We start from the raw sequence: 576716 nt of genomic DNA, 5'->3' as shown, positions 1-576716 counted from the left end.
GGGAGAACTAAAATTAAGATACTAAGACCAGTATATCAATGCTGTGTAGAGCATAAGTGGTTCATCTGGGAATCATAATTTTGATAGTCTTTGCAATTAGACATTCCTTTGATTGCAGAAAATGATGCAGGTAAGGACAAAATGGGAACTGCAGTATTTTCTTCAGGTGCACAAAGTTGCCTCCAGCCTCCACAATAACTCTCCACAACCATAAGGTGATACTTCCAAAGCAAGTGCCCAAAATTCTTCAGTTGGCTCCCATTTCTTTTAAGAAAAAACTCATTTTGACATACCTTACAAGGTGTCTTATGATCTGCTCCAGCTTATGCCTGTCATCATGTTTTTTGCCACTCTTTTCATTGTACTCTATGCTCCTGTCTTACTGAACTGCTCTCCAAACCCAACCAGTCTGTGCACTTCTCCCCTCCCTGCCTTTCCTCTGCCTGGAACACTATTTTTAATCTGCCAACTTACTTAGCTAAGTTTTACTTACCCTGAATTTCTTTTTAAAATTGGTATCCTTCAAGAAGCCTTCCGTGACTCTTCAAGTTTGTGTTATGTGTCCCTCTTATGTAGGGTCCTGACATCAACTAAGCCACAATATATCCCATTTACTAGTGTAGCTGCAGAGCCTAAAAGAGTGCCTAGCACATACTGTATTAGGTGTCCAATAAACATCTCTTGAATGAATTATATTTTAAAATTTAATTTATTGAATAAATGAATAAACAAATAAATGAATGTAAGTTATTATTGGAACAAATGAAATCCCTCATACATGGCTCTCAGAATGGACCACACTCATAAACTCAGCCTTCCAGTCATTCCACAACGAAGAGTATAAACCCAAGCAAGAATTCTGTGCAATTACTCTTTTCCCTAATGCCCCAAGAGTGATTCTCTTCACAGTATCGGTGGTTAATGAAGGTATATATTAAAACAGAAAAAATCTTGCACGAACATGCAGGCAGAAAATGAAGCCTAGTGCATGGTTTCCTGATCTTCATCACACAAATTTGCTCCCTCAGATGTTATCAATCAGTCAAGTGCTGTTGTCACACCTTCTACACATAAGACTGTGGCACCTAACTTTTCAGTATAATAAAAATTGAGAGTCCTGCAAGAGTTAATAATTTTATACTCAGGTGCTCAATTTTAGGTACCTCTTAAAGATTCAGTGCCCTTTAATGTCAAATGAGGAGCCATTTTATATCACAGATATGCCCTGATTAAGCCAAGGCAATATAAAAAACATTCCAATTCACTCTAAAGACCAATTTGAAACTGAGTGGTTATTTGCTTTATAAGAAATGTAAAAAGGAAACAAAAATATATTTTGATTTTTTTCAAAAAGATACAAAATAGGATGCTGAGATAGTTAATAACCCCAGTGAGTTGGAAACAGCTACATATTTACAACTATCCTACTTAAACATATATTATTTGTAATACTGTTCAACATGGTAGAAAGAACATGGGCTTTGATAATGAGGGAGTTAAATTCCTGTTCTTCCACTTCCTGCTCTGCCACTTACTACCTACGTGTGTGCCAGCTTGAGGCTCAAAAAGATTAAATAACTTGCCCAGTTTTGTCATATGTAAAATGGGGATGATACCAATGCCTACTTTATAAGGCTACTGTGATGATTACATTAGATAATAAAGGTAAAGTATTTGGTAAGTGTAGGTTCTCCATGAGTTCCATCTTTTGTAACTGGGACCTTATATTAATTTTTGACTTTTTCATTTCTTAATTATTTTTCAGCAGCACGCTGTTGAAGAGTACATGGGAGTTGGCATTAGATAGCCCTGGATTCAAATCACAGTTCCAGTACTGATTGATTGTATAGCATTAAGCAAGTTGTTCAACATCACTGAGCTTTCACTTTCTTATCTACAAAATGCATTTCATTAAACCTACTCCCTGGAGGTTGTCAAGAAGAATGAAGGGGACATTTAAAATGTCTATTCATCACAGTGCCTGGCACATTGAAAATATTCAACAAATGATAGTTATTATTATTTTTCTAATTACTATCATTACTTATTCCATAATGAGGTATACTTGTGTTGAATTACAAAAGGAAACCTCAGCCAGGCCAAAACCAAGCGACAACAACAACAAAACCTAGGACTATTTCAATAGTTGATTCCAGCCATATGATTTTTATTAAAAGTCTATGTATTAAAATCATATAAAATAATACAAAATAAAATTATTCATTAAACCCAATGATATTTGAACCACATAGATAAAAGAAGTTGTTGAAGAGATTGTGACTATGTAGTTGATTGTGTTATCACAGTGTGTCCCTAGCCTAATGTTGCCTCCCTAATAATTGACCTAAACCAATTATTTGATGTTGTTTGGCTTACCTTTAAGTAAGAATCCACATTCGTTTTTAGGGTTACATGCTCCAGTGAACAAAGAAGTTATCAAGATGTATAAGAAAACACACAGGGAGAATATAGAGGAAATGTATGCGTGAGTTGGCAGTTGGCCTAAATAACCTTGGAATTCCCTTCAAACTCTGAGATTCTGTGACTTCTGGAATCTCACTTGCCGTGTGACCAGGACCAAGCAACTTTACTTCTCTGAGTCTCAAATTCTCCAGCTATAAAATGAAGCAGTTAGCTCTAACAGTCTGTGGTTTTACTTTAATTATAATCATTCCACTGTAGTCACAAGAGGAGAAAAGCTGAGACTCTCGCAACTATTTCTCTTAGCAAAATCAACGCCAAATAAGCCACACAAAACATTAGCTTCTTTACCTTTGTTACTGCTCTCCCCCTTGTTTCGGGCTTGAGTAATTTGTTATAACATCACTGTGAAGTGATTACTAATTTGCCCGCCAAATGCAGAGAAGCATAAAATCAAATCATAATCTTCAATAAATGCCCTTTACTCCAGCAATGGGGCCTAATTAAATAAGAAACTCATTTTTCAAGGAGCCTATGCTGATACTTCAGGTGAGAACAGTTAACTTGGGAAACACTCTTAAATACCATACCACTCAAATCCTCCTAATGATCAGGCAGGAGAGAACTAGAGACATACTATTTCACAGGGAGGTTTAGGGGAGAAAAAGATCTATAGGAATTTCGACATCAAATATGAACCAAACTCTTTGCAGAAGACAAACTGAGGACCAGATTTTTTCAGTGTGTTCAGTGATACCCAGTAAACCTTGATTAGCTATGACTCCATAACGCAAATTTTAAATTTCCAGAATATTCTTGCTGCATTCTTATTGAAGGAAAATGTGGCAAGTTTTCAGATACTCTGATCAGTACTCAGAGGGTGACACGTGTGATGATGGTGATGGTCTGGGCCCCAGAGCATTGACATGATTCTCTCGGCTTTTTTATCTAGCCAGAGAAGGTAACATAGATAATATTTCTATACATAATATTTATTCCACTTACATAATATATAGATTAAATTCAAGTTATAATATTATATAGATAATACTTATTAAGCACTTACTTTATGCCAGGCTGCATGCTAAGTGTTTATTAAGCATTATCTTATTTAGGAGACAGTTTATGAGAAAACCAGTCAGAACCTAGCAAGAGTTCTTCTAGAAGGGCTAGCCAGGAGGATAGGGGTAAAGCCATGAGGTCTAGATGCTCTGGCATAAAGGATTACAGAAATCTTCAGACACTGATATGGTTTGGATTTGTGTCCCTACCCAAATCTTATTTCAAATTGTAATCCCCAATGTTGGAAGAAGGGCCTGGTCGGAGGTGGTTGCATCACAGGGGCAGATTTCCCCCTTGCTGTTCTTGTAATAGTGAGTGAGTTCACGAAATCTGGGTGTTTATGAAAGTGTGAAGCACCTCCCCTTTCTCTTCCTCTTCCTCCTTCCCAGGCCATGTAAGACATGCTTGCTTCCCTTTAACCTTTCACCACGATTTCAAGTTCCTGAGGCCTCCCCAGCCACGCTTCCTGTATAGTCTATGGAACTGTGATTGAATTAAACCTCTTTTCTTTATAAATTTCCCAGGCTCTGGTAGTTCTTTATAGCAATACGAGAATGTACTAATATAGACAGCAATCATGACAACTATGGCCTTAGACCTCTCCTGGTCACTACTCAGGTTCCAGAGAGTGTTACTACAGCAATCATTTGAGCTTAACTCCTGCAATTCTCCCACGGAGTAACTGGATCCTCAATCAGTCACTTGGAATTAAAATTTATGTTTCTAGGACCATGCACTGTTTTCTGGCTTCACAGTATCCAATGCCAGCCTGCTTTTGCCTTATATTGAACATTCAATCCATTGTAACAAGGGATGGAAATTGGATTGGAGCACAAGAAAAGAAACTGGGAGACCAGGAAGGTGACTATCACAATAGTTCAAGTGAAAGATGTTTAAAATAGGGCAACAGCCATGGAGTGAAATAGAAATGAGTAGATTTTTGCTATACTTTCAGAAAAATGAAATTGATGTGTCTTTCTCTGGGGTTTTATGTTCACAGTGAATGCCTAATTGTTTCATCTGATTTGGCCATTTGTCAAATGGGTGTACTTTTTTTAACATATCTACCTAAATAAATTCTGGTTTGGAGACTGGATTTCTTACTTTCAAATACTTTTGGTGATATGTGGATATAGCCTAAGTCTTAGCAATTTCAAGAAAAGTGACAAAGAAGGGAGCATAAATACAAGTGATAATTCAATCTAGAGGAACAGGAAGGCTATAGCATGTTTTTATCTAAAACCTTTCACAAACTATTAAAATCCTCATAAGAAAAGATTACCTTTGATGATGCACACTGAGTGCTACTCAAATGGCAACTGGCCAAGAAAAGAAATAACTTTTTTAACACCAATACATTTAGCACTCTGTAAAAATTGTTTACTGCTGAAACTTGTGTACAAAAAAAAAACAGAAAGAGACTCAATGAAGCATATGCCTCAGCATAGCCTTTTAATAAGTCTTTTGCATGCATTAACTTAATTTCTATTGTTATATTTTCATCCCTGCTGAAATTGATTTTACTTTGCTATGTTTGAGCCCCAAGAGCCAGAAAATTAGAAGTAATTCAAATAACCAGCAAATACCCTAGTCCATGTAGTCCACCAACTATTTTGATACCTCAAGTGTGTCTCTAAGCCAAGGGACATCCAGATGAAAAGCAGAAAAGTCAAGCAATCATTTAGATAACTGAACATGGTGGTGTCTAGAAGATTTGGATGCTTCACGAATCTTTTCCTTTTTTCCATTTTAATCCAGGGGTTTACTGTTTCTGCCACTGATCTTAGATATTTGCTCATTGGGGCTGGCTGGTTTCAATTTGCCTATGGTTTGTTCAGAAATACTTATAGACACCTGACATGTCTGCAGGAGATTTCTGGCAGATGAATCAACAACAAATCGAATAATTTCAGAAAAATATATACCATTACATATCTTAATGATTATTTATGAGACATTTTTCAAGCAGTTGTTAATTTAGAAGACAACACCTTTAGACTCCTTTGAAGTCTGAACTCGCTTGTTAGTTTAGTCAAGCAGCTGTTTTGACACACACACTTTCTAACAAATTTCTAGTTGTTCTGATGTCCATCCTGAAAGAAGACCTCCTAGGCATACGATGGCACAATTACTATGACTAGCTGACATGATTACCCCTAAGGTTTTGCCTTTTGGAGAGATTTCATCTCAGAATTTGTTAAACTAACTGAAAGACTCACATCTTCTTATGTTCTAATGTTCGCCTACAAACCCGTAGTTATAGTAACCAAGAGCAAATTCTCAGCCTCAAAGGATTGTCAGATTTAAAGCAATGGACTAGATTTGGCAGTTTCTCTGCTGTCCAAGATGCTTAGGGACTTAGAGACAAAATGGTTTGTTACCCTTTCTCTTCCTCACTTTGAAATGATAGTAAAAATGCCCACTTTCTGGAAATGGCAGTCTGACTTCTGCATACTTCCTCACTAAAGTAGGCAGCAGGGAGACAGAAGAAGGTAAAATGACAGGTAAGAAGATATGTAGGGTTGATGGTTACCATTTTAAAAAGTATATTAATGAAAGACTCCACATAGAAAGTGGGCCTAGAGATAAAATATAAAGGATGGGTAGAATCTGGATTGATAGAAAGGAACACATAGTGAATTCAAGGTGTTAACAAAGGCCTAGAGGGGAGAATGAGTATCATGTGAATATGGAAGCAGGCCAAGAGAACCAGATGATCCCTACTACTTCATAGCTACAAATAGTAGTAGCAAAGATTTCTCCAGAAGAAAACCAAAATTTCAAAACACCCTTACACATGTATCTGGCTTTTCACTTCCATCTTACTCAGTCATTGGGATGTGGATTTTTATTGAAACAATATAATAGGTAGCATAATGGCCCCCAAAAATTTCCAAGTCCTAGAATCCAGAATCTGTGACTATGTTACCTCACATGGAAAAGGGGACTTCAGATCAGGAGATTATCCTGAACTATCTAGGCAGACCATGTAATCAGAAGGCTCCTTATAAGTGAAAGAGGATGTCAGGGGAGTCAGTGTCAGAGAAGATGTGATGACAGAAGTACGGGTCACAAAACTGTGATTGCTGGCTTTGAGGATAGAAGGCAGCCACAAACCAGGAAATGCAGGCAGCCTTTAGAAAGTGGAAAAGGCAAGAACATACAGCACTACTGACACCTCAATTTTATTCCAGTGAGACCCATTTTAAACTTCTAACCTCCAGAACTACAAGCTAGTAAATCTGTGTTTTTTTCTAAGACATAAATTTTACAGTATTTTTTTAAAGCAGCAATGGGAAACTAATATAATACAAGCAGTACAATACATAATATCCAAAGAGACATGACTAAGTCATGTTTAATTTGGTCCAATATCTATCTCTCAGAGTCGCATGGGTAGGGAATGGGAAGGAGAGACACTGAAGGTGACATCTTGGGACCAAATGATCAGTCTATTAGGAAGCAAGACCCCATTATGTGACTGGAGGATAAAAGTACAAATTTAAGTACTATTAAAAATAATAATAGCAAGTAAAGCAGCTACAAATTATTTTATAGTTACCGTATCCCAGGCACTTTATATTTATTTTAATCATTGTAAGAAGCCTATAAAAAGCATATATCATTATTCTATTTTACAAACTCCCATTTTGCAGATGAGGAAACTAAGCTCAAGGGACAGAGGTGCAAGAACCAGGGAGAGAGTCAGGGGCACAGGAAAGTAGGGTGAAAATCAGGGCAAGGCTCCACACTCAGCAGGGAACTTTAGTACTAAACAGAAAAGAGAAAAACATCAAGTGGATGATTTTAAGTGTGGAAGGAAAAAAGGGCTTCTGCTCAGTAGACTTACGTATGCCCAGGACTCATGCCAACTATGCTGGGTCCAGGTGTGTAGAGTGCCATAAGTCATTCCAGGCCTTGCATGTTGACAGGTTGAAAATTCAGGATAGAGGTATATGTAGCTGGCTATAGATCTGCCTGCTAATCTTCAGGCATTTCAGTCTGTTGGGTTTATATAGATCATCAGTAATCTCAAAGGCAACCTCTCCAGCAATAAACTCAGAGTGCTCCAACTAGTGCCTCAGTTTTCCTTAGCCACATGTCATAGTCCCCAAAGCAGACTCTCTGCTGCAGATAAACCAACTCTTTTGCTTTCTTTAAGGGTTTGCACCCAGAAATAAGCAAAACATGCTCTAGCAAGCAGAGGGGAAGTTCTGGAAGAAAATCTCCAGGGAGTAATGAATAATTGTTCCTGTAGATTATAAATCATATCTACTGTGTTTTTGCTTCTCCCACAAGTGTTTCCTCTTTTCATTAGTTTTCAGAATCACTCTTGGTCCCCAGAAGGAATGTGTTACATCACTTAAGAATTAAAACCAAAACCAAAAAAGAAAGAGAACAAAATTCTCAAACTAAACTTTTCCCAAACCTACCTCACTCACACACAATCCTTCTCTCAGTTCCAACCTGAAGGCCATGATCTAATTCCAAGCTAACAAGAAAGGCTGCAGAGAATTGGCATCCATGAGCCCAAAGGCTCTAGGCTTCTTCACTCACTTCAGCATCATCATTCACCTCAGGGGCATTTGGGGATGACAGATGCAGTTTCTTCCTCCATCATACTCGAAAACTCTCCTAAAAGTTTACCTATTACAATTTAATGATATAACAATTCCATAGTCACATAATTACCAAACATGCATAGAAAGAGAATTAGTACTAATTCTAAGAAGCCTTTCCTGACCCTATAAACTGGGTCAAATGTCCTTCTTTGGTGCTCACAGCACTCAGAGGGCCCTCAAATCTGATGATATAGTCACAGAGATATACTGCAGGATTACAGAAGAAAGACTTTAAATACATCATACAATTTTAAATACTATCTACATTAGTCCATTCTTACACTGCTCTAAAGATACTACATGAGACTGGGTAATTTATAAACAAAAAAAGGTTTAATTGACTTACAGGAGAGGCTGGAGAGGCCTCAGGAAACTTACAATCATGGCAGAAGAAGAAGCAGGCACATTCTTTACAAGGTGGCAGGACAGAATGTGAGGACGGAAAATACTACCTTTCATAAAACCATTAGATCTCATGAGAATTCATTCATTATCATGAGAACAGCATGAGGGAACTGTCCCCATAATCCAATCAATTCCCTCCTTCAACACGTGTGAATTACAATTCGAGATGAGATTTGTGTGGGAACACAGAGCCAAACCATATCAGTATCCTAATATTACCAGATCACACTGCCTTAAGGGTACTATGAAAAGTAAATTTATAAATTTTGCATAATTCTCTTACAAATAGTATAATAAATATGTTGTGTATGTTAAAAGATTCTTTTTAATTATTATTTAAGTTCTGGGATACATGTGCAGAACGTGCAGGTTTGTTACATAGGTATACACGTGCCCATGTTGGTTTGCTGCACCCATCAACCCATCACCTACATTAAGTATTTCTCCTAATGCTCTCCCCCACCGAGCCTCCCATCCCCCAACAGGCCCCAGTGTGTGATGTTCCCCTCCCTCTGTCCATGTGTTCTCATTGTTCAGCTCCCAATTATGAGTGAGAACATGTGGTGTTTGGTTTTCTGTTCCTGTGTTAGTTTGCTGAGAATAATGGTTTCCAGCTTCACCCATAACCCTGAAAAGGACATAAATTCATCCTTTTTGTGGCTGCATAGTATTCCATGGTGTATATGTGCCACATTTTCTTTATCCAGTCTAGCATTGATGGGCATTTGGGTTGGTTCCAAGTCTTTGCTGTTGTGAATAGTGCTGCAATAAACATACGTGTGCATGTGTCTTTATAGTAGCATGATTTATAATCATTTGGGTATATACCAAGTAATGGCATTGTTGGGTCAAATGGTATTTCTAGTTCCAGATCCTTGAGGAATCACCACACTGTCTCCCACAATGGTTGAACTAATTTACACTCCCACCAACAGTGTAAAAGCATTCCTATTTCTCTGTATCCTCTTCAGCATCTGTTGCTTCCTGACTTTTTAATGGTCACCATTCTAACTGGTGTGAGATGGTATCTCATTGTGGTTTTGATTTGCATTTCTCTAATGACCAGTGATGATGAGCTTTTTTTCATGTTTGTTGACTGCATAAATGTCTTCTTTTAAGAAGTGTCGGAAATCAGACTGTAAGATGGCCGAATAGGAACAGCTCCAGTCTCCAACTCCCAGGGCGAGCGACACAGAAGACCGGCGATTTCTGCATTTTCAACTGAGGTACTGGGTTCATCTCACTGGGGAGTGCCAGACGATCGGTGCTGGTCAGCTGCTGCAGCCCGACCAGCGAGAGCTGAAGCAGGGCGAGGCATTGCCTCACCTGGAAAGCGCAAGGGGGAAGGGAATCCCTTTTCCTAGCCAGGGGAACTGAGACACACAACACCTGGAAAATCGGTTAACTCCCACCCCAATACTGCGCTTTAAGCAGACAGGCACACCAGGAGATCATATCCCACACCTGGCCGGGAGTGTCCCACACCCACGGAGCCTCCCTCATTGCTAGCACAGCAGTCTGTGATCTACCGGCAGGCAGCAGCGAGCCTGGGGGAGGGGCGCCCGCCATTGCTGAGGCTTAAGTAGGTAAACAAAGCTGCTGGGAAGCTGGAACTGGGTGGAGCTCACAGCAGCTCAAGGAAACCTGCCTGTCTCTGTAGACTCCACCTCTGGGGACAGGGCACAGTAAATAATAACAAACGCAGCAGCTCTGCAGACGCAAACGACTCTGTCTGACAGCTTTGAAGAGAGCAGTGGATCTCCCAACACGGAGGTTGAGATCTGAGAGGGGACAGATTCCCTGCTCAAGTGGGTCCCTGACCCCTGAGTAGCCTAACTGGGAGACATCCCCCACTAGGGGCAGTCTGACACCCCACACCTCACAGGGTGGAGTACACCCCTGAGAGGAAGATTCCAAAGCAAGAATCAGACAGGTACACTCGCTGTTCAGAAATATTCTATCTTCTGCAGCCTCTGCTGCTGATACCCAGGCAAACAGGGTCTGGAGTGGACCTCAAGCAATCTCCTACAGCTACAACCTACAGCTGAGGATCCTGACTGTTAGAAGGAAAGCTATCAAACAAGAAGGACACCTACACCAAAACCCCATCAGTACATCACCATCATCAAAGACCAGAGGCAGATAAAACCACAAAGATGGGGAAAAAGCAGGGCAGAAAAGCTGGAAATTCAAAAAATAAGAGCGCATCTCCCCCGGCAAAGGAGCGCAGCTCATCGCCAGCAACGGATCAAAGCTGGACGGAGAATGACTTCGACGAGATGAGAGAAGAAGGCTTCAGTCCATCAAATTTCTCAGCGCTAAAGGAGGAATTACGTACCCAGGGCAAAGAAACTAAAAATCTTGAAAAAAAAGTGGAAGAATTGATGGCTAGAGTAATTAATGCAGAGAAGCTCACAAACGAAATGAAAGAGATGAAAACCATGGCACGAGAAATACGTGACAAATGCACAAGCTTCAGTAACCGTCTCGATCAACTGGAAGAAAGAATGTCAGCGATTGAGGATCAAATGAATGAAATGAAGCGAGAAGAGAAACCAAAAGAAAAAAGAAGAAAAAGAAATGAACAAAGCCTGCAAGAAGTATGGGATTATGTAAAAAGACCAAATCTACGTCTGATTGGGGTGCCTGAAAGTGAGGGGGAAAATGGAACCAAGTTGGAAAACACTCTTCAGGATATCATCCAGGAGAACTTCCCCAACCTAGTAGGGCAGGCCAACATTCAAATCCAGGAAATACAGAGAACGCCACAAAGATACTCCTCGAGAAGAGCAACTCCAAGACACATAATTGCCAGATTCACCAAAGTTGAAATGAAGGAAAAAATCTTAAGGGCAGCCAGAGAGAAAGGTCGGGTTACCCACAAAGGGAAGCCCATCAGACTAACAGCAGATCTCTCGGCAGAAACTCTACAAGCCAGAAGACAGTGGGGGCCAATATTCAACATTCTTAAAGAAAATAATTTTAAACCCAGAATTTTATATCCAGCCAAACTAAGTTTCATAAGTGAAGGAGAAATAAAATCCTTTACAGATAAGCAAATGCTTAGAGATTTTGTCACCACTAGGCCTGCCTTACAAGAGACCCTGAAGGAAGCACTAAACATGGAAAGGAACAACCGGTACCAGCCATTGCAAAAACATGCCAAAATGTAAAGACCATCGAGGCTAGGGAGAAACTGCATCAACTAACGAGCAAAATAACCAGTTAATATCATAATGGCAGGATCAAGTTCACACATAACAATCTTAACCTTAAATGTAAATGGACTAAATGCTCCAATTAAAAGACACAGACTGGCAAACGGGATAAAGAGTCAAGACCCTTCAGTCTGCTGTATTCAGGAGACCCATCTCACACGCAGAGACATACATAGGCTCAAAATAAAGGGATGGAGGAAGATTTACCAAGCAAATGGAGAACAAAATAAAGCGGGGGTTGCAATACTAGTCTCTGATAAAACAGACTTTAAACCATCAAAGATCAAAAGAGACAAAGAAGGCCATTACATAATGGTAAAGGGATCAATTCAACAGGAAGAGCTAACTATCCTAAATATATATGCACCCAATACAGGAGCACCCAGATTCATAAAGCAAGTCCTTAGAGACTTACAAAGAGACTTAGACTCCCATACAATAATAATGGGAGACTTCAACACTCCACTGTCAACATTAGACAGATCAACGAGACAGAAAGTTAACAAGGATATCCAGGAATTGAACTCATCTCTGCAGCAAGCAGACCTAATACACATCTATAGAACTCTCCACCCCAAATCAACAGAATATACATTCTTCTCAGCACCACATCGTACTTACTCCAAAATTGACCACGTAATCGGAAGTAAAGCACTCCTCAGCAAATGTACAAGAACAGAAATTATAACAAACTGTCTCTCAGACCACAGTGCAATCAAATTAGAACTCAGGACTAAGAAACTCAATCAAAACCGCTCAACTACATGGAAACTGAACAACCTGCTCCTGAATGACTACTGGGTACATAACGAAATGAAGGCAGAAATAAAGATGTTCTTTGAAACCAATGAGAACAAAGATACAACATACCAGAATCTCTGGGACACATTTAAAGCAGTGTGTAGAGGGAAATTTATAGCACTAAATGCCCACAAGAGAAAGCAGGAAAGATCTAAAATTGACACTCTAACATCGCAATTAAAAGAACTAGAGAAGCAAGAGCAAACACATTCGAAAGCTAGCAGAAGGTAAGAAATAACTAAGATCAGAGCAGAACTGAAGGAGATAGAGACACAAAAAAACCCTCCAAAAAATCAATGAATCCAGGAGTTGGTTTTTTGAAAAGATCAACAAAATTGACAGACCACTAGCAAGACTAATAAAGAAGAAAAGAGAGAAGAATCAAATCGACGCAATTAAAAATGATAAAGGGGATATCACCACCGACCCCACAGAAATACAAACTACCATCAGAGAATACTATAAACACCTCTACGCAAATAAACTGGAAAATCTAGAAGAAATGGATAATTTCCTGGACACTTACACTCTTCCAAGACTAAACCAGGAAGAAGTTGAATCCCTGAATAGACCAATAGTAGGCTCTGAAATTGAGGCAATAATTAATAGCCTACCAACCAAAAAAAGTCCAGGACCAGATGGATTCACAGCTGAATTCTACCAGAGGTACAAGGAGGAGCTGGTACCATTCCTTCTGAAACTATTCCAATCAATAGAAAAAGAGGGAATCCTCCCTAACTCATTTTATGAGGCCAACATCATCCTGATACCAAAGCCTGGCAGAGACACAACAAAAAAAGAGAATTTTAGACCAATATCCCTGATGAACATCGATGCAAAAATCCTCAATAAAATACTGGCAAACCGGATTCAGCAGCACATCAAAAAGCTTATCCACCATGATCAAGTGGGCTTCATCCCTGGGATGCAAGGCTGGTTCAACATTCGCAAATCAATAAACATAATCCAGCATATAAACAGAACCAAAGACAAGAACCACATCATTATCTCAATAGATGCAGAAAAGGCTTTTGACAAAATTCAACAGCCCTTCATGCTAAAAACGCTCAATATATTCGGTATTGATGGAACGTACCTCAAAATAATAAGAGCTATTTATGACAAACCCACAGCCAATATCATACTGAATGGGCAAAAACTGGAAAAATTCCCTTTGAAAACTGGCACAAGACAGGGATGCCCTCTCTCACCACTCCTATTCAACATAGTGTTGGAAGTTCTGGCTAGGGCAATCAGGCAAGAGAAAGAAATCAAGGGGATTCAGTGAGGAAAAGAAGAAGTCAAATTGTCCCTGTTTGCAGACGACATGATTGTATATTTAGAAAACCCCATTGTCTCAGCCCAAAATCTCCTTAAGCTGATCAGCAACTTCAGCAAAGTCTCAGGATACAAAATTAATGTGCAAAAATCACAAGCATTCTTATACACCAGTGACAGTCAAACAGAGAGCCAAATCAGGAATGAACTTCCATTCACAGTTGCTTCAAAGAGAATAAAATACCTAGGAATCCAACTTACAAGGGATGTAAAGGACCTCTTCAAGGAGAACTACAAACCACTGCTCAGTGAAATCAAAGAGGACACAAACAAATGGAAGAACATACCATGCTCATGGATAGGAAGAATCAATATCGTGAAAATGACCATACTGTCCAAGGTTATTTATAGATTCAATGCCATCCCCATCAAGCTACCAATGAGTTTCTTCACAGAATTGGAAAAAACTGCTTTAAAGTTCATATGGAACCAGAAAAGAGCCCGCATCTCCAAGACAATCCTAAGTCAAAAGAACAAAGCTGGAGGCATCACGCTACCTGACTTCAAACTATACTACAAGGCTACAGTAACCAAAACAGCATGGTACTGGTACCAAAACAGAGATATAGACCAATGGAACAGAACAGAGTCCTCAGAAATAATACCACACATCTACAGCCATCTGATCTTTGACAAACCTGAGAGAAACAAGAAATGGGGAAAGGATTCCCTATTTAATAAATGGTGCTGGGAAAACTGGCTAGCCATAAGTAGAAAGCTGAAACTGGATCCTTTCCTTACTCCTTATACGAAAATTAATTCAAGATGGATTAGAGACTTAAATGTTAGACCTAATACCATAAAAATCCTAGAGGAAAACCTAGGTAGTACCATTCAGGACATAGGCATGGGCAAAGACTTCATGTCTAAAACACCAAAAGCAACGGCAGCAAAAGCCAAAATTGACAAATGGGATCTCATCAAACTAAAGAGCTTCTGCACAGCAAAAGAAACTACCATCAGAGTGAGCAGGCAACCTACAGAATGGGAGAAAATTTTTGCAATCTACTCATCTGACAAAGGGCTAATATCCAGAACCTACAAAGAACTCAAACAAATTTACAAGAAAAAAACAAACAACCCCATCCAAAAGTGGGCAAAGGATATGAACAGACAGTTCTCAAAAGAAGACATTCATACAGCCAACAGACACATGAAAAAATGCTCATCATCACTGGCCATCAGAGAAATGCAAATCAAAACCACAATGAGATACCATCTCACACCAGTTAGAATGGCGATCATTAAAAAGTCAGGAAACAACAGGTGCTGGAGAGGATGTGGAGAAATAGGAACACTTTTACACTGTTGGTGGGAGTGTAAACTAGTTCAACTATTATGGAAAACAGTATGGCGATTCCTCAAGGATCTAGAACTAGATGTACCATATGACCCAGCCATCCCATTACTGGGTATATACCCAAAGGATTATAAATTATGCTGCTATAAGGACACATGCACACGTAGGTTTATTGCAGCACTATTCACAATAGCAAAGACTTGGAATCAACCCAAATGTCCATCAGTGACAGATTGGATTAAGAAAATGTGGCACATATACACCATGGAATACTATGCAGCCATAAAAAAGGATGAGTTTGTGTCCTTTGTAGGGACATGGATGCAGCTGGAAACCATCATTCTTAGCAAACTATCACAAGAACAGAAAACCAAACACCGCATGTTCTCACTCGTAGGTGGGAACTGAACAATGAGATCACTTGGACTCGGGAAGGGGAACATCACACACTGGGGCCTATCATGGGGAGGGGGGAGGGGGGAGGGATTGCATTGGGAGTTATACCTGATGTAAATGACGAGTTGATGGGTGCAGCACACCAACATGGCACAAGTATACATATGTAGCAAACCTGCACGTTGTGCACATGTACCCTACAACTTGAAGTTTAATAATAATAAATAAATTTAAAAAAAAGAAAAAAAGTGTCTGTTCATATCCTTCACCCACTTTTTGATGGGGTTGTCTGTTTTTTTCTTGTAAATTTGTTTAAGTTCCTTGTAGCTTCTGGATATTAACCCTTTGTCAGATGGATAGATTGCAAAAATTTTCTCCCATTCTGTAGGTTGCCTGTTCACTCCAATGACAGTTACAAAAACAGACAATGGGGAAAGGATTCCCAATTTAATAAATGGTGTTGTGAAAACTGGCTAGCCATATGCAGAAAACTGAAACTGGACCCCCTCCTTACACCTTATAAAAAATTAACTCAAGATGGATTAAAGACTTAAGATCTAAAACCATAAAAAAACTAGAAAAGCCAAAATTGACAAATGGGATCGAAATAAACTAAAGAGCTTCTGCACAGCAAAAGAAACCATCATTGGAGTGAACATGCAGCCTACAGAATGGGAGAAAAATTTTGCAATCTATCCATCAGACAAAGGGCCAATATCCAGAATCTACAAGGAACTTAAACAAATCTACAAGAAAAAACAGATAACCCCATAAAAAGTATGCAAAGGATATGAACAGAAACTTCTCAAAAGAAGACATTTATGTAGCCGACAAACATATGAAAAAAAAAGCTTATCATCACTGGTCATTAGAGAAATGCAAATCAAAACCACAATGAGATACCATCTCACACCAGTTAGAATGGTGACCATTAAAAAGTTAGGAAACAACAGATGCTGGAGAGGATACGGAGAAATAGGAATGCTTTTACACTGTTGGTGGGAGTGTAAATTAGTTCAACCATTGTGGAAGACAGTGTGGTGATTCCTCAAGGATCTGGTACTAGAAATACCATTTGACCCAACAATGCCATTACTTGGTATATACCCAAAGGATTATAAATCATGCTACTATAAAGACACATGCACACGTATGTTTATTGCAGCACTATTCACAACAGCAAAGACTTGGAACCAACCCAAATGTCCATCAATGATAAGCTGGATAAAGAAAATGTGGCACATATACACCATGGAATACTATACAGCCATAAAAAAGGATGAGTTCATGTCCTTTGCAGGGTCATGGATGAAGCTGGAAACTATTATTCTCAGCAAACTAACACAGGAACAGAAAACCAAACACCGCATGTTCTCACTCATAATTGGGAGCAGAACAATGAGAACACATGGACAGAGGGAGGGAAACATCACACACTGGGGCCTGTCGGGGGGTGGGGGGCCAGGGGAGGGGTAGCATTAGGAGAAATACTTAATGTAAGTGAAGGGTTGTTGGATGCAGCAAACCAACATGGGCACGTGTATACCTATGTAACAAATCTGCACGTTCTGCATATGTATCCTAGAACTTAAAGTATAAAAAAATAAAAAATAAAAAATAAAATAAAATAAAAAATTCAAGATCTGAAAAATCAGTGGGCCTTCCCTGACTGGGTTTTGAATGAGCTCTCAGGAGGTACATGGAATACTGAAGCACCAATGCTATCTTGATCTAGATGGCACTTATTGATGACATAATATTTGAATTCTGCTTCCATTTCTGGAAGAATTTCAGATAAAAATCAGGGTCCAGGGCCTACTCAGGATGGGGAATCTTACAATCTTACAGCCCAGAGGCTCCTCTGAGCTGGAGCCTCAGGGGCTTCATGATTAAGTGTATTATATCTAGTCAGATTAAGGAAGTTCCCTTCTATTCCTAGTTCATCAAGCATTTTTTATCATCAGTGGATTTTTAATTTAATATTAAAGAGGCTTTTTCCATCAAAAAAAAAAAAAACAACAACATCCCCAACTCCACTCCAAACCACTGAGGAAGGGAAGGGGAGGGGAGGGGAGGGGAGGGGAGAGGAGGGGAGGGGAGGGGAGGGGAGGGGAGGGGAGGGGAGGGGAAATTGAAGCCAAAAACAGGGAGCATGCTTTGCCCAAGGTCATATATCATTTCAGTGGTAGAACTGAAAGTAGAACATAGGTCACCTGGTGGCCACACCAATGTGCCTTCCAAATGCCACAAAACATTTAATAGCATTTATTAAAATTTTTAAATTTAATAGCATTTATTAAAATTTTTAAATTTTAATACATGACAAAAATAGTACATGCACAGTGTAGAAAATTTGGGAAATAAAAAACAAATGAAGAAAATGAAAATATCTCCTAATGTCACTGCCCAGAGAAAGCCACTAGTGGTCTTTTCTTGTCTTTTCATATGTACACAACATATATTTTTATAAATTAGAACCAATGTGGCTTTCTCTCTTATGTCATGATTATCATTTAGCCTTCAGCATCATTAGTCTTCTGTAACATCATTTTAAGGACTAAATAGTACTCTATCTTAATGTATCATAATTTGTTAACTGGGTTTCTATTTTTGAGAACAGTTTGGAAGAGAAATATGATATCTGCCTTAAAGATGAAGACTGTTAGAATATATGTTTTAAGTTGGCTATCTTGAAACCATAAAATTCACCCTTTAATAAGTGTCTCCCAATGAGCTCGTACTAGCCTAATTCAAAGAGAAGCTAAGTTTACAATACTTGTTAGTTGTATGAACTGACTACCTTTGATGCACATGCTTCAAGCCCTCCTTCCCCATGAATTCACTCTGCCCTTCTGCGGAAGACCCAGCCATTTCAATACTGGCTCCACCATCTCTGCACTGGTCACAATCTCAGAAAAGAATCCACCATTTGTAACTTCCATTCTTCAACATCAAAGAACAATCCTACTATGCTGGGTCAGTTTTATCTTGATTCTTTGGCTTCAAATTCATCCTTAGATAAGTGAATGGGAACCGAGCGTGGGTGATACACTGAGACATGATCTTGACTCCACATCACATTTGTTCCTAGACTATCCGCCCAAAGTAGTCCACAAAATGTCTCACATCAGCCACTTTCCCAAATCAGAACTACTATCTCCTTGCCCTTTTGTTTCCATAATCCTGCCAAATACTCTTACTTGAAAGCTAATACTATAGACTCAGGCTCTGAGTCTAGGGACTGTGTTGGGGAAGGAGGTATATAATTGGTTTAATCATAGCATTATTACCCATTCCTTACCCAGACCTGGAAGTTCATCTTTGCCTGTTCAGACTTATCAGCCTAGGTTCTACATACCTGATTCACTGTTGCTCAGATCCTTTCTCTAACCCCTATCCCATGATTTATAATCTTCAACCCTGTGTTGATGATCTGCCTAATCCCCTGAACTCTTGTTGGTTTTGATATCTTTTTTAGTTGAACTCCCTCAACTGTTTGCACCTACCTATTCCTCCTTGCCTTTTATGATTTTTCAGGCCTGCCTAGTTTGGGATACCTAATAGCCCCTCTTTTGTCAAGCTGAACATCAGCATCACCCTAGTCTCAATATGATACCTGTATTTCTCTTCTTCATTAAGTGTTATGCTCTGGTAAAGCTAAAAAGCCACATCTGGCCTGGACTTTCAGTGACTTTCTGTTAGAACCACTCTTCACTTCCATATGCCTGGCATCCTCACTGAACAAAACCAAACTTTTATATATACATATACATATATATGCACAAATATATACATATATACACACATATATATATACATACACATACACGTATATATGTGTGTGTGTGTGTGTGTATATATATATATATACTGCTTCATCCAAATGGAAAAATACTATTCATGCCTTCATAACTTGTTTTCTCTTTAACAATATAGCAGGGACACACATCTACATTAACATCTATAAATCTCATCTTTCTAAGCCACTATATTGTCAATTTGGTGATGCTGGATATCTTCTCCTCTGATTACTGGCCTAAATTTCTTGTTTATTTCTGATCCCCAATTTTCCATTATGTAATTTTTTTCTATTTGAGTTGGTTTCTATCACTTGTAACTGAACAAGTTCTGACTAACACAATTTGCAATAGTTCTTTGATATATTAATAATATTACCATTTTCTGTCATAAATGTTGCAAATAGTTTTTCCAATTTGTTTCTCATTCAACATTTGTATGTTGTCCTTTGATACAAAAAAAGTTATGTGTAGGGGTGCCTTTGAATAATGATTCAAATCATTTCTTTCACATTTTTCCTTGTCTTGACGTTATAAATAGAAAATTCTTATCTACTCTCAAGATCATGTAAACATTCACTTATATTTTATTCTAATACCTTTATTTAAATTTTTAATCCTGACCAGATGCGGTGGCTCACACCTATAATCTCAATGCTTTGGGAGACCAAGGAGGGAGATTGCTTAAAGTCAGCCTGGGCAACATAGTGATGCCCCATATCTATCAAAAAAAAAAAAATAGCCAGGTATGTTGGCACATGTCTCTGGTCCTAGTTGCTCAGGAGGTTGAGGTGGGAGGATCATTTGGGCCCCAGAGTTTGAGGTTACAGTAAGCTATGATTGTGCCACTGCACTTCAGCCTGGGCAACAGAGCAAGACCTTGTCTCAAAAAATAAATAAATATTTTATTTTTCTAGAATATTCTTTTGTGTAAGCAGAGCATAGATACACTTATGGCCATCTAATTGTCTCCAAACCCTTTAGAGAATAATCCAGTATTTTCAAATGCTTTAATATATACCAGATTGGTATATCATTAGATAGACAGGCAGATATTTATTAGCTTCTGGGCTCTGTTCAGTTGCATTGTTCTATCTGGCTGTTCCTATGCCAGTTACACACTTTAATTACTTTATTTTTATAGGACGTCTTGACATCTGGTAGGACAATTCCCCTCCTCCACAATTAATTGGCCTATTTTTCTCAATTGTCTTAGCTCTACTGTCTCATTTGTTCTTCCATATAAACTCGAATAAGAATTGTTGAATTTCCCCAAAATTCTGAAATATGTTTTTTGAAATTCATTTAGAATTATATAAGGATAATTGACATTTGTTAAATATTGCAGGTGTCCACCATTTATTATCTGTGACCAAGTATATGATAAATTGTTGCAAATTATCCATGGCTATTCTTAAATACTATATATGGTACCAATGTATAAAAATGTTTATCTACACAATACTAGACATGTTAATAATGCTATTCAAATATTTTCATTATTCTACATTTTTATCTACTTGACCAATTTCCTGTTTCAAGTGAGATAAATCAAAATTTTATACCATAATTGTGTATGTTCATGCATTCCTGACTTTGCTGAATTAATAAGGTACACTTTGTTTTGTATATACCTTTATTTATGTGGAAATGCCATTTTATAGGTTCACGCTACTAATAAACTATTCTATTCTACTTTTACTATAACAAGCTTTTTTAAGTGCAGAGAAATAAAAACGAGAAAATGAAACAAAAATAAAAAGAATGTCAGATTATCTCCTACCTCAGAACCCATATTATTATTATTTTAAATACAAACATAATACAAAGTTTTGAAAGTCAAGTCATATTGAAAGGTACAAAGTGAAAACTGAAAGTCTCCCTCACTCAAGCCTAGTAACTGCAATTTTTTTGTGATTCCTTCAAGAAAAAAATTCTATATGCCCATATATATTTATTTACACATACAGCTGCTCCTTGAACAACACAGGTTTGAACTGTACAGGTCTACTTATATCCACATTTTAAAAAATAAATATATTGGAAAATTTTGTGGAGATTTCAACAATTTGGAAAACATTGCATAGCCTAAAAATATTGAAAAAATTAAGAAAAACTTAGGTATGCCATGAATGCATAAAGTACATGTAGATATTAGTGGATTTATGTGTTAATTGACTGTTTATGTTACCTGTAAGGCTTCCTATCAACAGTAGGCTTTTGGTAGTTAAGTTTAGGAGGAGTCAAAAGTTATACAGGGGTTTTCTATTACATGGGGAGTTGGCACCAGTAATCCTTATATTGTTCTAGGGTCAATTGTATTTTACTAGAAATAATACTAAACCTTGCTATCTTTATTCAATTAGTAATATATCTCGCAGATCTTCCATAGGTGCACATCCAGAACTAACTAATTCTTTCAATAATAAACAGTATTTCACTATATGAATGTATCACAATTTAACAAGTTCTCTAATATTTGACACTTTGGCTGTTTTCAGTTTTAGTTTTGTGCTGACATGCATGCACAAGCACACATATGCAAGAACACACAAATACTACAATGAACATCTAGATTAACATTTGTGAGAATATGTCCTAGCATAAATTGCTAAAAATAAAATTTTTGAATCAAAATGTATAAACAGTTGTTATTAGAGATACTGTAAATTGTTTTTCAGAAAATTGCATTAATTGACATGCCAAAAAACAATGCACAAATTGCTCATTTTCCAACATCTCCATCAACACTGGTTTTTATTCAACATTTTTATTTTTGCTGATCTGTAATAAATAGTGAAATCTCATTTTTATCTTTATTTGATTACGAGTAAAATTCAGAATGATTACATATATATTTATTGGTCATTTTTTATTTCTCTTTTGGTAAACTGCCTATTCACATCTTCTACTCATTTTTAAATTGGGTTGCTTATCATTTTCTTACAGATTCATAAGAACTTTTGTTAATTAAAGAAATTATCCTTAGCAAACTAATGCAGGAAGAGAAAACCAAATACCACATGTTCTGAATTATAAGTGGGAGCTAAATGATGAGAACACATGAATACATAGAGGGGACCAACACACACTGGGGCCTATCAGAGGGTGGAGGATGGGAAGAGGGAAAGTATTTGGAAAAATAACTAATGGGTATTAGACTTAATACCTGGGTGATGAAATAATCTGTACAACAAACCCCCATGAGACAAGTTTACCTAGGTAACAAACCTGCACATGTACCCTTGAATTAAAAATAGAAGTTTAAGAAAAAGGAATTAGCCCTTTGCCTTATATGTTGCAAATACATTTTCCCAGTTTTTCATCTTTTTTTTGTTTTTTGTTTTTTTTTGAGATGGAGTCTTGCTCTGTCACCCAGGCTGGAGTGCAATGGCATGACCTTGGTTCACTGCAGCCTCTCCTCCCAGGTTCAAGCAATTCTCCTGCCTCAGCCTCTAGAGTAACTGGGACTACAGGTATACACCACCATACCCGGGTAATTTTTGTATTTTTAGTAGAGATGTGGTTTCACCATGTTGGCCAGGCTGGTCTTGAACTCCTGACCACAGGTGATCCACCTGCCTTGGCCTCCCAAAGTGTTGGGATTACAGGCGTGAGCCACCGTGCCAGGCCCATTCTATTTTTAGTTTTGTTTATCTCATGATTTTAATCATATAGAAGTTTTGATTTTTATGTAGCCAAAAATATCAATCTTTTGTTTCATGGCTTCTGAATTTTCCTTTACATTTTCAAAAACTAATTTTAACCCACATTTCTTTATCAATAGCAAAATTTAAACATTGCCCACTACCTTCCCACAAGACTGACAAGTTGTTTAAAATCTGTAATTCCCGACACTATTTTTTCTGTTCTGTTTTGTCCCCAGCCCAGTTTTATGGAGAAAGGTGTTAGGTGGGTATTATAATTCAGTACTTTGGGTTTCAGCAGTGTTCTCTCTTCTATTTGTCATCTTTATTGCATTATTTTTGGTGTTTTTATATCAGTAATTAGGTTTTTTAATTATCTAACAAATATTTACCAATTGCTTCCTCTATACCAAGCACTGTGTGACATAAAATTGAGGTAAGAATTTTGAAAATTGAATAAACCCAATATTATCAGTATTTTCATAAAAATGTATTTTAGTAGAATGGGGGATTGGGGAAAGATAAACAAAAAATAAATAAAATTTTTGCAAAATTAAGTGCCAGGAAGAATACAAATAAAGTACTGAGATAAAGTTTAGTAGCAGGTAGGTAGAGGGCCAGAAAAGGCAACTTTTATTCTCCAATTCCTCCTGGTCATGGTAGCTTGCTCTTATTTCACTTATGCAATAACCTCTCAAATGTCACTAAAAAATCTGGATTGTAATTTTCTCAAAGTTATTTCCTGTTTCCTACATTAACTCTGTTTTAATGGGGCCAAATGTGCTAATTGTTCAGCTTAATCGTCTTCCATCAAACTGGATTCTGTCCATATGCCTAGTGAATTTTTCATTTTCTGTTCATATTTATAAAGCAAGTTACAAATTGATCGGTATATTTAGCTGATGTGGATTCTGCAATGATCATATGGTTCACTAACTACCCTTGGTAAGTCTCCCCTATCTGGGAACAATTGTATCCAGAGGGCTATGACTGACAGCGAATGCTCTAAACAGCTGTTCAGAAGACAGAATTCGGGTAACATTTTCGAAAAGCATTTATTTGTCTCCCCTGATCCCTCCTAGCAACCGCTTCTCCAACGATTACCCTCTTTTGTCCTCTGCTAGAAGGACTTTTATAGCTGCCTATGTTCTGCCACTGTGGCAGCTGCCAATGGGGAGGAGGAAAGAAGTTACTGGAAGGTTCAGCGTGTTAGAGAAGGGAGGAAGTGCACCCTCGCACACACTGATTTGGGGCTGCCAGAATATGAAGGGAAAATATGCTGGATAGATCTGTCACATTAGTAATTTCCCCCTACGTTACCCTGAGCACATCCACACCAAAGGAAACCGAGAGATTAATGTACTCAGACACTACAGTCAGAAAGCCTAGCATCAAGATGCAACTCTGCCAATTACTAGTTGTATGAGCTTGAGCAAGTTACTTAAACCTATTTGGGATCCTGTTTTCTCATTTTACGGGGATGACAATAGTAGCAGTTTTTTTATATATAAACTTGATGTAGGGTGTGTAATTTAAATGAAAAAATATAGGCAAACTTCATTACATTTCCCCATGTCTTTTTTTTAATTATTATACTTTATGTTCTAGGGTACATGTGCACAACGTGCAGGTTTGTTACATATGTATACATGTGCCATGTTGGTGTGCTGCAACCATTAACTCGTCATTTACATTAGGTATATCCCCTAATGCTATCCCTCCCCGCTCCCTCCACCCCATGATAGGCCCCAGTGTGTGATGTTCCCCTTCCTGTGTCCAAGTGTTCTCATTATTCAATTCCCACCTATAAGTGAGAACATGCAGTGTTTGGTTTTCTGTTCTTGCGATAGTTTGCTGACATGGGGAAAGGATGCAGCTGGAAACATTTCCCCATGTCTTAAATCTCCTCTACTTGTTCCATGATCCAACACATAATTATCCAAACTGAATACTTGAATCTATAAGATGACTGTATGTAACAAAAGCACACCAGTCCAGTCCTCACATATTGTTTGTCCTTGTTGGCCTTCTTGGGACTTAAAGACATTGGTTTGCCATGACAGTCTTTCTAGGTCATAATAAAAATTACATGTTTTATCTTAAGCTGCTATGCTCAAAGGCAGTTTATTTGGTCTGGTTTTCCTTGAAAAAAATCATAATAAATGTCAAGTGTTCAGGGTTTCTATTTATCAAACCAGAATGCATGGCATAATCTTCACAGAATATTCTTCTGTGTTCTTTTTTTTTTTTTTTTTTTTTTTTTTTTTTGCTCAGATAAATCTAATTGCTGCTATATTTAAAGTTATCTTGCTAGCCAGTATCCTCAAAGTTTATCATCTATTTGAATGAATAAAATATCTGATCTTTTCAACATGATTTTGAGTCACAATTTAAACTTTTAAAATAAAGTCTTTTTATTTTCCTAATTTTAAAATGTTTGCAGGAAATATAAATATATATAAACAAAACCTTAAAAACAAGGAAAATATTAATCAACTAATTGGAAAAAAATTGTTCTTCCCCACTTCTGATGTTACCTTCCATAAGGAGGGATCTGCATTATAATAATAATGTTCAAAATATAGCTGATTTTCAAGTAAAGTATGAACTACCAAATTTTTATATGATAACCTCAAAAAATAATTGCAGCAAAAAAATGGAGAAAAAACATTTTTGAAGTATTAAACACTTACTTTTTAAAAGTTAGTGATTTCCACAATCAACTAGGCTTCATCCCTGGGATGCAAGTTGGTTCAACATACACATATCAATAAATGTGATTCATCATATAAATAGAACTAAAGAGAAAAACCACATGATTATCTCAATAGATGCAGAAAAGGCCTTTGATAAAATTCAACACCCCTTCATCTTAAAAACTCTCATTAAACTAGGTACTGAAGGAACATACCTCAGAATAAAGAGCTATCTCTGACCAAACTACAGCCAACGTCATACTCAATGGGCAAAAGCTGGAAGCATTCCCTGTGAAAACCAGCACAAGACAAGGATGCCTTCTCTCACCACTCCTATTCAACATAGTATTGGAAGTTTTGGTCAGGACAAACAGGCAGGAGAAAGAAATAAAGGGCATTCAAATAGGAAGAGAGGAAGTTAAACTATCCCTGTTTGCAGATGACGTGATGCTATATCTAGGAAATCCCATAGTCTCAGTCCAAAAGCTACTTAAACTGGTAAACAACTTCAGAAAAGTCTCAGCATACAAAATCAATGGGCAAAATCACCAACATTCCTGTAAACCAACAACAGTCAAGCCTAGAGCCAAATCAGGAATGCAATCCCACTCACAATTCTCACAAAAAATAAAATACACAGGAATACAGCTACCAAAGGATGTGAAAACTCTCTATAAGGAGAAATACAAAATTCTGCCCAAAGAAATCAGAGATGACACAAATAGAAAAACATTCCATGCTCATGGATAGGAAAAATCGATATTGTTAAAAATCGCTATACTGCTCAAAACAGTTTATAGTTTCAATGCTATTCTTATTCAACTACCACTGACATTCTTCACAGATATAGCAAACACTATTTTAGAATTCATGTGGAACCAAAAGAGAGCCCAAATAGGCAAGGCAATCCTAAGCAAAAAGAACAAAGCTGGAGGCATCATGCTATCTGACTTCAAACTATACTACAGGGCTACAGTTACCAAAATAGCATGGTACTGGTACAAAAACAGACACATAAACCAATGGAACAGAATGGAGAGCCCAGAAATAAGACCACATACCTACAGCTATCTGATCTTCAACAATCCTGACAAAAACAAGCAATGGGGGAAAGATTCCCTATTCAATAAATGGTACTGGAATAACTAGCTAGCCATATGCAGAAGATTGAAACTGGACCCCTTCCTTACACCATATACAAAAATTATCTTAAGATGGATTAAAGACTTAAATCTAAAATAAAAAACTATAAAAACCCTGGAAGACGGCCTAGGCAATATGATTCTAAACATAGGAATGGGCAAAGATTTCATGACGAAGATGCCAAGAGCAATCCCAACAAAAGCAAAAATTGACAAATGGAATCTAATTAAACTAAAGAGCTTCTGCACAGCAAAGGAAATTGTCAACAGAGTGAACAGACAACCTACAGAATGGGAGAAAATGTTTGCAATCTACCCATCTGACAAAGGTCTAATATCCAGCATCTATAAGGCACATAAACAAATGTACAAGAAAAAATAAACAAACACATTAAAAAGAGGGCAAAAGACATGAAAAGACACTTTTCAAAAGAAAACATACGTGTGGCCAACAAGCATGTGGAAAAAAAAAAAAAAAAGCTCAACATCACTGATCATTAGAGAAATGCAAATGAAAACCATAATGAGATACCATCTCACACCAGTCAGAATGGCTATTAGTAAAAAGTAAAAAAATAACAGATACTGGCGAGGTTGCAGAAAAAAAGGAGTGCTTATACATTGTTGGTGGGAGTGTAAATTAGTCCAACCATTGTGGAAAGCAGTATGGCGATTCTTCCAAGACCTGAAAGCAGAACTACCATTTGACCCAGCAATCCCATTACTGGGTACATACTCAGAGAAATATAAATCATTCTACCATAAAGATACATGCACATGAATGTTCATTGTGGCACTATTCACAATAGCAAAGACATGGAATCAACCTAAGTGCCTATCAATGACAGATTGGATACAGAAAATGTGATACATATACACTATGGAATACTATGCAGCTATAAAAAAAAATGAGATCATGTCCTTTGCAGGGACATAGATGGAGCTGGAGGCCATTATCCTTAGCAAACTAACATAGGAAGAGAAAACCAAATACCACATGTTCTCACTTATAAGTGGGAGCTAACTGGTGAGAACACACAGACACATGGAGGGGACCAACACACACTGGCACCAATGGGAAGGTGGAGGGTGGGAGGAAGGAGAAGATAAGGAAAAATAACTAATGGATACTAGGCTTAATACTTGGGTGATGAAATAATCTGACCAATCAACTCTCATGACCCAAGTTTACCTATGTAACAAACCTACACATACCCTGAATTTAAAATAAAAGTTAAATTTTAAAAAAACGTGGTGATGTTACAGGTATGTTATTTCAGACATTCAGAAAATAGATAATTGCTATCCTATATAAGTTGTTACAGATGATTGCAAAGGATATAAAATGTCCTAATACACTTTATGAAGTTATCATAATCCCAACACTATGTGGTGTTTTTACATTCATGTAAAAAAACCTGAAAGAATAAATAAGCAAAACAGCCCATTTCTTTTTTGGCTCTACCAGATATCAAATGATGTTCTACCAGATATCAAAATATTTTTGTTCATTTATTCATTTGGTCATTCACTCTGTCATTTAATCACCAGTGCGATACCACTCAGAATAAAACAAACAGAAATGCAGGATTTAGTTTAAAAATAAAATAAGCTCCAGCATATTTTCTTAGTTGAAGATACATTAGCCTTACCTCTTACACATTTTTCCTTCCCTTACTCCATAACCATCCCCATAGCTGGATATAAATCATTAATTTTAGCTCCAATTTATACATGAGAAAACTAAAGGAGAGTGAGATGATGTGATCTGCTTAAAGGCTATACATCTGGCAAAGGGTGAAACCCAGCTTTGAACTCAGGATATCTAACTATAGCATCTTGATTCTTTACCACAATATACTGCCTCTCCAGGAAAGTTCCCTAGAAAACCACATGACCAGCAAGACTCCTGCACATAACCTTGAGCATACTCATCAATCAAGATCTTACCACATTAAATTCAATAATTCAGAAAAATGTATAAAGGGCCTATTATAAACCAGATACTTTGCCTGACAATGGCTAAAAAAATGGTTAATAAATAAGTATGGTTCCTTATCTCGTGGAAGTTAGAGGGTGCCAGAGGGAGTCTAGGGAGGTACTGAACATATAAACAAACAAATTATATATATATATTATTGTGATGAATACTTTATGTTAAAATCCTAACCCCAAAGAGGATGGTATTAGGAAGCAGGGCCTTTGGGATGTGATTAGATCATGAGGGCCTCATTTTCTTAAATGGGATTAGTACCCTTACAAATAAAGCCCCAGAGAGATCCTTACCCCTTTTGTCATGTAAGAACACAACAAGGTGACACTGACTATGAACCAGAAGGCTGGCCCTCACCAGACATCAAATGTGGTGATGCCTTGATCCTGGACCTTTGGACTTCCCAGCCTTCAGACTGTGAGAAATAAATTTCTGTTACTGAAAAGCCACCCAGTTTATGGTACTTTGTTATAGCAGAGTGAACTAAGATACGTATTGAGTGAGGAAAAGTTATTATCTATGTAATCAAATGTATTAATCCATCCTTTTTCAAGTCTAGAAACAATAATATACAACACTTATATAATGCTTTCTATGTGCCACTCTTTTAACTGCTGTACATCTTTACAATAACCCTAAAACTTAATTTTCACAATAACCCTACAAGTTCAGTACTTTTATAATTCTCGTTTTATAGATGAGGAATTTAAGGCACGAAATGATTAGACGACTTGGCCAACGTCACACAGCTAGTATATGATAGAGTCAGAGTTGGAATTCAGGCATTCTTAATCTCAATCATACTATCTTTCAAATGCTACTATTTAATTTTTACATTTAGATTTTTAATCCATCTGCAACTCCTTGGTGATACTATGAAAGGCTTGTTTTTATTTTGTTTTGTTTCCTTGGTGGTTAGTCAATTGTCCCAATATCATTTGCTGAATAAGCATTCTTAAAGCATACTTTAAGAAGTATTAAATTTGTACATAATATCGAACTGCTTTCTTGGTTTTCTATTATTTTGTATGATTAATCTGACTATACCTTTACTGGTAACCCCCACCATCAAATTACAATACCATTGTTAAACAATGCAGGATCTCAACTCAGATTTTTTCAATTTCATCTAAAATATTGTCCTTTTTCTTACTATAAAGTAGTCCTTCACTTTTACATTAATGCAGAACAATACTTCTATTCATGAGGGCTTACAGCACAAAGAGTTCCACTACTTACTGTGAGTTGAGTGATGTTGCAATATCAAACATGTACTGGACATTTACTCTTTTCTAGGTACTGTGCTATGTGTTAAGAACACAAATGAATACGATGTGGTCCTTGCCCTCAAATGAGTCCACATTCCAAAGAAGAGGATAGAGAAGTAAATCCGGCATGATGGTGCTGTAGACTAATAATGGTAAGTACAGAGTGCATTTAAATTAGATGTGAGGAGAGGGTACCATTAAGACTTCCAAAGAGAAAAGTGGCCTAAGTTGAGTTTTAATTGGCAAGTGAGAGTTAGCAGGATGCAAAAGGTGAGGAAATGTCATTTTAGGCAGCATAAATAGCTTGTGTGAAAGCCAGGGATGCTTAAGGAATTGCCAGTGGTTGGCCTGGCTGGAGCATGTGGTTTATATTAGAAAACGGCAGTCTATGAAGCTTGACAAGTAGACAGAAGCCAATTCATTAAGGGCTCTATATGCAATAGTAAGATGTTTAGATTTTGTGACGGTAATGGGAACTAAAGGGTTTTAAAAGAGAAGTGACATGATTTGCTTTCACAAGTCATACCAGTCAAATTAACTTATGAGCAAGTGTCTACAAGTTAATAAAGTTTTATTTTAAAAGCATGGAAAATTAGAAATGAATAAGGAATAGATTAAGCCAAGACTGTGATTACAGAAGCTCACCTGTAGTGATCACGAATACTTCTTTCTGATTCTGGCACATATAAGCCATTAGGTGTCCCATCAATGTCCAGGATTTAAAGTAGACCTTTGTTTAAAAAACTTCTGTATAAAGACAAATAAAGGTCCACTTTAGGGCTTAGGCATTGGTAAGAATTCTTTGAGATGGTCTATGGTCTGTGTGAAAAGATCAGGGAGAGAAAGTAGTACCGCTCAGCTGTTGACCACTGCTAAATGACTCTCATCTCTCCCTATACGAAGGTCTGCTAAGTCACACAGAGACACCAAATGATATCATTGGAATTAATAGTAGTTCCTGTTGGGCCCATACCCTAGGGACACTATTGAAGGAAGAGAAAAGAGAACCTTCATAGACTCTTATACCTTAGGTTCTGTACGAAGCAATTTTCAAACAATACTTTACTTAATTCTTACAGACACAACCTTATAAGGCCTTATAAAAATTAGAACTATCTAGATTTTGATGGAGAAAGCATTCATCACAAGCTAGTCTTTTAAAAAAAATTTTTGAAGGGGATGAGGGATTTGTTGATTTATATAAATGAAAACCTCAAGAGTAGCTTTTGCTAACCTCAGGGACAGCTTCATGCAGGGACTCAGATGGTGTCACCAGGATGATTCTCTGAGTCTCTTGGCTTGAATTTGTTTTATTCTGAGACAATCTTACTTCTTGTGATCATAAAATCAGCAGATCCGGACTCAAATGCCTCAGTTTCACATCCAGGTAAAAACAGTACCTCTTCCCTAAAATTATCAGGGATGAATCTCATTAACCAAATTATGTATCCATTACAGAGCCCATTCATGTTATTGGGGGTATGATTGACTGAAACTCTCCAATTATTAGGAATGAAAGTGGAGGTGAAGTGATTCCACCTAAGGAAACTTAATTCTTCTAATAAAAAATGATGAACAGATGAAGAAACTGGAGCTCAGAGAGGTTAAGTGATTTCACCAAGGTTTTACAGCCAATGACTAGGAAAAGAGGAATTATATCCTAATCTTGTTTGACTCCAATATCCACGTTCCTTTTACCACACCACACTGTCTTAATAAATGCATTTTAACTGGACTTGTCAAGAAACTGCAAAACTTGAATTTATGCATGATACCAATCAGTCACCCTAATGAAAGGGAACTTCTACACAAATCATCCCAAGCAGAAACAAATTTAGAAATCTTCTCTGTTTGGCATTGGAATTTTTTTTATCACTGTCACAGCAGATGTACCTTTCTATTAAAGAAAGTTCTTGGAGACCATACTGAATGAACAGCAGGGGAAAGAATCTTGGGCCATTTACTGAATGAAGTTTCAAAGATTTAAAATCAGATTTATTCGTGCATGTGTCCCTTATTGAATATATTGGTTCTGAGTCTGAAAAAAAAATGCACATACATGGAAATTTCCTAAATCAATCCCATTCATTTATAATGTATAAAGAGTACAATCCTTGAAGAAAAATGCATTTTAATCAGTGTCATCACCTGCTGTGCAACTCTGAGCAATCTTTGCTCTGTTCATCTGTGAAGCTACCATATAGTTCACAGAGTTGATCTAATAATTAGATAAAATCATATGTATAAAGTGCGTAGAACACAGTAAGTGCTCAAGAAAGAAAAATTTAACAACCTTCTGTTTTCCTCATTGGCTTATAGTCTAAATTCAGAAACAAGGTGACTTGTACTGGTAAATCTTCCACAGGCAGTAATTCCTACACTTTAACTTTCTCTTAACTTGTGTCCCCAGTAGTGGCCAAATAAGCAACAATCTGTCATTAAAAACTTACATGCCTTAAGAAGTGCTCCCCATTTTAAAAATCTCGTAGGGAGTCCCTTTGCAAAATTAAAATTTGTGACATAGTAAATCAATCAGTAATTTATATGCTTTCCATCTGTATGCATTTTCATGTTCAGGTATGCTGTGCTTCCTTTAAATCCTGTGTAACATGTTATCCTGCATAATGATTTACAGACTTCTCTTTCAGAGACCTTTTGAACAGAAATGGCTTCATTTCATCAACCTTTTCATTTAAGGGAAATGTTCTAAATGCATTCTTACCACCTCTTTAAATAAAAACATACTCTATGAAGGGGAAAAGTCTGAAGGTCTGAGATTGGGTCAGCCACTAATGTACTAACGTCACAGAGACAGCCCAGAAAGAGCAAATAATTGAAGAAGGGAGAAATATCAGTAATTAGAGCATCCAAGCTTTATGTCATTAATAATGTTTAAGAGACACTGAGATTTACACACACTATTCAATAGTCTAGTTAAGGAAAAGTACAGCATTTAATCAAGAGGGGAAGAAGGATAAGGTTCTCTGATACTTTACAGTTGTGATAACATAGCACGGGGCCAAAATACATCTGAAAGTCATTTCTTTCCATTTCATTACAGTTTACAAATTCCATGCCTAATTTTAAACATTAGCACTCCAGGCTAGATATATAATAGCATCTATCTAATCCTATGAGCCATTACAACAGAGTTTATAGTATCATCCACACAAGCCTGGTGGAGCCACATTCTGCTTATGAAACACGGGGCTATAAAGCAGATGGGGGTCCAGGGATAGCTGCCGACAAGCTAAGCTGAGAAAGCAGCACTAAAACTTCACATTAGTCGAAAGTCCATGACAGATAGGACATCAATTTATACAACTAAAGCAGTACCATGAACCATAAGGTGGGGGGCACTGAAGCTGAATTTAAGGGATTAATAAGCAAAAGAGCGGTGGTGAAGTGATTTTTTGTAATCCTTTATTTAAATAACAAAACACTGGGAAACAAATCTTATTTAAAAAACAGTGTATCTATAATATTGAAGTCTCCAGGACCCCTTAACAGCTACATTTTTCTGACAAATAAGTACAATTTCTGTTTAATTTGTGCCATCTCAGGTGCTTTAAAATCCCGCTGGCATATCATAATAGTCCCTCCAAATAACTGAAGCATTAACAATAGAGAGAAACTGAGCAGGAAAAGGTTAATGCAGTGGCCAGTAAAAAGAAAAAAACACACACACACAAGAAGAAGTGAAAAATTCTCTTCCTAAATAAACTTGCTGATGCTAAAAATAATCAGTATCAATTTGGAACACACTAACATGAAATTCTTGAAAATCTGGATCGAAACAAAGTTATGGATTAATATTATACTAATATTTTTTAAATACTGGTGAGCTAACAATGGAAGAAATATGATAGAGTAGCATGTTGAACCTACTTATAAAAATTATACACTATAGAAGCACTAACTATAATCAAATAATTGGCATTATAATTACAAGTAATTCTTGTATTTTTTAAAGCAAGCTTAGCAAGACCTCTACTTGATGACATTGTAAACTTACTGTTTGTTCTCAAAACTAACACAATTTACCTTTTTAAAACAGAGTTTTGCACCCATTGAATGGCCTGGATAATTGTTCCCAGTATATTAGGAGGCAGAACAAGCAGATTATATACAATATCATGCATACATAGAAGAATAAAAATGAGTGCAGCAGATACATTAAAATGTAAATAATGCAGAAGGCTAGATGATGAAATTGTATATTTGTTTCTTTGTGCTTCTCTTTATTTTCCAGAGTTTCTACAATGAGTCTGCATTTCTACTGCATCGGGGGGAAAGGTTTTAGCGGTTATTTTGAACTGGCTTTCTCCTTTCAGTTCAGCCTACATAAACTGTTAGATCATTTTCCCTGCAAAAAAAATATTTGAGCATGTCACTCTCTATCAAGTAAATAAATGTTTTTAAAATTTTTAATGTCATTCCTACACTGCCTACAGATTTAACTACAAATTCCTCAGCTTGGCATGCAAAGCCCTATTCAATATGATTCCAAATTCTCTTTCCAGCTTCATCTCCCACCATTCCCTACAGGAATCCTGCATTGCAGAAAAACATTCCTTGTGTGTTTCCATGCCAGGTTTTTTCTCTGACTCCTCTTGCTTAGACAGGCCTCCTGTGCATCTTTGCTTATTAAATCATACCATTCTCCAAAGCCCATCTCAAATGCCACAACCCCCAGGAACATTTTCAGATGTATCCAGTTACATGGGATCTCTCCCTCCTTTAAACTGCCATAGCGTTTTGTTCATTCCTGTTATGACATTTCTTATATCCTGCCTTATTATACTTACTTGCATAATTATCTTCTCCCCAGCCAAGACTGGGAGAGCCTGGAGGAAAGGACTGGAACTTACTCATTGTTGTATTGCCCACAGGGGCTAGCAGAGTGCTTTTGTAAAATAGTAATGCTGTTGCAATAAATATGTTTGTTGCAAGGTTAAATTATGAGAAGACTGAGCTAAATACTTTGGGCCAATAAGGCAAAGTAAAAACTATAACAAAAAATACTGTTAATCTAAGTTCAGAGAGGTAAAATGATTTGTTGCACCTCTGACTAGTGCTAGGATAAGAGTGTGCCACTAACTTATCTGTTCTCAAGACAAGCCTGAGAGCATCAACAATTGAAAAAAAAAAATGCCAGTAATTACCCAACCTAAGATTCTAGAATGGAAGATTTCATACGTTTTGCTGACACAAATAAATAAATAAATAAATAAATAAATAGCAAGCTTCTGCGGTCAAGAAAACTGAATTCAGAAGAAAGAAAAAAGAAGAGACAGCTGGTATCTTCTTATTTTCTTTGAATTGCCAGTCCTAAACATCAAACCTATCACATAAGTGCTTAATTAACATGTTGAGCTAAGCTGAACTCCTACAATGACAAAAAATAAAGCATATTAAGAGTAAAAATTGCTCAAATATCCTTGTTGGAACAAGTGTTTACAATTATTTCTATTTAGCATTTACTTAACATTTAGTATTTGTCCTTATCATTCATGTAGTTCAATCATTTTATAGACGGCTAACTGTTTATCTGTATGAAACCAACAAAAACCTTTAAAATCCAGAAATGAATCAAGCCTAAGACTTTACCTCTCAATTAAACTTGCTTTGGGAAGGTTCTTCTCAAAGCTAGTGGTCTCAAAGCATGATTTCCCTCATGGATTTCTTAAGTAACTGGATTTCAAAACTGAGTCCAGAGCCAAAAACAAATACCTGCAACCAAAGCTAGCAGGAGGCATCTTCTCACTGCGTGTGTGTATGTGTGTCTGTGTGTGTATGTCCATGTGAGAGAGAGAGGTTTTAAACTGGCATTTGATTTTTAAAGAATTTTTTGGATAATGAAAAGGAAAAAGTGATTTTTCTTTTTAATGAAAAGAGGAAAAATAATATTTCTGTAGCAAGGTATAAAATGACAGAAAAGACCAAAAGTGACATGTAGAGCATGATTGGCTTGCATATCTCAAAATATGAAATCAGTTATTCGAGTGTAAGAAACTAAATATTTCAGTTCAAAGTTGTTTTACATCTGTCTTCAGAAGCCAGCATTTACACTTCATCATAAAAGTGCTCTCTTGTCACAAGTAACTGAGCTTGAAATCAGATGAACAGCATTATGGCTTGTGTATCATACATGTAAAACAAATTAGCTTTCTTGATTTATCGTGGCAAAAGTGATAGTTTTTGAAAACCAGACTCTGCTGAAAAATTGACCTTTCAGTCTACAAACATACCATTTAATTTACAAGAGAAGTAAACCCTTTTGAATTGTATTTACCCAGTTACTTTAATAAAGGTTAAGCCTTTCAAAAACAATTGTAAATGTGGCATTTTGCTTCTCATATTTTTCAAAGCGTTACTTGAATCTTGGGATTCAAAAGAAAAAAACTAAGAAAATCATAAAAAAGTAATATTGGAGCTCCCCACCAACCCAGCATGAAATAAAATGCAGTCTACGGATTAAAATTACAGATTTAAATTTTTACATTTCGAAGACTCACTAGCCTCATTGTGTTTCAGGAAATGTCATTAACATCTCCTTTGGGGAAAAGATGGCTGATACTTTCATTAATTCATTCATAAAGCAAAGCTTATTACTGATACACACTGGTATTAGTTACTGAAAGCTGATGATTATTAAAATGCAGAAGCACCATCGGGTAATGAAAAATGCAGTAATTAAAATCCAATAGGTTAAATCTCACACTAAAATTGAGAAAGGTTTTATTTTACTCATCGTTCTATACAAAAGAATTCATATGTGAGAGTTACTGTTAAACTACTGTATTTTCAAATATTCAGCTATTTACTAATTTGACAAACATTTATCATGTATCTACTGCATGTATAGTGCCCTCTTACAAAGTGAGTTATGCTTCTATTATTGAGTTTGATTCAAATTGCCTTAATATAACAAAATCTTCTCAAGAACACAGTTTATGGTGAAAAGAATGTGGACTTTGGAAACAAATACATGGAAGTTCCAATCTTGGCTGTGCCATTTTCCAGCTGTGTGACTTTAGGCAAGCTACTCAGCCCCTCTTACCTTCAGTTGCCTTATTTCTAAAATAAAGATAATAATTCCTATCTAACTAGGTTGTTGAGGTAATAATGTAGGTAAACAGTACAATGCCTCGCACTTTGTAAATATTCAATAAATGTTAAGGTACTTTTTCCTTTCGTTTATACTTGTACAAAATAAGTGAACAAATGAAATCTGTGTGATTGAACTAAGTAAAAATAATTAAAACAGTTTAATTTGGTGGAAAAATAAAGCTTGAGTATGTCATTTGGACTCCTTAATACATAAGTTTATTCCTATTGCCTCAGAAAACTATTAAAATATACAGTTTTTGATGTATGACATTTCTTCAGAACCAATGGCAAAAAGCCATGACAAGTGGGTAATTCCTAAGAGTTATGTTTCGAAATGCCTGTAAAAGGCTCTCAACGTCACTGTCTAAATTTGGTAAGATTCCTTCATTTCTGGGAAGACATCAGCATTAGCCAATTTATGTCTGCGTATAAAGCTGTCCCAGGCGCATTTTGGAATAATTGTCTTATAGTGTAAATAGGCTATTTGAGAGTCAGGCTTTCACTCTGGGCTGTCCAAGGTATTAACTAAGATATATGGTAGAAAACCAGGTATGAGAATTACCCAATGATCCTAATATCTCTGCCTTTGATATCTAAGTCTTTAACCACCTGCTTTTACCACCAGAACAGCTCCGTGTATTCGCATATGCTTTGAAATAGTTAAATACCATCAGCCTTTGTCTTAGGATTGGTGATCACCAACCCTCCTGGCTATATCTAACCACTGGTACTGTTAGACTCCCTAGACTGTAAACCATCACTGTTACCCCATGGCTTAAGTTGACCTTTTTGGACTGGATTCCATTTCTGCATGGATTTATGGTATCTGCCAGACTCCTCTATTTGGCTGTATTTAGTGTCTAAGTGTCTCCCGGCCAGGGCCAATTCCAAGTTCTGACAATCCTATCCTGGTTCTTCCATATTCATATTCCTTAAACCACTGCAACCCCAAAACACTTCCAAGGGCTTTCGAAATAGAAACGATTTAACAAATGTATTTTGGGTGTGGAAGTAGGTGGGTACACATACAATTGGTCATCAAATAGAGCATATTAAAGAAGTAGTTAGAAAATTTGGTCTAACAGAATTAACCAGAGAATGGGAGGGTTTAATATATTACTGCCAAATTAATACTAATCTTATGATTTACTAACATCAAGGCAGCTTAGAAAAATAAATATTTCACTGAATTTTAAAGTAATATAATTCCTAACTCACAAAGTATGTTCTCTAAGAAGTTATATAAATTTTTAAAATTATAGTTATGAAAATAGCTTAAGCGATCTCCTGCTTGTTAGGTCTGATCCCCTAAATCTCTCCTGTGTAAGTTTCAATGAGGAAAGGACATATTGTTCTTTTGTAAACTGTTCCCAGAAACCTATCAGTAAAGAAGGTGCTAGAGACTGGCCCTAAGGTAGCATCAGAGTACCCTGACAGCATGCCAGGCATCTTCTCTGAGAATTTTTTCCTGAGTTTTCCTTCAACTGAGCATTAAGAATCCTTTTTCACCTTTCAGCTATCCACAGTACCATATAGTCATCTTACTACATTTTCCCTATTCCCGATCTTGGCCCCTAATCAATTTCACAGTTATTAGTCACACAGAATTCAGAAGTCACAGAATGTGAACCTGAAGTCCAGACATGTTTTATTTGGCCTGCATGATATTATTCTGAATTATGTATGTGAATGCTCTTAAATTGCATTGGTGCTCTCCAGTTTGCACAGTCCCCACAACTTCTTATTGTAGAACCAGCCAACTTCAAACATTATATTATCTGTTAATCCAATGAGTAGTTTGTTTTACCAGGGCCTGATGACTACTTTGTTGCTGGTTCACTCTGACCACAGTCCTTATAGCAGCCTCCATCCTTCTTGCAAACCTCAGGGCAATAATAGAAGTTTCTATTATAACTACTCTAGTGATTTTATTCCAATGGGCCCAGTGTTCCCATTACTATTGTTGTTCATCTTTAATTGCCTCCCTATAGGTCAACCTATAGTAAGCAAAAAGAAGAATGAATGAACCAAATATCCTAAGGGAACTAATGAGCATATTAGTATTAGGAGTCCACACAGGCTAGGGTTATATCCCAGAGGTCATGCACCGCAAGAGAGACTGGTGTCTACCAATCAGCAGCTTTCAAGGAGCAAAGTCAAGGTAGGAAATTGCTGGCTGGATGCATCTCTAGCAATTTCTGAATGTTAGACAAGGAGGCAAAATCAAAACCTTTATTCACATTTGATCCTCAAGGGAGATTCAGAGAAGAAATCTGAGCACAAGGAGATCCCTAAACTAATAAAAGGGGTACTAGGCTTGAAATTGTGTGGGCCAAGTAGTTGTCTTGAATTATCTTATTTATGTATGTGTGTTGTTTTGAGTTAATTAAAATTATCTTTAAGACAATAATAATGGCTCTTCTCTTTATTGTCACATAACTGATATTTTTCTTCTATTCGTCAATATTCTTGATGAAGACGACTTGATCCTTCCTAGAAGGCTCTCAGCACTTAGCTCAATGTTATACACATACCAAGGTGTATTAGATATCTTCTTTTTACATGCCCCCCCACTCCCAATCTCAGCACCACTCTTTATGTTTCTCTACCCTGCTGTCTGCCATGGTAAGGATCTTTTGCCCTCTGGCTGCCAGTTTGGCTCAGCTAAAGAGAAGCTCCACTAGGAAATTGGAGGGAGGAAAAAGAGTAAGATTGCAGTATGTATTCTCCTTGTTCCCTCACTGCAGGGTCATCTTGGGCTAGCTGTGTTCCTCAATAAAAGGTTACTGCTCCTCTCAACAAGGACGCCTCTCCTCCACTCTTTCCCTCAGGTTGTGGTATACACAGCTTCCCCTCATCTTTTGGGCCTTCATCTTTATGTGGCAACAGCTCCACAGCTAGCAATGTCTCATTGCTGATTATCCCTTATGCTTCCTTACACCCCACCCACACCGTTTTAATTAGTCCCTGTGTAAATAAATCCTCAAAAAATTATCCCAAAAGAAGGATGACCTCTTTTTTCTGAGACCCTGACAAATAAACAGTTGCTCTGAAAATATTTTTGAATGAATGAATGAATCCTTTTGGGAGTAACATGGCTATAGTATCCTCAAATGAATCCACAAATTCTTCACCATTTAGTTACAGTTCTCAGTGCTGATTTACATTTGTCTTGAATGCCCCTAATAGAACACAGACCCCTTGAAGACAATGGATGCATTGGGTAAGGTCAAGACCTGGCAAAAAAGTCTATATATTAAGTTTGGCTAGAGACTTCAAGGGATAAACCCAGCTGCAAGTGATGGGAGGATATCCAATGTGGCAGGCAGAGCAGAACACCTAAAGGATGAACAATAGGTAATAGTTATCAGTTGGAATCAGAGGGCCCAATGCAAAATTAATAGCTGTCTCCTGATTGGTATTTCATTTACAAATTCACTTGTTCATCCATTCATTTGTTTAGAGTCTCACCTATTGAATAAACTTCACTGAGTACATAAAAAGCCTTGAAGAGAATACTAGGAAAATTGAGATAAATGAGACGTAGTTTCTGCCCTCAGATTATTTATATGGAAACAGAAAATCCAAAAAAAAAAAGTGATATTTAGATAGCCCCTAAAGTTAACTGTCTACTGACCTGGGAACAGCTAGCAGGACCTAATCACTGGGCTGGAATTCAGGGAGTATTCACACTGTTGTGGGAGTGGCAGAAGTGCTGATAAAATCTAGATTGGGGCAATCTTAGGGGAATGAAGACATTGGGCAGGCTACCAAGATAAGGTCTTAAGCACTGGGAACAAGACATTAATCAGAGCCAAGATACAAAGTAAAGACTGGCTCTCAGAATAAGACAGCTGGCCAATTATGAGAATGGAAGGGAAAGGTCAGGGCTAGCCTGGCAATAAGGGGAATTGAAAATGAGCACAAGAATATTGGTATAGAACTGCTGAAAGCCTCTGGCAGGGATACATCCGAGAATCAAAATGAACTGCCCCCTACTGCTGATGGAAGGAGGGGGTAAGAAGGGATACCCACAGAGAAAAAAACAGGGACATAGAGGCTTACCAATTAACACTGGGTCCATGTGGATAGCTGACTGGCTGGTAACTTACCTCTCAGAGGGATGTCAGAATAGATGAGATAGCTACAAAATGCCTTTTCCTTGGAACACAGTACTTTGTAAAATCAGAGGTACATCATCAACTCAATAAAGAGAATTCAAATATCACATATTCAGATAGTCATAGCATTTATAGAGCTAATGCAGGCTTACTGCATTTAGCACCATAAATGTCCTTGAAATCTGTAAATTTCTTTTTTCAAATTAAATCATTTTAAATCCACTATGGGGAGTTACTATTTATGTAAACCATGAGGTTAAGTCTTTTGTAAAGTTGAGAATCTCTTGTTTTCTGTGAATCATTTCCCTCCTGATTATGTTTGCATATTTGTGTATTAGATCCCCTTAAAAGCGATAAGCTTTCAGCATGAGGGGTAATATTTGACTGAGATACCACTCATGAGAATTCAACATGTCCCACACTGCCGGACTCAGGATGTGACATTCAAACAGCAGTGATTCAATGTTCTTCCATTGATTCACAGCCCAAACAAGAGTGACACAACTTTGCAGACAAATTTACAGATGTTCCAAAGCAAAATGCAGTCTTTCAAATCCAGAACAAGAATGTGTGATTACAGCAAGACCAAGGCCAGTGAGGGTGGGGACTGGAGGGGATCTCACCACAGAAGCATCAGCAGCATTCATTCAGAACATGGGGCAAAGAGAAGTGACACAGAAGGGGCCCAGGGCTAGTGCTGGCAGCATAAACAGAAATCACCCATGTAAAGCTCAGTTGGTACCTGAATTCAAACTAATAAAATGCATAATAAAAGTAGGAACATAAACAGCAGAAGAGGTCTAGGAGAAAGAAGCTTCATAACTAAGACTAAGAAAAATCTGGAAAATTGGATTCATCTCGGATGACCAACAATCTGTGTGATGGGACTAACAGGTTTTGCTGAATGCAGAACTTTCATTGCCAAGACAGGGTACACTGAGATGGTTGGTCACTCTAGGTGTGCTAGGTCCTAGGCAGTAGTTAACAAGCCAGGTAGAGGTAAAGATGTGGAGAGAATTTAACATAGTCTCTCCTAGAATCTACAAATGCCATTTAATCACCACTCCTCGTGAATTAGTTTCTTATCACTGCTGTAACAAAATATGACAAGTTTGGTGGCCTAAAACAATACACATTCACTGGGTGTGGTGGCTCACACCTGTAATCCCAGCACTTTGGGAGGCTCAGGCAGAAGAATCACAAAGTTGGGAGTTCAAGACCAGCCTGGCCAATATGGTGAAACCCTGTCTCTACTAAAAATACAAATAAATTAGCTGGGTATGGTGGTGCATTCCTGTAATCTCAGCTACTTGGGAGGTTGAGGCAGGAGAATTGCTTGAACCCGGGAGGTGGAGATTTCAGTGAGCTGAGATCACGCCACTGCACTCCAGCCCAGGTGACAGAGCGAGACTCCATTTCAAAAAAAAAAAAAAAAAAAGAAGAAGATGGCCGAATAGGAACAGCTCCAGTCTCCAACTCCCAGCGCGAACAGGAACAGATCCAGTCTCCAACTCCCAGCGCCAGTGACACAGAAGACCGGTGATTTCTGCATTTTCAACTGAGGTACTGGGTTCATCTCACTAGGGAGTGCCGAACAATGGGTGCTGGTCAGCTGCTGCAGCCCAACCAGCAAGAGCTGAAGCAGGGTGAGGCATCAACTCACCTGGGAAGCGCAAAGGGGAAGGGAATCCCTTTTCCTAGCCAGGGGAACTGAGACACACAACACCTGGAAAATCGGGTAACTCCCACCCCAATACTGTGCTTTAAGCAAACGGGCACACCAGGAGATTATATCCCACACCTGGCCGGGAGGGTCCCACACCCACGGAGCCTCCCTCATTGCTAGCACAGCAGTCTGTGATCTAACCGCAAGGCAGCAGCAAGCCTGGGGGAGGGGCGCCCGCCATTGCTGAGGCTTAAGTAGGTAAACAAACCCGCTGAGCAGCACGAACTGGGGGGAGCTCACAGCAGCTCAAGGAAACCTGCCTGTCTCTGTAGACTCCACCTCTGGGGACAAGGCACAGCTAAACAACAACAACAAAAAGCAGCAGAAACCTCTGCAGACGCAAATGACTCTGTCTGACAGCTTTGAAGAGAGCGGTGGATCTCCCAACACGGAGGTTGAGATCTGAGAAGGGACAGACTGCCTGCTCAAGTGGGTCCCTGACCCCTGAGTAGCCTAACTTGGAGACATCCCCCACTAGGGGCAGTCTGACACCCCACACCTCACAGGGTGGAGTACACCCCTGAGAGGAAGCTTCCAAAGTAAGAATCAGACAGGTACACTCGCTGTTCAGCAATATTCTATCTTCTGCAGCCTCTGCTGCTGATACCCAGGCAAACAGGGTCTGGAGTGGACCTCAAGCAATCTCCAACAGACCTACAGCTGAGGGTCCAGACTGGTAGAAGGAAAACTATCAAACAGGAAGGACACCTACACCAAAACCCCATCAGTATGTCACCATCATCAAAGACCAGAGGCAGATAAAACCACAAAGATGGGGAAAAAGCAGGGAAGAAAAGCTGGAAATTCAAGAAATAAGAGTGCATCTCCCCCTGCAAAGGAGCGCAGCTCATCGCCAGCAATGGATCAAAGCTGGACGGAGAATGACTTTGACGAGATGAGAGAAGAAGGCTTCAGTCCATCAAACTTTTCAGAGCTAAAGGAGGAATTACGTACCCAGCGCAAAGAAACTAAAAATCTTGGCCGGGCGCGGTGGCTCACGTCTGTAATCCCAGCACTTTGGGAGGCCAAGGCGGGTGGATCACAAGGTCAGGAGTTTGAGACCATCCTGGCTAACATGGTGAAACCCCCGTCTCTACTAAAATTACAAAAAAATTAGCCTGGCGTGGTGGCGTGCGCCTGTAGTCCCAGCTACTTGGGAGGCTGAGGCAGGAGAATGGCGTGTACCCGGGACGCAGAGTGGAGCTTGCAGTGAGCCGACATTGTGCCACTGCACTCCAGCCTGGGCGACAGAGTGAGACTCCGTCCCAAAAAAAAAAAAAAAAAGAAACTAAAAATCTTGAAAAAAGAGTCGAAGAATTGATAGCTAGAGTAATTAATGCAGAGAAGGTCATAAACGAAATGAAAGAGATGAAAACCATGACACGAGAAATACGTGACAAATGCACAAGCTTCAGGAACCGACTCGATCAACTGGAAGAAAGAATATCAGCGAATGAGGATCAAACGAATGAAATAAAGCGAGAAGAGAAACCAAAAGAAAAAAGAAGAAAAAGAAATGAACAAAGCCTGCAAGAAGTATGGGATTATGTAAAAAGACCAAATCTACATCTAACTGGGGTGCCTGAAAGTGAGGGGGAAAATGGAACCAAGTTGGAAAACACTCTTCAGGATATCATCCAGGAGAACTTCCCCAACCTAGTAGGGCAGGCCAACATTCAAATCCAGGAAATACAGAGAACGCCACAAAGATACTCCTCGAGAAGAGCAACTCCAAGACACATAATTGCCAGATTCACCAAAGTTGAAATGAAGGAAAAAATCTTAAGGGCAGCCAGAGAGAAAGGTCGGGTTACCCACAAAGGGAAGCCCATCAGACTAACAGCAGATCTCTCGGCAGAAACTCTTCAAGCCAGAAGAGAGTGGGGGCCAATATTCAACATTCTTAAAGAAAAGAATTTTCAACCCAGAATTTCATATCCAGCCAAACTAAGTTTCATAAGTGAAGGAGAAATAAAATCCTTTACAGATAAGCAAATGCTTAGAGATTTTGTCACCACCAGGCCTGCCTTACAAGAGACCCTGAAGGAAGCACTAAACATGGAAAGGAACAAACAGTACCAGTCATTGCAAAAATATGCCAAAATGTAAAGACCATCGAGGCTAGGAAGAAACTGCATCAACTAACAAGCAAAATAACCAGTTAATATCATAATGGCAGGATCAAGTTCACACATAACAATATTAACCTTAAATGTAAATGGACTAAATGCTCCAATTAAAAGACACAGACTGGCAAACTGGATAAAGAGTCAAGACCCATCAGTCTGCTGAATTCAAGAGACCCATCTCACATGCAGAGACATACATAGGCTCAAAATAAAGGGATGGAGGAAGATCTACCAAGCAAATGGAGAACAACAAAAAGCAGGGGTTGCAATACTAGTCTCTGATAAAACAGACTTTAAACCATCAAAGATCAAAAGAGACAAAGAAGGCCATTACATAATGGTAAAGGGATCAATTCAACAGGAAGAGCTAACTATCCTAAATATATATGCACCCAATACAGGAGCACCCAGATTCATAAAGCAAGTCCTTAAAGACTTACAAAGAGACTTAGACTCCCATACAATAATAGTGGGAGACTTCAACACTCCATGGTCAACATTAGAGAGATCAACGAGACAGAAAGTTAAAAAGGATATCCAGGAATTGAACTCATCTCTGCAGCAAGCAGACCTAATAGACATCTATAGAACTCCCCACCCCAAATCAACAGAATATACATTCTTCTCAGCACCACATCACACTTATTCCAAAATTGACCACATAATTGGAAGTAAAGCACTCCTCAGCAAATGTAAAAGAACAGAAATTATAACAAACTGTCTCTCAGACCACAGTGCAATCAAACTAGAACTCAAGACTAAGAAACTCAATCAAAACCACTCAACTACATGGAAACTGAACAACCTGCTCATGAATGACTACTGGGTACATAACGAAATGAAGGCAGAAATAAAGATGTTCTTTGAAACCAATGAGAACAAAGATACAACATACCAGAATCTCTGGGACACATTTAAAGCAGTGTGTAGAGGGAAATTTATAGCACTAAATGCCCACAAGAGAAAGCAGGAAAGATCTAAAATTGACACTCTAACATCACAATTAAAAGAACTAGGGAAGCAAGAGCAAACACATTCAAAAGCTAGCAGAAAGCAAGAAATAACTAAGATCAGAGCAGAACTGAAGGAGACAGAGACACAAAAAACCCTCCAAAAAATCAATGAATCCAGGAGTTGGTTTTTTGAAAAGATCAACAAAATTGACAGACCGCTAGCAAGACTAATAAAGAAGAAAAGAGAGAAGAATCAAATAGATGGAATAAAAAATGATAAAGGGGATATCACCACCGACCCCACAGAAATACAAACTACCATCAGAGAATACTATAAACACCTCTACGCAAATAAACTAGAAAATCTAGAAGAAATGGATAATTTCCTGGACACTTACACTCTTCCACGACTAAACCAGGAAGAAGTTGAATCCCTGAATAGACCAATAGCAGGCTCTGAAATTGAGGCAATAATTAATAGCCTACCAACGAAAAAAAGTCCAGGACCAGATGGATTCACAGCTGAATTCTACCAGAGGTGCAAGGAGGAGCTGGTACCATTCCTTCTGAAACTATTCCAATCAATAGAAAACGAGGGAATCCTCCCTAACTCATTTTATGAGGCCAACATCATCCTGATACCAAAGCCTGGCAGAGACACCACAAAAAAAGAGAATTTTAGACCAATATCCCTGATGAACATCAATGCAAAAATCCTCAATAAAATACTGGCAAACCAGATTCAGCAGCACATCAAAAAGCTTATCCACCATGATCAAGTGGGCTTCATCCCTGGGATGCAAGGCTGGTTCAACATTCGCAAATCAATAAATGTAATCCAGCATATAAACAGAACCAAAGACAAGAACCACATCATTATCTCAATAGATGCAGAAAAGGCTTTTGACAAAATTCAACAGCCTTTCATGCTAAAAACACTCAATAAATTCGGTACTGATGGAACATACTTCAAAATAATAAGAGCTATTTATGACAAACCCACAGCCAATATCATACTGAATGGGCAAAAACTGGAAAAATTCCCTTTGAAAACTGGCACAAGACAGGGATGCCCTCTCTCACCACTCCTATTCAACATAGTGTTGGAAGTTCTGGCTAGGGCAATCAGGCAAGTGAAAGAAATCAAGGGTATTCAGTCAGGAAAAGAAGAAGTCAAATTGTCCCTGTTTGCAGATGACATGATTGTATATTTAGAAAACCCCATTGTCTCAGCCCAAAATCTCCTTAAGCTGATAAGCAATTTCAGCAAAGTCTCAGGATACAAAATTAATGTGCAAAAATCACAAGCATTCTTATACACCAGTAACAGACAAACAGAGAGCCAAATCATGAATGAACTTCCATTCACAATTGCTTCAAAGAGAATTAAATACCTAGGAATCCAACTTACAAGGGATGTAAAGGACCTCTTCAAGGAGAACTACAAACCACTGCTCAGTGAAATAAAAGAGGACACAAACAAATGGAAGAACATACCATGCTCATGGATGGGAAGAATCAATATCGTGAAAATGGCCATACTGCCCAAGGTTATTTATAGATTCAATGCCATCCCCATCAAGCTACCAATGACTTTCTTCACAGAATTGGAAAAAACTGCTTTAAAGTTCATATGGAACCAAAAAAGAGCCCTCATTGCCAAGACAATCCTAAGTCAAAAGAACAAAGCTGGAGGCATCACGCTGCCTGACTTCAAACTATACTACAAGGCAACAGTAACCAAAACAGCATGGTACTGGTACCAAAACAGAGATATAGACCAATGGAATAGAACAGAGTCCTCAGAAATAATACCACACATCTACAGCCATCTGATCTTTGACAAACCTGAGAGAAACAAGAAATGGGGAAAGGATTCCCTATTTAATCAATGGTGCTGGGAAAATTGGCTAGCCATAAGTAGAAAGCTGAAACTGGATCCTTTCCTTACTCCTTATACGAAAATTAATTCAAGATGGATTAGAGACTTAAATGTTAGACCTAATACCATGAAAACCCTAGAGGAAAACCTAGGTAGTACCATTCAGGACATAGGCATGGGCAAAGACTTCATGTCTAAAACACCAAAAGCAACGGCAGCAAAAGCCAAAATTGACAAATGGGATCTCATTAAACTAAAGAGCTTCTGCACAGTAAAAGAAACTACCATCAGAGTGAGCAGGCAACCTACAGAATGGGAGAACATTTTTGCAATCTACTCATCTGACAAAGGGCTAATATCCAGAACCTACAAGGAACTCAAACAAATTTACAAGAAAAAAACAAACAACCCCATCAAAAAGTGGGCAAAGGATATAATCAGACATTTCTCAGAAGAAGACATTCATACAGCCAACAGACACATGAAAAGATGCTCATCATCACTGGCCATCAGAAAAATGCAAATCAAAACCACAATGAGATACCGTCTCACACCAGTTAGAATGGCGATCATTCAAAAGTCAGGAAACAACAGGTGCTGGAGAGGATGTGGAGAAATAGGAACACTTTTACACTGTTGGTGGGATTGTAAACTAGTTCAACCATTATGGAAAACAGTGTGGCGATTCCTCAAGGATCTAGAACTAGATTTACCATATGACCCAGCCATCCCATTACTGGGTATATACCCAAAGGATTATAAATCATGCTGCTATAAAGACACATGCACACGTATGTTTATTGCAGCACTATTCACAATAGCAAAGACTTGGAATCAACCCTAATGTCCATCGGTGACAGACTGGATTAAGAAAATGTGGCACATATACACCATGGAATACTATGCAGCCATAAAAAAGGATGAGTTTGTGTCCTTTGTAGGGACATGGATGCAGCTGGAAACCATCATTCTTAGCAAACTATCACAGGAACAGAAAACCAAACACCGCATGTTCTCACTCATAGGTAGGAACTGAGCAATGAGATCACTTGGACTCGGGAAGGGGAACATCACACGCCGGGGTCTATCATGGGGAGTGGGTAGGGGGGAGGGATTGCATTGGGAGTTATACCTGATGTAAATGATGAGTTGATGGGTGCTGACGAGTTGATGGGGCAGCATACCAACATGGCACAAGTATACATATGTAACAAACCTGCACGTTATGCACTTGTACCCTAGAACTTAAAGTATAATAATAATAACAATTAATAAATTTTAAAAAAATAAATCTTTGTTATTTCCAACTGCTGAGATTTGGTGCGTAATTATTAATGCAACAATAGATTAGTAATACAGATACATTTCCATATTCTTGCCTATTCTATGGGCATTCTATGGGTATGGGTAGGCACACTCAAATTTATTATTTGTGGTTCTGGTTAACCCCTGCTTTGTAATCAGGGATTTTGCTAGCTTCTTAGAAGATAACAACATGAACCAGTCCTCTACAGTTTCTGGAGTCTTTTGGGAGCTCTCCCAGTATTCCCAAGTAGGTACTCCTATCAGTATATAGATCATGAGAAAGGGTTATTGGAGCACAGTAGTACGGTGAGGTATGTTCAAATCTTAGTTCTGATATTTATTAGTGGTGTGATCTTGGACAAATTATTCCAGGTCTCCACGTCTCAGTTTCCTCATCCATAAATTAGAAAAAAGTACTAATAAATGTTAACTATTTCACAGAGTTGATATGAGGCTTTAATGAGTGATTAAAATAGGAACCGGCATAAAATGAGTGCCATATAAGTACAGGCTAAGTAAAATACACTAGTCTATCCCTGTCTCCCACTACCCCACACTCATGAACCCAGTAGACTATGAGCAAATTGAGAGTAAGATGATGTCTTTTTCTTCCCTATAATTCCAAAACCTAGAACAGGATCTTGACACAGAGTAGGAGCTCAGAAAATGAGAGTTGAATTGAACTAATGATAGAGTGGTCTCTCATAGAACAACACTAATAGTACTAGAATGGAGATCATAGTACACCATTAGTTCCGTCTCTAACTCCATTAGTTCCTTCTCTAACTGTTTTGGGCCTATTTGACTCTGCCCAGTAAATTATGCAGACATGGGTATATTTGTGCAGGAGAAGTTTATATCCGATTTGGAACTTGATTGGAGCTCTCAGGGTCCTTGCTGAGGTTTCTCAGGTCAGCCTGAAGCCCCAACCGCCAGAGCTGATGGCTCCTTAACTGGCTACACATAACTCACATTTGGAGGGCCCATACTCCGGCCTAATGTTTTTTACACATTACCTTCTTAGTCCTCAAAACAATCCCATAGCAATTATCATTTCAATTTTAGAGATAAGAAACTAACTTTCAGAAAAGTTAGCTGATGTGCTGAAGTTTGCAGAACAGAGATTTGAACCCAAGTGTTCTGTCTTCAAAGCTTATTCCTTGGCCTCTTTATCCCTTAATGCCTCTTTATCAGATCTATTGTGCCTACCTGGGACATGACCCAGAAATAGTGGCTGCTGAATCCAAAGTAGACATGACACCTCCGGTACTTTTAGGGGCTATCAAAAAAGTTTAATTGGTTTTGCACATGTACCCTAGAACTTAAAGTATAATAATAATAATAATAAATAAATTTTTAAAAAAACATTTATTAGCTTATAATTCTAGAGGCCAAAAGTCAGAAATAAGTATTACTAGGCTAAAACCCAGTGTCAACAGAGCTGCTCTCACTCTGGAGGTTCGAAGGGAGAGTCTGTTTTCTTGTCTTTTCCAGCCTCTAGAGCTACATTCCTTGCATTCTTTGCCTTCTTCTAGCTTCAAAGCTAGCAGTGTGGCATCTTCATGTCTCTCTATTTTGTATTAACATTACCTTCTGTCTCTAACTCCTCCTGCACTTCTAGGATCCTTGTGGTTACACTAGGCCTACCCAGATAATCCAGGATCCTCTCACCACTTTAAAGAATCTTAACTTGATCACATTTGCAAAGCCCTTTTTTGTCATGTAAGGTAACATTCACAGACTCTGGAGATTATGACACTGACTTATTTAGAGGAGACCAACAAAACAGTTTGGGGGCTAGAAGTGGCAAGCATGCCAGAGACATCAGAGAGTAGTGAGAGCTAGCATGACTCCTTTACCTCTATCCAATCCTGACTGTGTGTTCCCCAAAGATGACAACCCTCAGGTGTGAGAAAAAGGGGAGACAGCAAGAAAAGAAGGCAACTGGGAAGATGAATGGATAAAGAACACAGGAAGCTCTGACTTAGCCACACTTGCCACTCTCAGAACATGTGTATCATATTTTGACTCCAAGTTTTTCAACTGTCTGCTCCCCTAATACCATGTTTGCACAGTGTTTTCCAGTCCATTAAGTACTTTGACCACAGTTTAACAATCCTTACAACAGCCTTGCCAGCTACTTAACATTACCTAGATCTTGAAGATGGGAAAATTTAGCACAAAAGTCAAGCAACTGGCCCAAGGTCACTCAGCTCCAAAGTATAGAACCAGTACTCAAAAGAAGAAAGTGAAAATAAAGTTCTTAGAAAATTTGGAATGGAGTACCCTATACTCCTCACCCAACAAATGCTGACAGAGGAGACACACGTGCTCGTGGGTAAGCACAAAGGACACACAGCAAACAGCAGACCAAGAGAAAGGGGAGCAGGAATACTTGCCTCGTATTCTAACAAGCCCAATAAAAGGGGGTTTTAACTCTAGCACTTAATTTGTTTGTTCCTCTCAGATGGGAGGCTAATACCACATTATTTAGCCTAAGCTGTAGAAAACTATCAGGAAAATTAACCGTGGTCACCAAATGCTTGCTAACAAATCAGTTACCTTGCTTTCTGAGAGGTCAATAAACAGTATACATAGCCATTTCAAAAAGCCAAAGTACTCTGTAATGCAGAAAGAAGGTAAGAGAGGATAAATGATTCAAAGGAGGTAAACAAAGTAGAGAGATGAGGTTCAGCCGTGTGAAGTAAATGACAACCCAGTTGTATTGAGGCTGAGTCAGCATAAACTGGATATATATCCCAGGGGACTGGGATCTGTTAACATCAGACAGATTGATTGGCTTTCATTTTCTATGATCCATGAAAGAATTAATTAATCTGGCAAACATTTAATCTAGGTTGAAGCCCTACTGTGTTCCAGGATAGTCAGTAGGTTAAGCTCTTATATGTTAGTTCATTTAATCTTCCCAGTAGTTTTTGCAAGGTAAGTGTTGCTACACTCATATTCCCTATAATGACAGACTACATATATGTTGGTGGTCACATAAGATTATAATAGAACTGAAAAGTTCCTATTACCTAGTCAGGTTGTAGCCATCATACTGTAGTGCAATGTATTACCTTTTCTATGTTTATATGTTTCCATACACAAATACTCACCATTGTGTTATAATTGCCTGCAGTATTCAGTACAATCATATAATGTAGCAGTTTGTAGCCTAGAAGCAATAGGCTATACTATATAGCCTAGGTATGTAGTAGGCTATACCACCTAGGTTTGTGCAAGTATACTTTATGATGTTCAGACAATGTCAAAATTGCCTAATGACACACTATTTTAGAAAGCATGCCCATCATTAAGCAATGAATGACTGTGTTTCTGTTTGGAAGATTAAGAAACATCTGGAGAAAGATTGAACAACTCACCAACCACAAAGTTAATAAGTGACAGAAGTAGGAGGTAAACCCTGGTCTTTTGCCTCAAACACCTATGTCTTTGCTAGTACAGAACAGGTATTTTATAGCAATGTCTACTTTGGAATCTATTAAAATACCTCAGTTCCCACCAATGTTACTGAAAAGGATGAGGTCTGGGTAAACATAGATTAAAATAAAGTCAGTACAAAATTCAGTAGGCTGCTTTATGTATAGAAATTATCTCCTCATCATAGGCCCAATCCACAAAGAAACAACTCTAATAGGTAGACAACTGCATTAATAGACATACTGCAGAAAGAGTAGACTAGGAAATAATACCTGCAGAAAATTGCAGCTCGTAGCCTTCACCCATATATCAATTAATGCTTACAAATATACTTACCAGTATATGGACTGAAACACAAGACAAATTATTCTGGGAAATTAAGCTATAATGTCACAACTTATAGCACTCCAGTATCTATTTTCTGAATAGCTTCTTCATTTGTTTCTCTCCAAATAAGTAAAATAACTGTCCTCATTCCAGAGATGGGTAGAGTAATAAGGATTAAGAGGAGAGGCTAGGATTCCTCATGGATTGGCAAGCCATTCTGAATAACTTTTAGAATTTGATGTAAGTTGAATAGCAAGGCTAATATATCAAGAACACTCCTTTCCACCTGTTCCCATTCCCTGTGTAAAAATCAGCTAGACTACATTAGCTTTCAGAAAAATAATCCCTAAAGGAGTTTCTGCCTTCTAGACAAAGGAGAGGAATTTGGAACGAAACACTGAATATGGGGAAACAGATAATTTCAAACAATTTGAAAGAGGGAAAAAAAAAAGGTCTAATTCAAGAAACAGAAATGGTCAAAGTAGTTGTCTCACTAAACTCTCCAACTCACTTTTAAAAAATTAGTCTGAATAAGTCAGAACAAGGTAGGTCATGGTTAAGAAATCAAATGGAATCTGGGCTAGGTGCGGTGGCTCATGCCCATAATCCCAGCACTTTGGGAGGCTGAGGTGGGAGGATTGCTTGAGCTCAGGAATTCAAGACCAGCCTGTCAACACAGCGAGACCCTATCTCTAAAATAAATAAATAAAATAAGAAATCAAATGGAATCTTATAGTGAAATATAGAGTGATCCCAATCATCAGCCAAGAACAGAATATAGTGCAGGTTCCCTCTGGGGTTTCTCCTCAGGATGCAGTAGGCCCTAGATACTCCTTTGACCTTTAATCAGTCTTCTTCTAGCACTTCCTTCCCATGGTGCCCAGTGCCTAGCAGCCCCACTCTGCCCTGGGAGGCAGAATTCAATGGGATTCAAATTGCCTCATAGAATACCAGAAGCTATTCTTCTTTACTAATTGTAACTTTGTACCTCTTGACCAATCTTTCTTCATCCCCCCCTCTCCCCTACCCTCCCCAGTGTCTGGTAACCACTGTTCTATTTTCTACTTCTATGAGATCTTTGTGATGGATATGCTAATTCCTCAGATTTGATCATTATACAATGTATACATGTATTGAAACATCACATTGTATCCTATAAATATGTACAATTATTATGTGTCAATTACAAATAAAAACAATAAAAGTAACATAAAATAGTGACATAAAGCCTAGCTGATAGGGTCAGTCCCCTTACCCCTGACACACTTTGCAATGACAATGACCTAGTAGTCAGTATCCAACTAATATATTACCTCATAAATTCTTCTCCTGCTTTAGCCCAAAGAAGTGTTGTTAATAGGGAAATGTCAGACAATGAGATTGACTTTGTTGGGTTACTAAGATGCAGTTTAAATAGTTAAAGCCAATAACTATCTAGTTAAGAATCCCTCCTGCATTTTAAAGTTAGATTACTGACTAGAAGGGCTTCTAAAACTTTACCAAAAAGCAAAGAAAGCACTTTTGTTGAAAAAGTGATGACACTTTTCTAACTCTGGCTTCTTTTTTGGCCCAGGTTTCAAGGTACTCTTGAAATGTCAAACACTGGAATGTCAGGAAAGAGACCATCCACAAAATCCTAAGGAGGACTGGATATTAGAGGAATTTGAAAAGCCAAAAGTAAACAAAACAAACTAAATTCCCTACAGGCTCTCTGTATTAGGCCCATTCTTGCATTTCTATAAAGAAATACCTGAGACTAGGTAACTTAAAAGAGGTTTAATTGGCTTAGGGTTCTACAGGCTTTATGGTGCTGTCCTCTGCTCAGCTTCTGGGGATGACTCAGGAAGCTTACAATCATGGCTGAAGATAAAGGAGGAACAGGTATGTCACATGGTGAAAGCAGGGACAAGTCAGAGAGAGAGTGGAGGTGGGAGGTGCCATATACTTTAAAATGACCAGATCACTGGAGAACCCACTCACTATCGCAAAGACAGCACCAAGCTATTAGTGATCTGTCATGATCCAAAAACCTCTCACCAGGCCCCATCTCCAGCAATGAGGATTACAATTCAACATGAGATTTGGGCGGGGACAAATATTCAAACTATATCACACTCCAAGTCACCAGCATCCCCATTATTTTATTTTTATGAACCAAAGACTTCCATCAAATGCAAAATGCTTGAGAAAGGGATGGCATTAGGACACTTGCAGGCATTTTTTCAAAGATTTTAGATATTAAATTAGATTGTGTTAGGGAGTCATCCCTAAGCAAAAAGGCCCAGGGCCTCAACATTATAGTGGCCAAGGAGAAAAAGTCTTGTTTACTTGCTGGGTACCATACCCTGAGGTCTCTGGGGTTCTGGACAAGGGGTGTGTGTGTGTGTGTGTGTGTGTGTGTGTGTGTGTGTGTGTCTATGTGTGTCTGTGTTGTGGGAAAGGTGGATAAAGAAGGTAGAGAGGAAGGAAAAAAGAAATGCTGAAAGTTGTGGGGGCATTTGAGAAAAAGGTCATTAACTTCCCTGTCTACCTGGGTATAGTCCAGGTGCCAGCAGAGGAAAGGGAGGTTTACAAGCTTCCTAAAGCCCCATCCTTAGGCTTGAGGACTCCCTCTACTAGGCTGTCACTAAAAATGCTATTTCAGTCACGTCGTCTGCTGCGTGTTTATAGGGAAAGCCAATAATAAATCTCCAAACCAACTGAAAGAGAGTTCAAGTTATATTTTAAACCAAGCTTCTGCCACACTATGTATCAGCGGGAGAGAATGACACTCTCCAGCATAAGATTAGCAGAGTCAAGCTGAGTAGGTATCTTATAAAACTTGCTATACCCATCACAACTGTCAACCCCAAGATAAAGCATTTACTAATTATAGATGAACAAATAAAGCTAATCTCAACTATATTTCCAGGATAAAGTCCTAATTGGCTTTCTGTTGATTTGCTCTTCAATAATGGTAAGTAATTGTTTTAAAGCAAGATATATCATTTAATCAAATTGGTGTTTCTGTTTACAAAAATGTTTCCATTCCATGAGGAAAAATGAGACCATTTGATAATGATGGAATATTGACTATTATTACCTTCATGTCTGTCATTAAATGTCTCTATATGCTGAAATATGTCCTGAAAAACTCAACAGAACATTCACCTTAATCTATTAAAACCATTCTCTCTCTCTCTCTCTCTCTCTCTCTCTCTCTCTCTCTCTCTCTCTCTCTCTCTCCCCTCTCCCCCCTTCCCTCCCTCCCTCCTTCCCTCCATCTCTCCCTCCCTCTCTCTCTCTTTGGCTTCTCACTGCCTTTTCTCATATTGCTCCTTTCTCTCTTTTTCTTGATCCTTTTCTCTCTCCCTGCATCCATCGTTCTCTCATTTATACTATCCCTTTCACAGCTTGAAGGAAACTCAGATCTAGACTGACTGTCTGACCTTGGGCACTTTACCCCCTGCAGAGGTCCAGGTCTCAGAAAAATACACTGCACTGGATTTGATATAACTAGAAGAAATAAAATTTGACCAATAGTAAAAGAGAACTGTTCTGACTAAGGGCAGAATGGAATGGCACTGAGGAATTAAGAAACTAAAAGATGGGCATTTTCCCATTGAGCTAGCAAAGGACAAGCTCTATAATTAAAGATCTTTTGAAAATCTCAACATACAGTATAACATCAATGACCAGCTGGAAGATAGGCAAGCAAACTCTTGTCAATGTGGATGCTAGTAAGATAGGGGTGGAGACCAGTGAAGAATTGGAAATATGATTTTGTTGAGTAAATATTTTAAAACTCTTTTCTTCCTCTAAATATTTTAAAAGTTTTGAAGAGGCAGAGAGAAAGAGAGAGAGAGAGAGAGAGAGAGAAGAGAGAGATCATAAATTTTGTATATTTTCAAACCAAAAACAGAGAATGTACTTTTGAGCTTTAATCACCTCTTAAATATGCACTCAGGGTAAAGCCTCAGTGTATGTGAGGACCCAACGAAGAAATCAGAAACCATTTTAGACAGAGTCCTTGAAATAGAGGATATTTAAGAGGAACTGAGAAGCCGAATAGAGGAAAGGGGGATAACCTAGAGATTAGCAACAGCAGGAGCTCACTACTGCCCCTAGAACTGAAAAAACAAAGAGAGAAGGTGGTGTTACCAGAGCCCTTAGGCCAGAGTCACCCAGAAGAAGCTAGAACCACAGCAGGTCTGTCTTGTGGGAGCTGGAGCCACAGAGGAAAGGCAGCCCCTGCTGAAGGTGCTGCCCCAGGCTGGAGGATGAGGGAGCAGTAAGAAATACCCTTGCCTCTTCCTACCTCCCACCCTCCAATCTCTTAACTGCATCTCCCTTTCACTGAACATAGCCAGAAGTGAGTTGTCTCTGAAAAGCCTGAGAAATACAACCTAAAGGGGTTAGCATCCCTGTGCTACAAAGCAAGGTAGGGGAAAGGCAAGGAATGAATCTGAGGGCATATAGACCAAGGACTGACACACTTATTTTCCTTTTCTATCAAGTAGGGACAATAGTACCTACCTCCCCAAGTTAATGAGACAATTTAATTAAAGTATATATCCAAAGTGCCTAACACAGAGACTGGCCTAAAGCAACACTGAATACATTTTAACTTTTTCTTAGTTTTAAGTGTTTGAGGAATTCATTTTTCCCCAAAATGCTTGGGTACACCCAGAACTAAATATTGTTTGTATATTAAGAGCCCTTTTTTCTAAGACACAATTAGGTAATGTCAAACATTTTTGCTCATATTTTCATACACATTTTTATAGAGTTTCATGTGTACTAATTATTAACACACCTCTTAAAAGACATAAAATTATTTCTTTCTAAATGGTCATTTCAGTCTTTTCACTTTCAGACCAGGCTTATGTCCCATTTTGCCAAATAAACTAGATTCTTCCTGATTTTGATATGTCCCTATAAATTGATATCTCTTAGGATATCACTTTGTAATGCACAGTGGTCCAGATCCAGAAGAGCTAATGAATTCTATTAGTGAATACTAAAAGGGGACTTTTGTGAGGGAAGAAAGTCCCTCAACAAAAGGCTAACTGGAGATAAATATCCCCACTGTCAAACACCAGCTGGGCCCAAAACCTTCTGTTTATGTTAGAGAGACCTCTGTCTTATAAATGTGTCCTTCAGCTGCATAGACCAATCATGAATATTTAAGCAAATAAATTTTGGAAAACCTTTGCTAGCATTTTCAGAAAATAAAAATGCAAAGATTGAGACAGAGGGAATATTTAAGCCTCATGCATTATTTGTAATTTGAGATGTTGATCATGAAAGGGAATTTGTGTTTCAATCACCTATGCTGCCACTTAGGAAATTCATTCCTAAGAGATTTGAAAATTGTGAGACTTTGAGTTGCCATTGACATTTAAGCTAGACATAGAGGAATGGTGACTGCAGAAACTGTTTGTGAGTGAAATGTGATTTCCCGCAACAGAAAAGCTATTAAAAGTATTTGCTCTTCCTCTCTGCATCTCTCCCCTATCCCCCACCCCATCCTGTCTGTCCAACTGAGGGATGAATTCCCAGTGTCAGGAAAGTTACACTAGAAAATAAAGATCACAAAAGATTGAAGCTATTGTTTTTTCAAAAGCTGACTGCATTTTGTAAATAATAATGTTAATAATACTAAAGGTGGTTGAAACAGGACTTCTATTATGACTCCTGGATTTTTAAAAAAAAATAAAAGAAAATTAGAACTCTCATAGAATATGAGCATTGAATTCGAGATCAGGGGATTTTTTATTTTAGCATTAACTAAATAACTAGCTGAATAACTTTTGGCAGGTCACATCATTTCTCTTGATTTGAGTTTTTAATCTATATATAAATGATGATGTTAACCAGTTATTTCTAAAGGTTCTAATAATGCTAAGATTCTATGGCCAATAGATAAAAGCTTCATTTTAAGTTTATAATGTGTAATAAGGAAGTCAGCCTGAAGGCAAAAAGAAGGAGTGGGTATGGGGAAGGGGAGAGAGCTGTTTGTATTCCTGCTGAGTTAGAATAAATAATGATTTGCTTTGTGTCAACAAAAAGCTTAAATCAGCAGACTAGGTAGACAATGTCAGTAAGGACACAAAAAGATTTGTCCTTGAGGTTAGCCAAAAGTTGATTCTAGTAAACATAGTCACTATCCACTTGGAATATCCAATTCCTAACCACTTAGCCCCACATGCCTCAGAAATGTCTTTGTGAAGATGGTAAAATAAAAAATAAAATAAAATACTAAAGTGAATCTAAGTGTTGCAACTACATAACATCTTGGCATGTAAGAACCTTCTCAGCACTAAATACTAAGATGTAACTGATCTTGTCAGGAGATAAAGTTTTTATGTAAAAATAGGGAATGATAGTGACTACTAGCTTGGAGACATTACCAAGTAAAATTTCAAAATCTACTCAAAGAGAGTGAGCCATCCTTCAAAGTTAATCCTGTTACCCCAGCAGAAGTCCCGTATTGAAATTGTCTTGATGCTTCTGTATATCAGTTAGATAGATTAGGTTGAGATTCTCGCTCTAGACTATATTTCCCTTCTTTTAACCACCCTTTAAAATTCACCTGCCCTGTGTACAATTAACTCAGGCCTATGCAAGGTAAATCCTAGCTAATCTGATGTCAAATTGGATGAGTGAGCATTTAAGGCCTAACAGTAACATGAAAATATTGCCTTTGTAGTTGAAAATGTCAGCTCTTGAGTAGAACAAATATGCTTTCTGATCCCATGAACAAGTCATTTAACACCATATGCCTCAGTTTCTCCACCCTAAGCAATTGGTTAGTACTTATCTCATAGAGTTTTGTGTTACATTACATAAAGCACCAAACAGGATACCTGGCACACAGAAGGTATTCAGTATCTGTTGCCTCTGTCCATCCCTTCCTAATCTCTACTTTTTGACAAAACAACCTACTTCATTTAGCTCTCAATGGTGTTTTGTTTTGATTCTACCAAGGCAATTGACCAATTATCATGGTAGAGGAACCAAAAGCCCAGTATGTTGGCACCAAAACTGCTATGAGAGGCTATTAACCAGTCCTGCAACATGGTTCCTTCTTCTACTTCAGAGATTCTGCTGGCTTCTGATGCCTTCAGCTAATGCAGAGTAAGTGATAATTTAATGTTTCCTGATTTGTGGGACACTTTTCCAGAGGCACTCAGTGAAGCTAATTAGCATTTAAAGGATAGTAAAGGAAGAGTCCTGAGCTTAGAGTAAAGTCATTGCATGACAAATTCATTCTTATTTTAGTGCTCAGGAAATATCTAGGCTGTATTCCTGAGAGTGATAATAGCACATCTCTCCTATTTTTTTTCAAATATTGCACAAAAGCCTTCACCCTCTCAGAATAGCTATTCAAGACATTTTCAAACAAACTCACCAAAACTCATGGACACTAATACATCTAAGGAACAGGGAATAGAAAGGGCAAGACATTAGCTTAGAAAAACCTATGTTCATCAAGTCATTACTAAGACAGCTAGTTGGTTCCTCCAGGGTATAATTCACAGAAAAGCAAATTGTGATTTTCTGACAGGAGCTAAGGAGCAGGCTGTGGTCATCACCTTTATTACTCTAAACAGCCAAGCACTCACAATTTTCAGTGTGCCCTCATGCCACTGCGGAGGAGGTCCATTGCAATGACCAACATGAGAGAAATGGATAGATTTTGATGGCTGCTTATTAAAGACACAAAACAGAACTATTCCAAGGCATAATATTAACCTTTTGGACTTTAGAGCATGACTTTGCAGATAAATCTGTAGCCTTGATACAATTCATGTGACATCAGGTCTCAACCGAGTGCCATAGCTGTCAAGATACTGGAAAGTTGGGTGCCAAATAAAGCCCTAACAGGACCTCTCTTGGTAACAAGGAAGGCCATCATATGCGGTTGGACTGATACAATCTTGCCTCACTGATTTGAATGATATGGAGAAGACTACTGTTAATCAGCCTAAGTCTAAATTCCATATTTAAAAATCTACAGGACAGAAGAGGTAGGAAAAATAGTCATGAACCACCAATGCCACCCCTCCCCCCGAACTCCCAGCAGCCAGCGAGTAGTGGTGAGAGCATCTGTGGGTGCTGGGCGAGGGAGAGCCAGCAACTGAGGCATCGAACTCAGTGCTGTCCCATTAGAGCACAAAGGAAAACCAGACCAAACTCAACTGACATCCACCCATGGTGGGAACATTTAAACCAACCTTAGTCAGAGGGAAATCAACAATCCTAGTGGTCCAAACGTAACTTTTTGCAAACTTCACCACTGAGGGTCAAAATTCTCTGGGTCTCTAAGTAATCTTGAAAGGCAGGCTAGGCCATAAGGACTGCAACTTTTAGGCAAGTCCTAGGGCTGAAGTGGTACCACAGCCAGTGGACTGGGTGGACATGTGACCTACTGAGACAACAGTCAAGGCAGCTAAGGAAGTGCTGGCATCACCTTTCCCCTAACCCTAGACTGCACAGTCCACAGCTCAAAAAGATACCACTTCCCTCAACTTGAGGAGTCTTGCATCATGGATACCAGCTCAGCCACAGCAGGATAGGGCACCACTCAGAGTCACGAGGCCCATTTTCCAGACCCTAGCTCCCAGATGACATTTCTAGACATACCCTGGAGCAGAAGGGAACCTGCTGTCTTGAAGGGAAAGTCTCAGTCCTGGCAAGATTCATCACCTACTAACTGAAGAGCCCTCGTACCCAGAATAACTAGCAGCAATACTCAGGTACTACATTGAGGGCCTTTGGTGAGCCTCTGAGATTTGATGGCTGCAGATGAAACTCAGCACTTTCCCAGTTGTGGTGGCTACAGGGTGAGATTCCCTCCACTTGAGAAAAGCAGAAAGAAGAATAAAGGGGACTTAGTCTTACACCTTAGGTACCATCTCAGTCACAGGGGGATAGAGCACCAAGAAGGCCCTTGAATTACCTAATTACAGGACTTGGCTCTTGGATAGAATTTCTGGACCTGTTCTGGGCCAGTGGGGAGCCCATGCCCAGAAAAGTGAGTCCCAGGTCAGGCAGAATTCACCACAAGCTACTAAAGAGCCCTTGAGTCTTAAGGTAAGATTGGTGGTAGTCTGACAGTATTCTCAGTGGGCCTGTGGTGGCAGTGGCCACTGGGTGAGGATCCTCTGCCTTTGGAAAGGGGAGGGAAAAGTAGGAAGAACTGCATCTTGTGGCTTGAGTGCCAGTTCAGCCCCAATAAAATGGAACACCAAGTAGACTCCTGAGGTTTTTTATTCTAGTTCCTGGCTCCTAGATGGCATCTCTGGACATGCCAAGGGCCTAGGGGAACTCACCACCTTGAAGGGAAGGACACAGTCCTGGCTAGCTTGGCCACCTACTAATGGCAGAACCCCCAAACCTTGACCAAACATAGGCCATAGCCAGGGAGTGGTTAAGTCAAACCCTAGGTGAAACCCAGTTCTGTGCTGGCTTCAGGTCTGATGCAGCCGTACTAGTGGTGGTAGCCACAGTGGTGTTTGAATCATTCTACCCTCAGATCCAGGGGGCTCAGTTCAGAGATAAAGACCCCCATTTGTATTGGAGAAAGTAAGGGAGGAGAACAAGAGTCTTTGCATAATGATCCAGAGAATTCTTCCAGATACTGCCCAACACCATCAAGGCAATACCTCTGCAAATCTGCAAGAACCACAGCATTACTGGGCTTGGGGTGCCCCCTAAAGCAGATACAGCTCAGATCATGACACACAAGTCCTTTCAAATATCTGAAAAGTCTTCCCAAAAAGACAGGTGCAAACAAGCTTAGATTGAGAAGACTACAATAAATACCTAACTCTTCAATATTCAGACACCAAAAAACATCTACAAGCATCAACACCCATCAGGAAAACATGACCTCACCAAATGAACTAAATAAGGCACCAGGGACCAATCCTGGATAAAGAGAGATATCTGACCTTTCAGATAGAGAATGCAAAATAACTTTTTTAGAAACATAGACCAATGAAACATAATACAGAGCCCAGAAATAAGGCCACACACCTACGACCATCTAATCTTCAACAAAACTGACAAAAACAAGCAATGGGGAAAAGACTTCCTATTCAATAAATGGTACTGGTATAACTGGCTAACCATATGCAGAGGATTGAAACTGAACCCCTTCATTACACCACATACAAAAATCAACTCAAGATGGATTAAAGGCTTAAATGATTAAAGACCCCAAACTATAAAAACCCTGGAAAGCAATCCAAGGAATACCATCCTGTATGTAGGAATGGGCAAAGCTTTCTTGACAAGGATGCCAAAAGCAATCCAAAAATTGACAGACAAATGGAATCTAATAAAACTTAAGAGCTTCTGCACAGCAAAAGAAACTATCAACAGAGTAACCAGACAACCTACAGAATGGGAGAAAATATTTGCAAGCTATGCATCTGACAAAGGTTTTTTATCAAGCATCTACAAGGAACTTAAACAAATGTACAAAATAAAAACAAACGACCCTGTTAAAAAGTGGGCAAAGGTCATGAACAGACACTTTGCAAAAGAAGACATACATGCAACCAAGAATCATATTTTTAAAAAGCTCGACATCACTGATTAGAGAAATGCAAATAAAAACCACAATGAGATACCAACTCACACCAATCAGCATGGCTATTAGTAAAAAGTCAAAAAATAATAAATATTGGTGAGGTTGTGGAGAAAAAAGGGAACACTTATACACTGTTGGTGGGAGTGTAAATTAGTTCAACCATTGGACAAAGCAGTATGGCAATTCCTCAACAAGCTAAAAGCAGAACTACCATTTGACCCAGCAATCCCATTACTGGGTATATACTCAGAGGAATATAAATCATTCTACCATAAAGACACATGGATGTGTATGTTCACTGCAGCACTATTCACAAAAGCAAAGACATGGAATCAACCTAAATGCCTATCAATGACAGACTGGATAAAGAAAATGTGGTACATACACACCATGGAATATTATGCAGCTATTAAAAAAATGAGAGCATGTCTTTTGTGGGAATGTGGATGGAGATGGAGTCTATTATCCTTAGCAAACTAATACCAGAAAAGAAAACAAAATACCACATTTTCTCACTTATAAGTTTTAGCTAAATGATGAGAACTCATGAACACAAAGAGGGGAACAAAGGATATTCATGCCTACTTGCACATGGAAGATGGGAGGAGAGACAGAAGCAGAAAAGCTTTAGTAGATGAGTGGTGAAATAATCTGTACAACAAACCCCATGACACAGGTTTACCTATATAACAAACCTGCACATGTGCCACTGAACCTGAAATAAAAGTTAAAAAATATAGCTGTTTTGAGGAAACTCAAAGAAATTCAAAAAAACACAGAGAAGGAATTCAGAATACTATAAGACAAATTTAACAAAGGGATTGAAACAATTTAAAATAATCAAGCAGAAATTCTGGAGCTGAAAATGCAACTTGCACACTGAAGAATGCATCAGAGTCTTTTAATAGCAGAATTGATCAAGAAGACTAAAGAATTAGTGAGCTTGAAGACAGACTATTGAAAATATATGGTCAGAGGAGACAAAATAAAAAAGAATAAAAAACAATAAAGTGTGCCAACAGGATCTAGAAAACAGCCTCAAAGGGGCAAATCTAACAGTTATTGGCCTTAAAGATGTAGAGAAAGAAATAGGGGTAGAAATTTTATTCAAAGGTATAGTAACAGTGAACTCCCTAAACCTAGAGAAAAATATCAATATCCAAGTACAAGAAGGTTGAAGAACACCACACAGATTTAACCCAAAGAAGATAACCTCAAGGCTTTTAATAATTAAACCCCCAAAGATATGGGATAAAGATAGGACCCTAAAAGCAGCAAGAGAAAAGAAACAAATAACATACAATGGAGCTCCAATACATTTGGCAGCAGACTTTTCAGTGTAAACTACAGAACAGGAGAGAGTGGCACAATATATGTAAAGTGCTGAAGGAAAAACACTCTAATGTTAGAATAGTACATTTGGTGAAAATATCCTTCAAACATGAAGGAGAAATAAAGACTTTCCCAGACAAACTAAAGCTGAGGAATTTCATCAACACCAGACCTCTCCTATAAGAAATGCTAAAGGAAGTAGTTCAATCAGGAAGAAAAGGATGCTAATGAGCAATAAGAAAACATCTGAAAGTACAAAACTCACTGGTAATAATAAGCATAAAGAGAAACACAGAATGTTATAACACTAACTGTGGTATATAATCTACTCTTATCCTAACTAGAAAGACTAAACAATGAACCAATCAAAAATAATAACTACAACAACTTTTCAAGACATACTCAATGTAACAAGATATAAATATAAATATAATATATAATATAAAACAAGATATAAATAGAAACAATAAAAAGGTTAAGAGTAGGGGGACGAAGTTAAAGTGTAAAGTTTTTATTAATTTCCTTTTTGTGTGTTTCTTTAGGCAAAATATTTTAAGTTGTTAGCAGGTTAAAATAATGAATTATAAGATAGTGTTTGCAAGCCTTCTGGCAACTTTAAACATAAAAGGCATACAATGGACACACAAAGAATAAAAAGCAAAAAACTAAATCATATCACCAGAGAAAATCACCTTCACTAAAACACAGGAAGGAAAGAAAGGAGGAGGAGAAGACAATAAAATAACCAGAAAATAAAGAATAAAATGGCAGAAGTAAGTACTTATTCATTCAAGAGTAGCATTGAATATAAATAGACTAAACTACCAATCAAAAGATACAGAGTGGCTGAGTGGAAAAAAAAAAAAAAACCCAAGGATCTGTTGCCTATAAGAAATACACTTCTATAAAGATACATAAAGCCTAAATATAAAGGGATGGAAAAAGATATTCCATGCCAATGGAAGCCAAAACAGAGCAGGAGTATTTATATTTACTTATGTCAGAAAAAATAGATTTTGAGACAAAAACTATAAGAAGAGACAAAGAAGTTTGCTATATAATGTTAAAGGGACCAAAGCAGCAAGAGGATATAACAATTTTAAATATATATGTACCTAACACTGGAGCACTCAGATATAAACAGCAAATATTATTGGAGCCAAAGAGAGGAATAGACCACAATACAATAATAGCCAAAGATTTCAACACCCAACTTACATCATTGGACAGATCTTCCAGAGTGAAAGTCAATAAAGAAACATCAAACTTAATCTGCACTATAGACCAAAAGGACTAATAGATATTTACAGAACATTTCATCCAGTGGCTGCAGAATACATATTTTTCTTGCAGCACATGAATTATTCACAAGAGTAAATATGGTATGTCAAAAAACAATTTTCAAAGCATATGAAAAAATAGAAATAATAATAAGTATCTTCTCTTACCATCGTGGAATAAAATCAGAAATCAATAATAAGAGGTATTTTGGAAACTATACAAATACATGAAAATCAAACAATATGCTACTGACTGACCAGCATGTCAATGAAGAAATTAGGAAATTGAAAAATTTCTTGAAGCCAATGATAATGGGAAGACTCCATACCAAAACCTGTTGCATACAGTAAAAGCAGTACTAAGAGTTAACTTTATAGCTATAAGTGCCTACATCAAAAAAGAAGAAAAACTTCAAATAAACAACCTAACAATGCATCTTAAAGAACTAGAATAGCAACAAACTCAAAATTAGTAGAAGAAAAGAAATAATAAAGATCAGAGGAGAAATAAATGAAATTGAAATGAAGAAAATAATGCAAAAAATTAATGAAACAAAAAGTTGATTTTTTTTAGTTGCTATTTTTTTATTATTATACTTTAAGTTCTGGGATACATGTACAGAATATGCAGGTTTGTTACATAGGTATACATGTGCCATGGTGGTTTGTTGCACCCATCAATCCCTCATCTACATTAGGTATTTCTCCTAATACTATCCCTCCCCTAGCCCCCACCTGCTGAAAGGCCCCAGTGTGTGATGTTGCCCTCCCTGTGTCCATGTGTTCTCATTGTTCAACTGCCACTTATGAGTGAGCACATGTGGTGTTTGGTTTTCTGTTCTTGTGTTAGTTTGCTGAGAATGAGGGTTTACAGCTTCATCCATTTCCCTACAAGGGACATGAACTCATCTTTTTTTATGGATGCATAGTATTCCATCGTGCATATGTGCCACATTTCCTTCATCCAGTCCATCATTGATGGGCATTTAGGTTGGCTCCAAGTCTTTGCTATTGTGAATAGTGCTGCAGTAAACATACGTGTGCATGTGTCTTTATAATAGAATGATTTATAACCCTTTGAGTATATGCCCAGTAATGAGATTGCTGGGTCAAACAGTATTTCTGGTTCTAGATCCTTGAGGAATCACCACACTGTCTTCCACAGTGGTTGCACTAATTTACACTCCCGTCAACAGTGTAAAAGTGTTCCTATTTCTCCACATCCTCTCCAGCATCTATTATTTCCTGACTTTTTAATGATCGCCATTCTAACTGGCATGAGAGGGTATCTCATTGTGGTTTTGATTTGCATTTCTCTAATGACCAATAATGACAAGCTTTTTTCATATGTCTATTGGCCACATAAATGTCTTCTTTTGAGAAGTGTCTCTTCATATCCCTTGCCCACTTTTTGATGGGGTTGTTGTGTTTTTTTTTTCCTTGTACATTTGTTTAAGTTCCTTCTGGATTCTGGATATTAGCCCTTTGTCAGACGGATAGATTGCAAAAATTTTCTCCCATTCCATAGGTTCCCTGTTCACTCTGATGATTGTTTCTTTTGCTGTGCAGAAGCTCTTTAGTTTGATTCGATCCGATTTGTCAAAAAAGTTTATTTTTTAAAAAGCTAACCAAAATTGACAAACCTTTAGCCAGACTAAGAAAAAAGAGACACGGTTCAAAGAAGTAAAATCACAGAAGAAAAAGGAGACATTCCAACTGATACCTCAGAAAGTCCCAGGGTCATTAGTGGCTACTATGAGCAAGTATATACCAATAAATTAGAAAATCTAGAAGAAATAGACAAATTCCTAGACACATGCAACCTATCAAGATTGTACTATGACAAATCCAAAACATGAACAAACCAACAACAAGTAATGATATTGCAGCTACAATAAAAAGTCTCCCAGTAAACAAAAGTCCAAGACCTGATGGCTTCACATTTAAAGAACTAATACCAATCCTACTCAAACTATTCCAAAATATAGAAGAGAAGGGAATACTTCCAAACTCATTCTATGAGGCCAGTATTACCCTGATACAAAAACCAAAGACATATCAAAAAAAAAAAACCCACTACATACCATAATCTCTGATAAATATCAATGCAAAAATCCTCAACAAAACACTAGAAAATGCAATTCAACAATACATTACAAAGAACGTTCATGACAACCAAGTGGGATTTATCTCTGCGATGCAAGGTCAGTTCAACATACATAAATCAATTGGTGTGATACATCACATCAACACAATGAAGGACAAAAACCATATGATTATTGCAATTGATGCTGAAAAAACATTTAATAAAATTCAACATTGCTTTATGATAAAAATTCTCTGACTGGGTATAGAAGGAACATACCTCAACATAATAAAAGCCATATATGACAAACCCACAGCTAGCATCATCCTGAATGGGGAAGAATTGGAAGCCTTTGCTCTAAGATCTAGAACACGACAGGAATGCCCAGTGTCACTACTGTTTTTCAACATAGTACTGGAAGATCTAGCTAGAGCAATCAAACAAGCGAAAGATATAAAGGGCATCCAAATTGGAAAGGAAGAAGTCAAATTATCCTTGTTTGCTGATGATATAATCTTATATTTGGAAAAACCTAGAGACTTCACCAATAAACTATTAGAACTGATAAACAAATCCAGTAAAATTGCAGGATACTAAATCAACATACAAAAATCAGTAGCATTTCTATATGCCAACAATGAACACTGTGAAAAAGAAACAAAAATAGTAATGACATTTACAATCGCTACAAAATAAAATACCTAGGAATTAACCAAAGAAGTGCAAGATCTGTGCAGATAAAACTATCAAACATTGATGCAAGAGTTTAGGGAGGACATAGAAAAATGGAAATATATTCCAAGTTCATGGATTGGAAGAATTAATATTGTTAAAATGTCCATACTACCCAAAGTAATCTACAGATTCTCTTCAATCCCTGTCAAAACACCAAGGAAATTCTTCACAGAAATAGGAAAAGCAATCCTACAATTTCTATGGAACCACAAAAGACCCAGAATAGCCAAAACTATCTTAAACAAAAAGAACAAAACAGGAGGAATCACATTATCTGACTTCAATTTATACTACAGACCTAGTAACCAAAACAGCACAACACTGGCATAAAAATAGACTTATACACCAATAGAACAGAATGGAAAGCCCAGCAACAAATCCACACACCTACAATGAACTCTTTTTGACAAAAGTGTCAAGAACATACTCTGGGGAGGAGACAGTCTCTTCAATAAATGGTGCTGGGAAAAGTTGATATCTATTTGCAGAAAAATAAAACAAGACCCCTATATCTCTCCATATCAAAAATCAAATCAAAACCGATTAAAGACAAATCTAAGACCTCAAATTATGTAACTACTACAAGAAAACATTGGGGAAAATATCCAGGATATTGGCCTGGACTAAAATTTATTGAGTAATACCCCACAAGCACAGGCAACCAAAGCAAAAATGGACAAACAGTACCACAACAAGTTAAAAAGCTTCTGCACAGAAAAAAAATAATTACCATAGTAAAGAGACAACCCACAAAGTGGGAGAAAATATTTTGCAAACTATCCATCTGACAAGGGATTAATAACCAGAATATATAAGGAGTTCAAACAACTCTATAGGAAAAAGCTAATAACCCAATTAAAAAGTGGATGAAAGATTTGAACAGACATTTCTCAAAAGAAGACATACAAATGGTGAAAAGGTGCTCAATATCATTGATCATCACAGAAATGCAAATCAAAACTACAATATCGTCTCACCCCAGATAAAATGACTTTTATCCAGAAGGCAGGCGATAACAAATACTGGAGAGGACGTGGAGAAAAGGGAAAACTTGTACGCTGTTGGTGGGAATGTAAATTAGTAAAACCACTATGGAGAACAGTTTGAAGGTTCCTCAAAATACTGAAAATTGAGCTACCATATGATCCAGCAATCCCACCACTGGGCATATACCCTCAAGAAAGTAAATGCATTTATCAAAGAAATAACTGCACTCCTACGTTTGTAGAAGCACTGTTCACAATAGCCAAGATTTGGAAGTAACCTAAGTGTCCATCAACAGATGAAGGATAAAGAAAATGTGGTACATATACACAATGGAGTACTATTCAGCCATTAAAAAATAATAACATGCAGTCATTTGCAGACATGGATGAAGCTGGAGGTCATTATGGTAAGTGAAATTATCCAGGCACATAAAGACAAATATTACATGTTCTCACTTACTTGTGGGATTTAAAATTCAAGACAATTAAACTCATGGGGATAGAAGGATGGTTACCAGAAGCTGGGAAATGTAGTGGGAGGATGGGACAAAAAAGAGTTGGAAAGAATGAATAAGACTTAGTGTTGGATAGCAACAGAGTGACTATAGTCAATAAAAATTTAATTGTACATTTTAAATAACTAAAAGAGTATAACTGGATTATTTGTAACACAGAGGATAAATGCTTGAGGGGTTGGATACCTCATCTTTCATGATGTGATTATTATGCATTGCATGCGTGTATCAAAACATCTCATATAACGCATAAATCTATATACCTACTATGTACCCACAAAAAAAATTAGTGAGAGCTAGCTTTTATTGAGAACTTATTATGTGTCAGCCACTGAAATAAGTGATTTATATGGATTGACTTATTTATTCATCACAACTTTATGAGATAGATATTATTATTTCCATTTTACACAGGAAGAAACTGAGACAAAAGGTTAAGTAACTTGCCCAAAGGTCACACAAGTTACAAGGGGCAGAGCTAGAATTTGAACACAGGCAGTCTGGCTGAGAGATTAATCTTACACATAATGTGAATAATGAAATAAAGGAAAAAGAATCTGGACATAGACCAAATTGGAGGTTATTTTTAAAGTCTCGATTTGGGGTGAGGAGAGCTTGATCATGGTGATAAAGGTGGAAAATAAGTAAAGAGATTGATGTGAAAAAAGGATCTCTGCCTGTCACTGTTACGAATGGGACAGGGAAAGAGAAAGACAGTGTCAGTTGGTTGCCAATTCTTTCTAAAAGCTACCCTTAGGTCCCCTGCGTATTAATCCACATCTAAAACAAAAGAAAAAAATGATAGAGTCCTGCAGGTGTGTTTCTCTACAGCAGTCACCTAAGCCCACATTACTTGTTCTTTCCAATCAAAAGGTAGTAATTTCTAATCTCAAAGGAGAGAGGTACTTGCCCCTGACAAACAAGAGTCTAACTAACCATCTATTGTGTTTACTGGTGATTTATACACAATGGTTCCCTTAGCAACAAGGAACTAACAACTTGGTTGTTTGGTGTTAAAATGATATTACAGATTTCAGAAAGTATGTTCTAAAAGGATGCAGCATCTCATGCAGAATCATGCATTTGTCTCGTACTAAAAGAAGAAAATGGGGCCAGGCCTGGTGGCTCACACCTGTAATTCCAGCACTTTCGGAGGCCAAGGTGGGTGGATCACAAGGTCAGGAGTTCGAGACCAGCCTGGCCAATACAGTGAAACCTCATCCCTACTAAAAGTACAAAAACAAGTCAGGTGTGGTGGTGGTGGGTGCCTGTAGTCCCAGCTACTCAGGAGGCTGAGGCAGAATTGTTTGAACCTGGGAGGCGGAGGCTGTAGTGAGCCGAGATCGTGCCACCGCAATCCAGCCTAGGTGACAGTGTGAGACTCCATCTCAAGAAGAAGGAGAAGGAGGAGGAGAAGAAGGAGGAGAAGAAGCAGAGAAGGAGAAAATGGAAGGAAAAGAAGAAGAAAATGGAATTTACTTGAAAACAGATATTCAAAGTGATTTTTGTTAATGTTGCCAACCTCTAGCCTAACAAAAGGCACACATTTCAAAAAATTATGGAGAAAATTTAATTGAAAAAAGTTTAGTAACTAAATGAATTGTTGACTGACAATCTTCAAAACAGCTCAATTTGTCACAGAAAAAAATGTACCCCTTTTTTTCCCACATCATGTTTACTCATTTGAAAATGGAATTGAAAAGGGAGGGAAACAAATGTTTGATAAGTACCTGCTAGGTAGATGCTTCCACCTATATGATCTCTTTTTAATCTAAAGATTGCTTTCATACCGTAAATTCAACTTAATCATTTTCTCCTGTCTCCAGGCAACATGTTTCCTAATGAACACACTTAGCTTTGGTGGGAAAAACTAGGGGTCAAGTGTAGCCAATCCACTGGGTGACTTTGTTTTGATTGGATCCAAGAGTGGATGCAAGTCTGGCAGCAGTTGAGGCAGTTGGAGCTCTGGGGACCTAACAGCCAACGTGGCCAGTGCTGCAAGGCAAAGTCATGTTGACCTCAGGCACAGGCTGCAATAATGTCAGAGTAGCTTTAAGTCTAATGGCTGTGCCAAAGCTTGGTGCTGTGCTGATACCTTAAGATAGAATAGATGGAAATCAACCTTCTATCTTCCAAGGCTTCTGCTAGAACCTGGAAGTGGTAATTGAGAAATGTATTGACTATGATACATAGAAAGGTGTTTCAGATGAGAATCCTCTTTGCTTGCAAATATTTATTTTTTTCAATTAGTGATCATATCCAGAAAACCATGATCAGGATACATTTTATCAAATATATCAATTCCTAAATGCTGGGAATTCATACTTACCTGGATATTGGGAGAGGCCTGCAGACCAATTGTGCTTTCTCTGATTGTATATCTTCTTTATTTTCTTTACAAGAAAGCTATTATTGGGGAAATTTATTGCAAATCACTCTTATTTTAAAGGGAAAAAAATTGGCTTTTTCTTCACCTGGTCAAATTCAATAGGAATCATTGTAATCTTTATTCTATGTGAAGTATCTGGGGCAAGAGTATCCATCCAAAAGCAACAATGTGGCCCCTCTCTTAACTTTGCTCTGCCTAGTGCCCTAGGTCTCCACGTGAAATTGTAACTTGTCCTTCAGCACTTAATTATACCTTCCTTCTCAATACTTGTTTTATCTTGCAAGGAAAATTATTGCTAGCAATAAATTTTAAAATGCTACCATGCATTTAAAAAGCAATGTTTTGCCAAAATGAAATCAAGATTTTTAGAGTCGGACAGTTCTGGATTTCAGCTATTTTATTCATTTCATGAACTTAAGTAATTTAATCTCTGACTCTCAGTTTCTTCACTTGTAAAGGGGGAAAATAATATTTTACCTCACAGGTTGTTATGAGGATTAAATGAAACAACGTGCATAAAGAGCTTAGTATAGTGATAAGTATGTACTCAATATAACGTTAGGTATTAAAATACTAGTAGTAATAAATTTTACATAATAAAAAAATTCTATCTTCTTTTCTATTTTGCCCTCCATTGTACAAAGCCAAAAGAACAATGAGAATCAATTACAAGTGTCCACATGTCCACATTTTCTCATGTTCCTCAAACTCACGGCAAAGTATCCCCTTCCCTACACCTTGGAAATTTACTCTAAACTGATTCTGACTCAGACCTTCATATTTGGACATGAGTGTGATGCATGGCTCTAGGCTTAACCATTCAGATACATTAGGTGCAGTCTAGGGCATTAATACTGATATACAGGTATAACAAGCATGGATTTCTCTGGTCACAAATTAGACATGCTAATTTTTTTAAAAGGATCTTTCTCTGAGCCACCACTCTGTCTAACACAAAAATTTTAAGCCAGTTATGTCCAGGTCAGTGTAATAACATCTCAGTTAGTTCAAACTGAATCCTCAGTCATAATCATTTATTTTCCCCTTTGTTTTAGTCCTTCCTTCCCCAGAATTAATGATTTGAGTATGTTGGGGAGGTAGAGAGGCAACTAAAGAAAATGGCATTGTGTTTGCTTTGCTTTCTTCCTGTTCCGGATGTAACCCATCTCATCTGATCCTAGGCACAGTGTTGCACAATACTCCCTTGAATGGTACATTAGTTAACATTTGCTGTTTAACAAACCACAGCAAAACTTACTAGCTTAATATAACAACCATTTATTTAGCTTACAACTTCGTGGGTAATTTGGGCTGAACTCAGCTGGACTCATTTATGCATCCACAGTCAGCTGGCAGTCAAGGACTTCACTCACATGTCTTAAGATTGGCTGTCTGTCAGCTGGAATGAGAGAGTAACCAGACCACATGTCTTTCATAATCCAACAGGCTAATCACAGAGTGATCAAAAGTCCCAATAAAAGCAAAGGAAGGCAAACCCCAATATGTAAGCACTCCAAGCTTCTACCTGCCATTACATTTTATATTTCTTCATTGGCCAAATCAAGCCACATGTACAACTCTGGAGTCAATATGAACGGTGCTACCAAAGAGTATACAAACAGGAAGACATGAATAAATTAAAAGCCATTACTGCATCAGCCTGAAACAAAGGGACATTGCTTGTTTTATGGATATTTAGCACCAACTCAGCGCTCTTGTGCTGGTGAGCCAGTTAGGGGTGTTACATATTCCAAATCCATGGAAGAGACTGTCCAAACCATATGCACAATCCCCTTATTCTGGCTAAAGGTGTCTTAGAAACAACTGGTTTTCTCTGTCCTCTCAAGTAACTTCCTCATCAAATTCAGAGGACCACAGGACATTTTCATATGGCCTCCTATGTCCCTGGAGGGTTCATACAACTTAATGGTAGGGAGTTAGCAAGTACTAAGAATAGTGGAGACTTATCTCTAGGCTTTTCTTATCCAGGCCTGCCACACCACATAACTCTACTGTAAGACTGTGGTATTGAATGAAAAAGAAATAGATTGCTTGACCAGGCTTCCCAGCTTACTGGTCTCCACGTAGGTTATAAAACTTAAGTGCTTCCTTCTTTTGACTTTTCCAACTTTTAAGTGGGGATTTCCACCATGTTTTACTATCCCTGAGATTTAGCTCAACAGCATTTGGGGGCAGAGCACAGAAACTCCCAAATTCATGTATGACTCTCTACCTCTTTAAAAATAATCTCCTCTTATCATTCTCTGCTTCAAAGGTCTCACCTTCATTCTTGGAGCTCATTATAATAACTACCCCTATGAATTCTGAATCTTCACACATGAGAGTCATTATTCTGGATGTACAGTTTCTGATCAAGTACTTAGTTCCCCTCTGAATTATGCCGTAACCAAAGGTAGAGATTCTATAGGATTCAGATGAGCCTTGCAAAGGCCTTGCACAATATGTGGAGGGGAACCGTTGGGGGAAACTGCACTGAAGAATCTAAATGCAATGATTTACTAGGGAGAGAAATGAAGAGGCATAATATCTTGAAGTATTAATGGAGGGTTTTTATTCCATTTTTACCCCTCATTACCCCTCAACATTTCCCATTAAAATTAGACCTTGAGGCTAAAACTTATTACCTTAGGCAAGGGCCCAATGCATAAAACAAGGAGTCATATTCTTGGAGTTTACTTTAGAATTAGACCTCTGAAACCCTTAGCAGAGGCACTGTCTCAGGAGAAAGCTTTGCATTATAAAAGCCAAGATTTTTGGAAAGAAAAAAGGTTTTGATTTTCAAAAATTTAAAGACATAGTACAAAGACTAAGTAAGAGCCTAAACGTTGTCCCATAAACAAGAGATTTGGAAAGAACATATGATGAAAGAAGACCCTCCCTTCTATATCCAAAATGAAACTAAATTAGATTGGCTGAGGAGGGGAAGAGAATTGAGACTAATTTCTTGGAAGGGGATGTGATCAGAATCTTAGAAATATTCGGGGCATATTGAGAGCAGCGCCTCATGCTTTACTTCTATGACAAAGCCCAAGAAGCTAGCAAGCCTTACAAAAACGGTGGCCAGACACATCTAGATAGAAAAGAGCAGAAAGTCTCCGAAATCTTCTAAGACCCCAAAGGGTGGGTAGATATGGCAAAGTTATCTGTGCCCTCAAGAAAACGACAAATGGTTACAAGATGAGTAGCGGGCTAGAAGAGGCCTTGTGATTTTAACAAGGAAACGATGACAATGAATTCCATGTTAAGAGTGTAATATGTAGGTCTGTTAGGACTGTGGATATTAGGAAGCAATTCAGTAGACCAACCGCTCAAATATAATAGGGGCTAGGTTTCCCTCATCAGACACCCACAGAGAGCAGAAAATAATCATGGTAAAAATACTCTTCTTCTCATTTTAGTACTTAGATTCTACCCCATAAAGTAAGAAGGAAGAGCAAAACCTTGATTTTACTGAGTTTTTACCTGAAAAGAATGTTTAATCATCAATTTGATTAACAGTATCTTGAATTGTCAATATTAAGATTTCTGAAAATGAACAAAATAGGGTCTTCAACAGTAATAGAAAGGAAGAATCACATTTTTATATACTTGACTTAGACTATGAAAGTCTTACCTAGGACAGGGTGTATTTGTTTCCTATTGCCACGGTAGTAAATTAACACAATTTTAGTGGCTTAACACAATAAAAATGTATTATCTTATAGTTCCAAAAGTCAGAAGTTCTAAAATCAAAGTATTAACAGGACTGCATTCCTTCTGGAGGTTCTAGGGGAGAATCTGTGTCCTTGCCTTTTCCAGGTTCTAGAGACCAATTGCGTTACATGGCTCATAGCCTCTTCCTCCATCTTCCAGCAGCATAGTATCTTTAACTCCTCTTCTCTTCTCTTCTTTTGTTTCTCTTTCTCCTTCTTCTCCTCCTCATCCTCCCCCTCATCATTATTCTTCTCTTCCTCCTGCTTTTTCTGCTCTCTCTCTGTCTCCTGCATCTCTCTTTCCTCTCTGCTTCCAATACCACATCTCTGTAACAGACTTTCCTGCCTCCCTCGCTCTAAGAACTCTTATGATTACACTGGGCCCACTCACATAATTCAGGATAATCTCCCCAACCCAAGATCTAGGGGACATATTCATTCATTCATTCATTCATTCATTCATTCATTCAGCCTTCTTTATTGAGTGTCTGTTCAATGTCAGGAGCTGTTCTACGGGTTGGAGATGCCATGGTGAACAATACCAAGTATTCTGGAGTAGGAGTTCTCAAATGTCAATGTGCTTTTATGTGTATATTTATTGTCTAATAAAATGCAGATGCCAGGACTGTGCTAAAAAGACAGATCCCTGAGTCCCTCCCTCAGAGATTCTGATTCAGAGGGTTTGGGGCAGATCAGGAATTTTCAAATTATAAATTGTAAATGTTTAAAGTGGGAATGTTCTTGTGAAAATGGCTCACTTACAGAGAAGAGCTCATCATAGTGGTAATGGCATACAAGAATCTTCAAAGCTAATCACTTACCATCTGTCTTCATTTCTGCTGACCTACCCCATGAGTTAGGTCATACAAATTACAGTGAGACTCAGTTTATACAGATGCTAACATATCTACTGTCTTCACTTGGAATCCTCATGTGAACATTTGTTAATTTTAATCAACACTATACATCTTGTATCATTATCTGCTTATTTATTTCAATAACTCTTAAAGGAGTCTAGATTAGATAAGGAAGTAAATAGGTGACTAGTCTCTACATTAGAAGATACTTCTCATGGTTTTACTTACAAGGCAAGCTGATAATTTGGGCTTTTAACTATGAAATAAAAGACAGATTGTGCTTTATTATCTAAAGGTCTCCTTTGTGTTGATAGCCAGGGCACTGAGGAGTTTGACACCTCTAAGTCAGCATGCTCCACTGACAAACTCTTTTAAGGAAAACAGGCCCACACACAGCCCCTGTTTTGTTGACAGTGAAGCACATGATTTCACCTTCCTAACTACAGTAGTTGGACCAGAGATGCATACCCTAACCAGAGTAGTTCAGCCATAGATGTATAACTGACCTACAGCATGGCCTAGCAAAAAGCAGTCAGCTCTAAAAGAGATTAACTAAGCCAATCATATTTCCTTTCTTAGTAGTTTAAACAAAAAGTCAAGAGGAAAATTGCAAGTTAGCTCTAGGAGCTGAACTGAAAGTCATTACCAACGCAGATACGGGTTTTGTGCAGTATAAAACTTATACCATTGGAACAGAGTTGAAAAACATTTTTTAAAAAGAAAACAAAATTTAAAATTAAGCACAAGGCCTTGGAAAAGGCACATGCAAGTGAGGAGCCATGAAGCTTAAGTTCATTAAGTAATGGTAGACTACAGCCAGCCCATATCCATTTAAATTTTCAGAAAGTTCACAAGCTTGTTGATGTCATATCGGTAGCTTCAAATCAGCCATGGTGGGAATATTCAAGCCACGGAAATCAGCAAGTATGACAAATCAGGGCATTTTCCTTCTCTCCAAGAACTAGTTGTAAACATTTACCAGTGCAACACTGCATTAGCTTATTAATAGGAAATCCACCTGTGGTTATAAGGTAGCTTTCATTGAGATAGTCTTTAGAATATAAAAAAGCAGGTTATATAGATTTAACAGTAGAAAAATAAGGGAACACCCATGTGAAAATGTGTTTTTGGTAGAGCTGGCGGGTTTTTAAGGTTTCAGTAGATAGAAAAATGAATCAAATGGCAATTTCAAAGAGTAGAAAAGCAAATAGAAAAAGATAGTAAAATATCAACAAGCTTGAAATCAATAATCTTGCAAACTTTCTGAAAATTTAAGTGGATATGGGCTTGCTGCAGTCTACCACTACTTAATGAACTTAAATTTCATGGTTCCTCACTTGCAAGGACCTTTTCCAAGTCCTTGTGCTTAATTTTAACTTTAAAATTTGAAGACATGTATATCACAAAGGATAAATTATTGATGAGATGGTACCCCATTTACCATGATGTGATTATAACATATTGCATGCCTGTATTAAAGTACCTCATGTACCCTCTAAATATATACACCTATTATGTACCCACTTTTTTTTATATTTGAGGACATGAATTTAAAGGGAGGCCAATAAGTATGTGGATTTGCTTTCTATTGATGCTGTAACAAATAACATAAATTTATCCCAGACCTCGGTAAGTCAGAAGTCCATCATGGGTCTCACTGTGCTAAAGTCAAGATAACATCCTGGGCTGCCTTCTTTTCTGGAGGCTCTATCTAGGAAAGAATTCATTTCCTTTATTTTCCAGCATTCCTTGGGCTGCCTACATTCCTTGGCTCTTGACGCCCTTCCCTCATCTTCAAATCTAGCAGTGGTGGGAGTCCTTCTCATGTCGCATCTTTCTACTCTCTTCTGTTGTTGTATATCTTTATAACCACAGTGGAGAAAGACTCTCTTTACTTTTAAGGACTTGTGGTAGTGTTCAGCTATACATGTGCAGTCCTGAAACTGGCAAAGGACAGGATATTAACAGGTTTTGGGTTTTGTCAACAAGTACAGCTGAGAGAGAGATGTGCAAGAGTTGAAGAGGTGTGCAAGGAAGTGACTAAAATGATCATTAAAATCAAGACTTTAGAGGTGGTTGGTTCAGTTTTTGGTAACAACAGTTCAAAGATATGACCCTGAAAATGGGTAGATCAGGTAGATCAAGAAAAAATCATTAGAGATGAGAAGGTCGAGGAACTGAAGAGCCAGAATATTGTATGAATCATCCATGTGAATGTTAAAGTCACCAGGAATATTATCATCATTAAGGAGGAAGAGGAAGAAAGCAGGCCAAGTACTAAAAGTCATTATTGAATGACAGAAAGTAACTAGTTTAGAGGACAGCAAGGAGAGATGGCAGGTGGTAGATTAGGATGGCATGAGGTATAAAGGATCTGGGGCGCCTAAAGAAAAAGACAGAGATATGAAGCAAGAATATCTGCCACAGGTCCTATAAACAGATGAGAAGTTCCTACCTTATGAAGGGCAGAGGTATAAAATAAGTTCACCACCTTAAACCTATTTAGTACACACTGGATGAGCCTCAAGAACCTACATATTAGAAATGCAACAAAGTCAAGCTTCAGCCTCAATATTCAGGCAAATTTTATTTGGCTTGAGTTTCAGTCCCAGGTTTTGCAAGGCCGAATGGACAACTATATATGTCAACATTATATTAAGCATCATTGAACTTGTGTATGATCATTTATCATGAGTCCATGAAGTTACCATCACATCTAATCAGCACACCAATATCAGTAATAAAAAAACACACCATTTGGATTTATTGTCAATATCTGAATGATCACTTGCAAAAATACATAAGCATGAAGCATTCTTCATGTTGAAACCTGGAGTAAAAATCTTATTTAGTGTTTTATATATTGAAATTCTTATTAACCAGTGAAAGTATGCATGTGTATGTATTATTACAATAAAAAAAGTTGTAATAATTAATGGTGATTGTGAAAGCTATTCATCTTATATACAAAAACAATTATTATAGACTTGTAAATGTTTACATACAGAAGGAAACAGACTGACAATTAATACAAATATTAAGAGAGAGCCTTAGAAAATTTTAGGAAGAATATTATATACTTCTAATCCAACAGATAATTACATAATCATTATATAATTGTCTATTGGTTCAACTATCTGTTGGCAGATAATTATATAATAATAATATAATATAATATAAAATCAGAATAATGACAGATTTTATTATAATTTTAATCCTTAAAAATTACTTGGTGTACTGGTTTATGTTAAGTAAAATAACACTTAAAACTGTATTTAATTTAGTTGTTTAATTCCATTTATTCTAATTAAACATCATAATTTCAGCATAATGCAAATCTTTTACGACAAACAATTAAAAGCAGATGTCAATTTTGCCATCTGAAAATTCCATGAGGAAGAAACAAACTCCAAAATCACATACAAAAACATCTATGATAAATCACCTTTGATCTAGAAAGAATAAAGAATATAAAGTATGAATAAAGAAGTGAGTATTTAAAAAATGGGCCACCTTTTAACTTTATTAATATTCCACACACCTAAGTTTAAAATGATCATCTGGACCAAAGCAATCTGCAGGTTCAATGCAATTCCCATCAAAATACCAGCATCATTTTTCATAGAATTAGAAAAAACAATTATAAAATGCATATGGAACCAAAAAAAGAGCAAAATTAATAAACCTGGAGGCATCACATTCCCTGACTTCAAATTATACTACAAGGCCATAGTTACCAAAACAACCTACCCCTGGTACAGAAGTAGACATAGAGAACAATGGAACAGAAGAGAGAACCCAGAAATAAAGCCGAATACTTACAACCAATTGATCTTCAACAAAGAATGCAAAAACATAAATTGTGGAAAGGACACCCTATTTAATAAATAGTGCTGGGAAAACTGGATAGCCACATGTAGAAGAATGAAACTGGATCCCCATCTCTCACCTTATACAAAAATCAACTCAAGATGGATCAAAGATGTAAATCTAAGATCTGAAACCATAACAAATCCAGAAGATAACCTTGGAAAATGTCTTCTGGGCATTGGCCTAGGTAAAGAATTTACAACTAAGACCCCAAAAGCAAAGGCAACTAAAACAAAAATTTTTTTTTAAAACTAGATATAATTAAACTAAAAAGTTTCTGTACAGCAAAAGAAATAATCATCAGCATCAACAGGCAACCCAAAGAATGGGGAAAAGTATTTGTAAACTATGGATCCAACCAAAGACTAATATCCAGAATCTACAAGAAACTCAAATAAATCGGTAAGAAAAAAAAAAAATCCCATCAAAAGGTTAGCAAATGACATGAGTAGGCATTTCTCAAAAGAAGATATACAAATGGTCAACAAACATATGGGGAAAAAATGCTCAACATCACTAATCATCAGGGAAGTACAAATTAAAACCACAGAGATACCATCTTACTGCTGCAAGAGTGGCCATTAATTAAAAAGTTAAAAAACAATAAATGTTGGCATGAATGTGGTTAAAAGGGAACGTTTATACACTGCTGGTGGGAATGTAAGTTAGTACAACCTCTATGGAGAACAGTATGAAGATTTCTTAAACAACTAAAAGTAAATTTACCATTCTATCTGGCAATTCCACTACTGGGTATCTACCCAAAGGAAAATAAGTCATTATATCAAAAAGACACCTGCAAGTGTATGTTTATTGCAGCACAATTCACAATTGCAAAGATATGGAACCAATCTCAGTATCCATTGATCAAAGAGTGGATAAAAAAAAGGTGGGATATATACAATATGTAATACTACCCAGTCATAAACACAAATGAAATAATTTCTTTTGCAGCAACTGAGATGGAGCTGGAGGCCATTATTCTAAGTGAAGTAACTCAGAAATTGAAAACCAAATACCATATGTTCTAATTTATAAGTGGGAGCTAAGCTACGGGTACATGAAGGCAGACAGAGTGGTATAATGGACATTGGAGACTCAGAAATGGAAGGATGGGTGGGGGTGAGGAATGAAAAACTACATATTGGGTACAATGTGCACTACTTGAGTGACAGGTGCATTAAATCTTAGACTTCACCACTATACAATTCATCCATGTAACCAAAAGCCACTTGTACCCCAAAAGCTACTGAAATTTAAAAAATTAATAAAAATTTAAAAATAAATGGACAGATTGGGGGAAAGATGGCTGACTAGATGCAGCTAGAAGGAACATCTGCCACTTGGGGACAGGGACATTGGGAGGACTGATGTGCTTTTAGCAGATTTACAGAGAGAAGTCATTGAGAGTTCACAGAGGGAAGACACAGATGTTGGGCTGAAGGGGGAGGAAGCTGGAAACCTTGCACAGGGCTATCGTGCACTGGCACTCATTCCTGGCCCCCAATCACTCCTGGGAAAGCAGTGAGTCGAATAGACAATGAGCAATCCGCCATGGGCCTCTGGAATCCAGGCATGAGGAGACTCCACAACCACCACAGACACTTAACTCAGCAGGAACAGCTGCTCAGAGAAGTTGTAGAGGCAGAAGTTTCTAGTCAATGCAGAACCCAGAGGGTTTGGTTCAGGAGCGTATGTAGTGGAGCATAGCCAGGGATGCCCATTCCCCTAGGCTCAACTTGCTCCCATAGGAGACTTTAGCCCTAGTGAAACTGTTGGACCTGAATTCTGCCCTGTCTTGCCCATAAGACAGGTCGGTCCAACCTGAGTACCCTTCCGTCTGCTGGCCTCTCCCAGGGTGCCAGCTTGGCTATGCTTGCTTGCAGTGCAGCCTCAAGTGCCCAGGGTAGGGATGGGGAATAAACTCCTGGTGGTCTGCATCATAGCTCCTGCGCTGATGGATCACACCTGACAGGTAGAGAACTCCAACAGAGAGGCACCTGCAAACACACACCAGCCTGCCCCACCCCCTCCCAACTGCAGCCTCCCTTGTGCCGCTTTGCCTGCACACAATCACCCATGGCCACCCTCCACATCGTTTTCCAGCGTGTGCATGCACAGATGGACCTGGCCTCCCCTTCTGTGGCAGTGCACATGTATGTGTGTGCACTCTGCTGTGCCACTGCTGCTAGTGTGAGTCCACTCCACCCCCTACACATTGCACTGCCATTGCTGTGGGAGCATTGGCAGTCACAGAGCCCGCCAGCCTGGCCCCAGCCAGCACCCTGCCCCTTCACTGGCATTGGTGCTGGAATGAAACTAGGCATGGAGAATAGTGGACCCTCCCCTACCCTAAGCAGACACCTCCACCTGGGTGAACACACACAGAGCATACACAGTCCTGCCCCTGCCAGTGCCCCACTGCCATACTAACACCACCAACAACATAAATACATGCACAGACACCAGCAGGGGTCCACTGCTACCTCTGCAACTGTGTCATGCTGTCACTGCCACTTCTGCAAACACCTGCAAGGAGGTCAGCACCCACTAGCACCCTGCTATAGCCAATGAGCATGCATCCCACCAAGCTGCTGCTGCTGCTGGCATGTGTGAACTAGTACAGATCCCACTGCCACCACCCTACAAAGTGCTTTGGCTAACACCACCCATCAGAGTGTTGTGACCAGCAGTCTTGGAGCAACTCAGCCCTTCCAGCACAGCAGAATACTATCCTTGAAGGGACAGAGAACAAAGCTGAGGCCTCATACCAGGCCCCCAGAGTTAGAGCACATCATCCAGGAGTCATGATCTGAGCCTTGGTCCCTACAGTTTTCCAGAAATGAAGCCCATTGACTGAACCCACCTTATACTACAATGAAAACCCCAGATCATCAAGTAGGATAAAAGAAAAACAAACCAGCCGGGCGCAGTGACTCACGCCTGTAATCCCAGCACTTTGGGAGGCCAAGGCAGGTGGATCACAAAGTCAGGAGATCGAGACCTTCCTGGCTAACACAGTGAAATCCCGTCTCTACTAAAAATGCAAAAAATTAGCCGGGCGTGGTGGCAGGTACCTGTAGTCCCAGCTACGCGGGAGGCTGAGACAGGAGAATGGCGTGAACCCAGGAGGAGGAGCTTGCAGTGAGCCGAGATGCACCACTGCCCTCCAGCCTGGGTGACAGAGCGAGACTCTGTCTCAAAAAAAAAAAAAAAAAAAAAAAAAAAAAAAAAAAAAAAAAATCCAAAGGACAGTAACTTCAAAGACTGAAGGAACATCAGCCCACAAAGATGAGAAAGAACCAGTGAAAGAACTCTGACAACTCAAAAAGCCAGAGTGCCTTCTTTCCTCCAAAAGACTGCACTAGTTCTCCAGCAAGGGTCCTGAATTGGGCTGAAATGACTGAGATGACAGAAATAGAGTTCAGAATATGGATAGAAAAAATGATCAAGCTTCAGAAGAATGTTGAAATTCAATCCAAGGAAGCTAAAAGTTACAATAAAATGATACAGGAGCTGACAGACAAAATAGCCAGTATAGAAAAGAATGTAACTGATCTGATAGAGCTGAAAAACACACTAAAGAATTTCATAATACAATCGCAAGTATTAACAGCAGAAAAGACCAAGAGGAGGACAGAATCTCAAAGCTTCAAGACTGGCTTTCCAAAATAAGACAGTCAAACAATAAAGAAAAAGAATGAAAAGGAACAAACAAAACTTCCGAGAAGTATAGGATTATGTAGAGACCAATTCTACAACTCATTGCCATCCCCAAAAGAGATGGGGAGGATTGAAGCAACTTGGAAAATATATTTCAGGATACCATCCATAAGAACTTCCCCAACTTAGCTAGGGAGGCCAACATTCAAATTTAGGAAATGCACCACATAAGAAGATCTTTCCCGAGACAAAAAATTATTAGATTTATAAAGAACAAAATGAAAGAAAGAATGTTAAAGGCAGTTCAAGATAAAGAAAAGCTTACCTACAAAAGGATGCCATGAGATTAACAGCAGACCTCTCAGCAGAAACTTTACAGGCCAGAGGAGACTGGGAGCCTATATTCGAAATTATTAAAGAAAAGAAATTCCAATGAATAATTTTATATCTGACCAAACTAAGCTTCACAAGTGAAGGAAAAATAAGATTCTTTTCAGACAAGCAAATGCTGAGGGAATTCATTACCACCAGACATGCCTTAAAAGAGTTCCTGAAAGAAGCATTATATTTGGAAAGAAAGACTTATCAGCCACAATAGAAACACACTTAAATATGCAGACCAGTGACACTATAAAGGAACCACGAAAACAACTCTACATAACAACCAGTTATCAACATGATGACAGGATCAAATCCACACATACCTTACCACACACAACCTTTAATGTAAACAGGCTAAATACCCCAATTAAAAGGCACAGAGTGGCAAGCTGGATAAAGAATCAAGACCCAATGGTAGGCTGTTTCAAGAGACCCATCTCCCATGGAATGACACCCACAGGCTCAAAATAAAGGAATGGAGAAAAATCTACCAAGCCAATGGAAAACACAAAAAAGCAGGGGTTAGAATCCTAATTTCAGACAAAAAGACTTTAAACCAACAAATGTCAAAAAAGACAAGGAAGGGCATCAGATAATGGTAATGGGTTCAATCCCAAAATACACTCACCCAACACAGGAGGACCCAAATTCAAAAATCAAGTTCTTGGAGACCTTCAAAGAGACTTAAACTCCCACACAATAATAATGGGAGACTTTAACACCCAACTGACAATATTAGATCATTGAGCCAGAAAATTTAAAAAGATGTTCAGGACCTGAACTCAGCTCTGGATAAAATGGACCTGATAGATATCTACAGAAATCTCCACCCCAAAACAATAGAATATACATTCTTCTCATTGATGCATGGCACTTACTCTAAAATTGATCACATAAAGTAAAACACTACTCAGTAAATGCAAAAGAACTGAAATCATAACAGTCTCTTAGACCACAGCACAATCAAATTAGAAATCAAGACTAAGAAATTCACTCAAAACCACACAATTACATGGAAATTGAATAACCTTCTCCTGAATGACTTTTGGGTAAATAATGAAATCAATGCAGAAATCAAGAAGATCTTTCAAATTAATGAAAACAAATATACAATGTACCAGAATATCTGGGATACAGCTAAGGCAATGTTAAGAGAGAAATGTATAGCACTAAACACCCATATCAAAAAGTTAGAAAGATCTCAAGTTAACAACCTAACATTGCAACTAAAAGAATTAGAGAACCAAAAGCAAACAAATCCAAAAGCAAACTGAAGAGAAGAAATAACCAAAATCAGAGCTAAACTGAAGGAGGCTGAGACACAAAAAACCATTCAAAAGATTAATAAATTCAACAGCTGGTTTTTTGAAAAAATTAGTAAAATAGACCGCTAGCTAGACTAATAAGAAAAGAGAGAAGATTCAAATAAACACAATCAGAAATGATAAAAAGGATATTACCACTGACCCCACAGAAATACAAACAAAGATCAAAGAATATTACGCACACCTCTATGCACATAAACTAGAAAACCTAGAAGAAATGCATACATTCCTGGACACATACACACTCCCAAGACTGAACCAGGAAGAAACTGAATCCCTGAACAGACCAAAAATGAGCCCTGAAGTTGAATCAGTAATAAATATCCTACCAACCAAAAAAATTCCAGGACAAGACAGATTCACAGCAAAATTCTATCACATGTGCAAAGAATAGCTGGTATCATTCCAAATGAAACTATTTCAAAAAAAAAAAAAATTGGAAAGGAGGGACTCCTCTACAACTCAGTTTTTGAGGCCAGCATCAACCTGATACCAAAACCTGGCAGAGATACCAAAAAAAAAAAAGAAAAAGAAAACTTCAGGCCAATATCCTTGATGAACATAGATGCAAAAAATCCTCAGCAAACTACTGGCAAACCAAATCCAGCAGCACATCAAAAAGCTTATCCACCATGATCAAGTAGGCTTCATTCCCAGGATGAAAAACTGGTTCAACATACACAAATCAATAAATGTGATTCATCACATAAACAGAACTAAAGACAAAAGCCACATGATGATCTCAAAAGATGCAGAAAAGGATTTGGGTAAAATTTAACATCGCTTCATGTTAAAAACTCTCAATAAACTAGGTATTGAAGGAACATATCTCAAAATAATGAGAGCCATCTATGACAAACTCACAGCCAACATCATACTGAATGGGCAAAAGTGGGAAGCATTCCCCTTGAAAACCAGCATGAGAAAAAGATGCCCTCTCTCATCACTCCTATCCAACATAGTACTGGAAATTCTGGTCAGGGCAATCAGGCAAGAGAAAGAAATAAAGAGCATTCAAATAGGAAGTTAAATGATCCCTGTTTGCAGATGACATGATGCTATAGCTAGAAAATCCCATAGTCTCAACCCCAAAGCTAGTTAAGCTGATAATGAACTTCAGCAAAGTCTCAGCATACAAAATCAATGGGCAAAATACACTAGCATTCCTATACACCAACAACAGCCAAGCAGCCAGCCAAATCATAAACACACTCCCATTCACTATTGCCACAAAAAGAATAAAATACTTAGAAATACAGCTAACCAGAGAGGTGAAAGATCTCTCCAAGGAGAACTATAAACCACTGCTCAAATAAATCAGAGATTACATAAACAAATGAAAGAACATTCTTTGCTCATGGATAGGAAGAATCAATATCATAAAAATGTCCATACTGCCCAAAGCAACTTATAGATTCAATGCTGTTCCCATTAAACTACCAGTGTCATTCTTCACAGAACTAGAATAAAACGATTTTAAACTTCATATAAAACCCAAAAAGAGCCCAAATAGCCAGGGCAATCCTTAGCAAAAAGAACAAAGTGAGGGGCATCATGTTACCTAACTTCAAACTACACTACAGGGCTACAGTAAACAAAACAGCATGGTACTGTTACAGGAACAGACACACAGACCAATGGAACAGAATAGAGAACATAAAAATAAGACTACACATACAACTATCTGAACTTCAACAAACCTGACACAAGCAAACAATGGGGAAAGGATTCCCTATTCAATAAATTGTGTTGGGATAACCAGCTAGCCATATGGAGAAGATTGAAACTAGACCCCTTCCTTACACCATAGGCAAAAATTAACTCAAGATGGAAAAATTGACTTAAATGTAAAATCCAAAACCATAAAATCCCTGGAAGACAACCTAGGCAATACCATTATTGGTATTAGGACATAGGCATCAGCAAAGACTTCATGATGAAGATGCCAAAAGCAATTGCAACAAAGCAAAAATTGACAAATGGGGTCTAATTTGACTAAAGACCTTCTGCACAGCAAAAAAAAAAAAAAAAAAAAAAAAAAAAAAAAAAAAAACTGTTAACAGCATAAACAGAAAACCTACAGATTGGGAGAAAATTTTTGAAAACTACGCACCTGACAAAGGTCTACTATCTAGCATCTATAAGGAACTTAAACAAATTTACAAGAAAAAACAAATGACCCCATTATAATGTGGGCAGCAAACATGAATAGGTACTTTTCAAAAGAAGACATACATGCAGCCAACAATCATATGGAAAAAAAGCTCAACATCACTGATTATTAGAGAAATGCAAATCAAAACCACAATAAGATGCCGTCTCATACCAGTCAAAATGGCTATTAATACAATGTCACAAAATAACATACTGGCGAGGTTGTGGAGAAAAAGAAATGCTTATACACTGTGGGTGGGAGTGTAAATTCATTCAGCCATTGTGGAAGACAGTGTGGTGATCCCTCAAAGACCTAAAGACAGAAATACCATTCGATCTAGCAATCCCATTACTGGGTATATACGCAAAGGAAAATAAATCATTCTATTATAAAGACACATGCAGACGTATGTTCATTGCAGCATTATTTGCAATAGCAAAGATATGGAATCCACCTAAATTCCCATCAATGATAGACTGGGTTAAGAAAATGTAGTACATATACACCATGGAATACTATCCAGCCATAAAAAATGAATGAGACTGTATCTGTTGCAGGAATATGGATGGAGCTGGAGGCTATTATCCTTAGTAAATTAATGCAGGAAGAGAAAACCAGATACTGCATATTTTCACTTATAAGTGGTAGCTAAATCATGAGAACACATGGACACATAGAGGGGATCAACAGACATTGGAGCATATCAGAGCGTAGGGAATGGGAGGATGGAGAGTATTAGGGAAAATAACTAATGGGTACTAGGTTTAATGCCTGTGTGATGAAATAATATGTAAAACAAACCCCCATGACATATGTTTACCTATGTAAGAAACCTGCGCATGTACATTTGAATTTAAAACAAGTTTTTTTTTTTTTAAAGACAAAGAAGGGCATTACATAATGAAAAAGGATTTAATTCAATCAGAAGAGCTAACTATCCTAAGTATATATGCACCCAACACAGGAGCACCCAGATGCATAAAGCAAGTTGTTAAAGACCTTCAAAGAGACTTAGGCTCCTGCACAATAATAGTGGGAGACGTCAACAACCCACTGACACTATTAGATCATCGAGGCAGAAAATTGACAAAGATATTCAGGACCTGAACTCAATATTGGAGCAAATGGACCTGATGGACATATATAGAACTCTCCACCTAAAAAACAATAGAATATACATTCTACTCATTGACACATAGCACAGACTGTAAAATTGAACACACAATCAGACATAAAACAATACTCAGCAAATGCAAAAGGACTGAAATCATACCAAACACTCTCTTGGATGACAGCACAATAAAAATAGAGATCAAGACTAAGAAATTCACTCAAAATCATAAAATTATGTGGAAATTAAACAACCTGCCCCTGAATAACTTTTGGTTAAATAATGGAATTAAAGCAGAAATAAAGAAGTTTTTTGAAACTAATGAAAGCAATGTTACAACATATCAGAATCTCTGTGATTCAGCTAAGACAGTCTTGAGAGGAAAATTTATAGCACTGAATGCCCACATATAAAAGTTAGAAAGATCTCAAACTAACAACTTACCATCACAACAAAAAGAACTAGAGAACTAAGAGACAACCAACCCCAAAGCAAGCAGAAGACAAGAAATTAAGCAAAATCAGAGCTGAACTGGAGAATATTGAGAAACGTACAAAAAAAATTAAAATATTAGTGAATCCCAGAGTTTATTTCTGAAAAAGATTAAGTAGATAGACTGCTAGCTAGACTGAAGAAAAGACAGAAGATTCAAATAAACATAATCAGAAATGAAAAAGGGGATGTCACCACTCACCCCAAAGAAATACAAATAACCATCATAGACTACTATGAACACCTCTATGCACACAAACTAGAAAATGTAGAAGAAAAAGATAAATTCCTCCATACATACACCATCCAAAGACTGAACCAGGAAGAAGTTGAATCCCTGAACAGACCAATAATGAGCACTGAAATTGAATCAGTAATAAATAACCTACCAACCAAAAAAAAGTACAGGACTAGACACTCAGAGCTGAATTCTACCAGATGTACAAAGAAGATCTGGTACCATTTCTACTGAAACTATTCCTAAAAATTGAGGAGGAGAAATTCCTTCCCACTCATTTCATGAAGCCAACATCATCCTGATATCAAAACCTAGCAGACAGAAAGAAAAAAGAAAAAAGAAAGAAAACTTCAGGCCAATATCCTTGATGAACATTGATGCAAAAATCCTCAACAAAATACTAGCAAACCAAATCCAGCAGCATATCAAAAAGCTAATCCAGCAGTGGCTGGCAAGATGGCCAAATAGGAACAGCTATGGTCTGCAGCTCCCAGTAAGATGAATGCAGAAGGCAGGTGATTTCTGCATTTCCAACTGAGGTACACAGCTCATCTCATTGGGACTGGTTAGACAGTGGGTGTAGTCCACGGAGGGCGAGCCGAAGCAGGGTGGGGCATCACCTCACCCGGGAAGTGCAAGTGATCAGGGAACACCTCCCCTAGCCAAGTGAAGCTGTGAGGAACCCTGCAGTGAGGAACAGTGCATTCCGGCCAGTTACTATGCTTTCCCCATGGTCTTTGCAACCCACAGACCAGGAGATTCCCTCCGGCGCCTACACCACGAAGGCCCTGGGATTCAAGCATAAAACTGTGCAGCCATTTGGGCAGACACCAAGCTAGTTACAGGAGTTTTCTGTTTTTTGGGTTTTCTTTTTTTTTTTTTTTTTTTTTCTTCCATACCTTGGTGGTGCCTGGAACTCCAGCGAGACAGAACTGTTCACTCCTCAGGAAAGGGGGCTGAAGCCAGGGAGCCGAGTGGTCTTGCTCAGAGGATCCCACACCCACGGAGCCCAGCAAGCTAAGTAAGATCTACTGGCTTAAAATTCACACTGCCAGCACAGCACTCTGAAGTCAACCTGGGATGCTTGAATTTGGTAGGGGGAGGTGCATCTGCCATTACTGAGGCTTGAACAGGCGGTTTTCCCCTCACAGTGTAAACAAAGCTGCCCAGGAAGTTTGAACTGGGTGGAGCCCACCACAGCTCAGCAAAGTTGCTATAGCCAGACTGTCTCTCTAGATTCCTCCTCTCTAGGTGGGGCATCTCTGAAAGAAAGGCAGCAGCCCCAGTCAGGCGCTTATAGATAAAACTCCCATCTCCTTGGGACAGAGCACCTGGGGGAAGGGGCAGCTGTGGGCACAGCTTCAGCAGACTTCAACGTTCCTGCCTGCTAGCTCTGAAGAGAGCAGCAGATCTCCCAGAACAGCATTTGAGCTCGGCTAAGGGACAGATTGCCTCCTCAAGTAGGTCCCTGACACCCAAGCCTCCTGACCGGGAGACACCTCCCAGAAGAGGTCAACAGACACCTCATACAGGAGAGCTCTGGCTGGCATCTGGTAGGTGCCCCTCTGGGACAAACCTTCCAGAGGTAGAAACAGGCAGCAATTTTTGCAGTTCTACAGCCTCCACTGGTGATATTCAGGCCAACAGGGTCTGGAGTGGACCTCCAGCAAATTCCAACAGACCTATAGTAGAGGGCCTGTTAGAAGGAAAACTAACAAAAAGAAAGGAATAGCATCAATATCAACAAAAAGGATGTCCACACAAAATCCCATCTTAAGGTCTCCAACTTCAAGACCAAAGGTAGATAAATCCACGAAGATGAGGAAAAAACATTGCAAAAAAGGCTGAAAATTGCAAAAACCAGAACACCTCTTCTCCTCCAAAGGATCACAACTCCTTGCCAGCAAGGGAACAAAACTGGGTGGAGAATAAGTTTGACGAATTGACAGAAGTAGGCTTCAGAAGGTGGATAATAACAAACTCCAACGAGTTAAAGGATCATGTTTTAATCCAATGCAAGGAAGCTAAGAACTTTGAAAAAAGGTTACAGACATCCCATCACCTGACTTTAAACTACACTACAGGGATATAGTAACCAAAATAGCATGGTACTGGTAGAAAAAATAGACACATAGACCAATGGAACAGAATAGAGGGCCCAGAAATAACGCCTCACTCCTGAAACCATCTGATCTTCGACAAAACCAACAAAAACAAGCAATGAGGAAACGAATCCCTAGTCAATAAATGATGCTGGATAACTGGCTAGCCATATACCAAAGATTGAACCTGGACCCCTTCCTTACACCATATGCAAAAATTAACTCAAGATGGAAAAAAGACTTAAATGTAAACCCCAGAACTATAAAAACCCTGGAAGACAATTTAGGCAATACCATTCTGAACATAGGCACAGGCAAAGATTTCATGAAGAAGACGCCAAAAGCAATTGCGACAAAAACAAAAGTTGACAAATGGGATATAATTAACCTAAAGAGCTTCTGCCCGGCAAAAGAAACTATCAACAGAGTAAACAGACCACCTAGAGAATGGGAGAAAATATTTGTAAACACGTATCTGGCAAAAGTCTAATACCCAGCATCTATAGGGAACTTAAATTTACAAGAAGAACAAAACAAACAACCTCCTTAATAAGTGGGCAAAGGACATGAACAGACACTTTTCAAAAGAAGACATACATGTGGCCAACAGGCATATGAAAAATAGCTCAATATCACTGATCATTAGAGAAATAGAAATCAAAACCACAATGAGATACCAACTCACACCAGTCAGCATGGCTATTATTTAAAAAGTCAAAAAGTAATCGATACTGGTGAGGTTGTGGAGAAAAGGGAACATTTATACACTGTTGATAAAAGTGTAAATCAGTTCAACCATTGTGAAAGACAGGGTGGCAATTCCTCAAAGATCTAAAGAAAGAACTGCTATCTACCCAGTAATCCCATTACCCGGTATATACACAAAGGAAAATAAATCATTCTATTATAAAGACACATGCACACGTATGTTCATTGCAGCATTATTCACAATAGCAAATACATGGAATCAACCTGAATGCTCATCAATGGCAGATTGAATTTTAAAAAATGTGGTGCATATACACCATGGAATACTATGCAGCCATAATAAAGAATGAGATATTGTCCTTTACAGGGACATGGATGGAGTTGGAGTCCATTAACCTTACTAAACTATCACAGCAACAGAAAACCAAATACTATGTGTTTTCATTTATAAGTGGGAGCCAAATGATGAGAACTAATGAACACAAAGAGGGGAACAACAGACACTGGGGCCTACTTGAAAGTAGAGGGTGGGAAAAGGGAAAGGACTAGAAAAAGTAACTATTGGGTACTGGTCTTAGAACCTGAGTGATGAAATAATCTGTACAACAAACCACCATGACACAAGTTTACTTATATAACAAACCTGCACATGTATCTTTCAACCTAAAATAAATGTTTGAATAAAAAAGAAATACAAGTGGCCAAAAAACTTATAAGACAATGCACAACACCACTAATCATCAGAGGAAAACAAATTAAAACCACAATGAGATACCACCTTACCCCAGTCATGATGGTCATTTTTAAAAAGTCAAGAAACAATAAATGTTGGTAGACATGTGGTAAAAAGGGAACACTTATATACTGTTGATGGGAATGTAAGTTGGTACAACTTCTATGGTAAACACTATGGAGATTTCTCAAAGAACTAAGAAGAGATCTATCATTCAATCCAGCAATCCCACTACTGGGTATCTACCCAAAGGAAAATAAGTCATTATATCAAAAAGACCCCTGCACTCATATTTTGTCACAGCACACTTTACAATTGTAGAGATATGGAATCAACCTAAGTGCATATCAGCTGATGAACTGATAAAGAAAATGTAGTAAACATACCATGGAATACTCAGGCATTAAAAAGAACAAAATAATATCTTTTGCAACAACATGGATAGAACTGGAGGCCATTATCTCAAGTGAAGTAACACAGGAACAGAAACCAAACACAGTATATTCTCACAGGTAAGTGGGAGCAAAGCTATGGATATGTAGGGGCATAAAGAGTGGCATAATGGACACTGGGGACTCGGAAAGGTGGAGGATGTAAGGGGTGGTGAGGGTTGAAAAATTACCTATTGGGTACAACGTACACTATTTATGTGATGGATGCACTAAAAGTCCAGACTTCATCAATATACCATTCATTCATGTAACCAAAAACTACTTGTACCCCTAAATCTATTGATATAAATAAATAAAGTCAAAAATAAAATAAAATGATCATCTGTTTGGGTTCATCAATGTATAGTAGAATGACCCCAGGAGTAATCTAGCATGAGACAGTACAAAAAATTATTCCTGCAATATGTCAAACACTTTACTTGATGATAAAATGTATAAAATAAAATTATAGGCCAGGCATGGTGGCTCATGCCTATAATTCCAGCATTTTGAAAGGCTGAGGTAGGTGAGTTGCTTTGAGCTTAGGAGTTCGAGACCAGCCTGGGCAATATGGAAAAACCCCGTTTCTACAAAAAAAAATACATATATGTGTGTGTGTGAGTGTGTGTGTGTGTGTGTGTGTGTGTGTATGTGTGTATATATATGTGTACATATATGTATTTTTTTGTAGAAATGGGGTTTCTACAAAAAAGGTATGTATATACAAACAAAAATGTGTGTGTGTGTGTGTGTATACTATGTACACACACACACACACACTAGCTGGGCATGGTGGCTCACGCCTATAGTCCCAGCTTCTCGGGAGCCTGAGGTTGGAGAATCACTTGATTCTGGGAAGCAGAGGTTGCAGTGAGCCAGGATCGCACCACTGCACTCCAGCCTGGACAAAAGAGGGAGACCCTGTCTCAATAAAATATATAATAATTAATTTGGAGGGAGAAATTTCACATTTATCCTTGTGTATCACAAGTTCATTCTATTGTGATGATATATGGTTTTTGTTGAGCTTTATACTGATTTTTTAATTGAGATGTAATTTTCATACCATAATATTCGCCCTTTTGAACTATACAAATCAGTGGTTTATAGGATATTAACAAAGTTGTACAACCATCATTACTACCTAATTCCAGAACATTTTCATCACCCTAAAAAGAAACCCCATTCCCATTATCATTCATTCTCTTTTTCCCCCTACCCTAGGCCCTGGCAACCACTAATCTACTTTCAATCTAGACGGATTTGCCTCTTCTGGACATTTTAAACAAATGGAATCATACAACATTTGTCCTGTTGTGCCTTAATTCTTTCAGTTAGCATAATGTTTTCAAGGTTCATATATTTTATAGCATACATCAGAACTATTCATTTTTATTACCATATAACATTCTATTGCATAGATAATTCCCTATGTTATTCATTTATCACTTGATGTACATTTGAGTTGTTCCCACTTTGGAACTACTTTGAATAATGCTGCTATGTATATGTATTCTAGTATAAGTTTTTGAGTAGATATATGTTTCATTTCTCTCTGATACATACCTAGAAGTAGAATTGCTGATTCATAGGATAGCTCACTTAACCTTTTGAGGAACTGCCAAATTGTTTTCCAAAGCAGCTGCACAATTTTACATTTGCACAAGAAATGCATTAGGGTTCCAATTTCCATTTCTCATGTTGGTCCCTTTGGTATGGGTGGCTACTGAGACTAAAGAGAATTTCATCACCTCTCCTGGAATATTTGTACTACTGGCCACCCTTTTCTTGCGCTAGGTCCAATAGGTTTCATGCCTCCTATGCCCAGTCCGACTTCTGAATTGTAGTTTACTGCTGTATCCCCTTCACAGCCTTCTACTGAGACTCTCACACATGCTTCATGTCCAAACCCACATAATTATGAAATATTTTGGATGGCTTCATTATTAGGTTATAATGACTTACAATTACCTGATGGAAATTTATCAACATCATTTATTCTTGAGTAGCTCTTTAAAGTTTATAAGATGCATTATTTCATTTATTTCTTACAACACAAAAGTAAGGTAAGTACTATTATTCCCATTTCAGAGACCAGGAAACTAAACCTCAGAAAAGTTAAGGGACTTGCCCAGTGTTACAGAGAGCCAATTAGTTGTAAAAGCAGTTCCCAAACTTTGACTCATTCAAATGCTATTCCAGTCCACTGATTACCTAATACTGCCTCTCTTAACATAGAACCATTTGCATAAATTGTATTAAGAGGACATGTTCCCAAATTATTTTTGGCAGATTCCAGGTTCTCTAAATGCTTTAGAAAATTGTTCTAGCTTGTCTATGATGAAGCATTGTCTGGCTTCCCTGTCTATCATCAAATTCATTCAAATAATTGTTCCAAAAGAATCAGTTTAGACTATATGTGGCACCAGACAATGAGGCAAAAGCCTAAAATGCAGTTAATGTTTATAATATCCAACTAATAATAGCTGCAGATTATCTCATACTTCAGTTCTTAATCATTTTGTTCAATGTCTATAATACATGATTTTATACCCCAATTAGTTTGAATCCAGGCTCTTTTGTTTAGTATTCAAAATTTTCATCAAGTGCTTTCACCTTTGCTATACTCTTCAACCAAAACGTACTGCCCCATGTGAAAACTGCCCTCAAGTCAAACCAGTCTCATTAACATCTTCTTTATACATCATGGTCACTACCACCTCAACAGCTTTGCTCATGCTATTCCCTCCAGTGGAAATACTCTTCTCTCCAGTGGAAATACTCTTCCCCTTTCCCCCACCAACAAAATACTGACATCTCCTTAAGGCCTAACTCCAATCCCTCCTAGTCCCTAAATCTTTCCCCCAACAACTGCAGTATTCAGGGGCCTCTCCTTTGTTTCAATTCCAATTGCATCATGAAAGGAAATAAAACATCAATCAGATTGCAATCCATGGGTTAGAAAATGATGCATTCCTCAGAAGTCCAAGTTTCAGTAATTTCACTACCTCTAATATTCTTGATACTTAAATCATCAGGATAATCTCTCTATTCATCTCCTTCTGATGATACAATTGAAGGTAATATAATCATTTAGGTGAAAAATCTATTTTCAACCAAACTTACCAAAATCCTTCATTAAATAGAATTATTTTCGCATACAACTTTTAAAATAATGAGTTAAAAATACAAAATAGCTAATTTACTTTTTAATCACCTTCCAGGGGGTGTCCTGATCTTGGTAGACACTCAGCCTCACGTCTATAGCCTGTACCATCCATCTTGGAGAGTGAGAACTAATTCTTAAAATGATGAGCCTGTGAATCTTCAAAAGAGGTTTAGCAGATCCAACTCACTAAGGCAGGAAGGTCGATTCAGACTAAAAAACTTCCAAGAACATAAGGAAAAAATAGAATTTTAACTGACCAAGGAAGTCAAGATAGACTCTATAAAAGAAAATGTAAGCTCTTCAAAGAAAGGGACCAAGTCTTAATTATCTTTGTCTCCCTTGACATACGATAGAGACTCAGTAAGGAAAACCCCTACCCAGAGATTTTCGATAGATCCATTTGGATGTTTTATTTAAAATCTCCTCAAAGGCTGAAAATGTCTGCTCTGAGTCTTCAATTTAACAGCCTCACTAATATCTATCTTTTGACTTTTTTTTTTGGAAATTTTTTCCTCCCTCTTGTCCTCTCTCATTGCAAATCTTTTGTTTTCTTTCACAGAAGCATATTGAGCATGGCACCCTTTCAGTAATGTTCCGTTTTTCTTCTTGTTTTTAAATTAACCATATGTTGCCCCCACCCATCCACCCTCATTAAGAAGTGAAGCTCTGATGATTCTGGCTTTCTCCTTTAACAGAAGAGTTCTGTTATAAAGAAGAGAAGCTTCACTTATAGATCCAGAGTTAGCCTAAGAAATGGAGACCCTTTATGCTGGTATTTACTTGATGCAATATTTTAAAATGGAATATATGTGTGCTCTCTCCAAAATTTTACCAGGCAAAAACCCCAGTATGGAATGCCTTTACATTAATCAGCTTTCCTGGCAGCATAATGATGCTGGAAATTAGGAAAGCAATGGAAGATTCTTACTCGGATTTAATAGGCTCAGGCACTTTGCTAACACACTGCAGTGGATCAATTGAAGTTAATTATTATACGAGATTAAACCCCATGTAACTACAGTACATCAAACCAATGCAAAAAGCTCTGGCTAGGAAGAAGAAAAAACAATCATGAATTCTGGAGGTAAGACTTTTCTATGCAGTCTTTAACTCACTACATTGCATAGCTGTACATAAACATATTGGACTAATACAATATGAAATCCACATATTAAATACTGAAAGTGAGATATAAACTTCACTTACTGTCTCCATGGTATACTTAACCTGGGGACCTGAAGAAATAGCTGTGAATTTTCTTAACATTTCCATTTATTTTTAGAGAGTTGATTTGTCTTGCCAGGATTTACATTTCCACCCACCAGGGACTCAACCTTTTATGATCATTGACCATTCTAGAAAAATAAGTATCTGAGTAAGTCACAGAAGCAAATAAATGGGGTTTCACGTTTATTTACTGCCTGAGTCATTTCAAGAGAACATGGCTAAACCTAGAATGGGTGCTTAATAAGTAACTGTTGATAATCTGAAGGTGTATGCTTTAAGTTCTTTAGGAACCAAACTGGGAAAGACAAAGGAACACGCTAAAAAGTAGAAAATAATGACAAGGCATATGTATGCTAATTTGTGGTGATTAGGTGATAGTGATGTACCTTTTGGGCAAGATTATATTTTTAAAATATCAACCATTTCTTCCTGAGAGTCTATTTTCCTCCTTACCCTTACCTTCATCGAACAGCTAAACAATTCTGTGCTCATTTGCTTTGGCAGACAGCAAACAACAGAAACAGCATAAAGCAGCAGGGAGCAAAAGCCTTCTCATCTTGGCATTTGAGTTTCAAAAGCCTAGCAAAGGGCTCACAACACAGACAAATAATATTTGTGAGAAAGCAAAGATTACCCCAACTATTCCTCCACAAGAACAGAAAAAGATTTCCCAGGATGAGAGAACTGAGGAAAGTTGGAGAGGAAATAATGATAATATAAATATCAAATGATCCCAGAGAAGGGTCCATAAACAAAAGTTACATGGGTTTTTGGTTTCCAAGATATAGAGAATTTGGGCCTCATTTTCAAGTAAATCCCTTGGGAAACAATAAACATTTTGAATCCATGGGTATTGAGAAAACTTAACAAACTTTTTCTGCAAAGGACAATATGGTAAATAATTTAAGATTTTCTGACCATGTAGGCTTTCTCACAACAACCCAATTTTGCACTGTGGTGTGAAACCAGCCATAAATAATACATAAGTGAAAAGGTATGTCAGTGTTCCAAAAAAACTTTATTTACAAAAAACAGACAACAGTTTGGATTTGGACCACAGGCCACAATTTGCTAACCCCTGCTCTTAAGCAAGGTCTGACACTTGTAATTTTTTAAAGTTGTACAAGTGATTCGAACACTCAGTAAAAACTATTGGAAAAACACTGAATTAGAACATAATTTTCCAGAAAGCTTTGATTTGAATACAAATAGGTTACCTATGAGGGGTTAGCGCATTAATCCCTACCAAAGTTGTAACTTAAAAAACAGGAAATTGGGACAAAATACATATGGGCCTCAGAGGAGAATAGCAAAAAAGTTATGCAAAAATCCCAAGTTAAATATCACCACATAGAATTCTATAGTACATTAAAAAGAATAAGCAATCAGAACTAAGTGGAGCTAATTCTAAGAATACCAAGATATTTCATACACTTTGAGCCCCAAATTTAATTATTAACAGGGGACTATATGCTTTAATTTGCATAGAATGTCTCTGGAAAAATATACGAGAAATGGTTAACAAGTGGCTGCCTTTAGGGAGAGGAATTTGTTGACTGAGAAACGGTTGAGAGGGAGACTTGTTGTACATACCATACTCTGAGGCTTTAGGATTTTACATGATGTGCAAATACTATACATTAAAAATAAGTAATTATTATAATTTTTAAAATTGTACTGCATTAATTGATTCAGTTAGCAAATCTTTATTGGCCTCTTCCCTGGGGACATAACAATAAACAAGATATCCAGCAGAAGAAACCATTAAGCAAACAATTCAGAAAATGTGGCCTGAGTGCCACATTTTTCCAGATTCCACCATCAGAAATTCTGATCCAACTGAGGGAGTGGGGGCAGATGATCAGTACTTTTTTAAAAACCCCTAAGGTGATTCTAACTACACTAGTCACATTTGAGGACTTCTTAATTTAAATAAATATGACTTACTGTTGGAAAAGCCCAGAGAGAATCTTAATTGCATCTAAGGCTGACACTTCTCCAGAGGACATAACAGGTGCATGGTGTCATTTTTTGTAACAGTGAGGCAGGGGGTCAAGGAAAGAATGAATGTTACAAACCTAGAAAGAATGTTGAAATATCTTAGCTACAATAAAAATTTTACCAATATCCAGATATACAAAACATGCATTTAAAAAAGAATTAAACAAACACTAAACTTCTCTTCTTCAACATTGGAAGTTGGAAGACATTGGAACAATATATACACATGTTTGGGGAAAAGAGATTTAATCAAATATTCATGCATTAGAATAAAAGAAAAAATAAGTAAGGACATGATTGAGTTTAGAAAATAGGACACACAGGTATTCTTTATAAGTAATTACTCAAAGAGAACATTTTTCCAAATGAAAATTATAGCACATCAAAGAACTCAAATATAACACATCAAAGAATTTAAAATTTTTAATTCAAAAAAATTCGTAGGTAGATAATGGTAATATAAAAATAATTTGCAATATAAATGCTAAGAAAAATATATTGAGCTATAACTTCCATCTTGTAGAGATAAATATAATCTTACACTGGGAAAAAAATATTATTTTAACAAAATGTGGGATTTTGTTGAGGAAAGAAGGAGTGAAGATTTAAAAGCTTTGTAAATGTCTCACTTTTAGTAAGAAGTTAGTTGGAACACTGTAGCAAAACATTTTGGGGGTTGGAAAGCATAACATTTAATTTTGGCATTTTGATAGAATTTAGTTTTAAATACTACAAAATTGTAGGAATGTAGTACTAGAAAAATAGAGAATGTATAACAGCAAAGAATGAATTTTTCTCAATTTGAAAATCCAGCAAATATAAGAAACAGTAACTGAGCAAATAATTCCAGCATAACAGTCAGCACAAAATAAGAAAAAAGGAAAAATACGTGTAAGTACAACAAATGTAAATGGGGTTGAACTCCCTCTAAAAGAAATTCTCAGACTGAATTATGGAATAGATGTTAAAAATAAAGAAATAAGCAAAAATATGTCAGGCAAGTATAAACAAAAAGCATGTAAGAGTAGTGATACTGGTATCAGAAAATGGAAATTAAAGTGAAAACTATTAAATGGCACAGAGACATTTTGCAACTGATTTACTCATTGAATACCTACTATGCATCAGGCATTGTGTTAGGACAAGGAAAAAATAATAACCAAACAGAATAAAAGTACTGTTCTTGAGGGCCATGCTCTATAGTAGAAGAAAAATATTAAACAAAAAACTAACTTATTTGGTATATTAGAACGTGAAAAACGCTATGGACAGAAATTTTTAAAGTGGGCAAAAGTAGTAGGGAATGCTTCAGATGGGATGGGAGAAGCTGATTTGAGAAAGTAACATTTGAGCAAGCACTTAAAAAGGCATAATGGTAAAAAAAAAAAAATGCTAAGATGATATAATATTTAATAGTTAAATCTTTATGCACCAAACAATATACCAGCAAAAACTCCCAGGAATTTATATATATGTGTGTATACACACACACACACACACACACACATATAAAACCATACATAATAGAGAATGTTAATAGATGTCTTTCAGAATAGGACAGATCAAGAAGGGAAAAATTAGTAAGGACATAGGGATGAGTCATTCAATCAAAAATTTATCTTCCTGTCAAAAAATATATGTTTTCCTCTTATGCCTAAGGAACGTTTATAATAATCAACCCTGTATTTGATACAAAGGAACCTTAATACATTCATACAGTAAAGATTTTTTGTTTGTAGTTTTATTGTGCTGTAATTGCCAAACAATAAATTGTACATTTAAAGTATAAAACTTGATGAACTTTGACATATATATACTCTCATGAAACCATCACTACAATCCAGATAATGACTGCATTCACCGTCCCCAAAGGTTTCTGTGTGCCCTTTATAACCCATTCCTCCCTTCCCCCAACCCATATTCAGACAACCAGTTATCTAATTTTTGTTGCTACAGATTAGTATACATTTCCTATAGTTTTATATACAGGGAATCATTCAGCATGTACTCCTATTTTTGACTTGCTTCTTTCACCTCAGCATAATTATTGTTAATTTCACTCATGCCATGCATATATCAATAATTTTTGTTTCTTCTCATTGTTGAATACTATTTTCATTGCATGGATGTTTCACAATTTATCCATTCAGTTGCTGACGGACAAGCTTTGTTTCCATTTTTGGCTATTTTATATAAAGCTGCCATGAACATTTATGTACAATGTACAAATTATTCATAAAATATGCTCTCATTTCTCTGGAGTAAATACCCAGGAATGAACATGGAATGGCTGGGTCAAATTGTGGGTATAACATAGATGGATGGATGGATAGATAGATAGATAGATAGATAATTTCAATTGATAAGTAATAATTGTGTATATATATATTTCTGAGGTACAATATGATGTTCTGATATATGTAAATATTGTGAAATAATTAAAAAGAGCTAATTAACACATCTAACATCTTACCTACTTATTTTTGTGGTGAGAACACTTAAAAATCTATTCTTTTAGCAATTTTTCAATATATAACATATTATTATTAATTGCAGTCACCATGCTGTGCAAGAGACCACCAGCAATTATTTCTCCAGTCTAACTGAACCTTTGTATCTTTTGACATCTCCCCTTTCCTCATCCCTCTCCCCAGCTTCTGGTAACCACCATTCTACTTTCTACTTCTATGAGTTCAGTTTTTTTAGCTTGCACATATAAGTGAGATCATACATTATACGTCTTTCTGTGCCTGCCTTATTTACTTAGCATAATGTCCTCTACGTTCATCCATGTTGTCTCAAATGATAGAATTTCTTTCTTACAAGTCTGAATAATATTCCACTGTGTATATATACCACATTTTCTTTACTCATTGATGAACATTTACATTGATTCCATATCTTAGCTCTTGTGTATAATGCCGTAATTAACATGCAAATGCAAATATCTTCAATATACAGATTTCAATCCCTTTGAATATATACCCCAAAGTGGGATTGCTTTAATTCTATTTTTAGTTTTGTGAGAAACCTCCACACTGTTTTCCATAATGGGTGTACTAATTTACATTCCCACCAACAGCATACTAGCATTCCCTTTTCTTCATATTCTTGCCAAGGTTTATCTTCCATCTTTTTTATAATAACCATTCTAATAGGTGTGAGGAAGTATTTCATTGTGGTTTAAATTTTTACTCACCTGATGATTAGTGATCATATGATGCTGAGCACTTCTTTGTACATCTTTTGGGCATTTGTGTATATTCTTTTGAGAAATATCTGTTTAGGTCCTTTGCCTATTTTTAATTGGGATATTTTATTTTCTTGCTACTTACTGAATTATAGAGTTATATTTTGGATATTAGCCTTCTAATCATATGTATGGACTGCAAATATTTTATCCCAATTCGTGAGTTGTCTCTTCACTCTTCTGATTGTTCCCTTTACTGTGTAGAAGTTTTTTAATTTGATGCAATCTCATATGTATATTTTCGCTTTTCTTGCCTGGGCTTTTAGGTTCATATCCAAATCACCACCCATATCAATGTCATAAAGCTTTCCCCCTATATTTTCTCCTAGTTTTTACAATTTCAGGTCTTACACTTAAGTCTTTAATCCATTTTAGGTGATTTTTGCATATAGCGTGAGATAAGGGTCCAATTTCATTCTTCTGCATATAGATATCCAGTTTTACCAACATCATTTATTGAGAAGACTGTCCTTTCCATATTGTGTGTTCTTGGCACCTTCATTAATTCATTTGGCCATAAGTGGGAAAACTTATTTCAGCATTTTTTATGCTGTTTCATTGGTCAGTGTGTCTGGTCTTATGCCAGTACCATGTCGTTTTGCTTACTATAGCTTTGTAGTATAGTTTGAAATTGGGTAGTGTGATGCATAGCTCTAGCTTTGTTCTTTTTGCTCAAGATTGCTATTGCTATTCAGAGTCTTTTGTAGTTCAAAGAAAAGCCCAGGACCTAATGGCTTCATGGCTAAATTCTACCAAACTTTTAAAGAAGCACTAATACCAAACTTTCTCAAAATCTTCCCAAAAAATGAAGAAGAAGGAATGCTTCCAAATTCATTTTATGAGGCCAACATTACTCTAATACCAAAGCCAGACACCACCACTAAAAGAAAAGAAAATTAGGCCAGGTGTGGTGGCTCATGGCTGTAATCCCAACACTTTGGGAGGGTGAGGCAGTCAGATCATTTGAGGCCAGGACTTTGAGACCAGACTGACCAACATGGTGAAATCTGATCTCTACTAAAATACAAAAATTAGCAGGGCATGGTGGTGCATGCCTGTAATCTCAGCTACTCAGGAGGCTGAGGTAGGAGAATCGCTTGAACCCAGGAGACAAAAATTCCAGTGAGCCAAGATCGCGCCACTGCACTCCAGCCTGGGTGACAGAGCGAGACTCTGTCTCTAAATAAATAAATAAATAAAATTAAAAGAAAAGAAAATCACAGGCCGATATCCCTGATAAACCTAGATACAAATATCCTCAACAAAATATTGGCAAACTAAGTTCAACAGCACATTTAAAGAATTATTCACTTTGATCAAATGGAATTTATCCCTGTTATACAAAGATGATTCAACATACTCCAATCAAAATATGTGCTATACCATGTTAACAAAATAAAAGACAAAAACTGCATGATCATCTCAACAGAAGAAGAAAAGCATTTGACAAAATTCAGCACCTTTTCATGATAAAGTTCTCTCAATAAATTAGGTATAGAAGGAATATACCTTAACAAAATAAAGACTGACAAGTTCATAGCTACCATCATACTCTGTAGTAAAAGTTGAAATGTTTTCCTCTAAGATGAGGAACAAGGCAAGGATACCCTTTTCCAACCACTTCTATTCACCATACTACTAGAAGTCCTAGCCAGAGCAATTAGCCAAGAAAAAAAATTAAAGGCGTCCAAATTGGAAAGAAAGAAGTAAAATTATCTCTGTTCACAGATGATATAATCTTATACATAGAAAATTCAAAAGTGTCCACCAAAAAACTGCCAGAACTAATTAAAAAATCAGCAAAGTAGCAGGATACAAAGTCAACACACAAAACTCAGTAACATTTGTATATACTAACAATGAATAATTCTGAAAAGGAAACTAAGAAAACAATTCAATTTATAATAGCATCAAAAATGCTTACAAATAAACTTAAGCAAGATGGTGAAAGACTTATTCAATGAAAACTACAAAACAATGCTGAAAGAAAATAAAGACAAAAATAAATGGTGAAGGAAAAAAAAATGTGTTTTCTACTCAGAACACTTCTGACACCATTTGTAAGGGTTTCTTTCCCTACACCAAGCAATCCTCCAATTCTCTACAGATGGCAACTGGATACCCAATGATTTAATTCAATTCTGACACTAGCTACCCAGAGTTAGTATGAGGGATCAGGTTTGCCCTTTGGTATTATAAATTGTTATCATTTGTTTTTGGATAAGTTGGGTTAATTTTTGTTGAATGGTGATTAGTCGATTATTGATAAGGTGTTTGGAAGTTGGAATTAGTAAGGAGGGGAATAGAATGATGGGTACTACAGCAGGTAGGCCTAAGATTGTTGGAGTAATGAATGGGGTGAATAGATTTTCGTTCATTTTGATTCTCAAGGGCTCTTATAATTTTGCATGCTAAATTTTTACTCAGTCCCACTAGACTGCCTCCAACTTCATATGCCAATTACAAGTATTGGGCTCCCAAGTTACCCACACATCTGTTCAAATTGGTTACAGACCAGGGGTCCCCATGACCCCTCCTCAGGTTTGATAATTTGCTATAGCAGCTCACAGAACTTAGGGACTTATTTGTGATTTCTGGTTTATTAGAAAGGATATTACAAATTGTACAAATGAACAGTCAAATGAGGAAATACACAGGGTGAGGTCTGGAAGAGTCCCAAGCACAGGAGCTTCTGTCTCTGTGGAGTTTGAGGTTCACCACACTCTCGGCATGTGAGTGTATTCCCAACACAGAAGCTCTCTGAATCTTGTTTTTTAGGGATTTTATGAAGATTGCATTACATAACTATAATTGATTAGATCATTGGCCATTGGTGATTTAATTCAATCTCCAACTCCTCTCTCCTCCCCGGAGGTATGGGGAGTCAAGGTAAAAGTTTGAATTTTCTAATCACCTGGTTAGTTCCTCTGGCAACCAGCATCTTTCCCAACACTATCCAGGGACCCCGCCACCAGTTATCTCATTAGTATACAAAGACTATTTATTACTCTGGAGATTCCAAAGGCCTTAGAAGCTCTTGTGTCAGAAGCTAAGAATGAAGACAAAATATTATAATAGAAGATACTCCTATCACCCCTTCACTCAAGAAATTGCAAGTTTTAGAAACTCTGTGTCAGGAAACCAGGGAAGAGACCAATATATACAGTCACAAATGGAAAGGCTTCCCATATTTAATGGTTTGGAAAACTTAATGTTAAGATTCCAGTGCCACCCAAAGCAATCTACAGATTCAGTGTAATTCCAATCAAAATCCCAATTATATTTTTTTCCAGAAATAAGAAATCAATCCTAAAATTTATATGGAATTTAAAGGTACCAGGAATAACCAAAACAATCTTGAAAATAAAGAAAAAAATTGTAGCACTCACTTATTTCAAAAGTTACCAGAAAGTTACAGTTATTGTAATAGTATGGCACTGTAATAAAGATAGACATATAGATCAATTAATAAAATAGGGAACCCAGAAATAAATTCTCACATATATGATCAAATGATCTTTGATAAGGGTTCCAAGACCATTTAGCAGGGGAAAAGACAGTCTTTTCAACAAAAGGTGATGAGAAAACTGGATATCCACATGCAAAAGAATAAAGTCAGACCTTTACCTAATATTATGTATAATTTTTGTACAGTTTATGTTTAATTCAAAATGGATCAAATACTTAAATATAAGAGCTAAAACCATTAAACTCTTGGAAGAAAACAGGTGAGAGCTTTACAACATTGCATGTGGCAATGACTTCTTGGATATGACACCAAAAGTACAAGTAATTAGGGCAAAAATAAATTAAAAATCATAAAAACTAAAAACTATTATGCATCAAAGAATACTATCAATATATTGAAAAGGCAATCTGAGCAATGGTATAAAATATCTGTAAATCATATATCTGCTAAAGAATTCATATCCAGAATATATAGAGAACACTAAAACTCAACAACAACAACGAAACCCCAAACAATCCAACTAAAAATGGGCAAAATACCTGAAGAGACATTTCTCCAAAAATGATCTATTAATAGAAAATGGGCACTTAAAAAGATGCTCAACATTAGTAATCATTAGAAAACTACAAATAATAACCACACTGAGATAACACATTACATCCATTAGCGCAGCTACTATTAAAAAAAAAAAAAACATGAAGTAAGTGTTGATGAGGACATGGAGAAATTGGAACCCTTATGCACTGTTGAGAGGGGCTATAAAATGATATGAGCACTATAGAAAACAATATAGTGGTTTCTCAAAAACTTAAAGTAAAATTGCCATTCCACCTGGCAATTTTACATCTAGGTATATACCCAAAAGTATTGAAAACAGAGTCTTGAAAGAGATATTTGTACACACATGTTTATAGCAGCATTATTTACATTAGCTAAAATACGGAAGCAACCTGAGTGTCTATCAACAGATGAATAAACAAAAGGTGGTATATACACACAGTAGAATATTATTCCACCTGTACAATGGAAGAAAAAATTGACATATGCTATAATATGGATGAACCTTGAATACATTATGCTAAGTGAAATAAGTCATTCACAAAAAGACAAATATTGTATGATTCCACTTATATGAGGTACAGAGTAGTTGAATTCATGGAGAGAAAAAGCAGAATGGTAGTTGCCAGGAGCTGTAAGGAAGGGGTAATGGAAGACTATTCTTTAACAAATATAGAATTTCAGTTTTGCAAGATGAAAAGGGTTCCAGAGATGCATGGTGGTGATTGTTGCAAAATTTATATGAATGTACTTAATATCACTCAACTGTATACTTAAAAATGATTACAATGGTAAATTTTATGTTATGTATATTTTGTCACAATTTTAAAAATTGAAAGAAAAAACGAACACTTTTTAAAAGACATAGATATGCACAAAATCATACTCCAAATAATATTAGTGCCTAAAATATCTCCATTATTTAAAAAAACTTGAAATAATTAAGGTAGTTATTCGACTTAATAAACTTGAAAAAGAACAACAATAAAAATGAAAACAAATAGAGCAAAGAACTAATAAAGATAGAAGTTGAAAAAGAAAGCAAATCAAAACACAACTTCTCCAAAATTTGAATGATAAACAAGCAACAATACTGACACCTTCAAAAAACAAAATAGATAAATCCTGATTAGGACAAAAAGGGAACAACTGAAATATATAACTTTAGATAGGAGAAAGAAGAGAAAGTACAAATATTGAAGAGATTAAAAAATTCTAAGATGATATGGCAGATGAAATATTTGGCAATAAATGTAAAACTCTAAATGTAGGTAAGCAAATTTTATATAAGGAAAAATTTTGAAAAAACTTGAATATATAAAAACAATAGAAAAAATGAAAACAAAAAACATTATAGATATACCATTTTTAAATGACCTCAATCCCAGATTATTTAGGATGATTTGTCTGGCTTTCAAAAACAAATACTTCCTGTTTATTAAAATAGATAAATTGGACTTTATCAAAATTTATTTTCATGTATCAGAGGACATCATCAACACAGTAAAAAGCCCATGGAGTGGAAGTAAACATTCACAAATCACACATCTGATCAGAGCCTCATATCCAGAATATATAAAGAACTCCCACAGATCCACAACCAAAAGACAAAAACCCAATTTAAAGTGGACAAGTAACTTGGATAGATACCTCTCTAAAGAAGACACACAAATGGTCAATAAACACATGAAAAAGATAATACTACCAATTTCCAAGAAAATGCAAATAAAAACCACAATGAGGTAACACTTCACATCCACTCTAGGATGGCTATAATTTTTTGTGGTATCAAAAACTACTAGTGCTGAGGAAGATGTAGAGAAATTGGAACCCTTCTGCACTCCTGGTGGGAATGCAAACAATGCAGCCACCATGGAAAACAGCCTGGTGGCCCCTCAAAAATATCAAACACAGAACCACCACAAGACCCATAATTCTACTCCAAGGCATATATCCCAAAGAATTGAAAACAAAAACTGTGAATGTCCACAGGACCACCAGCTACAACAGTCCAAAAGTGAATACAACCAAAATGTCCATCAACAGATGAAAAACAAAATGTGGTAAATTCCCACAATGGAATACCATTAAGCCACAAAAAAAGTATGAAGCATTAATACATGTGAAAACATGGATGAGCCTCAAAAAGTTATGCCAAGTAAAAAACAGTCACAAGAAGTCACACATAGCATGAATAATGTCTATGTTTTTGATGGGTGCAGCACACCAACATGGCACAAGTATACATATGTAACAAACCTGCACGTTATGCACATGTACCCTAGAACTTAAAGTATAATAAAAAAAAGAAATTAATAGCTTATTAAACTTTCTGGAATAAAATAATAATAATAATAATGTCTATGTTTTTAAAATTTGGAATATAGAGTGTGGAAAACTTCCCAACTTATTTCACCAAATTTTCACAACCTAAATACAAAATATTTACAAACATAGAAAAAGAGAAAAAAATGTTTATCAAACAATTATAAAAATTTTTAATAAAATCACTTTTAAAATCCTGTAGTTTATGAAAGACATTAAGAAATTAACAAAATTGTTTATATTTAAAATTTTTAAAGAGAAAATCCATGTAATTAGGTCAACAAATAAAAATTAAAAGATGTTACATTCTGCAGCCACTCCAGATAAAAACTACAAAGAATAAAAGAGAGAGGTGATACAGTATTTAAGGCAAAAACATCAGAACCTAACTACATGTGTTTGAATCTCAGTTCCAGTAATTCCTAGCTGTGAAGATAATTTTGTGCCTCAAGTTCCCTAACTTTAAGGTAATATTAATAATGGTTATTTTATGAGTTGATATGTGTAAGACACTTAAACTAGTACCGCTTTTCAGAAAGACTGTATGGTATAGTAGCTGCCTAGTTTCAAATCCAAGTTTACCACCATGAGCTGTGTTACTCTGGGAATGTTACTTACCCTCCCTATTCCTCCATTTTTTCTTTCTTTATAAAACAGGAATAATTAAAAACCTACATTTGTAAAATAAGAAAAATAATAAACCTACTTCTTGTTTTTGTTTTTTCGAGACAGTCTTGCTCTGTCACCCAGGCTGGAGTGCAGTGGTGCGATACTGGCTCACTGCAACATCCACCCACCAGGTTTAGGCAATTCTCTTACCTCAGCTTCTGGAGTAGCTGGGATTACAGGTGCTCGCCACCTGTAATTTTTGTATATTTAGTAGAGATGGGGTTTCACCATATTGGGCAGGCTGGTCTCAAACTCCTGACCTCGTGATCCCCCCGCCTTGGCCTCCCAAAGTGCTGGGATTACAGGAGTAAGTCACCGCACCCAGCCGCATAAACCTACTTCTAATAAACTGACCATTTAGGATTATTATGACGATTAAGTTAAAGCTAAAAGCACTTAGGCCAGTGCCTGGTACATGTTAAGAGTTATTGTGAAAACACATGGGCTTCTGGGATTACCTCTCCCTGGTTCCAGTCTCTATAGCAACCTGCCAGAAATTCCAGCCAATTTTGGTAGTCCAAAAACTATGATCTCTGCCTCTACTGCCCAGGGAGGCCACCATTCCCTGCTATACTGGGAAATGTACCCAGGATATAATATTCACTTGGGTGAATATTAGGCTTGAATCATATAGTTCCTCTATCTCTCTCAAAGTTTGCAGTCCTACTTTGATTACTGTCAAATGCCTTAAACAGTTGTTTTATATATTTTGTCAAGTTTTTATAGTTGTTCATGGCAGGAGAATAAGCCAGCTACTCCTTCATGGTCAGAACTGGACACGAGAGCAACATTTTAAAAACATTGATAACATAGTGTGCTTTTGAGTTTGTGGGGAACTAGGTATTCTTCAACACTGTGGGTGGAGCTATAAACAAATATTAGTTTTTTGAAATAATACCTGGGTACGGTGGCTCACACCTGTAATCCCAGCACTTTGAGAGGCTGAGGCAGGCAGACCACCTGAGGTTGGGAGTTCGAGACCAGCCTGACCAACATGGAGAAACCCTGTCTCTACTAAAAATACAAAATTAGCCAGGCATGGTGGCATATGCCTGCAATCCCAGTTATGCGGCAGGCTGAGGCAGGAGAATCGCTTGAACCTGGGAGGTGGAGGTTGAAGTGAGCCAAGATCGTGCCATTGCGCTCCAGTCTGGGCAACTAGAGCGAAAGTCCATCTCTAATAATAATAATAATAATAATAATAATAATATGACATTTATTGAATTTATTGTGACAGACTTTCTAAGCACTTTATATAAACATATTATCTCATTTAATCCTCGCAACAGACATGAGATAGATATTTCCTGATTATAGAAGAGGAAACTGATTTAAGACAGAGGATATTAAATAACTTGCCCATGGTTACACAGCTAGTAATTGGTGGAATTAAGATTTGAAACCTAACCCTTTTATTCCAGAGCCTACGCTCTCAACCACTGTGTTATACTGCCAATCTGGAAATATTTATTAAAATTAAAATATGCATAACTTTTGATCCAGCAATCCTACTTTTGAGAATGTATCCATCAGACATTAAAGCACTAGTATTCATATATCAAGATATATGTGTAAATTTGTTTATTGAAGCATTTGTAACAATTTTAAAATAAACTAGAAACAACCTGAATGGCCATTGATGAGGGAATGGTTTAATAAGTTATAGTACATTTGTACATTCTATGGAATACTATATGGCTCACAAATGAGATTAATCAATATGTATTGAAAATGCACATGACTTATTAAGGGTAGAAAACAAATTACAGAATACTGGGGATAGTGTGACTCAAAAATGACTCACCTAATTTAAGTCTCCAGCACAGACCTCTTCCCCAAACTTCAGACTTTCCTCTTGAAGTCTCAAAAGCACTGCAGATTCAATATGTCCAAAACTGAACTTGGAGCTTTCTATATCCAAATCTAGTTGCTTCACTGTCTCCTTTCCTAGTGGATGGCACCATCAGACATCCATATTTGTAAAGCAGAAGCCCAGGACTCATCTTTGACATTCCCCTCTCCTTCACATCATTTTACCAACAGCACACCTCCCCCACACTACACACATATCCAATCATTCACTAATTTCTGTTGATTTTACAACCTTAATGTACTGCCAATAGATCTACTTCTCATTATATCCATCACCATCACCTGGGGTCAAATTACCAACACCTCCCACTTGGATTGCTAAAATCTTCTAACACAACTTGTTTCTTCATATTCACTCTAGTCCACCTTAATTCATCCCCCATCCTACATTCTGAAAGGAGAGAGAGCTGTCAATTTGGAAAGCTTTTGCCCTAATTGCTCTTGATCAGACACAAAATAGTGCAGCAGTATCATAATCACAGCCTAAAGAATTCAATTGCCTTTTGTTATCAAAAGTAACAACAGCTTTAGTAATTAGGAAATATTTTGAGTAAAAATCCCCTTCCCCCTATACACTGTATCTTGTGCCACAGAGCACAGGAAATGTAACAATAAAATGAACTTTAAATTATTCCCAAAATGTATCCTTGGTGTGTGGATGTCATAGGGAGATGAAAGAGTTTCTTTCTAGGGAGTTCCTCCAGCAACCATGCCATGTTATTTATCTCCCCATTTTGGCTACCACCTCATAAGTACTGCAGTAGAAAAAGATTCTGCTTGCTTTCTACTCACCTTGTGTGATTAGTTTTTGTTTTTTGTTTTTGAGACAGAGTCTCGCTCTGTTGCCCAGGCTGGAGTGCAGTGGCGCGATCTCGGCTCACTGCAAGCTCCGCCTCCCGGGTTCCCGCCATTCTCCTGTCTCAGCCTGCCGAGCAGTTGGGACTACAGGCGCCCGCCACCACGCCCGGCTAATTTTTTTGTATTTTTAGTAGAAATGGGGTTTCACCATATTCGCCAGGATGGTCTCGATCTCCTGACCTCGTAATCCGCCCGCCTCAGCCTTGTGTGATTAGTTTTATAGCCTGAAAAGACCCTAAGAAGCCAACTCCTCCAATTAGCCTGGACTTCTGCTGTTTTCAATTTCCGAATTCGTCCTGGTGCTCCTGACTAGGGCCCCAATACTCTTAGGCTCAGATCCTTCACCTGAATCTCCACTCATTGGTTAGAATCCTGCTACCAATAGGCAGATCTCCCAAATGCACCTACCTGCCTGCTAACTCCTGAGGAGCTAATGTCATGTGTTGCCCTCTACCCTTTTAACATGTGCTAACATAATAGTGTACAATCTGGTGTTGACTGTTGCTTGAAACCTACTGAGATAGTTATTCCTCCAAGCCAAGCCCAGCCTCAGAATTCTAGAAAGTTTGCTCAGTGACTGCTCTTCACCAGTGGGTGGGTTTTATTCCAAATCTTGGGATTTGACAGTGGTTTCCAGATGTGAAGCACTCCTCATGCCTCTGAAATACTGGTGAGCTCTGGGGAAGGAGACAGCAGACACCACTTCTCAATTAAGTGGATCAATCTCTATAAAGCAGTCTATTTAACCTTCAAAAAAACCTCTGACTTTTTGACATAGTAAAATATTAATGATAACTCAATATATATCATACTGTTTTGCATTTGTCATACAATGTTTTTACTTCTTCCAAACATTTGCATATTGTCATTTTTATTTGCATCTGCCATTTTATCAGATCTCATAGGCATCTTAGAAGATAAGTAGATAGAAAGCTGAAACTGGATCCTTTCCTTACTCCTTATACGAAAATTAATTCAAGATGGATTAGAGACTTAAATGTTAGACCTAATACCATAAAAATCCTAGAGGAAAACCTAGGTAGTACCATTCAGGACATAGGCATGGGCAAAGACTTCATGTCTAAAACACCAAAAGCAACGGCAGCAAAAGCCAAAATTGACAAATGGGATCTCATTAAACTAAAGAGCTTCTGCACAGCAAAAGAAACTACCATCAGAGTGAGCAGGCAACCTACAGAATGGGAGAACATTTTTGCAATCTACTCATCTGACAAAGGGCTAATATCCAGAACCTACAAAGAACTCAAACAAATTTACAAGAAAAAAACAAAAACAACCCCATCAAAAAGTGGGCAAAGGATATGAACAGACAGTTCTCAAAAGAAGACATTCATACAGCCAACAGACACATGAAAAAATGCTCATCATCACTGGCCATCAGAGAAATGCAAATCAAAACCACAATGAGATACCATCTCACACCAGTTAGAATGGCAATCATTCAAAAGTCAGGAAACAACAGGTGCTGGAGAGGATGTGGAGAAATAGGAACACTTTTACACTGTTGGTGGGATTGTAAACTAGTTCAACCATTATGGAAAACAGTATGGCGATTCCTCAAGGATCTAGAACTAGATGTACCATATGACCCAGCCATCCCATTACTGGGTATATACCCAAAGGATTATAAATTATGCTGCTATAAAGACACATGCACACGTATGTTTATTGCAGCACTATTCACAATAGCAAAGACTTGGAATCAACCCAAATGTCCATCAGTGACAGATTGGATTAAGAAAATGTGGCACATATACACCATGGAATACTATGCAGCCATAAAAAAGGATGAGTTTGTGTCCTTTGTAGGGACATGGATGCAGCTGGAAACCATCATTCTTAGCAAACTATCACAAGAACAGAAAACCAAACACCGCATGTTCTCACTCATAGGTGGGAACTGAGCAATGAGATCACTTGGACTCGGGAAGGGGAACATCACACACCGGGGCCTATCATGGGGAGGGGGGAGGGGGGAGGGATTGCATTGCGAGTTATACCTGATGTAAATGACGAGTTGATGGGTGCAGCACACCAACATGGCACAAGTATACATATGTAACAAACCTGCACGTTGTGCACATGTACCCTACAACTTAAAGTATAATAATAATAAATAAATTTAAAAAAAAAAAAGAAGATAAGTAGAATAGGTGTTAAGGTGTTAAGTGAATTATAAACTTTTTAAGAACAAGAACTGCCTCTTGCATTATGTGAATCCTCTCTAGTATCCAGTACAGTGATTTGGTACAGGGTGCTCAATATATAATAATCAATTTTATATTCTCCCACTTTATAGATTCAGAAAGCAAGTATCAGAGATGTTAAACAACACATCTAAGGTCCCACAACCAGTTAGTTATACTCCTTATTCTAGGCCCAGTGCCCGTTCCATAAGACCAATGGTTTTAATATTGTGTTCCATGGAAATCTTGGAGGTCCATAGAATTGTGCAGGCAGCATGAGAGGGAGGTAAAGTGGAGAGCACACAACTGCTTCAATCAGAACATCTTTACATTTGTCCATTTTACATATTAAGATTTGTGTCACATTTTACCTAAATCAATGACTGTGCTACTATGTTTTTTAAGAATAAGCAATCATTTATCCATGCTAATTTGTAATGTCTTTTGTGGTGAAAAATAATATTCACTTGATGGATGAAATTGAAATGAAGTGGGTGAAGAGAGACAGCAGAAAACAATAGTAGTAGAATCAGTTAAAGCTGGTAGTTATGAATAAAAATCAGGTCCCCAGACCTTTAGGTGCTTGGCAGGGCAAGCACATTGCACAACTCCTGTTGGCACCATTTACATAGAATGGAGCAATTATGCCCCGATGGTAGGGACTCAATATACCTAGAAAAGCACTCATGAAACATGTCTCTGAATCATGATGGATACTCAGAATATACAATACAGATTCTTCACACCATACACAGTTAATAAAAAAACTATTGTTAAGAGTTTCAAGATGATTACTACTACTATTTTGGAGTCCAACCACCTAGCAGGTTTTGTTGCCTTAGTTACTATTCAACTTTTTAAGCTCAAAATGGGATGAGAGAAAAGAAGTATGTTTATGAGTGGGGGCTGAACAAGAATAAAGTATTAATACTGGTGTGTCACTGCAAAAACAAGTACAGAAGACACAAATAGGCAATTCACAAAATAAGAATGGCCAAATAGCACGTAAAAATGCTCAATCTCACTATTAAGCAATGAAAAATACAAGTAAAACCAAGTGATATTTTGTGAAAATTAGCAAAAAAAAAAGTGGATAATAGCCATAATTGGTAAGATTCTGGGAAATGTACACTCTTGCACATTGCTTGTAGGAAGATAAACTGATCTTTAAAATTCTGGAGGAAAATTTAACAATAAATAGCAAAGTAGGGCCAGTTGCACTGGCTCATGCCTATAATCCCAAAACTTTGGGAAGCAGAGGCAGGAGGATGGTTTGAGGTCAGGACATCAAGACCAGCCTGAGCAACATAGTAAGGCCCCATCTCCACAAAAAAAAAATTTTTAAAGAGCCAGACACGGTAGCACACACCTTTAGTACCACCTGCTTGAAAGGCTGAGGAGGGAGGATTACTTGAGGCTGGGAGCTAGACACTAGCCTGAGCAACATAGTGAGATCCCCACCTCAACAAAAATAAAATAAATTAGCTGAGTGTGGTGGCATGTACCTGTGGTCCCAGCTACTTGGGAAGCTAAGGCAGGAGGATCACCTGAGCCCAGGAGTTCAAGGCTGCAGTGAACTATGATCACACCACTGCACTGCAGCCTGGGTGACAGAGTGAGAACCTGTCTCAAAAAAAATGAGCTGGATGAGGTAGCTGATGCCTGTAACACCAAAAGTTTCGGTGGCTGAGGTGGGAGTCTCATTTGATGCCAGGAGTTCAAGGCCAGCCTTGGCAACATAGTGAGACCCCATCTCTACAAAAGTAAAATAAAATAAGTTAGCCGGGTGTGGTGGCACATGCCTGTGGTCCCAGCTACTCAGGAGGCTGAGGCACAAGGATCCCTTGAGCCCAGGAGTTGGAGGCTGCAGTGAACTGTGATCACACTGCTGCACTCCAGCCTAGGTGACAGAGCAAGAGCTCATTTCTTTAAAAATAAATGTAGCAAAGGTATTCACATTTTGCATTTCTTTTTACTCTAGTAATTTGTCCTGTAGAAAGAATCACAAATGAGAACAAAGATGTATGCAAATGAGTCTTCACTGCAGCATAACTTGCCATAGAAATATTGGAACCAGTTTAAAGAGAGGATTGATTAAAAAAATTATTGTGTATATATACAGCTATTAAAAAGCATCTTATAGGAGAATATTTAATGGCATATGTTTTAGCCCATTTTGTTTTGCTTTGAAGGAATGCCTGAGATTGGATAATTTATAAAGAAAACAGGTTCATTTGGCTCACAGTTCTACAGGATGTACAAGATGTGTAGAGTCAGCCTCTGCTTCTGGTGAGAGCCTCAGACTGCTTCTACTTATGATGGAAGGTGAAGGGAAGTTGGGGTGTGTGCAGCAATCACATGGTGAGAGAAGAAGCAAGACAGAGAGGAAGGAGGTGCCAGGCTCTTTTTAGCAACTAACTCCCAGGAGAACTAATAGAGAACTCACTCACCCCTGCAAGAGAGTGTTAATCTATTCAGGAGAGATTCCCCATGACCCAACACCTCCCATTAGGCCCCACCTCCAACATTGGGATCAAATTTCAACTTGAGGTTTGGGGGGACAAATATCCAAATTATAGCAGCATGGAAAAAATTTTAATACACTATTTTAAAAATATATTGCGTTTAAAAGGAGGTTGCACAACAGTATATAGAGCATGAGTTTTTAAAATACGCATGCTTCTGGTAATCATTAGGACTGTTCATAACTCTTATGCTCCCCTTCAAGGGACATTATATGATTGTGCATTCTTATCCCTTCTGACGTTAGGCACAGCCATATGATGTAACTAGGCAGTGTATTCCTATCCCCTCTGACGTTAGACACAGTCATATGATGTAACATTCCACGTGAGTGGAATGTTTAAGGGCCAGTGCTTAATTAGCCACATGCCCCTTTTCTTGCCTTATTGATCATGGAAGCATTTGTTGAGAAAGGTCTTTAGTCAACCTGGGTCCTTAAGTGACTACAGTGGGCAGAGACTCCTTGCCCATGTATATTGGACAATGTAGCATGAGCAGGAAAAATAGCTTATATTGCGTGAAGCCACTGAGATGCTCATACCGTGTGTGTGTGTGTGTGTGTGTGTGTGTGTGTGTGTGTGTGTGTGTCTGGGGGTGTGGCAAGAGGGAGAGAGAGAATGAAGAAGGAAGAAAGGGAGGAAGAGAAGGAAGAGAATTGGTTATACATGAAAGTAACAAATGAACTTGTGGGTGATTTTCATTTTCTTATTTTTTATACGTGTCATCTAAATTTTCAACATGAACATGTATAATTTTCTAAATTAATAAACATTATTTTATAGAGTACTTTTAGATTTATAGCAAAGTAAAGCAGAAAGAACCAAGAAATCCCATGCAGCCCTTGCCTTCTCACACAAACATCCCCTACCAACAACATCCTCTGCCAGAGAGGTATACTTGTTACAATCAATTAACCTATATTGACACATCAATATTACCCAAAGTCCATGGTTTACATTAAGGTTCACTCTTGTTGTTGTACATTCTATGGGTTTGAACCAATATATACTGACGTGTACCCACAATTAAAGTATCATTAGAATAGTTTCACTGCTCTGAAAACACCTCTGTGCTCTGCCTATTCATCCCTCCCCAACCCCCACCAATCTCTGGAAACCATTCATCTTTGGTCTACACAGTCTTTCCTTTTCCAGAATTTGGTTGGACTTATGCAGTATGTAGCACTTTCAGATTGGCTTCTTTCTCTAAGTGAAAAGATATGCATGTAAGTTTCCTTCATGTCTTTTCATGTATTAGGAGATCATCTCCTCTTAGTGCTGAACAATATTCCATTGTTCGAATGTACCACAGTTTATCCATTCATCTACAGAAAGACACTTTGATTGCTTCCAAATATTGGCAATTAAGATTGTCAATAACATCTGTGCAGACGATTTTGTGTTTTTCTGTAAGTTTCTAGTTCATCTGGGTAAGGAGTGCGATTGCTGGATCATATGGTTAAAGTATGATTAGTTTTGTAAGAAACTGCCAAACTGTCTTCGAAAGCGGCCATACCATTTGCCTTTTTTACCAGCAATGACTGAGAGTTCCTGTTGCTCCATATCCTTGTCAGCATTTGATATTGTCAGTGTTTGGTTTGGGGCCATTCTAATAGATATTTAGTGGTTCATCATTCTTTTTTTAATTTGTAATTCTTTAATGACATATGTTGAAAATTTTTTCATATGCTTACTTGCCAACTGTATATCTTCTTTGGTAAAGTGTCTGTTTAGGTCTTTTAATTATGCACTTTATGATTCCATTTTCTCTCCTTTCTTAGCATATCAATTATACTTCTTTTTTAACTTATTTTAGTGGTTGTCTTAGAGTTAACAATATATATTTACAACTAATCCAAGTTTACTTTCAAATAGCACTATACTGTTCCACAGGTGATAGAAGTATCTTATAATAAGAAAACATTCCTAATTCCCCCTCCCATCTATTGTATCATTGCTATCATTCATTTGGCTTATACATAAGCATATATATGATATACACATATATATTCATATGTATACATAAACATACATAATTGAATACATTGTTGTCATTATTATTTTGTATAAACTGTTATCTACTGGAACAATTAAGAATAAGAAAAACAAAAGTTTTTATTTTACTTTCATTTATTTATTGTTTTATGCTCTTCCTTTCTTTATGTAAATCCAAGTCTCTGATCTATATCATTTTCTTCTCTCTGAAGAATTTCTTTCAATATTTTTTTCAAGGCAGATCTACTGGCAACGAATTCTCTCAATTTTTGTTTGTCAGAGAAAGCCTTTATTTCTCCTTCACTTTTGAAGCATAATTTCACAGGGGCCAGAATTCTATGTTGGTGGGTTTTTTCTCTCAACGCTTTATTTTATTTTTATTTCCACAGGTTATAGGAGAACCGATGATGTTTGGTTACACGACTAAGGTCTTCAGTGGTGATTTGTGAGATTTTGGTGCACACATCACCCGAGCAGTATACACTACACCCTATTTGTAGTCTTTTATCCCTCACTGTCTTCCCACCCTTTCTCCCTGAGTCCCCAAAGTCTATTATGTCATTTTTATGCCTTTGCATCCTCATAGCTTAGCTCCCACATATCAGTGAGAACACATGATGTTTGGTTTTCCATTCCTGAGTTACTTTACTTAGAATAATAGTCTCCAATCTCATCCAGGTCCCTGCAAATGCCATTAATTCATTCCTTTTTATGGCTGAGTAGTATTCTGTCATATATATATATATATATATATATATATATATATATATATATCACAGTTTCATATATGTCATATATACATATCACAGTTTCATATATGTCATATATATCATAGTTTCTTTATCCACTCATTAATTGATGGGTATTTGGGTTGGTTCCATGTTTTTGCAATTGTGAATTGTACTGTTATAAACGTGCAAGTATCTTTTCGCATAATGACTTATTTTCCTCTGGGTAGATATCCAGTAGTGGGACTGCTAGATCAAATGGTAGTTCTACTTTCAGTTATTTAAAGACTCTCCACACTGTCTTCCATAGTGGTTGCACTAGTTTACATTCCCACCAGCAGGTAGAAATATTCCCTACTCACCACATCCATGCCAACATCTACTATTTTTTTATTTTTTAATTATGGCCATTCTTGCAGGAGTAAGGTGGTATTGCATTGTGGTTTTGATTTGCATTTCCCTGATCATTAGTGATGCTGAACATTTTTTCATATATTTATTGGCCATTTGTATGCTTTCTTTTCGGAATTGTCTATTTATGTCCTTAGCCCACTTTTTGATGGGATTGTTTGGTTTTTTTCTTATTGATTTGTTTGAATTCATTGTAGATTCTGGATATTAGTCTTTTGTCAGATATATAGATTGTGAAGATTTTTTCCTACTCTGTGGGTTTCTGTTTGCTCTACTGACTGTTCTTTTGCTATACAATAGCTCTTTAGTTTAATTAAGTCCCAGCGATTTGTCTTTGTTTTTATTGCATTTGCTTTTGGGTTCTTAGTCATGAGATCATTGCCTAAGCCAGTGTCTAGAAGGGTTTTGCCAATGTTAGCTTCTAGAATTTTTATAGTTTCAGGTCTTAGATTTAAGTCCTTAATCCATCATGAGTTGATTTTTGTGTGAGTGGTGAAGACACAGTTTCAATCTCCTACATGTGGCTAGCCAATTATCCGAGCACCATTTGTTAAAAAGGGTGTCCTTTCCCCACTTTGACTTTTTGTTTGCTTTGTCAACGATCAGTTGGCTGTAAGTATTTGGGTTTATTTCTGGATTCTCTATTCTGTTCCATTGGTCTATGTGCCTGTTTTTATACCAGTACTATGCTGTTTTGGTGACTATGGTCTTATAGTATACTTTGAAATCAGGCAATGTGATGCCTCCAGATTTGAGTTTTTTGCTTAGTCTTGCTTTGACTATGCAGGCTCTTTTTTGGTTCCATATGAATTTTATAATTGTTTTTTTCTAATTCTGTGAGGAATGATCATGGTATTTTGTCGGGGATGGCGTTGAATTTGTAGATTGCGTTTGGAAGTATGGTCATTTTCACAATATTGATTTTACCCATCCATGAGCATGGGATGTGTTTCTGTTTGTTTGTGTCATATATGATTCTTTCAGCAGTGTTTTGTAGTTTTCTTTGTAGAGGTCTTTCATCTCCTTGGTTAGGTGTATTCCTAAGTAGTTTATTTATTTTTTTTACAACTATTGTAAAAGGGGGTGAGATCTTGATTTCATTCTCAACTTGGTCGTTGTTGGTGTATAGAAGAGCTACTGATTTGTGTACATTAATTTTGTATCTGAAAACTGCTGAATTCTTTTATCAGTTCTAGGAACTTTCTGGAGGAGTCTTTAGGGTTTTCGAGATGAATGACCATATCATCACCAAACAGCGACAGTTTGACTTCCTCTTTACCAATTTGTATGCCCTTTATTTCTTTCTCTTGTCTGCTTGTCTTGTTCCAGTTCTCAGAGGAAATGTTTTCAACTTTTCTCCATTCAGTATTATGGTGGCTGTGGGTTAAGTGAGGTTGAAATGCTAATTTAAAAATTACCAACAAAAAGAGTCCAGGACCAGATGGATTCACAGCAGAATTCTACCAGATATTTAAAGAATTGGTACCAATCTTATTGATACTATTCCACAAGATAAAGAAAGAGGGAACCCTCCTTAAATCATTCTATGAATCCAGTATAACCCTAATACCAAAGCCAGGAAAGAACATAATCAAAGAAGAAAACTACACACCAATGACCTTGATGAACATAGATGCTAAAATCCTCAACAAAATACTAGCTAATCAAATCCAACTACATATCAAAAATATAATCCACATGATCAAGTAGGTTTCACACCAAGGATGCAGAGATGGCTTAACATAGGCAAGTCAATAAATGTGATACACCACATAAACAGAATTAAAAACAAAAATTACATGATCATCTCAATAGATGCAGAAAAGGCATTTGACAAAATCCAGTATCTCTTTATGATTAAAAATCTCAGCAAAATTGGAATACAAAGGACATATCTCAATATAATCTCAACACTTTAACTATTTTATTCCACTCTCTCTTGCTTCCCTGGTTTCAGAAAAGCTGGATGTAGTTCTTATCTGTGATCCTTTATCAGTGAGGTTATTTTTCTTCTGGCTTCTCTCAAGATTTTTTCTTTATCTTTGATTTTATGAAGTTTGAATGATATGCCTAGGTATAGTTATTTTGGCATTTATCTTTTTTGGTATTCTCTGAGCTTCCTGGATCTTTGTTTTGGTGTCTGACACTAATTTTGGGGAAATTCTCAATCATTATTGTTTCAAATATTGTTCAAGTTTCTTTCTCTCTTTTCCTCACATTCCCTTATATATATGTCACACATTTTGTAGTTGTCCCACAGCTCTTGTATATTCTGTTCTTTTTTTTCAGTCTTTCTTATCTTAGCTTTTCAGTTTTGAAGGTTTCTATTGTCATAGACTCAAACTCAGAGATTCTTTCCTTAATAATGCCCAGCCTACTTATAAGTCGATCATAGGCATTCTTCATGTCTGTTATAGTATTTTTTAGCTTTAGCATTTCTTTTTCATTCTTTCTTATAATTTTCATCTCTCTGCTTACACTGCCCTCTGTTCTTGCATGTTCTCTACTTTTTCTACTAAAGCCCTTAGCATATGAATCATAGTTTGTTTATTTGTTTTTAATTCTTGGTCTGATAGTCCAACATTCCTTCCATATCTGAATCTGGTTCTGATACTTGCTAAGCCTCTTCAAATGTGTGTGTGTGGCGGGGGGGGGGGGGGGTGTTTTGTTTTGCCTTTTAGTATGCCTTGTAATTTTTTGTTGAAAGGTATACATGATGAACTGGGTGAAAGGAACTATAGTAAATAGGGCTTTGGTTGGGTCTCAGTTTTTTCATAAGCCTATGCTCCTGGACTATGAACTTCATCAGTGCTTCTCAGATTTTTATCCCCTTAGTGGGGACAAGATGGCTAGAGGGAGCCAAAGCTGGGTATTTCCTTTCCCCCAAATAGGTCAAGCTTTGATGAAACCCCAACAGGTTAAGCTCTGGCAAAATAGTTTGGCTTGAGGGAAAACCTTGTTAAGAAGCACAAAGTCCTCTGGTATATTTCAAAATGATTCCTTTTCTCCTTTGCTTGCCAGAGGCAAAAGGGGATTTTTCTCCAAAATTCACTGTGAGGACCTGATAGCATTCCTGGAGGTAAAACTTACAAAAGTGTGGGGAAATCCTATGAGTAAGTCCCCTGGAGTTTTTAATTCTCAGACTTACCCAAACTGAGCCTCCAGAAATTTGCCAATTACAGTTCAGGTTTTCCTACCCTGTTATTGGTTCCCATAAAGGTTTCTGCTCATGGGCTTCTGTAGGTTGTGATTCTCTATACCCACCTGCCTGTCTCTCCAGTTATTGGGGCAGTGGTTTTCCTTGTGACCTCACTTCTCTAATAGATCTAATAAGAGTTGTTGACTTATCAGTTTATTCAGCTTTTTACTTGTTAAGCTATAACAGCAATGGCAAATTCTAAGCTCCTTACTTGTCAGACCAGAAACCAGAAGTACTTAGTGCAGTATTTATATTAAGAAAGAAAACAATGTTTTTAAAATGTGTGTAAAATTACCTCTTCCTTTTCTCATATACTCTGTCCTTTCAAAAGATTCTACATAATTTTCCTGAGCCCTTAAGAGGAGATTAGGGCAGTGTAACCCTGGGTAAATCACTTAGTCTCTCTTTGTTTTCCTTCTACCTCAATTTCTACTTTTCAATTTCCTTTGCAGACTTCTCTTCATCTCCCCCAGTGTCTCAAAGTTCATGTGCTTTAGAACTTAGCACTAAACCTGCTCTTCTGTTCACCCTAACCTTTTTCACTAAGTGAGCTCATCCATTTCTCTGACTTTGAATGCCATTTCTACACTGCTGACTTCCAAATATGTATCTCTGGCCCAGACCTTTCCTCTGGGCTGCCGAGTCTCCTATGCAGTTATCCACTTGACTGTTCCACTTGAATATCTCACAACTATCTCAAACCTAAAATATCTAAACAGAACTCTTGGATCAACACTCCCACTTCTGTCAAAGCCTATTCCTTGCCCAGAACTTCCCATCTCAGTTAAAAGAAAGTGGGTGGTAAGGAGGAGGAAGAGGAGGAGACTACTATCTACCTAGTTTCTCAAGCCAAAAGCCCAGAAAATGTCTTTGCTTCGTCCCTTTTCTTCCCGCCCCACCTCTGAGCCATTAGACATGTCAGTTCTACCTATAAAATATTTCTCTCCACTTCTCTCTCCACATACATTTCTACCCCCCTATTCCAAGCTCCCACCATCTGTTGCCCGAACCATTGCCACAATCTCCTAATTGGTGTCCAAATTCTACTCTTGCTGACTTTCTAATTCGTTCTCAATATAGCAGCAAGAATAATCCTAAGATATAGGTCATGACCCATAGCTATTTAAAGCCCTTCAGTGGTTTCCCACTGCACTTTGAAGAAGTCTTAAATCTACGCCATGCTTTACAAAGTCCTAATTATTATAGTCTCTGCCTTGCTCCCAAATCTCATTTCAGGTAGCTCTCCTATTACTTGCTACATTCTAGTCACACTGGTCCTCTTTCAGGTCCTCAAAGATGCCAACCTCTTTCAATCTCAATTATTTTGCATAGGCTTTTCCCTCTACCTGAAATGTCCTATCTCCCAAGCTTCATTTGACTGAATCCATCTCCTCCTTCCTGTCTCAGTTAATACATCATTTCATCAAAAGGGCCTTTCCTGACTGCCCTATCTGAGGCAGAAAATATTGACTTCTCCTATAGCAGGTACCCTTCATCCACCTTACTATTTTCTAGGACAATGATATTTTTGTTCAAGGATATGGCTGTCATGTGGCCAGGCAGGTTTGGCCCCTTCCCAGTTCTAGCTGGTAAATCGCAATTTGTCTCTAGCAATCATGATCATATCATGCACTTTTGTCAATGACTAGTTTAGGGATAGTCATGTGATGCAGATCTGACCAATTTCACAAAAAGTGAAGTCCACTTGGGACCTTTTTGGAAAGGCCTTCCTTGATGAGAAAAAAAAAAGAGAGAGAGACAAAAAATTAAACAACAATTTCCCTTGACTAGCTGTTGTGTGTCTACATGTGATGCTTACAATTGTGGAAGACATTTTACAACCATGAATAAAGCATTACTCATACACTAAGGATGGTAGAATAGAAAGATGCAATGTGCCTGGGTCCCTCATAAAAGTTATATTGTATATCTGAATTAACCCTGGGTTCCCTACCTTCAGACTTCTCATTCAGTGTGATAATAAATCCCTTTTAATTTGACCCAATTTTGGTTTGGCTTTCTTTTACTGGCACCCAAAAGTTGGTCCTCACTTTCTTTTCTCTATGGCAACATCCTATTGGTTTTCTTTAAACAAATCAAAACGGGTTGTTACTATATTTGTTAGCTGCTTGGTTTTTTGTTTATTTAACTTTCATGAGAGCAGGGTCTATGTCTATCTTGTTCACCAGTATCTAGAACAGTATCTGGAACATAGTAGGCACTCAAGAAATATTTGCTAATGAATGACCAAATGTCACATCCACAGGGAGAATCAACTGGTTGGTTTAGATGGTGACTAGTAGGATACAGAATATATACAAACACTAATAAATAAATTATGTGTCCTTTAAAACTGATTTCCCAAAGAATCCTGATCCTGATTTTTACATTTTAGTTTCAAAGGAATGTAGACGGGGAACATATTAAAATAGAGGGCTGATAATTTTAGTTCTAAGAGTGCTTGCCCATCCACCAGGCAATCTATATTTCATCATCCCAAAAAGACAAAGGGCAATTCTACTCTCAAGGGAAGGCAATCATTTCTAGATCTCTACCACTCTAAAGTGAGTTCATGTTTCTGCCTGAAGCAGATCAGACACGAACCTGGATTATTTTACTTTTTTTATCAACTTTAACTGTCATAAAAAGCATTCTATTGGCTTTTCATAAATTCAAGTAAATCTAAAATTATGCCACAATCCCATAGAGCATATCATCTAGATGGCAACAGAAACCATGTCAAGGGCATTATAGCTTATCCAACTTTGAAAGCCCTGACCAAGACAGGCCCTATGTGATATAAGTCAGGTCATACTGTGAGGTTGTGTCTTCTAACCAGAAAAACACCCTGTTGCCATGGTGCCTGAATTCCCACCTTTATCACTGTTTCACTGGATTAACACAGTTATGTCTTCAGAAGTCCCCTATTTAAATGTGAATATACTTCCTAGAGAGGCTAATATGTAAATTTTTAGCATTCATTTTTGAACAGAAGGCAAAGTCTCAAAGGAATCAAATATTATAAAAAACAGCTAAGCTTTAACGGATATGAGCAAAGAAAGAAAATTCTGGACATGCGAGGGAACATGGGCACTGGGAAGCTAGAGAAAGAAAGAGGGTAAACACGATGAGAAAGATACCAAAATGGAAATTTAGTGAAGACTCAAAAATCACCAATTTGCCCCTGGGTCCCATATGGCCTTGTTGCTACCTAATTACTCACTTCTGACAAAAACTAGGGTATAAAACATCATTTCGTGTCATATCTGTCTCTTCATCTGTGAAATGGAGACTAGAGAAAAACACGATAAATAAGAGTAGGTGATCCTAGCTATATAAATAGATAGAAAGATAAGGAAAATGACTAATGGAGCAAACAGATTAGAAAAGTACATGTTTCAGAGGTCTTTTCTCAGTAGGGCTCATCTGGGAAACTGACCTAGGTTAGGGTATAATTGACTGAGGTGACTAAACTTCCTAGATGATACGGTTTGCCTCATGTCCTGGCTTAATTATTAACAGTGCCTCCTTTCACTCTCAAAGTGCCCCAGATTGGATCATAAAATGATATGGTCACCCTTATGAATGACTGGTGATCTTTCATAAGGGTGGCCATATAAAAGATCAGAGGTGTGCTCAGTTAGTAATTCCCTTCAGTACTCAAGATCTGGAGTAGCCAGAGTCCAAACTTATTGACTCCAGTTATGAGGAGCTGCCTGTGTGCCATGATGTAGAAATATTGGGAAGGATGCATCAAATGCAGGCCGCATCACCATCTTAACAGAGTGCTTCCCAAAGGAGTGGGTGAAAATAGGAATTTCAGAAAGCACAATGAGGCTAAGAGTGAAGATACAAAAAAGGTGAAATGGAAGCATTAGAAGCCCCTCAAAGGAAGCACTCACTCACTGCTTCTAGACATAGGGCTAGCCCTGATCTGTGTATTCAAGCAGTTGTCAAGTCCTCCATTCCTACCCAAATAAAGTGCTTGGTTTAGGCAGTATCACTCAGTCACAGGCTGGGTTGACATTCACAGATGAGTCTCGCCGTTTATTTAGCCTTCACCTTGTTAGAAATAGATTGGGCCTCATATAATGCTCAGTTCAGAACAGAAACTACAACAACCAAAAACAATTAATAGCCCATGCACAGAGAAAACACAATATGAACAAAACTGCTGTACTAATGTGTTAAAAAATAAAAAAGATTCATTTGATTATAAATACTGGATTCTAGTTCTCATCTTACAGCACCAGAGAGGAAATTGTTCTAAAATTGATAACCTGTGTTTTTCCTTCCCAAAGTTCATGTTCCCATTCAAATTGCACTAAATCTTTAGAGACTTTGCCTTCTGAGCCTAAAACCTATTTCCACACCTAATTCTCGTATCTTGGTAAATACTTGTAATGTATCTAGGAAATCAAAGACATAATTTCTTTTTCAATATATGCAAAGACATCCATCTCCTGTGGTTGAGGGGATGAGTTAAATGTTACAAAGAAATCAGAGGAAAGTGGATGGGGGCTTTGGTGCAGCTCCTTGCCCCTCTGGCACTGTTTTTATTTCCCTGTAACAGCACCAATGTGTAAGGGAAATAAACTAAGATTCTGGCCTCTTGGCTGCTCCCAGAACAAGACAGTGTTATTTTAATGTACACTAAGGAGAAGATGGGAAAAGAAAAATACAAAAGAGCATCAAAACCCTCCCACCAACCCTTGCCTCTAAAGTCTTAAGCAAGAGCCCCAGCTTCTGCTATTCTATCTTCTGCTGTGTTCGTAGTGAGCAGGTAATCAGCAAGGCTAATCAAAAACGCATTCATTACCGCAGAGCGGCAGTGGGTGAAAGCAACTGCAGCTTTCTTCTGGCAAGTGGTTTATCCAATCTCCGTGGCTCTTTGGCAAGCCTTTTGCCTCCCCCTGCCCTCTCCCTCCCCCACCCATCCTAGCGGTCTCTGCCATGCCCAATTCTGCTTCTCCATTAAAGGCAATCTAATTCTTACAGTTGACAATTTTTCCTCCTCAATCACTCTGACATTGCTCTATGAAAGCTGTTTTCTGCCTAATAAGTCTTCTGGGTATTTTTATATGCCTTTAAAGGTGTTTCTTCACTTGAAAAATACATTTTTCCTTTGTTTTCAAAATAAGAAGCCATTTCTTGTCAGGGCCAAACAAAATCAAATGCTGACAGCTTCTGCAAATGCAAATGCCTTTCCTGCTTCCTCCAACTTAGCAAAATGGACTCTCTCAGAGTCCCCAGAACGAAAAGAAGCTCAGAGAAATCTGTGCTAAAATGCACTTATGGGCCTCGAGCTAGTAACAATAAGAGCTAATATTACTGAGCATTTGTTATATGCCAGGCATAATTCAATGTACTTTAATTATCTCATTCAATCCTCACAATGTCCTTATGAAGGATTTGTTACTTATTATCATCCCCATTGTATAGATGAAAATGGTGAGATCCGAGGAACAGCTCCAGTCTCCAACTCCCAGCGCGAGCGACACAGAAGACTGGCGATTTCTGCATTTTCAGCTGAGGTACTGGGTTCATCTCACTGGGGAGTGCCAGACGATCGGTGCTGGTCAGCTGCTGCAGCCCGACCAGCGAGAGCTGAAGCAGGGCGAGGCATTGCCTCACCTGGAAAGCGCAAGGGGGAAGGGAATCCCTTTTCCTAGCCAGGGGAACTGAGACACACAACACCTGGAAAATCGGGTAACTCCCACCCCAATACTGCGCTTTAAGCAGACAGGCACACCAGGAGATCATATCCCACACCTGGCCGGGAGTGTCCCACACCCACGGAGCCTCCCTCATTGCTAGCACAGCAGTCTGTGATCTACCGGCAAGGCAGCAGCGAGGCTGGGGGAGGGGCGCCCGCCATTGCTGAGGCTTAAGTAGGTAAACAAAGCTGCTGGGAAGCTCGAACTGGGTGGAGCTCACAGCAGCTCAAGGAAACCTGCCTGTCTCTGTAGACTCCACCTCTGGGGACAGGGCACAGTACATAATAACAAACGCAGCAGCTCTGCAGACGCAAAGGACTCTGTCTGACAGCTTTGAAGAGAGCAGTGGATCTCCCAACACGGAGGTTGAGATCTGAGAAGGGACAGACTCCCTGCTCAAGTGGGTCCCTGACCCCTGAGTAGCCTAACTGGGAGACATCCCCCACTAGGGGCAGTCTGACACCCCACACCTCACAGGGTGGAGTACACCCCTGAGAGGAAGATTCCAAAGCAAGAATCAGACAGGTACACTCGCTGTTCAGAAATATTCTATCTTCTGCAGCCTCTGCTGCTGATACCCAGGCAAACAGGGTCTGGAGTGGACCTCAAGCAATCTCCTACAGCTACAACCTACAGCTGAGGATCCTGACTGTTAGAAGGAAAGCTATCAAACAGGAAGGACACCTACACCAAAACCCCATCAGTACATCACCATCATCAGACTAGACGCAGATAAAACCACAAAGATGGGGAAAAAGCAGGGCAGAAAAGCTGGAAATTCAAAAAATAAGAGCGCATCTCCCCCGGCAAAGGAGCGCAGCTCATCGCCAGCAACGGATCAAAGCTGGACGGAGAATGACTTCGACGAGATGAGAGAAGAAGGCTTCAGTCCATCAAATTTCTCAGCGCTAAAGGAGGAATTACGTACCCAGCGCAAAGAAACTAAAAATCTTGAAAAAAAAGTGGAAGAATTGATGGCTAGAGTAATTAATGCAGAGAAGCTCACAAACGAAATGAAAGAGACGAAAACCATGGCACGAGAAATACGTGACAAATGCACAAGCTTCAGTAACCGTCTCGATCAACTGGAAGAAAGAATGTCAGCGATGGAGGATCAAATGAATGAAATGAAGCGAGAAGAGAAACCAAAAGAAAAAAGAAGAAAAAGAAATGAACAAAGCCTGCAAGAAGTATGGGATTATGTAAAAAGACCAAATCTACGTCTGATTGGGGTGCCTGAAAGTGAGGGGGAAAATGGAACCAAGTTGGAAAACACTCTTCAGGATATCATCCAGGAGAACTTCCCCAACCTAGTAGGGCAGGCCAACATTCAAATCCAGGAAATACAGAGAACGCCACAAAGATACTCCTCGAGAAGAGCAACTCCAAGACACATAATTGCCAGATTCACCAAAGTTGAAATGAAGGAAAAAATCTTAAGGGCAGCCAGAGAGAAAGGTCGGGTTACCCACAAAGGGAAGCCCATCAGACTAACAGCAGATCTCTCGGCAGAAACTCTTCAAGCCAGAAGAGAGTGGGGGCCAATATTCAACATTCTTAAAGAAAAGAATTTTAAACCCAGAATTTTATATCCAGCCAAACTAAGTTTCATAAGTGAAGGAGAAATAAAATCCTTTACAGATAAGCAAATGCTTAGAGATTTTGTCACCACTAGGCCTGCCTTACAAGAGACCATGAAGGAAGCACTAAACATGGAAAGGAACAACCGGTACCAGCCATTGCAAAAACATGCCAAAATGTAAAGACCATCAAGGCTAGGAAGAAACTGCATCAACTAACGAGCAAAATAACCAGTTAATATCATAATGGCAGGATCAAGTTCACACATAACAATCTTAACCTTAAATGTAAATGGACTAAATGCTCCAATTAAAAGACACAGACTGGCAAACTGGATAAAGAGTCAAGACCCATCAGTCTGCTGTATTCAGGAGACCCATCTCACATGCAGAGACATACATAGGCTCAAAATAAAGGGATGGAGGAAGATTTACCAAGCAAATGGAGAACACAAAAAAGCGGGGGTTGCAATACTAGTCTCTGATAAAACAGACTTTAAACCATCAAAGATCAAAAGAGACAAAGAAGGCCATTACATAATGGTAAAGGGATCAATTCAACAGGAAGAGCTAACTATCCTAAATATATATGCACCCAATACAGGAGCACCCAGATTCATAAAGCAAGTCCTTAGAGACTTACAAAGAGACTTAGACTCCCATACAATAATAATGGGAGACTTCAACACTCCACTCTCAACATTAGACAGATCAACGAGACAGAAAGTTAACAAGGATATCCAGGAATTGAACTCATCTCTGCAGCAAGCAGACCTAATAGACATCTATAGAACTCTCCACCCCAAATCAACAGAATATACATTCTTCTCAGCACCACATCGTACTTACTCCAAAATTGACCACGTATTTGGAAGTAAAGCACTCCTCAGCAAATGTACAAGAACAGAAATTATAACAAACTGTCTCTCAGACCACAGTGCAATCAAATTAAAACTCAGGACTAAGAAACTCAATCAAAACCGCTCAACTACATGGAAACTGAACAACCTGCTCCTGAATGACTACTGGGTACATAACGAAATGAAGGCAGAAATAAAGATGTTCTTTGAAACCAATGAGAACAAAGATACAACATACCAGAATCTCTGGGACACATTTAAAGCAGTGTGTAGAGGGAAATTTATAGCACTAAATGCCCACAAGAGAAAGCAGGAAAGATCTAAAATTGACACTCTAACATCGCAATTAAAAGAACTAGAGAAGCAAGAGCAAACACATTCGAAAGCTAGCAGAAGGCAAGAAATAACTAAGATCAGATCAGAACTGAAGGAGATAGAGACACAAAAAACCCTCCAAAAAATCAATGAATCCAGGAGTTGGTTTTTTGAAAAGATCAACAAAATTGACAGACCACTAGCAAGACTAATAAAGAAGAAAAGAGAGAAGAATCAAATCGACGCAATTAAAAATGATAAAGGGGATATCACCACCGACCCCACAGAAATACAAACTACCATCAGAGAATACTATAAACACCTCTACGCAAATAAACTGGAAAATCTAGAAGAAATGGATAATTTCCTGGACACTTACACTCTTCCAAGACTAAACCAGGAAGAAGTTGAATCCCTGAATAGACCAATAGTAGGCTCTGAAATTGAGGCAATAATTAATAGCCTACCAACCAAAAAAAGTCCAGGACCAGATGGATTCACAGCTGAATTCTACCAGAGGTACAAGGAGGAGCTGGTACCATTCCTTCTGAAACTATTCCAATCAATAGAAAAAGAGGGAATCCTCCCTAACTCATTTTATGAGGCCAACATCATCCTGATACCAAAGCCTGGCAGAGACACAACAAAAAAAGAGAATTTTAGACCAATATCCCTGATGAACATCGATGCAAAAATCCTCAATAAAATACTGGCAAACCGGATTCAGCAGCACATCAAAAAGCTTATCCACCATGATCAAGTGGGCTTCATCCCTGGGATGCAAGGCTGGTTCAACATTCGCAAATCAATAAACATAATCCAGCATATAAACAGAACCAAAGACAAGAACCACATCATTATCTCAATAGATGCAGAAAAGGCTTTTGACAAAATTCAACAGCCCTTCATGCTAAAAACGCTCAATAAATTCGGTATTGATGGAACGTACCTCAAAATAATAAGAGCTATTTATGACAAACCCACAGCCAATATCATACTGAATGGACAAAAACTGGAAAAATTCCCTTTGAAAACTGGCACAAGACAGGGATGCCCTCTCTCACCACTCCTATTCAACATAGTGTTGGAAGTTCTGGCTAGGGCAATCAGGCAAGAGAAAGAAATCAAGGGGATTCAGTTAGGAAAAGAAGAAGTCAAATTGTCCCTGTTTGCAGACGACATGATTGTATATTTAGAAAACCCCATTGTCTCAGCCCAAAATCTCCTTAAGCTGATCAGCAACTTCAGCAAAGTCTCAGGATACAAAATTAATGTGCAAAAATCACAAGCATTCTTATACACCAGTGACAGTCAAACAGAGAGCCAAATCAGGAATGAACTTCCATTCACAATTGCTTCAAAGAGAATAAAATACCTAGGAATCCAACTTACAAGGGATGTAAAGGACCTCTTCAAGGAGAACTACAAACCACTGCTCAGTGAAATCAAAGAGGACACAAACAAATGGAAGAACATACCATGCTCATGGATAGGAAGAATCAATATCGTGAAAATGGCCATACTGCCCAAGGTAATTTATAGATTCAATGCCATCCCCATCAAGCTACCAATGAGCTTCTTCACAGAATTGGAAAAAAACTGCTTTAAAGTTCATATGGAACCAAAAAAGAGCCCGCATCTCCAAGACAATCCTAAGTCAAAAGAACAAAGCTGGAGGCATCACGCTACCTGACTTCAAACTATACTACAAGGCTACAGTAACCAAAACAGCATGGTACTGGTACCAAAACAGAGATATAGACCAATGGAACAGAACAGAGTCCTCAGAAATAATACCACACATCTACAGCCATCTGATCTTTGACAAACCTGAGAGAAACAAGAAATGGGGAAAGGATTCCCTATTTAATAAATGGTGCTGGGAAAACTGGCTAGCCATAAGTAGAAAGCTGAAACTGGATCCTTTCCTTACTCCTTATACGAAAATTAATTCAAGATGGATTAGAGACTTAAATGTTAGACCTAATACCATAAAAATCCTAGAGGAAAACCTAGGTAGTACCATTCAGGACATAGGCATGGGCAAAGACTTCATGTCTAAAACACCAAAAGCAACGGCAGCAAAAGCCAAAATTGACAAATGGGATCTCATCAAACTAAAGAGCTTCTGCACAGCAAAAGAAACTACCATCAGAGTGAGCAGGCAACCTACAGAATGGGAGAACATTTTTGCAATCTACTCATCTGACAAAGGGCTAATATCCAGAACCTACAAAGAACTCAAACAAATTTACAAGAAAAAAACAAAAACAACCCCATCAAAAAGTGGGCAAAGGATATGAACAGACAGTTCTCAAAAGAAGACATTCATACAGCCAACAGACACATGAAAAAATGCTCATCATCACTGGTCATCAGAGAAATGCAAATCAAAACCACAATGAGATACCATCTCACACCAGTTAGAATGGCAATCATTCAAAAGTCAGGAAACAACAGGTGCTGGAGAGGATGTGGAGAAATAGGAACACTTTTACACTGTTGGTGGGATTGTAAACTAGTTCAACCATTATGGAAAACAGTATGGCGATTCCTCAAGGATCTAGAACTAGATGTACCATATGACCCAGCCATCCCATTACTGGGTATATACCCAAAGGATTATAAATTATGCTGCTATAAAGACACATGCACACGTATGTTTATTGCAGCACTATTCACAATAGCAAAGACTTGGAATCAACCCAAATGTCCATCAGTGACAGATTGGATTAAGAAAATGTGGCACATATACACCATGGAATACTATGCAGCCATAAAAAAGGATGAGTTTGTGTCCTTTGTAGGGACATGGATGCAGCTGGAAACCATCATTCTTAGCAAACTATCACAAGAACAGAAAACCAAACACCGCATGTTCTCACTCATAGGTGGGAACTGAGCAATGAGATCACTTGGACTCGGGAAGGGGAACATCACACACCGGGGCCTATCATGGGGAGGGGGGAGGGGGGAGGGATTGCATTGGGAGTTATACCTGATGTAAATGACGAGTTGATGGGTGCAGCACACCAACATGGCACAAGTATACATATGTAGCAAACCTGCACGTTGTGCACATGTACCCTACAACTTGAAGTTTAGTAAAAAAAAAAAAAAAAAAAAAAAAAGAAAATGGTGAGATCCAAGGAGGTCGAATCAGTCTAACACTAGTTGTGGATGGGGTATTTTGAACTCAGGCTGAGTGGCCCTTCCTTTAAACCACCTACCACGGTTCTGATGGAAAAAGATGAGTATACCACTATGCACACTGCCTCGTCCTCTCTCAGACAGTAAAGTTAACCCTTCCAGGCTATGAGATTGGCATTCAGTAAGTAACTATTTTCTGGGAGAAGTGAACAGTACTCCCTCCATCCCCTGAAAAAATAAATTATCTTTAGCTAAGCTAGAGAGAGAAACTTTTAAAAACAAAACAAACTTTTCTTTCAAGTGTTTTTTTTTCCCAATCAGTCTACAATGGTAGTTGAGTGGCCACTGAGCTTGTATGGCATAGAGGCAGCTATCCATTCTCTGCCTTTTGGGAACACACAAACTAGTTGGGATTTCAGAACAGAACACACACACACACACACACAGAGAGAGAGAGAGAGAGAGAGAGAGAGAGAGAGAGAGAGAGAGAGAAAGAGAGAGAGAGAGAATGATGTGGAGGCAGGGTGACAGAGAGGCTTCCTGGACTTGATTTCACATCTACCACTTAGAGCTATGTAACCTTGGGCAAGCCATTCAATCTCTCTGTGTGACTCATTTCCTCAGCTGTAAAATTGAAGTAATAATAGTACTTACCTCATAGGGGGCTATTAGGATTAGATAATCTAATATATAAAAGTACTTAGCACATGCCTGGCACATAGAAAGTACTTGATAAATAATAATTCACACTACAATTTCTTTCCCCTGGCATGAAATTCATAGCTCATGTCGTACATCCAAGGTTTCAGTGAAGAAGTGATTGGTGGTAATTTGGAGCAAAGATGGCAATACCTAAGTATGTTTTATTAACACTTCAACTTTGTCCCAAATAAAACTGGGAAATTTCTGATTCTACTTCAGAAGTATACTATGAAGGAATAATAGACACTGGGGTCTACTAGAGAGGGGAGATAGGGAGGGGGCCAAGGGATGAAAAAATACCTATTGGGTAGTATGCTCACTACTTGGGCGACAGGATCATTTCTACCCCAAACTTCAGCATCATGCAATATACCCATGTAACAAACTGCACATGTACTCCTTGAATCCAAAATGAAAGTTGCAATTATAAAAAAAGAACTACCATGAAAAGACACTAGATTGGAATACTGGGGATTTCAGAAAACCAGATATTTTCCATTTAAGCTCTGGTATCAGAGAAGGTTTGAAAAATAAACATCTCAAAACCATAACTTTTTATTCGAAAGTATCTACTCTCTAAATTCTAGGGGACTATGTTTTATTTTTAGTACAACATGAAGGAAACTACAAAAATGACAAAAGAGCCCATTTTTTAACTTGAAAAAATGATTTCCGTCAAGGTTTCTTTAAGTGGCAAGCACCTGTCCTGGATTTAAAATAAGATTCAATTTATCTAAATTCATTTTACACTCAAATTTTTAGATGCATGCCCATTGCATAAAGCAAGATTTGCCCATTTTATAAGGTATAGAAGCAAATTGCTGACGTCCATTTCCATTTTCTCAGCATTTGCAACCCAGCCTTTTATCATGCTGTGGCCAGCTACAGACATAGTCAGCCAATTTCCACAATCTTGAGAAACAGGAAATGTTATACTAACTCAGACCTTCAATTCTTCTCAACTGTCATCTGTCCCTTAATAGTAACATAAGGACTGCTTTCCACCAAGTACCTTGTAGAGTATACAAATCACTTTTATCAGACAAAATACAGAAAAGAAGAGGGAAAGGATGAGTAAGTTTTATAAATGAAGAGGCAACGAGAAAAGTTATTCTTTCCTTGTCCCTTTCCAGATCCACCCTCCAGTATTCTCCACCACCTCTGCACCTCAAGAGGCACTATCCTAAGTATAATGTATGGTCACTGCTATCTAAGAGTTTGCCAAATCTAATCCACCAGACACAAGGGCACTTGGGTCTGTTCTTTTTCAGTTCATCCATGTAATCAGAAACTTTTTCTCCCTTGTATTCCTCCTAATGTATGTACCATTATGTTAAGCATCATTAGATCTTGCTTTTGACTTAATTCATGTATTCACTCATTTGAAAAATAAATATTTAGCATCCATTAAACTCAATGCATTGTTATAGGTGCTAGGATTACAGCAGTAAACAGAACAGACAAAAAAAAATTCCCTCCCTTCATGGAGCTCACAAAATCTTAAACAGATAAACAAAATTAGCAAAATATCTAGTTAGAGTTAAAATGTAAAGTTTTACATTTTAGAGTTACAATGTGTATTTTACACTTAGAGTTAAATGTCTAAATTTTACATTTAGAGTTAAAATATGTATTCCAATACCAAATTAGTTGGTTCCCTCAAGTTTCATCCTCTTTAGAAAGACAGTAAAAGGTTTATAATTTTTAATGGGTTAGTTTGGAAATGTAAACATTCCATTGGTTCATGGATTTTTTCGCCACGCTGCTCCTGATTCCAAGAAGAATTTGAGGTCACTTAAAGTAAAAGACACATAAATTTGTTGCTTTAACTTATTACCCAGAAATCTAACTAGAGCAAAAGTCACGTAATGTGTTGGAGGAGAAGTGTTTAAGGTTCAATAGTCAAGATCTCTATGGCTTTCTACTTGGGTAATTTGTCTGCAATTATTGGAAACTTCCACAAGGTGGTGGTAATGATGCCTTAGTTTATAACCATACCACAAGGGCAGGCTGATATCACGGGTATAATTTACTCGAAATAAAGATACAGTGTACTCTCTAACCATAAAATTTAGTTTCTCAAAATCCTTTGGCAGTATTCATGTTTAAAGAGCTTAGGGTGTTTTCCTGAAACTTCGTAAGAAAATTTAGATCTTGAGTGAGCCTATGAAAACCTTATGTATGTATGTATGTATGTATGTATGTATGTATTTAACAGCGCCTCACAATGTTGCCCAGGCTGGAGTGCAATGCCGCGATCATGGTTCGCTACAGCCACGACCTCTCCAGTCTCAGGTGATCCTCCCACCTCAGCCTCCTGAGTAGCTGGGACTATAGGCATGCACCACCACACCCAGATAGCTTTTATATTTTTTGTAGAGAAGGGGTTTCGCCATGTTGCCAAGGCTGGTCTTGAACTCCTGGATTCAAGCAATCCACCTGTTTCAGCCTCCCAAAGTGCTAAGACATGAGCCACTGCACCTGGCCAGCCCTTATTTATTAATTCATTCAGCACACTTTTATTGAGAAGCCTCTGGGTACTAAGAATTGCACAAAGCACTTAAAAATAAATTTTGTGTTCACAAAAAAATACAATAAGGGAAGCATCCTATAATAAAAGGAAAAATCAATGACACTCACATTCTAACTTGTTAATAATAGGAACTGTGCAATTTCTTTCCATTTAACATCTCTTGTGTAATAGATGCTTTTCAGCGTCTCTTTCCTTTAAGGTTCATATGAAATGCTTCTAATTTTGGTTTGAATGGAATATGGGGATGCTAATAGTACTTATCTCAAAGGGTTGTTGTAGGAGTTCAAAAAAACAATACATTTAAACCATTTAGTAGAAAACCTAGCATGAGGTAAGAAATAAATGTTAACTATCATCATCACTGTCATCATCATGATCATCATTGCCTTCATTATCGTTGTTATCTTCCTCCTCATCATCATCATTGTTATCATTGCCATCATCAGGAAAAAGGATCAAGTTAATCTGTATATACCAGAAATCTGAGTAAAGGAAATTCAGAATTGGGAAAGAGTCACTGCTTTCCCGTTATTATCAAAATGTGATAATGTTCTAAGCTCTTAAACACTACATTAAGAGGGAGGAAATGTTTGTTTTTGCTTTGTTTTGTTTTGTTCTGTTTTGTTTTGTTTTTAAAGGCATTGCCTCACAAAGACTTTCCTAGTGTGGTGCCTCTGTATATGGAATGATCTTCCCCCAAGGGAACTCAATTTGAGTTTAGATAGCAGGGCAGGTAGGATCTATAAGACCACTCTTTGGCTGGTTTCCTGCCAAGATACAGTGATTGTCTCTTGTTCTGTAACATGTAACTTCTCTTGGGACTGGGGCTACCCACTGAGGGAGGCTGGGTGAAGCAGTGAGGAACTGTTTGTACCTCCCTAGAGGAAGCCGCCTCATTTCCTGTGGACCCTGTAGGGCCCTTAGTGAATGAGCTTCCTCCCTGGGGCCTGGAGTCAAGGGCCCAGGTAACTGAAGAGGGAGGTGCTCCAGACTGGCCCATTCTTCTCTAGAGTAGGCACTGCCCTCAGTGTGACCTGTGCAATCACACAGGGCTCCATGCTAGAAGGGCTCATGCTTGGATTTATGCACTGCCATTTCTGTCTTGAAATTCTTAAAAATGTTTAAAGAAGGTGCCTAGCACTTTCAGTTTTGCTCTAAGTCCTGCAAATTATGTAGCCAGTCCTATCTGCCCTGAAGAGTTTCCAAACATTGTGTGGGCCTTGTTCTTAGTTTCCCTCCTTCCTGCTACTACTTAGAGTCCATTTCACTCCCTCACCGTTGATTCCAACTAAGTGTTGGTAGCTCAGCAGAAACCAGCTTTCTGCCCAACCCTGAGCTCTGGTGATCACTGTAGAGATATTTTCATAACTGCTGCTTCCTCTCGGTTAGCATTTTCTCTAAAATAAAAAAGAACATTAACAATAATACAAGGATAATATTACTTGAAGCACTGATAACTAGTAACAGGAACTGTAGGTAACTTGCAGCGAATTAATGGGGAAGAAAAAGGCAGCATGGTAAGTCAGCCAGCCATGGCTTTTGCATTGGATTTGGGAAAGTAACAGATATTCTGTCCTGTTGCAATTTCTTCAGCTGTAGAATGTCTAGAAAAGTAAAAGCAGCTGCAGTACTTCTAGAAAGTTCACATTTCCTAGTAATTCTATGATTTGAGCTAATCAACTTCACCAACTTGAATACCATAATATTAAGTGTATTGTAACAATGATCTTTCCCTCTCCCCTCTTCACCCTTCTCCCTCATCCCTCTCCTTTTCTCTCTAATGCTTTATTTGGAGATACAAATAAGATGTATCCCCAATTCACAGATCAAATCACTGAGTCTCAGAGAATTTAAATGATAGCCTGATGTCACATTCCTAGTAATTTTGGCAGAATTGTTATTAGAATCCAAGTTTTCAGATCCCTAGTTCAATACTCACATTTCTGAAAAGGTGTGTATAAACCTATTTGGTTTTTCTAAAACTCTTATTCTGAATACATAAGAGTTGGGTTCCTCAACAGTGGCACTATTTGGTGCTGCCTTGTGCATTATAAGGGGTTGAGCAGCATCTCTGGCCTCTACCCACTAAATTCCTGTAGCACCACCCTACACTGCCAGGAATCATGATCAAAAATGTCTCCTAAACATTGCCACTTGTCCTCCAGGGGGCAAAATCACATCTGACTGATAACTATTGCACAAGAGCAGTTCACTACTTAAGGGAAAACTTAAGCAAATCTTTTACTAAACTACAAAACTCCTTCCAAATTTCTAGTTCCACAAATTGGATTTTTTTAAACTAGCGTGTACCTGTATTTTCAAAGGATAAAACTACTAATTTTAATTTTGTGGGTAATTGCCCAGAAAAACGTGGAGTGGTTAATATGCTTTTCTTTTTCCTCAAAATATTATGTTCATGAAATTGATGTCACAAAGACTCAACAGAATATGCCCACAGCATACAGATTATAACAGATTAAACTTTAGGAAAACCGGCAATTGCAATTCCTCTTTAAGAATTAGCCACAGGCAAGTATCTTAAAATTCAAATGTTTCCAGTTATCTTTTTATTCCCCTAAATACTCTGAATTTTCTTTCAAAGCAGGAAACCCAAAACTCCCTACATCTAAAGGAGTGTTAAAAATACCTTATTCCTCAAGATGGCTAAACTCAAATCCCCAGCTGACAAATTAGGAAGCAGAAATTAGGAGGTGGAAATAGCAAACAAGCAGATAGCAAGTCTTCCATCTGGCCCTTAAAGCAACCATATATAAGACCTACATTGTCTCAGCTAGATTGACCATAGAAATTCGCATTCATACTGAGGTATTTTTATCCCGGTGAAAGGGGGCACTTATAATTGTTCCAAGACCATGGGCATAAACTGAATGGTCTTGGGCAAACAAAAATATATGATCACCCTAGCTTTAGACCATTCATAGAAATATATTACAGCCAGAGACCTGCTGTATTAGTTAGCTATGGCTCCACAACAAGGTGCCCCAAACCTTAGTGGCTTAAAACCGTATCAGTCACTTATTCCTTGCTGATGGACAGATTGGCTGGGGTTCAGCTGATCTAGACTGGCCCCAGTAGTGCAGTGCTGTTACAGGTTGTAGTAGCTGGGGTGGCTCTGCTTCTCACTGTAGGTCTGAGTCAACTGGAGCTGCTCTGCTACACGTCTTCCATCTTTCTTGGGCCAGCAAATTAGCTGTTACATGTTCTTCTCATGGCACTGACAGAGCTGAAGATGGCAAGCAGATATGTGTGAAGTTTCCTAAGATGTAAGCTGAAATTGGTGCACTGTCACTTTTTCCCACATGCCATTGGCCAGAGCAAGTCACATGGCCAAGTTAAAGGGCAGGAAAACAAACTGCCCACAACGAGGCCATGATAAAGATATGGATTCAGGAAAGGGTGAATAATTAGAGCTCTCATTCAATCTAACATGTGTACTGCACTCATTCCAACCCCATCACCACCACCCCCACACATATATGCACCTCAAAAATGGGGGAAAAGTCAATTTGCCTTCATATGATGTTATCTGGCATGATGCTGACTCAGATCCTAACATCAGTCATGTAAGTTTCAGAATCCAGAGTCAATTTCCAATTTTCATAAGTACTTCAAAAAATGGAAACTTTTCCAGTTGAGTGTAAAGCATAACTCCTCAAACAATTGGCACCAAGAATTCCTCGACATCTCTAGAACTCTCAAATCTACTCAAACATGCAACCCCTCCCCACGTAGGGCTGGGAGGAGGGGCTAGTTTTAGTTTGGGAGTTAATTTCTCCCTGACTTGCCTATGCTGTTTCCCAGTTATCATTTTTTAACCTTCCCTGAGGGATAAAATGGTATACATTAACAAAAATGTCAACAATATTTTCTCTGGGAGGTAACCTGGAATAATTCACAATAAATTAACACTTCCCATCAGAGAGACCTTGCAGCTTATAAGAATGTCACTTTGTGAGAAGTGGGAGTCCTGAAGCCATGTGATTTCCATCTACAGTTTTCAAGCCCATTCAGAGTCTACCAGGGGATAATTACTTGCTAAGATGTAACCATCCCAGCAGAATGTATTTATTATGATTCAGTTCTATCTACATCCTCAGTATCACAGCATGAAGGAAACTCTGGTCTGGTGAATAAAACCCTAGAGGGATAAGAAATGCCAATCCTTACCACATGGCTGTATGACCTTGGGCTATTCACTTAACCTCTCTGATTCCTCAGTTTCATAGTCTGTAGAGTGACACCTATCCTGGGAAGAATGTGCGGAGGAATCTCTAGATTTTTACCTGAAAGTCTCTAAAGCCTATTTGTCTAGAAAAGAAATTATTTCTATATTAGTTTCTCACACTGGACTCTCAATATAACATAACTCTGTTAAGAACAGAATTAAAATATCAGGCAGATGCATCTTGAACTAAATTTAGGGGGCTGAGTTACTAAAGTAACAGAAGGATCTCACCATTGAGGAGTCTACCTACAACAGACCAAAGACAAACCATTTTGGCAAGTCTTCAGGGGCCTGTAAACACTTGAAGAATAAAATTATTACCACCCACAATTCCCAGAGAGCAGGCCTTCAGGAAGACAGGGATGTCAGTGGTTATTGTGATTGTTTCCCAACCTCCATATCTCTCTCCCTCATTGTGTATCAATCATGTAATTTAGTGGTGGTGGGAAGACTGACCCTACATTAAACTGCACAGATGGGTCGTAATCCTGGTCTCCTATGTCATGGCTACTGGTTCAGGTAATTCAGGCCTAAGCATGGCATTACATGGACACAAGATTGGATCACAAATAGTCATATGATTCACTGCCAACTAATACAAGATGATGTGACATAGATATGAAGCCAAGAAATCCTATAGCCATTTTGACATCTTGAGGGAAGCAGAAAGGAGAGAGGAAAAGAAATTAGGTTTTTGATGAAATTGTTGAACTACTGAGTCTAATGAATTCTCAAGTCAGCCATACCTTTGGCCCTTCCAGTTATGTGAGACAATGTGTCTCCCTTAGTATTTATATCAGTTTTAGTGGATTCGTTCTTGTCTGCAGCATGAAGTATTCTAACTGATATCAGACCATTCAAAGTATGGTCACTAACCCTGAGGGTGCTTAAAGAAGGTGGTGTGAAAGTGTTTAGTCCAGAGAGGAAGGTGTTGGGAGAGAGGTACAAAAAATACCAGGCCATCTCCAATTAATTCCTCCTCCAAATGGCTCCTGGGGATGTCTTCAGAGAATACATGGAGTTCTAAACACCCTCATCATGTATAAAAAGCAAGATAATCTGAAAATAATTTAGGACAAACAATTGTTCCCATGGCCACTGCTTGCTTGGTATAACTGTCTCCTTCTAGACGTTTCAGTGGATCAATTTCTGGGCATATTAAATCCAAATTAATAAGGTTTTTCCTCTGACTCATAGACACACTTCCAACAGAAGCAGCTCCAGCTAGGCCTGTGTCTGAAATTTTAGCTTCTCAGGGATGTAGATGTATTAAACAACATGGAGGCCAACACTTAGATAGAAGATTTCCACAGAGGTTTCTGGAGCGGTGATACAATGGAGAAAATAGAACTATAGATAAGTAGGTCAGAGGACCTAAGCTTTCTTAGAAGTCAAACCCAACCTGAATCTCCAGATATGGCTAAACTCTCTATTCTTCCCAAATAATCTGGAAGTGGCAGTACAAAAGATGGTCACAAAGAATCTGTTGTATCTAGCTTAGTTCCTTTATTAGAGTCTAGGCTAAAGTTTGGACAGTTTTTCTAACCCCAAAAAAACTCACCTCATGGAATCATAGGATGATCAAACATAAAAGCAAGAAGGGTGCTTAGAAATCACTTTGTTCTATCTTGTGTTTGTAGGGGTTTGGGATAAGGGAAGTACCTTGTTTCAGATATTTAAACACCATCCTCTGTGCTGCCATAGTACCTGGTGCTTACCATTTTCAGAGCACTTGCCACATTGCATTGTCATTGCCAGTGAATACATCTACTCCTCCTTTGAACTTGAAATTCATGAAAAGCAAAAACTGTTTCTTGCTTCCTTATATTCCTGGTACTTAGCAAAGTTTGCCATATAGCAGGTGGTCAATAAATGTTTGTTGAAGAAATCAAAGTATCAAGTCAAATGGTTAGGAAATTATGCTCCCATTAGGCAAAGGATATAGTATCTTGGTTTCATTTTCTTTGAAGGGTATAGCAGTTTCCTTCCAATGAAATAGGATGATTTCTGTTGTTGTTTTCCTGATTTTTATAAAGTTAGCAAGTATGAGGCTCAATGTATGGTGTAGATCCGCTCTTAGAATTCTACTGGCCAACAGTTCTCTATGCTTATCCAAGTGCACCTCTCAAGCCTGAAACAAGCACAAAGCTCATGAAGAGAAGTACACTATTTACTTTTTGATAAAAACTGCAATGGTTATTTTCTTGCTATTTAAACTATATCATAGAGCTCATTTAAAAGTACAAAACGTAGGGACTAAGACTAGGAGGTAATCCTAAATTCAGTAGGGATACTCTTAACCACAGAGGGAGAGCTAGGTTTGGGGCTTTGTTGGCAACTTCTGGTGGCTACGATGCTGCTAGTATAATATCTAACCCCTCGTTGGAAAATCAGAGTTGAAGTTTATAAAGTGTCTCCCTGCTCTTTTGGGTGAGGGATTGGTTGCTAAAGAATCTGCATGTATTATACAGGCTTTTCAACCAACAGCAATATGCTTAGTCTACCACTGTGCCCCTGCTGGCACAGATGAGACTAGTCCAACTCTGCCAACAGCTGCCACTTACAGCTAAAAATTGAAAGAGTGGCAGCAGATAAAAGAGAGGGGGAAAAGGTATTGGGCAGGGGAGGATGAAAATGGAAGGGATGGGTGGCATTTATATTCATGACTTCAGTGGAGAGTTTTCAAGTGCATAGCCACCAAAATATTTTTCTGCCTCTCATCTTTAGTTACTGACCCACCCTCATCACTCTTCAAGCCAAATGACAGTGAAGATGGCCACAGATCTTGTTCTTCCACCTCCTCTTACAGCTGACCAAGCATGGGTGGGGACCTGGCTACTTTCAGGAGTGAAGTGAGACATGCTGAAAGTCACTTTCCCCTGGTACAAAATATATTGTTCACTCACATGAAATCAAAACTAAAACCTCCTCATTAAAGTTATTCCTTTGGGACAAGGCATTGAAGGTTCCTATTAAAATGCAACTGTGTTATCTAAAAGGAGAAACACCTAGTGCCTGGCAAAGAGTAGAGGTTCTTTAAATGTGGCATTTTTAATATTAAATTTTCACTGCCTGCCATTAGAACCTTGGTAAAGATTGTCTCCTGGGCCTTTTGAGGAGCTACAATGGAAAGATTTTAATGTGGAACATTGGCTTAGACTTGATAGCAGAGTCTGAAGTTATGTGGAATATAAGGAGAGAGGAAGATGACAGCATGAGGAAACTTGGGGGACAAGAGGGCACTTTTAGCAGGTGAGAAAGAGGGAAGGGAGTTTGCAAATTAACATTTATTGATTTTTCTCTGAGGCAGGCACTGAATTAGATGCTTTCATATCAATTATCTTACTTAATTTTCACAATTGCCTTATAAAGAAAGATATTCATATTCCCATTTTGAAGATTAGAGAACTGGGGTTCAAATTAACAAAGTTGTTCAAGGTCACACACTGCCTGTATGTGATGGGACTTAGACTTGACCCTGGACATGTGTGCCTCCTAAGCCCATATTCCTGAACAATGCTATGTCCCTGTCTACATTTGGCAGGGGGTGACCAACCTTATCTCTGCTACCCGCTTTGCCCTAATGCTTCTTCCACTGAAAAGATGAGTCTCCTCAGACTCTCATGTTTCTCCTTCACTCCTGTCCATGAAATAGCAAAATGGAGACAAAAGATTTCTATGGGTGGTGGGTGGGAGGAAACTATGCATTATCAGAATGAATAGAAATTCGGGAAGGGCCTAGAACAATTTTTCTGATTTGAAGCCATTTTGTTCCATTGTTCCAGGCTCCAGCCTAAGTCTTGCCAAATCCAAAGTTCTAGAGTAATTGATATACTAGCTGCGCTCCAGGGTCCTTCTATCCCCTGTATATTCCCAATTGTATCCCCAATGTATATCAGTTCGCTTTACACTGGCAGGAAAGTTCATGTTCCACTTAGACCAGCAGGAGAGGATATGAAAAGGAAAATAGCAGGTGTGGGGAGGATAAAACCCATGCCTTCTACAGTAACTGTAAAGTAAAAGTGAAAAACGTAAGAGACAAAGAGGATTCTTTTTCCTCATTGCAGGAGAAAGGGGCTAGGGAGAGGGGTCGATAGCCCAGGAGGTTCATCCGCAACATGCTATGGAAAAGGCCACCTGTCACTGAAATCCGGTCGGTACTGTAGGACTTCATATGTTCTTTGCTCACCTTAGAGCAGAGGGGAAGAAGAGTCAGAAAGAATTGATAACCTCTGAGGTCATCACTCAGGGACCTAGGCTGCTAAGTCCAGAGGCAACACCAAGGGAGCAATGCAGCTAGGTACAGTTTGCTCCAACCTCAACTTTCAATCCCCACCCCCAGACCAGCTCATTCCCACACCTCCCTCCTCCTTGGTCAGTGAGCCTGAGCGTCCTTTTCATTAACCTTTTAGTTACTACCTCCACGCACATACTTTTTCCTACGCCCTCCAAAGAAGTCAGCCCCATACTGCCCATCACTGCCCAGCACCACCCATCCCATGCCCCCGCAAGCCGGCCCCAGCACTAGTTTAAGGGGAGGGACACGCCTCCCAAAGCCGCGGGGATGGGGGTGGGGGTTGCTCACTCGCCCTCGGATCTCTGCTGTAAAAGCGGAGCGGCAGAGACCGGGCATGCGCAGCATCTTTGGGCGCATTGTGATGGGAACTGCTTCTCTGAGTCTCTACAAAGACTCTGGAGTAACCACTAATGGCCCTCCTAAGGCCCCCTTTCTTTAAGACAGACACACAAACACAAAGGCAATGCAGCTTTCTTTTTTTTTTTTTTTTTTTTTTTTTTTTTTGAGGGGTGGGAGGAAGTTGCAGCTTAAAAGGTTGATCCACGTTAGGAGTGGTGTATTTCTATTGATCCCATCTTCCGTGTTGACAAATGCCAGCGCCTAGGCTTTGCAGTCCGGGGCTGCAGTTTGCAGTAGAGCTAAGCGGTGTGCGGCTTTAATTCCACGTCAGATCAACTTTGATCAATATCCCCCTACCGGCCCAATTGGAAGAGCCCAATTCACCGGCACTGAGCCTTTTCGCTCTTTCCTTCCCCCTCCCTTCCCCCCCCCCGCTTTAGACCTACCATCTTTTGCGGGGGGGACGCGGGGAGAGTCTCAGATTGTCTTGATAATTTATTCTTTCATTCTCTTTCTTTTGCTTCTCTATTTTTGTTTTTCAGTGTTTTGCTTGTTTTGTTCTGTGTTTTAGGTTTTTATTCCCTCTCTCTCTCTCTCTCTCTCTCTCTCTCTCTCTCTCTCTCTCTCTTTCATCATAGGGAGAGGAATCGCTTTGGCAAACCCAGCTTGCAGCCAATGAACCCGCCTTCCAGATTGGTGTGAAGACAGAAGTGAGGTGGGGGGAAGGGAGGGGGTGTGAGAGATCCTGGGAGTGAGAGGGAGAGAGAGGGAGCAAGAAAGGAAGAGAGAGAGAGCGAGAGAGAGAGAGCGAATAAGAGAGAGAGTAAGAGAGAGAGAGAAGAAGAAAAGGAAGAAGAGGAGGCGGCGACAGCGGAGGAGGAGGAGGACTAGTGTGGGGTGGAAAGGAAGAGTGAGCGAGAGCAAGTTAAGGGGAGGGGGTGTAAGAGCCAACGAATTCTTTTTCTTTTTCTATTATTATTTTGACGACTCCTGAGTTGCGCCCATGCTCTTGTCAGCTTCGTTTTAGGCGTAGCATGGCCAGGCAGAAGAAAATGGGGCAAAACGTGCTCCGGGCGGTCTTCTTTTTAGTCCTGGGGCTTTTGGGTCATTCTCACGGAGGATTCCCCAACACCATCAGCATAGGTAAGCGCAAGCGAGCCAGTCGGTCGGTCCAGGATCTCCCTCACCCGAGACCACTGCCCTGGCAGGGCTTTTGCTGCGGTGGGTCCCTGTCTTGTATGGCCTGGGAACTGGGACTGGGGCCGGGGACCCGGCAGAGATGGTGCGGGGCGGGGGGCGGGGCGGGGGGAATCTGAGCCTCAAAGAGGTGGCTGGTCTGAAGAACCTCTGGGACAAGAGAGGGGTCTCCTGGGGATAGTGGGGGTAAAATGCTAGGTTTTCCGAGCTGAGAGGAGCACCGGAGGCGAGCAGGAGGCTGGGATGCTGCAAGGGGGTGAAGAGTCGAGGTTTTTCAGCTCGCTGCTCTGGACTTTGCCATGGCGTGCGTGCAGCTCCTGGAAGTTGTCCCAGGGTGATGCTGACTGTCTGGCCGCGCCAGGGCGCATAACCCGGGCCCGGGGTGCTCAGTCCAGGGTCTCCGGCTGTCGGGAGACAGGCTGGTGCTGGGGGAGGTGGAGCCCACTTTGGATCTCCCAGACCCGGGCAGCAGCCGGAGTCGGTGGTGGATGGGGTAGGAGGCGGAGGTGAGACAAGGGGGTTAGACAAGGAGCTGAGCGGGCAAGCGGCGAAGTCACGCAGACCACGAATTCATGAATTGCCGCTGTGTCTGTCTGGAGTCCGGCTTCTGGGCTCCTGGAGGGAGTTATTTTGGCTTCTGTCTGTATTTACAAGTCTAGAAGTTAGAATTTTTGCCATTACTGAACCAGCCCCCTGTATTGTCACGGGTGAGGGTGGCTGTGGGGAACGGGTTGGGGTAGCAGGGGGAACAATATTGTTTTTCTTCCCAACCTTTCCCTTCACACAAGGAAAAGATGACCAGCTGTGCGGATGGGGGGGCGTGGGGGGCGACTAGAAAAAAAAGAAGGCTTCCGCCTAAGAAAGAACCAAGTCTCACTCTTGGTTCCATCGTCCTAACCCAAAACAGCCCCCTCTTCTCCCTTCTCTCTAGCCTCTTCTTTTCAGTCTAGAAAATCCAGGTTTCTCTTGGCCAAAATCTGAGTTCACAAGTCTTGAAAGACACACAGGTTGAATAGCAATCCTCAATCCCATATCCCAGTAGCATTGAGAGGTATCCGGTATCTATATTGTTCCCCAATTTCTAAATGGCCCTAGGGTGGGGGAACACAAGCCAAATCTCCGTTCCCTTTGCTTATAGGTGGACTTTTCATGAGAAACACAGTGCAGGAGCACAGCGCTTTCCGCTTTGCCGTGCAGTTATACAACACCAACCAGAACACCACCGAGAAGCCCTTCCATTTGAATTACCATGTAGATCACTTGGATTCCTCCAATAGTTTTTCTGTGACAAATGCTTGTAAGTAGATCTGCTTTTCCTCCCTTTGGGACATTGGGGACCTCATTTGCATCTTTCTTGTGGCACTTAGGGTCTGTGTGTGTGCTGGGAGATGACTGCCTCAGTAGATATTTTAGGGGCTCTGATCCATCCGGTTTCATGCTGCATAAATCAATTCCAAAGGATACTGCTGAGGGGCTTAAGACAGTAGGAAAAACTCAAGACAGTGGGCAAAAGTCTGCTCCAAATAGTGTTTGATGCAAAAGTTTCATTTTCCTCCCTGCTAACCTAGTGTGTTCCTTCTCCAACACTCTCTCTCTCTCTCTTTTTTTTTTTAACTGGGGAAAAAAAAGAAAGAAAAAAATAGCATGGTTGTTCAGAGAAATTTCTTCAGATGAGATTAAAAAAAGAATCAGCAGCTTCTTGATTGAGTCAATTCAGGATGTACATCACTTGACTGTTAAAGCTAGTGCCTGGCTGTAGGAACGAGCTGAATTTGACAATTGCCTAATGTGTAGGAAGCAAATATGAGAAATTCTGCAAACAAGTGACCTTGAGGGGCAGAACAAGCTGGGTTCCCTGGCCTCTTTCTGTCCTCAAATATTACCTTACTTACTGAGAGAGCTCTGATAGGAACTGATAAGACTACAAACTGATTGCAAGTGATGAATGCCTAGCGAACTGAGGGGAAGGGAGAAAATGGTGATCAGGTGATGATTTGGAAAACTAGTTCTGCCTCCCCTAGTGTTGTTCACCCCCATGATCGTTAAGGACAACACAGTTCTTAATTTAGAGCAAGGAGGGGGCAGGAGGAGAGGAGGCTTGGAGCAGGAAAACTGAATATGGAAAGAGAAGTAATTCAGCCCCAAAGCCGGTTCTGAAATCCTTAGCTGTACCCCGTGATTATTCCTCTGAAAAGGGGACATTTTGTAAAATACAACCAAAGGAACTTAAATGGCTAATAGCCTGTTGGACATATGGTTTTACTTGAATGGAATGTTTCGTGAGAAAGACTGAGAATTCTTCATGTAAGCTTATTTCACTAAAAGTTTTCACAACAATGAGGCTGAATATGGTATAAAATATGCTTTGCTTTTATGGCTGATGTAGTTTGGAATTTGGGTTTTTTTTCCTTTCTCTTCCAAGGGAGAAATGATGTTTATGTTTGGATGGGTGAAACTTTGTGTATGACTTTCTTTAAATCCTTCTGCCTCAAAGGATACATGGTTTCCAGAAACCATCGAAAGAGTCTCTCTCCAAGGGCACAGATTCCTTGGCTTTGAAGACTTGGGCCAAGGGGTTGGGGGGGTGATATACTCTGAAAGAAATATGACAGTTATCAGCTTTAAGAAAATTTTAGCTGAAGATACAGATCCTTATATGAACATGTTCTGAGATACTCCATATTTGACTTTCTTTGGCTTTCTGACATTGACAAAAATAGGAATTTATTAATTCCAGCTAAGTGTGAAAGTTACGAAATATCTGTCTATACTTTGCATCTTATTTTGGTAATCCCAGCCTGTCTCCACAGCATTTACAACACACATCTGACTCTTAATCCTGCAGCACTGTGATCTTGTCAAGAGGCTGAATCTCAAATGCAGCTTCCTAAATATCAATTAGAACAGATTTAAAACTAAATACATTAAACTACCAGGGTTTATTATCATTAATAACAAATAATATTTATTTCAACTCCCTTCAGTGTCTTTTCACTGATGAGAACTGGGATAAGAGAACCATTTGGTTTCTCAGAAATGATTGATTTCCAAGGTTTTTGGTCCTGTTCTTATGGTCAAACCAGATTGACACCCACCAGCCCTAGACTATCGGAACCCCACTCAAGAAGCAATCAGAAATGATTCTTGCCATGTGAAAATCTCAGGTTTAGGAAAAGGCAATAAGTCATCCATATTGGTATTGAGTTGCCTTATTGCCTTACCTCTCAGGGCAATAAGAGAACAACCATGGGAAAGGAAAAGAAACTGATGAAAATCCCTCACCGTAAATTCATAGCATTTCCACTTACAAGGCTGGGTTGTGGTTAGGGGCTTGAGAGTTTGGGAGAAGGAGTGTGACTCACTGGGCAACAAGAAAAAAAACGAAAACATGACCTTGCCCTTAGTTATGTCAAATACACATGAATGCATGCACAGACATACGCAGGAAAAACAGCTAGAAAAACCAGTGTTGTGTATCTAGCTGCCTGTTGCTTTCTCTGAAGACAGAGGAGGAAAGCTGTCATCTTCTCTGGTCCCTGAAACAGACATCTCTGAATGTCACAATCATTGAATGGGGGCCAGAACTCAAAGCTGTCTCCAGGCAGCTGCTGCCTGGTAGCTTAGTATGAGAAAGATGACTCGTCTAACCATAGTCTTTGAATGCAGAAACCAATGATTTCAAGGGGCCAAAGAAGCCCTGGAGGTGTTTCTCATTTCTGCCCCTGGCTTTGATTGTTCTTTTTCTTGTGGAAGTGGAGATCAAATATTTCCAACTGGCACAAAATTCTAGTTCAGTGCTGGAACCTGACAGGTGACCCCCAGGTTCCACTCCTCCACTTGATCGCCCTGATTGTGCAAAGAAAAACCTCTGTATCCTCTGGCCTGCCCTTCTCTGGAGACCTAGGGAGAATTCCAGAAAACCACAGATGAGTCTCAATCTGGCCAACCACCTCTCCTATCTGGTTCAATATGGAATGGGCTGCAAAAATTAAGGAAACTTTCCCTTATTCCTAGGCAAAATTCCTAGTTTCAACTTTCCTTAGCACTAGAATTGATCTCTTCTCATGATCTTTCCTGCACCCTCAATCCTGAGGCAGGCACACACTTTCTAGGGTGTAGGTGTGCAGGTAAACGAATATACAAAGAATAAACAAAGGGTAATTCCTTCATTTTTGTGTCCCTGTTCTCTGTTCTCCCTCTGCATTACCCACCCCTACAACCTCTGACAACCTATTTGAAAAGTTTCCTTGTGATGAATCCCAGGCATCAGTTATTTAAAGACTTTTCTTCATCAGAAACCAATTCTTTTGCACAACCCCCAAGAGGTTTGCTTAAGACAGACTCCAACTTTATTCCATGTCTTACAAGGCCAATAAGAGCCGCACTGGCTTTGAAAGGTGGTTAATTTGGGATCTCAGCTCAGAGATGGATTGAAGTTTATCTAAGAGACTCACCTGATTTGAAGCACATGTTCCCATTTCATGGGAATTTATAGAGTTTGCTGCCTTACTTTTTAACTTAGCTAGATAACCCCAGAACCAAGAATGGTGTGAATATTTTGACTTCAGGATACATACATTCATAGACACACAATCAGTATATATGAAAAGAGATGTATACACATGTAAGTTACACGTTTGTTCTTTAGAAAACAGATTTGATAGTCCTAAGGCTTTGGGGGCAGGGATATGGAAACACCAAGGGATTGATGTGTCCCATTGTGTGGCTTTGCTGTCCTGGTTCCTCAGGAAACGTCACCGATTCCCTTCAAGTCCCCTCCTGTGTCTTGCTGCTGTGCACTTGTAGTGCACTCCACACTACACCGCCCCAGCCTCTGCAGTGTCAGCTCATTAGCACACAGATCTCATATTCCCTCTCCGCACTGTCATTGCAAAAATTGCTGTTGTACACCTTTACAGCCAACAAATGTGCTTGTGGATTACGCACTGTTTGCAAGAAGCAGGGAAAAGGCAAATGTAACCTTAAAGGTTATTCACCACGGAATTGTGCTGTAAATGCATTGGCTTAAATAAAAATCTGTTGATGGAGGCACAATGGTGATGGTGGGATTGAGAATAGGACTTAAGAGTGCAGGCTCTAATGGAGTCCCAAGTAAAATTCCTTTTGCTGGCTAAACCTAACCCATCAGATGCAAATTTTTATTCCATTACTTTTTTTCAAGCCATTTGAAATATACCTGCTGAGAACATACTCCTTTTATAACTGAGCGTGTTTCACTACCAAATATACTTAGCTGAGACAGGTTTCTTTCTCTTTCCTACAGAGTCACAATCTAATTATCTAATTATTCTAATTGCCAAAATCAATTTAACTATTTATGTCCATTTGGGAAGGAAATGTCTCCCTTGATCCTATTCTTTGCAGTTTGGTGGGTTTCGTTTTGTCTTGGTTTGGCTTTGGTGTCTGTCCTTTCCATGTAAGATTTGGAAACCAGGTGAAGACTCCTGGGATCAAGATCAAGGCTCCTTCCTTTAAACAGATTTTGCCATACTACCCAACATTGACTGCTCTGGCTCCACTCCCTCCCTCACTCCCCCTCTTCCCTGCCTTTGTGCCTTTGCTGCTCTCCCTCTCTCCTCTGTCTGCTGGTCAGCCTTCAGTAAGCTTGCCGGCTTAGCTCACTTCTCAGCCCGTCTGGCTTAGCCCCCTAAAGCACAAAGACGTTGCCTTAGTGGTGCCAGTCAAAAATTTAAGTTATCTTTTTACAAGGTTTATTATGGTTTTTAAAATTTATTTTTCACAGGGCGGGGGAGGGAAGAAGCTGATGCTGTTCATTTGGGCCATAAAAATAGATGGCAATCAGCAAGCTGTAAAGGTGAGCTTCCTGTAAAGTGTATTACCTCCCCTAGAAGGCAGCTTCCTATTGATCTACTAAATCAGGGGGGAGAGCAGCAAGAAGGATTTGAAGGAAAGGAATAAGGGGAATTATTTTGTTCCCCATCTACATTTACTGCAAAATGGGCCATGGTTTTTCTTCCTCTCTGCAATTTTAACTTTTTTCCCTAAAATGAAACTAGTTTTTCACATTTTCCTACTTCTGCCCCTACAGAGGTAATTTCCTTAATTCTGCATTTCCCTCCCTAGTCCCTAAGATTGAGTGATAATAGTGGAGGATCGGTGAGCTTTTTGTTATGTTTTTGGCTCCTGATGTATTTTTAAATTTCATTGTTATGGGTAGTCAGAGGTGATTGGCTGGTTTCATTTTAACAGATTGAAAAATAAATGACGCTCCTGAGGCATCATTATTTGTCTTCCTTTGTGGATAAGAGATTTGTCATTTTTATACAGTTGGTTTAAGGATTAAATGATGGCATAGATTTTAAGAGAGGGTCAGAATTTTAGAAGATAGAATTCCATAACTTTGGGGGAGACTAATAAACATGCTTATCCAGATGATTTCCCTATCAACGTCTTAGATAGAGACTGCAAAACAAATTTGAAGGACCTTTCATAAAACCATCTATCTTCAATGAAGGTCAAGCAAATAATCTGTATACTTTACCTGCTCCATTAAAAAATCAAGTTTTGACTTTATTCCTTTGGCTTTGTTATTTTGAGTCTTAGTAGATACAATATCCACAGGAGGGTGCAATTAAAACCCCAGGTGGGGGTGATAGGTATTCTTTAGCAGCACTGTGGGAGTTGTGCAGACAAAAGGAATTCCCTCCAGCTTGGTAGTTGCTCAGAAACTGTCTGGGCTCCAGATACAGAGCTACAGATAGCCTCAACCTGTGTGGGATGAGCCTTGAGCTAAGGCAGCAGCTCCTAAAAAGGGTCAGTCCTTGCCAAAGGTTAACATGGACAGAAATTGTCTTCCCCATATTTCTACGTCTTCTATTGCCATTATTTTCTTCTCTTGCTCTATCCGTCCAGTTTGTCTAACTCCCTTTTGCTGGTCTCTAACTGCCTACTCACTGACCAGCCCCTGATTCTGGCATCCCATCCACACTAAACTTACCTAGGAACTATTTTCTACCCTAGACTTTTCCAGACCTAATTCCCAGACCTTCTCCTTCTCCACCAGAATATCTCTATTCTTGGTCCATCCTCCAAGGATGTAGAATGCAGTAGGGCCTGCACTCTACTTTGGGGGTGACAGCTTTATATCTAATATAGGTATATATTTCATACATATGAAAGTGTCAGATAAATGGTAAAGGGTTAATATATGTAACAGGGGGAGTATTTGCTTTAAATCTAGGGACTATGGGAAACATACTGCCTCAATTTCAAGGAAAGATACTTAAATAGGAGTGTTTCTGGGTATTATTCACAGAGTGACTGTCCACTCTACCCAAACTAAAGGTCAGCTGGTTTTGGTCATAGAAGACTTTTACAGGCCAAAGTACAAGTCTAACTGCACATAGTAGGTTGGGTGTAAGTACACCCGAGGCATAGGCAGGTTCAACTTCTTCATGTTGAATCTAAAAGCCTTTGGGGGTAATTTGGGAAGCTGCTAAAGTTCATAGGTATTTATTTTATTAAAGAGGCTGTTGTGGAGTCTGAACCTGCCTATGTGGGCACTGTCAGGAGATGCACTGGCACAGAAGGAAGGTTATAGGAGAGGATAAGGGTGGGAGAGAAGCTGTGTTTCCAGCTGTAAGTTTCCTTTCCCTGGGATGGTATGTGGAATGCCATGTTTAAGAGGTAACATCTGTCTCACAGTCACTAAATGGTACCTCTGGAGGTATTTGGAAGCATAGTTAAGCAGTATCTCCTCCTCCCTCCATCCTTCCCTTACCTTGTCTCAAACATACACTCTGGCCTCCCTCCCAGTGGAAATAACCAGCATAGTCTCTTCTGGATTTCCAGTTGGTCATTGGTCACAGAAGTGTTTACATCCCATGCTCTATCTGGACCTCCCTGTTCCTCAGTTCCCAACTGTCACTGGCTTCTTAAGCAATTATCCTCAACACAACCATCATTTGGAGGGTGCAGGGGAACAAGGATAAGAATAAGGAGAGGAAACACAGCTGGTAATGATCCCTCAACCCTATGAGGCACAATTCAGTGTAGAACAGCACTTCTTAATTTTTCATGTGCACACCAATGACGTAGGAATCTTGCTAAAACAAAGATTCTGATTCACTAGGTCTGTGATGGTGCCCAAGAATTTGCATTTTTAGTAAGCTCCCAGGTGATGCCAATGCTTCTGGTCCTGGAACCACACTTTTAGTAAGAAGAGCCCAGAGCAAGGAGACTGTGATCATTAAAGGAAAAGGCTCTCGCAGACAAGCTCTTATCCATGTTTGTATCTTCTTGCCCTCCAAAGAAGGTTCTGCAAGAGACACATTTGGCTCATTCTTACTCAAGTATGTATCTGTCACATTCCCAAGAAGCCCGTGTCTATTTCAGCCAGGTCTGTAGATGGCATTACTAGATATCTGATGATAGCATTTAGAGTTGTTTTATTGTAGGGATGTGGAGTGGGGACTGAAAGGCAGGTTCAGAGAGGAAGTAGATCATGAGCCCGGGTGACAGTGTCTTGGCTTCTTGCCACACCCCAAAGTGCCCCTTTTAGAAACAACCTGCTCAAGAGAGCGAAGGTTGGCATGCAGTTCCAACTCCCTTTCCACTTTGCTTCTCTGGGTCAAGGCATGCCAGAAGGAGGCATGTAACATCTGCTCCTCAGCTGTCTGACTTCCCTTAAACAGGGTTAGAAACAAGAAGTACAACACAACCTGAATTCTCTCTGGTTCCCTAAGAGACTGAAAAATTTACTCCATTTTCAAGGCCTGTGCCAGGCACACATTGATGGGAAAGAAGGGAAGTAATGTCACTTTCTAGCAGACCTGTGTTGAGAACTGCTCCAGGGAAGTCATTAAAAACTTACCCAGTGTCATTTGAGTACCGCAAAATAGCAAAATTCCCCGGAAAAATTGCCCCCCAACAGTGTGCCATTAGTCTGAAATTCCACAAATTCGTTTATTTGTATTACTGCACTGAAAGCCTGTGCCAAAATGCAAGTGTGCTATCTGGAAGGGAATAAATTAAATCCTTATCAGTCATTAATACTTCAACCAGAATTCTCTGTTCAGATTACCACTTGTTACCTTGCAGGATCCTCCAAGGGGGCTTTCCAAGACAGATAAATTAAACAAGATACCTGCCCAAGGAAGTGAGGCACCAAATGGACTGTGGGCATTCAGAGGGGCGCTGGTAGACTCTTGAGGATAAGGAAGATTCCCTCAAATACACTTCACTTATTTTTCAACATTTGACCTTCTCATGGATAAATTCTGGTACTTTATTCACTAAGATTTTAGTTATCTTTAACTATTTTAGTTGCCTTTGACTGAAGTCGTACCCTTCTGATGGTAGTGGGCCTGCTGCCTGTTCTGTGTGTGGTGTTTGCTGCAATAGGTGATTTCAGCTTTAGGATTTTCCACAGTTACTGTGGAAATTTTTCAGAGATAAAATCAGTTTGTGATGAGGGGTGGTGAGAATTTTTTTTAAGGTTTTAAAAATTGTTGTGATCAAAAATAATTCCCTCTCAATTATCCATGATTGGATGAACTACCTTGCCAGTTATTCATTGCAACCAGGGCCCTCATCTTTGTAGCTCCCCAGAAAGGGGTCAAACCACAGGCGATAAATGAGATGGGAAGGGGTCAGGACCCAGCTCACAGAGGGGTAAGTTCATGGGTGTGGGTACAGGTCTTTGTGTAGGTGAACACCCTTGTACAATTAAGATCAGAAAGGCCATTAATGTCCAAAGTCAGTCAGAACCTGTTACACATTCTCAAATATCCTAGTACGTCATTGCAGTTTCCAAAGCTCCTTGTTCATTTAACAGTGTTTCTTGAATTGGGCCACTTGCTTCAGAATCACCAGAGATGCTTATTAAATATGAATTCCTGGGTCATACCCTAGATTTATTGAATCAGAAAATATCAACATAAGCATTTTACCAAGGTCTATGGGCGATACTAAATGCACACTTTGTTTAGGAATCATAGGTTTAAAAAGCCCCAGAACTACAGAGATATACAGGTTCAGATTGGATATTTATTGAATACCCACTGAGCACCAGGTATTATGCCAGGCACTTTCACATATGTTACTTCTCTATGTAACTGAGGTGCTATTGGCCTATGCAAGCATTAGAGAATTTGGCTTTCAGGCTGGAAATCTAAGACTTGGAAGAACTAAGAGACTAACCTCAAGTCATAGTCTCTGAGAGAAATAAAACAAAATGCTCTTTGAGATGGTAAGTAGAGACAAAGGAATTATTTTCATTTTGACAATGCTTCTTCCTTTCTTTGCTTATTAGCTAATGATTTGTCCTCAGACATGCTCTGAACTAGATGTCATGGCAAATGCCAACCCACTTATTAAAAATAAATGTATTACAATCAGTTCATATAGCAATCAATATGCCCTCTTCCCCATCCTTGCTATCAACAAATTTAAAACCAGAGCTAAAATAATAACAGCTACCATTTATTAAACCCGTACCACATGGAAGGCACTCTGCTAAGCATTTTACATGCTTTATCTCATGGAATCATCACAATATTGCCACAAGCGAGGAACTCTCATCCCCATTTTCTAAAAGAGGAATCATAGGTAGTTCAAAATGTATAAGCAACTAGCTCAAGGTCACACAACTAGCTAAGTAGTAGAGCCAGGATTCGACCTGAGATCTTCCTGTCTCTAGAGCCTGAATCAATTTCAACTTGGGTTGAAATTTCAAATGCATATAGGGGCTATGCTGACCACATAAATGTGGTGGGTAATTGGACCAGGTGTGTTATAATAGGGGCCTATGGCAATCCAGAGAGTCCATGCTTCTGCCTGAAGACATTCAAATTCAATTTTCTTAAACCACTATGGGACAAACAAAGTGCCTGCGACAGGACCTAGAGGGACTGGGAGTGGAAAGTCCACGTTTCTGACCTCTGCACTATACTATACACCTCCTTTTAGCAGCTAGGTTACTGGTTGAGGGAAGTTCTATTAACTGGTAGTTATAATTACTGAGAACAGCAGAGAGAAAAGCTCTTCTCAGTAAAAACTCTATTTTGACTTTCTTCTTATAGTGTGCCATCAAAGTATCTCAATATGGTAGAATTTTTTTCTCCTTTGTGGAAATACTTGTGGTCCCATGTACATATACTGTATATCTAGTAGCTTTTCATGACTGAGTGCCAGCTTGACTCTAACTAACCTTCCCCCAGGCAATGCGGAGGCCCTCAGCAAGGTCAGAATGCTGGCACAAGGTCATTAATAAGTGCTCAGCAGATCAGAAGAGGTACATCACCATTGGCGGGGGGAGGGCTGTGCTTTGGGACAACTTCTTAGGTTCTAGAACATGCAAACCCCAGGCCCACAACTGGGAGGCCACTGGGTCAAGTAAGGCTATGTCAACAGTCACTCAAGGTAGGAACTTCCCATATACTCTGAGAAAGAGGCTCATCAACTTTAGACCAGGGTCTAAAATAGAGATTTAATAGTTGTCTGGAGTTGTAAACTAACCTAACCCAATCTGGTCATTCACAATCATTAGGTACTTTTTGTTGGATGTTAATAGCCTGCCATAGTTAAAGTGAAGCTATAGATCTTCTCCCCATTAACCTCACTACCAGCTATAACAGCAAGACTCAGACAATATTCTACTTCTCATTAAAATAATAGCAAATAGACATAAAATAATTGGATATCCTGTTCTGTAGACTCAGTCAAGTTCAGCTACCTTTGCTTCTAGGTGGTCCAACAGCACCTTGCATGAAGGTTTACTTGAGGTACACAAGACAACATTCTAGTAGCAGGATTCTGCTAACCAAAAGTCCCCATCAGTGGCTGTCCACAAGACAATTTACAAATTGAACCTACAGTACCATTTTCTCTAAGGGATAATATTATAGAGTTTATTAGATGCTTATATTTTCTTTATGCTAATTTGGGAACTCCTCTACCATATTTCTAGCCAGTCTACATATGTTGAACACTATTAATTTCACCAACAAGAAGTTTAATATTAATTAACAAAGCCTCTGGTGCTCATTGGAGGTAAACTCCTAAGGTGATTATTAGAATCATTTCTTGATTAGAATTCTTTAAATGCTGAATAACTATTCCTTGTCTATGTATTTCCAAATGAGGGTAACTGACCACCCCTACGGTATAGATTAAGACTAAGTGACCCATATATACACTACACAATTTATGTTGAAGTCTTATGAAATAAACTATAGGTAACAGAACATTTGAGATACCATGTTTCCTATGGCCTTGGAAAACAATAAAAGTTGTAAGAGCAATAGGAGGGCGGTGGGATGAAAAATGAGACAGAACATAGGAGATCTGAGTTCCAGTCTCAGCTCTGATATCCACTGCCTGGATGACCTTGGGTAAATCACACCTATCTCTGGCTCTAGTTTTTATCATTTGTAAACTAGGGAGGTTCTTCTGGATGATGTTTGTGACTTCCATCTTTGACATTCTATTGGCCGGGCGTCATAGCTCATGCCTCTAATCCCAGCACTCTGGGAGACCAAGGTCGGAGGATCACCTGAGGTCAGGAATTCAAGATCAGTCTGGCCAACACTGTAAAACCCCATCTCTACTAAAAATACAAAACTTAGCCAGGCGTGGTGGTGTGTGCCTGTAGTCCCAGCTACTCAGGAGTCTGAGGCAGGAAATCACTTGAACCCAGGAGACGGAGGTTGCAGTGAGCTGAGATCGTGCCACTGCACTCCAGACTGGGACACAGCGAGACTCCATCTCAAAAAAAAAAAAGACATTCTGTCATTAATTTTTGTCCAATTCTTACCATCTCATTTCATTTCTTACTGAGAAAAGACCATCCAAAATGAAGTGCCTCAAATTCTATATCTAGAAATTCCTCTTCATATTCATCTACTCTCTGCCTTTATGAGAGCCTGTGATAAAAAATATTGAATCCTTGAAATCAATGGTTAGTATTTCAGCCAGTTGTGGCTTATCCTTGCACATCCCAACTCTTCCACTTACTAGCTGTGAGACCTTGCGCAAGTTACTTAACTTCATTGTACCGCAGATTCACCAGTTATAAAGTGGTGATAATAATAGTTCTTACCTCATAGGATTGCTGAGACTTTTAAATAAAATAATTCACAAATGCATGTAAAGCACTTAGATCAGTGCCAGGGCCATCAGTGAGCTTTCTTCATGGGCCCTGGAATCAAGAGCCCAAGAGAGGCCCTCCATACTGTTCATTCTCCTCTGGAGCAGGCACTGCCCTGGCACACAAATGGCACATACCTATTTCTAGCAGTTGATAATCCTTTTAGTCTCTTGCCATTCATATGATGAAAGCTCAACAGAGATGCATTTCTGGAACATCTCTGGGTCTAGGCAATTTTTCCACTAAATATCACAGCCTCTTGCAAGCATTCAGTATACTTTCTGCAAGAGCTACTAAATGCATTTTAATCTTGGCTCTGTTACTAGCCATATGACTGTGAGCAAATTACAGAACCTCTGTTAGCCTCAGTTCCGTCATCTGTTTAATGAGAATAAATATAATAGTAACTATATTATAAAGTTGTTGTGAAGATTGGGATCATCCACGTAAAATATTGACCATAATGTCTAACATATGCATTCAACATATAAACACAGAGTACCGAAGTGGTTGGTAAGGAATAGAATTAGTCAGAACCAAACTGTGGAAGATATTCTTCCCATCTGTAACTATCCCCAAAGCCCTTCAAACTAACCTGTATGCCCTGTGAATCTGTAGCTGAAAAGAAGCTGAATGAGATCACCTTTGAATACCCACAATGCTGCCTTGGGCATAAGAGGTTTGCTTGGGGACAAAAAAAAAAAAAAAAAAAGTGGAGAAAGAATTTACTTGATACCTAAAAAAAAACCAGGGCACACATACCACTAAGCCTAATAATGCCACCACTAAGCGAAATTGTCCAGAAGGACATGATCCCTTCTGATATTTTTTTTTTCTCTAAACTGGATATGATTTGGATAAAGCAGCATGGATAGTAATATGATAACCTTAGCACTTGCTGGCTCTAAGGAAAGAATAATCTTTCTTCAAATGTGACCTCTATTTTAATGTGTTTAAAGTGGGAGAGTGGAAGAGTGGATCCCAGATCCTGGATCCTGATCCTGCACTCAGACTAGGAAAAATGTAGTTCCAACTGGGCTCTCCCAGCCATGAGTTTTCTGAGTTTTTAAAATTAAGGCTGATGTGTGAGTGGAAGTTAAGAATGTATAAGTTTGAGTGGATGTATTTTTTTCTTTTGATGGTGCTTGCCTAAATCAGATTGAAAATAGCAAAGGAAGGAGATATGGAAAAGATTAAAAGAGAAATTTTGCTAATGTGATTTTCCAGCATTGTAGTCTCTAGTCTCTTCAGAGCAAAGTTTAACTAACTGATTCTATAAGCACAGATTCATGAGAAAGGATCCTGCTAAGGACCATCAGGCTTTTTATTCTTTAATTTTTTTTTTTCTCCCGTCTCTTCTATATTCTGTATCTAACAGCATGCTGTATCCAGCAGGCCAAAACCTGGGTTATGACCAAAGGCAATTTTTAGCCACTTCATTTCCCAGTATACCCATAATCCATGAGTATCATCTCCTCTTCTCATTTCCTATTCAAGCCTATCCCTATATTTTCATGTGGAATCACTGATCTTTTTTCAGATGAAGAAACTGAAGAGGAGGAACAGAGATGCTCAGTGACTAGCCCAAGGTTACGCAGCTAATTGATAACTGAGCTGATGTTGTAATGCAGGTTTTCCAACTTTTGGCAGTTCTCTAAGATGTCTTCCCAACATAATCCTTATTCTCTTAGCTTTCACTGCTGCACAATGACATATATAAAAATGACAACACTGTCAGTTTTAAATAGGTGGCAGAGAGGAAGAATAAATCCACAGCAAGTTAATTAGAAATACAGTAAAACATGAGTTTCAGGCGCCACAATTAATCGTATCTTCCATTTAGTGCTTCCAATGTTAACCTGTCATAATTTACCACACTCTGATATATAGTCAAAAATGAGCAAAACAAAGTCTTGAAGTCCTCTTATAGATCACAGGCCGTTTGAGCTGGATCAAATCATTTTAATCTAATTACTTCATTTTCTGGATGAGGAAAATAAGAATAAGAAAGGAGAAGAGATTTGCCAAAGGTGATGCAGCTCACTAGTAGCAGAAGTAAGTTGAGGATCTAGACTAACAGATTCTCAGAGTGGGGTCTTTTCCACCATGTTTTGCAGCCTTATCAGCAGAAAACTGTACTAAAGTAACACCACAGGTTTATTACTTTACTACCTTCTGTTATCTCTTTTTCTCTAATTGTCTAATAGAATTGTCTAATTCTCTTATTCTCTAGTAAGTCATATTACCCCTACCTGATTTTTTTAATGTGGAAAATGTTTTTATGATTATAGAAGTTAAAATGTAAAATTAATTTCTGCTAATTGTCAACAAACAAAAAACTTCAAAAATATAGAGAAGGAAAATTACCCAGGTAAATTTAAAATCACCCAAAATTAAGTTTTAACATGTGTTCAGATTTGTATCCTGCCTTTTTACTTTATATTATATTGGAAGCATTTGTCCAGACTCTTTGAGTGTTCTTTAAAATTTTGATTTTTAATATTTGTGTTACTGTATCACAGTTATTTTATGACACATATGTACATACAAAACCATTACCCTGCGTACATATATTTATATATCTTATATATATACATATAAGTCCTATTATATATGTAAGCCCATATATATATATACACACACACACACACACACACACACACACACACAACCATTATACAACTTTATGCATTGAGGTGGATTCTCAATTCACTAAGGCTTACAATTATACCTCAACTTCCTCTAATACCTACATTCTATCACAGATCTGAACACACAGTAAATATGTAATAAATATTTGCTGACTTTTAGCTGTTCTGGTCTTTTTTGGGATGATCATTATTCCTCCACCAGGTAGAGCAACCAAAGTGAGAACTTGACTTTCCATCCTCTTTAAAGCACATGTTATATAACTCAACAGGCAGTATAGCAATGGTGGTTATGATCAGAAGCCAGACTTTCTGAGTTCAAATCCTGGATCTATCTCTTTCTTGTTGTAGAGCCTTGGGTGAGGAGCTCAATCCCTCTAAACCTCAGTTTTTCTTTCTGACAAATGGAGGAAATGTTAGTATCTACTGTAGTAAAAATTAAAAAATAAAATATGTGGAAAGTGAACACTCAACAAATAGTAGTTGCCATTATGTTACATTTGCCAAAGGGGAATAAAGCACCAGATATGGAGTCAAAAAACTTGAGTTCTTGTTCCATCTCTGCTATTATCTAGCCCTATGGCCTTGCATGAGTTATTTTAGTAGTCCGTGTCTCAGTTTCTTCATCTACAAAATGGAGATAGCAATTATTGAGCTGTATAGCTTATAGGGATGTTATGAAGATCAAATGAGAGAATAAATGTGAAAGCCCTTTGAAAACTATGAAGTAAAGTATAATTGTTAAGTATATAAAGGTAGATGTAACATGATTGTTGTATGGTAGGACTGGAGATGCAGAGGGTGCCAGAGACTAGGCTGAATACAGTGAGCCTGGGAAGATATTTTTAAAATAAAATTCTTTGTATTGGAAATATAGACTGTTACAGACAGAAGGGACCTTAGCGATCATCTAGTCCGTCATCTTAATGTTATATTTAAGAAAAAAGATTCAAAGAGGAGAGAGCTCAAAGTCACAAAGCCAGTCCAGAAATGAAACTAGAATTCATGTCTCTTGATTTCCCAAACACATTCCTAAAGCAATCACTGCAGATCCTTATTTGTTGACCTTCATCAAAAAAAAAAAAAAAAAGTAGTAACAAAAAAAAAAAAATTACAGTTGTGGCATCCATGTTGGTAGTAACTGATTATTTGGGGTTTTATCACAAGGATAAGCCACATATAGCATAGCTTTGTTGTATTTTTACCAACTTCATTCCAGGTGAGGGAAAGTAAAGGTGCAGGAAGGTGATGGGTAGGGGGAGGATTCAGTCAGGGCGAATGACCTCAGACTTGGCCAGATTCCCAAGAGATTGCTGTCATCCCCAGCAATGACCACTGCAGCACATGGTCTTTCTTTGATTATTAATATCTATCTTTGCAGTCAGTCCTCAGTTATGTGTTTTTGGAAAACTTGGTATAGTAGATGAAATTATCAGTTGCTTAAAAATACAATTGCCAATTGTTTGATTCAAGTAAATTGATTACAGTCAGAGGACTATTCATTTTATGCTGGCATGCATACAGCCCACGTCAGGCAAGGGCTGCATCACCGATGGCAGCTCAGATACCACTGCATTCCCTGAATTATATCCCGTCAGGTACTCAGTAAATATATGTGTAGGATACTTTCATCTTTACATTTTTTTAGCTGAGATGAGAGCACATAAACATTTCTATCTGACAACCTTTTCAACTTCAACAGCACAGAAGGTTATTTTTAAAAGAAACAAGAAAGGAGTTTTTCAATAGCAAGCTCCAAAGGTGACTAAAAATGCCATCCAACAAGGCAGACCATTAAGAAATGTAGTGTGAAATGTGTTAATACAATAAACTCAAATGTGGTCTCACTAGTCTTAGCTCCCCAGAATTTTGGCTGCCTTCCCCAGCTGCCACTGTGGCCTGGACAGTGTACATCAAGATTCACCCTCTTCCCTCAATCTTGAAGTGCCCCCTTTCCGCCTTTCAGCTGAAGGAGACCTATGGCCAGAAGCAGCTTGCCCTCACCTTGTCATCCCCACAGCTCCTGCTGAAAGGGACTATCTGCCTTGGCCAGGAAGCATCAGGGAAAACAATTGGACAGCTCTGTCATGCTGCAAAGATCATGGGCTGCTGCACCTAAAATGTTCACCAGGAGGGGCCCGCCAAAATTGGGCCTCTTGTGTCTGGAGTAAGTGCCCATAGTTTGAAATCAGCAAAGTGGAAGGAAAGGGGAAAGAATCTTGTTCACCAAGTCCTGTTATGCCACAAAAAAGATCTCCCCACTCTGGAAGCTTGAAAGGAACAAATTCCGGGCAAGTCAAAGTCAAGCCTACTTTACACAGTGGGAAGGAAACATACGGAATCCCCTAGCCCAGAGTTGGTGCCAGCTGAAAATATAAATACTGTCAGATAAGGTTCAACACATGTATGACTGTTAAGGCAATGATAGGTTATTAAAGGAAACGAGGCTGTTTGGGGACATGTTAAATCTCTGAGCTCAAAATTAGTGAGGACAAGCAGATCCTCTGACAGCCTCAGTGAATGAGTCCTGAAGATATACATGATCTCAGAACTGTGACTGTGTTCTCCAATTGAGCTTGGAAAAAATAAAGATGTGGTATTTAGGGCTTCTTGGCTCAAACTGAGATGCTAAAATCTCTGGTTTGCTCAGAGTTAAATTCTTCAATACATATAAGGGAAGTAATGCGTTATGGGGAAAAAAAAAAAAAAAAAAAAAAAACCCTAGATTCCTCCGTTTGCCCTGCTGCTACTAACTTGCTATGAGACTGTCCCTTATTTAGGCCTCACCTTTTCCCATTTGTAAAATAAGGGAATTAGATTAGGTGACTTCCAAGGTCCTTTCTAGCTTCAACTACGTTTAATTCGAATGATATTATGGGGTTCCCTTGAAGGGTTTGGAGCAGGAGAGATCCTGCATCTTTCCTTGCCCTCCCTTGCTCAGGAACTCAGAGTCTTCAAGATGTTTGAAAGATGCCCCTGATTCTACCAAGATGTTTCCTTCAAGTCTGGCCTCCACAGCAGACGTCCATGCTCTGAAATTTATATCTCATGGCCTATTCCCTGACTCCTCAAGCTCCCAATTGCCTTGTAAAGAGGTAGAACTGGTTAGATACAGGGGTTTGTTTTGTTCAGTGTGATAGCAAGGTTGGAGAAAGTTTGGGCTCCAATATTAGAGGCAGCATTGTATGGGCTTTAAAGCTAGAGCTAGCCCGGGTTAGAATTCTGGTTCTGCCACTTCTGTGCTCATCTATAGAACTTATCTCATCTATAGAATTACAGTGATAATACTGTCTTCCCTCTAGGGCGATTGTCAGGATTAAATGACAGAATTCGTATCAAATCCTCAGCATAATGCCTGTCATAAAGTAAATGCTGCCATCTTTTTCTGTTCTCCACTAAATAGATGTTGAGTTAAAAATTAAAACCAATAAATCAATAAATATTGAGCTAATAATCAAGGCTCAACTTTTAAGTTGTGGCAAATTATTTGGAGTCTCAGGGCCCCCATGTTTTGATAGCTATAATGGCATATTTACAATTTATCAGGGGCATTCTGGAAACTGCACAAGCCAATGAGAGAACTATTTCTGGTGGATAGCATTTAATTTTGCAGTAACCCTGCAAATCACACTACTTAGACGAGTGCTACTTTGACCATCTCATGGAACCAGTGCAGCCTGTGGGGATCCTGCAGGGAGGCTGACAGAAAGGGAAGTTCCAAAAGGTGACCCCTTGATGTGGCTCATCCATTCATAGTGCTGAGCAATATTTTACCTTTCCTGTTCAAAGTGTTACAGGTGAACTGTAAGATGAGAATAAGATCACAAGTCAGCACTACCTCCTCCCTTCTTGAGTTCTCAACTGACTAAGCATCATGGAGAGAGAACAAAGAAAGAAGTTCAGCCTGGGTGTGTGAAGCTGTAAAGTTGCAGGTTGAGGCCAAACCTATTTTAGAGACAAAAGGAACTGCCCTCTGAAGATAAAATAAAAAGATGAAGCTGAGACGGGACAGGATCAAAGTTGACTAAATATCAAGAGAGGTTAATAAAGGAACATTAATTTATTCCTCAAATCCTATGTTCAGTTGTGTGGGTGTATGTTTGGGAGTTGAGGGGAAAATGGAAATAGATGTCATAAAGAATTAACTTTTCTTAACGCACTACCAGTTGATTATTATTATGAATGTCAACTTTGACCTGGAAATCCCATAGCTCATCTTACACAAGTTGCCTAAAGATAATTTCTCTTCTTAGGCTTTTCTGAGTAAGAAGCCCTCAACCTTTGGTGGAAAGACCTCAGTAATTAATTGGAAACATGCATGAACATAAATATGGCTTAAGAGTTTAGTGGATCAGGTAAGGAAGTCAAGAGATGGAGATGATCCCTAAAGGTGTGTACCAGGTCCAGTGTGAGGGAGGGTGAGAGAGATGGTGACTTGCAGTGATTGGTGGCAGTTTACTGGGAGCATCCGGTAGAAAATCTAATACATAATAAGGTAGGTCAGGCTGATAGTATTACTATGCCCATTTTACAGTTTAAAGAAACAGGCTCAAAGGAGTTAAAGTGTTTTTCCCAGTAAGTGGCTGGGGTGAGACTCAAACCTTAGTCTAATCTTGTGCTCCTTCCATGCAACATGCTGTCTCCATTTAACTAGCATTATAATGGAATGAGTTGTTCTAAGCTAATTTTCCAGATATTTGAAGCACACATCTTTCAGCAGTACAAGTGCTATTTTTATTTTAACCATTTTTGAAGAAAAAACTTTCTACAATGCATCAAACACCTCCACACCTTATTATGCAGAAGATACCGATTACTGTGCTTTTAATTTTCTGTCTATTTCCATAGCCTTTTTCTCTTTTCCCACTGTAGCTGACAATGTTCAGTACTTCCTAGGCTACTGAAGATAGATAGCATATTAGAAATGAAGCACTCCTAAAAGCAGATATACTAAAATGTGACAGCCGACAATAAGGGAACACCATGCAGAATCACCAACTATAAAAGCACAACAGTCTGGGATTAATTCAGGTAGGGGCAAATAGACCCAAGAGGCCAAGTAACCTCATGGACAACAAACTCGGTACCGGAGCTGGAGTTGCCAGTGAAGACCCTGAATCATCCATAGAAAATTGAATTCTGTTCATTCTACTGCACTGGTATACTGTGGGGAAGGGGTCATATATGAGGTCCATCCCAGCTGGGAGGAGTATTTTTCCACTGATATTTAGAAATGCCTGTGCATATGATAATAAAAAAGCAAGTAGACAGTTTATTACTGTCTTTAAATTCTCTACACACTACCGTCTTACTGTTTGCACCCCAGACAGACCACTCCTACTGCTCCTGCGTTGGTATACCAGTGCTTTACTGTGTTTAAAAGGATGGTAGTGGGGGAGGGATTCCACTTTAGAAAGATTTCTATCTCAAATGGCTCAAGAGTTAGTATGTCTAAAGGGGTAAATGTTTACTGATCTGGAAAATATAACTCATGTAAGAAGCGTGGCAAATTGTTGTGTGTTTAGCCTGTCACTTCTCTTTCCTTGTTCCACCTGTAATTTCAAAGGAAAAAAAATAACGCTACAAGCAAATCCTCCATAGAATGCCATCCTATTGGCCTGCTGCAAGTACTTGGATCTTTTCAAATTCCAATCAGAATGGGCTGTGCTTTGCCTTCTCCATCTCTGTCTCCTCTGACCCGGCAAAGTTTCCCATCTTTTATCCTGTCACTTAGCTAATGGTGTGTGTCCCTCTTGCATATATTCCATAGTCACCGGCTTCTTTTGCTAGTAGAGTCGTCAGCGAGATGCTCGGCAGATGGCTCACTGGCTGCCGTTCTTGTCCCCTCACTGCAGCAATCTGTTGTTCTAAATCAAAATGTTAATGAAAAATAAAAGAACGCAGTGCCAATGTCTGTCTGATTTAAATTAATACAGAGTCATACCTTTGGAGGCAGGTTTTACTGGCACGAGGTTCTCCATACAGGCTACCCATATTATGTGTGGCTTTTTTTCCCCTCTCTAATTAAAATTAAGCACTTTCATTTATCTGAGTCTCTGTTGGTACCCCCAACCTGTTCTTTTTAATAATAGCAAAGGCCTAACAAACAGTGGATTTCAGTGTTCCAAGGAATGGCATCTCACCTAGTGGAATGTAATTTTGAGAGATATTATATGTGATGTCTAATTATAAACATGCTTTGATTAGATTCGGTTTTCAATACTGAAATGACACATTTACTAAATGCTTCAAGTGCAGCTCTAAGTTAGGCATATAGTTATTGAAATCTCTTTCAATCCATTTGTTTTAAAACTGCTGGCAAAATCACTGCTAATTTGCTACTTTATTTACAAGGGCCCTTCACTTTCTATGTACTCAGCACAGTATTCATTTCTGTTGCAGCAACAGGACTGCTCCCCTCTTTGGGGAAAATGTATGTGTCTGCAAGATTGACTATGCAAGACAAAATTTTAACTTCAATTTAGAGACGAAGGGACTACGGTGATGTTAACAGACATGGTGGAGGAAAATCACCTCAGTATTATAATTTGAAAAAAAAAAAAAAAAGTCTCTGAACCAAAAGAACAGCACTTTCAACTGATTCCAGAAGATCACACCTTTCATTTGTTCTTCCTATGACTCCTTTGTAGATACTGCTAGGAATAGTATTGAGAATAATAAGAGTTAACATAGTGCTTCTTACATACCAGGCATCCTTCTAAGTGATTTACATTTATTTATTATTTCAATCATCAAAATTCTGTGACTTAGGTCTATTTCACAGATGAGGATTCTGGGGCATAGAGAAGTTAAGTCACTTGCCCAGTCACATCACTGGTAAGTGACAGAGCAAGGGATGAACACAGCGTGGCTCCAGAGCCTTCTCTTTTAACCACTATACCATTCTATAACGTGCTGAAAGGGCCACAAAATCCAGCCTACTTGAATGTAAGCTACTGTTTTCTTTCAGATTCGGCAAAGGAGATTCTCTTTGCTGAAACTGCTGTATAAAAATCAGACTTCTACTTCAGTGGGGCTTGCTCCTTGTTAAATGTATGTGCTATTTGCATGTGTCACCGCCATTAAGATTAAGGTGAGTCAGGTAAATTAAGCTGAGGCAGCAGGCAGGCAAGCAGGACAAAAGCCTGGGTTTTCAGGTGGGAAGTGGGGTGTTAGTCATTAGGTCAGTCATCTCAGGGCCACCTAACAGTTCTGACAAGAGAAGGCCAAAAGAGGTAAGGCCTACAAAGCCCAAATTTGAACCAGTCAAGTAGGTAGGGACTCCCTCCTGGGACACAAGAGGTCAGGTCACCTGGCTTCAAACTCAGTACTTCTTCCTACCTACAGGCAGGGCCAACACACAAACCAAACACTATTGAAGATCAGCCTTCCTCCTGCTGCTCAGAAGCCAGCTCAACTGGAAAAGGAGACAATAGAAGACGGTTATCTCTAATTAAATATATGCATCCCAGAATAAATTTACTGGGGTATCAAGTTATTCAAAAGAAAAAGCCCCTAGTAGAACGGGGCTGAGTAGAGAGGCAGTCATTTCCCTTGCTAAAGCTCACTTTGGTGGTTACATTTTTCTGGCCTTACCAGGGACTAAATGAAAATATGAGTTTTGAAAAGAATATCACAAGACAGCAGGATAGGTTAAACAGAACCCTGGGCTGGGAGCCAGTTGTCCTGGGTTCCAGCCCCAACTCTGTTTCCAACAAACATGCCTTCTCTGGGTTTCAGTTAGGTCCTTTGTAAAATGAAAAGATCCTGTGAGGGCCTTTCTAACATTAAATAATTTCTGATTTTAGCCACCTCCCCCAACTACCACTTTTTAATGAAAGATGATCCTTCTTACAGAAACAAGGAAACTCAGAGGATGATTTGACCAAATGAAGCAAAGATTTGAGCTATTTTGGGGTGTTTCCAAGGAGGCAACTGAAACCATTGAAGTCACAATGTAGATTTCTTTTTGGCCTGATCTCTCCCAGTTGATATCACTAGATAATTGCTCACCCCTCTGAGTCATTGAATCATAGGCTGATTGAATCTCTGGGAAATAAAGGACCTTTCCCACCTACCCTCAGAGATAGACTCCCTTTCTCCAAACACAGCTAGTCTAAGTAGTGGGACATGTCTGCTTTATAAAGCCTGTGTATACACAGGTGCTGCTTACATGATAACATGTCTGCTTTATAAAGCCTGTGTGTACACAGGCGCTGCTTACCTGACTGGATGTCACAGGTCATTGGACCCTTTGACTCCTATTTCCAAATAGCTCTCACTCCTACTCACTGATACCAGAGCATCTTTAACAGAGGGACTTTCATTCTCCACTGAAAATATATGATATAAATTCCCTTTGAAGAGGTGGCACTGTCTAAATTGATAATGCAATGCATGCAACTCTATAGCAGATCCCATCATGAGAGCAGATTTCAATAGAAAAGGAGCCCAAAGACATGGAATTCTTGAAGAGAGTGAAACAGGTTTCAGTGAGAGGTAAAAATTATATAGAATGGGAAGACAGCAAGGGTGGAGGCCCTAAAGTGATAGTCTAATAGAATGTGTAACAACCTGGAATCAGACTTGGGTTTACAGCTCAACTCTGCCATGTAACTAACCATATTAGCTTGTGCAAGTCTCAACCTCCCTGAATCTAAGTTTCCCAAACTGTAACACAGGGATAATAATATCTACTACATAAAGCTGTTGATAATTAAATGAGATAATCATTCAAAGGCATAATGACAGTATGCTTGATTTAAGTACATTTTCAGCCCCAAATCTGCAATGTTGTCATAGTTTGATGGCCTTTGATGCGTCTGTTCTTGGTTATGCCTGTGCAACACTCGTGAATATGAATAATATTGATGACTATGTCTGAAGCCACCAGTACAAATTTTAACTCTCTTACTCATCTATGCAACTAACTACACAACTGATTCTAGTACCAGCCAAGATATCAATTGTCAAGCAACCGAAATGCCCACCTAGACTTTGATCGAGATTTGCAAGCACAAAGAGATCAGCTCCGTGCTTGTAATTTCAGAGGAGCTCATATTTTCAAGCCTGTCCCAAGTTAGCCCAACTGATAGAACTTCAAGGTAGTTTCCCTAATTAATTAGCTCCAACCAGGAGTAAATATGTATGGTGGCTTTTTGAAAAATATTCCCAAGGTATATTTCAACCTTATTATGGGAGAAAAAGGTTAATAAATGGAATGGTAAGGTTTCAGCATGAATTTCAGGTTGTGTGTGGGGGAGGTACTGAGTCCATATGCTTGTCAAAAATAATGACAGATAGATTAGGGTTTGCCTCTGAACATACCGTTAGATAGCCCTGAAGCCCCCGACTTCTACACTATTATTAGCTTAAACACTGTCAAGTTTGGAGTTGGGTTTTACCGTGTTTTTGTTTGTTTGTTATCTCTAGGAGATGTTGTTGGTTTGGAGAGGCTCATCAACTCCATGATTTATTATTTTCTATCAGGGAAACATGAAAGTTTGGGGTCCAGTATTGTCTTCCTTTTCAAAAACATGCACAAAGCTCCATATTAAAAAAAAAAAAATAGTTTCAACCTGCTCCTTTTTTTTTTTTTTTGCCATCCTTCTTTTGCTTCCTAAATCCCCTAATCTGAGATTTGTGTGAGTTGCCTTTATTTCCTATCCCACATTCTGTTCCTAACTCCTACACTCTGTTTCTATTCTCACTAATCTACCAACATTTCTCTTTTGAGTTCACCAGTGATCTTCTTGCCAAATCCAAGAGCTGTTTTTCAATTGTTTATCTTCCTCAACCTCTTTGATGTATTTGACACACTAGTTTTATCCACTGAAAGTATCTCTTGACTTAGCTTCTGCTGACACTTCACTTTTTTGATTCTTCTCTGATTTTTCATCTAATTCCCTTTTTGCCTGTAACATTAGGCAAAAATGTTCTCCTTCTCCTTTCCGGGAATGAGTTTCTTCCTCAGTAAAATAAAGGGTTTAGACAGGGTAATATCTAATGTCCCTTTCATATAAAACATTCTATGGCTCTGAGAGTCAGTGAGTTACTTGACTTTAACATGTTGTCATGTTTTTGGAGGTTTTTTTGTTTTGTTTCGTTTTTTGTTTTTTTGTTTTTTGTTTTTTGTTTTGAGACGGAGTCTGGCTCTATCACCCAGGCTGGAGTGCAGTGGAGCTCCGCCTCCCGGGTTCACACCATACTCCTGCCTCAGCCTCCTGAGTAGCTGGGACTACAGGTGCCCGCCACCATGCTTGGCTAATTTTTTGTATTTTTAGTAGAAATCGAGTTTCACCATGTTCGCCAGGATGGTCTGAATCTCCTGACCTCGTGATCCACCCGCCTTGGCCTCCCAAAGTGCTGGGATTACAGGCGTGAGCCACCGTGCCCGGCCCATGTTTTTAATGTTGAAGGTTTTGTAGCTACTCCTGTCGACTGTAGTGTTCCAGTAATTGATATAAGTGTCTGAACTTCATAAGGTTGGGCCTTTGCTGATGTATACATGTTTAATACATGCTTGCTTTACTTCTTTATCTAAGACTATGGATATTTGAAATACCTAGATACTACACTGTTCCTTCCTCGAAAATAGATGTAAGGTACATTCTAGAACAATATCCTGTTGCTTATTATTAATATTAGTCTTTCAAAAATGTATTTAGATCAGAAATCCTTCATCTTGTTCCATTTAATTTGGATATTTAGAAAATGAAACAACAATCTTTTCAGCCAAGTGAAGGCATTATGACCAATCGTGAGAGCCAGATTTCACCAATGTCATCAACAAAGGGTCACAAATAATATCTTTGACAGCTTAATCCTGAATTCATATGTTACACAGAAATAGGTGGTACTGCTTTAGTGAACACTTGTTTCTCTGTGTAACATAACATCACTTAAAGACACTCAAAAAATGTAAAACAACACAATTTCTATTGATACTTCTTTTCCTTCACCCATACTTTAGGTGCTATACATGATACTGCCAAGAGTTGCCTGAGACCCCAGGGCAAAAGATTGGCTATAAATACCTTACAAGCCATCCCCACAAATTCACCAAATAAGAAGTTTCCCTTCTCCTAATTAAAAGGCAGTAATGCAATTACTGATCCCAAGGGTATACAATAAATATATGTCAGTAATGAGAAGGTCAGAAAAGGTAAATTGTTAGTGTACAAAGTAGAAAATGCCTGTCACTGCTAAGGAAGCTAGTCAAGAGTGGGGATTAGGGTCCTTAAGCTGCTCCCAATGCAAGACACATAAAAAAGTAGCTGAAGTTTTGTTTTCTTATTTATCATGGCAGAATATATGAATTTGAAAGACCTTGCACACAAAGGAGCTCTCTTGATCCATGGAACATAAACATGTCAGTGTCTTAACAAGACATGATATACTATCATCCTTCCTCTAACAACAGAAATTCAGTGACTTATCCAAAATTGTAAGAGTCAGTGGCTGAGTCAACAGTCCCCAAAAGTCTCTGTCGAAAATTCAAAAACTGTTAATTTATACAAAATATTACAATAACTGCCACTCTCTCTCTTTCTTCATCTCCTCCCTCTTCCTCTCCATTTCTCTCTCTCTCATACACACACACATACTCCACACTACCTAAGTGCTTCTCAAAGTCAATATGATGGGCTAATTTTTATAGTATCATATAGTGTTGTTATCAAGCATGGACTAGAGCATTCAAATTAATAGACTTGGTATTCAAGTTACTAGAGAACCACTAAATATGTCATATAAGGTTTACCAAGTTTTAAGAGTCAGAATAAAATAAAATTTACTCATGACTAAAAATATATTGTGCATAAAGTTATCTTTCATTGATGATTCAGCACTGCCCTCGAAAGACTTCACACAGTCAAGTAAAAGGCACCATCTTTGGAATGACAGGATCAGGAAAGTTTGTTCTAGATAAAGCAACTAATCCTAAGGTCTCTGGGAAAAGAAACAACCTAGATTATTTTTCAAGCGAGTAAACATTGTCAGAATTGTTACATAAAATGCTAAAACAAAATCCTACCTTGAGATTGCAAACTCAAATATTCTTGACACCTTACCTTCTATTTTCAAATCAGAAATCCCAACTTTCTGCCCTTAAAAGTAATATTGTGGTATCTCATTTTGAAGATCAGAATGTTTACTTCTCTAGAAGTATCTTCATTTTTGGGGCTTTTAAGATATTACCCTGAGAGGTCAAATTTACTATATGGCATTGTCACAACTTCAGGCTTAAATAGGTTCAACAAAATGCCAATTTATCTATCGAGAGGTCTAGGTGATATTGTGTGAGTGACAAAGAGTTCGCTGTTGTGTGCCAAGAGTTATATTTAGGTTTCTGGCACAAATTAATAATTACTTATAACATTTTATAAAAACAAGAAATCATCCTGACAGCCCTTCATCCAAGGCAACATCATTCATTCTATTAGTTTTGGAGTTTTTGCAGTGACAAGGAGAAAATTATGGGTAATAATAATATCAGAAATCATAGCAAATGCTAGGCACTTGCTAAATGCTTTTACATATATTAAGTCACTTATATCTTCAGCAAACCTATGACATAGGTACTATTGTTAGCTCCATTTTACAAACAAGGTCGCCAAGACCTAGAGAAGTGAGGGTGCCCACAGCAGAGGTCCCTAAACCCTGGTACCAGTTCATGGCCTGTTAGGAACCAGGCCACACAGCAGGTGAGCCATGAGCTTGCATTACTGCCTGATCTCTGCCTCCTGTCAGATCAGTGGTGCCATTAGATTCTCATAGGAATGCAAACCCTATTGTGAACTGAACATGTGAGGGATCTAGGTTGTGTGTTCCTTATGAGAATCTAACTAATGTCTGATGATCTGAGGTGGAACAGTTCCATCCTGAACTCCTCCCCAACCCTCGATGGGCAGTCCATGGAAAAATTGTCTTCCATGAAACTGGTCTCTGGTGCCAAAAAGGTTGAGAACTGCTGGTCTACAGGATCTTTTGCTCAGACAAAATGACATGGGTATAGAATTTCATTGGTTGTTTCATATGACAGAACATTAATATTTAGTGATCATCTACCATGTGCCAGGAACTGGGCCAAGTGCTTTACATAGGTTGTCTCATTTAATTCTAACCATCAGCTTTATGAGGTTATTACTTTTAAACATATTGTACAGATGAAGGGAAGAAGGATACAAAGAAGTTAAGAAATTTTCCCAAGGTCATGCTACTAGTGAGGGCAGAGCTGGGATGTTAATCTAGATAGGTTTGATTCTACAGTTCATGCTCTTTCCACTATGAAGTAAAAATCAAACCAGCAAAAGGCAGGAAATAAATTTAGTTTAAGAATGATTTCCATATTATTTCCTTGGAGTTAAAACTTTAATCATGAAAGCTAATCCCAGTGTCAGTGCCAAGAGTAACTTCCTGTACACAGAGCTTTCATCCTATGGAACACAGGGTTACAGCATTCTGATCACTTTTAGCTTTTAGAGCAGAGAATGGGAACAGGTTGAAGCCATTCTCCAGAATTCTTTTCAGGCCAAATAAAGGGAAAAAATAGACACAAAATGCAAAATCGTCCAAACTTATCCATATGCAGCAGGGCAGCTTTCTCTAAGACAATGAGTTAACTCTTCCATCCCATTAGATCTCCCTCTGAGTACAAGAAGCCAGTCCCTCTAGCCTCAGTGGCCTGAAAGCTTTAATAGCCTACCCAAACAGAAACACCCCATCAGCAATCTCATTGGAATCCCTTGGAATAATTGTTACAATTTGCAGATCCCCAAGCCCAAGCCTTGAAAGCAGGACTTAGGAATCTGTACTTTAATAAGTATCCCAGATCACTTATATGCACAGCAAAGTGTGAGAATCACTACACAAAGCAATGAAATTCTCAAGCCTAGTGTTCTGAATTTAGGATGCTCAGACATAGATAAGCTGACTTTATTTTCAAGGAAGGAAAGTCTCCTTTAATTTAATTAATATTAACAATCTACTTAACGTAAGCTTTTAAAGTTTTTAGAAGCAGTTACTGGCAAACAGAGTTAAGGTGTGTTCACATCCTTTGCATCTATTCATTATAGCAGGATATAGGATCTGCAACACGACCATATGCAGATCTCAGCAGCCCTCTCTTAGCCTTTAAAGGTCCCTATATAAAGTTCAATGTTCATCTAAGAACATTCTGTAATCCAGACTTTACCCTAATTAAGACTGATCTTACATCAATTTATCCCTAAATAATGAAATTGAACTATATTTCCCTTCTCACAGTTGAAATCAAGTCTAAAGTAGGGAATAGTAGTCTCCATAATAAATAGCAATTAGTTGAGTGTTTACTGTATACCAGACCCTATTACAACACAAAATACACCCTGGATTAAAATGGCCCACGAGATGATTTTGCCTACTGTAACCTCCTCTTGAACATTCATAATGCACATGAATCTATTAAGAACTCCAAGAGGGCCTTGAAGGAAAGAAATCAATTTATTTTTCTTAACTCAGTTACAAAAACCCATCTGATAACATACCCCTTTTATGAAGAAAACCTGACATACACTTTGGGAATGTGCTGCTACGTAACTGTGTTTCTCTAAGTGTTGTCAATGGCATCAAAATGCAAAGTCAGGAGCCTACCTCAGACCTAAAGGAACAACAATGTTGGGGGCTTCAGGAATCTGCATTCTTAGGTACACTGCTCTAGGGTATACCAAGAGAATCAGCAGTTGCCAAAAGGTGACAGTTGAGGGAAATTGTTATAGCTACACTGGCAAGGCTGACTGAAAATTAAACAAAAATTCCAAAATGGAAACTACCAAGTGACTATATTTCAACAATTGATATTTCACCAGTCTAAAAAACTTGGGCTGTTTATAGGGGGAGATTCTTGCCCATCCATAACTGGGATCCAAGAACAATGCACAGAACAAGTCCCACTAAATTGTCCAGCAAATTCTGCTGCCGCCTCAAGGTATAATAGGAAAACATAGGTGGGCAGATCTGCTCTCCCACTTGCTAAGCTGTAGGACTTTAGCAAAACCACTTTACCTCTCTGACTTAGTTTTCTCATCCATAAAATGAGAACAATTATCCCTACCTCAGGGAGCCACTGTGAGAACTAAATGAGGCAGTACACACAAATCTTCTATTATAAATATGAAGTTCACAAACTGTTCATTCCTTTTCCCCTTCTCTCCTTCCCCTCCTCCCCTAGTACAGTACAGCACTATGATGTCAGCATCATTAGTACGGGGAAGACAGGAAATGTTGCTGTCGGTTTTAGTGTAGTTACTCTCTTCTGAGGGTAGTTTCCTTTAATGAACCCCCATGTCGCAATACTGAAGTAGCCATTCAATTCTGCTAAGTAGGAGTCAACACCCACTGGGGTACACAGAGATGAAAAGGCAAGTCCTGCCCTCAAGTTGCTCATATCATAGTAGTGAAAATACCTAGTGCGTCACAAAATGGGAACTCTTTTTCTGGGGGCCAGAGAGATGGACGCAGCTGGTCACAAAGGCAAGCCAAACCGATGCAAAATGCATTATGGCTAACTTAAATCAGAGAGTCCAAGGACACCCAATGTCATCTTTATCTGTCCAGAAAAGCCAACTGCTGACCTAACCCAGGGCTGCAGTTCCAGGGCTCAGTTCCAGCAGCCAGCACAAACCCAGTCACAGGCTGCTTTGTTTTTTGTGCCTGGTGCTGTACTACATATCAGCTAAAGCCAGTAAGCTGAGCTGACCTCTGCTCTCTAGGAGGAAAAACACAGATGAAGGCAAACCTCTAATGCACAAGAAAATAAGTGAAAACTTAGTATCAAACAATCAAATAAATACATTTGCTCATGTCATTCTCATCTCAGGTTCCTGTTGATTTTTCTCTAAGATGAAAAAGCTTAGGTGAGACTGAAATAAGTGAACCTCAAGTCCCCAGTCTCCCCTACCTCAGCAACTTGTCAAGAGAGTTGGAGATTTTTGCCATCATTATTTTTCAAAACCGATTTCCTAACAGTTGCATGACAATCAGCAGTCAAACTAATTGGAATGTGACTTTAACATTTCTTCCTCCTTTTAGCATTTTTTGTGCTGTGTTGTGGGGAGGAAGGAATGTGAGGTTTCAGCGATGCTTACATAGAATCTTTCCTTTCTTATCACTGCTCCCAACTGGGTTTTCAGCTTCTTGGGTCAGTGGGACAAACTACAAGCAACTGCTACAGTGTCTCTTTGCACTTGCATCTCTTCTCATATCTAGCGGGGTTTTGGGGATTGACAAGGTTGATGCTCCTCAGAGATGGAGGGGAGGGAGAGACAATGGTTGAGGGGCAGGACCAGAGGATGAAGTGCAGACTTGGCTAGTAATTTCTTGTACCTTCCATTTAACCCTATGCCAAGCCTCCACCACCACCTCTGAGGAGAAGGAATGTCATAATTAAAGAAGGCTCTATGAATAGCATAGATATTGTTTCTAAACAGGAAAAAGAGTGGTAAGGGAAGGAATTCTATTAAGCAAACATTGTCGGTTTTTTTCCCCCTAATTTTCTCCCAGAAATGTGTGTAGGGAGAGACTACAATGAAGAGCCATACTCTATTAAATACATGGACTAAACTAAGTACGCCATCTCAAAGGAAAACATAAGTGGTGTTTAAAGGTCTAGTCTAGTCTCAGCTGGTCAGCCTAGAATCCACTGAACAATTGCACTTCATTACTAACATGTAACTCCTCAAATAGCCTTTTAGTACTATGTGATGCTACTAAAGGGCAAAAGGTGCTGACAGGGACCATGGACGTTTCTGCAGTGCCTTTCCCCCACAGTAATGTTCAGATCTTGCAAAGCCAATGAAACTGCAGCATAGGTCAGCTGCAAACTTCCCCTCATCAGAGACCTCTCTGAGCCAGCAAAGTCAAGGCTGTGAGCTCAGGGCCTTCGGAAGGTCACTGGAGAGGACAGTGAGTCTGCAGGATGAGTCAGGAGAATTGAGAAAGCCCAGCCAGTCCCCAGAGCCAGGCCTCTCATAAGGCAGCCAAGGAAAAAGCTCTGTAAGAACCTGGAACACCCTGATAATGGAGAAAAGGGTGAGGAAAGAAGCAACAGACAGACAAACTCCCTGTCCTCAGCATCAGCAAAAGAAGGAAGTAGACCAGCTTTATCCTTGACAAGTCCTTATCCCACTTTCAATACCCTCTTCAAATTACCTGAGACACCCACAATGATGCCAGCCGACCAGGCATTTCCTACCACCTGCAGGGTACCCCCTCCCCCAACAAACTCACCTTTCTCAGAGCTTCCCCAATATTTTGTGTCTTGTTTCCTCTTCCTTTCTCTGCCTTGTCATTTTATGATAACTGGTCTAGGCCAATACACCAATTCCTGAGCTACTGTGGTCCCCACCAGGGTCACATATTGGCACGTAAGCAGTTGCCTCTTAGCAACAGAGTACTTGTACCCCAAAGGGTATGTGTGGTTAGAGGATTTCCAATGAAGGGGGAACCTCAGGCAGATAAATCCTGGGGGACCCTACATTCAATTTCGTGTGTACTATTACCTCTCTCCCTCCTTGTTAAAGTGTAAGCCAGCTCAACAGACATCTGGCCAAAAGCCTAAAGCCAAATTAGGTCCCAGAGTGCCAAGACACTATCTTTTGTGGGCCCCAAGATAAAAGAGCTTCATCTGAATTATTTCCAACAGATTGCAAACTGCTCATTTGTGATATCGCTTGGGGGGAGGGGAAGAAAAAGCAGGAGTTAAGAAAACTGTAGGGGAAGAAAACTTTTAAAGCAACACATAGTATGACAAAAACTGTGTGCTTAAAAGTTTTTGAAACTTACATTGTTCCAAAGATGCTAAATAAGAGAGTGTATAACCTGAAAGTCCTGCCCATGGCATCAGCCTGTATGCCCAGCACCTGGGAGAAAGTTGGGAGGTGGGACTTTGGTGGAAGGAAGAAGATAATGATTGGCAGTGGAGGCTTTTTCTGAGATGACTGAGGATAAGACAAGCAACTGGCATTCAGGTTATCCAGCTTATTAGAGGCTGTAGACACCGTTTGACTTGTGATGGGTCTGACTTCCTAACATACTGTTCTGCGTTGCAGCTGTGTTTTCAGAATAAAAACATCTAGTCCAGAGTTTTGAGTTCTAAACTATCTAAGAAAGCATCTAATGATGCTGATGTGTTTGTTTGTTTTTTGAGACGGAGTCTTGCTCTGTTGCCCAGGCTGGAGTGTGATGGCGTGATCTCGGCTCACTGCAAGCTCCGCCTCCCAGGTTCATGCCATTCTCCTGCCTCAGCCTCCCGAGTAAATGATGCTAATTTTTAATGGACATTATTGTCTCTTTAATGAGACTTCTCTGGAGAAAGAATACTGTGACCTCAGATTGCTTGTGCAAGTGGACTTAACTGAGCAGGACTGACAAATGGACCAAGCTTGTCTTTGGGTTCCTTCTCCTTCCTACTTTATAGTTCTGTCTCCCTACCCCCCTATCATTGGGACCCACTTTTTCTTGGTAATTTAGGGCTTCCCGTGACTCCATGCTTTCTCCTATCACAAGAATCTTTCCTAAATCTTTCCTCTGAGGGCTCAGTTGTCTGCTTTCCAAAGAGACAGCTAGGGGCTAATGAGCTCAAGTGGTAGTGGCTGACAGTGAGTTAAATTCTTGCCCCTTCAAATTAGGGCAGTTTGATTGGCAAGGAATGCCTTTCTAATGATAGCATTTTAAGCTTGTACTAGGCTAGAGGAGATGGCACTTGTTTGTAAGGGGGTGCTACTTGACACGCCTCCAGTCACACAGTGGAAATGGCTGCCTACTTTACCCTGAACATAGCACAAAGGAGGTGCCTTGGCTGTTTAGAGGATGGAAGCAACTAACTTACAAAAAATAATTGCTTTATTTACAAATAACCTATTAGCATTGTCAGGAATCCACTCACAAGCAGGTGTCCATCCCTAAGAAAGCTGTGTATTTTGCCTATGATTCTTGCTTTGTCTTTTGCACTTCTACCTTTCTTAACAGAGTCTGAGGCAAAGTGAAGTTGCCAAACTGTTAGTGAGTTTTTCCTGGGTCGTCTATAAACTTGCCTTCCTTACTAATGTTTTAGAATGAGTCTACCTCTAATCCCCACTTTCTTTTAAGGTTCAAGAAGTAGACCTCACTTTACTCAACAGCTGCACTACTGAAAATATGTGTATATGGGAAGGGCAGTACCAAAAAACACACCTCATTGAATCGATCTATAACGTAAAGAATTCCAGAAAATCTGATCCATTATTCAGTAAACAAGCATAAGGCTGACCTTTGGCCAAATTGACCAGTAATACACAGCTGTGGTCAAAATATTATATGCTATCATACCAGTTGGTAAATAGCTACTACGCCTTGTCCTGGATGCCAGACTGTAGTCTGAGATCCCTAGACCTCCACAAGATCCAACAGCTAATACAGTAATGCCTGACACAGCAAAGGGCCTCCGGGTCCTTGCTCCAGGGCTACAACTGGAACCTAGACTGATGTGTTGCTTCCTGTGCTTTCCCATGTGAATATTATCCACAATTTCAAAGCTACTGAGTAGCAGGCACTAGATGTGGCCATGAATGTGGACCATAATTATTTTGCTTAAAACTGTAGTAGTGACACTGAGGTTTGTCTCAGTTCACTCTGCCCCATGCATTCCCATGCAGCAGAACGTTCACGACCTTCAAAAGATGGACGACATGAGCCCTGTTTCCAAAATAGCACTTGGCAGGCAGCCTAGGTTTGGATGTGAACAGCAGACACAGGCTGTGGGCATGATGGGCCAGCCCCCTGTCACATCACCTCAGGGGATCCTCAGCCCCATGGGATTCACTAGAAAATCCTTTACATCTGAAAAGCAGAAATTATCTAGTCCACCTGAGTGCCCTGGGAGTGGGTCTGTATTCTTAGCCTCATGCTCCAGCGCTGAGTTTAGAACAAAAGCCTCTATTCAAGGTCATATGGTGAGTCAGCTACTGAATAGGGAGTGAAAAGAAAGAGGGAACAAACAACCCACAAGAGGATTAGCCTGAGCTGCCTCAACCTATGAGAAAGACCTGGTCAAACCATTCATAGTCTTCATATATAGATAGCTTGAAGAATTGCCTCTGAAGGGTATTAATGAACATAGGTAAGGAAGTATGATGATAATCAGCAGTCCTGGAGACACAAATTGGTGGTCAACTTGTGATACAGGTAAATATACAATGAGTTTATGCTTGCTGTCCTTATGTGTATCTTAAGAAATAACTCATTCATTCTACCTCAGGTAAAAGCTCAGTCTTTCTCCCAATGCACCTTGGCTACTGTCAACCTTGCACTAATATAAATGGATTCCTCCTTGTGCTAAAGGGAAGCAGAAAGAGCCCCATGTCTGAATTTGGAAGGTCTGAATTCTACTCTTGACTCTGCTAACTCTCTTGGTAACATTCAGGGAGATACATTCTGTTGTTTCATTTTCCTCATTTATCAAATAGGGATGACACTACTTCCTACCTCATGGGCTGGCATAGGAAGAAAATAGTATTATACATAAGACCATTTGAACATTCCAATACCCTCCAAATACATGAGGAAGTATGACTGTCTTCAGAGATGCTCAATGAGTACCTGGAAACCAGCACTTATAGCACTTATCAAGCACCTACTATGTGCCTGGCACTTACACACTCATAGTTTTGTTGATCCTGACAACAATTCTATGAAGTAGATATTAGTTGTTGCATATTAAATGATATGGGATAAAAATGACAATAAAATATGTCAGTGCATTCAAATTTTCACTTTATTTTTGAAGTAAATTTGGTGCCCCTTAAATAACAAGCTTGCACACACATAAAAATGGAATCCAAACTACAAATGACACAACAGATCAGTTTAGCATCAACTTGCATTTCTAAAACAAAATTGAAAGTAAACGTGTGATTCATTCCATAATTTACATCACAGAAGCAAAATATGGTTTGTGAAAGCTTGGAAAATATGTAGGGTAAGGATTATTACCCTGGAAGGAATGCATAGGTGTTTAAAAGGTAGACTATAAATCTAAACAACTCCTCACATTAAAATGACATCGTACAAGGAGGTAGAAATACAGCTTATATTGGACTTAAGGTAGCGGCACTGTGGGGCCTCCCAGAGGGGCATACAGAATGCCTTAAGAAAGGTACTAGGTGGAAACCCAAGTGGAGATATAAAAGGGGGAACAAAGAAAGGAAGGCTGATTTATATAAATTTTCAAATGCAAGCATTGTGAGAATATCCAGGATATTGCAGACCTGCAGTTTCCTCCCTGACCAATGACAGGCTACAGCCGAAGCTGAACCCTTACAACCTTGGCCAAAGGAGGGATGAGATGCTTGAGAGGAGGGGATAGAGAGAGGGTGGCTGTTAACACTTTTATCCTCATATTACACAAAGAAAATGGGGCCCAGAAAGTTGTTTTTTCAGGCATGCAGCTCATAACGAGGGACATTGGGAGTCAAACAAAAGTATATATGACCTTCCTATACATACTTTGTATAAACAAAGTATATATGACCTTTTTATACTATAAAAATCCATATTTTTTCCAAGAAAATGCACAACTTCCCCAAACCACATTCCCTTTCTCAAAAATGGTGCCAAACCCTTGGGTGATAGTGAAACATTGCTCCAAGCCCTTTCTTACTTAAGCACCCCTCACCATGACCACACCACTAGTCGTAAATGATGAACATCTGCAAGCATTCCTACAAATGCTAAATATCACCGTTTCATTGGTCAATAAGGGGAGACTATGTGACCAAGAAACAGAGCTGTTCTCTATTAACAAAGCTAACTTACCTTCCCAGGAGATCAAACTCATCCATGGCTTTATCTTGTCTCTCTCCTTTCCTCAGCCTCCCAGGCACAAAGATCCTTGAAGGCCAAGACCCTCTCTAAAACATTCCATCCAAATAGTCCCCATAGCATCTAGCACAGGACTTAACACATACCAGACACTCAAAATATTTTATGAATGAATGAAGACTATTTCTCTCACCATATGTATGATAACAGTATGTCCTTAATGTCTTCATGTTATTAGAATCCTTGTGAAATTTAATCAGAGATTATAATGCAAAAAATATAAGAAACCGAGATGAAGGTAATAGTTGGCTTCTAAGAAACTCTCCTCTTTCTCAATCACTAACCTAATAACATTTGTTCTAGTCTCAAATCTAATACCACCAACCAGAGGAACTAGAAGAAAACATCTCAGCTTCACCATTTTTAAAATTAATCGTATTTAGCTAGAGCAGAGGTTCTCCTCCCTAAGTTTTCATGAGAATTACCTGAGAAAGCTTTAACAAAAACTGATGCTAGATTCTGTTCCCAGGGTTTCTGATTTAGTTGATATTGGGTGACACCTGAGCATCAGTATTTTTTTAAAACTCCCCAGTGAGTCTGAAATGTTGCTAGGGTTGAAAACCACTGGGTTAGATGATCCTTGAAGTCCCTCCTTACTCTGAAAATCAATATGCTGACTATAGCTGGGTGTCTGTTGATGTCATGGGTTGTTCTGACTGTTCTCCACTTTCTTCTCTAATACTGCATGCCACGAGATCTATATCAAGTTGCTCAACAGCCTAACATCTTGTTTCCCCCCATTTACCTATTGACTTAAAACTTTGTGTACTCTTGGGGCTCCTAAGCACAACTATTGAGATCTACTTTTAATGCTATGTGGGTCATTTTGCCACCAAAGAAGCTCCCCTGGTACCATGATGTGTCCCCAAAGCACTATCTGGCCTGCCCTGCTTCCAGGCTGGGAAAGCCCAACAAGCAAGAATGAACAGCTGGAGTGTTCCCACTGATCTGGAAGGAATCCGTAAGCACAATGCACTACTTTCTATTTCACTGGACTCTTTCATGGCACTGAGCCTGCCCATTCCATTCGGCCCTTTGTCGAGAACGTCCTTGACACTTAAGGAATTGATTTCTTCTTCCTTTCCTTTAAATAATAAGCCAACAGATACACAGGAGTTTTATGAGGTATCGATTTAACATACAAACTGCATTATGGCCTTTGAATACTACAGCAAGAACCAATGCCTCATCAGCCAGGAAAACCAATATAGTGACAACCTAACGTTTTCTTAACCTGTCAAACATTCCTGTGCTCTGGGCTTACTGAGAGCAGACATGCCAAGGATTTAGAAATGTCAAATTAAAATAGTCTGGGCTATTTTCAAAAAGACATGAGCCTTTTTAACCACTAGCATTCTATCAGCAATGCTTTTTCAGAACATAGGGCTGCTAGAAGGCCCTCTTTCTGAAGAACAGTGTGAACATTATACAGGGAACAGAGAGTTTCTCAAGGTCATAAGATGGTTTTCTAGAAGCACTTCAACACAGATGTTTGCCTGATCTGTGGTTAGATGAGAAGGGCTGGAAATGTGGGGCAGGATAAGGGTGGAAGGGAGAATAGGGCAGGAGTCTAAATGAAAAATTCCCACACTACAAAGATCCTAAAATACAAATTTGAAAAAATAGAATCTGGCATGGCCTTTTAGTGATACATAGCTAAGGTGCTCTTCAAGGATGGGAAAGTGCAGAGGTGCTTTGTTATAGACCCTTGGTCAAATTGCCAAAAGTACATGAGGTCATTATTCCTTTCATTGCCAAATGTGTTGGAAGAATAATCATCTCACCTTGTCCATTTGTTCTTCAGATTTACCTCCCATATTCACCACTCTGCTACAACTGCTCTCATTCAGACACCAGTGATCTCCTAACAGCAAGTCCTGTGGTTAGTTTTCACTTCTCATTCTGATCGGCACATCTATAACTATTTGATACTGTTGACCATCCTTTCCTTTTCTGACTTCTGTGATGGGATCTCTGTCTAGAATCTCCTCCTATTTCTGTACTTTTATTTTCAGTTGCCTTCTTAAGCTAGTCTTCCCGTATCCAGCTCTTAAATGATGGATATTTTTCTTAGCCCTTTTCTCACTTTTGCAAAAGCTTTCATGCTATGACTTACATGATTCTCAAGTCTTTATCTCTTGTTCCAACATCCTTCCAAACACTAAGCTCATATAGTCAACCCTCTTTTTTGACATCTTCAACCCAACAGCCACTTATCCCCATTCCAAATCTGCTCCTTCTCTTGTATTATTTCAGTTGCTACAATAACTTTCTAACTGGTCTCCCAACCGGCATTCTTTTTCTCATCTCTAACCTATTCTCCTCATTTTTTCCCAGAGTTTTCTCTTGAAAATACAGATATACATCTGACATTTCCACTCTGCTTAAAAACTTTTATTGGGGCTTTTTTCTACTTATAAAATAAATCTACTCATTATCCCATAACATTCAAGGTATCTAACAAGCCAGTCCTGTTTTACCGATCTAGTTTTACTTCTGATATCTCCCCTGTCATCCCTATTACTTCCCAACACCTCAGTCCCACCTATCTTACATGTTTGAATTATTTAAAACAGTTAAATATTTAAATTTTAAATTATTTATATATTTAAATTTAAATCCTTAAACATGCCAGGCTAGCTCATGGCTCAATGCTTTCTTTCACACTATTTCTTGTAGCTGGAAGAATTCCCCCTTCCCATATAAAAATCATAGTTTTAAAATGTCACCTTGACCAACTAAAATGTCACCTCCTGTGTAAAATCTCCAGGCAGAATTAATCGTGGTTTCCTCTGAACTTTCTGCAAACCATAACTGTAGCACTTATGCACATTGTTTTACAATTAGGTGTGTGAAATCTCTTTAAAGATGGGGATTCTGCCACAGACTTCATGTTTAATATGTCAGGTTCTGGAATCAGAGACTTGGATTTTAGTACCAGCTCTGGCACTTACTAGGTATGTAATTTGGGGCAAGTCAACCAGTGTCTCTAAGCTTCAATGTTCTCATCTGCAAAACAATAACAATAGTGTTGCAAGTAAATGAGATAATGCATACAAAACACCTATAGTGCCTGACACATAATAAACACTCAACAAATGTTAACTAGGACTGTTTTTTCTGTGTCTGGCATATGGTCTTGCATAGAGCAAGTACCCAATAAATGATTGCTGAATAAATTAATCATAGCATGGAAGACCTAAGAACATTTGCTAAATGGACAGTTTCTTCCTTTATTGAATCTTGGAATTCCTGTCAGAGGCATAAAAAATGGTTTATATAATGAATTTCTTTCTCTGTAGTCAAGTAATAATTACAGTAGCAATTGGGATAACCAAAAGCTTTATATGTGCAGTTTATCTTTTGAACCTGAGACTATTACATCTTTAGTCCCAGCAAATACATGTTTTGAAGTGTACATTTCAAACTTCCTTTCCAAGACAAATCCAAAGACTTTTTTTCTACTCTAACATTTCACAAATAGGATGAATCAATTAATGTGATAATTATTTAATACACCAAGCAATAACTTTTAAGATGGAATGGTAATTGAGCCCAGCATGCTTGAAAATACCATTCTCTGAGCCAGGTTCAGCAACATGTCTTGAAGTTGGGACCTCAGAGGTTTAATTCATTCTAACCCCCCTCTACCAATATAAAATTTAAATTAATGGTATTTCTGACTCTTGGTCCCTTTCACCTGTAATCCATCTTAATCTCTTGACCTCTATTTTATTCATGAAATCCCAAAAGATGATCTTTCATAGTGAACCCACAGTTATCTGTTTAATATCCCTTGATAAGAAATATTCTTTTAAGAAGCCAAATTGTGGCATGCTTTAAATAGAAGCCCTATTTGCTGAGAAAAGACAAACACGTATAGTCTTTTTCCTTTACTTGGTCCTAGAAAAGGCCCAAAGTAAAACATACATGTCAAGTCCATTGTAAATGAATATGGAAACCAGACATTTGAAGTGTTATCATCACCGTCATTAGCATCATCATCACCATGATCTTCATCATCATTATAATGAAAAACAACATAACAACAGTTCAAGAAGTTTGGAAAATGAGGATATGGGTTTATCTAAAACTCCACTAACCACATAAAACTAGAATTATTTTTGTATATTTTTCCATTCTTTCTCATTGGCCTACATTTTTTCAAAGCTTGCTTCCCAAGTCTTCCCAGGTACACCAAGGAGATTTTAAGAACTTCAGAAAAACTGTGATTCTAAATGTATAACTGCCTAGAAAGTTTCCCATTGCTTCAGTTTTTCAGAGAAAGACACTCTGAGAGTACAGATGGTATAATGGCCCAAGTCAACAAAAAGTTTTATTTCTGTGCATACATACCACCCATTCTAAGACAAGGTGTCCGCTGATGAGCTGACCAAACATACCCATTATAATGCTGGACAAAGGCTGAGACCAGCACTTTTTACTTCAATTTGGACTCTGAAAGAAAAATCATGAGGAAAGGTGAGGACTCCCTAATGATAATAACCTCAATCTTCATGATATTAAAACATAATGATTAAAAGGCAGAGAGAGCCTTTAAAAACTCCATTGAGATTTCAAAAGAACAATACAATATGCAAATAGTCATTCTTGTATGCAGTTCATCACTGATTATCCATGAGAACAGAAAGGAGCTGAAGCTTTGGGGTATGTTCAATAATATTTATCTGCAACTTCTAGCTTCCTTTCCCTCTCCCTGACCCCCTCCAATATGCACACACATTTAGAATAATATTTATATTGGATTATGTTTTGTATGTTCATGAAAATCTAATGTGGCCACTAATAAAAGCTTAGGTTTAGGACCTTGTTACCTTTGTCTCTCAAATTTATATTCCTTCATTATCTTCTGTACCTCTTGAAAACAACACAGATTCCTCCTCCTCTTTTTCCCTTTTCCCACTTATCTAGGCTAAATGATTTAATACTGCATTTCATAATATTTTATGTTGTTCTTGAATCATTTAATGTCTCTAAGGGTTACTTCCTTAACTAGATCATGAGTTCTTTGACAATTTATGCATGGTACCATACCTTTTTTTCTATCTGCTGTGATCCTTGTGACATAGACTGTGAGCTACTTGAGGCCTTATTTTCCTTTGTCTCCTCAGCACTTATTGCAGTACCTAACAGTGGAGCTATTCAATAAAGCAAATATTTAATAAAGGCATAAATGAATGGATGAATGAATGGATGGATGGAATGAATGGATGGATAAAAAGACAGCATCCAAGAAATGTTACCTAGCTGATTAGTGGATTTCAGAGCACTTGCCAGCAAGAAGGGTGGCCAGCAAGTGTTGATAACTCAGTCAATAATTACTTATTGAGAACCTACTATCTGCCAGACACAGAAATTCTGTGGGGGAAGGGGAGGGGAACAAGAGAAAGCAGGCGTAGAATTGAAAATCAACTGTGTACAAGTCACAAAGTAGAACACAATTGCCCAATTGTCTGACTTTTTGTCATTATTTTCTGTGTGTAGTATGGGTGAATATTTTTCTCTATCATAAGGCAAACTAATTTGGGAGGCAGAGTATTATCATCTTTTCTAATATTCTCTTGTCTTAGATTGAGTTGAATAGTTCAAGTATTGAGATGTGTAGTTTCTTCTGTGGTATCTTCCCTGCTCTATCACCATCCTTTTCAGCCAATAGGAACATGAGTTGGAGAGACATTCTGAGTTCTAGTGAAGTCACTGAAGTCAACTGGCCAATGACTAAGAGGTAAAGACCTAGGGTGTGAGGAAGGACTTGCATTCAAGACTGTCTGAACTTTCCCTGTTAAACCTTTGCTTCCATTTTGGAGACTGGAGCCTTTCAGCTCCTCCTGTCCTTCTGGCAACTCTTAGGAAAAAAATGCTTAATTAACAATACCAGAGCAGCAGAAAGGAAGAATGGAAATTATCATAATAGCATGGACTTGTTGTCCCCACATTGTTAGCCTCTCAGTAGCCAACCCCATGGATCTACCCTATGCTTGTTAATGAGGGGATAAAAAGGATATGAAGGAGACATTTTATGGGGCCATTTCAGCCGTTCATTTAAATACATCCTCCATCAAATATAGTGAGCTGGGACCTAGAGATCACAGACAGCTGGGTTGCTTGAAAAGAGAAAACACATTATAGTAAATTGTATTATTATACATTTACTGAGTTCCAGGGTTTCTGGGAGGGCCTCAAAGATCCAAGGGAGCATTTCCAACCAGTGACTTGAAGCACTGCCAGGCTGGGGGTAAGCTCAAGGCCAAGTAATGGGTCCAATGACATGAGACTATAAATCTGGTGGTTGGGAATTTGGTTAGGGGCTAGTATGGACATTTTTTTTTTAAGGGTAGAAGCACTTAGCAGGTGAGCCAAAAATGAATATTTTTTTATAGAAAGATTCAATAATCTTTGTACATTGAGTATACTGCCTGGCCTCAGTGATGCCTTCTGGTATGAAGAATCCATTCAAAAACAGATGTCTAAATCTGAGATTTTATGACAATGCCTCACCATATCCAAAATCATTCACTCTCATCCCTCATCCCTCAGTAATTAGGCAAGTACACATAAAACATATCCAATCCAAAGGCACAAATCAGGCAGTTATCCTAGTAGGGTTGGAGAAGGTGGGGGTTCCCTTGGATTGCCAGAGACCTATGAAAATCAGGATGCTGCTGATGGAGTGAAGTTAGGGTTGCCAGAGAAGGAGGGCAGTTCAACGCAGAGGTCAGTAAAGCAGTTGATTTAATTATATAACACATATTACAAAATGGGGCACACGCTTTATTGAAGCTTAATTGCCACAGGCAACACACTTGCTTAATTCAAAAGGAGGAATTTCTCACTGGGGTTGAAATGCTAGAAACTCTGTGTTCAACACACCAGATCCTGCCCATCTTCATGATGGGTAGCAGGAATTGGCAGTGGAAAAAAGTCTGAGAGCCAGAAGATTTCTTAGAGATTAGAGATCGACCCCTACTCTTGCAGATAGAAAAACCGAGGCCAGAAGTGTACTCAAGGGTGCATTGCAGGTCTACAATTCAGGTCCTGACTCCCCAGATGGATGTGCTTTCCATTATACCATGTTACTTCTCACTGTATATAACATTCATCATGATGACCCTGAAACTGTAAAAGACTTGGAGGTACTTTCTGATTTATTAGAGAAAACCATAGTCTGTTCCTTCTATTGCCAGTCTGCCATGAATTTCATTGCATTTACTTTTTTTTTGCATTTTTGTATCTATAAAAATTATTAAACAAAACTGTAAATTAATCTGAATAGCCTATTCCCTACCAGACAGCATATTATGTTAGGAAATGCAACGCGCTCATTCCCTCAGCAGCCATCTCCTGGATTACTTAGGGGATCTGTGTCTCTGTCCAAGACCTAGGGAAAAGAAACTGGGAATAAAAACAGAGGCCAGTTTTCAGAGCAAGGTGCTTGTCTGGCATTATATTTTCTCTTTCTTTTTCTTCCATAGCACCTAATACATTGTGGGGCACACATTTGTATCCATAACTGCTGATTGGTTGATCACAGAAATGCCCAGTCTGTGATTCTCTGCTGGAGATAGAAGAGAGGGCCATTGGCTTAGTGAGATAAGTCATTGTAGCTTAACAGAAAGATCATATCTCTTGTACTTATATGGACCTGAATTGAGATAGCATATGTAGAGGCCTAGCATGCTATCTGACAAATAGTGAGTGTTCCTCAAAAGGTGTTCATTATTATGATTATCAAGATGCAAAACATGTGTGCCAGAAAGACTAAAGCTTCCCAGGGGATCTGGATCACTAATCAAATGCTGAGGGGGAAGTCAGGATGCTAAAACTTAGGAGTCTTTGCTAAATGCATGATTTGGGGAGGAGGAAAAAAAAAAAAAAAGAATTCCCAGTTCCTCTACTTAAGGACCACTTTTCAGCACTTTCTCCTAAGGTGTGCAAGGTCTCTTGTCACTGTGGAGTAGTTCCAGATGGTTTTTAGTACCTCATTAGACTTTTGGTGCCATCACCAAGTGGAGGAGGCCAATGCCCCCGTGTTGAACATTAGTTACTTGAGGGAAGCTTATTTCAATACTCCCTAATCTTCTAAATAGTACCCCATGTTCTGCAACTTTCCTAATTCACCCTTAAAGTCCTAATGGAAACTAACCCATCTTGTGTCATATGCCCCCAGGACTCTGGCCTTAGTTAATACAAAAACTAATTTATTCAGAAGTGTTAATGATCACTAATACCTCATTTATGTCAGGTGATCTACGTATATTTTCACTTTAATGAACCCTCCATGTCAACCTAAAACGGTTTGGTAGAGATTTCTGACACCTGAGTTGGCTGTGGGGGAGATATTTATGGGCATATAGGAGAATTTTGGTAGTCCTCAAACCATATCATGTGGGCAGCTCTGCTTCAGATCATTCTAGAAAATCAACTGGGTATAAATTATGAAAATAACAAAAAGAGAAAATTACCTACTTAACCTAGTAGGGCTTCCCAGCTGTCACTTTATTTAATTCTGTAGATATTTTGAACACCTACTCTGAACCTGGCACTGTGCTGACTGCTGTGGACACAAAGATGGCTATGACACATCATTGGAACTCCTAGTTCTATCATCCAGCTGGGGCCCTAACAAAACTTAGAGCTGCTTATTTGGTTGACAAAGAAATAAAACAGCAGAAAAAGCCAACAGCTGTTTGCTTATAACCACTTATCATCAGAGCCGTCTCTCCCTGGTTTAAATACTTCTTTTTATCTCATACACAAAGAGGATGAAGATATCCATGTGAAAAAGCCTACTCTTAAAGGTAAAAGCTAAACAAAGAACAAGTGATAAGAGAAGTGAATTCTGCAGTGAGCAAATTGCTAGTCTTTTCAGAAACAAACCTACATGGTCTGGTACCAGGAAATAGCCTTTGACGAGGAATCCACTAATTAAACCTGTTTTTACTGTGACTATTCAAAACATTAGCACCCTGGAGATCCCTGGAAATAAATAAAAGGCAGAAAATCCGAGGCAGTTTAACAGAAATACTTTCTCTGGCAAGAAGGATAAACCCGACTTTAAAGGAATCATAAAACATTCAAGCCAGAAAGAACCTTAGAGATCATTGGATTCTCATTTTTCAGGTGAGGAAATTAAAGCTCAAAGAGGCCCAGGGACACACCTATGGCCGCATATCTAGAAAATGAGCTCTGGGGCCAGAGTCCAGAGCTCTTGAATGCTACTTATTCATGAATCTGGTCAGTTGGTCAACTAAATTTCTTGAGCAACCGCTATGTGCCAATCATTGTGCTACGATTGGTCCCTATCCCTGTCTTTATAAACCTGGGGGAGGCAGATATTAAAAGAATGGCAAATTTTTTATAAGTGTAATCTATGCTGTAAGGATTAAGTAGAGGATGGAATGAGAGTAATATAGCCTTTTTGAGGGAGTGGGGATGGCATGGCTTAGGCTAAGAAATGAAAGATAAGGGCAAGTTTCCTAGCCCGGTAAAAATTGACCATGTAGTTGGTGGTGGAGGTCTGAGGGAAAAGAACATTCTAGATGGCATATGGAAAGGTGCCTGCAGTCCAAAACTATCCCAGCTCCCCCATCCGCCCCTTTCAACATCCAGACGCCTCACCCTTTTTATAAAACAGCGATCTACAGTATATAAAGATATATTTGCAGAAGTATGGGTGTGTAGTAGGAAGGAGGCATCATAGCCATCTGGACCTATTAAAATACTTATTAAATCACTTCACTGATTAAACAGTTATTTTTACTAACCAATGCCATACACCAAAGCAGATAATCAGTGTTTTACACTTCTGGAAAGGTCACATCCTCATCCCTTTGCATGGCACCTGGAAATAAAATAAGCCTATATTCAAAGCAGTAAATGTTAAATGATGCTTACTGAAAATAAGTCCTCACTTTGAAGTAGAAATAAGAAGTAATGGAATTTTCACATATGTATGCAGAAGTGGTCAGCAGGCAACAACCAGACCTTAACCCCTTCCAGCTCTCACCAGACATGCCCTGTCCAAAAGGGCAACCAACTAAAACTATGTAGCAAGTGCTAACTCCACAAGGGGTTTGCGGTCCTGCATCCCAAATGAAAAGGGGTAATTCTGAGGCTCTCAGAGGTCATTTCTGTTATGTCACCTTGAATGTGCCTACCATCTAGTCCCCCACTTTCAACTCAGGTTAAAATGAACTGTTAATAAGAAAGCAGAATGGTGGTTGCCAGGAGATAAGGGAAGAGAAAAATGGGAACTTATTATTTAGTGGGTACAGAGTTTCAGTTTTACAAGATGAAAAGCGTTATGGAGATGGTGGTGATGGCTGCACAACTTTATGAATGTATTTAATATCACTGAACTGTATGCATAAAATGGTTAAGATGGTACATTTTATGTTAAATATATTTTACCATAAGAAATAAATTTAAAAAGTTAACTGCTATGCCTGCACCAAAACATCTCATGTACCTTATAAATATATATATCTACTATGTACCTACAAAAATTAGAAATTAAAAAAAATAACTTAATATTAAACTATGATCAGTCACAAGCAGCATGATAATAATGAAAGCTATCCTGTTATGGGCACTATTTGTTTTATATGCATTATTTTACCTTCGTGACAGCCCTTTGACATGGGTTCCATTCTTGGTATTTTGCAGGCGAGAAAGCTGAGCCTTTGAAAAATTAAACAATTTGGCCAAAACCACACAGATAGTAAATCTACCCCCAATGTGAGTGAGCTTATTTTCCTGAAATAATCAATGAAGGCAGAGATTTGTGTCTTCTTACTCACTGTCACATTCCCACCACCGAGAACAATAATTGGCATAGAGCAAGTGCTCGGTAAATATTTGGTGGAGTTGGAGTCCAGTCAAAGCACTCTTCTTCTAGAGTCTACTTAGCCACTGGATGAAATGCCTCCAAGGTCTCTATCCTGTTGGGGTCCGTGCCGGGGGTGGTGGAGAATGAAAGAACACACACAAGACAAAGACACACAGAGAACATGACGGCCGCACTCAGAGCCTCCGCCTCACTTTATTTATACCCCATAAACCCCACGTCAGCAGAATATGCAATACAAAACAAACTTTCTTTTCCCAGATGTAACCTTCTACTCAGTTCCTTGTTTCTATGCTCTTCCTTATCTGCCCGCCTTCTTGGCGCCTACGGGAGTTCATTAAAAGTTCAATTGGAGATACTGTCCTTGAGCCCTATCTGTTCTCAGCATACTGTTTTCAAAGGCCCATGCACTATCCCTCAGCCTCCATCTATTCAGGTCCTTATCTCTTATCCGGGAACCACAGTGTGCTCCTAACTACTTGTCTTCACTGCCATTCCCAGGCTTCCCAAGGTTTGCAACTCTTCCTGACGTAACACTTAAGCCTAGGGATACCCCTTACTAAACAGCCTTCCGAATGCTACAGGCCCTGCTTAGTCATCATTAGTGCATTTCAGATATTTCATGTCCACATCCTAGCTCTGACATTTGCTAGCTGTGTTGAACAAGTTGGGTTACTTCTCTGAACCTAATTTCCTTATCTGTAAAATGGAAAAAATCACTTACCCTCTCTGAGCTTCAGTTTCTTGTTTATCTCCCAGGTCTCTTCTAGCTCTCAAGCCTTCATAACTAACACACTGGTACCACAGATCTATTGCTGTCCCACCCCTAATGACTTACATCCCCTTGTCAAAGTTCTGCAAATAGGTCTGGTGCCTTGAGAGTTTGGTAGGCTTTTAGTTACTAAGCAATCTGCCTGCAGTTACCAAATACGCAGAATTCAATGATTTCTTACCTCATTTGAAGAGGTATACCTAGTATTTCTGCCTTTATTCCTACCTAAGTCATTTTATGCTTAAGATCTAGAAATGAAAGAATGAGCAGGATGTCTTCTGTCTGGGAATTCGATGATCAGAGGTTGAAGCCATGAATAGTATTTGAGAAGTATTAGCTATATAAAGCTGTTAGCTTATTGATTGGACCTAGAAGGACTCCTATGTATAATTCCTAAATACTTAACTTTTTTCATGTTTTCCTTTCCTGAAAGGAAATGCTACAGTAAAATTAAGAAAATAATGGTCCCTGTTTTATGGCCTCAAAACATTGTTCCTTCTATTTGCATGGGTAACAACATGGAGTCCTGGAAAAAATAATATTATCCTTGTAGAAGAAAATGAAGGCTGTTGCCTCAGGCTTACCTGGAGCTATTCCCTTCTGTGGCTTCTCCTTCTTCTGAACTATCACCTTCTGAGATGCTACCACCTGGTTGCCAGGGATCTGCCCGAGTAGTGGAAGGCTAACTGGCCCCCTTACAAACTGGCCTATGACTCTGGCCTAAGCAGGCCATGGAATTTCCAGCCACTTCCCTCATTATCTATGAATCCATCCCTTCCACACACAGCAACAGAGCCATCCCCATGACAAACACCTTTTTGGTCTTTATGCCACTCCCTAAAGCTTCTACCCTGAAAAGATTTGTACTTTCTCTCTTGGAATCCAATTCACAAATGTTTATGACTCTGGAATACTGATGGTATTATTATAAGTAGAGTGGCAAAGTGATATATAGAGGCAATCACTGTCTTCAGGATGGGTCAGTTCAGAGTGAGCTTCTTAGAGGAAATTACATTCCAAGCAGGTAGTAAGCAGTGCCATCCTGGCTCCCTGAAATTGATTGAGTGGCAATCCAATTACAACATGTATCTGATCATTTTATACCTTGTGGCAACATATTGAGATCAGACCATTTCGGGGGAGTGGGTCCTTAACACATATATAAGGCAATAAAATAAAATAATAACTCTGTTCTTTAAGAGCTAAGGTATCCACTGGTAAATGTGTTATGTCATAGCAACAATATATCAGGCAATAAGGCAAGAGGGTGCTGCTTCTAAAGACGCATAACTGGATTGTGAGCTCAAATAGCAAATATGCATGGAGGGCCAGGATAATTGGTCCTTTATCTTCTCTTTATAAAAACAAAGGTTTATTTGCCCTTTAAATGGTTCAATAAAATTAAATTGGTACCCTGTGGTGTGTGCTGAATACATAATCAGAAATTGGAAGCAATAAAAAAAAAAAGAGGGAAAAGGCAAAAGTAATAAAATCTAAAATTTGGAACAGTGTAGAAAAACAATGTAGGAAAATAATGCAATTCCCCGTATACCTCCTCATTGTGTAGCAGATCCTGTAGCAATCACTTCTCCTCCTGAAAGCCGGAGATCACCAGCTGGATCCACAGTACCTCAAAGGCACAGGCTGCTTGACTTTGTAGTACCCTCAGAAAAGGGGAGGGGCAGGGCAGGACTGGGTAAGAAAGGGAGTGACTCTATTTACTTTGTCCACTTTTGGAGGAATACACAAAACTTTGAAAGTAAATGTAGTACTTATGAAAAGGAATGCTTTGTGGAACTCAAAATGTCTTTTAAAGTATATTCCCTGTAATCCTTCCAAAGCTGCTCATGTTAAGATCTTCAGAGAAAAAGCACAACAAAAATCTCATAATACATAAGGATACAGCAATCCAACCTCCAGAAAAGCGGGAGAGTTGGTGCTTGGCAACTGATAAACATGAAACACAATACATTGGAAAAAAACACACATTCTTCTTTCTGATTTCTAATTTTGATGGCCAGACACATAAATATTTGTTTAACGAGTGACAGCACATTGATAATACTTTTCTGTATTAACTGGATAGATGAAAGAGAAGGGAAATTGTGTTATCATTCAATTATTTTTGCATAAAATATATTCACATGCTCTACTCAGAGAAAATATTAATCATGCACACAAGAATTTTGACTTGGAAATCTCAGAACACTTTATAGAAATCTATTGTGTAGAATGATTCCGGTGGCCAGATACATTTAAAAAAAAAAAAAAAAAAAAAAAAGAGGGACACAGAATGAGTTTCAAAAAATACCTTCTTCAAAACGTCTTACAGTTGAAGGTTCTTAGTGAAGGTGAAACTATCTAGAGGTCATCTCTTTGCCTGCAACCAGGAGTACATTAAGTCATCTTGAATAAATTAAGTACATCTGCTTTCCACACAGAACGTTTCTTCAGCCTTTCCAGGGGCCTCTCAGTTTTTTCCGGGCTCAACAGACCAAAAGACCCTTTCATAGCTAAAGGAATACATGTTTTATTTCGTTTGTGTCTCTCCCAGGCACCTGCCAAAGGACTCTGCACATCGTTTACCCTCAAATATCATTGCTGCCTGGCTGGCACTTATGTTTAGTGCCACCCATACCACACCAATCTGGAGCTGGAACTCTTTCTTAAACACAGATGAAAACCAACAAGGGAAAGAAAAGTAGCCAAAGTGGGAGCTTTAAGGGTGAAAGAGAGCAAGACAGTCATAGAGTCACTGGGTCTGCAGCATTGCTTTGTGGAGCCTAAGCCCCATACTGAAGATTAATCTTAACCAACTTCATCAGCAATTCCATTTAAAAGGCAGAGGCAACTAGGCCCCAGTTGTGCACAGAAACAAAAATCACAAGCAATAAAATAAAATTAAATACTCATAATTAACTAATTGGTGGTACAGTTGGCTGCTTTTCCCCCCAGAGAAGGCATCTTCTATATGAATTTTGGAGCATTTAACCAAGTACAGCTGTAATTATTATTATTCCTATAATAATAGGGTTCCCACAGATCTTCATATTTTTACATGTTTTATATTCATTATGGCTAATCCACAAAACATCTCTTTAGGGTACGCAAATACTTTTATTGCCAGTATGCTAGAGGGGAGATAGAGCTAAGAAAAAGGTGAAATGAAGGTCACAGATTATCAGCAGTGACTTAGGAAATAGAATTCGGCATCTCAGAACCAATTTATGTCATCAACTCGCTAAGTGCTTCCAGCATGAACCAAATTATACTGAGTCTGACACAAAAGTAACAGAACACCTGTTTCCTGGGTCTTCAAAAGCTTCTCAGGCATTGATGAAGTTCACATTCACACACATGAGGCAAGCAGGCCACAGCTCACAATACATTGGAAATACATTTGATCCAGGCATGCTATGATCAAATGCCAAAATGGGGGCTTCAGGCCAAATGCTGCTGGCACTCACAGTAATAATAGGTTTCTTGGGGGATAAGGCAGGCACCAAATGCTCCACGGAGCAGGGAGCATCATCCAGGTTTTGAAAGGTGGACAAGGATTGGAATGGCAGAGATTTACAGAATGGCATTCCAGGATGGGGACACAGCATGAGAAAATGCTCAGTAGCAGGTATGAATAAGAAGTATCTGAAGCATAGAAAGACCACGAGTCTAGGGCAGAAAGTTCCTACAGGAGAACTGTGGAAGACAATTTTAGTTAGATCCTAAGTCCCAATGATAGAGAGCCATGGGGTAGAAAACAAATACCTACTGTCTATTGAGCACCTATTATGTACAGATTCTGTGCTTCATGTTTTCTTAATGTAAATTCCAGACGGAAGAGTTTGGACTATATCTGAAAGGCAATGGAGAGCTTAAGGCCCAGTCACTGCATTCCAACATCTAAAATAAGATAGAGTGTGCTGAGTATACAGCTTCTCTCAGGCAATACCATTGTTATCTGAAAATACAAAGCCTTTAATTTTGCATTACATCGCACAAAGAGAATTACAGAACCCGATTCCTCTTTCTCTTGGAGCAAATGGACAACTCTGTTGTGGTCAGATGTATTCATCAGTAGCACATAAAAGTTACAAGTTAATAAATGACTGAGCAGCAAAGTGCTAGAGGGGCTACTTAGTCTGTCTGCAGATGAAACTACATTCTATGAGTTGCATGTATTTACTTAATTCTAGCTATTTCTAGCTATTTTTAGTCAGATTCCACCCCATGGAGCAAGTTAGGCACTTTGGGAGACACAGTCTTACTTTCAAGCCACTGAAGGAGCATCTGCAGGGTCCATGCAACAGAACTCAGCTGTTCTGTGTTGCTGCAAGAGGATAAAGTAGGAATTAATTTGAATGATGTTCTGCACCAGTGGTTTCTCTTCCCACCTTGCAAATGGATTGAGTTCTAAAAGAAGATGTGTAATCTGGCTGGCCTACAGGTGGCCTTAAATACCAGAGCTGCTTGATAAAGCACATAAGATTCAGAGTACAAATGAACGGTTTTACAATACTGAACCTAACTCTATTGCATGCTCATGTTTTTGTGGGAAGATGCGTTCACCTTCCCAACTCAAAAGTTTAGTAACACGTGTTCCCTAAGCACTCGCATCTGAGACAGTGGGAGCAGAAACTCCGCCAGCTTCCATCCCCAGGTGTTAGCAATTCAATGTGACTTCAGATGGAGGCTTAGAGGGTCTAGGGAGGAGGGATGGATTGGGAGAACAGGAAAAAGAATGAGATGGGTCCTCTGCAGGAAGTGATAAACAGTGAGGGCACAAATGTTGTAGCTCAAACCAGTACTAGGCTTGGGACAGGGCATGGAACTACAATGGCATAAGGTAGTAAAGAAATACATTTTATTTTATGACCCATAACACATATGCATGTATTTAAAACCTAAAACATATGTTTCATGAAACAATGAAACAATACTTACCTTTACTACACAGATGCACCTTGGCATTTTTCTAGGCTATTTCATTTATTTTTAATGCTAGGTCATGACTCACTACATTGATTTCATAAGCCACTAATGGGTTGTACCCTGCAATTTGCAAAACATTGTAGGAAAAGGGAAGCAAGATTAGTTTTCCTTTATTCTTTCTTTTCTCTCTTAGATTAGTTTTCCTTTATTCTTTCTTTTCTCTCTTATCAATCATAGACTCTGGCCTGGAAGAAATCAGAATAAAGGTTGAAAAAACAGGGGCTGGGATAAAAGTGATGAAGGTGGGTTCTAGGCAACATTCAGGGAGAAAAGATAAACGGATAGGAAAGGTGTGGTCATGCTGTCACTGGACCAGCTATGAGTTCCCTAGTAGGAGGTCATATGAAAGGGAACTTGAGAATAGAACTCTATATCTCCAGCATCTGGCACAGTACTTGGTGCTATTCAATAAATATTTAATTTAAAATATCTGCCAAATAGATATACATAAGTTAGAGGCTGATTGAACATACACACCTGATCAAAACACAGAGTGAATCTCAGAATCTATGCTTGGCAAATGGCAGTGTTGACAGGGTTCGTTGTCAGCAACTGTATCCCTCCCCTTTGTCTCTACGTTCAAATGGCAAAAGCTCCCCATGCAGAGGTATCCCCAACTGGAGAGTCATTCTCCTAGAGGACAACTAAAGACTCAGATCTTTCCTGACTCACTAACGGCCCTCAACATTTTATCTGACCTGTGTCCTGTTTCCTCAGCACCTGGTTCTCATCAGAACTAATCTGACAAACCAATCCATACTGAAGTAGTCATGAAAAATACTGACCGCATGTTTCCCTTTCAGACCACACTTGTAATTTAACAGGGAATTTTTCCATCCTAGCCAAAAAGGGTGGATGTTTCAAACCTTGTAGTAGTCAATGGAGAAGAGAAACTGAAGATGGGACATCTTTCTAGGGACCCTCAAACCACACTACAAGGCCACTATCTACTTTGCCTACAAATTGGAAGTTTCCATTAGTCATTAAACAAGCCCTCCTCCGCTCCAAAAAAAGTATGAAAGTTGCTAGTACAATGCCTAAAACAGTGAGTAACTAATAAATACTGGTTGGATTCGAATCTAAAACATTTAGGTGGGTAGGCACGGGAGGCAACTTTAACAAGTCCTACTCAACTAGCATTGTCTGTGTTAATAGACAATTCCATGTTGCACTGTCCACTAGCTGCACGTGGTTATGGAGCACTTGAAATGTGACTAGTGTAACTGAGAAAAGTGTAGTCACATGTGGCTAGTGGCTATCAAACTGGACAAGACAGGTCTAGACAGTTAATAGACATAAGACACACATTTTGAGCAAGTACCTTTCTCTGGCTGGTGCCTTTGTTAAAAAGCTGCATCTTTTTCTAGATTACCCCAAGACCTGAAATGCCTGTCTTCAAAGGGTTGTCCTCCTTCTTTTAGGACAAAAGGGTGTGGGTGATTTGTGGGAGCTGGTTACAGAGGGCTTTGTTCTTAGATTCAAGCTAGACTGTCTGTTCCCAATCAAAGCAGCTTTCAAATAGAGAGCAGTGCAACCCTGAAACATCCTGCAAGGTCCACAGAGGTTTGCCTGAATATACACCCTCTGCTTGTCAGATGGACATCTCAGCGTGGACCTCCTTGGCACAAAGTTTTACACAGAGCCAGAACAACCTCCCAAACCAACATTGGGCAATTACTTTTAAAACCCCAACTGGTTGAATTCAAGTTAGAAGAAATGCCTTTTATTTTAACTTGCCTTTTTGTTCCTAGATGGAAAATAGGTTTTTTTGCTCTTCGGGCTATTGAGACGTATTTGAAGGAACTGAGGTTATATGGATTTTTAATGCAGCAAAAAGGTGAACTGTTTTTGAGTAACCACCAATCCTGGGTATTGTGAACATGACTTTTCAAGAGTTTCTGTCCATCAGAATTGCATTTGGGAAATTTCATAAGACTGCTTACAATTGCTTTAAAGTCTTCTAGCAGGTATGGATGCTGAGGACCATGAACCCTAGGGTCTGATATTAATTCAATTTTTCCACCTGTAAAATGAGTAGGCCATTTGCTTCCTAACAACAAATAGCAATGAATCAGCATTTTGATCTTAGGTAATAACATACTCCTTGAGTTATTCGGTAGAAAAGAGGAGTTTCCCAACTCTTCTGGTGGCTCATTCTTCACCAAAGAGGTACTTCTCTGTCTGATCATCCTCTCTCCTCTCAGCATCCTTTTCTTTTTTCTTTTTACTTCCTTTTCATAAAACTTGATGATAAATAGTAAAGTTACATGGTCAGAGATGATAAAACCAGGAGAGAAGAAAATCGTTCCAGTTATTTTTTTACCCAAGATTTAGGCCTGTGAATGTGTGTGAAGAATCAAAGTCAGTGTTAAGAATCATTCATATTGCCCAAACTGTGAATATGTTAAAGACATAATATATTTGGAGCAGACTGAAGAACTTTAGCCAGACTATTTATTATCTAGTTATTGTCATCCTGAAAAGTATAGGGGTGAAAAATAAAGTAGCACGCCCAATAATTGTGTCCTTGGCCCTGTCCTCTTCAGCATTTTTGTCAATAACTTGGATTATACTACCCAAAGCAGACTGATCAAATTGCAGATGATGCATAACTGGGAGTGACATCTAATAAACTTGTTAACCAAATCAAGATTTAAAATGATCCCTTGAGGCTGAGTCAAAACCATTAGGATGTTTTGAAAAAGTAAAAGTCTATATTTAAGTACAAAAAATCAACAGCACATATCCAAGGTTGGGGGAAGCCTGGTTTGGCAGAGTTTCTTAACAATATACCTGGGATATAATTTCAAGACCACAAAGTAGGAGTGGTTTCCATGGAAATCTATGGTGAGCTGTTTTTTGTTTTTTGTTTTGCTTTTTTAAAAAAAAGCCATGCCATCCTCAGCGGCACTGACAGATACGTGTTTTCTAGTCCAGAATTGGAGGGGTGGGGAGAGGCATCAGTTCCCCATCTTCTGGAGGGGTTCAACCTTACTCACAGTGTGGTGCTCAATCCTGGACACCAAACTTTAAGAGTGACGTTTGACAACTGGAACACATCCAGAGAAGGATGGCCAAAGTGGTGAAGAGCCTGGGATATCTGCAGAACAGTTGGTGATAGGCTAAAAAAAAGAAGGCATAGACAGGTGGGATGCATATCTTCAGATGTCTGAAAGTCTGTCATTTGAAGATGAAGTAGATAGTTTCTGCACACTTCAGACAAAAAAAAAAATAATCCTCAGGTGGTGAAAGTTACAGGGAGGTAGATTTGCAGTCAATATATTAAGAAACTTCTAATAATTAGGGCCATCCCAAAGTAGAATGCACTGTTTTGAAGAGTAGTGAGTTCACTATCACCAGAAGTATTCAAGAGGAGATGGACCCACCTGCCAATTAAGCTATAGAGGGGATTGTTGCACTTTTTTAGGAAGATGGAGGAGGTGACTGAGGCCATCACAACATTAAGAATGTGATGCTAAGGAATCCAAACAAAATGGGAAATAAAGGTTTGTCTCCTTGGCTGATGATGGATCTAAAGATTTTATTACTTATATGTGGTTTTGACTTTAATTATGAAATATTTAAGCCTACAGAAAATAAAACAGACAACTATTAGTTCAATTTTGAGAATAATTTTTGTTTGGGGACCCAGCTCACCCTCTCCCTGCTCAGCATGGGCTGCAAAATCAAAGAAAATGGCTTTCAAACACTATATGATGTGATATCAAACTTGTAGCTCTTATCTGTCCATGACAAACCTTAGGGCTGATTCAAAGGCATCATAAGAGTTCATCACTTTCCTGCACAGCTTTAAAAATTGTTTCATTGACTGTGACTGGATTACTGGATCAATTATTTTTTCAATTAGGAGTCCTGCTAAACCCCATGTAAAATGAGTTGCAAGTCAAGACAGGCCCCTGACTACTTTAGATGATTGATGGAGATATGTAGATGGCAGAGACAGGCTGTAAAGAATGACAATTCTGTGGATTGATTTGTTATGTGGACGATGACTACTGGAAGCCAAGTACCAATACTAGTTACTTGTTGACACTCAGGGACTTTTGCAATTTTTAAAAGGAGAAATTTAGCCATTACTTCCATTTATTCTCTGCACAAACCTGTGAGGTAGGCAGAGCAGGTGTTAGCATTGCTGGGTTACAAATGACAGACCTGAAGCCTAGTGAAGTGACTGGTCCAAGGTCATATAGCCAATTAGGGGCTAAACTGTATAAAAACCCATCTCAGTGCAAACACACTGAGAAATAATTTTTAAAGAATATAAATAACATATACCACTTATCAATTGAGCACAGACTATATGAAAGTCATAAGCACTTTACATATATTCATTTAATCCATACAATAATACTATGGGGTAGGTACTATTATACCAATTGTTATAGAAATGGAAATGAGGCTTGGAGCATTTAAGTAACTAGCCCAAGTCTATTTAACCAATAACTTGACCTTAAAAAAAAACTCCAAAACTCTTTACCTTCAGTGCCACAACACAATTCAAACCACTATTGTCTCTCACCTAGACTATAGTAATAACATTTCAAAGGTGTTCCCTACTTTCACTGATGTTCCCTTAAATCTACTCTTCATACAGCAACAATAAAAATCTTTTAAAAATATAAATCAGTTTATGTTATACCCATGATCAAAATTATTCTAATATTTCCTCCCATAGTCCTTGGCATAAAAATACAAATTCCTTACCAACATCCAACAAGATCCTCCACAGCTGGTTCCTGCCTCCTCTATCAGATTCAACTTGCATTATCCTCTTCCTCACTGGCCATGTTCCAGCCAGGCTAGTCGTCTTTCAGTGCCTCAAATGCATCAGATGCATTTCAGGGCCTTGCCACATGCTAGTCTCTTTGCATAGGGTGCTCTTCTACCATCAGGTGTCAGTTCAAATGCTTTGTCCACAGATAACCTTTCCCTGGCCTAATCTAAATTAAAACCACCTTGTCGTGGAGTCACAGCATCCTACACGTTCTCCTCTTCATAGTTAGAATGTGATAACCACACATTGGTATGATTATTTGATTCATATTTACTGCCAGTACTAGACTGTAAGCACCATTAAGGCAGAGATCTTGTCTGTTTTGCTCACCACCATATTTGAGCACCCAGACACTGTTTGTCACACACTAGGAACTTGGAATTTATTTAATGAATGAGTAAGCAAAAAATTAAAGCCCATGCCTGACTCCTGAGTTCCAATGCTTAACCATATTATCTCGATATAAAAGGGCCTAAAAAGCACCCTCTTAGCCCAACCCATTTCAACACCTTTCCCGTCATCTCTGACATTGCTATGGAAGGATGATTTGCATTTACATGTGCAAAATGAATTTTCCAAAATACATGTGTTCATATATTAATGCCTGCATTTGCTAGCAGTTACATTCAAGTAGGATCAAATGTTGATAATAAGTGTTTTCTTTGCCAGCATTTAGATACATGCTATGTAATTGCAAAAATAACTAGTTAGACTTTCAGAAGGCAGTATGCTCTTGAGAGCTGAACAAAATGTTCAAAGGAATTAACCCCAAGATGGTAATTAAACCATGGAATCATCAGCTGAAGAATGGGGCAGACACAGTGTTCTGACTCTGAAACCTAAAAGCACCCACTGTGGTTACAAGGACACAAGACCAAAGGGCATTGGGGAGGGATGATGATTTATATGAACCCAGGGAAGGTATGAGCTGACTACTACCCTATACTCACCCCACCATATCCATCCTCTATCTAATTTCCCCTCTCCTACATCCCCAGGCTAAACACAAATAACTCGTTAAAGGGCAGGATCAGGAAGGTAGCTGCCTGTATGGTGGGCTTGGAAGAGTCCAAAATATCCACCCTTCTTAAGTTTCTACTGCTAAAGTAACTCCTTTGGGATTTTCTATATATGTATGCATTTTCATTGGATTAAGGTTTTGCTCTTTGTAAGGAGGAATTCAGAAGGTAAACCTTTGGTTCTCTTGTGGGAGAGGAGCTATGTTGTCCTCCTGAGGGATATTTGATGATGTTTTGAGGCATTTTGGGTTGTCACAACAGGTAGTAGGAGTAGTGCCCATGGCATTTAGAGGGTAGAAGTCAGTTATGTTGTAAAACATCTTACAATGCACAGGACAGCCCTTGGACAAAGAATTATCCAAACAAAAATGTCAATATTGCCAAGGTTGAAAAACCCTGAACTGACCCATTTACAAAGATTCATTTATTAATCCATTAACAATTCATACACAGAGTAGGTTCTTGCAGAAATAGGAGATGGGATAAGTATATTTATATTGATCAGTTAGAACAGAAAGAAGGAACAGTAATTTGATAGCAGTATTCAATAGTCTGGGAAAAGACAGGAAGCAAGTGACCAGTTAAGAGACTACTCTCAGTCAAGAGAAAAGGAATGAGAACTTGAACTGACGATGAACAGGATGTAGATACACATGCCTTAGAGGCAGAATTGGTGAAGCATTACAAAAGAATGGTATAGGGAAATGAGGGAAAGAACGAAGGCAATCATGACCCTTAAGACTTTAGCTTGGGTGCCCGGAACAAGAGCAATGCATTAGAAGAAACAAGGACAATGGGAGCGGATGCATAGGTGAAGGATGGACATAGAGAAACAATATGCTGAGTTTGTGATGTCTTGAGGGCCTCCGGGTGAGGCTGTTTTATGGGCAGTTAGAAATGTGGCTCTGGGCCGGGCGCGGTGGCTCAAGCCTGTAATCCCAGCACTTTGGGAGGCCGAGACGGGCGGATCACGAGGTCAGGAGATCGAGACCATCCTGGCGAACACGGTGAAACCCCGTCTCTACTAAAAATACAAAAAATTAGCCGGGCGAGCTGGCGGGTGCCTGTAGTCCCAGCTACTCGGGAGGCTGAGGCAGGAGAATGGCGTAAACCCGGGAGGCGGAGCTTGCAGTGAGCTGAGATCCGGCCACTGCACTCCAGCCTGGGAGACAGCGAGACTCCGTCTCAAAAAAAAAAAAAAAAAAAAAAAAGAAATGTGGCTCTGGAGCTCAGGAGTGCAGCTGAAGCTACAGGTATCTAGTCAGAAGTCATCTACATGGAGGTAGTGAGCTTAGATCCCCTTGCCTTGCACATAGCAGGTCCTCCATAAATATTTGTTGAATTTTTAAAAACCACATTTAAAGTAAGGAGAAAAGAGGACCAGGGACAAAATCTTTGAAACACATCTTCATTGAGGAGGTGGACCCAGAGGAAACTAAAAAGGAGGAGTAAGAGAGGTAGGGCCAGCAGAGTTTAATGCACTGGAAATCAGAGAGGAGAGTTTCAAGGGGGAAGATTTAGCCAACAATATCAAATGTGGCTCAGCAATCAATCTGAACAACGTCTATGAATAGAGGGGGATTTGACAGTGAAGAAGTCATCATCGAACTTGAGAGAGCGTTCTACTGAACAGTAGAGGGATGGGAACAGAAACTAGGTTCCAGAAGCTGAAGACTGCAAGGTCTTTATTATCCCATCATTAATAATAGTGATAAAGGAGTTAGAATGATAATTGATGGAGGTGGCAGGGATTTAAGAGGAAATGGAATCTTAGCAGATGTTTAGCCTGACAGGAAGAAGGCAGCATAGAGAGACTACAGTGTGGCACTCAAGAGGCCCAACGAGTAAAATTAGGTTCAATTTAAGGACAAGCTCCCTAGCCATCAGAGCTGCGCTTCGTAGTGAGCTCCCTTGTTACTGGATGGATTCAAGGAGAGGCAATATGACCTCATGGAAGGTGGCTCATTTATTGAATGGGATTTTGGACTACATAATTCATTTCCAACCTTTTGGACTTATCAGATTAATAATATTTTAGGGGGAAAAAGGTAGGGCAGGTGTACATTGATCCAGAGAGTTACCAGCCTTTTGATTGTGCTATGTTGAATGTATTAGCTTTCTATTTACTGCTGTAAAAAATTACCACAAACTTAATAGCTTAAATCAACACAAGATTATTATCATACAGTTCTATAGGTCAGAAGTCTGGTACAGTTCTCACCAGGCTAAAACTAGCGTGTCGGCAGGGTTGTGTTCCTATCTGGAAGCCCTAAGGGAGAACCTGTTTTCTTGTCTTTTTCAACTTCTAGAGGCTACCCATATTTCTTGGCTTGTGGCCCCTTTCCACTTTTAAAGCTAGCAATGGCCAGGCAAGTCTTTCCCTTGTCACATTACTCTCATACCGACTCTCGTTTTGCCTCTGTCTTCCACATTTAAAGAAGCTTGTGATTACACTGGGCCACCCAGATAATCGGGGATAATCTTGATATTTTAGGGTCCATTGATTGGCAGCCTTAATCTCATCTACAGCCTAATTTCCCTTTGCCGTATAACCTAATTCAGAGACTTTGCAATTCAGACATGGACATCTTTTGGGGAGCCATTATTTTGTCTACCACATAAGAGATATAGATATATAAATATATCTCCTATGTGATAGACATCATCATCATTTATCATCAACGTCATCATTTCAGAAGATAAAGACTACATATAGCACTAAAGAGTAGAAATTATATAGAGAAAAGGACCATCTTTCCAAAAAAAACAATTGTCTACCCTACTCCAACACACACAACAGAACACAGCATACATTTATTTCCTTACACTGGTAACTCCACCAATTACTAATATCACAGCTTTAGAAACCACCAGACTATATGATCTCTCAAGGTCCCCCCTAGCTCTAAGTTTCTTTGATACACTGGAATTCACTGTACTATGAAGGAATTACCTGAAGAAACTTGTTGTGATGTAGCTCTATGAGTTTCTTCATAGCTATATTTTTCGTCTTCCTGCTTGCTTTAAATGCGATCATTAAATCAGCAAGAGACTTCAGTTTCCCTCTTTCCCCCTTGATTCAAAAGGTATGAAAAGTGTTCTGTAAATGATATGCAATATTGTTATTCTGAACTTTGAGGTAATCAAGTTGTTTGACATTTTTGTAATGATGCCTTTTGGAATATGGGTGGTATAATTAGGTGCCACACTGTACATTAACAATACCTGTCTCGACCCTACAGACTCAGGAACTATAAATAAAAGCATGACAGCTGGCTACAGCCTTGCTTGCCACTCACCATTGAAGGGAACGCAGCTGGGGAGCTACACTAGAGTCCCCAGGAATCCAGAATGTAGTTAGAAACGACATCTTCAATGAGAAAAAGTTGGTATTTTCTTACTGGGAATATACAGAGACAGGCACTCTTAGGAGACAGACAACCAAGCTATTTCACACCGAGAAGGCACAGAGGCCCCAGGTAGGCACAGCATTTCACCAGCACAAAGGCATTATATAGGGAGGGAAGAGACAGAGGACAATGGCATCTTCTTGAGCCAAATTAGCAGAGTTTCTTTAACCCATTATTACTCAGAAGTGAGACTAGGAAAGAAGAAATGGATAGGAAAGGTGAAAGAGACGGAAAGTGACATCCTGGGACTCAGTGTGAGATAGAGGGCAATGGTTACTGTGGGGAGGATAACACAATAGAGCTAACAGAGGGCAAAGTATGCAGAGAGAGAGAGAAAGAGAGAGAGAGGTGAAGCTGATATACTTCATATTTTATTTATTTGTCTCATTTATTGTATTTTCCCCTCACTAGTCTGTAAGTCCCAAGAGGACAGGATCTTTTTCACTCCTGCATCTCCCAACATCTATAACACTGCCTGACACATAGTAGACACTCAATAAGTATTTAATGAATGAATAAATAGCTAGTATTAATTGAATGTCTGTTATATGCTAAGCACTGTTCTAAGTGCTGCCCGTGAATTAACATACTTTAACTTTCACAGCAATGCTGAAACAGGTAATGTCATTATCCCAATTTTACAGATGAAGAAACTCTACCAGAGGCACAGAGATATTAAGTAACTTGCCTAATAAGTAAAGGATACAGGATTTCAACCTATACGGTCTAACTTTAGAACCTGCCTATGTAATAACCATTCTATACTGAGGCTCAGAAAGGTCAAATAACTTGCGCAAAATTACGCAGCTTATGACTGGCAGAGCCATGATTGAAATCAAGATCTGCCTGTCTCCGAAGCTGCTGCCCTTCCCTCTGCACTTCATGTCTTTATAAGATTGCCAAGACAAACATTTCTTCCATCACCATTTTACCAGTCTTCTGAGATAAAGAAATGGGTGTGAGACTGCGCGTGGTGACTCAAGCCTGTAATCCCAGCACTTTGGGAGGCTGAGGCGAGTGGATCACCTGATGTTGGGAGTTCGAGACCAGCCTGACCAACATGGAGAAACCCCATCTCTACTAAATATATAAAAATTAGCCAGGTGTGGTGGCGCATGCATGTATTCCCAGCTACTTGGGAGGCTGAGGCAAGAGAATTGCTGGAACCTGGGAGGCGGAGGTTGTGGTGAGCCGAGATCAGGCCATTGCACTCCAGCCTGGAGGACAAGAGCGAAACTCCAAAAAAAAAAAAAAAAGGTGTGGTTCATTAAGGAGTCAAATAAAGGAAACAGACATCCCCCAAAAGAATCATGATTCCCGAAACATCACCAATCTGCAACCAGCTCTCACTGCTGTTATTTGGGGCTGGAGGAAGCTGAGGGAAGCAGCTGGCAGATGAATCATGGGAAAACCCTGGTAGAACCATCTATGTTACCTTGTCTGAGGGCTAGGCATTGAAGGTAAGTCATTTTCATGCAGGTGAATCCTGACCCACACTGCACAAGATAGCTCTGGAGTAGGGATGGTGAGGAGATGCCAATAAAGCTTTTCTAAGAGGCTAGTTCATAATTCTTGTGTGACCTTGTGTAAGACACTTCCTCCCTTTGTGTCATAGTTTCTTTATGACATCAGACCAGTGAAACTCTGTTCAATCAGAGGAGCTCCACTGTCTCTTTTGTAAACTAAACTTTTCCATATAAAATTTAATTTGGAGAAAGGATTTCACCACTAAAAACTATGCTTGAGAAACAAGTGAATAAAAAATACTTAAGTTCCTTCTAGCTCAAACATTCTAAGAATCTAAAATCATACACATTGTGGGTGGGTCAACTCAGTGTTCCATTCAACCCTACTTTTGACAGCCAGGAACAGGCCTAGGATCTGCTGTGAAAGGCCTTGCACAGGTCCCCCATGCCCCAGCTTCTTTCAGAGGCCATTACCACTGTCCTCATATGGCAGTTGTCTTCCCCATTGGGCTAATTCTCCAGAGGTCTTCTACTGATGTCTGTCTATGTTGGAGTGGGTGGAGCACAGGGGTCAATATTTTCAGGACAGTTGTACTTCTGTTTTATATGAAGGGAGTCAAATGTTTCCTGATTTTCACCTAAAACTCTTCTTATTGATGTCCACCACCAAAAGACAGTGGATCTACCTTTTGTACCATGGTAGCATATTATTCCCCAAGGATTGCCACTGATCTATAAATATTCCTGAGTCCCTTGTCTGAGTCACAACCAGAGCTGTATGCTTAGTTTGGAAATTTTAAGTTTCAGTGGGTTTTCTCACACAGGCTCCCCACACATTTTTATAAGTTCTTCTTTTGTCTCATTCTTCTTGTCATAATATACAGGCTTAAAGATTTCACTGGGTTTACCTTCCTGGAGACAACTCATAAAGATTTACCAAAATCTGGGTTTCACATATACAATATTACTCCCTTGATATAAAGCTTTAAAACAAGCAAAAATAATAATGTATTGTTTAGGTGTATGTGTTTGTGTATTTTTTTAAAACCAAGGTAATAATAAATACAAATTTCATGATAGTAGTTACCTGGGGCAGGGGTAGGAGTGTTATCAATACAGGGAGATGGACTAGAGGAGGACCACACAGATAAAAGTAACTTATCAGTAATGTTATAGTTCTCAAGTTGGGTAATGGGTTTATAGGTGTTCATTATAGTCTAAATAAATAAATAAATGCAATAAATAAAATATGAAAAGTCCATGTATGAACTAATAATGATTAATTAATTCTGCACCGTGAGTTCAAGGTCAATGATTAGAAGAGCAATACAAGATTTTTTTAAATAATAACCAGAACCTTGCCGCTTATCTTCTGTTTCCTACCACTATTTCAAGAGCTTTTTGAAACTGAAAGTGGAGCCTTCTTTTTAAGTTTATATTACCCCTCAATTATTGCCCATAATCTAGTCAGCTTGGAGTTCTCCTTGCTGAAAATATGTTGCATTTTCCCATGAGACTATTTTTGTATAGGATTCATGGATCCTAATTTTTCTTTGCCAGTTGGTATGGATCTGAAAATTACCAGCTACCCTTTGAATCATTTTGGTTGAAGGGCCATGATTGCTTTTCTAGTCTTCCAGCCCATGACCATTATTAGTAAGCAGGGGTTCTTTCTAGGGTTGACAGATAAAATACAAGATGCCCAGTTAAATTTGAATTTCAGATAAACAACAAATTATGTTTTTAGTGTATGTATGAATTTGAGGCATACTTATGCTAAAAAATTATTTACCTGAAATTCAACCTTAATTGAAAATCTTGTTTTTATTTGCTAAACCTGTAAACCCTATCTCATGTGGAGCAATAATTACTTTTTAATAACCTTACTGGATTTGAGTACATGTGAGTGTGAGTTTTGGGTCAAGCACACTCAGATTCAAATTCTGGCTCCTCTGCTTAATAGCTAAAACAGGTTTTTTTGTCTCAGAATTTTTATCTATTAAATAGGAATAATAGCAATACCTCATAAAGCTGATGAGAATATTAAATGAAAAAATATTTGTATAGTACTTAGTATAGTGCCTGGCTAAATACTATTATCATTATTATTGGCTGTTATTACCAATGGCTATTATCATTATTATTGTATGTTATTGTCAATTTTGTACAGAACACTATGTGCACTGGCCAAGATTTGACTTGTATTGCAAAACTCTCCACTTACAGGATTAATTTGAGAATGGGACTTTTCTTAGCATCACCCTTGGTGATGATCAAGACATCCCTTTTGTTTCTGAGTATTGTACTCCCTTTGGCTCTTGTCATGAAGTACCCCAGATTCACTCTCTAGTTGGATTTTTCCTTTTATTTTTTATTTTATTATTATTTTATTTATTTATTTATTTGTTTATTTATTTATTTTATTTATTTATTTTGAGATGAAGTCTTGCTCTGTCAGTCACCCAGGCTGGAGGGCAGCGGCGCGATCTCAGCTCACTGCAACCTCTGCCTCCCGCGTTCAAGCGATTCTCCTGCCTCAGCCTCCTAAGTAGTTGGGACTACAGGCGCCGGCCACCACGCCCGGCTAATTTTTGTAGTTTTAGTAGAGACGGGGTTTCACCGTATTAGCCAGGATGGTCTTGATCTCCTGACCTCGTGATCCGCCTGCCTTGGCCTCCCAAAATGCTGGGATTACAGACGTGAGCCACCGCGCCAGATTTTTCCTTTTAATATAAAGACCTTTCCTGTGCATGTGTTTGAGGGTCACTTAGAATTCTTCAAGTTGAAGACTATTGTTTCCTATGATGGAGATGGTTAAGTGACTGATAATCACTTTTGAAATGCTACCCTCAAGCCAATGGCTAATGACTTTGGTTGAAAAAAAGAGAACAGCCCTAATCAACATAGATTCGAATCAAATGCAGGGAAAGCAAAATACCACATCCACTGAGAACTCTCTATCTCTCACAACAGGGTCAAGAAATAAATTAAATTGGTTTTCCACTTGCCTTCATGCTTTCAATACCTTCTTTATTTTTCGTGTCCAATGTTTTCACTCTTTCTCCTCTCAGGGAGGACTCCATACCCCCTACACATTCTCTTCTCTCATCCCCATCAAAATTTACCCACCTGCTTTCCCACTCATCCTGGCATCTAATCAGACATTAATTTATGTTACCACAGTAACTGCTAAATAAGATTCTATTTAATCCCTCTCCCAGGCCACAGAATTCTTTTAAACACCTGAAGAAGTAAACTTAACAGTGGTATTTAGAGTTTTCTAGAAGGTAAGGGAGACTATGCAGAACCCCTTAAATCACACCTCATTATGCCTGTTATGTCTGCTTCACATGAATGGAAGTAAGCAGTGGTGCAGACAATCTAAAGATCATTTCCACTTTGTGAATGCGCCACAGTGTTGTTGTAGCTGATTTGCTTTGCTAATTATGTTCTACTGAAGCTAATATTAAAATTGGTTCACATTGTTTAAGCTCTTATGGGCCAGAAGAGAGAAGAGGCAGTGATGTGGCCCACTTTGAAATGAAGGAAAGGTGACAACTGTGAGGGGGGTGTGTGAAAATTCTACATGTGGCTAGTGGAGTCTGTAAGATACATGCAAAAGGATTAAGATAGAACTTTCTCAATTACACATGGGCAGAATAGGCAGCTACCTAACCCCTGTGACTCAATGAGCACTGAAAGGACAGTCTTCCTATTGCCTGCCCAGAGGCTTAAATCATCTAAATTAATAGCCCACATTAAGGGCCTTAATAATAACATAACTGTGGCTAAGGCATTATGTAACCTGAAGGGTAACACATTTCCTAGCAGATACATTAGCAGTTAGTCTGACTAAATTCTCAGTCACCTATGAGAAAAAGGAATGAAGGGTGGCACACAAAACAATTGTAGTTTGATGGCCGCATTAGTACACTAAGAGGCCCCTGGGCAGGTAAAGTGGAAGTTCAAGAGCACTGAATGCCTTGGAGATGTGCCGGGAGGGTTTTGAAAGGGAGTAAGACAACCTTTACCTCTATTTTTCCCACATTTTCTTAGTTTCCAGCTCATTGTACACATAGAGAATGTGTACCTGTATCAAATTCTCTTTCCTTTCTTACTCTTCTCCTGTTGGGTAACTGGGTTTTCAGGGGCTTCTAGAGGTTTTCTTTTGAAGTATGCAATTTGGGGCCTAATTGTACATTGTATTTCTAACCCTACACGCTGCAGCAAAGGACCATGGAGCTATTGAATCTTTTTCTCTTTTTCTCATTGCAGTCTGCTCCCAGTTCTCGAGAGGGGTGTATGCCATCTTTGGATTCTATGACCAGATGTCAATGAACACCCTGACCTCCTTCTGTGGGGCCCTGCACACGTCCTTTGTTACGCCTAGCTTCCCCACTGACGCAGATGTGCAGTTTGTCATCCAGATGCGCCCAGCCTTGAAGGGCGCTATTCTGAGTCTTCTGGGTCATTACAAGTGGGAGAAGTTTGTGTACCTCTATGACACAGAACGAGGTAAGAAGAGGCATCTGCTATCCTCTTTAGATATTCATGTAATTGTGTTCAAACTGCTTCAGCTCATGTGCCCTTTGCTTCCAATAAATAAAATCTAATTCTCTTTAAAAATTGTATTTAATATTCCAAATAAATCAAAGATTAAGATTAAAAAATAAAAGTAATAGTAATTTTAGAACCTAATTTTTCAAGCTATGTAGGCTCTCCCTGAAAAAGCAGTTTGGAATACCCTCTTGGTTGAGTCACAATTGTTGAAAAAGAACTCCTCCCCCTCAAAAATTTTATCTGGTCTAAAATGTATGAAGTAAAAGCAGCTTAATCGAAGTAGAGAGAGGCTTAAATTGGAAAGTTTTGGAAAATTAATCCTGTCAGAAACTGTAATTATCCCCATTTCATAGATGAGACAGCTGAAGTCCAAGTGCTTTTTCATACAGCAGTTTAACCACTAAAATGGGACTGGTAGCAATGTCTCTTGCTTCCAGGACTTGTTCCATCAGATCACATTAGGTTTTCAGCTTAGCAGGCCTCAACAATTATCTGATAGAAATAATGAGTGAGACAGCTAAACTGGGCTTTGGGGACTGATTTTTTGTTTTGTTTTTGTTTTTGTTTTTGTTTTGTTTTAAATAGTGAGACAGTCTATGGCCACACCACCCTACACATGCCCAGTCTCCTCTAATAGTGAGACAATATATTGAGGATACACTCTATTAAAACAGGCTCAGAAATTAAGAGTCTGATCTTAAATAATATACAGTAAGGTCTATTGATTAATTTGCTAGACACACACATCATAATTCATCTAATCAGGCTCCTCCAACACCCAGTTGTCTTTGACGGGTTCCTCGGTAAAACCAAGGGATCCTATCACCAAGACATTCCAGAAGACAATGTTACTTAATCAGTCATTTGCCTGTGGTTCCGCTTATAGGCTGGGGGTGATTCTCCCTAACTCAGAATTTTTAAACTCAGAAGGATTACATGAAAGACTTATCTGCCTGAGGGGTACCTGGAGAAGAGGTCCTTCTAAGTAACTTAACTTGAACGGCCATTCTGCTCTTGGGAATCCAGAACACTCTTCACTTTACTCTCATTTTGCTGCATCATCAAATCTTAATAGCAAATACTTAGGCCTGTATTTCCCTATTGTACTTACCTCCAAACTGTCATCAAATTTCATAAACCTGAAGCAGGAGACCAGAGGTCTAGTCCAAGCTCTGTCACTAACTAACTCACTAACAAGTTGACCTTGACCAACTCATTGACATGCTCTTGGACTTGGCCTCCTCACCTAAGGTGTGTTCCTTCTTAATGTTATATTCTACAATTCTGTGATTTTTTTTTTTTTGAGATATTTGATCAGATACTGACACTTTGTATCTTGCTACTAATCCTAACTTATATATTATCAGTTAGTCAATCCATTCTATAAGCCATTATCAACCCCCAGTGGTGGTCTCCAATCCTGTGATAGATGCATATATAATATGGTTTCAAGGGGGTGTGGACAGAAAAAGATATTTATAAAGCAATTCATGAACAACGCAGAACAATATCAAATTGAGTGCTATGCTGTATACTCTGATTACTTTAAGAATTGTGGAAAGGTTGCACTCCAGAAAAGTAGAGTTTTCAGAGAAAGCTTGCTAGAGAAGCTAACCTTGAAAGATAGATAAGTTATGGGTTGCAAGAGAGAAGGGAGATGGGGCTTTGGGGAGGGGAAAAGAAAACAAGCAAACGGCAGGGCCAGGAAGGAACTGTGTGTTCCCGTAGAGCCCTGTCTGACTGAGATACAAAATAGCTTAAATGTTCTAATTCATCATTTGACAAATTTTAATAAATTTCATTTTGTCCAAACACTGAGAATAAATAAGCCTGTTTCCATGTACCGTATACAGCGTAATCTAGTACATATCAGTTTCGTTTTCAGAACTGAAGTTTGTAAGCCAGGCCACTTCTCTCCTGAAACATTTTAAAAACTAAATATCAGTTCCACCAACACTGTACCTCTCATTTATTCAAAAGCAGAAGACACAATTAATGAATTTTATCCTCATTTCGAGTGACCCTTCTCTGCTCATTAGCTCTCTACTAGAAGAATGGGAGGAAAAGACCATCTATCTATTTCTTACCCTTGCATCTTTTCTCTAATCATCTAACTAAATAGTTTGGACAAGTCTATGGTCTCAAAGTCAAAGAAAGCTTTCTGACTCACGTAACTTTATATTTTTCCCCTGCAGCCATTTAGCTGGTGGGACTAATCCACTTTGCTTAAGAAGTACTTCCCATAAACTTTTACACCAATTTATCCCTTGAAAAGCCTTCTTACATTACTGTACTAAGATCCTGTTCTAAAATTTTCAATGGTTTTCTATTGCCCACATTGAAAAAAGCAGTCTGTTCTTCAAGATTTGACATGATTATGCCTCAACCAACTAGAAAACCCATTCTCCCTATGCTACCCAATGAGAACCTCCCATTGTAGGAAGCTCCCATTTTCCACTGCTGCCTAAATGCACCAGAACCATGCCTGCCTCAGCAATCGTACTTTTATTACTACCTGGAATTGTCTCCTTCATCTTGATATATAGTAATCATGCCCATTCTTCCAATTTTCAAAACCCGCCTCAAACTCTACCTCCCCAAGGTAGCCTTCCTTGACCACTTCAGCTCAAAATGATTCATTAATGTAATAGATGCTAAAGCTACAATAAAAATCACATGAATATGGTTAGATATGGTTCCTGCCTTATAAACCTACATTCTAATGATGGAGATAGACAAAAACCAAGTAAATTAACAAATAAAATAATTGCACATTTAAATAAGGTGCTATGAAGGAAAAAAAGAGACACATAATAATGGATAGGGCTTAATTTCCAAAGGATGTTCAGTGATGGCCTCATTGAGAAGGAGCATTTAAGCTGAGAACTACAGGATTGGAAGGAGGCAGCCATGTGAAGAGTAGAGGGAAATAATTTCAAGCAGTAGAAATAGCAAATGCAAAGGTCACATGGCATGGTTGAGGAACTGAAAGAAGTACAGTATGGCTAAAGGATAACAAGTAGGTAGAAAGTGGCCTGAGAGCAGACTGTAGAGGTAGACAAGAACCAGATCATAGCCATAGAGTATAAACAGAAGCCATGCTGAGAAGTACGAATTTTATTCTAATTGCAGTGGGAAGTCATTGGAGGATTCTGAGTAGGGGAGTCACATGATCTAAATTTCTGTAAAGAACAGAGTGTGGTGCAAGTAAAAAAGAAGGGAAACCAATTGAAAGTCCATTGTGGTCATCTAGATGAGAAATGATGGCAGCTTTGGACTAAGCTGGAGATGGAGAAAAAGAGATGGAGTTGAAGTACGCTTTGGAGACAGAATTAACAGAACTAGGGGACAGATTGACTGTGGGATGTGAAGGAAAGGAAGGATTCATAGATGATTGCTATGTGTTTGGCTTGAGAGACTGGGTAAGATGGGAAGATAGTGATGCCATTTAGTGAGGTGACTGGACAGGAGGAGACTTAGTTTTGAGGAGGAGGAGACTTAGTTTTGAGGAGCAGAGATCTTACCCACCTCTAAACACCCACAGAATGCTTTTGTCCATGTCATTCATCTGGCATTGACTATAACTGCCTTCTGCTGTTATTTAACTGAGTATGCTCTATACTATACCTTCCCAAGCATTTCTCTCTGGTGTGATAATAAACAACTGGCTAGCCCCTAGATTTATACTTTGTGCCTCCCCTAGTACATAGCACATCCCTGTGTGCCTACTTAGTGTTTTCCAACCTCCTTTGGTGATTCATCAACAATAAGCCCATATCTGTTTTTCAACAGTGGACTGAAAGAAAGAGAGACAGAAAGAAAGAAAAATAAAGAAGGAGGGAATGATGGGTATGGGTAGGAGGGAGAATGGGAAGGGAAGAAAGAAAGAAGAGAGCAAGGGAAGAGAAAGAAGAGAGGGGAGGAAGGAAGGAAGGAAGGAAGGAAGGAAGGAAGGAAGGAAGGAAGGAAGGAAGGAAAAGAAAACCCAATTTATAAATCATACCAACCACTTGGTACAGTTGTTTAAAATATTGAGTATTCTGTATTTTCTTTTTTTTTTTTTTTTTTTTTTTTTTTTTTTTTTTTTTTTTTTTTGAGACGGAGTCTCGCTGTCTCCCAGGCTGGAGTGCAGTGGCCGGATCTCAGCTCACTGCAAGCTCCGCCTCCCGGGTTTACGCCATTCTCCTGCCTCAGCCTCCCGAGTAGCTGGGACTACAGGCACCCGCCACCTCGCCCGGCTAATTTTTTGTATTTTTAGTAGAGACGGGGTTTCACCGTGTTCGCCAGGATGGTCTCGATCTCCTGACCTCGTGATCCGCCCGTCTCGGCCTCCCAAAGTGCTGGGATTACAGGCTTGAGCCACCGCGCCCGGCCGTATTCTGTATTTTCTTGTATTGTGCAATGATCATCTGTTGCTTTAGTAATAAAAATTACGGGGAGAAATTACAATAGAAAATATAATTTTAGAATATTTTAAATTACAGAAGAGAGACGAGAAAGAGAAACAGAAGGGAACACCTATAATTAAATTCATAAGCTAAATATACAAATGATGTGACTCTACTGTATACGGGCAGGGATGAGTGGGGAGCTGAGAAATGGGTTAAATGTTTGAGGTCATTTAAAAGAATTGTAGCACAACCAGGGTAAAGTTTTCTCTGAAATTATGAAACATTGAGTGGATTTCAGGGCTTTATTGACTCTGCTTTTATTTCTGCCTGCAGACAAAAGTCTGATTTAGGGTTTGCAGTTTGTCACTTAGTTTCTAAAATACTAGCTTGATTCATTAATACAAAGTTGAAAATTACATTCTTGGTGCTATATACATAAAAGAACAGTTTTTGAAAAAATTATAAGGTTAAGTGTGTTGTCTGCCCTATCGGTACCCTCTCTTCTCTATTAACATCCTCTTCTCTTACTATGGCACTATGTTTACACTTGCCCTCCCTAGCAGGAGCTAAACCTTAACATCTCTGTCTCAACCTGCTTCTACAGCTTCATAAAAACTTCCCTATCCTGCTTTTTCTTCCCACTGATTAATAGTCTTTCTCTGCTAGTGACAACAGCTCAACTGACCAATTTATTCATGCTTATTTATCTATGGCTGTTAACAACTTGATGGGTTAGTGCATCCAGTGAAGAAGAAATTTCTATTCAGGCAAAGGCCTTCTGTGAATACAGAACCATAATCCAAGGTGTAGCTTTTTAATTCCAGGATTCCAGGCACCATGAGTCCAGTTTGTGAGGTCCTTTGCCCACATGCCTTCCTATATAGAAAGTCCTAAAACCATGCCAGGGAGGTGGCCATCTCTTCCAGTTATTAGACTTATTTTTTGGGTGCAAGTGACCTAGTTCTCTGTGGTGCTAACATTTCCCCCAGAACAGCAACATACTTGAGAACTGCAGACAGACTCTCGTGCACCTGACAACTCTCCTTGGCTTCAATGGGCACAGCCCACAGAGATGAAAGAATCCAGCCCAGCTGTGGCTCTCAGCTTAGATAATGAGATAATAGCTCTGGGTGCCCTTTGAGGCAACTAGTCCCTACCTTCTTGCCAGTGTTCAATAAACTCCTGCTGTCTCCCATTCTCAACCTGAAACTCCCTACTCAGTTCCCAAGTAACTCTCTGGAAGTCAACAGCCTTCTAACAGACCTTTCTATTTTCTTTCAAAGGTTGTGACAGGAACATAGGCAATTGTAACCATTATTCCATCAGTCAACAAGCAATTATCAAGCTTTCTCCAGTGCTAGCTTGTGTTAGGCCACTGGTGGGGTTTAAAAGAAGCAGAACTAAGTCTTGGCTCTGAGAACCTGACAATACTGTTGCTGAAAGAGTGACTTATCTAAGGGGCCTGAAAAAAATAATTTTTAATACAGCTGTTTCCATATCCACCAATGAAATATGCATTCATTAGAGCAAGAACCTTGTGAAAAGATTAAAGGGTTGTCAGATAGCTAGGAAGGTGGGAAAATGTTGGAAGGTCCTAAAGGGCTTAAGAGGTAAAGGGATTCCCCAAGAAAAGGAGAAAAGGGCCTGTCCTCAGAGGACTATGAATGTTTCAACTGGCTGGATTTGAACTCTACTGAGAGACAAGCAAAGTTTCAGTTCCTCACACCTTTCTGCATGTTGTCATGCTCCACCTACTTACATAGCCTAGCCTCATCCCATTCACTCAGTTCTACTTTCCCAAATAAAGCACAAAATACCTCTCTCCTCTCCCTCTCTCCCTCTTTGTCTATCTTCCTTCTCTTTCTTCGCCTCCTTTCCTCCTTTCTCCTCTCCACTCCTTACGTCCTTTTCTTCCTCTCCCTACACACACACACACACACACACACACACACACACACACCTCAATACCAATCAATGGCACATGTCAACAAATCTGTTATTGTTATCATTTTATTCTTATTTTGATAAGAGCAACTGCCATTTCTTAAGCACTTATTATGCACTAGGCCCTGAGTTTATGGATTATCACATTTAATCCTTGTAACATCCCTGCATCTTTACAACTGAGGAAACCAAAGCATGGAAAGGTTAAATGACTGTTCCTAGGGTCACACAGCTACAGAGTAATAAAACCAGATTTCAATCTAGGTCTGCCACGTTCCACAGTCTATGTACTGTTCTCTGACGGACATACTGCCTCCTACATTCTTAACAGTTGAACACAACTATTACCTCTTCCTTTAGTCTTCCCTTCAGCCATTCTTCAAAGACCAGATACTTAGACCCTCCCTATCCTGGTTGTCTTCCCACGGATGCAATCCAATTGCCAATTTCCTTCTTAAGGCGTGGTATCCACAAATGAACGTAGTATCTTGTTGTCTCAGGGTACCAGGAATCCAGACAGGCAAGAGGTCAAAAATCCAGGTTAAGAGGTAAATGAGTTGCAAAGGTGAAGGCAGAGAGACGGCAGAATTCTAAATGTAGGCAGAAGGTAACTGCTGTGATGCATACTAATGGAGGGTTGTGCTGAGGCCCTGATTCTGAGGGAAGGGAACTCATCTATTCTTCTCTGAGTCAGAGACTTTCCTGAGCACAGAAAGATAAACCTGCAGGTTGTCATTGCTAAGGGGCTATATTTCTGGTTGGAGGAGCCTATTCTGGTTCAGGATAGGCCATTATCATGAACTTCTTTAAAGTTCCAGCTAAGTACCATGAGTGCTTGGCCAAAACTGTTAAGACAGTAGCAGGGTATCTCAATGATTAAAGAAAGAAAGAAAAAAAAAAAGGACAGACTATCATGGATTCTTTTTCTTCTTCACTTTAAGAACTGATTAAAAGATGTACGAAGGAAACAGATGGCTCCAATTCTGGTCGTGTCCATTTGCCTTCTGGGAAAAGTGAAGTCAAGAGAGTTTTATTGAAATTCAAGATACTTTTTACATCTGAATAAATTAGGAAGGCCCAGCGAGTACATTATCATGTGAGAGACAGATACTAAATTCCCCTGTTTGAGCAGCAATAATCAGGGTTGACAGTACCTGAGACATTTGGTAGTTTCCACAGCCTGCCTAATCTATTGTGATGAGTTTTCAACTATGAGAGCATCTTGAGAGCCCGCACAATAATAATAGTGAATGACTATTTGGACTGGATTGTGAATAAAAGACTGTACATTTGTCTGTAATGAGAATTTCATTGAAAATGAAAATACCAGAGCTGTCATATTTTTTAATACTTCGATTTGCACATCCTTGACTGCTTTGGGGCATAAGAAGAGAAAGTGCCGAGCAATTTGTTGTCAGCTCTTGAAATAAATTATCATTTAAACACTTCCTCTCCACAAAGGTTATTAGCTTAGTAGCTCATTCCTGGGGTTGGACCATCAGTAGGGGGAAAAAAATCACAAGACATTAAACTACCCTTTCAGTAGCTGAATATTAGTTACTGTGGAAATTGTTCTCTCGGTAGCTTAACATATTTTGCTGTAGCTCTCCAATGCTGCAGATTAGGCAGCAGCAACTATTAATAAATACTGTCATATTTTACAGCTGTCATGCAAAGCTGAAAAAAGGCTTCACTGTGATTAGATCCTGTTTACTGTAATATTTCCAGCTCAGACTCAGAAAGGCATTTTTCCTATAAAGGTATTTTCCATAAGTAGAATATTTCTCCAGAAAATGACATGATTAATTTTAATGTATTTTTAACTCCTTAGTGGCAGTGAATTTGAAGTTGAATTGACTTTACAGCCAGAGACATTCCTCTCTAGAGACAAATTAAGCTAAAATGTCAAATTTTCTCTCTTGGGTTGTCCTTCATATGCAGAAACGGTGCTACTGTCAGGAGATATGCATTGAGTAGCCCCCCATCCCCATAGAAGGATGAATCTGCACTGGTTTATCCAACTTCTTTTACCCTGTCCCTCTTGTGACCAATTGCATTGTTTGCAAGACAGCTGGTAAGGATGTTGGGTAGGAATATCACTTCAGTAGGCTAGCTAAAAATTCTGCTTCCTGAGCTAAAATGTCATCATATGAGCTAAAGAAACAGATCTCCAGCCCCCCTACAATGCATTAGCTGTTTGAAATGGTATTCACAACTCTCAAAAAAAAAAAAAAGGAGGTGACAGCTGGCAGGGTTGCTTTTGCTCTGACCTTCTATTGCTTTTTATCAAGCTCCTTGAGGGAATTAACCCTCACTAAGCTGAATATCTAGCTTTTAATGAATAGGTAGTTCATTAACCATTAAGGGTTCGCTGGAGTAGTCTATAAATTCAGGGTTTGGGCCTGAAACGTCCTTGAAAAGGTTCTTCTAAATGTTCCCTGGGGCAGGGATGGACAGCGATATAGACCTGCAACTGTGACTTTGAGGTTTGTCCCTTGGAGCCCTTTAGACAACAGTTAAAGCCAAGGTAGGGTTGTTGTGAGAGTTTAACAAGATAATACATATAAAGCCTTTAGCACCAAGCTGAACACAGTAACATGCTCAATGAATTTTAGTTCTTATTATTTTACTACCATTATGGAACAGTGGTCCTCAATAGAGAGTGAGGGTAATTTTCCCCCCTCAGAGTACATATGGCAATATCTAGAGACATTTTAGTTGTGGGTAGAGGCCGGGAATGCTGACACATCCTACAAGCACAGGACAGTATCTTTCTCCATGCTCTCAACAAAAAATTATCCAGCCCAAGATGTCAACACTGCCAAGGAAGCAGCAGGTCAAATAAATGGTTGCAGAAACTCCTTAAGGGGTTGTCAGTGAATCAATCTAGCATTTATTGAGTGTCTCTTACTATGCCTAGATCAGTAATAACAGCTCTATTTAATAAGTAAAGCGAGCGTTTGATTCTGAAGAGCTTATATCGTGGCCAGAGAGACATATTAAGATTAATGCACAGAAGCAAATATTAGTGTAAAACAGCATAAAGCAAGAGCTAGATTGTGTAGTATGGATGTGAAGTACTGTGTGAATCCAAAGAAGAGAAAGTTCATGATAGGCAGGCTGTTCTAGTCAGGCAAGGCTTAATGGAAGAAGTCACAAATGTTTCTGAGGCCACCACAGAACTGCCTCCCCTAGCGATGACCTTACCTTGATTACTAAGGCCAAGTTGGTATCTAGAACCAAAACAACATGGCATCCCCATCAATGCTCCCAAACTTCACAGCTCAAGGCAAGAAATACAATTAAAAGAAAAACTCAAAAAGGAACAATGTTCCTTTTACTAAATGGAAAGCAATTACAGGGCTGTTGAAAATAGGCAGTAAACAAAGGGAGGGAGGGAAATATTGGCAAAATCCCATTTTCTCAACTAATCCTGTAGCAAAAGTGCAGTTTGCAACAAAATCAGCAGTGCTCTTTCCCACTCTCTTGCAGTCAAACACACTGTTTGGCATCAATATGGCTACACATGATGCCTTAGCCAAAAAGTGCGTATAAGCAAGGAGGACAGAATATGAATTGGAGAGGAGAGGAGAGCAGAGGTCAAGGTGGAGCACAGCTCACTTCACCTCCAACTGAAGTCTCTGTAGAGCATCGCCATTCAGAGGAAAGAGGGGGCACACATAGAGACTACTTCACTCCCTGTCTTCCTGGATCCTTTCCAATCAATAAGTTGCCAGTGTTGGTTGCTGTCCTGCTCTGTCGACTCCACAAACGATCTGATTAATTCTCTGGTGTTAACTGCCTCAGCAGGCTTTCTCAGCAGTAGAACAGAGGCTAATTAAGATCATGTCAGCCAAGAAGGCTGACAGGTTATGTTCCTGGGCTACACTGAACTTTTAGAGGGTGCTTCAACTTCACTGCAGGCAGGCAGTGCTTGGCTGGGTGCTGATTCCATAGCAGGCTTCCCATTTATTTCCACAGGTTCCTGTGTCAATGGGTCTCCGTTTGGTTAACGATTTACATCCTTCTCCTTGGGGTAAATAGTTGCTACTATGGTGCTTTCAATTGCATTACTTGGGCTCTCTTTCATTTACATTTTTAATATGCTTGTAAACAAAGATAACAATTAATAGTGAGGTCATTTTCCATCCTAAATCACATTTGCGTCTGAGAGTGTGTATATGCTTTTGCATCTTACCAACATAATGCCCACAGAGGTGAATTTAGGACAAATAAAGGAAACTCTACTTCTCACAGCAGGTAGAAAATGGAGGAGACAGATGGAACTCATTACACCAAGTGGTGGATTAGACTGAAAATATAAATAGCTTTCCCCTCCCCCTAAATAAAAGCTTAGATGAATTCATGGATGACAGACCCATAGTGAGCTATTAAGGGAAACAGAGATGTTTAGAAACTGAGGTTGGCACAAATCACCAAGTAGATTTTTGAATCCATATTTACCCTCTCATAAGCAAATGGCCACACAAAGTACTGGCACTCTATCCTCTGTGTTTTAAAATGTAATCTTAAGAATCCACCAAGCATCTAGGAGACAGGAGGAATGCTCAGAAACAGAGGAAACTTCTCCAGGAACATTCTGTCTGGTTTCATATAGAGTCTCTAACCAGTCAAAGATAAACAAAGCTGGACATTTGTTAAAGAGCTAAAGACCTATTTTAATCAGTAATATACGATTGCAGTAGGGAAAAGCGTTCGGCATAAACTGAACCGACCTTCAATTTGTACAGAGATGGCTGGGCATTTTGAAGGGAAAATGAGGGAAAGGGGAGGGAGATGAAAGGGGGCCCAATAGAGTCAGGAAAGTGAAAAGTTACAAAAAGCAGGAAAACAGAGGTTTGGTCTGTGTGAAACTCATCTGAGTTTGTCAACTGACACTTACTAAAGTTAGGCTGCTACCCTTCCACAGAGGCTGGCAGACAGGAGCACTATATTCAGGTGTTGGGTGAAACAAACAATAAATTATTTTGGCAGCCTTGAGTCTTCTCAGGCAGCCACTTTAAGGAAGACTAGAATCATCCTAGAGATGTTGTCTTGGGCTATTAGAAACTATGTTAGTGTTTTGTTCTAGTCTTTATAGGCCAAGATTGTGACGGGGTTGAGAAGAGGGCTCAGAGGAGCATGATGAGAGTTTGGTCAAAGAACCTTTGTCTCCACATGTCAAGAACACTCTGTTATGAGAGGTGAATAGTCCCATTAAAGGTGTTGAAGAAAAGCATCATCAAATCAAAACCTCAGTTCCAGGCCCAGCTCTGCCACTAAGTAGCTGCGTAATCCTGGGCAAGTCACAATAGCTTTTCTGGTCCTCAGATTCTACACCTGTAAAATGAGGGAGTGGACTCCATCATTCTGCAACTAACAATTCCTGAGTGCAGGAATTTTGTGTCGGGAATTACAGGTGTTATGGAAGTGAATGAAACAGAGTGCCTCCCCTTAATAAGCTCACAGTTTAGAAGGGCAGCATGGACATATAAAAAAATAAATACATAAATAGAATCTAGAGTGATCCCTTTTGATTCTAAAATTCTGTGAACTATTACAACACTTCCATTTACAGTTGACCCTTAAACAACATGGGAGTAGGGGGTTTACCCACCTGTACAGTTGAAAATCCACATATAACTTTGGACTCTCTCAAAACTTGACTACTAATAGCCTACTATTATCTGGAAGCGTTACTAATAACATAAATGGTTCATTAACACATATTTTATATGGTATATCTATTATATACTGTATTCTTACAATAAAGTGAGCTAGATAAAAGAAAATGTCATTAAGAAAATCATAAAGAAGAGAAAATATATTTACTATTCTTTAAGTGGAAGTTGATCATCATAAAGGTCTTCATCCTCATTGTTTTCACATTAAGTAGGCTGAGGAGGAAGAGGAAGAGGAGAGGTTGGACTTGCTTTCTCAAGTGTGGCAGAGGCAGAGAAAAATCCATGTATAAGCGGATTCATGCAGTCAAATCTTTATGGTTCAAGGGTCACCTGTATAATGAAACTAGAACTTATTTCAAATGAAGTTTGAAATGAACTCTTAAGGAGGGTTATGGAGACACAAATAACCAGCCACATTGGCTTTGGAAATTGGCCAGAGGCCAATTTCTAAATTCCTAAGTGCACTCACATATTTCTCTTCTTGTTCATTTCTGTGCCCTGAACCCTTTCAGGACTCTGATAGATAGGCGGCAAAAGGAAACAATGCCTAGATAGTAGATTAGGATATCCCAGTAGATCTTAAAACCCTTCCTGGTAGATCTCCAAGCCAGGGGCTGACACAACACACTTCTAACAAGTTTTCTTCTAACAAGGTTTGTCAGTATTCTCAACAGTGGCCTCCTCTCCACTTAAGGCCTTTCCTGCCATCATTCTTCAAGGTCTTAAAACACAGACCTATATAACCATTTGCAGTTTCCAGGATTCCTTAAAATAAAAGGAGTATTTCTCCTCAAAAATGATATGAATTTCTGGGATAAAAGATAAAGCAGTTTTGCTTCTTGAATATTTTTCTAATGATTCAAAACCCTTCTCTATGCAAAACAGTTACAATTTCACATGGGCTTTCCAGAGGCCCCAACCTCTCTCTCCAGTTCTAGATCCATAGTTTGGTTTCCCTCTAAAACCTTTATCCTGATGCCCTACCTGGACCTCAAACTCAATATTCTGAATTCCGAATTTATTCCTTTTTCCAAGAAAACTTTTGCCTCCACCTATGTTCCCACACTCAGTGAATGGCACTGCCCAGTTGCCCAAAGTAGAAACCTCATCCTTGAATCTTGCCTCTTCGTCATATTGCACATCTCATCACCAAAGACCCTCGTCTACATTTCCACTACCACTGACTCAAGCTCAAGTTCCCACCATCTCCTGCACCATTCTCCTAACTGATCTCCTTGATCTTACCCCCTCCACCACTGATAAACAGCAATCTTCCCATGATGTCACTCCCCTGCCTAAAAGATTTCAACAACATTCCTGTTACCCCTAAATTCTAAGCATGGCACACAAGGCCCTTCATGATCCAACAAAACTCCAACCCACTTTCCTAGTCTCTTCTCCACCCATCCCTTAAGTACTAATGCTCTATACTATAACCATATGGACCTATGCTACTTTCAGTATGTCACATGGACTATGACCTTTTTTGCCTCCATTCTTTTGCAAATACTTTTCAATTTTTTAGTACTTAGTCCCCTCACTCCATTCCCCCATACACACACACTTTATATGGTAAATGACATTCAAAATTCTGCTGAAATATTTGCTTCCCCAGGCCCTAGATCTCCAGCCCCTTAGCCCTGCTGTGTATCCTCACAGCTCTTTATGCAGCAATGGTCTTACAATAGTAGTATTATCTGTTTATATGTTTAACTCCCTCACAATACTATGAACTTCTTGAAGACAAGATTGTTGTCTTATTTGTCTCTGCCAATACTGCCTGGATTATTATTTGTAAATTGAACAACTGAATGAGTGAATGAGATAACTTTAGCTAAAAACAAAATGTAGGATTACAGGAACACTGAGGAGCTAGCAAAGCACATGGCCTTGAGTAGATCGTGTCCTCAGATAATACATTAGATAGTCATCTACCTCCTGTGCACTGGGCTTGCCTTGATTTTGACCCAACCTCCCTACCAAAAACATTACCTTCCTGGTGCAACCAACTTAAAAGCAAAACAGATATCTTGGTTCTGGGAACCTTAGTCATGGGTTTCTGGCTAGAGGACAAAGCTGCAGTGCGCCTTATGGTTCCTGAGTCTCAGCCAGTAGAATCATTAACATATGAGGAATCTCAAGAGCTAGGGTGTAGATATAACACTATTTCATACAAATCAATGGTATTTAGAGAGCCACATGAATTCTCTAAAAACAAGAGTAGCAAGGTATTATTTTCCACAGCTCCTAATGAAAAACTAAAGAAGGAAAACGGCTTCAAAATGTCTGTGTAGGCAATGTGGCAAGGATGAAAAATGATGTGAGAACTGATATAGGTAGTTCTCAGTTGTCTGTACCAGAGGAGGTAAGCTTGGCACAGATAATCCAAAAGGCATTTCTGTGAGTATAAAATAGTGCCTTTTCACAATGTATATTCCTTCTTGGTTCTATCTTTCTTAGGCTTGACTGAGCATGGAAAGTAAGGGAAGTTATCTCAGGAATAGGAATGTGTCAGATGTCCCTTCAATTACATATTCCCAAAAGTCAGGGAGCATCCTTTTGAGGGACTAGCAGAAGTAAGATACAAAATAATTGTATGTGGAAATATAAGTGGATGGGGGAACACAGAAGAAAAGAGACTAAATCCAGGGAGAAAAAGAGTAGTTTCAGGGCCATAAAGACAAACGTTGCTGATCTCACAATGACCTGAGATCCTTGTTCCTAAGACTGTAATGACTGACAGACACAAATAAAGAATAAACAAAATCAACATTAAACATCATAAGCTTAGTATTTTTTGCTAAAGAAATTTGATGTGAGGTTTTATATTTGCTTAATATATTAAGCTGTAATATATTGCATCAGCTGTATGCATCAGCTGTAAAATTTCCAGGTTCCAGCATGCATACTACAGAACTATTTCACAGAAGCATTTTATACCTCTGAGAGGCTGAGAAAAAGGCTTCCAAAGATTGGTCCAGTCTCTTTTTCTCTTGGAAAGCTCTTGGCACAAATGTATTCCTTTTGAAAATCCTAGAGAAAGAATTACTGGTTTTCATTTGGCACAGGATGAAAGGAAGCAGTACAATATTATTTACCAAAACTACCCATTGTCTTCCATTTTTTATTCCTTTCAATAATATAAATAATATAAATATAAATAACAAATAATATACGTATGTCATGGTTCATCAATAAGGTAGAAACCTTAAAAACCTTTAAACCTTTGAAAATCCTTAAAAATCACTTTAGTGATTTTTTTTTATCCCACCACTTCTATCCACCTAGCATAGTGCTGGATAGTAGTATTTAAAAAATGATCTTAGACATGTCAAGCTAGAAAGGTCTTTAAAGTTCTTAAGGCTGAGGTTTCAGGTTCTGAAAAATGAATTGGCCCATATTTTGTCAAGTTGGTGAGTCTCCTAATCTGTAATTCTACTTAAAATGTGGGATTTGAAAAATCTGAAGGCTAGCCCCAGATTTATCGCATTAAGCCTTTTCTACCCTGTCTCAATTCTTTTATCTGCATAATGGCAGTAATATACTTTGCACCCTATCTTGCAGGAATAAAGAAGAATGGCATAGTGATGTAAGCTAAAATCAAAATGCCGAGTATGACTGGGCAATTGCCTAAAGCTAAAAGAACTGCTCTGTATATAAGTGATTAAGATGCGAGAGCAAAGCCTCTTCCTTTTGTGCCCACACAGTCACAGTGCTTTGTGTAAGGCTTTACCCAACAGAATTGAAAGAGTCAATGTACCTTCCCATGTTCCTCATGTACTCACCCACCCAGGAGAATGCAGTCAGTTCTATCTACTTCTCACATCGATTAACAAGTCAACAAGTCACGGCATTAAATGCTAATCAGAACAGGGGCTTTTGTGGTATCCTCTCTGGGCCATATTGTGACGTGCAAGAATGACCACAGGCATTAGGCTCTGTGTTGTGTGACTGTTTCCTCACCAATAAAGTGAACATAATAATTGCCCCTAACTTATAGGACTGTTGTATGGATTACATCCATGAAAGGCACCTAGAACAGTTTCTGCCACATAGTTAGCATTCTGTAAGTGTTTGCCACTACCATTATGCTCTTACTAGGGTCACAGGAAAGCAGACTTTTGAGACATAAAATGAAGATCTTTAGCTGCCCTAGCTGATGTTTCCCATGCCTTGGTGCCACCTTGCTCATCTCTCCAATGTGCTAATTTTGGTTTTCTTCTATGAGAATCAGAACCTGTTCCCAGGAGAGGAGCTGGGAAACTTATTAACACTCCATGAAGGTAGAAATGGCTGATGGACAACCTCTCTCAGACATCTCTGTGGTTTAGGCAAGTGTAGAAGGCCTCGGGCCAAAGGAAGGAAGTCTTGCTTTTGGAATCGCAATACTGGTGATCACAAAGGGCGGGGGTTCATTTCCTTCCAACAATCCTAACTACATAGCCAGCCATCCGCCTATCCCACATTTTGCTAAGGTTAGGCCCGTTGCTAAAGAGAAGAATGCAATCAGAAAAGCTGTACCAATGCATTTTTATGGTTTTACTGGGCATATATTTTGGAGAATCATAAAAAGGAAAATGACATTCTCTTTATTCACAAGCAAACGGAAATGCCTAAAGGCAGCTTAAGCTAAACAGACTTATTTGGAAATTCTTGAAGTCAGTGGCTCCACCAAGAATATATCTACATTTTCATTTCTTAATAAGTTGACAGAAAACAAAAAGCATACGTCTTTTCTGACATGTTTTTAGGCTCCCCTGGATTCATAGTACATATTGAATCTTAGAATTGGGAAACAAAGCTCAGTTTATGGTCTTGCATTTGTTTGGCTTAAGCTGGTGACTATTAGGAATTGAAAGGAATGGTCATGTATCTAGTTCAAAGTTCCCTTCCAAGCTCTCCCTTCACCTGCAGGCCCATTTCCTGAGGACATTGCCATATGGCTGGATGGGCCCAGCCATTTGTGTGTATCATCCACTAGGCGGGCCATGAAGAGAAAGCAAAGGACAACCATCAGAGAGCATGCAGAATATTTGGTTATTTTGTGGGAGATCACGGGAAAGGTATTTTGTGGCCTCAAAGACAAACAAATAAAAAGATAGGATAGCCACTACCCTCACTGACAGCCCACATAAATCCAAATTCAATGTTCCCCAAACTCAAGCTTCCCTCGTCACTTGATCATAGGGGCTGTTCCCCCACAAGTGGATGTTCAGAATTCTGTGGTACAATGGATCTATTTTCTGAATGCGAAAACAGTACACAAGGTCTGAAAATATGTTTTCTTTTCTTTCTGACTTTTCTAAGGCAGTCAGTCCTGAGGATTCAATCCCAGCTCTGACAGAGATTAGCTGTGTGACTTTGGACAATAACCTGTCTGAGCGTCTGTAAAATGGCAATGATTATAGTATCTACTTCACTGGACTGTTATGAAAATTAAATGAGATACTGTGAAAGCGCTTAGCACAGTGTCTGATAAACAGAAGTACTCAATAAAGTGTAACTATTAATTATGATAAATGATTAAAATTGTATAAAAGTTTCAACATGAAATCACATTTAGTAATTTCAAATTTAGTTACTAATTTTATAGAAAAGAAGAAAGACAAATGAAATTTGGATTGTCCTAGAAAATCCTGGGTGTTTTATCATTGTATCTGTATGTACTGCTTCCCCTTCAGATTAATAAGGCATCTTAGAAGAAGAGACAGAAAGAAGACAAAAATTGGAGGCAAAGGAAACCTTCTCACTGACCCCATAATTTCTTATAGCCGCTGATAAGCTATTTGGAGCTCTGTAGATCTGATTTTTGTTTCTAGAACCCATCTGTTTTCCTCTCTAGATGTGCTAACTTGAAATTAGAGAAGATTTCCATAAACTATTTGTTTCATGATCTCATCTATTATGAAACTGAAAGTTCAAAATTATTGTTTAACTGGAACCTACTGAAATGGAAGACCATTCAGTTATTCTAATTAATATTATTCAAAAGATAACCTACCACTTTACACTTCCAAGCACTTTCCCCATGTCTTTTATCATCATTCACGCTTAATGAGGAGGGCAGTGCAGGTATATTGTTGTTACTTTACAGATTTTTAAAATCTATATTTTTAGGGAGGGTAAGTGATTTGTCCAAGCTCACACAGCTAATGAGCAGTAAACATGGGACTAAGGCCAAAGTTTCCTAATACCCAGTCCAAAAATCTTCCACTACACCAGACTGCTGCACACCTTTAGGACAAAAGATTATATCCTTACTGACAATGAAAGGCTCAGCCTTCAGAGAAAGTTTCAGGGCCAATGAATCATTAGTTCCTCAGACTAACCTCCACCCATGACTGAGCACTCATGTGCCATGCTCTGGGATAAGCTTATTAAATGCATCATTTCCTTTAGTCATCACAAAAATTTTACCAAGAAAGTACTCTCATGATCCTCATTTTACAGATGAGGAAGTATAGGCATGAAGAGGTTAAGTGATGTGTTCAACACTGCACTCCTAGTAAGTAGTGGAGCCAGTGCTAGACGCCCTGATTCCTAACTCCCAGTGAAAGTGTTCTTCCTGTTACTCCATACTGACAGCCACTTTCAACTCTCCTATTAGCAAAGAAAGGATTTTACTTTTAAAGATGCTTTAGGGAAAAAGGGTAACTCAGTCCTCTCTCAATTCCACGTACAGGTAGAGGGGGAGAAGTTTAGAACACAAGCACATCATGCCTAATCCCAAAGTCATGAATATGCAAATGTGGAAGGGCAGTTAGGAACACAGAGTCCAGCAGAGAGAACTCAGGGATAGGGATACATCCTCTCTTACTTATTCATGCCTTGGGCTTCAGTCACATCTGGTTCTCAGCCAAATAGAAGGGCAAAGTAGGTATAGTCAGTCTGCAGTTTCTTTCCTCTTATGGGGAGCCTGGGGCCCTGACCACGTTTCAACCTACCCTGCAGACCTCATCAAAACTGCTCTGTTCCCTTTTCCCTGGATGCATGGAGCCAAGTCCAAGTGTTCATGGCTAGGGAGGATAGTGGCTACCCACCTCAGTGACATTTGCTTTTTAAAGAAGTTCCTTCGAGGCCTTCACCTTTGAGCCTCTGAATAGGGGGTGCAGAAGCAAACCTGCTTGCCACCCTTCTCATCCCAATCTGAGGTGGGGGCAGCCAGTTAGGCAGGATGCTGAAGGGTTGCCTTAGCTAACTCACTAGTAATTGGAAGTTGACCTTTCTCATTTTCTTGCCTCCAGAAATCCTCCCCTGGGGATACAAATGTGTGCAAATCACCCTAAAGACAGGACAGGTGAAGCTCCAAGTGCACATTTAGACTGGGAAAGGGAAAAATCAGTTCATTATTTCAAGACCTCTTGAGATGCTGTAAATACACAGTCAACACAGAACAAAGATCCCTTTTTCCCCCTTACATTATTTATGTGCCATCTAAAAATTACACACCCGTTCTCTTTCCAGCACTGAGAGAGAGAAACATGCATATTCATGATCTGATAAATATTTAAGTGGGATTTATTTAAATGAGAGAGTCCATTTACAAACATTCCCTGGCTCTGAGATCTTATCCTGGGCACACAGAGGGAGGATAATTTCCTCTGGTAGATTCAAAACCTCCGCTGGCCACCTGTCCCCCTAAACTTGGAGCTCTTCCTTGAGAGCTGGTGAATGCCACCCGCAGTATTTCAAGGGAGTCTTCCGTACCTCCTCCCTACAGTCCTGCCTTCCTGCTCTGAGCTCATGTCATAGGATCAGTCATTGGCAAAATGCAGAGCTGGCAGTTTATTTGGTAGTCGGGGGAGGAAGTCACAGCTTTCTTTGCCTGGGCCGTTCTTCCCCACCACATAAGCACCCACCACTGATATTCCTAGCTTTCTTGTGGGGCCATCTTTCCCCCTCAAGGAGAACAGTTATGTGATACACCAGATAACCAGGACTGGTTGACTGTACTGCCCCTTTCTCAGGAAGACATGCATTTTAATGCTTCAAAAGTGTTTTGTCAGTACCTGTTTTCAAAGGACTTATACATAAAGTGTTTCCATTCACTCCTCACAACAATCAGATGAGAATTGACAAGAATTCCAAGGCAAAAATCATTTTCCCAGCCTTAAAAATGAAGAAACAAAAAAGAGAATGCCTGCTTGCCTGACCTAAGTCACACAGCTTGTGAGTTGCAGAGTTAAGACTTGAACTCAGGTCTGACTCTAAGATCTGGGATCTTTTTGTTATACAAGGCTGCCTTTCTTCAGGAAGGAGGACTGGAGAGAAAGCAATGGTAACCCAAAAGGAAGACTAATGGTGACCTATCAGGCATTGTGGCCACAGGGGCCCAACACCTCTTCATTCCTATCATATAGGTGACTTTCTGTATATGAACTTAACTCTGGACTTTCCATTCTGGTGCCCATTCTTGGACATCACTCTGTTTCTAATCCTAGCCCACTTCTCGCTCAAATTAAACTCACCTGGTTTGTGTCTCATTTTATCTAGACTTTATGAGATGATCAGTGAACTCACCTATAGAGCTAATCTGGGCTAAGACATTAAATTAAATGCTGATTAATGGCTCAATGTACAACTTTTCTTAAGTCATACACATGTTTTGACTGAAGCTTCTAATGCTTTATTCAAGGATACTGTATACAGCAAATACTTCAAGCAATGAGCCAGGCCAGTGAAAGCAATGTCGTTGGGCAAATGGGTTTCTCAGGTCTTTAACTTATGCTACCTAAGTGACCATCTATTCCGTCTAATTTAGGGTTACCAGATGAAATATGGGACATCCAATTAAATTCAGTTTCAGATGAATGACAAATACTTTCTAAGTATAAGCAAATGTCCTAAATATCGCATGGGACATACTTATACTAAAAATTATTTTTTGTTTATTTGAAATTCAAATTTAATGTGTTTCCTGTCTTTTTATTTGCTAAATCTGGTAACCCAAACTTAACCATAAGATCCATTCTGCTGCACATAACCATCAAAAAGTGCCTATTAGGCATCTGCTTCCTCATGACACTTGCTTGTGACTGATACTACAGCATGGAACACTGGTAGAGGCGTGAGGGCAATGAGAGAGAAAAAGTGAAAGCAGACACGGGAGAGAAAAAAGTATCCCATCATGAGACTGGTCTTACCTAGTCACTTGTCCATGACATAAAAGTAATGTTACTAGGTCTTTTCAGAAAGTAAAACTAGTCCCATTTGCCTCTCACCACCAGCCCCTCCTCCCATATGTTATGCTATCCTGTTCTGTTCTATTTTGCTTTTTGATAAATGAAAAAGGAATACGTTTTGGCAGATGCCAGCCCCTGTGTTCTCTAAGAGTGATCTAAGCCTCAGAAAGCATATCCCAAGCAAACATCAAGGTGGGATGTAGGGCACTCCCAGGCCACTGCACAGACAGCAGGTCTGCCCAAATGTAATTAAGCACCAGGCGCAGACCCCAAGAGTGACAGTGGGAAGAATTCCATGACCAAAAAATATTAGGGAAGTGAAGTGGAGAATGTTTACAACCCTAATTAGCAATTTGCACAACATTAGAATTTAAAATTTTCCCAGTGTCAGGCAAGTTTGTAGACTGACACCATGGAAGCTAAACTGGGCCCATGGGAAAAGGCAGCACTAGGCTCCTGCTAGTCAGTCCAGTCCAGTGGCTAAGGCACCTACCAAGGCATTCAAATTGAGAAAATAACTAAATTAGAACACGAACAGTAGACTGACTCATATGCAAGATAACAACAGAAGTGAAGGAATGCAAACTCCAGAAATGAGGCCTTTGAGTAGCAATAACAAGGATAATAACAATAATAATAACAATAGCTATATAATAATATTATAAATAATAATAACAAAGATAATTATAACAATAGCAAACCTATGTGAGCACTTATGTGTCAGGTACTGTTCTATATACTTTGCATGAATTTGCTCATTTAAACCTAATGACAATCCTATGAGGACTGTCATCAACATTTTATGGGACACAGAGAGATTATGTAGCTTGCCCAGATTCACACAACTGTTGAATGATGAAGCAGAAAATCAAACTTGGGCAGTCAGGGGCCAAGGTTCACATATTTGACCACTAGGCTTTACCACTTCTCTAATCTGTCCTTGAAGAGATTTTCCCAGAAGTGGGATGGATTTACTGAGCCCTTCCCACCACATTTTCCAGTATTTCACTGGTGCAAGGGACGCCCATTTGTCAAACAGGTAGAAAGGTTAAAGGTACACTCCATGGATCTAGAGCAGAAGGAGCCTAGTGACTTCCTCAGCATCATCATCTTCTAATTAAATGAACTAACCACCACTGGGCTCTTGAAAGTATCCTAGAACTAAGAATTTAAAGTGTCCATGAAGTATATGGACACTTAAAGAGATCATACACATCTGATAGTACTTTGGAACTTGGAACTGATCTTGATTAGTTAAGTTGGTTGTTATCTTGGTTATCCTTTAAAACACATCATCTTAACACCTCCTCCATGAATGCTTTCCCATTTTCCCAGTTGGAAGCATTTGTTCCTTTAAGCTCCAAATGTGCCTTTTCCTGTATCATTGTATCTAGCTTCTATCTGTCTCTCCAAAAAGAATATAAGCATTTTGAGGCCAAGGATTATTTTATTTATATTTATATCTGCATACATTTCCCCCAAACATACACATTGAGTGTTTTTAAAACAAATAAATCTAGTCTAACCCATTATTTTACCTATGAAAAGACAAAGGCCCAGAGAGGGAAAATGACTTACGTAGGGTCACACAGCAGGTCAGTGGCTGTCTCTTCACTCTCAGTCCATTGCTCCATCCATTATCTGAGGATGCATTTCTGGAGATTCCAAATGGGTGTAATTTTTCTCCTCTATATTTTTGCTCTTCTAGTGCATTTGCTTTTAGTTCCAGAACCTGCTGGTTCCAAGCTTTTTTTTGAAGCTCATTTGGAAAACAGTCACTCTGATTCCTCTCCTTACAACCTACTCCCTCCCTTGGGATTACTTTTTCCATCCTTTCCATAAACTCTCATATCTAGGTGATGATTTTGAGACTATTACATTTTTTAATTGACAGAGACGCAGCTGGGTCCTGTATAACAGCTGAGCAACACAGAATCTCTCCCCCTTTCCTCCCTCACTGAGCCATGAGCTGATGAAAATTTGTAAATTATACAGAGGTATGCCTATTGTATGCCAGCCAATGCACTAAAACAATTCATGGATTTTATCTTATGTCATCCTCACAATAATTCTATTATCTAGGCAGTGTTGCTGTTTTTATTTTGCAGGTGAGGACATAGAGGCTCAGAGAGCTCAAATGACACTCCCAAAGTTACACAGATAATACAACTGGAATTTGTATCCAGGCAGTCTAACTTTAGTGCTCATAGCCTTAGTCTTTACATAATCCCCTCTGGAGCATCTGACATGACATAATTCTGCCAGAGGACTTTTCCTAAAGTATGCCATTATTGTGTCCTTCCTTACTGCCTCTAGAGCTGTACCTCTAGAGCTGTGTATTAGAGACAGTATGATAACTACTAGACACATGTCGTTATTTAAACATAACTTTAAGTTAATTATGATTTAATAAAATTTAAAATGAAGTTCCTAAAAAGTCAGGAAACAACAGGTGCTGGAGAGGATGTAGAGAAATAGGAACACTTTTACACTGTTGGTGGGATTGTAAACTAGTTCAACCATTATGGAAAACAGTGTGGCAATTCCTCAAGGATCTAGAACTAGAAGTACCATATGACCCAGCCATCCCATTACTGGGTATATACCCAAAGGATTATAAATCTTGCTGATATAAAGACACATGCACATGTATGTTTATTGCGGCACTATTCACAATAGCAAAGACTTGGAATCAACCCAAATGTCCATCAGTGACAGATTGGATTAAGAAAATGTGGCACATATACACCATGGAATACTATGCAGCCATAAAAAAGGATGAGTTTGTGTCCTTTGTAGAGACATAGATGCAGCTAGAAACCATCATTCTCAGCAAACTATCACAAGAACAGAAAACCAAACACAGCATGTTCTCACTCATAGGTGGGAACTGAACAATGAGATCACTTGGACTCAAGAAAGGGAACATCACACACCGGGGCCTATCACGGGGAGGGGGGAGGGGAGAGGGATTGCATTGGGAGTTATACCTGATGTAAATGACGAGTTGATGGGTGCTGACGAGTTGATGGGTGCAGCACACCAACATGGCACGAGTATACATATGTAACAAACCTGCATGTTATGTACATGTACCCTAGAACTTAAAGTATAATAAAATAAAAGAAAAAAAAATGAAGTTCCTCAGTTTAATTACCCACATTTCAAATTTCAATACAGTGGCTACTGTATTGGACAGTGCAAATAGAGAACATTTCTATCATTGCATTTTATTTCTGCAATGAAAGCTCTATTGGACAGCACCACTCCAGAGACTAAAGTTTGAACTCCTCTGACTACTTTTTTTAACTCTTTTTATTATTTAAAAAATTGTGGGTACATTGTAGGTGTATTTATTTATGGGGTTGATGAGATGTTTTGATATAGACATGCAATGTGAAATAAGCACATCATGGAGAATGGGGCATCCATCCCCTTAAGCATTTATCCTTTGAGTTACAAACAATTTAATTACATTCTTTAAGTTGTTTTAAAATATACAATTAAGTATTATTGACTATAGTTGCCCTATTGTGCTATCAAATAGTAGGTATTTCAAGTGCTCTGCAGTCTGGTTCCTACAAACTTTTCAGCAGAAAGGCAGAAAACAAGAAGCGAGAAATGAAGCTAGAAAAAGGGGTAGGAGTCTAAGGATGAAAGGTCTCCTATGCCACACTAAGGAAGTAAGGCCTTGTGATGCAGGAAGGACACAATGGATTTCCTCTCTGAGAATAGATAGAGCCAGTGCATGTTGAGACCTGGCTCAAACTCGCCTCTCTCGGGAAGCCTGAGTAAATAACCACAGAGGTCTGAAAATCATGTCACTCTGTTGACTGGTTGCTCCCCAAAAGTGACAGGAAGGGTTCCAACACTTACAGAGAATACAAAGGTCTCACATTCAAGATAGATTCAAAGGACCTGTTCTCAAATCACAGTTCTATGTAATGTTGGTGCCTGCCACTTTGCATCACTGAGCTTGTTTACCTATCTGTGAAATGCAGCCAATAATATCTACTTTCCTGATTTTCATGACAATCAAGTAAGACAATGAGGAAAATGAGATAATGATCTGTAGTGGGGCCTAGACTTTTAACCTCTTCATGTGATTCTAGGGAATACCAGGGTTGAAAATCCTTGAACTGGATGATCTCTGAAGTCCCTTCCAGCTTTGAAATTCAAATCAAGCTTTGACTCATAGTAAGAAAAGTCAGCAGTATTTTGAACAAAATAGTTACCTAGGTTCCCACAACAGGCTGCAGGCTTCATAAGCAGTCAATGTTTCAGCAATCACAGATAGCCCAGATTTCCAGGTAAACCAGCCTCTTTGATAAGAGTGCAGAAGCAGTTCCATGTACAATGGTGAGCATTCTAGACTCATGAGAGTGCAGGATCAGTGTTGGCTTCTTGGAAGAGTCCCCTTCCCACCAGGTGGCAGATGCACTCCGAAACCCTAGAAAAGGACTATATCACCATTTGTTTTTATTGTCCTCAAAATAAGTCATTTAAAAGAGTCAATGGATAGTAACCCCTCGTTTCACATATAGTGTGCAAATACTTTCTCCCATGCTGTAGGTTGTGTCCCCACTCTGTTGATCATTTCCTTTGCTGTTCAGAAGTTTTTTACTTTAATATAGTCCCATTTATCTATTTTGGTTTTTGTTGCCTGTACTTTTGAGGTCTTAGCCATAAAATCTTTGCCTACACCAATGTCCTGAAGTGTTTCCCCTGTATTTTCTTCCAGTACTTTTATAGTTTCCGGTCTTACAGTTAAGTCTTTCATCTATTTTGAGTTTACTTTTGCATATGATGAGAGATATGGGCCTAATTTCATTCTTATGCCTATGGATATCCAGATTTGCCAACACCATTTATTGAAGAGGCTGTCCTTTTCCTAAATGTATGCTCCTGGCATCTTTGCCAAAAATCAATTGGCTGTAAATGCATGGATTTATTTCTGGGTTTTCTGTTCTCTTCCATTGGTCTATGTGTCCATTTTTATGCCAGTTTCATGCTATTTTGGTTGTTATGGCTTTGTAGTATACTTTGAAATCAAGTAATGTGATGTCTCCAGCTTTGTTCTTTTTGCTCAGAATTGCTTGGGCTATTATGGGCCTTTTGTGGTTCCATATAAATTTTAGCATTGTTTTTTCTGTTTTATGAAGAATATTATTAGTATTTCGATAGGGATTGCATTGAGTCTGTAGATCACTTTGGGTAGTATGGATATTTTAACAATATTGATTCTCCCATTCCATGAACGTGGGATATATTCCTATTTATTTGTGTCTTCTTCATTAAGTGAAATAAGCCATGCATAGAAAGACACACACTGCATGATCTCAGTCATACATGGAATCTAAAAACATTGATCTTATAGATGTAGAGAATAAAATGGTGGTTACAAGAGGATAGGAGTGGGAGTAGGTAATGGGAAGAAGTTGGTCAAAGGATACATAATTACAGTTACATAGGAGGAAGAAATTTCAAGAAATCTATTGTGCAGCAAGGTTACTATAGGTAACAATATTGTATTTTTGAAAAATGTAAAGACAGTGGATGTTATGTGCTCTTACCATAAAATAATGATAATAAATTTGTTAATTAGCTAGATCTAACCATTCCACAAGGTATATATACTTCAAAACATCATGTTGTACACAATAAAAACATACAATGTTATCTGTCAATTAATTTTTTTTTTTATATAGAGCCAACAGATTTCAAGTTTGGATGTTGATTCAAAGCTTTCTCCTTTCGTATGGAATTGCTTTGTTTCAAGGAAATGGAAGTTTCAAAACAGCAGGCAGATGGATGTACAGAAGTATGCAAGGTGAAGAGGACTGAGAGGAGCTGGCAGAGGGAGGGAGAAGTGGGTGGGGAATATTCTAACCAATTCAGATAGCATCCCTTCAAGCCCCAGCAGAATAACACAACAAAGCTGATTTCTCAGCACGTCAATTTCCCAAAGACTTCTCTATTAGCCAGCCCTCTGCACATCAACAACATATGGGGACCTGGCGTTCCACCTCCTGGCTCAGGAACCCTTTAAGGCCTTGAAGTACCTCCTTAAATTACCAAAGAAAAATAAAAGTATGCTCAAATTGATACAACACTATAATTATATTTTCCTTTATATTTACACTTTGAAAATCACAAATCCCTATAAAGTGAATAGGGAGCACTCTGTTAAATTAGACTACTTGATGAATCAAGGTACTCCATTCCCAACTGTGCATAAAACTGAAAGTTTGAAGGATTGCAGACATTTGTAACTCCATCTTGCAACCAGAGAAAAAGAATCAAATGAAGATCAGCAGCTCACACCTCACAAATGAATATCATAGCTCCAAATAGGGCTCCCAGGGCAAATCAGTCATCACTTTCTTGATTCTCAATCACAGCCACACTCCTGAGTTCATCCTGAAAAGACATCCTAAGGTTTTAGACACGGAAACCAAAACACACAGACATTTCTTCTTTTCACTATAGTCTCACTTTATTTCATGTCCATCTTTTGCCCCTAAACTGTACAGAAAAACACTTCATCTTTTTTTGTGGTGCTTTTGGGTCTGGCTATCAAAATGGTTCTATGGCGGAACACCAAATTAAATACACTCTTTTTTATTATTAAAAATAAGGTAGCTCAGGATAAGTTCATCAAAATTCTCGGGTAATGGACTGTTCTAATTAAAAGAATATTCTGATAAACTAGGTTTAGCTGAAACTACAAGAATGTTGAAACAACGTATTTAGTTTGGTCTACTTTTGGCATGTCTGGTTTTGAAATGTCTGGTTTCATGTCCCACCTTAAAAATATGATTGAATCTTTGGTATTTGAGGCTCTTTCAGGGTTTTAGAGTTATTATTTTGAACATCTATTTTTAATGTCCAGAGTTAGAAATGAAGATAGTTAAAACTATACATGAACTGAGTTCTGGACATGGCTTTGGTGAAATTTCCAGTGTGAGAGGTTTATTGTGTATTGCCTCTTTTAAGTCAAGGACAACGGAAGAGGACAATTCTGCTAACTGAAGTTTCTGGTTAAACAAAATTTAATGTAACAATACATTCAACTTTTGCATACATTTTCACACCTGGATTCACTTGATCTTCATTATACTCTCGGGAGACTGACTCTTCATTTTATAAGCTGAAACCTAGAGATGCTAAGTGACTTACTCAAGGCCGAGATTATCAAGTTTTTGAAGTCTCAGTCTAGTGTTCTTTTCAGTACACTACACTGCAATATCCATGTCAATTCTACTTTTACTATATTTGTATTGACTTCCTCCCAAGCAGGCCACACTGGGCTCAGCTAATCTCAACACAGTAGGAGTAATATACGGATATATACTCAAACTTTAGTAGCACTCAGAATAGCTTAGGTGAAAGTCATGGCTAAGATAATAACAGTTGCCAGAAGAGTGTCCTTAAGCACTCCAGTTGAGAGCTATTTATTTTGCATAATGATCTTGGCACACTAAATATTCATTTGCATCCTCACATTGAGGACACTTTACTTGTCTATGGCATCATTGTCTGTGGAAATAAATTTTCTTCAGAAGGTTTTAGTGTCTAACAACAACTGCTGGACTTCTGAGTGGCCAAAGAATGTTAGTATTTGAAAAGAAGGGAGAATGTGTGCTCTTAGATTGCTTGTATGTCTTTTAAGTAGTAAAACAAATCATCTCTATTGATCTTTATAGCAATCTTATGAACTTGGTACAGCAGGTGTCATGATTCCGTTTTACAGAAGTGATTCCTGAGATTAAACAAGCTTGTCATGGTACCTTAAACCTAGCTAAACATTCCTTTTCCTTATGGTGCTTACTAAAGCTCATTTATCATCAGAATGCCCTAGGAGCATGTTACAAATATATATATAGCCTTCCCAGCTCCTTCCCTGACATACTGAAAATTGCCTGCTCCATCAGCTTCATAAGATGGTTATCAAGATCAACTGATAAAATTTTAATTTTCTTACTGAAAATGAAGGAATTAAAATACTAAAGAATGTCAGCTGCTTAGAGCAATAATTTAATGATCACCTGCTCTGTGATGAACACCATATCCCATGGTGGAGGTTGGATTGGAATAGGGACACACAAGATACATAGGACTCAGAGTGTGCCCTTGGAGAGTTTATATGGTAGTTGGTTGCCAACTACCTTATAGTAGTAGTTGCAAGAACCCACTCTAGCATGCCTCAGAAATCATCTGGAGGACTTGTTAAAACACCAGTTACTGGGCCTCAGCCTCACAGTTTCTGCTTTATTAAGTCTACAGGTGAAACCCTGAGAATTTGCATTTTTAACAAGTTCCCAGGTGATGCCAATGCTGCTAGTCCAAAGAACACAATCTGAGAGCCATTAGCTTAGGCATCATTTAAAATTGTATGACAGTCTTGGAGTTAAAAGGGATATTTCAGAATATATGCATGAAAGAAAATTAAAACAAAAGGAAACAATGATCTGTGGCATTATACGGTCTACCCTGTATCCCCCTCCTCTTTCCCTTCACTGCCCTCACAGGGCTACATGTCCATGCACTGCAGTCACAGAAATAAATCTTTCTGATATCTGAAAAACAATCCCATTTTCTTACCACAAATGCACTGGCTGGCACCATTTCAAATGGAAACATTTGCTACTTTCACTGCCCAGTTTCTCTAGAAATAGGAAAACCTTCTGCTTTAGAGTCCAGAAGGAGGCAGAAGAGAGGACCATCTCTCCCCATTGCAAAAGGCAGCATTTCTCATACTCCAGACCTCAGATGAACAGTGACAGAATCATTTGGTGTCTTTATTAATAACGAAAATTACAGGCCAGGAGCAGTGGCTCATGCCTATAATTCCACTACTTTGGGAGGCCAAGGCGGGCAGATCACTTAAGGCCGGAAGTTTTAGATCAGCCTGGCCAACATGACGACACCCTGTCTCTACTAAAAATATAAGAATTAGCTGTGTGTGGTGGCAAACGCCTGTAATCCCAGCTACTGGGGAGACTGAGGCCAAGAGAATCGCTTGTACCCAGGAGATAGAGGTTGCAGTGAGCCGAGATCGCACCACTGCACTTCATCCTGGGTGACAGAGTGACACAATGTCTCAAAAAATATATAATAATGACAGACTAAGAATGAAAACATGGGTGGCTGGCAAGATGGCCAAATAGGAACAGCTCTAGTCTAGAGCTCCCAGTGAGATCAATGTAGAAGGCAGGTGATTTCTGCATTTCCAACTGAGGTTCTCAGCTTATCTCATGGGGACTGGTTAGACAGTGGGTGCAGCCCACGGAGGGCGAGCCGAAGAAGGATGGGGCATTGCCTCATCTGGGAGGCACAAGGGGTTGGGGAACTCCCTCCCTTAGCCAAGGGAAGCCGTGACAGACTGTGCCATAAGGAATGGTGCACTCCGACCCAGATACTATGCTTTTCCCACGGTCTTCGCAACCCATACACCAGGAGATTCCCTCGGGTGCCTACGCCACCAGGGTCCTGGGTTTCAAGCACAAAACTGGGCAGCCATTTGGGCAGACACCAAGCTAGCTGCAGGAGTTTTTTTTCATACCCCAGTGGTGCCTGGAATGCCAGTGAGACAGAATGATTCAATCTCCCGAAAAGAGGGCTGAAGCCAGAAATCCAAGAGGTCTAGCTCAGTGGATCCCACCCTCAGGGAGCCCAGCAAGTTAAGATCCACTGGCTTGAAATTCTGGCTGCCAGCACAGCAGTCTGAAGTTGACCTGAGATGCTGGAGCTTGGTATGGGGAGGGGCATCCGCCATCACCGAGACTTGAGTAGGCGGTTTTCCCCTCACAGTGTAAACAAAGCCACCTGGGAAGTTCAAACTCACCAGAGCCCACTGCAGCTTGGCAAAGCCGCTGTAACCAGACTGCCTCTCTAGATCCCTCTTCTCTGGGCAGGGCATCTCTGAAAGAAAGGCAGCAGCCCCAGCCAGGGGCTTATAGATAAAACTCCCATCTCCCTGGGACAGAGCACCTGGCGGAAGGGGCAGCTATGGGCACAACTTCAGCAGACTTCAGTGTTCCTGCCTGCTGGCTCTGAAGAGAGCAGCAGATCTCCCAGCACAGTGCTCAAGCTCTGCTAAGGGACAGATGGCCTCCTCAAGTGGGTCCCTGACCCACACGCCTCCTGACTGGGAGACACCTCCCAGCAGGAGGCAACAGACACCTCATACAGGAGAGCTCCGGCTGGCATCCGGCAGGTGCCTTTCTGGGACGAAGCTTCCACAGGAAGGAACAGGCAGCAATCTCTGCTGTTCTGCAGCCTCTGCTGGTGATATCCAGGCAAACAGGATCTGGAGTGGACTTCCAGCAAACTCCAGCAGACCGGCAGCAGAGGGGCCTGACTGTTACAAGGAAAACTAACAAACAGAAAGGAATAGCATCAACATCAACAAAAAGGATGTCCACACAGAAACCCCATCCGAAGTTCACCAACATGAAAGACCAAAGGTAGATAAATCCAAGAAGATAAGAAAAACCAGTGCAAAAAAGCTGAAAATTCCAAAACCCAGAATGCCTCTTCAACTCCAAAGGATCACAACTCCTCGCCAGCAAGGGAACAAACCTGGACGGAGAATGAGTTTGATGAATTGACAGGAGTAGGCTTCAGAAGGTTGATAACAGCAACCTCCTCCGAGCTAAAGGAGCATGTTTTAACCCAGTGCAAGGAAGCTAAGAACCTTGATAAAAGGTTAGATGAATTGCTAACTAGAATAACCAGTTTAGAGAAGAACATAAATGACCTGGTGGAGCTAAAAAAAACAGCACGAGAACTTCATGAAGCATACGTAAGAATCAATAGCTGAATCGACCAAGTAGAAAAAAAGGATATCAGAGATCGAAGATCAACTTAATGAAATAAAGCATGAAGACAGATTAGAGAAAAAAGAATGAAAAGGAACGAACAAAGCCTCCAAGAAATATGGGCTATGTGAAAAGACCAAACCTACATTTGATTGGTGTACCTGAAAGTGACAGGGAGAATGCAGCCAAGTTGGCAAACAATCTTCAGAATATTATCCAGGAGAACTTCCCCAACCTAGCAAGACAGGCCAACATTCAAGTTCAGGAAATACAGAGAACACCACAAAGATACTCCTTGAGAAGAGCAACCCCAAGACACATAATCATCAGATTTATGAAGGTTGAAATGAAGAAAAAAATGTTAAGGGCAGCCAGAGAGAAAGGTTTGGTTACCTACAAAGGGAAGCCACTCTGACTAACAGTGACTCTCTCTGCAGAAACCCTACAGGCCAGAAGACAGTGAGGGCCAATATTCAACATTCTTAAAGAAAAGAATTTTCAGCCCATAATTTCATATCTAACCAAACTAAGCTTCATAAGCAAAGAAGAAATAAAATCCTTTACAGACAAGCAAATGCTGAAAGATTTTGTCACTACCAGGCCTGCCTTACAAGAGCTCTTGAAGGAAGCACTAAATATGGAATGGAAAAACCAGTACTAGCCACTGCAAAAACATACTAAATTGTAAAGACCATCAACACTATGAAGAAACTGCATCAACTAATGGGCAAAATAACCAGCTGACATCATAATGACAGGATCAAATTCACACATAACAATATTACCCTTAAATGTAAGCAGGATAAATGCCCCAATTAAAAGACACAGACTGGCAAATTGGATAAAGAGTCAAGGCCCATTTGTGTGCTGTATTCAGGAGATCCATCTCACAAGCAAAGACACACATAAGCTCAAAATAAAGGGATGGAAAAATATTTACCAAGAAAATGGAAAGCAAAAAAAAAAAAAAAAAAAAAAGCAGGGGTTGCAATCCTAGTCTCTGATAAAACAGACTTTAAACCAACAAAGATCAAAAAAGACAAGGGAATTACGTAATGGTAAAGGGATCAATGCAACAAGAAGAGCTAACTATCCTAAATATATATGCACCCAAGATAGGAGCACCCAGATTCATAAAGCAAGTTCTTAGAGACCTACAAAGAGACTTAGGCTCCCGCACAATAAGAGTGGGAGATTTTAACACCCCACTGTCAATATTAGACAGATCAACAAGACAAAAGTAACAAGGGTATTCAGGACTTGAACTCAGCTCTGGACCAAGCAGACCTAATAGACATCTACAGAACTCTCCACCCCAAATCAACAGAATATACATTCTTCTCAGCACCACATCGCACTTATTCTAAAACTGACCACATGATTGGAAGTAAAACACTCCTCAGCAAATGCAAAAGAACAGAAATCATAACAAACAGTCTCTCAGACCACAGTGCAATCAAATTAGAACTCAGGATTAAGAAACTCACTCAAAACTGCACAACTACCAGGAAACTGAACAACCTGCTCCTGAATGACTACTGGGTAAATAACAAAATTAAGGCAGAAATAAATAAGTTCTTTGAAACCAATGAGAACAAAGACAGAACGTACTAGCATCTCTGGGATACAGCTAAAGCAGTGTTTAGAGGGAAATTTACAGCACTAAATGTCCACATCAGAAAGACAGAAAGATCTATATTCGACACCCTAATTTCACAATTAAAAGAACCAGAGAAGAACAGCAAACAAATTCAAAAGCTAGCAGAAGACAAGAAATAACTAAGATCAGAGCAGAAAGGAAGGAGATAGAGACACCAAAAACCCTTCAAAAAATCAATGAATCCAGGAGCTGGTGATTTGAAAAGATTAGTAAAATAGATAGACCACTAGCCAGACTAATAAAGAAGAAAAGAGAGAAGAATCAAATAGACACAACAAAAGATGATAAATGAGATATCACCACTGATCCCACAGAAATACAAACTACCATCGGAGAATACTATAAACACCTCTACGCAAATAAACCAGAAAATCTAGATGAAATGGATAAATTTCTGGACACACACACCCTTCCAAGACTAAACCAGGAAGAAGTCGAATCCCTGAATACACCAATAACAAGTTCTGAAATTGAGGCAGTAATTAATAGCCTACCAATGAAAAACAACCCAGGACCAGATGGATTCACAGCCAAATTTTACCAGAGATACAAAGAGGAGCTGGTACCATTCCTTCTTAAATTATTCCAAACAATAGAAAAAGAGGGACTTTTCCCTAACTCATTTTATGAGGCCAGCATCATCCTGATACCAAAACCTGGCAGAGACACAACAGCAACAAAAAAAGAAAATTTCAGGCCAATATCCCTGATGAACATCGATGCAAAAATCCTCAATAAAATACTGGCAAACCGAATCCAGCAGCATATCAAAAAACTTATCCACCACCATCAAGTTGGCTTCATCCCTAGGATGCAAGGCTGGTTCAACATAGGCAAATCAATACACGTAATCCATCACATAAACAGAACCAATGACAAAAACCACGTGATTATCTCAATAGATGCAGAAAAGGCCTTCGATAAAATTCAACACCCCTTTATGCTAAAAACTCTCAATAAACTAGGTATTGAAGGAGCATACATCAAAATAATAAGAGCTATTTATGACAGACCCACAGCCAGTATCATACAGAATGGGCAAAAGCTGGAAGCATTCCCTTTGAAAACTGGCACAAGACAAGGATGCCCTCTCTCACCACTCCTATTCAACATAGTATTGGAAGTTCCGGCCAGGGTAGTCAGGCAAGAGAAAGAAATAAAGCGTATTCAAATCGGAAGAGAGGAAGTCAAATTGTCCCTGTTTGCAGATGACATGATTGTATATTTAGAAAACCCTATCATCTCAGCCCAAAATCTCCTTAAGCTGATAAGCAAATTCGGCAAAGTTTCAGGATACAAAATCAATGTGCAAAAGTTACAAGCATTCCTATACACCAATAATAGACAAACAGAGAGCCAGATCATGAGTAAACTCCCATTCACAATTGCTACAAAGAGAATATAATACCTAAGAATACAACTTACAAAGGATGTGAAAGACCTCCTCAAGGAGAACTACAAACCACTGATCAAGGAAATAAGAGAGGACACAAACAAATAGAAAAACATTCCATGCTCACGGATAGGAAGAATCAATATCGTGAAAATGGCCATATTGCCCAAAGTAATTTATAGATTTAATGCTATCCCCATCAAGCTACCATAGACTTTCTTCACAGAATTAGAAAAAAACTATTTTAAATTTCATATGGAACTAAAAAAGAGCCCACATTGCCAAGACAACCCTAAGCAAAAAGAACAAAGCTGGAGGCATCATGCTACCTGACTTCAAACTATACTACAGGGCTACAGCAACCAGAACAGCATGGCACTGGTACCAAAACAGATATATAGACCAATGGAACAGAACAGAGGCCTCAGAAATAACACCACACATCTACAACCACCTGATCTTTGACAAACCTGACAAAAAACAAGCAATGGGGGAAAGGATTCCCTATTTAATAAATGGTGTTGGGAAAACTGGCTAGCCATATGCAGAAAACTGAAACTGGACCCCTTTCTTACGCCTTATAAAAAAATTAACTCAAGATGGATCAAAGACTTAAATGTAAGACATAAAACCATCAAAACCCTAGAAGAAAACCTAGGCAATACCATTCAGGACATAGGCATGGGCAAAGACTTCATGACTAAAACACCAAAAGCTATGGCAACAAAAGCCAGAATTGACAAATGTCATCTAATTAAACTAAAGAGCTTCTGCACAGCAAAAGAAACTATCATCAGAGTGAACAGGCAACCTATAGAATGGGAGAAAATCTTTGCAATCTATCCATCTGACAAAAGGCTAATATCCAGAATCTACAAGGAACTTAAACAAATTTACAGGAAAAAAACAAACAACCCCATCTAAAAGTGGGCAAAGTATATGAACAGACACTCTCAGAAGAAGACATGTATGTGGCCAACAAACACATGAAAAAAAAAGCTCATCACTACTGGTTATTAGAGAAATTCAAATCAAAACCACAATGAGATACCATCTCAAGCCAGTTAGAATGGTGATCATTAAAAAGTCAGGAAACAACAGATGCTGGAGAGGATGTGGAGAAATAGGAATGCTTTTACACTGTTGGTGGGAGTGCAAATTAGTTCAACCATTGTGGATGAGAGTGTGATGACTCCTCAAGGGTCTAGAACCAGAAATACCATTTGACCCAGCAATCCCATTACTGGGTATATACTCAAAGGATTATAAATTATTCTACTATAAAGACACATGCACACGTATGTTTATTGCAGCACTATTCACAATAGCAAAGACTTGAAACCCAGTCAAATGCCCATCAATGATAGACTGGATAAACAAAATCTGGCACATATACACCATGGAATACTATGCAGCCACAAAAAAAGAACAACTTCATGTCCTTTGCAGGGACATGGATGAAGCTGGAAACCATCATTCTCAGCAAACTAACACGGGAACAGAAAACCAAACACTGCATGTTCTCACTCATAAGTGGGAGTTGAACAATGAGAACACATGGACACAGAGAGGGGAACATCACACACCAGGACCTGTCAGGGTTTGGGGGGCTAGGGGAGGGATAGCATTAGGAGAAATACCTAATGTAGATGATGGGTTGATAGGTGCAGCAAACCACCATGGCACGTGTATACCTATGTAACAAACCTGCATATTCTGCACATGTATCCCAGAACTTAAAGTATAATTTTAAAAAATTTATGTGTGTGTGTAGATAGATAGATAGATAGATAGATAGATAGATAGATAGATAGATAATGGAAATTGCAGGGACCCACTACAGACCAAGTGAATCAGAATTTCTAGAAGTGAGACCTGGGAATCTGGAGTCTTAAGTGACTTGAGTCATTGGGCATTTCTGAGGCACAGTGAAATTGGAGAATCCCTACTAAAAGAATTTTCCCAATATTCGGTTTGGACAAGGACACTAAAATGTCTGATTTCTCCTAACTGACCACACTTCCCCTTTCCTGGGTCTTCATGTCCCTTGAGAAACCTTGTGAGACTAGAAGAGACACAAGGCTCCTCCCTCCTTCACCCTTACACATGACCACCCTCCACCCCCAAACCAAGACATGTAAATCCATTTGACTGAGACATTTCTGAGGTTGCTAAAGTACACCCCACTTAGTCCCTGCCAAATTCCACCCAGTGAGGAAAAGATTTCTTTATTTTTTAATGTACTTTTTATAATATTTTTTATCTTCTCTGTTCTAAAATGTTTCTCTCTCCTGCTTCTTTATGACATATTCTGGAGATATTTCAAAGCCATTTATATTCCATACTGATTTTGGTCTTTTTACTGTTCTGTGAAATGCCATAGTTTATATTGAAATGATGCATTAAGATGTAAGAGAAAAAGAGACATTGAGAGAGGGAAAAAATGGTGAGGAAAATAACCGAGAGCAACATTGTGAGAAAGATAAACAGACCCAAGGGTTGGAACTCTCCCTCCAATAGCACTAAAATATTATCAATTCATTACTTGGCATGCACCTCTTCTTTCTAGGGTGGGGAAGACTTTGGAAGTTAGGGGATGAAAGGTAATTCTTTCACCTGCTTTACTAGCTATGGGTCTGCCTGTGTTTTTGCTTTTTGCTTTATTATCAAGTTACAGCAAATATATATTCTGTGTCTTCTGGACTAGTCACTATATAACTTACAGTTTTCCATTATGAACCTCTCAGTACAATTCCACATAGAGTAGATTAACTAATGAAGGTCAGAAAACACTATGGAGACATAGGTTGCTGGGACACAGAACCAAAGAGATGAGTCCTCTATATGGGAGGGGGCACCCACCATGTGCAATTCATTAATGCTCAGTTTTAATTGGCTTCTAAATTCTGTTTATCTTGCTCCCTCTCCTCAAAGGAGTGTGTGCATGTGTATGTGTGTGTGTGTGTGTGTATAAGGGTATATGTCTGAAAAAATTATTTGCATTAGACATTATAATCATGTTCTCAATTTGTATAGCACAACTTTTACATTACTGCAGAGGATCTTATCCAATGCTCTTTTTCACATTACTTTTCAGGATCATGCAAATATTACTGAGAATTTAAATAAAATCTGTGAAAGTAATAAAAAGTTATCCCCAAAATAATTCCAAATGGAGCCAGACCTTTTGAAAGTGGCCACTTTTAAGGTGGGGTTAATGAGCATCCAAAGTCTTTCTCTGACCCAAAATGTGTCCCTTGATTTCCTTGCCACAGCTATCAAAACCCAATTGTTACAATGGAGGGGGGTCACCCTTTGAGGCTAACGCAGTGGAGAACTCTGCTATAAGTTAAAGCTTTAACACATGGGCATTTATTCAATTAGCTTCTATCACTTCACAAGGCCCTGAGGGAAACAGGACACAGAATAGGTTAAGCTTTATTGGTTTTAATGGTGGTAGTGAACGGAGATCAGGAAAGGCCTGAAACTGGGCACACTGGCATAGCAGGCTGACCTGGACAAAGCACCCTACTGAGGAGAACTGAATAGCCAGGAACTGAAAAGCCTTGAAGGTGCTGGAAGCCTGGTGGTAGGGAGATATGTATCTATTAAGATAACAAGGCTGCAAGTAGCAAATCTTGACTATCTGCGGTTTAAATAAGTAGTAAAAGCTTTCAAGCAGGTAGTTGTAGGCATTGTTTCTGCTGCTTAAGAATACCATCAAAGGGCAACAACAGACGCTGGGAACTACTACTGGGAGAGGGAGAGAAGAAGGCAAGGGTTGAAAAATGTTGGGTGCTATGCTCAGTACCTAGGTGACCAAAGCAATCATACCCCAAGCCTCAGCATCACACAATATACCCAGGTAACAAACCTGCATATGTACCCCTGAATCTCAAATAAAAGTTGAATTATTTTTTAAAAAAGAAAAGAAAAAAATACAATTTTTAAGAGAAAGTTATAAAAGAATATCATCAAAGACTTAAGCTCTTCCTTTTTGCTTCCCCATCCTTATCACCTGGCTTTCACCTATATGCTTGTTTCCCATTTACATCTCGTTGGCCAGAACTATATTGTATGGCCTGCCTACTCAATATCAGTTGCAAGGGAGCCTGGGAAACAAAGTATCTAGCTGGGCACATTGCCACCTTAAACAAAACCAGGATTGTGTTAGCAAAGAAGGAGGAAATAGATATTGGGTAGGCAACAAATAATACCTGCCAAAGACCAAAGGGGAGCTCTGGCTGCCCTTAGATCAACCATATTAATTGGGCACCTACTAGGTGCCAAACACTGTATACCACGTGCTTGGAGATCTGACTTTTGCCTCAGGTTAACCGGAATTCAAAGAATGAAGCTTCTCCAGAGGGATAAATTACCAAAACTAGCATCTAGCTGTGTGTCGTTTTATTTTTTTTCCTAGCCACCAAGCTGCACTGAGCTTTGAGAACATAATTTCATGTAATCTTTCAAATTATTTGGGGCAGAGATTCAAACATCAGCTAACCCGCTCAATATAGGGACCTTCACAAAGAAAGGCCTTTGAATTTTAGCTATCAGGATCATTTTTAAAAACTGTGCATCAGAGTTATTTTATGCATGCAAATCTCTTTCTGCTTTTTAATTGGATTTGTGCCTGGATGTACCACAAATTGCTTCTAAATATGGGCTGCATAATAGGTTCCAGTTATGGACACCAATACAATGGCATAGGTAGGTACTTTTGGTGTCACCTCACCTCCACACCTTTATTTCCACACAGTCTCCAATCTCATCCTACTTGCTGACTAGTTGGTACAAAGGACTTCTTCTAACCTAAGAACAACCTTTGAAGATCTCTCCCCACCCCACACCCCAAAAAAGCAAATGCAAAATCATTAAGAGCTCCAGAATGATTTTTACTAAGGGATTTTTCCTGGGGATTCTCTCTCCAAGGAAAGATGAATAAATGGCTCTCACAAAAGAACGAGTCTTTGTTGCTTTGATGTGAATGAGGCCAACCAGAAAATCCCTGCAGCTTAAAACCTAAGCTCAGTAACACTTTGTTTTTAGTAAAGTCAGAATGGAAAAAGACTTTGGGGAAGCCAAGAAGTGGCCAGTAGGATTACATGGCATAGACTCTTCAAAATTCAACTTTCTGCAGGCTGGTAGCAGTGGAATACAAAACTATCCACCAAATGTGATTTGAGAAGAAATTTCATGCCCACAGATTTCTTTTTACCTTGGACTATCATGGTGAAAGTCCAAGTCCCTTAGGGTTTTCTGGTAACAGGTGCACTCCATTTCTAGGGAAGGATAATATGTTATCCAGGATTAATTTATCTGGTTGGCCTATTGTCACACAGAAGAGATCAGAGCCTTAAGGGTATGGTACCTTTTGGTGCTTTTAAATTTTGAGAAATAGGAAAGGGATAATTTAGAATCCAAGCAGAACTCAGTGAGGTGCCCCAGAAGGAAGTTCAAGATAGACAAGAGAAGGTGGCCACTAGACCCCTGGGAAGGTGCCCTAGAAGGTTCAAGATAGACGAAGAAGAGTAGGTGGCTACTAGACCCCTGGGAAGAGAGTGAACCAAAGAGAAGTAGGAGAGTGACAGGGCTGTGGAATGAGTCAATCATGACGCCCATCTATGCCAAGTTTATGTAGGAATCAAAAGAGTATACTGAAGTGGGATATTTAGACCCATTTCTTAAATGATGCAGAGTGTTACAAAGCACCCAGTACAGTGTCTTACAGACAGTCATAGAAAATATATAATAAATCCTAACCATGAAACATTTCATAAAGTAGAAGGTTTGAGGGAGGATAAGGTTGATAGAAAGGCAGAACCTTAGTGAAATAAATGAAAGTGTTCATTGATACTCCTGTAGCATCCACCGCATCCCCTGTGCTTTTGCTTGCCTATACCTGATATGAAATCCCACCCAACATAACATCTCTATATATGAGTCATTAGAATTCATGGGTGGGGATAGTGATAATTTGTGGAGTAGAAGAAAGATTAGGTAGGGAAGGGACAGTAGGAAGGAGAATAAAAGAAGCAGTTGAGGGGAGAAGCAAAAGGGAGAAGGGCTGTGAAAGTGCAAAGGGAAAATACAGGAAGAAGACATTGGATATTAACATAATAACAACAACAATAATAGTAAACAGTTAAATAAGGCTTCCTATGTGCCAAGTCCTGTTGGAAGCACCTCACATACATTAACTCACTTACTCTTCACAATAATCCCATGAAGTAGATTTATTATTGTCTTCCAATTTTATAGATTAAGACATTGAGGCATAGAGTTTAAGTCAAAATATAATACTTATAAAGCAGAGACAAAGGATAAAGGAAGAGACTGAATTCTCACATCATTTGATCTCCAGATTGTTCAGTTATTTAAGCCAATAATGTCTTTCTTTCAAGTCAGTTTAAGTCAGGTTTCTGTCCCTTGCAACAAAGAGTCCTTGCCAATAAAAAAAAGTCTATTGGCTGTTTATCATGGACAAAGTACTGAGCTAAGTGTTTTTATATACTTTTCAAATTTAATCCTGATGACTCATTGAGTTAGGTACTGTTATTATTATCCCTATTTTGAAGATGAAGAAACTGAGGCACAGAGATATTAAATAACTTACCCAGAGTCATGCAGCTAATAGGTAGCAGAACTGAGAGGTAAACTCCTGCAGTTTGACTTCACACTCTGAGCTTATCACAACCATACTAATCTTTGATGTGCACACAAATAGCCAGAGAAAGGAAGAGCATGTCACTGGCCAGTAGTGAATAGTGGAAACTGAAGGCCACTTCATTCCAACTGTTCCTTTTAAAGAGTAACCTGATAAAGTTATAGCCACGCATTCAAATTTCCAAGAAATCAGGTGCTATGCAGGTGAGCATTTGTTTGGAGGTTCCTTACTCTTGGGAAACCATTATTTTTGATGTTATGCAGCCTTGACTCTCCAGTGAGGACTCACTTAGCACTAACAGAAACTAGTTCTAGGATTTCATGTCCCCAAAGAGACTCCCTTTCAAATGGGAAAAGGAAGAAGTTATGGTGAAACTATCTCTGTGGGTACGGCTGGGAATACTTCTTAGAACAGGAAACCAGTAACATCACACCCTAGAAACCACCATATCAAGATTCACAAAGCTAGCATCAACTGAGCAAAGGCTTCTTCCATTTCTTACGTGCCTGCAGCCTCTCCATATAATCAAGTCTGGCATCCTTAAGGGCTTTCAGTCAATCCCTATGAGCATTGCTTCTTCCACAACTGTACTACAATTAGTTGCTGTAGCTTTACTGCAGAAGAAGGAACTATGTATATGTTTTTAATTTTTTGTTGTTTTATTTTTAATGTATACAAATGCCTATCTGCTAGCGATAACTATTGGCCGAAGAATAATAGTCTATCCAACTGGGATTCAAACAGTTAAACATTACAAATGGCTTTCATTGTTTTTATAACTATTAGAAGGCTCCCCTGATAATTTCTTGCTGATTTATATCTTGATCTCTATTTCTACATAGTCACCATAAAAATGCTGTGTTAAATAATTTCATATTAAAAACAAAACCAGGATTTAGTCTTCACTTAAGAGACAAACAATAATTTTTCTTAGCCTTTGCGAATAGGCCTTGTTTCTCCTTCATTAAATGTCTATAAATGTTTGCTAGTTCTTAGAGGTTAAATGATTAGAAGGATAGAAGAGATGTGAATTTTTAAAAATCAATCACTGTTTTTAGCTCCATTGTAAAATACATCCTGCATGACACAGTAGATCTTCTCCATGAGACTAGTTAATAACAAGCATTCTGCATATTTTATAATTATGTGTACTACCAGCAGAGTGCCATTGGATTTATTGCACATTTGAGCCCCCAGACTCAGAGTCGTGCTTCACAGTACCTATCATAACAAATGGCAAGGAGGGGTTCTTTATGTTACGGGTTACTGAGTTTGATATTTAAATAGCACATTCAGAAGTATTTTGAGTTATGGTCACCCTGCAAGAAAGGCACCATCCAAAGTACACTATGATTTAAGTGTCATGGCCCATAGCTGGAGCTGGCAACTAGCTGACTCAGAATTGGGATCTATAAAAAAGGAAATGAATAAAACCCTAGTTGATTAGGAGTAGATTGATCAGAAACATTTATTGGTTCTGACTGGGTTTTTGTCACACTCTAATTTTTAGATGTAAGAGGCAAGAAACACAGACACACATAAGTCATATTACTTCTTTTTTTCAGTAGATAGTCCAATCACCTATACCTCTTTTCTATCTCCATCCTTTAAAATGTTGGAATGTATCACTAAGTGATATGTAGGTAGAAAACCCTTCTTTCTCTGGCATAAAAGGTATTCCACACATGGAGCAGTATTTCTCTCACTCCCACCTTAGAATGAAGGGAGAATGACCTTTGGTTTTCCATCAACTACGTAGAAAGTTTGAAGAAGAATTCTTTATTTCAATGTGTGCAAAATAATTACTGATGCAACTTTAACTGTTTATGCGACTTTTACTCATCTACCTATTATCCTCAGATAATGTCTTTGGATATGACCACTAACACTGGTACAATTAACACTACATTGGTATGCTTGGAATGATGACATAACTTATCCCAGGTCCCACAACAAGGTCGATATAAAGGACAGACTAGATTACAGGTCTCCTGACTTCTGGCCCAATGTTCTTACTGCTGAACAGTGTTATCTACAACCTGTACTGCCCTTGGTTAATTTACTTTGAGAAACATTTTTAAAAAAAAGTCTAGGATGTTGTTTTCTTACCCTATTCTCATGAATCAAACTTGTTCTTCTTTCCCCTCCTGTTACCAGCACCTTCCCCAATTCCCACCTCAACCTCCACAAACCATTTAAAAGCCTGTGTTTCCTTCTACTATTCAAGAGACTGGAACATCCAGATCATCTAACTATGACTTGAGATAAATTACACTATGTTCCCTCAGAAATTACTTTGACACAAACAATTACTCCAATAATGTACGGTGGAAAATAGTGCTAAGTACAATCAGCAAATCTAAATGGCATTAATTGGCATTACTAATTCTTGCACACAAATAAATAATTATACTACTTTCCTTCCAAATTTCAATTTGGACATGCAAAGTCCACTTAGTTCACTGGAGCAGAAAATGGAAGCCTTTACCAAAGTTGACTGTCCACATGATAATGTGTAGCCTATACCTTAAACTCATCTTTATATTGTTCACAGTAACTGTTAGCACGAGACTTTGCATGTAGCAGGGTTTTAAATAAAGCCTTATTAAATGAATGGTTGTTCATGACCAGTCTCTAATTTCCATATTATTGTTTATCCCATGAGAATAAAATGCTCGATTTCACTTTATGTTGTGGTATATAATAGAAGTTCTTATATAACTTAGTTTATTAAATATATTCAAGCATGCCTCTCCCAAAACATACCAATTATGGAGAAGACCCTAAAGACACTACCTTATAGCCTTGCTACTTAGAGTATGGTTCATAGACCAGAAGCATCAGCATCACCTGGGAGCTTGTCAGAATTTTAGGCCCCACCCCAGACCTATGGAATCAGAATCCACATTTACAAGATTCTCATGTGATTCCTGTGCATGTTAAAGCTTGACAAGTTCTGTGCCATGGGAACAGTTGTTAATCCTGTCACCTGACTCCAATCGTCACACGGCACACTCCAGTCTACAAAACCTCTTGAACCCCTATGGGTTTATTAGGCACTACATAGAATACAGACAAAGGAAAAGACATAGCTTTTAGCAAAGACAATATATAATCTAGCTCTAATTCATGTGGTTTACATTGCAGTAATGCAATCACAGGGAAGATCAGGTAGATTGGGTTGTTCAGGGAAGGCTTATTGGAAATGGAATAATTTATTAATCAGTACTTTTGGAAGTGGGGAAAAATGGTAACAACAGCTAATGTTTGTCTAGTGCTCACTATCTGCAAAGGCCCTGCGTTACACTTTTTCATTTATCATCCCATTTAATCCTCACATTAATTCGATGAGTTAGGTTTAGTGTAGTGGCAAAGTGTGCAGGCTCTAAATTAAAATGGTCTGAGTTTGAATCCTACCTTTGCTGTTTACTAGCTGTGTGATCTTGGAAAATATTATTTTAACTTTTATTTTATGTTCAGGGGTACATGTGCAGGTTTGTTACATAGATAAACTTATGTCATAGGGGTTTGTTGTACAGATTATTTCCTCACCCAGGTATTAAGCCTAGTACCCATTAGTTATTTTTTCCTGGTCCCCTCCCTTCTCCTACCCTCCACCCTCTGATAGGCCCCAGTATGTGTTGTTCCCCTCTATGTGCCTGTGTGTTCTCATCATTTAGCTCCCACTTATAAATAAGAACATGTGGTATTTGGTTTTCTGTTCCTGTGTTAGTTTGCTAAGGACAATGGCCTCCAGCTCCACCAATGTCCCTGCAAAGGACATGATTTTTTTTATGTTGTTCTTTTTTATGCTGCATAGTATTGCATGGTGTATATTATGACATTTTCTTTATCCAATCTCTCATTGATGGGCATTTAGGTTGATTCCATGTCTCTGCTATTGTGAATATGCTGCAATGAACAGTCACGTGCATGTGTCTTTATTGTAGAAGGATGTAAATTCCTCTGGGTATATGCCCAGTAATGGGATTGTTGGGTCAAATTATAGTTCTGCTTTTAGGTCCCGGAGGAATCAAAACACTGTCTTCCACAACAGTTGAGCTAATTTACACTCCCAGCAAGGGTATATAAGGGTACCATTTTCTCCACAACCTCACCTGCATCTGTTTTTTTTTTTTTTTTTTTTTACTTTCTAATAATAGCCATTCTGACTGTTGTGACATGGTATCTCATTGTGATTTTCATTTACATTTCTCTAATGATCAGTGATGTTGAGCTTTTTTCATATGATTATTGGCTGCATGTATGTCTTCTTTTGAAAAGTGTCTGTTCATGTCCTTTTGCCCACTTTTTAATGGGGTTGTTTGCTTTTTCTCATAAATTGGTTTAAGTTCCTTATAGATGCTATATATTATACCTTTATCAGACACATAGTTTGCAAAAATGTTCTCCCATTGTGTAGGTTGTCTATTTATGCTGTTGATAGTTTATTTTGTTATGCAGAAACTCTTTAGTTTAATTAGATGCCGTTTGTCAATTTTTGCTTTTGTTGCAATTGCTTTTGGCGTCTTCCTCATGAAATCTTTGCCCATGCCTATGTTCAGAATGCTATTTCTCTGGCTGTCTTTCAGGGTTTCTATAGCTTGGGGTTTTATATTTAAGTCTTTTTTTCATCTTGAGTTAATTTTTTTTTTTTTTTTTTTTTAGACAGAGTTTTGCTCTGTCGCCCAGACTGGAGTGCAGTGGCGCCATCTAGGTCCACTGCAAGCTCCACCTCCCGGATTCACACCATTCTCCTGCCTCAGCCTCCCAAGTAGCTGGGACTACAGGTGCCTGCCGCCACGCCCGGCTAAGTTTTTGTATTTTTTAGTAGAGACGGGGTTTCACCGTGTTAACAAGGATAGTCTCGATCTCCTGACCTCTTGATCCACCCGCCACGGCCTCCCAAAGTGCTGGGATTACAAGCATGAGCCACCGTGCCCGGCCAAGTTAATTTTTTTTTTTTTTTTTTATGGTGTAAGGAGTCGAGTTTCAATCTTCTGCATATGGCTAGTGAGTTTTCCCAGTACTGTTTATTGAATAGGGAATTCTTTCTCCTTTGCTTGTTTTTGTCAGGTTTGTCAAAGATCAGATAGTTGTAGGTGTATGGTCTCATTCCTGGGTTCTCTATTCTGTTCCATTGGTCAATGTGTCTTTTTTTTTTTTTTTTTTTTTTTTTTTTTTTTACCAATTCCATGCCTTTTTAGTTACTTTAGCCTTGTAGTATAGTATGAAGTTAGATAGCAGGATGCCTCCACCTTTGTTCTTCTTGTTTATGATTGCCTTGGCTATTCAGGCTCTTTTTGTGGTTCCATATGAATTTTAAAATACTTTTTTATAGTTTTGTGAAGAAACTTCGTGGTAGTTTAATAGGAATAGCATTGAGTCTATAAATTGTTTTGGCCAGTATGGTCATTTTCACAATGTTGATTCTTCCTATCCATGAGTATGGAATGTTTTTCCATTTGCATGTGTCATCTCTGATTTCTTTGAGCAGTGGTTTGTAGTTCTCCTTGTAGAGATCTTTCACCTCTGTAGTTAGCTGTATTCCTAGGTATTTTATTCTTTTTGTGGCAATTGTGAATGGGAGTTTGTTCCTAATTTAGCTCTAGACTTGATTGTTGTTGGTGTATAGGAATGCTAGTAATTTTTGCACATGGATTTTGTATCCTGAGACTTTGCTGAAGTTGCTTATCAGCTTAAGAAGCTTTTGTGTTGAGACTATGGAGTTTTCTAGATATACGATCATGTCATCTGCCAACAGGGATAGTTTGACTTCCTCTCTTCCTATTTGGATGCCCTTTATTTCTTTCTCTTGCCTGATTGCCCTGGCCAGAACTTCCAACACTATGCTGAATAGGAGTGGTGAGAGAAGGCATGCTCATCTTGTGCTGATTTTCAAGGGAGAATGCTTCTCACTTTTGCCCATTCAGTATGATATTGGCTGTGAGTTTGTCATATATGACTTACTAGTTTAAGGTATGCTCCTTCAATACCTAGTTTATTGAGAGTTTTTTTTTTTAACATAAACAGATGTTGGATTTTACCAAAAGCGTTTTCTGCATATATTAAAGTAATCATGGTTTTTGTCTTTAGTTCTGTTTATGTGATGAATCACATTTATTGATTTGTGTATGTTGAACCAACCTTGCATCCCAGGGATAAAGCCAACTTGATTGTGGTGGATTAGTTTTTTGATGTGCTGCTGGATTCGGTTTGCTAGTATTTTGCTGAGGATTTTGCACGTATGTTCATCAAGGATATTGGCCTGAAGTTTTCTTTTATTGTTGTGTCACTGCCAGGATTTGGTAACAGGATGATGCTGGCCTCATAGAATGAGTTAGGGAGGAGATCCTCCTCCTCAATTTTTTAGAATAGTTTCAGTTGGAATGGTTCCAGCTCTTCTTTGTACATCTGGTAGAATTCAGCTGTGAATCTCTCTGTTCCTGGGCTTTTTTCTTTTTTCTTTTTTTTTTTTTTTTTTTTTTTTTTTGGTTGGTAGACTACTTATTTCAGAGCTCATTATTGATCTTTTCAGGGACTTAATTTCTCCATGGTTCAGTCTTGGGAGGGTGTATGCATCCAGGAATTTATATATTTATTCTAGATTTTCTAGTTTATGTGAATACTAGTGTTCATAATATTCTCTGATGGTTGTATTTCTGTGGGGTCAGTGTTAATATCCCCCTTGTGGTTTCTGATTGTTTATTTGAATTTTCTCTCTTTTCTTCTTTATTAGTCTAGCTACTGGTCTATCTATTTTCTTAATTTCTTTTCAAAAATCCAGCTCTGGGATTCATTGATTTTTAAATTTTTTTTATTTTTATTTATTTATTTATTTTTTTTATCTCGACCTCCTTCAGTTCAGCTCTGCTTTTGGTTCTTGTGTTCTGCTGGCTTTGGCTAGTTTTGGTATTTGTTTACTTCTGGTTCATTGGTTTTTTTTAGTTGTGATGTTAGGTTGTTAATTTGAGATCTTTCTAACTTTTTGAGACGGGCATTTTGTGCTATAAATTTCCCTCTAACACTGCCTTAGCTGTGTCTCAGAGATTCTGGTATGTTGTACCTTTGTTCCCATTAGTTTTCATTAGTTTTCAAAGAACTTCTTGATTTCTGCCTTAAGTTCATTATTTATCCAAAAGCCATTCGGGAGCAGGTTATTCAATTTCGATGTAATTGTATGGTTTTGAATGAATTTGTTAATCTTCATTTGTAATTTGCTTGTGCTCTGGTCCCAGAGACTGTTACAATTTCAGTTCTTTTGCATTTGCTGAGGAGTGCTTTACTTCTGATTATGTGGTCAATTTTACAGTACGTGCCAAGTGCCAATGGGAGGAATATATATTCTGTTGTTTTTGGGTGGAGAGTTCTGTAGATATCTATCAGGTCCATTTGGTCCAGTGTTGAGTTCAAGTCCTGAATATCTTTGTTAATTTTCTGCTCAACAATCTGTCTTATCCTGTCAGTGGGGTGTTGAAGTCTCCCACTATTATTGTCTGGGAGTCTAAGTCTCTTTGAAGGTCTCTAAGAACTTGCTTTTTGAATCTTGGTGCTCCTGTATTGGGCGCACATATGTTTACAATACTTAAATTTTGTTGAATTGAACCTTTTACTGTTATGGAATGACCTTCTTGGACAAGATATTTAAACTATCTATGCCTTAGTTTCCTAATCTATAGAATGGAGATAATAAGCAGCACCTACCTCTAATACCCATTAGAATTAAAGGAGTTAATACGTATGAAACACTTAGAGCAATGCCCATCGCATAGTAACCATCCAATAAATGTCAGATGCTGCTATTTTCATTTTATATGTGGAGAAACTGATGCACAGAGAAGTTGAATAACTTTTTCAAAGTTATACAGCTAGTAAGTGGTGGAGCTAGAACTTAAACACTGCTTTGTGTGACTACAGTGCTCACACTTTCAACTCTATTACATAATTTAAAATATTCTTGAAAAGGGAGAAGGAGAAAGCTGTTCTAAATCCAAACTTTTCCAATGATTGTGAGCCCAATCCTCCTGTGGAAGCTGGGCCCACACAAGTATTAGACAAAAAGCTCACAATATTCGAGATAGTGTCTTCATATAAGATTCCAAGCAGATTTCACTATTTGCAACAAAATTCATCAAAACTTTACATTGTTTTCCCAGCAGTGGGTATGGCTTTGCCCAATAATTTATAATCTTCTGCTTGGATAACTTTGTGACCAGACAAAAGTAAGGGGTACAGGCTGCACAAAGCCTGGAATAAAAGTACCTGGCCCTCATGAGCCTAGTATTTAAGAAATGGTGTTTCTGTGTAACGCACACCTTTAAAAGACAGATTGAACACCTTCTGAATAGCCTGGAATCAGATCTTAGACATAGAATCAGATGTCACTGGATTAGAGGGTAGTTTTTGGTTCTTTCTGAATTCTGGGTCTTATTCAGATGAGATGAATTCTGTGTCAAAATCTTGGCTAAGCTATCTTCTGTATGACCTTGAGTCAGTCAGTATCCTTCTCTGGACCTCAGTTTCCAATATCTGTAAAATAAGACTAATGGGATGGTCTCTACATGTCTTTCCAATTCCAATATAGTCTTTACAGTTTTGAAAGTGTGTTTTATCCACACTACTTCTCTCCTCCCTGGTCTTTAGTGATGTGAAAAGAGCATAGGTTTTGGAACCAGATAGACATAGGTTTACCTCCTTGCCCACAGGATTTAGAAACTCAGTGACCTTGGTCAAAATATGCCTCTCTCTGGGTCTCAATTCTCTCCTAGAGATACTAATACTCCCACCTCACAGGGTTACCAGGAATTGTATGTAGTAGAAGGCAGGCAATTTACTAATAAATATCTCTCCCTGAATTTCTGAGGATCATTATATGGGTCTATTACTCTATCATCTACAGAGAGCCACTTTTGTGTGCTTAGAGAAGTCAAGGGTAACATTGGCCTGTGTGATCTTCTAATACTGAAACCTTTCCCTATGAGCCAGAAAGATCCATTGAGGAGTTTTAATATCTTGATAAGGTCAGAGAGGGGCCAGGAAAGAGTTATTGTAATGGTCATGGCACACCCCTTAGCAATTCTATCCTCTGTCTAAGTCTAATAGGACAAGTGTTTAATATTACACCCTCACAATAGGATTTCCTTTCTATGACTTGGGCTCCCAGGGACTATTTCAAACCCAAATTTCATAGCAAAAACTTCCACTGCCAACCCCTTCACAATTTTTCACCCCAGAATGGTCTCCTATTACTTTTAAGGACTACTGCAACATTTCTTTAAAGTAAAATTAATGTTAGTGCATTTAGATTTTATTCAGATATTGGGCTGCAGGATCTAGTAAGAGTGTGTCCAAGCTCCTGACCAATCACATTGGAAAGCAGAATTCTCAGGAGGAGGAAGAATCTAGATTTGTCATTGACTAACCAAACAAGTCATAAAATCATTCATTTGTTTTAAGAGCAGTGCTTTGGTTCAAGTAGGAAGGCTTAGTTCCTCCTAGTCAGGAACCATATAGAAAAATGAAAGAACACTTCCAAAGAACATTTGTCACCTTGGTTTGGGTGACAGTGTGATGTATACAGGAAAAGATGCTAAGGTGAAATAAAATATATAATTTACCCAGCAGGATATCTACTGCTGGGAATAGTTCGTCATCCATTGATGGGAGTCACATGCTTCACTATATAAACATTTTAAGGAAACATATATCTGTGAAGGCACTATGGTTAAAAGGTTCATCTCTTTCTCTGATGTTTCCTCTATGTTTCATGTTTTTCATTGTTGCTGATTTCAGGTGGGGTCATTACTGGTCTAGTTCCATTATTTGCAATAAGGCCATGTTATTTGACCCCACACTTCTTGACCACTCCACCTCAACTTTTGCTCCCATACCTAAGGAGCATCTTGGCTCACTTCAGACACTTCTGTGAGGAGGATCTCCCATCAGCCCCCAAAGCCCCACTTCTATTGCTACAACTGAGGAGAATCCAGTGAAGATATACCATGTTTCAGTCATAATTTCAGATTCCAAAATAACGTTTAAATTTCTTTTTACAGTAAAATCTCTATCAAACAGAGTCTGATGGGTCAGAATCTTCAAATAGCCAAAATTTCTGCCTAGAGCTTTTAGGAAAGAAACAAATGATTTCAAAAGGAGTGGGTGATATCAGGGATTTAGTAAAAGTGAGTTCCCTTGGGCTGCTCCAGGGTCAGTACACATTTAGCCAATTGCCTCCATTTTAACTTCTACAGTCCTGGGTAATGAATACCTATGTTCAGAATGATGACCCTGAGACGTTGTAATATCCTTGGGCACCAAAAAAGATTCTGCAATATTCAGTTGGTTATATTTATCAAGGAAGAAAAGTGGGCTTACATATTTTATAGACACTTTCAATGGCATTTCAATAACAACAACAACAACAACAACAAAAAGACTTTTTGGTAAGCATTCAATTCTACATATGTTACTGAAAGGCAATTTTCCCCTTCCTCCCCACCTTTACAATTTCCAAGCATGCCACATTTCCCTCTGGCTTTTGGTGTGTACATCTGTAAAATACAAAGATTAAATTAGATGATATCTAAGGTCCCTTTCACTTCTGATATTCCACAATTATGTCATCTCTATGATTTCTTACATGGCCTCTATAGTTTCAGTATGATGCCTAATTCTAGCAGAGTCTACCTCAGTGGAAAATATTTCCTCCAGGCTCCTTCTCTTATTCAGTGTCTTTGAAGTGCCAAAGATCAGGGAACAGTCTCAGGAATACTAGCCCAAGTTGACTAAGCACAGAGGTTTTGCTGATCCCATCTGTAAAGGCTACCAGAGTCCCTTTGATGACCACCCTCAAGAGGGCTAATGAGGATAACTCCCATGTAAGAACAAAAGTCCATCTGACAAGTACAGGGTAGTAGTTTGAAGAATTAAATAAAGGACAGTTTGGCAACTGCTTCCAAAAGGCTATACTGGCCTGGAGGTAGTTTGAAATTAAGTTTGTATTATTAATTGAAAGGCAAGAAGAGAGTCTTGGAATAAATCAGATAAAATAAATAAATAGATTATTTTACTTATTGTCAGCAATGCCACAGGCAGTCTTGGGATTTGGTGGCAGTCTTATCTTCTTAAGCTTTTCTTTGCCAACTCTCAACAGGTTCAGAATTCATTTCTAGGTCTTCTTTCCACCCCATGGCTATAAATCTTCAATGACAAAAAGCAAACCTTGAAAGTTCTATAATGTTAAATATTTCTGAGGATACAACCCTCTCCCCAAGTAGAGCCAGCATCTGGATACTTCCTCCCACAAGAAAGAATTGCTGGAGAAGCTTGCTTGAGTCACATCTATTAAACTTAGGCTTCTAGGAGTCTAAGAAAAATTTGTTGTTTTCACGTCGACTTTATACCAGCTAACCTGATTTTGAACCCACACCCACCCAAACACAGTGTAAAACTCTGCTGATGATTCTAACTACTGGAGAGGGACTTGTTTCACTTACCAAAGAGTGTCATGCCGAGACTTAGGAACTACCAAAATATAGCAAAAACCCACAACCAAATAAATAAGATAAAGAAATTAGAGAAATGATGCAAAAGCAATATATTGTCTATATATGTTCTATATCTTAAAAGATTTTCTACACATATCCAAAAGATACTTCTTATACCAAAAATAAACATTGAGACTTTGGAAGACTTGTCTCTTGCATTATCCTTGTCCAATTATAAGGGATTCGTTACCTATAATGTCAATACTGCTTTTGAGTTTGACCATTAGCATTTATTTTTCTGCACTGAGGGAAATGCTACATAGGCATTTTATATAGGTCTGAGAGATGAGCATGAAGAGAGTTGAAAGAAACTGAGGTAGATTCTCCTTTCCTCTAGCATCAGGCCTTTATAAATTCATTCCCACAGCATGCAGACACATTCAAACAAAGTATAAAATCGGTTACAAAATTAAATACAAGTGAGTTTAAGTATATTCACTGTTTGGTACTATTCGAACCTTGGATTCCCTGTCCCTGTCGCAAATAATTGAGAAAAGTAAGTTTTAAAGAACAGGTAGACAGAATAGCTGAAGATGGGAGGTGGTGGGGGAAGATGGGTTGGGTAGACTAAATGGTCTATTGAGACTTCCAATTGCTCTATCATTCTGTTAGGAGTCATTGATGCTAATGTTCTTAGACTATTCTGCATGAATAAGGCAAATTATAACAGACCCACAGATTGATCATTCAAGAATCTGAGGGCTGTTTTGAAAGATGGAGCTTAAGTTCTTTCCTTATTCATCCCTTGGGTATGTGGATAATTCAAAAGCAAGTACTAGACATGTCTGTTGGGTCTACCTGGCTAATTGGCCACTTTGATCTTTAATATTATACAGTCACTACTCTAGCTTTATCTAAGGCTTTATGATTCCTTTATGCCACCAAATCACAAATTGACCAGATATTATACATGCAAACACAAGACTCAGAGAGCAGAACAGGTGACTACTGTGGCTGTGCCCTAGACACACTCTTCCCTAGAAAGAAGGGAGGGAGTAAACTAACATTTAGTGAGTACCTATTATGTGCCAAGCACTGTGCTAATAACTTCCACATACATTCTAAAGCATGTTCTACATTGGAAGCAGGGTTGATCTATTCAAAGAATATATGATACATTGGAGAGTAGAAGAAGAGAGGGGTGTTGCACCTGGGAATCAATAAATCCAACAGCAAAATAATGATTCAAGAAATACTAGCATCCTCTGGCCAGAGAAGCTTACCTTCCAAAAAGATAAAATCACAGCCTCAGCCGGCTGAAGAAGGGAATGTCAAAAGGCTCGGGGGAGGATGCATATCTTTTGAAATGATCACAACAGCAGTATTTCTCCAAGCTACATTGAGCTTTCTTGGCACCACAGACAGAGCAGGGGAGCCTAGGGTTGAACCAATATCCTTGTACCCATCCAGCTGTGCCCACATATCTGCCACCTCCAGATAACCCTCTCTCTGGCCCTGGGGCACAAGCTGATCACACACCACTTCCTGAAAATAATTCTTCTTTGTCTTGCTCCAGGGACTTTGGCAGAGGATTGGGGAAGATGTTTTGTGTATCCTCTGGCACTCAACTGACTCTCTAATACCGAAAGCTTGGAGTCAGGGGAGGTTTGTCCAAATGTCTGACCTAAAAGGGCCATGGCTTCACTTCTTTTCTAATTAGGATAATTAACCTTCCCTGCTCATTCATCCTATTCCAATCCAAAAAGCTCAAATTAAAATGGCACAGGAGACTATCCGGCTCTAGGGACAGGAGACAGTTTACAAGTCTTTCATTTCCATGCCACCACCATCAAGGCAAAGCCAGGACAAAGTTGCCACAGCAACTTTACCCTTGAAACAACCTTGGAGCACCTAGAAGACCACTTTCAGAATTTTCATCAATGAAAATATTCCATCAGCTATAAAATTTTGCACAGCTCCATAACACTTGCTGACTAAATTGGGGCAGAGGGGAGGGACAGGGAAGATGATAATAGGAGATAACATTTCTCTTTCTATTGTCATGTGGATTCTGTGGTTGGTCCAAGGAGAACAAAAACTAGATGGCTTTGAGTTGGTAGGATTTGATATGGGATTCAGGGAATGTATTCTTTGGGAACAACCACTGGAGGCAAAACTTTGGGAGCATTTAAAAAACTGGAAGCAAATAGCAGTACTTCAAGCAGGGCAGAGACACAACTAAGGGGAAGCAATTCTACAGTTCTTCCTCTGGTGGCTTTCAGTGTCCTTTCCCCACCTCTGAGCAGGTTTGAGAGTTTCTTATCAGATGCCGAGGCAGATAGGACTGATGACTGTCCTCTGGATCTCTTGCTCCTCCCTACTCCAGGATTCAGTTCAGCATCTTCACTACATGCAGCCCTTTCTACCTACCTGTATGGGAAGCCACTGGGTGCTGTAGTCTCTGTGCCAAGAATTCATTGGCTACAGACCTTTGTGAGCCTCCATGACTGATGGGAAAGGCAATGGACAACAGGTTAACAGATGAGATTGTGCTGCCCATTTGGACTGAGTACTGAAAAGTTCTTTCCAACCCAGTAGTGTTGATTTTCCCTGGGTCTGCCTTGTTTGGAATATCCCCAGTAGTGAGGACCCTGACTTGCAACTCAGTATATCCTAGATCCATCGGCATAAATTTTTCAGCATGTTAAGAGCTTTGACTTGGGCCTAGGCTGAGCAAGTTGGTCACTCTCTAAACTTTACCAACTCATGTCCTTGTCCCCTGCTAGCGCTACACTGTTCATGTCCCATCCATAATCTCCACTGCAGCCTGGGCCTTTCCTGCTCTTGAACTACCAATCTGTGTTAACCAGCCAGTGTGGTTCTTAGTAATTACACAAGAATGACTAGGCCGGTGCTTCTCAAATTTTGATGGGCTTATGAATCACCTGAGGAGCTTGTTTAAATGTACATTCTGGTTCATTAAGTCTGGAGTGGGACCCAAGAGTACGCATTTCTAACAATCAGCCTTGGTGATGCCAATGCTGCTGATCCATAGACCATACTTTAAGTAGCAAGTAGAACATCTTTAGGGTCTTCTCTATAATTGATATGCTGATGTAGGGGCCACACTTTAAGTAGCAAAAACATATGCTCATTTCCCAAGTGAGTTAGACCCGACTTGGCTGCTTGGAATAAGACACTGTGGCACATCAACCTCTCTTCTTAGCAGTCAACAATAGCATCCTTTCACATTGAGGCTAAAAGAATTTTTAGGGTAACCAGGGCTGTGCAGAGGGTGTGACAAATGTGAACCTTAGTGTAGACTATTCTTCTTAGGACTTGGGTTACTGGAAAAAGCCTTCCTGGGCACCTGCCCTGCTTCCTGAAGCCAATCACGCAGGCCAAACTCATTTTGTAACCAGCCACTCCATTCATCGCATCCACTTTCATAGTAGTTCTGGATGGCTGCTGCTGCCACATCACTCATGCTGTGATCTGCATCAGTAGTTAAGACAACGGAAGCAGCTACATCATCCAAGGCACAATCCATTTATTTCATGCTAAGGAAAACAATATTCTATCCAAGTGGGGCCAGCTAAGCTGGGCAGTTGCCACAACTTTAAGGTTATAGGAAATATGCCTTTTGCACTATTTACCTTCTCAGTGGAGAGCAATGACCACCTTGAGGGGGGCCCAGATGTCATCAGTGCATCAGTGCCTTGCTGGGCAGAGCAAACCCATTTCTCCTCTGAGACACAAGGCGTATAACTCCTGGAGTTGTTTAAACAAATTTTCAGGCCAGGTGCGGTGGCTCATGCCTATAATCCCAGCACTTTGGGAGGCCAAGGCAGGTGAATCAGTTGAGGTCAGGAGTTCAAGACCAGCCTGGTCAACATGGTGAAACTCCGTCTCTACTAAAAATACAAAACAATTAACAGGGCCTGGTGGTGCATGCCTGTAGTCCCAGCTACTTGGGAGGCTGAAGTGGGAGAGGTGGAGGTTGAACCTGGGAGGTAGAGGTTGCAGTGAGCCAGGATCATGCCACTGCACTCCAGCCTGGATGACAGAGAGAGACTCTGGGGGGAAAAAAAAAAAAAAAAAAAAAAAGCCATAAATTTTCCAGAGAAACTGACTGCCTTTTTTCTCTTGTTTGTCACTTAAGGTAATTCTCAAATCTTTTCCTCTTTAGCATTGCTGCTGATTGTGTTCTTTGCTCAAATAATAGCTAATAAACTTCAAAGAACATTTGTATTTGTTTTGAGGGATGCTCTGTTATGTTGATATTTACAGAGTTAAACACTGCAGATGGGGAGTTTTCCCTAAGAAGATTCCAAAGCATTATGATTTTGTGGTTTTGATCCAAAATATAAACATGTTTTATGGCCTAAAGGGGTTGTCAAACAGTGTTTTAAAACACACTGGCAAACTTAAGATGCCTTTAAAAGTAGGACAGCTTGGAGCTCCAGAAGGGCCCCACACCTACATTTTCCAGGGGTCGTGTAGAAACAAGTCTTGCTGGGCTGGTCTATTGCTGGCTCTGGTGGGGTCTCCAAGCTAAAGGAGTAGTCCTCATTAACTTTTTCCCTCTTATCCACTATCCCTGCCCACCTAGGCAGGTTACTTAACTCTCCTGGAGAGCTTAATAAATACTTTCATCTTCACATGACCTGACAACTCCTCCTTTTCCTCAAAATGATATGTAAGACTTAAGACACTGGCCAAGGGGATCAGATGCCCAGCCAAGAGAAACTCAACCATTTTGTTAAGTTCTATCACTGAGTACTTTGCCTGAATGAGCATAGAAGCTTTTTGGGCATGGCCAACTAGTCCCTGCACTAACCCAGTCATTATGATGGTTATCTATGTGATTTATAATTAGATTCATTTTATTCAAATAAATTTCTATTTATTCAAACAAGTTTCCCAGAAGTCCATCTCAAGAGTTGTCATCTTAACTCTAAGTGACTCAGGGCATTCTCTCTGTAAACTCTCCAGCCCCAGATTCTAGTTTGCTGAAGCACTCCTAAAATCAGTCATTGCCCTGTGGTTGTTTATTCTTTGCAAATATTATAGTTAGTTCAGCCGGGTATATCCCCTGGTTAAATGAAACCAAAGTCATGACTTTGATGACTGCTAGGGCCAGTCAGCTTACTTCTCATCCAGAGATCCAGACTTTTCCCTCCATCTTGGCCAGCCAACCTTCTTAGTAATCTATGCCATTAATGGCAAAGAAGACTAGATCAAATGGTGAGCTGGCTTTGCTTACATTTCTTTGCTTTATGCTCCACAGCTCTAGCCAAAGTGTTAATTTCCAAGTGAAATATTATTTGGGAACAATTAGGGTAAGGGAGCAGAAATCTTTAGAAATATATTTTCTCTATCTCTCCCTCTTTCATATTATCTTTCCTTTTTTTCTAAATTCTAGCCTCTATTTTTTGCCTATCAAAATAGAATTCTCAGTCAGGCACGGTGGCTCACGCCTGCAATCCCAACACTTTGGGAGGCCAAGGAATGTCGGATCACTTGAGGACAGGGGTTCAAGACTAGCCTGGCCAACATGGCAAAAGCCTGACTTTACTAAAAATACAAAAATTAGCCAGGTGGGTTGGCATGCACCTGCAATCCCAGCTACCTAGGAGGCTGAGGCACGAGAACCTCTTGAACCCAGGACATGGAGGTTGCAGTGAACTGAGATCATGCCACTGCACTCTATCCTGGGCAACACAGTGAGACTCTGTCTCAAAAAAAAAAAAAAAGGAATTCTCTTGATCTGCCCTGCAAATTCTGACAGTACCTATTTATACAATCCTATGGCACTCCCAGGAATAGAATATCATTTTACAGATGAGGAAACTGAGTCCCAGAATGGAAAAAGAACAACCACATGCTCACGTATTTTAATGAGGTCCCAAAGACTTTTTCAGAAGGTAAATACTAGATTGCAAGCAAGTTCAAACATTTATAATGCCTTCTCTGAACTTTCTGCTATGGGCAAAGAAAAAGGTTGGAAAGTTTTTGAGAATGGCTATAACATAATCAAAAGAGTGAAGAAGTTAAAGCTGACCTTAGTGAAAAGCTTACATGAAAGGGGAGGACTGTTGGAGTAGCCCAAGCATGTACCAATAATAACTTCAGAATAGCTGGTAGTAGTTAGAACGTAAAGAAAGTGGCAGACACACAAAGAATTAATACATTTGACTTTGTGTACTCTTAGGGCAGTGGAAGGGACCAAGATAGTACTCAAATTTTATAACTAAGAAATTTGACAGAAATAAGAAAGTCAGAAGAAACCACTGCTTTGGAGGCGGGGATATCTGAGAGAGTGTGAAGAATAAGTAAGGATACAAACAATAATAAAACCTGCCCAGTCTAGTAACTCCAACTCAATTGCAAAGTTGGTGATTAACTGACAGGAAATATACCATTAGCTAGAGAACCATGACTGTGTTTCTTTTAAGCACTGACTTACAATTGATTGCATGACCTGTATCCCTGTGAGCCTGAAAAATCCTGGGCATCTTCAGGTATTTACACAACAATGTGTTCTAGAGCCCTCCCTGCCATGGAGTAACACATAGAAAAATGTACGATTCCAACTTTCCTGGACAACTGCACATGTCAGAATAATTTCAGTCACTGATCAGGGGAAGAAATAAGAGTGTGAACTTAGAATCCAGACTAGTTAAGTGTTTTTCTTCATGAACATCTGCCTCTCTGAGCCTCAATTTCCTCATCTGGTAATTTGGAATAACTATGTACTCTTTAGGGTTGGAAGAATTAAATGTGATAATGTGTGTACATTGTTAGCACTGTACTCAGTCCAAAGTAGACACTCAATAAATGTTAGTTTCTATCCTTGTCCCCCCTTGACAGCCCAAGGGAAAGCAGTTCAATTTAAAATCTGAGGGATGAGAGTAAAAAAGTTATACATCACAATACAAGAAAACCACAAATCTCTTAGTCAAAAAATGATTTAAATTTGGCATTCAGCTATAATCCCTTAGAGATGGGAGTAACCCTCTATAGCCTAAGATTCTCAGGGTAATAGAGGATGGATGTGAGAGCTTGGAATCTTCATTTCCCACTATCTCAATCAGATGATCTGTTCAGTGATACGTATTTTAAGGTGAGTCTTAATGAATGAAAGGTTTGTGGGATGGAAGTGAGGCTTTTCTAGGAGTGGAGGGCAACCAGAGTAAATCATGAGAGATGGAAAATGCTGGAGAAGGCTATGCCTTGCATGAGAATTTGTGTGAGTAAGAAGGGTGAACCAAGCCAAAGGCTTTGGAGCCTGCATAGATTAGAGTGGGCTCCAGTGCCAAGTGGGAGTCTCAGCTAGATTTGAGGAGGAAGATGTGCTTTAAAAGACAAACTTGTTTGTAGGCTCTCTGGCTCCTCCATGCAAAGGTATTGAAGGAAAGGAGAAGAGCCCTTAAGGAAGTCACAGATGTGTTGTAGGCAAAGTACAAGGGATATATCCATCATGATATTCCTGTTGGATTTTAACTTTTAGTCTATATCAAAATGAATCTTTATTCAGAAAATGCCACAGAAATTTCATTTTACATTAATATTGAAAGTTAAAAGAAGACAAGTATTGTGGTCATGGCCAAGTTTGGGATCTATCATTGGGGCAAACCATTTTGTCTTTCTGGGCTTCAGTTTCTTATTGGTACAATGAAGAGATTGGGACCATCACTGATTCTGGCTCTCATAATTTTTTATTATACTTTAAGTTCTAGGGTACATGTGCACAACGTGCAGGTTTGTTACATATGTATACATGTGCCATGTTGGTGTGCTGTACCCATTAACTCATCCTTTACATTGGGTATATCTCCTAATGCTATCCCTCCTCCCTCCCCCTTCCCCACAATAGGCCCCGGTGTGTGATGTTCCTCTTCCTGTGTCCAAGTGATCTCATTGTTCAGTTCCCACCTATGAGTGAGAACATGAAGTGTTTGGTTTTCTGTTCTTGTGATAGTTTGCTGAGAATGATGGTTTCCAGGTGCATCCATGTCCCTATAAAGGACATGAACTCATCCTTTTTTATGGCTGCATAGTATTCCATGGTGTACATGTGTCTGGCTCTCATATTTGAGAATTCTGAGAAACTTGGAAGAACTCTGTCCACCACAAACAGTCTGACTTCTCTGAAGCTCACACAAGATTCAGCCACTCTTTCTGGAACCCAAGGCCTTGACAACATTAGCCTATAACCCTCCTCCATACTGCCAAATTCACTCTCATATCCCCATTGGAAAAACTCAATTGAAAGTAAACAACTAATCAAAGTGAGTGGATCTTGGGGGTGTTCTATGTGGCTTTTTTAGTATGGTGGATGGCACATGAAAATACTTATCTTGTGAGTTTTGAACTCCATTTTGGGTGTTTCCCAAGCAGATTTTAAACCGCAGTATTAAGTGAAAAAGAACTTTTCTTCCTCAAGAGAACAGCTTGCTCTCTGTTGTCCTCAGGACTGTGTCTTTGGCTCCTCTGTATCCTCTAGGCAAGAGTTTGCCCTTAATATTACATTTGACAGCCCTCCAATAGTGTTAGGATCAAGGAGTCTCAGCACTCCTGGCAGGCACAGCAGGCAGAATAAGCTACAGTCCTTTGCACTCAGATCCAGACCCTTTTCATCTTTGGCATACATTCACCCCCACATCCTACCCCCTTTTCCTTCTCACTGGTAACCATCATTCATACCTCACACCCAAAATTCAGAAATGTTAAGAAGTTTGTCTTGGCCTTGCTTTCTAAAAATTGAGAATGCTGAAGAATGTTCCCAGATAAGTGACTTGCCTGATGAGAAGCCTTTTGCTTAGTGGAACCTAAACACATACTTTCTAAGCTCAAGTCTCACTTCAGTCAATTCACTTTAGAAGTCCATAGGCACAGGCCACAATGTGAACTACTCTGCACAGAAGTCCAGAGTATGGATGCTCAATATAAAATATACTCACTTCTGGGAATCTCTTCAAAGTTCATATTCTGCTGGAGAAGGGGTAGCAGGGTGGGTAGTCATCTTCTTCTTTGTAGTCACTAGGTTCCATGTGGAATAAATGGGACCTGGGAAGAAGATGTACTGTTGCTGACTGGTAGCACTCCTTTCTCCAACCCATAAGTGAAGCCCCCTTTTAATCACGCATAAGGCCTTCCCCTCACTGCCACCCAAATAGGGCTGGCAAGTGCATTCTCTGGTTGCAATCTATGGTCAGCTCTCTGCCCCAGGTACCCATAAAGTGCCTACTAACATCCACGTCACTCACTACTTGTTCTCTAGGAGATTCAGTCACGTGATCAGAGCTGGAAAGTACTGATTTCAAAGGGATTAAGATGCCAGATGAGGAAATGTTATGCAAGTAACCCTATTAATGGGCATGATTAATCATCACATGGCATCTATTAAGAACTCAGCAGTCCATGGAGAAACTTTGAGATGACTCCTGTCCTCTGTGAGTTTGTATCGCAGGCAGTCTATCCCAGAATGATTATTTAGATACCAAACAGAAACATGAAGGAATTATGCACAATCATTGTAGTATCCCCTTTAATCCAAACCCCAGTTGCTTTCTGTTATTCTTATTTTTTTTATTTTTTATATCAGATCTTGTGTGGGTGAGGATCACAGGCTTGCCTATTCTGCTTTTCCCAGATGTTAAGTAAATCTACTCCAGATGGTCTTCTAAATATCCTTTCAGCTGGCAATGCAAAGCAAGTTTACTTTCACTCAATGAAACTGACATATCTATTTGGGCATGTTTTCTTGGCTCACAGAGAGGAGAATGGAACTACATAATTCACCAACAGGGAGACAAAGTTCAAATAAGGAACAAGATGAAAGAGGAAAATGGAAAAGGCATTACATGCATTGCCAGCTTCAGAGCCAAAGTTACACTTGACAAGTAGTCAGTAGTTGCCTCCTGAAGTGAGCTATTGGAGTACTTGGAATGCCTCAAGTAAGATATTGGGGTACCTGGTACCTCAAGTTGCCAAACAATACTTGATCAATCACTTACTGTTGTCTACAATTTGCCCCTATATTGTAAGTCTTTGATTCTAATTTTAAAACACACATCCTTCATGAAGGAGTTCACAATTGAAGCTGTTATCAGTCATGGACAGTCTAGTGTAAGAGTTTCATTTGGACTGAGAGACAATTTGTATTGGGAGAGAGGAAAAAGCATAAAGAACTGGGAAACTGGGGGCACCTTCTATTCAATGATTCCACAAATTAGCCAAGCATCCTAATAATGCAGCTCCAAGGAGAAGAAGATTTGCAGAGGGTCAGCTCTTAATTAAAGGAAAATTTAAACAAACACAATTATGAGGAATGGAAGCCTCAGGGAAATATTAATTTGCTAAGGGTAAATTAAGGACTGAATGTGGGTGAATATTTGTCTTTACCTTGTTCCATAAAATTCACAGACTGACATCCATATGCAAATATAAAGGGGTTCTTGATCTTCCCATATCAAACTCTTCACACACAGAATAGTTTCTGTATTAGCATCTCAAATTTAGACAATCACTATATTGATTTTGATGGAAAATAAAAGGGTTTAAATCAAGTTAAAACAAAAACAAACAACAAAATGTGGATTCAAATGTATTACAGGAGTCTTTCCAGGAATTATTTTTAAATGAAAGTATACTTTTTAATATGAATAATCATAACCTGAAGTACTGGCTCTGAGTTCAGATTTTTGTATATCAGGTTTCTGAGATATGGGAAAACATACCATGAAATAACTAAATTGGGCTCATCATCTTTCTCTTTCCTCTGCCTCTATTTTTTCTTTACATCTGTCTCAGAAACCACCTTCACACTCCATATCTAGCTTCCCCATTGCTTTATTTGGCCACAGTATGCAAGGGAAATTTATTGGAAATTCCATGGAGACCAAAGACGTTGCAAGAAATGGAAAGAGTGGTTGGCATAAGTTTGGGTTTAAAGCCCAGGTGAGCACTAGAATAAGAGTAGAAGAGCAAATTTTGGTCAGGCGCAGTGGCTCACACCTGTAATCCCAGCATTTTGGGAAGCCTAGGCAGGTGGATTGCTTAAGCCCAAGAGTTTCAGACCAGCCTGGGCAACATAGCAAGACCCCATCTCTAAAAAAATAAAGCAAATTTTATTCACCATTGACGTGATTTTTTGATGAAGAATATTAATTTCATTAAAATGTCAAACTTTTATTCATGAAAATGTATCATAAACATTAAAAGTAAAATAAACTGGATTAAATATATGGCATATGTCAAGACACTTAATGTCAATATATAAAGGCTCTTATAAATCAATAAGAAAGACATTAACATCACTAAAAAGTTGAACAAAGGAAATAAACAGGCAGTACTCGAAATAATGAATAAACTTGGACAAAAAAATAAAAAAGGCACTAGCTTTACTAATAAAGAAATGCTAACAAAAAAAGAGAATCCTCTTTATTCACCTACCAAATGGGCAAATATATTGTTCAGTGCTGGCAAGGGGGCAGAAAGACAAGTACTCTCATAACCTGCTTATGGGAACTTAAAGTGGGACAACCTTTCTGGAGGGCAATTTGGCAGTATGTATCAAGAGCCTTAAACATGTCCATAAATGTTTGGCCCAGTATTCCTACTTTGAGACATTTATTCTATGAAAATAATTAGAGATGCTGTATGAGTGTTGTCAGCACAGCATTATTCATAATAAGGAGAGATTGGAAAATATTGAAATGTTCATGTTGTAGAATAGTTAAATAAGTTACAGTATATCTAAAGGTTGGAATACTATGTCATCATTAAAACTCATGTTTGAAAATGTTTAATAACAAGAAAATGCTCATGATATAATGCTAGATTTTTAAAAGGCAGGACACATATACAGTCATGCACCACACAATGGCATTTTAGTCAATGACAGACCCCATATATGACAGTGGTCCCATAAAATTATAATACTATACTTTTAGTGTGTCGTTTCTGTGCTTAGATATGTTTAGATACACAAATATTTAACATTGTGCTATAGTTGCCTACTGTATTAGTTCATTTTCATGCTGCTGATAAAGACATACCTGAAACTGGGAACAACAAGAAATTTAATTGGACTTACAGTTCCACATGGCTGGGGAAGCCTCAGAATTATGGCAGGAGGAAAAAGGCACTTCTTACATGGTGGCAGCAAGAAAAAATGAGGAGGAAGCAAAAGCAGAAACCTCTGATAAACCCGTCAGATCTCTTGAGACTTATTCACTATCACGAGAATAGGATGAGAAAAACCAGCCCCCATGATCCAATTAACTCCCCCTGGGCCCCTCCCACAACACAGGGAAATTCTAGGAGATACAATTTAAGTTGAGATTTGGGTGGGGACACAGCCCAACCATATCATTCTGCCCTGGCCTCTCCAAATCTCATGTCCTCACATTTCAAAACCAATCATGCCTTCCCAACAGTCCCCCAAAGTCTTAACTCATTTCAGCATTAATCCAAAAGTCCACAGTCCAAAGTCTCATCTGAGACAAGGCAAGTCCCTTCCACCTATGAACCTGTAAAATCAAAAGCAAGCTAGTTACTTCCTAGACACAATGAAGGTACAGGTATTTTGTAAATACAGCCATTCTAAATGGGAGAGATTGGCCAAAACAAAGGGACTACCGGGCCCATGCAAGTCGAAAATCCAGCAGGGCAGTCAAATTTTAAAGCTCAAAAATGATCTCCTTTGACTCAAGGTCACACTGATGCAAGAGGTGGGTTCCCATGGTCTTGGGCAGCTCCACCCCTGTGGCTTTGCAGGGTACAACCTCCCTCCCAGCTGCTTTCATGGGCTAGTATTTAGTGTCTGTGGCTTTTCCAGGTGCACGGTGCAAGCTGTCAGTGGATCTACCATTCTGGGGTCTGGAGGATAGTGCTTCTCTTCTCACAGCTCCATTAGGCAGTGCCCCAGTAGGGGCGCTGTGTGGGGGCTCTGACCCCACATTTCCCTTCTGCATTGCCCTAGCAGAGGTTCTCCATGAGGGCCCTGCCTCTGCAGCAAACTTTTGCCCGGGCATCCAGGCATTTCCATACATATGAAATCTAAGTGGAGGTTTCGAAACCTCAATTCTTGACTTCTGTGCAGCCACAGGCTCAACACTACATGGAAACTGCCAAGGTGTGGGGCTTCCACCCTCTGAAGCCACAGCCTGAGCTCCACGTTGGTCCCTTTCAGCCATGACTGGAGCAGCTAGGACACAGGGCACCAAGTCCCTGGGCTGCACATAGCACAGGGACCCTGGGCCTGGCCCACAAAACCACTTTTTCTTCCTAGGTCTCTGGGTCTGTGATGGGAGGGTCTGCCATGAAGGTCTCTGACATGGCCTGGAGACATTTTCCCCACGGTCTTGGGGATTAACATCAGACTCCTTGCTACTTATGCAAATTTCTGCAGCCTGGTTTAATTTCTCCTCAAAAAAATGGTTTTTTCTTGTCTACTGCATCATCAGGCTGCAAATTTTCTGAACTTTAATGCTCTGTTTCCCTTTAAAGATGGAATGCTTTTAACAGCACCCAAGTTTTAAATGCTTTGCTGCTTAGAAATTTCTTCTGCCAGATACCCTAAATCAGCTCTCTCAAGTTCAAAGTTCCACAGATCTCTAGCGCAAGGGCAAAATGCCACCAGTCTCTTTGCTAAAACATAACAAGAGTCACCTTTGCTCCAGTTCCCAACAAGTTCCTCATCTCCATGTGAGACCACCTCAGCCTGGACCTTATTGTTCATATCACTATCAGCATTTTTGTCAAAGCAATTCCACAAGTCTCTAGGAGGATCCAAACTTTCCCACATTTTCCTGTCTTCTTCTGAGCCCTCCAAACTGTTCCAACCTCTGCCTTTTACCCAGTTTCAAAGTCGCTTCCACATTTTTGGGTATCTTTTCAGCAACGCCCCACTCTACTGGCACCAATTTACTGTATTAGTTCGTTTTCACGCTGCTAATAAAGACATACCCGAAACTGGGAACAAAAAGACGTTTAATATGGACATACAGTTCCACATGGCTGGAGAGGCCTCAGAATCATGGCAGGAGGCAAAAGGCACTTCTTACATGGCAGCGGCAAGGAAAAATGAGGAGGAAGCAAAAGCAGAAACCCCTGATAAATCCATCAGATCTTGTGAAACTTATTCAGTATCACAAGAATAGCACATGAAAGCCCAACCCCCATGATTCAATTACCTCCCTCTGGGCCCCTCCAACAACACAGGGGAATTCTGGGAGATATAATTCAAATTGAGGTTTGGGTGGGGCTACAGCCAAACCATATCACCTACAGTATTCAGTACAGTAACATGCTGTATGGGTTTGTATCCTAGGAGCAATAGGCTATGCCATATAGCCTAGGTGTGTAGGAGGCTATACCATGTAGGTTTGTGGAATACACTCTATGATGTTTGCACAATGACAAAATCACCTAACAACGCATTTCTCAGAACGTATCCCCATTGTTAAGTGATCCACGACTGCATTATTATCATTTTGCTAAAATAAAAAGTGTGAAGTCTATTTATATAAAATAGAATGGAAAGAGGGATAAAGTCACCTATGCTTTTTCTTTTAATTTTTGTACTTTCTATGTTCTTCCAAATGTCTAAACTGAACACATTAATTTTATACTTAGAAAGAAATATGCAGATGTTACCTCAGAAGAGGAAAGACATTTGTAAAGTGTTTTGAGTACATCTGGGTCTGCTTCCCTCATACTGTACTCAAGGTTTCCAGATTCTTCATCTACCACAGAAAGAAGCCATTTGTAACCCTGGCCTGAGCCCTCCCTTCTTGCCTCTGTGTCTTTATTTGCTGATGTCTAGGTGGTATATAGTCCTTCTTGAAATATGCCTTTCTCACCCAGAACCTTTCTGCTGGTCATGAAGAACACCTCAGGAACAAAAAAAAAAAAAAAAAAAAAAAAAAAAAGGCCTGCTTTAATATGCCACATTTGTATTGGGTAGCCCTTAGAATAGGTCAGTGATTCTCCACCCTGGCTGTACATGAGAATCCCCCAGGGAGATTAAAATAAAACAAAACAAAGCCCAGGAATCACTTTGAGAGATCATGATTTTATTGCTCCAGAGTAAGACTTGGTCATCCGTTTTTCATACTTCCTAGGGTGACTGTAATGTGCGACCAGCATTGAAAGCCACAGAGGTAGGTGAAGACACAGAAAAAGAAAGAAACACTTTTTTCGGCTGATTTCAGTTGAGTAACATAGACAAGAATGGACACTAACCTTCTGGGGACCTGTCTCACCATTGTCTTCCCACTCCACTGGCCCCTGAGATACCGCATATCTACCAGCTGTTCATTTGTTAAACTCCGTAAGATCATCAAGCACATCACCGACTTTCAAATTCATCATCTGAATGACCCCATAAGATGGGCAGACTCAGAAACAATGTTCAACATTCTCTTCTGTTTTCCTTCTAAACTCATTCATGTTCAGGTCACTGCTAAAATGTACATGTGTTCACTGAAAGGATAACACATTATGCCATTAGCTATTTTAATGCTGGCACCTGGAAAAGGGAAGGGCGCTGAGGGAATTGAGCATAGGATAGGAAAGTTTTAATATGGGGAAAGAGGAAGAAAAAGACTGGGATTGGTAGTGATAGGCCTACTCAAGGTACTGGGGAGACAGGGAAGCAAACATCAGGATGTTGTATGACATCAAAAAGAGAAGAGAAAAGGACATGAGGAATTAAGTTCTGTCCACACCAAAATGTTGCTAAGGGTCATCTTAAAATGAGAGCTATAAAGTAAGTTGGACATGATGCACTTGAAAGACCACTAAATTGGAAGCCAAGAGACTTGCTTACAGGGTCAATACTAGGGCAAGATAAGTGAGGCTGCACTTGTGCAACCCTCAGAAAGTGCCTTCTTGAATTTTTACCCTAGGTGCTTCACCTGCCTCACCTTAGCTCCAGCTCTGCTTGCTTAGATTCCAGTCTCGCTTCTGATTCTGAACTAACTGTGTGATATTTGGCAAGTCACTTCCCCTGTCTAAGTACCACCCCTCAAACCTGAGAAGCTCCACTTTTACCTGTCTTAGATATTGGGCTTCCATAAAAATTTCATTTGAAAAGAGTTACAGAGCTTTAAAAATTGTATCCTACTTCTGTGAGTCATCTGTAAGAGTACTAGCCTATAATACTGTGGTTCTATGTCTAATAATCGTAAGCTACAGGAGTTTTCATGGGCCACTTTAAGCCTCTCTTTATCAACCTGAAAATATTGACAAGGTAATTTCTAGCACAGGCTACTGGAAAAGTATTGAATTACCCTCTGGGAAAGACCAACTTGCCTCTCTAGAACATTTCGAGAGGGTCAGTGAACCTGCTTGGGGCTTTGTGGCAAACCCTCTGAGAATCACAGCCAAGCACAAATTGCTATAAATGTCAACACTCATGAGAAGCCAGTTCATCAATATCAGCAACTCCTATCATTTTGGGGACTGTTAAAAGACCCCGTCAGAAGTACAAATGATGTGGCTCTGAGAGATCTGGTACAGATTCACAGCTGACAGCAGGTGGTGATAGTCCCTGCTGGAAGATGCACAACAGGAACAAAATTATCCTCAACTATATTTCCTTGGGTATCTTTATTATGAACTTCCATATGTCAATATCCTATTTAATGTTCTTCTGTGTCTTCAGATCAAATACTAAATGTGTTCAGCATGGAGTGATTTTTCACTTGTTTATACATTGAACAAAATCCTGGCCTTCTTTCCCCTGTGAAAATGATTTTGACAATTATATATTTGAGATCTTTTTGTATCTGATGCTATCCCTGTCATGAGATCAACGTTATAGTCACAGATGAATCCCCCAGAAACAAACTGAAATAGAGATTCACATGCAAGAAGTCTATTGGCTGGTACTCTCATTATCAACAATTGTGGGAAGAAGAGAAGGACGCAGGTTTGGGCACAAAGAGAAAATGAGCTATGCTGCAGTCATGACAAAGCCTCAGCTCCCTTCAGGGAGCTCTGAAGCTAGGATGACTTACCTTTAGAGTTACCTCGCTGTGGGTATGAGGGTTGTGCCTTTCTATCCTGTGGCAATCAGTCATTGGATGCAGGATACCCCAGGAAGGGGTCATAACCTTAAGCTGCAACTTTTCCAACAACTGAAGGAGTAAGTTCTATGGTGCTGAAGGAGGATCTGGGTGGTACAGCACAGCATCCACCACACTACCCTTTACCAAGATTGTCACACCTTATTTGCCAAGAGTAGCCCAGTCACCACTTCAGTAGGATTAAATTGGTCATAGCTGCAGCCCAGTTCTTCATCCATAATTTCCTTCCCACTCCTTGCCACAAACTATGTTATATTGGTATAATGCAGATGACAATCTAGCATTCACCCACTTACCTATATGGTAACTACCATTCTTTAAAATGAGGAAGAAGAGGACAGTGGATAGCAACAGCAGTCTGGAATCAGAATGAGAGATTTTGCTGCTCAAATAAAAGTAGTTTTTACTGTTGCAAAATGGAGCACGTTAAAGCTCACAGAGAGTGGATGACAATTCTGAAGCTGCTAAAACAGCAGGCTTATTTTTACAAAGTCAAGGGTTTGTTACATACCTCCCCTCCTACAAGCACCAATGCCTGTTTTTTTCTCTGCATCCTGAGTCAAATTTTTCTTTTCTTCTCCCTCAAGTGCATATTTACTCTGTTTGGTCAGCTTCATCAGGAAACAGTCACACTACAATAAATTAGGTATGAAAACAAATAAAAGTTTTTCTTGGGCTGCTCAGTGACAGGTACTGAGCTGAGGTGACCATTCCCCCCAGGGTTCTATAGTACACAGTCACATGCTTAAGCAAACACAGAGAAAGTCTGCATGGTAAAAGACACTGCAATATTCAGCCACAGTTCTGACTTGCTCAAAAAATGTGAGCAAGGCTCATAGCCCAGGAGGCTCCAGACATGCTCTCATTAAAAAGCAGTGTGCTTTTTCTACTTAATTTTTGAATAGGTAATACATTCACATGGTTCAAAGAACAAAAGTATAAAAAGATCTGTAAGTCACTGTTAGTAAAATGCCTCTCATTTGTGGCAGTGTGCAGCCTACAAAGGAGCTCTCATCTATCATCTGTGTCTTCCAGAAGCGTATGTTCTGAGAGGACAGCATGAGTTGTACTTCTTTTTAATCTTTATTGTTATTGTACTTACAGAAAATAATACCTGCTTCTTGTAAAAGGGCCACATTTTACATAAATAAATGACAGTGAAAATAAAAGTTCTTGGTAATCCTACATCTCAGAGATAACTCTGCCAATTCCTTCAGATTTTTTCCATACATATGGAAACATATAGCTTCTTCACAAAATAGAATTATAACATAAATGCTATTTTACAGCTTGTTTTTTTCTATTACTACCTATTACACGATATATTATATACTGCCCAAATCTTTTCTTGTTAGTGTATACAGATTCAGCTGTCTTTTAAACAATAGCATAGTATTCTATGTGTATTTACTGTAATTTCTTCATCCAGTTTTATTTTAAAATTTTAAATGTCTGTGATATAATTCTTTAAACCCATTTCTCCATTGCTTATAATTAATTTACCGTGAATTTAAATCTACTCATTTCTGGAGTAATTAATGAGAAGTCAGTAAAGGAATTTTCATGGGCAAAGAAGATAATCCAGAAACGTCTGCAGGTGTAGTCAGATGTGCCTGTTAAATGGACAGACAAGTGTGGCTGCCTGGAGTACTGAATAAGTGAGTGAGGCCATTTTCCAGATTTGAATGAATTTGAAAATAGGGGAGAAGTGGGGACTGGAATGGGGTGAGGGATTAAACAAAGGGAGATAAAAGCAGGTTGGAATGGAATAAATCTTGACACATGGATGGTGAGTCTTTCCAGATGAAAGATTTTTATGGAGAGAACTGACATGTTTTAGTTGAATCCAAGCTTGATACTAATTAACAATATAATTTGGGTATTTAAAAATAGTGGCAAAGGCTGCTAAAATAACAACGCATGTCAAAGCAAGCAGTAATCTCATTGTCGTTCACACTGATCAGATCACATTGGAATTATCAGGATCAATAAAATATTGACAGATATCCATAGGAGAGCGTGAACAGCGAGGGAACTTGTCATCATGCCATAAAAGTAACAGTGGAAGGACTGGGATGTCTTTAGCCTGAGGAAAAGAATGTTAAGGGGAAACATGCTAACTGCCTTCAAAAATGTGAAGGACTGGCACATGCAAAAGGGGTTAAATTTGCTCTGTGTCATCCCAAATGGTGGAATAAGACCAATGAGTAGAGATTACGAGAAGGCTTATTTTGATTCAACACATGAACAGCTGTATTCTGCTAAAGGGCCTTTTAAAAAGTTTACTTTAAATATATTAAAGACTCTGTCCACTTTCATTAACATTATTATTTAGCCAATGTTTTCTTCATAAATAGTACAAAAGTAAAATTCAACTCCGTCTTTGATGAAGTTTCATAAATTCTTAATTAGTGAGATTCAAAATAATGAGGCTTTATCGTACACTGCTTAAGAAAGATTTTCAATTGTCTTAATCTCTTTCTTCCTATGTTTATTTCTCAATCCCGTGCCTTGGCCTACCATGTCCCCTCAACTCCCACTGAAGCAGAAAGCACATCAACAACCCACATGAAAATGTAAATCTGAGAAATAAATATGCGTGGTTGGTTTAAAAAGAGAAAGAATTAACATTTAAAGCAATGGTAATTTACTCTGATCTGTAATTTTGAGCTCCTGTGCTGAAATTGCTCATTTGGAAATTACCAAGTGCTTGGGTCTCATTTGTGATCTTCTTCCTGCATACACCCAGCACACAAAGGAGTCATAATGACCGGCTGAGTCACTGCTGCCATTTCCCTGAAGCGTGCTCTTCAAATGTCAATACCATTTTCTATGGTACAATGAAGAAAATTCTGAATTGTAGCCTGCTTACACTAAAGGGTGAGCCCGAAACAGCACAGAACCTGGAATATGCTCAAAGGGCATCGCAATCCTCTCCCATTCTCTTCTCCTCCAGTCATCAAATTGCTATGGCATGGATCATTTTGGCTTTGCAAATCATCCCCATCACCCACTCCCATTAGTCTTTACTTGAATATAAATGAAAAACTATTTAGGTTTATGGGATGAAATGAGCTGCTTTTGGCAACATCCCAATAAAATTATATCTATAGTTGAAGTTATACTCAGATATGGATTCAAACCAGAAGCAAAACTACAGACACAATATAATATTAGAGACATGAATACTCTAAAAGACCAGCATGTAGAAAACTCTTGTGCTATTCTTATGGATCATACTTTAGATATTTTGTTCTTCCCAACTTCTTAAACCCTAACGCCAAAAAGGCTACCCAAAACTCAAGCATCAGATCTTTTCTGTTTTTCTCATTCAGCATAGATCCAGGGTAGTAGCTAACAGTTATCTAATGTAAATTAGCTAAAAAGGAACTATGAATTCCTGGTAAATTTGATTGAGAAAGGGAAAGAATTCAGGAAAAGTTAATATGACTGAACTTTTTCCATAATGTTGTGAACAAGAGCTCACAAGTATGATATCTTTGTTATAGACTGTCTTTTTCAGGTTTTCATAAAATTATTTTACTTGGGAGACATAATTTACATTGTTGGATAGTCCTTTCTATGTAAGGAGAAGCCATATTATAATGAGGCTCTATCTCTACTGAAATTATTTCTAATTTGCCAGAATGCTTGTATAGAAGATGAAATAAATGAGCTTCAACTGCAGTAAGGAAATTGCAGGCAGTTGTAAGAAGTTCTTGATTTTATTCCATAGATATTTTGATAATGCATGTCAGTAAAAACAATTAGATAATATAATTCAGCTGTGAGCTCTCATGTAGCTACTTGATGCCTGGTGCCCAAAAGTTGTAGAATCTTCTTTCCTTTACAACAAAATGGAAGTGCAAACTGTCTGGAGGGTTAAGGCTGAGGTTATGAGTAAGCCTGCTTTCCATAATGGGTAAGGTTCAAAGGCACCTGATGGACTGTGAATAGAAATTCAGTAGAACCTTTAATACCTACAGAAAGATTTTTAAATCATTGAAGCTGTTTTTCCTTCCTTCAGGATTTTCCATCCTCCAAGCGATTATGGAAGCAGCCGTGCAAAACAACTGGCAAGTGACAGCAAGGTCTGTAGGAAGCATAAAAGACGTCCAAGAATTCAGGCGCATCATTGAAGAAATGGACAGGAGGCAGGAAAAGCGATACCTGATTGACTGCGAAGTCGAAAGGATTAACACAATTTTGGAACAGGTACGTTTGAGATTTATTTCACCTCCAGCCAACATGTTAAATTATCAACCTGAGGCAGCTCCCATATCTGCTAATAAATTAAGTAGCCAACAGACTAAACGTGCCAACAGTTTTTGATAGTCTCTTTAATCTTTTTTTGCTCCCCAGTGGCTGCAGGGGAAAAAAAAAAAAAAGAAAGACAGACAGAAAAGAGAAGAAAATCTAAGCTGTTTGAAAATTGCATTCCATGATTAATCTGGAAGTATTTGCAATTCAATGCTACCTATCAGATAAACATACCCCTCCACACCTCTGTTTCATAGACGACTGACTTTCAAAGTAATCCCCTTCCTTTCCCATACCTTCTTCCCAACAGGGAACAGACAAGGGACTAAGCAGTGCAGAAGGATAGGGTTTTTGTTTCAGGAGCCTCATTGCTGGAATATGTACTATTTCCAGACCCTTCTAAAGATCACCACCCATTCTTCATGACTATGGATAGACAGACTGTCAGGACAGTACTCACCAAGTTTTGAATTTGTCTATATTTTTTCAGATTATCCCTCTGGATCCAGAAACAGAGAGAGAGAGAGAAAGAAAGAACAATTTAAGACTATTTTTTTCCATTTTATAACTTTTTAATTCATTCACTCCACAAAAATTCATTTAAGACCCATTACATGCTGACAATGTGGGCAACAACAAGTTATCACTGTCCCTTAATTTCTCAAAGGAGAAATAAGATCTTATATTACTTTAAAATAACCTAAATTTTTTTGAGACAGAGCAAGATTCAAAAAAAAATTAGGTTATTTTAAAGGCCAGCATGGTGAAACCCCATCTCTATTAAAAATTAAAAATATAAAAATTAGCTGGGCGTGGTGGCAGGCACATGTGATCCCAGCTACTCAGGGGACTGAGGCATGAGAATTGCTTGAACCGGGGAGGCAGAAGTTGCAGTGAGCTATGATTGCACCACTGCACTCCAGCCTGGGCAACAGAGCAAGACCATTTTTAAATAAGAAGTGGCATATGAGAAAAATGTTTATGCTTTTAAAAATAGAATTCAATGGGCCAAAATATATTCATTATTAAGCTTGGATATTTAAATTTAAGACTAAAAAATATTAGAAGAAATGTTTCACCCTAAACCAGATGTGCTCGGGGTAGAGTCAAGCTGAAATGTGAAGAAAGTTTATTACTTTCCTTAGAAGTTTCAATTTGCCAGTTAATAACAAAGTGCCCACACTGCCATAAACAAAACTGTAAGGGAAACATTTCCATTCTAATTCAATCCCAGTGTACCTAGAGGCCAAAACAGCTTCAGAGATTGAAATTATAGTGAGCAGCTATTGCCTGGGAGAGCTGTTTTATAGCAAATTAAATATTAATAATTTGTCAGATATGCCCCCATAAGAAAAGAAATGCAAAAAAAAAAAATAGGTGACAAAAGGAAAGAGAAGGGAAGAGAAGGAAGGAAGGGAGAAAAGGACAAATGGAGAAAGGGAAGGAGGGAAACTGCTGACTCTATATCGTAGAAATACAAAGTGTCCCCTTGTTAAGATCAGCATTACCCTCTAGTGAATCATACTTCACAGAAAATATAGAGCACTAGCCTGGTTAAATCAAGTTTCCCAACTAACATTCTCCTGAGCTACACAAATGATCTACCTGCCCCTTCCCCCCCCCCACTACAACCCCCACCCCCACCAAAAAAAAAAAAAAAAAAAAAAAAAGACCTTCCTTTGATTTTCTTAGATCTTGAAAGTGAAGAATCAGGTCAGTGATGTTGGTGTATGTACTACATGCCCTCTAAAATTTTATACCAAAATAGCCTTTTAGTGGGTGACCTACTTAATAGCCCAAAGCAGAAGAACATCCTCCTTGTCATACTTTGTTTTTCTTCTTTTGTACTAGTGACTTTGGCTTCTTAGATATCTTATATTCTGTTAAAGTCTTTTGGATTTTATAGAACTTTTTACTGCAGTCTGGGATTTTTCAGCATTATGTAATAGAAAAGCACTGGGTAGAGCTCTGAATTCTATATAATTGTGGGACCTTGGGCACTTAAATATCTATGCCTCAGTTTTCTCATCTACATAATGGAGAAAATAAAATTTTCTCTACATCACATTGTTGGTATAATAGCTTTAAAAAGTATAAAATGCTACAGAAAAAAATCATTATTACTAGATACTTTCAGGAAAACTAAACTAGCATCATTCAAAAACTCTATTCTCTTTTCATGTCATACTTCTCCACCTTCCTTTCTTCTATATGCATATTCATAGTATCCTTTAAAATACTTTCTATACAATTTTTCAGGAAACATTGTTCAAAGAAAGTTTTAGCAACATCTAAGTAAGGATAGAGAGTTACTGTCATTTATTTTTTTCCCCTCTTTCAAAAAATTGTCGTAAAACCATCAACTCATGATTGTTTTCTCTGCCATTTAAGATGTTCTTACTAGGTCATAAATTCTATGAGGGAAGGATTAGATTTATCTTGTTCACTATTATATCTCCAGTGTCCAACAGAGTAACTGGCACATTTTGTTGGATGAACAAATGGAGAGATGGATACTGAACAAGTACATTTCAGAAGTTCCACTGCAATTTTGTTGTATTTCCATCCAGAGGCACAAAAGTACCTACTGTTACATGATGTGATTATTATTAAGGTACACACTATCTCAAAGGTGTGACTTTCTGCTTAAGCTTGTTTCAATGATATAGTGAATTTGCCATAATTTATTTAATGAAAATAAATTTTCATTAAACAAATTATTTAAATTAAGCAACAACTTCAATATGATATTTCTTTATAGAAAACATTTTTTAAAGACATTGAATACTAAAATACAGAGCTATCAATCACCTTTCTCATTGGTTCCTAACCAGTCTTTTGATAAATTTATCATAGTTCACTATACAACTCCTGATTGGAATGATAGCATTTATAACTCAATCAGTATTAAGTTCTCCCTAGAGATGCTCCCATCCTCCAAGAGTGTATTCAGCTTTGTTTGAGATCATTTTTGTGGAAGGAAATTTCTACAGTCTCCCACAAAATGATATTTCATACCACTGTCTGAGGTAGAAGAACCTGTTACACCACTGTAACACTATTTCCTACAGAGCAGATTTTGGCATAAATTAAGCTTATATTGTACTCTATATCCAATGAGTGTTAATAAAAATGCTTCAATGTGGTGCAATTTTAAAATATAAGCAGGTCTTCAACATAGTGTTATATAGCATAACCTCCTCATGTCATGATATAAGTTCTGGTTTTCCCTGTGAATATTCAAACACATAAGGTAAATCAAAATTCTTTCAATATTTTTTCCCCAAAGCTCTTTTTTTAAAACTGTTTCAACCCTTGAGATTACATTAAGGGAAAAATTCAGTTAGATATCAATCAGCCTTTCACATCTCTATTTAACAGTCAATCTACAAGAGAAGCATTCTAAATTTATAGATATAAGAATTAACATAGAAAAGGACAGCACTGGAGAGAGATGAAACCATGAAGGGTTGGTAGGGCACATAGAGAATATTTAGAGACTGTATATCCTGAATTTAAGAATTAAGAGCACTTTCCATAAGAAGGTTTAGGTGTACAAGGGTGAATGAACCACTGGCCTGACCCAATATAGCATTCCTATTACTGTGCTGTGCTTATGAAGCTCTCCTCACTGGTGGACCGCTGCCTTACTCAATTCAATAACCAATCTAAACATTAATTTTTGAAAAGGTTGCCTCTCTGGGAGTTATCTATTTGTTACTGAAGAGATCCTCCACCACAGTAATATATACCTTATAGCTTTGTTGCACCTTTAATGTCTATTCAGAGAAGCAGCATAATAGTGTTTCAGAGCATGGACTCTGGAGCCAGTCTGCATGGATTCTATCACTTACTATCTTTGTGACCCAAGGCCAGTTATTTAATTCTCTGTGCCACCATTTTTTCATAGAAAAATGAGAGTGATAACTGTACTATGGTGAGTTAATATATGCAAACCATTTAGAAAGGTGCCTGACACATAGTGTTTATATAGAGCTTTGATGCCAAAACAAAGTGTTTTCCCATAGATAATCTGATTTGACACTCACTGTAAGAGGCAGGCAGAGCAGGTAGGTTTTATCCCAAATTTATAGATGATAAATTGAAACTTGTAGACATTTATATGACTTGTGTAAATGTAACCCTCTGCTCAATCCTAGTAAGTGGCAGAGCAAGGATAAAACTCAAGTCTTCTGATTCCTCATACAGTTCTCTTGCCCCTACACTGCACCACCTCTTTTAATTTGTAAGTTGCTCTTTAAATGTTTAGCCAATGCCAAAACTTGAATTTGGCCTGCTTATCAGGTTAAATCTTAAAACAGTTGCAAAGCAATTAGAGAAGATCCAAAGAAAAGCAGCAAAAATAAGATTAAAGTGTTCGAAAATGGGTCCTGTGAGGAAAAGCTAAGTGAGTTGGGGTTGTTTTGCCTGGTGAAAGAGAGCCAAGAGGCAGTTTAATCACCTTCTCAAGTATAAAGAGTTATCATAAAAGGGCACTGAGCAACTGTTCTGCATGCCTAAGGACAGTACCAGAGCAAATGAGCTTAACTAGACTAGAGAGAGAGTCAGTATTAGAAACGACTCATTATAAAACAGAGAGGAAATGAAGACAGTAAAATCTCACCAGTTCAGGCTATATGAAGGTGAAGCCATACTAAATTAGTGAAAAGGCAGATCTAGATATGTCTTAACATTGTTTTCAATAATATACAAATATTCCAAATTAATCCTGTGTGTTGACAAGTAAATATCCTTATAGAAGACTTACTTAATAAATAGATAAAAGTATTTTCTAATTTGTCTATTCATTATATAGCTAAAAGCCTGTCCCCTTAAAAAGATTTACACATTTCCCCTTCAGTTTTATCTGTATTTCTCTTTATTCCATAAAAAATTTACAGATAAGTCTCAGCATATCCTCTGCCTAAATTATAGCATGTGCTAATTTAGTGGGGCCCAAACCAATATGTTTCAATGTTCTACCCCAAATATTATATAAGGTATAATTTCACCTTGAGATATTCCAGGCTAAAATCACTCCACCATGGATGATGTGAAGGTAGCATTTCTTAAGGACAGATTCCTGAAGCAGGTCAATCCTTCAGGTAGATTTCATTTCAGAAACCCTGGCTGTCACTTTGAAGATGGTAGTTTTAAGAAATGAAAGTAAGTCAGTTTCCTAAATAAAACAGTATAAGCAAGATTAACATTAGGGGCCCTTCAAAAGTATGAGACTGTAACTCAAAGGGGAGAGTGCTCACATTTCAAAATATGTCTAGAAATTGTGGTCAATTGAGCACTGTTGCCTACAGCTGGACCTAGGACAAGTGAAGCAAAAATGTTATAGCTACATGCTTGCTCCCTGCCTCACCCTCACTCAGCAGATAGTTGTGCTGCCCAGTTCCTCTCCACTTTGTTGGCCCCTTTTTATTCCAGCCCTTACTCTCAATGTTCCTTGCAGAACATTGAGCTGACTTACCAATCCAAAAGACAGTTTGGGTTAGCAATTCTTTCTTCTTGGAATATTTTGTTTGCCATATAGTTGAATAAACACAAGCTTGGGAATGAAATAGACATGATTTCTAATTTTAGCTCCCTGATTTCCTTGTTGTGTGACAACGGGGGCAGTGACAATTTCTTTGGGGCTCATATTTCTCAGTTTAAAAGACTGTTCCACTATCTTCCTTTCATGGTTGTTGTGAGGATCAAATAAGATTATATGTGGAAAGCACTTGGTACAGTGCTTGGCACTCAGTAGGTACTCAGTAACTGATGACCATAGCTATTTGCTCATGAGTGGTGAGTTTCTGTGTTCATGAAAATGAATTATTTGAGAACTATTGCTAAAGAACAGTGTCCTTGTGGCTTCCCCAAGGTATCAGTTAAATCTAAGGTCATATCATGAGAGCAAAGTCTGAGAATTGGGCTATACTCAGGTCTCACTAATATAAGTTTAGCATGTTAGAAGACCTCTCTGGTTTGTTTGTTTGTTTTTCCTGTGATATAACACTGGGTAACACATGTTGATTGATAAGCTCAAGAACTATTTGAGGATTAACTAGATTTTTCAGCATCACTGAAAATAATTAAAGGCATTAAAACCTTGAACCACATATGCTAACTGGGCATTTTTAATAACAAATATATATGTACTGAGTGCTTACTATGTTTCAGATATTATTTTAAGCAATGTATGTGTCTATCTGTATATGCTTATATATCTCATGAGTTAATCCTCATATTATCTCTGTAGGTAGATGGAGATATTATTTCCCTTTTACAGATGAGGAAATTGAGACTTAGAGTTCATGCAACTAATAATTGGTAGAGATGGAACTGGAACCCAGGGAGGTTGACACCAGGTACTCTTAATCACTGCTCTGATTGGATTTGCATCTGACAGAATTTTCCAATCAGAATAGATTCAACCAAAAGTTATAAGACTTCTTGATACCCTCATTTCTTTTACCTTATTCCATAGTATTCCCTTTCATCCTATCCAAAGTCTGAAAAAGAAGATGGTCAGGAGCCATGGTCAATATAAATTATAAATTTGGAGGGACAGGGATACAGAAGTAAATTACTCAAATTTTTCTTCCTCTTCTCCACACCTACTGCCACAACTTACCCTGAAGCACTAAGTCTGATCAGAGTCTTCAATGCTAGAGTTTATCTAAAACATTTTCTATACTTAGGATTCTAAAGTTCTTCTAGAGACCTGTTTTCAGAGACAGGGTTATAAGCAGAGAGTCAAACAGTCTTCCACCACTACATAGTAGTGACTCTATACTTCACTTAGGTCTGTGTCCTCCATGACATTCAAATTATATGATGGGTTGGGTAGATGACAGACAGTACAGCTATACTGGAGCCACCCTAAAGCAAATCAGGATGTCATTTCTTTACCAGCCTGTGTCTAGCGGTGGGCTGGCTGAGAAGTCTTTCAGCATCTTCAAAAGACAAACACAAGTAAAGGATATGACAGATGTTATTACCTGGATTTCAGAGGTCAATCTGAGATCATGCCCCCATGAGAGAAACAAAGAGTGTACAGAAAGTGATCTCTTGGAGTAGATGAGTAATTGCTTAGCTACCTAAGAAATCACTGAATATTCAGGAGGTAATTCATAAAGAAGGAAGGCAAATGGGATCAGACCTCCAGGGTGGGCATTGTAATTTACATGAAAACTGCCCCAGACAAGAGCCAGCCAACTGTTCTGAGGTTAAGCATCACACAAGGGTTTATATTCAGAATACTATACTAGGCACCATTAGGAGAAACAAAAGTTCTTTCTATTTGTAATAGCCCTTAGCAATGTGATTCAAGTCAGAGAGCAGTATCTTGACAAATGAAAAATAATATAACAAAAACTAGGTATGTAAATGCTGGTAGACTGAAAGAAATTAGAAAAGCCTAGAACTTAGTTTTGCGTATGATTGAACCATTCATGAAATGTAAGGTGAAAGTATTCTTAGTACCTGTAATATCTCTCCATCTTCTTCTCCCAAGTGCATATTAAGGACTATATGTAAAAAGAGGATATCCCATTCCTCTTTGCTTTCCCTGCTTCCCAATTTCCTAATGGCAAGCTTCCAGAGTAGATCAATACATGGCCGAACAACCCACTGGCCTTCCTTCATCTCTTACTGTATTTTAGTAGGTTGTTCCCTTCTTTCCCCTGCCTCCAGCCATTCCAGGTGTCTCTCTGTAAGTTGGCTGCCTTATTCTTCCTTTTCAAGGACACTTTTTGTTACCTAACCAATCATGGTGTCCAAATCATGGTCACTATTTCTTAATCTAATGACATGGCAATTTGATGCTATTACTTAACACTTATTGGGCTACCTGAATTAATATATTTAAGCAATAATGCACCCAAAACTACAGAATGGTGTCCCAAAAGCAAAACCTATGGTTGGATTTCTTAAAGATGTTTATTGGAAGCATGGTTTATCTTAAGTCTAACCTAATATCTCCAGGCCCTAAGCAAGTGAGACTCTACTTGCGGTAAAAGCCTTCAACAACATATGTTAGGTGACTTTGACACTCACTGACAGCCTTAAATAAACTTGTTCTATAAATGCAAAGATATTTATCCTAGGAGTTAGTAGCAGACATCAGTATTCTATATTTAGGAATTTTATCTTCAGCTTATTAAAAAAGATGGCCCAATTCTCTGGTCATACCTCACACTAGACTGGCTAGACTGGCTTTGTGACTGTTTAGAAGTAAATCCCCTCTGGGAAAACAAAGAAAAAAACTCATTCAATATCATTACTTTGAAACAGCAAGACTCTTGTTTATTTCAGATGATAGAAGCTTTAGTGTCAAAAAGGAAATGTTCTACTTAATCAACAGTTCCCTCCTCCCATTAAACAAAAATCTGATAAATGTTTGATTATTTCTTGTGCGGTTTGGGGGTTTTATTTTTAAAATAAACACAAATTCAAATTAATTTTCATTAGGGAACTTTTTGAGAGTCCTTGGGATGACTGAAGACACCTTGGGGTTTTGTAAAGCAGAGTACAGAAGCCTTGAAGCAGGAGAGCTGGATTCTAGCCCCAAGCTGTATGAGTTCAGAAAATCAATCTCTCTACATCTCCATTTCCTGAACTGTAAAATGAATGTGTGGAATATGATGGTCTTTTCCAGTTCCATCAGGCTATGGTTCCCACAGCTGTGAAAAACAAGGTAGGAAATCTAGTTCAAAAAATATTGATTGATTCCCAACCCATTTTGCCACACTCAATGCTAGGGTGAGGAGAAAAGGACATGTCTTCCCTGCTGAAGAAGCTTTCAATCTAGTAGGGCGATTTGTCAATGCAATAATTCTAGAAGTCGGAATATGATAAATATCTAAAAATGTGTGAATCAACTTTCCTGCTTTCTCAGGTTTCCGGGCTGGTGACCATCATTGATTTCTTAGCTGACTGACACTCTACACACCTCAACATCAGTGAGCTTTGCTGAGACTTGGAGACAGAGATAATGGGAAGATTGAGATAATGTATCTTAAGGCCAGGGCACAGCCTGGAAGTTTATCATTTACCTCTATCCTTAGAACACAGAACAACAAAGGTCTGCATTAAAAAGAGTTTCTGGTTAATCAAAGCTGTGCCACATATGTATATATAAATAAATATGGCCTCAACCCTTCTAAGAAATACCTAGGGAAAATCCCTATTAACTAAGGGCCTCTGGTAATTGGATTCTGATTAACTGAGATTTGTTTGTTTATCATAAGCCTATCATAAGTTCCTCATTATATCCACATTCACTGTTATCCTCCTGCTCAGATCCAAAATATAGTAGATTGCAATACAGATGTATTAAATCAAGACCTTTCCTCTCCCTTTAACACCAGCATTTTAGCATTAAGGCTGGTATCTTACTCCAAAATTATAAAAATATGGACCAATTCAAATAGAACAATAAAACTGATGCAAATATCCTCTTTATTTTGAGTTAATCCCATCACTTAAGTCAAGTGAGATCTCCAATTCATACTTTTTTTAAAAAAGGAAAGGAAACCCTAGCCATATATAGCTGTTTCATCCCTCCATAGGCAGTGAGTGTGTTTTTAGTTGGCAGAGGAAGAAAGAACCCTGATACCTCTTACTTCGTATGACTTGCACTGTGAACACCCAGTTAAGCCTTTGCAGGCACTGAGAGATTAAGTCCTATGAGTTAGAAATACTAGCTTGTAAACATTAATGAAATTTTTTAAATCATCATCCAGTTTTATTAGGAAATTTTCCCAGATTAAGAGCAACAAAAATGTAGCAATTAGAGTGTTCATCACACAGCTGTATGATTACAGAAGTCTTGTTCTAGATTCTAACAGATGTTCTAACAGTTTTGTGAGGGCTGCAAGAACCGTAGTTTACAAAAGCAACACAAAAGCTAGTTATTGTTCAAGCTCACATTGCCACAGGACCCTTATGTTTAAAATAATTTACACTCTTGAGCTCCTCTACCGAGAGGCATCAAGCAAATACAAATATAGCAATAACAAAAAATAAAATAAAATGTGCAGACTCAAGTTCTTTACAGCACTAACACGGAAGGGCAAAGGACATTAATTGATCCATGCAAAGTTCTGGACTTTGATGAAACCAAATGTGGGAATCAGCCATGGACTAGTTTGAAGGCATTGTTACCAAGCCACCGCCTGGCCCTTCCAGTCAAATTAAGCTCATCCTTTCAGGGACAGATTTACTTCAGTCCAGATTTGGCAAGGTCAAATTATCTCTGCTCAAAAGTTATGACAAATTGACAAGTGAGGGGCACCATTCAATGGGCCTGGGCGGGGGCTTGAGGAGATTGGTGACAATTAGTGTTACATTACCAGAGATGGAGCTAAAGTGGAAGAGATTCATAGCCAGATACCACTATATATATATATATATATACACACACACACATATATATATATATATTATATGTAGCCTCCCAAATATAAACCACCACCCTACTCTAAAAAAGAATAGCAACTGATCAAATATCTCCTAAAGGAATACAGTATTAAGCCAATGACTAGCAATCTGGCTGAGTTCTATCTATTTCAAGATCATTGTGTGACCTTGCACAGCCACCTCACCTTTCATCATCTCATGAACTTCAGCCATAAACTATAAAAATCCTTCTCTGCCTTACTGGGATGACATTAGTATGAATCAGGCAATTTCTCTAAGGTATTCTAAGATCCTCAGAGAGTGCAAGTCTACAAATAAAAGGTATTATAATTAGAATCACCGCACCTCATTTCTTAAGGGGGAGAAAATGAATAAAGGAAGGAATGTGTGGTCACTGAGCCTGAGACTCAAAAGGCATTTAAAAGCTCTTTCTATTATCTGAGGTAAGTCTCAAGAGAGGGAAAGTGATCTGGTGGAGTCCGAGAAGAGTTCAGTGAAGAACCTTCGTGCCGCCTGTGAAAGTGGCTAGGACATGCTCCCAGGACATTAGAAGCCTTCCTGTTTGTCTTTGACAATATAATGACACTTCACTATGATCACCATAAAGGTTTAGATTTGTGAATACGACCAAGAGAGTGGCAAGTGCTTTGATTATGATGTTGTAGGCCAAAAAGGTCTTGCCTTCCATAGTGGTATTAATTTTTCATAAAAAAAGAATAATATACTCAAACACAAGTGGTGTAACTGAAATTGTTTTCATGCCTTTAATTATCTCAATAGCATAAATCCTAGCTCTAGGTATAACTGGATAATTAGTGGGAACAGAGAAACGGAAGAATGGGATCCCTTTCAGAGTTCAGCATTGGCCCAGAATGTGCCTGCTGAGCTTAAGAATGGGGACACAGAAAAAGGATAACTAGGTGAACGGATTTGCAGATCAGAACCTGGAGATTATGCTATCTAAAAGACATACACATTTGCTGAGGTAAATAAGAGAAAGACAAAATAGAGTGTGACCTCAGTAATACTCTGTCTTGGATTAAGAGATAAGGATCTAGAGACACTGAAACAATGGACTAGGTAGCCAAAGAGGGTACTGTAGAAAGCTTCTTAATGGGCACTTTTAAGTACCTTGCCATCACTATCTTTTGAACAGCTCTGAGGGTCCTTTTCACTCCTCTTGACCTATTTCAAACTACTGCTTGTGCTTAACTTGAAAACTTCCTATTCAACAAATTGTTCCTCCTGCTTCCTTTGACCAATATAAAATCAATTGTTGTTTGACAGAATACTTTGTTGCCGTTTTCTCAAAGGTGCAAAGGGGAAAAAAACACCTTATTTTTACACACATTAACTTAATTTCAGTCTTACCTACTCAAGCACAACATAATCCTTCAAACTCTGACTAAAGTCCCTTCACCATTTGGTGTCCATGGCAACCGCCACCAAGCCACTCAGAGAGTTGCAAGCAGTGGCAGAAAAGTGCATCTCCCAACAGAGCCATTAGCTCTTCTGCATTAACCCCATCAATAAAAGGTGGCAGCAGGCCCAGCCCTGCATTTTCTTTCATCAGGGAAGAGGAATGTTGTCAGTGTTTCCTTCCCAGAGAGTGAGAATTGGGTGTGGCTACATCTCACACCCAACCTGTTGAAAATAAAGCCTTGAGTGTAAATTACTGGAACTAACTAGGAGGACAATTTTCACTTGAGAAAACTTCCCACAAGTATGCTTCCCCAATGACTCTGTCAACTGCAGCCTCCACCACAACACTGCTTGCTAAACTACAGCCAGTAATCTTAAACCCCACAAAGACAATAAACATGAAATCCTAGCCACTTTCTTCAATGGTTCTTAGCACTCAGTGACCTACAGGTCATACTCTTTGTTACCCATGTCAGGAAGGCATGAATGACAATTTCATGTCATCAAACTATATTATATTTATTTATTTATTTATTTATTTATTTACTGAGACGGAGTCTTGCTCTGTAGCCCAGGCTGGAGTGCACTGGTGCGATCTCGGCTCACTGCAACCTCCGCCTGCCAGGTTCAAGCGATTCTCCTGCCTCAGCCTCCCGAGTAGCTAGGATTACAGGCATGCGCCACCACGCCCGGCTAATTTTTTGTATTTTTAGTAGAGATGGGGTTTCACCATATTGGTCAGGCTGGTCTCGAACTCCTGACCTTGTGATCTGCCCACCTCGGCCTTCCAAAGTGCTGGGATTACAGGCGTGAGCCACCACACCCGGTCCCATCAAACTATATTTTTTAATGAAAAAGAGCAATGTCAATAATGGTCTAGGTACTGGAGGATTTATGAGCCAATAGTAAATGGTATGGTTTCCTCCAAATACAGAGAAAGCTGTTCAGTCTACAAACTGTTTTTATGTGTTCCATATTTTTGCTTTGTTCAGAGCTTAGCTTAAAAGTTGTCAGATATGAATTTCCCTTTACTGTACTCCAGAAGAAGACTAGGATGTTTCATGGGAATGGTTCTGTTTGTAATGTAATTAAAACAGAATCCAACATATCTAACAGAGACATTTTTGCATAAAGAGAACGATCTCAGACTAGGTTCTTTGTGGAAACTAAAAAGGACCCACTACTCAAGTGTCTTCTTCATAGAATCTACATAAATAGGAATAATATTTAGAGTAGAAGGAAAAAGTGAGTGGTTTTATCTTCTCAAATGAAAGAAAAAGAAAACAGAAGGCTATTATGCGCAATCCTTTCCAGTATATCCACTGAAATATAAGGAAATGGTTTCAAGCTCTCCATAAAAAGCAAGACATCATGACTAATCACACTGCCTATCTCTGTAGTCCTGTATAAGAACTAGTAAAGAAAAAGTGAAAAACCAGTAAGACATAGTTCCAGCCCTCAAGAAACTCATAGTTTATAGGGAAGCAGCCAAGTAAACAAATGATCATAGTCTAGTGTGATAAGTGCAGTGGCAGAAAGGAACACAGATCTTAATGGAAATGCAGAAGAAACATCCTAACTCAGCCTGACTCAGATCAGGGAGGGTTTTCTCCTCAGGATTGGTTGAACTAAGTTTTCAAGGACCCATTGAAGATCATCTGGTTTGGAAAGGGATAGAAATTTATAATTGCATAAGTATGACAATCCCCACTTATATGTCAGCATGAATGCTAGTAAGCAGTGCTGATTCAAAAATTGAAACTGACTCAGATGTCATAAGACAGAACAGTAAACCTGATACTAATAAGAACATGGGTTGTACTGGCCAGAACACAATTTGACCTTTCATCATGACCTTTGAATCCTCAAAAAACAGACATTTTCCATCAGCCAGTACAGTAACATGGTATCTGAAATGAGATGATTCTGCTTAGGCATTAAACTACCTCCCTTCATTTTACAGTGAAGAAACTGGGGTGCTGAGAGAAACTGACATACACAATGGCCACACAACTAGTGAGTGAAAGAGCAAGGATTTAAACACAGATTTGTCTCCAGTGCTCATACTCTTGGTGCCACACCACCCAAGATTATGCCATTACATGGACCAAATAAGCATCTATTTATGGGTTCCCTTGAATAGGCCACCTGCCTTCTTGCCCCCATTTCACATCCCACCCAACTGCCTGTAATTAGCGTTTAGATTAAGATAGTCTGTTCACATGAAAGCATATTATACCAGAAAGATAAAATTTAAAGTTACTATTATTTCCCATCCTTCTTCCCAGTTTTTGGAGTCCTTTCCTTTCTCATTATCCACAAATATTCATTGTATATCTGCATACAGGCAACTGTACTGGATGATGTACACTCTAAGAAGTATGAAACTGGAGCCCTGCCCTCAAAGACATATCGTTTAATTGGGATGGTAAGACATGTGCCCTAAATAATTAGTAGACTGAGGGAAAGATGAGAAGTAGAGATTATATAGGAATTCACAGGGGGATGTGCACTAGACAACTGAAGCAGAGTATAAGGCTTCATGAGGGCAGGGTGTTTTGTGTTTTGTTAATTGTTATATCCCTTGCATCTAAAACAGCTTGGAGCCTAATAAGTACTAAATAAACATTTGCTGAATTAAATAAATATGCTTCTTGACTTGTTTTAGGAAAAAAAGTCCTGATGTTTATCATTTGGAGACTAACTCTCAGTCCTGTATGCATTCCATTTCGTGGCTTTTACTCACGGTACACACACAGCAGGAGCTCTCTAGGGAGATTTGTAGAAATGACTATTCACCCTATGATGACTTAAACCTTTGCAAAATCCTAGCAAAGTTGTGTTCTCTGCTGCTCCCCGCCACAGATGGGTGTTTCCCAGCGATGAAAAATAACAGGGAGCCAGAGCTTTTTGTTTGTTTATTTGTTCATTATGACCTCAAGCTCTTTTCAGCAAAGGGCACAGCCCTTAGATAGCAATGCAATTCTGGGAAATACAACTCCATTATTTGCTTGGCTCATCTAACAAGATAGAATGCAGACTCTGATTTAAAAGCAAGCTCCTTTAATGAGTTTTAGTTAGGGTTGATGGATAAACAGTTGTTATTACTGTCAGCAGGCACAGGTTGTAAATCTCTGTTTTCAATACTTATATTCCATTACAGGGAACTCAGATGGGCATCGGAATACAATTTCTTTTAAAAGGTGGAATTAAGGGGAAACAAAAGAGCAGTTTCAAATGTAGTCATTTTGTGTATCCCCGGATGGCCAAATTCTTGGTCTTCCAAGGCTCCACATTGTGTTATGATTTTTTGTAACTTATTTCATTTTTACCATTGTACAAATTCTTATTACTTTTGGCTTCCAGGGCTTGGAAAGATATGGACAATTAGAATGTATCAGAACACTGAAAGGAAACCCAAGCATTCATTAAAAAAATAAGTGAGGCTAAACCCATCCTTCTCTCACCATGACTTACACTAACCTCGCACTACCACAGTGTTGTGCCAGCACATAATTTCAAGTAAAAGATCTATATTAATACAAATGGAAAATGATCGAATTTCATAACAAACAATGCTAAATTTGTGTGTTCTCTGATTTCCTCCAAAAGCTTACAAAGCCAAAATTGTGTTCAGTTCTGTAGGTGTATCTAAGAAATTAGAATATCATGTACCACCATACAGGTATTGTGCTAAACATATTGCCCACTATAATCCTTTCACCTTCTGAGAGGTGTAGCTCAGAAGGTACCTGGTTTATCATAGAGTCTAAATAAAAATTAAGAGCCACACCTAAAGTAGGCTTATACTCTAAAAACAAAAATGTTTTATTAGGAAACTTTCCTGAACTAAAGCAAGAGTAAACACTGCCTTGTAGAGCTTCCCATATTTTTCAAAGATTTTTCCTGAAGTAGCTTCTTCATCCTCTGAAGTAGATAGGACTAAGAGTTTTTTTTTTTTTTTCCATTACATAGGTGAGAAACAGACATAAGAAGGTTAAATAACTTGCCTAAGACCACATGGTTAAAAGCACTAAATTTTAATCCTTATTTCCTAAAGACCTAGACCTATTTTATGTACCACATCTAAAGGGATGCATTTGGAAAGACACCAATGAAACTCTTATTGTACAACATTAACTATGCCTGCCCCAATCAGCACCCCCTGCTTTTGAAAGGTATAGGTAATAACCTTTACTTTGGGCTTGGGCATTTCTCTTTCCCCCATCCCCACTCTATTTCCTGAAAGAACAATTAAGATCCATCTGGGACTAATTATAGTGATTCTTGAATTTGAACTTGCAGCCATTACCCAATTGAGGTCACTTATTTTAAATTAACTTGCCTGGTCAGAACACAGGTTTGGTTATCTTCAGAGCCCAGTGCAGAGAGGCACCAGCTCACTCAGACTTTTAATTAACTAGCTAAATAACCTGCACTGTGACAAGCTGCCTATGATTTGATGGACTCATTCATTTGCATTCAGACAAGGATCAAAATACATTGTCAGAGCTTCAGGGACTGAGTCCTAGAAACCTTCACACAGTCTCTTGTTAAAGGCTGTGAGCCACTTCCCTTTGGTTCCCTCTAATTATTTTTCCTGTGCTTTTGTTCTGATTATCCAACATTCATCACAAGTGCAGCTTGTGATTAAACAATAACAACTCATGTCATATGTGATAGGGAATTGAAAAGTGGAGTCATGATCATATGAACCAAACACAAAGCTTTGCAAAACAATTAGGGGAAACCAAAGGGAGATTCCCTGGATGCCCAGCAACAAAGGAGAATTTCCAAAGTTTCAGGCCACAACTGTTCTCCACTTAGGTAATAATACATAATAATGGTAGGTACTCAGTCTTTTTTGAACTGAATTCTTGGTGGGAGCTGACCATCCCATAATAGTAGTGACAGTTGTTATCATCAATAATTATTATTATAGCTTCCAACATTTAGTTACTGGGTTCTTGAGTCAGATAAATCTGATTTTGACTTCAAGCTCTATCATTTTCAGCCTGTGAGGCATGAGACAAATTACCCAACTTCTCTGTGCCTCAATTTACTAACCTGGAAGATAAAATCAATAACAGCGCCTACCTTAAAGGATTGTGGTGAGGCTTCAATGAGATGAAGTGTGTGAAAAAATCGTTTAACACCATGCTTTGTACATAACAAAAGCTCAATACATTTTAGCTAATGTTTGTCTTTTTTTTTTTTTTTTTTTTTTTAATGTTTGTCTTGTTACGTCCCACCACCAGGCCTTTATCCAGGGCATCTTTCCACCTGGGATTCTCTCTTTTCTTCTCCCTGCCAGCAACAGTTCCCCTCATCATTCAAAACCTAGTCTAAAAGATCCTTCTTTTCTCTCCAGTGGAAAGCCTTCCCTGGTTCTATCTCCTGCATGTAAACTTGTTCAGTGCCCGTCTCTTCAGTACACTTGCTGCAATACACTTTTCAGATTTTCTATTATTTAAAATAGACCATCTTCTACTGTTTCATAGGCAATCTGGACTTTTCTTCAGGATGTACTATTGTTTAAGACTTCCAGAATATTTATATAGATAACATATACAGAGAAAGAGAGAGAGAGAGAAAGAAAGAGAGAGAGAGATTGAGCATCTCATTCGATTGTCCAGGCTGGAGTGTGGTGGAGCAATCATAGCTCACTGTAGCCTCGACCTGCTAGTCTCAAGTGATCCTCCCTCCTATGCCTAGCAATTTTTTTTTTTTTTTGAGATAAGGTCTCTTTATGTTGCCCAGGCTGTGAAACATTTACTGAGAACTACTCCAGTGCCACACATTGGGGCTGTATGCTGTGGAGTACAAGAGATGAGTAGAGATAGGGATGGGAGAATGGAAGCAGCATTGGTTGAATCCCCTTATATTGCAGGTGTTCTGTTAAGAATTTTAAAAGCTTTTACTCATTTAGGTCTCACAATAAACCTAAAAGTAAATGACCTAGTTACTTCTATTGTACAGATGTGGAAACTGAGATTCAGAGAGGTAAAATGACTTGTGAAATGTCACCTCATCTTGGGGGAGGAAGAACCGGTCGATCTGACTCCAGAGTCCATTCTTATCATAACTATGCTTTATTGCCCAACTCGGTTTTTTCTTTTTTGTTTTATCAACTGCAGTGTTGTATGTCAAAGCAATATATAAACTTTAAAGTGTTATATATGTGACATAAGGTGATTGCGGTATAGCAGATGCTATTGGTGCCCTACCCATATCCCCTCAGCACTAACCTTTCCTATACCTGCCAAAAGCATCCTATTGTAGGCACATGCTGTTCTCCTCTTGAAGACTTTCTCTCACTCTGAGAGTGAGACAAGTCAGAAGAGTTAGGGAGGAATTAATATTTCCCAAAGCAGTTATAAGCTAATGGTGAATGGGAGTTGAAAGTCAGAGACCCCAACTTCCTGGCCCTTTTGGTGGGTATATTGTCCATCACCTCCAGAGGTCCCAGAGGTAATTTGCTGATTAATACACTGTTTTGTCATCTTTCTTCTCCCTGTCTCATTTCCTTGCTCCCCTAGCAGTTCTTCGTAGAATCACCTCCAATTAAACTACTGGCCCTCAAATCTTTGTCTCAGAGTCTGCCTCCAGGAGAGTCCTGTTTAAAACAACAATGTTTCAGAAATTCTTTTTTTGGCTCCTTTCCCAGGAGTCTGTGTGAGTGTCCTCAAGCTGCTCCCTGCTTACCCACGACTTACCATGGGTGATCCCCAAGGGACCACCTCAGAGACTCAGTGTGTCCCTTCTTATCCCCTTTGATGAGGATCCCATCATTGAGGGTCCTGCTTTTAGATTTTCAAAGTGCATCTATTATCAGATAGAAAGGTGGTTCTTAAATTTCAGTGTGCATCAGAATCACCAAAGGTGAGATGTTAAAATGCAGGCTCCCTGGACCTAACCCAGACTTGAGAATTAGAGTCTCTGGAGAGGAGCTCAGGTGCTTGCATTTTCTAGATTCCCCAGGTGATCCACGTAGTGTACACTTTGAGAAATACTGTCCTAAGACATCTGTGTAGACTGGGCCTCAAGGGAATGTAGATTATGTTCCTTAGTGCTCTCTCTACCCCCAAGGCCTCTGTGGATTCAAGTAAGAAATCCTGGAATAGTTATGCTTCCCTGCTCCTATAATGAAGCATGAATAAGGCCAAGATCCAGATGCTACTGTCAGAGTAGGGCAGCCCAAGACTCCTAGGCAATATTCTACAATGCGGAGGAGAGATCCATGTTACTGACTGCCAAATTATTGCTCTCACCTCTCTCACTGCCCACCCCAATGCCTGTTCTCCCTTGTATTGGAAACACTGTGATGACTTCACATGCCCAGTTAGGTTATGACCTGTGCTCCTTTGTCTCTGGGTGGGAGCTCCCCTTTACAACACACACACACACACACACACACACACACACACACCCTTGCCAAACATGGCTACTGTAGAGTTTGAGTTCATGGTTTTGATCAATGCTAGGGGCGGGAAGGTGGCAGTGCGGGTTACTTTGTTGTCGGTTTACCCCCAGCTTCTCTTGTCCTTTTTGCACTCTCAACTTAAATGCCCAAACTTCAAGTACAAACCTCAACTCCTTCCCTCCATCTCCAGCCCAGTGTCATCCTAACCAGTGGCTCCAGTATGCCTCTGCACCTGAGTAATGATGCCTTTCCATGGCCCCCATCCCACAGCAGCAGGAAATCTCTTCTCTACCTTTTGGGCTGGGGGGACAAAAATCAGGGAAGGCTTCTTGGAGGAGGCCTTGAGGGATTGATGTGATTTCTACAGAGAGGGATGAAGGGAAAAGGCATTGAAATAAGGAGTAAGGAAGGGAGAGCATAACTAATATAGGATAAGCATTGGGCACTCTATAGATACATTACTTCATTTATTCCTCACTGCAATTCTATGAAATAGGTACTAATGGTAGACCCATTTTACAGATAAGCATACTGAAACTCAGAATATTTAAGTTAATTGCCCAAAGTCATACAGCAAAGTAGGAATTCTAACCCAGGCAGTCTAGCCTGTACTCTTGACTACCCTACTCTACTGCCTCTCAACTATTATACTCCTTATTTTACAGATAGAAAACTGAGGCTGAGAGGTTAGGTAACTTGCCTAAAGTTACACAGCTTATAACTGAAGAAGCTGGGATACGTTGTCTTTAGCAGATACCATTCTATTTACTATCTAATCGTTCATACCCTCGGTAACTTAGCTTTTTTCACCAATTATTTCAGTCACCACTCCAATTCTTATGGAGTCAGCCCTAGATACCATCACACCAAATGCTTATAGTTGCTCCCAATGAAAATCTTTCCCCTAGTGTGTAAGCACTGTAAAAGAGCAAGGCTCTTCTGAAATCAAGAGAAATAGACCTCTAAAACACATCTCTCTTCATTTTCAAAATAGCATTCTATTTAAGTTACCTGTTTGTCAGGTTCCCACTTATAAAAGCTACAGGAAAAATTTCTTTAGATCTTTAGTTGGGGACAAAGTACTTTCTATCTATAGCAAATTATGAGTTAATCATTCTCTCCTCAGTTGTACCTTGTACATATTTCTGTTCTCGCACTTCTCCCACTGGGTTATAATTGTCTGTTAACTTGGCTTTCTTTCCCACTCGAGTGTGAGATCCTCCAGGCTAGGGACCAGGTTACTGTGACCTCTGCATCTCCATGGTCTAGCCCCAGAATTGGCACAGAGTAGGCATTCAAAAATGTTCATTAAAAGAAGAGAATAATGAAATGTGGTTAATAGATGCAGCCCTTCCATCCACTTGAGATTTTAATCAATATTCTTTCTGAATCCAATGGTATGCTGGAAAACTGGCTCCCAGAGAGCAAAATAAAAAGCCCTGATTTGTAGTATTGTTCGATTTTTGTGGTGTTAATGCTCTCATCATGGCTGATTTCAAGCAACCAATGGTTTAATAACTGGCTCACAAAATTTCTGAATATTTAACAATGGGCTTTCAAGAGCCCCCTGTATTTTGCCGAAAGTCTATAATTCTGCCTAGGGTGCTTGAACTGTTAACGTGTCAGTGTGATCAGAAAGGTGGATGAGCTGGCAGAGTGGGGAAAATAATGCCAGATGCAAATAGCAGGAGTGAAAGACCAAACCAAACATTTGTGAATTAAGAGAATTCTGTGTTTGCCTCCCATGAACTAAGCCTCTATCATTTGTCATCCATTTGCAAATTGAGATCCACTTAGATGACATGGCTCCCAGTAGAGGAAGAAACCTGCCAAGTAAGCAATTATCCTGAAAAATCAAAGGCCTGAAGAACACATTAGGTTTCTCAGAGATATTTACTTTTATTTGAAAATATAAACATGTTCACTCACTTCTTTCAGCAATCAGAAAATCTCATAGAGAAAGATATCAAGTGCTGGAAGCACTGCACAGATGGAAAATGCATAGATGAGGCATAACTAGGGAGTTCAAAAGGAGAACATCCCATCCTCTACATCTCCATATGTTTCTCTTCCCTCCCCACTCAGAGGCTCCATTGTTCTAGGCCAGACTTGGTCTCTAATACACTACCCTACCAGCCATGCTTAAATTTTGCACACAATAATGGAACTACTAAGTAAATGGCAGGATTTGAATCCAGAACCATCTGACTTCAAGGTTTATGGCTCTTTCTAGTACATCACCTTTAATAAATACCAATTTGTTTGAAGCTTTAAGGGCAACTCAGATAACATTTATAAAGAATTTTAGATTCTTACAAGTTTAAACACTGTAAGGTGTCATTTTAGGTGTGACGAGTTCTTGATCCTAATAAACACCTAAAGATGGAGAGGTGTGACTCTTGAGCCAATGAAGGAAGTCTTGTTTTATCCCACCCACCCTCAAGTAGCTGTGGCTGGAAATAACACACATTTGAGTAACTACTCAGCCATATGCCAGATGGTGCCATTCCTTAAAAAAAAAAATAAAAAAAATCAAAGTAATGAATCCACTGGCACTCTCAAGCTTGCTACTCAGTACCCATACAGTCCTTCCTGTATATCTGTCAGAAATGTATGATTATATTGCTTTGGGCCCAAACGATTTTGCAAAATCTATAGAGAACACAAAGATAAAATTTGATATTTAGAATAAGGGTGTCAATATTAAACCAAACATTGTTGTGAATGTGAATATAGAAATATATAAATAGTTCATAATAAATTTCACAAAAGAAGATATCAAGAATGCTGTCATTTAAAATTTACTGTCTAAAATAAATTTCTTGCTAATTTGGGGAGATAGCTAATATCAGAGAAGCTACAAAAGTTATGTACATGGTCGTGTTAAAGAAAAACTAACTTCCCTTTGCTGTGATATTCTAGACTGAGTACTAGTTAAAAATCACTCCAATTCTTCCCTCCAAAAAAATCTAGGATATTTCCAAATATAAACAGGTACCATGAAAAGTCCTCTAGATAAGGTACTCCAAGAACAGCATTTGGAAATGCAACATAGCTTGATAAAGCATCCTTTTACAGGACACTGGCTGGTGGAAAGAGTCAGGAGTTTAAAGTATTTATTATTGGATCCATGACCAAGGACTCTAGCTGATCAAAGCTGCAGGCGTCTTGTGTGGGGAAATACATGTAAATTGCCTCAGGAAATGGATTTGTAAGTTTCCAGATTTTTTACACAGTCCCAGGCATCATTTGCTACCTTCCAAACTCTGTCCATCATTTTGCTCCTTTGCAATACTCAAGAAGCTTTGAAAGTAGATGAAGATATTCTTAAAAATTCAATCATAAATGGGAAATTAACCTTTCATCAGGATGGGGAAACCTGGTCTACATTCTCTCCCCTAAAGATATGACTGCTTTAAGACAATATTTCCCACCACCCCTGGTGGTACACAAGAGGATTTTCAGTGACACCTAGATGAAAACATTTTATTTTCATACAGTTGTATTTATTTTCTTGTATTAGTTTCATTGATATTATCCCTCTGGATATGACTAGATTTAAGTAGTGACTAGCTATAAAGAAAAAAATATTAAGTAAATAATAGTCATGTGACATGCAGATAAGACAAAAATCATTAAGGATGTTTGTGAAGGAGTGAAATTTGAGAAACACTGTTTTAGGATTAAGACAATGAAGTGTTCCAACAAAGGTCAACATGTATTTAAATGGCCATTTATCCCCAACAGCAAGAATAATCTGTTGTCTCTTTAATTTATTCATGGCCATTTATTGCCTCTTATTTGTATTGGTTCTTTGCCTCTCCTGCTGTTTAGCATTAAATCTTCCACATATTCCATTGAGTCATGATAAATGCAATGTTAAAGTCTGGGAAGTGAAACTTCCCAAAGACATGTTCTTTGGTGAAATCCTTGTCTCTAATCTTCACATCCTAGCATTTTATTTGATGCCTTTTTCAATTGCCTTCTCTCTGCATAAGCTTCCCTGTAGACAGCATAAGCATTGATGAGATTCCTCGGTTATACTTCCGCTTTCCTTCTTTACAAAAAGCTTCAGCCTTTTTTTCTCCATCTGTACCACCCCCATCCCCACTGCCATTGGGCTGACTTTGGTATGGGTGACTGGCTCTTCTCTGCCTCACTAATCCAACACATTTATTCAAGTCAGATGACTGCAATATGAAGCATTGTCATTTGGTGATAGGAGAGCATGTGTGTGCAGATTAAGATTATTAGAAAATAATTCTAACAGAATTGACTTCTGGTATGTATTTAGGAAGACTCAGGCAATTTAGTACCTTGGGGGTTTTATTCATGAAGATGAATACCTTTTATCATTTGGAAGATTTCTTCTGTAAAGTGTGGCATGTTTTAAGGCTGATTTCTGTAGCACACCTCTTATTCAACTTCCAACACAGCCAAACATAAATAGGATGCCATAGGACAACAGTATCTTTTAAAAAAAAATGATTTAACTAGGAGAGCAGGAAAAAATGAAGGGGGCTGAAAAATGTCCCCTCTTTGAACATAAAGAATGTGGTCTAATAGTTTTTTCTTAAAGAGAAAGTAGTCATACAATAAATGAAGAAAACTTGGTGAATTAAACCAGCAATCCCCCACACCCACACTTCTCTCCTAGCCCCTCAGACATTTGCAGGATGCCTAAATCAAAGAGAAACAGAGTAAGGTGAGCATCAAGGCATGTTCTGTACTCAAAGCAAGATCAATCTTTATACATAGATCCTTTTTTGGCACTGATGTAGAAAATCCAAACAAGGAGATACTTAGGTCTACAAATAACCTAATCTGCATACCAGATGGATCTAAGGGGGGAAAAAACATACACACTTCTCCACACACATATTTTTTTCTAAAATGTGAGCATAGAAAAACAGATGCTTTTGCCTCCCAACGGATCTGTGGGCCTCTCTCAAGTAGTCTTGTGGAGCAATTTCATTTCAAATTTCTAAAATTATGAAAATGTCTAGATTAAACATTAAATTGAAAAGGAAAGGGCCTCTTACATAGAAAGCCAAATGAATATTTTATGAATTATTTTTAACTGCTCAGTGATACCCAACCCCCAATTTCACAGATGAGTGGATACGGGGAGGGGGGCCAGTAAGAGGAAGTCTCCCCAAAATGGGTTGACTATGATTCACTAACTTCTTTGACAAATAATTTGATGCTATATGCATGGCTCTGTGTGTTAGTATGTAAGAGCTCCTTCTTCTGCGAATGAAACTCTGCTGTTAAAGCTTCAGTGAATAAGGATTGTGGCTTTTTTTTTCTTTCAGATCCTATATGTGAGGATTAAAAATAAATTTCCTTAAAACAATAAATTTTATCTACATTTCACACATTTCCCTTTATTACATTTAATATATCTGCTATCATATCAAGCCATCCATCATTTCCAACAAATCTTACAAAAGCAAAGTGAATACAGAACATGGATTTGGAAACTTGCTATTTCTTCCTTAAATTTCATGGTCGACTGTGAAAACAGCTTTTATACTTGAAGTTCTGCAACTAATTCAGAAAGAGCTATTATAATTACTATAAAAGCAAAGTTGAATATTCTCTCGGTTACCAGAGTCATTAAGTAACTGAGGGTACAATTCATGCCTTGTTCATCATAACAGATGGAAAGAACAAAGATTTAGGACAAGCTGAATAAGAACCACTCCCATTAACTAGTTTCATTATGCATTGCACTAAGTACAATCCTCCCATCCCACCCTATTCTCACAAGCCCTGTACCAAAAATTCAAAAAAGGGAAAGACCGAGAGCAAAACATGACACTTTTTGCAGTGAGGCCTCCTTTAGCTCACATCAGTAGGATCACAGCTGCTCCATGTAAGTAAGATTTCAAGATAACTGCAATTTACTGTCTTAAGTATTGGGACTTTCAGCATTTCTTACGGAAACCTTCCTGAAAATATGCATATCCTTGGGTTTTTCAGCAGAGATTACTGAACACAATAAAACATAACCTGATGAATTAGGTAGTCACAAGGAACATCCATGATTATACTGTGCAGTAGTATGATGTTGTCTCCTTTTTTCATCCCTTCTTTCTCCTTTAAGTCAGTCTGTCACTTCCACTGCTACTAATACCTCTTTCTAATATCAGTCCCCCCCCCCCACACACACACATGCCTTCTAGTTTGAAGCTTTTAATTTACTGTGAACTGGAAAACCAAGATTGGTAAGAACTGTATGTTAAGTAAGAGTTAAGGCACTGAAAGCAAGGATGAGGAATTAATTATGGGCTTCAATGCATCAGCTTTGTGACACTTTAATGTTCCTATCTTTAATAAGCTTCCTATCCCAGTTTAAAGCTAAATTTTGAAAGGGTGATGTTATAAGAGAGCTACCTTCAAATAAGTAAATTTGTTCTGAGCAGACCAAAGTGGGCCTGAATTAAAGTAGGTATCTTGATAGCTCCAAGTTTTTCTGAATCTGAAAAACAATGTCTCAATGAATGACCCCTTCCCACATTTATATAGCATCACACACTTAAATAATGGACATTTCAAACACTTTTTTTTTTTTGAGATGGAGTTTCGCTCTTGTTGCCCAGGCTAGAGTGCAATGGCACGATCTCAGCTCACCACAACCTCCGCCTCCCGTGTTCAAGTGATTCTCCTGCCTCAGCCTCCCGAGTAGCTGGGATTACAGGCATCCACCACCACATCTGGCTAATTTTGTATTTTAAGTAGAGACAGAGTTTCTCCATGTTGTTCAGGCTGGTCTCAAACTCCCAACCTCAGGTGATCCGCCCGCCTTGGCCTCCCAAAGCGCTGGGATTACAGGTGTGAGCCACCGCGCCCAGCATCAAACACTTTTGTAGACATTATCCAGTTCAATCCTGGCAACACTTCTGAGATAGGCAGGGCCAGATTATGGACAAGGAAATGAAGGCTCAGTAATTTGCCCACAAACAAACAATTAGCAAATGACAAAATTGGGGTCCTGGGTCCTCATTTGCTGCTCTTTTCACAACACTGATGTCGTCTATTGCTCCCTCTCACCTTCTCTACGCACAAAAAAAAAATCACTAAGCTCTGCCTCCAATGAGAAAGACGTATTCCTTTTCCTTGGATTCCTTCCTTATTTCTCTCTAAGCTGTGCCAGACGTCTTTAAGAATATTGCCCATTTTTCTAGCAGAACTCAAAACCCTCTGGTTTTATTATGCTGAGAGTTGTCAGTTAATTAAAAATTCAACAAATGTATGGTCCCAACTTGCCACCAAAAGTTAACAAATGTCACCAGCAAGAATGTCTCTCGCAAGCGGGCACTGAAGAATACATCCCAGAAGATACCTAACAGCTCATTTCGTGTCATGGAAACATGAGAAATCACATCCTCAAGACATTCGTTAACCTTTCATTTCCTCCATAAATAGTCAGAAATGTGGCTCATAATTTAAATTAATCAAAAACTATGCTCTCTTGTCCTCTCTCTCTCTCTCTCTCTCTCTCTCTCTCACACACACACACACACACACACATACACACACACACACACAAACACATATACTTAAATGCCAGCATCATAGTCAAATGTATGGTTCCACTTCTCTGGTCAACTTAAACATTGCCTCCTCCATGACGACTTCCCTGTTCATCTCAGGCCTTAAATATCTCTTCCTCCTCTTGTCCAAGAATTTATAGCAATTACTAGCATTTGCTACTTAGCACATATTTAGAAACCATGTGAAGTAGTGCCAAGAGTATGGGTTCTAGAGGCAAATGGACCCAGATTCCAATTCCAGTTTTACCACTTCCTAGCTGTCCGGCCTTGGAAAACTTACATAAACTCTCTCTGACTGAAGTTCCTCATCTGTAAAATGAAGCTAATGATACTTAATCTGTTAAACTGTTCTGGGGGTTAAATACATATAAAGCACTTAGCACCATGCCTGCATATACTAAGCACTCAAATAAGGACAGGTAGACTTACTATTATTACAACCTTTCATGTATAGTTCTGGTTTGATATGTGTGCAATTTTGAGGCCTTCTCACTTTGTTCTAAACCCTTTAATAGCTGCATCCAGAGAGGAATTTATCATAAAGCTTAAACTTAATGGCCCCTCACTTGCACAGCTTCTTTCCAAGGCCTTGTTCCAAATTATGACATTCATAATTTTATAGTTTTTTAAAGAAAGATCCTAAAATTGCATTAGCTTCAGGCCAGTACAAAACCTGGTTCCACCTCTGGTTGTGTCTTTAACCTCTATGTTATCCTGTTCCCTCCATGGGTACCCATTGTAGTACTTTGCACACAGTCAGTACTCAATAAAAATCCTCAATTAACCAGAATGTTTCCTGAATTTGGCTTCAAGGAAATAAACATCAATTATTTAGTCAAAAGCTTCTAACTTCTAACTAACACATTTGGTTGGAAAATATTCAGTCCACTCACATATTTTGAGATAATAAAAATGTACTTTGTGAACTGTACAAAGTACAATTGTATTAATACAAAGCCTATTATTAGACTTTGCACTAATATAGCATTATTCATAAAAATTATGGTAAGAATGATGATGCTGAGGAAGGGTTTCTCAACCTTAGCACTACTGACATTTGGGCCTGAGAATTCTTTATTGTGCAGGCTATTCCAAGCATTGTAGGATGTCTAGCGACATCCCTGGCCTCTACTCACTAAATGCTAGTAGCACCCTTCCCAGTTGTGACAATCAAAAATGTCACCAGGCGTTGCCAAGTGTCCTCGAGGGGAATCCCTCCTCAGTGCCCTAAGGCATCACGATCAGCACCAAAAGATGTACAAACGATCGCAAGTCTTTCATACTAAAGCAGGAAAAGGAAGATAAGCATTTTAGAAAAGTTTTCAATAAGCAAAAGCAACCTCAGTTAACCTGAAAATCCCATTAACCCCATTCCTTGAATATTCTATTCCCTTAGCATTCCATATAACCAAAAAAAAAAAAAAAAAAAAAATACTGTACATTCTATTTTCTACTTTGTATGCAAAGTTCAGCTGATTTTCCATCTCAAAAGCTAAGTACACAAATCAAGTTCATGGGTTGGGGATCTTCAGCTTCATCACTTTTGCCATCTATTTTAAGTGACAGTGATACTACTGACCTGGAAGTTTAGGGAGCTTTTTTCCCCTTGTTTTGACATTTTAACTTTGATATTAGCATGTCTTCCTGTTTTATCTAGTTGAAAGCGAAATGCAACAACAAGAAATCTGATCCAATTAATTGTGATTTTCCTGTATATAAAAGATCTAACATTTTGTTCTAGCCGCCCCACTGATTGTGCAATTGAAAATGCCCTTCTTGAATAAGCAGTATGTCTTATTTCTTCTTTCTGCAGGTTGTGATCCTGGGGAAACACTCAAGAGGTTACCACTACATGCTCGCTAACCTGGTAAGAACAAGCAAGTGTCCCTGGGCAATATATCCTATTTAGTTTGCATTGTTCTGTAATCATCCAAAAAGGAAATACATGAAGCACCTAATGCTTTCTCCAGAAACCTGGAGAAATGACTTAGTAAATACCAAAACCTGAATGCAATAGCCTTGCTTTCAATTATGCTGTCGTTGTTTTAGCTGTGAAGCAGCTATATTCTTTCCTAATTTAAAAAATAATTTGATATGATTCTTTACTTGTTTTTAGATTCAATTTTGGTTTGAAATGTAAACTATTTTAATTGGGTTTGAAATATAAACCATGAAATAGGGGACACAGGAAACTGACTCTTTCCCAATTGATTCAAGTATATGTGCAGATCAGTACTGCATTTGTCCTTTCAGAAGCAGACCACTACCAAATCTTTTTGAGCCAGATGTCAGAGTAGGTTTCAACATGGTACATTATATGACCCCGCCAAAGTGTATAGCCACATTTCTACTTACATAAAACACAACTTGAATGTTTATTTTCAAACTTCCCATGCCTTTAAAATTTGTGACTCTGTAGAAGCTAGTATTTCATTAAGGTTATTTTATACATTTTCTTTCTCTGGAAGGACAATTTGTTTAGGAATTAACAAAACTGCTTCTAAATTGGTAATATCTGTTTGGCAGAGGTTCTGAATAATACCATCTCTATGAAATGAAAGAGAAATGTTAAATTATCACTATAATACTAAAAATCTATTAAAGTTATTACATAACATGAGTTCTAACCCCAATTTTGTTTCATTAGCACAACGGAATTATGATCATTATAAAGCTCTTAAGCCAAAAGAATAGAAACAAAGGTGAAAGATTATTGTAATTATATTCTTATATATTTTAATCAAAGAAATATCTTATTTTTTTAATAATGAATCTTTTTTAAATGAAAAAGGAAATGTTACTTAAACCTCTTTCTTAGGAGTGTGTGCATTCAAACACTTTATAAGATGCAGATTAGAGCTACTGCTTTCAAATGTAGTGTGCATTTTTCTCCAATAATTTGCTCTAAGTGGAGCACTTCAGTCCACTTTGGGAATAAATGAATCTACTCTTTTAGGAGAAGAAATTTTGATTCTTAAATTGCATCCATATATTTTCAATATGGTTTTTAGGCAACCAGTAAATAAAGGGATTTTTTTTAATGCGATGGAGGTTAGACTGTGGCTTGTCAGGATATATGGATGTTACAACAAGGTACCTGTTACAGTTATTGATGACTTTTTATCATTACTTTCTCACCAGTAAATATTTTGCTCTCCTTCTTTCCTTCCTTTCTGTTTTCCTTCCTTCCTTTCTTCTTTCCTTCTTTTCTTCCTTCATCTCTTTCCCCTTTCCTTCTCCTCTGATTTGTATGTCCTAGAAAGCAGCAAGGTTTATAGCACAGTGTTTAAAAATGCAGGGTTTACCAATCACTGACCCATACCTGAGGTGACTGTAGGTAGTACACACATGCAAACTTTTTTATTTTAATGAAAATATATTTCCTTACTATGTATTAGAAAAATATAAAGCTAGCGCATCAAAATTGAAATTTTATAGATATTATTACTTCAAATAGGGCTAACATAGAGATATAACAAAACATAAAATATGTTTTTAATGTTTAAGTAAACAATAGCAAGGGGGATAAAGAGATATAGCAAAATCTGGATTTTGCATACATGGTTGTTATTATACATGAATAAGTTTGAGATATAACATTGAACTGGGGTTCAGAAAGTTTGGGTTGTCAAACTGACTTTGCTACTAGCAAGGTAAGGGATCTTGGGTAAGTCACTTCACCTCTAACGACTGTGTTACAATTACCTTACTTTAACACTCAGGTGGGAGTGGTGGAGGGCAGTCATTGACGTGTTGGGTGGGTCATTTGAAAGCAGATAATAATTAGAAGTGCAAGATATTTATTGGGAGTAACACCTGTGAAAGATAAAAGGGAAAGGGACAAAAGTAGGCAGGGAGAGCTTCAGACCACAATACAGGTCTATACCAGTAAGAGAAGGGAAAAGGAAGCAAGTTTAATAGGAAAAGCTTCAGACTGTAGTGTAGCACTCATAAAATCTTGGCCAACACAACTAGGAGATCAGTGTAAAACATAGCTCATAGAGGAGTCCTATGCTTCTTCCAAATGGCAAGTCATTGCATCCCGACTTTGCTCAGTCATTAGCTGGCAGCAGCCCAGAAAGCACACACATTCCACTTGAAAACCGAGGCAGATCTGAAGGTACCTGAAGCTGGAGGTTGTCAGTTAACTTAATTCTTTGAGACAGGTTTTGCCTTAAAGGGCCATCTGAGCCGTGCGTAAGAACAGCTATCTCAGTTGGCCTACCATGACTGTAAAGGCCTTTCCCATTCTGTAATTCCAACTGAGTCTCCTTATTTCTACTGACAAACTTTTTTTATTTTTTTCATTTTTGTGGGTACATGCTAGATGTATACTTCTGTGGCTTACATGAGATATTTCGTACAGGTATGCAATGCGCAATAACCACACCAGGATAAATAGGGTACCCATCATCTCAAGAATTTATCCTTTGCCTACTGACAATCTTTTAGATCAGCTTTTATTGCAATTTTGAGATCCAGACCTGACAAAAATTAAAGTCTGTGGAGTGATAGAACTGAAAGAGAAAATCACTAGGACAAGGTTGGGGAAAAGAATGGCAAACTGAATTCTATACACACAACTCAGAATTATGAGACTTTGGGGGAATGTCTACTACAAGAACAAGCAAAGTCTGTTCCTTCGAAAAGAAAGTAATGTATAGTATCATGTCAGTCTGAGTAATGAAAATGTGATTTCCTTTACCATGCTTTGAGTTGCCACCCTTTCTCTTCCTTTAGTGACCCTCTTTTCATTTGAATTCAGCCATGTAAGTCCCTGTACTCTATATCAAATTGCATTTGGGCAATAGAGATAGGAGCTGCTGTTCATCTCTAATGATAATAATAATGAGACAAATTATCCCTACTATGGTCCATGGTTCCCAGTTTTCTCAAAGCAGATAAAAATTACCTCAAATGCCTCCATCAAAGACACACACACACATACAGAAAGAGAGAGAGAGAGAGAGTAAACCAAAACTATTTAGAAGTAAGTTGGATGGTCAAGAAAAGGGGAAATGGAAATAAGAAGATGTTTCCTTTCAAGATGAGCCAGCTGGATGTAAGCTGAGGATGGATATCTATATACAGAAGAGTAAAGTCCCATGTGAGTCTTGGTGTTACAAACACCACAAAACCACTGCTTTCTTCTACAAATGTAGAGTCAAGAATACTTAAGCTACTTAACTAAGCTTCCTGGAATCACTTCCTGCAGTTCCCTTTGATACTGAGCTCTGTCTATCTGGCAAAGACTTCTTTGTACATTTACATGGAACGTCCCCTGGTAGCAATCCTAAAGTGAGAAGACTTGGATATTCCATGAAGGCTTTAACAAAGGCCTCTCAGAGGTCAAGATGTACATTTCAGAGTGGACAATGAGCTGCAGAAAATTCTAGCTTGTTGAAATCCCAAAAAGAAACAGAAGATTACACCAGGAGTACAACCCAGAGATGTGATCTACTCAGGCCAGAAGTGGACATCCCAATAGAGCAAGTAAGTCTCTTACAAATTCTTGTATCAGTTGATGATGTCATTTTTTTTGGAGTTGTTCTGTAATTAATTGTTGTTTTCTCTTCCAGGACTCTCTCTAACATGGCGCTGTTTGTCAACGTTAGTCCCAGAGGTAGCCATCATGTGTACAATCTGTCAGTCAAGCAGCCTCTCAATCTCTCATGGTAAGGTCCTGGATCCAGATGCTTTACCCTGCATTGTCAGGCATGTTGTGTAAAGTGATCTAGTTTTTTTCATATATGTCAGTAATGATAGCTCAGTTACTGTGTGTAGAGCCCTAGAGTAATATTAGGAATAGATGCAAAGGCAGGAAGCAGTGTGGTATAATAAAAAAATAAAAATTAAAAAAAAAAAATAAAGCACGAGGCTAGGAGGTAGGAGTCAGGTTTGAATCCCAAGAATTCATCTAACTACCTGTATGGCAAACCAAACCTCTCTGAACCTGATTATCAATCTGTAAAATGCAGAGGTAGACAAGATCAGTATTTCCCAAAATGTACATGAGATGATTTTAGATACTACATAGCAAAACTTCGCTTTTAACTTATTAGTTTTGAATGTGTATTAAATACATATTAGAAAAACAACTATCCCAGCAATTCTGTGATTTTATAGATACCATTCCTTAGAATGAGGCTAAAGTAGATATGTAGATAAAAGAAACTCAGTCAATGTAAATAAAAATATTAAGTAAATTTATAGTTCAGATGGTCCACCTATATGGCAAAAACTGAAAAGGTGGTATATTAATGACTAGAATTTGGAAAATAAACCACTGTCACTTCAAGATCTACATTTCTTCCCTCTTGGAGTTCAGTTTGGACCAGGGTAGGCCAGGAGTAAGGGTGTAGACCTATCATCTGGGTGAATGCTGAGGACACAAACAGGGAAGCAAAACCAGAGCCCCATTATTCTTGGGGATATAAAGTTAAAAGGTAGACTAAAGCTTTAAAATCAGTCCAAGCGGGCAAAAACCAAGAGAGATATGAGTATTCTTAGTCAAGTTTTAAATAGAGCTGGGGATCTGAAGGATCAATCAAAAACAGCCTAGCAGATTACACAGGGCAAATTGGATCTGGATTGAATGATCCAACAACAGATGTTCATCACTCCCCATATAAGACCAAAAACAAAAACAAGACAAAACAAAAACCCACAAACAATTGAAGTGCCCAGGGGAGAACATGAGCCATAGCAGGGCTCATTCAGTGTTGCACCAGTTAACCACTGCCTTAGAAGACCTGACAGTTTCTCTGCCTAGGTTGAGACTGGTACCAGAGTTGGAGACAATTGCTGACCCTGTAAGTGGAGGAATTTAGGTAATGTCTGCTGTCAGCAGTAGAGAGCTACAGGCAATCAAACAGGTCATTGTGCAAAGAGAAAAAATAGAAGAAAGTTCATCTATCTTATATTCCTTTCTGATGTGTTAGCTGTTTTCTTTAGACTTTCATTTAATTTTCTCAGAACTTCTATGAGGAGAGACTTCTTGTCCACCCACCTCCCTAAGCCTTTTACAGATCAGAAAATGGGCCCAGAAAATATGTATAACTTGCCCAAAGTCTCATAGCTAATCCATTGCCGAACTAGGTTTTCTATCTAGATTGGTAACACTCTTAGCAGAGAACCTTGCTTTTCCCACTTTACCCACCCAAGCTTCTCAGTGAGATAGAAAGCCAGCACCACAAAGGTCACATAAGAGCATTCACAAAGACATAAATGTAAATAAATGAAGCACAAGCTCTAAATTTATGAGGATGAAGTGATCAGAGATAAAAAGGGCTTTTAAAAACAAGAACACCTTGGGTTGGGTGTGATGGTTCATGCCTGTAATCCCAGCACTTTGGGAGGCTGAGGCGGGTGGATCATGAGGTCAGGAGTTCGAGACCAGCCTGGCCAATATGGTGAAACCCCGTTTCTGCCAAAAAAAAAAAAAAAAATACAAAACTTAGCTGGGCATGGTGGCATGCGCCTGTAGTCCCAGCTACTTGGGAGGATGAGGCAGAAGAATTGCTTGAACCCGGGAGGCGGAGGTTGCAGTGAGCTGAGATTGTGCCACTGCACTCCAGCCTGGGCAACAGAGCAAGACTCTGTCTTTAAAAAAAAAAAAAAAAAGGACAACTTTGTGAATCTGGGTTTGAAAAAACTATCCCAACATGAACTGTATCTTAACAGGCATCAATTACATCCCCATCACTCCCTGTGCCAACCGCTTTCCTTCCCTCTTCTCTCTCTCTCACACGCACACACACGCACGCATGCATGCACACACACACACATATTTTCATTCCCCTTTTTTCTTATGCTTTGTCTTCTGCTCCCTCCTCATCTAACCTCATTTATGCCAGAAAATAACGATGGAAGGGGGTACTAGATGACATCTAATTTCTCCAAAATTTTACTAAAACAAGAGTATTACTCATAAAATTGAACCCAAACAGGCAGCCAGGAGCTTCAACAAGCTTGAGGAAGTGAACTCCGCAACTTACCAGATCTCAGAATGTACCTGAAAAAGAGAAGGGCCTGTTTTGCTTAGAGAGAAAACAAGTCTAAATAAGATTTAGTTATGCTGTTTTGCTTGCCAGTAACAACTATTCCCTTCTCTCTTCCCCTTCCAGGTCTTCTTGTTCTGTTCTCTACTTTCCCTTCCTTTGTTCTGACATGTTTCGTGTTCTAAATAAAAAATTCAAATGCTCAAACCCACATGTTGTGATCACTGACACCTCAGCAGATGGCATGTAAACACAGAGCTCACTGGGCTGGAGCCTGGCTTTGCAGGCAAGAGAGGTGGGCTTGGAGGTAAAAATTCCCACTGGTCCCAAATGTCAGGGAATCCAGTCACCTCTCCTGGTGCACAACTTCTCTGGTAGCTCAGGATTCACTTTCTTCTCCAAATGGAAATGGGATATAGAACACCAAGGGAATGAGGAGTGGGGACTGGGCTGGGGTCCAACTTCCTGCCATACATTTCGAAAGCCACAGGCATTTGTCAGCTTAAAGTAGCGAACTCTGAGACTCCTATTCTCTCTCTCCCAAAATGCCTTTATTATAGTCAACCATTGCATTTTGTCCCTCTTCTCTCTCTCCCCTGCCTGAAATTAACAAGGAAAGATCATTTCCTACCCAATATTATAACAAGATGAATTAAAAGCATTTTATCTTCTCCCCAAGCTCTCGGATTATGTCCTCTAAAACCGTGCTTCCTAAACTCTCTGTGAAGAAGAACCAGTTTTTCCCCCTCAAGATCTTCATGGACCAGTAAACATGCAACAAAAATAAATTACTTAAAAAATGAAACAAGCAAAATAAGATATATAAAATATAAGTTCAATATTTTTTAGTATTATATTCAACAGCCATTATATTACCCTGTCAAGTTCCTATGAAGGTTGATAAAGACTTACCCTCCGTTTCTTTCCTTATATCATCTCAGACTGGTAACAAACAATGAACCAGCACCAGTCTGCACACATTTTGAGCAGCACTGCTCTAAAGGTCTTTACAGTAAGTTTTTTCTATATATACCACTGTATGTCCAACAACTTGTTCACTGCACAGCAAGGAAAACGGAGTGTAGTGTCCTTAAGAACTTTGTAATTGTATTGTACAGACCAAAATTGCATGGCTTATGATAATTGCTATGGAGATAGAACAGGTGCTGGGACAATGAATAAAGAGAAGGCAGATTGTGAAAGTCAATACTGTGGGAGTCTGCATAGTGTGGCCAGAGAAGGCCTTTCAGAAAAGGTGACTTTGAAACAATAATCTGAAAGGGTAGAAGGATTCAGCTACATGACCAATCAGGGAGAGTCCATTCATAGGGAACAGTACATGCCAAAGTCCTGAGGCAGAAAACAGCTTGATGTCTTCCCTGAACAGTCAGAAGGCAATTTTGGGTAGAGCAGAATGAGTGACAGGACAGACTAGATGCCAGGTGGAAGAGTTTTACCTTTTTTCAACAGCAACAGAAGGCCCACTGAAAAATTTCAAGCAGGGAAGGGGTATGATCTGATTTATGCTTTTCTAAAAATCCATGTCAAATGGATGAGTTTTGTGTGATATAAATTATACCTCAATGAAGCTGTTAGAAAAAAAAAGAAAAAGAGAGAGAGAGAGAGATATCAGTGGCTATTTCCCCATTAATAGAACTTATGCCACATTGTAATTATTTATTTATTCATACAAATAACCTCCACTGAAATGAAGTGCCATGAGGGCAAGGACCAAGTTTGAGATGGCTCACCATTGTAACAGCTAGCACTTAATAGGTTTCTAAGTATGTTTGTTGGTCAGACTGGAGAATAAAATCATGAGTGAACAATATATGCAAATTGTACTCAAGTACTAATTTATATGGTGTAATCTTCAACTCTACACATTGTACCCTCCCAGGAGGATGGATCTGCTTTCTAGAAAAAGACTTGTGTCTCTCATTAGCAACCTGACAACTTGAATCACCACAATTACTATGCATTTCTTTATTGAAGCATCATCCAGATGAACAATTCAAATCGCACTAAAGGCAGAGGCAGTCTTCATCCAAAATGTGAGATAGATAGTTGTCTTTGGCAGCCTTCCAACCCTCATTCTACTGTTTTTATCTTTCTTATAGGCAAGCCACCTTTTCTCACCCATAATCTATCATCAACTCCTAAAAGTCACCCAACTTAAGGATCTTGTCTCTGTTTTCCTCCCTGTACAAAATGTGCCCTAGTAATAGTACTGTATGAAGGAAAACTCCACATCATATCTTGTAAATAAATGCACTTAATGTAAGCCTTGGATATATTTATTTCCAACTCTCAAACATCCACATTTCCAAAAGTAAAGTGAATTTCAGTATGTGAAAATCAACAAAGATGGGGGATAATACCAAAGTCATTTGGATCTTTGGAAGACTGAATTGTCTGGCTATTCTCAAATCGTGGACGGTCTGTGTTTGGATGACAGTTGTGTAACCAGTGTCTATGTGAAATATGGCTTTGGAGAGTTAATCAACGGAAGCTTACAAGACCCTGCATGAACTGCTTAGGCATAAAGGTCATGTTGGTTTTATATAGCTGCATTCAGATGTGAGCAAACGTGCACCGATCAAACAAACAGACATGATGTGATTGAGATGTGATGCAATTTATGAAATATAGCAGAATCTACGAGTCCAAATGGGTAGTTTCCATTTCAGAAGAATCACTTCTGGATATTATACCCATATTTCTAACAAATATCACCATTGTTGCACAGAAGCAGTCAAGTGTACAGAAACTTGGAATGTAGAAAGTGAGAAAGCAGAATTTCAATTCACCCTATCTATGAGCAGTAGGATTGCCTCCGATCTGTCCCTGCCTTCTCTCATATCTTTTAATCTCTTCCCACTGCACACAAAGATTACCGTTCAAACCAAAGGAAAGGATACTAACATGGCTAGCCAAAAAAACCATCAATTGCAACCAAATAGAATTGGTGAAATGCAAACAGCACTAGAATTCGATAAGTTTAGTCCAAGCACACAAAAATCATTGAATATATAATCATCCCTTAATTATTAAAATCCTTATGAAATAATAAGATGGGCTTAACAGAAATTCCATAGCACAACAGGAAATTTGAGACCTTAGAGTCACTTAACACCTATGTTGTAGAGTATACACATATACTTATTGCACAGAAGGCATGTGAAGTCATGCAATAATAAGACAAAAATCCATAAACAGTCATCCATATGTACAATAGCCTATGTAAACATTGGGAAGGGGGAGGATAAAGGAGCACAATTAGCCCCCTTACTACCTAGTAGAAGATACAGGGACAAATTTGATATAGATGTTCTTAGCTATTATTTCACTAATTGAAAATGTTAGCAAGGATGCAGAAAAAAGAGAATGCTTGCACATTGTTAGTGGGAATGTAAATTAGTACAACCATTATGGAAAACAGTATGGAGGTTCCTCAAAAAACAGAAAATAGAACTACCATATGATCCAGTAATCCCATTGCTGGGCATATATCCAAAAGAAACAAATTTGTATATTGAAGAGTTATCTGCATTTTATGTTTATTGCAGCACTATTCACAATAACCAAGAAGTGGAATCAACCTAAGTGTCCATGAACAAATGGATAAAGAAAATGTGGTACACATACACAACGGAATGCTATTTAGTCATAAAAGGGTGAAAATCCTGTCATTTGTGACAACATGGATGAATCTAAAGGACATCAGGTCAAGTGAAATAAGCCAGGCACAAAAAGACAAATACCATGTGATCTCATGTATATGTGGAATCTTAAAAAGTTGAACTCATAGAAGTAGAGAGAACGGTGGTTACCAGAGGCTAGGGGGTGAGGAGGGAGGGAATGAGGAGTTGTTAATAAACAAGTACAAAGTTTCAGACAGGCAGTAGGAATAGGTTTTGAGAGCTATTGCACAGCAGGGTGCAATAATATTGTATCATATATTTCAAACTAAGAGGGTAAATTTCAAATGTCTCACCATAAAAAATTGTAGGTGAGCAAGGTGATGGGTATGTGAATTAGCTTGATCTAATCATTTCACATTGTATATGTATATCAAAACATCACATCGTACCCCATAAATGTACACAATTATGATTTGTCAATCAAAATAATATTAATAATAAAAAAAGAAAGAAAGGAAAGAAAAGAAAATGGTTCTTGAAGAATGAAATTTCAATAGAGGCACCTAAAGTTGTAAGTAATAAAGTAGGGGCCCTTTGTAGGCAAAGAGAACAAAGATACCAATGTTAAAGAGTGCATGATGTGGCTAGAGCATGAGGTCTGTTGAAGGAAATGGTGTAGATGAGGCCAGGGGAGCAGAAGATAACAGATAATAGAAATCCTTGAAAATGAAGTTAAGATATTTCGCTGTTAATAGAAAGTAGGGACTCATTGCAATCCTTTGAGAAAGGAGTCTTATACTCTAACTGGTATTTTAGGAAGGTAAATTTATTATGTGAAGAATAAACTGGAGAGGGGGAAAAAAACAGAAATCAGAGCACCAACTAGGAAGCTAGGACAATAATCTAGGCCAGTGGTTCTCAAACCCGCTTGTACTTCAAAGTCACCTGTTGAATTAGATACTTGGGCCTCATACTCCATAAGTCTAAATTAGAGAAAGGGATACAAAAAGAAGAGATTTTAAAGGGATGTAATCACCTTGCTTTGGGGCACATTCTTTTTTTATTTTTTTTAAGTGAAAGCAAGTTTATTAGGAAAGTAAAGGAATAAAGAATGGCTACTCCATAGGCAGAGCAGCCCCTAGGGCTGCTGGTTGCCCATTTTTATGGTTATTTCTTGATTACATGTTAAACAAGGGGTGGATTATTCATGAGTTTTCTAGGAAAGGGGTGGACAATTCCCAGAACTGAGGATTCCTCCCCATTTCAGACCATATAGGGTAACTTCCTGACGTTGCCATGGCATTTGTAAACTGTCATGGTGCTGGTGGGAGTGTAGCAATGAGGACAATCAGAGGTCGCTCTCATTGCTATCTTGGTTTTGGTGAGATTTAGTGGGCTTATCAGCAAGTTCTTTATGACCTGTATCTTGTACTGACCTCCTGTCTCATCCTGTGACTTAGAATGCCTAACCACCTCGGAATGCAGTCCAGTAGGTCTCAGCCTTATTTTACCCAGCCCCTACTCATGATGGAGTTGCTCTGGTTCAAATGCCTCTGACATTTCTCTCCTTCCTTCTATAAGAGAACCCTTAATCCTAAGGGTTGTAGAAGGACAAAGATTCATCTTCTGTAACTTCTTTAGGTTGAATAGGGCAATGATATTCCTGCTTAACTATTGGTTCCCTTGCATTTGGGGTAGAGAGGAGCTCAGTCAAAAAGCTGACTTGGTATGTCAAGGGCCATTTATAACTCTTGAGTTCCAACAAAAGGTGATATCTGGAAAATTATTAAGTGTTCAATTTAAGAGAACATTGAGTAAGCTTATCCTGCATTCCTACACATAGAGTGTAACAGCAATATATTCCACAACAGTAAAGCAAAATAAGCAAAATTATCCCAAGTAAACTAAATAAGAAGGCTTTCCATGAACTGGGAAACTGTTGAAACCAAGCTGATAAGGGGTTGCTAGCTGACTTCAGTATGTGGGGCACATTCTTTTTACACACATGGAATATGGGAGTTAATTTAGTCAGCAGGTGGTTAGAGAAGGGAGTTTTAGAGTATATGAGAAGGTCTACTTGGAGAGTCATTGGTATCTTATTCAAAGTGAATTCAGGTTGAAAATGTCAAAATAAAATAAGAAATGAATTTGTTTTATAGACTCTAAAGCCTCAAAATGTAACAAGTTCATTTTCTGAGGTATTTGTGTGGTAAATGTCATCCTTTTGAAAAAGTAGATTCTCAGAGCCCAGCTTTATGAAAACTCATGACTATCCCCATAGTCAAACACTCAAAATTAAAAATATAAAAAGGCAAATAAAAAAAAAATTCTAATGTCTTTGGGTAGATGAGAAATGCCAGAAGAAGGAACTTGTTTTCAAGCAGAAAATGAACTGCTAAAGTAGTCTATGATTCAGTGAAGGGAGAAAGCAGTTGCTGTAAAACAGCTTAAACAAAAGGAACCACTGTTTCTCGCAAAAATATCAAGTCTACTGAAACACATTTTGTTTTTGGCAAAAATGTTATTTTAAAATATATTATTTTAAAATATATTATTTTAGTAGCAGATGAAGTTCAGTGAGGAAATAGAATTCATGACACAGAAATTTCCTTTGAAGTCAAACTTGTTTAAAAATGCATCATGTATTAAATAGAAAGATGTGGGTTCTCTCTTTATTTATTTATTTATTTATTTATTTATTTATTTATTATTATATTTTATGTTCTAGGGTACATGTGCACAACTGTTTTTTTTTTTTTTTGAAACAGAGTTTTGCCTTGTCACCCAGGCTGGAGTGCAGTGGCATGATCTCCACTCACTGCAACCTCTGCCTCCTGGGTTCAAGCAATTCTCCTGCCTCAGCCTCCTGAGTAGCTGGGATTACAGACACCCACCACCACACCAGGCTAATTTTTGTATTTTTAGTAGAGACAGGGTTTCACCATGTTGGCCAGGCTGGTCTAGAACTGCTGACCTCAGGCAATCCGCCCACCTTGGCCTCCCAAAGTGCTGGGATTATAGGCATGAGCCACTGCGTCCAGCCTTCTGGTTTTTTTGGAATAGTTGCCATTGGAAGAGGTGCTCAGGTCAAGCATTTAAACCCTGAAACAAAAGTCAGAACAAACTAAAAAGACTTAAGAACATGAAACCGAATGTCAACTTTGTTTGAGCCAAGGACATGAATTAAAAAGTAAAAACTTGTAAAATCATTTATCATTTATTTAAACTAGTAATTATATACTTTTTTCTAAAGACTTGGATTTTCTGATAATAAAAATATCTGTCTGTGTTCACATATATTGCTGTCTGGTCACTGTTCTACTTCTACTCACAACAGCATTCATTATACAAGGGAAAAAATGGAATATAGGGAGGAGGCTGGACTGTGGGACAGAGAGAAGTCTGAGTGACAGTAATTGGAGTGTGTCTGATAGGCAGATGCTTCATGGGACTAGTCAGAGCTGATTGGCTGAGGGAGCTATGTCCCACTCATGGGTGTTATTATCAGAGAGGAGGAGTGAGGATGGAACTTTCTGGGAAAGGTCACATGATAAAGAGGACCAGTAAGAGGTAGATTCATGAATGGAGTCTGAGCCAGCTAGCTATGGAGAACAATTTGACAGCTGGCAGGCAGACAGGTAGGATATGTACTGTTCTCTACTGCTCCCTACCACTTAAAACCCCACCTCTTTCTTCTTTTACCTCTCGGGTCTGGGTATTGAAGGCCTAATGCTGCCTCATTCAATTTTTACAGAAGTCTTAGGAAACTGGGGACTCTAAATTCCCCCACATGGTGAACTGTGGGTGGCCATCTCCAACTGCTGGTGATGCCAGAAACGAAGGCAATGGGGAACCAGGAGTCAATACACACCTTCCTTTAGCTAGAAGCTCTCTCCTAAAATATTCTCTACATATTACCCCCACCCTTTCCCTTTCCACTTTTACCTAATGGCTTTCAAGTGATAAAAACTGTGTGGGCAATTTTACACAAGTTTCAGAAAGGCCAGACACTTCAATTTCTCAAAAGAGTGGAGTGGCAAGTCCCACTGTAGATCATAATATAAGAAAAAAAATTGGCCAAGAGCTAGGAAACTCTAATCATTTAGCTAATCATTTAGCCAGATTATATGAGCATTTAACCAGATATTCATGTAATAGCCATCTCTACATTCCGTAACCTTCTCCTGGTAGAGATTGGTGCTGGATAGCAAATTCTGTTACAATAATTTTTTGGTAGGGTTTAAGGAAAACAGGGGATCAAAATTCCCGAAAGTGCAGACTTTGGGTGGCAAACATCAAATAAAATTTACCATAAGGGAAAAAAAAGCAAAAAGGAGCCACTAACTTTTAATATCTCCCACCCTTCCACTCTCTCCTCTCCTCCTTTCCCCTTTTACTTACTGTATGTATGATACTCAGATCTATTGATTTAGTGTCTTAACAGAGGTTTTATGGGAATTTTTCCTCAATTTTCCAAACTCTAAGGACTGCAAATTGGAAGCTCAAAAGGAAATCTAGCAACAGGCTATGAGCAAGAATAGTCATTTTAAATAAAAGAATAGGCAGAGGAGAGCCAAGAGCCAGGCAACCTCTGTCCCATAGGCAAAACATCTCTCTTTTTTGTAGGCTAGTCGAGTGCAGCAGTGGGAGTAGAGAAGGCACTAGAACTTCTCTCTTAATACAACTATGCCTACCATTCATCCCTTTTTTCCCAGTTGCTAAGATCCTCAATTCCCTGTCGAAGATACGCTGGTCAGCTCTGCTGAATTAGTGTCTTTGCTGAGATGATAGGGAGAGTCTGGCCTCAGTTTTCAAAACGTTGTGTGCACTGTGCTTGTCCATGACTCCAATAGAGTCTAGCAATATGTGAAAGAAAACAGAATATATTTTAAAACGATAGAGTAGAGGTGGAAGGTGGACTGAGAGCCAGATACGTCTGCCTCTCAGCCAGCAACTGTCTCCGAACTTTCTTCTTTCTACTACTATTCTTTACCTTTTTCTTTGATCTGTTTACCTATTTGATCTGTATGGTGGCCATTTCTGTTATGTTAGTTGTTTTACAGAGGTTTTAGAGCTACGTGGTATTTATATCCAAACTTGAGTTCAGTGTGTTATCAACTCAAAAAAAGAAAGCTAGCAAGAGTTATGGATAAGAGAAATGCCTTAAAAATAATGAGATTCTAGGTGAATAAGGACCAGGAGCCAGCCAACTTCTGCTCTTAGACAGGATCCCTACATTCTACCAATGACCTTAATCCCTTTATTTTCCTTTTATCCTCTAGGTGTTCAATGGACATTTCCACTGCATTAATGTCTTTATAGAGTGTTGAGTGGGACTTGGGTTCAGTATTCGCACCTACAATTCACAAGTGATCAGCCGAAGAAGTGAAACCTAAAAAGAATTTATGAACAAATGAAATGTCTTAAAGATATTGTGATAGGAGGCAAGACAGGATTAGGAGCCAGCAAGCTGCTGTCCTTCACACAAAAGTAGTCTTCTAATAAGCCCCTTTTTAACACACACCCATCCTACTCTTCCTTCTCCCTCTTACTTCCAGGATATGGGGTGGTCACTGCTGCTGCATCAGTTACCTTCATGAAATTGTTGGTATCCTTTGCCCACTTTTTGATGGGGTTGTTTGTTTTTTCTTGTAAATTTGTTTGAGTTCTTTGTAGGTTCTGGATATTAGCCCTTTGTCAGATGAGTAGATTGCAAAAATTTTCTCCCATTCTGTAGGTTGCCTGTTCACTCTGATGGTAGTTTCTTTTGCTGTGCAGAAGCTCTTTAGTTTAATGAGATCCCATTTGTCAATTTTGGCTTTTGCTGCCGTTGCTTTTGGTGTTTTAGACATGAAGTCTTTGCCCATGCCTATGTCCTGAATGGTACTACCTAGGTTTTCCTCTAGGGTTTTTATGGTATTAGGTCTAACATTTAAGTCTCTAATCCATCTAGAATTAATTTTCGTATAAGGAGTAAGGAAAGGATCCAGTTTCAGCTTTCTACTTATGGCTAGCCAATTTTCCCAGCACCATTTATTAAATAGGGAATCCTTTCCCCATTTCTTGTTTCTCTCAGGTTTGTCAAAGATCAGATGGCTGTAGATGTGTGGTATTATTTCTGAGGACTCTGTTCTGTTCCATTGGTCTATATCTCTGTTTTGGTACCAGTACCATGCTGTTTTGGTTACTGTAGCCTTGTAGTATAGTTTGAAGTCAGGTAGCGTGATGCCTCCAGCTTTGTTCTTTTGACTTAGGATTGTCTTGGAGATGCGGGCTCTTTTTTGGTTCCATATGAACTTTAAAGCAGTTTTTTCCAATTCTGTGAAGAAGCTCATTGCTAGCTTGATGGGGATGGCACTGAATCTATAAATTACCTTGGGCAGTATGGCCATTTTCACGATATTGATTCTTCCTATCCATGAGCATGGTATGTTCTTCCATTTGTTTGTGTCCTCTTTTATTTCACTGAGCAGTGGTTTGTATTTCTTCTTGAAGAGGTCCTTTACATCCCTTGTAAGTTGGATTCCTAGGTATTTTATTCTCTTTGAAGCAATTGTGAATGGAAGCTCATTCCTGATTTGGCTCTCTGTTTGACTGTTACTGGTGTATAAGAATGCTTGTGATTTTTGCACATTAATTTTGTATCCTGAGACTTTGCTGAAGTTGCTTATCAGCTTAACAGACATTTCGCAAAAGAAGACATTCATACAGCCAACAGACACATGAAAAAATGCTCATCATCACTGGCCATCAGAGAAATGCAAATCAAAACCACAATGAGATACCATCTCACACCAGTTAGAATGGCGATCATTAAAAAGTCAGGAAACAACAGGTGCTGGAGAGGATGTGGAGAAATAGGAACACTTTTACACTGTTGGTGGGATTGTAAACTAGTTCAACCATTATGGAAAACAGTATGGTGATTCCTCAAGGATCTAGAACTAGATGTACCATATGACCCAGCCATCCCATTACTGGGTATATACCCAAAGGATTATAAATTATGCTGCTATAAAGACACATGCACACGTATGTTTATTGCAGCACTATTCACAATAGCAAAGACTTGGAATCAACCCAAATGTCCATCAGTGACAGATTGGATTAAGAAAATGTGGCACATATACACCATGGAATACTATGCAGCCATAAAAAAGGATGAGTTTGTGTCCTTTGTAGGGACATGGATGCAGCTGGAAACCATCATTCTTAGCAAACTATCACAAGAACAGAAAACCAAACACCGCATGTTCTCACTCATAGGCGGGAACTGAACAATGAGATCACTTGGACTCGGGAAGGGGAACATCACACACCGGGGCCTATCATGGGGAGGGGGGAGGGGAGAGGGATTGCATTGGGAGTTATACCTGATGTAAATGACGAGTTGATGGGTGCAGCACACCAACATGGCACAAGTATACATATGTAGCAAACCTGCACGTTGTGCACATGTACCCTACAACTTAAAGTTTAATAATAATAAATAAATTAAAAAAAAAAAAGAAAAAAAGAAATTGTTGGGAGACTCTAATCTCAGTTTTCTATACACTGCTGCTTGTATTTACTCATGTCAGCTACAACATTTAGCAATATGTGATGGAAAAGACATGCTTTGAATCACATTAGAAGGTACACAGGGAAACCAAGAGTAAGCCAACTTCTGCCCAATAGTCAGCACCACTCTCCTGCCTTCCTTCACTCTGCCAATGACCTTCACACATTTGTTTTTCCCATTTCCCTTTCAGGTTTTCAGTGGTCACTTCTGTTGCATTATTTTATTTATAGAGAATTCACTGGGGCTTGGGAAAATGTTCCCACCGGAATCTCTGCAGGTAATCAGAAGTAAGGCCTAGGAATAATGTATTTTATTTTGTTTTTAAGGTTTTTTTTATTTTTATTTTTTGTGGATACATCATAGGAATATATGTGTGTGTGTATGTATGTGTATATTAGGAAAGTAAAGGAATATGTGTGTATGTGTATATTATCTTGTAATATGTAATATGTAAAATATATCACATACCCCATATATAAAATATATGTTTAATATTATATATTATATTATATATTACTTTATATATATGGGGTACATGATATATTTTACATATTACAGGCATGCAATGTATAATAATCACATCATGAAACATTGGGTATCCATCCCCTCAAGCATTTATCTTTTGTGTTAGAAGCCAATTATCCTCTTTTAGTTATTTTTAAATGTATAAGTAAGTTTTTATTGACTATAGTCACCTTGTTGTGTAATCAAATACTAGGTCTTATTCATTCTTTCTATTTTTTAAATTAATCATCCTTACCTTCCACCCACCCACCACCACTCCCCTTCCCAACCTCTGATTACCATCCTTCTCTGTGTCCATGAGTTCAATGCTTTGATTTTTAGAGCCCACAAATAAGTTAAAGCATGTAATATTTGTCTTTCTGTGCCTGGCTTATTTCTCTTAGCATACTGACCTCCAGTTCCATCCAAGTTGTTGCAAATGACATGATCTCATTCTTTTTTTACGACTGAATAGTACTCCATTGTATATATGTATATATGTATTACATTTTCTTTATCCATTCATCTGTTTGTGGACCCTTAGGTTGCTTCCAAATCTTGGCTATTGTGAACACTGCTGCAACAAACATAGGAGTGCAGGTATCTCTTTGATATCCTGATTTCCTTACTTTTGGGTATATACCCAGCAGTGGGATTGCTGGATTTTATGGAAGCCCTATTTTCAGTTTTTTAAGGAACCTCCAAACTGTTTTTCATAGTGGTTGTACCAATTTACATTCCCACCAACAGCGTATGAGGATTCCCTTTTTTCCACATCCTCATCAGTATTTTTTATTGCCTGCCTTTGTATAAAAGCCATTTTAACTGGGGTGAGATGATATTGCATTATAGTTTTGATTTTGCATTTCTCTGATGATCAGTAATGTTGAGCACCTTTTCATATGCCTGTTTGCCATTTGTATCTCTTCTTTTGAGAAATACCTATTCAAATCGATTGCCCATTTAAAAAATTGAACTAAATTTTTTTTCCTATAGAGTTGTCTGAACTCCTTATATGTTCTGATTATTAATCCCTTATCAGATGAGTAGTTTGCAAATTTTTTCTCCCATTCTGTGGGTTGTTTCTTCACTTTGTTGGTTGTTTCCTTTGCTGTACAGAAGCTTTTTAACTTGATGTGATCCCATTTGTCCATTTTTGCTTTAGTTTCCTATGTTTGTAGAGTGTTACTCAATAAATTTTTGCCCAGACCAACGTCCGGGAGATTTTCCCTAATGTTTCATTGTAGTGGTTTCATAATTGGATGTCTCAGATTTAAGTCTTTAATCCATTTTGATTTGATATTTGTGTAAAGTGAGAGATAAAGATCATGTTTCGTTATTCTACATATGGATATCCAGTTTTCCCAGCACAATTTATTGAAGAGACTGTCTTTTCCCCAATATATGTTCTTGGCATCTTTGTTGAAAATGAGTTAACTTTAGGTGTGTGGATTTGTTTCTGGGTTCTCTATTCTGTTACATTGGTCTATACATTTTTATTCCAGTATCATGCTGTTTTGGTTACTGTAGCTCTGTAGTATAATTTGAAGCCAGGTAATGTGGTTCCTCCAGTTCTGTTCTTCTATCTCAGGATAGCTTTGGCTATTCTGGGTCTTTTGGGGTTTCATATAAGTTTTAGGATTGTTTTTCCTATTTCTATGAAGAATGCCTTTGGTATATTGATAGGGATTGTATTGAATCTGCAGATTTCTTTGAGTAGTATGGACATTGCAACAATATTGACTCTTCCAATCCATGAACATGGAATATCTTTCCATTTTTTGTGTGTCCTTGCGAATTTCTTTCATCAGTGTTTCATAGCATTCATTGCAGATATCTTTTACTTTTTTGGTTAAGTCAATTCCTAGGTATTTAACTTTATTTGTGGCTATTATAAATGGTAATTTTTAAATTTCCTTTTCAGATTGTTCATTGTTGGCATATAGAAATGCTACTGATTTTCATATGCTAATTTTCAATCCTGCAACTTTGTTGAATTCGTTTATCACTTCTAAAGTTTTTTGATGTTTTCCAAATATAAGATCACATCATCTACAAACAAAGATAATTTGGATAATTTGACTTCTTCCTTTCCAGCTTGGATGGCCTTTATTTCTTTTTCTTTTTTCCTTTTTCATATATATATATATATATATATACTTGAAGTTCTAGCGTACATGTGCACAATGTGCAGGTTTGTGCCATGTTGGTTTGCTGCACCCATCAACTCATCATTTACATTAGGTATTTCTCCTAATGTTATCCCTCCCCCAGCCCCCCACCCCATGACAGGCCCCAGTGTGTGATGTTCCCTGCCCTGTGTCCAAGTGTTCTCATTGTTCATTTCCCACCTATGAGTGAGAACATGCAGTGTTTGGTTTTCTGTCCTTGTGATAGTTTGCTCAGAATGATGTTTTCCAGCTTCGTCCATGTCCCTGCAAAGGACATGGACTCATCCTTTTTTATGGCTGCATAGTATTCCATGTGTATATGTGCCACATTTCTTAATCCAGTCTGTCACTGATGTTCATTTGGGTTGGTTGCAAGTCTTTGCTATTGTGAATAGTGCTGCCATAAACATATGCGTGTATGTGTCTTTATAGTAGCATGAGTTATAATCCTTTGAGTATATACCCAGTAATGGGATCGCTGGGTCAAATGGTATTTCTAGTTCTACATCCTTGAGGAATCACCACTGTCTTCCACAGCAGTTGAACTAGTTTACACTCCCACCAACAGTGTAAAAGCATTCCTATTTCTCCACATCCTCTCCAGCATCTGTTGTTTTAATGATCACCATTCTAACTGGTGTGAGATGGTATCTCATTGTGGTTTTGATTTGCATTTCTCTGACGACCAGTGATGATGAGCATTTTCTCATGTGTCTGTTGCCTGCATAAATGTCTTCTTTTGAGAAGTGTCTGTTCATATCCTTTGCCCACATTTTGATGGGGTTATCGGGTTTTTTTTTTTTTTCTTGTAAATTTGTTTAAGTTCTTTATAGATTCTGGATATCAGCCCTTTGTCAGGTGGGTAGAATGCAAAAATTTGCTCCCATACTGCAGGTTGCCTATTCACTCTGATGGTAGTTTCTTTTGCTGTGCAGAAGCTCTTTAGTTTAATTAGATCCCATTTGTCTATTTTGGCTTTTGTTGCCATTGCTTTTGATGTTTCAGTCATGAAGTCCTTGCCCATGCCTATGTCCTGAATGGTATTGCCTAGGTTTTCTTCTAGGGTTTTTATGGTTTTAGGTCTAACATTTAAGTCTTTAATCCATCTTGAATTAATTTTTGTATAAGGTGTAAGGAAGGGATCCAGTTTCAGCTTTCTACATATGGCTAGCCAGTTTTCCCAGCACCGTTTATTAAATGGGGAATCCTTTCCCCATTTCTTGATTTTGTCAGGTTTGTCAAAGATCAGATGGTTGTAGGTGTGTGGTGTTATTTCTGAGGCCACTGTTCTGTTCCATTGGTCTATGTATCTGTTTTGGTACCAGTACCATGCTGTTTTGTTTACTGTAGCCCTGTAGTATAGTTTGAAGTCAAGTAGCATGATGCCTCCAGCTTTGTTCTTTTTGCTTAGGATTGTCTTGGCAATGCAGGCCCTTTTTTGGTTCCATATGAACTTTAAAGTAGTTTTATCCAATTCTGTGAAGAAAGTCATTGGTAGCTTGATGGGGATGGCATTGAATCTATAAATTACCTTGGGCAGTATGGCCATTTTCACGATATTGATTCTTCCTATCCATGAGCATGGAATGTTCTTCCATTTGTTTGTGTCCTCCTTTATTTTGTTCAGCAGTGGTTTGTAGTTCTCCTTGAACAGGTCCTTCACATCCCTTGTAAGGGATAAATACCTTGGATTCCTAAGTATTTTATTCTCTTTGTAGCAATTGTGAATGGGCGTTCACTCATGATTTGGCTCTCTGTTTGTCCGTTATTGGTGTATAGGAATGCTTGCAATTTTTGCATGCTCATTTTGTATCCTGAGACTTTGCTGAAGTTGCTTATCAGCTTAAGGGGATGTGGGGCTGAGATGATGGGGTTTTCTGAATATACAATCATGTCATCTGCAAACAGGGACAATTTGACTTCCTCTTTTCCTAATTGAATACCCTTTATTTCTTTCTCTTGCTTGATTGCCCTGGCCAGAACTTCCAACACTATGTTGAATAGGAGTGGTGAGAGAGGTGGATGCCCTTTATTTCCTTCTTTTGTCTGATTGATCTAGCTAGGACTTTCAGTACTATGCTGAATAACAGTGAAAGTGGGCATCCTTGTCATATTCCAGATCTTAGAGGAAATGCTTTCAGTTTTTTTTTTCTTTTCCCCATTCTGTACAATACTAACTGTGGGACTGTCATATATGGCTTTTATTATGTTGAGGTATGTTCCTTCTATACCCAGTTTTTTTAGGGTTTTTACCATGAAGGGATGTTGAACTTTATCGAATGCTTTTTCACCATCTATTGAAATGATCATATGGTTTTTCTCCTTCATTGTGTTGATATGATGTAACACATTGATTAATTTGCAATGTTGAACCATCCTTGCATCCCTGAGATAAACCCCACTTGGCCTTGATGAATGATATTTTTAACATATTGTTGAATTCAGTTTGCTAGTATTATGTTAAGGATTTTTGCATCAATATTTATGAGAGATATTGGCCTGTAGCTTTCTTTTTTTTTTTAATTTATTTATTATTATTATACTTTAAGTTGTAGGGTACATGTGCATAACGTGCAGGTTTGTTACATATGTATACTTGTGCCATGTTGCTGTGCTGCACCCATCAACTCGTCATTTACATCAGGTATAACTCCCAATGCAATCCCGCCCCCCTCCCCCCTCCCCATGATAGGCCCCGGTGTGTGATGTTCCCCTTCCCAAGTCCAAGTGATCTCATTGTTCAGTTCCCACCTATGAGTGAGAACATGCAGTGTTTGGTTTTCTGTTCTTGTGATAGTTTGCTAAGAATGATGGTTTCCAGCTGCATCCATATCCCTACAAAGGACACAAACTCATCCTTTTTTATGGCTGCATAGTATTCCATGGTGTATATGTGCCACATTTTCTTAATCCAATCTGTCACTGATGGACATTTGGGTTGATTCCAAGTCTTTGCTATTGTGATTAGTGCTGCAATAAACATACGTGTGCATGTGTCTTTATAGCAGCATAATTTATAATCCTTTGGGTATATACCCAGTAATGGGATGGCTGGGTCATATGGTACATCTAGTTCTAGATCCTTGAGGAATCGCCATACTGTTTTCCATAATGGTTGAACTAGTTTACAATCCCACCAACAGTGTAAAAGTGTTCCTATTTCTCCACATCCTCTCCAGCACCTGTTGTTTCCTGACTTTTTAATGATCACCATTCTAACTGGTGTGAGATGGTATCTCATTGTGGTTTTGATTTGCATTTCTCTGATGGCCAGTGATGATGAGCATTTTTTCATGTGTCTGTTGGCTGTATGAATGTCTTCTTTTGAGAAATGTCTGTTCATATCCTTTGCCCACTTTTGGATGGGGTTGTTTGTTTTTTTCTTGTAAATTTGTTTGAGTTCTTTGTAGGTTCTGGATATTAGCCCTTTGTCAGATGAGTAGATTGCAAAACTTTTCTCCCATTCTGTAGGTTGCCTGTTCACTCTGATGGTAGTTTCTTTTGCTGTGCAGAAGCTCTTTAGTTTAATGAGATCCCATTTGTCAATTTTGGCTTTTGCTGCTGTTGCTTTTGGTGTTTTAGACATGAAGTCTTTGCCCATGCCTATGTCCTGAATGGTACTACCTAGGTTTTCCTCTAGGATTTTTATGGTATTAGGTCTAACATTTAAGTCTCTAATCCATCTTGAATTAATTTTCGTATAAGGAGTAAGGAAAGGATCCAGTTTCACCTTTCTACTTACGGCTAGCCAATTTTTCCAGCACCATTTATTAAATAGGGAATCCTTTCCCCATTTCTTGTTTCTCTCAGGTTTGTCAAAGATCAGATGGCTGTAGATGTGTGGTATTATTTCTGAGGACTCTGTTCTGTTCCATTGGTCTATATCTCTGTTTTGGTACCAGTACCATGCTGTTTTGGTTACTGTAGCCTTGTAGTATAGTTTGAAGTCAGGTAGCGTGATGCCTCCAGCTTTGTTCTTTTGACTTAGGATTGTCTTGGAGATGCGGGCTCTTTTTTGGTTCCATATGAACTTTAAAGCAGTTTTTTCCAATTCTGTGAAGAAGCTCATTGCTAGCTTGATGGGGATGGCATTGAATCTATAAATTACCTTGGGCAGTATGGCCATTTTCACGATATTGATTCTTCCTATCCATGAGCATGGTATGTTCTTCCATTTGTTTGTGTCCTCTTTTATTTCACTGAGCAATGGCTTGTAGTTCTCCTTGAAGAGGTCCTTTACATCCCTTGTAAGTTGGATTCCTAGGTATTTTATTCTCTTTGAAGCAATTGTGAATGGAAGTTCATTCCTGATTTGGCTCTCTGTTTGTCTGTTACTGGTGTATAAGAATGCTTGTGATTTTTGCACATTAATTTTGTATCCTGAGACTTTGCTGAAGTTGCTTATCAGCTTAAGGAGATTTTGGGCTGAGACAATGGGGTTTTCTAAATATACAATCATGTCATCTGCAAACAGGGACAATTTGACTTCTTCTTTTCCTAACTGAATCCCCTTGATCTCTTTCTCTTGCCTGATTGCCCTAGCCAGAACTTCCAACACTATGTTGAATAGGAGTGGAGAGAGGGCATCCCTGTCTTGTGCCAGTTTTCAAAGGGAATTTTTCCAGTTTTTGCCCATTCAGTATGATATTGGCTGTGGGTTTGTCATAAATAGCTCTTATTATTTTGAGGTACGTTCCATCAATACCGAATTTCTTGAGCGTTTTTAGCATGAAGGGCTGTTGAATTTTGTCAAAAGCCTTTTCTGCATCTATTGAGATAATCATGTGGTTCTTGTCTTTGGTTCTGTTTATATGCTGGATTATGTTTATTGATTTGCGAATGTTGAACCAGCCTTGCATCCCAGGGATGAAGCCAACTTGATCATGGTGGATAAGCTTTTTGATGTGTTGCTGAATCCGGTTTGCCAGTATTTTATTGAGGATTTTTGCATCGATGTTCATCAGGGATATTGGTCTAAAATTCTCTTTTTTTGTTGTGTCTCTGCCAGGCTTTGGTATCAGGATGATGTTGGCCTCATAAAATGAGTTAGGGAGGATTCCCTCTTTTTCTATTGATTGGAATAGTTTCAGAAGGAATGGTACCAACTCCTCCTTGTACCTCTGGTAGAATTCAGCTGTGAATCCATCTGGTCCTGGACTTTTTTTCGTTGGTAGGCTATTAATTATTGCCTCAATTTCAGAACCTGCTATTGGTCTATTCAGGGATTCAACTTCTTCCTGGTTTAGTCTTGGAAGAGTGTAAGTGTCCAGGAAATTATCCATTTCTTCTAGATTTTCCAGTTTATTTGCGTAGAGGTGTTTATAGTATTCTCTGATGGTAGTTTGTATTTCTGTGGGGTCGGTGGTGATATCCCCTTTATCATTTTTAATTGCGTCGATTTGATTCTTCTCTCTTTTCTTCTTTATTAGTCTTGCTAGTGGTCTGTCAATTTTGTTGATCTTTTCAAAAAACCAACTCCTGGATTCATTGATTTTTTTGGAGGGTTTTTTGTGTCTCTATCTCCTTCAGTTCTGCTCTGATCTTAGTTATTTCTTGCCTTCTGCTAGCTTTCGAATGTGTTTGCTCTTGCTTCTCTAGTTCTTTTAATTGCGATGTTAGAGTGTCAATTTTAGATCTTTCCTGCTTTCTCTTGTGGGCATTTAGTGCTATAAATTTCCCTCTACACACTGCTTTAAATGTGTCCCAGAGATTCTGGTATGTTGTATCTTTGTTCTCATTGGTTTCAAAGAACATCTTTATTTCTGCCTTCATTTCGTTATGGACCCAGTAGTCATTCAGGAGCAGGTTGTTCAGTTTCCATGTAGTTGAGCGGTTTTGATTGAGTTTCTTAGTCCTGAGTTCTAGTTTGATTGCACTGTGGTCTGAGAGACAGTTTGTTATAATTTCTGTTCTTGTACATTTGCTGAGGAGTGCTTTACTTCCAATTACGTGGTCAATTTTGGAGTAAGTACGATGTGGTGCTGAGAAGAATGTATATTCTGTTGATTTGGGGTGGAGAGTTCTATAGATGTCTATTAGGTCTGCTTGCTGCAGAGATGAGTTCAATTCCTGGATATCCTTGTTAACTTTCTGTCTCGTTGATCTGTCTAATGTTGACAGTGGAGTGTTGAAGTCTCCCATTATTATTGTATGGGAGTCTAAGTCTCTTTGTAAGTCTCTAAGGACTTGCTTTATGAATCTGGGTGCTCCTGTATTGGGTGCATATATATTTAGGATAGTTAGCTCTTCCTGTTGAATTGATCCCTTTACCATTATGTAATGGCCTTCTTTGTCTCTTTTGATCTTTGATGGTTTAAAGTCTGTTTTATCAGAGACTAGTATTGCAACCCCTGCTTTTTTTTGTTCTCCATTTGCTTGGTAAATCTTCCTCCATCCCTTTATTTTGAGCCTATGTATGTCTCTGCGTGTGAGATGGGTCTCCTGAATACAGCAGACTGATGGATCTTGACTCTTTATCCAGTTTGCCAGTCTGTGTCTTTTAATTGGAGCATTTAGTCCATTTACATTTAAGGTTAAGATTGTTATGTGTGAACTTGATCCTGCCATTATGATATTAACTGGTTATTTTGCTCGTTAGTTGATGCAGTTTCTTCCTAGCCTTGATGGTCTTTACATTTTGGCATGTTTTGCAATGGCTGGTACCAGTTGTTCCTTTCCATGTTTAGTGCTTCCTTCAGGGTCTCTTGTAAGGCAGGCCTAGTGGTGACAAAATCTCTAAGCATTTGCTTATCTGTAAAGGATTTTATTTCTCCTTCACTTATGAAACTTAGTTTGGCTGGATATAAAATTCTGGGTTTAAAATTCTTTTCTTTAAGAATGTTGAATATTGGCCCCCACTCTCTTCTGGCTTGAAGAGTTTCTGCCGAGAGATCTGCTGTTAGTCTGATGGGCTTCCCTTTGTGGGTAACCCGACCTTTCTCTCTGGCTGCCCTTAAGATTTTTTCCTTCATTTCAACTTTGGTGAATCTGGCAATTAGGTGTCTTGGAGTTGCTCTTCTCGAGGAGTATCTTTGTGGCGTTCTCTGTATTTCCTGGATTTGAATGTTGGCCTGCCCTACTAGGTTGGGGAAGTTCTCCTGGATGATATCCTGAAGAGTGTTTTCCAACTTGGTTCCATTTTCCCCCTCACTTCCAGGCACCCCAATCAGACGTAGATTTGGTCTTTTTACATAATCCCATACTTCTTGCAGGCTTTGTTCATTTCTTTTTCTTCTTTTTTCTTTTGGTTTCTCTTCTCGCTTCATTTCATTCATTTGATCCTCAATCGCTGACATTCTTTCTTCCAGTTGATCGAGTCGGTTACTGAAGCTTGTGCATTTGTCACGTATTTCTCGTGTCATGGTTTTCATCTCTTTCATTTCGTTTATGGCCTTCTCTGCATTAATTACTCTAGCCATCAATTCTTCCACTTTTTTTTCAAGATTTTTAGTTTCTTTGCACTGGGTACGTAATTCCTCCTTTAGCTCTGAGAAATTTGATGGACTGAAGCCTTCTTCTCTCATCTCGTCGAAGTCATTCTCCGTCCAGCTTTGATCCGTTGCTGGCGATGAGCTGCGCTCCTTTGCCGGGGGAGATGCACTCTTATTTTTTGAATTTCCAGCTTTTCTGCCCTGCTTTTTCCCCATCTTTGTGGTTTTATCTGCCTCTGGTCTTTGATGGTGGTGATGTACTGATGGGGTTTTGGTGTAGGTGTCCTTCCTGTTTGATAGTTTTCCTTCTAACAGTCAGGACCCTCAGCTGTAGGTCTGCTGGAGATTGCTTGAGGTCCACTCCAGACCCTGTTTGCCTGGGTATCAGCAGCAGAGGCTGCAGAAGATAGAATATTTCTGAACAGCGAGTGTACCTGTCTGATTCTTGCTTTGGAAGCTTCCTTTCAGGGGTGTACTCCACCCTGTGAGATGTGGGGTGTCAGACTGCCCCTAGTGGGGGATGTCTCCCAGTTAGGCTACTCAGGGGTCAGGGACCCACTTGAGCAGGGAGTCTGTCCCTTCTCAGATCTCAACCTCCATGTTGGGAGATCCACTGCTCTCTTCAAAGCTGTCAGACAGAGTCGTTTGCATCTGCAGAGCTTTCTGCTGCGTTTGTTATTGTTTACTGTGCCCTGTCCCCAGAGGTGGAGTCTACAGAGACAGGCAGGTTTCCTTGAGCTGCTGTGAGCTCCACCCAGTTCGAGCTTCCCAGCAGCTTTGTTTACCTACTTAAGCCTCAGCAATGGCGGGCGCCCCTTCCCCAGCCTCGCTGCTGCCTTGCCGGTAGATCACAGACTGCTGTGCTAGCAATGAGGGAGGCTCCGTGGGTGTGGGACCCTCCCGGCCAGGTGTGGGATATGATCTCCTGGTGTGCCTGTTTGCTTAAAGCGCAGTATTGGGGTGGGAGTTACCCGATTTTCCAGGTGTTGTGTGTCTCAGTTCCCCTGGCTAGGAAAAGGGATTCCCTTCCCCCTTGTGCTTCCCAGGTGAGGCAATGCCTCGCCCTGCTTCAGCTCTCGCTGGTCGGGCTGCAGCAGCTGACCAGCACCGATCGTCTGGCACTCCCCAGTGAGATGAACCCAGTACCTCAGTTGAAAATGCAGAAATCACCGGTCTTCTGTGTCGCTCGCGCTGGGAGTTGGAGTCTGGAGCTGTTCCTATTCGGCCATCTTGCTCCGCCAGCTTTCTTTTTTTGATGTGTCTTTATCAGGTTTTGGCATCCGATTAATACTGACCTTGTAGAATAAGTTTGTAAGTATAGGGATAATTTATGAGCAAATAAAATGCCTTTAAATGATATGATAGTAAAATGAGCAGGAAAAGAGGCAGCCAACTTTAGTTTGGCCTTTTTTTAAACTCTCTTAAATTACGGATATTTGTTAGCGTTCTCTGTTATATTAGTTCTTTGCTGGAATTGTCCAAATAATCCAGTCTCAGTTTTCTGGACCTGCAGATTGTATTTGCGGATATCACCCTTAGAATCTAGCAATATGTGATGGAAAAGTGGCATGCTTTGGGCCACATTAGATGGGAAATAGATGAACCAGTAATCAGCCAATTCCCAACTTTAGTGAGCACTTATCTCCTTACTCTTCTTTATGCCAATAACCTTTGCACATCTATTTTCACCTTTCATCTTCTAGATGTTCTGTGGTCATGTCTGTCATGCTATTTTATTTATAGAGATTTCCGTCAGCTCAGCCAGCTATTCCCACCTCTGCATCTTCAAGTGATCATCTCAAGAAATTAAAAACTAGCAACAGTTTGTGAATAAGCTAAATGTCTTAAAGCATTGTCATAGGCAATAAAGCAGGATCAAGATCCAGCCAACCTGTACACTTTATGGAAAAATGGTCTCCTAATATTAACATTCCTAGCATACCACTGACCCCTTCTTTCATTCTCTATCTTATGTCCTGGATATTGGTTACTCAGCTCTCCCACATTAGTGTCTTTACTTATGTTGTCTGAAGAATCTGGTCTCACTTTCCTGCACCTTGCACACTTTATTTGTGCATGTCAACCATACAATCTAGAAATATGTGACAGAAAAAAACCAAAATATTTTAAAATAGAATAGAAGCAGGTGAACTAGGAGACAGACAACTCTTGCTATTCAGAAAAAAAATTGGGCTTTTGGCGTTTGCCTCTTGCCACAACCTGTCCCTTTCTTATTTCCATCCTGGATATTTGGTAGGAAACCATCTTATATTCGTGTCTCTGCTAAAGTTGGCATAATAATCTAGTCTTGGTTTTCTGTATCTGTAGACTGTGTTTGCACATATCAAGATAGAATCTGGAAATTTATGATTCCAGAAAATATAGAAAACATAATACACTTTGAACCATGTTAGAAAGGAAACTGGTGAATGAGGAGTCAGCCAACTCTTGCCCATCAGCCATCCCTTTTCTCCTAAAATCTTTATTTCTTCCAATGTTTGGGGTTTACTTTTCCCCTTTTATCTTCCAGGTATTCAGTGGTCATTTCTGTTGTGTTATTTGTATAGAGAGATCAGTGGGGTTGGGCCAAATATTCTCAGCTTTTGTTCTGCAAGTGGTCAGCTCAAGAAGTGAAACCTGGGAAGAGGTTATGAACAAGTGAAATGCCTTCAAATGTTGTCATAAGAGGAAAGACAGTATCAGGTGCCAGTTAACTCCTGCCCTTTTTTATTTTCTTTTACAAACTTTGTCTCCTAATATTCCTCTTCTTATCACTCCCCTGTTCTTTTCATTCACTCTTTTCCCTTGTGGATATTTGTTGGTCACTTCTGTTATATTACTTTCTTTGCTGAAGCTCTCCAGAGACCAAAGACTCTTTTGTAACTTGGAGCTCTTATTTGCATATGTCAACAGTTGAATCTAACAATTTGTGGTATAAAGACATGCTTGAACCCAAATTAAATGAAAATAGGCAAACCATGAAATAGCCAATTCCCTCCCATTAGTTGTAAGTTCCTTATTTCTGTCTATGATATTTCTCATTTTATTTTCTCCTATTCCCACATGGGTTTTTAAAATTATCTCTGTAACATTAGTATATTTTGAGAGATTTAAGAGAGTTTCCACCTTGAAGTCTGAGGTCACAACATCAAACAGAGAAGCTTAGCAAGCATTATAGAAAAATGAAATTCCTTAAAATAATTAAATAACAGGAAAGTGTGAACCATGAGCCAGCCAATTTTTGTCTTTGTGCCAGACTATTTATCCTAACTTCCATAATCCTTTATAGCCCCTCCATCATCACCATTATATTGCCTTCCTTATACACTCTGGTTGTTGTCTGGGCTCTTGTCTGTGTTATTGTCTTTATATTGGTTTCAAGGATTCACAGCTCAACTTTACCACCTTGACTACTGTGGGTGTCTTGCATGATGAAAAAGATTTAACAAGATAGTATAAAAATGTGTATTCCTTAATATTTTTGGATTTTAAAAAAGAAGTTCTAGAAATCAGACACTTCCTGTCCTCTATTGAGATCCTCAATCCTAAAATAACTGTGATCCTCAGTCTCCCTATTTCACTCCACTTTTACATATATTCTCATGCTTGCTAAATGTTTCATGGTCACCTCTCCCCCATCAGTGTCTTTGCTAAGCCTATGGGAAAAATCAGGCTTCAGTGTACAACTATCTTGTAAACGATAGTTTCTCACAATAGGAAGTAGCAGTTTATGAAGAAAAACAGCACATGCATTACAAAACTGAATTCAGACGGAAGGTGGTCCAGATGCCAGCTGACTTCTGCCGTTTATTTAACACCTGTCTCCTAGCTTCCATCTTTCTACTGCTGACTTTCTTTCCTTTATTTTCCCCTGTATCATCCAAATGTTTAATATTCATTTGTGTAGTGCTAGTGTATTTGCAAAGGTTTTAGAGAGACTCGGTATTATCAACTTGAGGCACTTTTTTTTTCTTGGGTTTTTTTTTTTTTTTTTTTTGAGACACAGTCTCACTCTGCACCCAGGCTGGAGTGCAGTGACATGATCTCAGCTCACTACAACCTCTACCTCCCGGGTTCAAGCTTTTCTCGTGCCTCAGCCTCTCAAGTAGCTGGGACTACAGGTGTGCACCACCACACCCGGTTAATTTTTGTATTTTTAGTAGAGATGGGGCTTTCAGTGTGTTGGCCAGGCTGATCTTGAACTCCTGACCTCAAGTGATCTGCCCACCTCCGCCTCCCAAAGTGGCTGGGATTACAGGCATGAGCCACTGTTCCTGGTCAACATGAGGTCCTTTTGTGGCCAGCTCTTAAAGAGAAATCTAGCAAGAGTTGTGGACAAGTGAAATGCCTTAAAATAATGAGATAATAGGTGAAAATGGACCAAGAGTCAGCCAACTCCTGCCCTCAGCCAGAACTTGCATCCCAATTTTCAATTTCTATAACTGCCTGTCACCTTTCTTTTCCCCTTCACTATCCAGATTAGCTTTTAAAAAAAAAAATTGTATAAATGTATGGGGTATAAGTATAATTTCGTTACATAGTTAATTTTAAAACTCTACTGTCAGGAGTGGGATTGTTGAAGGTTATTTTTGTTGCATTAATCCCACCTCAAGGTCTCTGTGTAGCCACTTCTTGCAAGAAATGAATTCTGGCAAGAGTTATGAACAAATTAAATGTCTTAAAATAATCATACAAGCAGAGAAAGTAAACCAGGAGCCAGCCAACTTCTCCCCTGAATCAGAACATTTCTCCTAACTTCTATCATCCTACCACAACCCTCCCTGCCATCCCCATTTTATTTCCCTTTTTATATACTCTGTGTTTTATAGTGTCCTATTCTGTTTTAGTGCCTTTACATTGATTTCAGGGATACCTGGCCTCAATATAAACACCATGAGGGTTTTGTGTGTCCAACGACTAAAATCTAACATGCTATGGAAACGTATGGTGCCTTAAAATTCAATAGCAAAGAGGACCAGGAGCCTGACACCTCCTGCTCTTTAGCCCAAAACCATCTCTTGCTCTCTTCTCTCTTATCGCTTTCTCCCCTTCCTTATTTCCTGTCTACTTGGTGTATGTTTGCTGGTCAGTTTTGTTGCATTAGTTATTTTATTAAATCTGTGGCTAGACTCAGGCCTCAATTCACAATTTTGCCAACTATGGTTGTACATGACAACAGCCTCTAGCAACTCGTTTTAGAAGAAAAAAATTCCATGTTTTCAAAAAATGAAATAGATGTAAGAGGTTGAGAGAAGCCAGCAAACTCTTCCTCCTTGGCCATCTCTTCTCTCCTAACTTCCATCCATCTATCTATATATTTGGTGCTCATCTCTTTTATGTCAGTGTCTTTAGGGAGGTTTTAAGAAACTCAGCTTCAGTTTTATTACCTTGAAAACTGTGATCCAACAGCCTAAGGAGAAAATCTAACAGGAGGTTATGGGGTCAGTAAAATGCCTTAAAATGACAAGATACTGTACTAGGAGAAGGAAGACAAGAAGCCAGCCAGCTCCTCTACGTTAGCCCACAGGTCTCTCTTAACCTCCATCTTCCTACCACTGATCCTTACCCTTTTATTTACTCTATTTTCCTTTCTGGATATTGTATCATCACCTGTGCTGTGTGAGTGTCTTTACATAGGTTTTGGGGGATAATTGGCCTGCCTTAGGGTTATAAGTGCCATAACCATAAAAATCCATCGAAGGTTATTATGGAAAGGAGTAACGTCTTAAAATGTTGGGATAAGAAGTGAAAGAGACCTAGAAGCCAAACAAAGCCTGCCCTTGTACAGAACCTCTCTCTTAATTTCCATCATCCCTCTCTACCTTTTCTCCTTTCCCCTCTTACTGTTGAATTTCAGCTCCGCTGTGTTAATGTCTCTGAAGAGGCTGTGGAGAGAATCAGGCTTTAATTTTTGCAATAACATGGGCTGTCAATGGTCACTTAAAGAGTGGAATTTAGCAATAGTTCATGCAAAAAGGAAAGTCTTTATAATAAAAAAGGTATCAGAAAAAGAAAGATGACCAAGAACCAACAAACTCCTGTCTTTGGCTTGACGATTTTCCTTATATCCACCTGTCTATTACTCACTTCCTTTCTCTTTTCCTTTTCTACTTCTTTGATATTTATTAATCAGTTTTGCTGCATAAGTGTTTCTTCAGAAGGTTTAGGGGAAAATCCAGCCTTGATCATCTCAACCTTGAGGACTGTTGGTTGCCCTATCTAAATGCTGGGAACCAGAGTGACAAACAAGCCATAGAATCTGAAGAAAGATAACAAGCAAAATGTACACAAATGGGACAGAGGGAGAAGTAGGACCAGGATCCAGCTAACTCTTGCCCTTTAGTAGCAAGATCTTTCCTTTCACCTCCCTGAACACCTGTTACCTTCTTTCTTTTTTCACCTCACTTCTGCTGTATTCACCTTGCCAAAGAGGCTGTTAGTGCTTTCTATCCATGTGGCCTGGTAAGCTGTCACGGCCCTCAGTAGGAACTAGTGGTGTGGAGGTCTTGCCAGCTAAAAAAACAGGTTGTGATGACCTCCTCCTGGTTTAATCTGTGCTGCTGTGGACACATTTTATCCCACGAGTACAGCCAGGCTAATACCAATTTGCAATGTGCCAGAACTCATTCCCAGGATGTCTGTCATAAAACATTAGTTGACTGAGACACTTCTAGTTCCTCAGTGATATGATTGAGGTTGGGTATAGAGATGAGTGCACTGTATTCCTATAAAGGTGTTTCCAAATCACAATGTGTTTATTGGAGATCAAGACACCCAAGTGGGAATTTGTGGGGTGTATGCGGCAGGATGAAGCTTCCTGGAACCAAGGGGTGGTAATTTTTGAGGTATATTTGAGGTGGACATCTTTTAGTTTCTCTGCCAGAAAAAGGGTAATTACGACAAATCTTTAAGAAAAGAGTGGTACAGTAGACAATAACGAGACTGAATTGCTGGCTCTTAGGCCTTAAGGCAGAAAGTGAGATTTGGGGGACCCTTTCTCCCTCTCTTTTGCTAATTCTATGTTACCATTTTAACATGCTATGAGTATTAGGTAAACAGGAGTATGAAGCTTATCAAAGTGAGAGATACTGCTTTCTAGTGCATGCTGTGTCTACTGACCCTGAGGACCATAATGGTGGCAGAAGCATTTGCAACCCCTTTTTCTCAAGAAAGATGGCTCTACTTTTCCAGCCCAGGCTTTTAAGATACAGGCCAAGCACAAGAGAGCCCATCTTTCACCCACAACAGCAGGTCAATGGGCAGTTGGTCGATTTTCTTATGTAATGTTTGTTAACTGCCAAATGTGGTTAGGCACAGTAAATGAATTAAAGCTATTCATTAAAGATTTTAAATGATACATATTTGAATATATTTATGGGGCAGATGTGGTATACTGTCACATGCATAGAATGTGTAATGATCAAATCAGTGAATTTAGGATATCCAACACCTTGAGTATTTATTATTTCTATGTGTTCGGAACATTTCAAGACCCCTCTTCTGGCTACTACGATATATACAATACATTGTTTTTACTATAGTGACCCTACTCTGCTATTGAACAAGAGAAGTTTTCCCTTATATCTAACTGTATGTTTGTACCCATTAACCAGCCTCTCTTCATCCTGCCCCTGCTCTCACCCTTCCCAGCCTCTGGTAGCTATCATTCTTCTCTCTACTTCCATGAGATCAAAATTTCTAGCTCCCAGATATGAGTGAAAATATACAATATTTGTCTTTCTGAGCATGGCTTATTTCACTTAACATAATGACCTCCAGTTCCATCCATGTTGCTGCAAATGACATGATTTCATTCTTGTTCATGGCTAAATAGTATTCCATTGTGTGTATATACCACATTTTTTTGAAGGCCATTAAACTTAAGTTTTTTTTAATCTTTTTTAATCTTTTTTTTTCAACTTTTATTTTTAGTTCAAGGGTACATGTGCAGGTTTGTTATATAGGTAAACTTGTATCACAGGAGAGTGTTTTGTAAATTATTTTGTCACCCAGGTACTAAGCCTAGGACCCAACAGTTATTTTTGTCCTTTTTGGGGTTGTTTGGGTTTTTTGTGTAAATTTGTTTTAATTGCTTATAGATGCTGGATATTAGACCTTTGTCAGATGCATAGTTTGCAAATAGTTTCTCCCATTCTGTAGGTTGTCTGTTTACTCTGTTGATAGTTTCCTTTGTTGTGCAGAAGCTCTTCAGTTTAATTAGGTCCCATTTGTCAATTTTTGCTTTCGTTGGGATTGCTTTTGACATATTCCTCATGAAATCTTTGCCTGTTCCTATGTCCTGAATGGTATTACCTAGGTTGTCTTCCAGGGTTTTTAAAGTTTTGGGGTTTACATTTAAGTCCTTAATCCATCTTGAGTTGATTTTTGTATGTGGTGAAAGGAAGGGGTCTCATTTCAATCTTCTGCACATGGCTAGCCACTTCTCCTAGCACCACTTATTGAATAGGGTATCCTTTCGCTATTCCTTGTTTTTGTCAGCTTTGTCAAAGATCAAATGGTTGTAGGTGTGCAACCTTATTTCTGGGTTATCTATTCTGTTCCACTAGTCTATGTACCAATACCATGCCATTTTGGTTACTGTATCCCTGTAGTATAGTTTGAAGTTGAGTAGTGTGATACCTCCAGCTTTGTTCTTTTTGCTTAGGATTGCCTTGGGTATTTGGGCTCCATTTTTGGTTCCATAGGAATTTTAAAATAATTTTTATCTAGTTCTGTTAAGAATGTCATTTGTAACGCCTGTAATCCCAGCACTTTGGGAGGCCGAGGTGGGCGGATCACAAGGTCAGGAGAACGAGACCATCCTGGCTAACCCGGTGAAACCCCGTCTCTACTAAAAATACAAAAACAAAATTAGCCTGGCGTGGTGGCGGGCGCCTGTAGTCCCAGCTACTCCGGAGGCTGAGGCAGGAGAATGACGTGAACCCGGGAGGGGGAGCTTGCAGTGAGCCGAGATTGCGCCACTGCACTCCAACCTGGGCGACAGAGCGAGACTCCGAAAAAAAAAAAAAAAAAAAAAAAAAAAAAGAATGTCATTTGTAGTTTGATGGGAATAGCATTAAATCTATAAATTGCTTTGGGCATTATGGCCATTTTAATGATATTGATTCTTCCTAACTGTAAGCATGGGATGTTTTTCCATTTGTTTGTGTCATCTCTGATTTCTTTGAGCAGTGTTTTGTAATTCTTATTGTACAGATCTTTCACCTCCCTGGTTAGCTGTATTCCTAGGTATTTTATTCTTTCTGTGCCAATTGTCAATGGGATTGCATTCCTGATTTGGTTCATGGCTTGGCTGTCGTTGGTTATACATTTTCTTTATCCACTTGTTCATTGATGAACACTTAGGTTGATTCCATATCTTTGCTATTGCTAATAGTGCTGCAATATACATAGGAGTGCAGGTATTCCTTAGACATACTGATTTCTTTTCCTGTGGATACATACTCAGTAGTGGGATTGCTGGATCATATGGTAGTTCTATTTTTAGTTTTTTTTATAAATCTTCACATTGTTTTCCATAGTGGCTATACTAATTTACATTCCCACCAACAGTGTACATGAGTTCCCTTTTCTCTTCATCCTTGCCAGCATCTTGTTATTGTTGTTTTTGTTTGTTTGTTTTTGCCTTTTTAATAGTAGCCATTCTAACCAAGGTAAGATATTTTGTTGTGATTTTAATTTGTATTTCCCATTTGATTAGTGATCTTGAGCATTTTTTCATACACCTGTTGGCAATTTGTATGTCTTATTTTAAGAAATTTCTATTCGTGTTCTTTGCTCACTTTTTAATGGGATTATATGTTTTTGTTTTTGTTTTTTATTGAGTTGTTTGAGTTCCTTGTATATTCTGGATATTAGTCCCTTGTTGGATGAATAGTTTACAAATGTTTTCTCCCATTCAACAGGTTGTCTCTTCACTCTTTTGATTATTTCCTTTACTGTGCAGAAGCTTTTTGGTTTAATATAGTCTCACTTGTCTATTTTTGTTTTTGTTGCCTGTGTTTTTGAGGTCTTAGCCATAAAATCTTTGCCTACACTAATGTCCTGAAGTGCTTTCCCTATGTTTTCTTCTAGTAGGATTATAGTTTCGAGTCTTATGTTTAGGTCTTTAATGCATCTGGAGTTCAGTTTTGTATATGATGAGAAATAGGAGTCCAGTTTCATCCTTCTGAATATGGATATCTAATTTTCCCAGCACCATTTACTGAAGAGGGTACCCTTTCCCCAGTGTATGTCCTTAGAAATTTTTTTGAAAATAAGTTGACTGTGAATATGTGGTTTTATTTCTGGGTTCACTATTCTGTCCCATTCATCTATGTGTCTGCCTTTATATGAATACTGTGTCATTTTGATTACTATAGCCTGGTGACACATCCTGAAGTCAGGTAGTATGATGCCTCCAGCTTTGTCCTTTTTGCTCAGGGTTGCTTTGGCTATTTGGACTCTTTTCTCATTCCATGTGAATTTTAGGATTGTTTTTTCTATTTCTGTGAAATATGACATTGGTATTTTGACAGGAATTGCATGAAATCTGTAGATTGTTTTGAGTAGTGTGGTCATTTTAACAATATTAATTCTTTCAATCCATGAGCATGGGGTGTCTTTCCATTTATGTCCTCTTCAAAATCTTTCATCAGAGATTTCCTTGTAAAGATCTTTCACCTCCCTGGTTAAGTTTATTCCTAGATATTTCAGTAGCTACTGTAAATGGGATAGCCTTCTTGATTTCTCCCTCAGCTAGATCAATATTGGTGCATAAAAACACTACTGATTTCTGCATATTGATTTTATATCCTGCAATTTTACTGAATTTAATGGTCAGATCTAAGAATTTCTCGGTGGAGTCTTAGGTTTGTCTTGATATAAGCTCATGACATATGCAAAGAAGGACAATTTGACTTCCCCCTTTCCAATTTGGGTGCCTTTCTTTTTCCTACCTGGTTGCTCTGGGTACGACTTCCAGTAATACATTGAATAGGAGTGATAAAAGTGTGCATCCTTGTCTTGTTCCATTTCTTAGAGGAAAGGTTTTCAGCATTTTCCCATTCAGTCTGATTTCAGCTATGGGTTTGTCATGTATGGCCTTCATTATGTCGAGGTACAATCCTTCTATGCCTAGTTTGTTGAGAGTTTTTATTATGAAGGAATGTTGACTTTTACCAAATCATTTATCTGTGTCTATTGAGATGATCATACAGATTTGGCGTTCATTCTGTTGATGTGATGTATTACATTTATTGATTTGCATATGTTGAGCCATTCTTGCATCCCTGGGATAAATCCCACTTGATCATGGCGTATCTTTTGGATAGATTGTAGGATTCAGATTGCTAGTATTTTGTTGAGGACTTTTGCATCTATGTTCATCATGGATATTTGCCTGTAGTTTTTTGTTGTTGTTGCATCCTTGTCTGGTTTTGCTGTCACAGTAATGTTGGCCTCATAGGATGAGTGAGGGAGAATTCCCTCCCCTTAATATTTTTGGAATAGTTTGAGGAGGATTGGTATTAGTTCCTCTTTGTGAATTTGGTAGAATTCATCAGTGAAGCATTCAGTCCTAGACTTTTATTTGTTGAGAGACTTTTTATTACTGATTCAATCTCATTACTCATTATTGGTCTGTTCAGGTTTTCAATTTCTTCCTGATTAAATTTTGGTAGGTTGCATGCCTCCAGGAATTTATCCATTTTCTCAAGGTTTTCCAGTCGGTTATCATCTAGTTGTTCATAACAGTCTCTGGTGATCTTTCATTTTTTTCTTTTTTGAGACAGGGCCTCACTCTGTCACCCAGACTGGAGTGCAGTGGTTCGATCTTGGCTCACTGCAACCTCTGTTCCCTGGGTTCTAGCAATTCTCCTGCCTCAGCTCTCCCAAGTAGATGGGATTACAGGTGTGTGCCACCACCACACCCAGCTAATTTTTGTATTTTCAGTAGAGACAGAGTTTCACCATGTTGCCCTGGCTGGTCTTGAACTCCTGACCTCAAATGGTCCACCTGCCTTTGTCTCCCAAAGTGTGGGATTACAGGCATGAGCCACCATGCCAGGCCAATTTTTCATATTTCTATGGTATCAATTGTAGTATCTCCTTTCTTGTTTCTGATTTTATTTATTTAGGTTTTCTCTCTTTTTTGGTTCATCTAGCTAGTGGTTTATTGATTTTGTTTATCTTTTGAAAAAAATTTATTTTGTTGTTCTTTTGTGTTTTTCTTTAGTCTGTTTCATTTAGTTCTGCTCTGATCTTCATTGTTGCTTTCCTTCTACTAATATGGGCTTTGGTTTGTTCTTGATTTTCTAGTTCTTTGAGGTGCATCATTAGATTGTTTACTTGACATCCTTCTTCATGTTGGCCATTATTTCTATAAAATTCCCTCTTAATATTACTTTTTCTGTACTCTTCTCTTCCTCATTTGTGTGTTTGCTCTACCAGTGGGTTTTATACTTTCATGTATTTTCATTATGGTAGATTTTTAGTATGTTGCATTTCAATTTCTTTTGTGTCAAGAATTTTTTAAAATTTCCTTCTTAATTTCTTCTTTGACCCAGTGGTCATTCGGGAGCATGTTGTTTAATTTCCAGGTATTTTTATAGTTTCCAAAGTTCCTCTTGTTATTGATTTCTAGTTAAATTCCATTGTGGTCTGAGAAGATATTTGATATGATTTTGATTTTTTTAAATTTTTTGAGACTTGTTTTGTATCCTAATGTATAATCTATCCTGGAGAATGTTCCATGTGCTGATGAGAAGAATGTGTATTCTACAGCAGTTGGATGAAATGTTCTATAAATCTCTGTTATGTACATTTGGTCCCAAGTGAAGTTTAAATTCAGTGTTTCTTTGTTAATCTTCCTTCTAGATGATCTGTCTAATACTGAGAGTAGGGTGTTGAAGCTCTCACCAATTTTCATACTGGAGTCTATCTCTCTGTTTAGTTGTAATAATATTTGTCTTGGTGCTTTGGTGTCAGAGGCATATATGCTCAGAATGGTTATATAGTATTATTGGATTAATCCCTTTATCATTATATAATGGCCTTCTTTGTCTCTTTTCACTGATTTTGACTTAAGTCTGTTTTTTCTGACACAAATATAGCTACTCCTGCTTGCTTTACATTTCTGTTTGCACAGAATGTCTTTTTCCATCCCTTTACTTTGACCCTATATGTACATTTACATGTGAGGTGAGTTTCCTGTAGGCAGCATATAGCTGGATCATTTTTTAAAATCCCTTCAGCCAGTCTATATCTTTTAAGTAGAAAGTTTAATCTATTTATATTCAAAGTTACTATTGATATTTGAAGGTTTATTTCTGTCATTTTATTGATTGGTTTCTGGTTATTTTGTATATACTTTGTTTCTTTCTTCCTCTCTTACTGTTTATCATTGTGGTTTGATGGTTTTCTATAGTGGAAACATTTGAGACCCTTCTCTTCCTCATTTGTGTGTTTACTCTACCAGTGGGTTTTATACTTTCATGTATTTTCATTATGGTAGATATTCTCCTTTTTCTTCCAGGTGTAAGACTCCCTTAAGCATTTTTTATATGGCTAGTCTAGTAGTTATGAATTCTTTCAGCTTTTGCTTGTCTGGGAAAGACTTTATTTCTCCTTCTTTATGAAGGACAACTTTCTTCAGTATAGTATCTTTGGTTGCCAAGTTTGTTGTTGTTGTTGTCGTTGTTGTTGTTGTTTTAGAACTTTGAATATATCAGCCCATTCTCTCCTGGCCTGTAACATTTCTGCTGAGAAATTAACTGTCAGTCTAATGGGAACTCCCATCAGAGTAAGTGACTAGATGCTTTTCTCTTGCTATTTTTAGAATTATCTTTGACTTTTGACAGTTTGACTACAGTGTACCATGGAGAATACCTTTTTAAAGGTTTTGGGATCTCTGAGCTTCCTGTATTTGTATGTCTAAATCTTTTGCTACATCTCGAAAGTTTTCAACTATTATTTTATTAAATAGGTTTTATTTTATCACTTTTATTTTCTCTTCACTTTCTGGGACACTAAAAATTCACATTTTTGGATCATTTTACAGTGTCCTGTATGTCATAGGCTTTGTTTAACCTTTCTTAATCTTTTTTCATTTTTGTCTGACTGGGTTATTTCAATGACTTGTCTTCAACTTCTAAAATTCTTTCTTCTGCCTGATCTAGTCTAGTGTTGAATCTTTCAAATGTATTTTATATTTCATGCAATGAATTATTCAGCTTTAGAATTTCTGTATGTTTTTCTTTTTATTTTAGGTATCTCTTTGGTAAATTTCTCACTCATATTCTGCATTGTTTTTCATTTGTATTGTTGTTCTGATTTCTGTGCTCTCTTGTATCTCACTGAACTTCTTTAGTATCATTATTTTGAATTTTTTCTGGGATTTCATACATTTCTTTTTGATTGGGATCTATTGCTGGAGAAGTATTATGTTCCTTTGGAGGCATTGTATTTTTTTAACTTTTTCATATTTTTTGTGTCCTTGGGTTGATATCTGCACATTTGGTGTAACAGTTACTTCTTCCAATATTTTAAATTTGCTTTTGTAGGGGAGGACTTTTTCCTGAAGATTTATCTATGGTGTTAGTTGGGTAAGACACTTTGGTTTTGATTCTCAGTATGTGCAGTAATATAGTCTCCATGATGATTTATCTGGCTGTAAACAGCATCAATAGTATCCGTGATTTCCTTGGTAGTATAGGGTGCAGTTGTTGGTGGAGGCTGTGGTGAAGTTTTGCTGGGGTTGGAGACATCAGATGGGTCAGTTCTTGGGCACCAGTGGTAGCAGCAACAGGTCAAGCATAGCTGTCCATGGGCCTCAGGGAAGTGTACATGGGCACCAGTGTTCGTGGGTCCAGTTAGGCTGATTCTTGGGCCTCCAGGCAGCTTGCTCAGATGCCAGCAGTGGCAGTGGTGGGCCAGATGGATGGGTGTGTCCTTGGAGCCCTAGGAAGTGGGCATGGCATGGGCAATGGTTGTAGCAGAGGCAACACAATCCTCTGATTCCCAAGTGGTTTGTCCTGGTGATGATGGTGGTTGCAATAGGCTAGGCCAGCCATTCTTGAGGCCTGTAGGTAGCACGTGTAGGTGAGTCCCAGCCACGGTGGTAGTGACAGGCTAAATCAGCCTGTCCTCAGGTTCCCAGGAGGAGTGCTAAGGTCCAGTGGTGGTGAATGGGGCAGAGCAATTTCCAGGCTCCTTGACAGTGTACTCAGGCACTGAATTTAGGGGAGTGGAGCCAGGCCATCTGGTGGTGCATGTGGGTGCTGGCTGTGGTAGGCAGGGGTGAGGTGATCCCTAGGTCCCCAGTAGAATGTTCAGGTTGGGACTGAAGTGGCTGTGCTGCAGCCCTACTGCTGGAGAAGGCATGGTTGCTTTCAGTGGTAGCAGCCATAAACAGGTAGCTTAGGAGCATGTGCTTTGGCCCTGATATAAGCAGGGGAGCCTTTCCTCAGAGCTCTTTTAAATATGTAGCAGCACTGCTACTGGAAGTGACAGGGTCACTGCCAATGACTCGTGTTTTGCTCTGGCAGCAGCAGCCAACAAGGCCCAGCCCTGCATTCAAGGTATTCGACCCCATTGATGGGGTCCCAAGGATGTGGAAATGTAGGGGCTGTTGGGCCCCTGGTCAGGATGTAGTCTGGTGGGGGCTGGGCTCTCAAAATGGCACCCGACTGTGGCTGCTTGGGACTCTGGGGTATGTAGGACCCACCCAAGCTCCCTCTCTAGAGAAATGCCATTATACAATCTCCAGGCAACTCCTTCAAAGCCCATGTGGGTTGAGGGCTCTCCCAGAGCTAAGATTGCAGGAGTCCACATTGGGAATATGGACTGCTAGGGGTCTCTCACTTATCCTTTACCCACACTGGGGCACCTCTCCAGGCTTCCAGATGATCCCAGCCAAGCAGGCTGCCTTACTTCTTTCTCATTCCTTAAGTCAGATGTTTCCTGTCACTTCTCTATTGAATTCCAGCTTTCTCTCTTAGGAAATATACTCAAAGTGTGATTATCTACTCACTATTTTATTTCTTCTTTGTACAGGAGGTGAGTTCTGGATGCCTCTATTCAGCCATCTTGAAGGCCCTTTCATTAGAGTTTTATCCTCAGCATTTTATTTGAATTTAAGTTTAAGGAGTGAGAATGGAGAGTTGGGTAACAGTTAGGCTTAAGCCCCAGTGGTAGCCTCTGCTAGACTTTCTACACAAGTGAGGCTCTCTGCTGAATTTATTATAGGGGGAATAAAATGGGAGAAACACTGTGTCTTATTTTATCTCATGAAGAAAGCCTTTAGGAGAAAACTCATCATGATGAATTAATGTTAAATTTTAAAATGCTTTATGGTTATCAGAATGAAGGAGTGATTCTCAGTGATGTAAACTATTTGACTCTTTGTCCGGCCTCCATTGACTCATATCCCACTTATGAAAGGAAGAGGAAGGGGCTGTAAGTAATAACTGAAAAAGCTGTTTCACTAAAATGTTTTCTAAGACTGTCTTGTTACCCATAGTAAACAAATGTAAAATTAAGAGAAACATGGATGGAGGTGCTGACTCTACATATATTGTTTATGTTTAGTTTGTGAATAAATTCACCAAGCTACACACATAAAGATATGTGCACTTCTCTATACAACTATTACACTTCAATAAAACCTTTTTTAGACTATAAAAAAAAGAGAGGAAACATTAAAGAATTGATATGTACTTGGGTAATAAAGGTGTATGCATTTATCAAAACTCATCAAGTACATTTCATTGATGTAAATTTTACCTTCAAAAAATGAAGAAAGAAAAAGAACTGTAAACAAACACTGAATTTTAGTTAATGACCTGCGTGCTGAAATCTTTTAGGGTGAAGTATACTAATGTCTCCAACTTACTTTGAAATGAACCCCAAAATGAAATAGTTTGATAGATGAGTAGAAAAAATAATTGTAGAATCTGAGTGTGACTATGTGGGTATTCACTGTATAATTCTTTCAATTTTTCTGTATGTTTGATCATTTTTATATTAAAATTTTGGAGGGTTGTAAAGAAGGGAGGAAGAATTCTACCCATCTGTTTATGAATACAAATGATGGCTTCAGTTCATTGAAAACCCTAACACATTAATAGTAATTAGCAGGATATAGTTATCCAGCAAAAGTAGCAGCAATTCCTGGGCTGCTACTTGTCCCGGAAGATAATAATGCCCAATGGAGCTGGCAGAGCTCACATGGAGATACTCCTGCACAAGGCTTAGGTGGCAGAGGCACCAGATGGTAGCCAAAGCAAATTAGAAGAAAATGGTGGATGCTATGTAGTAGTTGTTAAGATTCATTTATTGCCCTGGTGCAGTGGCTCATACTTGTAATCCCAGCACTTTGGGAGGCCGAGGCGGGCAGATCACTTGAAGTCAGGAGTTTGAGACCAGTCTGGACAACATGGTGAAACCTCATCTCTACCAAAAATACAAAAATTGGGTGGGCATGGTGGCATGCACCTGTAATCCCAGCTACTTGGGAGGCTGAGGCATGAGAATCGCTTGAACTCCAGGGGTGGTGTGGAGGTTGCAGTGAGCTGAGATCTCACCACTGCACTCCAGCCTGGGCGACACAGCAAGACTCTGCACTCCAGCCTGGGCAACAGAGCGAGACTCTATCTCAAAAAAAAAAAAAAGTGATTCATTTATGTATACATGTGAGACATACTCTGGGATTTGTACCATCATATCCAACCAAGCTGTCAGTTTCACTCATTGGCATTTCTGTAAATCACAAATTTCCAAAGTACTCATCACTAGAATCTGAAGCAATCCACTGTGTTTATCATGTTAGGCTGAAGAAAAGTTTGCTATAACACCCACTAGGGTCAAACTTTTTCAACATTTTCCAATTACATAAAGCATTGTATTTTTACTCAATGAAGAAAGACTAAAAATACAGGTAAATAAAACAAATCAAAATATTTGTTTAAAGCTGGCACCTATGTTTGTCCATGCGGCAGCCACATTACTTAAAGACACAGGAACTAAAATGAAAGAATGCATATTTTCTCCATTATGCCTGCAGTTTCAGGGACATAGTGTCCTAACAATTAATTTCATATTCAAGGCTGTCTTGATTGCTAAAAAATGATCACATTATCTTTAGCACTCTAACAGATATGGTGAGTAAGAATACACAACCTCCCACAATCATGATCCTTTCAATGTCTTTCCAGGGTTTTACTGATATTTTACTGGAAAGAGTCATGCATGGGGGAGCCAACATTACAGGTTTCCAGATTGTCAACAATGAAAACCCTATGGTTCAGCAGTTCATACAGCGCTGGGTGAGGCTGGATGAAAGGGAATTCCCTGAAGCCAAGAATGCACCACTAAAGGTAATGTTCCATGGCATGTAAAAACCTAAGGCCAGCTTTTCAATGTATCTCCGTATGGTCTTTATACACTAACAGTCATCTTATGATCAAATGATTTTCCTCAGAAGTGATTCAAAGATGCCACAAAACAACTGCAGGTGATGCTATTGCGTTTAAAAACTAAACCCCTGAATAAAGAAGCTGTTGAGAATGAGATCTTTTAAAATCCAATGCTTGGAAATAAGTTAACTTAATTTTTAATGAATTTTATTTGTAATATGTTCATAACAATTTATAATATTACAAGAACCTGAGCCAGGCGAAGGGTGGGGGCAGTGGGAATAGGTAAGGAAGATTGATAGTCTGAAACAGAAAATTAGATTTTACATTATTTATGTGATTGCTTTGTTTTAATAAGTTCCATGAATCTCAGTACACCCAAGTGAATTAGGCTCTAATAAAGAGTGTACATTGCCTATATGTATATTGAATGGAAATGTTTTCCTGCCTGCTAAAGTATCTTAGAAAATAATTAAATTACTTAGGTTGCTCATTTTCACAAAATCAAGATAAGAATATTAAAAGCAGAAAGTCGTGGTTAAAAATGCACATTTTTCATATGCATTCCCCTATGGCTAGAAATTCTATTATTTAAAAACCAGGAATTAAACAGATAAATTAGGGGAAAGTTATTCATGTTACACAAAGGACCCTTCAAATATATTTTTTAAGTAACTCATTCCCTCAGTGTATTGATTCAAATATGAAACCGACTTTAAATTCTTCCTTCCTGATATAGTGAAAGTATGTACCATAGCTGTGGTACAAAATGGGGGATCAAAACAGAGTCAAGACCTTTTCCTAAAAAAGGAAAAGGGGAAAACATCTTCCTCATTGTTTTAAGATACTCATCCTCACATCCTTCCTCCCAGGCAAGAATAGAATAGGGGATAACAGGGTGGGCATTGTAGCATGCACCTGTAATCCCAGACACTTGGGTGGCAGAGGCAGAAGAATGGCTTGAACCCATGCAGCAGAGGTTGCAGTGAGCCAAGATCATGCCACTGCACTCCAGCCTGGGTGACAAAGCAAGACTCCATCTCAAAAATAATAATAATAATAATAATAATAATAATAATAATAATAGAGAACAGTAGGCAACACAGACCAGAAAAAAGATATAGAGATACATTCTGTACCATCTATGCAGCTACACCTTAAATGGGTTACATCAGAACATAATTCAAGTGAAACCTTACTTTATGCAATTGGTGTCTTCTAGAAAAATTATGGGTTAAACATACTTTTTTCGTTCAGTTGAGCCACTTACTAGTTAAGTGGTATCCTGTGGTTGTAGTGATTATGCCTGCCAGATTTTTCCAAGATAGTCTTGTTTTAAAACATTCTGTTTTAGGGTCTGATCAAGTGTCCTAATTTGCTTCAGTAAATATGGTCACAATCCTTATGATGAATCCTTTGTAATCAAAATTTTTTTAATGTATTAAACTGATATTTACTGGAAAATAATCCCAAGTGAATTAGGCTACAATAGAGTGTATGTTACCTATATGTATATTGAATGGAAATGTTTTCCTACTTGCTAAAGTATTTCTGAAAATAATTAGATTACCTAAGTTGCCCATTTTCATAGAAATCAAGATAAAAATATCAAAAGCATAAAGTCATGGTTAAAATGCACATTGCATTACATTTAGGTGAGCTTATTCAAATTTAGATTTTTCATAAAACTGCCTACCCACACTGCTTTATGATCTTTAGATTTACCAGGTAATAGGTAGAAGAGAGAAATTCATTTATTCAATATTTTAGTGGGTTAGTAGTCTGGCACCTACAATGTGCCAGACACTGTGTTAGGCATGAGAAAATGAGTAAGGGTAGGAAGTATGAAAAGGGTACTGAAGAGTAGTTTATGCCTGTGCTGAAGTTGTAGAGCCATACAAAAGAGAAGGAAGCCAATCTCAGCTCTGGACTCTTCATTGATAATACTTGGTGTATATAATATAAAGTTCTAGAACCCACTGAGAAGAAATGTTCATACTTATAAGTAAAAACCTTTAAATAACTTTTTAAAAACTGAATATTTAAATAGATGTTACAACTTTCACATTACTTTTGCTTAGTATTTGTCATTATAGAACTTTGCACAATATCAATCAAACCAAAAACCCACTTTAAAAATTGATGTACAATATTTTTGATTAGGAGATAAAATTGTCTACAGATTAAAAATCCTGATAATTTACTCTATAAACATTTTCTTTTAGGGCTTGGGGGGGTATTCTCACACATTGATAAGTAGAAACTGAATAAAGCAAAAATTAAATAGCTCTTTTGGCATGGTTTGGAAAGGACTACATTAAGATATGCTGACAATTTATGCAGTCAACTGAAAAGAAAATCATCACCATGTTGGCTTCATGTATTGCAAAGATGTACAGACACAAAGATTTTTCTTCATGAAAGAACATATTCCCCCTGTTACAGTCACACTTGATGATTTGCTTCTAAAAGAGAAGTAACGTGAGAAAAGTCAGAAAAGCTAATTGATAGTTGTAGAGGCAATAATCTACTCACTCCCAATTGTATTTGGACATACTGTACTAAAGAGAGAGAATTCCCCCTGGGACATTTTGCTACATTTTTAAAAAGTCAACAACATTCTATATTCTACCAGTATTTGTCACTCCTGCAAAACAGGGGCCAGCTTATTCTAACCATAGTTTGTTATGTTAATTCATTTAATGAAAAAGCATCCACCATTTCAAATTGCGGATAATCAAATCCCTTGTATTAAGTGACTGACCTCATCCCTAGTAGAGCATATCACTATATCCAAGGAATAGAAAGTGTTCTTGCCTGCAGGAGGTGGCCTCATGAAGTATTGCCTATGAATTGTCAACATTATCAGATTTAAAACTCAATAATAATTGAAATTTTCTACAATTGAAAAACAGCTTTGGTTTTTGCTACCCCCCAGGAAACAAAAACTGATTTATTGCTGGCCAGAAGTCCTGGCTTGCCAGAAACATGGTCCAGACAGAAGTGATTAATGTTCTCCTCCAAATTAATTTCAAGCTGTCTAACTTAGCTGTTTCCATTTTCCCCTAAGTAAACACCGGATCTCAATTTTCTATTACAAACAGCAGTAACCCAGTCTTGCTTTAGGATATGCTGTTTCCTCTCCAGTCTATACATGCCATCCTTTAACTTCACACATATTTCTTCCTCTATAAAGGACCCAGCCTTTTGGTAGTCACTCACTCAGTATAAAAAAGAAACAGTATTGAGAGCAAGAGAGAGATTGCCTTGAGCCATCTGATTGTAATAATCGTAACACATGCACACATGAGGTAAGACGTATCATTGTAGAATGAATCAAATTCAGGCTTGCCCAGAGAGATCTCTTAAATAATTGGGGGGGGGGAGTGACTGCATAGAACAATAGGTAGAAATGAATGAAAATTATAAGAAACAAGGCAAATTTTGAGGGTATCATTTATCATGATATCTTGTTTTTCATGCATCCATTTCAGTATACATCTGCATTGACACACGACGCAATACTGGTCATAGCAGAAGCTTTCCGCTACCTGAGGAGGCAGCGAGTGGATGTGTCCCGGAGAGGAAGTGCTGGAGACTGCTTAGCAAATCCTGCTGTGCCCTGGAGTCAAGGAATTGATATTGAGAGAGCTCTGAAAATGGTAAAGACCACAATGGGTTATTGGGGTGGAAGAAACTTATAAAAACATTAAAAAGATGAGACCTAAATCTTGAGAGAAGACATACTAAAAGGAATAGGACCAGATTATGTAGAATCTCAGAGTATGCTAAGAGGGTAAGTATAGCCATTTCTATAAATCATCCAAATCTAGAAATCTAAAAATTGGAGGTCATTTCTTGAAGCTTGAAAAAAAAGAGATAAATTTAGGGCAAATGAATTTTTGGTTATGCTCTATACTGTAGCTAGTAAATGAAACTTAGTACTCTCAAAAGTTATGGATTAAATATGTAAATAGCTTCAAAAAATTCAAACCTTTCAAACATATGACATTCCTTAGGGAGATTAGGATATTTTAGAAGATGCTCCTAACTTCAAGATAGACATTACAAAGGACAGCATCTTCTGGCTCATCAGACAAATGATTAGCCTAGACAGGCTATGGAACTTAGCCAGTGTGATGGTATTTCTGTTGTCAAAAAGAACACTCATGCTATTCTACAGGATGAAATGCAGGAACATGATACATTTCTAGGCCTACTTAAGAAGCTTTTGCCCAATGCTGCAAAGAAAAAGCCTAAAGAAAAATAAAAGGAATCAATGGATAGACAGTCAAATAGGTCACTTGTTTTTAGTATTTGCTGGGTAGGAGATCATTTAAGGCTTCAAGCAATGTCCTTTGAACAGATTTCATTATTTATACCAGAAGTAGCATCACCCATTCATTGCAGTTTTCCAAGCAAGAGCTCTGTTCTGAATATTTTGCTTTATGCCACATGTGCCTGCATGTATTAAAATGAGCTTTCAAGAGTACAAGAATCTCTTATTTCTACTTATTTAATGATCCTGATGTTTGGGACATCCAAATCAACAAAGAGATGGGCAAAGATAAGATAATTCTGTGTGTAACCCAGCAAGGAAGAACTTGTAACGGCCTCATAGCATACATCATTTTGTGTAGCTGACTCTGCTATTGATGCCTTAAATTTGCCAAGTTGGAAGCATTCAATCAAAAGGGGTTAGTAGCCCTTGTGTCTCTCTCCAAGAAAGAGATATGACTCATTCTCCCATCATGCAGATTTTTATGTCATTATGTCAGTTCTTTAACAAATGCCCTAAGTGTAGTTTTATGGAGGTAGCACTGTACAATTTTGAAGAGCAGTTAATTAAATTCAACCTTCATAGCAGTTACAAGATTTGTATTGTCAGGTGAAACATAATGATGAGTGAAATATAAAACTCCCTCAGAGTGAATCAAAAAGAGTTTTCATCAACAAAACCTCAGGGGGCAAGAGCCAGCATCTCCAATTGACTCCCTATTTATGACACAAATAGCTACCTTCCCAAATAGAAAACTGGCTAATGAAGGATAAGATACCAATTGGGCTAGGAAAAAAAATAGATTGATCATACTACCACCCAGAAAAGTTTCTGCATGTCTAACTCACTGACAAAGCTCAAGTTGGAAACCAGGTAACCTTCCTCCCCAGGCCCTAATGACCAGATACTCAACCAAAACGATACATTACCTCTTTCCATAGGCCAATCTCTATTGCTCCAGAGAGGCTGGAAGGCATCAGTTTTTTCCAAAAGTAGACAGTGCCTCAGTAAAACTGCTCTACTCACAGGGACTGCAAGGGAGGCTAGTCTGAAGTACTAAATGTTTTACTACATTAAAAGAAATCCCATTTTATTTCAGTTAATTAAAATTGAGATTGCATAATGTAAAGCATCCTTCATTGTGACTAGCACATAGTTGTTTCTCAATAAATTATTCTCTTCCTTCAAAAGAAATCTGGCAAACAAAATCATTGCCTGGCAGAGGCTCCTAAGGGGCCTGTTTTAATGAATAAATAAGCACAACATTCATTCAGTAAATATTTATTGAGCACCCATGACTATGTATCAGGCTCCATATTAGTATGCAAGCATGAAATAAGATGAGTAGTGCTCACATTTAAATTGTTAATATGTAAACAAATGCTTTAAAATATCTTAAAGCCACTTGCAAATTGGGTAATCATTCTCCTCACAATCTGCAAATAATGCAAAGATCAGCCTCAGCACAGTCTACTGACATATCTGTCACAGATTCTAAGTCATTGAGACTTGTTCAATCAACATTTATTAAGGATCTGCTCTATCCCAGGCACAATATTAGTTGCTGAGAACAGAGAGAGAAAAAATGTCTCTCATCTCGAGATGCTCCTAATCCAGTAGGAAAGCCAGAAATACATAATTATAAAAATATTATGTCTAAGTCTTGCACAGGATGCTATGAATTAAAGAAGCGATCCCAGATGGAATGCTGGGAAACTGTCACTAACATTCAATACTGGACCACATCCTTAAAAATAGATTTCTCTCTGAGTGGTAGTCCAATTCTACTTCTGGTCACCAAACGTTCAAATCATGGGGTCTGGAATTTATTGGACTATGCCTTGACTATTCTCCAGTTCATATATCATATTCAGATGGGTTGGGTTTAGAAATAGATGACTCTTAATGAGACTTAAAGCCCTAGCTATTTTCACAATGAAGGCTTTCCTTAATAAGTTCCTATTGCCCTTGTCCCTGCCTAACTCTTCTATCAGAATTCAATGCTCAAAATAGAGTATAAAGAGCCCTTCGTGCTCACATTATATATCAGTCTCATCCCGCTGGATAAGTAATTTCTATCTCAACAAAGGTCCTTTCTCTAACTAGAAGTGTGATGCCACCTTCTCTGCAAGCCTAAGCTAACAACAGTGCTTAGCTTTGTTGGAACCATTGGACAATCATCTTGTTTTCAGTTCATCACATTGGAGCATTTTCCTTTCCATAGGAATTCCAGTCTCCTACTGGTGGTGAATAAGCCCCTTTCCCTTTAAAAAAATGTTCCCTAATATTTGACAACATTTTTCTTTCTGCAACACAAACCCACTGCCACCTCTGACTTGTTTGACAGCTTGTCATTTTCTATAAGTGATGAAAAACAATTCCATTCTTTCATACTAGGAAAATGAGATATATTCTTTCTCTTTGAAGCAAAGTCTTTGACCTTTACTTGCCAGATGAGTAATGTAAGTGGTTAACAATAATGACTTATATTTGTAAAGGGTATTTCATCCAGTGTCCCTGCACTGTAAACTAGGTGAAGAATCTCTCTACCTAGAAGAGATGGCCTTTTATTAATTCATAATACTGAGCTCAGGCCTAGGAAAAATTGTGCCATACATGAAATCAGCATTTGGCATCCCAAACAAGTGTTCTGGCTTCCAGTTCTTCTATCTTTCTTGTCTAGTGCTCCATACTCCTGACCCCTTAGGCTTAATAAATTTTATCAGTCTTTGGATTACCCCTCCATGGCTTAGCTCTCTTGTCTGTTACCTGTCTGTAGCTGAGTGTAGGTCAAACAAGAGGGAAAGCTCATCCCTGTCACCGCAGTAGCTGGTAAATGTGTAACTCTCTCAAGAAACAGAACTAAATCTATTTGGTTAATAATAATTAATATAGCTAGCATGTGTTCTGATGCTTAATAGATAGATATATAGATATAGATATATATACACACACATATATATCTTCTCTAATCCTCTCAATAACTCTGAAAGATAGGTACTACTAGGATTTTCAATCTTACAGATTAAGACACTGGGGTAAAAAAGCATTAAGAACATGCCGAAGGTCATTCAGTTAATAATTGAAGCTATGATATGAGTCCAAGTGCAACAGTGCCCATGCTACTGAAACCAGATTATGTTCAGATATGGGAAATATTAAGATAAGACACAGCCATGGCCCCCAAGGAACTCAGTTTAGAATACATTACCCTAGTTAAGGGGATAGCCTGCAGAGTATTCTCCAAAAGGGACTAGTGGAAATTTCAGGTCCTTGAAAAAGTGGCAGTAGAGCCCTCATTGTATTATGTAAGTAACAGCATCTTACACCTACTCAATGCTTCAAAACTTAAAGGCATACCAAGAAAATACTGTGGAGGAAATGAAGATCTGTATAGACTTGATCTGGTGGATAGAACTCAATGACTTGCAATAATAATTCTTCAAGATTCCAAGATCTATCAGTAGACCTCATCCCAGAGACTTAGAAGGCAATAATGCCGCGTTATTTTTAAATTTTAGATTTTCTCTTTCTACCAGGTGCAAGTACAAGGAATGACTGGAAACATCCAATTTGACACTTACGGACGTAGGACAAATTATACCATTGATGTGTATGAAATGAAAGTCAGTGGCTCTCGAAAAGTAAGTAACCAAAACAGACATTTAAAGAAAAGGGCTCTTGAAAAAGGACAGCATTTGGATGCAAGAAAATAAGTGTTATTATTTTACAAAATATCAGTAAGGGTGAGTGGAATATGGGAACCTCCAGGATGAAGGAATAGCACATCTGTGTGTGTGTCAGTGTTGGGAGTCCTGATGGGAGTGACAAGACACGGGGAGACAGGATGTCAATCCTTATAGAGCTCAAGAAAGTTTTGTTCCACAACAGCACTTGAATTTCATGCAGTACTTTTTTGAGGGAAAAATAGGCATCCAGGTCAAATGTCTTCTGTTTCTAGGCCGGCTACTGGAATGAGTATGAAAGGTTTGTGCCTTTCTCAGATCAGCAAATCAGCAATGACAGTGCATCCTCAGAGAATCGGACCATAGTAGTGACTACCATTTTGGTAAGTGTGAACAGTAGGTAGGTGGGTTTTCTGTCCAGCAAGACTTCTGTTTTCTGAAAAGTGTTTTTCCATCAGTAGAAAATACCTCAAGTTCAAACAGTAAAAACTTCCAACAGGGAAGCTCAGGAAACTCTCAAAGTATCTTACCATGATGATGAACAGAATGTCATTTAACAAAAAGAAAGAAAGAAAAAGAATAGGAATTTAGAACAGTTTTAGATTATCATTTTCCTCTTTCTCCCCGCCTCCATGCCCGCCCCCATAGGACTGATGCTTCATCTGGACTTGAAACCTAATTCTTCATTGTGGGGGAAGCAGCATTGTGTGGAGGAGAGAGTACATTAGGATTCTAAAATTAGGTCTACCACTAACCTGTAAAACTGTGCAAGTCACAACTTCTCTGAGCCTCAGGTTGTTTTTTCTTCACTTATGAAAGGGGTATAATACTCATCACCTACCCATATCATAAGCCCATTTCAAGGCACAATTCACTACATGAAGAAGTTTTCTGCAAAACTCAAAGCACTTAAAATGTGAGATAGTATTCTCATTTAGTTTTAAAACACTTTCCTAAAAGCTGGTTTTGTTTCACTGAATGAAGTACAAACCTGGGTTAAAAATAAATACATCACTAGGTGTGAAAGTATGATTTTCTGAATTAGGCTGAAGTTTGCCTTTCGTCTAAGCATACGTATCAAATACTCCCTTTGTCTTAAGTACTATACTAGGTCCTGGAGAAATGGACCCTGACCTCACAAGGATCACAGTGCTTTCCCAGGGCTTTGCCTCAACTACCTGTGATTCCTACATAATAAATCTTGAGAAATCAAAGGCACTTCAGCATCATGTAACTAACTCTGCAAAATTTGATAAAATCAAAGACTTGATAGGTGAAAACTGGGCCGTCTTTCAAACTCTCAAAGAGAACTGAAATCCTTCTCTGCTTCCTTAAATTATCAGTTAAGCACTTCCTCCCCACCACCAAAAAAAAAGAATATGACCGAATGAATACTCAAGGCTCTTCTGTTTACTGAGTAACAATTTAAAGACCTTTTTCACATACCAAACCTCAATAGTTACAGAGGGGAAAAATTATTACATTTATCTTCTCTTGGAAAAATGTATAGTTGTAATCCTTTTATCTTGCTTCTGGTCCCAAAGGAATCACCATATGTAATGTACAAGAAGAACCATGAGCAACTAGAAGGAAATGAACGATATGAAGGCTATTGTGTAGACCTAGCCTATGAAATAGCCAAACATGTAAGGATCAAATACAAATTGTCCATCGTTGGTGACGGGAAATATGGTGCAAGGGATCCAGAGACTAAAATATGGAACGGCATGGTTGGGGAACTTGTCTATGGGGTGAGTTTTTTCTAATTCTGTTTTCATTTACTCTGTGCTTTCCAATTAACGAAGAAGAGAGAGTATTTAATTTTCAAGTGCAGTATTTATCCAATTGTATAGTTTACATATAGTCTACAAGAAAAATATATTCTTCTACAGTTGCACTCTGTAAAGGTAGGTTGTCAGTGGTATCCTTTGGACAACAGGATTATTTTACCAAAAGGAAAATAGAATTGGGGGATTTTATTTGGCAACATTAAGCACAGCCTGCCCTCTATTTAAAATCTGTTCCTTCTGTGTTCTCTAGCTCAGGCAGCAGAATTACCACCCACATAGTTGCCTAAGCAACTTTGCCTAAGCAACCTCATCATCTTTCCTCATTGTTCCCCTCTTATCTAATCAGTCACCATGTCCTATGAATTCTACTTTTAAGTCTCTCAAATCTAGACACACTCTTCACCCCCACCACCATCACCTTAATTAGGGTTCTTAACATCTATCAGTCATTTAACTTGTTACCCTGCGTCTGTTCTTACCCTGGCAAATTAGATCTCCACATTACTGTAATTTCCCACTTTAAAAATCAGGATAAAATTCAAATTCCTTCACATGGCAAATAAGGCACTTTATAATCTAGCACCCGCCTACCTCTCTAGCTTCCTCCTGTACTCTTTCCCCCTCACACCCAATGTTCCAGCTATAGAAAAGTAAGTGTTGTTCCCTGAAGGTGCTGAGCTCTCACTTAGTATAAGCCTGGAAGTACTTTTGCGTCTCTTCAGCAGCTAATACCACCTACTAGTCTTCTGAAACACAGCAGTGATACTTGTTTCAGAAAACCTTCTCTATTCGCATCTACTTGCCTGTGGTCTGGGTTAGGTACCCCTGCTTTTTGCTTCCTCCCTTTCCATATTCATATAGGACTTCTAAGCCTGTATTGTAATGATCCATTTACAAGTTCCACTGTTCTACTAGACTATGAACTCCTCGAGGACAGAAGATGTAGCGGATTCATTTCAATATCACACAGTCTGAAACACAGACGTTCAATAAATACTTGCTGAATTAATGAATGAAAAATGAACAGAATGGTTCTGCCAGGGGCTTATCTATAGTCAAGTGCAAAATAATTAATATGGGCAATTAGGGCTTTTAAGAAAGGTACAGTGGTATCTTCAGAGCTCCTGGGTCACTTAGTATTAAATGGTTTTGGCCTCTGATTGTGAATGTTATATCTTGGGCAGCTTAATGAGGCACAGGGAAATAAGCAGAACTGGACAGAAAAACTGCCCATTCAGTAAACCAGTCACTAGAGAACTAATCCAAGTGCAGGGGGTGGTGGCAAAGGTTTAGTTCTAGCAAACAAAGATTACCTGTAATAATAACTCTCTGTCTAGACAATATCTACACTAAGTAAGGGGAAGACAGAGGAATCTAGGAGGTGGAGATACTGAGAAGTCCTAGCTGGCAAGAAGCAAACAACCAGGTTTATATTTATTGGACTGAGGTTCTGGAGAAGGACTCTAGTGCTTGGGATGGAAACCAGCAAGAATAAGGCATAGTTCTCCAATCATATGAGAGTACTGGGGTTGCTAAATCAGTTCTTGGAACAGGCCTTTGGGAGGAACCACAAAGTCAGAAGCTCATTTCTAAAAATAAGGGCACAGAAAGGTAACAAAAATGAGGCTGGACCCCAGATATAAAAACTGGAGCACCATCCTCTAGTCAGACAAACAGCAAGGCAACTTGAACTTCAGCCCCCATCTATGGGCCTGGAGCCATTATCTCCTGTCTTGGGTCAAGATTGGTCCTGGGAACTGGGGCAGGGCTAAGTGGCAGATGAGATTCAAGTGAATCCAGCAGTAAGAAAGAGAAGAATTTCCAATGCCAGTGCAAAGAGGGCTGAACAAGTGGCAGAGCACCCAGTCATGATTTCTGAGGACTCTGAGAATCTCTGAACCATCTTGACACAGTTCTAATCTTTTACAAGTCATTGATAAGGTTTTCTTCTCTTTCCTGTTCCTCATCTCCCCAACACTTAGGCTCCAAGAGGTCTTGTCTTGCTTACAGCTCACTCTTGCTCTTAGCACAGTACCTGATACATAGTAAATGCTCACTTTTTGCTTTAATGAATCAACGTCTGGCATACAGTAATACCTAAGCCAATATTCATTAAATTGAGTACATGGTGGGATATAATCTTATAATATCATTATTATTACTATTACTACTACTACCATTACCACTACTATTACTACTACTACTACTATTATTAGCTACCATTTGTTGCATATTTACTGGCTGCCAGATACTGTGCTAAGTGCTTTATACACTTTATGTAATTTAATCCTCACAACATGCCTCTGGAATGTGCCATTATTAAACACTTTCCACATGTGAGAAAATTGAAGCCTAGAGAGGTGAAGTCACATGCCAAAGACCAAACAGTTTACAGTGACTATCTTAGTTTGTTTGGACTGCTATAATAAAACATCATAAACTGGGTCACTTATAAACAACAGGAATTTATTTTTCACAGTCCTGGAGACTGGGAAGTCCAAGATCAAGGGAGATTCATTGTCTGGTGAGGGCCACTTTCAGGCTCATAGATGGTACCTCTTCCTGTGTTCTTACATGATGGAAAGGGTAAGGGGTCCCTCTTGGGCCTCTTTTATAAGGGTACTGTAAGTTTCATTTATGAGGGCTTCACTCCCATCACCTAATCACCTCCCAAAGCCCCACTTCCTAATACCATCACCTTAGGGTTTAGGATTTCAACATATGAATTGGTGGGGGTGGAGGGACGTGGGGACACAAATATTCCAACTGTAACAGTGACACAATAACTTTAACCCAGGTCTTTGACTCTGAAGTCCATGCTTTTTAACCATTACACTCTGTCCAACAGCCAAAGTGTGGTTTCAGGCCCATCCCATTCTGAAAGATAGCTGAAAGTTATTAGAAAGGCTTATGGTGCCTTAGTCATTCTGGAGAGAAGAGTGGTTGGCCACAGCAGCATGGCAAGAAATTTAAGGCGTAAGTGTCTTTTTATTTCATTTATTATTTATTTCTTTTTGAGATGGAGTCTTGCTCTGTCACCCAAGCTAGAGTGCAGTGGCATGATCTTGGCTCACTGCAATCTCTGCGTCCAGGGTTCAAGTGATTCTCCTGCCTCAAGTTCCTGAGTAGCTGGGACTACAGGCACCTGCCACCATGCCCATCTAATATTAAAAATATTTTTTAGTAGAGATGGGGTTGGCCAAGCTGGTCTCAAACTCCTGACCTCAAGTGATCCACCCGCCTCAGCCTCCAAAAGTGTCGGGATTACAGGTGTGAGTCACCGCACCCGGGCTAAGGTGTAAGTTTCTACTAGCCCAGGTTATCTGATGTGAGCTATACCATGAACTCTACCACCCCATCACAACTGAATGACCATATTTCTCCTGTCACTCTCTGTAAATAGATCACTGCTCTCCTGGCATTGAGGAAGACATTACACACAGTGACATAGAGCAAGGCAGATTTATTGACATTGTTCAGACAAAGACTAATTTTCTCACTGGATTTGGTTTCTCCTCTGGCATGTTCCCTGTACTGCACTCATTTAATCTCCACATATCTCTTCCTCATTCCAGTTTGTCTATTTGTGAGTGAGGGAGCTTGAGTATTAGAGTCCCTTATTTGTTTAGCAACTTAGATGCCTTCTCTCCACTTCTGAATAGGAAAAGTGTTCCTATAGGAACCTTCCCATCTTTTCCTTTTAGTTCTTTCTACTAAAGACAAAAGCAATAGCCAGGGAGGCTCTTACAGAAATGTCCTCCTCCTTCCCCTGCCTAAGACAACTTTCTGATGCTTTCTGGGCTTATAACAGGAGGTGATTCCAGAGAACTACAGCAAACCAACCCATCGGAGAAGACTGCCAAATTCCATTTTCCTCTAAAACCTGTGGCTATGAAAAATAGACGTTCTTATCATGCTTGGAGTAAAAGCTCTCTGTTAAAGAGGATGATCTCATGAGCTAAATGTGTCTTCATCTTCATTTAGAAGTTTTAGTCTTTTGGCATTGGGAAGTTTTCAATTTCTCTATCAATGACAGAAATGGAGAAAAATGAAAACACAGGCTTTCATTTCTGGCAGGCCTGGCCTCTTGTGGTTTGCAAGTTGCTTTAAAAAAGAAGAACTGAAAACCCCTAATGGTTTCTCTAAGTTCTTAATGAGTAAAAAGATGGAGAACAGGGAAATATTTCTTGCAGTGAACATGAAACCTACACAGATAGGCACTGCTTTATCTTAAGGGTATTTCTCTTATGCTTTTAGTATGTAAAACAGAGCAGAGTGGAAAGAATGAAAAAAATCAGAGATGAAGAAAGCTCTGCAAGGGAGATTTCAGTGTCAGTCATAAAGTCTCAAGAAAGAATCAAAATGAATTAAATTTGTTAAAGAATAAAGAAGCCAATCAACCTGTTTTCAGATGATTTATAAATAGGTTTTTTCTAAAGAAATTCAAATCAGGTTGATGTTGGGGCACCTTGTATCTCTAAGAAGGCTATTTTTGAAACAAACCTCAGTAGGACACAATGTGCCCCATTATGTAAGCCCTTCAGAACATTATGGACTTGAAACTGTCCACCTGCTTTTAGCAGTTTTGATTTTGAGTTGGATGTCTGTAACACCACTACATGGTAACAGTCCCAGATCAAATGGCTTACAGACCACAAGTTTTTATGGTTTCTAAATACCATATGTTTTGAGAGCACTTTAAAACAGCATTTTTTTTGCTAGCAGGGCTCTTAAACATTCTGAATCCTACCTTACCATTCATTTTTACAAATGCATATGGGAACCAGCCAAGACAAGACATCAGAACTGCCCCTCAGGTAATCAGGAAACCAAAGCCTGATAGAGGACACAGGTACAGGAGTGGCAGCAGGATTGGACAAAGTCACAAAATCCCACAACTTGGCAACACAGGTTTTGTGACTCATGGTCTAGTGCTCTGTCCACTGGGTCACATTGGCTCAGTTCACTAAACTTGTCAGATTATGGGAATATTGGTGTTGTATCAATCAGACATAGCATCCCCACCTGGCTCTAAGGGGCTTACAATCTAGTTGTATTATAAACTTTTCCATCTAAGATACTCATTTTGCTTTTTTTTTTTTCATCCAAGATACTCATCCTGCTTATTTATGGCCTCCAGGATAATGTAATCCACATTTCTAGTTATCACTTGAAATATTTGAAAACCCAATATAGACAGCTGGGGGTTCTGCCCTTGTAGAGGAGATAGGATCTAAGAGAAAAAGAGAGTCAGGAGAAAGGCTAAAAGGAAATTGAGGCTCCAATTAACAGAACACCTCCCAGTGGGCAACTGCCATGTTCCTTATGTTCCTAGCACTTACAACTAAGGATAAAGAAGAGGGGGGTTGCTTTGGGAAAGGCTTGACAAGCTGCTGCTTAAATTGCTTCTTCTGACTTAGAAGATAGCAGAGAGCCTGGGGGTAGTAATGGGGTTGCAGGGATGGTTGATTATAGGTCATATTCCCTGGGTGTCCCCAGACTCCTTCACGTTCCCAGGACACATGGCAACTTTACAGATACTATTTGCACTGACATTTCTCTGCCTAGAAGAAATTATCTCTTAGGTTGTCACTATCCTAAGCTGGATTCATTTTCCATTAAGAAAGACAGAGAGTCGATTTGTCCTTCCAGCTAAAAGTCAGAGAAGCAAGGGTCCAGTAACAGATGCCAGATATTCTTCAGGTGATTATACTGGGCTTTGGCAGAAGGGCCGATGATTTGATAAAAGTGCCCCCTCCTTCAAATGATGCATGTGAACTCCAGGAAGGAGCATTAAGGACACATGAAGTATGCCGTTCTAAGCAGAAAAAGTGGGGAAAATATTTCCAGCTAAACGTAGTCTCACAAGGCCTTCATCCAGCTTCAGGGACACTTTTTTATCTTCATATTGTCTTTAACTCTCTCAACACCCCAAGAACAAGGAGCCCTAATCAATAGATCCAGTCTGGGATACCTGTTCTGGATAAAGAAATTAGGATATTCTGTTGTGACACTGCTTGATGTTGCACAGATTTAAATAAGCCTCATTCTTTTCTCCAGATCTTATCAGTTGTAGACAGTAAATGTCCCATAGAGTACTGCCAATAAATCAGTTTAAGTCTTGTCCCCCAGCACACAGCAATTATATTCCTATTGTCTAGCTTGATTCTGCCCCACTCCTGTTTTCAACACATATCAACTTTCCAAAGGAAATGTCTGCCAAAGGCAGCTAGAGCCTTGTGACTGATACAGGGACAAAGGGTCAGGTCATGTCTGCTTCTTCTCTTGGATAACATAACATATAGTACATTATGATTACACATCAATACATTGTCTACTCCCTCTCTCCTATCCCCTTCCTTGCTTTCAGAAAGTGCTTTAAAATGGTGTCTGACAAGCTCCTGCTCATTCGTAGTCTCAAGGTGGGTTACAAGTTTTGTATCAGATAGTCAGATGAAAATTCTTAAAGATATAACAAGCTTGCAATCTCAAAGAATTTTTTAAATTACATTTAAAGTCAGCGTCATCTCTGGCTAAAATCTGTCAGATTCTTAAGTGCATCAGCCCTACACATATGAGTTTATTGGTTTTTAAGTTTTATAACATTTACAACTTTGACAACCCACCTATGAAAAGGATTATAAATCCCCTCAAGTTAAATCCTCTCCAATAATGCAATTGTTCCATGTTTGCAACTGGTGAGTGGAAAATTCAAACCTAATTCAGTGTGTTTACTGAGCCCACACAGCCACACTTAGGCTGCTTGATTAAAATACTTTAAGTAGTCAAGATGCAAGCAAAAGCACTAACAAACTCTTACTCTGTGCTCTTTCCATTTGCTTGATTTTGTCTGTCAATTAGAGCACCCTCATACCACTACCACGCACTTACCTACCTAGGTTTCTGAAAATAACTTGCCTACTGCTATTACCAGTGCAAGCAATGGCTTGAAGACAACTGGCCACTGGAGTGATTCAGGACACCCCAAGAGAGGCACTTCATTATTGAGTCAGAATTTCACCTACTAGCTGGCCCCATCCATAATTCTTACCACTCTCTCTCCCAGCCTCCAGCTGGCTTTCATAAGAGCAGAGACTAGGAAAGAAATTCCATTTGAGGACTTACCTTTTTCAGTTTTTCATCAGTGTGGGCCTCCTCAGTCTTTAAGTTGCCTTGAAAGTGACCACTCCCTTTACCTTCTTGCTATGGCAATCCCAGGAGAGCTCAATGGATATTTTTGGATGTTAGTTACAGGGAGGAGCATATAACTAACTAGCGTCCAAAATACATATTGAGCTCTCCTGGGACTGCCATAACATGATTGCTCCACACAAATTATGACAAGCAGGTCCTATGCTCTGAAATCATCAATTGTCACAACAGCATTTTTTGACATTTATTTTACGTTCAGGGGTACATATGCAGGTTTGTAACCTAAGTAAATTGCATATTACAGGGGTTTGGTGTACAAAAAACAACCCCATAAAAAAGTGGGCAAAGGACATGAACAGATACTTTTCAAAAGAAAACTTACATGCAGCCAACGACTGCCTGTGGGGATAGTGGTGATAGAGGGCAAGGGCTTCTCCAAGGCTGGCTCTGAGCTGACATGAGTTCTGCTGCTTGGTTTCTTACCAAACATTCAAGAAAGGAGAAGAGTTGCTAAATCTCCTACCAATAGAAGGAAAGGGAGCTACAGATTCTGCCTCAAGCTGTCCTTGAGTCTTCTTCCACCTGCCTTCTTCCACCAGTTTTTTGCTATTCCTTTGTCTTTTTCCATCTGTAATAGGTCTTTTTAAGGTTCATCATGGGGAATTATCCTTTTGGAGTCAGGTCTACATCAAATGAGGTACAACTGAGCACAGATTTAATGCCATTATTGATTAGGAGAGCACCCTCCAAAACATAGATAAATTCCACATTTTTTGAAAAATCGCCTTATAAAGAAACAATCCAGAAAAAAATATGGAAATGCCAGGCTGAGGGGAATAAAAGGCAAGTGCCTAAGGGGAGCAGATTCTTCCTGTTCTCTTTTGTGATTTCAGAAGTACTTCAAACTAGGAATGGCCTTTTTTGGGGATCTGTTCTTTTGATGAATGTTCCTGGGACTCAGACAACACAAAGTCCTGCTTTATCCATCTAGCCATGTCTTGTTAGTATTTAGTGGTGCTTACCATGTAGTAGGTGCTTCAATTACCGAGTTAGAGTTTTTTTTAAAGGGGTCAAGATTCTCAAACTCCTTTCTGTACCTGCTAGAAAAGAGCCCAAATTCCTTAAATTCATTCCAAAATAATTTTCTTAGGTGAATGCCTTCTTATTTATTTTTTCTAAAACAAACAAGTAACAATTTCTCCTAGAACTATCTTTTAGACTTAAAAGATGAAAAATACTGGTTAAATTAAGTAATTAAATTCAAATGAAATCAAGTGAGAAATGATACTAGAGGGGTATTTGCATGCTCTGAGCAGGAGGCAGACATGTTGGCAAAGAGAGGAAGTGGCTTTATCTGTGAATTCTCTTGGCATGACAAGACTCTTTGTAACTGATTCAGACTCTCTCTGCCAAAAAAAAAAAAAAAAAAAAAAACTCTGCTAGCTTTCTGGCCAACTCATTCTCCTCAGTAACCTTTTTTACTATGACCAGGTCTAGCTTCAGGCAAAAGGGTAAAATAGATGAAAATTTGTCTTTGGCTCCCTTCTAGTTAGTAACATGGAATTGGAAATTCAGAAGTTAGCCACAATGAGATGAGAGTTGAAACCATAGGTAACAATACTGAGGGATGAAAGTGAAGGACAGAACCTTAAAGAACAAACCTTCATTGATTATCTCCTAAGACAGGCACTCTGAATAGTCTCTTGGGGTACAGAGGTGCACCTTGATTGAGAGAGCAGAACTAGGAAGGAAAGTCAGAGAAGGAACATTCAGGGAGGTAGGAGGAGAATCTGGAGTCTTTCATAACAGAGAACTAAGGAAAGAGGGTACATACTGCAAAAGGCCAATGGCGTCACACAAGCAGTTAATGTCTGAAGGAAGATCTTTGGATTTAGTAGTCAAGTATATAGTTCAAGAAACAATTTCAGTAATTTGGAGGGGCTGGAAATTAAGTCTCAGGGGTATAAGGAGAAAGTGGTGTTGATATCAAGACAGTAAAGCTGTATTTTTTTCAATAATACTGGTGGTGTTAGGGAGAGATGTCATGTGGTTAAGAAGGCAGCAGGATCAAAAGGTGGGAGGAGTGTTTTCTGTTTCATTTTTGTTTGTTAGTAAACAGGATTACCTGAAAATGCTTTTAAGTGAATAAAATAGATCAATGATTTTCAAATTATAGCAAGCATTACAACAAACTGGAAGGCCACATGAGTCTCATCCCTCCACATTTTCTCATCCCATACCTCTGGGGTGGAGCCTGAGAACTGGCATTTCTTTTTTTAATTATACTTTAAGATCTAGGGTACATTTGCACAATGTGCAGGTTTGTTACATAGGTATGCATGTGCCATGTTGATTTGCTGCACCCATCAACTCATCATTTATGTTAGGTATTTTTCCCAATGCTATCCCTCCCCCAGCCCCCCACCCCCTGACAGGCCCCAGGGTGTGGTGTTCCCCCACCTGTGGCCATGTGTTCTCATTGTTCAACTCCCACCTATGAGTGAGAACATGTGGTATTTGGTTTTCTGTCCTTGTAATAGTTTGCTCAGAATGATGGTTTCCAGCTTCAACCATCTCCCTGCAAAGAACATGAACTCATCCTTTTTTATGGCTGCATAGTGTTCCATGGTGTATATGTGCCACATTTTCTTAATCTAGTCTATCATTGATGGACATTTGGGTTGGTTTCAAGTCTTTGCTACCGTGAACAGTGCCACGATAAACATACGGGTACATTGTGTCTTTATAGTAGCGTGATTTATAACCCAGTAATGGAATCGCTGGGTCAAATGGTATTTCTAGTTCTAGATCCTTGAGGAATCGCCACATTGTCTTCCACAATGGTTGAACTAATTTACACTGCCACCAACAGTGTAAAAGCGTACCTATTTCTCCACATCCTCTCCAGCATCTGTTGTTTCCTGACTTTTTAATAATCGCCATGCTGACTGGCAAGAGATGGCATCTCATTGTGGTTTTGATTTGCATTTCTCTGATGACCAGTGATGATGAGCATTTTTTCATGTGTCTGTTGAACTGGCATTTCTAACAAGTTCCCAGGTGACTCTTTTGCTGCTAATCTAGGGCCCATACTTTAAGAACCACTGGGATAGATTAATGGAGAAGGGAAAAATTAAAGATGTAAAAGAGACAGTAGATAGATCTGGGTTTTAAGAAGCAACAGAGAAATATAGAATGCATGGAATAAGTTGATCAAATCTTAGAAAGTGTCACTTTCTGTGAGGTGGAAACACACAGAAGAAATGTATAAAGATGCTGCAATATGTTGACAAAGTGTAGGGGGGGCACTGAGATGATAGAGCTTATGTCAAATGGCTTCTATCTTCTCAGTAAAGAAAGAGGCAAGATCATCTGCAGAAAGGATAGGACTAATAAGGATTAGGAACTGGGAAAAGTTTGAAATAAGCATCATTCACAGACACAGAGGAGAATCTACTTTTGTGGGGATATATGGGTTTAATTTTAGAAATGATGAGTTTGAAATGGTTGAGCCTCCAAGGAAGATTTGATCAGTAGGCAGTTGGCTTCAATAAACCCATGCTTTCTGCAACTTCCACTAGGATGTAAAGGATGTAGGATGCCCTCCATGCAGGTAAGTATTTTTGTCTGTTTTGTCTGTCTTGTTCACTGCTTCATTCCTAGCACCTAGAATAGTGCTTGGCACAGAATAAAGACTCAAATTTGCATTGGAATGAACCTAAGAGGGGTTGGCTAAGGTTGATAATTGGAGATAAAAGTAGTGTATAGTAGAAACCTGCAAGTATCTATGAAGTTAGAACATTATGTTCATTAAGCAACTGGGTTCTGGAATCTGAAGACCAGGGTTCTAATCCCAGCCTCTCTGTGCTTTAGTTTCTCCATCTCTAACACAGGAATGGTGATTGTACCAACATCAAGGTTACTGTGAGAATTAAATGAGATAGTAAGTATAATGTGCTTAGCAAAGTGCCTCACATAGAATAAGCACTCAATAAATGTTAGCTAGCTGTTCATCTGCATTTCCCCTTAAACCAATTAAGGAGTATTTCTCAACTGGTTTATCATATGTAATTCAAAGGAGTAAAATTTCATTTCTTTGAAAATATACTCTATATCAGACTTCCCTACCTCTCCCCTTTGGTAGGGGTATTGAGGCATAGCTGTTCTGAACATAGAAAAAAATGATCAAAACTGGTGTTTTCACTTCATATATGATATACCATCCAAAAGCCTTTCCTTAGTCCGAAGGATTTTTCTTTGTGTGCATTTTAAGGCCTGGCTTCAGGCTAAGACTTACTACCGTTGGAAAGGAACAATTGCAAAAAAAACAAAAGAAATAAATGTAGAAAATCCTAGTGCCTATTTTCAAGGGATTAATATAAAAACGTTGCCTGCCTTTGCCTGAGTTAATTGTGCAGTGCACTACTGACATTTATTTTATTGATTCAATACATGTGAGTGCTACACTGATATTATCACTAGAAAATATAGCTTACTGTATAAATTAATATGTTTTCTGACAACTCTTTTACCCTTGTTATTGCCCAGGCAAATTTCTTTCATGTTCGCATATGTCATATACAATAATCAACAACTCATGTTTTAGGAATCTACAGTTTCTTTAGTTTAGAATCTGTTGCAGTGATACATACAAAAATAGAAGACTGAGTCTCTGCCTTCAAAAAACCTGTTTTAATAGATATACTCTCAAAAAAAATTCAAGAATAATATAAGATAGCAAATACCTGAGAATTAAACTGCTGTGGCCCTGTGTTGCACCTCATGGTGTAGAGTGAAGCAGAAGTATATGATATTATGCCTGCTCCACAAGAATTTTCAGTCAAGTGAGGGAGATAAGACATAAGAACATGAAAATTAAAATAAGAAAACAAGAGGTAGCCAGTGATGATGAGCATTTTTTCATGTGTCTGTTGGCTGTATGAATGTCTTCTTTTGAGAAATGTCTGTTCATATCCTTTGCCCACTTTTTGATGGGGTTGTTTGTTTTTTTCTTGTAAATTTGTTTGAGTTCTTTGTAGGTTCTGGATATTAGCCCTTTGTCAGATGAGTAGATTGCAAAAATTTTCTCCCATTCTGTAGGTTGCCTTCACTCTGATGGTAGTTTCTTTTGCTGTGCAGAAGCTCTTTAGTTTAATTAGATCCCATTTGTCAATTTTGGCTTTTGCTGCCGTTGCTTTTGGTGTTTTAGACATGAAGTCTTTGCCCATGCCTATGTCCTGAATGGTACTACCTAGGTTTTCCTCTAGGGTTTTTATGGTATTAGGTCTAACATTTAAGTCTCTAATCCATCTTGAATTAATTTTTGTATAAGGAGTAAGGAAAGGATCCAGTTTGAGCTTTCTACTTATGGCTAGCCAATTTTCCCAGCACCATTTATTAAATAGGGAATCCTTTCCCCATTTCTTGTTTTTTCTCAGGTTTGTCAAAGATCAGATGGCTGTAGATGTGTGGTATTATTTCTGAGGACTCTATTCTGTTCCATTGGTCTATATCTCTGTTTTGGTACCAGTACCATGCTGTTTTGGTTACTACTGTAGCCTTGTAGTATAGTTTGAAGTCAGGTAGCGTGATGCCTCCAGCTTTGTTCTTTTGACTTAGGATTGTCTTGGAGATGCGGGCTCTTTTTTGGTTCCATATGAACTTTAAAGCAGATTTTTCCAATTCTGTGAAGAAAGTCATTGGTAGCTTGATGGGGATGGCATTGAATCTATAAATAACCTTGGGCAGTATGGCCATTTTCACGATATTGATTCTCCCTATCCATGAGCATGGTATGTTCTTCCATTTGTTTGTGTCCTCTTTTATTTCACTGAGCAGTGGTTTGTAGTTCTCCTTGAAGAGGTCCTTTATATCCCTTGTAAGTTGGATTCCTAGGTATTTTATTCTCTTTGAAGCAATTGTGAATGGAAGTTCATTCATGATTTGGCTCTCTGTTGTCACTGGCCATCAGAGAAATGCAAATCAAAACCACAATGAGATACCATCTCACACCAGTTAGAATGGCAATCATTCAAAAGTCAGGAAACAACAGGTGCTGGAGAGGATGTGGAGAAATAGGAACACTTTTACACTGTTGGTGGGATTGTAAACTAGTTCAACCATTATGGAAAACAGTATGGTGATTCCTCAAGGATCTGGAACTAGATGTACCATATGACCCAGCCATCCCATTACTGGGTATATACCCAAAGGATTATAAATCATGCTGCTATAAAGACACATGCACACATATGTTTATTGCAGCACTATTCACAATAGCAAAGACTTGGAATCAACCCAAATGTCCATCAGTGACAGACTGGATTAAGAAAATGTGGCACATATACACCATGGAATACTATGCAGCCATAAAAAAGGATGGGTTTGTGTCCTTTGTAGGGACATGGATGCAGCTGGAAACCATCATTCTTAGCAAACTATCACAAGAACAGAAAACCAAGCACTGCATGTTCTCACTCATAGGTGGGAACTGAACAATGAGATCACTTGGACTCGGGAAGGGGAACATCACACACAGGGGCCTATCATGGGGAGGGTGTAGGGGGGAGGGATTGCATTGGGAGTTATACCTGATGTAAATGACGAATTGATGGGTGCTGACGAGTTGATGGGTGCAGCACAGCAACATGGCACAAGTATACATATGTAACAAACCTGCACGCTATGCACATGTATCCTAGAACTTAAAGTATAATAACAAAAAAAAAAAAAAGAAAAAGAAAAAAAAAAAACACACACACATCACATAAAAAAAAAAGAAAACAAGAGGTAAACAGTGATATGTCACAAGGCAGTACAAGTTGTATTATAAGGTAGCGAAAATACACTATTAGGAAAAGAAAGCAGAGTCAGTTGCTCTAAGCCAATGTGTCTCAGAGGACAAAAGGCCAGCACCCTTTCTTTAATTTACTATCAAGTTAAAGCACTTTAGAACCCATTGAACACTACCACTTTTCTAACCTAAGCATTGACAATTCAATTGTTTGTAAAGATTTAGAACTTGACGTTTTCATCAAAGAAGTATATTAAGTAACAAATAACTGATTAAAAGACTGTCTCTAAAAGTCATATATGTTTTCTTTTTTTTTTTTCAGAGAGCTGATATAGCTGTTGCTCCACTCACTATAACATTGGTCCGTGAAGAAGTCATAGATTTTTCAAAACCATTCATGAGCCTGGGCATCTCCATCATGATAAAGAAGCCTCAGAAATCAAAACCAGGCGTATTCTCATTTCTGGATCCCCTGGCTTATGAAATCTGGATGTGCATTGTCTTCGCTTACATTGGAGTCAGCGTAGTTCTTTTCCTAGTCAGCAGATTCAGTCCTTATGAATGGCACTTGGAAGACAACAATGAAGAACCTCGTGACCCACAAAGTCCTCCTGATCCTCCAAATGAATTTGGAATATTTAACAGTCTTTGGTTTTCCTTGGGTGCCTTTATGCAGCAAGGATGTGATATTTCTCCAAGGTTTGTTTTTGTGGCATACTCAATGCCTCATTGCATTTTATGGCCATACTCCATTCATGTGCATATGGTATTCATCCATCTCAACTCCAAATTTTTTTCATTTAACATTCCATCAAATGACAAATTATCATCAAGCCATTGTGTTTGCTTACGTCCATGAAGTGAGTGTGTCATTGGTGTTGCTTTGAATGTCTTTTTTGCATTTCTATGGTATTGTATATACATTAAAACAAACATTTGAACTCTGGATAAAGGCAACATTGCCACTAATATTAATATTACTCAGATAAAGCAAATACTAAATCTTCATCAGATCAAACAGACATGGTTTCCTAATTAATTGTACTAAAGTGTTTTCTCATTTGTCAAGAGATTGGATCCAGACAAAATTTAAAAGAACATAGAACTCTTCTTTAAATCCTTCCAACCTTCTCCTTTCAATGCCCTCCCTTTTTCATTTTGCTCTCAGACTGCCTACAATTATCCATTGTAGTATCCCATCCAAGTTTTCTAGTTAAAACTATAAAACTTCTCAAAGAAAACATAGGAGAATATCTGTTTGACTTTGGATTAGACAAAGTGCTCTTAGATAAGACACAAAAAGCACAATCCATTAAAAATTTGATAAACTGGACTTCATCAAAATTCAAAACCTTGCATTTAAAAAGACATATTAAGAAAATGAAAAAAAAAAAACCAACTGGGAGAAAACATTAGTAAATCATATGTCTGATAAAGGACTTATATCCAGAATATATGACACCTCTTACAACTCAATAAAAAGAAGACAATCCAATTTTTTTAATAAACAAAAGATTTGAATGGACATTTCCCCAAAGAAGATATACAAATGGCTAATAAGCACAACAAAAGATACTCAACATTGTTAGCCATGAGGGAAATGCAAATTAAAACCACAATGAGATGCTTCCATACATCCTCTAGAATGGCTGCAATCAAAAAGATAGGCAATACCAAGTGCTGATGACAATGTAGAACAACTGGAACTTTCATCCACTAGTAGTGGGAATGCAAAATACTACAGCCACATTGGAAAATAGTTTGGCAGTTTCTTATCAAGTAAGATATATACTTAAAATATAACATAGCAATTCTATTCTTAGCTATTTACCTAAGAGAAAGGAAAACATATTCACACAAAAAATTACACACAAATGTTCATAGTAACTTTATGATATTAAAAAAGTAGAAACAACCCAAATGTCCATCAACTCATGAATAAATAAACAAAATATGATATATCTATATAGTGGAATACTATTCACCAATTAAAAAGAACAGACTACTGACATATCTACAACATGGATGAACCTTAAAAATGTTATGCTGGGCCGGGCATGGTGATTCATGCCTGTTATCCCAGCACTTTGGGAGGCCAAGGCAGGTGGATCACCTGAGGTCAGGAGTTCAAGACCAGCCTGGCCAACATGGTGAAACCCTGTATCTACTAAAAATGCAAAAAATTAGCTGGGCATGGTGGTAGGCACCTGTAATCCCAGCTACTTGAGAGGCAGAGGCAGGAGAATCACATGAGGGAGGCGGAGGTTGCAGTGAGCCAAGGTTGCACCATTGCACTCCAGCCTGGGCAACAAGAGCAAAACTCTATCTCAAAAAAAAAAAAAAAAAAAAAAAAAGTTATGCTAAGTGAAATAAGCCAGATGCAAAAGGCCACATATTATGCCATTTGAATCCCATTTATTGAATATCTCACATTGTATGATTCTATTTGTCCAGAATAGGCAGTCTACAGAGACAGAAAGTATGTTAGTGGTTGCCAGGGGCTTGAAGGGAGCAGAGAGGGGATAATCAGGGCCAGTATTAGGGTGAGGCAATTGAGCCTGAGTAAAGCAAGTACAGGGATCACATCCAAGCTTTATTTAAAATTTTGATATTATGCATTAATTTTTTAAATATTGGACTAAAATTCTGTTCATCTTGATTAATGAGATTTTGATGCCCCTTTAAACTTTGCATGTGGGGGGGTTGCTTCACTTGCCTTATCCTAGTCCTAGGCCTGCAAGGATTAACTGCAAATGAGCATGAAGGAACTTTTAAGGGTGATAAAAATGCTCTAAAATTGGATTGTGATGATAGTTGCACAACTATGTTTACTAAAATCACTGATCATACACTTGTATTGGTGAATTTTATGGTATGCAAGTTTTATCTAAGAAAAGCAAAATACTGAACATGAATGTCCTGAGCCTCACAAACTTAGTCTAAACCTAAACAAATATGGCGGTGAATTCTTAATCATAATACATTGTAAATGAATGTAACATCTTTATATTTTGAGACAAAAAAGTTGTAGGTTTTGGTAAACTTCAATATTAATCCAAATACTGACCAGAGTCAATTATACAAACATATTAGGGATTTTCATGTGAAATATAAAGACTCAGAAGATTCCTACCGTGTTTTTACAGCATACTTCATTTTGAGATTAACCACTTGGAGCATAAAACATTTAAAAAGAAGCTTTGCAGCATAACTAATTGGTAACCATATTCGGCAGCTTTTTAAAAGAGTCTGTATGGGGTATGCCTCATTTATCGAAGTCACACATTTTTTGGCTTTTCTCAATCTGCTTGATTACATTCTCCAAATTATTTCACTCCCTGTTCCTTTTGTGCTTAGAATGTGTGTCATTTTTTGTATTATCTGGGAGTTTGTTTTGCTAGTTTCTTTATTTTTTGAAATGTTCACTTCAAGAGATTATGGTTTCTGAATGATCCTATAATTGAATGATTTTTAACATGGCTGGTAATCTATGTTGAGAAAATACTAAAGAGTCATTAAGGCTAAAGATCTTATTGGTTGCTGTAAGTAAATTTTTAGAACTAAGTTTGTGGTATCCCCATTGGAGTGCTGCATACTACTCTGCATACTCAAAAAGTCTCTTCTCATTTTTAGAAGTACTTATGTATACTGATTCATTAAGTAATAACTTAAAGATTATGGCCTGAAAATGACAAGTTGAACAGGTTTGTTAATGTCGTATAGTAGAATTTAAGCTGTGGCTCTTCTTTGGCACTGAGATACATCAAGTGCTTTTTTTCAAAGTATATGTTTTATTATACTACACTAGACACTGTCATAAAGAGCAATGGCTTTCAAAATGTTTTGCCATGACCCACAGTAAGAAGTAAATTTTCCATCACAACTCAGTATACACATATGTATATAACCAAAAGTTTGCCATACTTTACCCTTACAATGTGCAATGCACTCTGATATTTTCTATTGTGTCATTTTTTTAAAATTCTGGTTACAATTCAGCCCAGAAATAGGGCACACAACCTACAGAACACTAGCCTAGAGTAACAAGTATTATTCTTACTATACTTTTAAGTAATAAATTATTGCCTTTATGAGCTCTATGTTTTCCACCATATGGGTGATCCCTCCTCCAATACTGTCTTTTGTGTGTCCTTCAAAATAAATTATACCTTTAAGCCTTTTAATAAAATGTTATACTTCTTAGCATATTTCTTATATATACTAGTGAAGAGGAAACATGTTCCTCCTTATCTTGAGAGCTCTACTTATTATATGTTTGTGCTCAATTGTATAACAGCAATCACTGTGATGTGTTTCTAGAACTATTAACAGATTTAGAAATTTCTGATAATAACATAGTTGTTACTGTAAGATTTGTGGTTGCCTTGACTGCAAACACCAGCAGTATATTTCTGTTTAATGGCCATGGTTGGAACGCAAACTCTTCAGAAAGCCCAGAATGTGAGCATGCATTATACACTCTGACTTTTCTCAAAACTGAAGCAATTCAAGAAATTATGATACCACATTTTAAAGCAGAATTTAAGTATTAGAGCAGGAGGAAATGTCAGACATAAATTAGCCCAACTGCTTCCATCTACTGGAGGCAGAGGAAAAACAACCACCTTCCCTCAGCTCCCACTGTGTGTAGGCACTTTACCTGCATTATCACGTGGATTTTAATCCTCAAAACACCACTGCAGAGTGGGCATTATACTTATTTTTAAGTTGAAGAAGGTGATAGTCAGATTAAATAATTTGCCCAGTCACACAACTAATGGCAGAGCCTGAGTACAAACCAAGCTCCAATTCCAAAACTCATGCTCCTTCCACTTCATGCTGCTTTTTCCCACATCACAGACAAGGGAACACCACCCAAAGGATGATGTGATGAAATCCGAGGTCATGGAGGTTTTCAGAGGCAACAGTATGATTATTTCCACTATGCTGCCTCCCACTACCAACCTGAAGTTACACTGTTTGTTCCATTCCTCTCCTCATGCTCAGGCACAAGAGCTGTTTTCCATTCTCTCAACCTCTAAAGAAATTCTACCTTTTTTCTGGTTTTCAATGAAAGTAGGCAGTGAGCATTTAAAATATTATCGAGTGTGTGTATGCTCAAAGTAAAAGACTGGGAAATCAGAAACAAGACATCATGAGAAAAATTGATGGCATCATTACATTTCCACCAAATTATTGACAGCTACCTAGAAGCTTAAAGAGTCTATGTCAATATTAGGTTTGAACTACCATAATTGTTCAGAGGGAATAAGTTTGTCCTACATGAAGCCGGAGGCTGAGCTAACTCTAGAGAAGGTAATCAATATAATAAGCTGAGGCTTTATCCACATACAAACTGATTTATTAGGAGGAGTCGGTGGAAGGTGCGAGGAGATTCAATTCAACCTTTTTCCCCCTCAGTGGGGAAGGAGAAGACAGGCAGTGGAAGAAGCATAGTGGTTAAGCACATGAGCACTGGAGTTAGCCTCACTAGATTCACAATCTGCTTAGCAGTTGTGTAACCTGGGGCAAATCACTAAATCTTGCTAAGCCTCAGTTCTTCATCTGTAAAATAAAAAGCACAGTGCCAGGCATGTAAGTTCTCAATAAATGATAGCTATTGTCATTATTAAATTGGCTGCACATAATCATGCTAGTTTCACAAATACTAACAACTAATATAACATTTCCATTTTAGTTCCTAAAACTCCTTGGGAATACAGTTGAAATACCAGTTAGTATCAAAGAGCTGACCTCTGATGAGAAATAACCAGCAACATTCCTTCTTGAACTTGCTTTTGTTAAAGATTACCCCGCTTGCAAATATTTTTATTGTATTATTCTACTATGTCTTACTGGTATTGGCTGAAGGTTGTAACTTTATTCTTAATATGAAATTTGTTTCCTTTGTAAAACTTGGATAGAACCACTAAGCAGTCCAGAGTCCAAGTCCTTCCAGACAAATGCTCCCCCTGCTGACTTTCTGTGCAGCTGCAGGGACATCTGAGGGCTAGACAAATTGAAGACATGAGAGTTGGGGGAATTATTACAGAGAAAATGGAAAGAACAGATGAACTTGAACCTGATAACTATGTACAGATGTTTCCAAAGGTGTTACTCTCCTGTTAAGTTTTCAAGATATCAAGTACTTTGTTGAAGAGGGCAGGGGATCTGTCCAGATTAGTTGACACGTAGATCCTCCTTTAAAATGTGAAGTATGTGTAGAATAATAAAAGACATGAAGGGTATAAAATAAATGAGATCAAAGACAATAGTAATTTGGGCTATGTTTTAAGCATACCATTTCCTCTGCTGATGTATGACCACTGTCTTTATCTTACTGCACATTCACTTCAAAGTAGTAGTGATGTGATAATAAATTAATGAGGTAATAGCAGAATTTTTATTACAACCATTTCGTGGCTTTTCTGGCTAAAAGCTGTAGTTTTCAGTCTTTGGGACATGGTTACTTATTCCCATCAGAGAAGACTATAAGAACCAAAGATTGATTCTGCACATTTTTAAAAAATCTGTCACAGACATGGCATTAAATGGAGTGTAGAAATGATGCATACTTTGGAAGAAAGAAGAGAAAAAGAGGAATGATAAAGAGTTTGTACAAAAGAGAAGCAGTTTTCAGTCCCAGCTCTTCATCTTGTAAAGCTAGTAAAGTGAAGATTATAAAATTTTACTTACAAGATAAAGGTTATAGCACATAGCTCACTTTTATTATCATTTCAGAGGTCATAAAATACATTTTATTATTAACTCAGAAACTCTAGTTCTTTATTATTGCAGATAACAAGAGCATTGTATATTATTTGATGTACGTATTTTGCAGTGCTTTTATATGTCTGTTTTCCTCTTGTTGCTAATTTACTTTCATTAACTTCACGCCTCCTCTTACATTTCCTGAAAAGGTATGATACACTTCTTATAATGCACTTTTATAAACACTAAATGTGCAGCATTTTACAGCCATTTCATTATGCTAACCTTGAAATCTGTCTTGTGCAACAAAACTATTTGAAATGAATGTTAAACATTTTGTAGCTGCATTAATGGAGGGAAAGATACTGGAAAATGACAGGTCTTTTTAACTCAACTATAAAGTCTTGTCTTATTTTAATAGATCCTTTATAAAATGTGATGGAATTGACCCATAAGTCACTTTTTATATAGCCTCCATGTGAAATGTGGGTTTAAGTGGCTATAGTTTCCCTAATGAGAAAAGGTAAATGTAAAAATGCCTATGGAGCTTCTTCCCTGTAGGTTCCTCTGCACTTTTTCTCAGTGAAAGGATTGAGGCACTTATGCTAAACAAGGGAATAAAGTGGTGGAAATTCCATCAAATCTTTTGTCTAAGCTACTACTGTTTTGAGGGGAGAATGTTGAATGCAAGCTTGTGCATTCTATACTGATTCCACTGAAGCTCCTTTTCTATCTCTGCTGAGGTATGCAGATACTGTTATGCCATTTCTATGTGGGTAATCACCCAAATTCTCCACGCTCATAGGTATATCATGATATTAACCACAAAATTGCCAAAGTCAATAACCATGTAGACAAGAGGCCACGAAAATGACCAGTTTGCATTTAGGTTTATTTTCAGTCATGTCAACAACCAACAGCTGAGTCATTCAGATCAACCACATGATGATCTGAATCAGTACTAAAGTGGCCAAAATAACCAGATTATGATGTGCAGGCTTGATTTTAGATGAGACTGACACAGCCACAGTCCATTAGCCTCAATACAATGGCACAGTGTAATTTCCATAAATTACTGTATTTTTCTCCACATTGTCAAGTAGACAATGCATGAACTACCATTAGTATTCACAACAGCAAAATATACCTCTTTCCATAGCAAACTATGATTCTGGAATTACTCCAAAGTCAGTTTTCTCCTTGGTCTGGCAAAACCTCATCATTCCAAATAAAAATGACAGTCACAGTTCTGTCCCAAATGAACAACAGATAATAAACAATAATTATACAAATATGTTTGGTTTTCATGCTACTATATTTCTCAGCATTTGTAGAAAATTTGTACCTTCTATAACTTACACACCACTTTGGATTTTCTTATACAAAATACGGGTATTTTATATTACAAAAATGTGGGTATTTCTTTCCTAGTGTATAAGTTTAAATGTTTTATTTTCTATTCCTTCTCTCTGTGCCTCAGTTTCTTTATCTGTAAAATACCTCTGTTTGCTTATCTTTAAAATAGTACCTAACCATAGGGATAGAGAATTAAAATATTTGGCACAGGTAAAGCAATTAGAACAGAGTCTGGCCCCCAAGAAGTGCTCAGTAAGTAGTAGCTATAATTGTTATCATTTTTGTTCCTCTATTACTATGGATGTTTCTTTGGAGTATTAATCTTTTATATAGCAAAATTATTTCTAGAGTCAGATCAGTTCAGAATAAATTAAATGTATGTAGCAACAATGAAGAAAGACTCTGAAAGGTATAAACGCATAATCAAAACACTCTGTATACTTTTAACATTCAGAAGTGTGACACATTCTTTTGTGATTCATCCAGATGTTTTTACTTCTGGTTAAAAGAGAAATGTTCCCAGATGAAATCCTGAGATAGTGTAACTGTTAGAAAAATCTGCTGCAAAGCAGATTTTCAAATTCAAAAAGCTAAAAGTGATCATGCTCAGGAAATAAATAAGGGTTGTCTTAGGAATCCAGGGACCAACAGGAACTGCAGATTTTTAAAAAATCAAGTCAGTTTGTTATAGTTAACCAATAATAAATATTTATCAAAATACCTGCCAAAATTATTCAATCAGAGTGTAGCATCTAAAACAACTGAGTTTTCCAGAGGCCAGAAAAAGGTTATCTTGGGACACAGGAATTTAAATTTGCTTCAAAGTGGTGAAATGCTGGTACAGACAGAGAAGAGCTTGATTTGCCGGCTCTCAGCCCAGAACTACCCTCTTCCCACAGAGCCTAGAGATATGCCAGGCTCCTACGCCTATTCTTGACTTTATGACAGAGTGGGTTCTCTTCCTGTGAGCTTTTCTAGGCATGGGAGAACATGCATAACTAGGATGGAGCTCTGCCACACAGCAGAATTATCCTAAGGATGATGTGGCAATGTTTTATAAAACCTAGGGAGCAGATTTTCATTTCTGCAGACAGAGCCAGCCTTCAGCAACACTGTGAAAGAGATGAAGTTTCCTGAATACAAGCCATTACCCATCACTGAGCATTCAATTCCCTCACACTGTCCAATAACTTCCTATGGTCCCTGTCTCTGAGGAACACTCATGATGTAGGACCAAACTTGCAACGCTGTCTGCACCTCGAGAGTTTTATAAAGTGCTGCTGCTTAGTCCCAACCCCCAGGGTTAGGATTTAATTGGTCTTGGATGAAGCCTAGGCAAGGTTTTTTGTCTTTTTGTTTAGATGTGTTTTGACTGAAGCTCCCTAGATGATATTGATATGCAGGCAGAACTGAGAATCACTGATGTAGAAGAACACTGTTTCTCGGTTTGGTCTGCAGACCACTTGCAGCAGAATCACCTGTGATGCTTAAGAAGTGCAGATTCTTGGGCATTCAACTAGTCTGAATCTGCATTTTAACAAACACCTCAGGTAACGCTGATGCACAGTAACATTTAAGAACAAAAATTTCACCTTATTAAAACTTACTTTCCCGTTCCCTACTAACTGAATAAACAGTGGGTGCTGTTGAAGTAATGTGTTACGTTTTGACCAAGCCTCCTGAAAACAACACAGAGGGTGATTCCAACAGAATTTCTCCATCAGACCAGGAGGATGATTTTGTTTTCATTTTCTGTGCGTAGGGGTGGAGAGGGGTGTGGAGGAAGCAAGCCTTTTAATGCCTCTAGTCCGACTATACAGGTAGTTTCCTACTTCACTTGGAGTCTGCCTTGTGTGGTTAAGGCTTAGTTGTCAAAGGAGAAAGTTTCTAATCTCCTGGACCCCGACAGCTATTTATATGAAGATGATAATAAATATTATCGTCTAGCTCCTTGCCTCTTGGGTGATCAACTCCACAAAATGGCAATGTCTTTGTTAAATTTATTGAACTCAAAGTGAATAGTGCTCATTTTCCAGCACCTACCCATTTATCTTCAAGTAAGAAGAGGTTTTTGACTATGTTTCTCTCATGACATTACCTTACAGCAGTGGTTTTCAACCTTGGTCGTGCTTTGTAATCACGTGGTGAGCTTTAAAAAATCTAAATGTCTGCGTCCTACCTCCCAAGTTCTGATTTAATTGGTGGGCCTGAGCATGACTTTTTTTTTAAGATTCTAGGTGATTTTAATGTGCAGCCAAGGCTGAAAACCACTTGCTTCTACAGGTGTGCCCAGCAAAGTTCACAGGAAGAGAACTCAGTAAGTTAAATTATTACCTATGGAAGCAGGAGATGGTAAAAAAGATATATATATATATATATATATATTCTTTCCTGTAATTAAAAGGAAAAATCCTGCTGGGAGTGCACTTGCAGTCCCAGCTATTCAGGAGGCTGAAGCTGGAAGATAGCTAGAGCCCAGGAGTTCAAGTCCAGTCTGGGCAACATAGAGAGACCCCACCTCATTTTTTAAAAAGAAAATCCTGCTTTGAAACATGTATAGGCCTGATGAGTATTATGCATGCACCATCATAATATGCCATCATGACATGGGGTATTGTTGTTAACATGTGACCTTTGTTTAATGTTTTAATTCCTTTACATCATCTATTTCCCTCCTTCATCAGCTATACTTAAGCCACTCCTCTTTCCAGAAATAAAGACAAGGATTTCTTAAACTTAGATCTGGCCCCTCTGGGTCTGGATTTGTTTTTGTTTTGTTTTATAGATCACTCTCCGGGCGCATTGTTGGAGGGGTTTGGTGGTTCTTCACCCTGATCATAATTTCTTCCTATACTGCCAATCTCGCTGCTTTCCTGACTGTGGAGAGGATGGTTTCTCCTATAGAGAGTGCTGAAGACTTAGCTAAACAAACTGAAATTGCATATGGGACCCTGGACTCTGGTTCAACAAAAGAATTTTTCAGAGTAAGTGCTTTGCAGTTAATTGAGCCTGCTGATTTTTATTTTATCATCTTCTCACAAAGGCAAGTTCACAGTGCTTTTAAGGGAGAGTTGGGAAAGAGTGGGAATGTTATCAAAGGAGAGCATCTTAAATACTGGGCTGCTTGGTTGGTGATCTACTTCATTGTCGTTTAGAACCAAGACTTGAGTAAGACATAACAAGTTGCATGTCGAGGGCACTGAGTTTGGACTACCAGGTTTGAATCCCAACCCTGCCACAAAGTGATTGTTTGTCCTTGGGCAAGCCATTTAACTTCTACCAGCTTCAAGCCCCTCCCTTGAATAATGAGGGGATTTAACTAAACAATATTTATTCTGCTTTCTAGCTTTTACAAAAGCAGTGTTTTTATGTCTCAGAGGTTCACAGAAGTTAGGCAATTGACTGTAAGACTCTGAGGAGTAATGGACTATAAGAAATTATATATTCTCTTTTAAATGTTGGTTGTCTATTGAGATGCATTACAATTGTATCAAGTATTTGTGTACATGGTGATAATTTCATTTTCAGGACAGCTGATAATTGTTTTAATGTCTTGGGTAGACTTATTCCCTCTGCTCCTCATAAGCAAAATCTTATTGGGGAAACAGTAAATTCTTCACTAGCAAAAGTTAATAAAGCTATGTAAAGTCTGTCAAGAGGAAAGATGAAAGGAGGAAATAACAGAAGGATAATACGAGGTACCAACCACTTTTACATAAACCATCAAGATCTTTGTTCTGTGGTAACAGGACTATTAAGGAAGAATACTAGTAGCGTTTTTAAGAACTAAAATGTTTTTTCAGTTACCCCAACAAGAAAAACATGCTGATTTGGATTAGAAAATGGACACATTCTATAATATTACTACTGCCTGCTACTGTAACCACAGTAACTAGTTGTAGCAATGATCCAGAAGCCACTTGGGTAGTAGGTGGAGTAGTTAGTCACTCTCTTCAACCAATAATCAAGTTATTCGATGACAGATATAATTGCTGATTTTTCCTCAAAGGCCCAGAGTACACAGATGGTGGTTCTAAACCTGCTTTTTTAAATAATCAATAAGAAATAATTTCTACATGTATTGTCATGAGATTTGTCCAATTACTTCACAGTAAACCAGGAAGAGTGTGTTTCTTGACATTATAGCAATTAACCACAAACTGTTTTCACTCCCTGAAAGAGAATGTATTAGTCCTGGGACCCTTTCAAGAATTCTCATTGATTCAAAATATCCATATCTCACCTCTACCACCTGTTTACTGAGCAGATCATAATCCCCAACTGGGAAGAAGGGTCCAATGTTGGGAGCATCAAAATGACATGAAGACCCTCTGGAACTAATCTGGCCTTGACCCTCACAACTATGGCAGTCCCATAAGCTTATTTAGAAACAATTTCCTGCCCCCATGAAATCACATTTATCAGGGCTAGAAGCCAGGGATTTCCATCTGATGAGTAGTCAACACATAATCAGTTGCATGGAAATCTGGTTTGATATCAACCTTCCACAGAGCTTATGATCACCATCCCAATAGGCATGAAGTTTCTATATGAGGTAATTAACCACTTAGGCTATCAAGACACCAGAAGTTTCTATATGAAGTAATTAACCACTTTGGATATCAAGACACCAGAAGTTTCTATATGAAGTAATAAACCACTTAGGACATCAAGACACCAGACTTGGACCCTCAGATAAGAGATACTTGTTCCACTGGAAAGCATTTTTCTTTCAAAAACAATTAGAGATTAGAAAGTTGTGCTTTAAATGGTAATCAATAAATGGCATCAATTCCCATTAGACTTTCAAAGGCCATTCATCCATATTGCAGGCAAAAGGAGGCTCTCTGAAAAGATGAAGAGATTTATTAGCACAGAGGCAGAAAGTGTGACCAAATATTCATTGCCCCCATGCCCAGATCCCATCTCCCACTTATTTTGTGTCTTTCTCAAAAACTAGGAAAGCATCTACTAAATCATTCAATGATGATTTCATTAAAGGGCGTCATATTACCAGAGCTGATTTGAATCAACATTTAATTCTGAGCAAAGCTATTGCCACATTCTGATTGGTTTGTGGTTTCTAATGCTTATCAATTCCTAGCCAATGAGTAATTCATATGGAAATTGAGTTGTTTTGAAAATCTGATTAGACAGGGAGCTGGATATTTCTAAGCATAAGGAAGTACAAATCATTTTCTAGTTCTGGCATGCCACTTTTTCTGTTTCCCCAAATGGTCACTGGTGGCATCATTAAGGACTTGGTGAGGTGGTTCTTCAGGGTAGCACACAAATGTTGATTATCTAAAAGTGGAACTATAAAAGCAGCATAGAAAAATCAACTTCTTTAACCTGCTTATACTGAAAATGTTATCTAGACCCAACAAAGGCTACCCTTGATATTCGTACAATACAGGGTTGTGGGGCTGGCGGCCAATTGGTCTCCAAGCCATTTAAATCCAATGGGGCAAAGATGCCAGCCAGCAAGAGCACATCATCCTTTATTTAGGGACTTGACTGCCACAGTCATGTCACTTCCCCTTCAATCTTCAGTGACGTCAAGTCATAAAGGCAATTTTAAAAACTAACTTCTGGCTGAGTGTAGTGGCTCACGCCTGTAGTCCCAGCACTTTGGGAGGCCGAGGCTGGCAGATCACGAGGTCAGGAGATTGAGACCAGCCTGGCCAACATGGTGAAACCCCATCTCTACTAAAAATATAAAAATTAGCTGGGTGTGGTGGTGCATGCCTATAATTCCAGCTACTCGGGAGGCTGAGGCAGGAGAATCGCTTGAACCAGGGAATCAGAGGTTGCAGTGAGCCGAGATCGTGCCACAGCACTACAGCCTGGTGACAGAGTGAGATTCCATCTCAAAAACGACAAACAAAAAAAATAGTAACTCACATACACACACACACACACGCACACATTGGGCATCTCTGATAGCCTGCCTTATGAACTTCAGAGGATGAAACAAGATCACACGCAACATTTACAAACATAATATGAACTCATTTCTTCCCAAGTTCACTCTATACTAATACTACGGGGACCAAATTGTAATAACATAAGACAGCCTGGGGCCAGCCCTCTAGTCCTTCCACTAAGAGATAGGAAGAAATAAAATAAAATTCTTTTCTAATTGCCCTGCAGACATTTTTACTTGTCCTGAGTAAGGCTGCCATTAAAATGATGGTATTTTTAAGTGATTCATTTGTTTCTCTCATTTTCTGAGCTTTCCCTAGCTGTCATCTTACAATCCCATAATCAGTGGAACAGAGGGACCTCTTCCATCAGGAAAGGCAGGGAGCAAAATGAATGCTGCTAGAAGAGACATCTGGAATATTACTATTAACTCTCTTAATTTGAAAACTGATTTCCTTAGACAGCAGCTCTAAGGAAAGCTCTTGGGATATAACCATATATCCCAACTAGAGGTAGAAGCACATATGCCAAAAACACAAGTGGACAGCTTTATTGTTGTTGCCCAGAGAAATGCTACAATGATTTGGAAAGCTGCACTGAAATGATCATTCTCCACTAGGTTTTGGAAATTTAACCTGATACAGATTCATGTTAAAAGGTGGAACTGGAAGAAAAAGTAATTCCAAAGTTCTCTCTGCCTGCAGACCTTTAAAAGTATTAGAAAATAACTAGGATGCTGGATTTCTGTTTTGTGAAAATTGATATTAATATTTTATTAAGATGCATTCAAATAATTATTTATACATTTATATGCATAAACACCCAAAACAGTTTATACATGGAATCATATAACACAGTATTATCTTGCCATTATTTGTTTGTTTTTTAAAACTCAAATAAGTATAGATTCACTTCTTTTTTTACTTCATAGTATTTAACTTTACTTCAACTCTATTATTTCCTTTATCAATTTCCTCTTGATAAATGTTTAACCTTTTGAAAATATCTTGGTGTTGTTAATCGTGGTTCAATAAACATTATTTTCCATTGATGTAATAGAATTATTTTTAAATGTTTTAAAATATTTATCCTTCAGTCAAATCCCTTAAAGTACTTAGCCTGTGATGTGACATAAGCCATGTAATGCCCAGCTGCAGACAAAGCTGGCTTAACAAAGTTACAGAATGTAGTAGGCACCTGGCTAAGGAAAATTCTACCCCACAAAATATTTTGCCCCCAATAGGCACTTTAACAGGAATCACATTTTTCCCCTTTTTACATTAAATGTCTGATGGTGGAAGAAGGGGAGACGTTTGTTCTAAAGTTAATCCTAATGGAAAAGTTAAAGGTCCAATATTTTATTTATACCATAATGGACAATTTTTCTTTCTCATTTGTTGAACTTTATGCAAGGCTCTTGTGTTTATCTGGGCACAACTCCAGAGGCCTTCTTTCTTATTCACACCTGAGTGAATGGCCCTGACAGGTCGTGTATAACCTGTGATATGCCTGTGCATGTACCTGTGTGCGTAGGCTGCTGAGGCCGTGGTATTTGGTTTAGTTTGTTTCTTGCTTTGCCGCTTCTTGGTTTCATGATTCTCTGAAAGAACACAAGGCAGAAAAACCCCAGAGAGATATTTCAGAGTGTCAAAACAGTACCAATGAAGACACTAGTCACAATGAAGTTTACAAAAGTTACATATAAGAGAACAAAGACTTCTTTTATCATTTAGACAGAGTTGGTTTGACAAAGGTTTTCACCAAATCACATCAACAATAAGAAACTAAACTTGCTGACTCAGCCTATTGCACTAACCACTAAACTCAGCTTCCTCCCTTACCTACACAGGGCAGAAACATGGGGGAAAATGCCACCCTTTCTGAAACAAGCAAACTTTTGGAAAATGGCCAGGTCTGGAGGCTGACTTGTATAGTGCATTCTTTTATGAGATGTATACCACACCCAGAAACCTTGCAGAAATCATCATAACAGAGATGAGATAATCTCAAAACTTTCTGATTTTATGTGGAGATCATTTACCATGCTGGTAGAAGGTTTTATGAGAGCTTAACTGCTCTCTTCTGGAAATAGGCAGTAATTCTAGAATCCCAAAAAATTTAAATCCATGTCAATTTGATATGTTTGGACAGTTGATGGGGAAATGGTACTGTTTTAATTTCATGTATATAGGGCATAAAGACACATATTAAAATAAGAAATAAGGCACCAGACCAGAATGAGGCACCATAATGTTAATAAAGGCAATAAGTTCAAAGGATAATTTTATAAAACTGTCATTAGAGTATTTGCCAAGGAGAGAGTTGCATTATCTCTATCGTATCTCTTACTTCACTATATCAGAGCCTGCATAACTACAGTGATTATTTTAGAACTTAAGAAAAATACTTTACTTATTCTAAGAACGTACTGACATACAACTTATATATCACATATAAGAAGTCAATTGTCTCTTTTTGTATTAGTTTTGATCAGTTAGCTGGTGAGGTCTTTGAGTCTTACCCCAATGCCAGATGCCAGATTTCTTTTCCAGATATTTGGCCATATCCCCATTACAGATAGTTTGGGGGATAAAAGGAATTCTTTTTAAAAAATGAAGTGTTTAACATTAATTTAAACCTCTTTAAGAAAGTAAATATAAAAGAAGAGGAGTAGAGAGAGTGGCAACTTGCTCCAGTGCCCTAGGCAAGGCAGAAGAATTGAACTTTATTAGGAGACCACTAAGGGGACTGTCCTATCTCGTGAGTTACAGGCGTTGTAAGCCCTGTGAAGCACAGCCGAATTACTCATGAAGAATGTTTTGTCTCAACACAAGACTCTTTGATTATTGTCTTGGTCATTATAATTTTTAATTTTTTTAAGCACAGGCAGCGAAAGGAGGGGTTCTGCCATGCTGATTTGAAAAGTAGTCCCTGCTAATAGCATTTAGATTCTGCTTCCACATTCACAACCACACACACACACACAGCATTTTCAACTGGGTCTACATTTCTTCAATATTTATTGGTTATCTATAACGGGGCTTTTGAAGTATATGCAGGAAGGGAGAAAAATCTTTCCACAAGTGCACCTATGCAGAGTATGCTGACATTTTGACATAATCTGGAAAATCAACCATTAATCTTTAAGCTTTATTATAACTGAACTATGTATGCAACAGACCTCCCTGACACCTTAATCCATCCCCTTGCCTTAGGAAACACATCAAAATGTAAAAATCTTTTGTTAAAAATTTTTCTCACCAAACACTATGGTGAATTTAAGATCTTAACAGACAATATACCTGGAAAACTACAGCCAAATTTTATTTGTTTGAAGACACATATAATGTGACGAAATGTTTGAGGACACAGCCAAACCATGCACTAGGGGAACACATAACAGCAACAGCAACAGATGAGTTAATACTAAGGGTAGCAGGTCAGGAACATCTGCTGTACATACTACTTGGCAGTTTTTAAAAAAGAAAACTGTCTTTCAATTTTGACATGGCTGTTTTGATGCTTATTTTTTAAAAAGTCTTACTTTCCTATGTTATATAATATACAGCAAGAACCATAGACCTTATAGGTCAAGACTGGAGATAGAGCAACAGCCACAAGTGAGGATGCTGAGGCCAGGCCAAAAAGGCCTCTGGAAAAGGGAAAGATGCAATGAGACCACCGTTAGCTTTTCCCAGCAGCTAGGATTCTGTGACTCCATAGCTCTTCCTTTCAGGCAAGTCTCAGGCTGTCTGGAAAGGACAATCTCCAAAAAAGTAGAGGTTGACCTGACAACTGTGTACACAACTGAAAACACATCTAATATCTGCCTCCAAGAGAAAGGAAAACATTTAGCAATAAAGACAAGCTAATAATATGCCTGATATTCCATTGTTTATTCAGCAGTCTTTCAGTAACTTTTGAGCCAAGCTTCATGCTAAGCACTGACGATCATACATCTTATAAACAAAATTAAATTCCTCTCTTTTGCCAAAGTACCTGAAAATACCTAGACAGGCTTTTTCACCATATTTGGAGATAGATTAACTTAAAATCTGGGTATCTCACATAGCTAGATGATTTTCCCTCCAGGGAAGCTGATAGTGTTTATTTCTATGGAGCTACTTCCCAGCATGGGCCAATCTATGGGTATGCTCCATGATGACTTAGCAGCAGGGTTAATGATTCCCTGTAACCTCAGTAGGAAGATCAGCTAGTTTATGAATAAAATAGAAATGGCCTCTGCCTTCTTGGAGCTCACAATCTAGTGGACCATTAATTTTCAACACACATTCACATACATTACCACATAATCCACACAACAATCCTGGGGCAGCCAGAACAAGTACCATTACACCTGTTTCATAGAGGAGACAAATGAAGTACATGACATTGTGATTTGCTGAACGTCACTCAGCTCAATGGAGAAAAGGCAGCACCAGGATCCTGCTGCTCTGAGTCTCTAATGCAGCACATGTTAAGGCATCTGTATCATCTACTAGTTGATCTATGTTTTTATTCCCCTTTATGGATCAATTAGAAAAGGAAATCTATGCCTACTTTTAAAAGACATTTCCCATGCTCTGACAACTTCAAAGGGTTCCAAGATAAGAAGGCAAAGAAAGACATCTATAAAGCTAGAGTGAATGCCATAAATGCAGCAAACCTCTATTATTACACGGCTTGTTATAGTTTCTGACATGCTAAGGGTTATGTCATGTGTGTGGATGAAACTAGAAAGAACAAGAGAAAGATGAAAATTGTTTCTAGTTCCACATCCACTGATGACTTTCTTGTTTTTCTTTGGGTAAAGAATATTTGATCTCAGTTTCTTCATTTATCAGGGAGAATATTCCTTGCTCTACTGTCCTTATGGGGTTGGTGAGAGGCTAATATCACAAAAGCTCATTAAAAGTATGAAGATGTCTACAAATCCCAAGAAACATTAGGAAAAGGGCCCAGCAATAGAGTAATTAAAACCTAAAGACTCAAGGGGAGGGAGAGCATCAGGATAAATAGCTAATGCATGCAGGGTTTAATACGTAGGTGATGGGTTGACAGGTGCAGCAAACCACCATGGCACACGTTTACCTATGTAATAAACCTGCACATCCTGCACATGTATCCTGGAACTTAAATAAAATAAAATAAACCTAAAGACTCTCCAGACACAGCTCTGTAGAGATGTGAGGGGTACTTCACAAAAAATAAAATAAGATAATCTCTCTGCTTTCTTGATGGAAGAGATGTGTTTGTTTTCTTTTTCTTTTTCTGGCTTTGGGAAGAGAAAGAAAGCTCATTCAGTATTTTCCCCTTCCTGCTGATCCCACTTCTACCCTTAATTATAAAATATTACTATTGTGCTCATCTCCTAGTTGATCCATCTTTAGCTATTCCTTTGTGGCCTGCAGATTCAACAACTTCAATATGCACAATTTAGAGCTGCCCTTGAAGACCATCTAGAAACTTTAGGTGCTTGCAAGGTGGCATGCCGGCCATCTGCCCAAAGTAACCAACCATATGGATTTTATTAAACTATCTCCATTAGTCCTCCAAGGTAACCTACTTGTTTATGAGAGCGTTTCACAGCCCAGAAAGCCTAAGGGGGTTAAGTCTCCATTCTTTCTGAGGCTGCCAGCTCTCACAGACAGCATCAGGGTAATTAACATCACACAAGACCCCCAGATCTTTGTGAGAACTCTGAAACTCTGTTTCCTAGAAAAACTCATCTAAGGATCTCACTTTCTTTTCTTATCTGACACAGTCAAATCATCTAATAGCCTTCCAGTTAAAGGAATGAGGCCCATCTGTTCAATTAGATTTTATTTGAGTTCACCTGGCAAGCCTGTGTAGGTTAATTATTTGCAGTCCTCCATCATGCAGAAGCCTAAAAACTTGACCGTAAGGATCAAGTAAAATTTCGACTTACGAACACTCAACTAACAAGGACAATTAACTAGAATGCTTGGTTGCACTCCACTTTTGAAAGGAAAAGGCAACTTTGACACACAAAACGTTGATAAGAATTTTTTCCCAAAAAGCCTACTAGATTATGTCCTGCAGTCAGATTCATTCTAGTCTTCAACATCATTCACATTTTGGTCAGAGAGTAAATGTACTGAATGTTTATCATAGCAATTTAGGCACCAGGTATACAGTACAGGAAACATGACAGAATCCTTACCTTCAAAGAGCTTGCATTCTGTTGGAAGGAGACAAACCATAAATACATTAAAACAATAGATGTATAGAATAATTCCAGGTACTGATAGGTGCTCCAGGATGCTATATAAAGAATGACTTAGGGTTAGAAAAATATTTTAAACTGGGAACTCGGGTTGGAGGGAGGGTTTAGGGAAAGCCTCGTTAGGGAGGTAACATTTTCTTAGAGATCTAAATGATAAGAAGAGGTAGCTATGTGAAAATCTGATGGAAAAGTATTCCAAACAAAAGTCATGCTAAGTACAAAGGTCCTGGGGCAGAAACAATCCTGGAATGTTTAAAGGAAGGAAGATAACCACTGTGGCTGAAGAATAGTAGCCTACATTAGAATCATAGTGATGGAGATTGTGTGAAGGGATCAGATTTACGATTCATTTTGGAGGTAGAGTCACAGAATTTGCTGATGGATTGGGCAACATTTATGAGCAAAAGGAAAGAGCCAAGGATGACTCTCAGATTTTGGGCCTACATCCCTTTTCAGTAATCACTAATGAAATCTATAGTCATGAGGGCTGAAAAGGTATACTAGGACTGGTTAAGAAATTTTCCAAAGCGTCGGAGAATGTTAGCTGTCTGAAGGGAAGATTGTCTCTGTTACAACTGTTTTAAACAGATCTATTGAGATATAATTCATATATCACACAATTCATCCATTTAAAGAGGGTATAATGGTTTTTGTTATATCACATTGTTAGTTTTTTTAAGTTGTGATAAAATATACTTGACAAAATTTGCCATTTTAACCACTTTTAAGCACACAGTTCAGTGGCATTAATTGCATTCACAATGTTATGCAACCATCATCACTATTTCCAAAATATTTTCATCACTTCAAATAGAAACTCTATAACCATTAATCAAATTCTCATTCCCTCTCCTCCCAGCCCCTGGTAACTTTTAATCTATTTCCTGTCTCTATGAATCCACCTATCCAAGTACCTCATATAAATGGAACAATATGTCCTTTTGTGTCTGGCATATTTCACTTAGCATAATGTCTTCAAGCTTCGTACATGTTATAGAGCTTCATTCCCTTTTAAAGGCTGAATAATATTCCATTGTATGTATATGCCACATTTTACTTATCTATTCATTTGTTGATGAATACATGACTATTTGTGAATAATACTGCTATGAACATTGGCATACAAACATCTGTTCAAATCCCTGCTTTCAATTCTTTGGATATATACCTAGGAGTAAAACTGCTGGATCATATGTCAATTCTATGTTTATCTGTCATAACTTTTTTTTTTCAAGACAGAGTCTTGCTCTGTCACCCAAGCTGGAGTGCAGTGGCATAATCTCAGCTCACTGCAACCTCCGCCTCCTGGGTTCAAGCAATTCTCCTGCCTCGGCCTCCCTAGTAGCTGAGATTGCAGGCTCATGCCACCAAGCCTGGCTAATTTTCATATTTTTAGTAGAGATGGGTTTTTACCATGTTGGCCAGGCTGGTCTTGAACCCCTGACCTCGCCATTTGCCTGCCTCGACCTCCCGAAGTGCTGGGATTACAGGCATGAGTCACCACACCTGACCTGCTATAACTTTCTAAAAGTCTATTTTGAAATAAAATAGATGAGGGCATCTTCTCTTCTGTTTTCTTCTCATTCCTGCTTAAACAATCTCAATCTTGAGGCAATAGATGTTTCTGCTTTAGTAGCAAGAGGGATGCTGGATAACTGGTGTGGGGGGCAGATCTGTAGTTAATATCACGAAGTTTCATCTGATATTATGAATGAAGTTGAGGAGGAGGTATATGTATGTATGCACGTGTCAAAAAAGATCTAAAGTCTTGTTCACACCACACATTTATACAAAGCCCTGGCTATTTTAGTTAATGGCCCCAGCTTTTAGCAAAAACTTAGGGAAGCATGCTTCCTTTTTCTGTGTTTGGGTTGCAACTCTGGTGCCTCAGCAGGATTGCTTTAGCATGCGGCAACGGATGATAAAAATGGAACTCATTATCCTCCCTCTGTTCTAACTGGTTTAGAATGTTACCTGTTGGAAGAGAGGGGCTTGGATAGAGATAATCTGTTGCATTTCTCTCCAGTTCTGATTGCAGGAATCTATCTGTAAGCCGCCCTCAAAATTGATCTTCTATCTGTATACTCTGTGGTGACCTAATGAAGATGTCGCTGAAGGTGGTTATCTTCTATGCCTAGAGAAATCTGAATTCCAGAACTGAGTCTTAATTCCCAGTTTTATCAAAATTCTTATGTCTTCATATCCTGATTTATTTGACTCTTAACTTTACTTCCTTTGAGTCTGGTCTGGGTTACAGACTATTATTTTTATGAGAAATATTTTATTTTGTTTTTTTAAAACTAAGGTATGTTACAAATAAAACTTACATATCCTGTCATTCTTGGCAATATGAATCCACCTTGAGGTCACTATGCTAAGAGAAATAAGTCAGGTATTGAATGAATTATCTAATACCTAAATTTAATAAGCAAAAATAGTCTGTTATCTCTGTTAGGGGTATGCTTGTTACATTCAACTTGTATTCCTGTTCTTATTTTTTTTTAATTTTCATTTTAGGTTCGTGAAGTTTTGTTATATAGGTAAATTTGTGTCAAAGGGGTTTGTTGTATAGATTATTTCATCACCCAGGTATTAAGTACAGTACCCAATAGTTATCTTTTCTCCTCTCCTCTCCCTCTTCCAACCTTTCATCCTCAAGTAGACCCCAGTGCCTCTTGTTCTCCTGTATGTGTTCATGTGTGCTGATCATTTAGCTCTCACTTTTAAGTGGGAACATGTGGTATTTGGTTTTCTGTTCCTGCATCAGTTTGCTAAGGATAATAGCCTCCAGCTCCATCCATATTCCCACAAAAGACGTGATCTCGTTCTTTTTTATGGCTGCATAGCATTCCATTGTGTATCTGTACCACATTTTCTTTATCCAATTGGTCATTGATGGGCATTTAAGTTGATTCCATGCCTTTGCTATTGTGAATAGTGCTGCAGTGAACATTCATGTTCATGTGTCTTTATGGTAGAATGGTTTATATTCCTCTGGGTATATACCCAGTAATGGGATTGTGGAGTCAAATGGTAGTTCTGCTTTTAGCTCTTTAAGGAATTGCTACACTGCTTTCCATAATGGTTGAACTAATTTACACTCCCAACAACAGTGTGTAAGTGTTCCCTTTTCTCTGCAACCTCACCAGCATCTACTATTTTTTGACTTTTTAATAACAGTCATTCTGACTGGTGTGAGATGGTATCTCATTGTGGTTTTGATTTGCATTTCTCTATCAGTGATATTGTGCTTTCTTTCATAGGCTTGTTGGCTGCATATATGTCTTCTTTGGAAAAGTGTCTTTTCATGGACTTTGCCCACTTTTTAATAGGGTTATTTTTCTCTTGTAAATTTGTTTAAGTGCCTTACAGATGCTAGGTATTAGACCTTTGTCAGATGAATACTTTAGAAATATTTTCTTCCATTCTGTAAGTTGTCTGTTTGTTGACAGTTTCTTGTGCTGTGCAGAAACTCTTCAGTTTAATTAGATCCTATTTGTCAATTTTTGCTTTTGTTGTGATTGCTTTTGGTGTGTTTGTCACAAAATCTTTGCCTGCTCCTATGTCCAGGATGGTGTTGCCTAGGTTGTCTATCAGAGTTTTTATAGTTTTGGGTTTCACATTTAACAGACTATTTCTTGTATCAGTCGGTAACATCGATTTTCCAACCCACTGAGTAAAGAAGTCTGCCCTAGACACTCTGGGAATAAAGGAAATGCCATTCATACCCCTGAGTCCAATATGCAGAAAATAAACAAGTCAGGTGATTTCATCAGGGATGGTTTCTAAAAAAGAGGGCAATTTAAAATTATTTGGAGAGAGAAAAGAATTCAAAAATAGTTGAAGGGGGATGTGAGAATATTTTTGTGGTCAAGAAAAAAAAAAAAAAAACAACGAACAATAAGACCATGGCTTTATATCACATTAAACCATGGCCACTATTGACTGAGGTAGTTTTCCCTAGTGTTCACATTAAGATTTGTTTGTGAGAAATAGCATATGTATACATGTTTGGGGGAGAGAGATTTAGGCAAGATAAAAACAATTAGTTTCTGAGAAAGAAATTATTGTTTTGGAACAACTGTATCGCAGTAGAAATCAATATATAGATTGCCAAGGGTAAATTTGGAATCATTCCTAGAGACCAAGGTGCTCTGGACATGGTCTTATTTTTAATTTTAAAACTCACATTTTGCATGTGAATGTGAGGTTCATTAAAAATGTGCTCTCCAAAGAATACTTCGGTTTCCTTTAAATGAGTTTGAGGAATCAATGTTGAAAAACAAAATCCATCTACACTTTTGGCATACGATATGAAATGAAAGAAGATTTTATAGCAAATCTTTCATATTTAAAAACAACCTCATTACATTAGACATTGTTTTAGATAAAATAAACAGCCCCTTTCCTGAACATGCTAGTATGAATAAGATAATCATAAAAAGAGTCAAATTAAAGCCCCTTTGCCAAGAAGTTTGAAGTTTGATTTCCAAATGTTTTATTCACCACCTTCCTCTGAACAGACACACACACACACACACACACACACACACACAACTGAGTAATTATGATTAGCATATTATTGAAGTTTATTATATATGAACGTCAGAGAGAATAAACTGCCCCACCAGCCAGATTCTTAAGAACACTTTTGCTCCATTTTCTTAGCCTGGGATTTCAGCCAACTGTACAAACAGGAAGGTCGGGAACACCATGGTCAATAACTGAGGAAAAATATAAATAAATTCAAGGAGGCTTGGATAAATTCATACAATACGGATATGTGGAAAGTTGTTAAAATTAAGGGACAGGTGCTTGAAGCACATTTCCACTTATAGAGTTGACATCCAGAAGACAACCATGGCTTCCCATAGTCCATAGTCCTGTCTTAAAACTTTCTTATCTGAAACTACCCAAAGAGCAGACCCACAGGGACAGGACTATAATTTTTTACAAGATTATTTACAAACACAATTGTTTCTCAGTTTGCAAGAATTGAGACTATTTAACCTGAAGAAGATATGTAGCAGCAGAATATATCATAATTGTCTTCAAAAATTTGAAGGGTAGACATTTTAAAGATGGACTGGACTGTTCCGTGGGGCCCCAAGAGACAGAACAAAGATCAAAGAGTGGATATTACAGGGATAGAGATTTTAGATCAATGTAAAAAGAACATTCTAATATAGCAATCCACAGATAAAATGAGCTATATTCATAGATAGTGAGGTGTTCATCATTGAAGGGATTCAAGAATAGGCCACTTATCAGAGATGTTGAATAGAGGACTCAGTAACCTGATGAATGACCAGTGTTTTCCAACACTGTGTATATAAAGTCATTTGGGGAACTATTTTAAAACATAGACTACTGGGTCTCATGCCCCACCTCAAGATGCTAATTCCATGCATTCCAATAATCTGTGCTTTTAAAGCAGCTTCCTAAGTGATTAAAACACAGGTAACCAAGAGCCACTCTTTGAGGAATATTTGATGATTTTCTGCTTTGCTTTTTTTTTTTTTTTTCTTTTTTCCTATGCAAAGGATGCAGAGGGCAGGTTGGTGCCTGTGGTGCAGAGAGAAGCCTGAGTAGAAGTAGCTGGGGCCTGTCTGACATGAAGTGGTGTCTTGAGAGTGATCACAGCTGACTGGCTGAGGTCAAGCGGCCAGTTCTGTGTGTTCCTGTCAGGGATGGAGAGAAAGGAAAAACTTTTCCTCTAATCAACAGGGACCAGTAGGAGATAATTGTTTCAGGGGCTGGAATCTGAGGTCAAATTGGCACTGTTGCACTGATGTTTTGCCAAAGGTTTAGGGAGCCCCAAATGAAGATCTCTACAGGGAAGCTCAAGTAATGGTATCTGGCTGAAGACTATGAACAATAAAACACCGTGAAAACTAAAAGTAAGAGCAAAATTAAACTGCAAAGAGAGAAATCATGGCCAAAAGCCTTGAAAGGTTTACAATTTTGACCTTCTACTCCTCTGATCCAGATAATGCCCTTCCTTTTCCACTGCCCATTTACTGGGTGAGTCTTATGTGACCAGGACTGTTGTATTCACGTCTTTATGGATCCTTCAGAGAGCCCCCCGATTCCTATCCTAGAGGACGGCAGGTGGCCAGGTCCAAGTGCTGGTTATCAGTGGAGATCTTCAATTAGTATGACCTAGGTAAAGACTGTGGGTAAAAGGAACTTCTTAGAAAAATATGGAGCAGATGACAAAGATAGATCAGTACCCTGGAAACTCCTACTCTTTGGAGAGAAGCTCTCTCCTACTTTCCTTGACCCCACCCTTACTTCCTTTTCTCTTTCCTTCCTTTACCTGCTGGGTCTTGGGTAGTCAGGACTGTTATGTTAGTGTCTGTACAGAGGCATCAGGGAAACTCCCCACAAGTATCCCTACCTGAAAGAATTTAGATGAATATCCATAGATATTAGTCAGCATGGGAAACTAAAAGCCACAGAACCTGGAAAGAAGTAGGGACATAAGCAACTTCATAAAAAGAAAGAAGAAAATAGAGTAGAGGAGCAGACGGGACAGGAGCTTGGCAACTCATGCCAACCTAAAGAAGCTGTCCCACTGGCCCTTTCTAAGACCTAAGAGTCTCAGGTGATGAGGACATCTATGTTGGTATTTTTACAGAGGCTTTAGGATGGACAAAAAGAAGAGCTGGCTTTGACATGGGCAAGTTCATTAAAGTATGGTTGGAAGCTATGGGCAAGAGAAATGTCCTTAAAAATGAAAAGGGACAGAATGAGAGTTTGCACCAAGAGCTTTGAAATCTTAGCTTTTAGCCAAAGATCTCTCCTACTATCATGTTATCCCTCCTCCCCCTCCTTCCTTCTTTGTCCTTACACCTGCCTTTTATGATGAGGCAGCTCTACTATGTGACTGCATTTTGGAGGCTTCAGGGAGCTTCATGCCTCCAAGTTCCCAACCTAGAGGACTGTAGCTGGGAGACATAAACCTGGTTGCCAGGAAGAGCTCAAAATTAGGAGGATGTAAATGTTATCAGGAAGAGAAACAGATTTTAAAACTGATACAGAAGGGAAAGAACCAGGAGCCAGGAAGTTCCTGTAGCCAGAAGCACATCCGAAATGCACAACTCCTTATTCCTTACTCACTTTCTCTTGGCCTATTTGATCTGCTGGGTGTGGGCACTGGGTAATCAATGCAGTTGCATTCATTTACAAAGGCACTGAGGAGACCAGGAGTCCTACCTTCCCCACATAGAAGACTTGTGGGTGGACAGCCCCAAGTGACAAAATGGCAGGGTGAAGCCTCCTGGAGTAAGCGGAGATGATATGTGAGGAGAATATGAGCTGCATACCCTCCTTTAGTATCTTTACCAGGGAGGGTTAGTGAGGGCACATCTTTAAGAAAAGAGTGGTATGGTGGTACCCAGACTGAAGTGCTAGCTCTTAGGCCTAAAAGAAAGAAGTAGGATTTCTGTAATCCTTTCTGCCTCCCTCCCTTCCTCCCTCCCTTTTGTTAATTCTACATTGCCATTGCCATTTTAACCTGCTATGGGTATTAGGCAAACAGAAGTGTGATCATAATCAAAGGCACCCATCCATGGAGTGGGCATAAGGTATCTGTTGAATACAGGCACCGGGGTGGCAATAGGAGAGTTCCAATTCTTAAGCAGGAGAGAAATGCTTTCCAGCCCAGAGGCCAGATTGCCCAGCCTTGATCTACATCAGCAGTTGGGCACAGTTGATCAATTTTCTAATCAGTGCAGCCTTTGCTGATTAAGGTTATACTGTGGACATTGCTCAGCTTCATACGTGGTTAAGCTGGACCTATTAACAAGGTACATAGAGTATTTCCACCACAAATTATTTGGATATCTGATGGATATTTAAGAGGAACCATTCCTTCTTTCTAACTTTCTTTGGAGTGCCATCATCTCCCAAACATACGGATCCTGGCTACTGCCAAAAAGAGAACTCTGCCCTCTCCCTCACTGGAAAATAACTTCTCCGTCTTTTATGAAGACCAGATCAGTTTTTATAAGGCTAGAGTTCAATCTTTTTTCACTCTTTTCTACTAGGACCCTTGCTATTACCATGGATACCTATTTTGGCCCTTGACACTTTGGAGATACAGTATTCATTGTACCAGGATCTCCCACCTTGAAGCTCTTTTTACTGGTTTTGTTGTTGTTGTTGTTGTTTGTTTGTTTGTTTGTTTGTTTTGTCTTCCAGGCAATTTCCAGGCCTGCCTATCTTCCAGACCAAAGATTACCAAAAACTAGTTAAAAATATTTGGTATCTTTAAGGTCTTCCCTTTCTTCCAAAATCTTTGACTATACAACGCAGCCGGACCCTACCTTAAGTAATCCATTAACCAGACAATTCACAACTGATGAAAGCAATAAATAGTAATTACTCACATTGGAAACATAATCTTCTCTAGAAAACAGAGATCCCTTAGTGCATTTGGGTGCTAACAGATCACTACTTGTCAGAGAAACCTAGGAGGAAGGCTTTCAGAAATAAACATAACACAACCTATGTATCAATAGAAAAATAAAATTTGATTTTCAAAAATGAATCTAATTTATGGCACAGCTTTTTTCTAGGAATTCCTCTGTTATATAATGGAAGACATACTCTTTTCTAGGCAAAGCAGCACAAATCAGGGAAAGGAATATTTAAAGATGTTGGAAAACTTACTTGCCTATGTTGAAGCAATCTCTGTAGGTATGGTTACATCATTCTAGAAGTCTGGTAGTCAATCTCGGCGTCTCCTTTACACACACTGGTCATTTTTTCAATACTTTTGGATCCATGTCTTCCTAATGCTGGACTAAATATTCAGCATGTACCATGTTGCTAAAACACAAACAATGAGAAACCTAAATGTCCTGTATTCCTTGATTTTGAGTTTAAATTCGTAGCGTTAATATTGCATTAATAACCTATTTTGCATATCTGTTTGATTGTACCATCTTAAACATTCATTTAAACCTAGGGAGGTCAGCATGACTCCTACCTGCTTCTCACTAATAGCATACTTTTCAGCGAGTAGATAATGAGTGACCTGGATAGAAATCAGTGGAAATGCAGATTGCCATCAGGTGGAGAAACAGGCAGGCAATCCACTTTCTCCACAACACTCACAAGCAGTTTTGAGGCTGAAGGTAGAGAAAGCAAGCCTCAAAGAGAGACGACTGTCTAGGAAGGCTCTTAATAAAATATTCTGTTGTCTTTACATGTGGGAGTATGACGGAAAAGTCATCCTAATGGAAATTAAATCTTGCAAATGACTTTAAAAATCTTGGGTTAATAGAAATAAAGGATTTAATTATGGAGAAAAAAACGGATAACTCTTGGCTACTGATTATCCTAATGGGTTACAGGTCTGAATAAGCATTCCTTAGTTTGTTGAATTAACTACTGTTAGTGGCACACAGGTAAGGATAGGGTTGGGAAGTAGTGGGCAGTCAAAGGTCTGCCGTTGATTGATCAGAGCTGGGCTAGAAGGCAATCAGGTGAGTCTTAAAGGAAACCCACGTAACTTTTTTTAAGTACTAATGGCCCACTCCACTTTTCTGGAATAACAAAATACATTAATAATAATGCCCTTGCTCAAGATATAGAGGGCCTGTTTTTCAAGTTACCATATTTCTTTGGTAATAAGGTACTGGCACAGAAACAGAGACTTATGTGAAATGTATTTCAAACCAATATCTGCTAATAAATTATCCCACAGGCCATAGGTTTCACAGGTATTAGAAAATATAAGAGAGAGATTTGGGCCAGGTGCAGTGGCTCATGCCTGTAATTCTAACACTCTGGGAGGCCGAGGCTGGCAGATCACTTGAGGTTAGGAGTTTGAGACCAGCCTGGCCAACATGGTGAAACCCCATCTCTACTAAAAATACAAAAATTAGCCGGGCGTGGTGGTGCACACCTGTAATTCCAGCTGTCTCAAAAACAAAACAAAACAAAACAAAAAACCCAACAAACAAAAAATAATACATGAGATTTGAAAATGCAACCTGGGCTTTCAGTTTCTTTCTTCTAAGTTCTTTACGATTCAACATGGCTTCCTTCTGCAGTTTGACTATTTATCTTTATTGAATAAAGGTGATAGCTGTATCAGAAATTCAAGTCAAACGAAATAATGGTATGGTTTGTTTACTATGGAGGGTTTTCAGACTTTGGTTTTGTTTCTGTTCAACAGTGGTAATAAAAACACAGGTCTGGATATAAAACAATCTAGTTTTCTACTTGATTCTTTAAAAAGAAAAAAAAACTTTACTTCAGCTCATGAGTCTGTTTCTTATTTTTTGTTTTCTAATGGAGTTTGACCTGCAAATCTGCAATTTGGCAGCACTTATTTCTGTTTGGGACTTTTGGTATAGCTTGGCTCAAGTCCCTGGTTACTGTATGGCAGCAACCAAGCCAAATGGCTGTAACATTCAATCTGCCCAATTAAAAAGCGTTGGTCCTATGCCCCCTTTGGTGACTCAGATCAGGCAAATTTACTGTTGTGATCTTAATATAACTGTAACACAGTTTGAAAATGCAAGGCAAAGGCATTTGGAATCAGTACTTGACAAAGTTATTTGGAATTTTTAGAGAAAAGCATCTCTAGAGGTTCTACCACTTTCAATCTTGATTGTACTCAATTCTTCAACCCATCTCTCAGAGCTGTTACAGAGAACTATTTTTGTAAAAAACTGGGGGAATTGTGAGTGTTGTCACCTGGCTGCTCACTCCTTTTGGAATTCTTCCCTTGGAAATAAGAGTCAGAATAGGCCTAAACAAATTAATGTGGCAACTCAGAGCCAGAAAAAGATAATCAGGCTGGGTAGAAACTTAAGGAGTGCACTTTTGCTTTTTTCACAAATATTTTCTTGTATCTGCTCTTTTTGAAATAAAGTATGGTTCTTAAATAAGAACAGCAAGAACATTCTTCCATGGAATACCTAGACTCAGGAGTTCGTTTATTTTCAATTTTACACAAATAGGATAAATTTAAAGGAAACAGTTTCTGCATGTGCCTAAGAAATTCTTGCCCATGCAAATAACACAGCTTACCTTTCTCTAGAGAGGCTTCCATAAGCACAAGCTAGAGAAGCTATTTCAGAGCTACATATTAGCTCTGAATAGAGCAGAAGTTACTTCTTCAACCTACCCCCCTGTCTCTGAACCCGGATGATAGCCAGCCCTCTGAATGGTGCAGGCAGGATGTCGATTTGATGTAGTCATCACCTTCATAATTGGGGTAAACTAGAAAAATATTATAAAGTAGGGAAAGTGGTTCTTGGTGCTGTTTTCTGCCTTTTAGTTCCTCTCTGCTTTTCCTTAAGCTGTAGACCTATACTGTTTAATATGGTACCCACTAGCCACATGTAACTATCTAAATTGAAAATAACTAAAATTAAAAGTAAATTTAAAATTCAGTATTTCGGTAGCACTAGCCACATTTCAAGTGCTCAACAGACATGTGTGGCTAGAAGCTACCATATTGGAAAGCAGAGATATAGAACATTTTAGAAAGTTCTATGAGATGTTGCTTCCAACTATTAGTTCTTTTAGCTTCTTGAGCATAAGGAACATGTCTTCCACATCTCCATTCCTTATAGCAGGTACCACAGTTCCTGATACAACTATGGAATGGGGGAGAAACTAAGTGCTTACTATGTTGTCATGAGCTATGTCAAATTCATTATAAGCAATCTATCATTTCATTACCTCAAGAACACTATAAGGTGGGTCCTATTACCATCCCCATTTTTCAGATGAGAAAACTGAGTCTCAGTGAGGTTAAATTATTTGCCCAAAGTCACACAGTTAATAAGTACCTAAACCAGGTCTTTATAACTTTAGGACCTATACTCTTAACAACTGCTGTATACACCAAAAGAAAACTTCACATAACTACAAATTTCAACTTGGGACAGACAGGCCCCTTCCAGAGCATTGATGACTATGTGGCTTCTCTGCAGCACTCATGCCAGCCAAGGCAGAATAAAGACAATTTGAGATCAGGGCCTGAGCATGAAGATTGAGCGTTTAAATAAGTGTGCTGATTTGTGTTTGCATATGGGTATCAGATTAAGTGGCTGACTACTTCTCTAATGAAATAACAGCAAATTAGTAGTTTTATCTGCCATTTTGCATATGGAGACCATTGCCTTCACCCCAATGGTAAAGATTAGTGGAACCTAATCATTTCATGAAGTCAACCTCACTTGCCACACTTATCAGAAGCTTCTGTAACTTGAGCTTCCATGGCGTGCAGTTTATGCCAGGACACACAAGTGCCAGAAAATCAATTTTCCTGCAGCTTTCACAGTCAGTGTGTTTGCCAGACAAAACTGCAGCCAGCCACTTTTTTTTAAATCAGCATAGCACCTTTAGAAATAATACTTACCAGAACGCTCCTAACACAGTGAGGAAGAAAAGACTTAAATCTAAGCCCAACTGTTCAAAATCGAGAGCCACAGGAGAAGGTGAAATATGAATACATTGAAATTGAACATTTTAGTGGCCCCATTTGGCACTATAAGGTATTCTCTGCCAAGCATCTGTTGAGTTAGCTTTAATTATAATCTGTGCCTCAATAGGACTGACAACACTTAATATGATACCATACTTCCTGTCACCCACATGTGTCCAGGCCCTCACGTGCCCCTGACTTATCAGGGTGGCACTCCACACTGCCTGCCTGCCCCAAGACCTATCTTGATTCTCCTTCCTCTGGTATTCTTCTGGCACACATTCTCAAATAAACAAAACCACACAAAGGCAGTGGATGTGGGGTCATGTTACCTTCCCATTTCCCATGAGTGCATAATCTACTTTATTGAGGACTTACTACTTGCCAAAAACTGTTACGGGTGCTTTACATGAATTATCTCATTTAGTAGTCTATCTCCATTTCAGCAATAATTATTAGAGTCTTAGAGAAATTTAAGTAACTTGACCAAGTCAAACAGAAGGCATGATCTCAAATGGTAGCATTTAGGGCCTGTGACAAGCTAGTGAGTTATCATATTGGTGCCTTTTACCTCGGAGCATATTGCACAGGCTTCAAAGCTGAACCAAGGAGGAAGATCAAGGCTATATAAAATCATGTCAAAACAACAGGTCGAAGAAGTAAACTTCACTCCATTCACTGACACTTTGGTCAATGTAGCTACTAACAATCTTTCCACTGGGAGGCAGTGCAGAGTAGTAGGAGAAAAAAAACAGGTTTTGAAAGCCAGCACACCTGAATTTGAATACTAATTCTGTCCCCCGCATCTGTGCAAACTTGGAATTATCACTTTACCTCTCTAAGCTCTGGAAGAGAGAGAAGAAGGAGAATATAGACGTTGGTATCAAATGAGCTGGGTTTAAATCTCAGCTACACATTTATTCATTCAGTTAATATTTATTAAGTACATGCTATATGACAGCCATTGTTGTAAGGGCTCAAAACCAAACAAAGTCCTTGTGATCATGGTAGTGGGTGAGACAAAATTAAACAAATTCTGTAAATAACATATATGTTTCCGTTGGTGTTAAGTGCAATGAAGAAAAAAAGCAGGTGAGGAGACAAAATGTTGGTGTGGAGGTGCTATTTCATCTTAGCTGATTGTGGAAGGCTTTTCTGACATTTGATCAGACACATGAATGAAAGGAAGGAGCAGGCCATGAAAGTGTGAGGTGGAGTTGGGTGAAGAAAAAAGCATTCCAGATGGAATAGCCTTAGCAAAGGCTGTGACATGGGAATACACTTGGTAGGTTTGAGGAAGAAGGTCCATGTACTAGAGTGAAATAAGTGAGGGAAAGAGTGGTAAAAGATGAGAGCAGTGAAGAAGACAAACCGTGGTAAAAATTCTGGATTATATTCTGTGTGACAGAAAGTCACTTAAAGGACTTTGAGCAGAGGAATAACATGATCTAATCTATGTGCAAAAGGATCAATCAGACTGCTATGTCAGGGCAAAAGTTGAGAAGCAGGGAGACAGACTACTTAAGAAGTGATTGTAGGCCGGGCATGGTGGCTTATGCCAATAATTCCAGCACTTTGGGAGGCCAAGGCATGAGGAACATTTGAGCCCAAGAGTTCAAGACCAGCCTCAGCAAAATAGTGAGATCTCCATCTCTACAAAGAAATTTTTAAAAAATTAATTGGATGAGGTGGCACATGCTTGTAGTACCAGCTACTCGGGAGGTTGAGGTGGGAGGATCCCTGAGCCTAGGAGTTTGAGGCTGCAGTAAGCTAGGATCACACAAGTGCACACCAGCCTGGGCAACAGAGAGAGACCCTGTCTCTAAAAAAAAAAATTAATTCAATTTTAAAAAGAAGCAATTGCAATATTTCAGGTGAAAAATGATTAGCTTGAATTAGGAGGAGGGTAGGGAGAAGTGGTTACATTTTGAGTATAGATTGAGCTGACAAGGTGTGGAACGTGAAGCCAAAGAGAGGAGTCAAGGATGACTAAAAGGATTTTGACCTGAGCAACGGACAAATTGGAAGGTGCTGCCATTTTCTCTGATGGAGGACACTAGAGGAGTAGCAAGCAGAGGTGGGGGAGAATCAAGAGATCCATTTTGGCCATGCTAAGTTGGAGATACCGATGAAATATCTAAGTGGAGATATCAGTTAGGTAGATGGATAAATGAATCTAAACTTTAGCGAGGTCAGAGCTAAAAATTTAACCAGCTGTATCACCTTGGAGAAGTAAAATAACTTCTATAAGTATTAGTTAACTTCTCAGTAAAATGGAGATAATATTGGTTTCACAAGGTTGTTTTAAAGATTAGCAATCATGTATATAATAATGCATGAAGCACCATTCCTGTTGCATATAAGTGCTTAATAAATGGTAGCCCTCTCATTGTCAGTATTTATGCACTAATCGGCAGCTAGTTGTTGCAGCTGTACGACAATTGTTGATTATTATAAACACATGTTGAATATTAGAATCACTTAGGAAGTGTTATTTACAATGTTGGCCCCACCTCAGGCCAATTAAACCAGAATCACAGAAGCAGGCATCAGTAGCTTCCCAAGTATATAGTATTTCCTACTGACAAGCTTTTAACAGAACTTCTCTTCAGATTAGTTCCAGCTCACCTTTTAGGAAACTAACACTTCCCCAAAAAAACACTAAATGGAAAATTTGGGCTCTCCTGGATAACCCTGAGCAAATTGTTTCTTCTTTTCTTCATTGTTTGTTCTCCCCTTAGTATGAAAATAATTCCCTGGGGACCTGGAATTAACAGCCATAGTGGAAACTGAAAACATTGCAATTTCAGGAGATATTTTTCTTCTTAATAGAAGAACATTTTCCCTCTCATTTCCTAGGACCCGTATTGTCAGGTTTGGCCACCCCATTACAATTGATTGATTCAAGAATAACAATAGTATTGAACTTCTCTTTTAAATATCTTAGTAATAGAAAATAAAAATACAGTTAATCCAATTGGTCAATGGTAATTGGCTTTGGATTGCTGGAGATGCTGTTTCACTGAAAAATAGAACTCTAGAAGGCTGAGGGAAGTGACCTTGGAGTGTTCAATAGTGATAGCAGTCCTAGAAGCAATCCTTGATTGAGAGTCAGGGAATTTGAGGTTTTGCGCTAGTTAGTAGTGAAAGGGTGTGGCAGACACACTTTCTTTGTGACCCATTCTCTGTCTTGAAAATAGATTCTGCAATCTAAAGGTGAGGTTACACAGCAAAGTCAGGTTTTCAACACACATACACACACACACACACACACACACACACACACACACACACTTCTCCTCCTTACCCAATTAATGTGTCCACCATTAGGCTATCATTCCTTTAGCTGTGGTTTGATCCTGTGAGGAGATCACACTTTTGTATATTGTTCATCATTTATACCTCAGTGTGAATGTTTCCAATTCTTTTCTGAGCACAGGATGGGGTGGGGAAGGCATCTTTTACCTGATAAGGCAAATGAAAAAGAGGTGGTACTTCCCAGGTGGCGGAGTGAAAAATGAGGAGTATCTGTGAAAATAAAAGTTAACTCACAGTCTTGGCTTATAGCAGCCATATAACTTCAATACATAACGTTATACTTCTTATGTATTTTCATTCTCAAAATAAGGAGAAAAAAATAATTTGTCAACTTCTGGTTTAAAATGTGGGGTTTTCATGTGGACTAAAGGTAAGACACCTTAGTCTCCAATCCTACATTTCAGGGAGGGAATAATAGAAATATCATGCCCCTTGAAATGATGCTGAAGTATAAGCATCATTTCAATCAGAAAGCAGAATTTCTGTGAAGTCATCTCAACCCTACCATATGGCTTAACATATCTAGGAATAGTGTACTGTTTGAGAGCAGACTCTGGAGCCTGAATAAATGAGTTCCCAGATCCATCGCATACCAGCTGTGTGGCATTAGGCAAACTACTTAACCCCTCTGTGCGTCTGTTCCTGCATGTTTAAATGGCGTAATATATAATAGTATAATCTATTTCATAGAGTTGTTGTGAGAATTACATGAGTTAACACATGTAAAACCCTTGAAATGGACCTGGAACAAAAAGTATGTATTCAATTAAACATTAGTTATGATGGGTTTTCCTACTTAATGATGGCTTAGTCAAAGTCCATATAGCAGAGTTTCTCAACCTTGGTACCATTGACATTTGGGGCCAGATAATTACTGGTGGTGGAGGCTATCCTGTGCATTGTAAGACGTTTAACAGCACCGTTGGCTTCTACCCACTAGATATCAGTAGCACTCCTCTCCCCAAGTTGTGACAATGAAAAGTTGTTGCCAAATGTCTCCTGAGAGGCAAAGTTGTTGCTTACCCAGAGACACAGGGGTAGAGGGTACTGTTTCCCTTCCTCCCTTCTCCCAGAATAGAGCAATGATACCTTAGAAACATTTTCTGAAAGAATGTGTTGACTGTAGCTTTCAAAGTCACATGGCCACTGGCACTATTTTCAACCCATTGGAATATGCTTAGTCTGACTCAGCAAGAGAAGCAGAAGATTAATCAGAATAGTAATCTGACTTTGCATGCCAAAGAGGGACACTAGAAAGGTCTCAGGAAACTTAGCTGATTGTCACCTGCACCTTTGGAAAGGAGACATCAGAAATAGCCGTCCTTGAAGTGGAAGGAAACCTGTCCCTGGACTTGTGAACACAGTTTGAAACTGTTAAGCAAAGTCATTTGGAAAGGCACTTGACATTTGAGGGCAAAACTCAATGTCTAGGCAAAAGGTGACCTCCAACTCCAATGAAGTTATCTAAAAGCCCAGCCCTCAAAATAACTCAGTCAGGCTCATAACACACAAGAAAAACTAAGAATAGAAACCAGAATTTCTTTCCCTTCCTTTCCCCTGTGTTCACCAATACACAGTCTCATGACAGCTGCTGATTGTCTGAAGCAAAAGGACACGGACAAGCAGTACTTGTCTGAATGTTAAAAAATGTGCAAACCTAAGTGAAGGAAAGAAAGTGAAATTGGGGTTTTGGCCATGCTTAGAAATGATATCATTTGTTGTGTGCCTTGCTCCAAATCAAAATGGAAACCATTTCCTTTACTTTAGGGGGAAAATTGTAAAAATCCTTTTTCCAAATGCAGTTTATTAGAGCTATTGACTTCTTCAAAACATATGTGGAAGAAAAAAATGTGTCCAATGCATTTGACAACCCAGATGTGTTTTTCTTCTTTTGCCTCAAATTGCTCTGATCACTTTACATGGTGAAGTGTGGACACTAAGGGCCTATAGCAGGGTTACAGTGAGTGACAAGAATGTTCACTTATTCCAGTGTCTTAGTGAGAGGGGATTTGGAGTTAATTTACAATTTACCCTAACTTCAAAGAAAGCTTGGACAAGAAGCAAAAAATGTTTTTAGAGGTGAGTTGCCCTCTTTCATCAAAAAGGATATTGTCAGTGCTACAGCAAGTAAAAGAGGCTGGGGTTATTACGGGGTAAGATCTATCTGAAACCTTTCCAGTTGACTTAGATAGTGTCCCAGCCTCATTCCTTATAAGCTGTGTGACCTAGGATAAGTAGTTGAGTCAATAACAAGTCTTTGAATTTCTTTTTTTTTTGGGGGGGGGGTGTATGTTCATTTGTTCAACTGTAGTAATCTCTATGTATATGTATTTCAAGATAAGTATATCAAAATGTCATGTTGGACACTTTAAATATATGTTATACAATGAAAATAGAATAAAATCAAGAGCAAGATCAAAATGCAGAGAGTCTAGAGCCTCAAGCCAGTTCCTACTGCTATTCTTGATGAACACACTAGCTAGATATCTATAAGTTAATTTTTCAGACTCATATACACATAAAAATGGGTAAAGATTTTTTTTTAGGATTTCTATATTGGAGACTCTTCAAGGTGGAATTCTGGTTGGGCCTTATTTGGAAACTGCTTGCTTAGCAAGCACACAGCTTTTTTCAGGCTTGACTTATACCCAGGGGGTAGATTCATGGAAATGAGTGAGTAGGCTAAAGCCCAGTATGACACCTCTTGGCATTGCCACTGCACTTACCCTCAATTCCATCTTTTATAAAATGGGAATTCATTCTTTCATTCAATATATATTTATGGGGCACTACTGGGCACACACACTGTTCTCAGTGCTGGGGAGTAAGCAGTGAACAAACAATAGCTACTGCACCCACCTTACAGGACTGCTGTGGGGTTTAAATGAGACTGTGTGTGTTAAATCACCCTGGCACTCAGAAAGCTTTATGCAAATATAAAGTTTAAAGATATTTGGCTATCTCCTGCTTCTAGTAATGACAAATCTAAGGCCTCTCTAAATAAGGGAGTACTTGAAAAGTTGTATGGCAGGTATTTCTCACCACAAAAATCTTCTCTTTGTGAGTCTAAACCAAGTGCTTGAGATTTCCACAGTTGGAGTCTTAACTTAAAGAACTTAATTTCTGTAGACCTGAGACTTGTGACTACATTAAAAACCTTGAGAATGGGCACACCCCAGCCACACCTTACCCCTCCCTTATAGTCCTGCCCCACCCACTCTATTAGGACATGCAAGCACATTGTCCTCTTCCCATCCCATCAAACATTAGAAGAGGCAAAGAAGAAAGGAGGAAAAGAAGGGGAGGTCAGGAGCTCTCCAGAGCTGTGGCATCACTGGCCTTCTTTCCTTCTAGCACCTTGTCTTGTAAGAATCACCTGTCCATATCCTAGTACTTGGTCAATTCTGTGAGGCAACGTTTGCTCCTGAATGTTAGAGAAGGCACACAAGGCACACAGGGGTCCTGCTGTAAGTGTTCCGTTCAGGCAGATGGAGGCCCAAAGCCACCCTTTTGAATTTTTACCACCTAGACACCTGAGCCTTTATTAAAAGCAGAAATTACAGAGGACGCTAAATAATTCAGAAGAAAAAGCAGATTGTAGTTTATAATCATATTATCTTAAAGGTACAATCTAAAGAAAAAAATGGACCAAATTGTCAAGCAAGAAGTAGTCCACAATAAACTTAGAGAAAGCAAAATGAGTGAGGAAAAGTCATTTTTGTTTGAAACTCTTGCATATTTCCCTTTCTTAGTGTCTCATACACAAGGCAGCCTTCTCCAGCCCCTGAAAGGCACCTTTTATAATGCCAAGAAGCCCACTCTCCTTTTGGGGGTACGAACTCCCTATTCAAATCAAAATGACCCCTTGATCAGGGGTAACAGAAGCCGTTATTCTACTTGTGAACACCTCTATGAGGACCATGACTGTTGATACCAGAAAAGGGGTACAGGTTGTATCTCTGAGGGAGGCAGACAGTGAAACAGGGAGAAAGTGGTAGACGATGGGCACCCCAAAGTCAAATCTAGCCCCTTTGACATGTATGTACAAGGCTAGTCCTGTACATACAGTGATGGAAATGGACAAAATAGACATGGTGGCAACAGTGTTCAAAAAAATAATTACATGCATAAAGCTGGCCCATTTTCCTTTGAGGAACACTGGAATACAGAGTGCCTAAAACTATCTTCCCCGGCCTCTCCTTCATTACATATTGGGGAATAAAGATGTTACAAACACCAATACTGTCTTCACAAATTATGTAATACTTTGTCTGCATTCTGACAGTAAATTAATAGCATAAATGAATATCATATTATGCTTCTGTTGATAATCATGCTTCCAATTTATTAGTCCATTTTGTTAATTCAGTTAATTCTGGACTATCAACATATGGGAAAGTGGATGTTGAATCCTGTCAAATTGAAGAATTGTGCTCATGTCGAGACCATGAAAAGAGATGGTTCCATTGTCCTTTATGTTAATGTCACTATATCCAGCATATTGTGCTCAATTTGGGGGGCCACATTTTAGGAGGGACTAAGAAATGAAAAGGTATCTAGAAGATTGTGACCAGAAAAGGGGAGTTGACTGGAATTTGTGTCACAAAAGTAACAAATGAAGGCCCTTAAAATGTTTAGCCTGCAAAAAAGGCAATTAACAGGTGACACTGTGGCAGTAGATTCCACGCTGTACATTGTGTCAGGAAGAGAGCATATTGATTCTGTATTGCTACAAAGGGAAAAATTAGGACCAGTAGGTGACACTTCAATTTTAATATGCATTCATTCCACCGACACATAGTGAGAGTTTACTGTGTGCCAGGCATCATGCTAGACACCCGTGGTGCAGTGACAAAAAAAGACATGACCCCTACTCTCAAAGAACTCAGATTTGGCTGGGGATAACCATTGCAAAGCAAAATAATCGATACTCCCTACAATGGAGAAATGGAAACAGAGACGAGAGACTGCCCAATTCATGCAAGAGGCAGAAGTAGGATTGGAGAGGAGAGGCTTTCATTAAGAATATCAGCCAAACCAAAGGAACTTTCTATCAACTTGAATTGTCCCACCATGGAATAAGCTACTTCCTAAGCCTCCTCTGAGGTAGGGAGTGCCTCTTCGCCAGAAGCATTTAAGCAAGAAGCCATCACTTCATCGGGTGAGAGGCTGAACAAAATGGTTTTTAAGGTGCCTTCTAGGTCTAAAATTTTGTTATTCTACTGACTCCAAGTGGATATACTATTGACCAAGTGGATATCCTATTTTATCTCATAGGAAAACAGAAAATGTTATTCATCAAGTTTCCCCAGTAGCAGTGTTCTGGTTAATGAGGATTTTAATGTATAAGCCTCAACTTAACTACAAAACATAAATGTAAAAGGAAAAGTTGCCATCCTGCCCATTCTCCCCCACCAACACAATTTTAATATACAATTTCAAATGATAGTAATTTTTGTTGATGGCAGGCCATGGTCATCCACCAGGCATATGTCTGGAGATCCAAAATATACAAATAATACTTAAGCATGTGATTTCTCCCATAAAATGAAGTAAAGATTCTGTAAATATGGAACTAAAGTAATTTATAATACCATTAAAATAAATTCTGTCAGTAAAACAAATTATACTTTCTTTATTATAAAGATATGTAATGTTTTTCCCACTTCCTGTGCTTCAGGGATTGTTTTAAGTATGTATTAACCCATTTAATTTCTCCCGAAAAACCTTTGAAGTATACACTTAAAAAAATCATCCCATTTTATGGATGAGGAAATTGAGATACATAGACACTACATAATTTATGTACTTAGAAAGTGGGATTCAAACCCAAGCAGTCTGACTACACGCTCTTAAGCACTGCACTATACAGTTACTTTGAACTTACATAAAGAATAGTTTTATCACTAGAGAGCTACTATATGCACAATGACTAGGAGTGAACAACATCATTGCAAAGAGACACAAGGTCTAAGTGGTAGGCTTCTGTGTGACTCACAGGGCCCAAGATTCAAATTTTCACATCAACAAAAAGACAAATTTCTTCATATATTTGACCTTCATGATGTATTACAAATTGTTAGAGCAAAACTGTTGAATCCATTAATGCTAAGGCTCTACCATATCTGCCATTTTGGATTAATCCATTCCTCCTCCATTTATGTATGTCTTCTTTGGATTTCAGTTGCTAATTATCTAGCAGAGCTTGAGAATTTCTCGTGGCCTTTCTTTATAAGCCTTGTTTGTTCCTTTTTAGGTACAAAATGGTGCTCTGTAGGATGAAAGAAATGAATCATGGTGGGTTGGAGAAAAATGAACTTGTTATTACACATCCTGCCCATAAATTGTTTATTTTCTCCCAGATGATAGAGCTAAGATTCAGTCCCTTTTATTACTTTCTTTATTTCAGCCAAAGGCAGAATGCAAAAAAAAAAAAAAAAAAAAAAAAAAAAAAAGGAAAGAAAGAAAAAAGAGGAAATGCTAGTTTTTTTCCTTCGTTATGGTCTGAATGTTATACTGACACTTAAATACCAGTTGGAAAGATAAACATTTCAGCTTAATTTCTCTTACTTATGAGTCCTTTCTTTTCCCCCTTCTAATCTCTTTGAGAATTCAGTCATCAAAAAGAGTCCAATCATTTCTGCCACTAACTGACTTGTCATTTAATGCATTCATTAATATCTGCCGCATGTACACCACGTGCACTTAAAGGGCCTGCTTCAAGCACTGCTATTTATTCTCCTAGAAATGCATCATTACCTGAAGGAATAAACCTTTTAACCTGTATCAGCAATCAAAGAGCTCAAGTAAATGATGAAGTAAATGAGTCCAAATTATAGTGCACTTGGATCAGAAATCATGGACCCCTTTGCCCTTGGCTTATAAATTTATCTTTGGAAACAATGGCCTGTTTGCAAATAGTGCAAAAGACAAATATGTCTGAAGTCTCCCCTTTCTGGACTCCCACTTTGTATTCAGGTCTGGTTACATTTTTCCTGTAGGTATTAGGGAACTATCTGAAGATTTTAAAGAATGAAGTAACTTGATTAAGTTTGCATTTTGGAAGAATCACTGGAGGATAAATTGAAGAGAGAGATGAAGCAGGGAGGTCAGTTAGGAAGCAAGATAGTCTAGACAAAACAATGATGGAGGCTGACCAAGGGAGGGCAATGGTAATGAGAATGAAAAGAAGATGAGAGGACAGATTCTAAAGGCATTACCATATTAGAAAAAAATATGGCAGAATGAGGAAGTGAGGGAAAAGTAAAACCAAACCCTTTAGCTTGGAGGTTAGGTGGTTTACTGATAGAATGTAGAAGGAACCCAAGCTTTACAAGGTATATAATATAGATTTGGTTGGGAAAAGTTTAATCTGAAAATGGCTACAGGACCATCAGGTGGAGATGTCCATCATCAAGGCTTGTTTGCTCTCTTTGCAAAACATATCGGGAATCCAGCCTCTTCTTTCCACCTCCATTGCTCCCACCCTAGTCCAAGCCACAGTCATCTCTCCTCTGGACTATTAGAATAGCCTCCTAACTAATTTCCCTTTCTTCCACTCTGACCCAACTTATAGTCTATTCTCCATATGGCAAAGAGAGTAATCCTTTAAAACTTTAAGTAAGATCTTATCACACTCCTCCTCAAAATCTTCCAATAGTCTCCTATAACAGGTAAAATAAATCCAAACCTTTTACCATGACCTACAGGGTCCTACAGGGTCTGGCCTCTGATTATCCACCTAAGCTCATTTCCTACCGCTCTCCCTTTTTCTCATTTAATTTCAGCCACGGTGACTTCCTTTGCTATAATTTGTGCAAACCAAATGTGTTCCCATCTCAGTGAAGAGTTTCACTGACTCTGTGAGGGCTTCCATGAGGGTCTGATTGCCATAAACACAATGCTTAATGTCCATGGTGATCCAGCTGGGCGAGGTGGCTCACACCGGTAATCCCATCACTTTGCCAGGTGAAGGTGGGAGGATTGCTTGAGGCCAGCAATTTGAGTCCATGGTGATAGTTCTGGAAGTTCCAGCCCCACTGGAATTATTTGGGCAGGCCCAAGCAGGCCCCAAGACAGATGCAACAAAGCCGGCCGAAGTCTAGAGAAGGGCAACTAAATAAATAATCAAGAAAGTTGGGGTGGGGGCCAGGAAACCCCACAAAAAGACATTTGAAAACATGGTATATGTTTATGGTTTCTGCCATGCTATCTCGACCTCTGGTCAAGTATCACCTTAGAATTTTTTTCTACGATTTTCATTCCTAAGGACCTACCTCCCAAGTCAATTGGATGTTTTTGAGTCATTGAGTCTACAGTTCTTTCATAGTCTCCAGAATGACTAACATAGGGCTAGAGGCACAGTAAGCATTTAATACATGTTCTAGGGACCACCTGAATTGATATGAAATTTAATGGGATTATATGCAAAATTCAAAGAGGTAAAGATGAAGGAGACTTGACTTGGCGGAAAGAGCTGTTTTGGTTTGGCCTCAACCTGAGTTGAGGGAAAGACTCTATTCACTCTATTATATTCTTCCAGTGCTTCTCAATAAAAAAAATATTTGTAGAAAGGATAGAGAAATGGCTAAATATATTAATGCAAACTCAAGCAGCATTGGTAGAAAATAATGTTCCAGGCCATGTGCTCACGCCTGAAATCCCAACACTTTGGGAGGCTGAGGAGGGAGATTCACTTGAGCCCAGGAGTTTGAGACCAGCCTGGGCAACATAGTGAGACCTCGTCTCTACAAAAAAAAATAAACAAAATTAGCTGGGTTTAGTGGTGCACACTTGTAGTCCCAGGTATTCAGGAGGCTGATGCAGGAGGATCACTTGAGCCTGGGAGGTCAAGGCTGCAGTGAACTAAAGTCACAGCACTGCACTCCAGTCTGGGTGACAGAGAGAGAGAGAGAGAAAGAGAGAAAGGAAAAGAAAGAGAGAAAAAAAGAGAAAGAAGAAAGAAAAAAGAAAGAAAGAGACAGACAGAAAGAAAGAAAGAAAGAAAGAAAGAAAAAAAGAAAGAAAGAAAGAAAAAGAAAGAAAGAAAAAGAAAGAAAGAAAAGAGAAAGAAAGAAAGAAAAGAGAAAGAAAGAAAGAAAGAAAGAAAGAAGAAAGAAAGAAAGAAAGAAAGAAAGAAAAAGAAAAGAAAGAGAAAGAGAAAGAAAGAAAAAAGAAAAGAATGCTCTAAAACAAGAAGCAAAAGTTTTGGGGTTTTTTTCATTCTGTTCTGGTCATTTATTTGGGGTACCATGTCTATTTCTTTTTTTTTTTTTTTTTTTTTTTTTTTTTTTTTTTTTTTTTGAGACGGAGTCTCGCTCTGTCGCCCAGGCTGGAGTGCAGTGGCCGGATCTCTGCTCACTGCAAGCTCCGCCTCCCGGGTTCACGCCATTCTCCTGCCTCAGCCTCCCGAGTAGCTGGGACTACAGGCGCCCGCCACCTCGCCCGGCTAGTTTTTTGTATTTTTTTAGTACAGACGGGGTTTCACCGGGTTAGCCAGGATGGTCTCGATCTCCTGACCTCGTGATCCGCCCGTCTCGGCCTCCCAAAGTGCTGGGATTACAGGCTTGAGCCACCGCGCCCGGCCTTACCATGTCTATTTCTAAACACTCCAATTAGAGACAGACATTACCAACTACAATGTGCCTATGAGTGGAAAACCAAAGTTGTGAGAGTTCTGGAAACTACCAGAGTTTCACCTGATGAAGAGATGAGAAGGGGACATAATAAAGGCCTTTCAATAATTAAAGAACTGTTGTACATAAAAAAAGAACCGTTGTAAAAAGGGACAGAATTATTTTACATAGCTCTAGGGGATAGTACCAGGGGGTGAGGGACATGGATTAAAATACTACCTATTGAATACAATATTAACAAACTAGGTGGCAGGATCCATACTCCATACCTTAGCATCACACAGTATTCCTATGTAACACATCTGCAAATGTACCCCCTGTGTCTAAAATAAAAGTTGAAATTGTAAAAAGGAATGGGAGCTATAGAAAAACAAAGATCATCTTAGAATAAGGAAGTACTTTCTTACAATAATTGATGTTCCATGCTGGAGTGGGCTGACTAAAATGGCTGTACACTACCTTACAATGGTCTTTGATTAGGCATATCCTGCTATGATTAGATAAACATAGCAGGATATTGTAGAGGAGATTTTTTCATTGAGAGGAAGATTGAACTAAGAAAGTGTTTTTCAAATAAGATTGCAACCAATTAGTGGAGTCATGGAATCCATTTAGTGGGTCCTGAGCAACATTGTTTAAAATGAATTAGAATAGAATAGAAAATATCAGAGAGCATCACACATAGCAAGGGTGAGTGTCGTTTTGAGAACTTGTTTTGGAAACAATGTTTACATATGTATGAATGTGTCTACTAGGTTGCAGTGTAACGTGTTTTTTATTACTGTGGATTGCAATTAAAAAAAAAAAAAAACTACTGCACTAACCCTCCTCCAGATTGAATATCTGGCAGCTCTAAGAATTCTTATCTCTTTGGTGCAGAGATCCAAAATTGCTGTGTATGAGAAAATGTGGTCTTACATGAAATCAGCGGAGCCATCTGTGTTTACCAAAACAACAGCAGACGGAGTGGCCCGAGTGCGAAAGTCCAAGGGAAAGTTCGCCTTCCTGCTGGAGTCAACCATGAATGAGTACATTGAGCAGAGAAAACCATGTGATACGATGAAAGTTGGTGGAAATCTGGATTCCAAAGGCTATGGTGTGGCAACCCCTAAAGGCTCAGCATTAAGGTGGGTGGAATAATATAACAATATCCGTGTTGTTATAGTATTCCACCTACCCTGATGCATTTTGTTGTCATTTTCTTTCTTGTGGATTTTGAGGTAACTTTTAAAAGTTTAAAATCTACAATATTCCATGGAGTTAAATAAGACGGTAAATTATGGTTTCATCTATTTAATGCATCCATTTTTTTTAATGTTCTCTCTCTGTGTTGTCCTCTCTGACTGTTTGTTGCTGTTTTAATTTTACAGTTCAACGGCTTTTTCAATTTAAATGGTAAAAGCCAAGTTATGGTGCCATATGTGACGAATGTTAATTGCATGGATGTGGTGTTCTTGTTACTTTTTTTCTCAAAGACAATTTCCCCATCCCGCACACTTCAGTTTTGAGCAAATGTTATCCTCCATGCCACCTTCCAATATTTAACCCTGTATTTGCTGTACAGACATTTTTATAGCTCCACGTTCTGTGAAATTTAGCCAATTTGTCCTCTTGTGCTCCTTTTTATACGTTAACGATTTCCTAAGCATTTGTGCATTTTCTTACAAGTTATGTTTTATCGTTTCAAGAAATGCTGTTAACCTGGCAGTATTAAAACTGAATGAGCAAGGCCTCTTGGACAAATTGAAAAACAAATGGTGGTACGACAAAGGAGAGTGCGGCAGCGGGGGCGGTGACTCCAAGGTCAGCCTCAATGTCACCACAACCGGGTACCCTTAGTGACGAGTAATCGGCAAGACTGTTATCTTATTATTGAGGAGAGAGCACAAGACTCACACATAAAGTGGAATGACCAGGTTATTCCCCTGCCTGGCAGCTTTGGGAACCAAAAAGGCTTTAGGGCACTGCCCGCATTTTTGATCTAACTTGGGTCCCTTCTTAAACTCCCAGACAGAGGCTCCAACCACACCCTTTCCCTTCCTTCACCCATAAGGCACCAGATTGGTTGCCTTATGAAAGCCATGATGTGGGTTTCAATGCCCTAGGCTTTCAAGAGTCCAAGGCTTTCCTGTGAGACTGTCCCCGCCTGCCTCATTTGAGTGGTATGAAAAATCAGATCCATCTACTGAAAAGTCAGGACGTAGCCTTTTTTTTTTTCTAGGTTGTGATGGTTGCTCACAGAGGTTGGTTGGTTGAGTAAGGGTGGCTTCTTCAATTATGTGTCTGAGTGATGAGATGTTGTTCTCTATATGTGATAGCTCATTTAAGCAGACCCCACTTAACTTGAAAGCCAAATAACAAGCTTGGTTTCAAGTTAAATGGGGTCTTTCTTCAATAGGCCACCCCATATAGAGACTTTGCAGAGACATTTTGTGTATTTAAGCAAGTGCGTCGCCTAACTGTGATACTATATGTATGTATGAATCCCTGATTTAGCTTCTCCTTAGCCATGTTCTTGGTTCAGGTAGGTCTAATTGTTATCCAGGCTGCCATCATGAGAAAACCCATCTTACTTGGCATTCCTTTGACTTCTAATGCTCTTTGGAGCTAGAATGAATGAATAGCCATCATCCAAGCAACAAGAAATAGGGGCAAGCTCAGAAGCCACAATACCAAGTCATGGAAAGACACTTTGGGTAAGTACAGGAGAGGACCTGAAAACAGAATCCTCCATGGCCCAAGGGGCATGAGAATTATATTGAAGCATGTAAACTCACCTCTTGTACGACCAAGATCCCATGGGCATCTTAAGGTGAAGAACAGTGTTTCCCAACCACAGACCAACAGACAGGCAAGCCAAAACTTTTCTTCTTCAGAAACAATGGTTGCACTTCTGCTCCTCTCTTTCCCTCTCTATCCCTCAGGATCCTGATGGAAAAGTTAGTTTGCCAGTCTGAAAATATAATATGGGTTTGGAAACACTGATCCAGAACACTTTCAAAGAAATAAATTTTAAAAGAACTTTCTTCAGCAAACAATCTTACCAGGCATTGGCATGGTCTATTATCGTAAAACCTTGATTAACCAGAACTCACCTAACCAGTACCCCAACTAACTGAATTGCCCCCTCAGTACTTCACATTGATGAGAAAGCAGCAATAGTATTCCAAAAAGAAGACTGCAAGGAATTGATTTTTTAAAAAATCACTTACCAAGAGATGACCTATGGTTGGGTCACATTCGGCTCTTTCTCCTCTATCTTCTCTCCATCTGGATTGACCCTCCAACATTAGAGGCTGCTTCCCTGAGGCGAGAAAGTAGATAGAAGCATTTTAAGAAAAACTGTTATTAGCCAACAATGAACAAAATGAGTGTTCTTATTGAAAATTCCATTCATCCCTTATGGATTCCAATTAATCAAGGTTTTACTATGTGTCAAAAAGCAGTAACTTTCTTTCCCACCAATGTGAACTGATGACACTGACAATTTAGCCAAGCTGTTGGCTCATTTGATATTTACAATGGCCAACTTGATGGTCAAAGTATTTAGCACCTGTCTTCCCAGTCTTTTTCTCATGTTATTAGCACGGAGAACCTAATTGTATCATTGAAGTGAGTTGCAGAATGAAAATTGAGCTGGATTGGATGCATTGCTCTCACGAATTCATCATTCATACTCATCATGGTTAAAAAGGAGCCATGGACTGTAACAAGATGACTCTAAAACATCCACATGATGCCAAGTGCTCAGAAGTTTTCAGATAACCAGACGTTTGATGTTATATAAACAAACAAAAAAATCTGCACATATTTGGCTGACTTTTTACTTTTCACCCAGATGTTTTGGTACATGAAGACCCCAAAACCTTAGACCAGCTATTTTTTAATTACAACCAGCAATCAAGCATTTTTTCCTCAGCTAGTACTGCTGCAAAGTTTTTTATCAAGTAACTTTATTGACAGCTCACGATTTCCAGATTATCTGAATTTTGGTATGCAAATAGAAAAATATTTCAGTAGATCCTAAATGTTTTCAACTTCTCTAACCATAGTGCTACCTGCCAGGCATCTTTCAAATCGCTTTTCTTGGTCATTCCTACAGCCAATCTTTTGAAATAAGTCAACCCTTTTCTCAACTATGGATAATAATATGATCAGTGCTGCATACCCAACGATTGCTTATTCCATTTCTGGATTACCAAGAAGCTTGCCTTTATCTTCTTCCTTCTTGCTACCTGCTGTTTTCTGAGAGTGAGCAAGAGAAGGGGCAAGAGATGAACGTGAATCTGGTTACCACTACGTATTAGTGATGCAAAAAAAAAAAAAAAATCAATGGAGAAGGAGGTAGAAATAGCAGTAAAACCTCATTAATTTGGAGCCCTCTGATTAATAATTTGTGATAAACTAGACAGGGACCAGTCTACAAGTTAACTTTATATTATCAGGCATGAGGACAAGAAAGGTTTGTTAAGCAAATGAAGAGTTTAGACTGGAATGTCAGTTGAATTTTTTCTTAAGAGAACAAACCCTTTTCAAATATTGGAAGCACTTATTGGATATAATCATATTCATTACATATCTATCTGCTAAAGTAGTTCTCACGAGGATCTCCACTAAGGCAATGTTTTATAGTCAGTTTGAATTACAAAATAGACGTAAAGAAATAAAATTTTCATTCTTCAAACCTATTTTGTAATACAGGACTTGCTTTACTCATTCAGACAATCCTTTCCCTCTGTTCCTCAAAATCAGTGAGGTTTTACTGTATTAGCAAAATGGCTTGAGATTTACATCTCTTCATTGTGTCCCATCTCGTTAACATGACAACTGACTGTTAAATATACCATCATTTCACAGAGAAAGTGAGATCCAGAGATGATGATGACTTTGAGAAGGTCACACAGCTAATGCTGTCATAAATCTCTGCTGACTTTCAGAATCACCTCTTGTGATAATATTGCAGATGGCAATTTAGCACTACCACCTGTCCAATGAGCAATGTGAATCTGATTGCATGTGATACATTTCCATAAGAATCAGGTTCATTCACAACTACCTTGGTTACTAGGCAAATGGCATATTTAAGCTGTTCCAGCCCTCAGTACTGATTACTAAAAATGACCATAATCACAACGCCTGACATTTATAAGTGCTTTTACTTTTTCAAAAACACTTTCAGACCTATTATCTCTGAAACCAGGAGAGGGAGAAATACCTGTATCACTTTTCTTTCTGTCTCTCTCTCTCTCTCTCACAACCTTTAAATAATGATAAATGGGCAATTATGTTAAGTCATTGACTTTTTCTTCTCTGGCATGAGACATTACACATTCTGAGATTAGTCTAGAAAAGTTACCATACTATGGAAAGAAACAGCAAATTTTCAGGCTGTTGTAAACGTGCATGAGCTTAAACTAATAAAACTAATGTTTTTTATTATTTTATTTTATTTTTATGGATACAAGGAATTAAGAACAAAGTCAGTCTCTGAGGCAGCCCCTGAACCAGACCTACAAGCTGGAACCAGAATACTCCTTGGCTTTCCCAGTTTCCCAAACCTGAGCTAATAGGACCTAAACAAAACAGACTTGATCATTCCTTGATGAACTGTAAATGCACATGCAAGGATCATGTAAATTAGAGCTGTGGTTTGGGAATTTTTAACCTGCAAATCACCCTTTTGTGTTCATGCTTTATGACAATGTGTGTGCAGATGCAGTAATTAAGAGCCAGTAGGTTGTTTCAGTGATAAACCCAGATCACCAGGGGTTTGTGACATAGCCAGTGAAAGTCTATCACTGTAAATCACAACAGAATGGAGGATTTATGTGCAGAACTACCACATAGGCACATCAGCCTCCTTCTGCAGCTGCCTGTCCCCTCAAACGTTTATGTTCTCATTCACCCTACTTCATTCCCTTAATCTTGGGTAAAGGGCACCAGCTTTGCTTTCCCGTCTAGCCTTACCTTACTAGACAGGATAGGGTCAGTGAAACAAGCTATTTGTGACTGAGGTAGAAAGTTATTAACAAACCCTACCCAACCTCACCATAGAATTATACCAGACTTTAGTCCTCTCCAGGGATTAAAATAGACTCCCAGTGTCCCTATATTCCAAGATGAAAATCAGCACATGTGTACTCTTGGGAACATTGTAACAGAATATTTAAAGGGACCATTCTGAGCCCCTTGACTGCAATGAGAATTGTAGGATAGGTGGGTGCCTTAACTTGAAAGGCATATAAGGACATGAGGGAGGAGGATGGGATGTGCAATTGAACCTCCATTATTTAAATAAATGGTAAGATGCTCGTTGTGACTTACAGAATATTGATAGAGAAATGCAGTTTTACTATATCTTCAAAAATATATAGGAACTAGAATAAACTGACCAATGTGATGCTAGGAAAAAACATAGGGAATTTGTTTAAATCGTTTCAAAAAATGCCTGCAATTAAAATCAGTGGTGTTTATTTTCACATGGGTGCTCCTAAGGTACCTAAAAAGAGTTTGTTCTCTGAAGAAATTAAAACATGTTCTCCCTATCACTAGCTATCTTTGTTTTTTTAAATCCCATGCATTTGCTTAGCAAGTCTTCTATTCAAAGATAGTAAAAAGTTACAGTCTCAGACAGCCCATTTCCAAAATCCCTCAGCTCCATATTTGGCGGTACATAGATGAATGAGGTCATACTGTATTTCCCATTGGTATACATGAGATCTTCAGTTTTGTGTGTATTTCTTCTTCTTCCATGTATGTCTACAATTCTCCTCTCCTATGCCACCGTCTCTTAACCACTTCTCTTCCACACCCAGAATTCTTTGACTTTCTTGGGCCATGGGTAATGGATATGAATCTGCATCTGCCTTTGCCTGCAACAAAATGGACCTTTTATTGGCAGGAGCCATCCCTAAAGGTTGACATTTCGGATACTCAGGGTTAAGATGGATCCCAATGACTCTTTATTGACACTGTTATGTGTGTAGGCAAGAATCATTACAGATCGATGGCACTTCCTGGGTCTTAGCAGAAGTTCCTGTGAATCCCCAAGACTCTGGTTTGGGATCGAGGAGTAGGGTGAGTATATTGTGCTCTTCGTTGGTTTGCATGATTCTATGCTGGTACTGCCTCCTGGAAGTATGAAGAACCTGACAGTTTTCTTTCCTGGTAGTCACTAAATTTGCTCCTTGAACTTATTCAGGTCTTCCTCCCAAGAGCAAATCCTCACTTTCTCTCAAGTGGCTGCTTCAAGCAAGGGACCTGTTGCCTTAAGAACTGAACCAGTCCAATGACTGCCAAAACCATTGATTTTGCCAAATGATATTAAAGAATAAATTTTACCACCGGAAAAAAATGTAATCCAGAAAGAAAACATTTTTAAAAAGTAATTCCATTCTAATGATTTTTTTAAAAATTAACTGTGGCCTTAACATGGTTTCTATGATTACGACATTATTATTTGCCTTTGGTGTTATCCTGATAACATGAATGTGTTTCTTATTGACAAATAATGACCAAATATCCAACACCTGAGCTACAGAAAGAGCACAAGAATGAAAAGCCTGAAGGTAAGAATGATGTTATACAATTGCCAAGAGGAAAGACGCCATTGCAGTGGCAGACAGTGAAATGATGTATGTTTATTCCCTTTCTGCCCTTTGAAGACCAAATCATTTGGTTTCCTTTCATTTGAAGAGAAGGTTATACGCAATCTCTGAAAGGTAGGACAGCCATGGAAAATAAACATGAAAAATTGGATGCAATTGAAATATATTTCGTGAGGGTGGGAGTTGGGGTTGGTGGAGCAGGGTGGGGGCAAATTTCTTTTGCGAACAATTGAAATCCATTCTCTTTTGACTTTCTAGAGAGCGGTATAGCATTTGGCCCTTGGCACGTGAGGCTGATCCCCATTGATCAGAAGTGGCAAAAGTGTTGTCCAAGTGCTGGATTCACCTTTTTGCTTAATTTCATCTGGCATTGAAGCAAATATTTCTCAAAATATAGATCTAAGGCAATGGCATTCATATATATATATATGCGCATATATATATATGTACACACACACATATATGACTATTTGTATGTCCTGTCTAACATCACTGCTGGAAGGGCAGATGTGATGTGTAAATGCTAGAATGTATGCTAAAAGAGGGTGGTATATGCCCTGGCATGGCAACTAGATCTGATTTCAGATCTGATATATAGACTTCGTTTGTTGCAATCTAGCTAAAACTGATTATTTTTCTATGAGTCATGGTCAAGGGATGGCTATTGGAGAATAAAAAGGATGCTGGCACACATCAGATTGAACTCTTAATGCATATTTTGTCTAGGATCAGGGGAATGAGTTAAATATCTTCAGAAACATACATCATATGAGTTTCTGGTACAGATCTGTTTCTCTCTTCTCATTCTATTCTTCTCTAGGTGCCACTGGAATGAACTAAAGAAAACACACTTATACATAATAAAACCCAACCAATTTGATAGTTTGATTTTTCAAAGGCTCTTAAACCAGAATTTTCAAGTGAATCATACCAATTATGTATTTGAGAAAGTTTCTATGGCCACATTTTGCTCAAAACTTAGCATTTTCCCTGAGCCTCTTCTCTCTGTCAGGGACAAATTGAGTAAGAGGTCTTCCCAGACTATTGGGTTCAACTTCTAGATGGAGAAGTTGAACAGAGGTCCAGTTTGGCAGTTTAGTAGAAATCTATCAGTGAAATACACAGCCTATGGAATCAAGGGGTTTACTTCTCTGTATTTGAGAGGTTGTAATTTAGAAATGTCACTGGCTTTATCCATATGTGTAAGAGTTGCTTCTGGGGCTGCTGCTGCAGCATAGATGCTCATCAATAGATTTCAATCACTAGCATTGTTAGGCCCTTAGTGAAATGACTCACAGCTTTCAACTCTTAATGTTATATGCATGCATTATTGAATTTGCTCTTTGCACTTATGTTAAATTATTATCCCAATAGCAAGGAATTAAATAGGTTTGAGCTACATTTGTGAACTACATGGATATAAACACTCTCTCGGAGATGGTTTCTAGCAGCTAAGCACTCTGCAAATCATTGTAGCTGCCCTTGTTAAATGAGGATTATTTGGGTTGCCAGAGTTCAGAAATGCCAGCAGTCATGTATGCACATGTTCCCAGGTTGTACAGAAAGCCCAGGCTGATCCAAGGTTAGAAGGATTGAAATAAAATCCTCATTTTCCTGGAAGCCTACATTCAGGAACCCCTATGAAAACAAAGGGATAGAGATTTGTTTTAAAGGACTTCCGACACTAGTGTACTCAAGGGCATATTTTGAACTGCCATGGCCTCAAACAGCTGCTATACGGAGAGAGAAATCCCTTCATTATACATATTCCAGGTTAATCTACAGAAAGGAATGTAAAGTACCACATAGTAAATTCTTTAATCCAGCAAATATTCTTCTTTTGCTTGATCATCGATTGGCTTCAACTTAATAAAGCAAGACCAACCTGGGCAGAGATGTCTGTGACTGCCTGCCTGTACATGCCTGTTATGTCCTGGGTGATGCTGGGGCTTTTCCAGAGAATGCTAGAGAGGCAAGTGAGTGATTTGGAAAGATGCCTTGTCATCATGAAAACCTGAAACATCTTCAGTAAAAGAGTTAGCAAAAGAGAGGATGGCTGTTCTCCCTCCATTGGGCCAAAGATATTTCTAAAAAGTTGTTCCCAAAAGATCTAGATGCCAAGAAGCAAGTGTTAGTAACTTAGAGCAAGGGTTTGGTTAAGGGATAGGGTGAGGCAGGGGCTTCCAGCTTAGGCCGTGATAAGTTTCCATTCTCATCATCCAGATAATGTGTTATCAGAGCAGATTTCTAATTGACTGTGCAAATGTACCACCCTTGCTCATATATTTCTTTTACTTCTCTGTGATCTCCTTGTCTTTGTCCATAACCTACATATTTACACATATATCTATCTCTCCTAAGGGCACCGTTGAGGATCTTCTGGAATCATTAAACAGACATTTGCTCTTTAGGTGTCCCTGTTCTGAAAGGAGAAATGAAGCCATTTAGAGTAGCATATATCCTATAGTATTTCAGGGGACTAAATCATACTGCACCCTGGGTTCTGATATTTTTCAGGCCCAGAGCCATATTGACGGTATAGATTCCTCTCTTTACCCTTCCAGGATCACCAGATTATTTCCCAGAATCAACTTGGTAATTAATTCACAAGACCCAATTTTCCTTCTTTTCCCCTAAGCTCAGCACCTTCACATCATTCTCTTCACCATTTCCTTGTTCATAATAAGGAATCCAACCTGGTTCTAAGCTACTATTTACTATTTACTATTTTAGGTATTTCCTGAAATTAAAACTTTAAAATAAATTAAGCAGTTCTTTTGAAATATATCAAAAGTTTTATTTATTTTGTTTCTTTAAAAAAATTAAGTTTCAGCCAGGCGCGGTGGCTCACGCCTGTAATCCCAGCACTCTGGGAGGCTGAGGTGGGCGAATCACTAGGTCAAGAGATCGAGACCATCCTGGCCAACATGGTGAAACCGCATCTCTACTAAAAATACAAAAAATTAGCTGGACATGGTGGCGTGTGCCTGTAGTCTCAGCTACTTGGAAGGCTGAGGCAGAAGGATCGCTTGAACCCTGGAGGCGGAGGTTGCAGTGAGCCGAGATCGCGCCACTGCACTCCAGCCTGGCAACAGAGCAAGACTCTGTCTCAAAAAAAATAAAAAAATAAAAATTTAAAAATTAAGTTTCTACTTTCACAGAAAAAAAAAAAATCAATGGCATTCTTATCCTAAAGCTGTCTCCATATGTAAGGTTGGCCATCACTAAGATAACACTGATTCTTTAAAATGGCTGGTTGGTACAACCCAGGAACTGAGCCTGGAATCCAGGCAACCACCAGCTGGCAGGTGGAGGCCTTGGATTGTGAGCAGTCTTAGTAGCTGAGTTAGTGGCAGGTGTGGATTGTAGAGATAAGCAGAAATTTTTATAATCCAATAATGTTTTCTTCAAAAACTGAACTCATTATCAAAGTATTATGAATTATATTACTATCCCCTATATAAAAAACAGACAGATGTAATTCCATGACTGTTCCCCACACTCAGGAATCATCACTGAGACACAATTCAGCATTAACTTCACATACTTTTAAATGACTATCTAATTCCCATTTCTCTCTCTCCATCTGATCAAAAATCCACATGCATTTTTGTGACTTACATGCCACAAAATGTTTTCTTAGGGGAACCTTACACTCTTCCACCCCACCTCAAACATTTTTTTAGACAAAATAGAACAAAGAGTGGTAGTTTATAAATATTTACTCTTTGTTTCATTTCCCATTTCTCAGAAAGATTTGTATTTTAACAAAGCATGTCACTTAAAGATGTGAAATTCTCACAGTGGAATTTCAGCTGCCAGTGAGATAAATATTTTTGGACAGAGGGATGTTCCCAGTCCTCCTGAAATTATGTCACAAAGCACTCCTGTTTTCTCCCTAAGCCTGCTGACCCATGTCTTTGTCTTAGGAGGGCTCTACTCAGCAAAAAGTTCATAGCAAGCCCTTCAGAGGGGAGAATGCCTGACTAATTTCCACGATAGGAATCTGACCTACTTTGTTTAATTCTTTCTGTTCTCTATTGAGGTGAGTACAATAAATATTTCTGACTTATAATTCTCTTAGGTACCAGTTAAGGGCCTGCAGTAATTGCTGTGAAACATTACACTGGAGACATATTGCTGCACCACAGTAAAAGGCCCCAGCTGCAAAATATGCCCTTGTTAGATTGATAGTTATTTGGAGTATGGGGGTCCCTAAAGAAAAATAAAATCATCACAAATATCTAAGCTTGAAGAGCAAAAATAAAGAGGGTTGCTACCCTTTTGTGTATTCCATTGGAGAATGTACAGAACACAGCTCAATGTATATTAATCAGCCTTTTGACCTGCCCCATAAGTTGCTGCAGAGGCTTGTGCAAATTGCTTAACCTATGTGTGCCTCAATTTCTTTATGTATTAAATAGACACCATAAATCTACCTTCTTAGGGTGATCATGAAACCTGACCAATAATTATAATCATAATAATAAGTATGTAAATATACTAGGTTGAAAAACAAAATGCTAAAAGAGTTATTGATTTGACAAGTATTTATTAAGAAAGATATCCTAAATGGAGATACAAATACACAAGCCATGTTCCCTGCCCTTGAGAAGCACACAGTGTAGTGGGAGACATAAGACATAGGCATAAATAATAAGGCAAGGTAGAAGTGATGGAGGAGACAGAAAACATTGAAGAGCAAAAATGGCTTCATGGAGAAAATGACATTCAAAATGATCAAATGCCCACCTATTTCCACTTCCTTCAAAATACTAATGTGTAAGAGTGTGTGTGTGTGTGTGAGTGTGTGTGTGTGTGTGTTGGGGAGAGGGTATCAGTACCTTCAGTTGGTTAGGATTGGGCTAGATAACACATCTAATAAGGTACAGTAAGAAATAAAACTATGTGAACAAAACCAGTTTTCCTCTGCCATCTCAGAAATTTAGTCTACCCCACAGCAACATAGAGTTCTAGGAGATTTGGATTTTAAAGTACTTTCTTTTCTTGGCATCTATTGTAACCTTGTTAAGTGGTGTTATCTGTGATTTCTGATTACAGCTTTTATGCTTGTTGGCTGTGCTGCTGCTTGAAATGTTTGTTTTTCTCCCTCATTTTTATTTAGAAGTTCCCAAAAGCACATTGGTTCCCTGCCAGGTTTCATAAACCCTGTGATTATTTTTCTGATCCAAGGCTAAACTTCTAACAGTAGGTCATTTGTCAAAATTCTCTAAAGTCCTATGGTATCTCACAGGAGGTCTGGATACTCAAAGGCAGGATTTCTCAACTTTGGCACCACTGACATTTGGTGCCAAATAAGTCTTTGTTGTGGGGGTTGTCCTGTACATTGTAGGATATTTAGCAGCATCCCTGGCCTCTCCCAACTGGATGCCTGTAGCATCCCCCAGCCCCCACCTAGGTGTGACAACAAAAAATGACTCCAGACATTGCCAAATGTCCCCCGGAGGACAAAATGGCATCTGGTTGAAAACTATTGCTCTAAAGTAACCTACACTGTAATGGTGTAGGCCATGGGAGTGAAGAGCAGTTACCAGAGCCAGTTCGTGGAAGCCACTAGATGGCCTAAGGCAGTGATAAGCCATTGTTCAGAAGTAGGATGCTAAGTCACTGATGTACTGAGCCTGGGTTTTGGCAAGAGTGGACAGTGGCAGTCCAGCATGGACCCCTAGCACAGGAATAGCCTTCCCTCCTCCGAAACCTGTGTTTCTGAAATGCTTTGTTCCAGGACCTCTCTACACTCTTAAAAATGATTAAGAACCCCAAATAGATTTTCTTTATGTGTGTTACATCTGTTCACTTTTACCACATCAGAAATTAAAACTGAAAAAATTTTCATGAATTCACTGATTCATTTTAAAAAATAATAAACCCAATATATGCTAACATAAATCATATACTTTTATGAAAAATAACTATTTTTCTAAAACAAAAGAATAGTGAGAAGAATGGCACTGTCTATATTTCTGTAAATCTCTTTAATATCCAGCATAATATAGAGAATGGGATCCTCATTTCTACTTCTTCAATCAATCTATTATAATTTCACCCATCATATGGCCTCCAGGAAACTCCACTGTATATCAAGAAGGAATAATAGTGAGAAGGCACTTAGTATTATTATAAAAATAGTTTTGACCTCACAGATCTTTTGATGAAGGGGGTTCAGGGATCCTCCGGGGGTTCCTGGACCACACTTTGAGAACAACTGCTCTAAACTGACATGCCACACTTTTATGAATGCAATTCACTTAAGGGTTGATAAATTTCTTTTGAAACTAGGATCTCTAGGGGCAGTGAAATCTCCCTATTAGACCTTAGTGTGAGTACCTAAGGAACAGAGACTGCTCTGTTCCTAAGATCTGGTGAGCAGCAGTACTGAAGAAAATGAATGACGTAATTTGAAGAACATATTACCTGGAGGGAGGGCAGGACCGGGTAAGGGCTTAGTCAGGTAGCAGTATGAGGACACTGGGCCCTTTGCAATAAGAAAAGAGGAAGCACAGAAAGGAGAAAGAATTTGTTTTGTAGTTTCTCCTATGGTCCTGATGAGCCCAGTCACTCATATGCCATTGGAAAGCATCTTCCCCTGTATCCTGAGCTAATTGCCACATTGCTGAGCCTGGTGCCAGTGCCTGGCTTAAGGCATAGCATTGCAGGAGAAGTGGTAGTGATAAGACAACAACAGGGGAGAGGAAGAGCGAGAAGAGCATCAGATGGTGGAGAATAGGGGAGAAGGTAGCGCCAACACTAAACTCAGGGCCATCGATGGCCTGTCTGTCATTTGAAAGCCTGGCTTAACTTTCACTGCCAATAATATCTTAAAGAGGCTCAAAATTTAATCTGAGTATATTTTTGTTGTTTTGCATTCCACGCAATTGGTTAGCATTTGAGAAACCTGGGGTTCCGAGCATTGGATGAAGGAACTTGTTTAGAGTATAAAAGGATCTGAATTTCTTGGCGAGATACAAAATCCAAATATTCTGGCTGCCAGGCCCTACGCTAACCAAGAAAGTTAACTCCCTGACACTAAAGATTTATACTTATTCAAACCGCAAGTACTCTGAAATTGCATTATTTTTAAATGACTATATCTTTCTCAGAATATCTGAAGATAAGGTGGCCCCTCTGTTTTAAACAGCAAATGGGGGAAGAAAGGAAATAAGTTTGGGGACTTTGTATGATAGAGACCAGATCTCTGTGACTATAGCAAGTCTTATTAGTGACTGGATATGTTAGTGGGTTCAACTTATCCAAAATAGGCTAAGAAATTTTTACGGCATGTTCACAGTTCCATAAATTTTTCTGCTTCCCTCTTTTTAAGTTAGTGACATTCAGACCAACATGCACTAATATTTGGCAATATTGCTCCCATGAATGTGAACACACAGTTTATTGCCTCAGAATTATGCCACCCTCTCTACATGGTGCATTTTTTATCCAAAGTCATTAAAGTTTCTTCATTTAAAATCTAATAGCTCTAGAAAGAAGTCAGGATAAAGGTCATTATTCCCATTTTATAGCTGAAGACATTTATAAGGGAGAAAATTTTTATCCTAGAGCCAGTAGGGTTTCAGGCACTTGCCCAGTGGCTCTGAATGCAGTCCTTATATTTTTAAGCAGTAAAGGACTAAGGAGCAGTGGCCTGGCCTCCTGGGGATATGTACTAGCCTCTTAGTTGAGGAAGTCTTATCTTACTAGAACAATTAAACTATTTCTCTACAGCATTACCCAATAGTGGCAGAGTCATTTTGCTGGTTTAGGTCCTGCCATATTAATAATCTATTTTGAAACAATCTGGTTTGCCCTCTGGTAATGTAAGTTGACCACAGACATATGGCCATATCAGAGGAACAGCCAATCAGTAACTCAAAAACAATTTGTAGACCAGTTTTTACATTGTTGAAAATACTCCCCTTATCCAAAACGGAGGTCCACAATATACCTTTAATACTAAGACCAGTATGTCCAAAAGAATTTAGACTACGTGTTTGTGGAGTAAGGACACATATGTAGTACAGTTCTTTCTGAGATCATTTTCAGCTGGGCAACAGACTTGTGTGATAAAGGACAATTAATTAGAAGGCATGTTATTTATGTAGAATCTATTTTCAATTCTGTTCGGATTTATCCATTTGTCTCGGTCCACAATATGGAAACACTTCCCCTTCTGGGTCTGTCCTTTTCCCGACTCCTCCATAAAATTTGCTTTCTGTCTGGAAGTACAACAAGACACCCAGTTAGATCAAACTTAACACACCTCCTTCACAAAGCTACTGCAAGCTGCCGCCGACGATTGTCACCTGAGGGGAGACCCTCCTCACCACACACAGCCTATCTGAGGAGTGCCTTTTTTTCTATCCTCATTATTTAACAGTGTGTGCCGATTACTCAAAGCGATATGGGCAGGCCCTGGTAAATATAGCGTTGCTGTAGTGTTAACTTTTTATAAGGTAATGCTCAGGTTGCCTGCAGTGTCTAAAATTACTCTGTGGCCAGGGCCCCCTGCTTTATCGCTTTCTATAGTTTTAAAGTAGTTTGAAGCTTGAATAACATAAAATAACATAATATAATGTTATTTATGTTATTTCCCACGTGAAGAACGCCTGTAAACCTTGCAGTATTGAAACTCAGTGAACAAGGCATCTTAGACAAGCTGAAAAACAAATGGTGGTACGATAAGGGGGAATGTGGAGCCAAGGACTCCGGGAGTAAGGTCAGTCGCTGAAGGTCTTTTTGTACTGATTAGCAATCACATTTTGACCCACTGTTTATTTTCTATCCTAAAACGGCTTTCCTTCCCAACACACACTCCCTGACACAGTGGGACCCCTTTATAACAACAGCGCTAAAGGGATAAGACAAATGCCAGCCTCAGAGGCCTGCCATGTGACATCAATTGTTGACTCTATAGAACTGTTATTATGATTAGGAAACTCAGTCTGGTCTATTGCATTTCCAAAGTTATAAAATAATAAGCTGTGTTATAAGGGGGTTTTACTGTATTTCACATTTCAAAAGTTCAAAGAGAAAATATAACAACAATAACAACAACAACCAAAAAAAAAAAAAGATTTATTTGTGACAGTACTTTTTCTTAACCTCTTACAGTGTCAGAGACTTTGTAGTTATAAATGCATTTGGTTATTAATATATTATGTCGATCCCATCTGAAAACAGTCAAACGAATAAATAACAAAGACTGGTCTCTGTAAGCAGAATGATTAACCTCCTGCCAGCTGCTGTTGTATTGAGTTCAGCATTAATTTGGATCTCAAATCTCATTAAGTCTGTCACACTTCTCTCTTCCAAAGGTGTCATTTGAATCTCTGTACGTAATACTTTTAAAATTTAGTCGCATGCTCCTTAAGGGTTTACATTGTCAGGATAACATCACATTGATAAGCATGAAACACTCTTCCCCGCCTCCTTCCTGCCCCCCTTCGCTCCCCTAAGAAAGTTCTTTTTAGTTTCAATTTTTGCCTTTCCTTTTTTTGGACTAATATCGTGGTATCAGTTAATTCATTTCATGAAATGCCACTCATTTTCCCCGTGCAATGAACCATTTTGCTACTGGTTTTCTACATCCCACATCAGGGAATTCTATAACTCTTGTGAAACTTAAATAATACATGAAACATGAAACTATTCTTCTTGTCACAGCTGACATGGGCTATGTCAAAGGACCTCCCCCCCACCCCACCGTTAAATATCACATACATATAAAAATCTAATGGCAGAGGAAGGGTTACCAGAAATTGATCTATTTCCCAGTGGACTGTGGAACATCCTTGCAGATAGCCTCACCAGCCTCCTTAAAGAGATAATCCAATATTCCATATGTGACAGAAATTATTACTCCTTGTCTAGCTGTCATTCATCCTAAAAGAGTGACTATTTGCAAGGTTGTTGTGAATATGAAGCATTCCCACACCCTGTTTCTGAATGCAATTCAATTTCAATTGGACCTTTTATTAAGGTAAACAAGTACAGGACTGGCTTCTACGAAAATAGGATCAGAAGGACATGGTCATATTGTCTTTACTTTTAATTATTTAAATGATACCAAGACCAGCTGAACCAGAGTGTTGAGTGTCAGCAATGGCCATCATCTGTTCACTGTGTTGTCACTTAAATAAGATGCTCAAAATTCACTGGCTTAACAATTTGGGTATTCCATTCAATTACATTCAGCAGCAAAATGGTTACATTCCCTCTAAAAAGACTACAAAATGCTATTTTATTTTATTTCTTTTTCAAAGAAAGACTCCTGGCCCTTGGTGTGTCCTACCTCAAGGTAGGGCTCAAGACACCAACTTTTTTTCTTTCCATTTTTCAGCAGTTCAGTTTTTGCTTTTTCATACAGGCAGATAGCTTAGTCAGATTTGCACAGTTTGACCTGAAAGTCACTGACCGGCTTCCTCAACTTTTCTCCCTTGTTACAAAGAAAGCAAATAAGTGTCATTTTTAAAAATTATTCTCTACATTCCCTGGAGTAAAAGTTAAAAATGAGCTGGATTTTTTAAAAAAAAATCATCAGCCTCCTGGAAAAGCTTTCTGATTTGTATGGAGCCAATCTAGGACCCAGTGGATCCTCCTGACACTTTTCTTAAACTCTCAGGAAAATGGAACGGAGCCAATTCTTTGTGCTGTGCCCTTGTTCCAGCAACACAAAGACTTGCTGCCCTGATTTTAACTAGGATGAGGATTTAGCAGCCAATCTCCAAAGGGAGCATTTTCTCAGTCACTGGGGGAAAGAGGAGAATTAACCCTTTTTAAGCAAACCCTTGCAAAATAACTCCTCAGATAAGAATAGCAGGAACCTCTAATATTATCATGTTGTATCTTAAAGACTAGTTGTTCACAAAGTTTGTCACAGGGAGAGCAAGGGAGAAAGGGGTGTTGCGGGGCAGAGAGGGGAAAGAGTGCTTCAAGTTCCCAAATGAAAAGACTATTACATTTATAGAGATTATGTCACAGCTCAACTCTGGCAAATGGTGTTTATCCAGGCTGGCAGAGGAATAAATTATGCTTGTGTTTACTCTTTTGTTCCCATGGCCAGTGCTGTTTTATTAATTGTTGAACATCATTTTGAGGCACTAAGGGATGTAAGGAGTCAAGGTGAAAGGAAATTTAGGTGAGGATCAAGACTGTCAACAGAGGCACAATCTACCATCTTGCTGGTCATTGCAAAACATTAGCCAGTTGCCAGAATTGAGTCATAACACTTACATCAATGTTTAGTTATTTTACAATTTAGAACTACCCTATACTGTTGTAATATATTATAATGTTCCATTGCCTTTGTTTTCTCCAAGATCTAATCACGTTGTTCATTTCTCTTAGGACAAGACCAGCGCTCTGAGCCTGAGCAATGTGGCAGGCGTTTTCTATATACTTGTCGGAGGTCTGGGGCTGGCCATGATGGTGGCTTTGATAGAATTCTGTTACAAATCACGGGCAGAGTCCAAACGCATGAAACTCACAAAGAATACCCAAAACTTTAAGCCTGCTCCTGCCACCAACACTCAGAATTATGCTACATACAGAGAAGGCTACAACGTGTATGGAACAGAGAGTGTTAAGATCTAGGGGTACGGTTAAGGTCTAGTAAACTAATCAGCTTTACATTACTGTATGTCAATCTCTTTTTTCTTTGTTTTTTTTCTCTTTTTTTTAGTTTGGTTTATTGTTTAAACCATTGTCTCTTTGCAACCATTTGATTCTTTGAAAACAATGGTTGTGCTTTCTTGTCAGGCAGTGGTGCTTTTCTAATAGAATGGTTGTAATTAAATTGTGGTCTGTGACCCAAAAGGAAAAACAATTCTCCAGAGCATCATTGTTCAATAGAAAACATATGCAAGCCACATATATGAGCCACGTGTGCAATTTTAAATGTTCTAGTAGTCACATGTTAAAAAGTAAAACAAGTGAAATTAATTTTAATGATATATTTTATTTAACCCAATATATCCAAAATATGATCATTTCAACATGTTATCAATATAAAAAAAATGAGAAATTTTACATTCTTCATGCTAATCTTGGAAATCTGGGGTATATTTTATACTTATGGTACATCTCGACTTATACTAGTTACATATCAAATGTGCAGTAGTCACACATGGCCAGTGGTTATTGTATTGGACAGTGCATCTGTAGAGAAAGCAGCTGCTCTGGAACAGATATTAAAATTAGGGGCAGGGCACAGTGGCTCACGCCTGTAATCCCAGCACTTTGGGAGGCCGAGGCGGGCAGATCACGCGGTCAGGAGATCAAGACCATCCTGGCTAACACGGTGAAACCCCGTCTCTACTAAAAATACAAAAACTTAGCCGGGCGTAGTGGCGGGCGCCTGTAGTCCCAGCTTCTCGAGGGTGGCTGAGGCAGGAGAATGGCGTGAACTCGGGAGGCGGAGCTTGCAGTGAGCAGAGATCGTGCCACTGCACTCCAGCCTGGGCGACAGTGAGAGACTCCGTCTCAAAAAAAAAAAAAAAAGTTTAGGTACACAGGTGAGACACTGCCACCTCAAGTAATACAGCGCTTCCATTGGGAGAGGTGGTTCTTTTAAGTAAACAGTGTATAAGTCTGAGAAAATTTTCTTAAGCTTTGAGTTCTTTTGTTGTCCCTTCCTTGGAACTGGTGCACAGGTAAGTGTCTATCAAAGGACAGTCTAGGCTCCCTGCTGCTAGCCAAGCCCTAATTCATACTTCAATGAAGCTGAGTGTTGCCACCTTGACTCTGGCAACTACAAACACCACCAATAATTCAGACATGTTCAAATGCAAGCTTGAATTTGAATAATGTGTCTATTCTGGACGTGTTTAAAAGAATATAGTCTTGTACTTTAAAGTGCATCTGTCATCACTAAAATGCCTATCTGAAGTGGAACAGAACAATAAGCAACTTCATACCCCTTATTTTAGGCAATTTTGACCTCATGAGTAAATGTCAATATGCTGGGATTTCAACAAGTGCATTTTTGTTTTTTTGTTGTTGTTGTTTTGTTTTGGGGGATTTTGGGGGTGTTTTGTTTTGTTTTTGAGGCAGAATTTTGCTCTATCGCCCAGGCTGGAGTGCAGTGGTGTGATTTCAGCTCATTGCAACCTCCGCATCCCGGGTTCAAGCAATTCTCCCGCCTCAGCCTCCCAAATAGCTGGGATTACAGGCATGCGCCACTATGCCCAGCTAATTTTTTTGTATTTTTAGTAGAGACAGAGTTTCACCATGTTGGCCAGGCTGGTCTCCAACTCTTGACTTCAAGTGATCTGCCCACATCAGCCTCTCAAAGTGCTGGGATTACAGGCGTGAGCCACCATGCCCGGCTGCATTTGTGTTTTGGCCTTCTTATAGTTCACATTGCGGATTTACATTTAGCCAATTTTAAAATAATATTTCATGCAAATAAATCATTTGTCTTGGTCATGGAAAACATCATTTTGTCCAATGAAGTTGCTGGTTGTTCTTTCTTCCTGCCTTTTGCCACAACATATTCAGCACACTGCACCAATCTGCTGACAGTGTTCCCATTGCATTGGTGGATGTACAATACATGGATTCATCTGTAATTGCATTGTTTGCATGCAAGCATTTAATGTTTCAATGTGCTTAAAATGTTTCACTCTTGAGTAGGTGCTATAGGCCCATTACAATTTGGGGCATACATTTTTATAGGATAATATCAATACATTATTCATAATCCATTTTCAAAGTGATCCACTTTCTTTCTGTAGCCAACACATAGACATGCTTGCTAGACATGAGCAATTTCAATCTAACTTAATTATCCCAAATTTTGAGGTGGTAGCATCCAAATAAATAATACACCTTAAATTTGTGTAGCAGTCATCAAAGTGCTCTCATATCTATTGGCTCATTTGAGATAAGATGGATCAGACAGTTATCAGTAAGACCCAGCCCATGAAGTGTATTACTCAAGGCAACACAGTTAGGTAGTGGCAGTTCTGGGACTAGAACCCAGCCCTTCTTCTGCCTATAGCCATATCTTTGCTAAACCATGCTACTTCTAACCACCCATGGCCTGATGTCCTCCAGGAAACTTGAAATCCTAATGGGATCCTGTCAAATGGAGAGCAGATCTTGAGTTTCTGTTCCACTTGTCCACAAAAAACGTCTTGAGGAACTTCACCAAGCCTCCATATGCCCCATTCCTTATGCACTCCACACAAGATTGAATATTCAATCACTCCTACTTTCCCCAGAAAGAATCTTTCTGAGGATTATATCAAGGCTCAGGGTGACATGACCTCCAGACTTTTTTTATCAACTATTCCATCTGAGAATTTATGTCCCTACTACCCAATTACTACAGCCTCAGACTCCTGTTAAAGCCCCAGAGCAGTATTCATGAAACATTAGTGTGCATGTGACTTATGTGGGAACCTTATAAAAATATAGATCCTGATCCAGCAGGTCTGGGATGGAGCCTAAGGGTCTACATTTCTCACAAACTCCCAGGTCATGCAGATGCTGCTGGTCCCAGGAGTAGAAAGATTCTAGAGGAAATAATATCAAAGAATGTAACTTAATAAAAGAAAGGAAGGAAGAAAAGAGGGAAGAAGAGAAAGAGTGATAGAGATACAGGAAGAAAGAAGAAGAAAGGAAGGTGGGAAGGAAGGAAGGGTGGAGGGAGGGGAAAAAAGAAAGGGAAAGAAGGAAGGAGGGAGGGAGGGAAGGGAGGGAGGGAGGAAATCAAAGGAAATGAAAGGAAAGAAACTGTGTCAGCAAACCTTTGTTAGGACATAATGTTGCCATCCAAAAGTAGAGGCCTGGAACATCAAACCTGAGGGGAAAATCTCAGAAACTAATATGCCACAACTTCTGGCTTTCCTTTACTCATCTGAGTTGATTCACTTTTGTGAAGCAAAATTCAGGCTAATTGAGGCAACAGTCACATTTTAATAGACTCCAATGCCAATGTGGTTACAACCCAATTACCTAGCACCTTAGCAACCATCTCCAGGGTGAAAGAAGGCTTAGGAAGAGCATCTGCAAACAAATCTGTCCTCCAAGCCTGTACAGTCTCCAGACAAGAAGCAAAAGCCTCATACAATGCCAGGAAAACCTCACTTGTGTTAGTCAAGAGGCATAAAGCAAGCTGCTTTGAAACTTCTCTGTTGTCCTCAGCCAATTTGGTGATGTGACATTAGGGGAATGTTGGTTTAGTGAAGAGTGAGATCTTCACCCATTCATCTTTCATTTCTCAAGAAGATCTGGAATATCTCCTGGTGACTTCTAATTTGTTACCTAGTTATTAGGCTTCCAGTTATCTGAGTTGGCCTAAATCTGTCAGGGTCTATCCAGGGGCACCGACATCAAGAGGTACCCTGAGATTTTGCTTCTATTACTAATTATCAGAGCCCACCTTGGGGGTTTATAGTACCAGTAATTGTTCAGGAAAAATGACTCAGGGCAAATCACCTGCAAAAATATGATCTAGTGAAATCTGGTTAATAAAAGGGCATCCTTGAAAGATGAGGGAGTTGTTTCTCATTTTCTATGGGTGAGAGTCACATCAGGATTACTGGACTTATTGTGGGAACATGTGCCTCGGTCTCAGACCATGTTTAGCTCCCACTAGGGAGAAGAAAGCCTCTTGACTACCTGGTGCCTCTCTGGGTTACTGACCAGCCACTGGAAGTGTATCCTCCCAAGCATGCCTTGGCAGGTAACTGCCCATCAAGTGCTCCAGATTCATTGCACCCTAGGGTTGACTGTGCTAATTGTTTTAGGAAATTATTTCTAATTTCCTAATTGCAGTTCAGAACTACTTCTGGCTTCTTTGGTTTCTTCAAAAATATTTTTGAAATCTCTATCCTTTACAAGACCTCAAGATGCCTGAAGTTAGGGGAAAAGATTTTCATTTTTCCTGCAGGAGTTTTCTGTTTAGTCATCCTAAAAATATTAGCTTTGTTGATGCAGCCCATTTTCAAAGTGATCCACTTTCCTTCGGAAGCCTATGCATAGGCTTGCTTACTGGAGATATTTTTCTGCTTAAAAGAATTCACTTTATGTTAAATAGAAAGAAAAAGCATTCTGGATAACCAAGGTGATGATGTTCTTTCCCCCAAGGGACTTTTACCTCAGTGATAATAGTTCATTTGACCCCATTTGAAAGCAGGAAACAGAGGCACTGAGAGGTTGGGATCCTTTCCCAAAGTCATGCCGCTAGTTAGTGATGTCCCATGCCCACTGGGGAGACAGGAGGAGACTTTGATCTTTCTGCCAGATATGAAACTTCTCCAAGCTTCTGCGATAGATATGACTTAGGACTTAGGGGTGACAAGGAAGAGGTTTGTCTACTTTCATGTTAGTCTTATTCTACCCTCCTTGGATGCTTTTGGCCTTCAAGTACATATTGGGAATTCTTCTTACAGATACTTTTACTCCAGGGCCAGTGGCAGATCATAATTATGTCATTCTTTTGGGATAAAATTCAGTGTTAGATTAGAAGAAAAAGAAGTGTTTGATTAGTGTAGAATGAAAGGATAAAGAGAGGGATGTAAACTTGAAGAGGAGGTAAGAAAGTGTCCTACAGTATTCAGAGTCAGGGGCAAATGAATCCCCTGTACTAGTTAGTGCCTCCAAAAAGAAGACACGATCAGCATTTCAATCAGGCCTATATGTCAGGGCAAAGACCTCACTGATGCCAAGTCCCCTTCATAGGTATCACTGCTCTGGCCTCTTCCTGGAATCTGCTGTCTCTTTAAAGTCCCAGTGCTATTTTCAGACTTTAATAACTAAGGTTGTAGGTATTAAGAGAAACAATTGCTCACCTTTCTAGCAATAAGCAAAATATTTTCTTCTCACAGTTAAAATGGATTTCAATTCAGTAAGCCATAGAACACTGTTTACCCTCTGTCCTGGGTGAACAATTCTTTGTCACAGGTTCTGCAATCAGAATACACTCTTTTAGTTCTCGTGAATATCTGTATTAAAATACCATGGAAACTTTCTGGTATACCTACATCATAAATGATTAAAACCTTGAATTAAACTGCATGCAACACCTGCATATTCCTTAGTACAATACATATAGTAGAGAATGTAACCAGACCTGTCACCTAAAGCCAGTCAAATAAATGAGGTGCAACCCCAGAAATGCCAATTTCAGAAAACAGCTATAGTTTTGTCGAAGATAGACTGAGCCATTATAAACTTCTCAATTCCTAATAGGAGGCCCCTTCAATTTTAAATATCCCCTTGCCTTTGCAGATCCCTTCCCACTGGAGGCATGTGATGAGAGGAAATCACCGAAAACGTGGCTGCTTCAAGGATCCTGAGCCAGATTTCACTCTCCTTGGTGTCGGGCATGACACGAATATTGCTGATGGTGCAATGACCTTTCAATAGGAAAAACTGATTTTTTTTTCCTTCAGTGCCTTATGGAACACTCTGAGACTCGCGACAATGCAAACCATCATTGAAATCTTTTTTGCTTTGCTTGAAAAAAATAATTAAAATAAAAACCAACAAAAAATGGACATGCAAGATTCCAGTATGCGAAAAAAAAATCTTATTAAGTCAATCCAACAAAAGCCATTCTTTGATACCACTGCAGAGTATACAAACACCATGTTCTTTAATACACACACACACACATACACACACACACACAAATTTAAATTCCAATTCAGCAAAGAGGCCCATCTAAGCTAAAAGAATTAATTTTTCCTGATTAAAAAGAAAAAATCTGTCTCCCAGTGTTTGGGAAGACGGACTGGCATTTCTTCTAGGATCTGCTGACCAGATGTTTTTGGTATTTCCTGTTGGTGGTGATGTTCTGTGCACCCTATTTCCTTTCAATGTTGCTGAAATGTGTATATCTTTAGAATGTAAATGCAACACTTAAGAAAATTCAAACACTTTGGAAAAGGGACTAAACAGTGACTTCTCTGTGTTCTCGAAATGGTTTTGTGAAAACACTTTGATAACTTCCCACTCAATGAAGAGATTTACAGAGCTTTCGAAATTGACTTTGTGTGTAGCAAGGGACGGGGCACTATCAGGATACCTCTTGGTGCTTTCCTAAAGTGGATCCCGGGGTTTTCCAAGGAGCCTGGAATTTCAGCTCACAGATCTGTTTTTCTTGCTTCAGTGTGCATTTTAAGTCAATAGAGCTCAGTATCTAGCATTGAGGTGAGGGAAATGCTGCCTATACTCCCAGATGTGTTTAGAGTATCTCAGAAACAACACTGTGTTTAGCTCGGCTTTCTCTGCTAAGTATGCCTTTCAAGTGTACACCACGGAGACAGGACTGCGTTGCAAGGCGGGATAGCAGGTTCAGACCACAGTTCTCAGTCTGACTTTACTCTTGCTAGGTCTGTCCTACTAGCTGTTGCCTGCTACCGCCCATGGCTCTCCATCGGACTGCATGTGTCCTTTTCTAGTTTGCAAAGACTAAAATGCATTCCCAAACCTACTGCTAAACTGAGGGCCTCAGCATCATTTCCAGATCTTTGCTTGGAGCAGTCTCTCTATTGACTCTCTCAGATCACTCCACTGCTCCATGGGCTATCAAGTAACTAACTGCCTACCTGCCGTTGGCATCATCAGAACAGTCCGAAGAAATAGTCTCCACTCACTAATTACCTCCTATATAACGACGTATGCTTCCTGTAGTTCAGTAGTTTGCTCTCATCAGTAACGTGCATTGGGAAGTTTCCAGACTGCAAAAACTAGGAGCTCGCATTCATTTCCCAAGTGTGACCCTTAGATGCTTAGTTGACTCGCTGCATATTTGCTCTTGTCTTCAGAAAAGAAAGGAAGAAGTATCGTTCCAACGAAATGTTTCCAGAAAAGTGTAATATAAACTTTCATTCCAAAAATGGTGTCATAAGCAAACAACTCACTTATCAAATTTCAAATGGTATTGAACAAAAAAAGAAAGCTGTTGTGTTTTTGTTTTGTTTTGTTTTCATGAAACTGTGATTTTCAACTTATGAATGCTATAATGTCCCAGCGCGGGAAGCTCACGCTGTGTGAACACGAAGTTGTATAAAACAAACCAACCAACCTACACACAAACGTTTTCATAGGCACTGTATAAAGAAAAATGTATGTTTATTAACTCAAATCAGTTTTTCAGAGAGGAAACTTCACTGAGATGAAGAGGCGGGTAAATTGGTTTGTTATTTTTTAAAAAACTTGCATGTTTAAAAAAAACTGTTGATTGCTTCAAATTTCTGCTACTAACTTCAAGCTATGGGAGTTTGGCAGTAGTCACTTGAGGATTTTTTTTCCAATTCTTTTATTTTTGTTGTTAAAGCTGTACTTCAGTGAACAGAAAAATTGCCAAGCAAACTAATGGCTATAAAAGGGTAAATTGCATGTGTGGGCATAAATTACAGAGCCTCATTGCCATGAGGTATTGTACAAAGTTTTAATACATTTTGTAAATAAAATTGTAAAGAAAGAATTCTGTTTCTGTGCTATGGCTAGATGTTTAAAATTTACTTGGATGCAGATGCCAAGAAGTTACTCACTAACTGATTTCTGCTAGAAGCTTTGCCAATGATGTAACAGTCACCTTACTCATGATTTTCACAAAAGATTACTCCTCTCCCCACCCTAACTGCAATTGTAGTCAGGTGCAGACCCCTAGCTTAAGCAAAACTATACATCCAAGACCTTAGATTAGTTTAACTTTAGGATCTTCCATTCCCATTCTGTCTCCTCCACCCTTTGGGACTCCTTTCCAGAGGCCTGTCTTGGCTCTAAACTTGGTCTTCAATTCTCCCATCTCCACAACTGACGTCCCACAGAACTGCCTAAATTCAGGAGTATTGACCTTCAAAAACACTTCCAATTACTTTCCTATGCCATCATAACATATATGTCCTAGTACTCTTAATTGTTTAGCTAAGTTTTGTGCTGTTGCTTCAATGACCAATAATAATTCCTAACTGGAAATCGTTTCTTCCACCAAGGATCACTAATCTAGAGTGGGAGAAGAAATAATGAATTTAGGACTACACTGATTTTAGAATAGTTCTGACAGAGAAATGAAAAGCTAATCATCTAGTCTGATTTGTAGATTCTGAACATGGAATACAACTTCATCCAATAAATAAAGCAAGTGTTTAAATGTACACCAGTTTATATCATAACCACCTCAGAGAACAGGGGATAATGATAGGAGGAAAGGAGAGGGGATAATTTGCAACGGAACCAAAAAAGAAGGAAAGTGCAGCTGAGATGCTAGAGAGATAAAGGAAAAAAAGATATCTGGGGTTAGGGAGTTAGGAAGCAAGGAACGCAAGAGCTTAAAGAAGAAGAAAGACGGGAGTGGGAAAGGAAGACAGAAAATTCTGAAGTGAAGGCTGATAAAATCACACTGTGGACAGCTTGGCTTACTGTAGGCATCATCATAATTACTACCATTTTCACTGTGCTCTGAAATGCTAAATAGCTGTTAAACCACTCACACTTCATAACTCTTCAACGGCTTTTTAAAATTAAGACACCTGTCGCAGTCCTAACAGAAGACTACTGATTCTCCGGAGCAAGTTCAGGGACTGGATTAGAGTGATGAAATCAGTTCAAGTACCAAACAATGTCCCTGGATCTTCCAAAATAATAGATTTATGTTTTAACAGCCACTTCAATTCCTTATCCCCAAAGAAGAAGCTAATCTCAGTTGCTGTCGCAGACGATAATGGAGCACTATTTTGGTTTAGGTGGGATTTGGGGGGTTTTTTCTCCTTGAAGGAAGGAGGAAACAAAAGGGGCTGCTTTTAGTATTTCTCAAATTGGACTATAGGTAGTTAGATATTTTGCTTATACATAGAGTCAGCCTTTACAATCAGGTCTTCAAAAAGGCCTTGCATTTCAAATGCCACACTCTCCCTGTGCACAAAAGAAGAACGCCTCTTGGTCTCCACATCAGTATTCTTGCCCTGTTAAGACTTATGTCTGATCACACTCAGTCAACAGAACAATCTTCAAACAGGAAGGAAAAATGTATTTAAGGAAACCTTAGTAAGATCATGGCAGACATATTGCAGCAAATTGTCTCCCTCCTATTGGATGAGGGAAAGGGTCAACTGTGACTTCAGAAGATGAACGTAGAGGAGAACAAATTGAGAAGCAAGAAGCAAAACCATTATTCCTCAGAATTCAGACTCAATCAAGCAGAAGATGCATTAATATGCTATCTCACAAGGGTCAGAAACCATTTGTAACACGAACACTACCAAAACCTACTGTTACTGAGAGAGTTACTTTCAAAACCTGAGCTTTTTAGCGACTCTGAACCATAACCCTCTCCTTTTGTCCTCATTCTGTTGAACTGAGGTTCCTGGGACCAATTTATTATCAGATCACTTGACAGACATGAAACTCAGTAGCTGAAGTGTGGGAGTTCTGTGCACTCCCACAACTGAATTCAGATTCTCTCTTAGGAGAGAATGGTGGGTTGCACTAAGAATTAATGAAACCTGCCTCCAGAACTAAAAGTGCTATGAAGTGCTAGGAGACTTCCTGCATACCTAAGATCAAGAGTCATAGACAAGCGATTTACATTCAGTGAAAACATGGGGCACTCAGACTTTCTCAAAAGGTTTCCAGGGAGAGCACTGTTGTCAGGAGAGGATTGAGGGAGGCTTTAGGGAGTTGATCACTGTCCCAAACCTACTGTCACATACTCAACATCCTCAATGCTGAGGTTCACAAATTCATTCGAATGGGTGAGATTCCTCAAGTTCTCTGACAGCCATTGTTATTGTAACCATATGTCACCTGGACAGTATGGTTCTGAGAGGGCATACACTCTCTACCTCTCTTTGCCAGATGAGGAAGGAGCAATCTTGGCCCCTGCCCTCATAGGGCTTACAGTCTTGGTACAAGGTAGATGATAACTAAAAAGAATCTGCATTCATTTATGTCTATTGCTCTGCTCAGAGAAAATACTTTTAAAAGTCCAAAAGGAAGACTTTCCCTTTGCCCCTTCACTTAGACTTGCTCTTCCTAATACAATCAGGGGTGGCAGAGTTAACTAAATTTTTCTTCGTGCCCAAAAGCTGCGAGCCTTTGCAACTGAGGAGTCATACCTGGCCCCTGAAAGCATATAGCTGCTGAGAACCTCAGAATTACCACTTTCTTGCCAGCCTTTCCACCTTCTGAGCAGGAGGTATTTGCTTATTTGTTGATTCACAATGTCCTAGCTATAAACGTGTAAAAGAACCTACAATGACAGCCTAAGAAATAATCCTCTCCCCATGTCAGCAGCTTTGGAAAAATTACCCCAGGAGTGGTTTCACTGAGCTTCAATCCTATAGCAAAATGGTTGATTTACAATTTTCCTAATAAATATTCATTAAGCCTGAACAAGTCAATTAAATCTCTGGTGGCAGCTCACACGAGGCTTGAATATAAGCAGACAGAAGGAAACCATTTTTGTAAATATTCCCAAATAACATTACAGTCTTCCCCCATGAGAGTGCAAGAGTTTATCTGAAAGACTGAAAACCGTCTCTGAACCCAGTGAAGCCCTCTAAGGTTCACATTTCCTCCCATTTACTGCATAGCTTCAGAAAAGCTTGTTGCATCCTTCGTCTCCACTTCCTCAATTATTGCAATACGGTTTCTGCCACCACCACTGTACAGGAAATTCTCTTGACAAGGTCATCAATAAACTGCAATCCATACTTTATAGCAAGAGTTGGCAAACTTTGGCACACAGGCTAAATCCAGCCCACCACTTGTTTTTGTTAATAAAGTTTTATTGGAACACAGCCACAGTCATTCACTTATGTATTGTCTGTGCCTTCATTCACTCTGCAATGGCAGAGTTGACTAGTTGTAACAGTATTGCCTAAAAAATCTAAAATATTTACTAACTTGCTCTTTACAGAAAGTTTCCCAATCACTACTTTACCCTACTTGATAGCCATTATTTTATTTTATCTTTTTCCAGAATTTGATGTTATTAACCTCCTCCAGTTTGGAAATCTCTATTATTTTGACTTTCATGACAGCACTCTTTACTGGGCTTCCTCCTACCCTGCTACTGGTAATTTTTCTTCTGCTTCCTGGTCTCCTCCTTTCTCTCTTAATGTCAATGTTTTCCCAAGTTCTACCACATTTCCTCCTTTCTTCCCACTCTGTATTCTCTTCTTGTGTGCTATCCCATGGTTTCCATCTCCACATACATTATGATGTGTTTCAAGTCTTCATTTCTATCTCAAAACTCGTGAGCTCCAAACAAGTATAATTAAATGTCTATAGGACACCCCCTCACTTGGATTATGCTATAAGCATGTCAAACTTGACATTTCCAACACAGAAACTATTGTGTGTTCTCTTGCCCTCACCCCACTGCTAAACCAAAGCTCCCTATGAGAGTCCCTATCTTGATTTAAAACACCATTGATGGGGAGTCAAATAAAATATAAAAATAAATCTAATGAACTTTAAAATTGGTGGATATGACAATCTGAGAAAAACAGACTTGCACTCAAAAGCAGAAGCCACAGTACAATGACAATGGAAAAGCAGATGGGTTAGGTTAACACCAACTTGTATAGCTATAAGATGTAGTGAAAAGTAAGCATATGGTTCTTTGTATCATCCTTTGGATCACCGAATCATAATATGATTTGCACTCTTGTGGAGGAAAACTATCTAGGGTTATCACCAAGGAAGGAATGTGCAAGCCTTGAACATGCTAGCCAAGGGTCCCAAATCACTCACTCCCCAGAACATAGCAATACAAGGAGGTGGTTCTGGTCACTCTGAGGGAGATATTAGATGAAACCTGGGTGGAATCATAAAAGGAACAGGTGGGGAGTTTGCGTGTTCAGTTTATACATACCCAAGTATGTGCATTTCTGTAAGTGTTCAGAGGACTCTAAGCAACCCATGTTTTTTTTTGGTGGTGGTGGTTGTTTGTTTGTTTGTTTTTAACCTTTTGCTATGGACTGAACTGTGTCTCCTCCAAAATTTATATGTTGTACTCTAATCCCCAATGTTACTGGATTTGGAGATAGGGCTTTTAGGAGGTAGTTAAGGTAAAATGAGGTCTTAAGGGTGGGGTACCAATCTTACAGGATTAGTGGCCTTAAAAGAAAAGGAAGAGACAGCGATCTCTCAGTTTACATGCATCCTTGCAGGAAAGGCTGTGTGAGCACACAGCAAGAAGGTGGCCACCTACAAGTCAGGAAGAGAACCCTCACCAGAACTTGACCAGTCTCACACCTTGATGTTGAACTTCCAGCCTCCAGTACTGTGAGAAAATTAATTTCTGTTGTTTAAGCCACTCCGTCTGTGGTATTTTGTTATGGTGGCTAGAGAAGACTAAAATACCCTTTCCACTGTCACAGCGAGTTGGGTCATACAGACACGATGGTGGGACAGGGGAATACTCACCACTGTAAATCTAGTCACCAAATTCAGAAGCCTGGAAATCAGCTCTGCCTGCTCCCTCCCTCATCCTTATCTTGAGTCAAGTTCTAATGATTCAATCTCTCTGATATCTCTGAAATCCATCTACTTCTATGAGTCCCTACCTCATAGAAGTAACAGTTTCTTTTCTACCTCATAGAACTTGTAACACTTTCTATGTGGCCTAATATAACAGCCTCTTAGCTGTCCCTCTTGTTTCCAGGTTTTTGTCCCTCCAATTCACCCTCCACACTGCAACCAGAGTGACTTTTTCTGATCTCATCACTCCTCAGCATCAATGGGTCCCTATTGCTCTTTGGCACAGGAGTAAGCTCTTTTTTATTATTATTTATGTGTTTAATTTTTGTTTTAGAGAGACAGGGTTTTTCTCTGTTTCCCAGGCTGGAGTGCAGAGGCATCATCATAGCTCACTGTAGCCTTGAACTCCTGGGCCCAAGCGATCCTCCCGCCTCAGCCTCTTAAGTAACAAGGACCATGCCTGCCTAATTTTTTTTAACTTTTTTAGTTAAAGACTAAGTCATACTATATTCCCCAGACTGGTCTTAAACTCTTGGTCTCAAGCAATCCTCCTGCGTTGGACTCTCAAATTGTTAGGATTATAGGCATGAGCCACCAGCTCTTTATTTTACCATAAAAGTTGCTTATAATCTGCCACCTGCCAATTTCTTCACCCTTGTTGCTATTCACTAAGACCTAGTCATATGCAACTTTTTATTTTTATTTTTTGTTCCAAACTCATTTTAGGTCCAGGGAGTACATGTGCAGTTTTTCTATGTAGTTAAATTGCATGTCATTTTTAACATGAAGGGTTTGGTGTACAGACTATTTTGTCACCCACATAATAAGCATAGTAAGTGATAGTTTTTTCACCCTGATCCTCCTCCCACCCTCCACCCTCAAGTAGGACCCAGTGTCTATTGTTCCCTTCTTTGTGTCTATGTATACTCAATGTTTAGCTCCCTTCATAAGTGAGAACATATGGTATTTGGTTTTCTATTCTTGCATTAATTTGTTTAGTATAACGGCATCCAGCTCCATCCATATTGCTGTAAAGGACATGGTCTCATTATTTTTTATAACACCATAGTATTCCATGGTGTATACATAACACCACTGATAAGGATTTAGGTTGATACCATGTCTTTGCTATTGTAAATATTGCTGCAATGAACATACATGTGCATGTGCCTTTATGGTAGAACAGTTTATATTCCTTCGGGTAGATGCCCAAAAATGGGATTGCTGGGTCAAATGGTAGTTCCGCTTCAAATTCTGCAAACTGCTTTCCATAGTGGCTGTACTAATTTACTTTCCCATCTGCAGTATATAAGAGCTCCTTTTTTCCTGCAACCTCACCAGCATGTTATTTTTTGACTTTTTAATAATAGCCATTCTGACTGGTATGAGATGGTATCTCATTGTAGTTTTTATTTGCATTTCTCAAATTATCAGTGATGTTGAGCTTTTATCATATGCTTGTGAGCCACATGTATGTCTTCTTTGGAGAAGTGTCTGTTCTTGTCCTTTGCTCATTTTTTAATGGAGTTGTTTTTTGCTTATTGAACTGTTTAAGATCTTTATAGGTTCTAGATATTACATGTTTGTTTGATGCACAGTTTGTGAATATTTTCTCCCATTCTGTAGGTTGTCTATTTTAGTGATAGTTTATTTTGTTGTGCAGAAGGTCTTTAGTTTAATTAGGTCCCATTTGTCAATTTTTGCTTTTGTCGCAATTGCTTTTGGAGACGTCATGAAATCCTTGCCATGGCCTATGTCCAACATGGTATTTCCTAGGTTTCTCCTAGAGTTTTTATAGTTTCAAGTTTTATATTTAAGTCTTTAATCCATCTTGGGTTGATTTTCATATGTGGTGAAAGGAAGGGGTCCAGTTTTTATCTTCTCCATGGGGCTACCAATTTATGCCAGCATAATTTTTTGAATAGGCAGTCCTTTCCCCATTGCTTATGATTGTCCACTTTGTTGAAGATTAGATGGTTGTAGGTGTGTGGCTTTATTTCTGAGTTCCCTAACCTGTTCCATTGGCCTGTGAGTCTGCTTTCTTACCAGTATCATGATGTTTTGGTTACTGTAGCCTTGTAGTAGAGTCTGAAATCAGATAATGTGATGCCTCCAGCTTTGTTCTTTTTGCTTAGGATTGCTTTGTCTATTCAAGCTCTTTTTGTTGTTGTTGTTCCATATGAATTTTAGAATAGGTTTTTCTAATTCTGTGGAAAATGTGGTTGGTAGTTTGATAGGAGTAGCAATGAATCTGCAAATTGCTTTGGACAGTATGGCCTTTTAATAATATTGATTCTTCCAATTCATGGAATTTTTTCCATATATATATATATGGAGTCTCGTGATGGAGTCTCACTCTGCCACCCAGGCTGGAGTGCAGTGTGCGATCTCATCTCAGTGAAACCTCTGCCTCCCGGGTTCAAGCAACTCTCCTGCCTCTGCCTCCCGAGTAGCCAGGACTACAGGTGCCCACCACCACACCCGGCTAATTTTTTGCTTTTGGGTAGAGATGGGGTTTCACCATGTTAGCCAGGATGATCTGGATCTCCTGACCTCGTTATCTGCCTGCCTCGGCCTCCCAAAGTGCTGGGATTACAGGTGTGAGCCACCGCGCCTGGCCTTTTTTCCATTTTTTTTGTATTATCTCTGATTTCTTTGAGCAGTGTTCTGTAATTCTTATTACCTCCCTGGTTAGTTGTATTCCTAGGTATTTTATTCTTTTTGTGGCAATTGTGAATTAGTCTGCATTCTTGATTTGACTCTCAGCTCAGATGTTGTTGGCGTATAGAAATGCTGCTGATTTTTGTATGTTGATTTTATATCCTGAAACTTTGCTGAAGTTGTTTATCAGATCTAGGAGGTTTGGGACCGATACTATGAAGTTTTCTAGGTATAAAATCATATTTTCTGTGAAGAGAGATGATAGTTTGACTTCTTCTCTACCTATTTGGATGCCTTTTATTTATTTCTCTTGCCTGAATGCTCTGGCTAGGACTTCCAGTACTATGTTGAATAAGAGTGGTGAAACTGGGCATCCTTGTCTTATTCCAGTTCTCAAAGGGAATACTTCCATCTTTTGCCTGTTCAGTATGATGTTGGCTGTGGGTAGAAATGGTACCAGCTCTTCATTATACACCTGGTAGAATTAAGCTGTGAATCTGTCTGGACCAGGGCTTTTTCTGCTTGGCAGGCTTTTTATTACTGATTCAATTTAAGAACTCATTATTGGTGTGTTCAGCATTTCAATTTCTTCCTGAGATTCTTTCCTTAGCTTGGTCCATGTTGCTGTTTGTACTTCTGATTGTATTATGAAATTCTTGTGGTGAGTTTTTCAGCTCTATCAGATTAGTGTGGTTCTTTCTCAAAATGGCTATTTCATCTTCCATCTCCAGTATCATTTTACTGGATTCATTAAATTCTTTGGATTGGGTTTCAATTTTCTCCTGAATCTTGATGATCTTCATTACTATCCAGATTCTGAATTCTGTGTGTCATTTCAGCCATTTCAGGCTGGTTCAGAACTGTTGCTGGGGAGTTAGTGTGGTCACTGAAAGGTAATAAGACACTCTGGTTTTTGGGGTTGCCAGAGTTCTTGCACTGGTTCTTTCTCAATTGTAAGGGCTGACGCTCCTTTAACCTTTGAATTTGCTGTCATTTTAATGGGGCTTTTCCTTTTATATTCTTTGATGCCCTTGAGGGATTGACTGTGGTATAAGTTAGTTTCAGTTGACTGGCTTCATTTCTGGATAATTTCAAGTGGCCAAGGCTCAGCTCAGCACCCCTGGGCTGCATGCTATAACAGTGGGGGCCTGGGATCGGGGCTATGACTTTGTTCTCTGGACACTCGAGGTTGAGCATCTGCTGTGCTGGAGGGGCTGAGGTGTTTCCATTCCACTAACAACACTCCAGTAGGGAAGGGGGATGCTGGCAAAAGCATTTCATTGGGGCTGTGGCAGGCGGTCTATGTGCATGTGCTGGTGGAAGCAGGACAGTAGCGCAGTGAGATCTACATGCACGTAAATGCTCCATGAGTGGCAGGGTGGTGGGGACTGCGTGCATGCACTTGCATCAGCAGTGGCGATGTGGCAGAGTCCATGCATGTGAGCACTGGCAGCAGCAACACAATGGGATCCACTTGTATGCACTGGCAGCAGCCGCATGGTGGGATCCATGTACACAAGTGCACTGCCGGTGGCAGTTCAGCAGAGTCTACATGCATGCCAGTGGCAACAGGGCAACAGTGTGGCAGGATCCACCATGGGTCAGCAATGGGGCAGCAGTACGGCAGGGTTCCTGTGTGTGTATGTGCACTGGTGGCAGGACAGTGAGGTCTGCATGCACATGCTCACACCAGTGGTGGTGAGGCAGTGGTGGCAAAGTCCATGGGCACTGGTGGCAATGGAGTGGACAGCAAGGTCCATATGCACACAAGCTGGCAAAGCAGTGGGGGTAGGCTGCGAGCAAGTGTGTGCTGGCAAAGCAATGAAGGGAGGCTGTGGGCTAGTGCACGTTGGCAGGGGCCCATCTGCTCAAACTCTCTGATGGTTAGCAGGGCCTGCTGGTGAAGGAACTATGGCAGCAGCCACACGGAAGTGCACCAGTTTGGCATCCGAGGCTGTGCTGCAAACAGGTGCGGCCATGCAGGGATACTGGGAGATGCCAGCAGATAGGAGGGTGTTCAGATCAGACTTGCCCATTCCACAATCAAGACAACCCTGTTCTGTCCAGGTCCAACAGTCAACAAAGGCCAAAGCCACCTAGAGGACCATGGCAAGCCTCAGGGGATGGGCATCCCTGGCCATGTTCCATTGTGGCCATTCTCACACCAAACCCTCCAGGCTCTGCACAGTCTGGAGTCCTGTCCCTGTCACATCTCCAAGTGCCTATCCCTGTCAGCTTAAATATCTTTTGGAGTCTTGGGTCTCCTGCAACTAAGATTCCAATGGTCCTTCATGACAGTGGGCCACTTCTCACCTATTTAACTCATCCTTTCCCCAGGAGCCACTGGGGGCCAGGAATGAGTCCTGATGTTTGGCAGCCCTGTGCAGGGTTCCCAGCTTCCTCCCTCTTCAGCCCAGGGACTGTGTCCTCCCTCTGTCCACTCTCAATGCTTTCCTTCTGAAGATTCACTCAGAGTGTGCCAGTCTTCTTGATGGTCTCATCTCTCGGTGGGTAATGCTCTTCCTAGCCATGTCTTGTTGGCCATCTTGGTTCTCCTCCATATTCAGCTATTTCAAAGTCCTGGCCCTGCCATGTCTTTTCATGTTTTCATGTTTTTGCACATGCTTCTCTATCTGCTTTTATGGCTGACTAGCTTGTACTCTGTCTTTAAGACTAAATTAGCATTGTTTCCTCTGGAAAGCCTTGTCTAACTGTCCTCTCACCAACGGATTGTGTTAGGGACCTTTCCTTTTTGCTCCCACTACAGTAGTACTTACCTATCTCATAGCGCTGTAATGAAATATTGTTTTCCCTACTGGGTCATGCACTGAGACCACAGGCAGAGTCTCATAGTCATTTACATAGCTGCAACAGAGTTGTAAAGGTTTGATGAGCAAATGAATGAAATGTGGAAGTGGGGGAATAAACAGGCATAACTTAGAAAGTGGTGTTGACAGAGAAGAGGTGCCACCTTATACCATACAAAATGCAAAATCTCCCAGACTTTCGGTCCAAAAAGGCCCACCTTCCACATAATCAATCGGTCAGCAAAAGCAGTTATCCATAACAGGTCATATTTTCTAGGTCTCTCTTCTCCCAAAAGAAGCCCTACCTTATCTCCCACCAGCCAGGCAGCCTAACCTTCAGATTCCCTTGGGTGTGGAGTATATCTTGCACCACCACTATGGATGCCCTCCCTGGCCAATGCCCAAGCTACTGCACTGCAGCTAGGTCCTAAATTGATTCATAGGACACTCAGGCATGCAAATCTAATCTCCTTTGTGAGGTTTACCTACTGGATAGTGGAGGAGAAATAGAAATTGTAGTCTAAACGAATAGATTTAGCTCATACACAGTGGTATTAAGTTCAGTCAGTGTTGAAGACATAGTGATCCATCCCTCATATTCCTCTTCAATCAATGACGTACTGCCCAGCTATAAGGAGTGTAGTTGGCTGACGGCTGTTAGCATCTTCAGAATCTGCCAGGGCTTTAGAACATGGATCACACTCTTCTTGGGACATCTAGCAACTAATGACTGAGCAAAGTGGTGATAAGCAAGGTCACACTCCCTGGGGTGATCCCCAGTGAATAACCAAGCAAAGCAGTGGTACAAAAGCCCAGCTATTCCCACCCAACATGGGATTTCTCTAATGACCAATCTTTGCTCCAGAGAGCCCCCTCGGGCTGGCAGAGACTTTGTCAAGTCTGCATATCTTCTGATGGCTCCCCCTCCTCAATCCTTCTTTGTCTCTATTTCTTCACAGGTGTTATCCCCTAATAAATGTTTGCACTCCTAATTCCTCCGCATCTGCTTCTTTGAGAAGCCAACCTATAACTTTTGGTGCCAGAAGTGGCCCAAGAAAGGAAGCCATAAGATGCGGTGTGGATATTGGATTCATCAGCACCTATCTGGCATTAAGGACCCCATTCCTGGTGGAAGATTATGCACAGAGAGCCCCTGACACAAGACAGAGTCCCAGTGTTTAAATATTTCTCCTGTGGTGTTTCAGGAGAACACACCAGTAAGGAGAATTCATTAGCTCATGGAATGACTCAAGCATTTCAAACGTATGCGAAAATATAAGTATAAAGAAAATGGAATCTTACACTTTTATTTAGTTACATTGATGCCCTGCTGAAGGGAAATAACAACTAAAAACTAAATGTGCAAACACAAAGTCTCTTTAGTAGCTTACAAAGAAGACTTAATTTCATGCAATGGGTGAGCATAAAAGTCAAAGATAAAACCCAGGATTTGATCATCAGAGTGGCTGAACTTCAAGGATAGCTGAATGCTTAACTGAGGCAGGTATGTTATGCCAAAGTCAGGGTCCTAGTTGTGAAAACTCAGGACCCTGACACAGGAGATGGGGACATCTAAGTGGATGCTCCTGAAGATTTTGACTCTGCAGCCCTCTTAAAATCTTCTGAGCCAGTAGAAGTGCCTCATGCTTGCCCAATAAGAGCTGGTACTTCTTCTATATAAGAAGACAATACATAGGTCTTTCCACCACAAAGCAACAGGTCTATAAGCAGCAAAACATTTCCACAATTAAGCTGGACTTGACTGGGGAGGAAAAGGACTATATCTCAAAGGAAGTGCCAGCATGTACTGAGAGGAATCAGGGGAGGTCCCATGGGACTATGTTCTGAAGGTGCTTGACCAGGGAGAGCTTTATCGTAAGACCAGATAAGGGAGAGTTTGTTGGTTTGGGGGAACTCTCTTAGAATACAAGACTTAACACTCTAACAGAGACACCAGAAGTTGGTGTAACTTGCTGCTAAGGTGGCTCCTATAAGCCTGGAAAAAAAACAGCCCACACTGAGTGATGTTAAAATTCCTGAATTGCTGTGGTATATGCCAGAGGAAGAAATTAAAAGGCTGAGAGAAGTGGGCATGCTGGAGTGGATATGAAGCCAGAAGATCCACTGGAGGATTATGTCACATAGGAGAACCCAGAAGACACATCATTCACCTAGGCCATCAGGAATACTGGTGAAAGTGGCAGCAGGATCACCAAGAAGTTTAGTGGTGGCTTTCCTCTGCAGGCCAGAGCAGATGATAAGAGACATGGTCCCTTGATTTGTTTATAGAAATGGAAATGATTGTCAAACCTCCCAACCCTGGCAATAGAGACCAAATGATAGCACTCCTCCACCAGAAGCCAAGGGGTTTGTAATAATTATAACAACACACACAATTAGATCGGCAACCAAGTGGGCCTGATATACAGAGATGGTTAATAGAACACTGCATCCCTAAAGTCAAAATAGATAGTAGCCAAAAGCATATTGCTTAACATATATAATTTTTAAAAGAGTAAGCATAAATGAGCAGGAACTAGAGGTCAGTCTCCCCAATTAAAATACCATAATTTCTAGTTTAGTTTCCAGACCTGAGCTAATTTTCCATCCCAGAACACACCTACTGGAGAGATGGCCTCCAGTGGGAAGAGTCCTGCATTATAAGTCTTTTCCCTAGTCCTTACCAAAAGGACCCCACAGTCATCTACTTGGCAAATTTACTGTACATTTATTGTATATGAGGTACATTTACTATATACTAGAGAAAGAGGCATATCCAGATATTAGATCTGGGGTCTGAGTTGACACTGATACTTGCAGACATGAAGCATCATCATGTCTGCTTGTTAAAGGGGAGTCATCTGGGTGTCAAGTAGTAAAAAAAATCCTAGCCAAAGCCTCACTTACAGTGGAGCCACTCGATCTGCTGACTCACACGATGGTCATTTTCCTGGTCCCTGAAGGTATAGTTGGAATTGACATATTTGGCAGTTGATGTAGCACCCACATCGGGTCCTTGTCCATACTGAAGATTAAATAGGAGTTTCTGAAGCTGCTGCTCCTCCTCCTGCAAGAGATTAAGATAATAAATCAAAACCAGTATCAAATCTGAAGGAGGATTATGGAAATTTTTGTCCCTTGTAAAGATTTAAACATTGCAAGGGAGAGCAAGATGGCCAAATAGAAGCCTTTACCAATTGTCCTCCCCTACAAAAACACCAACTTGGACAACTATCCACACAATAAAGCACCTTCATAATAACCAAAAATCAGGTGAGTGATCAAAGTACCTGGTTTTAACTTCATATCACAGAAAGAGGCACTAAAGAGGGTAGGAAAGACAGTCTTGAATTGCTGATGCTACCCCTCCCCAATCCCCAGGTAGCAGCCGGGTAGCACGGAGAAAGAATCTGTGTCCTTGAGGGAGGGACAGCACAGTGATTTGGGGACTTTTCATTGGAACTCAGTGCTGCTTATCACAGCAGAAAGCAACACCAGGTAGAATTCAACCAGTGCCCACCCACAGAGGGAGCATTTAGACTAGCCCTATCCAGAGGGGAATTGTCCATCCCAGCAATCAGAACCTGAGTTCCAGCAAGCCTCACTACAGCAGGTTAAAGTGCTCTGTGGTCCTAAATAAACTGGAAAGACAGCCCAGGCCACAAAGACTGCAATTCCTAGACAAGTCCTGGTTCTGTGCTGGGCTCAGAACCAGCTGGGGTAGCCAAAGGAGTGCCTGTGCCATCCCTCCCCCAACCCTCAACAGCAAAGTTGCAGCTCCAGAAGAGACTCCTTCCCTCAGATTGAGGACAGGAGAAGGAAGAATAAAGAGGACTTCACGTTACAAGTTGGATACCAGCTCAGTCATAGTAGAATAAGGCACTAGGCAGAGTCCTGAGGCCCCCAGTCCAGGCCCTAGCTCCCAGACATTTCTAGGCACACCCTGGCCAAGAAGGGAGTCCTCTGCCTTGAAGTAAAGGACCCACTTCTGGTAGCATGCATGATCTGCTGACTAAAGAGAGTCCTTGGACCCTGAATAATCAGCAGTGACACCAGGTAATATGTCAAGGGCCTTAGATGAGCCTCAGAGATGCACTGGCTTCAGTTGTGACCCAACACATTCCCAGCTGCAGTGGCTACGGAGACCAACTCCTGTTCGAGAAAAAAGGAAAGAATAGTAAAGGGAACTTTGTCTTCCAGCTTAGATACCAGCTGAGACACTGTGATGGAGAACCTAGTGGGCCCCTAGGGTCCCCCATTCCAAGACATGGCTCTTATGAGGCATTTCTGGACCTGTCCTAGGCAGAAGGGAGCCCAGTACCCTGAAGGGTGAGTCCCAGTACAGGCAGCATTCACCACAATCTGACTGAAGAGCCTTGAGCTTTAAGGGAACATTGGTGGTAACCTGGCAGCATTCCCCATGGTCCTGAGGTGGCAGTGACCATGAAGTGAGGCTCCTCTACCTTTGGTAATGGAAGGGAAGAGTGAGAAGCACTGTGTCTTGTGGCTCAAGTTGCAGCTCAGCCACAATACCAGGTAGAACACCAGGTAGACTTCTAAGGTTTTTGACTCTAGTCCCTGACTCCCGGGCATCCATATGCAGAAGAATGAAACTAGACTCCTATCTCTCACCAAATACAAAAATCAAATCAAAATGGATTAAAGACTTGAATCTAAGACCTCTGACTATAAAATTACTACAAGAAAACATTGGGGAAACTCACCAAGATATTGGTCTGGGCAAAGACTTCTTGAACAATGCAGCAGAGCCACAGGCAACCAAAGCAAAAATGGATAAAGGAGATCATTTCAAGTTAAAAAGCTTTTGCACAGAAAACAAAAATCAACAAAGTGAAGAGGCAACCCACAGGATGGGAGAAAATATTTCCAAACTACCCATCTGACAAGGGATTAATAACAAGAATATATAAAGCACTTGACCCAATAACAAAAAAAAACTAATATTCTAATTAAAATATGGATGAAAGACCTGAATAGAAATTTCTCAGAAGGCATACAAATGGCCAACAGGTGTATGAAAAAATGCTCAACAACACTAATCATCAGAGAAATGCAAATCAAAACTACAATGAAATATCATCTTACCCCAGTTAAAATGGTTTATATCCAAAAGATAGGTAATAACAAATGCTGGTTAGGAATTGCTGAAAAGGGAACACTTACACACTGGTGATGGGAATGTAAATTAGTACAATCACAATAGCAAACAGTTTAGAGGTTCCTCAGAAAACTAAAAATAGAGCTACCATGTAATCCAGCAATCCCACTGCTGAGTGTATACCCAAAAGAAAGGAAATCAGTATATCAAAGAGGTATCTACACTCCTATGTTTGTTGCAGCACTGTTTACAATAGCTAAGATTTGAAGGCAACATAAGTGTCCATCAACAGATGAATGGATAAAGAAAATGTGGTACATATACACAAGGGAGTACTATTCAACCATAAAAAAGAATGAGATCCTGTCATTTGCAATAACATGGATGGAACTAGAGGTCACTATGTTAAGTGAAATAAGCCAGGCCCAGAAAGACAAACATTGCTGTTCCCACTTATTTGTGGGAGCTAAAAATCAAAACAATTGAACTCATGGAGATATAGAGTAGAATAATGGTCACCAGATGCTGAGAAGGGTAGCGGGGTTTGGGCGGTGGAAATGGAGATGGTTAATGTATAAAAAACATAGAACAAATAAGAGTTTTGGTTGCAAAACAGGGTGATTATATTCAATAATAACTTAGTTGTACATTATAAAATAACTTAAAAAGTATAATTGGATCATTTGCAACATTAAGGATAAATGCTTTAGGTGATGGATATCCCATTTACCCTGATGTGGTTATTACACATTGTATGCCTGTGAAAAATAAAATAAAATAGCTAAAAGAGTATAATTGAATTGTTTGTAACACAACAAAATGATAAATGCTTGAGGTGATGGATACCCCATTTACCCTGATGTGATTATTACAAATTGTATGCCTGTAAAAAATAAAATAACTAAAAGAGTACAATTGGGTTGTTTGTAAAACAAAGAAAAGATAAATGCTTGAGGTGATGAACACCTCACTTACCTAGATGTGATTATTATGCATGTATCAAAATATCTCATATAACCCATATATGTATATAATATACATGATTGTGTGTGTATATATATATATCTACTATATATGATGTGATTATTATGCATGTATCAAAATATCTCATGCAACCCATATATAAATATTATATATATGTGTGTATATATATGTATCTACTATGTACCCACAAAAATTAAAAAAGAAAAAAGAAAGAAAAGGATGTAGCTAAATAAATACATAAATAACACAAGGGAGGCAATTCCTATAATATCCTCTTTAACTGAAAAATCTGGCCCTTCAACATCAACTGACATAGGGTAGGAATGAACCTGTCTTAGTATCTCTGCCATGCCCAGTCATTGGTACATGGCTTCACTGCAAACACAGTGATGGATTTCAGGGCCCAGCAGCTGGGGTCTTTGGTCAGTTATGCTGTCATGGTTGAAGGTCTTCCAGGCCATTTTCATGGCAGCCATAATATATTTTTGTAAAAAAAAAAAAAAAAGAAATTTGACTAAAGCCAAATATGGTTGAGGTAGGTATCAAAAAAAATCTGGCCCCTGAAGAAACTAGATAGATCTTGGAAAATGACTGTTGGCTAGTGCAAACTCAATCACAGCATAGCCCCATGGTTTCATGTACATGATATACAGCTGTTGGTTTGGTAAATTGGTAAAGAAAATGTGGTACATATACACAACAGAGTACTATTCAGCCATAAAAAAGAATGAGATCCTGTCATTTGCAATAACATGGATGGAACTAGAGGTCATTATGTTAAGTGAAATAAGCCAGGCACAGAAAGACAAACATCGCTGTTCCCACTTATTTGTGGGAGCTAAAAATGGTCATTTTTGGTAATTTGGTAAATGCCTTCTTTCCTATCCCAGTCAGAAAACAAGATCAGAAATATTGAGCATTCACATGGAAGAGACAACAAGTATTTATACTTTTGCCTCAGTACTATGTTAATTCTTACACCCTCTGTCATAATGGAATCCAAAGAGATGTGGATCCCTCAGAATACTATATTAATCCCTTACATTGATTGACACCATCATGCTGATCCAGTAGGATGAGCAAGATAAGACTAACATATTGGAGGCCATGGTAAGACACATGCTCCAGAAGGCAGAATATAAACCCTTTAAAGATTCAGGGACCTGATACTTCAGTATAGCTGTTAAGAAGACTATTATGAAGGGCATTCAGGAACATCTCCTTCTAAATAAAAGACAAATGGCCAAATCTTGTAGACCCTACTATGAAGACATAAACACAATGCCTGATGGGTCTCTTTGGGTTTTGGAGGCAACACATTTCATACCTAGGAATATTGCTCTGACCCATATAGTGGGTAAAGCAGAAGGCTACCAGTTTTGAGTGGCGCCCAGAGCAGCAAAGGGCTCTGCAGTAGACCCAAACTATGGTGCAAGCAACCTTGCTATTTGGGCCATACATCTGGCAGACCCTATGTTCTTGGAGATTCTGGTGTTGAAAAAAAGTACACAAGGTGGAATTTATGGGAGAGATGTGGGAGAATCAAAGTGCAGGCCCCTGGAGTTCTAAGGCAAGGCCATGCCAAAGAACATACATATCACTTGAAAAATAGCTCCTAGCAAGCTATTAGCCCCTGAGAGACAGAACAGTTAATCACAAAATAATAATGATGATCATGCATTTAGAAATGCCCACTATGAGCTGTGTCCTGTTACACCCACCAAGCCTTAACATCAAGTAGGCTTAGCAGCAATCATGATAAATGTGGAAATGGTACATCCAGAACCTAGTGAAAGCTGAACCAGCAGACACAAGCAAACTGCATGAGAAGGTAGCCCTGACTGCCATATCACCCACTATAGTTGCTCTAGTGCCCTTCCTTCAACTCACACCAATGATCATATTGGAGGGTCCCATATGACCACCTGGCAAAGAAAGAAAACTTCTGAATTTGGTTTGTGGATGGGTTAGCTTGGGGTAAGGATGCAAGCCAAAAATGAAAAGTGGCTGCATTACAGCTTCACTCAGGAGCAGCCTTGAAAGACAGTGTTCTTCCCAGTGTAGATTCAAGAAAAAGAAAGACAGTGAAGAGGGAAAAATGTACCTAGTGAGCAGAACTATAGGCGGTGCACCTGATCATCTATTTTGTATGAGTGGAGACATGGTCCAAGGTTAGAATAAATACAGACTTATAGCCAGTGATGAATGGCTGGGTCAGGGCCTCGAAAGAGAAAGATTGGAAAATTGGAGGAAACCGCTTCTAGGATTGTTGGCATGTTGATTGACATATAGAAGTGGACACAAATTGTGACAACCTTTGTGTAAAATGTTAATGTCCATTAGAGGAGATCTACCATGGAAGAGGGACTAAACATCAAATAGTCTAAATGGTTGGTCAGTTGATGCTAACCAGCCTTCTTCATCACTCACCCCAACACTGGCAAAACAGGTTATGAAAGAAGTAGCATGGTGGCAGAGACAGGGCTATGCATGGGCCCAACGTATATGAACTTCCACACACTTAGGGTGATCTAGGTACTTTTAAATGTCTAAAATGCCAGTAACAGTAATTGGTGCTGAAGTCCTCGTATGACACAATTCCCCAAGGAGAACAATCAGCCACTTGGTAGCAAGTTTACTACAGTGGGCTGCATCTATACTGGAAGGGCCAGCAGTTCTTCTTCACAGGGCTAGATACCTATTCTGGGTATGGGTTTACTTTTCCTGCTTGTAGAAACTCACCCAGAACCTGGGATTTTATGAAATGCATGATCTACAACTATGTAATTCCACACAGCATGGCATTCAACTAGGAGACCCATGTTACAGCAAAGGAGTTATGGGAATGGGCCTATGACCATGGGATACATTGATCATATTGTATACTACACCATCCAAAAGTAGCTGGCCTCACAGAAAACTAAAATGGCCTCCTAAAGGCACCATCTCAGAGGCAACACTCAGAAGGTACGAATTAAGTCAGAGACCTCCATATGGTACTGTGTTCTCTACAGGAATAATAGAAGGTTCAGAAAGCAAGGAGTGGAAGCAGGAATGGCCCTACTAAGCATCACTCCCAGTGACCCACTGCAGAATCTTATGTTTCTGGTCCCTTAAACTCTTAAGTTTTATAGTGTTAGAGGTCCTAGTTCCCAAAGGGAGTGCACTCTTACCAAGGGACACAACAGGATACCACTCAACTACAAGCTATTACTGACAACTGGACACCTGGGCTCCTTGTGACCAACAGCCAAGAAGAGAGCTCACCATCTTATCAGGCATAATTGACACTAGTCATCAGGAGAAGTTATGGATAATATTTCACAATGAGAATAGAGAGGAGTAAGTGTGGAGTTCAGATGACCCACCTGAGTGCCTCCTGGTACTCCCCTAACCCGTTGTAACTATGAATAAACATATGCAGCAAATCCAGTCTGAGAAGGGTATGGTTACCAGGGACTCTGATCTTTTAGGAATGAGGGTTTGAGTCAGACACCAGACAAGCCACCAACACCTGCCAAGTTGGTAGCCGAGGATGAGACGAATTTAGAATGGATAGTGGAAGAGGGAGGAAATGAGTACCAGTTGAAGCCCAAGACCAGCTGCGGTAGGGTTGGAGAGCTGTACTTTATCCCACTAACACTTCTCTTCTAAGAAAGGCTCATAAGAGCCCTGAATGAACTTCTTCATGAACATGTATGGAGAAGCGGAGCAGCATGATTTAAGGGGTGGACAGTGGCAGACCTAGAGATGTGTCACTCAGATCCCTCTTCAAGAAAGGACTCACCTCACAGCTGCAAGGAGAGTAATTATTTAATAGCCACCTAGCTGTTAGCACCTTCAGGGTTGGCCCCAGTTCTTGGGCCAAGGTCATGCTCTTCTTGGAGCAGCCCCTAGTCAATGACTGAAAAAGGCTGTGGTGCACGGATCTAGCCATTTCTGTCCAGTGCAGTCGCTTCCAATGGGAATCTGTTTCAGAATTCCCCACTGGACTGACAGAAACTTTCTCAGGTGTGCATTGAGTCTAATGGTGCCTCCTGCCCAATCCTGCTTCCTTTTCAATCACAGGTGTCACTCTCTAACAAATCTCAGTGGCTACTTCCCAGAAAACCCATCCTTCCTGCAACAGTCCATTTTAAAATAAAGTGCTCCATCTTTAGGAATTGTGCCCCTTGCCCCTACTCCAAATATTGGGGAATCTTTGTGGCTTAAGTCAGCTTGTAGTAGCAGAAGGTAGACAAGACTGCCAAGAGTAAAAGTGTTCATTTTACTCTTCACTTTGCCTTTGACAAATATCCTGGTGAAATGCCAGGCTTCTCTAAAATGACTCAGGCATTGAGTGTCCTACCATGGGCCTTCCTTTGCTTCTAACTCCTGCCCCATACCTGACCCTCATCGGGGACCATGCCTTAACACTGATCATTTTATTGTGGTAATAAAAAGCCCTAAAATCATCTGAGAGAAACAGTTGGCAAGTCTTAATGTGGCTTTCCTCTCTTCTATTTTCTCTGGTGGGATTTACTTACAGGCATAAATATGAAAAACACATATCACATATGATGATTCACAATTATTAAAATTAAATAAGAGGAAATCTTTGTCATTCACATTCATTTTCTTATTCAGAAGAGACATCCCATTCTACTGATTGCAATATAAATAAGTTTGGAATAATGATTGTGATATTCCATTAAACTAATGGATTCAATCTCATAAGTCATTTTTATGGATAAAATTTAACATACTGTATTAATTCCAAACAGAATACATTTGCAGTTTGTTACGGGAAAACAGATTACTACATGTAATGTCAACAGTCATTACTTCCTGGTGTTATTTACCTGATCCCAATTTCCTAGCTAATACCACTGTATGTGTAATGAATAATGCACTGTGGAAATGTACACTGTGCAAAAACACATTATATATAGTACAGTTATTAGCGTTGACATCACCTAATAAAATAGTTTGCATTTCTTCCCTGCCTCCCATCCCCTTTCCACTATTTTTAATGTAATATATACCTGGAAGAAACACTTCAGATGTGGGGGGAAGGATGTCCAAAGTGAGCAACTTTTTATAATTACTTATTTACTATTAAGATATAAATGAGCATACAAGTAATCACTACCCAGAGTAAGCAAGAAATGGAAAGCTTTCAATATCCCCAGAAAGCTCCCTTGTGCCCCCTCACCATCCATACCTAGGAAGTAGCCACTATTTTAATTTGTATCACCATAGATTTTTTTCAAAGTGAGCAACTTTTAAAAACTGTAAATTCAGTGCTTAAAAATCTCCTAAAGCAAAGATTGAAGTTATGTGTCACTATTGCAAAAACAGGTAAAGTCCAGCACTCAGCAGTGAGGCTTAACAACAATGATTTTCAGTTTTTCAGGAGACTGACTGGCTAGTTGAAAATTATCCAAACCTCCAACCTTACTTCTCCCTTTAGAGTGTTTAAATCAGTAATCAGATCCTTTGATTTTTTTTTTTAATGTCTGCCCTTCCTTACCCCTCCATTCTGCCTCTCTGGTCACCACTTCCTACACCAAGTGTAGTTCTGGTTTTTGATAGTTAATTGTACACATCTCTTCTGAACTCCATATTCACTGATGTTCAATTGGTAGCTTAAAATTGGTAGCCATAGTGGAAGTATTTACACAACAGAAAAAATTACAAATGCTATACCTCTGGGCCCCACTGCCCCCAGTGATGACTGCTAAATGTTTATCAAGACACCACCAGACCACCATAACACACACACATACACACACACACACACATACACACACACACACACACACACACACACACACACACAAAATACATCCAAATTATGCCAAATGCCTCAAAGAGCTTTGGGGATTAAAAATGCTATCCAGTCACACAAAACAAAACCAATCACAGAAGATTAGTAGGAGCAACTTTCAACTCAGCCAGTCTTTTCAGATTCATAACAGCTTGCCACTGGTGGTGGTTTGGTTTGGCATCAATTGTCATTTCGTAAATTGGTCCTACAATATGTAAATGCATAGTAATTTCCTAATTGAGGTAAACTATTGCTAACCTCACCTGAAATATTTGTAATAACCTTAGAGACATCATAATATATTGCAGAAACAGTTGAGAATTCACTGTGTGAAACAGAATTTTAATAACTTGTCTCTGTATTACAATCTCTATCTTTATTTATGGCTTCAGGCATATAATACTTTGCCTCCAAACCAGACAGTAAGTCCATTGGGATCAAAAATAGCATCTTCTTCTTACTTCAAATTCTTCACAGTGCCTAGCATAGTGTTAGGTTTCAAGCAGATGGCAGGTAGCAATGTATTAAATTCACTGTTTCCTCTCCTATTTCCTTCTCTATTTCATCCCCCTAATCAGTTACCTTATACTTTCTCAGTTACTCCCTACCATCTCTATAATTCCCCCAGTCACACAAAACAAACCCTACCACAAAAATTAAGAATAGTATCATAAATATTCTGTATTTCAGAAACAGAGTACATTCATTTGACCAATATTTGAGCACTAACACAAGGGGCATTGTTCTAAATATTGCAGGTACACACAAAGATGATTTAGACACAAACTTTGACTCAAAGGAGATTCCAGGTGAAAAGAATAGATTATACACTGTCTTAGTTCCTTTTCTGTTACTTATAACAGAATATATGAACTGGGTAATTTATAAAGAAAAGGAATCTATTTCTTACAGTTATGGAGGCTGAGAAGTCCAAGGTCAAGGGGATACATCCAGTAGCTTGTGGGGACTCTCTACAGGGTATCACATGGTAAGGGGGCTGAGTGTACTAGCTTGGGTCTCTCTTTTAATTTTTATAAAACCAATGGTCCCACTCCCATGATAACTCATTAATCCATTAACTCTTTAATTAATTACTCTATGAACAGATTAATCCATTCATAAGGGCGGAGCCCTCACAACTCTATCACTTCTTAAAAGCCCCACCTCTTAATACTACCACATTGGGGGTTGAATTTCACCATGAGTTTTGGAGGAGACAGACATCCAATCCATAGCAGATACATATATAAGATACTCTGACACAAGTAAGAAACTAATCCAGATAAAATGCCATGGGAGTGAAAGGAGGGAGAAACTACTTTCCACTAAGATAGTCTTTGGGCATGCTGAGTTGGAAGTAGAGGTAGAGGAGTAAATAACCAAAGCAGGAAAGCACAAGAGCACACACCAGAAACAGCAGTTTGTCTGGAGAGTAGGATGTGGAAGGAGGAACAGCTTAAAATAAAGTAGGAAAGTGGAGGTCAGATTATATATAATTATGAGTATTTTACTACAGAGTTTGAGCTTTACCTTTGGTCTTTGTGTTACTCAAAGTGCGCCAGATTATGTTGCAGTAAAATCCACAAAACCAACGACTTAAAACAACAAGATTTATTTCTTACTCATGCTACATGTACATCATGAGTACTCTGGGGGCCCCTATCCCTTGGATCCAGGCCAACAGAGCAGCCACCACCTGGAGCCAGAGGGACAAACAATGGGGCAAATTGTACATGGGCTCCTAAAGTTTCTGCCCCAAGATATCACACATCACTTCTGCCCACATTTCATTCACTATAACAAGTCACATTGTTACTAAAATATCAAAGGTTTGGTCTAGGTCCCATTGCTTATAGCACAGAAAACCAATCACTGAGACAAGTATTGCCAGGGAAGAAGTCTTTATTCAGGTGCTGCACCTGAGAAGATGGAAGATCAGTGTCAAATCCATTTCCCCGACCAACTAAAACTAAGGTTTTATATAGCAGGAAAGAAATGCAACTATGCATGGGAAAACAGGAATTAGAGAGGAGATAAAGAAGAGGAGTTGGTCAACAGGAAGCAGGTGGTCGGTTAGGCAATAATGATGGGTGAGGGATCTGGCATCTTATTGTCCAGATGTGGTGATCTGGTAAGTTTCAGTTTCTTGATACCATCTGAGGGGCCTCATGGTTGGTCCTGAGAAAGGAATTCAGATAAAACAAATGTAATTTTCTCAAGTTTTAAGACTGGGAGGGTTAATTTCTACATGTATTCAAAAGAAATCATAAACATCAGTTCTAAGGGACAATTGTGCCAGTTTCAACATGACCACACCTAACTTCAAGGGAGTGGAGGAACTGCAGTCTTACCATGTGTCTAACAGAGTGGAGAGCAAGCCAGACATATTTAATAGCACTAATGACTACCAGAGTCTTTAAGAAGAAGTTGGATATGGTCATATATAGATTTCAGAAAAATCACTTTAGCAGTGAATATTGGATGGACATGAGGGATGCTAGCTTGCAGGAAGAAAACCTAGTCAGGAGACTGGTGTAGTATTCCAGGGGCAAGATGATGGTGGTCTCCTCTAGAGCAAGGTGGAAGAATTAAAGAAAAAGGAACAGATGCATGAGACATTTAATGAGATACTAAGGAGAATCAACAGCACTAAGCCAACGGGCCATGAAAGTAGGAATAGGGGTAAACAGAACTGCTGCTGTTAGAAATGTCTTTTGGGCAGAGACTGTGGTGGTTCCCAGGGCTGTTGAGGTATGACTGGTGGTGGAACAAGGCTGGCAGGTATGGCTGATGGTTTTTCACTATTGGTGGTGAGGTATGGATAGTGGCTGGTGGGTGTGGGTGGTAAAATTCAGTATAACTGAAGCATATATAAGGTGGGGAGTAGTAGGAATTTACAATGGATGGGAAGGTAGCCAAGAGTCAAAGAGGAAAGTCTTTGACTACCATGGTACGTGGTTTGGATTTTGTCATAAAGACAAAAGAACCACTTAATTATTTTAAACATATCATCCTGATGATGCTTCAAGTACATGGCAGTTGCAAAATGAGAAAATCATTGCCGGGACCAGTTTGGTCGGGGAGACCCTAACCCAGCAGTGCTAGAGGAATTAAAGACACACAGAAATATAGAGGTGTGAATGGGAAATCAGGGGTCTCACAGCCTTCAGAGCTGAGAGCCCCGAACAGAGATTTACCCACATATTTATTAACAGCAAACCAGTCGTTAGCATTGTTTCTATAGATATTAAATTAACTAAAAGTATCCCTTATGGGAAACAAAGGGATGGGCCGAATTAAAGGAATAGGTTGGGCTAGTTAACTGCAGCAGGAACACACCGTTAAGGCACAAATCACTCATGCTATCGTTTGTGGTTTACGAATGCCTTTAAGCGGTTTTCCGCCCTGGGCCTGGGCAGGCCAGGTGTTCCTTGCCTTCATTCCCGTAAACCCACAACCTTCCAGCACAGGCATTAGGGCCATTATGAACATGTTACAGTGCTGCAGAGATTTTGTTTATGGCCAGTTTTGGGGCCAGTTTATGGCCAGATTTTGGGGGGCTTGCTCCCAACAAATCATGTAGTAGAGTAAGGCCAAGGATAGCTGGCCAACCAGTATATGTATGAATTTGACAAAGTTCAAGAGCAGAGGGGTGGGCTGTGTAATGTAGACTGCATCGTCATAATTCATATCTATCTGACGTTTGACAACTGTCTAGACAAAGGTGAATTGGAATGCTTCTTGTTTTCTCAAAAAGGATTTTAATTTTCCATTTTTATTTTATTCTCATTTTTCCAATTCATTTCCACTTTTGAGTATGCCCACAGGGACACCAAGTTTAGAGCAGGTTCTACTTGCTAGAAACTTCCTTCATGTATTAACTTCAAAATCTGGCCTTAGTGGAAAAACTGAGTTCAGAGAAATGACAAACGATTTGGTGACTGCTATGAAAGAAGTCTGAGAAGTTAGCGCAAGTTTAGCAGAATGGATTGAAACTCTGCAGAGTGAAAATCTCAGACCTGAAGTTGCCTTCATGAGGAATTTAAATACTACTATCATCTGCAAGATTTATGTTAATGCAGGCTTCATTGCACTTGAAAGTTCAGAAATTTTAGCACCAAAATGCAAAGATACCACAGACATGAAATAAAAATCATCACAAGGATATTTATATTTAATAAAGTTCAACAACCAAGTTATAGACACGTGGCAATCCACATATTGTAGAAATTGAAGCAAAATGAAACAGGTAAGAAGCTGCTAACTCACTACATTAACAATTTTAGAGCCCTTTATAGAAAAAAATACTTAAAATCTACCACTGAAAGCTAAATATTGGAAAATAAATCAGAAGATATTCTATGTGGAGTTCTTAATGTAGTCTAAGAGGATGGGGAGGAAAAGGAAAGAAAAACATTCCAGTTAGTAAAGAACTATTTAACATAGGCAAGGTAGATACAGAGAAAAGGCAACAGATGCACGAGACATTTAAAGCGACCCACAAACACAGCACTACCACTTTGTGAGTGCTTGATGTGGACCAGGCACCATATTATGTAATTTGCATACATTATTTCATTAATCCTTTCAGCTTCCTTTGAAGTAGGTACTTACATCAGATATTGTCTGTGGGTACTTGAGTCCACACCTGACTTTCTGTCTGTAATCTTCCCTGTATTGTCCAGGTTGGGAGCCAGAAAACCTACGTTTCCAAGACTCTCTTGCCAGCTAGATTTTGGCTAGCTTTTGCCAGTGGAAGGCTCTCTCATGAGGTAATGAAGTAGGAGAGGAGAGAGAAGCCATTCTGCATCTGGCTTTGACAGTGGAAGCACCCCGTGACTGCAGGTGATTACGGGCTCCAGCAGCATCAGTGGAGCTCTAGGAGCCCCAGCAGCACTGTCAGCAGCAAGTGCATGCTCACAGACTCTAGGCCAGGGGTGTCCAATCTTTTAGCTTCCCTGAGCCACATTGGAAAAAGAAAAAGTGTCTTGGGCCACACATAAAACACACATTAATAATATCTAACGAGCTTTAAAAAATCACAAAAATTTCATAATGTTTTAAGAAAGTTTATGAATTTGTGTTGGGCTGCATTCAAAGCCATCCTGGGACACGTGGCCCATGGGCTGTGGGTTGGACCAGCTTGCTCTAGGGATATTCATTTTCCACATTTTTGCTCCTCCAGCCTTAGAGAGCTATGGTTTTCTATAGTTACTGACATCTAGGTTATATCACCCTCTGCCTTTTGCAGCTCCAGCCCTTCCAGCACCTTTGTAATCAATTTCCCGTATTAAATCTCCCTCTGTTTGAAGCACCTAGAGAGATTTCTGACTTTTCCTTTGGCAACACATCATATCATTTAACCTTTTCAACAACCCTTTAGGCACTATTATCCTTATTTCAGACATAATCCAAATATCACCTGGCCTAAACAATCTTTTAGATACAAATGAATTCATATTAACATCTATTATCCAGAATTTCTTTTTCTTCCCTCCCTCTTCCTTGAACCTCTAGAATTGTCTACCACCCCTCTGAAAAGCTCCCCCCAGTATTTAGGGGAATTTTCAAAGGGAAGTATTATATGTCTTTCAAGTTATTTAAGACTCTAAATTGCATGTGACAGAGACCTGCCTGAAATTAGCTGAAGCAAAAAAAGTAATCTGATTGGCTCACATAACTAGGAAGTATTTTGAGTTAGACCAGAGAATTGAAGGAAGAGATGCAGAACCAGGACCTTGGCTGAAACTTAATGCCATCAGAAATTTCTCTGTCTTCATTCTTCTCTTATGTCTGCTATTTTCTAATTGGCTTCACTCTTTCCTATTGCAGATTGTCCTTCTCTACATGGAAGGGAAGAGAGCCACTGGCAGCTCCAACATCACACCCTTAGAGTATGGCCACAGAGGGTGACCCTAGAGGCTAGATGACATTTCCTCCAGCCTCAAGTGAAGAAATTAGGGCAAGGATTCTGATTAGCCATTTTAGAGCATGTACTCATGTCAGTTTTATTTTGTTTTGCTATTTTGTTTTTGCTTTTGTTTTGTTTTTTTCTTGGAAAGGAGAGAAAGGCACAGCATGACACCTGAAGAAGGAGAGTGAAAAAAGCCTGTCAGGAAAACAGAAACAAAAACAACCACAGACCACTATAGTTATGATCCCTACCCAGCCATTTCCCCTTCCAATGCTGCTCTGACTTGCAACTGTCAATGCCCACTGCCTGAAAAGCCAGTGGACTTTCAATTTTTTGTTAAACCTCAGGAAGGTGAAAAGGTGCATGAGAACAACTGGGGGCCTCACAACCATGTGAGTTTTTTCGTTAGGTCATCAGTGTCCTTTCTCCCTGGATGTAATTTACATCAGGGCAGGGATTTTTTCTTTTTTTGTCTATTTTCTTTTTTATTATTATTAATGCCGGTTATTTATTTATAGACCTACTCATTTTAGTGCGGTAAAATGTACTTAAAATAACATTTACTATTTTTTCTTCAACTTTTATTTTAAGTTCCAGGGTACATGCACAGGATACGCAGGTTCTTTACATAGGTAAATGTGTGCCATGGTGGTTTGCTGCATAGATCATCCCATCACCTCAGCATCCATTATTCTTCCTGTTGCTCTCTCTCCCTCCACCTCCCACCAATGACAGGCTCCAGTATGTATTGTTCCCCTCGAAGTGTCCATGTGTTCTCATCGTTCAGCTCCCACTTATAAGAGAGAATATTTGGTGTTTGGTTTTCTGTTTCTACGTGAGTTTGCTGAGGATGACGGCTTCCAGCTTCATCCCTGTCCCTGCAAAGGATATGATCTCATTCCTTTCAGTGACATTAAGTACATTCACATTGTTATTCAACCATCATCACCATAAATCTATCTTCAGAACTTTTTCGTCTTCTCCAGCTGAAACTCTATGCCCATTAAACTATAATTATCCATTTCCCTCTCCCCTAGTCCCTGGGAACCACCATTCTACTTTCTGTCTCTATGAATATGATTATTATAGGTACCTCATATATGTAGAATCATATGGCATTTGTCCTTTTGTGGTTGGCTTACTTCACTTAGCTTAATATCTTCAAGGTCTACCAATATTGTAGAATGTGACAGAATTTCCATCTTTTTTAAGGCTGAATAATATTTCACTATAAGTTGATGCCAAGTTATGTTTATACATCCATTCATCAATGAACATTTGGGTTGCTTCTATATCTTGGCTATTGTGAATAATGCTGCTATTAACATGGCTTTAAAAATATCAGTTCAAGTCCCTGCTTTCATTTATTTTGGGTATATACCCAGAAGTGGTATTGCTAGACCACATGGCAATTCTATCTTTAATTTTTTGAGGAACTGCCATACCGTTTTGCACAGTGGCTACACCATTTTACACTCCCACCAGCAAAGAAGGGTTCCAGTTTTCCCACATCCTCACCAATACTTGTTATTTTGTTTGTTTTTTTCATAATAGACACCCTAGTTGGTATGAAGAAGTATCTTATTGTGGTTTTGATCTGCATTTTGCTAATGATTAGTGATGCTGATTATCTTTTAATGTGCTGATTAGTTGTTGATATATCTTCTTTGGAGATATGTCTACTTAACTCCTTTGCCCCTTTTACAACCAAGTTGTTGTTTATTGTTACTGTTGTTGTTGAATTGTATGATTTCTTTATATATTTGGAATATCAATCTCTAATCAGATATATGATTTGAAAATATTTTCTCACATTCCATAGGTTGCCTTTTCACTCTGTTGATAGCATCTTTTGATGCAGAAACCTTTTTTATTTTGATGAGGTTCAAGTTATCTATTTTCTCTTTTGTTGTCTGTGTTTTTCATGTCATATCCAACAAATCATTACCAAATCTAATATGAGGCTTTTTCCTATGTTTTCTTCTAAAAGTTTAGTTTTAGCTCTTATGTTTAAGTCTTCAATCCATTTTGAGTTAATTTCTATATATGGTATAATGTAAGGATTCAATTCATTTTCTTGGATGTGGATATCCAGTTTTCCCAACACTATTTGTCAAAAAGACTCTACTTTCCCCATTGAATGATCTTGGTATTCTTGTCAAAACTAATTTAGCCATATATGTAAACATTTATTTCTGATCTATATGTTTCTACTCTATTGTTCTAAATGTCTGTCTTTATGCCAGTATCATACTGGTTTGATTACCATTGCATAATGTACTGTAAGTTTTGAAATTAGAAAGTATGAGACCTCCAACTTTGTTTGTCTTTTCAAAGATTACCTTGACTATTTAATGCCTCTTAAAATTACCCAAGAATTTTGCAATGGATTTTTCTATTCCTGCAAAAAGCAAAAAACATCCATGGGTAAACAACGTACCCTGGCACATGCCTGTTGTCTCAGCTACTGGGGAGACTGAGGCGGAAGGATCACTTGAGCCCAGGAGTTTGAAACTCCTGGACAACATAGCAAGACTCCGTCTCTAAAAAAAAATTAAAAGTAACACCATTGGAATTTTGATAGGGATTGCATTTAATCTGTAGATAACTTTGGGTAGAATTGACATCTTAGTAATATTACCTCTTCCAACCTATGAACACAGGACATATTTTCATTTATTAGTGTCTTCTTTGATTTCTTTCAGCAGCAATTTGTAGTTTTCAGTGTACAAGTCTTTCATCTCCTTAAGTTTATTTCTAAGTATTCTGTTCTTTTTGATGCTATTGTAAATGACACTGTTTTCCTAATTTCCTTTTAAGTTAAAACTGATTTTAAAATTAAAGCTAATTCTGTATACTGATGTTATATCTTGCAGCTTTGCTAAATTAGTGTATCTCTTCTTAACAGCTAGATTCCTAATGTCTATAGCCTGTAACATAAAGGGTACTCAATAAATGTCTATTGAATAAACAAAGAAGTCTCTTGAAAGAGCCTCCCTCTTGCTACTGCTAATGGTGCTTCTCATGAGAATGCTCATTCCAATGATGCTGTTTCACTAATGAGAAAAGCCTTCTCCCAGATATTGTAATACTCTTTGTTATTGGAGCCCTACAGTAGCATTACTTATTTCTAGAATCCATAGAGCCTCTCAGTCAGGATTCAAATGCAGCTTGTATGCACCAGTACCTGTGTCTGTTATTTAACAACATGCCTATTGTTAAAACATTGAAATACTTCCATACCTATTGATAAATAATGACTTCTTTCCATATCTCAAGTGGCCCCACTACTAGATTTATCATGTGGTAAATTGCTTCGGTAATGATATGACTGATGAATCACACTTGTCTATGTTCTCTCTCTTATGTGGTTTCCTTCCACATTGACTTTGGGCTTGGCCATGTGACTTGCTTTTGCTAATGGGACATCAGCAAATGTGATGTGAGCAGAGGCTTGAAATGGTTTGTGTATTGGAGTTATTCATTGGAAACTAGCCACCATATGAAGCAGCCCAGGCTATCCTACGTAAGCTATATGGCCCAGACAACAGACAGAAACCAACTATAAGACATGTGAGATCATTTTAGACCACACAGTCCCAGTAAAGCTAATAGCTGACTGCAGCCACATACATGACCCCTGCAAAATAACTGCTCAGCCCAAATCACTCAGACCCGTAGATTTGTGAGCAAATAAAATAATCATGGCTTTAAACCACTAAGTTTTGGAGTGGTTGCTTGTGAAACCAAGCTAACTATAAATGAACAAAACTACTCCCTCAGGCTCCAAAGATGCGAAATAACAGGAAGTTGACAGCATGCAAATGCTGGTTACTCCATACCTGAGACAATAGCATTCACTTTTAGGAAAAATATACAGAAACATCTCCCAACTAATTGAAAATATATTCTGCCTGTTTAAAAAATTTCAATTACTAACCAGGTGGTAGATTTTTTCCCCTTGAAAGAGATGAGAAGTTATCTTCAAAGACTTTCACTTTATGATTTATTGCTTCAATTTCCCTTAGAAGACAAATAAATATTTAATTCTAACAGGAGCTTAATTCTTTTTGTACTTTCACCTCCTATCTTCTCAATGATAAAGAGAAGTAAATCTTACTTGCTAAAGAATTACATCTCTAAGGTCACCCTTTAAACTTCCAGCTAAAATAATTAGTACTCTACTTCTTTCATGTTTAAATGGTGCACATTTCTCAGTGTCTTCAAGGGGGTGACACAGCTAACGTTTCTTAAATCCACAATTCTGCTTTCATGAAATCAACAAAGGCCTTCTGTAACTTTCTATGAAGACAAAAGATTCAATTTCTAGCCACCTAAAGAAAGAATAGCTTTCCTGTGCCAGAGAGATTCAGAATTCCTTGAATCGATTGTCATGAGGTCTGGTAACTTTTTGACAACGTAGGTTTTCTTTGCTCAAGAAAATCTAAAGCTCTAATAAACCAGTCAAGTGACATTTCCCATAGAATACAATCTTTAGAGACCATAGAATCAAGTTAGAATGACAAAAATGTGACTTTTCTCTTCCATGTCCAAGATATTTTATCAGAATTGAAACCGTTTTTGCTTCACCATTATTTTTCAACAAAATGTGTCATACTCTCAGGCTTTTTTTTTTTTTTTTTTTTTTTTTTGCCTAGGATCATTACTCAATTGATTTGTGCTTATTGCTAATGAGGCTGCAATCTTCATGTACTCAGTCCCAGTACGGGCCAGTTGGCTTTCCATAGAAATGGATTGCACCCTTGGCTTCAGTGCCAATCTCACCCCTACCTCGGCCAGATCACCTTGCACTCAAGAAGGACAAGTCATATTACAGCTACATATGTGTGAACATTCCCATCATGAGAACAACTCAATCTTTGTTTAGGGGTGTAATGAGGTTTGCCATCACTTGAACAAGATTTAACTGGAAATAAAAGGTTCTAACTTGAATTTGGGGTTCTGGTATGAGTCCATATAGAGCACATTTACAGTGTTTTAGAGCGATGATGAGCTGCTATAAAAAACAATACTAAAAATATAATGATTTTATTTTCCTTGTACTAAATATTTTTAAAAAACCAGTTTGTTAAGGTATAATTGGCATGTAAAAAGCTGCACTTATTTAATGTATACAACTCGATAAGTTTGGGGATAAGTAAACACCTGTGAAACAACCACCACCACTATCAAGGCCATATTCATATCCATTATCTCATGAAGTTTCCTCCTGCCCCTTTACTCTGTGTGTGTGTGTGTGTGTGTGTAAGAACACTTAATATCTACTCTCAAAAAATTTTAAGTATACAATATTGTTAGCTATAGGCACTATATGTATAGTAGATCTTGGGAACTATTTATCTTGCATAACTAAAATTTTGTACCCTTTGGTCATCATCTCCCAATTTCCCTCTCTGCCAGCCCGTGACAACCACCATTCTACTCTCTGCTTCTATGAATTTGAATATATAGATTCCATATATAAGTGAGATCATACAGTATTTGTCTCTGTGTTTGACTTATTTCACTTAGCATAATGTCCTACAGGTCCATCTATGTTGTCTCAGATGGCAGGATTTCCTTTCTTTCTAAGGCTGCAGAGTATCACATTTTCTCTATTCATTCATCCATCAATGGATACCGTATCTTGGCTATTGTGAAAAATGCTGACTTTAACAGGGGAGTACAGGTACTGCTTTGAGATCCAGATTTCCATTCCTTTGGGTAAATACCCAAAAGTAGGATTGCTGAATCATATGGCAGTACTATTTTTAATTTTTTGAGGAACCTCCATACTGTTTTCCATAATGGCTATACCAATCAACATTCCTGCCAACTGTTTACCAGAGTTTCCTTTTCTCTACATCCTCACCAACACTTGTTATCTTTTTTTTTTTAATAAGAGCCATTCTAACAGGTATGAGGTGATATTTTATTATGGTTTTTATTTACATTTTCCTAATGATTAGTGATGTTGAGCATCTATTCATATACCTGTGGCCATGTGCATGTCTTCTTTGGAGGAATGTCCATTCAGGTAATTTGGTCATTTTTATTACAAATTGACAGTTATAGTTGTATATATTTATGATATATAAAGTGATATTTATAAAGGCAATGTGGAATCAAGTTAATTAACTCTCCATTGCCTTAAATACTTATCTTTTTTTGTGACCAGAACATTTGAAATTTACCTTTGTAGAGATTTTGAAATGTGTAATATACTATTATTAACTATATTCACCATTCTGTGCAATAGATAACAAAAAAAAATTTATTCCTTCTGTCTAATTGAAGCTTTGTACCCTTTAACTCCTCACTCTCCTTTTCCCCAACCTCTAGCCTCTGGTAACCACCATTCTACTCTCTGCATCTATGAGTTTAATTGTTTTAGATTCCATATATAAGTGAGAACACACAGTATGTGTCTTCCTGTGCCTGGTTTATTTCACTTAGCATAATTCTCTCTAATTCCATCCATGTTGTTGAAAATGACAGAATTTTTTTCTTTTTAAGGCTGAATAGTATTTCATTGTACATATATATCCCACGTTTTCCTTTTCAATTCATCTGTTCATGGAAACTTAGGTTGATTCTATAACTTGGCTATTGTGAATAATGCTGCAATGAATGTGGGAGTACAGGTATCTTTTTGACATACTGATTCCAATTCCTTTGAATATATACACAGTACTGGAATTGCTGGGTCATATGGTAGTTCTACTTTTAGTTTCTTCTTAGCAACCTTCATACAGTTTTCAATAATATCTATACTAATTTACATTACCACTAACAGTGAACAAGGGTTCCCTTTTCTCAACATCCTCACTGACACTCGTTTAGCTTTCAGTCTTTTTTTCCTACAACTTTTAAGTTCCCGGGTACATGTGCAGGATGTGCAGATTTGTTACATAGGTAAATGTGTACTATGGTGGTTAGCTGCACAGATCAGCCCATCACCTATGTATTAAGCTCAGCATCGATTAACTATTCTTCCTGATGCTTTCTTGCCCCCCAGCCCCCATGACAGGCCCCAGTGTGTGTTGTTCCCCACAATGTGTCCATGTATTCTCATCGTTCAGCCCCCGCATTTAAGCGAGAACATGCGGTGTTTGGTTTTCTGTTCCTGCATTAGTTTGCTGAGGATAATGGCTTCCAGCTCTATCTATGTCCCTGCAAAGGACATGATCCCCATCCTTTCAATGGCTACATAGTATTCCATGATGTATATGTACCACGTTTTCTTTATCCAGTCTATCATTGATGGGCACTTAGGTTGATCCCATATCTTTGCAATTGTGAATAGTGCTGCAATGAACAGTCACGTGCATGTGTCTTTATAACAGAATGATTTATATTCCTTTGGGTATATACCCAGTAATGAGATTGCTGGGTCAGGTGGTATTTCTGCCTCTGTATCTTTGAGGAATAACCACATTGTCTTCCACAATGGTTGAACTAATTTACATTCCCACCAACAGTGTAAAAGTGTTCTTTTGTCTCCACAGCCTTGTCAGCATCTATTATTTCTTGCCCTTATTGTGAATAATAATTATCATTCTGACTGCTATGAGATGGTATCTCACTGTAGTTTTGATTTGCATTTCTCTAATGATCAGAGATGTTGAATTCGTATTCAAATATTTGTTGGATGCATGAATGTCTTCTTTTGAGAAGTGTCTGTTCCTGTCCTTTGCCCACTTTTTAATTGAGTTGTTTGTCTTTTTCTTGTAAATTTGTTTAAGTTCCTTGTGGATGCTGGATATTAGACCTTTGTCAGATGCACAGTTTGCAAAAATATTGTCCCATTCTGTAGGTTGTCTGTTTACTCTGTTGATAGTTTCTTTTGCTGTGCAGAAGCTCTTCAGTTTAATTAGATCCCATTTGTCAATTATTGCTTTTGCTGCAATTGCTTTTGGTGTTCATCATGAAATCTTTGCCCGTGCCTATGTCCTGAATGGTATTGCCAAGATTTTTTTCTCGGGTTTTTATAGTTTTGGGTTTTACATTTAAGTCTTTAATCCATCTTGAGTTAATTTTTGTATAAGATATAAGGAAAGGGTCCAGTTTCAATTTTCTGCATACGGCTAGCCAGTTCTCCTACCACCATTTATTAAATAGGGAATCCTTTCCCCATTGCTTATTTTTATCAGGTTTGTCAAAGATCAGATGATTGTAGGTGTATGGTCTTATTTCTGAGTTCTCTATTCTGTTCCACTGGTCTATGTGTCTGTGTTTTTACCAGTACCATGGTATTTTGGTTACTGTAGCCTTGTGTAGTTCGAAGTTGGGTAGTGTTATGCCTCCAGCTTTGTTCTTTTTTGCTTAGGATTGTCTTGGTTATTCAGGCTCTTTTTTGGTTCCATATTAATTTTAACACAGCTTTTTCTAATTCTGTGAAGAATGTCAAGGGTAGTTTAATGGGATTAGCACTGAATCTATAAATTACTTTGAGCAGTATGGCCATTTTCATGATACCGACTCTTCCTATCCATGAGCATGGAATGTTTTTCCATTTGTTTGTGTCCTCTCTGACTTCCTTGAGCAGTGGTTGTAGTTCTTCTTGAAGAGGTCCTTTACTTCCCTTTGTAGCTGTATTCCTAGGTATTTTATTCTCTTTGTAGCAACTGTGAATGGGAATTTATTCATGATTTGGCTCTCTGCTTGCCTCTTGTTGGTGTATAGAAATGCTAGCAATTTTTGCACATTGATTTTGTATCCTGAAACTTTGCTGAAGTTGTTTATCAGCCCAAGAAGGTTTTGGGCTGAGACAATGGGTTTTCTAGATATGAGATCATGTCATCTGCAAACAAAAATAATTGACTTCCTCTTTTCCTATTTGAATACCCTTTATTTCTTTCTTTTGCCTGATTGCTCTGGCCAGAACTTCCAATCATATGTTGAATAGGAGTGGTGAGAGAGGGCATACTTGTCTTGTGCCAGTTTAAAAGGGGAATGCTTTCAGTTTTTGTGCATTTAGTATGATATTGGCTATAGGTTTGTCATAGATGGCCTTTTTTTAATTATTTTGAGGTACGGTCCTTCAATAGCTAATTTATTGAGACTTTCTAACGTGAAAGAATGTTGAATTCTATCAAAGGCCTTCATAAAAATAAGTTATGAAGGAGTCCCTTTTTAGGTGACCTGGTCTTTCTCTCTGGCTGCCCTTAACCTTTTTTCTTTCATTTTGACCTTGGAGAATCTGATAATTATGTGTCTTGGGGTTTATCTTCTCATGGAGCTTCTTACTGAGGTTCACTGGATTTCCTGAATTTGAATGTTGACTTGTCTTACTAGGTTGGTGAAGTTCTCCTGGATGATATATCCTGAAGTATGTTTTCCAACTTGGTTCTATTCTCCTTGTTGCTTTCAGGTACCCCAATCAGTTGTAAGTTTGGTCTTTTTACATAATCCCATATTTCTCAGAGGTTTTATTCATTCCTTTTCATTCTTTTTTTTTTTCTATTATTGTCTGCTTATCTTATTTCAGATAGATAGTCTTCAAGCTCTGAGATTCTTTCCTCCACTTGGTCTATTCTGCTTTTGAAACTTGCAATTGCATTGTGAAGTTTTCATGTTGTGTTTTTCAGCTCCATCAGGTCAGTTATGTTCCTCTCTAAACTGGCTATTCTGGTTATGAGCTCCTCTATTATTTTATCATAATTCTTAGCTTCTTTACATTGGGTTACATCATGCTCCTTTAGCTCAGTGAAGTTCATTATCATCTACCTTCTGATGCCTACTTCTGTCAATTTAGCCATCTCAGCGTCAGCCCTGTTCTGTGCCCTTGCTGGAAAGGTGTTATGATCATTTGGAGGAGAAGCCACTCTGGCTTTTTGAGTTTTCAGTGTTTTTATTTTGAGTCTTGCTCTTATCTACCTTTGATCTTTGAGGTCGCTGACCTTTGAATGGGGTTTTTGTGGGCCTCTTTTGTTGATGTTGTTGCTGTTATTGCTTTCTGTTTGTTTGCTTGTTTTCTTTTAACAGTCAGGCCACTCTTCCACAGGGCTGTTGCAGTTTGTTGGAGGTCTGCTCCAGACCCTAGTGGCCTCAGTTTTTCCTGTGTCTGGAGGTATCATCAGTGAATGCTGTGAAAGAGCAAAGATGGAAGCCTACTCCTTACTCTGGGAGCTCCATCTCAGGTAGGTACTGACCTGTTGCCAGCCTGAACACTCCTATAGGATGTGTCTGGAGATCCCTGTTGGGAGGTCTCGCCCAGACAGGAGGAACAGGATCAGGGATCCATTTAAAGAAGCAGTCTGACTGCTTTTTGGTAGAGTAGGTGTGCTACATTTGGGGGAACCCTTCCTCGTCCCAACCACCTGGACTCTCCAGAACTGGCAGGTTAGAACAGTTGAATTGACTGAACTTCGGAAATGGCAGCTGCACCTCCCCCTGGGGCTCCATCCCAGAAAGAGACCAGAGTTCTGTCCATATAACCCTGGCTGGAGTTGCTGAAATTCCCACAGGGAGGGCCTGCCCAGTGAGGAGGGATGGGTTGGGGTCCCAATTAAAGAAACAGTCTGGACACAATCTGGTACAGCAGTTGTGCTGCCTTGTGGGGGACTCCTCCTCATCCAGACCTCCTGGACTCCCCAGAGCTGGCAGGCTGGAATGGCTGAGTTGACCAAACCACAGAGATGGCAGCTGCCCCTCTCCCCAAAAATGTGGTTCATCTCAGGCAGTCTCCAGCCTGTTGCCACTGACTGACTGGAATTCCAAGCTAGTGGGTCTTAACTTGTGAGGCGCCCTGGTAATGGAGCCCACAGAATGATGCTGCTTTGCTCCCTGGTTTCAGCCGTCTTCCTAGGGGAATGTACAGACAGAGCTTCCACCTTCCTAGGATTCCAGGGGCCAAAGTATGTAAAATTCCTGGGTCTCTGTGTGTGCCCGAGTGGCTGCTCTGCCAAGACTCCACAGCTCTATGTATTGGACCCAAGGCCCTGGTGGCATGGGCTCATGAGGGTATCTCCTGATTTGTGGGTTGCAAAGATCTGTGGGAGAAGCATGGTTTCCCGGGTGGGGTCGCACAGTCACTCACCACATCACTTGGCTGGGGTTGGGGATTCCTTTGGCTCTGTGCCAATCCCAGGTGGGCCATTGCCCCACCCTGCTTTTCTTCATTCTTTGTGGGTCAAGTTATCCACCTAGTCAGTCCCAATCCAAGAACCTGGATATTTCAGTTAAAGGTGCTGAATTCACTCGCCATTTTCATTCCTCTCCGTGAGAGCCATGGACCACAGCTGCTTCTAATTGGTCATCTTAGTCCCTCCCTCAATCTTTTTAATAATAGTCATTCTAACAGATGTGAGATAATATCTCATTGTGGTTTTCATTTGAATTTCCCTAATAATTAGTGATATTGGGCATTTTTTCATATGTCTGTTGGCCGTTTGTATGTCTTCTTTTGAAAAATGTCTATTCAGGTCGTTTGCCCACTTTTTTAAATTGAATTATTTGTTTTCTTTCTATATAGTTGTTTGGGTGGCTTACATATTTTAGATATTAACCCCTTATCAGATGTATGGCTTGCACATATTTTCTCCTCTAGGTTTTCTTCTATTAATTATTAGGTTGATGCAAAAGTAATTGTGGTTTTTGCCACTAAAAGTAATAGTTGCACAGTTTCAGGTCTTATGTTTAAGTCATTATCCATTTTTATTTTTGTATATAGTGTGAGATAAGCATCCAATTTCATTCCTCTGTATACGAAGATCCACTTTTCACAATACCGTTTATTGAAGAGACTGCCCTTTTCCTGTTGTGCATTCTTGACACTTTTGTCAAACGTCATGTGTGGGTTCATTTCTGGGCTCTCTATTCTATCCATTGGTCAATGTGTCTATTTTTATGCCAGCAACATGCTCTTTCAATTACTTCAGCTCTGTAGTATAGACTGAAATCAGGTAGTGTGATACCTCCAGCTTCGTTCTTTTGAGTCGGGATTGCTTTTGCTATTCAGAGTTTCTTGTTGTTCCATGTGAATTTTAGGATTGCTCTTTCTTTTTCTGTGAAAAATGTTACTGGAATTTTGACAGGGAGTGCATTGAATATGTAGATTGTTTGGGGTAGTATGAACATTTTAACAATATTAATTCTTCCAATCCATGAACATGAGATATCTTTCCATTTATTTATATCATCTTCAATTTATTTTGTTAAATGTTTTACAATTTTCAGTGTACAGGTATTTTACCTCATCGGTTAACTATTTTCTTAAGTATCATATTTTTTTGCAGCTATCATAAATGGGATTGTTCTCTTGATTTCTTTTTTGGAAAGCTTTTCATTAGTCTTTGCCCAATTTTTTAATCAGGTTACTTGTTTGTTCACTAAACCGTAGTAGTTGTTTATGTATTTTGGATATTAACCACTTATCAGATATATGGTTTGCAAATATTTTCTCCCATCCCATAAGCCGTCTTTTCATTTTGTTGATTGTTTCCTTTGCCCTGCAGAAGATTTTTAGTTTGATGTAATCCCACTTGTTTATGTTTGCTTTTTTTTGCTTGTGCTTTTGGCATCATATCAAAAAAAAAAATATATTGCAAAGATCAATGACAAGGAGGATTTTCTCTATGTTTTCTTCTATCAGTTTTATAATTTTAGGCCTTAAGTCCTTAAACTATTTTGAATTTATTTGCATCTGTGGTATAAGATACAGGTTCAATTTCATTCTGTTGCATATGATGATATCCAGTTTTCTCAACACCATTTGTCAAGATTATCCTTTTCCTATTTTGTGCCTTTGTCAAAATTGTTAACTGTATATACGTCTGTTTATTTCTTGGCTATCTATTCTGTTCCATTGTTCTATGTGTCTGTTTTTATGCCAACATCATACTGTTTTGATTACTATAGCTTTGTAATAGAATTTCGTCAGGAAGCATGATGCCTCCAGCTTTGTTCTTGCTCAAGATTGCTTTGACTATTTGGAGACTTTTCTGGTTCTATATAAATTTTAGGATTTTTTTCTACTTCTATGAAAAATACCATTGGAATTTTGATATGAATTTCATTGGATCTGTACATTGCTTTGGGTGGTATTATTTTAACAATATTAATTTTTTCAATCTATGAACATGATAGATCTCTACATTTATTTTTGTCTTGTTCAATTTTTTTAGCACTGTTTTATAGTTTTCAGTGTACAGATCGTTCACTTTCTTGATTAAATGTATGCTTTCATATTTTATTCACTTTGATGTTATTGTAAATGAGATTGTTATTTATATTTCCATTCAGATAGTTCATTGTTAGTGTATAGAAATTCAACTGATTTTTGTCTGTTGATTTTGTATCCTGCAACTACTGAATTCATTTATTTGTTCTGTTTTTTGGTGGAGTCATTACAGTTTTGTAAATACAAAATCATGTCATCTGCAAACAGAGACAATTTTGCTGCTTCTTGTCCAATTTGGATGCCTTTTATTTTTTTTTTTTTTTCTATTTCTTGCCTAGTTGCTCTGGCTAAAACTTATAGTATCATGATGAATAGAAGTGGCAAAGTAGTCATCCTTGTCTTCTTCCTGATCTTAGAGGAAAAGCTTTTAACTTTTCACCATTGAGTATTATGTTAGCTGTGGGTTTGTCATATATAACCTTTGTTATGTTGAGATGCTTTCCTCCTATACCTTATTGGTTGAGATGACAGGGGTGACTGGTGAAAGAGGCTGAGTAGGGTCGACAGAACGGGTCATTCTATCCACTTGATTATTAAAATTATCTTCTTCTGAGGTCATCCATTGGTGTAAGCTTAGGTTATTTATTTATTCTTTTTTCTTTTGTAGGTGTTTATCCTATAAACTTCCCTGTTAGAACTTTTTTAATGCATCCCATAAATTTTTGTATGTTGTGTTTCTATTTCATTAGTCTCAAGACGCTTTTTTGTTTTCTAGTTTTTCCTTTTGATTTCTTCTTTGGCCATCAGTTGTTCAGAAGTGTATGGTTTAATTTCAACACATTTTGTTAACTTTCCTTTTGCTACTGATTTCTAGTTTCATACCATTTTGATCAGAAAAAAATACTTCATATTATTTTAATCTTCTTAAATTTATGAAGTCTTATTTTGTGGCTAATGTATAATCTATCTTGGCAAATGTTCTGTGTGAACTTGAGAAGAATGTGTATTCTTGCTGCTGTTGGATGCAATATTCTGTATATGTCTTTCAAGTTCATTCAGTCTACAGTGTTGTTCAAGTCTTCTATTTCCCTATTGCTTTTCTGTCTGGATGGCCTATCCATTGTTAAAAGTGGGGTATTGAAGTTCCCTACTAATATTGTATTGTCATCTATTTCTCCTTTCAATTATTTGTATTTGCTTTATTTATTTATGTACTATGATGTTGGGTGCATATATTTACAATTGTTATATCGTCTTGTTCAAGAGATCCATTTGTAATTATATAATGATTTTCTTTTGTCTTGTGACACTTTTTGACATAGTCTATTTTATTTGATATTAGTATAGCCACCCCCACTCTCTTTTAGTCACCACTTACGTGGAATATATTTTCATTTTTTTATTATTATACTTTAAGTCCTAGGGTACATGTGCACAACATGTGCCATGTTGGTGTGCTGCACCCATTAACTCATCATTTACATTAGGTATATCTCCTAATGCAATCCCTCCCCACTCCCCCAACCCCACAACAGGCCCCGGGTGTGTGATGTTCCCCACCCTGTGTCCAAGTGATCTCATTGTTCAGTTCTCACCTATGAGTGAGAACATGCAGTGTTTGGTTTTCTGTCCTTGTGATAGTTTGCTGAGAATGATGGTTTCCAGCTTCATCCATGTCCCTACAAAGGACATGAACTCATCCTTTTTTATGGCTGCAGAGTATTCCATTACATAGAGTGGCTAAATAAAAAAATCAAGATCCAACTGTATACTGCCTACAAAGGACATACACTGACCTTAAGGACACACATAGCCTAAAAGTGTCTTTTAATTGGAGAAGTTAATCCATTTACATTTAAAAGTAATTATTGCTAGTGAAGGACTTACTATTGTCATTTTGTTCACTGTTTTCTGACTTGTTTCGTAGTTACCTTGTTTCTTTCTTCCCCTCTTGTTATCTTCCTTTGTGAATCAATTATTTTTTAGTGGTGTGTTTTGATTACTTTCTCTTAATTTTTTGTGTATCCACTACAGGTTTTTTCTTTATGATTACCATGAGTTTTACATAAAACATTTTATAGTCATAACAGTCTATTTTAGGCTGATAATTTTGATCTCATATAAAAACTCCACATTTTACTTATCCCCTCACACACATTTTATGTTATTGATGTCACAATTTACATTCTTTTAGATTGTTTATCCATTAACCAATTATTGTAGCTATAGTTTTTTTTTAATTTTCTTTTAACTTTTATACTGGAATTAAAAGTGATTTATGTACCATTATTATAGTATTAGGGTACTATGAGTTTGACTATGCACTTACTTTACCAGTGAGTTTTGTACTTTCACATGGTTTCATGTTAGTAATTAGCATCCTTTTGTTATAACTTGAAGAACTCCTTATAGCATTTCTTATAAGGGAGGTCTAGTGGTGATGAACTCCACCAGCTTTTGTTTGTCTGAAAGAATCTTTATCTCTTCCTCATATTTAAGGATAGCTTGGACAGGTAAAGAATGCTTGGTTAGGAGTTTTTCTTTTTCTTTCAGCACTTTGAATACATCATCTCACTCTCTCCTGCATGCAAGGATTTTGCTGAGAAATCTGCTGATAGTATTATGGGAGTTCCTTTGTATGTCATGAGTTTCTTTTCTCTTGCTAATTTCAAACCTTTCTTTTCCCTTTTCCTTTTTTTTTTTTTTTTTTAATTATACTTTAAGTTCTAGGGTACATGTGGATAACGTGCAGGTTTGTTACATGTGTATACTTGTGCCATGTTGGCGTGCTGCACCCATCAACTCGTCAGCACCCATCAACTCGTCATTTACATCAGGTATAACTCCCAATGCAATCCCACCCCCCTCCCCCCTCCCCGTGATAGGCCCCGGTGTGTGATGTTCCCCTTCCCGAGTCCAAGTGATCTCATTGTTCAGTTCCCACCTATGAGTGAGAACATGCGGTGTTTGGTTTTCTGTTCTTGTGATAGTTTGCTGAGAATGATGGTTTCCAGTTGCATCCATGTCCCTACAAAGGACACAAACTCATCCTTTTTTATGGCTGCATAGTATTCCATGGTGTATATGTGCCACATTTTCTTAATCCAGTCTGTCACTGATGGACATTTGGGTTGATTCCAAGTCTTTGCTATTGTGAATAGTGCCGCAATAAACATACGTGTGCATGTGTCTTTATAGCAGCATGATTTATAATCCTTTGGGTATATACCCAGTAATGGGATGGCTGGCTCATATGGTACTTCTAGTTCTAGATCCTTGAGGAATCGTCATACTGTTTTCCATAATGGTTGAACTAGTTTACAATCCCACCAACAGTGTAAAAGTGTTCCTATTTCTCCACATCCTCTCCAGCACCTGTTATTTCCTGACTTTTTAATGATTGCCATTCTAACTGGTGTGAGATGGTATCTCATTGTGGTTTTGATTTGCATTTCTCTGATGGCAAGTGATGATGAGCATTTTTTCATGTGTCTGTTGGCTATATGAACATCTTCTTTTGAGAACTGTCTGTTCATATCCTTTGCCCACTTTTGGATGGGGTTGTTTGTTTTTTTCTTGTAAATTTGTTTGAGTTCTTTGTAGGTTCTGGATATTAGCCCTTTCTCTGATGAGTAGATTGCAAAAATTTTCTCCCATTCTGTAGGTTGCCTGTTCACTCTGATGGTAGTTTCTTCTGCTGTGCAGAAGCTCTTTAGTTTAATGAGATCCCATTTGTCAATTTTGGCTTTTGCTGCCGTTGCTTTTGGTGTTTTAGACATGAATTCCTTGCCCATGCCTATGTCCTGAATGGTATTACCTAGGTTTTCTTCTAGGGTTTTTATGGTATTAGGTCTAATATTTAAGTCTCTAATCCATCTTGAATTAATTTTTGTATAAGGAGTAAGGAAAGGATCCAGTTTGAGCTTTCTACTTATGGCTAGCCAATTTTCCCAGCACCATTTATTAAATAGGGAATCCTTTCCCCATTTCTTGTTTTTCTGAGGTTTGTCAAAGATCAGATGGCTGTAGATGTGTGGTATTATTTCTGAGGACTCTGTTCTGTTCCATTGGTCTATATCTCTGTTTTGGTACCAGTACCATGCTGTTTTGGTTACTGTAGCCTTGTAGTATAGTTTGAAGTCAGGTAGCGTGATGCCTCCAGCTTTGTTCTTTTGACTTAGGATTGTCTTGGCAATGCGGGCTCTTTTTTGGTTCCATATGAACTTTAAAGCAGTTTTTTCCAATTCTGTGAAGAAGCTCATTGGTAGCTTGATGGGGATGGCATTGAATCTATAAATTACCTTGGGCAGTATGGCCATTTTCATGATATTGATTCTTCCTATCCATGAGCATGGTATGTTCTTCCATTTGTTTGTGTCCTCTTTTATTTCACTGAGCAGTGGCTTGTAGTTCTCCTTGAAGAAGTCCTTTACATCCCTAGTTAGTTGGATTCCTAGGTATTTCATTCTCTTTGAAGCAATTGTGAATGGAAGTTCATTCCTGATTTGGCTCTCTGTTTGTCTGTTACTGGTGTATAAGAATGCTTGTGATTTTTGCACATTAATTTTGTATCCTGAGACTTTGCTGAAGTTGCTTATCAGCTTAAGGAGATTTTGGGCTGAGACAATGGGGTTTTCTAAATATACAATCATGTCATCTGCAAACAGGGACAATTTGACTTCTTCTTTTCCTAATTGAATACCCTTTATTTCTTTCTCTTGCCTGATTGCCCTAGCCACAATTTCCAACACTATGTTGAATAGGAGTGGTGAGAGAGGGCATCCCTGTCTTGTGCCAGTTTTCAAAGGGAATTTTTCCAGTTTTTTGCCCATTCAGTATGATATTGGCTGTGGGTTTGTCATAAATAGCTTTTATTATTTTGAGATACGTTCCATAAATACCGAATTGATTGAGCGTTTTTAGCATGAAGGGCTGTTGAATTTTGTCAAAGGCCTTTTCTGCATCTATTGAGATAGTCATGTGGTTTTTGACTTTGGTTCTGTTTTTATGCTGGATTACATTTATTGACTTGCGTATGTTGAACCAGCCTTGCATCCCAGGGATGAAGCCCACTTGATCATGGTGGATAAGCTTTTTGATGTGCTGCTGGATCTGGTTTGTCAGTATTTTATTGAGGATTTTTGCATCGATGTTCATCAGGGATATTGATCTAAAATTCTCTTTTTTTGTTGTGTCTCTGCCAGGCTTTGGTATCAGGATGATGTTGGCCTCATAAAATGAGCTAGGGAGGATTCCCTCTTTTTCTATTGATTGGAATAGTTTCAGAAGGAATGGTACCAGCTACTCCTTGTACCTCTGGTAGAATTCAGCTGTGAATCCGTCTGCTCCTAGACTTTTTTTCATTGGTAGGCTATTAATTATTGCCTCAATTTCAGAGCCTGTTATTGGTCTATTCAGGAATTCAGCTTCTTCCTGGTTTAGTCTTGGGAGAGTGTAAGTGTCCAGGAAATTATCCATTTCTTCTAGATTTTCTAGTTTATTTGCGTAGAGGTGTTTATAGTATTCTCTGATGGTACTTTGTATTTCTGTGGGGTCGGTGGTGATAACCCCTTTATCATTTTTTATTGCATCTGTTTTATTCTTCTCTCTTTTCTTCTTTATTAGTCTTGCTAGCGGTCTATCAATTTTGTTCATCTTTTCAAAAAACCAACTCCTGGATTCATTGATTTTTTGGAGGGTTTTTTGTGTCTCTATCTCTTTCAGTTCTGCTCTGATCTTAGTTATTTCTTGCCTTCTGCTAGCTTTTGAATGTGTTTGCTCTTGCTTCCCTAGTTCTTTTAATTGTGATGTTAGAGTGTCAATTTTAGATCTTTCCAGCCTTCTCTTGTGGGCATTTAGTGCTATAAATTTCCCTCTACACACTGCTTTAAATGTGTCCCAGAGATTCTGGTATGTTGTATCTTTGTTCTCATTGGTTTCAAAGAACATCTTTATTTCTGCCTTCATTTTGTTATGTACCCAGTAGTCATTCAGGAGCAGGTTGTTCAGTTTCCATGTAGTTGAGCGGTTTTGATTGAGTTTCTTAGTCCTGAGTTCTAGTTTGATTGCACTGTGGTCTGAGAGACTGTTTGTTATAACTTCTGTTCTTGTACATTTGCTGAGGAGTGCTTTACTTCCGATTATGTGGTCAATTTTGGAATAAGTGTGATGTGGTGCTGAGAAGAATGTATATTCTGTTGATTTGGGGTGGAGAGTTCTGTAGATGTCTATTAGGTCTGCTTGCTGCAGAGATGAGTTCAATTCCTGGATATCCTTGTTAACTTTCTGTCTCGTTGATCTGTCTAATGTTGACAGTGGAGTGTTGAAGTCTCCCATTATTATTGTATGGGAGTCTAAGTCTCTTTGTAAGTCTTTTAGGACTTGCTTTATGAATCTGGGTGCTCCTGTATTGGGTGCATATATATTTAGGATAGTTAGCTCTTCCTGTTGAATTGATCCCTTTACCATTATGTAATGGCCTTCTTTGTCTCTTTTGATCTTTAATGGTTTAAAGTCTGTTTTATCAGAGACTAGTATTGCAACCCCTGCTTTTTTTTGCTCTCCATTTGCTTGGTAGACCTTCCTCCATCCCTTTATTTTGAGCCTATGTTTGTCTCTGCATGTGACATGGGTCTCCTGAATACAGCAGACTGATGGGTCTTGACTCTTTATCCAGTTTGCGAGTCTGTGTCTTTTAATTGGAGCATTTAGTCCATTTACATTTAAGGTTAATATTGTTATGTGTGAACTTGATCCTGCCATTATGATATTAACTGGTTATTTTGCTCGTTAGTTGATGCAATTTCTTCCTAGCCTTGATGGTCTTTACATTTTGGCATGTTTTTGCAATGGCTGGTACCGGTTGTTCCTTTCCATGTTTAGTGCTTCCTTCAGGGTCTCTTGTAAGGCAGGCCTGGTGGTGACAAAATCTCTAAGCATTTGCTTATCTGTAAAGGATTTTATTTCTCCTTCACTTATGAAACTTAGTTTGGCTGGATATGAAATTCTGGGTTGAAAATTCTTTTCTTTAAGAATGTTGAATATTGGCCCCCACTCTCTTCTGGCTTGTAGAGTTTCTGCCGAGAGATCTGCTGTTAGTCTGATGGGCTTCCCTTTGTGGGTAATCCGACCTTTCTCTCTGGCTGCCCTTAAGATTTTTTCCTTCATTTCAACTTTGGTGAATCTGGTAATTATGTGTCTTGGAGTTGCTCTTCTCGAGGAGTATCTTTGTGGCGTTCTCTGTATTTCCTGAATTTGAATGTTGGCCTGCCCTACTAGGTTGGGGAAGTTCTCCTGGATGATATCCTGACGAGTGTTTTCCAACTTGGTTCCATTTTCCCCCTCACTTTCAGGCACCCCAATCAGACGTAGATTTGGTCTTTTTACATAATCCCATACTTCTTGCAGGCTTTGTTCATTTCTTTTTCTTCTTTTTTCTTTAGGTTTCTCTTCTCGCTTCATTTCATTCATTTGATCCTCAATCGCTGATACTCTTTCTTCCAGTTGATCGAGTCGGTTACTGAAGCTTATGCATTTGTCATGTATTTCTCGTGTCATGGTTTTCATCTCTGTCCATTTGTTTATGGCCTTGTCTGCATTAATTATTCTAGTTATCAATTCTTCCACTTTTTTTTCAAGATTTTTAGTTTCTTTGCGCTGGGTACGTAATTCCTCCTTTAGCTCTGAGAAGTTTGATGGACTGGAGCCTTCTTCTCTCATCTCGTCAAAGTCATTCTCCGTCCAGCTTTGATCTGTTGCTGGCGATGAGCTGCGTTCCTTTGCAGGGGGCAATGCACTCTTATTTTTTGAATTTCCAGCTTTTCTGCCCTGCTTTTTCCCCATCTTTGTGGTTTTATCTGCCTCTGGTCTTTGATGATGGTGACCTACTGATGGGGTTTTGGTGTGGGTGTCCTTCCTGTTTGTTAGTTTTCCTTCTAACAGTCAGGACCCTCCACTGTAGGTCTGTTGGAGATTGCTTGAGGTCCACTCTAGACCCTGTTTGCCTGGGTATCAGCAGCAGAGGCTGCAGAAGATAGAATATTGCTGAACAGCAAGTGTACCTGTCTGATTCTTGCTATGGAAGCTTCCTCTCAGGGGTGTACTCCACCGTGTGAGGTGTGGGGTGTCGGTCTGCCCCTAGTGGGGGATGTCTCCCAGTTAGGCTATTCAGGGGTCAGGGACCCACTTGAGCAGGTAGTCTGTCCGTTCTCAGATCTCAACCTGCATGTTGGGAGATCCACTGCTCACTTCAAAGCTGTCAGACAGAGTCGTTTGTGTCTGCAGAGGTTTCTGCTGCTTTTTGTTGTTGTTGTTGTTGTTGTTGTTGTTTAGCTGTGCCCTGTCCCCAGAGGTGGAGTCTACAGAGACAGGCAGGACTCCTTGAGCTGCTGTGAGCTCTACCCAGTTGGAGCTTCCCAGCTGCTTTATCTACTTAAGCCTCAGCAATGGCGGGCGCCCCTCCCCCAGCCTCGCTGCTACCTTGCGGGGAGATCGCAGACTGCTGTGCTAGCAATGAGGGAGGCTCCCTGAGCGTGGGACCCTCCTGGCCAGGCGTGGGATATAGTCTCCTGGTGTACCCGTTTGCTAAGATCCTTGGTAGAGCGCAGTATTGGGGTGGGAGTTACCCGATTTTCCAGGTGTTGTGCGTCTCAGTTCCCCTGGCTAGGAAAAGGGATCTCTTTTTCCTTTTCTTCCCTTTTTTTTTTTTTTAAGAGAGAGGGTCTTGCTCTGTTACCCAGGCTAGAGTGCAGTGGTGAATTTGTTTGGTTATTTTTTATGGTTTCTATATCTTTGTTGACGTTTTTATTTCTTCATGTGCTATTTTCATAGTTCACTGCAGCCTTGAATGCCAAGGCTCCAGTGATCCTCCTGCCTTGGCTTCCTGAGTAGCTAGGACCACAACTGCATGCCACAATGCCTGGCTAATTATTTTTTTCTTTTTAGAGATGGGATCTTGCTGTGTTGCCCAGGTTGGTCTCAAACTCCTGGTCTCAAACAATCCTCCCATCTCAGCTTCCCAAAGTGCTGGGATAACAGATGTGAGCCACCACATATGGCCCACTTCTTTTCTCATAACTTTTGCTAATTTGATTACAATGTGTTTTGGTGAAAACTTTTCACATTCAATCTATTTGGAGTTTTTTCAGCTCCACAGATCTGGATATTTATTTATCTCCCCCTCCCCCACCCCAGATCTGGGTAGTGTTTTTGTCATTTCTCTAAATGAACTTTTTGCCCTTTTCTCTGCTCCTCCTGGAACTCCCATAATGCACATATTTGGTTTTTTTTGATAGTGTCCCATGGTCCTGTAGGCTTTATTTTTTTCATTTCTTTTTTGTTTTGTTTCTGTGACTAGATAATTTAAAGTGATCTGTCTCCACGTTCACTGATTCTTTATTTTGCTTGATCACGTCTGCTGTTGGAGCTCTCTATTTAGTTTTTCAGTTCAGTCATTGTGTTCTTCAGCTCCAGAATTTGCTTCTTTTTTACATTTTTTCTTTGTTGACCTTCTCATTTGTTCATGTATCATTTTCTTAATTGATTTAGTTGTTTATCTGTGTTTTCTTATAGCTCATTGAGCTTCTTAAAAACAATTATTTTGAATTCTTTGTGAAGTCACTTGTAGATCCCCATTTCTTTAGAGCTGGTCCCTAGTGCTTTATTTTGTTCCTTTGGTGGTGTCATAATCATTGGATCTCTTGTGATCCTTGTAGGCTTATATTGGTGTCTATGTATTTGAAGAAGTAGGCACCTTTTCAAGTCTTTACAGACTGGCTTTGTCAGGGAAAGTCCTCCATCAGTCATTCTGGCCAGAAATTCTGGTTGAATACACAGGTGGGGACTGTAGGCCTTCTGCAAGGGTCTGCCTGTAAACAGTCAGGCCTGGATAAAACTGGTTCCTGGGTCTATGGGGCCAGCTTGGCACTGGGGTCCACTGGCGCAGGCTTGAAGCATGGATCCACAGGGGGAGACCTGGGTCTGTGGTAGCTTCCCTGATGCTGGGGCAGAACTGGGCTTGGAGTATAGGTCCACAGGGGCCAATTTGGCACTGGAATGTGTCTAAAGTCTGGGTCTGTGGGGACCAGCCTGCATCTGGAGTGGGCCTGTGGTCTCTGTCTGCAGAGGGCAGACTGGTGTTTGGGACCACTGGTGCAAACCTGAAACCCAAGTTTTCAGGGGTCCTCTTGATGCCAGGGCTGGCCTAGTGCTGTGGTGAGCCCAGAGCCTGAGTCAGCAAGGGTGGACCTGGAGCCTAGGTCTGCATGGACTGGCTTTTCACTGGGTTGGGCATGGAGCCCGGGTCCATTGGGGTAGAACTGTTGCCAGAGCAGGCCTGGAACCTGGATCAATGGCAGCTGGCCTGGCCCTGGGGTGTATCCGGAGCTTTTGTCTGCACAGGTTGCCTGGTGTCTGGGACCACTGGTGCAGGCCTGAAATCTTGGCACCTAGGACCATGGCAAAGTCAGATGCTCACTTCGCTCTCTTTTCCTGACAGGAGAGCTCCAAAACAGAGAGGATCTCTTTTAGCCCTGTGCTACACAGGCTATGGGGAGAAGTCACTTGGGTAGAGTAAAACTGTCTTTCCTACCTTTACCAGTGCATCTTTTCTCATTTCTGTGCTCTACCCAGGTGCTATAATCCCTCACATGGAATCCAGAGCTCTCATGAAGATATTTTTGTGCATGGATTTGTGCAAATATATATATCTCAATATTTGCAAGGTAAGTATTAATATATTGTCAAGGTAAACAAGGCAGCTCTGCTCCATGATTATTTAGGAGTCTGGATTTCTTTCACGGGTCTGCCCCTCCATCCCTTAGATCATGGATGTGATCTGCTTGGTCAAAGTTAGGCTATCACAGGTTGCAATGTGGAGAAAGAATATTCACTTTGTTAAGACCTTGAAGTAGAACACATCACTTCCATTCACTTTCCACTGGGGAGAGCATAGTCAAATGACTAAATCTACTACACAAGGGACTGTAGTAGCTATAGCTATGTGCCGTGTTCCCAGGAAGAAAGGAAGAACATATCTTGGTAGTCAACAAGCAGTCTTTGGAACAGATGGAAAGTCAAGACCATCCCTATTTTGCTATTTGCATACTCAAAACATTCCCTGAGAAGAGTTATTCCCAAAGTGCTGGGATAGCAGCACAAGTTCTATGATTGCATGTAATTTTTCAAGCCAACACTCATCACACAACCAAAGTCACAAACTAGAAAAAAGAAAGTGATCAGTCTACTCAAAGTCACAGACATGAAAAACATTAAGAATGAACAACTGCATTGTTTATCCCTGAATATATTAATACCATGATCCTATGGGGGTACAGATTTTACTAGGCAGTGTTTGTACCTTTTCCTAGCTCCTTTGTAATAGCAAAAAGAGAAGCTATGGAGGAATAAAAAGAAGATTAGTAAGTTCTTCTTCTGACCTGACAAGGACATCTCCTATCATTAAGCTTCAGAGGTTCTGGCTTTATGTCCTCTCCAACATTCCTCTCCTTCCCTTATCTCCCACCAAACTGTAGCCTGTCATGAAAATATGATTGGTTTATTAAACAAAAAACAGTACACTTTGTATGTAGCATTGGTTCAATTAAAAACATTTTTCACCATGTTGACTGTTCTCATGACTAGTTCCCTTGCATTTTCACTCTGGTCGTCCTGTATGCCCCTTCATCCTTATTTCAGTAAGCAGAAATGGGGCCATACCCACATGGCCAAGGCATCTTACCCTTTTATTTGCACTCTGAACCCTGCGTGACTAAGTCAACTTGCAGTTCCACCAACCATCTGACCACTAACCGGTTGCAATTAATACTGAACACATCCCTGTAACTGGGTGTGTATTCCTCATTCACTAGGTACAAATAATCATTCATGTGTCAAAGTCAAAATATTGAGCAATAACGCATCCATGACTTGGGAATTCCTGAAGCTTCTCTGAGGCAATGCTTCCAAGGACACTAGCCTATTGGTCTCTGACCTCTTCTCCCTATACATTGGAGTCCTTGTCTTTATACTTCCGGTCCCTAGGAGGCTATTAGAAGAGACAAAAAGAGTTCATACCCATTCACTCATAGAGTTATCCCATACTAGCACCACAATCACTGAGGCAAAATGGAGGACACACCCTTCTCCAGCACCCTCCAGCTCAGCAGTTACGGGATGTCTCATCCCCTTTAAGGATGTTCTTTCCTGTTTTCTGGGCCACAGTGTCCTTATCTGTAAAACTGAGTATCAATAGCACTTATTTTATAGAAATATTTGATAATTAACAGAAACTTTAAATAATATTGATACTCAATTTAACCAGCTCCCTATACAAAAATGGTGCAGGAGAAAAAAGAGGGTCACTGGCACATATTAATAGCCACTTACACACTGGCATGAATCATTGAACCCAGGCCATCTGGCTTCAGAGACTAGGCTCTTAAACGCTGTACACTGTTTCTCATGAATTCATTCATTCAACAAAAACTGAGCACCCATTATGTGCCAGACATAGTTCTAGATGCTGGGAACGTAACAGAGAATAAAGCAAATTCCCTGCTTTCTCCGAGCTTCCGTTCTAGTGGAGGAGATAGGCAAGAACCTAATAAACAAATACTGTAAAGAAAACTGAAGTAGGAAAAGGCATAGAGGGTGACAAGGTTTTTCAGATTTATGCAACATTTCAAAATCCTTTTGAATTTACTCATTATTCCAGACACAACGTCCATACAGGGTTCAATCAGCTTCAAGTAGGCTCAATGTGACACTGTCTTGCCACAGATGCACCTGAGGCTCTTGCTTCCTGCCCTGAGGCTTCTCTGATTTCTGCTACTGATGTCTTCAAACAATAATTTCTGAACAAAGGGCCCTTCATTTTCATTTTGCACTGTGCGTCACAATTTACATAGCTGCTCCTGCATCAGAGATGGTGAGCTGATGGAGAAATGCTTCCCTCTTTTTTTTTTTTTTTTAAAGACAAGGTCTCGCTCTGTCACCCAGGCTGGAGTGCAGTGGCACAATCTTGGCTCACTGCAGTTCCAACCTCTCTGAGGCTATTGGTGTGCACCTGTACTCCCTACTACTTGAGAAATTGAAGTGGGAAGGTTGATTGAGGTGGCCGGCAAATTTTTGTATTTTTTGTAGAGACAAGGCTTCACCATTTTGCCCAGGCTGGTCTCAAACTCCTGGGCTCAAGTGATCCTCCCACCTTGGCCTCCCAAAGTGCTGGAATTACAGGCATGAGCCACCAGGCCTGGCCTGCTTCACCCTTTCGAATCACCAGAAAGTACACAGATGCTCATGTCATAAGTTGTCTGAGATGTCCAGCAGGATTAAGAAAACAGTTGCCCATAACTGTGGTCAACTCTATAACTCATCTTTATATTGGCTTTCTCTTCCTTGTTTCACCTCCCTTGTTCTTCATACATGCTTCCAGAGATGACATTCCCAAATAAATGACCTGCACAAAAGTTGTTACCAACTCTTAAGCAGAGACCTTTAGATGGTGGATGATTTATGTAGATACCTAGAGGAAGATAATTGCAGTCAGTGGGAATACTAAGTGCAAAGCCCTTAAGGTAAAGCATATCTGGTATGTTTGAGGAGCAGTGAAGAAGTCACTGTGGCTGGAGTGCAGTGACAAATAATAGGTGAGTGTATGAAGATGTAATAGGTGACAAATAATAGGTGAGAGTAAGAGATGAAGTCAGTGAGGTCATGGATGGGCTTATAGCTCACCATAAGAATAGTGGCTTTTACTCTGATAGAAATGGAAACCTGTTGGGGGATACAAACAGAAAAGTGATATGATCTAACTTAAGCTTTGAAAGGGTCATCTGGCTGCTGTGTTGATTGTAGAAGACAAGCATAGGAGCAAGGAGAACATTTAGAACACTATTGAAATAGTCCAGGCAAGAGAGAAGATGGTGGCTTGAATCAGAGTGGTAGCAGTAGAGGTGGTAAGAAGAGATCAGATTCTGAATGTATTTTGAAGCACTGCCAAAAGATTTGCTGATAAATTGGATGAAGGCTGTAAGAGAAAAAGGGGAGATGAAGATGTCTACAAGGTCCTAGGCTGAGTAATTAAAAGGATGAAATTGCCCATTAACTGAAATACAGAAGATTGCAAGAGGATCAAGTTTTCCGGGAGTATCAAGAGTTTGGACTTTAGATACAATAAATTTTAGATGCCTAGTAAGCAACAAAATGGAGATGTCAAATAGGAGCATGACTACATAAGTTTGAAGCTCAGGAAAAGACATAGCTTAGAGACATAACAGAAAGCAGGTCCCTGAGGGAATGGAAGACACAACAGTGGTGATGGTCCAGATAGAAAACAGGATAATCTGGAGAACAGACAAGAGTGTCCAGAGAAGGAGAGCAATAGGATTCATGGTTCCAGGTAAATCTCTCTATGTCTATTTTCCTTCTTTCCCTTGCCCCCCAAAAAATGACTAATGAGTAAATTAAAGTAGCCAGCTAAAGAAAGAGGCGTCAGTACCACAGAGGTAGCCATTCACTCTGTATACACTTGCAGTCAACCTTATAAAAGGTCACATCTGGTATCTGAGACTCTCTGATATGAGGATAGCCAATTATGGCAGGCCTATGTAAATAAGCCAAATCAGCTTTCTTGGGAAGAGCACAGAACTGCAAGACACATGCACTGGGCTATCGCAACTCATAGATGAACTATTACCCATGAGCAGCATCCATTTTTGCCCACTAACCTTGATACTTCTTCACAACCCCACCCCACCCCCCGCCAACAAGAAAATTTACTAACAAAGCATTGAAGAATGTACCAAATACTGCACAGGAGAGATGGAGAAAATACATTTACATCACGAACAACTTCATCAATCCCCATTTGACATATTTCCAGTTCTCAGTTTCTCTCTCCAACCATCCCACCAATGAGATATTTTTTCCTTCACCTACCTCTGCCTAGCCTCACTAAACTTCCCTACTCCTGGCCCTCTCATTCCTGCTCCAACTTAACTCCAGCTTCTCCAAACTTGTAACTCAGTTCATTTTAAGAACAAAGAACCATAAAAAGAAAAAAAGGATCATCTGGTTACCATGATCCCTTGGGCGTATGATATAGGGGGAGAGCACTTTCTCTTTTGCACTAAGGGCTGACGGCATATCAAAAAATACAGTCTCTAATGTCCAGTATCCAGCTGATATGTAAATAAATCATTGTAACTCAGTGCCATGAGTGGTATGATAGAAGTAAGCATAAGTACTATGAGACCATAAAGGAGGGTCACCTAATCCAGATTGAAGGGATAGTAGCCAGGGAAGTCATTTCAATTTTTTCTGAGCACCTGCTACATGCCAAACTCTGTACCAAACACTAGTGGTATCGAAATAAATCCTACACAGCCTTTGCCTCCAAAAAAGGCATTGCTATTTGATGCCCTTTCTTTTCTGGTGCCCTATGCAGGTTCTTAATCTGCCTACGGGGTGACTGTCTTCTGCCTCCTGAGGCTGTCCTCTATCTCTGCGCTCAGTTTCTCCATCTTTCCATTGGAGGAATCTGACCAGAGTTTGGCAGAAGCAGGATCACAACCTGGGGTTTTGGTTCTTACTATATGGGACTTAGAATGTCTTAGAAGCTGGGAAGTGTTGTTTCAAACACTTTGTTCTCGTTGCTAATTCAGCAACCTAAATGTATTGTTAGTAGAAATAGGAGACCAGAGGCATCGTACAGGCTTCTAGACAATTATGGAGTTGGCTGGGTGCAGTGGCTCATGCCTGTAATCCCAGCACTTTGGGAGGCCAAGGCAGGTGGATCACCTGAGGTCAGGAGTTCAAAACCAGCCTGGCCAACATGGCGAAACCCTGTCTCTACTAAAAATACAAATATTAACCGGGCATGGTGGGGCACACCTGTAATCCTAGCTACTCAGGAGACTGAGGCATGAGAATCACTTGAACCCAAGAGGCAGAGGTTGCAATGAGCTGAGATCACATCACTGCACTCTAGCGTGGTCCACAGAGTGAAAAATCTGCTTCAAAAGAAAAATAGAGAGAGAGAGAATTCCAAAGTTGATTTCCCTGTTTATTTTTTCCTGCCCCAGTCTCTACAGTCATTGCTGAGACCAAACAAGTCTTATCTTCATTGCATTTCCTTGGAACCACAGTGACATTCAGTGGCCACAGGAGGTTGAAAAGAAGTGTCAGAGAAAGCACTTGTCTTTATGCTGAAAGATGGAGTAAGGTGACTTTCCCAGCAATTTTCTCATTTGAACTGCCATGATCTGACCAGCTCCTGTTGTTACTGATGAAAATTTAGCATAGGGCTAATAAGCTACAGGCTGGACCCAGCAAAAGACAACTGCCTAACACAGACTATTTGTCTTGACTCAGTTGCCTTTATAGACAAAAGAATAAACCCAAAAAAACACTTTAATAGTAATTTTTCATCTTGCTTCCTAGATAATGCTTTCTTAATACAAAAGAATTGGGAATAAAAATCTGAAAAACACAAAATGCTAAAATCATCCAACTCCACCATCCAGAAATAACCCTCATTAATATGTTTATTTCCTTCCTGTCTCTCTCTGAATAATAAACTGTTTATTACTCAACACACAGTGATTTGATGTCTGCTTTTTGCACTTAGTGATATACCATGAACAGTTTCTTATGTTATTCTTTTATATCATTATTTTAAACAGTCAAATAGTATCCCAACATATGGATGAACTGTAATTCACTTATGGATTTATCATAATTAGTTAACCAAGTCCATATTAAGAAATTCAGATGGTTTTTAAATTTTCAACACTATAAAATATTATAGGAGTTTATATATATATATATGTGTGTATGTGTGTGTGTATGTATATGTGTGTGTGTATGTGTGTGTGTGCATATATATATATATATCTTGTATCTGATTATTTCCTTAGGATCATTTCCTGCAATTGTAACAACTAGGTTAAAGAACACACACATTTAAGACTTTTGGAATATGTTGGTCATGCACGGTGGCTCACGCCTGTAATCCCAGCACTTTGGGAGGCCAAGGCAAGCAGATCACTTGAAGCCGGGAGTTCGGGACCAGCCTGGTCAACATGGCAAAACCCTGTCTCTACTAAAAATACAAAAATTAGCCTGGAGTGGTGGAGCACACCTGTAATCCCAGCTACTCAGGAGGCTGAGGCATGAGAATCGCTTGAACCTGGGAAGCGGAAGTTGCAGTGAGCTGAGATCATGCCACTGCACTCCAGCCTAGACAACAGAGCATGATTCTGTGTCAAAAAAAAAAAAAAATTCTGGAGTTGATTTCCCTATTTATTTTTTCCTGCCCCAGTCTTTACAGTCATTGCTGAGACCAAAGAAGTCTTATCTTCATTGCATTTCCTTGAAACCACAGTGACATTAAGTGGCCACAGGAGTTTGAAAACAAGTGTCAGAGAAAGCACTTGTCTTTATGCTGCAAGATGTGCAGCAACTTACAAGAGTGAGACCCTGTCTCAAAAAAGAAAAAGACTTTTGGAATATCCTTCAGAAATATTATTATACTAATTTATTCCCCCAACATATAAATGTTAACATATGTATATAACTTTCATATACTCGAAAGTGTTTATTTCCTCATACCCAGGTCAACATAGTGTATGATCATTACTTTTATTATTTATCAATGATAGGCAAAAAATAGAAAAATTTTTAAACGGCATGATGTTGTTTAATCGTATTTTTTATTATCACTGAATCTGAACTGCTTCCATTTTTTCCATTGGCTATTTGTATTTGATCCTTTGTAAATTTCCTGTCCTCACATTTTGCCCATTTTTTTTTTTCTGTTGGAATGTTTACCTTTATTCTTTATTAATTTGTAAAAATTATTCATTCCTTTGTCATATGATACACATTTTGTCAACATGTGATTGTCATTCTAGTTCTTTGATTACAGGTATGTGCCACCACACCAACTAGTTTTTGTATTTTTAGTAGAGACAGGGTGTCCTTGCAGGAAGAGCATTGTAAAATGTGGCACGAAGGACAGAAACCATAAAAGAACACATAGATTTAAATATATTAAAAGAATGCAACCATATCATTCACAGCAACATGGATGGACCTGCAGGCCATTATCCTAAGTGAAATCACTCAGAAACAGAAAATCAAATATCATATGCTCTCATTTATAAATGGGAGGTAAACAATGGGTACACATGGAATAGAGGGGTGGAGCAATATGGCGGAATAGAAATCTCCACTGACTATCTCCCCTGTAAGGATACCAAGTTAACAACTATCTACACAGAAAAAACACCTTCAGACTGGGTGTGGCAGCTCACGCCTGTCATCCCAAAACTTTGGGAGGCCGAGACAGGCAGATCACTTGAGGATAGGAGTTAGAGACAAGCCTGGCCCATATAGCAAAACCCTGTCTCTTCGAAAAATGCAAAAATTAGCTGGGTGTGGTGGCACATGTCTGTAATCCCAGCTACTTGGGAGGCTGAGGCACGAGGATCACTTGAACCCAGGAGGCAGAGGTTGAGGTTAGCTGAGACTGCATCACTGCACTCCAGCCTGGGCAACAAAGCGAGACTCTGTCTAAAAAAAAAAAAAAAGAAGAAGAAGAAGGAGGAGGAGGAGGAGGAGGAGGAAGGAGGAGGAGGAGGAGGAGGAAACAAACACCTTGATAAAAATAAAAAATCAAGTGAGCACTCACAGTACCTGGTTTTAACTTCATATCACTGAAAGAGGCACTGAAGAGATGGAAAAAAACAGCAGCAATCCCATCATCAAATAGAAGTGGTATATATGTGATCAGGCTCAAGCAGGTCCTGAAAGCACAAGTAAGTTACATGAGGAAGTGGCTCAAATGCCAATGATCTCCACTCCTGCCACCCTGCCTTCTCTTCCCCAGCCTGCACTGATGGCCTCATGGGGAGTTCCCTATAATCAGTTGACAGAGGAAGAGAAGACTACGGCGTGATTCACAGACGGTTCTACACAATATGCAGGCACCACCCGAAAGTGGACAGCTGCAGCACAACATCCCTGAAGGACACCAGTGAAGGGAAATCTCCTGAGTGGGCAGAACTTTGAGCAGTGCAGTTGGTTGTGCACTTTGCATGGAAGGAGAAATGGCCAAATGTGCGATTTTATACTGACTTACGGGCTGTAGCCAATGGTTTGGCTGGATGGGCAGGGACTTGGAAGAAGCATGATTGGAAAATCGGTGACAAAGAAATTTGGGGAAGAGGTCTGTGGATGGACCTCTCTGAGTGGTCAAAAACTGTGAAGATATTTGTATCCTATGTAATGCTCACCAAAGTGTGACCTCAGCAGAGGAGGATTTTAATAATCAAGTAGATAGGATGACCCATTCTGTGGACACCACTCAGCCTCTTTCCCCAGTTACCCCTGTCATCAGCTAATGGGCCCATGAACAAAGTGGCCATAGTGGCAGGGATAGAGGTTACGCATGGGCTCAGCAACATGGACTTCCACTCACCAAGGCTGACCTGGTTACGGCCACCGCTGAGTGCCCAATTTGCCAGCAGCAAAGACCAACACTGAGCCCTCAATACGGCACCATTCCTCAGGGTGATCAGCCAGCTACCTGGTGGCAGGTTGATTATATTGGACTTCTTCCATCATGGAAAGGGTGAAGGTTTGTCCTCACTGGAATAGACACTTACTCCACTTATGGGTTTGCCTATCCTATATGCAATGCTTCTGCCGAGACTACCATCCGTGGCCTCACAGAATGCCTTACCCACCATCATGGTATTCCACACAGCATTGCCTCTGACCAAGGCACTCACTTTATGACTAAAGAAGTGCGGCAGTGGTCTCATGCTCATGGAATTCATTGGTCTTACCATGTTCCCCATCATCCTGAAGCAGCTGAATTGATAGAATGGTGGAATGGCCTTTCGAAGTCACTATTACAATGCCAACTAGGTGACAATACTTTGCAGGAATGAGGCAAAGTTCTCCAGAAGGTCGTGTATGCTCTGAATCACCATCCAATATGTGGTACTGTTTCTCCCATAGCCAGGATTCATAGGTCCAGGAATCAAGTGGTAGAAGTGGCACCACTCACCATCACCCCTAGTGATCCACTAGCAAAATTTTTTCTCCCTTTTCCCATGGCATTACATTCTGCTTGCCTAGAGGTCTTAGTTCCAAAAGGAGGAACACTGCCACCAGGAGACACAACAACAATTCCATTAAACTGGAAGTTAAGATTGCCACCCAGACACTTTGGGCTCCTCCTACCTTTAAGTCAAAAGGCTAAGAAGGGGGTTACAGTGTTGGCTGGGGTGATTGACCTGGACTATCAAGATGAAATCAGCCTACTACTCCACATAGGAGGTAAGGAAGAGTATGCATGGAATACAGGAGATCCATTAGGGTGTCTCTTAGTATTTCCATGCCCTGTGATTAAGGTCAATGGGCAACTACAACAGCCCAATCCAGGCAAGAATACAAATGACCCAGACCCTTCAGGAATGAAGGTTTGAGTCACTCCACCGGGAAAAAAAAAAATCCATGACCTGCTGAGGTGCTTGCTGAAGGCAAGGGAAATACAGAATGAGTGGCAGAAGAAGGTAGTCATCAATACCAGCAATGACCACGTGACCAGCTGCAGAAATGAGAACTGTAATTGTTGTATTTCCTCCTTCTTTCGTTAAAAAAATGTTTGTGCATGTATACACTTGTACTAAGAAAATATCTTCATTTTATTTCCTTTCTCCTTTATCATGTGACATAAGATTTATCAACTTCACATCAGCATTTAAGTATTGTTAACTTTATGTGATAATATTTGGGTTGGGGATTGGTGTGTTTCCAGTTGTACAAAGGATAGTTGTATTATGTTAGGCATAATTATGACCTTATTATTGTATTTATTTGAAGATTAGGTATAATCTCAGGAGATGTATATGGGTTCAAGTTGACAAGAGGTGGTTAATACTGAGTGTCAACTTGATTGGACTGAAGGATACAAAGTATTGATCCTGGGTGCCTCTGTGAGGGTGTTGCCAAAGGAGATTAATATTTGATCAGTGGGCTGGGAAAGGCAGACCCACCCTTAATCTGGGCGGGCACAATCTAATCAGCTGCCAGCACAGCTAGAATATAAGCAGGCAGAAAAATGTGAAAAGAGAGACTGGCCTAGCCTAGCCTCCCAACCTACATCTTTCTCCCATGCTGGATGCTTCTTGCCCTCTAACATCAGACTCCAAGTTCTTCAGTTTTGGAACTTGCACTGGCTCTCCTTGTTCCTCAGCCTGAAGATGGCCTATTGTGGGACCTTGTGATCATGTGGGTTAATACTTAATAAACTCATATATATAATATATATATATATGTGTGTGTGTGTGTGTGTGTGCGCATGTGTGTATATATATGAGATATATATATATGAGTTATATATACATACTCCTATGTGGAGTAGTAGGCTGATTTCATCTTGATATATATATATAAACTCATATATATATATATATTCATTCCATTAGTTCTGTCCCTCTAGAGAACCCTGACTAACACACTAATGAACTCCACAGCTCTTATTAAGAGGCATTTTCCAGATAGCTATGCTCCTCATATTCTGGTAACCACTCATATTAGGTTGCTGCAAAAGTAATTGTGGTTTTTGTCATTAAAAATAATGGTTTTTAATGATAAAAGTAGCTTCCTCTACTTGCCTATTTGGACATAAGATGCAATAACTTCTCCACTGCTGCTAGCCCTAAAGTCCTTGTACTATTCTTTGCTGATTTCTCTAAACATTCCCATACCTTTATTAAACTCTTCTCAACCTACTCAGATTGTGCCAACTATTTCTAGCTGGAATCTTTACTGATACATACACATTTAGATGGACATTATGTCTTTAAAGATGCGGGCTTGCACTGTGGCCCTGCTAGAGATAATGATACTAAACCCAGGTACAACAATGTCTTCCCGCTCTCTCCCTTAAATGAACTAACAGTGTTATCTCAAACCCCAAAGTATATCAAAGTCTTCTAAAAAAAGAAACTAAAAATAAAAACAAAATCAAGAAGCAAGTATGAAAGAGTTTTCAAAAAGTGTTAAGCAGAGTCCAAAAATTTTTCATCAGAAAAAATACACACTATTGCAGAGTTAACAAAAAGCAATATTTTTTAGTCAATCCCTACTATCTCAAAAAGCACAAGGGTAAAGATCTGTTAAACTTGCTGTACCCAGGAGATCTTACACTTAACTGAGAAAGTCACAGATGATCACAACATAGTCATTCCTAACCCTATTTCTCCCCTACCCACTCTACTGCTGCAGAAAATAAAAGACCTTAGCCGGTTCCTATTTTAGAACTGCAGATGGATAAAGAACAGACACAAAATGAAAAATGTATTTTTTCAGAATTAGCATCATCATGAGGTTTCACTGTACTTTCAAATTCAGATGATACCAGGTGGCAGGTCCAGTACAAAGGGGATCTTGAGAACCTTCACTGACAAATATGGTAGGGCAATATCTTGGTTTCAGCTGGACTTTGGTTTGAATGTGTCCCCTAAAGTTCATATGTTAGAAAATCCCCAATATAACAGTGTTGGGAGGTGGGGCCTAATAAGTGGGTAGAGCCCTCATGAATGGATTAATGTCAATATCAGAGGAATGGGTTAGTTATTGCAAGAGTGGGCTTATTATAAAAGCAAGTTCAGCCCCCTCTTACTCTCTTGCCCTTCTGACTTCCACCATGGGATGATGCAGCATGAAGGCCCTCACCAGATGCAGACCCTTAATCTTGGACTTCCCAGCCTTTAGAACTGTGAGAAATATTTTTTTATTTATAAAGTACCTAGTTTGTGATATTCTGATAGAGCTACACTAAATAGACTAAGTAAGACAGGATGTGATAACAAAATATCATAGACTGAATGGCTCAAACAACAAACATTTATTTCTCATACTCTGGAAGATGGAGGGTCCAAGATCAAGGCACTGGCAGATCCAGTGTCTGGTAAAGGCCTACTTCCTACTTTGCAGATGGCTGTCTTTTCATTATATCCTCACATAGTGAAAAGAGAGTTAGCTAGCTCTTCTTAAAGGACTCTTTTTAAAAGGGCACAAATCTTATTCATGAGGGCTCCACCTTCATGACCTAATCATCTCCCAAAAGTTCCACCTCCAAATACTATCACATTGGGATTAGATTTTCAACAGATGAGTTTGGGGGGACAAACATTCAGTCCATTGCAGACAGTGTTATAGATACTGCTGATTGGTTCACTCATCCTTCATTCCCATTTCCTTCTAGGGCACCTTCTGTGCTGCAAAGACTAGAAAAGTGAAAATTGCATTTCACAGACTCTTTTACAGCTAAAATTCTCCATGTAAAATTGCTTCTATTAATTAGGTACATTTTTGTGAGATTTGGAAAGCAGAAATAATGTCAAGGCCACTTTCTTTCCCCTTTTGGACTCTCTTACCCTGGCAATTGAGGTCATGTAGACATGAAAATGTTCTGCATCTGTGTGCCAGCAACTAGTCTCCAGCTTCCTGGGTGTCAGCTGTGGTTCTATATTCTTGAATTCAAGCATTCCAGTGGTGGTCTCAGAGATAGGAGCCAATTGGTGGGTCAGTTCCATAAGATTCTAGGAGCTATTTCTTCAGGCCCAGCCTAGAGCCTACTTTTCCAATCCTCCCAAAGAGTTTTAAAAATATCTAATGTCCTTATTAAATGCCTTTCTACTTAAAATACTTAAAGTGATCTCTGTTTCTTGCACTGAATCCTGACAGATACAGGCAGGAAAATTCAGGGTCTACAATTTTTTACTAATTCCCCTCAAGATCTGAGTCTGGGAAAATATGGCTTATAGACAGGGGCCTTTTAGATAACAGTTGGTTAACAGACAGGAAAAATTTTTTATCCATCATCAGACTAATTCACAGATACTGGCATCCTTCCCTTGGTTGATGCCAATACTAAATGTAAATACATGGGTAGTAAAAGGAGCAGAGAGGAAGAGAGCTGTGAAGGTAGCACTAAGTGCCTACTATGTGTTAGATACTGACCTAAACATTTTCACACATACTCATTTAATTCTTAACAGTTCTGGAAGTTAAATACAGTTATCCCCAATTAATCCAACCCTTCACATACACATTTCTGGGTTTAGTGTGTTCATTACCCTTGGGTTTATTTCGCTGTTAAAATAAAACACCTAGCTGGGCACAGTGGCTCACGCCTGTAATTCCAGCACTTTGGGAGGCCGAGGTGGGTGGATCACCTGAGGTCAGGAGTTCGAGACCAGCCTGGTCAATCAACATGGTGAGACTCCATCTGTGCTAAAAATGAAAAAATTAGCCTGCTGTGGTGGCACCCACCTGTAATTCCAGCTACTCAGGAGGCTGAGACAGGAAAATCACTTGAACCCAGGAGGTAGAAGTTGCAGTGAGCCCAGATCGTGCCGCTGCACTCCAGTCTGGGTGACAAAGCAAGACTCCTTCTCATAAATAAATAAAACAAAATAAAATAAAAATATTTTTTCAAAAATACATTACCTAGCTTGGGGATTCAGATGGTGGGTGGGTCTAGATTCTAAGCCACTCTGTGAGGACCTCAGTTGTAGAAGGTTGCAACTTTCTATCAGGTGCTCTGCAGGTAACATAACTTGGTTTCAGTCTTTGTGTCTACTTCTTTCTGCCTTGCTAACAACTTATAAATTTCCTTTGTGTCATGAGTCAAATGTCCTGGGGAAATAAACTATACTTGTTCATCTTAAGGCTGGGTCAGCAGACAAGAGTCAGTTGCCAGCATTTACATGGGCAACACCCCTCAAAGACAGGCACCTATCCCTAGTGCAATTAGCTGTGACTGAGAGAAGTTCCAGATCCTGGTGGCTACTCAGTAGGAGGATGGATAGGGAGGACTAGATTTTGGCATCTCTTGAAAAATCAGACTATTTGGAAACAATGACCCTACATTTCCACAGGCAGCAGGGGTAAGGAACCCCCTTAATATTGTAATTTGAAGCTTATCGCTTATTTATGTTAATTACCTGACTTTTTTTGAGATTTGAGTTTGAGAACTCCTAAATTCCTTCCAGCTTTAATCTTCAAGATTCTGTATTCTTCTGGATTCCTTTACACTGAAAGCATTACAGATTGACATGGGCCTCATTGAACAAATAATTTGGAAATGAGCCAGAAATGCACTTTATTTATCCACCAATTTCATTTTCTAAATAGGAACTTTACATTTCCATACTATAAAGTCATTTATTCTCCTCTACTAGAATTGCTATAATTCTCAATATGCCATGTATTATCATCATCCTGTCAAAATGAAAATCTCACAGAGAGCCTGTGAAGGTCTTATCAAATCAAGTGGAAGTGAGTAAAGACAGTAGAAAAAAATAGAACAATTATATATACACTATTAAATAATGCAAAGGATGAGGATTCAACTAGTCTCAGATTTTTAGAAGCAAGGTTTGCAATTAGATATTTTGTTGACTCAATAGCAAATTATTAATTCATTAAATGATTAAACCATTTATCAAAACTGTGAATGACAAAGCAATCAGAGACTGGGATAATCAGACTCCAAGTCTGTTCTTTGTGTAAAATTCAAATGCACCCAGCACAATACAATTTTGTACTTAATGCCATTCATCTAATCAGCATATTTCTGCTCCAATGCGAGATCTTTGTTTGAACATGATATGCGACAGATATGGAAGCCACAAAAATTTCATTTATATAATCATAACAAGCACGTTATCATGGTTATCAAAATTAATTAAACCTAATTCGCTCTGTTTTCTAAACTTAAAATTGACACAAAACATTTTTGTGAAAGGCAAAAATGCTAAAGAATCACAGAAATAAATATAAAAGTGAATCTTTTTAAATGCCTACTTTTTCTTTAGGTTAGAGAGCTAACTAATATTATGACAGATTAGATCCCCCAAACATTTTAAAAGATCAATTGAATATGAACATTCACTCTGTGAACATCTTAACCTTTGGCTTCTTTTAAGTACTAATGAGTCCCCCTAGTGCAATTACAATAAAAGTCAACTTGTGAAACTTCCATTAACACACCACTTCTCAGGAAAACATGCTTTTCTAAGACAAGGGACACCTTTATTTCAGATTACACGGTCATCTTGATCATCCTCCAGTTAGAGCAAGAGTTCTACCTACAAAAGTGCTTCTCAAACTATAGTGTACATCAGAAACATTTGGAGAGCCCATTAAACATGCAGATTATGGGGCTTCACCTTGATCTTGATTCAAAAGGTCTCAGCAAGGTCTGAAAAACCTGCATTTTTAACAAGTATCCTACGTAGTTCTGCTGTAGCTGATCCAAGGACTATACCTTGAGAAACATTGACCTACACGATATTTTCTTTCTCCCTTTGCATTATGTTGTTTTGAATCATTGCATTATCAATCTTTCCAGTATCTCTTTTGAGTGCTTTTTGCACACCCTAATGACCTCCACTAATTCCCTGGATCTCACCACATCTCATTAGCCTCAACAGGAAGAAGTTACAATTTCTACGTTTTCTTTGCCCAGATTCATCCCTTTCAGGCCTTTACACATGTGCATCTCCTTTGAAAGCAACAATTAGCTGTATCCTTCTGGAAAGCTTCCAGTCTTCCCTAAGCCAATCAGATTCCCAAGGTTTCAGAGCAGGAGCTCTTCAAGTAAATACATAGGTGCTGCTTCTTTCACTCAGATCTCCCTGCTACCTAGGAGAGCTCCTCTATGACTTTGGTGCTCTCAACACTACTCCACAGAGTGGACCAAATAAAACAAAGGACAAAGAGTTCAATCCTATCTGTTTAAAGTCTTATTCACAGCTGAAGAAAAAAAAAAGTTTCCAGTAAAGAGCTAGAATTGTCTTTTCTTGAAAATTCACAACTGTCTATTGACATGAATTAGCCAAGTTATCACTGAACCCTCATACTAAAGAGAGAATATAGATATTAAACTACCACCTGGGAACCCACTTAGGGAGGTTTTCATATAACCAATACCTGAGCCCTGGCATAGACTAGGATTTCTCAGCTTTGACACCATTAACATTTTAGGCTGGGTAATATTTGTTGTGAAGGGATGTCCTGTCCATTGTAGGATATTTAGAAGCATCACTGGACTCTACCTACTATATGCCAGTATCACAACACTCCTCTCAGTTGTTACAACCAAAAATATTTCTAGACATTGCCAAATGTCCCCTGGAGGAGGAGGAACAAAATTGCCCTCATTTGAGAGCCATGGTCCTACACCAATTAGATCAGAATTTCAAGGGGTGAAGCCTGATATTCTTTAAAAGCCCCCCTGGTAATTCCAACGTACAGCCAAGGTTTAGAGCCACTGCCTTATGCAGATATCTGAGCCTCAGTTTTCTCATCTGTAAAATGAGTATGATGAGGATATCTACTTCACAGTTGTTCTAAAGATCAAATGAGATAATATGTGGTGGAAATGTTTTATGCATCATTAAATAAATGTAATATTTCTCCCATCTATTATGAAACTCTAATCCAGGTGTTGTCAGACTAAGCCTGGATGCCAAATCCTATTTATTATCTGCTTTTATATAACCTGTGAAGTTGTGGTTTGTACTTTTTTTTTTTTTTTTTTTTTTTTTTTTGAGACCGAATCTCGCTCTGTCTCCCAGGCTGGAGTGCAGTGGCATCATCTCGGCTCACTGCAAGCTCCGCCTCCCAGGTTCACGCCATTCTCCTGCCTCAGCCTCCCGAGTAGCTGGGACCACAGGCACCCGTCACCACACCCGCCTAATTTTTCGTATTTTCGGTAGAGACGGGGTTTCACTGTGTTAGCCAGGATGGTCTCGATCTCCTGACCTCATGATTCGCCCGCCTTGGTCTCCCAAAGTGCTGGGATTACAGGCATGAGCCACCACGCCCAGCGGTTTGTACATGTTTTTAATAGCTGGCCAAATATCAAAGTAAGAAAATTTTTCAACTCATGACAATTATATGAATTTCAAATTTCTGTATCCATAAATAAAGTTTTATTGAAACACAGGTATACCCATTAATTTATAGATTGTCTATGGATGCTTTTACATTTTAAGTTCAGTAGTTATGGCAGAGATTTCATAGCTCACAAAGCCTAAAATTTTTACTATCTAGCCCTTTACATTGAAAGTTTTCCCCAGTCCCTAATCACAATTTAAAATATTCAAGCTAGTTTCTTTTCCTGGCTCTCAAGTCCCTTTCAAATCTGCTTGGGAGGGCTGCCCTGCTCTCCCCAGAAAAGCTTCAATTATGTAAGCAATAAATCTTTTCACACCCTCTTGGTATGTGTGTGGCATCATCAGTCCTGACATCCAAACCAATTTTCAGGTGGGCATCCATTCTTTTTCTTCAGGATGGTCACAACACAGGCAGAGGGAGATTTGAACAGAAGGCAACATAATGGCTAAAGCAAGATGCTATGCTGCTGACTTTGAAGATGGAGGGATTATGAGCCAAGGAATGTAAGAAATTCAGCTTCAGATGCTAGAAAAGGCAAGGAAACAGACTGTCCCCTAGAGTCTCTGGAAAGAGTGGGCCCTGCTGATAGCTTGATTTCTGCCCAGTGAAACTCATTTCAGACTTCTGACCTACAGAACTAAAGAAGAATAAATGCCTGTTGTTTCAAGCAACCAAATTTGTGGTAGTTTGTAACAGCAGCCCTAGGAAACTAATACAGTGTGTCAGACTACTAGTGCCTTAGTACAAATTGAAGCAGTGCCACAAAATAGTACTAGTAGGCATTGTGTTTGTTACCACCATATGCTGTTTTATTAAAAACGTCAGTGCACTTGTCTTACATGGAACAGTGAAAAGTATTGATGTTATAAATATTGACCCTTGAGAATACAGTTTTTAAATATTTTGTATGACAAATGGAAAATATGCATAAAGCACTTCTGCTACATCTTGAAGTATAATCACTGCCTCAAAGAGAAACACTTGTGCAATTTAAAAGCAACTCTTCATGAAACACCATTTGTAGCTAAAAGAATTACTGACAGACAAACTTTCGTTATTCAGACTTGGGTTTTGGGCAGATGTTTCTCTAAAATTAACAAAGTGAGGCTGTCACTTCAAGGAAAACAACTGACAGCATTATTTGTCAATTACAAATTCAAGTTTTTGGGTAAAAATTAGAGTTTTAGAAAACTTGTAGTAGTAGTTCAGAGTCTGATAACTAGGCTTGTTCTCTCCTTTTGAATCAAAGGCCACTGCTGCAAACATGCTCTACCAGATCCTCAATCAAGCCAAGAAGTATCTGAGCATGATTCTCCTCTTTGAGTTTATTGGAGATGGAGGTACTAGAGCAGCACTGTATGTCTTGCATCCAGCATTGTTCAATCCAGATGTTACTTGGAACAGAAAGAATAACCCAGAGCCCTGGAACAAACTGGGTCCCAATGATCAATACAAGTTCTACTCAGTTAATGTGGATTACAGTAAACCAAAGAAAGAAGGTCTTGTAAAACTGCTTTAGAATGAAGGTCCTCCAGAAGCCATCTCCAATTTTCCACTTAACTAGGAAGTTTTTATCCTCCAAAAGCATGAAATCATGTTGATGTGTTGTGTAGGAGGTTACTCTCATTAATAAATATTTGAAACTTACAAAAAAAGGAAAGAAAACTTGTGTCTGCAACCATAAGCTGCACAGCTTTCTGAAACATAAATACTTTCCTGATAAGATCAATGGTGATAGTAACAAATGTGATATTTTTAATATTGTATCATGAAATATGTCAATATTTGGAAAGGTCTGCATAACTCAGTGAAGCAATATTTTTAAAATAATCAATGCATGATGCTACAAAATCATGCACAGGTAAAAATTCCATTCCAGGTGAGGATAGGCAAATGGATTTTTCATGTATAAAAACACAAGCAGTTCAATGATACAGTTTCAGTTTGCATTTTGGAACTAACCTCCAAGAAACTTCCAAATGTCCAATTTTAGTATAATATCAAAAACCATCCACAGTTATCTGCATAGACTACTTTAAAACTCCTGCCTTTTCCAACTACATATATGTGTGAGATAGGACTTTCTATATTTCACCCAAAACAATGTATCACAGAAGAGTGAATGCAGAAACAAATAAGAGAATCCAGCTCTTTTCTACTAAGACAGAAATCAAAGAGATTTGCAAAAAATAAAAGCCCATGTTACTTTTCTCACTAAATGTTTTTGTTTTGAAAAATATAGTTATTTTCATAAAATAATTTGTGCTAACATGTAATTGATGTATTATCACTTTTAAATGAATACATAATTAAATATTTTTTATTTCCATTTTAATTTCTAATACAGTAAATAATAATATATTTTACTCAGATAAACAAAGGTTCTTTGGGGTCCTCAATAATTTTTAAGAGTAAAATTAAAGAGTTGGAGAACTACTGCTCTAGAAAAACTCAGGCCCGGGCACAGTGGCTCACACCTATAATCCCAACAATTTGGGAGGCGAAGGCTGGCAGATCACTTAAAGTCAGGAGTTTGAGACCAGCCTGGCCAACATGACGATACCCCGTCTCTACTAAAAATACAAAAATTAGCCAGGCATGGTGTCACCCACTTGTAATTCCAGCTACTCAGGAGGCTGAGGCAGTAGGATCACTTGTGCTCAGGAGGCAGAGGTTGCAGTGAGCCAAGATCATGCGCTACTGCACTCCAGCCTGGGTGACAGAGCAAGACTCTGTCTCAAACAAAAAAAAAAGAAAGAAAAACTCATATGCTCAGGAAAACATGTTTGTGGCAGCTTTGTTTGAAACAATGAAAAGATGAAAACAATGTAAATATTCAAGAAGAGGTGAATGAATAGGTAAAATGTATGTATTCATAAAAGGTAATAATATGTACTGTTGAAAGAAGACTTACAAGTATTAACATGGGCGAATCTGACAAACATAATGGTGAGGAAGTTGTCAAATTCTCTGTAAAGAATGATAGATTTATATACGTTTTTAAACTTTTATATAAAGTCAAAAGATACTCATTAATGATACTAGATTTTTGTCTATGTATATATATATGTAGTAAAATTAAATACATGAAAATGAATGAGAAGAATGTCCACCAACTTCAGGATATGGTTCTTCTGAGAATGAAGAGAATGATTAGGAAGAAGTTAGACTTGACCTCTATCTATATTTTATTTATTTAATAAATAAAATGATTCAAAGCAAGTATCATAAATTATTAACATATGTGAATTCAGGATGATAGGTACATGGAACCCTCTTTTATTAAATTCTCTTCCATGTATGTTTTGACAGTGCTGCCCTCTCTCAGTTCATATATCACGGTCATGAGGTCTCCAGAGAGAAGAGTGAGAATTCCACAAAACAGAGTGGGTTTCAGTGGCAGTCTCACCTCTTCACCATCTTTCAGAAGATTGCCATAAATTGTTGTTTATCTGCAACTCATAAGAGGATTTAAAATTATACTATCTAGTTTTAAATAAAACTGTCCTTAAAACATGGATAAAGAGCTTGAATAGATTCTTGCAAAGAAACTAATTGAAAATAATTATGCAAATGGAAAGCTGGATAAAGAGCCAAGACCCATCAGTATGCTGTCTTTAAGAGACCCATCTCACATGTAAAGACACACATGGGCTCAAAATAAAGGGATAGAGGAAAATTTCCCAAGCAAATGGAAAACAGAAATAAGCAGGAGTTGCAATCCTAGTTTCTGACAAAATAGAATTTAAATCAACAAAGATCAAAAAAGACAAAGAAGGCCAGCCACACAACTCACGCCTGTAATCTCAGCACTTTGGGAGGCCAAGGCAGGCGGATCACCTGAGGCCGGGAGTTCGAGACCAGCCTGACCAACAAGGAAAAACCCTGTCTCTACTAAAAATACAAAATTAGCCAGGTGTGGTGGCACATGCCTGTAATCCCCATTACTCGGGAGGCTGAGGTAAGAGAATCGCTTGAACCCGGGAGGCGGAGGTTGCAGTAAGCTGAGATCGTGCCATTGTACTCCAGCCTGGGCAACAAGAGTGAAACTCCATCTCAAAAAAAAACAAAAAAGACAAAGAAGGGTATTACATAATGGTAAAGGGTTCAATTCAACAAGAAGACATAACTGTCATAAACATAAATTCACCCAATCCAGGAGCACTCAGACTCATAAAGCAAGTTCTTAGAGACCTACAAAGAGACTCAGACTCCCACACAATCATAGTAGGAGACTTCACACCCCACTGTCAATATTAGACACATCATCAAGACACAAAATTAACATAAAGATATTCAGGACCTGATCTCAGCTCTGGATCAAGTAGACCTGATAGATATCTACAGAACTCTCCACCCAAAATGACAAAATATACATTCTTCTCATCACCACATGGCACTTACTCTGAAACTGATCACATAATTGAAAGTAAAACATTACTCAGCAAATGTAAAAAAAAAAACTGAAATCATAAGAAACAGTCTTTCAGACCACACCACAATCAAACTAGAAGTCAAGATTAAGAAATTCACTAAAAATCACACAACCACATGGAAATTGAATTACTTGCTCTTGAATGACTCTTGGGTAAGTAATGAAATTAAGACAGAAATCAAGAAGTTATTTGAAACTAATGAGAACAAAATGACAATGTACCAGAATCTCTGGGAAACAACTAATTCAATATTAAGAGGGAAATTTACAGCAGTAAATGCTTACATCAAAAATCTAGACAGATCTCAAGTTAAGAACTTAACATCTTAACTAAAAGAGCTAGAGAACCAAGAGCAACAAACCCCAAAGCTAGCAGAGACAAAACAATAACCAAGATCAGAGCAGAACTAAAGAAGATAGAGACATGAAAAACCCTTCAAAAAACCAACACATCTAGGAGTTTTTTTTTTTTTTTTGAAAAAATTAATAGCGCTCTGCCATCTCCGCAGCATCTTCCACCCGCACCGCCGCCGCAGCTCCCCACACTCACACCACTGCTGCCACATCCACCCTCAGTGCCACCACCATAAGGGAGATCGTGCACCTGCAGGCTGGCCAGTGTGGCAACCAGATCCGGGCCAAGTTTTGGGAGGTTATCAGTGATGAACATGGCATCAACCCCACAGGCACATACTATGGGGACAGTGACCTGCAACTGGAGAGGATCAACGTATACTACAATGAGGCCAGAGGAGGAAATTATGTTCCCAGAGCAGTGCTGGTGGACCTGGAACCCGGCACCATGGACTCTGTCCTTTCCTGCCCCTTCGGTCAGATCTTTCAGCCAGACAACTTCACGTTTGGCCAATCTGGAGCTGGCAACAACTGGGCAAAGGGGCACTACATGGAGTGCATGGAGCTGGTGAACGCTGTCCTGGATGTGGTCCAGAAGGAGGCCAAGAGCTGTGACTGCCTTCAAGGCTTCCAGCTGACCCACTCGCTGGGGGGTGGCATGGGGTCTGGGATGGGCACGCTGCTCATCAGTAAGATCTGCAAGGAGTTCCCAGACCACATTATGAACACTTCAGCGTGGTGCTCTCACCCAAAGTGTCAGACACGGTGGTGGAGCCCTACAATGCCACGCTGGCTGTCCATGCACCAGCTGGTGGAGAATATGGGTGAGATCTACTGCATCAACAATGAGGCACTCCATGACATCTGCTTCTGCACCCTCAAGCTGACCACCCCCACCTACAAGGACCTCAACCACCTGGTGTCGGCCACCACGAGCAGAGTCACCACCTGCCTGTGCTTCCCGGGCCAGCTGAACACCAGCCTGCACAAGCTGGCCATCAACATGGTCCCCTTTCCTCACCTGCACTTCTTCATGCCCGGCTTCACACCCCTGACCAGCCGGGGCAGCCAGCAGTACCGGGCCCTGACAGTGCCTGAACTCACCCAGCAGATGTTCGACACCAAGAACATGATGGCCATGTGCAACCCGCACCACAACTACTACCTGACTGTGGCTGTCGTGTTCCGGGGCCGCGTGTCCATGAAGGTGGACAAGCAGATGCTGAGTGTGCAGAGCAAGAACAGCAGCTACTTCGTGGAGTGGATCCCCAACAACTTGAAGACAGCCGTGTGCAACATCCCGCCCGTGGCCTGAAGATGGCTGCGAACTTCATCGGCAGTAGCATGGCCTTCCAGGAGCTGTTTAGCAGTTCAAAGCCATGTTCTGGCCCAAGGCGTTCCTGCACTGGTACACAGGCGAGGGCATGGATGAGATGGAGTTCACTGAGGCTGAGAGCAACATGAATGACCTGGTATCTGAGTACCAGCAGTACCAGGACACTATAGCCGAGGAGGGCAAGTTCGAGGAGGGGGCCGAGGAGAAGGTGGCCTAGGTTGCTCCCATCGCTTCCCATCTGTCCCCTCGAGGCTTCTGACCTTTGATCCCTTAGGACCCTCCATCTCTGACCCCTAGAGCCCTGCTTTCCCTCCAAGCCTGACTCACCCCTGACCCTAAGACTTTGCCCTGACCCTAACAATACCTTTGGAGCTCGCTTTACCTCTGGCTACTTCATCTCCGACCCTGACTCCCCTTTGATCCTTGAGCCCTAATTTATCTTTGACTCCCTTGAGCTCTTCCAACCTTGACATTCCCAGGAGGAGCCCCGCTTCACCCCTTCTGACTCCAGAAACCGCTCCTTTAACTTTATGGGCCCTCCTTCACCCGGACCTCTGCTTCACCTTTGACCTCTGCCCCCCACGAATCCCATTTTACGTCTAGACCTATAAGTCCTGGTTTACGTTTGACCCCTCCCTCTGAGCTGCCCTTCACCTCTGACCTTGCCTCACCTTTAACTCCCCACCTGAGCCCCAACTCCTACCTCTGACCCCAACTTCTCTTTCACCCATGAATCCCCTCTGATCCCAACTTCTCTTTCACCCCCTATGAACCCCATTTTACCTCTACACCTGTAAGTCCTGGTTTACATTGGACCCTTCCCTCCAAGCTGCAGTTCACCTTTGACCTTGCCTCACCTTTCACCCCCACACAGCCCCAGCTCCTACCTCTGACTCCAGCTTCTCTCTGGTTCCCACAGACCCCATGCATCCTCCCTGCCTCACTCCCCTCAGCCCCTGATGACCTTAGCTTATCTGGGAGAGAAACAAGGCCTAGTGCCTGTGAGGAAGAGAGGTTGCCCCTGCCCTCCCTACCTGCTTCCCTGCCTCACCCTAAATAAATAAATTAATTGTTAAAAAAAAAGAAAAGAAAACTTAATAAAATGATAGACCACTAGCTAGACTAATAAAGAAGAAAGAGAAGAATCAAATAAACACAATTAGAAATGATAAGGGGGTTATCATCCTGACCCCACAGAAATATAAACAATCATCAGAGAAAACTATAAACACCTCTATGAACATAAACTAGAAAATCTAGAAGAAATGGATAAATTTCTGCAGAGATACATACTCCCAAGACTGAACCAGGAAGAAACTGAATCCCTGAATAGACCAATAATGAGTTCTGAAATTGAGGCAGTAATAAATAGCCTACCAACCGAAAAAAAAAAAAGGCCCAGGACCAAATAGATTCACAGCTGAATTATAACAGAAGGGCAAAGAAGAGCCAGTATCATTGCTATTGAAAATATTCCAAAGGATTGAAAAGCAGGGACTCCTCCATAACTCATTTTATGAGGCCAGCATCATCCTGATACCAAAACCTGTCAGAGATACAATAAAAAAAGAAATTTCAGGCCAATATCCTTGATTAACATCAATGCAAAAATCCTCAACTAAATACTGGCAAACTGAATACAGCAGCACATCAAAAAGCTTATTCACCATAATCAAGTAGGCTTCATCCCCTAGAGGCAAGGTTGGCCCAACATATGCAAATCAATAAGTGTGATTCATCACATAAACAGAACTAAAGACAAAAAACTCATGATTATCTCAATAGATGTGGAAAGGCCTTCAATAGAAATCAATATTCCTTCATGTTAAAAACTCTCAATAAATTAGCTACCGGAGGAACAGACATCAAAATGATAAGACCCATCTATGACAAACCCACAGCCAATATCATACTGAATGGGCCAAAACTGGAAGCATTCCTCTTGAGAACTGGCACAAGACAAGGATGCACTCTCTCTCCACTCCTATTCAACATAGTATTGAAAGTTCTGGCCAGGGCAATGAGGCAAGAGAAAGAAATAAGAGGTATTCAAATAGGAAGAGAGGAAATCAAACTATCTTTGTTTGCAGATGACATGATCCTATAGTTAGAAGACCCCATCATCTCAACCCAAAAGCTTCTTAAGCTGATAAACAACTACAGCAAAGTCTCAGGATACAAAATCAATGTGCAAAAATCACTAGCAGTCCCGTACACCAACAACAGGCAGGCAGAGACCCAAATCAGGAATGAACTCCCATTCACAATTGCCACAAAAAGAATAAAATACCTAGGAATACAGCTAACTAGGGAGGTGAAAGATCTCTACAAAGAGAATTTACAAACCACTGCTCAAGGAATTCAGAGAGGACACAAACAAATGGAAAAACATTTCATGCTTATGGATAGGAAGAATCAATCAATATCACAAAAATGGCCATACTGCCCGAAGTAATTTTTAGATTCAATGCAATTCCCATGAAGCTACCAGTGACTCTTTGCAGAATTAGAAAAAAGAAAAAACTACTTAAAATTTCATGTGGAACCAAGAAGAGCCAGTAAAGCCAAGACAGTCCTAAGCAAAAAGAATAAACCTGGAGGCATCACACTACCTGACTTCAAACAATACTACAAGGCTACGGGAAACAAAACACCATGGTAGTGGTACAAAAACAGACACATAGACCAATGGAACAGAATAGAGAACTCAAACACTAAGACCACACACCTACAACCATCTGATCTTTGACAAATCTGACAAGAACAAGCAGTGAGGAAAGGATTCCCTATTTAATAAATAGTGCTGGGAGAACTAGCTAGCAATATGCAGAAAACTGAAACTGGACCCCTTATTTATACCTTATACAAAAATTAACTCAAGATGGATTAAAGACTTCAATGTAAAATCCAAAACTATAAACACCCTAGAAGAAAAGTATATCATCCATTTTGCAACATACAAAAATTAATAAATGTAGGCATTGACTATCAACAACTGCTAACATCACAGAAAAAAGAGACTACAAGACATAACCCACATTCTGATAGAAGAACAAAATGCCTCCAATAAAGTATTCTTGTTAAACAGAGAGAAAGTGGGACAGAAGGAGAGGAGGAAAGAAGAAGGAAGAAGAGGAGGAGGAACAGTGACGATGGCAACAATGACAAAAGAACACGTTAAATTAATCATATGTGGGAAAATCCAAGCTATGGGAAGCTCTTCAGGACAAATGACCTAGTTTCTGCAACAAATAAATAATTTCAAAAAAAGAAAGATAACCTATAAATTAAAATACTTAAACACTATCAATTAATTATAATGCAGACCTTATTTAGATGCTAACTCAAAGAAACTTTTAAAAATTAGGTACTCAAGGATATCCCTGAAGAACATTAATGTGAAAATTCTCAATAAAATCTGGCAAACCGAATCCAGAAGCACATCAAAAAGCTTATCCACCGTGATCAAGTCGGCTTCATCCCGGGGATGCAAGGCTTGTTCAACATATGCAAATCAATAAATGTAATCCATCACATAAACAGAACCAATGACAAAAAACACATGATTATCTCAATAGATGCAGAAAAGGCCTTCAATAAAATTCAACATCCTTTCATGCTAAAAACTCTCAATAAAGTAGGTATTGATAGAATGTATCTCAAAATAATAACAGCTATTTATGACAAACCACAGCCAATATTATACTGAATGGGAAAAAACTGGAAGCATTCCCTTTGAAAACTGGCACAACAGAAGGATGCCCTCTCTCACCAATCCTATTCAACATAGTATTAGAAGTTCTGACCAGGGCAATCAGCCAAGAGAAAGAATAAAGGGTATTGAAATAGGAAGAGAGGAAGTAAAATTGTCTCTGTTTGCAGATGACATGATTGTATATTTAGAAAACCCCGTTGTCTCAGCCCAAAATCTCCTTAAGCTGATAAGTAACCTCAGCAAAGTCTCAGGATACAAAATCAATGTGCAAAAATCACAAGCATTCCCATACACCAATAATAGACAGAGAGCCGAATCATGAGCAAACTCCCGTTCACAGTTGCTACAGAGAGAAAAAAATACCTAGCAATACAACTTACAAGGGATGTAAAGGACCTTTTCAAGGAGAACTACAAACTACTGCTCAAGGAAATAAGAGAGGACACAAACAAATGGAAAAACATTCCATGCTCATGGATAGGAAGAATCAATATCGTGAAAATGGCCATACTGTCCAAAGTAATTTTTAGATTCAATGCTATCCCATCAAGCTACCAATGACTTTCTTCACAGAGTTAGAGAAAACTACTTTAAATTTCATAGGAACGAAAAAAGAGCCCATATACCCAAGACAATCTAAGCAAAAAGAACAAAGCTTGAGGCATCATGCTATCTGACTTCAAACTATACTACAAGGCTACAGTAACCAAAACAGCATAGTACTGGTACCAAAACAGATATACAGACCAATGGAACAGAACAGAGGCCTCAAAAATAACACCACACATCTACAACCATCTGATCTTCTACAAACCTGACAAAAACAAGCAATGGGAAAAGGATTCCCTATTTAATAAATGGTGGTGGGAAAACTGGTTAGCCATATGCAGAAAACAGAAACTGGGCCCCTTCCTTACACCTTACACAAAAATTAACTCAAGATGGATTAAAGACTTAAATATAACACCTAAAACCATAAAAATCCTAGAAGAAAAGCTAGGCAATACCATTCAGGACATAGGCATGGGCAAAGACTTCATGACTAAAACACCAAAAGCAATTGGAACAAAAGCCAAAATTGACAAATCGCATCTAATTAAACTAAAGAGCTTCTGCACAGCAAAAGCATCATCAGAGTGAACAGGCAACCTACAGAATGGGAGAAAATTTTTGCAATATATCCATCTGACAAAGAGTTAATATCCAGAATCTACAGAGGACTTAAACAAATTTACAAGAATAAAACAACCCCATCAAAAAGTTGGCAAAGGATATGAATTGACACTTCTCAAAAGAAGACATTTATGCAGTCAACAAACATGAAAAAAATGCTCATCATCACTGTCATTAGAGAAATGAAAATCAAAACCACAATGAGATACCATCTCACGCCAGTTAGAATGGCAATCATTTAAAAATCAGGAAACAACAGATGCTGGAGAGGATGTGGAGAAATAGGAACAGTTTTACACTGTTGAAAATCGGTTCAACCATTGTGGAAGACAGTGTGGCAATTCCTCATGGATCTAGAACCAGAAATACCATTTGACCCAGCAATCCCATTACTAGGTATATACCAAAGGATTATAAATCATTCTACTATAAAGACACATGAACATGTATGTTTATTGCAGCACTGTTCACTATAGCAAAGATGTGGAACCAACCCAAATGCTCATCAATGATAGACTGGACAAAGAAAATGTGACAAGAATACATCATGGAATACTATGCAGTCATAAAAAAGAATGAGTTCATGTCCTTTGCAGGGACATGGATGAAGCTGGAAAACATCATTCTCAGTGAACCAACACAGGAACAGAAAACCAAACACCACATGTTCTCACTCATAAGTGGGAGTTGAAAAATGAGAACACATGGACACAGGGAGGGGAACATCACACACCTGAGCCTGTCGGCGGGTGGGGGGCTAGGGTAGGAATAGCATTAGGAGAAATATCTAATGTAGATGATGGGTTGATAAGTGCAGCAAACCACCATGGCACGCATATACCTATGTAACAAGCCTGCATGTTCTGCACATGTATCCTAGAACTTAAAGTATAATTTTTAAAAAATAGTAATAATACTAAAAAAGAAAAAAATACTCAAAAGAAATGAAAGCTTATGTTCACATAAACACCTATATTCAAATGTTTATAGTAGCATTACTCATAATACCTAAAAACTGAAAACCACCCAAATGTCCCCATCAACTGGTGAATGGCTAGATAAAATGTGGCACATTCATACAATGGAACATTATTTGGCAATAAAAAAAAAAAATGATGTACGGTACTGATCCATGCTACAACATAAATGAACCTCGAAAATATTATATTGAGTGAAAGAAGTCAGTCAGAAAGGATAATATGTTGTATGATTCCATTTATGTGAAATGCCCAGAATGAGTAGGTCTATAGAGACAGAAAGTAGATTGGTGGTTGTCTAGGGCTAAAAGGATGGTGGAATTGGGGAGGGGTGACTGCAAATAGGTAAATAGTTTCTTTTGGGGGTGACAGAAATGTTTTAAAATTGATTATGGTGAGGGTTGCACAACTCCATGAATATGCTAAAAGCCATTAAATTGTACACTTTTAGCGGGTTAATTATATGTGAATTATATCTCAATAAAGCTGTTTAAAAAATTATGACATTTATGAAACCATTGGAAATTTGAACATTGGATATATGATGGTAATAAATTGTTGATATTTTAGCTGAAAGTGATCATACGCCTGTTTTTAAAGAATCCTCATCTTTTACAGACAAATATTGAATTATTTATGGTTGAAATGACATGATGTATAGGATTTGCTTCAAAATAACTCAGTCATGAGTAGTGTGTGGCAATATAGATGAAACAAGATTAGCCACGAGATCATTATTTTCTTTTTTTTCTCTTTTTATTTTTTTATTTTATTTTATTTATTTTATTTTTTTTTAATTTATTTATTATTATTAAACTTCAAGTTGTAGGGTACATGTGCACAACGTGCAGATTTGCTACATATGTATACTTGTGCCATGTTGGTGTGCTGCACCCATCAACTCGTCATTTACATCAGGTATAACTCCCAATGCAATCCCTCCCCCCTCCCCCCTCCCCATGATAGGCCCCGGTGTGTGATGTTCCCCTTCCCGAGTCCAAGTGATCTCATTGTTCAGTTCCCACCTATGAGTGAGAACATGCGGTGTTTGGTTTTCTGTTCTTGTGATAGTTTGCTAAGAATGATGGTTTCCAGCTGCATCCATGTCCCTACAAAGGACACAAACTCATCCTTTTTTATGGCTGCATAGTATTCCATGGTGTATATGTGCCACATTTTCTTAATCCAGTCTGTCACTGATGGACATTTGGGTTGATTCCAAGTCTTTGCTATTGTGAATAGTGCTGCAATAAACATACGTGTGCATGTGTCCTTATAGCAGCATAATTTATAATCCTTTGGGTATATACCCAGTAATGGGATGGCTGGGTCATTTGGTACATCTAGTTCTAGATCCTTGAGGAATCGCCATACTGTTTTCCATAATGGTTGAACTAGTTTACAATCCCACCAACAGTGTAAAAGTGTTCCTATTTCTCCACATCCTCTCCAGCACCTGTTGTTTCCTGACTTTTTAATGATTGCCATTCTAACTGGTGTGAGATGGTATCTCATTGTGGTTTTGATTTGCATTTCTCTGATGGCCAGTGATGATGAGTATTTTTTCATGTGTCTGTTGGCTGTATGAATGTCTTCTTTTGAGAAATGTCTGTTCATATCCTTTGCCCACTTTTGGATGGGGTTGTTTGTTTTTTTCTTGTAAATTTGTTTGAGTTCTTTGTAGGTTCTGGATATTAGCCCTTTGTCAGATGAGTAGATTGCAAAAATTTTCTCCCATTCTGTAGGTTGCCTTCACTCTGATGGTAGTTTCTTTTGCTGTGCAGAAGCTCTTTAGTTTGATGAGATCCCATTTGTCAATTTTGGCTTTTGCTGCCGTTGCTTTTGGTGTTTTAGACATGAAGTCTTTGCCCATGCCTATGTCCTGAATGGTACTACCTAGGTTTTCCTCTAGGATTTTTATGGTATTAGGTCTAACATTTAAGTCTCTAATCCATCTTGAATTAATTTTCGTATAAGGAGTAAGGAAAGGATCCAGTTTCAGCTTTCTACTTATGGCTAGCCAGTTTTCCCAGCACCATTTATTAAATAGGGAATCCTTTCCCCATTTCTTGTTTCTCTCAGGTTTGTCAAAGATCAGATGGCTGTAGATGTGTGGTATTATTTCTGAGGACTCTGTTCTGTTCCATTGGTCTATATCTCTGTTTTGGTACCAGTACCATGCTGTTTTGGTTACTGTAGCCTTGTAGTATAGTTTGAAGTCAGGTAGCATGATGCCTCCAGCTTTGTTCTTTTGACTTAGGATTGTCTTGGAGATGCGGGCTCTTTTTTGGTTCCATATGAACTTTAAAGCAGTTTTTTCCAATTCTGTGAAGAAGCTCATTGGTAGCTTGATGGGGATGGCATTGAATCTATAAATTACCTTGGGCAGTATGGCCATTTTCACGATATTGATTCTTCCTATCCATGAGCATGGTATGTTCTTCCATTTGTTTGTGTCCTCTTTGATTTCACTGAGCAGTGGTTTGTAGTTCTCCTTGAAGAGGTCCTTTACATCCCTTGTAAGTTGGATTCCTAGGTATTTTATTCTCTTTGAAGCAATTGTGAATGGAAGTTCATTCCTGATTTGGCTCTCTGTTTGACTGTCACTGGTGTATAAGAATGCTTGTGATTTTTGCACATTAATTTTGTATCCTGAGACTTTGCTGAAGTTGCTGATCAGCTTAAGGAGATTTTGGGCTGAGACAATGGGGTTTTCTAAATATACAATCATGTCGTCTGCAAACAGGGACAATTTGACTTCTTCTTTTCCTAACTGAATCCCCTTGATTTCTTTCTCTTGCCTGATTGCCCTAGCCAGAACTTCCAACACTATGTTGAATAGGAGTGGTGAGAGAGGGCATCCTTGTCTTGTGCCAGTTTTCAAAGGGAATTTTTCCAGTTTTTGCCCATTCAGTATGATATTGGCTGTGGGTTTGTCATAAATAGCTCTTATTATTTTGAGGTACGTTCCATCAATACCGAATTTATTGAGCGTTTTTAGCATGAAGGGCTGTTGAATTTTGTCAAAAGCCTTTTCTGCATCTATTGAGATAATGATGTGGTTCTTGTCTTTGGTTCTGTTTATATGCTGGATTATGTTTATTGATTTGCGAATGTTGAACCAGCCTTGCATCCCAGGGATGAAGCCCACTTGATCATGGTGGATAAGCTTTTTGATGTGCTGCTGAATCCGGTTTGCCAGTATTTTATTGAGGATTTTTGCATCGATGTTCATCAGGGATATTGGTCTAAAATTCTCTTTTTTTGTTGTGTCTCTGCCAGGCTTTGGTATCAGGATGATGTTGGCCTCATAAAATGAGTTAGGGAGGATTCCCTCTTTTTCTATTGATTGGAATAGTTTCAGAAGGAATGGTACCAGCTCCTCCTTGTACCTCTGGTACAATTCAGCTGTGAATCCATCTGGTCCTGGACTTTTTTTGGTTGGTAGGCTATTAATTATTGCCTCAATTTCAGAGCCTACTATTGGTCTATTCAGGGATTCAACTTCTTCCTGGTTTAGTCTTGGAAGAGTGTAAGTGTCCAGGAAATTATCCATTTCTTCTAGATTTTCCAGTTTATTTGCGTAGAGGTGTTTATAGTATTCTCTGATGGTAGTTTGTATTTCTGTGGGGTCGGTGGTGATATCCCCTTTATCATTTTTAATTGCGTCGATTTGATTCTTCTCTCTTTTCTTCTTTATTAGTCTTGCTAGTGGTCTGTCAATTTTGTTGATCTTTTCAAAAAACCAACTCCTGGATTCATTGATTTTTTGGAGGGTTTTTTGTGTCTCTATCTCCTTCAGTTCTGCTCTGATCTTAGTTATTTCTTGCCTTCTGCTAGCTTTCGAATGTGTTTGCTCTTGCTTCTCTAGTTCTTTTAATTGCGATGTTAGAGTGTCAATTTTAGATCTTTCCTGCTTTCTCTTGTGGGCATTTAGTGCTGTAAATTTCCCTCTACACACTGCTTTAAATGTGTCCCAGAGATTCTGGTATGTTGTATCTTTGTTCTCATTGGTTTCAAAGAACATCTTTATTTCTGCCTTCATTTCGTTATGGACCCAGTAGTCATTCAGGAGCAGGTTGTTCAGTTTCCATGTAGTTGAGCGGTTTTGATTGAGTTTCTTAGTCCTGAGTTCTAATTTGATTGCACTGTGGTCTGAGAGACAGTTTGTTATAATTTCTGTTCTTGCACATTTGCTGAGGAGTGCTTTACTTCCGATTACGTGGTCATTTTTGGAGTAAGTACGATGTGGTGCTGAGAAGAATGTATATTCTGTTGATTTGGGGTGGAGAGTTCTATAGATGTCTATTAGGTCTGCTTGCTGCAGAGATGAGTTCAATTCCTGGATATCCTTGTTAACTTTCTGTCTCGTTGATCTGTCTAATGTTGACAGTGGAGTGTTGAAGTCTCCCATTATTATTGTATGGGAGTCTAAGTCTCTTTGTAAGTCTCTAAGGACTTGCTTTATGAATCTGGGTGCTCCTGTATTGGGTGCATATATATTTAGGATAGTTAGCTCTTCCTGTTGAATTGATCCCTTTACCATTATGTAATGGCCTTCTTTGTCTCTTTTGATCTTTGATGGTTTAAAGTCTGTTTTATCAGAGACTAGTATTGCAACCCCCGCTTTTTTGTGTTCTCCATTTGCTTGGTAAATCTTCCTCCATCCCTTTATTTTGAGCCTATGTATGTCTCTGCGTGTGAGATGGGTCTCCTGAATACAGCAGACTGATGGGTCTTGACTCTTTATCCAGTTTGCCAGTCTGTGTCTTTTAATTGGAGCATTTAGTCCATTTACATTTAAGGTTAAGATTGTTATGTGTGAACTTGATCCTGCCATTATGATATTAACTGGTTATTTTGCTCGTTAGTTGATGCAGTTTCTTCCTAGCCTTGATGGTCTTTACATTTTGGCATGTTTTTGCAATGGCTGGTACCGGTTGTTCCTTTCCATGTTTAGTGCTTCCTTCAGGGTCTCTTGTAAGGCAGGCCTAGTGGTGACAAAATCTCTAAGCATTTGCTTATCTGTAAAGGATTTTATTTCTCCTTCACTTATGAAACTTAGTTTGGCTGGATATAAAATTCTGGGTTTAAAATTCTTTTCTTTAAGAATGTTGAATATTGGCCCCCACTCTCTTCTGGCTTGAAGAGTTTCTGCCGAGAGATCTGCTGTTAGTCTGATGGGCTTCCCTTTGTGTGTAACCCGACCTTTCTCTCTGGCTGCCCTTAAGATTTTTTCCCTCATTTCAACTTTGGTGAATCTGGCAATTATGTGTCTTGGAGTTGCTCTTCTCGAGGAGTATCTTTGTGGCGTTCTCTGTATTTCCTGGATTTGAATGTTGGCCTGCCCTACTAGGTTGGGGAAGTTCTCCTGGATGATATCCTGAAGAGTGTTTTCCAACTTGGTTCCATTTTCCCCGTCACTTTCAGGCACCCCAATCAGACGTAGATTTGGTCTTTTTACATAATCCCATACTTCTTGCAGGCTTTGTTCATTTCTTTTTCTTCTTTTTTCTTTTGGTTTCTCTTCTCGCTTCATTTCATTCATTTGATCCTCCATCGCTGACATTCTTTCTTCCAGTTGATCGAGACGGTTACTGAAGCTTGTGCATTTGTCACGTATTTCTCGTGCCATGGTTTTCATCTCTTTCATTTCGTTTGTGAGCTTCTCTGCATTAATTACTCTAGCCATCAATTCTTCCACTTTTTTTTCAAGATTTTTAGTTTCTTTGCGCTGGGTACGTAATTCCTCCTTTAGCTCTGAGAAATTTGATGGACTGAAGCCTTCTTCTCTCATCTCGTCGAGGTCATTCTCCGTCCAGCTTTGATCCGTTGCTGGCGATGAGCTGCGCTCCTTTGCCGGGGGAGATGCGCTCTTATTTTTTGAATTTCCAGCTTTTCTGCCCTGCTTTTTCCCCATCTTTGTGGTTTTATCTGCCTCTGGTCTTTGATGATGGTGATGTACTGATGGGGTTTTGGTGTAGGTGTCCTTCCTGTTTGATAGGTTTCCTTCTAACAGTCAGGATCCTCAGCTGTAGGTTGTAGCTGTAGGAGATTGCTTGAGGTCCACTCCAGACCCTGTTTGCCTGGGTATCAGCAGCAGAGGCTGCAGAAGATAGAATATTTCTGAACAGCGAGTGTACCTGTCTGATTCTTGCTTTGGAATCTTCCTCTCAGGGGTGTACTCCACCCTGTGAGGTGTGGGGTGTCAGACTGCCCCTAGTGGGGGATGTCTCCCAGTTAGGCTACTCAGGGGTCAGGGACCCACTTGAGCAGGGAGTCTGTCCCTTCTCAGATCTCAACCTCCGTGTTGGGAGATCCACTGCTCTCTTCAAATCTGTCAGACAGAGTCGTTTGCGTCTGCAGAGCTGCTGCGTTTGTTATTATTTACTATGCCCTGTCCCCAGAGGTGGAGTCTACAGAGACAGGCAGGTTTCCTTGAGCTGCTGTGAGCTCCACCCAGTTCGAGCTTCCCAGCAGCTTTGTTTACCTACTTAAGCCTCAGCAATGGCGGGCGCCCCTCCCCCAGCCTCGCTGCTGCCTTGCCGGTAGATCACAGACTGCTGTGCTAGCAATGAGGGAGGCTCCGTGGGTGTGGGACACTCCCGGCCAGGTGTGGGATATGATCTCCTGGTGTGCCTGTCTGCTTAAAGCGCAGTATTGGGGTGGGAGTTACCTGATTTTCCAGGTGTTGTGTGTCTCAGTTCCCCTGGCTAGGAAAAGGGATTCCCTTCCCCCTTGCGCTTTCCACGTGAGGCAATGCCTCGCCCTGCTTCAGCTCTCGCTGGTCGGGCTGCAGCAGCTGACCAGCACCGATCGTCTGGCACTCCCCAGTGAGATGAACCCAGTACCTCAGTTGAAAATGCAGAAATCGCCGGTCTTCTGTGTCGCTCGCGCTGGGAGTTGAGATCATTATTTTTGAAGCCAATGATGTGTATATAAGGGTTCACTATACTATTCTGCCTAAATTTTTGTTTGAAATCTTCTCATTAAATTTTACTTCAGTGATTACAATAATACCCCAAAGGGAATGATGTTGGGTCATTGTAAACTAAAGTCATTCTGTGAGTTGGTACTTGTGTTTTACCTGAAAGGAAAAGATAGTCTCATTGCCAATCATCCTTGAACAATAACAAAGACTGAAAAGGTAAGCTTTTGATTGGCTCCTTTTCCCATCTAAAGAATGTGACGGGGCCTGATGTGGTAGTTAAGGTACTAATTTAACTAATATATCATTTGTACTCCTAGAGTGGTGAAGAGTGATTACACACACACAAACACAGACATCTAGAAGAATCCAAAGCAAAAGGCTAATAGGACACAAAACGTACAAATCATTCAAAATGATTGATAAATTGGACCCTGAAAGACACAATTAAGAGAGTGAATAAGTAAGCCAGCAAGGTAATTGACCTTACATGGAGATTAGATGAACTTAGAGAGCTGAGGGAAATACAGGGGTAGAGGAAGCAGTGGGAAGAGCTCTCTGGCCACTCTTAGTCCCTGGGGAAGCTATTTCTGACTTTGTCTCACAGGGGTCCTTGGGGAGAGCTGCCAGTGGAATTGGGGAAAAACCACAAGGAGAGGTTGTGAACTGAACTTTGTAACAATTTCAACCAAACAAGAAGTTTCCTAGACAGAACCTGGGTGAGAGGGCAAACCAGGAATGCAGACACAGTACAGAAGTTGTGACATGCTGGGAGCCACAAAATCTGAAAGTCCTGCTTGCTTTCCCAGTGAGGAGGCCTGCATCCTGGGGCAAGTCCTCAGCCCTGCTCACCCACTACCTGGAAATAAACTCAGTGCTGTTGTGGGGGGCACAGTGGGAGTGAGACTGGCCTTTTGGACTGTGTGGGAGCTAGGTGAGGCCTATTACTGCCAGCTTTCCCCCCAGTTCCCTGGCAACCTGCATGGTGCAGGAGAGGCAGCCATAATCCCCCTGGGAATATAACTGCATTGGCCTGAGAATCACACCCCCACCCCCCACAGCAGCCACACCAGGCCCCGCCCAAGGAAAGTCTCAGCTCAGACACACCGAACCCTGCCCCCACCTGATGGTCTTTCTCTACCTGCCCTGGTAGCCAAAGACAAAGGATATAATCTCTTGAGGGCTCTATGGCCCCAACCACTACCTGAGAAACTTATCCAGGTGACCCTAGGGCAAGCTTGTATCCTCCCTATACTACCACAGCTGATTCTTTCCTGAAAGCACCACCTCCTGGCTGGAGGCCAACCAACATAAAACTAGCACAATAAACAAAAATACAGCCAAGGACCCTCACAGAGTCTGCTTCACTCTCCTGCTACCTCCACCATAGCACGTGCTGGTATCCACGGCTGAGAGACCTGAAAATGGATCACATCACAGGACTCTTTGCAGACACCAGCCCAGAGCTCAGTAGCTCTGCTGAGTGGCTAGATCCAGAAGAGAAATAACAATCACTGCAGTTTGGCTTTCAGGAAGGCACATCCCTGAATACCCACATCCAGGGAGCACTCTGTGGGATGAAAGAATCTGAACAGCAGCCCTTGACCCTCAGATCTTCCTTCTGACATAGTCTACCCAAATGAGAAGGAACCAGAAAAACAATTCTGGTAATATAACAAAACAAGATTCTTTAACATCCCTAAAATATCACACTAGCTCACCAGCAATGGATCCAAACCAGGAATAAATCTCTGAATTGCCAGAAAAAGAATTCAGATGGACAATTATTAAGCTACTCAAGGAGGCAGAAGAGAAAGGTGAATACCAACTCAAATAAATTTTAAAATGTTACAGGATATGAATGGAAAAATCTCCAGGGAAATAAATATCATAAGTGAAAAACAATCAAAACTTCTGGAAATAAAGGACACACAGAGAAATGCAAAACACACTGGGAGGTCTCAGCAATATAGTTGAATAAGTAAAAGAAAGAATTCAGAGCTTGAAGACAAGGCTTTCAAATTAACCCAATCTGACAAGTCAAAGAAAAAAAGAATTTAAAACATGAACAAAGCCTCCAGGAAGTTTGGGATTATGTTAAATGATGGATTCTAAGAATAGTTGGTGTTCCCAAGGAAGAAGAGAAATTTAAAAGTTTGGGAAGCATAGTTGAGGAAATAATCAAGGAAAACTTCCCTGACCTTGCTAGAGATCTAGATATCCAAATACAAGAAGATGAAAGAACACCTGGGAAATTCATCACAAAAAGATCATCATGTAGGCACATAGTCATCAGGTTATCTAAAGTCAAAACAAAGGAAAGAATCTTATGAGCTGTGAGGCAAAAGTATCAGGTAACCTCTAAAGGAAAACTTACCAGATTTACAGATTTCTCAGCAGAAACCCTACAAGCTAGAAGGGATTGGGGTTCTATCTTTAGCCTCCTAAAACAAAACAATTATCAGCCAAGAATTTTGTGTCCAGTGAAACTAAGCTTTACAAATAAAAGAAAGATAGTCTTTTTCAGACAAATGCTGAATTAGCCACTACCAAGACAGCACTACAAGCACTGCTAAAAGCAGTTCTAAATTTTGAAACAAATCATCAAAATGCACCAAAATAAAACCCTCTTAAGGCATAAATCTCACAGGGCCTATAAAATAATAACAAAATGAAAAAAAACCCAAGGTATTCTGGCAACAACTACCATGATAAATAGAATAGTACTTCACATCTCAGTTGTAACATTGAATGTAAATAACTTAAATGCTCCACTTAAAAGATACAGAATGACAGAACGGATAAGAATTCATCCAGCAAGTATCTGCTGTCTTCAAGAGACTCACCTAACTCATAAGGATTCACATAAACTTACAATAAAGGAGTGGAAAAAGATATTCCATGCAAATTGACACCAAAAATGAGCAGGAGTAGGTATTCTTATATCAGACAAAACAAACTTTAAAGCAATAGCAGCTTAAAAACACAAAGAGGGACATTATATAATGATAAAAGGACTTGTCCAACAGGAAAATATCACAATCCTAAATATATATGCACCTAACACTAGAGCTCCCAAATATATAAAATAATTACTACTAGACCTAAGAAATGAGATAGAAAGCAACACAATAATAGTGAGGGACTTCAACACTCCACTGACAGCACTAGACAGGTCATCAAGACAGAAAGTCAACAAAGAAACAATGGACTTAAACTATACCCTAAAACAAATGAACCTAACAGATATTTACAGAACATTCTACCCAAGAACTACAGAATATACATTCTATTCATCAGCACATGGAGCATTTACCAAGATAGACCATATGATAGGCCACAAAACAAGTCTCAATAAATTTAAGAAAACTGAAGTTATATCAAGTACTCTCTCTGAACACAGTGGAATAAAATTGGAAATCAACAATAAAAGGAACCCTCAAAACCATGCAAATTCATGGAAATTAAATAACCTGCTCCTGAATGATCATTGGGTCAACAATGAAATCAAGAACGAAATTAAAAGTTCTTTGAACTCAATGATAATAGTGACAAAACCTATCAAAATCTCGGGGATACAGCAAAGGCAGTGTGAAAAAAAAACAAAGATGAAAGGTCATAGCATTAAATGCCTACATCAAAAAGTCTGAAAGAGCACAAATAGACAATCTAAGGTCACACCTCAAGGAACAAGAGAGACAAGAACAAACCAAACCCAAACCCAACAGAAGAAACAACCAAGATCAGAGCAGAACTAAATGAAATTAAAACAAACAAACAAACAAAAAAATACAAAAGAGGGGCCAAGATGGCTGAATAGGTACAGCTCTGGTCTGCAGCTCCCAGCAAGACCAATGCAGAAGGCGGGTGATTTCTGCATTTCCAACTGAGGTACCCAGTTCATCTCACAGGGACTGGTTAGGCAGTGGGTCCAACCCATGGAGGGTGAGCAGAAGCAGGATGGGGTGTCACTTCACCCTGGAAGTGCAAGGATCTGGGGAGCTCCCTGGCTGAGTGAAGGGAAGCCATGAGGAACTGTGCTACCCACTGAGTTACTATGCTTTTCCCATGGTTTTTGCAATCTGCAGATCAGGAGATTCCCTATGTGCCTACACCACCAGGGCCCTGGGTTTCAAGCACAAAACTGGGCGGCTGTTTCGACAGACACTGAGCTAGCTATAGGAGTATTTTTTCATACCCCAGTGGTGCTTGGAACCCCAGCGAGACAGAACCATTCTCTCCCCTGGAAAGGGGGCTGAAGCCAGGGAGCCAAGTGGTCTCACTCAGCGGGTCCTACTCCCACGGAGCCCAGCAAGCTAAGAACCACTGGCTTGAAATTCTTGCTGCCAGCACAGCAGTCTGAAGTCGATCTGGGATGCTCCAGCTTAGTGGGGGAAGGGGCGTCCACCATTACTGAGACTTTAATAGGCAGTTTTCCCCTGACAATGCTAAGGAGGCCAGGAGGTCTGGGCTGGGCATGGCAAAACAGCTGTGGCCAGACTGCTTCTCTAGATTCCTCCTCACTGGGCAGGGCATCTCTGAAGGAAAGATAACAGCCCCAGTCAGGGACTTACAGAAAAAAACTCCATCTCCCTGGGACAGAGCACCTGCGGGAAGGGGCGGATGTGGGCACAGCTTCAGTGTATTTAATCATTCCTGCCTGCCGGCTCTGAAGAGAGTAGCTGATCCTGACAAGGGGGATTCTTCCAGCACAGTGCACCTGCTCTGCTAAGGGACAGACCGCCTCCTCAAGTGAGTCCCTGATCCCCGTGCCTCCTGACTGGGAGAAATCTCCCAACAGGGGTCAACAGACACCTCATACAGGAGCGCTCTGGCTGGCATCAGGCCAGTGCCCCTCTGGGAGGAAGCTTCCAGAGGAAGGAGCAGGCAGCATTCTTTGCTGTTCTGCAACCTCCACTGGTGATACCCAGACAAACAGGGTCTAGAGTGGACCTCCAGCAGACTGCAGCAGACCTACAGAAGAGAGGCCTGAATGTTCAAAGAAAAACTAACAAACAGAAAGCAATAACATCAACGTAAACACAAAGACCTCCCACACAAAAGCGCCATCCAAAGGTCATCAGCCTCAAAGATCAAAGGTAGATAAATCCATGAAGATGAGGAAAAACCTGCACAAAAATGTGGAAAATTCCAAAAAACAGAATGCCTCTTCTCATCCAAATGATCGCAACTCCTCTTTAGCAAGCACAAAACTGGATGGAGAACGAGATTGATGAATTGACAGAAGTAAGCTTCAGAAGGTGGGTAATAACCAACTCCTCTGAGCTAAAGGAGCATGTTCTAACCCAATACAAGGAAGCTAAGAACCTTGATAAAAGATTACAGGAACTGCTAACTAGAATAACCAGTTTACAGAGGAATATAAATGACCTGATGGAGCTGAAAAACACAGCACGTGAACTTTGTGAAGCATACACAAGTATCAATAGCTGAATTGATCAAGTGGAAGAAAGGATATCAGAGATTGATGATCAACTTACTGAAATAAGGTGTGAAGACAAAAAGGAAAGAACAAAGCCTCCAAGAAATATGGGACTATACGAAAAGACCAAACCTACGATTAACTAGGGTCCCTGAATGTGATGAGGAGAATGGAACCAAGTTGGAAAACACACTTCAGGATATTATCCAGGAGAACTTCCCCAACCTAGCAAGACAGGCCAACATTCAAATTCAGGAAATACAGAGAACACCAAAAAGATACTCCTCAAGAAGAGCAACCCCAAGACACATAATCATCAGATTCTCCAAGGTTGAAATGAAGGAAAAAATGTTAAGGGCAGCCAGAGAAAAGGGTCAGGTTACCTATAAAGGGAAGCCCATCAGACTAATAGCGGATCTCTCAGCAGAAACCCTACAAGCCAGAGGAGACTGGGGGCCAATATTCAACATTCTTAAAGAAAAGAATTTTCAACCCAGAATTTCATATCCAGCCAAACTAAGCTTCATAAGTGAAGGAGAAATAAAATCCTTTACAGACAAGCAAATGCTGAGGGATTCTGTCACCATCAGGCCTGCCTTATAAGAGCTCCTGAAGGAAGCACTAAATATTGGAAGGAAAAACTGGTACAAGCCACTGCAAAAACATACCAAATTGTAAAGACCATCAACACTATAAAGAAACTGCATCAACTAATGTGCAAAATAACAAGCTAGCACCATGATGACAGGATCAAATTCACACATAACAATATTAACCTTAAATGTAAATCGGCTAAATGCCCCAATTAAAAGACACAAACTGGCAAATTTGATAGTCAACATCCATCAGTGTGCTGTATTCAGGAGACCCATCTCACGTGCAAAGACACACATAGGTTCAAAATAAAGGGATGGAGGAATATTTACCAAGCAAATGAAAAGTAAAACAACAACAACAAAAAGCAAGGGTTGTAATCCATCCTAGTCTCTGATAAAACAGACTTTAAACCAACAAAGATCAAAAGAGACAAAGAAGGCCAGTACATAATGGTACAGGGATCAATTCAACAAGAAGAGCTAACTATCCTAAATATATATGCACCCAATACAGGAGCACCCAGATTCATAAAGCAAGTTCTTAGAGACCTACAAAGAGACTTAGGCTCCCACACAATAATAGTGGGAGACTTTAACACCCCACTGTCAATATTAGACAGATCAACAAGGCAGAAAATTAACAAAGATATTCAGGACTTGAACTCAGCTCTCGACCAAGTAGACTTAATAGACATCTACAGTACTTTCCATCACAAATCAACAGAATATACATTCTTCTCAGCACCACATAGCACATATTCTAAAATCAACCACATAATTGAAAGTAAAACACTCCTCAGCAAATGCAAAAGAATGGAAATCATAACAAACAGTCTCTCAGACAACAGTGCAATCAAATTAGAACTCAGGATTAAGAAACTCACTCAAAACCACACAACCACATGGAAACTGAACAAGCTGCTCCTGAATGACTACGGGGTAAATAACAAAATTAAGACAGAAATAAATAAGTTCTTTGAAACTAATGAGAAAAAAGAGACAACATACCAGAATCTCTGGGACACAGCTAAAGCAGTGTTAAGAGGGAAATTTGTAGCACTAAATGTCCACAACAGAAAGCGGGAAAGATCTAAAATTGACACCCTAATATCACAATTAAAAGAACTAGATAAGCAAGAGCAAAAAAAATCAAAAGCTAGCAGAGGCAAGAAATAACTAAGATCAGAGCAGAACTGAAGGAGATAGAGACACAAAACCCCTTCAAAAAAAACCAGTGAATCCAGGAGCTTGTTTTTCGAAAAGATTAACAAAATAGATGGCCTTCTAGCTAGACTAATAAAGAACAAAAGAGAGAAGGATCAAATAGGCACAAAAAAAATGATAAAGGGGCTATTACCTCTGATCCCACAGAAAGAAACTACCATCAGAGAATACTATAAACACCACTATGTAAATAAACTAGAAAATCTAGAAGAAATGGATAAATTCCTGGACACATACACTCTCCCAGACTATGCCAGGAAGAAGTCAAATCCCTGAATAGACCAATAACAAGTTCTGAAATTGAGGCAGTAATTAATAGCCTACCAACCAAAAAAAGCCCAAGACCAGATGGATTCACAGTCGAATTCTACCAAAGATACAAAGAGGAACTGTTACCATTCCTTCTGAAACTACTCCAAACAAGAGAAAAAGAGGGACTCCTCCCTAACTTATTTTATGAGGCCAGCATCATCCTGATATCAAAACCTGACAGAGACACAACAAAAAAGAAAATTTCAGGCCAATATCCCTGATGAACATCGATGTGAAAATCTTCAGTAAAATACTGGCAAACCGAATCCAGCAGCACATCAAAAAGCTTATCAACCATGATCAAGTCGGCTTCAACCCTGAGATGCAAGGCTGGTTTAAACATATGCAAATCAATACACATAATCCATCACATAAACCGAACCAATGACAAAAACCACATGATTATCTCAATAGATGCAGAAAAGGCCTTCAATGAAATTCAATATCCCTTCATCCTAAAATCTCTCAATAAACTAGATATTGATAGAACTCAAAACAATAAGAGCTACTTATGACAAACTCATAGCTAATATCATACTGAATGGGAAAAAACTGGAAGGATTCCCTTTGAAAACCTGCACAAGACAAGGATGCCCTCTCTCACCAGTCCTATTCAACATAGTATTGGAAGTTCCAGTCAGGGCAATCAGGCAAGAGAAAGAAATAAACGGTATTGAAATAGGAAGAGAGGAAGTCAAATTGTCTCTGTTTGCAGATAACATGATTGCATATTTAGAAAACTCCATCATCTCAGCCCCAAAACTCCTTCAGCTGATAAGCAATATTAGCAGTCTCAGGATACAAAAATCAAAGTGCAAAAATCACAAGCATTCCTATTCACCAACAATAGACAAGGAGAGAACCAAATCATGAGTGAACTCCCATTTACAATTGCTACAAAGAGAATAAAATACCTAGGAATTCAACTTATAAGGGACGTGAAGGACCTCTTCAAGGAGAATTACAAACCACTTCTCAAGTTAATAAGAGAGGACGCAAACAAATGGAAAAACATTCCATGCTCATAAACACAAAGAATCAATATTGCGAAAATGGCCATACTGCCCAAAGTAATTTTTAGATTCAATGCTATTCAATCAAGCTACCAGTAACTTTCTTTGCAGAATTAGAAAAAACTACTTTAAATTTCATATGGAACCAAAGAAGAGCCCGTATACCCAAGACAATTCTAAGCAAAAAGAACAAAGCTGGAAGCATCATGCTACCTGACTTCAAACTATACTACAAGGCTACAGTAACCAAAACAGCATGATATTGGTACCAAAACAGAGATATCAACCAAAGGAATAGAACAGAGGCCTCAGAAATAATACCACACATCTACAACCATCTGATCTTCTACAAACCTGACAAAAACAAACAATGGGAAAAGGATTCCCTATTTAATAAATGGTGGTGGGAAAACTGGTTAGCCATATGCAGAAAACAGAAACTGGATCCCTTCCTTATACCTTATACAAAAATTAACTCAAGATAGATTGAAGACTTAAACATAAAACCCAAAACCATAAAAATCCTGGAAGAAAACTTAGGCAATACCATTCAGGACATAGTCATGGGCAAAGACTTCACGACTAAAACACCAAAACCAATTGGAACAAAAGCCAAAATTGACAAATGGCATCTAATTAAACTAAGGAACTTTTGCACAGCAAAAGAAACTATCATCAGAGTGAACAGGCAACCTACAGAATGGGAGAAAATGTTTGCAAGGTACCCACCTGACAAAGGTCTAATATCCAGAATCTAAAAGGAACTTAAACAAACTTACAGGAAAAAAAAATCAACAACCCCATCAAAAAGTGGGCAAGGGATATGAACAGACAATTCTCAAAAGAAGACATTTATGCGGCCAACAAACATATGAAAAAAAGCTCATCATCACTGGTCACTAGAGAAATGCAAATCAAAACCACAATGAGATACCATCTCACCTCAGTTAGAATGGTGATTATTAAAAAGTCAGGAAACAACACGTGCTGGAGAGGATGTGGAAAAATAGGAACACTTTTACACTGTCGTTGGGAGTGTAAACTAGTTCAACCATTGTGGAAGACAGAGTGGCAATTCCTCACGGATCTAGAACCAGAAATACCATTTGACCCAGCAATCCCATTACTAGGTATATACCCAAAGGATTATAAATCATTCTACTATAAAAGACACACGCACATGTATGTTTATAGAAGCACTGTTCACTATAGCAAAGATGTGGAACCAACCCAAATGCCCATCAATGATAGACCGGATAAAGAAAATGTGTTACATATACACCATGGAATACTAGGCAGCAATTAAAAAGGATGAGTTCATGTCCTTTGCAGGGACGAGGATGAAACTGGAAGCCATCATTCTCAGCAAACTAACACAGGAACAGAAAGCCAAACACTGCATGTTCTCACTCATAAGTGGGAGGTGAACAATGAGAACACATGGACACAGGGATAGGAACATCACACACTGGGGCCTGTTGGGGGTTGGGGAGCAAGGGGAGGGACAGCATTAGGACAAATACCTAATGCATGTGGGCCTTAAAACCTAGATGATGAGTTGATAGGTGCAGAAAACCACCATGGCACATTTATGCCTATGTAACAAACCTGCAGGTTGTGCACATGCATCCCAGAACTTAAAGTAAAATAAATAAATAAAATAAAAAAGCATACCAACAAAATTCTAAACAATTAAATGCCTAATACAGAAATGCTTAATAAAGTTGGAAGCATAAACTTCTTTCTGGACTATGCGCACTCACCTCACTCAAGGAATAGTATAATGATCCAACCTACCATGTTGGACAAGGGTAGCATGGTAGGTTTCAAGTGACAGCCAAGACTCCAGAGGAATCCTTTGGCTTTGGAACAAAGGAAAAATAGACTCCCGCAGTGTTTTTCTGCTTGAGTTCTGCCCCTTCTCATCCGGAGAGAAAATACAGATTGCAAGTCATGACTGTCTAACATTTGAAAACTTGTGAAACATATTTTTTTTTTAATTTGAGTTTGAAAATCTGACGTGAGCACCAGAGTCATGATGGTAACCAGATTTCCAGGGTAAACAGCTAGTAGATATGATTGGACACCTGTCTTTCAGTTAGAGCCTAGAAGTCTGTTGGTGTCCTGGCTGTGATAAGACTTTATCTGAAAGCCTGTAAAAGTTTCAGAAAGGTGAAATAGAGTAAAAGATTTGCAGGGATTTTTGTCAGTGTTTCTTTTGTTTAAGTAAATTCTGTGGGTTGGGAATCATAAATCTCGTGAGTAAATGGAAGAGAAACCAATGGCCCACAGCAGTATGTCGTGTGTCTGAAGAATGGTGAATATTCTGATTTTTAAAAATCATTAGGATGGGAATTTTTATTTTTCCCTATAGTTAATTTTACATATATATTTGTCTCTGCCTCTGCTTTTGTCCCCTGGCTAAAGACAATTCTCTGTGTGTATTTAAATGAGAAAAGCCTTTACTCCCTCCTTATAGAGGAAAAGAAATTAGCCATGAAGTATAATCTGTTTGTAATTGTAACCCTTTGTCTGTATCTGGCTTCTGAGGAAAACATTTTTGGAGATTAACTTATCATAGGAATCTATCATTTGTGAACACTAGAGATATCCAACCCAAAGAGATCTACCGTCAAGGTTGGAAAAACATATAGACTTGAAATAGATTCTGCATTGTTTAGAGAGCAGAGAATTTTGACTTCTATAGCATTTACTTGGCTTGCATAACAATAATATGAATTATTTTATGTGTATTTAAAACTTTGAACTGCACATAAAATGAGAATACAATAGCATATAACAAAATATAGAAAATAGAGAAAAAACATTTTTGAAAACTTCACCTATAAACTCCTGCTTGGGCAATCTCTAGCTTGTCAAAGAGTTTATATGATTCTTCTACTGTATGAATGTGAAGTATTTTCTAAGAAAGTACTTTAGAACATTTCTGCCTACATCCAGAGGGAATTAATAAATTTGATTATGAGGTCTTAAATTTAAGAGATTTTGTTCTGTTTAGCTTCTTGAGACTAACAAGTACTTACATAAACCTGAAAGAAAAGAACTCAAGAATTTCCATACAAAGAAGAAATTGGACTTCTGATGCTTTAAATGTACTGGCCCTTTAAGAAAAACTTTTTCACACACACAAACTGCCAATTCAGAAACTGAAAAGCTGAAGTAGTCAAATGGTTGGAGACTAGGTTCCAAAGAAAGAAATGAAAATGAGATATCAAGCTAGCAATTAGTAATCATAAAAAAGCACTATTCAAAACTTCTGTGAAGCATTTTAATATTTTTAAATAAATGTAAAAGAATATATGGTTCCAAGTTCATCTAATATTCCTAATCAAGATGAATCCTCCCACAACTCAGAGTGATTTGATAAATTTGGTTTTAGAAAAAGCTAAACGTCTTCTCCCAGAGTTTATGACAGTAAAGAATATAACACAAGTGTAATAGTGCATGAGTGGAACAATTTTTAATTAAAATGAAGAGATACAGAAAAAGTGAAAAAAAATTGTCACCAAAAGAGACATTTATTTTTAAATGTCTTTTTCATTACATAAATGTATTTGTTCTTCATAGCATTTAGATTACAAGGAAAAATCCAGGCAATAAAAAGGCATATGCTGGTAAGACTAATTTTAAAAGCTGTTTATGGGCAATCATGATATCTGCATATAGAGAAATTTAATTTCTTCCTTTTTGATCTGTATGTTTTATTTCCATTTCTTGCCTTATTGCACTACCGAGACCTTCCAGCCTTATGTTGAATAAGAGCAGTGAGAGCAGACATTCTTGCTTTATTCCCAGTCTTAGCTGTAAAGTATTCAGTCTTTTGCTGTTAAGTATTAAGTTAGCTATAGGTTTTTTGTAGGTGCTCTTCAGCAACTTGAGGAATTGCTCCTCAAATCCCTTTTATTATTTTTTGAGCATTTTTATTACAAATGAGGGTTGAATATTGTAAAATGCTTCCTCTGCATCAACTGATGTCATCGTGATAGTTATTCTATTTAGCTTGTTAATTTGGATAATTGCACTATCGATTTTGAAATATTAAAAGAGCTTTGCATTCCTAGAATAAAATAAACAAAAACTAGTGTTTAAAGTCTTAAATAATGTTATCTGACATTTGGTATATGTGTTTGCATTTTAATATGTATATATTGAAGTCTGTTAAAATTACATGATTGGTTTTAAAAGCAGAAGCTTATATATAGTAGGGGACTGGTAACTCAGAAAGAAAAGTGGTCTTTGAATTTATGGTTTGTCCTCAACTGTGAGGGTGCAAAATCTTACTATTTACTTTCTGCATGTTCTACTCAAACGGCAAAATCTGTTTTACTCACCCTACCCAAATACAATCTCTCAAAAAGGTCTGTTAACTTTCTTGGTTTTGCAATAATTTTGCATACTTTAGATTTAAAACTGCAAACTATTCCAGTTAATTAAACAATTATAATAAAACAATAGAACAATAAGGGCTTCTACAGGTATAAAGTAGCCAAAATAATTATTCTTTATGTTACTTTTTCTGTTATTACAAAGTATCATTTTCCTGATTAGTAACACAGATAAAGCTGCAGCATTTTCTTTCTGGGGAAACTGTGTTATTGACTGAAAATTCTCGTCAATGCTGTCCTTCTCTGAGATGGAGCACAAATTTAGAGATCCAATGTAATAACATCATGAAGATTTTTTAATGCCCATTTTATTGTTGGCACTTCCTATATGACTACTAGGTATTTCCTCAAAGACCTGCTTCATTTTGTAACCAATTGCAAGAGGGATGCTAGAAATAATTAGGTATGTTTGATTTCCTTTAAATTTTTCAGCCATTATATTTTCAAATATTTTTCTGCCCCTTATTCTCCCTTCTGGAATATCAGTTATACATATATTGGACTGCTTGATATTCTCTTCATTTTTCTTCAATCTTTTTTCTGTTATTCAAATTGGAGTGTGTGTGTAAAATCAAGCCCACTGATTCTTCTGCCAAGTCCAATGTGTTGTTGAGCCCATCTAGTAAATTTATTTCAGTTACTGTATTTTTCAGCTTTATAATCTCTATTTCTTTGTTATAGTTAACATACTTCTGTTGAGATGTTTCTAATTTATTGATACCACATTTTCCATTAATTCTTTTGGCATATTTATAATAGATGTTTTTAATTCTTCATCTGCTAAATCTGGGCCCACTCAAAGTCAGTTTTTATTAACTGCCTTTTCCCAGGTGCCTAGGTCTCACTTTTCTGTTTCCTTCAACGTCTACTAATTTTTGTTTTAAAATTAGACATTATAGACAATGTTATAATAAATCTGGATTCTGATGTGTTCTTATGATTACTGGGATCTTGTTCAAGTAGGCAGTTAACATACCTGAATTCAAACTGACTACTTTATGTCCCTTGAGGTATGTAGCAACTGATATGTCTGCTCGGTTCTTATGGCCTACCTCTGGCTTTAGCCTGGCCTATCCACATGGAAGGCATATGTGGTATCTCCTATGTGCCTGTATAATTTGACAGTCAGCCAAGAATTTGGGCAGAGATGAAACTCAGTCTCTCTGCAGTTTCCTCGCTTCTAAGGCTTTCCCACCTAGTTTACTATTTGTCCTGCCAGCCTTGGGCTCTGTTGTCTGATACTTCAAGCCCATAGGCTTCAGCTTTCTTCTGCTCCATCTGAATGCAAATAAGAATATACATTCAGACTTTTTTTTTTCTTCTAATAAAAACGTACTTTTACATATATACCCAAGATAATTAAAAAACAAGTAATCCAATAAATACATGTACACACATGTTCATAGCAACACTACTCACAATAGCCAAAACAAAGTAAGGGACTAAATGTCCATCAATGAATACATAGATAAATAAATTGTGGTATATACATACAACGAAATATTATTCAGCCACAATAAAGGAATGAAATACTAATACTTGCTGCAGCATGGACAAACCTCCAAAATAGTACGCTAAGTGAAAGATTCCAGACAAAAAGGTCACATATTGTATGAAGCCACTTACATGCAATGTCTGGTATAGACAAATTCATAGAGACAGTATACAGACTGGCAGTTGCCAGGGTCTAGGCAGTAGGGAATAGTGAGGAAAAAGTGCTTAATGAATACAGAGTTTTACTTTGGAGTGACGGAAATGTTTTTGAACTAGATAGAGGTAGTAGTTTCACAACACTGTGAATGTACAATATGCCACTGATGTGTCAACTGTAAAATGGATTTCATATTGTGTGAACTTCACCTCAATAAATTATTTTTAACTTTTACTTGTTTTAGTTAAACCAAACAACATACCCAAAAAAGCAAATGAACAGAACTTGCTCCATGTTTGAAGTATAGATTTCTCTGTTCCTTACATGTTTTGTGTCAGGCCTCATGAATCCACTCTTGCACATGCATAGTCTAGCCATCAAAAGGATTTAGACAGAACTATTTGGAATTTGAGTCTCCCTCTTTCTATGATTATTTTGCTTCCAAAATTTCCCCCTTTAAATTTCAAGCTGATCGTCCAGCCCTGAAAGGTACCTTGAGCCAACAAGGCTGTTTTTCTACTGCTGCTTTTCTCAGCCATAGCCATAGGGGTCAAGAAATGTCTTCAGACCAGAAGACTACAAACTCACAATTCTTACCCTGTGCAGTTGCAGTTTTCTTTCTTCTGTCTGCTTTTGTAGTCTTTCCAGTGCGTTTAACAAGCTTTTAAAAATGTTTCATAACTCTTATCTATGAAAGGGTTCCTGTGACCACTTCATTCCTCCATAATTACTGGAAGACTCTATATTTTAAAACTATATCAACATTACTATAAGAGCTTCCTCATCATCAAATCCATAATATGAGAAAAGTTTCCAAATAAAAAGAGAAGCTCCAGCTCCACCAGGTACTTTTTATAGGTCAAATATTCTTAATATGAGTGTCTCAGCTATTTTATTCCTCAGGATAGATAAAAGCATCATTAAGCTTATATGCAGTGTCAAATAATTAATTTTCTTGGTATTACCTTTATTTAAATATAATTCACAGACCATACAATTCACACATTGGAAGTGCACAGTTCAGTGGTCCTTAGTGTATTCAGTTTTTCAACCATTACCATAATCAATTTTAGAACATTTTTATCACCGCAAGAAGAAACCATATACCTTTAGCTATGACCCTGTAACTCTCTCATTTCCCCAGACCTAGGCAGTCACTAAACTACTTTCTATCTCTATAGATTTGTCTATTCTTGACATTTCATATAAATTGAATCATATATGTGGTATTTTGAGAATCTGCTTAGTGTTTTCAAGGTTAGCATAATGTTTCCATAATTTTTTCACTTAGCATAATGTTGTCAAGATTCATGCATGCTGTAGTGCATATCACTACTTCATTCCCTTTTCTGGTCGAATCATATCTCATTGTATGAAAATATTACATTTTATTTATTCAATTGATGAACAACTAGGTTTCTATTTTTTGAATATTAAAAATAATGCTGCTATGAACATTTGTGTACAAGTTTTTGTGTGGATGTGTGTTTTCATCTCTCTTGGGTATATACCTAGAAGTGGGATTCATGGGTCAAACGATAACTCTATATTTAACTATTTGAGAAACAGTCAGATTGTTTTCCAAAGCAGCTGTACCATTTTATGTTCCCATCAGCAGTATATAAGAATTCTCATTTCTCAACATGCTAGACTTTTTTTTAATTATTTGTCTTTTTTATTCCAGCCATCCTAACAGGTGTGAAGTAGTATCTCATTGTGATTTTGATTTGCATTTCCCTGATAGCTAATAATGTTGATGTGCTTATTGGACATTTCTATATCTTCTTTAGAGAAATGGCTATTCAGATCCTGTGCCCATTAAAAAATTGGGTTATGTATCTTTTTATTATTGACTTTTAAGTGTTCTTTATATAGATACAAATCCCTTTTCAGATGTATGATTTGCAAATATTTTCTTCCATTCTATGAGCTGTCTTTTCACTTTTCTGATAGCATCCTATAATGCATGAAAGTTTTTACATTTTCCTTTTTTTTTCAGACAGGGTCTCACTCTATCGCCCAGGCTGGAGGGCAGTGGTGAGATGTGGGCTCACTGCAACCTCTGCCTCCTAGGCTTAAGGGATCCTCCCACCTCAGCCTCTTGAGTAGCTGGGATGCACCACCACACCCAGCCTTTTTTTTTTTTTTTTTTTTTTTTTTTTGTATTTTTTGTAGAGACAGGGTTTCCCTGTGTTGGCCAGGCTGGTCTCAAACTTCTGGGCTCACTCGATCCACACGCTTCAGCCTCCCAAAGTGCTGAGATTACAGGCATGAGTCACCAAACCCAGCTCGTTTTTACTTTTGATCAAGTCCAATTTATCTTTCTTTTTTCCTTTTTTGCTAATGCATGTGGTTCATATCTAAGAAACCATTGACAAATCCAAGGTCACAAAGACATATTTCTATGTTTTCTTGTAAGAGGTTTACAGTTCTGTTACATTTGGTTTTTTTTGTTTTGTTTTGTTTTTTTCCTTTTTGTGGAGAACGGGGTCTCACACTCTTGGGCTCAAGCTATCCTCCTGCCTCTGCCTCCCTAAGAGCTGGGATTACAGGCATGAGCCACCGCACCTGGCCACACTTGGGTCTTTGATCCATTTCAAGTTCATTTTTGTATACAGTGTAAGATAGACATACAACTTCATTCCTTTGCATGTGGATATTCAGTTGTCCCAGCACCATTTGTTGAAGAGATCATTCCTTCCCCCATTGAATTGTTTTAGCTCCTTGTTGAAATCAATTGACTATAAATTTGAGGGTTTATTTCTGGATTCTCAATTCTATTCTATTTATCTGTGTCTATTCATATGCCAGTACCACACTATCTTGATTATTGTTGCATTGTAGACAGTTTTGAAATCAAAAAGCATAAGCTCTCCAACTTTGTTCTTTTTCAACATTATTTCAGCAATTCTGTGTCCCTTGAATTTCCACATGAATCTTAGGATCAACTTATCAATTTCTACAAAGAAGTCAGCTGGGATTCTGACAAAAATTGAGTTAAACCTACAGGTCAATTGGGGAAGTATTGCTATATTAATACTAGTAAGTCTTCTAATCCAGTAATATAGGATATCTATTTATTTAGATCCTGCATAATTTCTTTCAATAATGTTTGGTAGTCTTAAGAATGTAAGTTTTGTACTTCTTTTGTTAAATGCATTCCTAAGTACTTTAATCTTTTTGATGCTATTGTTAAAGAAATGTTTTCATAATTTCAGGTTTGATTTGCTCATTGCTACTGTATAGAAATATAATTGATTTTTGTATATTAATCCTTTATCCTCTAACCTTGCTGAAGTTGTTTATTAGTTTCAGCAGATTTTTTGTGAACTCCTTAGGATTTTCTATATTTAAAAAATCATGCCATCTGCAAATACAGTTTTGCATCTTTCTTTACAATTTGGATGCCTTTTATTTCATTGCCTTGTCTACTTCCATGGCTAGAACTTCAGTACAGTGTTGGCTAGAATTAGAAAGACTGGACAGTCTTATCTTGTTCCTACCCTTAGGGAGAAATTTTGCTGGCTTATTACCTTTCTTGTTTGCTCATATCATATGTAAACTGTGGGCTAACTGCAGGCCAACCCAACAAGAGGCCAAGCCAGACCACACAATCAGCTTAAATCTCTACTTGGATGTGGCATATGTCATAACTACTCACATTCTATTAGCCAAAGCATGTCAATCAAGGCCAAAATTAATGAAGCGGGGACCTGTATTGTCCTCTTCTCACAAAAGGCATAGCAGGTCACCAGGCAATGAACAGGGATATATAATACTCTTACAAGAAAGGTAAGAAATAAATAACTGAACAAATACCATCATGGACCCTATGAAACCTATGGCTAATTTCCAATACCACTAAGAGTAATAGAAAATTAACTAAGCAATAAATTCAATTAATGGACCAGGTGTGGTGGCTCATGCCTGTAATCTCTGTACTTTGGGAGGTCGAGGCAGGTGGATAGCTTGAGGCCAGAGGTTCAAGACCAGGCTGGCCAACATGGTAAAACCTCGTTTCTCCTAAAAATACAAAAATTAGCTGGATGTGGTGGTGCATGCATGTAATCCCAGGCATGGGATTACATGCCTGGAGAAACTGAATACAGGAGGTGAGAAACTGGAGAATACAGGAGGTGAAGGATTACCATGTCTAAGGAATCATTCGCCCACAGTAAAAAAAAAAAAAAAAAAAAAATTAAAATTTAAAATAAAAAGAGTTTGAGACCAGCCTGAGTAATATAGCAAAACCTTGTCTCTACAAAAAAAGACACGCCTGTAACCCCAGCACTTTGGGAGGCCGAGGCGGGTAGATCACCTGAGGTCAGCAGTTCGAGACCAGCCTGGCCAACATGGTGAAACCCCGTCTCTTCTAAAAGTACAGAAAATTAGCCAGGTATGGTGGCGGGCGCCTGTAGTCCCAGCTACTCAGGAGGCTGAGGCAGGAGAATTGCTTGAACTTGGGAGGCGGAGGTTGCAGTGAGCTAAGATTGCACCACTGCACTCCAACCTGGGCGACACAGCAAGATTCTGTCGAAAAAGAAAAAAGAAAAAGAAAAGAAGGAAAAATGATGATTTCATGACTTGTTATCATGGCTGTACTTTTTATTTGCCTTTTTTGGTAGAATATGTGTATAAATTTATGGAGTACAAGTGTAATTTTGTTACATGCATTGATTGCATAGTGGTGATGTCAGGATGGCAAAACATTTTCTAATAGGCCTGTCAGCCACCTCTCTCAAGATTTGTAACTTTGACCAACTATCCATAATTAATTATGGTCCAGATGATTTTAGTCTTGTAACATTAGAGGTTAACGCACAGAAAACTATTAAGATGTGGTTTAGATTTGGGGGGAAGTTTGGTTTAGTAGATAACCCAAAAATTTTCAGTTTATTGCACAATAAGACATTAGCCAAAGTTGAATGTAACTTAGTAATGTCACTTTGGCTTTTTTCCCCCAACTGACTACATGAATCCCTGCTTTTCAAATGCTCTTTGAATCAGCATTCTTCTGTATCCGTTCTTTCATTGATTGGTTAAATAAAACTTTAACATGTGCTAACAGATGACTTTGCCTGAAATTTGGGCTCTTATAGACATCATAAAACCTTGAACCCCTCTCCCTCCAACCTCCCACCTATCCTCTGTGCTTCCATAGCACCCCGTACTTTTCCTATCAAAGCAGTATTCAAACTGCATAGGAATTGCCTATTAATTTATCTCCCTCCCTTACCAGACTGTGAGCATCTTGACAGAGATCTTTCCTTACTTGATTGTAGATCCCCAAGACCAACTGCAGTGTCTCAAATCATACACGATCAATCAGCGTTTGTAGAACAAATGATTGTTCTGTCATTGTTGCAAGGTGATGACCAATAATTAGATGAATAAATGAATCCAGAAAACCTGGTGTCTAGAATGCAGGGGAAATTATCACAATAGACATAATAGTTAAGAGAAAAAAATTAGCTGTTCCTCACTTTTAGGAAAGCCAATATATGAAATTCAAATTTAGGATACAAGAGTGCACATTCATTTTCCTAAAACTTCTTTGTTTCAAGGAATAATTCACTGGAGTTATATCCCCTTCTGTGTTTAAGTACCTCTTATTAACTACCTGACTGGGTTAGTTTTAGAATCTGCTGACAAATGAAGATCAGAAGTGAAAGTGTGAGTCAACGAGAAAACTATTTGATTTGTGCTTGTGCACCCAAGACAGCTTTCCAGGAATGTACTTGTTGTGTAAAGTGAACCAAGAGTAATCACATAATGAAGTAGTTTTGCTTACAGGATAATAGCTCTTTGACCTCTAAATGCCTTGGGAGGTGAGAATAACTGCTGTGTCTATGCTTCATCGTATCACCTAGAAGAACGCTTGCTATCTTACCTCACTTTCACCCTGTCCAGGCCCAAAGTGTTCTCCCATCCTTTCTCAAACGAGGACATACTGTTAATATTTAACTAGGCTACATGAATCAGAAGTTTAACAAAACGTCATTTGCTACTTTCATTTTAGCATATGTCTCGCTTAAGTCATTGAACGTGTTCTCCAAATATGGTGGATAAATGCAAGTTGCATTAACTGAACTAGGGTTTAAAAGTGTCTTAAGAAAGCTTTCTGACTAAATATAAAAGCAAATTACTTATTTCGTACCTCAGTGACTTTAATGCCTCACAAAGGCAGAGAGTGCATGTTGGACATCAATTTGTTACTTTGCCAAAGATTTAAGACTATATTTAGGCCAGCAGGCAAAGTCAGAACTCCCCTGGACATATCCTGCAGGGAGCAATGGGATGTGGCCCTTGAAATACTCCTAATGACCATCTTTTAATATACTGATTCTAAAATGATTAGAAAGGATTACACGAAAGGTCCCAGGCTGATGTCTTCTATTACACAAAATGTTCTTTCTTCAAAGGTTAGCATATTCTTGTTTCTAGGACAGTAGACATCAATATTTCTTGTCTGCCAACAAAATTGAAGGGTTAGAGACCCTGGGAAAAGTTGTCATGTAAATTGCCTCAATTAGTGTTATTTTAGTTATAAAGAAAAAATGTATTTGAAAAATTAAAACTCCAATATTTTGTTTTAATGGAGACAGTGTCTCTGTTGTCCAGGCTAGAGCACAGTGGCACAATCATAGCTCACTGCAGCCTTGACCTCCTGGGCTCAAGCAATCCTCCCACCTCAGCCTCCTGAGTAGCTGGGACTATAGGCATGTGTCAACCATGTCCGGCTAATTTTTTTTATTTTTTGTAGAAACCGGGTCTTGCTATGTTTCCCAGGCTGGTTTTGAATTCCTAGGCTCAAAGGATACTTCCACCTCAGCCTCCCCAAGTGCTGGAATTAAGGCATGAGTCACTGCATGCAGCCTAACTCCAATGTTTTTAAAAGTTGCTCTAAGCTGATGTCCTTCCCCAAATAATGACTTCTACCACCAAAATAGAAGAGTATTTCCTTCAGCCAATACATTTTCTGTCAAAAATAATTACACCAACCTTGAAAAGAAAAAAAAAAAATTCTGCTATTTGTCCAGAGTTATAGAAAAGGAGTGACACTCATTTTTGATATAGAGACCAACCTGCAAATCCATTTACTCAGGCTCCCTAGTGGGGAAAGCCTGTCTGATTAGCTTAATAACCATCTCTAATTTATCTATGAGCTCTATTCCAAAACTTATCTGTAAGTGAACTGTTTGAGTAGAACATATTTTCCCATAAAAACAAAGGGTGGTTTGAGTTTTTAGACCAGCTCCCAGAAACCTATGACCTCAACCATGGGACCACTAGCACTAGTCTGTATTCTGGATCCTAAGAGCAATAGGCTGCAGTGCAGGAGAGAAGAGGAAAAAGGTCTCCTTTCCCTTCCTTTCACAGAGCAATTTGGAAAAAAAAAAAATTCCCAAAAGGCCAAGCTGAGGTGTGGCACCCTCTGTTCTGCTAATATTCCTCTCCCAATGTCTTTAACCTCTCTCAAGTCCCTTAAAGCTACCACAACCCTGAACGTGTATTGGGGAAGAGGAGTATGGTAGGCTGAGCAACAGGTATTAGGGACTCAGCTATGATGGATTGTGTATAAGACATGGACACCAACTCTAGATAAACTGAGATACAGAACAAGGGCTCTGTTTATGGAACTTGGATGCACAGGTACAGTTAGCCATAAGAGGCAGAAGAAAAATCCTACCACCAAAATCTGCACCCAAAGTTGAAGCTGTACCAGCAGCAAGGCTAATCCTGAGCTGCTGAGACACCTGTATAGCACTTTTCGTACTCCTCCAGCCCAGGGACAGTATTGAACCCATGGTCTAAGTCTGGTGCTCAATTTAGAGGAGGTTAATGGTCCAGGTGAGATGAACTAAAGATCCATGAGGGCAATGAGTAAAGCAGGTAATAATGATGTTTATCTGATCAAAAAGATTTCTATTCATTTGGAGGAAATGACAAATTGTTCATTCTTTCAATAAATATTTATTGAATACCTACAATATGCCATGTACTATGTTAGAGGCTGGCATTACACAGTCCCTGCTCTCATGCAGCTTATATTCTAGATGAATGTGGGAAGAGTTCAGAGGGACCAAACAAATTCTCAGTGAAAATGAAAAAGAGGGAAAAGCACGACTGCTCCAAAGCCGCTACTGCTTAGTCTTCCAAACAAGCCACCTCATGTTTTGGAGATAACTGTAAAGTATGACCTAGTCAACTATTCAAGAGTCGAATAGTTAAATATCATTTGGGACACATTTCATCTACACTGAAACTGAGGTAAACCAAGCAAATACAAAACTCAGAAGTTTAACTTCACAAATCAGTCCAAGGTAAAACCAACTGGGCTAGGTCCTTTTTGGCAACTTTCCCACCTCTCCTTTCACCTTCGAGGAACCATCTGGGCTACCCATTGTGGCTCCCCTCCCAGGATCAGGCTTTGTCCTTTTCACTGACTTTTGCCTATGTACATTTA

General features: G+C 38.9%; 1 protein-coding gene and 2 pseudogenes across 5 annotated transcripts; all 3 read left to right on the top strand.

The window, feature by feature from the left end:
- The first annotated feature begins 149441 nt into the window (after nucleotides 1-149441).
- On the top strand, nucleotides 149442-464677 carry GRIA3 (glutamate ionotropic receptor AMPA type subunit 3). Of its 5 annotated transcripts, none has more exons than XM_008019472.3 (17): nucleotides 149442-149699; nucleotides 150006-150132; nucleotides 151325-151483; nucleotides 219451-219690; nucleotides 294098-294285; nucleotides 322964-323017; nucleotides 368673-368834; nucleotides 372368-372535; nucleotides 376692-376796; nucleotides 377114-377221; nucleotides 378383-378589; nucleotides 392896-393272; nucleotides 403426-403624; nucleotides 439099-439346; nucleotides 454446-454560; nucleotides 457191-457438; nucleotides 463080-464677. In XM_008019472.3, the coding sequence occupies exons 2-16, from the start codon at nucleotides 150024-150026 to the stop codon at nucleotides 457434-457436; spliced, it is 2685 nt and encodes an 894-aa protein (XP_008017663.3). In that variant the 5' UTR covers nucleotides 149442-149699; nucleotides 150006-150023; the 3' UTR covers nucleotides 457437-457438; nucleotides 463080-464677. The 5 variants fall into 5 exon arrangements, 4 of the variants coding, with proteins under 4 accessions (XP_008017663.3, XP_008017662.3, XP_008017666.1 ...); XM_008019471.3 differs by having other exon boundaries at nucleotides 149442-149704; XR_005237492.2 differs by lacking the exons at nucleotides 149442-149699; nucleotides 463080-464677 and adding an exon at nucleotides 439908-440022 and having other exon boundaries at nucleotides 149729-150132; nucleotides 457191-457300.
- Nucleotides 464678-535950: 71273 nt separating this feature from the next.
- Nucleotides 535951-536205, top strand: LOC103247397 (cytochrome c oxidase subunit NDUFA4 pseudogene; annotated as a pseudogene).
- A 3703-nt stretch (nucleotides 536206-539908) lies between these two features.
- Nucleotides 539909-541249, top strand: LOC119618166 (tubulin beta-4A chain pseudogene; annotated as a pseudogene).
- Nucleotides 541250-576716: the final 35467 nt, after the last annotated feature.

The sequence above is a fragment of the Chlorocebus sabaeus genome, chromosome X (genome assembly GCF_047675955.1).
Source record: "Chlorocebus sabaeus isolate Y175 chromosome X, mChlSab1.0.hap1, whole genome shotgun sequence".
NCBI classification, from domain to species: Eukaryota; Metazoa; Chordata; class Mammalia; order Primates; family Cercopithecidae; genus Chlorocebus; species Chlorocebus sabaeus.
The sequence above is the reverse complement of the archived record's forward strand: the minus strand, read 5'-3'. Positions and strand labels throughout refer to the sequence as shown.

What these genes read in the sequence shown, in the direction of transcription:
- GRIA3 (XM_008019472.3), top strand. Translation starts at nt 150,024, where the DNA reads ATGGCCAGGCAGAAGAAAATGGGGCAAAACGTGCTCCGGGCGGTCTTC. An exon ending in ACTACATGCTCGCTAACCTG is followed by an intron (nt 323,018 to 368,672) that starts GTAAGAACAAGC and finishes ATGTCTTTCCAG; the next exon opens with GGTTTTACTGATATTTTACT. An exon ending in TAGTAGTGACTACCATTTTG is followed by an intron (nt 377,222 to 378,382) that starts GTAAGTGTGAAC and finishes CTGGTCCCAAAG; the next exon opens with GAATCACCATATGTAATGTA.